Here is a 576,716-nt window from a genome sequence, read left to right as displayed (position 1 = left end):
TGAAAGGCAGGAAAAACTATAAGGAACACTACTTTCTGCACTATTGCAGCTGCATTTGATATTAAAATGATGTATTTTTAAAAATTAATTATATCTCTTACAGTATAATTTTAAGCCAAAATATCTAGAGACCAGTAGATCAAAAATGTTTTTGTATAGTATCAATGGATAGTGACAGTTTTCTTTAACCCATTCCATCAGTTTTAATTGTTCTCCATAATAAGTCACCAATTATTAATTTTTAGAATGCAGTCAGCAAAATGAAAAAGAAATCAATTTGTTTCTGTTGAACTGGATAGGTGAAATGAACATAAGAAAATAGGTTATTTAAGTATTGTCCCTATAAGGTAGTTATGCTTAGAAGAGCACAAGACAATGGAAGAAGCCAGTCAACCAACCAATCCATCAGCCAATACAAGGATACTGCTGAAACCAAATTAAATTGCATAGCATTGCTATCAATTTCTGGAAGGATAAACTATTTTTATTTTTATTTTGGCGGAATGGGGCGGCAAGGAGGAAGGATAGGGGAGAAGTGGGGGGAGGATAAAAGGATGTTTGTATGTGTGCCAAACCACTATATACCCAATAATGGAAAAGGAAAGGACCATAAAAACAATGAGCAGGCATAATAAGAAATTAGTAGAAAGATTAAATCTATGGAAAGAATCATATCAAAGAACATTTCTTTATATGCTAGCATCCAAAAGAAAGTTGCACAAATAAGTCAATCTTTGAATGAAGAGTACTTAAGGGTATGTAGATCTGAGTGAAAATCAACAAATGTAGTGTCAAGGAGGAATGGATATATAATTAGTTTTATTAAATTTTACATTTCTTTAAATCACCTCTAAATAGAGAGAATTTGTCACAACATAAAAATGACAGTGCTAAGTACTAAGAATAGCACACATCCGCAAACAAGCTCAAGCTTCCTCTCCTCATGTTATATAATAAAATTCAGTTAACAGCACAAACAAGGGACTCTGAACTGGGTTGGAATCCCAGTTCCATCACTTACTAGCTTACTAACTAACTTGCCCAAAGAGGTTGGACAACTTAAGTTCTCTGAACCCCGTTGCCTCATCTGTAAAATGGGAATAAAATAACCATCATTTATAATTACTATGAGATTTAAACAAGATAATGTATGTAAAACATTATCAAAGTACACTACTACCAGGGTTTGCTAAATGGAGGCAATAAGAGTTATTATTGTTCCTGGCCATGCTTCAAAGCCAGGATAAATTTGAATAGTTAAGAAACACATTTCTCAAAGGACCAAATTACATGGCTGGGCCCATTATAGAAACTCTTCTATTTTAAGTAATAAAGATTTCCTTCCATTTTATGCAGAAAATTTAATAGGCAAGGAGGTTAACTGACTTTCCCAGAGGAATTAGTGGCAAAGAACTCTGGTTATCTGAATCCTGGTTCAATACATCTTTTCTATTAGAAAATCACCCAAAATGTAATATCTAATTGTTCTTTTTTTATTAATTCTACTTTAAAAAGTTTTGGATATATTCACATAGTCAATTGCTAAAGACAATAAAAAGACCCTTCCCCTTTACTTTTCTTGTTCATAGAAGAGAGAAAAATATTAGAAAATAACATTAATTCTTTTATTTTGGTAGCCAGCAATTTTTTTTTAAAGATCTAGGAAAAGAGTATTTATTTAGAGAGGTTTTTGTTTTTTTTTTAATGTGAAAGCAACATATTATTCATTTTAGTTATGACCTTGTCTAAGGACATTTTTCGTACACAATGCAACCTATTTATGTTTAGACTTCACTTAAAAGATGTTCATCAGAAAATTCAGAAGAACACTTTGTATGGTGTTTCTGGAAGAGAACACCAAAAATCATTTAGAAAAATATTGACAGGAAGCTTACGAATCTCTAAACAAACTAGAAAAAGCACAATCCAATGACACTAAATACCTTAGAAATTGAACCTACACAGCTAAAAATGCAATACCAAAAATGTGGGTGGCACTGATGAGGAGAATTCGATTCTCTATTTCCTCGAAGAAAAGGAACAGTACATGTACAATGACACAGGAATACTACAATATTCAGTTCCCATAACAGCAAGATATATCTAACACATTACATTTAGAAATACCAGAACAATTTTCAATTTCAACCCCCCAAAAAAGCTTTTATATAAAACAATAGTTATTCTAGAATCTCCCACTGCTTGACAAAATTAATTTCAGAAAGGTCAACTTACCAACTCTATTACTTCTACGTTTCGAACTGATGGGTCCGGCGCCACCTCTGGCCAATTAGATAATTCCAGGTACCCGTTAGCTTTAGTGTTGAGAGTATGAGATAAAGTGCCTAGCTGGAAATGATCCCTATCTATTAAAATAGAGGAAAATATAAAATAAACAATATGAGCTGTATCTAACAGAGAACAATCCTAATCAGAGCTCAAGGTAATTGGCATATTACCTCAAATGTCAAGGAATAAATATAAACTAGGAAGCTCTTCATAGGTCAAAAAACTGATTTCAGTCCATAGATTACAATAATCTCTCCCATAATGGTCAATAAAAAAGCTAATCAGTCAGTGTGTTTAGAGGTGTTGCTCTGAAATGTAGCTTCTCTAAAAATTACTTTACTGTGAATATTAAGAATGACAGCACAGTTAAACAATCCATATACATGTCTTAGCACAAACACATCCAGAATTTTAATAGTTTTTCTACAAAACTGAACTGCTTTTTATCACCAGCAATTAAATAAGAAACAATATGAAAACCAGGGTATATAATTGTTTGATTCTAATTTTAATGGCTACTTGTTAAACTGATAAAATAATTACTCTTTCTAAAAAGCTGGGAAAAATAAGTCAACTTCCATCTTTGAAAAACAAATTTATATATAAAGGGATATTTTTATGAAATAATCCTTCCTAGAAAAGTTTTGTTAGTATACACAGAATATTTAATTAGTAACAACTCACCATTAAGGTAAAAATTAGATTCCTTATTAAATAAAGCTATTTAAAATAGAAATGAAGTCAATGTCTAGTAGAACAACACAGCTTTATTATTCAGCTAAACTGTTTAGTAAGAATAAAATCAAAAGAATGAAATTATTTAGGTAAATAAAGCATGTAAAGATATAAACCTTAATATAAAGGTTGCTCTAGAGAACACATTGAGTAGAAAGCATACCGGTTTTAAACATTTATATAGGTTAATCACTTACATTTTTTAACAGATAAATTTTAAATGTATTAGAAATTGGGGCATATTGTCATAATTTTTTAGGTAATATATTTTGCAGTTATATTCTGATAATACCTTTAAAAGGAGATTCAAGCAGTGGTGCAGGTTTTTGTGCTAGGAATATTTTTTTGGCATATTTACTTAGAGCTCCACTCTTCTCATTCGGAACAATAAGCTGCCTAATAAATCTTGTACGGTCTCTGATGTCGTAGTTTTGATCATACTTGCCGAGATTTAATATGTACTGGGTAAGCAATTTTGTCTGTTGGAAAAAAACAGAACAAGATGAGAATACAGTTATTTATGATTATTGATAACTCTGGATAAACATATTTAAAGAGGTAATAAAAATGAATGGTTATGTCAAACAAATGTTGTTCCGTAGGGAATATGCATTTCTAACGCTGCAAATGGAAATTTTGAAGCCAAAGCACATGTCCTCTTCAGTACTGGGGAGGTGAATGCTGAGTACTGAGAAGCAGCCATGTGCTAGATTATTAAACTGCTGAAGTGGAAAGAAAGGCATCATTAAAAAAATAATCATATATGGCAAACCCGCTGAAGGGTCTACGTGAGAATAATGAATGTGGAAATACAACTAAAAACATGGCACTCAAAACTTAATCGGAAAAATATGCAGGACATCAAAACATCAGAGAGTATTAGGGGGCTGGCAAACTGCTTCTCCTGAGGTGTGTTTTATGAAGAGATACTGTCCCTGGCATAAGCAGTGTCTGCACTCTGACTGCACTCAGTTACTTTACCCTGAATTATGACCCATTAAAGCAGACACATGAATCACTGAACTGGATTACTGCAAATTATTTGCAGTGCATTTAGCTGTTACTTTTTCATAAAAGCAAGCTGCTGATGCCCTCTAAAAACTAGGATAAAAGACTCCTTCCATTTTTTTCCCATGCTGCTTATAGCCTCTAGTAATATTGGTCATTTATTTATTTATGTAAGGCAGCAACTTATTATAGTAGCTTTTACACTGTAATACGATTTCCAAAGTCAATTTCTGAATGTACTACATTAACATACATTGAGATAATTTTAATAGTAATTAAACCAAAATCGAAATGTTATCAAAATAGGTTTGTATTTTAAGCTCGTTATTTTATTGAAAAAGCATAGTTTTAATTAGATTACATAAATACAATTATAGCTATAAATTAAATAGGATTCATAATACATGGAAAAAAGAAACATCTACACTAGAACATTTTGTAGATGTTAGAAATGCATACAAAACAAATCAATCAAGTCAGGCAGAGCTAAAGACAATTCTAGAACAGTAAGTCAAAGTACACAAATGGTGTGGTAAACTTTTACAGTTATAATTGGTTAAGATAATTGATTTGGATAGAAAGCAACCTTCTTGCAGTAATAATGTATTTAAAAAGCATTAACCTAGTTCCAATAAAGCAGAACTATAAAAAATAAAAGGGAAAAATGTTAATAGAGCTATTCTGAATTTGGTTACCAGTAATTGCTATTCACTAATTACTAGACCGTATTGGTTCAACTATAGATAAGAAAAATTCTATGATTCATTTTTAAAAACAATTACCAAAATATTCACCAAATGAGGAATGCAGCTCAAAACAAAGTGACGTGTCCTGGACTAGGTTATTAGCTTTCTGAGAAAGGCTAGGAAATATACTAACCATCAGTTTTCTCAAATGCACAGTGAGAATTTACAACCAGGGTAACTCTGAAGTCCATCTGAGTGTGGCGATTTAGAAGATGCAATTAAAATAAATCACAGAAATAAAATAAGTCTGTTCATTATAATGATTTCCTAAAAACTTTTATTCCAATATAGTTAACATACAGTGTTATTTAGTTTCAGGTGTACAATACAGTGACTGAATGATTTTTTTTCCTTTTTGAGCTAGTGGAGTGATGTATTTTGCTTCTATGTCTGGTCCCCAAAATTAATTTTTAGGAAATTAAACTATTTCAATATATTTACAGACACTATCAAGAGTTAGGGAATTTTCAGGATTAAAGTTTTATAATTTTTAAAGTATGCCTTTATTGACTGCAAAACTTGTTTGATTATATTGGTGGGCTTATAAAAACAGTTCTATTAAACATTCATTTTCAAAATGAAAATTCTTTCTAAAAGATAAAAACCTATCTATGTATAATGATGCATTAAAAACAATAATTATTCACCATATATTCATATACTTCAATCAGTTTCTTTGGAGTACCTAATACTAATTACTAATGACTAATACTAAGTCATTGATACTTCTATTAAGAACATATTTCTACATGGTCTTATCGTGAACTATTTTTAAAAAATAAGACTGCCCACAATCATTCTGAATTTTATGATCAATAATTATGAAATTGTTGACATCTTCAACTTACTCTTTTCTATAGACCATAATATTTTTAATGAAGAAAACACCCTCTTTACAGTATTAAACAATCTGGTCAGCAAAAAGAAAATTCTACAGATAGAAGCATATTCTCATCATGCTTTCTTTCATGCTGACATCTGTAAAAATATCAAGCCCATATACTTAACTTTTACCCCTCCAATTTTTTTTGATAATGATTTCTATGAGACAAAACTTTTAAGTCATTCTCTATTTACACTTTTAAAAATATTTCACCAAATTTAGAAAATGCAAAAATTACCTTCTCAATATCATTTCACTCTAATACAAAGTAAAAGCTCCATCAAAAAAAGTCTTTATATTAGTTGAGATACTGCAAATGACAGAACTTCTAAAGTAAATCTTGAGGTCTTAACATTTAACTTGAAGGGATAAATTTCAGTAACTCCCTGCTTGAAAGATTTGTTTTCAAGAATTGCCATTTGCTAAAATTTTCAGAAGTTGAAGGTTTCTGGCATTCAGTTGGTAAATGCTTTAAAGATTTCCAATTGATTCTGAATCAAAACCTAACAAATAGATGTTTTGCTTACTCCCATCCCCTCCCTTGGTTTTTTTTTTTTTTTTTTAAAGATTATATTTATTTATTTGACAGAGCGAGAGATCACAAGTGGAGAGGCAGGCAGAGAGAGAGAGAGAGAGGGGGAAGCAGGCTCCCTGCTGAGCAAAGAGCCCGATGCGGGACTCGATCCCAGGACCCTGGGATCATGACCTGAGCTGAAGGCAGCGGCTTAACCCACTGAGCCACCCAGGCGCCTCCCCACTTTGGTTTTAAAAAAGAAAGCCAACATAGGATGGTTAGGTTAATTTACAAAGCAGTTTTTCACAAATCATGTTTTTAGGATCCATTTGGTAATATGCAGCAAAAAAACTGTGCAAGAGTGCATACTGTTATACGTAAGTATGTGTTTTTAGTATTAGCTTCATGACAAGAATTCTATAGTCCAATTAAACTATATATAACAAATATCAGTATATTTGAACATTATAATTTTATTTCAGTAGACAGAACAAACAGAAATGGTTTATGTGCACCACAACCAATTCTCAAAACGCTTCTCTTCCATAGTTTTCTTAATTTATTAAGAAATTGATTTTACCATGACAACATATTTAGCAAAACCAAGTAATTTTATCTTCCATGTTGACCTCTTAAATTTACAAGAGCATTTACAACACTTTTGACAGAAGAAACTTCCAAAAGCTTTGCTTTGATTCCATTTATAGCACTGACAGAGCAAACATACAAAAGCTTTGAGTGAAAAAAGTCAACCTATTATTGGAATTAACTGATTCTCTATTTTAAAACTAGCATTGTGTAGGTCCTTTTTCTGCTAATGGAGCCAATACAGAAACAGTTATTGCTTCATTTTTTTATATGTGCAAAAGAGAACTTGGAATATAAAATGAAGAAAATCAATTTTTAAAAAGTTACTTAAATGAGATCCTGTATCACAAAGAGATATGTAAACATCTTCTGTGCCTGTAAATATTTGTGATCTTGAGACACAACCTTCTTAAAATAACTCTTAGGCTTTTTAAATAGATGCTGATGCTTTTTTAAGCAGATACATTTTATCTTTTGGTGGTTGTGTGGTCAGTGATACCACTGCAACTCTCAGAGTGGATGGTAAATACTGATAAACATTTTGTGCATATTAAATACCAAGAAAGAAATTCAGTACTTAGTTAAGTATACACTTCCATTTTTAAGAACTGATTGCTGCTGGATTTATAACAAAATAAAGGAAGAACTACCAAATAATAATATAAATAGGCTTTAGATTTACACTGCATGATAAATGACAAAAGAACTGAAGTGAGTGTTCTGACCACTCACCAATGATCTATGGCAGGACTGTCTCCTGCACATATTTCATCTACAACCAGCCCCAACCTTCCCACGTCTTCCTTTGACTCCATCCACTGACAACTTGGGAGTTTCAAGCTTTGCACAGACCATAGCATAACCTGCTGGTACAAGATGCCAGCAGATGAAACACTTCAACACTTATCTCACCACCACTGAAAAAAGGAAGGAGTTAGTTTTTTCCTATTTGCCCTGTTAGGGCACAATCAGCACACATTCTGTATGCCGCTCTAAAAGAGAAATTACTTATGTTATATCCCAAAAAGGTTGGAAAAAGAAAGTCTTTCTGATTTAAATGTCTTACATATTAAAATGAAATCTCTTGTTTGTTGCACCTGTGTTTCCATGTCATTAGACAAAACCACAGCAGAGGTTAAAAGTACAATACAGAAGTCTACAAACTTTCTCTGTCCTATTTTAACATAACAATTAATAATAAAATGAAGAATTTGGAGCAAATCCTAAACTGCATAGGACACACAGACAACAAACCTATATTAAGTCTGTCCTGGATAACAGTGGCAAAGAAAGTAAACAATGGTTAAATAAATAATCATAAGCATTTTAAGATAACCAAAGACTGAATCCAAAACCAGATGGGACATTAAATTATTATTTTAAATAGGTTTTACTCACAAAATTATGAAACAAAGAGAATAATACAATGCACCTCAATAACAAACATTAATAACTTGTTAAATTTTGATTACACATTATTTTTTTCTGCTTAGATTTAAGGGACTGTGACTGGTATCAACTAACAGCTAATGCTATCCAGATACTACACCAATTACATTCCTTTCAGACTGACTCTAAGTCAGTAGGACATAGGAAAATGACTTTGGGGGAATGCTACATAAAAATTTGAAAAATCATTACTTGAAAAAACTTCTTAAAATATGAGCATAATATTTTTAACTAAACACTGTAACAAGTACTAAACTGATAAATATTTGCTCAAATAGCTTTCTTCAAATGTTTATTAAGTCAGCACAAAATAATAAAAAAGGTATCTCAAAATATAGTCCTAAAATCAGCTGAGATATCCTCTTTAAGGAAAATAAAAAAGTACACAGAATTTAGCATTTAGCAGAGCAAAGACTAATATTAGTTCCATATAGCTGTTATTTTGAAAAAGAAAGATACTGGCAAATGGTTTGGTAAATGAAAGAAAGCTACATAGAATTCTTAACCTATACCAGAGGGAAATCTAAGCAGTACCAGTGTTCCACGTAATCAATTTCATCATTTCACGACCAACCAGGATGAAATTTCCTGAACTTAACAGTATCCATATTTTTGTCAACTTGAAAAGTTTTCTGTAAGTTTTTTCCTTATATGCTTTATTTGCTTGAGTTTTTTAATGCCAAGAAAATACATCGAAAAAAGGGTAGCGATGTTACTACACAGAGCTTGAGCCCCTTTTGCTGTCATGTTAAAGTCATGCTGGGGGCAGAGACCAATTTCTCCAAAGACTTGAAATCACAGAGCAAGAGATAATTTGTGTCATTATTTTTTTTGTTAAGATTTTATTTATTTACTTATTTAGAATGCAAACTGGGGGGAGGCAGATGGAGAGAGGGAAAGAATCTCAAGCAGATTTCAAGCTGAGTGCAGAGCCCAAAGTGGGGTTCAATTCCAGGACCCTGAGATCATGACCTGAGTCAAAACCAAGAGACGGATGCTCAAATGAATGAGGCACTCAGACACCCCAAGAGGGAATTTGTTTATAACTTCAGGAAGGATCCCCAAAATATAATTATGATTTATGAAATTTCTTACTAAGAATCTTACTAAAGAGTCCAAAAAGCAATACAAAGAAAATACAAGTATTAAAGATACTCAATGACTCACTCTCTTTTCTAATGGCAGAAAAGCAGAAACCCGTCTCACAGAAAATGAGACAGTTACTTAAATGAATTATATTTATACATGTCAATATTTTAAAAACATGGTATTGTGTGAAAAAAAGTAGGTTACAAGAGTATGCAAGCAAAATTTCAAAACCCACAAACCAGTAACATAGTACACAGATATATACTCGTGTAATAAACATGTAAAACAACACAAGACCGAAGCGCACCACCAATATGACAACAGCTACCAATGGGGAGGAAAATATGGTATGAACAGGAACTTGAAGATTTACTTTTATTTATTATACTCCCTTAAAAAAACAACAATTATGGTGAAAACACTGACTTAATCTTAGTGGTAGATACATATGTATTCATACCATTTTGCACTTTTCTATAGGTTTGCATTATTCTACAATGAAAAAGAAAAACATGAGTCAAACAAAACATTTATATTACTTATCACTACATTTAAAAGATTACAGGAAGTTTAAAAACAAATGCACCCATTATTCACTAACTTTTAACCGCTATTAACCAGTTTAATCAACTCCTAGTTTTCTCTCTCAGACCTCAGTAGACTATTTCAAGGAAGTCATGCTCAACCTTTACACTATGTCTTAAGAGCTATAGAGCTTCAGCAACTTCAGCTGATTTCAAAGTCCTTCAGGTTCTCCACCTGTATAACAGTGAAATTATTCTCCTTGTACGAGTATTCTAATAGCATTTTCTACTCTTGATAATCATATCTAACAATTTTTTCTTCATAATAAGAGAAATTTTCACCACCCTTTTCTCAGTGGGGTAAACCCAAATGGAGTGCTTTTATTCATGAGAATAGATATTCCAATAAAGGGATTAATTCCCTTACTATAAACAATAATATTCTCTAAGAATAATCCAGCAGCTGGTTAGCAGTATAAACTAGGAATACAAAAAAAGCATAATAACTAACATGGATTAAGCACTAATATGATCCAGGAAATCCTAACGCTTTACCTGGACTGTCTCCTTTAATCTTTTTAATAAATTTGTGAGGTAGAGACAATAATTGTGCTCTTAATTATTTTGAAAAAGTGCATTTGTTCCAATTCAGTTGTATAATGTCAATTTTGTGTTTGCCTGGGCATGATTTTGTCTGCAAGAAATACTAGGTGAAGATAGAGAATGGCTACCAACTGAACTGGGCTTTGGAGGAATGACAAAACATACTAACCTCAAACATCTACCTCACAGAAGAAGAGAATTAGTGATATAGAAGACCAAATGATGAAAAATAAAGTAGCTTAGAAGAAGAGAGATAAACTACTACTGGATCATAAAGGGAGAATTCGAGAGAGAAGTGATACCGTAAGACGAAAAAATCTTAGAATAATTGGGATCCCTGAAGAAGAGAGAGGGAGGGGAAGAAGGTATACTGGACTAAGTTATAGAGTAGAACTTCCCTAATTTGGGGAAGGAAACAGGCATCAAAATCCAGGAGGCACAGAGAACCCCCCCCTCAAAATCAATAAAAATAGGTCCACACCCTGTCATCTAATATTAAAACTTACTAGTTGTAGTGACAAAGAGAAAATCCTGAAAGTAGCTCAGGACAAGAAATCTGTAACATACAATGGTAGAAATATCAGATTGGCAGCAGATTTATCCATAGAGACCTGGTAGGCCAGAAAAGACTGCAATGATATAATCAGAGCACTAAACAAGAAAAGTATGGAGCCAAGAATACTATATCCAGCTAGGCTGACACTGAAAACAGAAGGAGAGATTTAAAAAAAAAACAAAAACAAAAACAAAAACAAAAACAAAACCTTCCAGGACAAACAGCAACTAAAAGAATTTACAAACACCAAACCAGCCCTACAGGAAATACTGAAAGGGGTCCTCTTAGCAAACAGAGAGCCCAGAAGTAACATAGACCAGAAAGCAACAGAGATAATATACAGTTATAGTCACCTTACGAGCAATACAATAGCACTAAATTCATATTTTTCAATAATTACCCTGGATGTAAATGGACTAAATGCCCAATCTAAAGACACAGGATATCAGACTGGATAAAAAAACAAGGCCCATCAAAATGCTATCTGCAAGAGACTCATTTTAGACCCAAAGACACCTCCAGATTTAAAGTGAGCAGGTGGAAAAACATTTACCATGCTAATGGACATCAAAAGAAAGCTAGGATGGAATTCCTTATATTGGAAAAACTAGATTTTCAACCAAAGACTATATAATAAGAGATGAGGAAGGACACTATATCATACTTAAGGGTCCATCCAACAAGAAGATCTAACAATTTTAAATATCTATGCCTCTATCATGGGAGCAGCCAATTATATAAACCAATTAATAACAAAATCAAAGAAACACAACAATAATACAATAATACTAGGAGACTTTAACACCCCCCATCACAAAATGGATAGATCAACTAAGCAAAAGATCAACAATGGAATGAAGGCATTAAATGACACACTGGATGAGAAGGATGTTACTGATATATTCAGAACACTCTATCCCAAAGCAACAGAATACACATTCTTCTCTAGTGCACATGGAACATTCTCCAGAATAGATCACATCCTGGGTCACAAATTAGGTCTCAACAGGTACCAAAAGATCAGGATCATTCCCTGCATATTTTCAGAACACAATGCTTTGAAACTAGAATTCAATCACAAGAAGAAAGTTGGAAAGAACTGAAATACATGGAGGCTAAAGAGCATCATGGGTCAACCAGGAAATTAAAGAAGAATTAAAATATTCATGGAAAAAAATGAAATAAAAACACAAGTTCAAAATCTTTGTGATACAACCTAAACCTAAAGGAGCTGGACAAAGAACAGCCATAAAGCCTAAACCCAGCAAGAGAAGAGAATAAGGACTAGAGCAGAAAACAGTAGAACAGATCAACAAAACTAGGAGCTGGTTCTTTCAAAGAATTAATAAGACTGATAACCCACTGGACAGATTTATCCAAAAGAAAAGAGAAAGGACCCAAATAAATAAAATCACAGAGGAAAGAGGAGAGAACACAACCAACACCAAAGAAATGCAAACAATTACAAGAACATATTATGAGCAACTGTATGTCAAAAAATTAGGCAATCTGGAAGAAATGGATGCATGCCTAGAGATGTATACACTACCACAACTGAACTAGGAAGAAACAGAACACCTGAACAGACCCATAACCAGTAAGGAAATTGAAGCAGTCATCAAAAACCTCCCAACAAACAAGAGCCCAGGACCAGATGGCTTCCCAGGGGAATTCTACCAAATATTTAAAAAAGAATTAATACCTATTCTCCTGAAACTGTTCCCAAAAAATGGAAGGAAAACTTCCAAACTTATTTTATGAGGCCAGCATGACTTTGATCCCAAAACCAGACAAAGGCCCCCATCAAAAAGGAGAATGACAGACCAATATCCCTGATGAATATGGATACCAAAATTCTCAAGTGTCAGGATATAAAATAAATGCACAGAAATCAGTTGCATTTCTACACACCAATAAAAAGACAGAAGGAGAAATTAAGGGGTAGATCCCATTTACAACTGCACCGCAAAACATAAGATACCCAGGAGTAAAATCTAACCAATGGGGCAAAGAATCTGGACTCAGAAAACTCTAGAATACCCACGAAAGAAACTGAAGAAGATGCAAAGAAATGGAAAAACACTCCATGCTCATGGATTAGAAGAACAAATATTGTGAAAATGTCTATGCTACCTAGAACAACCTATGCATTTAATGCAATATCTACTAAAAAACAACACCTTTTTTCACAGAGCTGGAACAAATAATACCAAAATTTGTATGGAACCAGGAAAGACCCTGAATAACCAGAGGAGTGTTGAAAAGAAGAGCAAAGGTTGCAGCATCACAATTACAGACTTCAAGCTCTATTACAAAGCTGTAATCATCAAGACAGTATGGTACTGGCACAAGAACAGATAGATAGATATTTAACAGAATAGAGAACCCAGAAATGGATCCTCAACTCTATGGTCAACTAATCTTCAACAAAGCAGGAAATAATGTCTAACAGAAAAAAGACAGTCTCTTCAACAAATGGTGTTGGGAAAATTGGACAGCCACATGCAGAAGAATGGAACTGGACTATTTCCTTACACCACACATAAAAATAGACTAAAAATGGATGAAAGACTCAATATGAGATAGGAATCCATCAAAATCCTTGAGGAGAACACAGGCAGTAACCTCTTTGACTTCAGCTACAGCAACTTCTTCCTAGAAACATCACCAAAGGCAAGAGAAGCAAGGGCACAAATAACCTATTGGGACTTCAACAAGACCAAAAGCTTTTGCACAGCAAACAGCTGACAAAACCAAAACACAACCAACAGAATGAGAGAAGATGGTTGCAAATGACATATCAGATAAAGGGCTAGTATCACTTTAAGAATTCAACACTTAAAGAACACATAATCCAATAAAGAAATGGACAGAAGAACAGACATTTCTGCAGAGACATCCAAATGGCCAACAGACATGAAAAAGTACTCAACATCACTCAGCATCAGGAAAATACAAATCAAAACCACAATGAGATACCACCTCACACCAGTCAGAATGGCTAAAATTAACAGGTCAGGAAATGACAGGCGTTGGCAAGGATGTAGAGAAAGGGGAACCCTCCTACACCATTGGTGGGAATATAAGCTGGTGCAGCCACTCTGGAAAACAGTATGGAGGTTCCTCAAAAAGTTGAAAATAGAGCTACCCTATGACCCAGCAATCGCACTACTGGATATTTACCCCAAAGAAACAAATGTGATCCAAAAGAGCATGTGCACCCCAATGTTTATAGCAGCAATGTCCACAGCAGCCAAACTATGGACAGCAAAACTATAGCTAAACTATAATTAGTTGTTCATCAGCAAATGAATGGATAAAGAAGATGTCATATATATACATAATGGAATATTATGCAGCCATCAAAAAAAATGAAATCTTGGGGTACCTGGGTGGCTCAGTTGTTAAGCAGCTGCCCTCGGCTCAGGTCATGATCCCAGAGTCCTGGGATTCGAGCCCCATGTCAGGCTCCCTGCTTGGCAGAAAGCCTGCTTCCCCCTCTGCCACTCCCCCTGCTTGTGTGCTCTCTCTCTAGCTGTCTCTCTCTTTGTCAAATAAATAAATAAGATCTTAAACAAACAAAAAAGAAATCTTGTCATTTGCAATGACATGGATGGAACTAGAGGGTAGTATGCTAAGCAGAGTAAGTCGATCAGAGAAAGACAATTATCATATGATCTCACTGATATGAGTAATTTGAGAAACAAGACAGGATCATAGGGGAAGAGAGGAAAAAATGAAACAAGACAAAACCAGAGAGGGAGATAAACCATAAGAGACTGTTAATCTCAGGAAACAAATTGAGGATTGCTGGAGGGAAGAGGGGTGGGAGGGATGCGGTGGCTGGTTGATGGACACTGGGAGGGTATATGCTCAGGTGAGGGCTGTGAATCGTGTAAAACTTATAAATCACAGACCTGTACCCCTGAAACAAATAATACATTATATGTTAATTTAAAAAAATAAGAGAAGAAATTAAAAAAACAGAATAGTTAAAAAATCAACAATTTAACAAAAGTATCTAAAGCCTAATTCCATTTGCAAAATCTCTCACAGAATTCTAGCAAGTTTTTGTAAAACAGAGTTTCAAAAAAAACCTTTGGTCTTTTTTCACAGAATTGAACAAAAAAATTCATCTACACTGTAAAAAAAAAATTAATAACTTAGACCTCAGGTCATGATCTCAGGGTCCCAATAACTAAATAATTCATTAACAATTCTGGAATGCTCACTGAGGCATCTAAGCCACAGGAAATTCAGACCTACAAATAAATATCAGGACTTCATGGCAAACCAGTCCCTAAGCACTGTGGCTTGGTCTCCTTAATCCATTTTTCAAGATGGCTAAAATAAAAACGAAAACAAGTTTTTACATTTAGATCAAGTAAATCATTTTAGTCTCTATGTCATATCCAACAGATATGAACCATACAACTTAAAAACGCTGTCAAGTTGATGGTGATTAAAAACTACTCTTTAATGCTTAGTTTACCAATTCTTTCAAGACCCCTTTTCTTGAGAAATGAAAAACTGGAGAACAGAGCACAACCCTACAGACACTGCCACTCATCTACTTTTATATTTAATCATTTAATAAATAATGAGTTATGTAAAAATGCATATGAAAACTTGGCATGTGTTCTTTTTTAAAAGATTTTTTTTTAAGATTTTATTTTTTTATTTGACAGAGAGAGATCACAAGTAGGTAGAGAGGCAGGCAGAGAGAGAGAAAGGGAAGCAGGCTTCCTGCTGAGCAGAGAACCCGATGTGGGGCTCGATCCGAGGACCCTGGGATCATGACCTGAGCCGAAGGCAGAGGCTTTAACCACTGAGCCACCCAGGTGCCCCAAAAAACTTGGCATGTTTTCTTAACATCATTATGCTTTTACCAGTAGGTGGTGAAGTCAATTCGTGGTTATCTAGAAGTATCATTCTAAAATATACAATAGAACACTTCAGAAACTGAGCTCCAAAACTTCATTTAATAATAAAGCTCAAGAAAATATGTCCAAGTGCAAGCTATGTTGTCTTCAAATTCAAAAGATATGGAATACACTTCATAATTTCTGAACAAAAAATACTACTTTTCCATTATTGTTTCCTTATAGCTACAAACACAGCCAAAAACAGAACCTTCATTTAGTTGTGTAAGACATAACTACTTTAGGTCTGGATTAACATTCTAATTTTGTATTAATTTTATAATAACCTAGAAACTAGATACATTTAGAATAGCCAATTCTAGGTGCTATAATGACTTTCACAATACTACATGGATTTAGAGTATTAGGTTAACATGGTGTTTTATCAATAAACGAGATAAAACAAACATAGCTGATTCATGACTCTCACTGCTCTCCTCTTTTCCTACTTGAGGGGCGCCTGGGTGGCTCAGTCGGTTAAGCTCTGCCTTTGGCTCACGTCATAATCCCAGGGTCTCAGGGTCCAGCAACACGTCAGAATTCCTGCGAAGAGTGTGCTTTTCCCTCTCCCTTTGTCCCTCCCCTAACACACACTCTCTCTCTGTTTGCTCTTTCTCAAATAAATAAATAAAATCTTAAAAAAAAAAAAGTTTTATCCTTCACAAAACCTTCTCTCATTGCTCACCTCATTCTACTTCAGACTTCCAATAACTTTCTCCTCTGAAGTTCCACTATATCTTAATACTTCTATTATAGTGGTTACCACATACTATTTCAGTTGCGTTTTTCTCCCCTATTAGACCAGAACATTATCTCTGTGCACCACTACCTTCTAATATAGAACCTTAAAGAAACAGACACCTAGTAATTGTTGAATGGACAAACTAATGCATGAACAGACCTTAGCTACTTCATTAGAGTAAAGAGGAAAGTAGGTGTCACATAGGTAGACTAAGATTTAGACTCTTACCTGTCTGGAGTTGGTCAAATACAATTTTGCTCCCAGATTTAAAATCTGCAGTTTTACCAGATCATCTTCACTAGTGAAGTTTTTAGCCATCTTCCTCAAAACATCAGGGGCAATTTTAGGAACTCGTTCACAGTTTTCTCCAATTAGCCAAAGAATACTTGCTCTAGCCACAGGAACCTAACATGAGAAGCAGATTATATAGTTACAAATAAGATAATCACACTCACTCCTGGACAATAACATAGAAAAGGCTCTAAATATAATAAAGGTTTTATATCCACTCATGTAATATGTATACCCAGGAAGTGTACTTTTAGTTATGGGTTTTCCTTAGTTATCAAATATAAACACCCAGGAATTATCATCAAAACTGATTTCAGAGATAATGCCTTAGAAAACATTCACAAAGAAAAAACCATTTGTCTAGAATCTTGATTCTATCATAGATGTGCAAGTTCATGCACATTTGTTTATACATTACTGGTGCTGCTTTTGTCCTATAATAGCAGAGGTAAGTACAGTTGATCCTTGAACAATACAGGTTTGAACTATAGTGAGTCTTTACTAACGATTTTTTTTCAATAAATACAGCATAATACTGTAAATGTATATTCTTTATGATTTTCATAATAACATTTTCTATTTTCTGGCTTATTGTAAGAACTCAAGTTTGTAATATATGCAACATACAAAGCATGTGTTAATCAACTCTTTATGTTATTGGTAAGGCTTTTAGTCCACAATAGGCTATCAGCACTTAAGTTTTTGGGGAGTCAAAGTTAAACCTGGATATTTCACTGTAGGAAGGAGGGTGTTAAAGCTGAAAATATTCACTATATAGCAATTTTAGAAAAGGTTTTCTGACTTCTGCTCTAAGGCACTGGTTAATAAACCTTAATGCCCATAAAAATCACCCAGAATTCTTACTAAAACTACAGGGTTTTGGTATCAGGTCCAGGCAGTAGCTCTGTTATGGGGCCCAGGAATTTACATTTTATGAAGCATCACAGATGATTTCTAAAATGGGAGGCCTGCAAACCATGTTTTGAGAATCCACTGGATAACAGAAAGAAAGAAATAGATTCATTAAAGACCATGATTTCAAATTAAAACTCTTACTATCCTCTATATATTTGCATCTACAGTACTGGGGATATATAAAACTGACAAAATCATCAAAGTATACTTATAAAATCATGAATCCTGGTCTATTATTTGGTCATCAACAAAAGAAACAAGGATAAGATAAATCTGCCCGATACTGTATTTTGGCATTTTATTTTTTAATAAAGTACATTTCAATATAATTTGGTTTTTTTTAATTGCTTTGCTACAAATTGGAAACCATCCATCAGCACCATTAAGACCAACATTTTAGAGTATGCAAATTAGTTTTATTACTATTTGTTTATTTGTATCCTTTCTTACTCCAAAAGAGATTTGAAGGGGTATGTAAATTAGTTTTTGAGAACATTTTCACCTACTATAGAAAATCTGCTTGTCATAATAAATGAAAAAGCCAATGACTATCATTAAGAGGTAGCATCACAAGAAGAGATAATAGTCTTTTTATGAAATCCTTTCCAATTCCTCAAATAAAGTCCTAATATTTTCACTACTGTTTCACAGGTGTACAGGGCATAAGTGCTGAAGAAGAAAGGGAGAGTAGGGACCTTTGCACAACTAAAATTTTATCGCAATATCCACCACCTCAAATTCTTTCAAAACACTCATTTTATGAAATAGTATAAAATTACTAAGACATTCCTTTTTTTTTTTTAAGATTTTATTTATTTGACAGACAGAGATCACAAGTAGGCAAAAAAGGCAGGCAGAGAGAGGAGGAAACAGGCTCCCTGCTGAGCAGAGACCCCCCCCCCCCACCTCCCCTGATGCGCTCAATCCCAGGACCCTGGGATCATGACCTGAGCCGAAGGCAGAGGCTTTAACCCACTGAGCCACCAAGGTGCCCCTACTAAGACATTCCTAACTTGGGTGTTTCACCAGAAGCAAAATGAGGTCATCTGAAAGCTTTAAAACCAAAGTATATATTTTCACATACTATGACAATAGCATTATCTATAAATTAATATTAGAATGAGCTTTAGTAACAGAGAAGAAATCACAGTATTCATGTAATAAGTTTAGTAAGTATAAATATACATATAGTAATAAATGCTATTATAAATCTATTCATGAAGTATGATAAAACTGATATCCTTACTGTATACTGATTGTGGAAAGAGGTTATTTCTAATATTCCAAAGGCTACATTGCATTAAAACCTTATTCCCAACCTATTATTTTAAATTGGGCTAAAGAATAGTAATTGAGTGGTGCATTAAATTTTCTAGTATGAAGCAATTCAAGTTGCCTGACTTCATGAAAGGTACTTCTAAATAAGAATATATGTACAGGGGCACCTGGGTGGCTCAGTGGGTTAAGCCTCTGCCTTCAGCTCGGGTCATGGTCTCAGGGTCCTGGGATGGAGCCCCAGATCGGACTCTCTGCTCGACGGGGAGCCTGCTTCCTCCCTCTCACTCTGCCTGCCTCTCTGCCTACTTGTGATCTCTCTCTCTGTCAAATAAATAAATAAAATATTTTTTAAAAAAAGAATATATGTACAACTTCAGATTTTGGTTATGCTAGATTTACTTTTCTTAAATATTTTATTATATTCTACTGGTATAAAAATTAGAATTCTAGGACATTCTAACCTACAATCCCACTTTAAGTAATTTTCTTCTGGTAACACAGTTCTAATTCTTTTTTGCAATTAAGAAGACAATTTCAAAAAGTTTTAAGAGATTGTTTATATTCCTACTTATTAATATACTAAGATTAAAATAATATTTAAACACTCTAAACATTCATAATGCATACATTTAAAATACAATTCTTTGGGAAAAATGAAAATCAATAAATTGTAATGCTCACAATGAAAAATCTCAAGACGGTGGTGGTAGAGGGCAGGGTAATATTCAGAGGTTCTAGAACTGAGGTAATTAAACTTCCAAGTAAACATATTAAAAACTTCAGGAAACTTCACAATAGGAAATAATATCAATATAAAATATATTTATACCAAATTCTTGGTGACAGCAATTTATTAAGAAGCTTAGGAAACTGACAAGCCCAGTGTTTCTGTATGTTTGGCTGCAACCAGAATCCTAAGATTTTCAAATTCCAGCCCTACCTATCTCTCCCAGTTAAGTTACAGGACTCCCATTTGTACACCACTGATAATATGATTCATAGCATCACTACTTTCAAAGATTTAAAATCAGAAAATCAGTCACTTTTTGTTCTCCATGGTCTTTTCAATCACAGAATGAACAGGACCACTGAACTAAAACCAAACTAATAATACACATATACAAATTAATAATATACGTATGCATAAGACATAATACTTTTATTATGAACTTCTGCTTTTCAATATTTTCAAAGACAAGCTGGATAGTAAATGACTTTGATTCTTTATTCTAAATGCCCTGATCAAGTGGTTCTAAGTACACTTTTTAAACCTTCTACAAGAAAGCAGTTTCCACTGTCATTTTAACCCATTAACTTGCCTGCAAAAAATATGATTCCTAGCTGACCACAGCAGTTACAGAAACATTTTACAGATCACCCTGTAAGCAGTTCAATGTAAAAGCTATTATATTTCAACATTTCAACACTAGCCACTGCACAATGCAGTAGTGTAAAATAAATCCTGCAACATCAATTTTATTTATTTAAATTTGTCAAAGGGAAAATCACTAAACATCTAAACAAACTGCATAAAACTAACAAATCAGATCCAATATTCTGTATCTGGACTCAATATGCATTAACACTATAGCATGAATTAAGCTGGGGCAACAGGGCAAGGCTAGTTACCTTGTGAAGTAGCAGGCATTCAGGGAGGCACCAGGGCAAGGAGTACATAAAGCGCTATTTCAATACTACTCAGTTGTCTTCACAAAATAACATCTTTTAATTACTCTCTTATGATATTAAGTCCTTATCTGTCCCATAAAACATTGTATGAAACAAACTCTGATAGAGTAATCTTCATGTAGCATGCATTTTATTCTGGAAAAACTGCTCTACAAGCAGTCTTTACTAGACATGAAGTATAGTCCAAAGGATAAATATTCACAATCAAAACATGTAAGTTGACTGTACTACCTATACAGATATAACTTATTCAGTCTGAATTTAAAAAGTAGAATCTACATTTTAGTTCTCATATTTTCAACTATGTCACTTAATAAATGACAAATGGAATAAAAATCTTGAAACAACAAAATCTAAGTTCCTTTTTTAGAAAAATCGCATAGCCAACATCTACTGAGTTCTTACCATGCAACTGGCACTGTTTTAAGACTTCACCTGTTTTCTCAGTCTATTACATAACACAAAAACCTGAGAAAGTAGGCTCTACCATTATTCCCACTTGATATATGACGAAACTGGGGCACAAAGAGGTTAAGAAACATGCCCAGCATCTTACAGCTTGTCAGTGGTGGAAGTAAGACTGGAAGTCCAAGTCTGAATCCAGAGTTCACCATGGCTACTGGACAGAGACAAAATGAGTGTTTTATACTAGGAAAAATACCAGCCAGCAAGGCAGGAAGACCGGTTCTGGTCCTGAATCAATCATGTAAATCATGGAGACAAATAACTTGACATCAGTAGGCCTCATTTACTCATTAATCAAATGAAGGATTACTCCTTTGGCCCAGTTCTTCTGCCATGGTGTATAATGGCTCCTTTATGGCCTTGTCTGAAGCTTTTCCAAGAGCTGGCTTTTCAGGAGAGCTCTAGACCATTCCCTTGACAATTCCTGCATGTATGCATGTGGGGCATTTCCCCCACCTCCTCAGATCTCTTGTTCTATGGATAAGATGGCCAGAATGGAAAGAGATCTGGCTATCATTTTTGTTACCCCGCCTGGAGGGCAGATGAGCCCAGGATTCCATCCTGATAAAGTGGCTTAAGCATTGAGAGAAAACAGGCTCAAAGTGTCTTCTTGTCTTTTGACATTGTCCAGATTGGCTCTTTCTAACCAGTACTGGTTTAAGATATTACCCCTGGATGTAGGGGGAAATATACAGAAATTCAGGAAAAAAGGTCTCCTTTGAGGCTCTCAGATTTACCTTTCCATTTCAGAATCAATCACTTACCCACATTTAAGAGTCGTTAAGTGCTTGGTCAGAATAATAAAGCCCTGTTTCCTTTTCCACATGTCTATTACTCTTTAAATAAACAGCTCTCTTGAATATTTGGAGGAAACAGATTCTAGGGATTCAGTCACTCCCCATTCCTGACTTTGAAGTTGCTGTCAGTTATATCCCTCACCACCTTCTTCTGGCATAACTTGTACCACCAATCCCTAATCACTTTTAGGATTCTACATTACAAACTATCTTCCTTGTCCCACTTTCAAACACTTCAACTTCTTCAGATACATTAAGTAAACAGTAACAACTCATCACCTTTTAATTCTCTAAAATTTCAAAATTTTGCTATAGAACTATATATAGTTTTCTTTTAATTATTTGAATCTCCCTTTGAATCACATGCCCAATTTGTTTACTTTTGCTTTCTCTTTTTGCCTTATCAAAATCAGGAGGGGTAGGGCACCTATGTCTGGGTGGCTCTGTCGGTTAAAGGTCCCAATCTTGATTTTGGCTCAGGTCATGATCTCAGAGGTGTGGGATCCAGCACCATGGTAGGCCCCACACTCAGCAGTGAGTCTGCTTCTCTCTCTCATCCTCTCCCTCTGCCCCTCCCCCCACTGGCATGCTCATGCACCCTCTCTCAAATAAATAAATAAATCTTTTAAAAAAAGAATCAGGAGGGGTTATCAACTTTATTGTCTTTCCAAAGGAGATTTAAGATGCATTTATCAATTTCAATGATCTTTTTTTGGTATCCTATTTTACAAAATCAACTTTGATCCCTTTTAGACTTTCATGTTTTATTTCACTGTTGTTTTTCAAATTTCTTTTTTTTTTTTAAGATTTTTAAAAAATTTATTTATTTGACAGAGATCACAAGTAGGGAGAGAGGCAGGCAGAGAGAGGGGGGGAGGCAGGCTCCCCGCTGAGCAGAGAGCCCAATGTGGGGCTCGATTCTAGGACCTTGAGATCATGACCTGAGCCAAAGGCAGAGCCTTAATCCATTAAGCCACCCAGGTGCCCCTCTTTTTCAAATTTCTTAAGACAAACACCAAACTCCTTTATTTCTGGTCTCTTTACGTTAAAAATGGTAGCAGTGACCACTTTAGCCATACCCCACACATTTAAAACAAAGTGTTTTCTTTTCCTGTATTTATATAAAGCTTGTATTTTTTCTTTTAAACCTTCTTTCACCTAGAAGTATATTTCTTACTTCAAAATTTTTCTGGTACCCTTTCAGATTAATTCTAAGTTTACTGCTTATGGTTAAACAACATAAAATCTTTTAAGTTTTCTTTATGTCCAAGTACATTCTTGAGTTTTTGTAAATTGTTTCATGAATACACCCATAAAAGTGGGTATTATCTGTTCAAGAAATATAAAATTTTACCTACAGGACTGAATCAAATATGTATTCTATTTTTTAATTATTCTTTATCTTTATGTGCATATCTTACTCAAAATTTGGATATATCAAAATATGAGAGAAGCATATTAAAGTCATCCACAAATTTCACCTTGCATTTTTTTCTTTCCCTTTTTTCCCTTTTATTTTTTTTTTAAGATTTTATTTATCCATTTATTGGAGAGAGAGAGAGAGCGTGCACAAGCAGAGGGAGTGGCAGAGGGAGAGGGAGAGGCAGGCTCCCCACTGAGCAGGGAACCTGATGTGGGGCTTGATCCCAGGATCTTGGGATCATGACCTGAACCAATGGCAGATGCTTAACAGACTGAGCCACCCAGGTGCCCCTCTCCTTGCATTTCTAATGGATTTTTCCATTATATATTTATTTGGTTGCCCTATTTTTGTGTGCATATAGGTTTATGCCTTTCAGTTTCTTTGTAAATTGTCTTTTTTCATTGTATAATGTTCTTTTTTATCTTCCTGCCTTTAAAAAAAAAAAAAAGATTTTGTTTATTTATTTTGAGAGAGAGAGAGAGAGAGAGAAACAGAGAGAGCAAGCACCAGCAGGGGGAGGGGCAAGCAGACTCCCTAAGGAACAGATTGCCCAATGCAGGGATTGATCCCAGGACTTCAGGATCATGACCTGAGCCAAAGACAGACACCTGACTGAGCCACTAGGCATCCTTCCTTCTGCTTTTAATTAATTTTAAATCTCACTTTCTTGTTCATCTTCACTTAATATCTCTTTTCCTATCTTCTTTTTTCAATCTTTATCACTTTGATTAAGGTGTTATAATTATAAATGGCTAGCTGTTGTTTTTCACTCCAATTTGAAAGTCAGTCTTTTAATGAGAGAATTAAGTCCCTTCATATTTAGGGTAGGATATACTTGGATTTTTACCCTTCTGCCTTACTTTATTATTTTTAAAAAATTATTATTTATTTTACAATTGTTTCCCTTTTTCCCCTTTGAATTTGAAATTCCTATCATACTTCCATATTCTACTAACCATTATCTTCTGACAAAAACAAAACAAAAAACAGGCTTCTGAGTTCATTCTGAGTTAATTTTTGTGAGTGGAGTGAGACCGTTTTCCAGTTTCATTGTTCTCCATGTGTTGCTCTAATTCTCCCAGCACCATTTGTTGAAGAGACTATCCTTTTCCCATTGGGTATTCATGAATATTAGTTTGTTGACCATAAATTCCAGGGTTTAATTCCAGGCTCTATATTCTGTTGCACTGGTCTTTATGTCTATTTTTGTGCGAGTACCCTATTACTTTTATTATCATGGCTTTGTAGTATGGTTCGAATCAGGGAGTGCAATACCTCCAGATTTGTTCTTTCTTTTTCTCGGGATCTTTTGCCTATTTGGTGTCTTTTGCAGTTCCACACAAATTTTAGGATTGTTTGTTCTATTTCTGTGAAAAATGTGTTTTGTGTTTTGATGGGGATTACATCAAATGGCTTTAAGTAGTATGGCCATTTTAACAATACTAATGCTTCTCATCCATGAATGTGGGTTGTCTTTACTTCTACAGATCTTTCACTTTTTTTTTTTTAAGATTTTATTTATTTATTTGACAGAGATTTATCTGCCAGAGACAGGCAGAGAGAGAGAGATAGAAGCAGGCTCCCTGCTGAGCAGAGAGCCCAAGGCTCAATCCCAGAACTCTGGGATCATGACCTGAGCAGAAGGCAGAGGCTTAACCCACTAACCCACTAACCCACTAACCCATTAACCCACCCCAGATCTTTCACTTTCTTATTGAAATTTATTCCTACTCATTTTATTGTTTTGATGCTATTGTGAAGGGGATGGTTTTATTTTTCAGATGATTCATTTCCTGTAAAGGAATGTAACTGATGTCTCTATGTTTATTTTGTAACCTGCCTTGTAACTGAAATCACTGATTAATTCCAACAGTATTTTGACTAACTCTTGGGATTTGCTATATATAGGACTGTATCCTATATCATATTCTTGCATTGCTCCTGATCTCAGGGGAAACGTTTTCTATTTTTTCTCAATGAGTATAATGTTAGCTGTAGGTATGTCATATACAGCCTTTACTATGTTGAGATACATTCCTTCTACAACCAATCCATTAAGGGTTTTTAACATGAAAGGATGTTATATTTTGTCAAATGCTTTTTCCTGACTCTATTCAGATAATCATGTGATTTTTGTCTTTCAGCTTATTAAAGTGATGTATTGAATTTATTGACTTGTATACAGTGAACCATCTTTGTGTGCTAAGGATAAATCCGATTTGGTCATGGCATATAATCCTATTAAAGTGTTCCTGAATTCAGTTTGCTAATATTTTGCTGAAATTTTTTCCATCTATATTCATCAGGGATACCGGTCTACGGCTTTCTTCTCTTGTGGTATCCTATTTGCTTTTGGTATCAAAATAATACTGGCCTTGCAGAATGGGTTTGGAAGTGTTCCCTCCTGCTCATTATTTTGGAAGAGTTTGAGGATTAGTGTTAATTCTTTCTTTAAATGTTTGGTAGAATTCTACTCTTGGTAGGTCGTGTGTTTCTAAAAATGGTACCCATTTCTTCTAGATTATGTAATTTGTTGGCATATAATTGTTTATAGTAGTCTCTGATAATTCTATATATTTCTGTAGTATCAGTTTTAATGTCTCCTCTTTCATTTCTAATTTTATCTATTTATTTTTTCTTTCCCTTAGTCTAACTAAAGGTTTGTCAGTTTTGCTTATCTTTTCAAAGAACCAGCTCTTAGTTTTATTGATCCTTTCTGTTATTTTTCTGGTCTCTATTTCATTTATTTCTACTGTGATACTTATTTTTCTTCTTCTGCTGGCTCTGGGTTTTAATTAAATGTAGTTCTTTGAGATATAAAGTTAGGTTGTTTTTTGAGATCTTTCTAATTTCTTAATATGTGTGTTTATTGCTATAAATTTTTCTCTCAAAACTGCTTTTGCTGCATACCATAATATTTGATATGTTGTGTTTTCATTTTCACTTATTTCAAGATAATTTTTTTTCTTTTAATTTTCTCTTTGACTCAATGGTTGTTTAGAAGAGTGTTGTTTAGCTTCCACATACTTGTATACCTTTTCGCTTTCCTCTTATTGTTGATTTCCAGCTTCATACAATTATGGTCAGAAAAGAAAGTTGGTATGGTTTTAAGCTTCCTAAATTTGCTAATATCAAATCTACTCTCTTAATCTCTAAACCTCTCATACACAGTTTCTGAGAGGTCCTGGCTTTGATAATTAGAATCGATAATGAGAGTAGATATAAAGACAAAGAACACTCTGGTGAGAGATTTGGTGGGAGCTCAGATACTAACAGACTCCTGTGAGTGTTATTCTTAGCTTTAAGATACACATATAACTGCCCTACAAGCTTTACTAAGACCTTGAGGGAAAGAAAATTTTGCTACCAGAGATATTAAATATTGATCCTGATGCAGCTTCCAAACTCTGCCTTAAACCACATAAATACAATCCCTCTAAAGAGACTCAGAGTATACATTACCCCATCTTCAAAGACGAAAATAATGTATTTCCCCCTAAACTACAACCCTATCACTTACAGAACATCAGTTTTTTAAACTTTAACCAACAATGAAAAAAAAAAAAAAAAAAACCTTTAATTGAAGGGACAGACATAGTGAAGGGCAAACACAATGGAAAAGAGTTTGAAGAAAAACCAGAAAGAAGCCATGGAGAATGTTTCAAAAGGGAAGAAGCAGTATGTGAAGTCAAATGCTAACAAAAGATCATGAAAGACACTGACAGCAAATTATCCACTGGGTTTAATAAGAAGATAGTCAATGACCCTGGAAAAGTCAGTGTTAGTGGAGTCAGGGGAGTCAAAATCAGACTGAGACAGAATGAGGAACTCCAAAAAGAGGAAATAAAATTAGAAAAGGGGAATGAAATAGGACCTAAATAATAGCCAGGAGACACTTACATAATACCACGATGTGCCAGGAAATATTCTTAAGAGCATGACACATATTAACTAATTTAATATGTACAAAATATCAGGCTTTGTTTTCATTTACTATGACCATTTTAAGATGGGAAAAGTATGGAGATTTTAATGTAAAAGCACAGAGTGGATAAGCAGTGGAACAGAGTTAATATTTATTTTTTAATTTAATTTTTTAAACACAATTTCAGATTTATAGAAAAGCTGGAAGAATAAAAACAACTTCTGAATACCCTTCACCCAGATTCCTCAAATGTCATCACTTTACTATATTTGCTTTAGTTTTCTATATATAACACAGATATTTTGTTTCCTAAATTGAAAGTTGTAGATTTATCCTTAAACATCAAAATATATCATTACAAACTTTGTAATAAAAGGAATGCTCTTACATTGCTACAGTAAAATGATTTAAAAATTAGAAATTGAAATACTGAACCAATACTACTACCTAATCTACAGATTTTATTGAGATTTGGCCACTTATCCCTACCAAATCTTCCCAAATCCTTCACAGAAAAAGAAAATAAAAAAGTATGTGTTGCATAGAGTTGTGATATCATTTTAAACTCTCTTAATGGGAAAAAGTTCCTGAGTTTTTCTTAACATTTCATGATATAGGCATTTTTAAGGAGTATAGCCAGTTATTTTGTAGCATACTCCCATTTGGGTTTGTCTCATGTTTCTTCTTTTTTTTTTTTCAGTGTTCCAGCATTCATTGTTTATGCACCACACCCAGTGCTCCATGCAATACGTGCCCTCCATAATACCCACTACCAGGCTATCCAACCCCCCACCTCCCCCTCCAAAACCCTCAGCTTGTTTCTCAGAGTCCACTGTCTCATGTTTCTTCTTGATTATATTCAAGTCATTCACTTTTGCAAGAATTCAACAGACCTGAAGTTCTATTCACTGTATCATATCAGGTGGTGTTTAATTAATTGCTGGCAATGTGAACCATGTTCATTTGGTTCAGGTAACACCTGCAAGGTTTCTCCATTGTAAAACTTAATAGTCTTTAATTTATGTTTTGTAATTAAGTATCATATGAGAATATACTTTGAAACTGTACAGATATCCTCTGACTACCTAAACTTTTACCCCCTACTTTTTACCATTTGTTAATGAGTCTTACTTCAGTCTGTTATTATTGTGATGGCTTGCAAATGGTGATAGTCTAATTCCATCATTCCTCCTACATTTATTTGTTTTGTACTGTAAGAAAGAGCTTCCCCCTCTCCCTTAATCAATCATTCATTCCAGTGTGGTCTCAACAGTCTTACCCTATTCGATAGGCCATAATCCTTTTACTATAATTTATTTTGTTTTCCAAATTGGCCAGTGGGAGCCCCTTCAAGCTGGCTTTTGTGTCTTTCTGATATGTCTCTATCATTCTGTGAGCATTTCCTTGCCTTTTTTGCCCAACAAGATGTTCCCAGATCATCTTATTCTTTCCTTGCCCTAGTTCTAAAATCAGCCATTTCTCGAAGCAGCACTGTCCGTCAAGGGGTGAATGAAATTTAAAAACCAAGGTCTACCAAAAAGGAATGCAGTACTACATTCTAGAACATGCACAAACTTTGAAAATATGCTAAGTTAAAGAAGCTAGACACAAAAGGCCATTTGACATATGATTCCACTTAAATCAAATGTCCAAAATAAGCAAATCCATAGAGACAAAGTAGATTAGTTAGCTGACAAGGGCTGGACTAGAGGAGAATCAGTTTTACTGGAATGATGAAAACATACTGGAATTACATAGTAGTGATGGTTGCACAACCTTATGAATACACCAAAAACTGCTATATTATATGAGTGCATATTATGGTATAAAATTATATCTCAGATTAAAAAAAAAAAAAAAGATCTAGGCACTAGGTGTGCTCACTTGTATTGAGGCATTAATTGCATGCAGGCCCTCTCAAAAAAAATAGATGACTGTATACTCAATACACACATTCATATGCGTATACATAAATGTGTGTGTACACACACACATTTACACACTCACACGCATCTACAATTTATAAAGTTATGAAGTTTACACTGATATCTCCATTTCCAAACCAACAATCCAGCATTTATTGCATCTTTCCCCTTTTCCAGACTTGTAATTCCCTTCCACAACAGTGTAAAATCTCAGAACCAGGATTTGAATCCAGATAGTTAAGCTCTCTCAGCCACTACATCTTAAGATGTCCATTATCTTAACAACACTATAATTTGTTGACTAAAATCCAGTTAAATTCAGAAAGATCGCTTAATTGGTACTCACAGTTATACTGTCCAAGAGTTTAGCCATATGTTTAATAATTTCACCATGCTGTGCAGGTTGCATTTGCAGTAATTTCTTAATAACAACTACACTTTCAGCAACAACTATTTCTGAAAAAGAGAGATTATTCACATTAAATATATATAATGCAATTCAAATGCAATATTCCTGGTAAAATATGAATTTAAGTTAGCAAAATATTCTACATGTCTCAAATGACTAGGTGATAGTATAGATAGGTATAACCACGAGTAAATTTCCAAACTTTGGGGGTGAATACTGTCTTAAGCAGAGGAGTATACTTTAATTTCTAACTTCTGTTGTTGCCTCCTAACTTCTGATATCCCCTTCCAATACCCACCTCTTTGAGTGAGAAAAGCAACGTGAAGTTAGATTTTGCTGCTCACCATAATATTCAAGTGTCTTTAGCTTTTAACTATAGCTTTCAAATACTTGATTTCTACCATAGGGTGGTAATCAAATAGCCACCATGTAAGTTATTTGGATCCTATCAACTACATAGTGGGAATCAAACACCTACAATCTAAATAACTTTTTTTCCAATTCTAAAGAAAACAGCAAACTAAAAACAAAAAGAAATTCCTTAAGGGATATGTCCAGAAAAGTGAGTATTGAAGATCATTAATGGTAAAAAGGGTGTTACTATAGAAATAGCACTGACTTCAGAGCCAGAAAGGGTGGGCTTATGTGCTGGATTGTTTCCATTTGTCCAATGAATCCACTCTCTGCCTTTCTTGACCCACTCTTTGTCCTTAGAGGTTGACCTATGCAGATTGCATCAACCAGACTCCCTTGTCCCTGGCTTCCAGCTATGTTTAGCTGATAGGACATACCAGCAGGAGATCAAGGGGGCAGAAGGAGAGAATTTTTGCTATCATGGATCTCTACTACCAGGTCTCCCTGGCAATGTGTACATTCTTCTACTGATAGTTTCAGTTCTTCTGAATGGCTCTCGCCTGCTGTACTGCTCACACTCCTCACACCCCTTTCCTTCAGCTCTAGATATGATAAAGGGGCTTCCCACGGTCAATAACCTGTTAGCCTCCAGACGTTATATCATACCTTCTTGGTTTCTCTTAATCCTGCCCACATCTTATAAATAGTTCCTTCAGGGGCACCTGGGTGGCTCAGTGGGTTAAGCCTCTACCTTCGGCTCAGGTCATGATCTCAGAGTCCTGGGACCGAGCCCCGAATCAGGCTCTCTGCTCAGCGAGGAGCCTGATTCCCCCTCTCTGCCTGCCTCTCTGCCTACTTGTGATCTCTCTCTCTGTCAAATAATATCTTTGGAAAAATAAATAAATAAATAAATAAATAAATAAATAGTTCCTTCATTAAATTCTCTTCAATCATACCTTTTAAGTATGCCATCTGTTTCTTGCCAGAGCAAGAAATATATTTATTATATATATAATATATAACATTAACTAATATAATAAAACTAATATATATATTAGTATATCTATAACTAATATAATATTATTATTATAATTAACTAATATAATAATTGGTCCTGGGAGTGACTCCAAGGAAGCAGTTCCTGAAACTGGGATTCTGAGATTGAGTTATCACACTGAAGTGGCTAATTACTAGTCTAGAGTTACATTTTTGGTGGCACCAGCAGATAACTATAATCCAATTAGATTACAATTGAGAGAACTTATGGAATGATTCTTATATAAACAAATACTAATGCTACTAAAGCCAAATAAATAACTCTACAATGCCTTAACTTATTACTTTGACATTTTTTATTAATAGGGCTTCATGGACATTAGAAATTCCCCTGGCATACACTACAAAGGTGCATTTTAATATTATACTAGAAATACCATGATTTGTGTTGCTATTCTTTTCTCTGAAAAAAATATGTATATATTTTTTAAAAGATTTTATTTATTTGTTTGACAGAGACACAGCAAAAGAGGGAACACAAGCAGGGGGCAGTGGGAGAAGGAGAAGCAGGCTTTCCGCCAAGCAGGGAGCCCAATATGGGGCTTGAACCCAGGACCTGGGGAACATGACCTGAGCTGAAGGCAGACAGATGCTCAACGATGAAGCAACCCAGAGGCCCCTAAAATGTATTTTCTTACCTGGCTCTAAGAATACAAGTAAAATTTTTTATCCTTTTAATCATTATTAAACATACTTATTTCAAATTACATAGCTCTTTCTCCAACAGAATGATAAACTGATGGTTATACAATGCTTCAGTTTACAATATGAGAAAATATTTCTTTCTCTTCTATAGTAATATATGGTAGGTACCTTATTTTCATTATTTTAAAGATGAAGAAAGACAAATGCCCTAGAACTATATGACTTTATCCAGAATTCAGAAGGTACCATTTCATCTCTAAATTCTAAGTTAAGAGGTGCAGCTACTATACAAAGACCACCGCTTTGAGCTTTGATGAAAACAAATGTTAAGATCCCGACTTTGTCAAACTTACACTCTAGGTAAGAAAAATTAAAAGTAATTACTATGCAAAGTAAAATATGGTAAATGTGGCTTTAAGAATCCACAGTATAAAATATTTTTATTTTTAAAATGTATTATTACAAAACTAGACAAAGAAAAATATTGTATAATTTTAATTATACACATGGAGAGGCAGGATTGGCTATAGCTGAAAAATATATTTGGTATCATTTATCCTTTGATGCTATATTACTTTCCTATTGTTGTTATAAATTACCACAAACTTAGTGGCTTAACACAATACAAATTCAGTGTCTTACAGTTCTTGAGTTAGAAGTTAACAGTTTAGACCTTAAGGGGCTAAAAGCAAGATGTCAATAGGACTACCTCTCTATGGAGGTTCTAAGAGAAAATCTATTTCTTTGCCTTTTCTAACTTCTACAGGTTGTTCACATTCCTTGACTCAAGGTCCTGATCTAGCAATGGCATCGCTTCAATCTCTGCTTGATATCTGACTTTCTTGACCTCCCTCCTTTTCTTAAAAGGACCCTTCTGATCTCCATCTCAAGAATCTTAATCACATCTGCAAAATCCCTTCTGCCATGGAGTCCCTTCTGCCCACAGGTTCTGGGCATAATAACCTGGACGCCTTCAGCAGGGGTCCTTATTCACCCACCCCATGTGCCCTCTCACCCCTTCATGTAATTCCACCCTACTTTTCTTTTACTCTATCTCCTGTTTTTCAAAGACCACAGGACTGTAGTGCTGTTCTACCAGAAGCACAAAATGATCCTGTGTTCTGGACCTTTCCTAGCTTCCTCTTTGTTCTTAACAAGACTTAAGGGTCCTTACTGTAAGAAATAGAGCCTACTATTTTTTTTTTTTAATTTAACTTCACTTTGGTAAGAACTCTTAAAATGAGATCTACCTTCTTACAAAACTTTATCTGCATTATTGTTGATTATAGGTATAATGTTGTACAGCAAATCTCTAGAGCTTATTCAGCTTACTTAATGGAAACATTATGTTTGCTGTTTAGTAATTCCCTATTTCCCTTTTCCCCCACCCCTGGTTACTATCATTCCACTCTCTGATTCTATGAATCTGACTATTTTAGATATTTCACACAAGTGGAATCATAAAGTACTTGGCTTTTTGTGGCAGGATTATTTCACTTAGCCTATGCCTTCAAGGTTACTACAGTGTACTATTGCCATCATTTTGCAAATGAAGAATCTGAAGTGCGGGGAGATCGAGTAATTTATTCAAGATAACATTAACATTCAAACATAGGTAGTCTAGTTCTACTTGCAAGCAGACAGCCCCCAACAGAGTAAGTGGTCAATACACAGAAAAACTATAACACACTTGTTTTATATTACTGTCTCCCTTCATTAGACTGTTAACTCTGTAAAAGCAGGAACCTTTTATAGGCTGAATGAATATCTTAGTCACCTATTTAACACTTACTAAATACCACAACTATATTCAAGTCCTCAATAAACATTTACTGAATTATATAAAACTCAATGAAATAAAAAACAGTCCTCTGCCCCAATCCTTTTAGTTTACAGTAGATGGTAAATTTATTCAGCCAAATGAAATGCAGATTTCTCATAAAGATCCTTGAGAAATTTGTCATATTAATCTCAGATAGTGATACTGAATTGTTTTAGGCAAGCTTCAAGTCTGCCTTGAAAAGTCCTCTCCATGTCAAGAAGGGAGAAGTTAGTAACATTAAAAAAAAAACAAAAGCAAAACATGGGGCACCTGGGTGGCTCAGTGGGTTAAAGCCTCTGCCTTCAGCTCAGGTCATGGTCTCAGGGTCCTGGGATCGAGCCCCACATAGAGCTCTCCGCTCAGGGAGAGCCTGCTTCCTTCTCTCTCCCTGCCTGCCTCTCTGACTAATTGTAATCTCTATCAAATAAATAAATAAAATCTTTAAAACAAAACAAAAAAACCTACAGGTCTAAAAACAGTGTGTTAAATATATGTAAAAAAAAAAAAACAATGGAGCCTAAAGGCTGCCCCTAAGGGTTTAAGATACATTATCTGAACAGATGAGCAGATATTTGTATTAACATAAAATCAAGAGTCACAGATCTTAGAGCTTCAAAAGATCCTAGAGATTTTAAAGAAACTGAGGCCTCATTCTAGATACCTATTTCTAAGAGCAGATCTTTTAATAGAAGAAAGGAGTTCTGTTGTCAGGATTGGCCATTTTTAAGTTAAAAATATTATTACTTTCCTTAATGCTACTGATTTTAATATAAATATTCTCCTTATTTGTTTTACTAATTTTAATGAGGTTTCCAAATGACAAAAGTATACTCATATGAAAAAGCACTGAAGACTCAGAAACTATAGGCTAATGATGATTATACAACCAAAATCTGAACAATTGAAGTTTCTAAATATTAAACTACAGAGAAAAAAGCCATTGTTATAATGATGGTTTTGATTTATCAAAAACAAAAGCCTAAACATCAAAATATCAGAGTTTAAATAAGTAAATTCTCCTACTTTTAAGAGTGAATATAGATTATTTTAATCTCCCATCACATAATTACAAAACAATCTATTCTTTCCTTCAAAGTGCTACTGGGGTAGAATATTCATCATTTAAGTGAAAATCAATAAAAGGTATTTTTCAAGAAATTAATATATTATAAAACTGAAGTAGAGATAATTGCTTTAAAATCTACAATTTCACATGAGAAAAAAAGGTCAAAAACTAAAATTCAGAAACCTTGAATATATTTTGTATTTAAAAGAACTAATGAGTGTTCTCATTTACAGTACTTTTTGTATGCAACTGAATTTTAAAAGAAAAATTACCCTGGTAAATCTTGGTTCATAATCTTTAATGTTCTGGAAATATTTTCCCAAGAAATGTATCATAAATAATAGAATAGAAGGTCATTATTAAGATACAGGTAATAAAACATGTTTTTCAACTCATATTTTAAAGTGTAACACAGAAATAGAGACAAAAAGAATGAACAGTAGAAACAAGTAAAATGAATGACATTTAGCATCCTAATCTCCTCTAGTTACTTCCTATAGTCAATTAAAAAAAAAAACACACTTTCCTTGAAAATTTTTGTTGCCACTTAGTTTTAATATTACATGTAGAAAAATGTTCTATCCATCATATTATCTTGAATCTATAGGATTAAAGTTTATAATTTTATGTTCACAATAAAAAATCACTCTAAATTGGGCTAAATTTTGTTTCAGTTTTTTCATTAGAAGTAGTGATCACAATAGTATAATTTTCTAAAGAGATTTACATGTGGGATTTGATAATTAGGGATAAAAGAGTTATTTAGTGAAAATACAAATAATAATATAAATAAAATTTAAATATAATCAATTTTCTTACATTTCAACTTATGCTTCCTATGTCCTATATGCCTATGTTTAAATATGACATATTTATACTTAGAATTCCACAAATCATTTCAATGATTTTACACAGAAAATTGAGCTTTTCCTAAAAAGAATCTGTTTTAATCAAATATACAATTATAATAAAAATCCTCTACATAAATTATTATAAAGGTGAAAGGGACTAATACTGATCTTTCTCCAAATGGCTTTATTTATTCTAAAGTCATACCACAGAAATAACAGACATTTTACCACAGAACAGTATGAAATCTAGATTATGCATTTTACTGGTTATCACCTATCAAGTTTTACAAAATGTTTACATGTTGTTTGGCTTAAAAACACAAAGCTGTTGCAAACTGATGACTTTTAAATTGAATTTAATATTGAATATAAAATTATTAGCTGAATTTCTGGGAAAAAAAAAAAACTCTGAAGGTACACAATAAACATACTTTTTTGATCTAGCCACTGCTCCATGTTATAGTCATTTGCCTGCTTTTAGCACCCTCTGCAGGTGAACCAATATTATACATGACTTATGTGTCATTACAAGCCATAAAATATAACCTTTGTGGAAAAGGCATAATGAAGGTGATTAAACTGTGAAGAAATAAAATAAACAAACTACAGTTTCTTAGTTCTATTTAGGAAAAACAAATACTGTTTGCAACTTTATTATCTAATTTACTAAAACACCACAAAGGTGTGTGTGTGTGTCTATTTCGAGGATAAATTGCTACTCTCATCATGATCATGCTACTGACATACAGGAAACACTAAAATGAAATGTTAAAAAACGTTAGATTTTGAAGATCATGCCAAGAGTATTCAAACGATAAATTACTTGAAAATAAAATTATCAACTTACCATCTCTGTTGGACAACAGACATACCAGGCCATTGAGGCATGTATCAGTGACTTCTGAGATGTTGGTTGCACATCTGCCTATGGTTTGAATAGTGGCTGCTGCAAACTGTTTATCCTGGCTTTTCACGTAGGTCTAAAAAATAGCATTTCAATTAGTTTATACTTTGGTACCATCAAGTGAACAAAAAGATATACTAACTTTGTCAAAAATACAAATTTTAGAATCTATAATATTCTCATTTATATGCACAACAGGGCCAACTGATGACTTAGCTTAATTTAACTTTGTTTTTTTACTTAAAGAATGTGCCTATAGAAGAGGCACATTTTCAAGCCAGGTTCATTCACCTGTGGCCACAGAGGCTTGTGACTCCAAAACAGATAGTGGGGAGCAGTCACCCAAAGACAGCAATTAGTTTAAGTGCAAGGTTGAAAGAGATGATGAGAACTCTCTTTGGAGGTTTCAGTTCATTTAAGCAGCAGCATCTGTGAATCTATGAAAAAAAGGGTTGTTTTTTCAGAGACACTGAATCTAAAGTTGGGAGAAGAGGAGGAAAAGGACAAATAAACTAATGACAAACATTTTCAAAATGTTATCTGAATGGCAGTAAAACTATAATAGCTACAATGAGCAGTATTGCAATAAAGACTTTAAAAATAGTCTGTAACAGAATTCCCTACTTTTGAAATAGATTTTCTTTAAAAGAATGTTTTAAAAACATACTGTAAACTATGTATTTATATAAACTTAAAATCACTGATTTAACAATAGCAAGTTAAAAGAGCTTTATAAAATTTAATATAGCCCTAAAGAATTTCACTTTGATTATAAGTTTCCTAATTTAAAAACTCAGCTTTTCTTATTTACAGAAATAAATATGCTTTAAATATGCATACTTATATTTATATATTATAGTGTATGTAAACAAAATTTAAAATTCTATTTTCAACTGAATTTTTAAAAATTTATTTATTTTTGAGTAAGCTTTACTCCCAGTGTGAGGCTTGAACTCACGACCCTGAAATCAAGTGTCACATGCTCTACTGACTGAGCCAACCAGGCATCCTTCAACTGACATTTTTAAAAAAAGATTCCCAACTTCAAATGAGATGTACATAATGTATAATTAACACTATGGTTATTTAACATACCAAAAAGGATGTACATTTAAATGGTGTCAAAATGACAAATAAAAAAAAATCTGGGACGCCTGGGTGGCTCAGTTGGTTGGATGACTGCCTTCGGCTCAGGTCATGATCCTGGAGTCCCGGGATCGAGTCCCGCATCGGGCTCCCAGCTCCACGGGGAGTCTGCTTCTCTCTCTGACCTTCTCCTCGCTCATGCTCTCTCTCACTGTCTCTCTCTCAAATAAATAAATTTTAAAAATCTTAAAAAAAAAAATCTAAGAATATCTAAAGCCATACAGATTTTGTGAGAACAGCACAAAGAACAAGATTAAATACTGAAGAAATAAATTACACAAATTCTCTTAGTTCCATGTGGGAAAGATCATTTGTATTTTAACAGCTTCCCAGTTGATGACCTAATTTCCTCAATTACAAAAATTATCTTTAAAAAATTCTCTATTTTGGGGCACCTGGGTGGCTCAGTGGGTTGAGGCCTGTGCCTTCGGCTCAGGTCATGATCCCAGGGTCCTGGGATCGAGCCCCGCATCGGGCTCTGTGCTGAGCAAGGAGCCTGCTTTCTCCTCTCTCTCTCTGCCTGCCTCTCTGCCTACTTGTGATCTCTGTCTGTCAAGTGAATGAATGAGATCTTTGAAAAAAAAAAAAGGAAAAAAATTCTCTATTTTACTCAAAAAGTAACATAACCTATAACCCACACAAATGAGGTACAAATATTGACAGTGAAAAAAGTAGATACATAAAAAGTGTATCAGAAAGTCTAACTAAACAATGGCCTTATTAAAAATGCTGATCTTAATTGAAATGGCCAGATTACCAATATTTTGAGATAGGTTCAATGTGTCACCTCTGTATAACTAAACAATGCCATAAAACTGCCTGAGATTCACTGCCTACATCCCCAGTAAACTTGACTTAAGCAGGAAGCTGAGAGCAAAAGGAGAGCCCAACTGATTACCTACAATAAGAAAAAGGACAAACAAAAACACTGAGACAAAAATTAAAAACTTAAAAATATATATATATAAGCAAATTTATAAAAATGAAGTAAAAATCAAATCTAACCAATGTTCTATAGCTATGGATTACTGGATAAAAACTTGAGATACTATATTTTCTGGCATACATAAATATGACTAGATATCCAAAACATCCTAATTTTTAAAAATTATTTATTTATTTTGGGAGGGCGGGGCAGAGAGAGAAGAGAGAGAATCTCAAGCAGGTTCTACACCCAGTGTGGAGCTCAAAATGGACTCCACGTCACAAGCTTGAAATCATGACCTTAGCCAAAATCAGGAGTTGGATGCTGAACCAACTTAGCCAGCCAGGCACCCCAAAACATCCTAATTTTATAAGAAATTCTTCTAGAAAAATAAATACCATGGAAGTACAGCAATCCAGTTATAAAATTATAAACTATGGACATGCTATAATATTCTACTACTCCTGTTAAAAGTATAAGATCATACAATTTAAAAAATCTAGTATCTATTTGGCTAAAAGGAAATTTAATATAGTTATACAGGAGGATTATAGCAACAAAATAAATGAAATCAATAAAAGTTGGGAGTTAACAAAAACTGTGATTTGTGCGTAGCATGTGGTACATTTTCACTAAGAAAACTGCTGATGAGGTAGAAAACTCATAATACTGATAGTAGATTTTCTGTTGCTATCCTGTACCACTAAGTCTCCAGAGCTGACCCCTCCATCTTAAAGTGCATATATCCATGAGATAGCTTTTGAATAATATTTTTAAAGGGTGTTTGGCAGGGAGGCACCTCATCCATATGCATTAATGGTTTTAAAAAGTACAACAAAACAAAAATAATGACAAAAACATCATAACAGGAGCAATTTTAGACCAAAAATACATAAAGCTAAGAGGACATTATCTGAAGAGAGATAGGACAATTAAACAGGACAACTAGGTAAAAAGTGAAGCCACTTTCATGAATACAGAGTATGGAATGGACTAGTGATGATGACAGCAGAGACATGGAATCCTTACCAGTAATATAATGTAATTTAAAACAACAACAACAACAACAAACAGTAATAAACCAGTCTTTCAAATGCTGTGAAAACATGAAAGGGACTACTATTTCATTTCCCTTAAATTTAAAATTTGTAGCTAATGTTGATTCATGAAAATTTACAAATTTCATAGTTCTCAATCTTGTCCCAAATCACTGTTTTATTTAACACAATTACCTATTTGTAAATTGAGAAAGATATATATTTGACTGTAAACTAAACAAATGTTTTAGAAGTTATTTTATAACCAGAAGTGTATACAAACCTGAAATTCTCGGAGAAGAGTTGATATGTTGGCTTCATTTGCCAAGTTTGTCAAAATTTCAAGCTATAGTAGAAAAAAGAAAGAGTAACATTGTAAAGCACAAAGAAAAAGGATTAATTTAATAAAGACAAGGCATTGAATAGAATGGTAATTTTTGTTTTTAAAAAGTCACACTGTTACAAATGTTGTGAGGCATTATACCTTTCTGGTGAATTTTGTCTTCCTACATCTCCAAGCAGAGAACAAGTAATTACATAATTTTCAAAAACAATTAGGAAAAAGAGAATCCTCCATCTTCCCTGTTTGTCCCAACTTTATAATTTATATCTAATTAACCTAAACAATTTCAGGTAGTTTGTTGCTTTTTTTCCCTTTATTAATAAAGCTAGAAAACAACTTGCCCTCCATGTACTACCTCTGTTTTCCAGATACCAATTAATTCTTAGATTTGTTCTCATTTATCCTACCATCCCAAATACTTGGACATTTTAATTCTCTCTTCTTGATTCATAGTTATAAGAAGACGTAATTAAAAGTCTATCTCCAATAGGCTCACTAAAAACGTTTCAGTTCTTCCTCATAAAAAATATTCAAGCTATTTGAAGGAAAGCATGAAAAAGGAAAAAAGGGGGACACCTGGGTGGCTCAGTGAGTTAAAGCCTCTGCCTTCAGCTCGGGTCATGATCCCAGGGTCCTGGGATCAAGCCCCACGTTGGGCTCTCTGCTCAGCGGGGAGCCTGCTTCCTCCTCTATCTCTGCCTGCCTCTCTGCCTACTTGTGATCTCTATCTGTCAAATAAATAAATAAAATCTTAAAAAAAAAAAACAACAGAGAACAGACAAGACAAATAGAAAACAAAACACAAGATGTATGTGTGATGTATATATACACATAGTCATATCACAAATTACATTAAAAATAAATGGTCTAGGGACGCCTGGGTGGCTCAGTTGGTTAAGCAGCTGCCTTCGGCTCAGGTCATGATCCCAGCGTCCTGGGATCGAGTCCCACATCGGGCTCCTTGCTCTGCAGGGAGCCTGCTTCTCCCTCTGCCTCTGCCTGCCATTCTGTCTGCCTGTGCTCGCTCTCTCTCTCTCTCTCATAAATAAATAAAATCTTAAAAAAAAAATAAAATAAAATAAATGGTCTAAACACTCCAATTAAAAGGGACAGATTGTAAAGAAGTTCCATATATATTTTCAGTACTAATCATTTTTCATATATATGTACTGGGAATATCTTTTTCCCAGATCACGGCGTCACTCTGCATTTTATTTTGATGAAAACATTTTAATTATTTTTTAAGATTTTATTTATTTATTTGTCAGAGAGAGAGACAACAAGTGAGTACAAACAGGCAGAGCACCAGGCAGAGGGAGAAGCAGGCTTCCTGCTGAGCAAGGGGCCCGATGTGGAACTCTATCCCAGCACCCTGGGATCATGACCTGAGCCAAAGGCAGACACTTAAAAACATTTTCATTTTTATATAATTAAAAAAAAAAAAATCTCAAACATATAGAAAAGGTAAAAAGAACTATTTTGATCTGAATCGTTTGAGAGTTGCCAATCTGACACCACATCATCCCCAAATACTTCTGTGTATATTCCCTATAAACAAGGACATTGTCCTACAGAACACAATAGGATCAAGAAAATTAACACTTATGCATACCTCCATGCAATCATCACTTCCATTAAGTTTCATTAATTATCTCAATCATAATAAAAGGATCCAATTCAAGTATCAGACATTCAGTTTTATCTTTAGTCTCCTTTGGCCTGAAAGTTTCTCTGTATTTTTCTGACCTTCACAACCTTGACATTTTTGATGACTGCAAACCAGTTATTTTCTAAAATATCCTACAATTTTGATGTGTATTAGATTTCCTTATGATTGAACCCAGTTTTCATGTGAGTAACCAATCATCCCAATATATGCTGAAAAGTCCATCCTTTCCACATTGGTTTATAAGGTCTCCTCTATTATATAGTACATCTTCATATACAGGGATGTTTCCATGCTTTCTTTTCTATCCTACTTATTTTTCTGTCTAAATATCACAGTTTTAATTATCATAACTTTATATCCCTATGTTCTTTAGTGTAGTTATTATTCCCTGAACATAACACTCTTTCATAATCTGTTAGCATAAACTGCTCTCTTCTCCTACTCAGACCCTACAACCACCTCCCATTCAATGTACCAACAAGAACAAAAAATTTCACAAAAATATTATTCTTTTAAAATCCACTCAAACATCAACTTTTCCACAAGTCTCTTCTAAATCCTAGAAACTTAACCCTATTTTTCTATCCTGCACAATACTCAATTCAAATCTCTATAATATCACTTAAAAAACACAGTGCTGAAATTATCTACTTGTCCAGTGTACAAAGCATTATTCAAGGTGCAGGTAGCATGTATAAACTTAGTATTATTAAGATGCAGCAGCATTTATTATAACTGGATATAATAATAAAGTTTAGAAAGTATAAAGAAAATCCCTAAATGTATCTGTGTTTCTGGAAATGCAGGTCTCCATTTTACAGATGCTAGAAGCTATAGCAGTATCTTCGAAATAAAGATGTACTAAGGGTAGTTGAAAAATAAAAGCATGTGTACCTTTAGTGTCTTGATCATAGTTGGATCAGTTGATCGAACATAGAAACTCTTCAGATAAGGTTCAAACATACCCTAGATTATAAAAAGAAATATATAAATACATTTATGGTTTTAATGCATTCATTTCTCCCTTGAATTATGTGTTCATAATGTACATACCTTTCTTTGAATTGACATAGTTGCTATATTCTGTAGGACAATATACTGTACCTCCCTAAAAATGAAAGGAGAATTTTCATTGGATATATTTTCCAAGTAAGTACCTTTATATAAACAGTATATTAAGCCAAAAAAAAAAGCAGTAAGTTTCAAACTAAACTCAAATATTAAACAGTTTTTAGTAAATCTTAGGTATTTATGTCTTCTTTTTAAACACATTTTCCTATAAACTAATAAATAAGATTTGATTCATCATGTGGAAAAGTTAAAACCTATTTTACAATACTGTATTCCTAAAATGTAAAGCCAAAACTACAGCTGCTCTGAACACATGCAAGGAAGGTGTTCTTAGAGCTAACAGAATAAACATGATCATAGCATTTATATAAACTCTTGATCAGATGATCACCATGTCACTCAGTTCTGACCAGAATGAATAGATTTAAAAAACAAAAAAAAAAGGCTGTGTTATTTTATGTCCAAATATCTAAGAAATGAATGTAGAAGTTAATGTGGTATAAAGCTTCACGTGAAAAATGCATTCCAGAACCTTCTGATAGCCTTTGAACTAGTTACAGAAAAGAAAAAATTACTGAACTGAGAAAAAGGAAAAGAATGACCATGTATAAAGACATGGTCTTTACACACAAAGAACCCTAAACACAAAAGTGTTTAGGTCTTAAGCACAAAGGATATCACTAAGGAATGGCAAAAGTCAGTCTAGAGTTAAGTAGCTGAGGCGCTAAGGTCTTGTTACATGTAATCTTTTCCCCCCAACTCCATTAGCAGAAGTAAGCACTCAGTGAAGGAAATTTTAAATTTAAAGTAACTAATTATAAAATATTCAGGGTAAGCTAAATAGCTGAAACTGTTTTGTAATTCTTAAAACAGAGAAAACAAAACGACAATAAAAATCTGATCTTAAACATTGCCAAAATATTTTCAATCTCTTTGGGCTTGAGTTTAAGAGAAATTTTATATTTATCACCAACTTAGAGATAAACTGTATAAAGGCTTGTATGATGACCCCTTAAGTATGAAATCTTATAGACAGAACAGTCATGTAATAAATGTCTGAAAGATAGATTACAGTTGTTCAAACACTACTTTTGAAACCACACAAAAGAAAAGAAACAAATAAAATCATGCCGTACCTATTACTACGAAGTAAACGCACTAGTGATTTCGAAATGATGCCAACTTCAGACTTTGGTGATATGTGCCAGTACAGCTGAGCAACTGCCATAACCACCTAAAAGATAAAGCAAGAAAACAATAAGAACTATAAACATGGGAGCACTCTACAGCTTTGAAGTACATTCTTACATATTGTTTACTCCTATAAAATTCCTGTTAAGTAAGAGGAATATGCTACTACCCTTTGAAGCAGGTTGAACAGTGTCCTCCCAAGAATTCATGTCTACCTGAAGAATGTGACCTTACCTGGATAAAAGTCTTTGCAGATATTATTAAGGTAATGCTGGAGAGGAGATCACACTGGATTAGGATGGGCCCTAAATCCAGTAAGTGTCCTTATAAAGAAAATTATACACACAGACACATTAAAGAAAGCAATGTAAAGATGGAGGCAGAGACTGGAGTGATGAATCTATAAGCCACTGAGTGCAGATTGCAAGCAATCACTATAAACTAGCAAAAGGCAGTTTCTCCCGTAAAGCCACCAGAAGGAACAAACCCTTTGATGACTTGATTTTGGACTTCCACTTTCTCACTAAAAAGTGAGAAAATACATTTCTGTTGTTCTAATTCACCTGGTTTGTGGTAATTTACTATGACAGCCCTAGGAAACCAATACATCATTGAGAAAGAAAATAGATGTTATCAGAAAACAGATGTTGAATGAACTACCGAAAGTCTGCCTGCCAGTATGCAGTAAAGCTTTACATAACACTCCAAACCCCATACTCTTCCTAACACTGCTGCTGCTGCTCTGAGATTGGGAATATTTTAAAAGTTGTAAGTATGCCTTTCCAAATGAAGTCTAAATACTTTTGAAAAAGTAACAAGTAAGCTGAAAATTTTAAAAATCACTACATTAAATTTATAATTAAATGAACTCTACTAAAATAATTCCTCTAAAGCAACAGCATTTGAAATAATCTTTTGTTTTCAAAATGCAGAACCTTAAAAACAGTCTTTGCTTCAAAGCCATTATAAGGGTGATGAGAACTTCTGTCATAAAATATAAGAGAACTATGTTTCCCCCACATGCCTCTACACTTAGATTCAGAGATCAAAAGTCCAAACTGAAAAGTGATCCAGTTTAACCTGTGACAAAGGCAGAGAGTTACAGTAGTTATATCATCTTGACTTTAGCTCAGAAAACATTAATACTACTTTACTTATGCTTGTTCTATAAGGTTCTAACAAATATATGGCAGTAGTTTTATATACACTTAAAGAGTATACAGCAGCTGAGGGTGCTTGAGATAAAAGGAGTTCCTTCCAAAACTAAGAAACATTTTTAAAATGTTTTTATTCTATTTATTTATTTTTTAAAAGCACTTTAAAAAAAAATACTGCTCACAGCATCCCAAATTTACTGTTTCTTGGCCCATTGATGTACTTTTTTTTTTACAAGGCTGATTTATAGCTTTCAGATATCACTTGGCAATTGAGGAACTTAAGGATATTTTATTTCTTCACTTGTGATCCACAAATACACTGTAATTATTGAACAAACTGTCCTGAATTTAAAATCTTATAAAATAAGGGCACCTGGGTGGTTCCGTCGGTTAGGCATCTATCTGCCTTTGGCCCAGGTCACGATCTGGGACTAAGTTCCATGTCAGGCTCCCTGCTCAACAGGGAGTCTGCTTCTCTCTCTGCCCCTCCCTCTCCCCCATCTCTCTCTCTCTCTCTCTCTCCAACTTGCTCTCTCTCAAATAAAAATTTTTAAATGTTAAAAAAATTTTAAAAATAGTATCTTATAAAATAAAATTTCTATGACTGACTTAATCTACAAGTAGGTAATAGTCATTTTTACAAATACTAAAGTATACAGTTGGCTAATAAGTATTAGTATATAATAGAAAAGAAAGTAAAACTTAATTGTAATGTATTTTATAGAAATTAAGCCCTTTTCTATTAAAAATTGTCCAATGCTACTAGCAAAAAAATAAACTGTACTTTCTATATATGTCAATGTTTTAAAGATTCTAGATGCCACTCAGTATGTAATCTCTTCTACTATACTAATTAGGGCACTCCCTCAAGCCCATAAGGCGTACATACTCTTCTTTTCCCCTAGTATTTACAAATCTAAAAGTTTCAAGTTGCTTCCATAACCAGAGCTTGAAATCTGTAGTCTAATTTGTAAAAGCCAAGAGGGAAACTCCCATATCTCCAAAATCCAAAATGACTAAAATATACAAATAGATGGGTCCTCTACAGGTAAATTATGTGCATTCATGATAAAGTATATCCTAGAAGCACTTTTCTATTCCTAACTACTCTTACCACTTTTGCCTTATCTACAGTTAGGACAGCCTCCCCACACTCTGCTGACAATGCCCCTTATCTCCAAATCAATACACAGCACTGACCAAGTTTCCTGAAAAAAATTCTCAAAGTTTCTCCTATAACTGTGAGTCAGGCTAGAAGACGGAAATCTACTCACAATCCTTCAACAGTCAATCTTTATATGTACTTAGCAGCACCAAATTAGTAGGACAGCAAAATATATTGGGACAAAAAGTAAATTACTCTATTTGGTATATATCAAATAAGTACGGAATTAAAACATACTGGGGAAAAAAGTACAAACTACTTCTATTTGTTTCACCATTTTTGATCAGTAAGTATTTGGACTATAAAATCAATTCCCAAGATAAAGATAAACAGTGAGTCAACTATAAAGAGAGTTTTAGGTGACAAGTTACAGCTACTTAAATACAATCTGCCTAAGCTGGGCTCACTGAAATATAACCATGTTTTACAACATTAGTAAAATAGCATTTTTTTATTACTGTGTATGGTTATTTAATAATGATATAGAAACTAAATTATCAGGTATAAGATAAAAACTTCTGCCAATTACTAAGATACACAGACAGAGCTCTAAGCTCTAAATCAGCACGCATCGGAAAACTTAAAATAACTCACATTTTCAAAGTTTTTAATAGTTGAACAGAACCATTCATTAAGAACAGTTTTTAAATTAACAATATTGAGAAAATGTTTTACCTGACTCCATCAAATGTTTAGATATAACTGCCAGTTAACAGGTAACACAGAGCACAGAAGAAAAAATTAAATAGCACTATAAAGTAAGCAAAGAGAAAAACTTGAAGAACATTCCACAAGACTTGGGAGGTTTAAGAGCTGTAACAACCAGGTACTATACATACTGGTTTAGATTACCTATTTATAAAAGATACTTTAAAATAAACTGGTATTAAATGAGATGAAATTTTATTGAATAGAGAGGACTGACTAGGGAAAAAAGGTTAAAAAAGTACTATGTACAGTATGATTTTTACCTTGGTTTAAAGAATATGTATGTATAGATCAACACACATGTGAATATATGTATATTTATGCAGAAAAAGGGTCTGGAAGAAAATGCATCAAAACATAACAGTGATTTCTGAGTGATGGGAATATGATGTTTTAATTTCTTTAAAGTTTTGCTGGTCCCTATTTCCTAATTTTTTATTGTGCACATAAATAAATGAAATATAAAGTGTATTTAAACCAAAAAGATGTAAAACAAAAGAAAACAAACTCAGGAGACAAATGAAAATGATTTTTAACTGCTATTCCTACCAGTTAAAATTTTTTAGGTATGCAGCATTATGCTAGACACTTTCTTTATATGTTAGTCTCTTAAAAACTCTTATTAGGTTCACATGAATAATATGGACTGAAACCACATTAAGTACTCTCAACTACAACCAAGTAACAGAAATATGCAGTCTTCCAACCCAATGAGAAACATATTAAGCTCATATATTAGGAAAAGCCAATTAACAAAACCACAAAAGTAAATGAAGTCCAATAGAACTACCAAAACAAGTAATCTCATCAAAACTGATTTTTTTGGTATATGATCAAATAAATAAACAAATGCTCCCTTAGCACACTGAAATATTGTTCACTGAACTTACATACTTTCAACAACTGTTTTAAAAAATCCATAAATTATTTCTTGTAAGGGTTTTAACATACCGCTGCATTCCTGCTCTGAAGCAAAGGCTTTGTATTCCGAATTAAAAGTCTATGGTCTGGATCCATAGTATATGGCTTCTTCCTTTGGTCAGTCTTTTCCTTCTGTTCATCATCAGATTCATAAAAATTCTTTTCATTGTCTTCTAAACCATCATCCTGAAAGAAATACAAAGAAAACATTCTTTTTTAACATCTACAATCATGATAGTATTTTATCGTAAAATACCACTGTTGAAAGGAATTTGAAAATCTTATGCTACCTGTATAAAAGAAAGGCCTTGCTTTTTCTCACATTTTGTAACAATGTAACTGTCCTTTAGTGCTATACATAATATTTCTTTTCTGTTATATAGTAGGCCTCTGAAATATTAAATCCTCATAGATATATCCATAGCTGACTAAAGGCAAAACTTGACCATGAGACTCTAACAAAGCTATAACAGAAGATTACCTAAAACCTGAGAACTGTTTCAACTGCAGCATGCATAAAAGAAATCATAATAAAACTTGACAGGTTAAAAACTAGGGTTTAAGTATGTCCCTGTGTTGTCAAGAAAGACTCAGTTTGATACTTAATGTATATTCACAAGGGTTGATTCTATATTTTTGCTTTGTACAAATTACTTTGTAATTTGAATTCATTGTTATCTCTGTCAAAATCTGCCTAATGGCATTTAGTCTTAAAAATAAACAAACAAAAAGCATTAAAAGACAATAATTCTACCTAGATCCAATTCAAGAGCTGCTTAGAGGTAATTTTTGTTACTAAGTACCTGAAACACACATTTTACTTCTGAAAAGATGAAGTAGATATACTTTTCCCTATTCCTCTATCTACAACTAGAAACTGGAGACATTATATAAAAAATAATCTTAAGTAAGGAAAGACAGAGAGGAGAAGAAAGACTGGATATGGACCTCAGGACCCAAAGAATGAAACAAGAGAAGTTCCTTGAGTTTTCATTTTTACCATATTTTACCAAGGACTGAGAAACTGAGTGCCAAAAACACCAAGCGCAGATAAACCCTCCAAAAGCCTACTCTCAAAGCCAAAAGGACCAAGTAAAAGAAAATCTAGCAAGACATCTTTTAGAAAATAACTACTCTACTGTAGCTACCAATAGAGAAAAAACTAAGGTTTCATTCCTACCCCCATCAGCAAAGGCTGACATGGGAACCTAGACTTCCAACTGCCCCATGCTATAATGAGATGCCTCAATCATCCCACTGGAATGATGTCAGAAAAGGCCACTATAGCCAAGACTTTAATTCCCAGGTGATAACATGGCATCCCCACGGTGTCAATGAAGACAAAGTGCAGAATTTGCATATCTAAGTCTACCCATCAAGAACAAAGTGACCCTGGGGCACGTGGGTGGCTCAGTCGTTCAAGTGACTGCCTTCAGCTTGGGTCATGATCCCAGGGTCCTAGGATGGAGACCCATGTCCTGCTCCCTGCTCGGCACGGAGCCTGCTTCTCCCTCTCCCTCTGCCGCTCCCCCTGCTTATGCTTATTCTCTGTCAAATAAATAAAATCTTAAAAAAAAAAAAAAAAAGAACATTATCCCTCCCCACTGAGCTAGTCTAAGAAAAAATACTCAGTGGACACTCAAGATTTATAGCACCACCACCCAGTGGTAACAATGACACTAGTGGAGGAAACATGTAGACCAGCAATGAGACATTTCTATCCCTCCCAGCCTAAGAGCTATCAGGACAAAATTACTGGGGAGCCTGAAATCCCATATTCAGCCACAGTAACAGTGAAGACAACCTCCCTGGGGTGTCAATGGAGGCTAAATGGGGAAACTGGACTTCTACCACGACCTGGAAGTAATGAGGGAGCATGCACTCCACCTTTCCCTAATGGAGTGTTATCAAACAAACCCAGCTAAAACAGAAGATCTGGGGGTGCCTGGGCGGCTCAGTGGATTAAACCCTCTGCCTTTGGCTCGGGTCATGGTCCCAGGGTCCTGGGATCGAGCCCCACATGGGGCTCTCTGCTCCGCAGGTAGCCTGCTTCCCCCTCTCTCTCTGTGCCTGCCTCTCTGCCTGCTTGTGACCTCCGACTGTCAAATAAATAAAATAAACTCTTTAAAAAAATAAATAAAAAATAAAACAGAAGCTCTGAATAAAATGTATAATCTCATAATATTCAAAATGTTCAGGTTTCAATAAAAATTACTCATCATTCCAAGAACAAGGAAGACATAAAGGTGGAAGAAAAATGATAACCAGTAGATGCCAACATTACAACAGGAATATTAGAAATATCTGATTAAGATTTTACATCAGCCATCATAAAAATGCTTCAATGGAAAATGAGGAACACCACTGAAATAAAAGGAAAAATAGAAGGTCTTAGCAAAGACTTACAAAGTCTTGAGGAAAAAAAATATATATATATAAAAAAAGACCAAACAGAAATGTTATAAGTGAAAAATATAAGAGTCAAAATTAAACAATGACTGAGATCAAAAGCAGTGTTAAGGAGACAAGGAAACCATCAGTGACTTGAACCATAATAAAAGAAATTGCCCATTCTGAACAACAGTGCAAAAACAGACTAACAACAAAGAAAAAGAAAAACATCCTCCCTCACACCAAAAAAAAAACCCTCAGAACTTCAGGGGACTTGTGGAACTATAACAAAGTAACATCTTTTGTCATCTCAATCTTGGAAATAAAGAAGACAAAGGGTGGGGCTGAAAGAGTACTCCAAGAAATAATGGATGACAAAATATTACTTGGCAAAAGAAATAAAAATACAGACTGAATAAGGTAAGTAAACTCTAAGCAAGATATATACAAAGAAATCCATAATAAGACATATTAAGTCAAACATCTGAAAACTAAAGACAAAGATAAAAATCTGGAAAGCAGCATGATAGAAATGACACTGGAGAGGATTTGTTAATGAATCAGAGTGATTAGTGATGAGGATAAAAATGTGAAATAAGTTGAAGAACTTCTTAGAAGTTAAAACCAATAGGATGCAATGAGTGAATGTGAAGGATGAAATGGGACCACTTAAACAGGATGTCTCCATTCCCAGCCTGGATAACCAAGCAGATAATGATGTCACCAGATAAGAAAACCTGTCCAGGGAGAGAAAGAATCTCCCTCTTCTTCATGGCTTCTTGCTATGCAAACATTCTTAAAAGATAGTCTAAAACAAAACCTACAAATGCCTTTACTAAAAAGAGCTTCAAAAATGAGGAATTCTAATGAAGAACCATCTCCCAATATTTTCTTTTGTTCATGATTGACCTACCCTTATTTCTAAGTGAATTCTCTTTCTACACATTCACAAATTCCTCCTAAGAAAACTAAATGTATAATTTGTGATCTCTAATCATTTTTACTTCAATATGATAGAAAAGTTTTTAAAACAGTTATATAACTAAGTAAAGAGTTTTTAAACTTGACACCAAAAGCACAGTCCATAAAAGAGAACATTAATAAACTGGATCTCGGGGCATCTGGGGCTCAGAGGGTTAGAGCCTCTGCCTTCTGCTCAGATCATGATCCCAGGGTCCTTGGATAGAGCTCCACATTAGGCTCTTTGCTCAGCAGGAAGCCTGCTTCCCCCTCTCTCTCTCTGCCTGCCTCTCTGCCTACTTGTGATCCCTCTCTGTCAAATGGATAAATAAAATCTTTTAAAAAAAATAAACTGGATCTCATCAAAGTTAAAAAATTCTTGCTCCATGAAAAACCCTCTTATGAAGAATAAAAAAATTCTAGACTGACAGAAATATCTGCAACCACACGTATGATAAAGAACTAGTATCCAGAATATAAAGACAACTCCCAAAACTCAACCAGAAAAAAAAAATTCAATTTAAAAAAGAGCAAAAGGTATTTTTAAGGACTGAACTGTACATTTCACTCTCCAAATTCACATGTTGAAGCCCTCATTCTCAAAGTGACTATATGACAAACTAGGGCCTTTAAAAAAAGGTCATTAAGTTTAACTGAGACCATCTGGGTGGCACCCTAATCCAACAAGCACTGGTGTCCATATAAGAAGAAAGAGAGACGCCAATGGTGGCACAGAGAAAAAACCATTTGAATACCCAGTGAGAAGAGAGCCATCTGCAAGCCAAAGAGAGACACCTCAGGAGAAACCAAACTTGCCAACACCTTGATCTTGAACTTCCAGTCTCCTGGAAGAACTGTGAGAACGTGAGAAATAAATATCTGTCCATCAAGCCACCCAGTTTGGTATTTTCTTACAGCAGTACTAGCAAACTAATACAGACTTCAACAAATAAATTCACTGAAGAACGTATGGCAAAAAGCACATGAAAAAATAAAACTTCATTACCTTCTAGGAAAGCACAAATTAAACCTACAGCATATCAAAATGACTACACTACACACATATCAAAATGATAGGAAAATATAGTGACAACACCAAATGATAGTGAGAACACAGAGGAAACTGATCATTCATACACTGGTGGTATCTCTAAAAGGTTATAGCCACTCGCAGTTTGGCAATTTCTTACGAAACTAAACTTGTAATTACCATACCAGTAATTGCACCTCTGGGCATTTATCCCTGGGAAATAGAAATTTATACTCATACAAAAACCTGTTAACAAGTATTCATAACAGCTTTATTCCTAGTAGCCAAAATGGAAACAACCCAGATGTCCTTCAATGGATGAATGGTTAAACGAATGGTAAATAAAATGGTTAAACATTTATGCCATGGAATGCCACTCAGAAATAAAAAGAAACAAATAATGATATATACAACAAATCCAATTAATCTCAAGATAAGTATGATGAGTGAGAAAAATCCTAAAAGATTACATATTTTATTATTACATTTGTATACCATTCTTGAAATGACAACATTATAGAGATAGAGAATCAATTAGTAGTTGCTGGGGGTTCAGAGGGGCAAGGTCAAGCAAAGGGAATGAAGTAGTTTCAGAGATGCAATGGCAACACGAAGGATCTCTGTGATGGAAATATTCTGAATCTGGACTGTACGAATGTCACTATCTTCGTTGTAATACCTTACTAGTTTTGTAAGATGTTGCCACTGGAGGAAAACAAGCATAGGTTACACCAGACCTCTCTGTATTCCTAAAACAGCACGTGAATCTACATTATTGTAAAATTAAAAGTTCTATTAAATAAAATTAAGGAGAAAAAAAAATCAGTAAGTTCTTTTTCTTTCTTTTTTTTTTTTTTTAAGTAAGCTCCATGACCAGAGTGGAGTCCAACATAAGGCTTTAACTTACGACACTAAGATTGAGACCTCAGCTGAGATCAAGAATCACACACTTGAGGAGCCTGGGTGGTTCAGTGGGTTAAGCCTCTGCCTTCAGCTCAGATCATGATCTCAAGGTACTGGGATCGAGCCCCACATTGGGCTCTCTGCTGAGCAGGGAGCCTGCTTCCCCCTCTCTCTCTGCCTGCCTTTCTGCCTACTTATGATCTCTCTCTGTCAAATAAATAAATAAAACCTTAAAAAAAAAAAAAGGAAATCACATACTGAACTGACAGAGTCACCCAGGTGCCCCAAATCAATAAATCATTTAAAAGCTATTTATATATATTTATTCATTGTTACAATAATAAAAGAAGTGATCTTAAATGTTATAGGTTAATATCACTTACTGAAGTACTTTTACTTTGTTAAGTGTGTACAGTAATATACAATCTTCACTTAACTCGACTTAAATATCACTCAAAATACTCAACAGAACTATTACTATTAGGTTTTTTAGAAGTAAGCATAATATTATCTGAATGTTTTTAAAATCCATAATAAAAAAATCTTAAGAACGTCTCCAAACAGAAAAAAACCACAAAATTTATACTCTGTGGAAACCAAAGAAGTTTTTTTAAATACTCACCTTCAAATATAAACCATAAATTACAACATTATCATTTTCCTTTGAATGCATAATTCAAAATAAACTATAGTTGATCCTTGAACACAGATTTAGGGGCTAACCCCAACATAGCTGAAAATCTGAGCATAACTTTTGACTCCCCAAAAATTTAACTATTAATAGCCTACTGTTAATGGAAGCCTTACTAATAAATAACTGATTAACATATACTTTGTAATATACATATATATATATACTTTGTATATATATATTTGTATATATACATATATATATTTGTATATATACATATATATTTATATGTAACACACTAAATTCTTAAAATGTTAACTAGAGAAAAGAAAATGCTAAGAAAATCATAAGAGAAAATACATTTATAGTACTATACTATATTTATTGAAAAAAATCTATGTATACGTGACCTGCACCATTCAAATCTGTGTTGTTCAAGGGTCAACTGTACTTGTCTGCCAGTCCTTTGAAGAAAAAAAAAAGACTATAAATGAGATATACTTTTGTCTTTTTATTTTTTTTTACTTTTATTTGCATTTATTTTATGCAGAATTTACTCCTGGGCCTAAGTTTTTGTTTCTTCAGTTTTTACGAGGATATCTTTTTTTCTATGAAACCTCCTGTTCTGATTTAGGAACAGTCTGCTCTTTTTCAGTAAGAATCCTCTCAGTGTGGCAGGGAGAACTCAAAGATTTGACCCTCTTGCTTTACATGATTTTGTACAGTTATCTGGGTCATATAAACAGCGAACCATTTTCAGAGATCATCTCAGCCCACTTATAGGAAGAAATACACTGTTACTCAAGGCCAGACTTGAGTGACTTTCCTTTATGAAGTTCCAGGCCAAACTGATTCTATTATGTGCATTAATAAATTAATAAAATGATACCCAAATAATCACATTCTCTAAGCATGACCACTCTCCTACAATCCTTAGTCAACTTTAATCAAACAAATGTTCAAACACTACCTGAAACTGATATATGATGAACTGCTGTGTTGACACAATCTAACTAGCAAAATTCTCAAATGCACATAAAAAGCTAATCACTAAGCATTTATTCATTCCACTTCTCCTTCATTATTAACACACTTTATTAAAGTTCAATTATATTATTTGAATAAGACATTTGCATTGCTTGATGAATTAATAAATAAAGGACTGACATGTTCATGAGGTTAATGAATGAGGTAAGGCTTCCACACAGAATGGGAACCAATCTCCAATAATATACATCTGAGCTGCTGGCTATATTTTCACAGGTTTTCAATCCATAAGAACGGACAACAGCCCAAACAGAATGGAAGCCAGGTGTACACAACCAAAATGGGTATATACCACATCACACCACTTCCATAATAGTGCTGGCTGGCAAATTACTTGACCTCTCCTTGTCTTAATTTACCCATCTGTGAATGGGAATAAAAGCAGTATCTATATCATAAAAGTATTTATAAAGACTGATAATGTTAGTGGAGGCACTTAGTGCCTCATGCCTATTAAACACTCAAATAATAGCTATTACCACAGCTTTTATTAAGAAATTTTCTTCCTAGAAAAACCACATAACAGAAAACACTAATTTACCTCAAATCAAATATCCTGAGTTGCCAAATATAAAGAGAAGTTTACCCCTAAAATCTCCTCCAAGAAGAGAGTGTCTCATATTTGAGAATTTACAAAGGTATCATGAAGCTCTTGTACAACTACTTCATTTTTACCATGATATACTGTTTGGAAAACACTGAAACAACTTTAATCAATGACAATTATAGATGCTTAAAAGAAGTCCCAAACTCCAGTGACAAAAAATGTCATTATAAATATAAAAGGACTTTAAAGGTCACTTTTAAAAAATAGGTAATATAGGATAATAGAGTTCTGCTTCCAGTAATAAGATAGACAATGTGAAACAAACCCTTCTAGTGAGAACTAGGAAAGCTAGGGAGAAATCATGAAACACATCTCAAGGCACTAACAAGCTAAAATAACAGTGATGAAGTATGCAGGCAAGACCCAGAAGTAGTAAACCTAGAAATCCGTCTGAGATTTGCAATTGCTTTTCCCTAAATACACCTGCTATTACCTAACAGGAGTCTGAGAGGCCTATAATCTGAGCACAGCTTTCAGTAGATTCACAAAAACATACAAACAAAAAGATCAGATCCACCAAAAAGCAAAATTCCTACTAACTCTCCCAGTCTTTAGTTTAAAAGCTGGGAGTCTTAAAAATAAATAAATTTAATTAAGTAAATAAATAAAAGCAAGTCTTTTAGGGAATAAGATGCTAAACTAAAGCCCAACTTTTAATCTCAATCGATAACTGATGTGATAAAGTGAATCAGATTTTTGATATCCTTACCTAGTAATAATTCCACAAGCAATCTGAAACCCAACAACCAAAGCTTCAAATTAGTTCAACAATGTTGTACAAAGAAGGGAAGAAAGAAAATACAGTGTCATTAAGGCTAAGTATTCAGTTTCCATTTCAAAAGAAAAACAGGTTATTATATGGAAAGTGGCAAGAGGGGCTTCTGAAATAGATGTGCATTATCTGTTTCTTAATCTGACTACTCATTATATATGTATATTCATTTCATGAAAATTCCCTGATAAAGTCATTTGCTTCTGCCACATGTACATTATATATTACTTCAATAAAAACTTTTTAAAATATGCATATAAGAAAAGACACAATGATGTGACTACAAATCAAGAAAAAAATACAAGTAAAAAAAAGCTAGATAATGGGGATAAAATAAAAAATTTCACATGGACTATAAAATAACTATGGATAATATGTTCATGGATAAGACTGAGCTTTTAGAAAGGAATTCAACACAATTAGTTGTTATATAAAAGTGACATTCAGTTTTTAAAAAAATTTATTATGTTAGTCACCATAGAGTACATCATTAGTTTTTGATGTAGTGCGCCACGATTCATTGTTTGAGTATAACACCCAGTGCTCCATGCAATACATGTCCTCCTTAATGCCCATCCCTGGGCTACTCCATCTCCCCACCCTCCCCCAAAACCCTCAGTTTGTTTCCTTGAGTCCATAGTCTCTCATGGATCGTCTCCCCCTCTGATTTCCCACCTTCATTATCATCCTTCTCCTAATGTCCTCCATGCTATTCCTTATGTTCCACAAATAAGTGAAACCATATGATAGTACTTTCTCTGCTTGACTTATTTCACTTAGCATAATCTCCTCCAGTTCCACCCATGTTGATGCCAAAGTTGGGTATTCATCCTTTCTGATGGCTGAGTAATATTCAATTGTATATATGAACCACATCTTCTTTATCCATTCATCTGTTGAAGGGCATCTCAGCTCTTTCCACAGTTTGGCTATTGTGGACAATGTTGCTATGAACAATGGGATATGGGTGGTCCTTTAAAATACACCTGTATCTTGGGGGAAATACCCAGTAGTGCAATAGGGTAGCTCTATTTTTAAGTTTTTGAGGAATCTCCCAACTGTTTTCCAAAGCGGCTGCATCAATTTGCATTCCCACCAACAGTGTAAGATGGCTCCCCTTTCTCCATAACCTCTCCAACACTTGTTGTTTCTTGCCTTGTCAATTTTTGTCATTCTGACTGATGTAAGGTGGTATCTCAGTGGGGTTTTGATTTGAATTTCCCTGATGGCTAAAGATGATGAACACTTTTTCACGTGTCTGTTAGCCATTTGTACGTCTTTTTTGGAGAAAGTGGCTATTCATGTCCTCTGCCCATTTTTTGACATGATTATCTGTTTCTTGGCTGTTGAGTTTGGGAAGATCTTTATAGATCCTGGATATCAGCGCTTTATCTGTAGTGTCACTGCAAACATCTTCTCCCATTCTGTGTGTTGCCTCTTTGTTTGTCTGTTCCCTTGGCTGTGCAGAAGCTTTCTATCTTGATGAGGTCCCAGAAGTTCATTTTCATTTGTTCCCTTGCCTTTGGAGATGTGTCTTAAAAGAAGTTGCCATGGCCAATGTCAAAGAGGTTATAATCTATATTCTCCTCTAGGATTTTGATGGATTCCTGTCTCACACTGAGGTCTTTCATTCATTTAGAGTTTATCTTTGTGTACAGAGTAAGAGAATGGTCCAGTTTCATTCTTCTGTATATAGCTGTCCAATTTTCAAAGCACCATTTATTGAAGAGACCATCTTTCTTCCATTGGATATTTTTTCCTGCTTTGTCAAAGAGTGGTTGACCAGAGCTGAGGGTCTATATCTGGGGACCCTATTCTGTTCCATTGATCTGTGTCTGTTTTTGTGCCAGTACCATACTGTCATGGTGATCACAGCTTTGTAATATATCTTGAAAACAGGCAACATGATGCCACCAGCTGTTTTTCTTTTTCAATATTTCCTGGGTGATTTGGGTCTTCTCTGGTTCCATACCAATTTTAGAATTGTTTCAGCACTTTGAAAAATGCCACTGGTATTTTTATTGGGATGGCACTGCAAGTATAGATTGCCCTGGCCAGCACAGATACTTTTAACAATGTTCATTCTTCTGATCCATGAACATGGAATGTTTTTCCATCTTTTTGTGTCTTCAATTTCTTTCATGAGTGTTTTTGTAGTTCCTAGAGTATAGATCCTTTACCTCATTGGTTAGGTTTATTCTAAGGTATCTTATGGTTTTTGGTGCTACTGTAAATGGAATTGATTCCCTAATTTCTCCTTCTAGTTACATTGTTAGTGTATTGGAAAGCAACTGATTTCTGTGCATTGATTTTGTATCCTGCCACATTACTGAATTGCTGTACGAGTTCTAATAATTTAGGGGTGGACTCTTTTGGGTTTTCTACAGAGTATCATGTTATCTGCAAAAAGAGTGAGTCTGACTTCTTCTTTGCCAATTTGAATACATTTTATTTCTTTTTGTTGTCTGATTGCTGTTGCTAGTACTTCTAGTACTATGATGAACAACAGTGACAAGAGTGGATATCCTTGTTGTGTTCATGATCTCAACAGGAAGGTTCACAGCTTTTCCCCACTGAGAATGATATTTGATCTGGGGTTTTTGTAGACAGTTTTTATGAAATTGAGGAATGTTCCCTCTATCCCTACACTCTGAAGAGTTTTAATCAGGAAAAGATGCTGTATTTTGTCAAATGCTTTTTCTGCATCAGCTGAAAGGGCCATATGGTTCTTGTCTCTTCTTTTATTAATGTGTTCTATCACACTGACTGATTTGAAAATGATGAACCATCCTTGCATCTCAGGGATAAATCCCACCTGGTCATGATGGATAATCCTTTTAATGTACTGTTGGATCCTATTAGCTAGGATCTTATTGAGAATTGTGGCTTCCATATTCATCAGGGATATTGGTCCGTAATACTCCTTTTTGATGGGGTCTTTGCCAGGCTTGGGGATCAAGGTAATGCTGGCCACAATGAATGAGTTTGGAAGTTTTCCTTCTGTTTCTATTTTTTGAAACAGCCGCAGGAAAAAAAGTATTATTTCTTCTTTGAATGTTTGGTAGAATTCCCCCAGGGAATTTATCAGGCCCTGGACTCATTTTTTGGGAGGTTTTTGATCACTGCTTCAATCTCATTACTGGTTATTGGTCTATTCAGGTTGTCAAATTCCTCCTGTTTCAATCTTGGTAGTTTATAGGTTTCCAGGAATGCTTCCATTTCTTCCAGGTTGCTTAATATAATGGCATATAGTTGTTGATAATAACTTCTAATAATTGTCTCTATTTCCTTGGTGTTAGTCTCTCTCCCTTTCATTCATAATTTTATTAATTCGGGTCCTTTCTCTTTTCTTTTGGATAAGTCAGTGGTTTATCAAGCTTATTAATTCTTTCAAAGAACCAGCCTCTATTTCATTGATCTGCTCTACTGTATTTCTGGTTTCTAATTCACTGATCTCTCCTCTAATCTTAATTTTTAATTTTCTTAATTTTTCTTGCGCATTGCTTAGGCTTTATTTGTTGTTCTTTCTCCAGCTCTTTAAGTTGTAAAGTCAGTTTGTATATACGAGATTTTTCTGTATTTCTGAGTGAGGCTTGGATGGCCATGATGGCTATGTACTATCCCCTTAGGATAGCCTTTGCAGTATCCCATAGGTTTTAGACCAATATGTTTTCGTTCTCACTGGTTTCCATGAATTGATTAAGTTCTTTGATTTCCTGGTTGACCCAAACATTCTTAAGCAGGATGGTCTTCAGCTTCCAAGTGAATGAATTTCTTCCAAATTTTTTCTTATGATTGAGTTCCAGTTTCAAAAGCACTGTGGTCTGAGAACATGCAGGGAATAATCTCAATCTTTTGGCATCAGCTGAGACCTGATTTGTGACCCTGTATGTGGTCTATTCTAGAGAAAGTTCCATGTGCACTCGAGAAGAATGAATATTCTGTTGTTTTAGGGTAGAAAGTTCTGTACATATCTATGAGGTCCAGTGTGTCATTCAGAGCTCTTATCTTCTGCTTAGATGATCTATCTGTTGCTGACAGCAGAGTGTTGAGGTCTCCTACTATTAATATGTTATTATCAATATGTGTCTTTCTTTTGGTTAACAGTTGCCTTAGGTAGTGGGCTGCTCCCATGTTGGGGTCATAGATATTTACAATTGTTAGATCCTCTTGTTGGATAGAACCTTTAGGAATGATACGGTGTCCTTCTGTATCTCTAACTAGTCTTTTTTAGAATCTAATTTGTCTGATATGAGAATTACTACCCCAGCTTTCTTTTGAAGTCAGCTGGCATGAAAAAATGGTTCTCTATCCCTTTACTTTCAGTCTGGATGTAACTTTAGGTTCAAAATAAGTCTCTGTAGACAGCATATGGATGGGTCACGTCTTTTTATCCAATCTGCAATCCTGTGATGTTTCATGGGAGCATTTAGGTCACTCACATTAAGAGTGATTATTGAAAGATATGATTTTATTGTCATCATGTTGTGTGCGAAGTCCCTGTTTCTATAGATTGTCTCTGTAAATTTATGTTCTATATCACTATTGGGGTCTTTCTACTTTTACAGAACCCCCCTAAATATTTCTTGCAGGGCCAGCTTGGTTGGTCACATATTCTCTCAGTTTCTGCCGATGTTGGAAGCTCTTCGTCTGTCCATCTATCCTGAACAACAGCCTCTAGATAAAGTATTCTTGGCTGCATGTTCTTCCCTTTTAGTACCCTATGTCTTGCCAACTCTTTCTGGCTTGCCTCTGTGACAGATGCAACATTATTCTGATGTTCCTCCCTCTATATGTAAGAAATCTCTTCCCTCTCTCTGCTTTCAAGATTGTTTTCTTGGATCTAAGATTTGCAAATTGTACTATTATATGTCATGGTGTTGGTCTGTTCTCATTGATCTTGGGAGGAGTCCTCTCTGCCTCTTGGACATGAATGTTTGTTTCCTCCCCCAGACTAGGGAAGTTCTCAGCTACAATTCGCTCAAATATATCTTCTAGACCTCTCTCCTCCCCCACCCTCTCAGGGATCCCAATAATGCTGATATTGGAATGTTTCACTGAGTCACTAATCTCTCTCAGTTTGATTCCTTGGGTCTTAATTTGTCTTTCCCACGCTGCCTTGGTTTCCTTCTTTCCTATCATCTGACCTTCTAGCTCACTAATTTGTTCTTCTGCCTCACCTACCCTGGCAGTCAGAGTATCCAGTTTAGACTGCATTTCATTCATAGCATTTTTAAGTTCGGCCTGATTAGATCTCATTTCTGTCCTTAGAGATTCTATATTGTCATTAATATTTTTCTAAGGCCTAGATATCACCTTGATAATTGTTACTCTGAACTCTATTTCTGACATCTTGGTTATACCCATTTGCATTAGTTATGTGGCAGAGGCCACAGTCTCTGATTCTTTCCTTTGTTAGGGGTTCCTCCTCTTAGTCATTCTGTTGAGGGCTAGTTGAGGGAATGTACAGAGTCCAAATTATTGACCACAACCCAAGCAAGATGCACCTGTTTTATGGGACCTTAGGGTTGTCAGCCTCTTGCTCTTCCAGGCTGTCTTCTGAGGGAGGGGCCTGCCATGCTGTTACTCAGGCAACCCTGTTTGGGCAGAGTTGCCCTGACCCCTCTGGGGGGAGGGATGGGCTCAGTGTAAATCGATTTCTGGGGACTTCTGTTCTCAGACAGCCTTCTGCATCTCTTCCAAGAGTCAGAGCAGAAGTAACTGCATCCAAACCTAAGTATCAGAACAAAGAGATTGCAGTCTGATCTTCACTGAGCTCTCCAGGCCATAATGTCTCCGATTCCGTCTATGCTGCTAAAAACCACAGCATCCTGGTGCTTGTTTTGGCAGCACATATACTAAAAATGGAACGATACAGAGAAGATTAGCATGGCTCCCATGCAAGGACGACACACAAAACCACAGCATCCTGGGTTGTGCACCCCACAGCAGCACTCCCAGCCCTTGCTCCCAGGGCCAGGCACATCTCTGTCCTTTGTGCTTCTAAGGCCACAAGTTGCCCCCTGTTTGCATGTGCATCCCTGTAGCTCCAGGTTTCAGTCTGTAGCACTGCCCTAAAGTCCTTTCCTGCCACTACTGGTCTTCGAGTCTGTGCCTAGTCCCCAGCAAGGGAGGCTTTTGCCTTCCTGGCTCAAGATCACGGAGGCTCCCTCACCCTTCATCTTCCGATATCTGCCTGCACAATAGCAATCACAGCTCCCCACTTCATATCTCGAGACTAAATGCCAGAGAGATTCTGTTTGTAGACATCCAAATATATCTTCTGATTTCATGAGTGTTCAGAATGGTCTGGTAGATAACCAGCTTAATTCAGGGGACCAATGGAAATAGGGTCCCCTTCTCCTCCACCATCTTTATTTCAACCTGACACTCAAATTTGTTTTTTAAGATTTTATTAATTTGACAGAGAGAGATCACAAGTAGGCAGAGAGACAGGCAGGGTGGTGGTGGGGAAGAAGGCTCTCTGCTGAGTAGAGATTGATGCGGGGCTTGATCCCAGGATCCTGAGATCAATCATGACCTGAGCCAAAGGCAGAGGCTTAAACCACTGAGCCATCCAGGGGCCCCTTCAATTTTTAATACCATTTTGATATAAAGTATTATAACTTATAAAGTGTTGTAACTTATAACTATAACAGCAACCACTTATAGAGTTAACACAGTAACCTTCTGAAATTTCACTTTGACTGTTACGTGTTATAATTTCGACAGATCACAAAGAGAAAATTTGTGCTTAGAGAGAATAGGCCAGATAATAAACTTTAATATACTTCCATGTGTACTTGAAAGGGGTATTTGGAAGTATGTTATTTTTTAGTAACACATATTTAATGAAAAAAACTATTATTATTCAAAATAAAACATTTAGTTAAAAAGAGTGGCACTGGTTTGTTTTGTTTTGTTTTTTGAATATAGTATAGTTGAAACACAATGTTACATTAATTTCAGGTATACAACATAGTGATTCAACAAATTTATACGTTATGCTACCCTCACCACAATTACAGCCACCATCTATCACCATACATTGCTATTATAATATCACTGACTATATTCCCTATGCTGTGTGCTTTATTTCCATGACTTACTCATTCCATAACTGTAAACCTGTATCTCATACTCCTCTTCACACATTTTGCCCATGCAGCCTCCTCTCTCCTCTCCTCTGGCAACCATCAGTTTGGTCTCTGTATTTATAAGCCTGATTCTACTTTTTATTTGTTTATTCCTCTATTTTTTTTTAAATTCCAAATATGAATGAAATCACATAGTATTTGTCTTTCTCAGTCTGATTTATTTCACTTAGCATAATACCCTCTAGGTCCACCTGTGTCGTCACAAATGGAATGATATTGGGGAAGGGGGGTTTGGTCAGAGAGAGAGAGAGAGAATCTTAATCAGATTCCACAGCCCAGTGTGAAGCCTGACATGGGCTAAATCTCACAATCCTCAGATCATAACCTGAGCCGAAATCAGGTTTCGGTAATCAGTCACACGGTTAACTGACTAAGTCATCCAAGCACCCACGATCTCATCTTTTTTAAGACTATATAATAGTACTGTGTGTGTGTGTGTGTGTGCACACATCCTTGCTCATTCATCTATCGATGAACTCTTAAGTTGCTTCCATGTCTTGGCTATTGTAAATGATACAATAAACACAGGGTGCATGTATCTTTCTGAATTAGTGTTTTCACTTTCCTTGGGTAAATGCCCAGTAATGGAATTATTGGATCATATGGTATTTCTATTTTTAAGTTTTTAGTGAAACTGCCTAATTATTACAACTTATTCTGTATCCTCCTGTATTTCTTATCTAAAAACTGATCTGATGCACTCTCAACTTATTTAATACACCTGTGAATCTGGAACTAAGTAGAAAGATCTCTTCTACATCACTGAGCTAGCTATTATGAAGCCCTTAAAAATTATTCTAAATATAAAGTCCTTAATCAGAGTATATTATACATATAATTTTAATCATCTTAATAGTCTGTTTTCCTGATATACAGATAATAAAAAGTAAAACTTAAAAGGAAAAAAAAATTATTATATCTCTCATTCTGCCAAGGAACAGGAAAATAGAAATGTGTTTTAGAAGTATTTACATCAATAAGGTAAAAAAACAAAGAAGCATTTGTTATATGTATTATTTCTACTGAGCCTGGAGAAATGAGGCATTACCATACATAGGATTTCTAAAGGATATTAATTAAATCACTTTACATTGTGGTTTACATTGGTGATTTTTCAAACCACACGGTCATCAAGTAATGTCACCTTTACTTCAGTAAGATACTGATATGACTATTATAAAAAAATAGAAACATTTCAAAGGAATCTGACTGATATTCAAAAAAACAATAAACCTTTAAAACCTGCTCCTTTGCACCTTGGGAAAATGGATGGTTCTAAAGCAAAGGGAAGTAAAAAACAATTTAAACAAACTCCCTAAGGCCAAAGCTGAAAAATTTGGGCAACAAATTAAATAATAATAGTATTAGTTTTAAGTCCAAATAAAGTAAGTATCTCTATGTTCATAGTTATATAAGCAAATAACTAAAAACAAAATAAGTAAGAAAGAAAAGCCAGGTATACCTTACAGAAGAATTCTAAATAATATCTATGTTCATATCATGTGAATGTGCACTGAAAGCTTCAAATGCATTTCTTTGAGAGTGTCTAAGTGGTGTGTATCTCAAACAACCCACGCAGAATTAAAGATACTACCCTTTTTAGTAGGTGACTAAAAAAAAAAGTCCTACTTATTCAGGACACAAATACATAAAATGTATGTGGTAAAATTCATAAAATGAGTATTAAGAAGTTGGACTTATAAACAAATTATATATTTTCCTGAGATTTAAAACAGAACATGTGTGTATAAAATAAACCTATATATCACAATAGACAGACTCTCTCCATCTTTCTAAAAAAGTATACCTTCTAACTGAACCAAACAAACCACCCTTTAAATCTCTTTCAGAAAATAGGAACCAATTTATATTTAGGAAAGCTTTTTAGTTTCCTTAAAGTGAAGATATTGTTTCTGAATAGATATAAATGAAATTATATCTAAAGTATCAATAATTTCATATAAAATCTGGAAGAAGAAGTTGAAAAGGGATAGAATTAAAATAAGAGCAGCCATGAGTTGATGAATAGGTGATGTGTAAAGGGGTACTCAGTAGACTGTTAGGTATTTTTGTGATGCTTAAATTTTTCCATAATTAAAAATTTGAACAGTGAGTTTTGACTGATGATCTACTAAAAAGCTATAGTACTCAAGACACTATGGTACTAGTGAAAGAATAGACAGATTAATGTGATAGAACATAAAAACAGACCCACATGAATATATAGCCAACTGATATTTGATAAAGGGGCAAAGGCAAATCTACGGAGAAAATGAAATCTTTTCAACAAATGGTGCTAAAACAACTAGACATTTATGGGAACAAAAAAAAAAAAAAATCAATCTAGACCCAGACCTTATAATCCAAAAATTCATTCAAAAAAAGGTTTACAATTATAAAACATAAAAACTATAAAATTCTGGAAAATAACTTATGACAAACTCTAGATGATTTTTAGATAAAACATTTAAGAATTAGTCCATGAAAGAACTAATTCATTAAGCTGGATTGCTTTAAAATCAGAAACATCTGCTTTGCAAAAGACAATGTCAAGGCAAAGACAAGACAAGACAAGCTACAGACTTGGGAGAAATATTTGGAAAAAGCATACTTGATAAAGTTGTTATCCAAAATAACATAGAAGGCTTTTTTTTTTTTTTTACACTTCACAAAAACCTCACAGGTCCAGTTACTATCTGTCACTATACAAAGTTATTACAGTACCAATGACTATCTTCTCCATGTTACATACGACCTCCCCATGACTTACTTATTTTATAACTGGAAATCTGTAACTTCTAATCCCCTTCATTTATTCCACCCATCCCCATAACCCACCCCCCTCTGGCAACCACTAGTTTGTTCTCTGTGTCTGTAAGTCTGTTTGTTTATTTTGTTTCTTAGATTGTACTTATAAGTGAAACCATACAGTATTTATCTCTGACTTACTTCATTTAGCATAATACCAAGTAATTGCAAATGGCAAGCTTTTATTCTATGTCTATTCTATGCCTAATATTTCACTTTGTGTGTGTGTGTGTGTGTGTGTATCACATCTTTATCCGTTCATCCACTGATGAACTCTTTTAGGTTACTTCATACCTTGGCTAGTGTAAATAACGCTACAATGAACTTATGGGTGCAGCTACAACTTTTAAATTAGTGTTTTCATTCTCTTGGAAAAATACCCAGAAGTGACAATGCTGGATCATATGGTGATTCTATTTTTAATATTTTGAGGAATCTCTATACTGTTTTCCACAGTGGCTGCACCAATTTACATTCCCACCAATAGTGCATGATAGTTTCCTCTTCTGTACTTCCTCACCACTTGTTATTTCTTTTTGTTAGGTAATGGCCATTCTGACAGGTGTGAGGTGATATCACATTGTGGTTTTTATTCATACTTTCCTGATGATCAGTGATACTGAGTGTCTTTTCATGTGTCTGTTAGCCATCTGTATCTCTTTGTTGGAAAACTCTATTCAGGTCCTCTGTCCATTTTTTAATTGGATTTTGTTTTATTGTTGTTGAGGTGTATTGAATTCTTTATATATTCTGGATATCAACCCCTTATCAAATAAATCATTTGCAAGTATCTTTCCTCATTCAGTTAGGCTGCCTTTTCTTTTTGTTGATGGTTTCCTTCGCTGTATAAAAGCCTTTAAGCAATGCCTGGGTGGCTCAGTTTCTTGGGTATCTGCCTTCAGCTCAGATCATGATCCCTAGGTCCTGGGATTGAATCCTGCATCAGGCTCCTTGCTCAGTGGGGATCCTGTTTCTCGCTCTGACTGCCCATCCCTGACTCGTGTTCTCAAGCTGACAAATAAATACAATCTTAAAACTAAACAAACAGGGGTGCCTGGGTGGCTCAGTGGTTAAGCGTCTGCCTTTGGCTCAGGTCATGATCCGGGGTTCTGGGATCAAGCCCCACATCGGGCTCCCTGCTCAGCAGGAAGCCTGCTTCTCCCTCTCCAACTCCCCATGCTTGTGTTCCCTTTCTCGCTTTGTCTCTCTCTCCCTGTCAAATAAATAAAATGTTAAAAAAAAAAAAAAAACTAAACAAAAAAAGCTTTTTAGTTTGATGTAGCCCCATTTCCCTCCCCCCTTTTTTTTGCTACTGTTGCACTTAACTACTGAAGACACACCCCCCAAAATATTGTTATACCTCATGCAAACTGATATGTATTCTTCCAGGATTTTAATGGTTTCAGGTCCTACATTTAAGTCTTTAACCCATTTTGTGCTAATTTTTGTATATGGCAAAAGAAAGTGATCCACTTTAACCAACACCATTTATGGAAAAAGACTCTTTCCCATTCTATGTTCCTGTCGTCTTTGTCATGAATAGACCATTAGGGGTGGGTTTATTTCTGGGCTCTCTATTCTACACCATTGATCTATGTGTCTACTTTTGTGCCAGTAACATACTGTTTTGATTACTATAGCTTACGTATACTTTGAAGTCAGGAAGCATAATTTCTTTAGCTTTGTTCCATGTTCCCAAGATTACACTGGCTACTCAAGGTCTTTAGTGGTTCCATACAGACTTTAGATTGTTTGTTCTAGCTCTGTAGGAAATGACACTGGTATTCTGAATCTGTAGATTGCTGTGGGTAGTTTGGACATTTTCACTATTAATTTTCCTTATACATGAGCAGGGTATATCTTTACATTTATCTGTGTTGTCTTCAATTTCTTTCATCAATCTCTTAAACGTTTCAGAGTACAAGTTGTTCAATCCCTTGGTTAAATTTTTCCTAGGTTTTGGTTTTATATATATATATATATATATATATATATATATATATATATGTATATGGGATTATTTTCTTAATTTCTCTGATAGTTCATTGTTAGTATATAGAAACAACAGATTTCTATATATTAATTTTGTTTCCTGAAAGTTTACTGAATTCGTAAGTTACTTCTAACCGTTTTTTGAGTCTTTAGGGTTTTCCATATCTGGTATCATGTAATCAATACTCACAGTTTTGTCAGTCTTGTCCTTTCCAACTTGTATGTCTTTTATTTCTTTTCCTTGCCTAATTGTTATGCCTAGGACTTCCAATACTATGATGAATAAAAGTGGCTAGAGTTAGCATCTTTGTCATACCCCTGATCTTAGAGGAAAAATTTGCATTGTTGACTGTGATGTTAGCTATGGATTTATCATATATGGCCTTTATTATATTGAGGTATGTTCCTGCTATACCCACTATCATAAATGGATGTCAAATATTTGCAAATGCCTTTTCTGCATCTTACAAGATGATCCTATGACTTTTAACCTTTGTTTTGCTAATGTGGTTAGCATGTTGATTTATTTGTTAAACCATTCCTGCATCTCTAAAACGAATCCCACTTCGTCACAGTGTATGATCCTTTTAATATACTGCCGGAATTTAATTTGCTAATATTCTGTTGAGGATTTTTTCATCTATATTCACCAGGGATACAGGCCTGTAATTTTCTTTTTCTGTTGTGTCTTTGATTTTGCTATCAGGGTAACTCTGGCCTCATTAAATGAGTTTGGTAGTTATGCTTCCTCTTCAATTTTTTGGAGTAAGTCAAGAAGGACAAGTATTAACTCTTTTTCAAATGTTTGTTAGAATTCACCCGTAACACCACCTGGACCTAGACTTTTGTATGTTGGGTGTTTTTGATTACTAATTCAATTCATTTTGACTGGTTGATCTATTCAGATTTTCTCCTTCTTCATGATTCAGTCTTCGAAGATTGTATGTTTCTAGGAATTTATCCATTTCTTATACATTGTCTAATATGTTGGCATATAACTATTTATAATATTCTCCTATAATCCTTTGTATATCTGTGGTATTGTTTACAATTCCTCCTCTTTCATTTCTAATTTATTTCGGCTCTCTTTTTTTCTTGATGAGTCTGGCCAAAGGTTTATTGATTTTGTTTAACCTTTCTAAGAACAAGCTCTTAGTTTCACTGATCTTGTCTTTTTTATTTTACATCTCTGATCTATTTCAAAATGTTATTTTTATTATTTCCTTCCTTCTACTAACTTTGGACTTCATTTTTTCTTTTTCTAGTTTCTTTTTTTAAAGACTTTATTTACTTGAGATAAACTGAGAGACAGAGCACAAGCAGGGTGAGGGACAGAGGGGGAGGGAGAAACAGGCTCCCTCATGAACAAGGAGCCTGATGTGGGGCTTGATCCCAGGACCCAGAGATCATGACCTGAGTTGGAGGCAGGGGCTTAACCAACTGGGCCACCCAGGTGCACCTTTCTAGTTCCTTTAATGTAAAGTTAGAGGGTTTGATATTCCTCTTTTTTCTTGAGGTAGGCCTATATTACTATGAAATTCCCTCTTGAAACCATTTTTGCTTTGTCCCAAAGATTTTGGATTGCTGACTTTCCATTTTTGTTTGTCCCAAGGTATGTTCTGATTTCCTCTTTGAATTTTTCATTGACCTACTGTTTAATACCATGCTGTTTAGTTTCAATGTTTTTGTGTTTTGGGTTTGTTTTTTTTTTCCACTTTTATGTAACTGATTTTTAGTTTCATACCATTGTGGCCAAAAAGGTGCTTGTTATGATTTAAATGCCAATTTTATGGAGACTTGCTTTAACTTGCTTTGTGGCCTACTGTGTGATCTGTCTTAAAATACTGGTACCCATCGTTTTTTCAAACCAATTTGCATGGTATACATTTTTCATCCCTTCACTTTCAGTCTGTACATCATTACATCTGGAGTTTCTTATAGGCAAAACCTATAAGGGCCGCATGTTTTTATCTATTCAGCCATATTATGTCTTTTGAATGCAAAATTTAGCCCATTTACATTTAAAATAATTATCAACAGGTATATGCTTATTGCCACTTTAACTGTTTTCTGTTTTTGCAGTTCCTCCCTGTTCCTTTCTTTTCTATCTTTCTTCGTGGTCTGATAACTTTCTTTAGTGTTATGTTTAGATTCTTTTTCCTTTGTATATTTTCTTTTAAAGTTTTTTTCTTTGTGCCTACCATGAGGTTCCCCATTTAACATCTTATGTATGTAACAGTCACTTTTAAGTTGATAGTAAATTAATGTTGAGCACATTCCAGAACTTTATATTTTTACCACACCCCATTTAATATTTCTGTTAACACTTTTTTTTTCTTTAAAAGATAGTGCATAAGAGAGAGAATTATGCATCCAAGCAGGGGAAGGGGCAGAAGGAGAGAGAGAACTTCAAGCAGGCTCCATGCCCAGCACATGCCCAGGACACGGAGCTTAATCTCACAACCCTGAGATCGTGACTGCGCCAAAAAACAAAAAACAGAAACAAAAAAACAGCCAGCACTTAACCAACTGTGCCACCCATCTGCCCCTTGACACATTTTACATCTTTTTATTTTATGTACCCCTTAACTAATTATTGCATCTTTAATTAATTTTACTACTTTGTCTTTTAACCTTCATATTTGCTTTATAAGTGTTTGATCTACAACCTTCATTATTTATTTACTTTTTCTGGTGAGATTTTTACTCTCATATATTTTATTACTAATTAGTGCCTTCTCTTTTTTAGTTTACAGAAGTTCCTTTAACATTTCTTATAAGACCACGTTAGTAGTGATGGACTCTTTCAGCTTTTGTTTATTTGGAAAACTCTTAATCCATCCTTCAATTCTGAAATGATAACCCTATAGGGTAAAAAATATCTTGATTGCCAGTTTTTGCCTTTTAGCACTTGGGATATGTCATTTACTTCCTTCTGGCCAGTAAAGCTTCTATTGAAAAATCTGCCTATGGCCTTACAGGGTTTCCCCTTTATATAATATGTTGCTTTTCTCTTGCTTCTTTTATGATTTTTCTCTTTATCCTTAATCTTTACCATTTTAATTATGTGTCTCAATTATGTTCATCTTATCTGGAACTTTCTGGGCTTCCTGGACCTAGATGTCTCTTTCCTTCCCTAGATTAAGGAAGTTTTTGGGCATAATTTCTTCAAATAATTTTTCTGACTCTTTCTCTTCTCCTTCTGGGACCCCTATAATGAAAATGCAATCCTGCTTGATGTTTTACAAATGTCCCTTGGGGTATCTTCACTTAATTTTTTTTTTTTTCCATTTTGCTGCTTTGCCTAATGTTTTGCATTGCTTTGTCTTCTAGTCTGCCAATACATACTTCTCTTTCAACCATTTGGCTGCTGGACCCCTCCAATGTATTTTTCAGTTCAGTTATAAATTCTTTTTGGTATTTACATTTTCTATCTCTTTGTTCAAATTCTCACAGTACTTCTCCATTTTTCTCGGAGAACCGTGAGCATCTTTATGACCATTACTTCGAATTCTTAATCTGGTAGGTTGCTTATCTCCATCTCATTAGTAACTGTTTCTAGGTATTTGCCTTGTTCTTTGGTTTGAAACATATTCCTGTTTGTCCATTGTTCTGTCACTCTGTTTTTCTATGTGTATTAGGGGAAATGATTATGTCCCTCAGTCTGAGGATTGGTCATGTGTATAAGCTGTTGCATGTGGATCAGAAGTGTTATCTCCTCTGGCCATCAGAGCCAGAGACTCTTACACGCATCCCTTATATAGGTTTTATGTGTCCAATGGCTGTGATAGGGCCGTGGCTGCTGCACAGGAGTGGAAACACTCACTTGACCTGGCTCAGCCACTATGTGGGGCAAGCAGGGTCAAACTGTTTGACCAGTCCAGTTACAACTTGGTCTCTACTTGAGGTGAGTGAGGCTAAGGACTTATATCTGGCCCAGTCCTGGCTGGAATACTGTCCAAGGAGGGCAGGGCTGAACATGCTTGCCTGGCCCTGCTGCACCTTCAGTGCTACATGGGACGGACAGGGTGTGGGGTGCTTGCACAACCTGGTACAGCCTGGATGGACAGAGCCCTCTCTCCGAGAGGTGCTAGCTAGCTAGAGAGACAGCACCAACAATGATGACTATTTGCTCTATCACCAGCAAGTCAGGATGAGATTGCAAAAATAGTATCCACCAGCACTTCCATCCCCAGACAAAGAAACTTACAGTTTCCTATCTCTCTGGCAGGTGCTTTAAAATTAGTAAATGGGTCTCCCTCATTTATGGCGGTGTGTTTTCAAACTGCTGCTTTTGCACTTATCTTAGGACAGGTGGGGTTTGCACTTGAGCCCTTTAAGACCAAAATCTCTCTTACCTATACTTCTATGATTCTTTCGGTCTTAATCCACATTTAATTTTAAAACCAGGTATTTTGGGGCTTGTCTTCCTGGTGCAAGCCCCTAGGGCTGGGGTGCCTAAAATGGGACATAATACCTTCACTCCTCAAGGGAAAATCACATATTTTGGAGACTCCTCCTCATTGTGTGGTCACTATATCTGGGATAAGGTTGTGGGTGAGGTCATGTCTTTGCCTCTCCTACCCATCTCAATGTGTCTCTTTTGTCTTTTGGTGTGGAAATGCTATTCACCCAGTTCTCAAGTTCTTTTCAGAGGAAAATTATTCTACTTATAGCTCTAAGTTTGTTGTGTACATGGGAAGAGGTGAGTTCAGTGTCTTCCTATGCTGCCTGAATCCCCCTGAATAAAAAACTGTTACAACTCTACAATAAGAAACCAAACAACTCAATAAGCAAAAGATCTGAGCAGACAAATCCCCAGAGAAGATATATAGATGACAAATACACATATACAAAGACGTTTAACATCATATGTAATCAGGGAAATGTAAACAAAAATGCAACAATAATAAGATATCATTATGTTCCTATGAGAATAACCAAAATCCAGAACACTGACATTACTATATGTTAGTGAGGATGTGGAGCAACAGGAACTCTCAATTCACTGCCAGTGAGAATGCAAACTGGTACAGCCACTATCAAAGACAATTTGGCAGCATCTTAGAAAATTAAATATACTCCTACCAAAGGATCTAGTAATCATGATCATTGGTCATACTCAAATGAATCCATACAAAAACCTCAAAAACTGAAAGGAGTCCTACACAAAAACCACTTTTAAAAAAGCTGATTTATAGCAGCTCTGTTCGTAATAACCAATTCCTGCAAACAATCCTTCAGCAGGTGGAAGGATGCATAAACCGCTGTACATCCAAACAATGTAATATTATTTGGTGCTAAAGAGAAAGGAGATATAGAGCCATGAAAAGATGTAGAGAATCCTTAAATGCATATTACTAAGTGAAAGAAGCCAATCTAGAAAGGCGACAAAGTGTATTATTTCTAGCTATATGATACTGTAGAAAAGCAAAACTATGGAGAGAGTTAAAAAACTGTTAATTGCCAAGGTTTGTGTAGGGGAGAGAGATGACTAGGCAGAGCACAGAAGACTCTTGGGGCACTGAAACTATTCAGAAGACTATAATGGTGGAGTCATGTTACACAGAATATACCACACCAAAGGTGAACACTAATGTAAACTACGGACTTCATGGGTTAACTGATGTATTAATATACATTCACTGATTATAATAAATGCACCACTGTGGTACAGAACGCTGACAGTGGGAAAGTTTAGTGTGTAAATAAACAGGGAGTACAAATGACCTCTGAACAACACAGGGGCTAGGGGCAATGACACCACCACCCCCCAGTCAAAAATCCAAGCATAACATAGAATTGCTCAAAACCTTAACACTGTTGATCAGAAACCTTACCAATAACATAAATAGTCAATTAACACATATTTTGCACGTTATATGCATTATATACTATATTCTTAGATAAAAGAGAAAAGAAAGTATTATTAAGAAAATCTTAAGGAAGAGGAAATACATTTACAGTACTGTATTTGCAAAAAAAAATTCACATTTAAGTAGAGTCATGCAGTTCAAACCTATGTTTATCAAGGGTCAACAATATATGGAAACTGCATTTTCTGCTCTATTTTGTTATGAACCTGAAGCTTCTCTAGAAAATAAACTGTAATTTAAAAAAAGAACCAGTGGGGGCGGGGACCAGTGAGTTTAGTATCTGAACCTATACTTATAGGCCTCCCTTCACTGTGTAATGACCACACCAAATGCTAATATAAAAACATCAGAATAAAATTAGCTTTTCACTTTGCTCTAAAACATTTACTTTCAGTAAAGAGAAATGTTATTACATTAAATATAAGATTTATGAAGGTAAAAAAAATTAGCTCCTACTCTATAAACTGTATTTATAAAGTCACAGTTTATACAACTTTAAAGTACCATTATTATTACATAGACTCATAGAATAAAGTATGAAATTATGCTTAAGTTGTAATACTGTACATAAATTTTTTACCTGAAGCTCCAAATGCAAATGTTAACAAAAATTACAGTAAGTCAGTGTTTAAATCCACAGTTTTTTATTCTGAAGAGAAACTTTGATTTTAAGAGATCTTAGGACAGAGGGAGACTTGCTCATTTTATCTCAATGAATCTTTACTAAGAAATAAATACAGGGACGCCTGGGTGGCTCAGTTGGTTAAGCAGCTGCCTTCAGCTCAGGTCATGATCCCAGTGTCCTGGGATCGAGTCCCACATCGGGCTCCCTGCTTGGCAGGGAGCCTGCTTCTCCCTCTGCCTCTGCCTGCCTGTCTCTGTCTGCCTGTGCTCACTCTAGCTCCTTTCTCTCTGACAGATAAATAAATAAAATCTTAAAAAAATAAATAAATAAACACAAACTATGATCTTTATGTTAGTTCAACAGGAGTAATAAGAAATAAAAAATAAAACTGACAATTAAAAATTACATAATGTAAAATCTGCTTCCATATGAAAACTGGTGAAGGAGTCAAATACCTCTGAAAAACATCTTCTTCTGCAACATGTGACCAATAACACTGGAGTCAGTACAAATAAACAACTCAGCTGAAGTAATCCCTAATGTTAGCAAAGATTTTTCACAAATATCTTACTCGATCCTTAAACAACCCCATGAGGTTAACAAAGCAGGTATTCACTGTCTTTTTCACAAGATGAAAGAATTGAGGTACACAAGCTTATTTGAATTTATCAGTAATCTCAGACTGAAAGTGGTAGGGCCAGGATTTTACCTCTAAGTCATAATTCCTCATCTTGCCCTCTCTCTTGTTAACTTGGCATTTATAAAAAGACACTGAATATACCCACCTGCCTTCTAAATTCAGTGATAGCCTAGTGGGCCCTAGCATAATCTTGAGATTTGTACCAGGATAAAAGAATCTCTGCAGTCTGCTGTGGACACAGACTACTACCTAATGCTTAAAAGCTATGCAGAGGAATACATCATGACAGTCTCATGTGATCTGAGATACCTGTATTAGCACAGTAACAAAATACCATAGGTTGGGTGGCTTAAATAATAAACATTTAATTCTCAGTTTTAGAGGCTTTCAAGTCCAAGATCAAGGTGTCAGCAGACTGGGTTCCTGGTAAGAACCTACTCCCTTGGAGATGGCTGCCTTCTCATTACATCCTCACATGGCAGAGAAAGAAAGAGGAAAAAGCTCTCTGGAACCTCCTCTATTAAGGACATTATTCCCATGGTGAGGCCCCACCCTCACGACTCCATATAAACCAAATTACTTCCAGGGTGCCCGGCTGTCTCAGTAGAGCATGTGACTCCCATTCAGGCTTATAAGTTTGAGGCCCATGTCGAGTATAGATACTACTTAAAAAGAAAATAAAATCTTAAAAAACTGAAAAATAGGGGCACCTGGGTGGCTCAGTGGGTTAAGCCTCTGCCTTCGGCTCGGGTCATGATCTCAGGGTCCTGGGATTGAGCCCCGAATCGGGCTCTCTGCTCAGCAGGAAGCCTGCTTTCCCCCCCTCTCTCTGCCTTCCTCTCTGCCTACCTGTGATCTCTCTCTCTGTCAAGTAAATAAATAAAATCTTTTTAAAAAAATTGAAAAATAATAAACCTAGTTAACTTCCCAAGTCCCCACCTCCAAATAGCATCACCCTTAGGGTTAGGAATTCAACATATGAATTCTGGGGAAACACAAACTTCAGTCCACAGATACCACAGCAATATACTGGTGGTACATCTCTGTGACACTGCGTTAAAGGTACCTAAAAAGACCAGAGTGGATAGGTGATTAGCAATATCGTAATCACTTAGTTAAATTAACTATTCAGTATGGATATAGAACACCTTATCAGAGAAATACATCCACTAGGAAAAAAAAAAAAGTCATGTTTAATAAAATTTTAAATTTAATATTTTTCTCAAAGAAAGAAAGAAGTCATCTCTCTCCCCCAAAATTATGTCTATACAAAACAAACCAGGATATGTATACTGGTTTGAGACTTTTTCCTTTCATGAGGTAAATGCTATGCTCTTCACTTTACATGGTTTATATCACAGCCCAGTGACCACTATGCCACACAGGTGGAAGTGTGGGTTTGAGGACCATTGAACACTGAATCTCCCCCAATACATCACAATTATGGAAACACCTGTGCCCAGTAACTTTCTGTTGAGCCACTATGGAAATTTACAGTGTTCAATTGCCCACAGCACTTTACGTTTCTTATGACTATATATTCAGCTCCAATATGTAAGTAAGAATGCAACAGTTTCCAAACTTTGTTACTAAGAAATCTAGATCTACGTAGGGCTTTTTTTCAAGTTTTTCTGAAATAAAATATACTCATGACACATGCTGAACTTAAGTCTAAGGGTTCTAAGACATGAGAAAGAAGGATCCTAATTATATGAAAACTAAATAATTCCTATCTAATAATGAGGAATAAGTGAGAACTGCTTTTTGTTATGAGAATGTATTGTAGAGTGCTTCTCATTCAAGCATAAGTTATGAAATAAAATTAAAATCAACCTAAGTAGAACTAATCATGATTCTTCATGTATTATCTCCTTACCTTACCCCCCGAAATAAAGAAAATATATTAGAGAAGGTAAATGTCTGATGAATTCAAATTAATGAATGTAATTCTCCTTTAGGACATTTTTTAAAAAGAATAAGGTTAGAACAAAGGTCTTAAAATATTTGTAGACATTTCAAGGTGGAGGGAATAAATCAGTAAAGGTTTTTTTTTTAATCTTATGAAGAACCCTAAAATTCATATTTTAGGAAAAAAAATTATATTTTATGGGGAAAAATCTATACTCCAGATAAAGCAAGGGTAGGAAAATTAGGGTTCCAAGAAACACCAATTTAAAAACTTTAAAAGGCAAAGTCTAGTTTATGAAGAACTCTTTTTTTTTTTTTTTAAGATTTTATTTATTTATTTGACAGAGAGAGATCACAAGTAGACAGAGAGGCAGGCAGAGAGAGGGAAGCAGGCTCCCCACTGAGCAGAGAGCCCGATGCGGGACTCGATCCCAGGACCCCGAGATCATGACCTGAGCCGAAGGCAGCGGCTTAACCCACTGAGCCACCCAGGTGCCCCGAAGAACTCTTTAAATAAAACATAAAACTTTACAAAGGGAGCATTTATTCCCGATTAATTCCAAAATATGAATATGTCTAAATTAAATGATATCCTTTGAGTCACTTCTAGCAGTTAAAGTTGTTCTAAAAATAATATATGGATAACCAGTTGAATACAAAGCTAAGAATTAGAATTGATTGTTCAGAGAGTAGAAACTGGAGATAAGGAGCAAAACGTATACTTACTCTACAATGCAGCAATTCCACTCCTATACAAATAAAAACATAGGTCCACACAATGACTTGTGACAATGAAGATAAAGGAAAGTTACAGATCATAGCATATAGCAAAGTTCAGAGTTCAAGCACAAGCAAGCACAGTCTGTGTCAGAGACAGAGATAAACTGTGTGTGTGTTACAGAAATTCTATGTTAAAGAAATGAAGAGGTGTAAAAGACATAATTTATTATATTTACCCACCCATATACCATTTATTTCATTCTTTATTCCCTTCTACAGTTATGAATTACCAGCTATTACCACTTCTCTTCAAACTAAACAATTTCTTGAAGTCTTTCTTGTAACACAATTTCCCCATGTAGAAATTTTTCAATTTTGTTCTTCTGAAAATGTCTTAATTCCACCTTTATTTCTGAAGACTGGATTTATTCAACATGGAATTCTTTGTTGATGGTTTTTCCTGTCAATAATTTTAAGATGATATTCCATTGTTTTCTAGATGCCACTGTTTCTGATCAGCAGTTAAGTCATATCACTATTCTTCTGTATATAATACACTGTTTATCTCTGCCTGCTTTCAGTGTTTTTTTCTCTTTTGATTCAGAAGTGTAACTATGCTGTGTTTAAGTGTGACTTTTTACTTGTTTTGCTGGAGAATCTGTTAAGACTGTTAAGAATTTGTTAAGTTTCTTGGGTCAGTGTGCTTGGATTTTCCTCCTTCAACTAAATTTGACATTTTTTCAGCCTTTTTTTCTACAGGTATTATTTCTGCTCCATTCACTCTTTCCTCTCCTTTTGGGAATTCAGTTACAGTTATTTCATTCTCTTTGATAATATTCCACATGGCTCTGAGACTCTTACCTTGTTTTTCTGACTACATAATTTCTACTGATTTACCTTTAGGATTCTTGACTTTTTTACTGCCTCTTCTTGGTTACCAAGCCTATCTAGTATATTTTTCATTTAATCATTTTATTTTTCAGCCCTGGATTTTCCATTTGGTTCCTTCTTACAGTGTCTTTTTCCTGTTCAGACTGCTCATCTGTTCATTCGACACAACTATACTGCTTTTAGTATTCTGGCCATATATTTAATAGCTGCTTTGCTTATCTATAAGTGCCTTTTCCTGATTATACTGAGGTGACTTTCTATTGACTGGTTTTTCTCTTGAGCAGCAGTTATGTTTTTGTTTTTGTTTCTCATGGCCACTGATTCTTTTAAAATTGTATTCTGGATATGATCAACCACACACCATGAAAGTCTTCCATATACTACATTCCTCTAAAGTGTAATGGCATTTGTTATAGCAGATATTTTACTAGTCTCCAACTGCAAACTCTATGTGGCCAGCAAGTGAAATCTCCATTTAGTTCTTTTATCTTCTAAGTGCTGCTTTTTCACTAGACCCACTAGCGCCTTTCCCACACATCCACACTTTATTGTTCAGCCAAGGATTTGGATCTATTTACTATGTATTTCCAGGGGTTCACCCTTCTGTGGCTGCCACTCCCTTTTGGAATCTCCCCCAAATATTTAGGTATTCAGCCAGTCTTGAAGTCTGTTCTCTGACAGCTATGTAAGTAAGGCTGTGGCTTTTTCCATCATTGTAGCAATCTCGTGAGTGATTTCAGACAAAAACCTGCAAACTCCAAAACCTCACACCTTGAAATTTCAGCCTTGTATATATAGAATCTCTGGGTTTTTTCCCTACTTTTGACTGTCTTACAGTGACTTTAGATGGCTGGTGTTTGCAAAAGTTTTCTAGAGTTAACCACATCAAGGCATTCCATTAGCAGAAGCTGAAACGCTAAGTCCATGAAGAACATCTCAACTGCAAGTCAAACGTCTTGATGCTTTTTATGTGAAAATAAACCTATCTCATATACCTCACCTCCAGATTCCATTTTCCTCACTCTTCCCATTACATGCCATTGAACCACATTATTGCCCATTCCTAAACCCACCATCTGTAAGAGGAATGTAGTTATTAACATTAACTAGACTAGATTGGGCTGAGGAGCAATATGGCTTCTTTAAAAGTATGTGAGTGCTCAATCCGTACAGAAAATCTGTTTGCAAAGAAGATCTTTTCCAATGGGGTAGGCTGTTGGAGACATCTAACAGTGCTGCATTCTCTACATAACCTAGACAACAATGCACTGGAAGAATCTGTCTGATATGACTATTTTGGAACTGTGGAATCTACTGAAAGCTTGCTACTTCCAGGAAGACTAGTGACTTTAAGATATATATCAGAAATTAAAAGTCTAGGGGCACCTGGGTGGCTCAGTGAGTTAAACCCTCTGCCTTCGGCTCAGGCCATGATCCCAGGGTCCTGGGATGGAGCCCCGAGTAGGGCTCTCTGCTCAGTGAGGAGCCTGCTTCCCTTCCTCTCTCTGCCTGCCTCTCTGCCTACTTGTGATCTCTGTCAAATAAATAAATAAAATCTTTAAAAAAAAAAAAAACGAAAGAAAGAAAGATAAAGTCTATACAGACACAATTAAATGGATAACAGAATGGAATAAAACTGGATGCTTCTAATTACCACATTATTAGTTTACATAAAATCGTAATCTTTTCTGAGGTGAATATAGAAAACTACTAAGCAGCAAAATCACACAATTAAAGATTAATGTAAATAACTGACTTGTCAGAAGATTGAAATTCATTATTAAATGTATTCACTCCTTTATGCTATAGTAATAAGGCTAACACAGAGAAAAATATAAGGAAAAAATGGATGATACAGACAAGAGAAATTAACATGATGTAAGTATGTATGGGGAAAAAAAAGCTCAGGAAGAAAGAGAAAACTTAGCAGACAGACACAAGAGAAGGGCAGAAAAATGAACCATATTTCTTAACTTCTTAAACTCTAAGTCTCTCCTCCTAAAACCAAGTTGGTACATGCTGAAAGTCATAAAATACTTAAAACTATGGACATTCTAGGACTTCTAGGTAAAGATGGTGAAATAAAGACAGAGGATGTAATCTCTTTCCACAATATAAAAAATGTGAGGAAAATAAAAATGTAAAAGTAACAAAATTCACTCAATACTAACAAAACAAGAAGGTCACAATCTATTGGCACAAACTTAAGTTTTAAGTTTTTTAAAACAGCAGATTCTAGCAAAACATATTCCTTGCTTCTTGAGAATGTTCATTAATAACCTTCTACTCGGGCACCTGAGTGCCTTTCGGCTCATGTCATGATCCTGGAGTCCCAGGATCCAGTCCCACATCAGGAATCCCTGCTCAGCAGGGAGTCTGCTTCTCCTGCTGACCTCTCTCCTCTCATGCTCTCTCTCATATCTCTCTCTCTCTCTAATAAATAAATAAAATCTTTTAAAAATAAATAAACTTCTCCTCCCCAAATTTAGACAGAAGAAAACAAAGAGTCATTCTTATCTTTTCACTCTACTGGGGGCATTTGGGCTGGTAACAGAGGTTAATGGTGGGAACAGGTGGTGAGGAAAAGCAGGTGGGAGAGTAAACAACAAAGCGGACTCTCCCTGAAAGAGGTGAAGAAACTCAGAGGTAACACTGTCCAAAAGAAACTTTTATGGTAAGGAAACATTTTATATCAGCACTATCTAATACAGTGGGTACTAGCTACATGTGACTATTGAGCCACTTAAAATGTGGCTAATGCATGTGAGGAACTGATTCTCAATTTTAAATAGCTACATGAGGCTAGTACCCCCTATATTGAACAGCACAGTTCTTAGATTAAACAATGAATAATGAAAAATAATGTAAAGATCAAGACTATTTCTCCACAGAAATACACTAGGTGGCATGAATGCTTGTATAGGAATTTAGGAAAATTCTAGAAAAAATGCTCAGGCATTCTAAAAAACAAAACAAAACAAAACAAAAACAAATCCTCAGTCTCTGCTGAGGCTAAATCTACTATCCCACAAATTACTCATTTCCCCAAATGCCAGACTACTAAACCAAAAAAGAATATAACATAAAATACACACAACTCAAATTGAAACTAAGAGGAAGAAACCAACTGCCTTTAGGTATGATTGTATAAAACTAAGAAGTCACACTGTATCAGAACAAAGGTCTGTACCACAGCTTCCCAAGTATTTACAATATGAAAAGAGCAGAAAACCTGTGTAACATATTCACAACGCACATTTAAAAAATGCAGAAGAGGGGCACCTGGTGGCTCAGTTAAAGCCTCTGCCTTCAGCTCAGGTCATGATCCCAGGATCCTGGGGTCAAGCCTGGCATCGGGCTCTCTGCTCAGTGGGGAGCCTGCTTCCTCCTCTCTCTCTCTGTCGGCCTCTATGCTTACTTGTGATCTCTGTCAAATAAACGAAATCTTAAAAAAAAAAAAAAATATGCAAAAGACAAATCATTCTGGGAGAAATATTCCATTTCAAAAGTAAATTCTCCACACTAAGAACATGAACTCAAGAAAACACAAGCTCAAAGATGAGATGATAAAATTATATAATAAAGGAAATGTAAGACTGAAACCAGAGTGAATAAAAGCCAAATAACTATAATTACCAAATTAAGTAAAAACTGTTAAAGAAAGATAGAGGGAATGCCTCATTGGCTCAGTTGGTTAAGTGCCTGCCTTCAGCTCAGATCATGACCCCAGGGTCCTAGAATTGAGTCCTAAATCAAGTCGTGTATCAGGCTCCTTGCTCAGCAGGAAGACTGCTTCTCCCTATGCCTGCTGCTTCCCTGGCTTGTGCATGCATGCGCGCACGCTCTCTCTCTCTGTCCCGCTCTGTCAAATAAATAAATAAAATCTTAAAAAAAAAAAAAAGACAGATTAGATCAATGAAAATCAAATTACTGATAAAAAGACGAGATAATATGAATACATATAAAAAGACAAAGCAATTTTTTTAAAAGGTAAAAGTAGAGTAAGATTGTAAAATAGAATACCTGGCATTTCTGAAGCATACAAATAACAAATGGAACAACAACAACAAAAAAAAACAAAAAAACAAAAAAACCCTAGAAGAGAAAAAGAAAAAAAGAATTCAAAAAAATTCTACAAAATAAAGAAAGAAGTGAATATGTACATCATATAGGATGACTCACTCTGAGATGCAAATTTACTAATCGTTACAGATTACAAAGAAAGGAAAATAGATTCCTGGAGGTTACAAACAAACAAAAATCAATTTACCTGCAAAGAAAAAAAAGTCTGTGACTACAGGGAGAGCCCTCTGAAGAATAAAAAAAAAAAAAGGTATGACCCAAGACTATTATATCCAACCAAGATGCCAAATATAAAAATAACATGACAATTCAAAGACATAAGGCCTAAGAAAATACGGATTCCCTAAAGAGATGAAAATGTTATTATACAGAAATAATATTTGCAAAGTCATAATTAAATGAACAATACACATTTGTTAAAAAAATTATAATACAACAATATTGCAAAGATGGAATAATGAAAGCACGAGACAATTTAGAATGTCATATCTTCCATTTCTATAATAGGAAATCAATATAAAATGTCTAAAATTCATAAATCAAGAAAGAGCAAAACATACATATTACTAAAAAAATTCATATTAGAAATGGAGGAAGTTAAATACATACACATCTAAAAGAATTTGAGGTTAAAAAAAAAAAGGCAGACACTAAAAGAATTTGAGGTAACTGATTCAGGCATGGGGAAGGGTGAAACAGGAAAATGTTTCTTATAAGCCATGTAAGTATTATTTACCTTTTTTATAATCATGTACATGTTTACTTGGATAAAATTTAAAATATTTTGTAAAGATTTTATTTATTTATTTGAGAGATCCAGAGAGAGAGAGCAAAGTAGCAGAGCTGAGGGGAGAGAGAGAGAGGGAGAAAGAGAAGCTCCCTCCCTGCTCAGCAGGGAGGAATGACCTGATCCCAGGACCCAGAGATCATGGCCTAAGCCAAAGGCAGATGTTTAATCAAATGTGCCAAGTAGATGCCCCAAAATTTAAAATATTAAAAAAAAAAAAACTTCATGAGTTAAAAAATTCAAGCAAAAATAAATTATAAACAAGAAAAATGAGGACTCTTTAAGATAAACATTCCATAACTAATGGAAGGAAGGGAAGAGAGACCCCACAGCAATATATGCACATGGTCCATGGTTTCCCAATAAACTGCATATTGAACTTGCCATCAATAGGTGCCTGAAAAAAGTACACAAAAACTTTTGTATTTGTATTGTGAAGCACGGATTCTACCATAACTCCTCACTACTCTTATTTAAAAACTTCACAACAGGGGCTGCTGGGTGGCTCAGTTGTTGAGCATCTGCCTTCAGTTCAGGTCATGATCCCAGGATCCTGGGATTTAGCCTGGCATCGGGCTCCCTGCTTAGCAGGAAGCCTGCCTCTCCCCCTTCCATCCCCCCTGCTTGTGTTCCCTCTCGCTGTGTCTCTCTCAGTCAAACAAATAAATAAAATCTTAAAAAAAAAAATTTTTAATAAATAAATAAATTTCACAACAGTGAGATTCAAAAATAGTTCATAAGTAAGACACAAAATTTATTTTACAAAGAAAATTAACCTGTAAAGAAAATTAAAATTCAATAAAAAAATAATCTCTATCCTGTAGGTCCTGGAAGACAGGACATGATACACTCTCTTCCCCCATCTTTGTATTTTCAGAAAATTGCTAATCAAGAATTATGCATATGAATTTTGTGTTCTGATGAGTTATTTTATAGCTGTCCCCGAAAAACTTAAGAAATTTATCTCAAAATACTTTAAACAAAATTCTAAACTTGGAACTTTTTTACACCTAAGGTTTTATAACTGAAGTACATATATATATACTGAGAGAAATAAAATTCATCACTCAAAATTTCAAAATGGAATGCATACTGCCACTAAAATTTTATCACCTGGATTCATAAGTAAAAGGTAACTCTGAGTACACAAAGTTTTAAGTTCTCAATCATGAAAGGAAAAAATTTTGATAATTCTTGCAAAACTGTCATCTCCTAGAGAAAGTTTTTTTAAGGAGCTAGATTCATAAAATTGACCTTTCTGTCAAGCTGCAGTGCCTGAGGTTTCTTTCAGTTTATACTTAACACCACTAAAGGTTTTTGGTACTCTTAAAATTTACTTATTTTTTCAAAAATTCATTATTTATACCAAAGCAACTTTAGTCTTAGAGATTTACATTTATGCTTCAAGCATTCTCCCATAATCGGCTTGAATTACACAAAGAAAATACTTAAGTAATTTTATATCCTTGAAAATTATACAAACTTGACTCAGAATTTAAAAAAAAAAAAACCTACATGGACTGCGAAGAGTAAGGTAAATCTGAGAAAATAAAAATGCAAATATGCATTTTAGCAGTCTCTTGGATTTATTAACCTAAAAGGCTTAATTTCCATTTTCCTGCATCAGCTTTATTTATAAAATGTCGTGCCCTATAAATACGCTGTTATTTTCTATAGTCAAGCACCCTCTTAACAAATCTTCTCATTAATATGTAAATTTAAAGTCAATCAGTCTTCTCCCTGACAGCCCCATGAATTCCTAGTGCACTGTATAATCGGCTTTGACTTGGCATCCACTATTTATCATCAAAGATGTCAGTTAGAAAAATTATGGAAAATGCACTGCAATTGATATGACTGCAATCTACTTTGTCAACACTTAATTGTTCCTCAAATCATACATTTACATATAAACAGCCTAAATACTGATCTATAATGATGCAAATAAGCTAAATTAAAAATCTCTTCTGCCCTGAAGAAGCTTGTTTGTATATGATGTGTTCATTTGAGAACTTATTGACAAAAGCATGTTATATCAGCTCATCTCAAAAAGTATTTCTACTAATTTTCAATTCCTCAAAAAAAACAATTTTGTTACCTTTCAAGCATATAAGCATAAACAAATGTTTTAAAAATTCAATGAGAAACATGATTTTTCTCTTTGAAAAACAAATTTAATTACAGTTGTTACCTAATTGCAATGTCTAAGTACTGTGGATTGAGGGGGCTTCAAAAATGGCTTCAACTGGAATGCAATAAGCAGACACAGAGTAACTTATTACAGTAAGCAAAAAGATAATAAAGTCATGAGGTAGGAAAAAAAAGGGATAAGGTAAAAGAAAATAAAAGGAAAGACTGTTGACCTAAGGATCAGATTACTCTGTTTATATTTCTGGCTCCATATTTTATAAACAGTATTATCTTAAGTGAGTTGTTAAAAAATCTGTATACCTTAGTTTTGTCATCTATAAAATGGGTGTAACAACCACCACTGTCCTATCTCAAATAAAATACTACAAAAGTGCAGCAAAAGAACAAACTGCTAAATTTAAGGTATCACAATGTTATTTTTCCTGTATTATCTTAGTACCTGAGAAAGAAATCCCTTGATTTTAATGAATTTGGTATGTTTAGGCAGTATTTTTACTTAAAACAGCTTTTAAATCAATATATTACTTTAGTGAGACTGTTTTCTCACTTGTAAAATCTTTCAAGATAAATGACCCTTTATATATCATAAAATGGTATTCATTCAACATTTATACAAGTGACTTCTGCCTGTATGTAAAAGGGGATGAAGGTTAGAATTTAAAGAAACCTTTACACTCTACCAACTTCGTGGAAAAAATACATTCAAGATCTGATGGTAAAAGGATAAAATAGGATTGTAACAAGTAAGCACTGACTATGCTAGAATACTGTTCCACTTTGTCTTTCTATCCTATAGTATTCTTAGCAATTCTTTACTATATGAAAAGTTGCTCAGTGAAACAGAATTCTAACAAGCTATAGAGAAAGATGGGTTAACTTGAAGAGTAAGCATGAACATGGTCTAAATGATGATAATTCACTTGAACCTTAATTTTATATGATGTATCTGTACCAAAAGTCTAACATCTTGGACAATCTCTAACCTCTAATACTGCAATAAAGGATAACCCTTCTAAATCTTTCCTGCTGGTATGGGACAGAATACATATGTATATGAAAAGACAAAGGCCTGTTGTCTTACTTTGGAATCAACCAATACTACTATAAATTAATAAATAAAGAGAAATGTGTTATCCAAAGTAAAGTTTACAAGCACTAGAACAACTGAAATTAAACAGTTGCCAGTAAATACCTCTAAGGGGTCAACCAAGAGGTTATAACAAGGAAGATTTACCTTTTATTTCAGTATGTGCATGAATTCCTTCTATAATTAAAAAAAATTGTTAGAGTTACAGTTAGCTACACCCTTACAAATCTCCTATTCTATTGAGGTTTTCTTCTTTTCTTTTCTTTCTTTAAGCCCAGGAATCTTTCTCAAAGGAAATCATATTCATAGCTATATATGAAAGGTAGACAAAGATGAAGGCTGCTCTGTTTGGAACAGGCAAGAACCCAAAGAGCTGCAGTCTAGAGCACCACTGCCCCCTGTGGTTGTTCCTGTGGCAGTGTTACAGCATCCTGAGGCCTGAGATGCACATTTGAAAACTAATGAATTAGTCTATCAAGCACTTAATCTAGAATAATGCAAAGGTCAGAGTGCAACTATGTGGCAAAAGAAATTACTTAGCCCAGTTCCAGTGTACCCAAGACAAAGACCAGACTTCATCTTATGTTTGTAATAATTAATGTCCAAAGAATCCACATGTGAAAACACACAGAATACACAAAAATAGCCCCAACTTTTTAAATTAAAATTTAACCTCCCTGATTTGCAAATAGCTTTTAATATGAACTTTATCTAAAATAAGATGAAATAAAATTCAAGGAATAGAAACACAAATAAATAGACAAACTACAAACATAGAGATTTTAAAGTCTATTACATATTTTTAGGAGATATGGCAAGGAAAGATGTACTTTAACTCCAATTTCTACATAATAGCAAAGCAAAGGATTATGTGCACAGAGACACTGAAAATGATATGATGGTGATAGGAAAGTAAAATTTTAAATCTTATTAAATAGTGACAGGGGTTAGATGAGGCAAAATTACTTTATAACCTTCTAATGGGAAAAAAATGTATCTGAATAGCACTCTGGAAAAGAACTAGATGAAATCAAACAACTTATTACTAGCAACAAAAATCTCTTGTCAAAGTTATCATTTATATCAAAGGGCCAAGACATTTGCAGCTTGGGCATGTTGTTGCTTAATCCAGCAAAAGTGTCATCAAGCATCGACTTTGTTCAATGACAAAATTAACTTTATAAAAAAAAAGCAATCATTAATTTAAGTGCCCTATATAGCATGAGATTTTTATATATTAATAATTCAAAACATTTCAATTTTATTTTATTTTTTAAAAAGATTTTATTTATTTGACAGACAGAGATCACAAGTAGGCAGGGAGGCAAGCAGAGAGAGAGAGGGGGAAGCAGAATTCCCGCTGAGCAGAGAGCCTGAAGCGGGACTCGATCCCAGGATCCTGGGATCATGACCTGAGCTGAAGGCAGAGGCTTTAACCCACTGAGCCACCCAAGTGCCCCAAAACATTTCAATTTTAAATAACAAACACTTTCTTAATATTAAAATTAAGATGGAGTCAGTATTACAAACAGTCTTATGGATAAAGATATACTTTTAAAATTTTAAAATACTTTTTAATACTGACAATACTAAGTCATTGTAAAAAGCATCAATGAATATTTTAAACATTTAAACCCCTTAAACATCTGAATGCTTAACACATCATCTAAATTACATATTATGAACAGTCCTCTATTTGATAACACATTTTCCTCTCACTTTACTTCTAATTAACAAAAGTGAAATGAACTGAACACTCCAATGTACTGAGCAACTCAAGTGTATGTACACATAAGTTTCTATACAAACCATTATGATATAATTGGGGTATTTCTGTCCTTTTACTTTTAGGCAGTTGATTTTAAAAATCTATACCATTTTTTCCTTTTTAATTGAAATATAAGTTGACACACATCACATTATTTTCAGGTGTACAACATAATGATTTGACGACTCTATACATTACGCTGTGCTCACCACAAGTGTAGCTGCCATCACCATGCAATTTCATTGTATATTCTGTAAGCTGTACATTTCACCTCTGTGACTTATTTATTCCATAACTGGAAACCTATTATCTCCCACTCCACTTCACCCATTTTGCCCACTTTCCCACCTCCCTCTACTTGCTTTTTAAAAAGACAAAAAAGAACTATCACAAGATTAGAATGAATGTGCTATTCTTGTAATATTTCTTTTTTTAAACAAATTTAAAACTTACACTTAAATATTAAATATATACATACAAAGGTTTCTATTGCAAATTATGTAATAAAATGTTTTCAACTATCAATTAAGCAAAGAGAAGGTATTAAGTATGCCTCTAGTGTTAATATGCACAATGAAAACAACTTCAATGTAAGGTTTATTTAATTATAAATTTTACTAAAATTCTATCAGCCTAAGCGAAAAAAAGAAAACAAACATTTTAAAAGATAAAACAAGAAAAGATAGTTAAAAGTTTGGCAATATTTACCTATAGGGCAAGAAATTCTCTTAGGTATAAATTCCCATGTGCTAAAATCACATTACCCACTTGTACAAGTGAGTCACTTGAACAGCTGAGACTTAAAGATATGAAAGCAACTAGCCTCAAAAAAAATCCATGATTTGGCAATATCACTGCAAACAATGTACCAGGCTCTGCTCCTAACAAGGGCCTCTTGCCAAGTATCATACTAAAAGTTTATATACTACATCATTAAGTATATATCAATCAGTACCAAAATAATGAAAAATTATCCTTGCATTTGTTTCCTGCTTTCCAAAAGAACATGAAAAAAAGTTCTCCATAAATATGCCAATCTCTATATTTTACAACTATACACATTTTTAAAAGCTCATCCATTTTCTTAGTATACTTTATAAATGGAAGACCATTCAACACTTACCTCTTTCCAAGGACTGACAAACTGTGTACGAGCATATCGAGTTAGCATGTGGATTATGACAACCTGTCCCCACTCTTCTACATCAACTAGTAAATTACAGAGCTTGCGGTAATTCTTGTGAATCAGATCTATTCTATCCGGGCATACTTCTTCAAAAGCCATCACAACACTGCCAGCTACCAGCTAGAAAAGGAAGAAATAGTAACTCATTAAAAAACATTTTCCCTCCATCAAAGATTCTACTGAGGCATTACAGAGATGCAATCAGTGTTACGACAATATTTAAAGTATTCAGTTATCTAATTTAAAAAATGATTGTTCATGTATCAATAACAAGTTTTCGGTGTCACTCCCTTAAAGAATAATTTTTATAGCTGTAACATGTCTGAAAAGCTAGTACCTTCTCGAAATATTAAAATTAGAAGTTTTAGTATTAGAAATTCCAACAATTTTTCATCAAGTTAAATTTAATAAATTGCTCATACATAGATTCAATCTACTCATCATATATATTTTTCATTTTTAAAGCTAACCTTAGTTTCAATCTAAAGATTCATTATTTAGTATATAACAGCATTCAGAAAAATAAGACAATAACAAAGATCAGATCATGTCAGTTTAAAATGAGAAAGACAATGAATTTATTTTAAAGTGTGTGAGGAACTCTTAAGTACTTTGGTATAGAACACTTTCAAATCTTCAACATTTTAATCTACCTCTTAATTTTTACCACTATTTCATTTACAAAGAAAACACACAGGCTAAAATTTTAGTGCATTATTATAATGTATGTAACAATGTGTATAAAATGAAATAATGTAGTACCAACAAAAGTCAGATCCCACCAAGACCAACTAATGAACCATAAATGCTGTTTTTGTAATTGTCATACTTGGGCAAAGCAGTAAAATTAAGATATCTTTGGGATAAAGATACAAGCTAAGCACAATACATAATATACAAATACTTCTATATATGTACCACTGATATATGTGCATTAGCCAACAATATAATGCTGTTGAAAAAATAAATTAATATCGTATTTTTTCTAAACACTGGGGATCTTCATTTTAGTGTCTAGAATTTCCCCAATGACTTAAAATAAGCAATTAAATAGAAATGTAACTTACAGAAATGGTACTTTCTAAAACATATTAGATACAATGATATTTGTATTTTTAGTGTTTGTCCCTCTACTTGGCTGACATTTAGTTTATTAATATGCAACCAACAATACAATTGAAAGAAAACAGCTCAGAATATAGACTTGCTATTATGCTAAACAAGTTTCTAGTCCTGTGGGGATTTTATGAATTACCAATCAGTGTAAACGTGAAGCCGCATTTATTGACTCCAGCCCTGCCCATGTACTGGTGCCTGCTGGTCCCAGCATGAATGTACTTCAATCGAAAAAGCAAAGAATTGATTATTTGTGGGAACTAAATAAAAAATGTATTATACGTATAATTTCCTATTTGCTATTGATATGGAAAGGAAGTTAAGTTTATGTTTTCATCTCTACATTTTGATATCTCCTATACAAATCACTCTTCACAAATTGTATTCTCCGATATTTCTAAACAGTTAGATTTAATACCATTTAAAAATCTCTTAAAACAACTAAAGTTTATGACATCAAACTACAGAATAACTTAGTATTTGTGAGATCTATCTATCCATAGATATATTTCATATATAGGCCAATCTTACATTAATAGAAGAAATACATATCAATTGATATAGGATACTAAAGTAAAAAAACAAATACCACTTAGAATAAAATTGTCCATGAAACAGAAAGAGCAACGCAATGAAGTTTCAATTTAAAACATATATGTAAAATTAAGTATTTTGCCTAAGCCTAGAAGATTTTTTTGAAGTGTTTATTAGAGACACCAATTAAAAGAAAAATCAACTACCAAATGTTATTAAATTTATTAAACTAAGAGCTATAGGTACAACATAATTCTAAAGTACTAACTAATAACATGAAAAAAGAAAATACTAAAATAAAGTTTAAGGAAACACAAAAATATTTAGAATATAAATAAAAGTACCTTCATAAAATAAAACTGACCATTTTAGGTATTTCATTGTATGGATTTAACAACTGACCCTAGGTTAAACAATGCCAGAATTGATAATTTTGGTCTATTAAACATTCAATATTCTATAAAACTTCCAGAATTAAAATAAAATGATCTACTCCGATTTTAAAACCAAAAATATTGGTCTCCCCAAAACAGACAGTTAATTTCCATCTCACTGTGTCAATAATAGCTTTTTATATAAGGGGAAAAATAAATCACTCCAACAAAACTAGCAATGAGCTCATCAAATTCAAATGCAGTTTTCCATTTATGTATTTTTTATATTAAAGCTATAAACATGGTTCATTTATCTTCCCTTGGTTGCCACGTTTTTCTGTGCTGTTGCTATGAACTTCAGCCATTAGCTGTGCTCCAAGGTAAACCACATGAACCATCAACAAAAGTGACACCCCATCTATGGAGTTCATATTTTCTCCAGATTATCTATGCTAGTTGACAAGCTGGTAATGAAAAAAATCACACTAAGCAAATGGTTCCTCTAATAACAATAAATTTTCTATAAAATTATGAAGGGTACAAAACGTTTCCTTGCATCTATTTTGTCATGAATTCTAATTAACGTTGCAAAAACCTGAGAGTGCTGGGTCATCACAAGAAGTGCATCAAGGTTTGATTGATAATATGGTGTAAGTTGGCCAATGCTGCCAAGATTTTCTTCTCTTAAATTAATGGCCATCCAACCTGCCCTAATCATACAGCCCAAATGATATTCCCCTTCTTATTTCAATTTTTTTGAGGCATGGAAAATGGGAAAGATCAGTCATTTATCTTCTAATAGCTGGATAATAGATCTATCACAATAAAACATCTGCACAAAATCAGAGGTATGGGGGTTTTTTTTGCCCACAACAGCGAAGCTTTTACCAACATTAAATCAGTAACTTATAAAATGGTGTCTTACCCTCATAGTTTAGTTATGAACTACAAATATATTTATTAAACATCATTTTGTAGCTAAATTAAGGAGAAACTTTGTCATAAAAAATAATATATAAACTGAATTTTTCAGTAAGCACTGACCTAATCTATTTTCTTAAGAAATTCTGTTTTCTATTAGAAAGTTAAAAGCTTTCCAAAGGATTTCTTTAAAATTAACCTGAAAGAAACGAGAAATAAATGCTACCTTGCTTTTGAGGTGTCCTAAATAAGACTGCCCACCGCTATGCTTAAGTTGCTCAACAAATATGGATTTCTACCTTTTAAAGACAAACCAGAGAAAGCACTATATACTTTAAAAATGAATTTGTAACTGAACACCAGAAAAAGAGTGTTTTTAGGATATGTTAAATAGAGAGTATAGGAGGATATCAGTAAATCTAGGAACATACAATGAAGAAATTATATAAGAAAGCTGTAACAGCTGATTGGGGATAATGGAACATTAATAAAATATTCCCTTTTAATTTTACTGACTATAGTTGTGGGGTGTCTTTCTAAATTTATAGATAACCTTCAGATAATAGTTACACCTCAGTAGCCCTAAAATGTCTTCCCAGTTATCTTACCATAACTATATTCTTTAACCCCACAATGTATTTTTAGAAAAGGACTATTTTTATGATAAATATTGGTCTTACCCTAGTAAAATGGAAAAATCATTCTATTTTAATAATGTTTATATGCCCACCTTTCCTTAAAAATGAGAATTACAGAACTGCCTTTGAGATCTTAATTGTCAGGAAGTCTTGCTTTAGGCTAAAAGAAGCAACAGAAGGTGTATCTCCAAGTCAAATGTTAAGTGAAGAAAAGTTTCAAGTACATTAACACCTTTCAAATTGTATTTACCAGCAGCAATAGCAACATTAATATCGCAACAGTGATCCCAAGAAGCTCCTGATGATAACAAATAAATTCCTTTTCAAAATGCAAAAATAAATTAGATGTGCATGGTTCACTTAATTGGGAAATTTTTAAACAAAAATGACTTGGGATTCTTACTATTTCGTTGTAGTTTTTTTAAATTTTATTTATTTGAGAGAGACAGAGACAGAGAGAGAGCAAGCAAGAGCAGGTAGGAGGGGCAGAGGCAGAGGGAGTAGTAGACTCCCCACTGAGCAGGAAGCTGACGTGGCGCTCAATCCCAGCACCCTGAGATCATGACCTGACCCAAAGGCAGATGCTTAATCTAATGAGCACCAGCCAGGCTCCCTGATCCTTACTGTTTCAAACGTCAATATGGACATTATTAATTTGGGGGAGGAAGGAAATACATCTGTCTTCCTTCAATAAAGAATTTTAAGAGACAAAGTAATAATAAAGCTAAGATCCATAAACATATGCATAAATAGCAGAATATTTTAAACCTTTCTACAATAGATAATAATCACACAAAGGAAAAAATTATCATAAACTGTTCTTTAAAAATAATTAACTTAAATAATGGGTTGGACAAGTTATAGTACCTTAGTAAATCTGAATCTCCCAAACTAAACCCAGAAAAATCAAAGATGAAAACCTCTGCCCTAAGCATAAGTAAAAAAGAGAGAATCTCCAAACTTCAAATTACATGTAAGTAGACAATTAAGTCCTAAATCCCAGAGAGTTCTCTTTCAAGCTTATATCATAAAACTTCACAAAGACCTATGGCAGTCTGGAAAAAACTTTCCATAACAAAGCAGTAAGGAGTTGGTGGTAAGCAAAAGAGTGAACTAAAATCAACAGGAGAAAGAAAAAAAAAGTACTCTAAGTGTAAAAATACTGCATAAGATTCCCAGTGGGTCCAGTGGACTACAAAGAAGAAATTTCAAGAGGGATGGAGGTGGAGGAAGGATTCAATAAGACTATCTTGGAAAAGAACATTTTTAAGAAGATAACAGTTAAAAAATGAGGTAGAGGAAAAGGAGTCCCTCAGAAGCTATAAGGTGACAGAAAAAAATAAAATAAGAGGAGGAAATCTAGCTCCTAATAGACCAAAAAAATAAAAATAAAAATAACTTTAGGACATTCACACCTTCCTATGGATGCTCTCCCTTAAAAAAGCCAACTAATAGAAAAGTATACTTCGCTATTCTGACAGAAACGTTGTTCTTATACTAGAATTTTGCAAACAACCTCAAATTCAAACCACTAGCCCTGTCCAAAGAAAGGTGAAGATGTAGGTAATCTAAACATATGGAAAACAGAAAGTGAAAATCAAAACAATTCAGCTGATAAAAAGTAGCCCCCCAAAAATAATGATGAAGCAAAAGAAAACTGTCTAACATAACACTCCAAATTGAAGTAATCACCCTCAAAGAAGCATCTGATAATCAGAATAATGAGTATGAATCAGAAATTCATAAAAGACAACAGAAACAAACAAAAGATATCAGGAAGAAATGGAACAGAAGTTGACTGAAACCAGGAAAGAAGCTGAGATTTAATTAAATTAATTAATTTAATTTAATCATCAAACATGATGATTAAATTGCATGGTGTCCTTGCAAGAGAACTGCTGAACAAAAATTTAGTAAGGGTAAATTAAAGAAAAGTAGAAAAAGAACCAAGTGAACAGAAATGAGGTAAAGAAAGAAGTAAAAAGGTTTGGAGAGACAGTGGTTGAAATGTAAGATAGGCAAAGAAGATCCAACCTACACAAAATTGAAGTCCCTGAACAAATAAAAGTAACAATTGAACAGAATTAATTGTTTAAAACTGTAATCTTAAAAAAAAAAAAAAAACCTTTGCCAGAACTAATATTTAACTTAATATAGCAATCCCCATCTCAGCACTCCCCACAAAGGTACATGCTAGCAATTCTGAAACCCTTACTCTTCATCTTGGGACTGAAAGAGTAAGTAAATATACTGAGGACAATGAGAGCCACATTTTCTAATGTTGGAGAAAGATGCTGAAAAGGTAGGAGGCTAGAAGGAACCCTGTACTACTATACTGCAATTAGAGGCATCAGTATAAACTACTGCCATTTAACACAGAAAAATAGATATAGATGTCTTTTGAGTTTAAAAACACATAAACATGCAACACTTTAGGAAAAAGGAGTGTCTCATAAGTGATAGACCATTAAAGCTCCCATAAGCTCTACCTGCAAACACTGAATATAACATACACCATTTGGGAAGCAAAGTGTTAAAAATGATAGTAAACACCTAATTACTAACACCAAAAAAATTAGTAATTATATTACTATCACCAAAAAATGACAGTAAATACCTAATGACTATCACCAAATTATTCCACAATCATTCAACAAATATTAAATACCTACTATGAACAAGTATTCAATGTTTTCTATTGTATTTTGGAAATAAATGGTCAGAAATTAATAACCAACTGTTGCAAATTTACAAAGAAGTTATCTTCTACATTCCTTTTTCATTCATTTATTTCTTGTTTGGAATATGTATTAACCCCCTTCTATGGTGTCAGGCACTATGATCCCAATTATATATACAGCAGCTCTTTCAAAACAAATAGAACTTCATACATTAGAAATTACAAGCTATACAAATTTGGGAACTAAAATTTATGAAGGCTTAATATATAGCTACCAAGGGGCAGAAGTTCAGACACAAACCCCATTCTGCCTTATTACACAGACTGCAATTTTCACCTGTGATGTATTTTTTTTTAGGAAGACATGCACACATTTTAAATGGAGGTTTCATTCCCAGGCCATGCAACAAATTTCTTTTAGTCTATAATGTAACAGAAATCATGGTAAACTACATTAAAGTAAAGGATCTGTCTCTTAAAGACCTTACTATATTCTTCACAATTCTTGGCAAATGTCTTGCATGTCAAAGAAACTAAATGTTTTTGTATTATTATAAAATCAAGTTAACCATAATACCAATAATACTGATTCCACATCTGGGTCCTCGAAGCAGATAACAAGTACGCCATACAGAAAGAAATCAAAATTTCTGTCTTTATTTATTGGGCAAATCTATATTTACTTAGCTCCTATATTACATCAAGCATTATAGAAGAACAACAATGAAGATTTCTGCTATATTATAGACTAATTTTGCTGAATGGCTTAGGAATGAAATCCCCAACCATATTTTCATGTATAATACAATATTTTCAAAGTAAATGGGGCAGGGAGTACATAGTGAAAAACTCATTAAAGGAAGTAAAAGGTTCAAAAGAACATATTCATAATGTAAAAAGAAAGCAATAAAGGAGGAAGGAGGGACAAAAGAGATATGAGATAGGGAAAACAAGTAAATAACAGTTACAAATTCAACTATATCAATAACATTAAATGCAAATGGATTAAACAATCTAACCAAAACATACATATTGTCACAGTGGATTAAAAAACAATATCCAACTATATGCTTGGATTGGATTCACATTGGAGATACACATTGGATTCAAAATTACCAACAGGTTGAGAGTAAAAGCAAAGAAAAAGATCATTTGAACAGCAACTGTAAGAAGGCAAAATAGCTGTACTTGTATCAGACAAAATAGGCAGATCCCATGGGTCATCCCTATTCCTAGATTTCATTATCACTATACAAAAGAAAGGGAGTGGGGAAGGGACCAGGAGGAGATTAAGTACATTCACAAAAGATGACTCAAAGTAGCCAGTAAGATGACTCTTACTAGTAATAAAACAGTCCTACAAATAAAAAAAAGTTTTAGAATATTTTTTTAAAAACACATTTATAATACTCTAATTTTTAAATATCTCTTTAATACTTCCTAATACTTCATTTTAAAACAATCTATTTGTTCCCAGGTGATTCAGCCTTTAAAAATCCTAATAAATCATTGCTTGAAATAAAAACTTTTACACTCAAAGCAGTCAAAAATTTAGCCACAGATTAAAGAAAGGATATTCCCCCCCAATTTATTTTTCTGATTCCGGATGAAGAAACACATAACAAGCTAAAATTCTAAATACAACATTTCTCTTTATAAACATATTTTTATTCTTCAAAGATTTTAATGAACTCCATGAATATTTATACCACTTCAAAATCAGTAAAAATAATTTTACCACATATACAATGGCAAAATGATACTATGTAAATAAAACACAAATTTATTTTGACATAAAAAGGTTATCACTTACTGTGCTTTTATCCTTTAGAAGTTTTTCAATTACTTCAATTAACATTTCCTTCTGCTCTGGATCAAGGCTGAAACATAAAAAGAAAAGAACGTACATAAAATTTTTCCTTTAATTCAAATTGTAAAATGAAGCTAGTCACTTCAAGAATATTAAGAAAATTTTTAGGGGATAGGGAAAGCAAGAATTATGTAAAGATAGATAGAAACAAAACAAAACTTTTTTCTCCCAAATGTGTCCTAATCTTTCTCTGTAAAGTTGCTTATATTAATTAAATCTGAATTCTTTTTTTAACTGAGGGGAAAAAAGTGACAGAACAGTAATGATTTTTGACTACAGATACATAATGGTCAAAAACAGAGAATTCCCAGATAAGAATTTTCTAACGTTTCAGTTCCGTAATAGAGACATGCATTATAAAACCTGCCATCTAAAACCAAAAAATTTCAAGCAAAGGCTTACATATATACAGAACTCAGAAATGAATCCTATCAGCATTTCTAATATTTCTAACTGAAATACTGGTTAACTATAATTTCTTCCTAACATGGAATTCAACTGTTGTCCATTTACTGTGAAGCTGAAGAATAGTTATACAAAGACAAATAAGACAGTCTAGTAAAGAAAGTCCCAAACATAATCATTGCATATAACAGAACCATGTATAAAGGATAACAGGAATACGAAGAGCACCAATGGAGTAAGAAAGATTATGGAGGGTTTCTAACAAGAAGTGACATCACAAGATGAATCTTAACAATTTGGCTTTAACTGAAAAAAGGAGCAAATTTCCTAGATTGAAACTCAACAGATGGTTTTAAGTTAAAAACATTTTATGTAGAGGACTAACAGGCAGTACTGAGCTATTAGATGGTAAATTTCAGGCAAGGAGAATAAGGGTTGGGGCTGGAGAGGTAAAATGGGCTCCACTGAGGGACTTTAAATCTGTCACAGTGAACTTGGAACCTATTCTGCAAGTACATAAGCAAGAAAAGATAGTGAGAAGTATGATATAACTTTGTCTGACAGTTAACCTAAGAAAATGAATTTTTTCTTTTCACATACTTACTGTAACTTTATTGCTAACCATTCTAATTATCTGAACAAACTTTGTACTTCTTTCAAATTCTAGCTCGTCAAATTCTAGGTCGTCCTTCTCCAAGCAGTCTTTCCTAACTAATCCCATTTCATTACATCTTTACATTATGAAGCCCTATATGATCACCTCCAAGCCATATCCTATCAAAGTCATGGTTAGTATGCCTTTCTATACACATATATATCATATTCTAATATCTTATTTAATTATAGATCACCTTTAATTAATTGTCACTGGTTTGATTTTTTTCCTCAAATATGTGATAATACATCCTCTACCATTTTCATACAACTTACGCATATAACCCAACACCAAAACACAAAATGATCTTGATAAAAGCTTGTGGAATCAATGGTAACAGAAAATAATACCAAATTATTATAGATAATAATTCTTTTATTCAGGCAATATGTTTTCCAAAAGGATCAAGGCATTGTATGAAATATCGTACCAATATGGTATGGTGCTGCATTTCAAAACCAGCATTTTAAAATTCAATAAAAGAGCTCTATAAAAGAATCAGACAAAGAAGGGAACATCAGGGCCAAAGATGGAAGAAAGGAGAACAAAGTGAGTTGATAGGTATTTACTCCAGAGATACAAATGTAGTGATCTGAAAGGGCACCAGCATCCAATGTTTATAGCAGCAATGTCCACAATAGCCAAACTATGGAAAAAGCCCAGATGCCTATCAATAGATGAATGGATAAAGAAGATGTGCTATATATATACAATGGAACAATACTCAACCATCAAAAAACTGAAATCGTGCCATTTGTAACGACATGGATGGAACTACAGGGTATTATGCTAAGCAAAATAAGTCTATCAGAGAAAGACAATTATCATATGATTTCACTCGTATGTGGTATTTAAGAAACAGAACAGAGGATCAAGGGGAAGGGAGGGAAAAATAAAATAAGATGAAACCAGAGAGGGAAACAAACCATAAGAGATCCTTAATCATAGGAAACAACCTAAGGGTTGCTGGAGGGGAGGGGGTGCAGGGATCGGGTCACTGGGTCATGGATATTAAGAAGGACACACGACATAATGATGAGCACTAGGTATTATGTAAAACTGATGAATCCCTGACCTCTACATCTGAAACTAATAATACATTATATGTTAATTAACTGAATTTAAATAAAAAATTAAATAATGTTTAAGAAATTAAAAAAAAGAACAAAGTGAATCAAGAGGATAATACACTTTAAATTCTACCCTATAATAAATAGATAAAAGTCTTAATTTTCTAATAATACACATGTTTATGTACATGAGAAATATATTATATAAATGAGAATTCAAATTCCCTCATTTTTAAGTTATAAAATCTATAAAATTATCCTAGGCCCTAAAAGGCTCACAAGTGAAAACCAGCATAGGGTCTCTATAACCAAAATAAAGCTAAAGATGTCTAAAGAATGATGTGGGGAAAAAAACTGTCACTGGGTTTTACTCAGTATAAGGACAGACTAACTCTAAGAGCTAATCAAATAAGCCTCCATGAGGTGTTAACATTCCGCATACCATTAGAGGTCATTGGTATTATTAACAAAGCACCTACCTGTACAATTTCTGTATCGCATGGGCTGCATTCTTCCTCACATACGGTGATAAATCAGCAGAAGCCTCCTTAATAGCAAGCATCATAATTGGTACAATAATTGGTACTCTAATACTCGATAGAACTCTCAAAGCACTTGCACGGATTAGTTGATTTGGGTCCTAAAAATAGTGCAAAAATATTCATCAAAATTTCAAGTTTAACATTCCAATTATATCTTTATGACACAGTTAATTGGTGCCCACAGGGTAAAATAGAACAACACTTGATCTTAGCCAAAAGGCAGAGAAGAGATGGTAAAATATAACAAGAGAAAAAAGCTACTTAATTTAAAAGAATAGTATATGGAAATATGTAAGAAAAAAGAGTTAAATAAATGTTTATTTCTCTGAATAATGTTTGAACAAGAAAAGTAATGGTTATAATTCTAGTCAATCATTCATTAATAAGCATGTTGGGCTTTTAGAGATTCGCAATTACAAAATGCTACAGGTTATAAATTTTATCTTTAAAAGTCATATCCCCTCATTACACACTTTCAACAACTAGTTGATATAATGATGAAGAGTTCTTTGATGTACGATAATAAATAAAATATAAAGGAACCTACAGAAAAGGAAACACACTGGGAAAGATCTATTTGGTCATATATATTATTTTCTAAGGACACTGAACAGGCAATGCGAGGGGCCTTTCAACTCTTTCAGATCACTACGGTGCCATTTAGATTATTGCTCCAGTTCTTTAAATCACACACCTTCAACTTTGCACAAACCTTGTAGTTATCTGCTGGCTCACACTATTACTTACCTTCAGAGCTCGCTGAAAAGTGCTTATGGACAAAAGTGCCAGATCCTGCTGTTCTTCAGCATACCGTACCAAGTAAACATATACTAATTTCTTGATCTGTTTAAAAAAAAAAAAATCGTAAATCGTTTAATCCTAGCCAAAATTAAAAATTCAATGTTTTGAATACCAAATCCATTCTCAATTTTCCTGAAGTAAATAACTGAATAGCTTATATTGTAATATACAGATAATATATTGTAGGATAATGAATGGCAACAAAAAGGCTTATAAAATAAGCATTTTAATAATCTAATCTGTAATAGAAGCATTCTATCAAGGTGTTCTGTAACAACACTCCAACAGGTCGTAAGGGTTAACTTGCTTCAAGCTTATGCATTCCTTGTTTGCTGACCTAAGTCCCTTGGTCTACAGATGAACTAACCTACTTTCCTTGAGAACTGCAGACCACCGGCCTTAAGGAATAAAGGACCAGACTTCCCCAGAGGAGAAGTCCTGACCACACTGGAACATAGCTGCTGCTGATGCCAGCAAGTCTGTTCAGGGTCATGCCAACATATGACTATTTGCCTAGGCACCACCTTCTCCCGCAGTTAGCCCAGCACCAATGTCCCATACCTTCCCCTTTAAAACTTTCTGGCTTTGCCTGGACACGGAAGATGGTCTTTGGGACATCAGTCCACCATCTTTCCAGGCTGCCAGCTTCCTGAATAAAGCAACCTTTCATTTCCCACCATCACCTGTGTCTCTTGATTTTCAAGCACCAAGCAGGTGAACCTGAGTTCAGAGCCAGTTCTGTCTGATAACACTTTCTCTTGAAGGGAATAAAAAATCCCTGAGCAAAACTCAAACAAGAATATTAAAATATTAACTGAACTGTAAAAACATTTTCAAAATAAAGGATACAAATACTAGAAAGACCTTGGGTTCTGTCCACTAAATACATAGTATTTGACCTTGTGTTTTCTCATCAATCAAAGGATACTGGAGCCCCAACCCTGACCATATGTTAACAGTCACATTCCGATATATATCACATGATAGTTTCAGCTTAGTAAGAATAAGGTAGACCAATAATATCAATTTAATGTAATAAAAATTCCAAAAGACTGGAAGTGTCTTCCAAAAACTGTTTTAAATGGCAATTTAATCACTAAGTCTATATAATAGAATTATGATGAAGAAAAATAAAAATAAGAATTTGAGTTGAAATTCATCAACTGCTTCTTTCTGACACTGCTCACAGCCTGTATCTTCCTTGTCAAGTATCTTAAGATACCAGTGTCTGATTAATTTCTTAATATATCAACAGAGTACAGAACTAAAAGTTTATAGAATGTTCATAGAGCACAGGAAATGAGGGGAATTAGCTGGAAATAGGTGGAGTTGATGCTGAAAAGGAAAAAGAATGCTACACCAGGCCACATTTTATGTCCTACTAACCAATCTGAAATTTTTTAAAGATAATTGCCATGGCCTTCCTTCCCTCATCCTCCAATTTCCTTTGACACAATGTAGTTGTTTTGTTTTTCTTAAGTAAGCTCTAGGCCCAATGTGGGGCTTGAACCTACAACCCCATCAAGAGTCACACGTTCTACCAAGTAAGCCAGCGAGGCACCCCAACACAGCATATTTTGGAGTTCCTTTACTATCCTGTTTGCTTCCTTCTGAACTCACCCCAATTTGTCCACATTACTTTCAGTGTAGTACCAAAAACTACAAATGAAATTTAAGTAAAACAAGTTAAGACCATGTTCCATGTGAGGGGCTTCCACTGATAGAACTTATTAAGCATACAATATACCTTTTCTAAATGTACACTGACTAAACCAAGCCACATTTGAGTAAATGTCCTAGTCAGGTTTTCTTCTTTTAAAAAAAGGGCAGGGCACCTGGGTGGCTCAGTGGGTTTAGCCTCTGCCTTCGGCTCAGGTCATGATCTCAGGGTTCTGGGATCGAGTCCCACATCGGGCTCTCTGCTCTGCAGGGAGCCGGCTTCCTCCTCTCTCTTTCTGCCTGCCTCTGCCTACTTGTGATCTCTGTCTGTCAAATAAATAAATAAAATCTTAAAAAAAAAAAAAAAGGGGGGGGCAAGGTCATACATTTATCTATAGAAATTGTCAACAATCTAGATTCAATCCATCACAGCACCCTCTTAAGAAAATTTTAGACCTTACCTTGTATTTCAACCTATTTGGATATTCTTTACAATTTTATAAGTAAAAGTGAAAACTTAATGAGCATACTTTCTACATCTTCATCATTATTTTTTAAAAATGCTAAACACATCGTGTTAAGTTGATACTAATCCATTCTTCTACAGTATAAGGATAGGGTTATAGGTAAAAGTAACAAAAAAAATTTATTTACAAATACCCTTCCATGGTGAGTGGATCAACTAAGTCTTAAAAACAAAAATAAAACCCTTAAAAAATTAAAACTCAGTACCCAACGCTGTCCATAGTCTGCCCCCAAATTCCTTTCCAGTCAAAGAGGAACAGTAACCAGATATAACTTGCACTTTTTTTGTCTCAGTCTCCACTCAGGTTATCACCCTACCTTCCCCAAGTTCTGCTAATCATATTTTCCACAAAGCATAAGTGAAATAATAAAATGCTCATTAAAGATGAACAGTACAATAAATCACAGGATACCCATATAACATTATACTAAGCAGCCACCAAATATATTTAAGTAAATCTGCACTTGACATTAAAAATATGTCCTTGCAGGGGCACCTGGGTGCCTCAATGGGTTAACCTCTGCCTTTGGCTCAGGTCGTGATCTTGGGGTCCTGGGATTGAGCCCCACATCGGGCTCTCTGCACAGTGGGGAGCCTGCTCCCCCACTCTCTCTCTCTGCCTACTTATGATCTCTGTCAAATAAATAAAATCTTTAAAAAAATGTCCTTGTAAAATGTTTTAACGTCCAAAGTAATATGCATTATATATCACTTCTATATTAATAAAAAATGCACACATATTTTATTTATTAATCTAAGGTACACCATCAATTTTAAGATGTCCCATTATTTTATAAACAACAAACCCTGCCAATTATAAGTCACCATCAATTCTTAACATTAAGTATCACTTGCAGAAACTTTAAAATACAAAACCAACATCTTAGAATGGACATGATATGGAAATAATAGCAAATACCTTATATATAGCAATAACTACATCCCGGTGTTATTATCAATGTTTAACTTAAATTAACTGATTTTAAATTCACAATTCAATAAACAGGTACTATTACTCCTATTTTACACAGGAAGAAACTGAAGCATAGTGAGGTTTAGTAACTTGACCAAGATGGCACATCTATTAAATGAAGAACTAGGATTCAAACTTAAGCCTAAGTTAAGAAATCTATGTAGTAAATTGTTAGCAGTGAGTATATCTGAGGTATTCACTCTTTACACCTTTATTATTTAATTTTTTTACAATGAATATTAATAGTGTGTTCAGATAAAACAAAGATATTTTTACTTCGGGGTAAATCTCATCTTTCTAAATTCTCTCCACTATAAAATAATAATCCTTTTGTGGATTATAAAAGTATTTGAAACTTTCCATTATTAAAAAAAAAATCTCAAACTTAAAATATTTTTAAGTTCCTACATTTCCACAAAGACAGCTTTTTCTGTAGCAGTGATAAAATACAGGCACTAAAACTGTTTTAAACCTCTCCAACAGCTCAACAAAAACTCAAGCTAAATGAACAAACTTTAGCAAGTCAACCAACCTGCAACAGTTCTTCATATTGGAACATCAGCCAATCAGGAACAAATTCACTCAAAACCACCACCACCACCACCACCTCTGAGCCAATCAATCAACAGCAGTCTCATCCAAGTGATCACATATCCACAGAAGATATCAACCCACTTAGGCCACTGAAAGTCCATAAACCATTTCAATGTTCACTTAGAAGCAAGCAGTCTTACACAACAATACAAGTAGGTTCCAAAATTATGTAATGCTATATATAAGATGGCAACCATATGATCCAAAATACACCCAATGTTTTATATTATAGTTAAATGGAAATATAAAGTTTTTAATTACAGTTTAAGAAGCATTTATCTAATTGTCTGAGGCAGAGATAGCTTTTTCCACCACCAGATTTTTAAGTTCTTAAGATTACAACAGTGCCAAAAAGCAATTAACACTGCTAGTTGACTGATTTATAGACTTTTCAATAAATCAAATCAACACACAGATGCATTTTTAAGTAAGATATTTCTCAACTCCACCTTAGAATGAACAAGAGGTTACTTAAATACCGGAACCATTCCTTACTCATCTGTATATTCTCAGGATCTGTATCACATGTCTGGCATATAGTAAGAGTTCAATAATTAGCTGAATGAAACATCACTGCCCAGCGGTAAACTGAAAAAATTTATCAAGACATTTCCTATAATTGCTACATCAGGAATCTAACTTACCACAATAGCTATAATTCACCAAATAAAGGCCTAGAAAAACACGAACATATTATGAAGAGATGACAGGTATTATACAAAGATTGCCTCCAAACTCTTAAACTTGTGGGTTTAAGAAAAAAAATTTAATCATTTAAAATATTCTTTTGCCTTACTAATTATATTCAGATCCAGTCTACAATTCTCTGTAGTTTCGAAAGAAAATGGATTAGAGTCCACCCATCCCCTCATTCTCCTGTGATTTATTTCTCAGCAACACCTTTATTTATCAAGTAACTGTACAGCCAACTTTTAAGGCTGAATTATGAACTCCAGAATATATCCAGGGGTTTATATTGGCAACACTGAAACATTCAGATCTACAGCTGAGCTAGCAGGCATTGCTGTAATTACTCACTATTGGAGAAGGATTTTTGTGACTGTTATAGCAAAAAGCATAACAATATTAAATCACAGAAGGTTGCAAAACACCAAATTTGTTCTAGTTCTGTTATAAGAATCAATCAATATTGACCACAAGAGGCCTATGCACTGACTGGCTGCAGGTGTGCAGAGAAAGCCTAGTTTCCCTGAAACCATTCTGTGACCAGAAATGGGAGTACTTAAAGCTCCGTGACTACACCATTCTCTGATCAGTTACCTTCATTCAATGTTACAACACTCCTTGCTGTAAAGCTAATCATAGCAGAGCCCCAGTAGGCTGGAAGAACACAGGCAGATCTGTTTAATTAGTTTATCAATACTAGTACATCAAACTTCATGAGTTATTGACTAAACCTTTGATTATTTTTGTACTATAACCACTGATTGCTTACTAGGTAACTTTTGGTATCATTTGACATCAAATGGAAGATGACGTACAGCTTAACTGTGTGTCTAAGGCAGCATGTACTAATAAAAATGAAATTTTGCAGCTGATAGCAATGAAACATCAATCAATTCTCTAAACATAAATTTTAAGAAGCTTATGTCAGTTTTCTCACAACATCAGAGAATTAAGTATAATTTCAAAAAACAAGGTATTTTGAGAACAAAAGAAATCCAACAAATAGACCACTAATTATGTTTATAGTGACATTTTTGTTGCAGAACATTAGGCAGTATAAGAGAATCTGAGTGTAAAGGGAAAAGATGAACAAACAGGGAAGTTCTACTATTATAACTCCTGAATAGTACAAACAGCTTTGGATGAACAATAAATAACACAGAATTTTCTGTTTTTATAAAAAGACTATAAATCCAAGGGAAACTAGCTAATTTACTGCCAATTACTAAGGACTTGCTCATTTCTACCAATCTCTAAAACAGAAAAAAAATTATACCAATGCCAGATACCTCCCAAAGAATAGCTAATACCAGATATTGATTTGGGGCCAAAGTCATTAAGGCAGAAGAGGAGGAAGGAAGCACCAAATAGGAAGGACAGCTCTAAAAGGGTAACGGTCTAAGATGGATTCTGAAGTCAAGCTACCTGGCTTTGGATTCTGACTCTGAAACAGAGTAGCTGTGTGACCTTGGTCAGATAATTTAACCTGTCTGCTATCTCGCCCTTTTATATATAAAATTTGGGAAATGACATCAACCTCACAGCGTTATCTGTGAGGGTAAAATGAGGGTATATGTAAGCACACACAACATCTTTTAAATATTAGCAATCATTGTTCCTAGGAATAGAGACCCTATTTAAGTCCAATATTAAATGAATTAAGTGTTTTGATTTTAATTTTCCCAAGTTAGTCAAACCGAGTTTATGATAACAAATCATTTGGTAGCAAAATTCACTTATCCAAAATATACAATGTACGCATTATCTCATAAAAAAATTAAGTATACTTTAAAAAGTATCTAAAAATGGGTTTAAAGTACTTATCTTCAAAATTTTATAATATAAATTATTCTAATAAAGTTAAAATGGCGATGGGAAAATGTTTCTTTTTATATATGGAAATGTGGGCTTTAGAAATTGTATAAAATATACTCCTACTTTTACTCTTCCAGATTTTTTTTTTAAAGATTTTATTTATTTATTTGACAGAGAGAGAGAGATCACAAGTAGGCATAGAGGCAGGCAGAGAGAAAGGCAGAAGCAGGCTCCCTGCTCTGCAGAGAGTCCAACACGGGGCTCGATCCCAGGACCCTGAGACCATGACCTTAACCCACTAAGCCACCCAGGCACCCCTCTTCCAGATTTTGAATACATAAATTAAAGATTATTTAACTTAACTTACCTTATATTAGGAAAAACTATTTAAACTAATATACCTCATATTAGAGACATAGTAACACCCAATACACTGTCATAGTATTAAAATAATAGCTAAGAGTCTACTTCACATCAATCTTATATTTGTATTATATAACAACTGAAGTAGGACCTCACTAATCTTATTGTTCTACTTAAAAAATTCTACCATCATTCTCAAGATTATTTTATTCACTCTTATTTTTTTCTGTATCTACCCAATCTCTTCATTTAAAAAAAAAATGCTTTGTTTCTAAAACTAAAAATACTTAAGCATGGACTATAAAATTGCTAAAGACATATGGCTCATTCAGTATATTCTGGCCATAAAGCACTGTAAGACACTGTTATAGAAGTCTGATGCAGAGGCTAGGAAAAATGATGTGAATTTTCAAGTATGTCACAGGTTATAAATTGACAATTCCACATACAAAGTAGGGGAAACTGAGACTAGTGTGTCATTTGATCAACAGATTTTCATATGAAGCTGTAATTGAATAATAACCAAGAGACCTGGTTTACCCTCCTACCTTAACCAAATAGAAGATCGGGGGAAAAACAGTTTTCATATGTTGGACAACAAGCAGCCAAGTACTGTGAGTCCTCAGAGGGAAAAGTCAAAGTGAGTGCTACTGGAGAGGGCTATATATCCACCAGCACACCAGGGGCAACTCAAATAGAATCCTGAAGACTCACTGTGCTGAGGAAAGAGAGATCAAAGTTTGAAGGCCAAGACTGCTAGAATTTGCAGAGCAGAAAAACAAACAGGAGGAAACTTCACCGAGATAGTGAGAAGGAGACAGCACACACACTGCAGAGGACAACCACCGAATCTTAGACTAAGCACTGACTGACATGCACAAAAGAGATGAAACTACCTGAGTCCAGATCAAAAAAAACCAAAACACCAAAAACCAAAAAAATAACAACAAAAGAACACATAACACCAAAAACAAAAACAAACACCAGAAAAAGACAGGCAGAACAGATCTCAAAGATCACAAAGAGTTAGGAATAATTCATGTTCCTATCAGGCAGACACAGAATGTCTGATAAATAAATACATGGGTTTTTAAGCAGAATCCTAAGAAGAACATCACTTTAGGAGTGGGGTTAAATTAATCTAGACTAAAAATATTTCTGTATTCCCTAATTAAGCTTAAATGTATGCTTTGCAAAATCAAATGATTCCATATAACTTAACTGTATACCACAAGAAAATCAACACAATTTAAAGGAATACAACAAGATCCAACAAATGACAACATAAACTTTATATTTTATAGCATGTAATTAAAATTTACTAAGGATATTTAAAAATTAGGAAAATATGAATCATAACCATGAGAAAAATCAATCTATAGAAAAAGACTCAAAATGACAGAAATGATAGAAATAGCAAAGGGGCACCTGTTCAGTAGAACATGTGACTCTTGATTTCAGAGTCATGAGTTTGAGCCCCACTTTGGGAACAGTTTACATTGTTAAAAAAAAAAAAAAAAGGGCAGCAGGACTTTACGATGACTTTTAAATATGCTCCATATGCCCAAGAAGGTAGACAAAAATATGACTATGTTGTGGAGAGAATTCCAAGACGTGAAACTGACCCAATGAGACATCTAGAGATGAAAAATATAAAAGTTGATACAATAAATACAGTGGAAGAGATTAACGAGTTAGACACAGCAAAAGGAAAAGTCAGTTAACTTGAATATACAGCAAGAGAAACTATCAAAATGAAGCAGAGAGAGAAAAGACTTGGGAAAAAAAACAAACACAGTAACAGGCACCTGTAGGACAACATCAATTAGTCTATATGTGTACTAGAAGTGCCAGAGGGAGAGACAAGAGAGAAAATATATATTTGAAAATTTAATGGGTGAAATTTTTCCAAATTTTAAGAAAACCTTAAGTCCACAAAATAGAAGATGCTCCACAGACTTGGAGGATAAACATGAAAAAAAAAAAAAAAAAAAAAAGTCAAGGCATATCACAATCAAGTTTAGATCCAGTGCTGGAGAGAAAAATCTTAAAACCAACAAGAGACGAGAAAGACATATTACACACAATGAAACAGAGATTAACAATGACAGGAATGACAGGAAACTTGCAAGACAGAAAACAATGAAATATTTTTTAAATCCTAAACAAAAAAGGCTATAAATGTACAACTGTAAGTTTTACTAAATATTTTCAAATTATAGGCAAAATAAAGACTTTTTAAAAACAAAAGCTGTAAGAATTCATTACCAACAAAACAACAAATATCCTCTATCCTAAGGAAAATAATACCAAATATAATATTTGGGCGTATACAAAGGAATGAAGAGGGCCACAAATGGTAAACATGAGAGAACACATGAAAGACTTTGGGGAGCGGGCAGCTCATTTTTAAATCTCTTTAAGAGATGACTGAACTTCTGGTAATTTTGGAATAAAATTGTACCAGAACAATTTCCCACAGAAAACTAAAAAAAACTAGACATGTTACAAAAACACTGTGAGCCCTGGTGGTGAAACAGCAGTAGACAGTATATAACTATATACTGGTTAGGAGTATATGCTCAAAGATGACAAAAAAGAGAGCCATGTAAAGTAAATTTCCCACTCCCATGGCTTTCTGGCAAGGCCAAGTGAATAGTGGATGAAGTCCAAGTAGAGGTACTGACGGACAAACCAGTTTCTCTAGCAAAAGGAACCAAAAAAAAAAAAAAAATAGAACTTAGGAAAATTATGGCCACTGAAGAAAGTAGGGGAATCCCGGCAGGGAGAGAGGTGGAGATGGGCTCCTCAAACAATCCTCAATCTCCTCCACCCACATCTCTGACTAAATCCTGAACCACACAAGCAGAGAATAGACTCAAAGCAGCTCAGCAAAAGACAAAAAATACAAAATGAGATTGAAGCTGCTACTTAAGAAATAGAATTTCCAATCTGAACCCAGTCAGGATAACCACCTTCAAAAATACCACCTGTGGAGGAAAAATAAAATAATACAGAATCTCCAGAATTTAATGTAATGACAAGAACAGAACTCAAAATTACCCAACATAAGAACAACTAAGGAAATGGAATACCAGAATACTGTGTACATATACATAGACACAAGAAAACACAAGAAAATCAACCAAAGGCAAGCTTAAGAAAAACAAGACATTAGAACCAGCAGACAATGACTTTAGAGCTGCTATTATACTTATTCTTAATTAGGTAAAAGAAAATGTTGTGTTCTCAATTAATGAAGAATAAAGCAAATCTCACAAAAAATAGAAAAAATAAGAAAGAAATGGAAATTCTAAAATGAAAAAATGTTCACTGAATGTACAATCAAATGAAGATGGCAGAAGAATGAGAGTGAACTGGAAAAAAGATGAATAAAAATCCAATGTGAAGAAAACAAAAAAGATGTAAGAAAACCAACAAAGCTTCATATACTGTTAGAGAATATAAAAAATACAACACACATATAATTTCAATACCAGAAGAAGAGAATGGAGCAAAAGATTATATAAAGATATAATGGCCACGCTGATGTTTACAGTAGCATTAATTACAATAGACAAGATATAGAAGCAGCCCAAGTATCCATTGAGTGACAAATGGTTAAAGAAGAGGCGGGGGGTGTGTGTGTATGTGTGTGTGCGTGCACACACCTATACATACAAATATGTGGAATATTACTCAGCCATAAAAAAGAATGAAATCTTGCCATTTGCAATGACATGGATGGAGCCAGAGAACAGGATACTAAGTGAAATAAGTCAGAGAAAGACAAATATCCTATGATTTCACTCATGTGGAATTTAAGAAACAAAACAAACAAAGGGAAAGAGAGAGACACAAAACAAGAAATACACTCTTAACAATAGAGAATAAAATGATTGTTACCACAAGGCAGGTGGGTAGGGGGATGAGTTAAATAGGTGATGGGGATGAATGAGTACACTTGTGATGAGCACAGGGCAATGTTTGGAAGTGTCGAATTATTATACTGCACGCCCAACACTAAAATAAAGAAAAGAAAGAGAATAAAACAAAAGATAAGAAAGCAAAAGAAAAGACAAATGACAGCCAAAATTTCCACTAGTTTGGTCAAAGACAGAAATTCACAGATCTAAGATACTCAACAGACACCAAGCTAAATGAACATAAAAAAGCTCAAAGCAAGACAACTGAAAGTCAAAGATAAAGAGTAAAACATGAAAGCTCGAGAGAAAAATGACAAATTATCTAAGTGGTATCAATTTTTCAGTTAATAGTGACATTATATAAGGAATTATAGAGGATTTTAAAACATCTTTAGAATGCTAAAAGAAAAACAACAACAACAACAATTATAAAACCCATAATTCTATGACCAATGAAACAATCTTTTAGAAACAGATAAAATGGAAATACTTTCTTTTTTTTTTTTTTTTAAAGATTTTATTTATTTATTTGAGAAAGAGACAGTGAGAGAGAACATGAGCGAGGAGAAGGTCAGAGGGAGAAGCAGACTCCCCATGGAGCTGGGAGCCCGATGTGGGACTCGATCCCGGGACCCCGGGATCATGACCTGAGCCGAAGGCAGTCGTCCAACCAACTGAGCCACCCAGGCGTCCCAAAATGGAAATACTTTCAATCAAGAGATTTCATTACCAGCAGATCTATACCACAGCAAAAACTAATGGTACTTCCTAAGGCAGGAAGAAAATGATAGTTAGAAATTTGGATCTTAACAATACAAAGAAAAACGGGAATGGTAAATATCTGAGTAAGTGATAATCACTTTTTTTTTTTTCCTCTGAATTTCTTTAAAAATCATGAGTATAGGGGCGCCTGGGTGGCTCAGTGGGTTAAAGCCTCTGCCTTCGGCTCAGGTCATGATCCCAGGTCCTGGGATCGAGCCCCACATCGGGCTCTCTGCTCGGCAGGGAGCCTGCTTCCTCCTCTCTCTGCCTGCCTCTCTGCCTACTTGTGATCTCTGTCTGTAAAATAAATTAAAAAAAAAAAAAAACACTTTAAAAATCATGAGTATATAAAGCAAAAGTTGCATTGTCTTATGATGTTTTTAAATTGACACACATAGTAACTAAACCCTAAAAGGTAAGAGGAATGTAGAGGTATATAGTTGCAAGATTTCTGTATTTTAAGTGAACGGATGCAGTATTAAATGAAACTACAAAAAGTTAAGAATGAATACAGTCAATGGTAAAAATAATTCAGAGATAAACATATTAAAAATAAGAACAAGTGGGGCGCCTGGGTGGCTCAGTCATTAAGTATCTGCCTTCGGCTCAGGTCATGATCCCAGTGTCCTCGGATCAAGCCCCCATGTTGGGCTCCCTGCTCAGTGGGAAGCCTGCTTCTTCCTCTCCCACTTCCCATGATTGTGTTCCCTCTCTTGACGTATGTGTCTCTCTCTGTCAAATAAATAAATAAAATCTTTAAAAATAAATAAATGAAAAATAAAAACAAGAACATTTAAAACAGGATTTCCTCCAAAACAATAGGAGGAAAGGAAAAGAAAAACAAAAGGAGCACATAGAAAAGAAACAGTGTAACAGTACACTCAAATCCGTACACATCAATAATGACATTAAGTGTTAAAAGAATAAACAATCCAATTCAAAGGCACACTTTAACATAATGGATAAAGAAAAGATGGAGCTACATGTTGTCAATAAGAGATGCACATTAGATACAAAGACACAGAGAGGCTGAGAGCAAATAGATGAAAAAAATATATATACTATACAAAGAGATGAACAGGCTGGAGTGGCAATAGTAATAACAGATCAAATAGACTTTAAGACAAAAAAATATTACCAGAGATAAAGAAGGACTTATTTTAGGATAACAAGGTCAATTCATCAGGAAGACAAAAAAGGAATGCTGCCTGATGGGAGTACTTTAAAATATATGCTAGGAAATGACTAAATTAAAGGGAGAAATGAACAATTTCAGAATCATGATTGGGAGATTCAAAATTCCTCTCCTAGCAATCAGTGGAACAACTAGAGAAGAAGTCAGTAAAAACAATTTTAAAAATATAAATAAACAACACCATCAACCACATTTATTTAAATAACGCTTATAGAATATATATACAACAATAGCATAATACACATTCTCTTTAATTGAACATGGTATGCACACTATAATAAACTTTGGTGATCTATAAACAAGTTTTCATAGAGGGTTTTTTTTTTAAGATTTTATTTATTTGACAGAGACAGAGATCACAAGTAGGCAGAGGCAGGCAGAGAGAGGGGGAAAAGCAGACTCCCCATTGAGCATCCCCACTGAGCAGAGAACCCAATGTGGGGCTCAATCCCAAGACCCTGAGATCATGACCTGAACCAAAGGCAGAGGCTTAATCTGATGAGCCACCCAGGTGCCCCAAGTTTTCATAGAGTTTAAGAATGAAATAATACTAGGTATGTTTTAAGACTAAAACGGAATTATGTTACAAAGCAATCAACATTAAGATCATTAAGATAACCCTCTCACCCCGAATATGAGGAAATTAAACAACATACTTTTAAATAATCCATGAGTCAAAATAGAAATCATTAAGTAAATAAAAAATATTAACTAAACAACAATGAAAATATATAAAATTAAATTTGGAAAATGCAACCAAAGTAATGTTTAGAATAAAATACATAGTGTTAAAGGTTTATAATAACAAAAAGATTTGATCTGAGTCCCCAACTCAAGATATCAAAAAAAGGACAAACCCAAAATTATGTATAAGCCTGAAATATCAAAGATAAATACAAACTCAATAATAAAAAAAAAAAAATCCATGACATAGAAAACAGAAAAAAGTAAACTCATAAACCCAAAAGCTATTTTTCCAAAGGTCAATAAAACCGATAAGGCTCTAAATTGATCAAGAGAAATAGAGCAAAGACAACAACTACCAATATCAGGAATGAAAGAGAAAATATCACTGCAGAAGGCAGACACCAAAAAGTACTAAGGGAGGGCCACCTGGGTGGCTCAGTGGGTTAAGCCTCTGCCTTCAGCTCAGGTCATGGGATTGAGTCCACATCGGGCTCTCTGCTCAGCAGGAAGCTTGCTTCCCCTTCTCTCTCTGCCTGCTTCTCTGCCTACTTGTGATTTCTCTGTCAAATAAATAAATAAAATCTTAAAAAAAAAATACTAAGGGAATATTATAAACAACTTTAGGTTAATAAACTGACTACCTGGATGAAGTGAATAGATTTCTTGAAAGACAAATTACCAACCCAGATCCCAGAAGAAATAGAAAATCTTAATACCCTCCTGCTGGGTGTCCACCAAGAGCATCTTCAGGATGGATGATTGGCCAGAAGGATTTACAGGACTCAAAAACTTGTTATACTGAGGATTATGGCTCATTACAGCAGAAGGATACATAGTTAAGTTAGTAAAAGGAGAAGTTACATGGGTGAAGTCAAAGGAAACCAGGCACAAGCTTCCAAGAGTCCTACCACCAGTGGAATCACCATAAGATCTGCTTAATTCCTTGAACAACAGTGTGATGACGTATACGAAGTACTTCCAACTGGGGAAACTTGACCGAGAAAGACAGTCCAGAGCATTTATTAAGGTTCAGTCACATAGGTAACTGTACAACTACACACACTGTCATCACTACGTATGAGATCAGTAACTGAAGCTCCAGAACAGGAAAAGAAAAAGCAGGTGTTTACCATAAATTACAATTTTAGTATGCACTATCTGGACAAACTGGTACACCATGGCTCAAGACAACAGATACATAAAATACTTTTGTCACACAGAACAGTCCAACAGCTTAGTCTGCCCAAGACAGACAAGGGACTGTCCCGAAAACAGACCTTTCTTGTGACTATACAAGCTTTGAGCAACCCATGCCTGGTGAGTTAACTATTTCCCAAAGAAGTCTATGCCCAATAAGCAACTTAAATTCATAATTTAAAACCTTCCCATAAAACAAACTCAAAGCCCACATAACTTCACAGTAAGGATAAAATAATACCATATAAGATGAAATAACTCCACACATATTCTTTAAGACAACAAAGGGAAACATATCCCAATTCATTTTATAAAGCTAGTATTAACCTGATTATCCTAATATCAAAAAAAACAAAAAGCCACTGAAAGTAAAAAGAAAAAAAAAATCCTTCAATAACACAATAATCCTTCAATTCACACAATAGTTGTGAAATCCCTTAACAAAAAGTTAGTTAGCAAATCAAGTCTAACAATATAGACAAAAGTTTAATACACCATGAATAAAAAGGTTTAATAAGTAAAAATTAATACCAGTCATTGACTTTATCCAAAAAAATAGAAAAAAATAATATGATAATTTCAACAGTTACAGAAAAAGCACTTGAAAAAAATTCAAAACTCATTCACTATAAAAACTTCCAGCAAACTAGGGATAGAAAGAACTCTTTAACATGATTACAGACAGCTTGTAAAAAAAGAAAGAAAGAAAGAAAGAAGGAAAGAAAGAAAGAAAGAAAGAAAGAAATCAATCTATGGCTGATACCATAATCAATGGGAAAAGGCTCAGTGCTTTCCAAATGAGAAATAAGGCAAGGATAACCATCCTAATCACTTCCATTCAACATTGTAATGTAAACTGTACTCAGTATAATATGACAAGAAAAAAAGAATAGAAACTAAAATTAGGGGTGCCTGGGTGACTCAGGTGTTAAGTGTCTGCCATCAGCTCAGTTCATGATCCCAGGGTTCAGGGATCGAGCCCCGTATCCTGCTCCCTGCTCAGCAGGAAGCCTGCTTCTCCCTCTCCCATTCCCTGTGCTTGTGTTCCCTCTCTCACTGTGTCTCTCTCTGTCAAATAAATAAATAAAATCTTTAAAAAAAAAAGAAAGTAAGTAAAATTATATTTGCACATGATATGATCATTTATGTAACAAAGTCAAAGAAATCTATAAAATAGCTATCAGAACTAGTAAGTGAATTTAACAAGGATATAAGATCAATATACAAAAACCAATTCTGTATGCTAGCGATAACCAATTGGAAATGAAATTTAAAAGGCTATGTTGTTTAAAATAACATTCAAGGGGCATCTGGGTGGCTCAGTCTTTTAGGTGTTTGCCTTCAGTTCAGGTCACGCTCCCAGGGTCCTGGGATGGAGCCTGGCCTCGGGCTCCCTGCTCTGTGAGGAGCCTGCTTCTCCCTCTCTGCTGCTTCCCCTGTTTGTGCTCATGCTCTCTCTATCTCAAATAAAATCTTTTAAAAAAAAAAAAAAACAGCATTTAAAACTACTAAAAGCTAAATTTAAAGTACGTGCAAAACTTGTATACCAAAAACTACAAGACACTGCAAAAGGTAATTATAGAAGACACATTCAAGGATTTGAAGACTTTATACAGTAAAGATGGCAATTCTTCCCAACTGACCTATAAATTCAATGCAAACAAGATCAATTCTAACAGGCTTTTGAAGAAACTGACACGCTAATTTTAACACTTATATAAAAAGACAAAGGACCCAGATTAGCCAAAATAAGGTTAAAAACGGAACAAGACTGGAGTGCTTATACTACCTGACTTCAAGACTATAGTAAATTGGGCAGTGTAGTATGGCAAACAGATAAATGGAACAGAACAGAGTCCAGAAATATACTTGCACCCATAAGATCAAGAATCTTTCACAAGACATGGAAAGATAATTCAAGGCAGAAAAGATATAGCTTTCTTTTTAAAAAAAGGAAATAAGATGGGATCAGGAAGGAGACAAACCATAAGAGACTCTTAATCTCACGAAACAAACTGAGGTTGCGGTGGGCAGGGGTTGTTAGGGATAGGGTGACTGGGTTATGGATATTGGGGAGGGTATGTGCTATGGTGAGTGCTGTGAAATGTGTAAGCCTGATGATTCACAGACCTATACCCCAGGGGCGAATAATATATTAGATGTTAATTTAAAAAACGATACTAGTACAACTAAACATCTGGGGGGAAAATGTATCTCGAAATCTCAAACCTTACTTCATATCACACGCAAACTCTAATTTAAAAACTCTTTGAACAGTGAAGAGTTAATAGAGCAGGCCAGAGACTGCTATCCTTAGAAAGTCTGCTTAGAAAGTTGGACCTAATGGCATCTGGGAACTTGAATCTCAGGGGTATTCCCACATTCCCTAACTGAGAAGTATGGTTTACATACCAACCATATGGTTTATGCTCTAACATTTGCTTTCTTTCAGGGAGTCAGGAATTTTGGTACTTGCTAGGCAGTTAATGCCTACATGAACAGCCCCCAGTGAAAGACTTGGGCACTGAGTCACTAATGAGGCTTCCTAGTGGACAATACTTGACGTTTTTTGTCACAACTGATGCTGGAGGAATTGTCACTGGGAAAATCAGTTGGAAAGGATCTTAGAAGCTTGCATCTAATTTCCTCTGGACTTCTCCCCATGCAAGTGTTTCAGGGCCTGATTTTGCTGTGTCTTTGACTATACTAAATCAGAGCTATGATATATCTTGAGTCTTATGAATCCTCCCAGGGAATCACAGAACCTGTGGGTCATACACCAGTGACAGATCACAGACCTAAATATAATAGCTAAAACCATTAAACTTTAAGAATAATACAGGAAAAATCTTTGACATTAGGTTAGGCAAAGATTTCTTAAACAGATCACACAAAAAATCAGGAAGTATAACTGAAGAGAAAACAGGTAAAATGGACATTATCAAAATCAAATGTTTGTTTTTTAAAAGGTATTAAGAAAAGAAAAAGGCAAGCCACACATCAAGAGAAAATAAATAATAATAAATAACCATCTTCTGACAGAAGACTGGTACCAGAATTTTTACACTTTAATAAAAAAACAAAAACAGGCTGAAGATTTAAACAGTTTAGAGGAAAGATGACTAATCAATGCATCATGAAAAGATTCTCAACATCACTAAATATAAGAAAATATAAATAAAGGCACAATGAAATACCATTAAATACCTACCAAAGTGGCTAATGTTAAAAAGAGTCTAACAAGATCAAGTCTTGGAAGGGATGTGAACCAACTAGAACTCCCATACAATTGCTGGTGGGGATGTAAATGGTTCAGCCTCCCTGGAAAACTCATACACTATTTTCTAAAAATTAAGTATACACTTTCAAACAATGCAACTGATCTATCCCTAGATATTTAGAAAAGAAAAAATTTTTGAAAAATTAAAATATATCACCACATACAGCATATTACTCAAGCGTTTTTCAACAGGTAAATTTAAAATTGTGAAATATCAGATTATAGCAAAGAAGGAACAAAACGTGAACACATGAAACAGCATAGACAAATTTCAGATTCCTAGGTAAAAGAATTCAAATGAACAGATACCAAACTGTATAGTTTAATTTATAAGAAATTCTAAAAATTACAATTCTCTACTGACAGAAAGCAAATCAGTAGTTCCATGGAGACTTAAAGTGGATCACAGCCCCATATATAAAAGCTACATCTACAAAACTCTTAGGAAAAAGACAAGTATAAATATTGGGTCCTTGAAGTTAAGCATCCGGATTAACTCAAAACGGATCACAGTACTATATATAAGCTGAATCTATAAAACTCTTAGGAAAAAGACAAGTATAAATCTTCATGACTTTGGATTAAGCATCCATTTATTAAATATGACGCCTAAAGCATAAACAAAGAAAAAACAGATGAACTGGAATTCATCAAAATTTAAAAATGTCTGCACTTCAAAGGATTCCATCAAGAAAATGAAAAGACAACCCATAGAATGAAAGAAAATATTTGCAAATTATATACCAGATAAGAGTCTACTATTTCAAATATATAAAGAACTCCAACAATAAACAACAGAAAGACAATCCAATTACAAAATGGTAAAAGGACTGGAATAGACATTCTTCCGAAGACTGTAGTATTGGCCAATAGGTGCTCAATAGTTTTTTTCTTAGACAAATGCAAATTGAAAACAGCAAAAGCAGCCATGAGATTCCACTCCATACCATCTAAGATAGCTATAATCTAAAAGAAAGTATTTTTTTCCAATAAAGAAAAGTAAGCATCAGTGAGCATGTGGAGAAAATTATAACACATACATTGTTGACAGAAATGTAAAATGATATAGCTGCTGTGGAAGAGTTTGGCAGGTCCTCAAGATACAGTAACCATAAAACCTAGCAATATCACTGCAAGGGATACATACGAGAGAAATGAACACACTGGTTCACACACAAACTTGTACAAAGTATTTATAGTAGTGTTATTCATGAGAGCTAAAGAGTGGAAACAACCCAAGTGTCACTGATGGATGAATATACAAAACTCAGTACATCCATACGATGGATTATTATTCAGCAATAAAGAGGAATGAGGTACTGATGCACACTACAACATGAATGGACTTGGAAAACATTCTAAGTGAAAGAAGCCAGACAAAAATGTCACATACTATATGACTTCATTTATATGAAATGCCCAGAATAGGCAAATCCATAGACAGAAAGGAGATTTAATGGTTGCATAGGGCTGGGGACATAAGGAGTGACTACTAATGAGAGCAGGAATATTTTTTGAAGTGATAAAAATATAGAAGGAAGTAGATGGTGGTGATGGTTGCACAATTCTGTAAATACACTATAAATCACTGAATGCACATTAAAAGTTATAGCATGTTAACTGTATTTCAACAATCTTAAAAAGATTACTGACTACAGCAAAAATAACAATCATATATTTTTAGGAAGTTTTAACATATTTAAAAGTAAAATGCAAGATAACCTGGGAAAAGATGGGAAGGGGAAAAGGAAGTTCACTGTCATAAAGTTTTCAAAGTATATGTGAAGTCTTATAATGTTACTTGAAAGTAGATAGTGATAACTTAAAGATGTATATTGTAAATCCTAGTGGTAGACTGCAGTAAGAGAAAGACAGACACTGCATACCCTAGGGCAAGCACCTACTAAATAAATAAAACAGAGATACAGCTTTAATAGTAATATCAATATTTGATTATGGAAAAACTCCCTTATATTCTTAATTTCTACTTCTTATACTCCACCTATTTCCACCTAAAACATCTACCCTGATGTCACTAAGTCCTTGAAAATATTCTCCAGTGGAGATTGCCCCTTCCGTCAAACTTTCCAGACTCAAAAACAGAGCCAAGCACATTCCCCACAGTTGATATTCACAGTTGTTAGCAATGGGCAAAGAGGAAGCATGTGTCCTGGCATTTTCATTCTCATGCACCTATCACTACTTCCTACTGAGTAAACATATCCTCCAGACCATCACTACCACATCAGTTGACAATGAGATGCATGACAGACATGGTCATTCAATCCTCTTCCTTACTACCTTGTATTCTTTTAAAAACAAGCCATTTGCTCAGATCAATCTCTTATCCCTGTCATGACACTCTTTATCCTACTCATCCTGCTCAATGGTTTCTACTCAATGGGCACTTATTTTTCTTTTGTATTCTATCAAAAAAGTTACTAGCCCATCTGACCCAACATTACCTTGGCCTCAAAGTTCTTTGAATTCCTGTTTCAAACACCACTTACAAACCCACATAGACAAGTAACTGAAGGCTCACAGTGCATCCTGCCTCTGCCCACCTCCTGCTATACAGAGTCAGGGTATACCAGAGCTAAAATGTTTCAAAAAGAACACTACATTTGGAATGATAATGATAATGGAATGATAATAACTTGGGTTTCAAACACTGCCCTTATACTGCCTGAATTTAGGTCCATTTCATGCAACATGTGCTATCTTAAAATTAAGTGCTTAGGGCAGAATTTCAAGTAAACTGGTTTCTAAGATTACACAATAAGTTGCTATCACTCACCAAGGTGAATTAATCTCAATTTACTTTTCACATTCTCCATCCAAAAATCCAAATACTGTTTATTTATTTATTTAAGATTATGGACATTTAAATTATAACCAAAAAAACCTAGTGATACATAAGGATCTTATGCTGCATTTCTAAGTAACTGAAAAGTATGATTCTTTTACAACAAAAGGAATAATGAAAACTATGAAACAAAATAGCACTCAAGGGGCACCTGGGTGGCTCAGCCTGTTAAGCGGCTGAACATGACTCTTGGTTTTGATGAGGTGATGATCTCAAGATTGTGGGGTCAGGCTACGCACTCACACAGAGTCTGCTTAAGATTCTTTCCCCTCCTCCCTCTTTCTTTCTCTCCCTCCCCCTCTGCTCTTACCAACCCCACCCCCCCGGCTCAGCAAACATGTGCATACACTCACTCTCTCTCTCTCTCAAATAAATGAATAGAATATTAAAAAAAAAAAGCTACCTCAATATTTTTACTGGCCACATTCTTCACAACAGCAGGAAATAGTTCAGATGCATTTTTCCCCTTTGCAATCATCTGAAGAATAAAAGTAGAGTATTAGAGCTGAAACCTTTTTTAGATTAGTCATCTGAAAACAAAACATAAATTCTACATACATTAAATATTTAGAAAACGGAATCAGGAAAAAGCTGTGGAATTAACAAGCTGAAGTCTTTTTGAGTTATCTTACTACTCATCTCAACTGCCTGCATCAAGAACCAATGTCTTCCGTAACAATATAAATATACGAATACATAGACACTTTAAAGAAGAAATACACAGTAGTTTAGGACATATAATAAAATATTTTCAGTAGTTTTCTCTGGCTAATGAGGGTATAAATACTTTTTAAATATTTATGCTGTTCTTTATTTCCCAGGTTCTTATATTAAAATTATACTGCATTTGCAATGGAAGCGGGGGTGAGGGTGGAATAAATGTTATTTTAAACAAGCTATTTCTCCCCTGGCTTTCTTTTCATGGGTCCCCCTACTTCTCCAACCACTACTTTCCGAAGTTCCCTTCACCAAGTCCTCTTCTCTGCCCACTAAAATTCTGGGCTGATCACCATCTTTTCAGGCTATACTAATCTACAATCTCTAAAACTCCTAACATTTCATTCACCTTCGGGACTTAACTTTCACACACTATGGGGATCAATTTCCCAAACTCTAGCCCTAACTCTGAGCCCTAGCTCCACTTCTATAACTGGACATCATTAGATATCTCTCTCATCTCAAACTTGCTGTCTAAAACCAAACTTATTTTTCATTGATAAAATGACATTCATGCTATAACTTCCTATTCCCACCAATTTTCCCAGATACCAGAAACCAAAGAATTATCTTGGGCTCTTTCAAATCTACAAAATAACTAGGTCCCATCGTGATTTTTTTATACAATCACATTAATCCTTTCTCACTCTTACTATCCTAAAATACTTCACTATCTCTCAGAAAGGACTTTTTCTAATGGTCCCCTGTTCCTGTCCAAATTTACATCACTGACAGTTTCACAAGCTTAAAACACTACTGTAAAAGACAGCCGCTCTGAAAGATTTCAAAAGCCCCTGAGTGCCTAAGAATCTAAACTGTTGGGCACCTGGGTGGCTCAGTCAGTTTAGCCTCTTGCCTTCAGCCCAGGTCATGATTTCAGGGTCCCGGAATCAAGTCCTGCACTGAGCTCCCTGCTCTGCTTCTCATTCTCCCTCTACCCCTCCCCCTGCTCATGCCCTCTTTCTCTCAAATAATTAAAAATCTTAAAAAAAAAAAAAATCCAAACCATGTAACTTAATATTAAATGCCCTCAAAGTTTGCAATATCCCTTTTAAGCACATAAATCATTATTGTTCTACACAAATGCTTTTGACAAAGTAAAAATGTACCACTACCAGAACACTCTCTGGCTTCTCTATTGCCTTTACTCATGTCACACCCCCAACTCAATTCTTTTTACTTTTCACATTCCTCCCAAATTCTAATCACACTCCCTTCCTGAGTCATCTCCTAATATCTGGCCTACCATGTCATCTAATTCTAATGTCCTCTAGAATTTTTTTAATTCACACTTTTCATTTGGGATGTCTATGTGCTACGTTTTATTTCTATTAATTTAGTGGTATGTCTACCTATATCCCCATTTCCTATACTCTCATTCCCAGAATATCTTTATATCTGTTAACAGTCAAGACTTTGATAGCTACAAAATAAAGTTTAAACTATAGGATAATTTCCTGGAAAAAGATTCTTTTTTTGTTACACACTATATCTAGGAAACTACCAAAAAATATGGAAACTATTAGTTTTATAAATTTATGATACATTTTAAAATATACTATCTGATATTTTGAGCATTATAATCCCAGCTAGCAATTTCCCAATAAGACCTTTCTACAGGATAGCTTAAAAATACTTTAATATGAGCTAGTCTTTTTATATTCTATTTCCTTACCTGTCATATTATGGTTTGAGAATTTTGGGTTCTTTAAAAGATTCTATTTGTTTGAGAGAGAGAGAGAGAGAGAGAGAGAGAGGGAGAAAGAGAGCGCAAGTGGGGGGAAGGGCAAACAGAGAGGAAGAGAAGCAGATTCCCCCCAGAGCAGGGAGCCCGAAGCAGGGGGATGACAACCTGAGGCAAAGGCAGACATTTAACTAATTGAGCCACCCAGGTACTCTTACTTAAGTATTTTGTAAATCTGCTGAGTAGTACAGAAAGCTCACAAAATACTGCAGCTAAAACATCTTTGAATGATTTTTACACCTCCCTCAATTTCCTCATCTGTAAAATAAGGAGAGAGGGACCAAATGTTCTCTGGGGCCCATTGTTTCAATTATTCAATGACTACCTGAAGTCAGAGATCCTATCCTAAGGATTCCCCAAATGTTCTATAGAACACTCACTATTCAAAAAAATGTTAACAGATGACAGAAGAAAAAAATCCTATAGTCAAATTCTTTTAACAATATTTGCTGGGAGAGGACTCCATGCCAGGGACTACTGCCTTGATGATACAACTGTGAACAGTACACAATCCTTGCCCATTAGAGCTTACTTTCTAATGGGGATGAGGGACAATAAATAAATTTAATATGTGAGATGGTAAAAGAGAGTACTAGAAAAAAAAAAGGACTCTATGAGAAATGGAAAGTGCTAGGGTGGAGATGGGAGCTGCCCTCTTATTTTGTTTAGTATTTTGCTAGTATATATTTCCCATCCTTATATTTTTAATCTGCATCTTTATATTAAAAGTGGGTTTCTGAAGGAAGGGGCAAGATGGTGGAGGAGTAGGGGACCCTCTTTCAATCAGTCCCCTGAATTCCGCTGGATAACCACCAGAGCACTCTGCATACTCATGAAATCAGCCTGAGATGTAAGCTTATACATTTCTGAATCTCTATGGGGGCAGAGTATCATTAGCCGAAAGGTACAAAGGACGGAGTTGGGATCGCGTAGAAGGATATCGGAGGATAAACAGATGGGGGAGGGAGCCACCAGAAGCGAGCATTGGAAAGTAATACCCCAATACAAAAGTGCCCTGCACTTGGGGACCAGCGATAGCTTGGGGGCCGGTGGCTGCAAGATGGGAAAGGACTGATAACAGCACTCAAACAAAAAAAAAGGGGGTTAAGGGACAACTGCGGGGACCTGGCAGCAAGAGGCATACAGCACCTAAGCTCCAGGTCCCAGGACCATCGGCAGGACCTAGAGCAGAATCGAGTCAGTGGTTCCAGGAACGGCAGCCGCGAAGGACCGGACTCACCCAGACCAGTATCACTTGCAGTTTTGGTGTCATGGGGTTACAGAAACAAGCAAGGGGCCTTGGCTGACCACTGATATGGTCGCTGGGGGTGCGCATCACCTTAGGGAGTCTGCCGTATTCAACGGAGTTTGCAGAGGGGGAGTCTGTGTGTTCTGTACCATTCAGAGAGGAGCAGACTGTGTCTTCTCTCTGAGGCAGAGGCCTGGGTGCCGACAGTTTACTTTGCTTTGACCCTCTGAAAAGGCCCGAAAAGCCACCAGAGAACAAGAGCCTGAAAAAACAGTTTCCACGGGACCCAGCCCCTTTAGAGGAGGAAGGGCAACTATACCCAAGCAGGATTGACTGAAAAACAATGCAGCAGGTCCTCCCGGCAAAGACAAGCTGAAAAGGGGAAACAAGCGGAAAACACCCATAGGGTCCCCATAAAACTGTAAAATCCTAACACCAGGGGAAAACAGTATATTAAGCTCCTGGTATTGCCTCACAGCCTGTAAATTTCTTAGATACTTTTCTCTCCCTCTCTTTTTTAAAATTCTTTCACATGATTCTTGTTTATTTTTTTACCTACTTACCATTTCAAATAGGTGTTTAATACAACATATTCCATAGTAACTTTGTAACTTAAACTTTTTCATACATACACTTTTTCTTTTTCCTTTTTTTAATATATATAGATACAAGCTTTAATGTAGTCCTTTTTTTTCCCTATTCAATACTACCTTTATATAGAGAGAAGTTTAAATTTCACTCACTCTGGAAAGTTGAGTTCTCTAACAAAGATAACAAGATAGTCCCAGGAAGAACTGAAATGGCCTTCCTCCCCAACATCGAAGGATTACAACCACCTTCCCATCACCACCCTCTTTTTATTTTGGGGTTTTTGTAGGGGTTTTTCTTTTTATCGGTCTTTTTGTTTGCTTTCTTTTGTTTTCATACTTTATAAATCTTACTCTTGGGGCTCATTTTGGCTGGGTTTTTGTTTTTGGTTGTTTTTCTTTTTGGCAGTGACTTCCGATTGCTCTGAAACTTCCCGGGATGCACCCTGCCTAGGTAGTGGTTGATATTTTCAGCTACACATCCCCTCAACCACAACTCAACAGAATGACAAGGAGGAAGAATTCCCAACAAAGAAAAAACCCAGAGACAATGGCCTCTCCAGCAGATCTAATGGATATAGATTGACACAAGATGTCAGAAATAGACTTCAGGATAGCAGCTATGAAGACAATAGTCAGGCTACAGGAAACTATTAATGGCAACATAGATTCATTAAGGGCAGAAGTGGGAGCACATCTGGCAGAACTTAAAAATGCTATCATTTTTGTATTGCATCATAAGATCCAATCTAATCTAGATACTCTAACAGTTAAGAGAAATGAGGCAGAAGAAAGAATTAGTGACCCTGAAGACAAACTGAGAGAAAAGAAGGAGCAGGAGGAGACCTGGAACAAATAGCTTAAAATCCATGAAAACAGAATTAGAGAAATAAATGATGCCATGAAACATTCCAATGTCAGAACTATCAGGATCCCTGAGGGGTGGAGAGAGAGAGGACCAGAAGATATATTTGAGCAAATTGTAGCTGAGAACTTCCCTAATCTGGAGAAGAAACAAGCAATCGTGTCCTAGAGGCAGAGAGGACACCCCTCAACATCGATGAGGGCAGATCAACCCCCAGGCATGTAACAGTAAAACTCACAAATTTTAGAACCAAGGAAAGCATTTTAAGGGCAGTTGGGGGAAGAGATTCCTTATGTATAGAGGAAGGAACATCAGAATAATGTCAGATCTGCCCACAGAGACTTGGAAAGGGCTGATAAGACATATTCAGGGTACTAAATGAGAAGAATATGCAGCCAAGAATTCTTTATCTGGTAAGGCTGTCATTCAGAATAGATGGAGAGATAAGAAGCTTCCAGGACAGAGACTGAAAGCATATGTGACCACTAAGCCAGCCTTACAAGAAATATTAAAGGGGGGGGGGGGGGGCTCTATAGAAGGAGAAAGATCCCAACAGTGATACCAAACAGAGACATACAGAGACCATCCATAGAAACAAGGACTTCACATGCAACGTGATGACAATAAAATCTTATCTGTCAACAATCACTATTAATGTGAATGGCCTAAATGCTCCCATAAAATGGCAGAGGGTTGTAGACTGGATAAAAAGATAGGAGCCATCTGAATGCTGTCTACAAGAGACTCATTTTGAACCTAAAGATACATCCAGACTGAAAGTCAAGGGATGGAGAACTATCTTTCATGCCAACAGACCTCAAAAGGAAGCTGGGGTAGCAACTCTTATATCAGACAAATTAGATTTTAGAAAAGACTGTGGTTAGAGATACATAAGGACATTGTATCATTCTTAAAGGGTATATGCAACAAGAAGATCTAACAGGGGTGCCTGGGTTGCTCAGTGGTTAAAGCCTCTGCCTTTGGCTCAGGTCATGATCCCAGGGTCCTGGGATCGAGTCCCACATTCGGGCTCTCTGCTCAGCAGGGAGCCTGCCTCCTCCTCCTCTCTCTCTGCCTGCCTCTCTGCCTACTTGTGATCTATCAAATAAATTTAAAAAAAAAATCTTTAAAAAAAAAAAAAAAAAAAAATCTTTAAAAAAAAAAAAAAAAAGATCTGGGATGCCTGGGTGGCTCAGTTGGTTAAGCAGCTGCCTTCGGCTCAGGTCATGATCCCAGCGTCCTGGGATCAAGTCCCACATCGGCCTCCTTGCTCATCAGGGAGTCTGCTTTTCCTTCTGCCTCTGCCTGCCATTCTGTCTGCCTTGCTCGCTCTCTCTCCCTCTCTCTCTCTGACAAGTAAATAAATAAAATCTTTAAAAAAAAAAAAAAAGATCTAACAATTGTGAATATCTATGACCCCTACATGGGAGCAGCAAACTACATAAGCCAACTGTTAACCAAAAGAAAGAGACATATTGATAATAATACATTAATTGCAGGAAACCTTAACACTCCACTCTTAGCAACAAACAGATCAACTAAGCAGAAAATCAACAAAGAAAAAAAAGCTTTGAATGATACACTGGACCAGATGGACCTCATAGATATATACAGAACTTTCCACTCTAAAACAACAGAATACTCAATCTTCTCAAGTGTGCAGGGAACATTCTCCAGAATAGACCACATCTGGGTCACAAATCAGGTCTCAACTGATACCAAAAGACTGAGATTATTCCCTGCATATTCTCAGACCACGATGCTGTGAAACTGGAACTCAATCACAAGAAAAAGTTTGGAAGGAATTCAAACACTTGGAAGCTAAAGACCACCCTGCTTAAGAATGTTGGGGTCAACCACGAAATCAAAGAACTTAATCAATTCATGGAAACCGATGAGAACGAAGACACATTGATCCAAAAACCTATGGGATATGGCAAAAGCGGTCCCAAAGGGGAAAAACATAGCCATCCAAGCCTCACTCAAAAAAGAAAAAAAGAAAGAAAGAAAGAAAGAAAGAAAGAAAGAAAGAAAGAAAGACGAAAAACAGAGAAATCCCAAATATACAAACTATCTTTACACCTTAAAGATCTGGAGAATCACAACAAATTAAACCTAACCCACACAAAAGAAGGGAAATAATTAGGACTAGAGCAGAGATCCATGAATTAGAAACCAGAAATACAGTAGAACACATTAATAAAACTAGAAACTATTAATTCTTTGAAAGAATTAATAAGATTGATAAAGATTGATAAGACTGATAGTTTTAGCTCTTACATTTAGGTCTTTAACTCATTTTGCCTTTACTATAGTATATATATGTATATACATAGACATATATGTATGTGTATATATACATATACACGCATACATACAAAATGAGGCAGAGGTCTAAATTCATTTTCTTGCAAGTGGATATCCAGATTTCTAACATTTGTTAAGGACTATCCTTTCACCACTGAATAGTCTCTCACCCTTGATAAAAATCATTTGATCATATTATGTAAGGGTTTATTTCTGCATGCTCTGTCAGGTCTGTCTGTGTCAAATTACCACACTGTTTTGATAACTGTAGCTTTGAATTAAGTTTTCAAATCAGGAAGTGTGCAATTTATAAATTTTTCAAGAAAGCTTTGGCTATTCAGGATCAATATGAATTTTAGGATAGATTCTTCTGTTTTTGCCAATATCATCACTGGGAATTTGAAGGGAATTACACTGAATACATACTCACTTTGATACTAACATCTTAAAAATACCAAGACTTCCAATCCATGAACAGAGGATATTTTTCCATTTATTTATATTGTCCCTAATTTCTTTCAGCAATGTTTAATAATTTTCAAGGAATGAGTCTTTTGCCCCCTTGGTAAGTTTATTCCCAAGTACTTTATTCTTTTTGAAGCTACTGTAAATGGGACTATTTTCTTAATTTCCTTCTCGGACTGTTCATTGTTAGTGTATAGATGCAACTAATTCTTATGTGTTGACTTTTTTATGCTACAACTTGGCTAAATTCGTTTATTTTTAAAGTTTATGGTAAAATATTTATTTTTCTAAATATGAAATCATGTTGTTTGTGAACAAAGATAATTTTAGTTCACTTTTTAGTTCCTTGGCAATTTGGATGACTTTTATTTCTTCTTTTTGCCTAATTGCTCTGCTAAAACTTCCAATATTATATTCGACAGAAGAGACAAAAGCAAACACCCTTGTCTTTATTGAAGAAAAAAAGCTTTCAGTCTTTCATCACTAACTATGATGATAGCTATGGTTTTTCATATATGGCCTGTAGCATTATGTTGGGTCAGTTCCCTTCTAGTCCTTGTCTGTTGAGTGTTTTATCATGAAAGATTATTAAATTTTGTCAAACTCTGTTTCTCTATCAGTTGAGATGATCATGTGGTTTTTTACCCCTTTATTCTATTAATGTGGTGTATTACAACAACTGACTTTCATATGTTGTTCATGTTCTCCTATAAATAATAATAATCTAGATCTAAAAGCCACATGAATTCTTTAAAGTCAAGACGAAAAAGAGGAGAAATTGTGCTTTTCTAAATTTTATGGTTTATTTTTAAAAGTTAAACAGTTTTAATTTATAAATACTGGCTAATTTAAAAGGAAAGAAGGAAGGAACCAAAGGGGGAAGGGAAGGGAAGGAAAGGGAAAGGGGAAGGCAAGGGGAGGGAGAAGCAAGAAAGACAGATCTTTCCAAAAGGCAACTCTTAAAAATCAGCAACCAAGAATAAATGAAGAAATAGAAAAAGAACTGATCCCTGATTTATATCCCAGAAAGTAACAATGGAGGAAAAATTGAAAGAAAACTCACTAAGGTGTACCACTACTAAAAACTCAGCCCTGCTTATAGAACTGGTGTTGATGACTAACAACATGGCAGAAAAATCTTGACCCTTTAAGCAATGTCCAACCCCAAAACAACAAAAAGATGCCAGCATCAACCACAAGATGAATCCTTGAAGTATACACACAACTGAAACATTTTTGTTAAAGGAATGAAGAGTGGAATTAGCAATGCTCAGAAAGGTTTAGACTAGTATGTTTATTATACATTAACTGGAGACAGTAAAGATTATACATTATTAGTTTCTTCTTCTTATATGGACTTTCTCATTTTTCCAACAATAATAATGTAGCATTTGTCTTTGGCTTAAGATCTTTTAAAAAAATATTTACAGGGCACCTGGGTGGCTCAGTGGGTTTAGCCACTGCCTTCGGCTCGGGTCATGATCTCAGGGTCCTGGGATCAAGTCCCGCATCGGGCTCTCTGCTCAGCAGGGAGCCTGCTTCCCCCCCTCTCTCTCTGCCTGCTTGTGATCCCTCTCTCTGTCAAATAAATAAATCTTTAAAAAATATATATTTACAAAAACACCTAGAACTCTGAAACTACTTTTAATTTTTTTAGGATCAGTAATATCCAACCAAATACTCTGGAACATGTATGACTATGAAATAAGATAAAATAATAACTATAGGAATTTTAAGACTCTCATCAAAGAAATGTTCAGATTTGCTCATTATCCTTTAACTACAGAGCCAAGTAAACTAATCTGAGGAAGACCTTCAAGATCTAATGCTTGCTAAAAGAAAATACATCAAAGATTCAATACACTGGGGATTTCAATACAAATATTCCATTCCTCCAAGGACTCCAGATAGTCAACTCATCAGTATTTTAGCTAAAAAAGCTTATTACTAATTCACTATGTGAAACAACACATTTCGAATTCTCCTTAGTCCACTACATTTCACCAAGCAAGGATAAAACATGGACATGTGCTATAAATATTAGACACATATTTTTCTTCTATACATTATTAAGAAAAATAAAATATGAGTGCTTCAACTTGAGTCCTGCTGTGTAATAAGTGACCACAAGATTTTGAGGTAGGCAGCTTTTCTTCCCTAAGAATGTTGTGGCACAGATGAGACTTTACTTAATACATGAAACACTGGAAACATTACTTCATGATTCTAAGTCTCAGATATCACCAAAGAAAGATCATAAAATAAACTGTATCATTATGGTTTCTCAATGTTAGATGTTGCTGAAAAGATTCTCTAGTGAATCATAGGACTACCAACTATGAAAGATACAGATATGCGTTGCCAGCACTTTGACATATTTTAGAAAATAATGTGGTTAAATAACCAACATTTAAAATTTTGGCAGATTAAATTCAGAAATCTTTAAATGTTTTTAACTATGATGAAAAGACCTGAAAATTACTCTGCAATTGTATAAAGTGACAAAACTCCATTTTCAGGGCTCATGATACATAAATTATAAAGAGAAATTTAAATTTAAAATTTATATTAAGAAAATACAAGTCTGGGGTGCCTGGGTGGCTCAGTGGGTTAAAGCCTCTGCCTTCGGCTCAGGTCATGATCCCAGGGTCCTGGGATCAAGCCCCACATCGGGCTCTTTGCTCAGCAGGGAGCCTGCTTCTCCCTCTCTCTCTGTCTACTTCTGCCTACTTGTGATTTCTCTCTCTGTCAAAGAAAGAAAGAAACAAAGAAACAAAGAAAAAGAGAAAGAGGGGCGCCTGGGTGGCTCAGGGGATTAGGCGGCTGCCTTCGGCTCAGGTCATGATCTCAGTGTCCTGTGATCGAGCCCTGCGTCGAGCTCTCTGCTCAGCGGGGAGCCTGCTTCCTCCTCTCTCTGCCTGACTCTCTGCCTGCTTGTGATCTCTGTCTGTCAAATAAATAAATAAAATCTTTAAAAAAAAAAAAAAAGAAAAAGAGAAAGAAAGAAAATACAGGTAACTTTGAAGCCAATATCAAATTCTGACTGACTGACCTCCAGGAAACTACTTCTAGCCAAAAGATGTTTTGAAATGATATATACACCCAAACAGAAAAATTTCTAAATGATTTTAAAAGCTTCCACATAGAAATATGGTATTATCTAGAAATCAAATTAAAAGCTGGACAAAAGTAAAGGTGAATGAATAATTGCTCTAAGAGCTCACTGAAAAAATTTTAAGTAAAATAACTATTAGTTACTTAATAAAAGAGCAAATAGGGGCGCCTGGGTGGCTCAGTGGGTTAAAGCCTCTGCCTTCAGCTCAGGTCATGATCCCAGGGTCCTGGGATCAAGCCCCGCATTGGGCTCTCTGCTCGGTGGAGAGCCTGCTTCCTCCTCTCTCTCTCTCTGCTGCCTCTCTGCCTACTTGTGATCTCTGTCAAATAAATAAAATCTTAAAAAAAAAAAAGGGCAAATAGCAAACAATAACTGCTTACTGAAAATTGAAATGTATCACTCAATAAATAGTACTCAAAAACACAAAGTATTTTGAGAAAGCAGTAACAAAATAGTAGAACTTAAAATTAAACACTAAAAACTATAATACACCTTTGAGAGAAATTAAAGATGACCAAAACAAGTAAAGAAATAGAACCATGATCATGAGTCACAAAGCAAAATACTGTTAAAATGTTAATTCTCCCCAAAATTGACCTATAGAGTTAATGCAGTTCCAATATAGAGCCCAGTAGGCTTTTTCTCCCTATAGAAAATGAGTTAAAAATATCTGAAAATAAAATATAAACCTCTCATAACTTCCTGACAATGTAATTATCAACCCAGAAAGTCCAAGCACAGGATACTGAAAAACTGTTAGAGATAAGAAGAGAGTTCACTGAGAAACCTAATGCAGAACACAGAGAAGTCATTTGTTTTCCTATATGCCATTAATAATTAATGTTAAAAATATAATGAAGAAGACAATTCAAAATGGCTACCAAGATTTAAAAATACACAGAAATGAATAAGGAATGCACAAGATCTCTATGATAAAAACTACAAAATATAAATATAATGTTACTGAAAGACAAGGAAGGAAGGATGAAAGCTAGAAGGGGAAGGGAATATATTAAATCCATATTATCCTAATCAAAGTTTAAAAACAATTTTTAACAGAACTTGAGAATTTGGTTCTAAACTTTATCTAGAGGATAAACTTTCACTTTTTATGCCTCAATATTATTTGAAAATTTATATATATATTTACATCTTGTATAATACATTACACTTGTAAAACTTGTATAACAAGTAAAGAATAACTTCTTTCGGGGCGCCTGAGTGGCTCAGTGGGTTGAGCCTCTGCCTTCAGCTCGGGTCATGATCTCAGGGTCCTGGGATCGAGCCCCGTGTCGGGCTTTCTGCTGGGCGGGGAGCCTGCTTCCGCCTCTCTCTCTCTCTCTCTGCCTGCCTCTCTGCCTACTTCTGATCTCTCTGTCAAATAAATAAAAAATAAATCTTTAAAAAAAAAAAAAAAAGAATAACTTCTTTCACACTTATTGAGATGTAACTGACATATAACATTGTGTACACTTAAAATAAGGTATTATTGTCAAGCCTCTTAGAATAACTATCACCTAGAAGATAAGGGATAACAAGTGATGGCTAGGATGTAGAGAAAAGAAAATCCTTTCTACTACTGGTAGCAATGTAAATTGGTACAGCCACTATGGAAAACAGTATGGAGGCTGCTCAAAAAATTAAAAATAGAACTATCATATGATTCAGCAACCCCATTTCAGAGTATATATCCAAAGGAAATAAAATGCTATCTCAGAGATATCTATATTCCCATGTTCATTGCAGCACTGCTCGCAGTAACCAAGATATGGAAACAACCCAAGAATCTGTCAACAGATGAATGGATAAAGGTGATATAGATACATAGATGTAATGGAGTATTATTCAGCAATGAGAAAGAAGGAATCCTGCCATTTGTGACAAAATGGATAGATCTTGAGGGTATTATACAAAGTGAAAGAATAATTTTCAATTACTGATCATTCTATAGTTAAAAAACCAAATTTGAAATTTACCTTTATGCAAACTTCTTAATGAGAGACAGTCTATAAGTACTAGGCATATATGGCTATATTTATATTTCTTTTTTTTACATTTCTTTATGATACTTTATTTATACCTAAATTACATTTTTTATAATCCAGATTATGAGAATATCAATGTTTATTTAACAGTTTGAAAGAGTAATTTCAAAAATTACCAAATGCCACATTTCCAGATTTAGGAATTTCCACAGTATCCTCAGATTTAGTGAAATAATTTTTCCTACATGGAATGTAAAAGCCAAAATTTAATGAAATTAAGAGCAGTGCTTGCTTTATATGGTAGTGAGGGATTGTAACCTGCAGGAGAGCAAGCTAAAACCATGCAAAGCAATCCTGATAATCAATTATAACTCTTGCAATCAATCTTTGACTTTTAAAATTTTTATAAAAATATTAAAACTCTCTCGGTTATAATGTATAGGAAACTGAAAAACAGTTAAACTAACATTTATTTAGTACCTTGTAATTTAGAACATTAGAAACACTGGAAATTAACATAGCAAGAGTAGTCCTAATGGGTTTGCCTATTCTCACCATGTAAGATACAGAGCAAGCATCTTTCCTATGTTTTAGTAAATTACCAAACTCCTGTCCAAATTTGTATCACCTTCCAACATTTAATCCTTGGCACTTCCAATATTATAAACTATCTTCCAGAGTTCCTCTAATGTGAAGTTTTTTTGGCACCATTTCTTTCTCTGGCATATCTTCATTCTTTCATCACAACCATTTCCCTTACTTATGGTGAAAAGCTCACCTTTACTACATTCTTCCAGCTACATAAATTAGAGTCTCTCAAAAAATGGCTGTGTCACCATTCCCACTCTTGGCTCTTTCTCTATAACTCCATTTACATTCTACCTGATTTTCATTTCCAATGTTACCACTTTTTTTTTTTTTTTAAGATTTTATTTATTCGTCAGAGAGAGAGAACAAGCAAGGGAAGTAGGTGGCAGAGGGAGAATCAGGACTCAATTCCAGGACTCTGGGATCATGACCTGAACTGACGGTAGAATGGAGGTAGATGCTGCCTGAACCACCCAGGCATCCCAAGTATTAACACTTTTATTTCTTTGCTGCATTTTCATCTTTGCTGACCAAATCTCTCATTATCCATTTTTATAAAATGTCAAGTGAGTTTCTCACTGGGAAGCAAGGAGGGAACACAACTACATGTTTTGCTGTCTGTACATAAACCAAGTAATGTACACAGTGACAAATCAATAAAAGACTTTGAAAGAAGTGACATGACTGGTCACTGATCATGATGCATATTTGTTATCTATACAGTGAGTTGTGAATTTAAGAGTTACTGGTGAAGTTTGCACATTATGCAATTACTCTGTTAATAAGCCCTATAACTAAAATTTGAACCATGTTGTTGTGGGATTGGTATTATTTAACTCAACTATGTTAACTGAAATCTGTGTGTTATCAAAGCCATGTAAAGCAAAAACTACTTGTCCAGAAATGCAATTATTTATACGGCTTAGTGTTAACAACTGAAAAATTTACAAAGAATCTTGAACACGTCCCCTACATTACCAAATGACATAAACCTGAATTTAAGAATCAAATAACCTACAGGTATTCTACAGATACAGTTAGTCCTTAACTTTTATAAATCTGATTTTCATAACAAGTCATTTTTTAACACAACATATTGAAACTGATAATTACCTTTCATAAAGGTGATTTGAATTTAATATGTCAAGAAAAGAAAGGAGATTTCAAAGTCTCATTTGGTAGCATTTCCTTCTGGAAAACAGTATTGTTTCAGTTGTGTTGTCACATTATACTGTTTCAGTTGTGCTGTCACGTTATTATAAGAGTTTATTTGTGCAATTATACAAGTATGTTACATTTTGACATTATATAAAAATATGTGGGAAATAAAATCAACAATGGTAGTGATAAAAAACATAGAAGCAATGAGAAACAAAGGTTTTATGAATTTAATTCCACTGAGAAAAAATCAAAACTCTTTAGCATTAGACTATCACTGAATTAAACAGTGTTTTCACTGTGAATGCAAAAAAAAAAAGTGCCTACAATAAAAACTGCAAAAACATTTTATTAAAAATTGTATATACAATTAGGAACTGCATTATATTTTTACCTTACTGACAACTGAACTCCTCTAATAACTTATTAGTAAATTGTTTAAATTTTACATTACAACTGAAAACTGGTAATGTTCTTACACTTACTAATATTCATTAGAACTTCTATGATACAGGGCATCTGGATTGCTCAGTTAAGCATCTGCCTTCGGGTTGGGCCCTGATCTCAGGGTTCTGGGATCAAGCCCTGCATCGGGCTCCCTGTTCTGTGGGGAGTCTGCTTCTCCCACTCCCTCTGCTCCCACCCCTGCTTGTGCTCTCTCTCTCAAATAAATAAATAAAATTAAAAAAAAAAAAAGAACTTCTATGATACTAAATTGAATAAAGCATTGTTATTGGTAGTAAGGGAACTTGAAACACAGACGAATGCTCACAATTTTTAGGCCATTAAATGACACAAGAAAATCTTTTCACTAATCTAGACTCCCTCCACGTAGGAAGTCAAAATAATGTTGTAAATAATGTTATTTGGTCTTTAAAATGATTAGCTCTTTCTATCTCAGAGGAGAAAAATCTTGATATTAGAGATGGGGAACTTAGAACACAGAAAAGATGGAATTAAAACTCAAGCTCCGAAAAAAAAAAAAACCAAACTCAAGTATTGGAATTGTGACACTCCAAAGTTCTTCCAAAACATTTTAGACAGGAAATACTAAGTTAATATAAAGGGAAAATGAGATATTTGACTTGGTATTAAATATATTATTTAACATATATTTAATATAATCACTACGTGTCGCTTTTCCCAAATTGAAATTATCTATTTTACCTACCCCAACAATCCGTTTCATAGCATCCAATTTAGCAGAATCTTTGTTGCTTTCCAACATTTGCTTTAGATCTTCATTCCTATATAAAAGAAAAGAAAAAAACCTCCATATTTCAATTTTTACATTATATAGTTATTAAAATACAGTTCTTAAAAATTAGAAATAATGGGCGCCTGGGTGGCTCAGTGGGTTAAGCCTCTGCCTTCAGCTCAGGTCATGATCTCAGGGTCTTGGGATCGAGCCCCGCATCGGGCTCTCTGCTCGGTAGGGAGCCTGCTTCCCCCTCTGTCTCTGCCTGCCTCTCTGCCTACTTGTGACCTCTGTCTGTCAAATAAATAAAAATAAATAAATAAATAAATAACCCTGTCTTTAAAAATATATATATTAGAAATAATGAACAATATTACAAAACTTCATTCTTAAATATAATTAAATATATATTTTCATCTACTCTACAAATACTGAAGTGCTACATCGCAATGAAGCCCATCAAGCATACAAAAATATAAAACTGTACCTCAGTTCTGGGCAAAATATCTATGTGAACATAGGCATAAAGATTATCCTATCTAAAAATCTCCTCTTGGGCGCCTGGGTGGCTCAGTGGGTTAAGCTGCTGCCTTCGGCTCAGGTCATGATCTCGGGGTCTTGGGATCGAGTCCCGCATCGGGCTCTCTGCTCGGCAGGGAGCCTGCTTCTCTCTCTCTCTCTCTCTCTCTCTCTGCCTGCCTCTCCATCTACTTGTGATCTCTGTCAAATAAATAAATAAAATCTTTTTAAAAAATAAATAAATAAAAATTAAATAAATAAATAAATAAATAAAAATCTCCTCTGCATAATCATCAAAAAGAAAAATTCTTCAATCACCACTAAAATATTTTCATAAGCCAAAAAGTAAGAATTTTCTTTTCTCAAGAAAGAACACTCATCAAGAAAGGCTCACTCAAACCAACCCTTTTTAATCCCTACCTCTCCTCCGCCAAAAGAAAAAAAAAAGAACTGGAACATGAGGGCAAACACCCAGGGATACTCCCTAATCATAGAATTATGTAAAGGCAATTTTAACACTTGAATGAGAAGACAAGTGATGAACCAGAGTAGTTAGTTAGTAGTAAGGATGAAAATGTAGGATACATGCAAGAACTACCTACAAGTTGAAATCAGTGGGATGCAGTGACTGTGAAGAATGAGACTGGGGCACTCAGTAAGGATATTCTGTGTTTCCCATTTGGACTGACCAAGCAGATGACAATGCTACCATGTAAGATAAAATAGACACTTCCTATTTCCCAAAACTAATTGCTATATAAATATCCTTAAAAGTGCAGAACAAAAACTATCACTACCTTACACAGAAAAACTGAAAAAAAGAAAAACGTAAGAACAATTTTTTTAAAGATTTTATTTGAGAGAGACAGACAGACAGACCACAAGCTGGACAGAGGCACAGGCAGACACTTAACCTGACTGAGCCACCCAGGCAACCCCCAATCCGCAACAAATTATTTTGCTCACAACTGATCAGATGCTCCTATCCTAAGTGAAACTTCTCCCAGCATATTCTCCCAACATATTCCCCCTAGCTAAAGAAAATCTGTAATTTGCAATCTCTAGTCATTTTTCCTTCAACACGAAAGGACAGATTTTTAAAACAGTTATATAGCTAGACAAAGAGTTCTCACACTTGACACCAAAAGTACAGTCCATAAAATGGAACACCAATAAACTGGATCTCATCAAAATTTAAAACTCTTTCTCCCCATTAAGAGGAAGAAAAAGAATAGAGACTGGCGAAAATATCTGCAACCATATTGCACATATTGCACATAATTGATAAAGGACTAATATCCAGACTATATTTCAAATTTCAAAATTCAACAGTTAACAAAAAAAATTTCAATTAGAAAAGGGACAAAGACATTGCTATGGATTGAACTATGTTTCCTCAACCCCAAAGGTGACTTTACTAGGGCCTTTAAAGAGATCAGTAAGGTTAAATAAGGTCATAGGGGTAGAGCTCTAATCCAGTAAAAATGGTGTTGTCCTAAGAAGGGAGAGAGACATCACTGGTGCACACCCACAAAGAAAAGGCCATATGAGAACAGAGAAAGGAGTCAATCAAAAGTAAGCCAAGCAGAGGCCTCAAGAGTAATCAAACCAGGAATTCCAGTATCCTGGAAGAACTGTGAGAAACTGTGAGAAGTAAATCTCTGTCGTTTAAACTACACAGTCTGTATTTTGTTAAGACAGCCATAACAAACCAATAGATTTTGGTACCCAGAAATGGAATGCTGCTATAACAAACCTAAAAATGTGCAAGTGGCTTTGGAATTAAGTAATGGATAGAGGCTGGAACAGTTTGGAGGTGCATATTTAAGACAAAAAAAAACAAAAAACAAAAAAGCCTAGATTGCCTTAAAGAGAGTGTTAGAAGGAATATGGATGTTAAAGGTGATTATCATGAGATCTCAGATGGAAATGAGGAGCATGTTATTAGAAACTGGAAGAAAGGCAATCCTTGTTATAAAGTGGAAGGAACTTGTCTCCTAGTTTTCTTCTAGTGTTGTATGGAAAGTGGAAGTTAAAAGTGATAAACTTGGATATTTAGCTGACAAGATTTCTAAGCAAAGTATTAAAGGCACAGCCTGGTTTCTCCTTGTTTCTTATGATAAAAGTGAGAAAGATAAACTGAAGGAAATGTTAAGCAAAAAAGAACTAGAACTTGAAGATTTGGAAAATTTTCAGCCTATCTATATTGCAAAATATAAGAACTCATCATCGGACCTTTTTCAAAAGTGTGGCTAGAGGGCGCCTGGGTGGCTCAGTGGGTTAAGCCTCTGCCTTCGGCTCAGGTCATGATCTCAGGGTCCTGGGATCAAGTCCCGCATCGGGCTCTCTGCTCATCAGGGAGCCTGCTTCCCTCTCTCTCTCTTCCTGCCTCTCTGTCTACTTGTGATCTCTGTCTGTCAAATAAATAAATAAAATCTTTAAAAAAAAAAAAAGTGTGGCTAGAAAATTATTTCACCAAGATATTGTGGATACCAACTCATGAATATAATCAGGTGACAGAGCAGAAACCAGAGAGAGATGGGATTATACCACAGAGACACTGCCAGCTTGGAGTAAAAGGGAGAGAAGAAACAAAATGAGGGAAGTCTGTAGGACTTCGGGATTCTACATGACAGGACAGCATGAGGACGCGGAGAGATATCAGCCACTGGTACACCAAGGAGAGAGGCCTGAGAAGAAACCAAACCTGCCTTTAGTCTGATGGTAGATGTTTAGCCTCTAGAACAGTGAGAAATAAATTTCTGTTAATCAAGCCACCCGTTCTGTGGCATTCTCTGATGGCAGCCTTGGCAAACTAATATAGACATCTACAATTCACTAAAGGAGATACACATTGCGAAAGGCATATGAAAAGATGATTGCATTACCTACTAGGGAAATACAAATTAAAACGACAGCAAGATATAACCACATATATATCAGAATGGCTCTCATCTAAAATTTAAAAAAAATGGGGCACCTGGGTGGCTCACAGTTGGTTAAGCACCAACTCTTAATTTCAGCTCAGGTCATGATCTCAGGATCACGAGATTGAGCCCAGCACTGTGCTCTTCGCTGGGTGTGCAGCCTGCTTAAGATTCTCTCTCCCTCACCTTCTTCCCCTCCACCCACTCTCACATGCTCTCTCTTGAAAGAAAAAAAGGAAGATTAAGTTACATTTAAAAACAGTAACAACACCTAATGATAGTGAGAACAGAGAGGAACTGGATCACTCATTTACTGCTGGTAGGAATTTAAAGGGTTACAGCCACTCTGGCAGTTTGGACAACCAAGTAATTTCACTATTGGGTATTTATCTCTGGGAAATGGAAACTGATACACAAAAACTTGCACACAGGAATTCATAGCTGCTTTCATCCCTATTAGCCAAAATGGAAACCCAGATGTCCATCAACAGATGAATGGTTCAGCATGGAATACCACTCATCAGGTTAGATAAACTACTGATACATAAGACAACTCTGATTAATCTCCACAGAAATATGCTGAGTGAGAAAAGTTAATTCTAAAAGGCTAAATACTGTATTATTCTATTTATATAATAATTGTGAAATAACAAAATTATAAATTATAGAATAAAAAAATAAATACAAATTATAGAAGCGGAGAAAGATCAGTGGCTGCTGCACATTAAGATCAAAAAAGGGAAAGGTGGTAATAAAAGGGCAACACTAGATGGAATAGTTATGCATCTTTACTGATGTGATGATGATACATGACACAAAACAGAGAGAGGACACACACACAAGTAAGTACAAGTAAAGTCTTAAGTTCAATCTAAAAAACCAATTATATAACAATTAATGGTTCATTTATAAGAAGACAAAGAACCCAATCAAAAATGAATGGTTTAAAAAAAAAAAAATGGTCAAGTGGTGCCTGGCTGGCTCAGTGGAACATGTGGCTCTTGATCTCAGTTATAAGTTCAAGCCCCACCTTGGCTGAAGGGATTACTAAAAAATAAAACCTTAAAAAAAAAAAATGGTTAAAATATGTGAAGACATTTCACAAAAGATCAGGAATGCCAGTAAGCATATTAAAACCCGCTTAAGATTATTAACTATCAGGAAAATCCATATTAAATGAGATATCATTACACACCCGATGGAAGAGCTGAAATTAAGAGACTGACAATAACAAATGTTGCCAAGGCTCTAGAGAAATGAGAATTCGCACATATTGTTGGTGGGACTGTAACAACAACAAAAACACACACATACACACACACACACTTTGGAAAACTGGGTGATTCTTACAAATTTAAACATAAACCTATCATGTGACCCGTCGATTCCACTCCTCAGAGAAATAAAAACATATTTCCACGTAACAACTTACATGAACATTCATAGCAGCTTTATTAGTAATAGTAAAAAACTGGAAGAAATATAAATATCCATTGGTAAAATGTGACTTAGCCAAACACTGGAATACTACCCAGCTATGAAAACTAATTACTGATAGATGCAACACAGTGGATGAATTCTTAAAATCATTATTCTGAGTGAAAGAAGTCAGATACAAAACAGCATGATTTAATTCATTTAAACTTACAGAAAAGGCAAACTAATTGAGACTGAAAGCAGATCAGTTATACCCCAGGACCATGGAGTAGAGGAAGAAATGGAGAGCCAAGGAACGTAAGAAAACTTTATTTCATAAGATGGTGGAAATGTTCTGTATCTTCTTCACTATGGTGGTGACTTCACTGGTACAGATATCTGTCAAAACATCTAATTATCATCTTTGGGTGGATAATTTGTTATATGCAAATCATGCCTCTGTAAAGCTAATAGTAAAAACATTCATAATGTTTTATTCACATGTGTGAATAAGATGCAGAGTTCTCCTAAAGAAGACCAAAAGACATAAATCTACTTCTGAAAAAAACATTATGAGGGATCAGATAAGCCACCACTTTACACTCAGAAATCAATTAAGCTTCATTCATGCTTACTCAAGAATTTAAATCACTACATATTGTATTTTAGTACATCAAAGCAAAATCTTCTCAAAGAAACTAAAAGGAAACTAAGACTGTATTATTACAAATTGTAATTAACTACTTACAATAGTTATTAGTTTATAATTAGCAACCTTTCAACTTTTCACAACTGCAGAAAAAGGAAAAAAAAAACTTATGCCACATGACTACTTCATGAAACAGTTCAATCACCAAAAAGTATGAGAAACCTGGGTGGCTCAGTTGGTTAAGCAGCTGCCTTCAGCTCAGTTCATGATCCCAGGGTCCTGAGATCGAGTCCCACATCAGCCTTCTTGCTCAGTGGGGAGTCTACTTCTCCCTCTGCCTGCCACTTACCTTCTTTTTTTTTTTTCTTTTCTTTTTTTTTTTAAAGATCACAAGTAGGCAGAGAGACAGGGAGAGAGAGGAGGGGAAGCACGCTCCCTGCCAAGCAGGGAGCCCGATGCGGGGCTCGATCCCAGAACCCTGGGGATCATGACCTGAGCTGAAGACAGAGGCTTTAACCCACTGAGCCACCCAGGTGCCCCTGCCTCTTACCTTCTTTGTGCTCTCTCTCCTTACCTCTCTGACAAATAAATTAAGATCTTAAAAAAAAAAAAAAAAAAAAGTATGAGAAACCCTTGCTTAGGTCTATAAGTAAACCAGAAAAGCTTCTTTAACTATACACAGAAATCCCGGACACAAAACTACTAACTAGTGTTTGTACACTTTACGAATTTAAGCCTCATGTAGGCAGTAAGCACTTATCAAGAATGAATGATCAATCAGATGTTTTTATAGGCTAAGTTGTATATCTTCCAAAATTCCTATGAAGTCCTAACCCCCAAAATGTGGCTATTTAGAGACAGAGCCTTTAAAGGGGTAATTAAGCCAAAATGAGATCAGGATGGGTGGACCTTAATCCAACATGACTTGATGTCTTTGTAGGAGATTAAGACACAGACAAAGACAGACAAAGGGATGACCAGGTGAGGACACAGCAAGAAGGTGGCCATCTGCAAGCCAGGGAGAGGGACCTCAGAAGAAATCAGAACTGCCCATTTTGATCTTAGACTTACAGCCTCCAGAAATTAGGAGGAAATAAGTTTCTTTAAGCCATAGGTTCTGTGTCTTTCTATTATGGCAGCCATAGCAAACTAATATGGAAGGTAAATGTTACAAATGGTCATTACATAAAAACATAAATAAACAAATAAATACTAAATACATTTTTTTCCAAAGAGTAGAGGCAATGAAATTTATTATGAAAAAAAAAAAAAATTACTCTTCTTTTCGAAGCAGCTCATAAAATTAAATACAATGGTGACCACTAATGGGATACAAAAATAGTTAAATAATTAAAATAGTGACTTTTCTCTAAACTTAGTTAGAAAATACACAAATAGTAGAGAAAGCAATACATAAAAACTGTATCTGAGGATATACAACTACCAAATAATAAAATACCATAAATATTCACTGGATTACATTTAGAATCCCTTCGTAAAACCTGTCACTCTATTACACTGCAAAGGTAACTGAAAGGGAATATTAAAAATAATACACCTGGGTGGCTCAGTCAGTTAAACATCTGCCTTTGGCTCAGTTCATGATCCCAGGGTTCTGGGATCGAGTCCCACATTGGGCTCCTTGATCAGTGGGGAGCCTGTTTCTCGCTATGCCTACTGTTCTCCCTGCTTGTGCTGTCTCTCTCTGACAAATAAATTCTTAAAAAAAAAAAAAAGAAAAGAAAAAAGTAAGTTTGCTTCAATTAGAGAAGTAGACATAGAATATATTAAAAAAAAAAAAATGGAACCACACGAGAGGTTTTTTTCCCTATCTACTTTTTGTTATTTTCTTTCTACTTTATATTTTTGTCTTTGACTTAATGACCATGTATACTTCCATAAATGAAAAATTTAAACCCTTCCTGAAAAAATCTTAAAAATCTTAGTGGGGTAAGAAAGAAAAAAAAAACTGAAATAATTAGATAGGGAAAAAAAAGACTATGTGATCACATATACACATATCAAAAGTAAGAGAAAGTTCATTTGCTCATGTCTGCCCCCCTTACACTTTCCCCAAGAGCTCTCCAACATTCTTCTCCACCAGTGTTAGAGAAGTGAGCAATGAAGAATAACAAAGCACCAATTTTTAGAACAACCCAATCTCTCCAATCCTAGGAGTAATTTTATTCAGGGCCTAATGGAAACTTGGTTTATTCCTTTTAAGCTTGAGATACCAGAGTCCCCTTCCCAACCACTTTTAGGTACTGACACACACTCTCAAATTAAAAGTAAGAAAACAAGATCCCAATATTAAAGCCAAAGGTTTTGCAGATCATGTTTAATGTAGTCTTCAACAACAAACATAGTATCTTTTGTTTTAACACAGGCCGACAGTAAGTTTGATTTTCAGAGAAGATACTAGAAATACCCCCAGGCACTGCTTCAACTTGAAGTAATATTCAACTTCACACAGGTATATCATGAAAACTATTGAAAATTATGACATAAATTACATTATTTCTTCTCAAATTCCTCTTTGTCACCAAAACAGTAAAGGCTTGGGAGAGTAAAAACAAACACCTCAAGGACACCTGGGTAGCTCACCACTGCCTTCGGCTCAGGCCATAATCCAGGGTTCTGGGATTGAGTCCCACATCGGCTCCTTGCTCAGCAGGGAGCCTGCTTCTCTCTCTGCCTCTGCCTGCCTTTGCTCTCTCTCTCTCTGTTTGTCTCTATTTGTCTGTATGACAAATAAATAAATAATCTTTTAAAGAAAACAAACACCTCAAAAAACAAAACAAAACAAAACACACCTCATTTACCCTCAAAATAAGTACATTTGTATAGGGTCATTTTAGGTCTACCTCCTTCCTTATCTGGATTCAAATATGGCCAATTAACATGTATCACTTAGTTCATTAATCTTAGAAATTAAGAAATTCCTTCTGCTAAACATTAAGAGAGTTGATTCAAATAATGCTGAATTGGCAATACTTTCACTGACAGGTGAAAAACAATACTTGTTTCAATTTTTTTTTTTTTTAAATTTACCTGCTTTTTTATTTACCTACTGACCAGCAGCTTTCCAGCTTTGAGTACTAGGATACCAGCTTTATTTTTACATAAGTGACATCTTGTGGTAATAAGTGGTATAACTTTTCCTTTCATTTTCAAAATACATCTTTTTATAGTTTAAAGGAAAATATGTAACTGGAATTAGAGAAAATCTTACTATTACCAGAAAGACACTCTCATCAGCACCAATAAAAAACATCACCTATAATCAAAAAGCAAAATGTTACCAGTTATACATAAGAATTTAAGAGGTAAGAGAGCTTTAACATTGTATAAATTACCTCTTTTCTTAAAAAACAAAACAAACAAACAAAAAAATCTATAATCCAGGGGCACCTAGCTAGCTCAGTCAGAAGAGCATGCAACTCTTGATTTCAAGGTCATGAGTTCAAGACCCATGTTGGGTGTAGAAAGTACTAAAAAAAATAAATAATAAAATGTCTATAATCCATAATTCATTTAAATCTTTCACTCCTTTTAAAAACAATGTGAATTAAGGGAATGATTAAGACTATACAGCCTTATACACTATATCGGTGATACTCAAAGTGTGATCCAAGAAAGTTCAGTCCAAGAACCATCACTAATCCACAAATTCTTTTTACTAATCCATGAGGAGACATGTACAGAAACTGAAAGCAAGCAAAGGTAGAAACTTGACAATAATTCAACAGTATAATGTTATATCTTTTGAATCTAATAAAAAAAATTGGGGTTTGCATTTTGCATGCTTTCTTTCATTCCATTTTTTCCAGTAATTTATTTCTTATTGTATTTTACAGAAGATCCATGATGGACTAGAAATTTGAAAGAAAAAAAAATAATTCTTTCATCAGTTTGCAAGCACTGCAATATACACAATCACCTTCTTTTTCCTCAAAACATTCACCAAAATTTGTGTACCATAAAAAGCAACACCTGAAGCTTAAACCCAGGAATGATGGACTAGGGAAAGTAACATGGAATAGCAATTTCCAATTAAAGGTATGTCCCCCAAACGACATTATCAAATCTTTGAGAGGAAAGTGGGCCTTTTCAAGCCCTGCCAAAAAAAATAAAAAAATTCTAAAACACAGGCACCTCTGCATGCTTTATGAACCACTTAAATGAAAAATGTTTCTACTTAAATGTTACACTGTACAAATAGGTATGTTAAAAAAAAAAAACAACAGCTGGGAACAAGAGTCAGAATTTACTCTTTTCTAGTGCTAAGTAGCCAAAGGGAATGGCCTTCATGATACATTTATGTGCACAATATAAAAACTTATTAGTAACTTACAGTTCAGTTATGACCTATACTTTCCTTGGATGACACTCAAAACACTGTATAGTTTTGGGGACAAAGTACTGACTTAATAATACAAGAGTAAATAAAACAAAAACTCCCAACTACCTAATCATCCATCTATTAACCCCCTAAAAAAAGAACACAAATTATCCAAGTAAATATGAACTTTTCCTTCTATATTGTTCACAAAACTATAAAAGGAACAGTGTACAATTGCCATCACCACTTCTTCAACCTTGGGTAATTTTTTTCTCTCTTACTCCTCCATTAAAACTTCTCTCACAAAGGTACAACTTCCTAATTTAAAAATCCATGCAAAAATTCCATGAATACTTTTAAATTATTCCTCTACATTTGATATAATTAACACTACTCCTCCATCTTAAATTCCCTTCCCTCTCAGATTCTGTAACTCTACTCTCATCTGGCTACCACTTATATTTGTGCCACCCCAGTAAACAAAAATGATCAAAATCCTCACCCTTGTAGAGTTTTCATCCTAACAACTAAAAGAAACAAAACAACAAACATAATAAATAAATTTTAAATCATGATGTGATATGAGGGAAAAATAGAGCAGAGGGAAGAAAATGCAGTAGGAAATGGAGGAGGCAATTTTAAAGAGGGTGGTCAGAGTAAGCTAAATAAAGAGACATCTGAACAAAGATTTCCAAGTAAAGGAGTCAGCCATGCAGACACTGGCAGTGAGGGGTATGGAGGAAGAGCACTCTAGGCAAAAGAGACAATGAAAGGGGAGTAAATAATATGTTTACTCCAAATGAAAAAAGGAACCACTGGAGGGCTTTGACTAAAGGAGAGCCATGATCTGATATATGTGACAGAATCATTCTGGCTGCTATGTTTATAATACACTGCAGGGATTTCCACATCTGCCCATGGGTCTGTAAGAAACTAAACCTGCCACAGAAAGTAAGTATAAAAGCTGGAAGAAATAAGTAACTTTCTGAAGGCACTAGAGAGCAACCAACCAATGCAGTCAGGACTTAAGGGGCCAAAATCCTGCAAAGAAGAGAAGCAGACAACAAAGTGAGCTCCTTATTTACACCAGTTTTTTCCTTGAATATATTTCCCAAACTGCCATTTGGGAGACTAGAACTCAACAAGAAATGGCAGTTTTAACAGACTGAGGAGACAAAGGTTGAAGTTCATAGGTAATAAAGGAAATGGAACTTGAAGGGTAAAATTACAACCAGTGAAAAGGTACACAAAAAACCCTTCAAGTACTCATCTATATTTTCACAGGGCATGATTCCAGAAAATCCAGCAGAAAACAGTTCAGAAGTTAAATATCTGTGCAGGGATTTCAGCAACTATGCACTGCTATGTAGAGGAGTTGGAATTCAAGTCTCTGGCAAGTACAGAGGTATGGTATATATCCCAGCCTTTCAATTAAGATTTTAAGAATTTTTCCAAAGTAATGAAAGACATAAGCCCACATATTTTAAAACCTGAAGAAAACAGAAAACACACACACATGCAGAGAAAACTACTCTAGGCATAGTGTGGTCAAGCTGATGAAAATCAAAGAAGTGAGAAAAATCTTAAAAGTATGCAGAGAAAAAAAGACATTTCCTTAAGAAAAAGGTCTGCAGAACTTTTCTGTAAAGGACCAGATGATAATTTTTTAAAAAGATTTATTTACAGAGAAAAATCAATAAAACTTAAGGTTAATATGTACTTTGAATAGGTTGTAATGAAGACTTAAATAAAGTACTTATTACCACGTCTAGCAAGTTCATTAATTCAATATCCACATGCCCCAGAAACTGTTCAAAATACTGGGATCCCTGACTTCTTGGTACTTACATTCTAAGTTTGAACACAGGATGGGTGGGAGTAAGAGGAATGACAGAAATGATAGAAGAAGGAAAGAGGAGGGAGGGAAGGAAAAAGGAAGGAAAACAACAAAAGTGGACAGAAAGACCATATAGCAGTACTGAAAAAAATTAAAATAGGGTAATGAAATAAAGTAAGACTGGGTGATCATAAAAGTCCTCTCTGGGTAGGTAATCATTTAAGCTGAGGTCTCAAATGAGGAGAAGGAGTCAACCAAAGGAATTCTGCCGATACTATGGCAAAAACAAACCTGGATATATGAGGATCCAACAGAAGGTCTACAAAATATTTATAAATGAAGGCTATGGTTGTTTTCTCAAGCACACTTAACACCTTACAGGCCCATAAAAGGCACACAATAAGTATTAGTTCAAAGAATAAATGAATATTTGCTACATACTAACATGTTTGTTAGAAATAGAAAAACTCCAAGCTTTCCCTGGATTCTCAAAAGGCTCCATGACCCAATAAAGGTTAAAAACTAGGATTACATTTTCTAGGTATACATCCCATGCATACAAGTTTCAAAAACCATGATGCCACACATAGATCACAGCAAGTCTCCATGTTTGCCAAACCTTTTATCAATGACGTCAGCTACTTGCTTTCTTGGAAGGCAGCACAAAGTAAGTTCTACTTTCGCTCAGGATATTAGGATGTCTTCCAGAATATGAGAACTCATCCTTAAAGTTTTCAAGAAAACCTCACAGAGCACTGAGCCAGCTGAGCTTATATTTGCTGAGGCAAAAAAACTGATTGGCACAAGGAAAAGTTTCACTGTTGAAGAGCAATATAAACCAAAAATGCCACTTTCTATAAAAGATAAAAGACTGGGGAGTCTCAGAAGCAAGAAAAGAAAAATATAAACAAGGTTTTAAAACTTTTACACCAAAAAAATGCCACAAAGTCAAAAATGAATAATTATCTTAAATTATATAGAAGCCTTAACTAATCAATTAAGAGCTGACCAACAGGGAAATGGATAAAAGACACTTAAAAGTATTTACTGAAAGAATAAACCAATAAATATGAGGAAAAAGACTTAATATACTCGCAATCATGAAGACTCCATGTAATAACATTTTGCACTATAAGACTGGCAAATGTTATGAAATTGGATGGTACCCAGTATTGGCAAAGGTGCAAGGGAAACAGACTTCACTGGTGGTGGAGGGAGAAAACTGGTGCAACCCATCTGGAAGGTAATTTAGCAATATCTATCATAATTTAAAATGCAATAACCTTTGACCTACCTTTGACCTCTATTTCTATAAATTTTTACTACAAATAGATAAATTCTCACACACATGCATAAGTTTATGTTACAGTATTGCTTATATTCAACAAAAAGTGAAATCAATCAAATGCCCCTCAAAATGAGATTAAATAAAGGGAATAGTAGGAAATATTATATAGTGATTAAAAAAACACGGACATAGTTTCATATGCTAATATGGAAAGGCCCCAAGATGTATTAAAGGATAAGCAAGACACATTAGAGCACAGTATATATATTATCATTTGGTTTTTTAAAAATTTCCTGGAAGGATACATAAGAACTTTCTCATTGTAGTTATCTCTGAGAGTATGGGAAAGAGTTATGTATTTTCCACATTACTGACTACCTTGCCACTAATATGCCTTGCATTTCCAACATATAATTAATGTATTTAGCTACCTGACAGTGGTATTGTTTTCTATAACTTATAACACCACATTATTTTAGGACCACAAAGTCTCTGTGACACATGTGTGGCTTTATTATTCCCACTTGATAGATAAGAAAATTGAAGCTCAGGAAATACAAGACAGCATACAAGCAGAAAATTATACAGACATAAGAAATTGTGAACTCACACAGCTTTTAAGTATACACCACAGAACTAGGGAACGGCAAAGCAAGAAATTAAATGTGAGTCTTGTTTCAAAATACAACATTCTTCCCATTTACCACATTGCTGTCAACTTCTGTTATAATTCAAAAACTATAAAGTAATAATATCCTATAAGAATAAAATCTATAACCGACAGTGTCATAGTACTTCCTCTCTAGTCTATAATCTACCACAAGACAACTGTTGTATATTTTTTCTCTTAAACTCACAATTTTTACAGAAAGAAAATTGATCCCTGGAACCATAATGAACACTAATTCTAACTATTCTCAATAGTAGTCTAAAACATCTGTGATACACTTCTGTATAAGTCAAAAAAATTTTATTTTCACTGACATTACTTTGACTATATTTGGTTAACTTTATCTCATGTAGATTCATCAGCTCAAAATTAATTAGTATTACAGAACAGTGTATTCCATCCAAACAATTCATCTTTGTTGGCTCACATGCCTCACTGCTATTGGCATGCCCCCACAATAACGGGCATGGTGCCACAGTAACAGATGGGCATAAACACAGACATGCCAAAGAGTCAGTATGTACATCAAGTTTGAGTATTAGTATTAGATTTTCCTCCAAGAAATTCATAAACTATAGTAGAATAAATATAAGTGTTCTACAACTATGTTAATAAGATATGCCAACTCAAAGCTAGATTAATTTTTAAATTCTTAAAAAAAACCACACACACAATTTTCCAAGGCTACAGAAGGCAAGTTTTCCATCTGATGAGTTTGGATCAGCCTTCTGTGTAGGGAATTGAGGAAACCAATATGCAATCTCTACCTTAGATAAGCTTTGTCCCTGAAGCACTTGAAAATCTCACTAAAAAGTTTAGTTTTCAGAAGTCACATGGCAGTGTTACAAGACATAAAAGTTCTAGAGATCTATATGACAATGTGAATATACCTAACACTACTGAACTGTAGCTGGGGTTAAGATGTAAATTAAATGTTATGTATTTTTTACACTTTTTTTTAAAAAGTCGTGTTTCCTGATGTGGGCTGTGGAGGACTTGAAAGAGAAAAAAGGTCCTATAAATTACTATTTGACAGGAATAGAATCTAAAAGTACAAATCACCTAAATGTACATGATTATTTTAAATTCTGCCATCTCTTGAAAAGAGTGTCATCTCTTCAAAAAATTATTTCTATGTGATTTTAAATTTTTGAAATATAAAACACACTACTGACCAAATCACACTGAAAATTTTTATAATTTTTTACTACATTAATGAAAGGTTTCAAAATACTAAGAATGCTAAAGAAAGTAAGAAAAAACCATTTGTGGTCACTATCATCCAAAATCCTTTGTTAAGAAATAAATAAGGTACCAGTATATACAGCATTGTGTGTGTGTGTATGTGTGTGTGTAAACAAAAACATCTCTGACTTCCAGGCACATTTTCTCTTTGAAGAAATGTTCAAGTATCCAATCACCTTGAGAAAACCAATCTATTATTTTTTAATTGCTGATATTGTTAGATAGCCAGAAATTATGAGAACTATGTGTTTCTAACTTTATTTAATTTACTTTCAATTAACCCTAGCACTTCTATAATATGTACTATTAAATAATAGTCATCTATTTTGATTTTATTAAAGTACATAAAAGTGTGTGAAATTCTTACTGCCCCCAACAGTTTTGAGTTTATATACTCAGAAGAGTGTCCCATGCTTCTGGATTTCAAGGACTGGGTAAGATTTCAATAAAAATTCTGGACAATGACACACAGTTGCCCTCTTTGTGGTATCCCACATAAAAATATAACAAAAACTTCTCTCTATGGACACTATTATTTCATATATGGAAATAGGAAGTATGTTTGCATTCCTTTGATTACTAGGAGCCATTTGTATTTCTTTAGTAATCTAACTACTCACACTATTTGGGGCTAATGTTCTTTGGATACTATGCTTTTACCTTTTTTTCATTCCCAAATATTTCTGGGCCAATGTTATACTGACCTTTCCTATTACCACAAACCTATCTCAAGAACAGATTTTTGACAGAATTTCATTAAATCTAATGACAAGTGCATTTAGTCACAGACAATATGTACTACTCCCTCACCTCAAAACATTCCCAAATATACACTGACAGTTCTGAGCTCTCTCTTTTTTTTTTAATATTTTATTTATTTGACAGAGAGAGAGAGATCACAAGTAGGCAGAGAGAGGGGAGGAAGCAGGCTCCCTGCAGAACAGAGAGCGCGACACGGAGTAGGGGGGGCCCTCCATCCCAGGCCCTGGGATCATGACCTGAGCCTAAGGCAGAGGCTTTAACCCACTGAGCCACCCAGGCACCCCTCTGATCTCTCTTAACTACAGTCCAACATCACCAATGAAAATGTCTTTCTCCTTCCCAAAGGTCCTCTCAACCCTTCCCCATTTCTTTTTTTTTTTTTTTTTTTTTAATTTGACAGAGAGAGAGAGATCACAAGTAGGCAGAGAGGCAGGCAGAGAGAGAGGGGGAAGCAGGCTCCCCGCTGAGCAGAGAGCCCGATGCGGGTCTCGATCCCAGGACCCTGAGATCATGACCTGGGCCAAAGGCAGAGGCTTAACTCACTGAGCCACCCAGGCGCCCCAACCCTTCCCCATTTCAATCACAGTTCCCACATTCTTCTAGCGTGGCTAAAAACCCAAACTTCTCGATTCCTTCCTCCCCTCAACCAAATCCAATAAGACCTCTAAATTCCCCTTTCATAAAGTCCTCACAACTTCCTTCCTCTTCGTACCCACTTATACCAACAGACTCCAAATCATCATCACATTACTCTTGGACTTTTATAACAACCTCCATTATGGTCCCCCTCTGCCTCCAGATTCTTTTCTCTGATTTATTCTCCACACACTCCAGATTAATCTTCCCAAAACACCACAGCAAAAGTACCTTGTAATCATCAACTCCTGTTCTTAGAACAGAAGTTAAAGTCCAATTTTCTTCACAGTCTAACAACTACTCCTCAAATTTTCCACTGCTCTTTTCCAGGAACTCCCCTCTTTATCCATACTGCTTCATTCACTGTTGTCAGAAAAAAAGGCAAAATATGTTACCTTCATTCATACTTTGAACCCATATCATACCCTACTAAGAACATCTTTTTTTTTTTAAGATTTTATTTATTTATTTGACAGAGAGAGAGATCACAAGTAGGCAGAGAGGCAGGCAGAGAGAGGGAAACAGGCTCCCCGATGAGCAGAGAGCCCAATGCAGGACTCGATCCCAGGACCCTGAGATCATGACCTGAGCCGAAGGCAGCAGCTTAACCCACTGAGCCACCCAGGCACCCCCTACTAAGAACATCTTTCATCCTCAGGGTACCTGACTGGCTTAGTCAGTAGCACATGCAACTCTTGATCTCAGGGTGTGAATTTGAGCTCTGCACTGGGTGTGGAGATTACTCAAAAATTAGATCTTTAAAAAAAAAAAAAAAAAGAACACTCTTCATCCTTTCCTTCCTTATATTAATGCCTAAATCAAAGTCCTACTCTCCAGCAGCTCCAAGCCTTCACAGACCATTGTCTCCTTCAATATCCTGGAGCACTCCTTATTCCATTTGATACTAGGCAAGTATTAACTTTTTTTCTTAATGTTAGCATTCTGACACCTCAAATAGGAATTTTCTAAGGGCCTCTTAGCCCTGGTTTTATGAATATGTGAATATAGTATTTTACCAATAAAATTCAATGTATTAGCCATTAGTTTAAATTTAAATGAGAACACTGTTAGACAAATATGAAGTTACCTGTCCCATGTTGTAATGTTCATGGTTTTTGGGGGGGAGGGTTGTTAAAGATTTATTCACTTATTTACTTGAGAGAGAAAGAGAGTGCAAGCAGAGGAAGTGGCAGAGAGAGAGAGAAGCAGGCTCCCCGCTAAGCAAGGAGCCTTGCTTGCTAGTCCTTGGGACTCGATCCCAGGACTTGGGATCATGACCCAAGCACAAGGCAGATGCTCAACTGACAGAGCTATCCAGGTGTCCCAACACAACACATTTTTAAACCAGTTTTTATGATTTAACAAACACTGCATTGTCATATAAGTCACTATTAAAATTGGATCATTGTGGGGAAAAAAAAAAGAAAATGTTTTGCAAAGTAATATATGACCAATGGAATACTGTTTTCAAAGAACAAATATAAAAGTCCTGGAGTTCCAAAGCCAGGGAAGAATAAGGGAATAGCACCCACGAACCCAGACAACATGCAAACCATTCTCTATTTTGGAAAGTAAGAGACCCTACAGATAATTACACATATGGGATCATAACAGAACTCAAAAAAAAAAGGAGAAATAGTACAAGTATGTAGGCATGGTAGCCTATAAAAACCGAAGGTGGAATCCAAAACAAGTGAACCTAAGAGTATCTGGATGAGAAAGTAATAGGATACAGAGGTAGCACTAGTAAGCAGAAGAGTGGTCTATTTGCACCTTGCATTTGGTGGAAATAATCAAGGCAAAAGAGGCCTGGGTGAAGGAGAATGTGAAGATGTCTGCAGTGTGGGGTTTAAGGATGGGGGGAAAAAAAGTACCAAGTCTATCGACAATGGGTGATTTTGAACAGAAAGAATCTAGACTTACTTCTGTCACCAAGATTCCACAGGCAGGACAGAAGACAGGACTAGTATGTTACTATGAAGACCAGGGAACTTACAAATTCTTGAGGCATATGGGATGGATGGCCAGAAAACTACAGAATATGAAAGTACTCTAAAATATAAGGTATTATTACTGTTATTACTACTATTACAATGCTGGTTTGTGTCCCCAATCCAAGAAGAGACAAAACAGAGAAGCCATTCAATAAAGGCTTGACATAATATGGTGATGGTGGCATGGAATAGGAGCAGTGAGTATCAAAAGTAACTGTTAGGGGCGCCTGGGTGGCTCAGTGGGTTAAGGCCTCTGCCTTCTGTTCAGGTCATAATCCCAGGGTCCTGGGATCAAGCCCCACATCAGGCTCTCTGCTCAGCTGGGAGCCTGCTTCCTCCTCTCTCTCTGCCTGCCTCTCTGCCTACTTGTGATCTCTGTCAAATAAATAAATAAAATCTTAAAAAAAAAAAAAAAAGTAACCGTTATTGTCTCCCATAATTACTTACGTACATTTAGTTATGTACTGTCCTGTTCCCCAACTTTAAGGGGGTTATTCACGTATTCATAATAGAGAGCAACCCTTTAAAATTTTAATGGGGAAAGGAAAAATAAGGAAATTAAAATAAAAGCAAGAGTAAGGCTAATATGCCACAAAGCTCCCTACACTTGCTAGTCACACACCACAAATTTTGCTCTAAGTTTTCTAACAGTCCCTGTGTAAAGGAAGCAATGATATTCACTGTTGATAAATAAGGGGAAGGGAGGATCAGAAGAAATGGTTATTTCTGATACTAGACTTAATGCATTCATAGCAAAAAAATCTTCAAAAATAAACACCATTGAACTTAACTACTTCTTTTATCCTTGCTATTGTGATTTGCTACTCTTTACTCAAGACATTTTAGCCACTAGTGATTATTCTGAGTGACTTTCACATCCACTTGGAAGCCCATCCAATACTCTGATTTCTAAATTCCTGTCCTAATCATTTTTACTGATTCTCAGCTCCAGGCAACTTTCAGCCATTAACTGCACAGTCATACCCTAAATCATACCCAAACCTTGTGAACACCCAAATCTATTCAATCTCTGAAATATTAAATTCATACAACTCTTTCTGATCAGTCTCCTCTCCTTCCAGCACTCTCACTCAGTTATTCCCACACCACCTATTCCTTTGACTTCTTAAACACTTCTGGTCCCCTGATACTCTATTTTCTTCCCATCAGCCCTCTACTACCTTTACTTTTCTTCCCACTCCAGCTTAGATCCCATCTTTAAGTACTTCAACATCTTTCTTACCAATATCCTCAACTTCTTGCTGAACTGTCATTCATAGCACCCACCTAGCTAAACCTCAATCCTGCCATATGAACTGACCATTTTCTTCTTATTTATGAAAGGACTGCTGAGTGCTACTAGAGAAAAAGATCAGACTGTTGACAGTATAAATCAATGATTTCTAACCTCCACTAGGCAACCCCTCAGTATCATCCCACAAGTCTTCCTGGTTTTCTGTCAGGACAAGCCTTCCCCATTGGCTCTACCAACTACTTCAGACTTCTTCTAAAACATTCATCCCTACCACTTCCTCTCCCACTCATCAGACAATCCAGCCATTTTTCCCTCTCATTCTTTGACAAAAGACTATACACTTGGCCTCCAAATCCAACCTTTCCTCCTTTTCTTTATCATGCTCTAGACCTCCCTCTCTTGTTTTCCAACACCATTCTCTACTGCCTTCTTCCAATCAGCATTTAAGCATTCTCAGCTCTCTCAATCCTTAAAATAAAAAACTCCTTAGGTTGCATGTTCCTGTAATTCTACCCTTTCTCATCCCCCTGAAAGCCAAAGTTCTTTGGAAAAGTAGTGTTCTTTACTCACTTCTCACCCATCTGTCAATCCACTGCAATCTGATTTCTCTACACTATTGTCAGCACTACCACCGAGGTCACCAACAAGTGCCTTATCACTAAGTCCAAGAAAAACTTCCTCTCAATTTATTTTACTGGCCTATTCACCACAGCAGCTCATACTGCTCACCACTTAACCGCCTTCCCGAAACACTCTTTCTTTGATTTCTGTTTAAGCAAAACATACCTAAGTTCCTCTTCTTTTAGGAAAAATGAGAAAGGAGCTCCTTCTTTAAGAACAGTTTAAAAGTAATAGAATATCTACCCACAAGACTGAAGGTTAAATAAAAAGTTTAAAATAAATACATTTTTACTTTCCTATACCATCTAAAATCATTATTCCCAAATCATTGATATCCAAACAGAATTCACCTAGTGCTTATTAACTTCTTTTACTTTTACATGGTACAAAATAAAGATACTCCATATAATTCAGTAGTTTTAAATGCTTGTGAAATATGATTCAGTAAAACAATGATGTGAAACTTAATAATATCTGAAATTTAGCTATATAATTTCATTTGTATTATGGTAATTGTTCACTTTTCTAAAAGTTTAGTGCTTCTTCCAAGTTAGTGGCTTAATTACAATATGTCCTAAAAGAACTATCACTTTAAGAAATGAACAGACTCCATATACTAGTAAATAAAAAGAACAAAACATAACACCATATTACACTATAAAAGTATACAGTTTGCTTTTAAAATACATAATATACATATATGCAAAAGAAAAAAGAAAAGGAAATATATATTATGTTAATGGATTCTATCTGGATATTGAAATTAGTTTTTGTTCATCTGTTTTTTGTTCATCTGTTTTTGTTATTTCATATTCATATGTATTTACTGTGTCTGTTGTTATTTTTTCATCTGTATTTGCTAAATTTCCTATAAGGATAAGAAATATCAGTCCAGTGAGTCTTTAAATCAAATAAATTTGTTACTTTACTTGTAACATCACAAGTTACATTACCGATGTTATATCACTGATTTTTCCTCCTCTACATCAGATGGTTCTATCAGCAAACAGGGTAATACAGTTTTTCCCATTAAAAAAAAAATCCCTTGACTCATTAACATTCCTTTCCAAGTACCACTCTATTTCTCTGCTCCCCTACCCTAATACATACTAACAGCGAGTCCTCTTTTCTCTCAAGCCCAGTCCACTCAGGCATTCAGCCCCACTACTACACCTAAACTACTTGTCAAGGTCACCAAAACCCTCCATGGACAAACCCGAAACCCACTTGTCAGTAATTATCTTACTTGACACTGTTGGCACTATTTGACCCAGTTGCTCCCAGGAATGCCCCCAGGGCTTAGTACTCTGATCTTTTCTCTTCCTACCTTCACTCCATTGGTGTCTCATCCAATCCACGGAATTTACTACCATCTAAAACCTGATGACTCCCAAATATAGATCTCTAATCTGAAACCTCCGACTCATTCACCCAACTGCCTATTTATTATCTCCACTTAGACATCTAATAAGCATCTCGAACTTAACATGCTCAAGCTCTTGATTCCTCTTTCCTTTAAACACTTCCTTTTCACACATCTGGATTTTAGTTGACAGCAAATTTCAAACTTAACAGCTATTTGGGCAAAACCTTGTGTTCATCCTTGATATCTTCTTCCTTCACATACCACATCCAAATCATTAGCAAATTTCATTGGTTCTGCCTTCCAAATAAATCCCGAATTTAACCCCTTCACTCTATTAACACCAATCTGATTTGGTCATCATCTTCACTTACCTGGATTATTGCAACAGTCTCCTTGTCAGTCTCCCTACCCTAGATCTGGAGTCTCTTCCTAGTTCAGGAGACAAAGTAATCCATTTAAAAGCTAAATTGGATCACCTCACTTCTATGTTCAAAACCTTCCAATACCTTCCCTTCTCAGAGTAAAATCAAAGTCCTCACAATGATTTACAAAGCCCTATCCTTACCTCTTTGACCTCCTCAACTACCAACATCCCCCTTCCTCTTCATTCACTCTACTTCAGCCATATTGGCCTATCTGTTGACCTCACACAGGTCAGATGTCCTCCTACTTCAGGGGCCCTACATTTGCTATTTCTTCTGACTGAATAGTCTTCCCAAGACAGCTGCTTATCTCTTGCTCACTTTCTTCACGTATGTGCTCCATTAACAAATTCTCAAGGGTACATTTTCCTGACCCTGATATTTCAAACTCCAATCCAATCTCCATCCTAACCCTTTGTCCTCAATTTCTGCTTTACTTTTCTCCACTGCACTCCTTATCATCAAATGATCAACTATATAGTGACTTCTTCATTGACCATCTTCCTTCCACTAGAATATATGCTCCATGAAAGGAGGCATTTTTTTCCACTACTTAATCCCCAGTATCAAAAATAATGCCTAGCATACAGAAGACATTCAGATTTGTTAAATCAGTAAATTACTAATATAATTTTTTTAAGTTATTAAATAAACACTGGAAATGTACAAGCAGGTCCCAAGCACCCCACAGACTATAACATTTTTGAAGCAGGAAATATAGCTGGTATACAAAGGGCACTTAACTGAATGACTTCTATATGTCCATAATGCTCAAAACCCTCCACTGGCTGCTCCTTTGACTCAAAATAAAATCCAAAGGCCCTACACGATCTAGCCCCCCATCTTCCAATCTGCTACTTACCTCTTTGCCCTCAAAGTACTAACTTCCCCCTCATCCTTCATTACCACATTCCTAATCTAGGCTTCTTTTTTTTTTTTTAAGATTTTTATTTATTTATTTGAGAGAGAGACAGTGAGAGAGAGCATGAGTGAGGAGAAGGTCAGAGAGAGAAGCAGACTCCCTGCGGAGCCGGGAGCAGACAGTCGCCAACCAACTGAGCCACCCAGGCGTCCCCTAATCTAGGCTTTAAGAAATTTTGAAAAAACCCATTCCTAGAGTAAAGCTGGGTGATGTGTAGCTCTGCCAACCCATGATTTGGAACTAGCATTATTTATGCATCTCTCCCTTGCCCAGCTACCATGCCAACTCGCTCAACTGAAAGATTAAAGACACTGGCCTTCTAATTAGATCAGATCCTATCAGCAATATAAATAATCAGCCCATCAATAGCAGACACTTACTATAAATTGCTCATTTCTCTATACCTATGAACTCTTTCCAACTGATAAGCTAAGTAAGTCTTACCTAAATATACAAGTGAACGTTATTCATAATAATATGAAATAAAGGAAAATCATTTCCTTCTTGATTATTCTACTTTGGGTGCTTCACTTTAACTTCAGAATTTGGACCACAGGCAATTTGTTTTTGTCAGTAGTTCATTTATATATACAGCTACAATACTGTCAAATTATTTCACTATAATTCATTTGTCATTCCATGATCATTTGTAACTTTTCATGCAGTAAAAAAGAACATTTCAACCAACCATCTGTCTCCTTTTTATGTTTGTTTTAATCATTCGTTCTAGTAATGTTGTTCTAAATTCTAAATACTTTTTAGAAATAACAGGCTGGCTCAGTTGGTAGAACATCTGATTCTTGATCCCCAAGTTGGGAAAGAGTTTATTTAAAACAAACAAACAAAAACCTGCCTAGAAATATGTCACATCTTGGAATTTAACTGTAAGGATTGGAATTTAAGTTCCAGATTTTCTCCTTGGATTTCACCAGATCAATGCTCTTAACATACTCCAGCAAAAGATGAGTATTTCTTGGCTGAGCATTTATTAAGGTAAATTATAAAAGTCAGTTATAAAAAAATTATAAAAGGTAAAATATAAAAGTAAATTATAAAATCTCCAAGAAGAAATGCAAGCTAAACAATAAAACGGAGCACTTTTATAATCTGTTAGAAAACAGGAATCTGCTTACAGGCAGTATTTCATCATTTTGTTCAATGTGGTAAAATCTTACTTGATTTAAAGTATATTTCAAAAATTAAATTTTAAGAACCCTACTGTACCACTGAAATGACCATCCGTATGTAGTTGTCCTTTTAATAAAACTAGAAATCTTATTTATGTGAAGATAAAAACAACCAACTCATCTAGCTGGGAATGTGATGCAGATACCATTATACAGTTTCTTCTTCCATTAATAGCCATCTTGGAACACATGGAATTAACTAAGTCAAAAATCAATAAAATATTGAAATTGCCTAGAATTTTATGCGCCCTTTGTAAACAAACAAAAATGGATCCAATTTACATATATAACATGGCAAATATGTTGTTAAAGACAGTAATATATTTGGACATATGTCCTTCAAATGAAGGACAACAGTATATAATAGAAATCCTAAGTGGAGTGTATTTTCATCCTTGCAATCTGGACTTGTGAGCACAAGAGAATTTACAATGAGAAGCCTGTGCCTCTTCATAATATGCTACAGCTCAGGGCTCCAACACTTCCAGCATCTCAAACTAAAATGTTTGACATTTCAAAATTCTAGCATTTCTATTTTCTTCAGAAGAGCACTGTTTATGTAAGTGAAGGCTCAAAATAAATACCTTCTGTAGGTATAGCACACTGAAAAGTTGAGACATATTATACAATTTAACATTAACTATACGCTGATACACTGATAATACTATTACCTCACTTTCAGACTTATCTCATCAACTAAATTTTAAGTTTCTTAAAGACAACATAAAGGTCTTATAATCGCTTTGTATTTTTGTGCTGAAAATACAGAAGAATGAAATACACAAATGGAATAATCCCAAATATGTAAGTAAATATGCCTTTGAACAGTTAGAAGAGAGACTTTAAAAATCCTGATTGTAAATAAAGTTCACTCAAAACTTCATGACATTTTCAAGTCAATTAACCCTAACACAGTAAAGACTCAAACAATGCCATGAAGAAAATGCCTATTCTGGAACTATATACAATTAAGTCAGGGTGATGCAATAAGATATCAATATTGTACAATACAGTAAGGATACCAGACAAGGTTTTCCTTCCATGAATGGTCCAATGAATCAATCACACTTTATTTTTTAAACTACACTAGTTAGGGCATCTGGGTGGCTCAGTGGGTTAAAGCTTCTGCCTTTGGCTCAGGTCATGATCCCAGCGTCCTGGGACCGAGCCCCACATGGGGCTCTCTGCTCAGCAGGGAGCCTGCTTCCTCCTCTCTCTCTGTCTGCCTCTCTACCTACTTGTGATCTCTCTCTGTCGAATAAATAAATAAATAAATATTTTTTAAAGAAATAAACAAACTACACTAGTTACAGAGACAATAAATATCATTAGAATCTGAATCATTCAACTGAATAAAGGCCATGAAAATATTTATAAGAAAAATTATAGGGGCACCTGGGTGGCTCATTCAGCTGGGTGTCCAACTCTTGATTTCAGCTCAAGTCATGACCTCAAGGTCATGAGATCAAGCCCCACATCAGACTCCGAGCTACTCACGGGATTCGCTCTCTCCCTCACCTCTCTTACCCTGCTCTCTCTCTCTTTCTCCCTCTCTCAAAAAGAAAAAAAGAAAAAGAAAAAGTATAAGCCAAACACTTCACTCATAAATTATTCCTTCACATAGGTACATCTGGGTGGCTCGGTTGGTTGAGCCTCCAACTCTTGATTTCGGTTCACATCATGATCTCAGGGTTGTGAGATGGAGCCCCACATTGGGCTCAGGCTCCCTGTTAGACATGGAGCCTGCTTAAGATTCTCGCTCTGTCTCTACCCCTCACCCCACCTCCTGCACATGCTCTCTGGGGGGTGGGGGGGGATATTCCTTCACATAAATTATACTACATAATAGCAGCTGAGATTATGAATAGATTCTTTTTTTTTAAATAAGCTCCTTGCCCAACACAGAGCCCAACTTGGGGCTCAAACTCACAACCATGGAATCAAGACCTAAGCTGAGATCAAGAGTCTGGCGCTCAACCACATGAGACCCCAAGGTGCCCCAGTAGATTCTTTTATATAGCAGTCAACAAATATTCATTTAGTAACTACATAACCTGAAAATACAGGGTGACTGAATGAGATAAAATTATCAACAAGAAATACTAGGACAGGTGAAAAGAAAGTAGAGCAAACTTTGAACAACAGTAACTATAAAAATGCATTAATTGAAAAAAATAACAAAAATATAGTATAAACCTGAATTAAAAAATAATATGGGGCGCCTGAGTGGCTCAGTTGGTTAAGTAACTTCCTTTGGCTCAGGTCATGGTCCTGGAGTCCCAGGATCAAGTTCCACATCAGACTCCCTGCTTCTCCCTCTGACCTCTCATCTCTCATGCTCTCTCTCTCTCAAATAGATAAATAAAATCTCTTAAAATAATAATAATAACAATATAAATAAAAAATGGAAACAATCACACAAAAAAGTTTGGAATCTCTTAAGAGATACAATGACTCTTTTAAGCATGCCCAAAAAAATAGGTTACTACTTATAAAGTACTAACATCTGGGACTTATTTATCTTTATTTTTAATATAGTAAACTCAAGAACATCCTTTAAAAAGTTTACTCTTATTCAGCTGCACTTCCACATGCCTTCTTGAATGAGAAAACAAATGGCAGAGATAACATTAAATTTGCTGTAATTACATAGAAACCACAGACTCATGTAATCAGTATATAAGACTCCACTGATAAACACCGATAAAAAAGCTTAAGGGTTTATACGTAATTTTCATGGCTGATGTTGTAAAGTTGACAATAAATAAAACTTAAGTTAAAAAAAATAAGCTAGGCTTCATTAATGCAATACAAACACACTGATGTAGCATTGACTACATCATACTACATGACATAGTTAGTATGACTATAGGAATACACTGCAGCCCCCTGTTTGGGTCTAAATCAGCTCTGTGAATTTAAACAAATGAAAAGCCCACCCCAATCTCAGCAGAAACTAAAAATGCTACCTTTCAAAGTTGTTGAGGAGGTACTGTATTGCTGAGTTACTGGTTGCTAAGGTCATCTTTTATTGTTGAAACCTAATGGCCTCTTTTCAGCCTTCATTCTAATTATCCTCATTATGCAACTCCTAACAAACAGTTGACATTTCCTCTTATTAACTATCCTCATAGCTCCCCCCACCCATTATTTTTTTTAACCCTCCTCTGGTGTCCTACCCCTCTGAGCACTGTCTCTTTCCCTAGTTCTTCCATTCAATCTTAAATGTCAGTGTTCTCTCAGGTTTTGTCTAACTGCCTTTTTTTCTAAACAGGAGTTCTCCTGGGGCAAGGGGATGGAGGGGTCATTTGCCCATTCCCATGCTTTAATTACTACCCACAGTTCTAAATATTTATGCCCAAATCTGTCTCCATCCAAGCATGCATTTTCTTTTGCAACTCTGAGGAACTCCCCTTCTGTTCCAGCTGGCAAAAACTGCTCAGTTAAGACCTAAAATGTCACCACCTCAGGGAAGCTTCCACCACTTTTCCAGTGTTAGAAATTGCTTTCCACTCTGCCATCTCATGAGAACCTCATAAAATATGCAAGTATCATAACCTTTCTAGAAAAGAGGACACTTAAGTTTGAAGAGATCAAGCAACCTGTACAAGGAAACATTACTAGAAGTGGGAAGAGGCACGTAAACCCAGGCTGCCTCACTCCACATTCAATACTCTTTCTAATATGCCATGATACTCTCAAAAGAAAGATTTGGAAATTTAGTAGTTTTACTATTGTTAAGAAATACTGGTTTCCTCTGTTTCCTTCTAGAAATTGTTTAATCTAGAAATTAAATTACTAAAATTATTTTTAATTACACACAAATAACCAAATTGGTTAAGACAAAAGAACTTCTTTAAAACAAAACAGGAGGGGCGCCTGGGTGGCTCAGTGGGTTAAGCCTCTGCCTTCGGCTCGGGTCATGATTTCAGGGTCCTGGGATCGAGCCCCGCATCAGGCTCTCTGCTCAGTGGGGAGCCTGCTTAGCCCACTCTCTCTCTGCCTGCCTCTCTGCCTACTTGTGACCTCTCTCTGTCAAATAAATAAATGGAATCTTAAAAAAAATAAATAAATAAAAATAAAAATAAAACAAAACAGGAAAATAACTTAGAAAAAAACTAAAAGAAATAAAAATTGACAACAATTGCAAAAGAAAAGACTGCAAAGAAAAAACTCTTTACTAAATGAAAAAACTGAAAATCTTGAAGCCAATAATCAAATACACAGTCTTGATTAATCAATAAATGATATATAGGATCTGTTTTTCTGAAATGATCTAAAACTCCCTAATTCTGGTTTTATTTGAAGGGAGAAAGGAACAAAAAAGGTTGACAAATTAAGATTAAATTCAGAAAACAAAATCATCAATAATTCCATCATGAGGAAGTTTTTAGACATCCTTGAGATGGTCAGTGAAGGATCAAAGGACATATAACTTTAGGACAAGAAGCCAAAGAGAAGAAGAGAGAAAGAAGTCAGAGAGCTAGAAATCAACACTTTGCAGCCATTGTGGTTAAGAATGGTTCCAGAGAGGGAGTGACTGGGTGGCTCAGGCAGTTAAGGGGTCAACTCTTGATTTCAGCTCAGGTCGTGATCTCAGGGTCCTGGGATCAAGCCCTGCATTGGGCTCTGTGCTCAGTGGGGAGTCTGCTTGAGGATTCTCTCTCTCTCTCTCTCTCTCTCTCCCCATCTGCCCCATCTCCTGTTCACACTCACTTTCTCTGAAATAAATAAATAAATCTTTTTAAGAAGGAGATTTATCTGTGGTTGCTATATATCTAGAAGTTGATGAATTTAATAAAGAGCAAGACATCTGCACGGCCTCAAAGCATCCCCCATGGAATAAAGTAAACCTTTAATAAAGTTTACATAAATGACAAAATTTATGTCATTTTCTGTTTTGTCAGATTTGGGCCTGGTTTGGGGAAAGACGTACAGCTTTGACTAAGACCAGTGCTGTTGAGGTGACCAAGCAGGTTGGATTTAAAATAAAAAAGCTAACATTTACTAGCTGAGGGAAAATAATGGACAACACTTTAACAGAACACCTCCACATGTGGCTGAGAAAGCCACATCACTATGGTAGTATTCTAGCCAGTGATACATAACATGAATCTAAATATGAGGAAACACAAATCCAAAGGGATTAACATGCTGTAAAATAATTGACATGTATTTTTCAAAGGTACCATGGTAGTGAAAAACAGAAGTTAAGGGGGCACTTGGGTGGCTCAGTCACTTGAGCACCCAACCCCTGATTTCAGCTCAGGTCAATCGCAGCAGGGAGTCCACCTCTCCTTCTACCCTTCCCCCAACTTGTGCTCGCTTGCGCACGCCCACGCTCTCTCTCTCTCTCTCTCTCATAAATAAAATGAGAGTTTTATTTATGAGTGTCTGGGTGGCTCCTTAAGCCTCTGCCTTAGGCTCAGGTCATGATCTCAGGGTCCTGGGATCGAGTCCCCTCTCTCTCTGCCTGCCTCTCTGCCTACTTGTGATCTCTCTCTGTCAAATAAATAAATAAATTCTTTAAAAAATAAAAATAAAAAAAGATAAAACAAAGGTTGAGGAACTATTTCAGATTAAAGGAGATTAAGAAACACAACAACTAAATTAAGTACATGATCCTGGACTGGATGCTGTACTAGATGGGGGGGAAAAAAAAAAAAAAACGTTAAAAATAAATTATTTAGGGACGCCTGGGTGGCTCAGTTGGTTAAGCAGCTGCCTTCGGCTCAGGTCATGATCCCAGAGTCCTAGGATCGAGTCCCGCATCAGGCTCCTTGCTCGGCGGGGAGCCTGCTTCTCCCTCTGCCTCTGCCTGCCATTCTGTCTGCCTGTGCTCGCTCTCTCTCCCTCTCTTTGACAAATAAATAAAATCTTTAAAAATAAATAAATAAATAAATAAAAATAAAAAAATAAATTATTTACTGGGACAAATGACAGCACTGGATTAAAAGGTACAAATTATGGGCACCTGGGTGGCTCAGTCAATTAAGCGTCAGCTTTCGGCTCCGATCATGATCCCAGGGTCCTAGGATCGAGCCCAGAATTGGTCTCCCTGCTCAGCAGGGAGTCTGCTTCTCCCTCTGTCCCTCCCACTCTCTCTCTCTCTCTCTCTCTCTGTCAAAAAAAAAAAAAAAGACTACGAATTGTACTGATATTAAATTTCCTGAATATAACAGTACTGCAGCTGTGTACGAAAATACCAGTTCATAAAAAATACCATACCAAGGTATTAAGAGGAAAAAGATATGATGTATACAACCTATTCTGCAATGGATCAGAAAACATAATATGAATGTGTGAGTGTCTGTGAGTAAATAGAGAAAGAGAGAAATCAATATAGCAAAAAATTTTATTTGATGAATCTGCATAAAGGGTAATTCTTTGTACTATTCTTGCAACTTTTTTGAAAATCTGAAACTATTCAAAATCAACCATCAAAAATTAGAGCAGAGCTGGTGGATGAATGCATGGAGGGAGTCAAAAGGTCTAACTTCCAGTTATAAAACAATTCATGGGATGTATTGTATAGCATGGTAACTATATGATAACAATAATACTGTATTATGTATTTAAAAGTTGCTGAGAGTAAATATTAAAAGTCCTCATCCGGGTGCCTGGGTGGCTCAGTGGGTTAAAGCCTCTGCCTTCGGCTCAGGTCATGATCCCAGGGTCCTGAGAACAAGCCCCACATCTCATTGGGCTCTCTGCTCAGCAGGGAGACTGCTTCCCCTTCTCTCTCTGCCTGCCTCTCTGCCTACTTGTGATCTCTGTCAAATAAATAAATAAATAAATCTTTTTTAAAAATTTCTTCATCAAAAGAAAAAAACTATGACTAGGTATTGTGATGGATGTTAACTAGACTTACTGTAGTGATCATTTCTGAATATGTACAAATATCAAATCACTATGTTATATACCTGAAACTAATATGTTGTATGTCAAGAATACCTCAATTTTAAAAAAGACAGCAGAGAAACAGGGTAAGTTTTAAGTTTTTTTTACATAAATTTTGTCCTTTGATTTAAAAAAAAAAATCATGATTTTATAAAAGAACATAAACTCAAGAGAGATTAAAAGACCCCTTTCGGGTATCTCCTTGCTCCTATACAACCCCACTAGGTTGCAATTCAATGGCCAAAATGTTTCTAATTCCTGGAAGCTTCCAAGTCTTCCACTGTCTATAGCTACTTTTCAAAGTTTTAAACTTTTAATGAGTTTTGTGCATTCTCTAATGAAAGCACCATACATTTCATCAAGTAGTAAGCAGCATATCCAAGTGCTTGAGAAAATGGGCTTTCAGATTAGAATGTGTTCAAGTTCAGAGAGAGTCCAATGTTATAACCTTGTGATCTTGGACAAGTTAACCACTTGTGCTCCAATTTCTTCATCTGCAAAGCAGAATCAGGTAAGTACCTGGTAACAAGCCACTGAGGTTGTAAGGAGAATTGAATGAGATAATAAATGTAAAATAATGTGCACAAATGCACAAGCACTCCATAAATGTTAGCTATTTTTATTTTAAATACAACCTGATTGGTCACCTCAACAGCACTGGTCTTTTTTTTTTTTTTTTTTAAGAGATCAAAAGTAGGCAGAGAAAGAGGGGGAAGCAGGCTCCCCACTGAGCAGACAGCCGACGTGGGGCTTGATCCTAGGACCCCGAGATCATGACCTGAGCCAAAGGCAGAGGCTTTAACCCACTGAGCCACCCAGGCGCCTCACAACAGTACTGGTCTTAGTCAAAGCTGTACATCTTTCCCCAAACCAGGCCGAAAATCTGACAAATCAGAAACTCTAAGAGAAAAACGCCTTAGATGTTAACAAACTGTAGAAGTAAATTAATTGTACGTAAATCACACGCAAAACAGACTGACACAGACTTAAAGGGTAACTCTGCAGCTGAACATTTTGCTAACATAAGTGTAAAGCTACAACAAGCTTCCTATTAGAACAAGCCGACATCCAAACACACTGAATGAAAAATGAAAAGGAATTGGTTATCTTACCTGAGAACAAGGGGGGCAGAAAACTGTATTCCATATGCTGTATATAAGATTTTGGTCAGCTTAGTACAATCAAAATTTAAACCCAATGTCGAAGACTAGCAATTTTGCAAACTACCCGATTTTATTAGTAAAACTTAAATTACATTTTAATTTTACTCTTCTGACACCTGCAAAGCCATCAGCACAGCTTTCACTTAATTCAGTATGAATCCAGTGACAGCTTATTATGTGACCCCAAACTAGTAATGAGACATTAAAAATAAGACAAATGTAAAAACGATTCCAATAAAATATAAAGTTACCAGAATTCTGTAAGTTTAAAACCCCTCCCACCAAAAGGTTTGGGGAGGTTTCCTCTTCAGTTTTCGATGGTACTTAAATATTTCTGCTTTTAAAAACTATACACTGGAGGGGCGCCTGGGTGGCTCAGTGGGTTAAACCTTCTCCCTTCGGCTCAGGTCATGATCTCAGGGTCCTGGCTCCAGTCCCGCATTTTGGGGGGGGGGGGGCCTCTTCTCAGCGGGGAGCCTCCTTCCTCCTCTCTCTCTGCCTGCCTCTCTACTTGTGATCTCTGTCTGTCAAATAAATAAAAATAAAATCTTAAAAAAAAAAAAAAAAAAAACACTATACACTGGGGGCGCCTGGGTGGCTGAATGGGTTAAGCCTCTGACTTCGGCTCAGGTCTCCATCTCAGGGTCCTAGGATCTCAGGGTCCTAGGATGGAGCCCCGCATCGGACACGCTGCTCAGCAGGGAGCCTGCTTTCTCCCATCCCTCTGCCTGCCTCTCTGCTTACTTGTAATCTGTCTCTCCGTCAAATATATAAATAAAATCTTTTTTTTAAGAAACTATGCACTATTTAGTATTTTTTTTAATTCACGTTATTAATTTGTAAAACTTCAGAATTTGTTCACAGTCAAATTCTAAATATTCTCTACTCGTATACTTATTACTCTGTTTGGAATTGAGCTTTTTTTTTTCCTCTGTAAAGCAAAGGATATTATCCAAGAACATGAATGTTCGTATGAACGGTTTGTCCATTCATAAAGCGCGTAAAACACCTCCATGCTCTTACACTCCACCGTCAGAGAACAGTTTCCCATAAGCAACACTCTAAGGCGCCCTCTTAACTCCCCCAAACACCTCTTTCATCATAACACACCCATTCTCCAAGCTTGACCCAGCCGATATTAAATTAGCTAGAAGTGTTTCTTCACAACTCAGATTCCTGTGCCCCAGCCCAGGCTAACTCAATCAGAGTCCTAAGGAATGAGACCTGAAGCTCTGCAAACAGTTCTTTTCTCACTGAAGTTTGAAAACTACGAGAGACCCCTACACACACTCACAAACTCTCCAACGACTCCCACCACTCCCCAATGACCCGACCCAACCCCACCCCCCAGAGGGAAGTGTTACCGCCCGGCCCCAGTACGGTCCCAGGGCGACTTCACCCTTCTCCCAGGAGCTCAGCCCGGTGCCCGCTCCTCCCGAGTCCCCAGCTCCTCAGTCTCGCCCCCACACCCCAAACCTTTCTCCTCACTTCTTCAAATCGCTGCTAAAGAGGCCGAAGGCGCCGGAGGGGGAAATGGTTGAAGTCGCCTCCTGACCCAGTTCCGTCGCCTCCCCTCCTCCGGACTGCTCATTGTAAGCGAAGCTGTTGCTGGACATTGCTGCGGTACTGGCCGGGGTCTGGTTGGTCCTGCCGAGGGTTCTCTCTGAAGGGCTCCAGTGCCGAGGACGAGGAACAAAACTACTTCTCGAGCGGAGGGGCGCGCGCAGCCGCTTCCGGACTCGTCACGGCTCCCTAAGCCGACCTGGCGGCCCACCCCCTGCGCATGCCCAGTGCGCAGGCTGGCCGGAGCCCACCGTCGGCCTCTCCAGGGCCTGACTGGATTTACTTTCTCCGGGTTTTTGAAGTGACTGAGAGGCTCTGACCCAGTGCGGAAGGGAGGTAGTGGGCGGAAAGAGCTGGGCCTCTCGGGTTATAAAGTTGTTTTGTTTTTGTTTTGTTTTGTTTTGGGAGAGAAATAACCGCTTGTGTCCTTTTTGCTCCCGAGCCCGGTCATTTTTACCTGACTCTTGCTGTAAACCAGTAGCATTCAGACTTCTTCTGAAATGCTGGTTAACACACCTGATCAAGTTTCCTAAATCCCTGACGATTGCTTTTCCTTTTGTGAGCAGATTTCTACTCTTCTTCCTCCAGCCCTACGTTCACAACTGTCACCACGAAGCCCTCTCCCAAATCTCTCCACTTTGAGGAAACCTCTCCAGATTGTGCCTTTGGGGATCCACTGACAAGTGTTCGTTCCACTGAAAGGTTTCAATATGAAAATCCAGGAGCCAGCAGTTCCCAGGAGCTAAAGGAGTTCTTCCCACTAGCCTCTGGCTACCATAAATGAAATAGAGCCACGTAGGGTGCCTGGAGTGGTGTATCATCTAGACGCGTCTTTACCTCTTTCTTTCTCACTGTTAGCACTCCCCAACATCTATCAGAGATGTTGCACTGAATGTTGCCTGGCCCCGCAGTAGCACTCGATAAAGCTTCTTTCCAGGCATAATCTCCCCCAGGCTGCCCGCTCAGAAAAATTTCAGCCTTCCTTATCTTTCCCTATTCTTTCTCCCTCTGGGCAGGCATTGAACCTGGAGACCCAGAGGCCAGAAACTGTCAGAAGTCCAGTGCAACGCAGACTGGGGGCCCCTCTAGGAGGAGGGTGGAGCCTGTTCAAGGGTCAACTCCTCAAAAGGCCACACAGAAAATTATGAATTACATTGCACACCTATTAATATAACCAAAATCTGGAACACTAAAACGCTAAATGTGACACAGTAGGAACTCTCACTCACTACTGGTAGGAATGCAAAGTGGTACAGTCATTCGGAAGACAATTCGTCAGTTTCTTATAAAATTAAAGTTATTCCTATCATACAACCCTGCAATAGCACCCCTTGGCATTTACCTAAAGGGGTTAAAAAATATACCCACGCGGGTCGCCGAGGTGGCTCAGGGGGTTGGGCGGCTGCCTTCGTCTCAGGTCCTGATCCCAGCCAGGGTCCTGGGATGGAGTCCCACCCACATCAGGATCCTTGCTCAGCGGGGACCCTGCTTCTCTCTCTGCCTCTGCCTGCCAATCTGCCTGCTTGTGTGTGCACGCTCTCTCTCTCTCTTTCTCTCTGGCAAATAAATAAATAAAATCTTAAAAAATATATTTATTTAAAAAATATACCCATGCAAAAACCTGCACATGGATGTTTTTAAAAGCATCATTTGTAATTACCAAAACTTGGAAGCAATCAAAATGCCCTTCAGTAAGTGAATGAATAAGTAAACTGTGGCCCATCCAGACAATAATACTATACAGTGCTAAAAGGAAAGGCAGTTATCAAGCCATGAGAAGACATAGGGGAAACTTAAGTGTACATTGCTAGGTAAGAGAAGCAAATCTGAAAAAGCTACATACAGTATGATTCCAACTGTTTAACATTTTGGAAAAAGCAAACTATGGAGACAGTGAAAACATCAGTGGTTGCCAGTGGTTGGAGAGCAGGGAGGAGGGATGAATAAGCAGAGCGAGGAGGAATTTTTAGGGCAATGAAAATACCTCTGTACCATACCATTATAATAGATATATGTCATTATACATCTGTCCACACCAGAGAATGTTCAACACCAAGAGTAAACCCAAATGTAAACTAGGGACTTTTGGTGATAATATAAGGGCCTACTTAGCCAGAGCGAGCCATCTTGTTGTTTATGCAGTAAACTTAGATTGAACCTGCCCCTTCCCCCCAAGAGAAAAGCGCTTAGAAACAGAATTGGTGAAATACAGCCAAAGAGCCCCAATAACAGAGCACAGATACCAGGACATGTCAGGCTGGGCAAAATAACGGAGCCCAGATACAAGGACATGTCCGGCCAGGTGGAAACGTCCAATCAGTGAAAGCGCACGTATTACCTCCCTAACCGCCAAGGACATGTTTGGCCAGGTGGAGACATCCAATCAGGAGAGCACCTCCCTAACCACCCAAAAAGTGTGAGCCCCCGCCTTTTGGGCGCCAGACGAAGGCACCAATTCTAGCCAAGGTCATAGGCTGAATTAGATGACTATCATGGGGTAGAATGTAATTCAATTGGCCACCTGTGTGTGGCCAGGCTCAACCACATGGCCTTTACTCTGTAAAAGTTAGTCTGTGAGGCTGGGAGGGGTCGCCTCTTTGCAAGAGATGGCCCTGGCCGGTCAGTTTGATTCTCGATGCTTGGCGCGAAATAAAGCTTTGCTTGACCTTCGCTTTGTATCAGTCTCGTCCTTTTGTCCACGGACCCTTTCAATAATGATGTGTCAGTGTAGGTTCATCCACTGTAACAAATGTACCACTTTGGTGGAAGATGTTGATAATGGGGAAGGCTATGCATGTGTGGGGGTAGGGAGTACATGGGCAATCTCTGTACTTTCCTCTCAGTTTTGCTGTAAACCTAAAAGTGCTAAAAAAAAAAAAGTCTTAATTTAACAAATGAAAATAAATTTAAAAAATAAAGGCTACACTGTTACTGTGTAAGTACCCATGACCATGACTGAGTCTTCAGTTGGAGAGGAGGGAATATCCTCCCAGCTTCATAGTATGGACAAAACTTGGCAGGTTTTTCTTTCAGCTATTTTAATATAGCTATTTTAATAACACCCCTCCAGGGAGCCCAGGGGACTCAGTTGATTAAATGGCTGCCTTCAGTTCAGGTCATTATCTCTGGGTCCTGGGATAGAGCCTCATATCAGGCTTCCTACTCCGTGGGGAGTCTGCTTCTCCCTCTCCCTCTGCTGCTCTCTCACTCACACTCTATCTCACACAAATAAATGAATAAAATCTTTAAAAGTAAAATAAAATAAAATACCCCTCCAGAATACAATGATGAAATTTGTTATGTGTCAGTATTGATCAATTTATGTAACTACCTATTGCCGATTATTCTTGATGATGATAATTATGATAATCATAGATATACTTAATAGATAGCTTAATATGTACTAAGCACAGAAGTGATTTACATATATAATTCATTTAATAGTAAAAGAAGCTAGCCTTGGTTTTCTTTATCTGTAAAATGAGGAGATTGGTACATACTCTAGAGAATCTCTGGCATATATATCTGCGTGTAGAATTTCTTGGTTGTAGATTACACGCACCTTTACTGAATAGCCTAAGTCTCTCTCTAATATAATTTTAGTAGTTCACCATCCCACAGCAGTTTATAAAAGATCTTTCCTAGGCACCTAGGTGGCCCAGTTGGTTAAAGGTCCAACTTTTTGTTTCAGCTCAGGTTGCAGTCTCAGGGTCATGAGATCCAGCAGGGAGTCTGCTTAAGACTCGCTCTGAGCCTGGGTGGCTCAGTCAGTTATGCGTGTGCCTTCTGCTCAGGTCACGATCTCAGGGTCCTGGGTTCAAGCCCCACATCAGGCTCCCTGCTCAGCAGGGAGTCTGCTTCTACCTCTCCCATTGTCCCTCCTCCCCACTCATGCTCTCTCTCTCTTGCTCACTCTTAAATAAATAAAATCTTAAAAAAAAAAAAAAAAAAAGACTCTCTCTCCCTGTCACGGTGTGCCTAGGGGGCTCAGTCAGTTAAGCATCTGCCTTTGGCTGAGGTCGTGATCCTAGAGTTCCGGTATAGAGCCCCACATCTGGCTCCTGCTCCTGCTCAGCGGAGAGTCTGCTTCTCCCTCTGACCCTCCCCTTTCCCATGCTGTCTCTCTCTGCCAAATAAATAAATTAAATTAAAAAAAAAAAAGAGTCTTTCTCCCTCTCCCTCTGCCCTCTCCTCCACTCTTTCTCTCTCTCAGATAAATAAATCTTTTAAAGAAAAAGATCTTTCCTCACATTCTCACCAACACTTGGATTTCTATCTATCATATCTATCTGTCATATCTATTATATCTATCATACAATATTATATTATATTATTATAGATAGTGAATGTTAACCTTTACTCGTTATTTTCTAGGAAAGCCCAAGTTATAAAAACTGATTCCAAAAGTTGTAGAAAACCAGAATAGATTAAATAATTACAAAAAAAGTTGAAAGACAGAAATATATAACCAAAAAGGAACTAAACCAATGCAATTGGTTTAGGTCTATAAGGAGTTTGTTATTTCTGTTATTTTAAACTATTATTGACTTTTAAAAAAGAAAAAGACAAAGTACTTTCGAATTCATTCTGTAAGACTAGCATGACTAATATCCAAGCCTCTATATTTTTTAAAGATTTTATTTATTTATTTGAGATAGAGGGAGAGTGAAAGCGAGAAAGAATGTGAGAGCACTAGCTGGGGAAGTGCAGAGGGAAAGGGAGAAGCAGACAGACTCGCTGCTGAGCAGAGAGCCCAACACACGTCTTGATCCCAGGATGCTTAACCAATTGAGCCACCCAGGCACCCCCCTCCACCCACTGGGAAACATATCTAGAAAAATGTCGCTAAGGCCTATGTCCAAGAAATTACTGCCTGTGTTTTCTTCCAGGACTTTTATAGTTTCATGTCTCACATTAAGTCTTCAATCCATTTTTTGTTTAATTTTTATTTTTGTTTATTTTTATTTATTGATTTATTTATTTTTAGAGAGAGAGAGAGAAGCAAGTGCATATGCAAGCAGAGGAGAGGGGAAGAGTGAGAATTCCAAATAGGCCCCATGCCCAGTGTGGAGCCTGACATGGGGGTCAATCTCACAACACTGAGATCACTACCGGAGCTGAAATCAAGAGTTGGATGCTTAACTGACTGAGTCACCCAGGCGCCTCAGTCTTCAATCTATTTTGAGTTTATTTTTGTGTATGGTGTAAGAAAGTGATCCAGTTTCATTCTTTTGCATGTAACTAGCACCATGTATTGAAGACACTGTCTTTTACTTGTTGTATATTCTTGCCTCCTCTGTTGTAGATTAATTGACAATGTAAGTGTGGGTTTATTTCTAGACTCTCTATTCTACTCTGTTGATCCATTTATCTATTTTTTGTGTCAGTATTGTATGTACTGTTTTGATTACTACAGTTTCGTAGTATATCTTGAAATCTGGGATTGTGATACCTCCAGCTTAGTTCTTTTTCAAGTTGCTTTGGCTATTCGGGGTCTTTTGTGGTTCTATACAAATTTTAGGATTATTTGTTCTAGTTACGTGATCTTTTTAAAATTATGTTTTCTTTTTTAACAAATTATTATTATTATAATTTTAGACAGAGGGCTGGGGCAGAGAAAGAGGGCAAGAGATACTCCTAAGCAAGCTCCATGCCCAGTGCAGAGTCCATCACAGGACTTGATCTCATGACCCTGAGATCATGGATCATGATGTGAGCCAAAACCAAGAGACAGATGCCTAACAAACTGAACCACTCAGGCACCCCTACATTTTCTAATTATATATTATTTATGCCTAGAAGTGTTATTGGATTTTCTCTGTGGTCACTCTGATGAATCAATTTAAAGGTCTAATAATTTTTCTCTTGGATTTTCCAACAGGACAATTATATCATCTATAAATATTATAATCTTTATTTTCTTTTGCAGTACTTATTTTTCTTATTTATTTTTCTTGTCCTATTGCATTAACTAGAATATACAGAACAGTGTTAAATGGTTATGGTGGTAATAGAAATATTTGTCCTTTTTCTGAATTTAATAGGAATATCTTCAGTATTTCACTATTATATGTGATGTGGGTTCTACTTTGCATATTTTGTGGAAGCATTTTAACATAATCTATATGTACATCACTTTGTACATGCGTAAAAATGGTAAAAATATTTCTATTTCTATGTTATTGAGTACTTCTTTTTTTTAATATTTTATTTATTCATTTGACAGATGGAGATCACAAGCAGGCAGAGAAGCAGGCAGAGAGAGAGGAGGAAGCAGGCTCCCTACTGAGCAGAGAGCTCCAATGAGCCACCCAGGCGCCCCTTGAGTATTTCTTTTAATCAAAAGAGCTGTTAAGGGTCACCTGGGTGGCTAAGTGGGTTAAAGCCTCTGCCTTTGGCCCAGGTCATGATCCCCAGGTCCTGGGATTGAGCCCTGCATGGGGGGGGGTGGGCGGGGGCGGGGTAGGTCTCTGCTCAGCAGGGAGCCTGCTTCCCTTCCTCTCTCTCTTCCTGCCCCTCTGCCTACTTGTGATCTCTGTCAAACAAATAAATAAAATCTTTAAAATAAAAAAAAGTAATAAAAAAAGAGCTGATAAAGTATTATGGATTGCATTTCCAATGTCTATTATGTATATAATACAATTATATAATAATAAATATAATAAGAGTTTTAATGTTGAAAAATTCAGTTATTACATAATAAAGCTGACTAGGTAATTTTATGTTTTCACTTAATATTTATCTAGTATTTTATTTAGAAAGTCTGTGGCTCTTTTTTGTTTTTTGATTTTTGGTTTTTTGGGGGGGTATTAACAAATTCAGGCTTGGGGGTGCCTGGGTGGCTCAGTCAGTTAAGTGTCTGTCTTCATCTCAGGTCATGATCCCAGGGTTCTGGAATAGAGTCCCGTGTTGGGCTCCTGGGTAAGTGTGGAGCCTGCTTTTCTTTCTGCCCCTCCCTCCTGCTCTACTCTCTCTCACTGACTCTCTCTCTCAAATAAATAAATACGATCTTTTAAAATATAAATAAGTAAAAATGGGTGGAGGACCTGAATAGACATTTCTCCAAAGAAGACACCAAGATGAAGGACAAATACATGAAAAGATGCTAAATAGCACTCATCATCAGGGAAAAGCAAATGGAAACCACAATGAGATCTCACTTCATACCTGTCAGAATGGCTAAAATAAAAAAACTCAAGAAACAACAGGTATTGGCAAGGATATAGAGAAAAAAGAAAAAGAACCCTCTTACACTGTTGGTGGGAATGCAAACTGGTGCAACCACTGTGGAAAGCAGTATGGAGGTTCCTCAAAAAATTAAAAATAGAGTTACTACATGATCCAGGAATTCCTCTATTTGGTATTTACCCAAAGAAAACAAAAATACTAATTCAAAAAGCTATCTGCACTCCTATATTTATAACAACATTATCAACAATAGCCAAATTATGGAAAAGAACCCAAATGTCCATTGACTAATGAATGAATGAAGTAAGATTTAGTATATCTATATATACATATGTGTGTCTGTATGTGTATGTATGAATATTACTCAGCCATAAAAAAGAATGACATCTTATCTTTTGCAAAAACATGAATGAATCTATAGGAATAATGCTAAGTGAAATAAGTAAAAAAAAAAAAAAAAAGATAAATATCATATGATTTCACTCCTATGCAGAATTTAAGAAACAAACAAATGAAAAAAGAAAAAAAAAAAAAAACTAGACTCTTAAATGTAGAGAACAAACTAGTGGTTGCCAGAGGGGAGGAAGGTGGGGGGGATGGGTAAAACAGATAAAGGGAATTCTTAAAATGACCCTATTCCACAGTAGCAACAAATAAGGCTTAAGAAACAAGTCTTAAGAAATGTATAAGACCTAAGTGAAGAATAACTATAAAATTTTATAGTTTAAATATGGGGGAAGAGAGGAGACCTGGAAGGAGAGTCTGTATTTCTGAATAGAAATATTCACATATTTAATGCACGCTCAGTCAAAATTCAATTTTTTTTACTAGACAAATTAAATCTAAAGTTCATCTGGAAGATGAACTTCAAATGCAGTTTTTAAACAAAAAAAAATTTTTTTTGGAAAAAAAAGTACAGCATCATGAAGGAAAACTAGATTTCTATATTAGTTTCCAATGACTGATATAATAAATAATCACAAATTTAATGGCTTAAAACAACATAAATGTATTCCCTTACAGTTCTGGAGTCCAGAAGTTTGAAATCAAGGCACACAATCTAAGGTGTGGGCTGGGCCACTCCTTCTAGGATCTGGAAGGGAGATCTGCCCTTCCTCATCTTTTCCAGCTTCTAGAGCTACATTCCTTTCATTCCTTGGCTCTTGGCCCCTTCTTTCATTTTCAGGGCCAGCAGCATAACATCGTGAAATCTCTCTCTCTCTGTCTTCACGTGGCCTTCTTGAATCTCCCTCTTTTCATATTTACAGGAATTAGGATTTGTATAAATCTGGGAGTCATCATTTTGCCTATCACAATCTCTAACATAATACCAAAAAATAAATTCCAGGTTGGCTAAAAATAAACCACAAAAACTGAATGAATTTTAGGAAACTATTTTCAGGATTGAAGAAAGAGTATCATTACTGAGGAATGGGGTAAGAAAGTCTCTTAGCACAAATCTGAAACCCCATGACTGATTATAGAAACAATAAACAAATATTTATAATACAATAAATTCTATACAAATATAGCACCCTTTACATATTAGAAATTCTATAGAAATTAGCACCCTTTACAATTAGAAAATTACTCTTCTTATGGTTTGAAATGGAACTGAAATTTTACAAAGTTAGTGAAGACATGAAGCTCAAAAAATAAGCGTATTTTCTAAGTGCTTGTTTGAATTTATTGTAAGGATTAATTCTACTCCTATTTAAAAAATAAATTTGAGTTATAAATAAAACAGTAGTATGATCTCTAATAACTAAGAGTTTTCATTTATTGAGCTCTTACAGTGTTTCAGGTTCCAAGGTATGGAATTTACATGCACATACCATGATTCTATTTCATCTGGCCCTCATTTATACCTCTTGCCTTCACTGAGACACACTTTCCCTGGAATACTACACTTCGGGCAGTCTGGTCTTTCTGTTCCTTGACCCACAATGCTTGCCCTAACCTAAGAGAACTTACTTGCTGAGTTTTCTCCAGGAATATTCTTCCAGTGGGTCTTCCAAACTCTGTCTCTCTGAGCTTTATTTAGGTTTTATTCTATTCAGGTATTAGCTCAAATATCTACTCTTATTCAGAGATGTCTTCCCTCCACACTCAATCTAATATGGCACCTCTTCCCACTCCCCATCCTCATTGGATGATAGAGACAGCTGATTTGTTTAATTAGTTATGCCTCACTCTCTGATACATATCCCTCTGGAAGTCTTGCATGTTAAAGAGGATAATATTCCCGAATAGAGTATGAAGTTTCTTTCACCAAATGAACACAGTTGTGAGGCCCTCCTATTTAAAGAAACCCCATGACTAATTATTTTGGAACATGAAGAACACTTATGTAATTGAATTTATGCCATCTTCCAATTTACCAAGCATTTGGGGATTTTTGTACTTCAGGATTTCTAAAATGGTGCATACCTGCAAACTTCTGCCTTGAAAATGCCATGACTTCATTATTATATTTTATAGTGAAACTGATCTGGAAAAAATGCAATGTGATCAACCCTACATCAGGCAAAGACTAATATGTATTAAAAATTATGATCTATGGATGGAGAGAGTGTATCATTTAATAACACAAAGGGAACATTTTAAGCCACTTATAATTCTCTGAATTTATTTGAGCATTTTAGATGGCCTTCATCTCAGAGGCAAAGGCTTAAGTTATGTAAAATTATCTTGCTGTTATACTTTTTCTCATACTCCTAATACACTGAATATTTTTATTCAGTCCTGGGGCTTAGAAGAAAGTTAAGTAAGTAGGTAATATGTTCAGGGAAGTGAAGCACCACTGAAGGACAGGTACCCTGGAAATCTTGTCCCTTACGTCCTGTCTCTTTGGCTCACTTACAAAGTCAGGGAATATAACTTTCCTTCCTGCCACTCTGTTTTGGCTGAAAAAACAACAGCCGGATCCAGATTTGATCTCCAACCACTCAGTAGCTAGATCCACAAAGGCATGCAATTTACTAACCTTTCTGAGACTCAAAGCTTCTAAAATCTATAAATTCTAATACTCATTTAAAACAATTTTTTTTAAAAGAAAAAGAAAATAACACTTTCAGAATCCCATTCCAGGCTAAAATAGACTACCTAACTTCTATTGTAACCAAATCTCTGGACTTGCCCTTCAATTTTGAAATTATAGGTGTTGTATACTCATATACTCTCTTAGACATCTAAAACTACTCTCTGATTATTAAAGCTCTGAAATCATATTTATAGGCAGAGAGGAATCTGAGTGTTTCATCAATTCCATCAACAAATACCTGTCGAACTTGCCTTGTACATGGAACCTGCTGGAGATCATGCAGGGTACACACTTGAAGAAAAGCCAGGCCTTGTGCAGAAGACATTATAACATCATAATAATAGAAGAGACAATCCTCTAGATAAGGACGCCTAATACTACAGCACAAAGCAGTAACAGTGAAAATATTTAATGTCAATTCGTTAACAGAGATTTAATTTTTCATTTTATGAAGTATTGCATAATTTAAATATCATTTGTTCACATCTCATTGTAGTTCAACTATTTTACTATGGGCCAGGTACTGTTCTAAGCGTATGCATGTATCAACTCATTTGATCCTCATAGAATTTTGTGTGGTAGTTATCAAGAGCATCCTCATTTCACAGGTGAAAAAATTGAGGAACGGGACTTGAGACAAGTTACATAGCTAGTAAATAGGAGAGCCTGTCTTTGAACCTAGACTGGACATCAGAGTCCACACTTCTAATTACTCTGCTATACCACTTCTTCAGATACTTAGTAATATATCTTGGAGATTATACCATATCAATATATAGAAACACCTTTTCTCATTTATAACTGCATAGCATTCCATTTTATGTCTGTATCATAATCCATTAAAACTGGACCCGAATGAGCTTTTGATTTGTTTTTAATCTTTTGCTATTACAAGTTATCTTTAATTATACTTCCATAAATAATTTGATGTTAATATATTTTATATTGTTACCTATGAGTCTCTGGAAAGTGAGTCTGCGGCTACTATAGGACTCTAACGTGGCACTACTCCCATTATTGCATTACTTTTGATAGATATGAGGTAGATGAGTAAATATAATAAGAGGTAAAAACAAATTGTGAACAAAGTGATAAAAAATCACATAGAAGACAGTAACATCTGAACTAGATGTTAATATATGGAAAAGTAAATGTATGCAGGTAAATGAAGTATACACAGACTTCATGGTAATGCAACAATTGGATCCATTTCCACAGACATTAGGATGACAGAGTAATTCTATGTCTTAAGCGAATGTAAAGTTCTGAAGGCTTAAAATTGAACAATATTGTCTTTGAGGATAAGAGTTAAAAGAAATCATAAAGCAGGCCCTACAAGGGTAGGAAATAAATCTTCATGATACCATAGAAAATTTCCTAAACCACTGACATACACACTAATGCATTCAAATGTGCCCATGCAGCTGGAGCTACAACAGTTGGTATAATCGCAGATGGAATGATTATAATGGAAGTAAAAAAGCAAAAGGGGATAAAGTAAAACCAAATGGCCTTCAATTACGTGGTAAATCACTCAATTTTAAATCTTGTAGTTCAGAATTCAAACCAAGCCCTATGTTTAAGGAAACTAATGGAAAATTTACTAGAAGTCATTCAAAAGGCACTGGAAAAGAAAACTGCATTTATAATAGAAAATATTTCAAATCACTTTAAGGTTCAATGTTAGCAGAACAGTTAAGAAAACCACGGCAATACAACTTGAAGATATATGCGCCACTAAATATTATAAATACAAATACCATTTTCTTAATCAAGACTATTTTTTTGCAAGCAAAAGAACACCTGTCAAACCAATTTAGCAAAAAAAAAAAAAAATGAGAAAATAAAAGGATGTAGGGGAAGAGATTTATTGACAAAGATGAGTGAATCTAAGGACCCAAATGGAACCACTAGGATTTCCTGCCCCGCCCCTCAGCTCTGTTTTCTGTTGGTGTTGACTTTATTCTCTTAAACGGCGGGTATGCTAAGGACGTAGCTGCAGGGAGCCTCAGTTGTACTAAATCACAGTTCAGCAATCCACACAAAGTAGAACCTTTCCTCTAGCAAATTCCCAGGAAAAAACACTGCTTGGAAATTCCCAGGAAAAAGGCACTGCTTGGCCTAACTTGGGTCATGTGCCTATCACTGAGAGTCATTATTGTGGCTGTGGAGAGGAATGATTATGACTGGTTAGGTCTGGGTCACCCACTCATAACCTTGTCAGAAGGAGGGACCCTAGAATCAAATGATCGGGTTAAGGGAAGAACAGTTCCAGAAGGGCTGCTGATACTGCAAGGGGGAGCAGGGATGCTAGCTAGGCAAAAACAATATTCATTACAAAATGTTAAGTAAAAATGGTAAAAATTGTATCTATGTCGTGATTGTAACTACAGAAAAATTTGAACTCATATTTACTGGAGAAAAAGGAAAGCTGATACCTAAAACAAGAACCACCACACAAATAAGAACCATTTGGCAATGGTTCTCAATCAGAGGCAATTTTGTGTCCCTCTACACTTACCTCCAACCTGGGACATTTGGCAATGTTTAGAGACATTTCTGATTGTCGCAAATGGAGAAGCGCTATTGGTATCAAATGGGTACAAGTCACGATACTGGTAAATATCCTACAATGCAGCCCCCACAACAAAGAATTATCTGGACCAAAATGTCAGTAATGCTGCTATTGAGAAACAGAAGTTTCTGGCAGACAGGAAACAGAAGTGATTTGTGTTCTTAAAAGGTTCTGTTGTTTGCTCAACAGAGGAAGGAGAAAAAGGAAGGAAAGAGAAGGTTGTTGTAGAGAAGATGATGAAGAATCAGGGACACAGGATGTTGAAAATCAAGATACTTTATCACTAGTCTTATCTCTACAATTCACTGGCAGTTGGACACTGGCTAATCAGAGACTCTTGGAGTTTATGGTTTCTCACTGGTAATACAAGCAATCAAGCTAATTAACTTGCCTATGAGGTTCTTCCAGCTCAAAAATTCTAACATTTTCTTGGATAGTTAAGGAGATTCAGGAAAAAGATAATCAAGTTTTAATGATCTGCATATTCGTGACTAGTTTTAAATACTGGCATCTCTTGTTTTCATAGACACATTATAGGATTTCTTCTTTTAATCAACATTTTTGGTATAAAATGAGTCACATTGCTAGACTAAAGAATGTAGGCACAATAGTTAAGCTCTTTCTCAGGCACTGGTAACAGAAAACAGTAACAAACAGTCCATTTCTCAGCATTCTCTTTTTCAATTTTTTATTTTATTTTATTTTTTTTAATTAGGAAAGAACATGGTATGTCTGCTTGGCTCAGTCGGTTGGACGTCTGAGTCTTGATCTCAGCTCAGGTCTCACTCTCAGGGTCGTGAGTTCAAGCCCCATGTTGGGCTCCACTTTAAAAATAAATAAGAGAGGAAAGAAAGAGAGAAAGAGGGAGAGAGAAAGCAAGCAAGCAAGCAAGCAAGCGGGGAGGAGGGGAGAAAGAAAGGAAGAAGACATAAATCTGGACTCTTTGAAAAATTCTAAGATAATGAGTATAAAAGGCATGGGAACTGCTTCCAAGTAAAAGAGATTAAAGAGCTAAAGCCAAATGCAATGTGTGAAATTTGATTGGATTCTGGATTTGAAACAAACAAACACAAACTAACATAAGAGATATCTTTGAGATGGAGAAATGTGAATATGGACTATATGTTAGATGATATTATTGAATTAATATCACCTTTTTGGGTGCCATAATGGTACTGCAGTTACGTAAGATAAAGTCTTTGTTTTTAGGAGATTCATGCTGAAACATTTATGGGTGATGTGTAATGATATATGCAACTTCCTTTCAAGTGGATCAGGAAAAGAAAGTCTTAAAAGTAAATATATATGTGCATATATACACACTGTAGACACCATATACATGTGTATATATGAGAAAAATGTGGCAAAATGTTAATATTTGGTGAATCTAGGTGAAGAGTATACATATATGTATTCATTGTCCTTCCAAGTTTTCTATAAGTTTGAAAATTTATTGTAAAAACTAAAAGAATGAAACAAAAAACACTATATCTCAAATCTCAAGGTTGTAAAGTCTCTGAAAGTTCTAACTTCTTCAATGTACCTAATTGAGAATAGATTGCAGTATGAATTGGAAAGCTTCAAATGACCTGCTTCACCCACATAAACCACTGATCTGTGTGAGTGCACATTATGTTGTAGAAGTCATCCACTAATACCATTGATGAAGGGAATGGATTATTAACTTTCAATTAAATGTGATTATAAAAAAATTTGATAGTCATGTAAGGTTTTATTACCAAGCAAACAAAATAAACCAGAAAGATACACTTACAACATTTTTCTAGGGAATGCATTTGCCCAATTACCCCCATTACTTGTTTCCATATGCCCAACTTGGGAGGGAAAATCCCCTTTCTCAAATTCAAGCATTGAAAATCAATGTAAAAGAGCTCATGATGTTAAATACTCTTATATACTATTGTACACTGTATTAGAAAACTCCAACTTTATACATGATGTCTAAATCATGGAAATGCTGAATAATTTTTCACACATCAAACTGATTAAGAAATACATGAGAGGCACACAGTCCATTATAATTTCAGCGTTATTTATTGGCCAGCCTAGTAATGAAGGGAGGAAGGTAAGATGCTGTGGTCTACTAATGCAAATGCACCATTCTATTCAAAGATACAGGATTTCTCTCAAGCCAAAGACATTGAAAGCCTGTCCTTTAGTGTAGCAGCTGGAGCAATAATGTGCTACAAGTGATAGTTACACTGCCAATTAGTTGCAGAGATGGGACTTAAACTGCTTTCCCAAGTCACCCAAATAAAATGCTCAGAGAATTAATGTTTTATCCTCCAGGGATCAATGGATTTCATTCCTTGCAGAAATGTAACCAATGACATCTGCCCTATCTTTCAAAACCTATGTGTATCTCTTAGCAAAGGTAGAAAGGTAGAATTTATTTTAACATAACTGAGTCCAATATTACTCCCATATGTGTCCCCACTGAATGATTCTAATAAATCACAAGATTAAATAAAGTGTTTTGGACCAATTTTAACCAATCTGAATGTCCCCATTTAGATTATAAATTTCTCAAGGACAAGTGTATCTTACACTTCTTGATGTATCTACCTGGCACAATACCCTAGAGACTCAGTAAATGCTATTGGTGATCATGTTTGCAACAGTGATGATGTTGATGATAATTTCTTGCAATAAAAATAAAGGAAATTGCTAAATCTATTAGCCCAGTGGAATTTTTGGAAGATGATAAAGTTCTTTATAATTATTTCATATTACCTACACAAGATTCTATTGTTTGAAGAGTTTAGAAAAGGTTATAAAATTTAATTAACTCACAGAGAGTGAAGGATACTTGAGAAGATTTTATTTTCCCTTCATAATTGCAATCGATATGATAAAATTGTCCTCAAGCAGTCATTCCTGTCACATTAGCATATACAGTTAGTTTGAAGTCCCAAATGATATATTCTCCCGTTGTTTCATGTTTCTTGACTGTTAGGGTTAATAGAAAGGCCCCGCATTCATTACAATAAGATGGTACTAAAAATATAATCTGACCCAATTAGTAAAAGAAGCTCTTGTCTCATATAAGTGATAATTCCAGTTGTAAGCAGCAGAGGTAGTTGTTTTCACAGAAAATGCAAGGTACTAATTGCTCATATTTACGTTGTCCCCCAATTACAATTTCAAATGTTAAAATCTTATTAATTATTGATCTTAAGTATTGTAATTCCTTCTCTCTCTCCTCTTTGCCTTTCTTCAGCAAATTTTTTTTTTCCTAGACAGGTCAACACTATCAAATTTTTTTGTTTATTCAATTTTTAACTCTCTAATTGAGGTCCTCAATTATTATGACAAGCATAAATATCCCAGGGTGGACACTATTATAATTAAACCACTATTAAAAATAACTGTTTCTTGTTGCTCTCATAAGAAGATTTTAAATTAAATATAACAAATATTTATTGAATAATCACAATATGCAAAGTACTGTGGAAGGTGGCATGGGAAAAATAAAGATGAACAAATGCATACCCTAACATAAGAGGTTTAAAGCAAGAGCTTGTGGATAATGAATACAAGACATTAACCTCTGGAAACTGTTTAATTCCAAATCTTCTCTATCTTAGGGACATAGCTCCCTGAGATAAGACTCTAGTGTCAACATTTAAATGGACAAGACCAAACCATGTTGACCTACTTACTATCTTCTTTTGCCCCCATTTATGTTCCTGCTAGAGCAATTAGCTCTGTTTAATGCATAATCAGTTGGGATTCTGGGTGACTTATTTAACTATTCTTACCTTCAATATATCCAATGATAAAATGAAGATAATCAGATGAACTTTAGAAAACTATAGTGGTGACTAAATGAGATGGAATGTGAAAATATCTACAGGTGCTCAATAAATAGTAGTTCTTAATTCTCTTTCTAAGTGTCTCCCAACAGCACATCTACCATACTGGAATGTCCTCGTTTTGGACCACAAGGCAGTAGGGCAAAGATAAAAGACAATGCTAGGGTGATAGCAGTCATAATTCTAGCTGCCACCATTAAGATTCTGACTTTGAAGCTTTTTTTTTTTTTAAGATTTATTTGTTTATTTATTTGACACACACACACACACACACACACACACACACACACAGATAAGCAAGAGAGAACACAAGTGGGAAGGACAAGGAGAGGGAAAAGCAGACTCCCCACTGAGCAGGGAGCCTAATGTAGAGCTGGATCCCAGGGCCCAGGATCATGACCTGAGCAAAAGACAGACACGTAACCGACTGAGCCATCCAGGCACCCTGACTTTGAAGCTTTAATGTCAGATAATTTTCGTCTATTTAATTTGTGTCCTTTCCCCCTGCTCCCCTCGTTCCTCAATCCCTGCTCTACTCTGAGAATCCCAGCATACCAAGTCTCATTTCCCAATGCGTGCCCTATTTTCATAAAGTTCAGCTGTTTGAAAAGTTGGAGATATAACACAGCAAAGAATACAAACTTGATAAAGAATAATTTTGATGGTGACTTGACAGCAAAGATAGGAATAAGAGTAATAGCAATTTAACATATTTCATTTCTCTGATATGGGAAAATTGAGCAACATTCCTAAGAAAAACTAATAACTTTAATCACTTTAAGTATGTTAAGAATCATTTTAAGGCATTGCCAAAGAGCCCAGAGATGGTGATAATGCCTTATTTAACTAGGTTGTGTTTGTTTTTGCCATATCCATGATGAACTATAACATTTTTACACTCAAGTATATATGAGTGTGTGCTATCCTCATGTCATATCTCATATCTTTGAAGCCCTGAACAGCCCATTGTTTTTACCCTCTTTTAAGAGTTAAATAAATAATTCAACCAAAACCTGGTGTCTGTCACGCTGATCAGGAGTTCAATGAAAAATAAATACAGGAAAAAATAATAATAAATAAATAAATAAATAAATAAATAAATAAATAAATACAGGGGTGCCTGGCTGGCTCAGTTAAAAGAGCATGTGACTATTAATCTCAGGGTCATGAGTTTGAGCCCCATGTTGGTGTAGAGTTGCTTAAATAAAAAGGTTAAAACTTAAAAAAATAAATATAGAAAAATTTATGGAATATATGACATGGAAGCTATACTGGACTATATTGGAGAAAACCTCTGCTTTGTTATAATTAAAGTAAAAGAATTTTACAAATATTAAAGTGGCAAGAACTAACATAAGTGTAACATTTTGGCATATGTTTACCAAGAGCATATTTCCCTGGAATATTTTTATTTGGTAAAATTTTTTTAATCTAACAAGATAATTTATTACAGTGAAAAACATATGATCTGATTTTATTTTTTCTGCTGAGCTCAAGAAAATACAATTAAACCTAATAATCACTAGAGTTCAGCTATACTAAAATAGCTGAATAGCTGAGGTGGTCTTAGTTAATCATTCATGGAAATGTAATTTTGATGATAATCTAACATTATTTAGTAAAGGACTTCATTTCCTATCTAAAAATTATTATTTCCAATTAGAAAGTCTTACTCCAAATAATTTTGTATTTTGTTATGTAGTAGCAAAAAATTACTTGAAATGGCTGGAGGCAAAATGGAATTACTCTCTGAGCCCAGCAAATCATAACATTTCAATATAGTCTAATGAGTAGAGTGAATCGGTAATGCAGAATCATTGTGAACTATTTTCTGCTCTTCTTCCTGGCACTACAGTGGAGCACGAGATTGGAATATTGAGCATTTCGGGCAAGAGCCAAGGTAATTTAAATTTTTATTGCTACATTTAGTCCTTGGCTTTAAACAAACCACAAAAAGAACCCTCAAAAAAAGTAATTTACTAAATCATGGTACCAATCAAATCATGAACAATCAAACTGCAACATTTGGCTTTCCTTAGGTTCTTTTTGTATTGCTAAGACATTAGACAAGTCTGACTGACAAGCAATATTTTGCTGCAAAGGACTTCAAAATGCTCTCTTGGCAAGGCTGAGGGTTATGTACAGAGACTCAGTCTATCTTCTTATTTTGTAACTAAGATGGCTCTGCTGCATTTCCCTCTTGCTTTAATTGCCCTTGGGATAATTAACATTGTTTCCTAACTCCCAGTCAACAGGCTAATTAATTTGGTGAGGCTCCAGTAAACCTATTAGGCAGCTTGGGTCAATGGCCATCAAAATTCTGATTCCTTAGAAGAGCCACCAATGAATCAAAATGTTGATCATCAGGGATCAGGGTAACACACACACACACACACACACACACACACATACACACACACACACTGCAACAGTGGTTTTTAAACATAACATAACCTTTTATTCCAGTCAAAATCTGAAATTTCACTCCTACTCAATGAGCATCTAAAAGATCCCAAAAAATCATAAATCTATATTCATTTTAAAATGTATTAAAATTCATTTTAAAATGTGTTGAATTTCTGCTGTACAAAGTTGCTATGCTGGACCCAGAAAATATAAATAATAATAGCAACCAATAAACATTTATTGAGTGATCACCTTGAGCCAGACACTATTCTAAGTCCTTTACATATGTCAATCCACTCAAAATCTTTACAAACTGTGGTTCTTTCTCTTAGATTCGGGCAAGAAAGTCCCCACTCAGGTCTTCCTCTCATTGTACCACTCTCTGCAGGATAAGGGGGCGTGCCAATCCAGAACCTGCCACCTCCTTTTTAAACCACTTTGTTTACCCAGGGCCTTGGCATTGCCTGACTAATTGGCCCCAAGAACATTTCAGGGACTGTGTGACCCTTTCCCCTTTCTCCATCCTCCTGTGAGGGGACAGTGCCACCTTCATTGCACCTGTAAGCCTTCTGATTAATGTTGAGAGCTCATTGTTCTCTCCTCTTATATACTTTCTTCCCATGACATTTGGCTCTCTTATCCTCTCTTGGTTTTTCACTCAACTTACTCACCTACCTTGTCTCCTTTGCTACTTGCTCTCTCTCTCTCTCTTTCTTTTCAAGGTGGGGCTTGAACTCATGACCCTGAGGTCAAGATCTGAGCCGAGATCAAGAACTGGTTGCTTAACCAACTGAGCAACCCAGGAACCCCTGCTACTTCCTCTCATACCCCCGATATATGAATGTTCAAGTGTCTCAGGGCTCAGTCTTCAGTCATCGTACCTTTGCAGTCCATTACTAAATGGTCTCATTCTGTCTCATGGTTTTAAATGATGTCTATGTCTTGGCAACTCTCAAATATATATTTCTAGCTCTGATCTTTCCCTTGAAATCCATCCTTTTATATCTAACTGCCTACTAGATGTCTCCATTTAAATTTCCAAAAGCATCTCAAACTTACATCCAAACATATACAAAACAAAATCTTATTTACCAACCACCTCAACCTACTTTTCCCACAGCCTTCTCCATTTCAGCAAATGGCAATATTCTTCTAGTTGCTCAAGCCAAAAAAACAGTCATCTTTTTCTCTTCTCTTTTGTTTCATAAACAATCCATTAGCAAATCCTGTAGGTTTTACTTATAAAGCATATCTAGGGTATCAACCTTCTACCACGCTGTACGATATTAAGACTGAGGTTAAAATTACAGGCGTAATTCTGAGTGAGGGAGAAGCACTCATGGGTCCTGTTGCAGGTTGAGTTTTTTGGCAGAAATGGAGTTTCATGTGCAGAATTTTTATTAGGAAATGCCTTTGTAATCAGCCCCTATGTAAAGAAGAGGACAGAAGCATGATTAGGCAGAGGGAGAAGTCATGTTACATTACAGGACCAATGACAAACTCACTGATAACACCATGACTTTTAGAACAAAAATGGCCTGTGAAAGTTGTCCTGCATTGGGCTGAAGTGGCCAAGTATTTATACCCTACCCTGATCAGTCATTGGATGTCAGCCTCCCTAGGAAGGGCATGAACTTGGGCATGGTAGCTTGCTACCTCTGAGGCAATCCTTCAAAGGGCGGATGGCTCAAGGCTCTCTGCTGACATACTGCCGGCAACTGGGGCAACAATTTGAGCCCTGCATTGGGCTCTCTGCTCAGTCAGCAGGGAGCCTGCTTCCTCCTCTCTCTCTGCCTACTTGTGATCTCTGTCCGTCAAATAAATAAAGTCTTAAAAAAAAAAAAAAATCCCCAAGCCTGGGTCCCATTTTGTGTGTGGTAAGAAGTGCTGTAAATATGGAGCAGAGGACTAACAAATCTCTGTATGTGGACAAACCAGAGTTCCCTTGGAAGAGCCACTTGCAAAGCAAGGTTCTAAAGAAGAACTTAGGGGAACCATTAAAGGAACTAGGTACATATGTCTAACCTGGCGGAGGTAAGACATTGGATATATAGTAACTGTATGTCTTCAAATATTTTTAAAGGCTTTCTCTGCAGAGATACAGTAGGGAGAGTCAGGACAAGTGATTGGGAGTTTGAGAGTGGAAGTTAGCAGATAGATGCAGAGCTTTTTAGTGCAAGAGCACGAATGGCTTTTTTTTTTTTTTTAAGATTTTTATTTATCTATTTATTTGACAAAGAGAGAGATCACAAGTAGGCAGAGAGGCAGGCACAGAGAGAGGGAGAAGCAGGCTCCCTGCTGAGCAGAGAGACCAATGTGGGGCTCGATTCCAGGACCCTGAGATCATGACCTGAGCTGAAGGCAGAGGCTTAACCCACTGAGCCACCAGGCACCCTGACAAATGGCTTGTCTTGACAGAGGATGAGTGCCCTGGCATGCGAAGTATGTGCTCATGGTTTGGGGATATGGGGGATGGGAAGAGGACAGGGAGGAATCGTGCAGAGATGATTTCAAGCACAGGAAAAACAGACTATATAATCCTCGAGTCTACTCTATTTTGGAAAATCTAAGATTAATTCTCCACTTAATAAAAATAACCAAGATAGTCATCACAATCCCAGGAGAGAAAATTAAATCTGGCTTATGATAAGTTAAATCCAATGAAAACACAAAAGTTTTGTCACTGCTTTCACATTCACTTTTTATTCTGTCCTCTTTCATTTTCAGAAATAAACTCATATGAAGCAAATCTATAAAGGAGAGCAGTAGAGTTGAAAATATCAGGGGAAAAAGCAGTAGTTTGACTAGTAAACCCATTGAGTTGAGACAAGTGTGAAACTCGTTGCAACCTGAATTTCTCACACATCTCAGTTTCTCCTCCCTTTTAAACTTCCTAATAGAAAAAGTTGAATTCCCATTATTGGCAACTCCACTATTTGCCCTCACTTCCATCAAAAAATAAATAAATTAGAAATACCTCCTTTTCCACATTTATTTTAATCTAGACTGTTGTGGTCTCTCAGGGTTTATTTTATGGTTTCTCAAAAGACCAAATCTTGGAAATCTCACTCTTAAATCCATGGGGAATATGCCTATTTCTACTTTATTTGGGCAAGTGGATTGAGAGGGAATTGAGTTTGATTTAATACCTGTTAAATTCTGTAGACTATGTATTAAAGGTGTTGCAGAAACAGTAAACACTGCAATAAAGTTCTATTTTATTCCATATTTGAAGATAATATTCCTGACCATTATAGTATTTATAAATTAATGAAACTGGGGAAAAAAACAACTTATAATCTTAACAGCTTTTATCAGTGGTATATTTTTCTTTCTCTAATACAACAGTCTTGCTAACTTCTTAAGGGCAGAAAAAGTCTTTAAAATCACTAAATCTCTAACAAATCACAAATCACAGGTAAAATAACAGTGATTTATTGAGCACCTCTTTTGTGCCAGGTAATTTATACATATAGCTTTCTGGTATTAACAAGCTATGTTTTATTTACAGACAAGAAATTTGATGCTTAGGGAGCTTTAGTTACTACTTTTCGAAGGTCACATATCTAATAAGTTACAGGTCCTGGAGTCAAAGTCTGGCTTCTATTACCCCATCTAGCACTCCTACCTGCGATGAGACACTCCCTACAGAGCATGATGTGGCAGAGGCTGCTTTGCCTACCAATTATCTATTCTCTCTCTCTTCTTTCTTGTAATAGAAACCTGAATTTTAGCTAAATGAGTCCTTCAGCTACTTCTTTTCAGCTTCCCTTGTAGCTGAAGATGAACATGTGATTAGAAAGTATATAAAGTCTATAGTTGGTAATATGTAAATGGAATATTTCATAGAACTTCTTCCTCCTTACTCCATCCTTGCTTCATGAAATGTAGGTATAATGCCTGGAGGTTTAGCAGCTATCTTCACCTTCCAGGTGACCTTGACAATGCATGCCAAAGATGGAAGAGCATATCCTAACGTTCCCTAAGTACATCATGGAGATGCCATGCCAATTCTGGTCTGCCCACTCTCAGTCTTCTTTTACATGAGCAAGAAGTAAACTTCCATCTCCTTGAAGACAGATGAACTTACTCCTAACTCTTAGACATAGTACATTATGCTAAGTATCATGCTCAGTATTTTTATGGAATTAAATATCATTCCTCCTGCGTGATACTCTTTCTCCTTCTTTCTTTTAATTAAGTAAGCTTTTCCCCCAATATGGGGCCTAAACTCATGACCCTGAGATCAAGAGTTGCATGCTCCACCACCTGAGTTAACCAGGTGCCCGCCCGCCCACAACACCCTCTCATGCGTCTTCTCTAATCTCTTTCTTTTAGAATTTCGATTAAATTCTTACTTGTCTGTAAAGCTTTCCCTAACCACCATTTTATCTATGGTGAATTTCAAATAAGTTACCAGACATTTATAATTATCTTTTTGTTAGTTTTTTAATATAGGAAATTTCAAACATGAACAAACATGGAATGACATTATAAAGAATATTCTTACAAAGCTTGTTCCATGTTAGTCACAAGGGTTAATTTGTCATTATAGACCGAGTTTCCCTAACCTCACTCTTCCATGTGCATCTTTCTGCAGTTCTGGGCTCAGAGGAAGGGGAGGCCTCTTCCAGATATTTACAAACAGCCAGCTTTAAAATATGTTGGAAATACACTGTTGTTTGATGTTAATATATATAACTGCTAGATAGTTTCTACTATCCAGTTTAGTGGTACCAAAAAAAGTTAGGTTAAGTAAAAACATTATGGAAATTGGCCCTAGTAAGCCCACTTAGGTGTGGACCAATCAAATCTGAAGTGTAAGAATGGTATTTTGAAAAATGCTTATGTAAGTAAATAAACAGACAGAGCCTGACATAATCAAAAGACCATAAAGATTAGAGTCAAAGACCTGCTTTCAAGTCCATAGAGACAGAAAATAGGTTAGTGGTTGCTAGGGGGTACAGAGTTAATTTAGGGGTGATGGTAATGTCTTGGAAATAGATAATGGTGATGAGAGCATAAACTTGTGAATAAACAAAAAAATATCACCAAATTATACACTTTAAAATGTTGATTTTATAGCATGTGAATCATATTTCAATTAAAAAATAACTTTGTATATAAATAATTTCACATGAGTATGGGTATTTTTGGCGGGGAATGAGGGGGACACAGGGGACAGGGCAGAGGAAGAGGGAGAGAGAATCCCAAACAGGTTCCATGCTGGGGCTCAATCTTACAACCCCGATATCATGACCTCACTCAAAATCAAGAGTGGAAGCTTAACGGACTGAGCCACTCAGGTGTCCCAAATGTTGGTATTTTTATAAGATAAAATCCCAGAAGTGGAATTGGTCGGTCAACGGGCAGATGCACTTTAATTTGTAATTTGCATAGATTTTGCTGAATTTTTCTCCAGCTGTTATGCCAGTTTACATTCCCATCAACATCTGTAAGATTTGTTTCCCCACAGGCATTCAACAGCTGTGTTGTCAAACTTACAGAGTTTTATCAATCTGATAGATTTAAAAAGTGGTATCTTGGTGCTGTTTTAATCTGTTGCCCTCCTACTATGAGTGAAGTTGAGTTGGTACTGTTTGTTTTTTTGTTTGTTTGCTTTTTGCCTATTTCCTACAAAACAAATTTAATTCATTGAAAATGCTTGCTTGCACTGCCATGTTTTGCTATGTAAAATCTCTAATTCTTGTGGCAGGAAGGAGTTTGCTCTGTTTCTAACCCTCTCAATCAACCCCAATTTCAGTTCTACCCTACAGTTAAGTATGTAATTATTCAAATTAGTGATGATTCTCTCTGGTAACAAATTGAACCTCTACAGAAAATGAACCAGCTACCATAAAAGGGAAATAAAAGCTGAATTTTTAGCCTTTGAATCTGAGCTTTTGAAAGCCAAACAAAAGGCTGCAGCCTCTCCAAATTACTGATTACATAACAATCTCTGAATCCTGACATCTGGGGATTGTTTCCCCCCCAGGGTTAAACCAATGACTTATATAGCTCTTTTCTTCTAGCTAGAAAAATAGATACAAACACTGGTCGTTCCTTAAATACATTTATCTGCATAGTTCCTTCCATAACTGAAGATTAATTCTCCTTCTGTGTCATAACTTGGATCACAAATTGTGCTTATTTTCTGGGTAGAAAACACATTCTGATGAAAATCTTCACGTTGAGATCAATGGCAAGGCTGCCTTCCAATAACGTCTAACTATTTCAGTCCTCAGTAGCAATTCTTTAGACTCTACAGTTTTAAAACAAATGCTTTTAATGTAATTTTTATAGGACCCTCAATTAAATTTATTTCCAGGCAAATATGTAATTTAAGAGTTCAGTTGTGCTTCACACTCAAGAGTTCTTCTTGGTAGCATTTTCTTTATCTAGACTTGACATCTTATGTCTCTGAGTCTTAGGAAGGCTGTTCAACATTGTAAAAAAATGAAAGCCAGACTGAGAATAATGCGAACTAACATTTATGGAGCATTTACGATGTGCCAGGCTTTGTTCTAAGAACCTAAAGGATGCGAACTCATTTAACTTTCACAGCAGCCAGTGAGATATGGATCATAATGAACCCCTTTCTCTGAGATGAAGAAACCAAAGCCGCTGGTGTTTAACAATCAGAAAGTCTGATTCTCCTACCTGTGCCGCTAACCACTACTCTATATTAACCCTCTGGGGCAATCTGATCTAACATCCATTTTCGGAACAAATTGCCTGAAGCCCAGAGTGGTAAAGTTCCCAGAACTCCAACTGCATGTTCTTGTTCTTCGCTCAATACCACACAAGGAAGAACAGGATGATAATTTCCCTTCCAAATCTTAACATGAGTTATGAATTAGCCCAGTCTAACTTAGTTCAGAGAAATGACAATATAATTAGTTTTGGAAGCCAAACATCTAGGCCTGTCAAATAAAAATATAGACATGAGATTAAAATTGAATTTCAGATCATTGATGAATAACTTTTTAATGTAAGTATAGCCCATGCAATACTCAGGACAAACTTATACAAAAAGATTATTCATTGTTTATCTGAAATTCAAATTTAGTGGGCCATCCTATTTTTTACCTGGCAAAATTACACATACAAAAATGTAAAATATGTGTGTCTCGAGGCGGCGAGGTGGTGTTGCTTTCCAGGCACTTTACGTCTTGCTTTATCCAATTCCATATTGTTCAAATTATTTGCAAATACTAAGATCCTCAAAACCTTTCCCTAAGCAGATCTCAGCTTATGCCCTGGCGAAACCAGTCTTTGACAGGGGTAATAGGATTATTATGATTTGCTAGATTTACTCCAGGTGAGCAAAGGGGTTATGTTAATAATTAAAAAAAAATTCTTACTATCAATTATTAGAAACTGGACCACCCTCTCAACATCATACACAAAAACAAATTCAAAATGGATAAAAGACCGAATTGTGAGAACCAAAACCATAAATAAATCTTCAAAGAACGCACAGGCAGTAATTTCTCTGACATTGGCTGTAACAATGTCTCTCTATAAACGTCTGCTGAGACAAGAGAACCAAAAACCAAAATGAACTATTGGGACTACGTCAAAATAAAAAGCTTCTGTACAACAAAGAAATCAACAAAACTGAAAGATAGCTTATCAAATGGGAGAAGATATTTGCAAATGACATACCCAATAAAGGTTTTGTGTCCAAAATATATAAAGAACTGATAGAACTCAACACTCAAAAACCAAATAATCCTATTAAAAAATGGACAGAAAACATGAACAGACAGTTCTCCAAAGAAGACATCCAGAGAGCCAATAAATGCATGAAAAGATGTTCAACATCACTCATCAGTGAAAGCAAATCAAAACTATAGTGAGATATCACATCATACCTGTCAGAATGGCTGTAATGAAAAATACAAGAAATAGTAAGTGTTGGTGAGGATGTGGAGAAAAGGAACCCTCGTCCACTGTTGGTGGGAATGTAAACTAGTGCAGCCAATCTGGAAAACAGTCTGGAGGTTCCTCAAAAAGTTAAAAATAAAGCTACTCTATGATCCAGTAATTGTGCTCCTGGGTATTTATTCCAAGAATACAAAAACACTAACTTGAAGGGATACATGCACCCCCATGTTTATTACAGCATTATTTACAATAGCCAAATATGGAAGCAACCTAAGTGTCCATTTGCAGATTAATGGATAAAGAAGATGTGGTATACATACAATGGAAGACTGTTCATCCATAAAAAAGTTTGAGGGGTGGCTCAGTGGGTTAAGCTTCTGCCTTCAGCTCAGGTCATGATCCCAGGATCCTGGAATAGAGCACCCTGTCCCTCTCTATGCTCAGCAGGGAGCCTGCCTCCCCCCACCTCCCCGCATTCTGCCTGCCTCTCTGCCTACTTGTGATCTGTCAAATAAATAAATAAAATATTTAAAATAAATAAAGAAATAAAATCTTTTTTTAAAAAAGGTATAAAAAAGTTTGAAATTTTCCCATTTACAACAATATGATCTAGAGAATATAATGATAAGCTAAATAAACCAATCAGAAAAAGACAAACACCATATGATTTCACACATTTGTGGAATTTAGGAAACAAAACAAATGGACAAAGGAAAGAAAAGACAAACCGGAAAACAGACTCTAAACTGTGGAGATCAAAATGATGGTTACCAGAGGGGAGGTGGGTAAAGACATGGGTGAAATAAGTGAATGGGATTCACACTTATCTTGATGAGCGCTGAATCACTTTATTGTACACCTGCAATAAATATAACACTGTATGGGCACCTGGGTGGCTAAGCATCTGCCTTTGGCTCAGGTCATGATCTCAGGGTCCTGGGATGGAGTCCCGCATAGGCCTCCCTGCTCAGCGGGGAGCCTGCTTCTCCCTCTGCTGTTCCCCCTGTTTGTGCTCTCTTGCTTGCTCGTTTTCTCTCTCTCTCTCTCAAATAAATAAAATCTTTTTAAAAAAATACTGCATGTTAATTAAACCATAATTTAAAAAAAAAAGCTTGCAGGTGCCTGGCTGGCTCAGTCAGAATGTGACCCTTGATTCTCAGGGTTGTGAGTTTGAGCCTCACATTGAGTATAGAGATTACTTTAAAAATAATTTTAAAAATCTCTTTTAATAAAGCGAATTATTGGGGTACCTGAGTGGCTCAGTGGGTTAAGCCTCTGTCTTCGGGTCAGGTCACATTCTCAGGGTCCTAGGAATGAGTCCTGCATCGGCTCTCTGCTTGGTGGGGAGTCTGCTTCCCCCTCTCTCTCTACCTGCCTCTCTGCCTACTTGTGATCTCTATCTCTGTGTCAAATAAATAAATAAAATCTTAAAAAAAAAAAAAGCGAACAATTATATACCAGACACTGTTGTTTAAGAGCTTTAGATGATTTAATTTATTGAATTCTCAAAATAAAAGTGGAAGATAGGTACTATTATTACATCCATTTTACTGAAGACAGAACTCAGTGAGACTAAGTAATTTGCCAATAATAATTTCTAATATTTAGGCACTGCACTGTCAAATGTGGTAGCCACAGGCCACTATGGCTATTGAAACTGAAGTTAATTAAAATTAAGTAAAATTCAGTTCCATTTTTGCATTAGCTATATTATATTAGTATACAAGCCATAAGTGATTCATGGCTGCCATATTCAACAGTTCCATCATTGGTCCCATCATTACAGATGGGGCCAGCTTCAAAGGTGTGTAACCTGTACAACTGTACATGGCCTCAAACCTAAAAGGGCCTGTGTTTGATTTAATACTTTGCACTTGCTGTCTTGCTTTTATTAATATTTTTTTAAACAAAGGACCCTATATTTTCTTTTGCACTCTAACTGGTAAATTATATAGTGTGTCCTGTTAGCAGAAATTTGTATTGGACAGCACTGTTATTCATCAAAGAAGTAAAGAGGACAGACTATAATAGGAATAGACTTTACTGAAAAAGAAGACTTGAACTACTCAGTATTGTCAACAGCTAGCTTCTCAGACTGCAGTGAAAATACTTTTGCAGCCTCCCTACTCCCCAAAGTTCCAACCAGAGAAAAATCTTTATTTATTTATTTTTTTTAAAAATTTTTATTTTATTTTTATTTTTTATTTATTTGACAGAGAGAGAGATCACAGGTAGGCAGAGAGGCAGGCAGAGAGAGAGGAGGAAGCAGGCTGAGCAGAGAGCCCAATGCGGGGCTCAATCCCAGGACCCCGAGACCACGACCCGAGCCAAAGGCAGAGGCCCAACCCACTGAGCCACCCAGGTGCCCCCATAAAAAAATCTTTAAACAGGATTTGTATTCATATGCAGTCAAGTTGAGTCCTGGCCCTTTGGAACCATCTCATGAGCCGACGAGAATTTTGTCCTTAAAAAATATCCAAATACAAAGTCAGCGAACAAGTTCTCAAGTAGAAATAATTCTCCCATGGGCACAACTATCATTTGAGTTCAGTCTTCCTATTGCCTGAATACTTCCAGCTAAAGTGCCAAGATGAAAGGCCAACAAGCCTATACCTAGATGCCTAGTGGTCCCATAAACTGCAACAGTTGAAACTTGCTGACGTACCTTGACTACAGCACCAAACCTTAACACTTCCTTTTCTCATGCCACAAAGTTTTCACAATTTTAAATGTGGGATTGGGGTGTCTGAGTGGCTCAGTCTGTTCAGCATCTGCCTTTGACTCAGGTCATGATCTCAAGGTCCTGGGATTGAACCCCATATCGGGCTACCTGCTCAGCGGGGTGTTTGCTTCTCCCTCTCCCTCTGGTCCTCCCCCCTGCTTGTGCTCTCTCTCTCTCAAATAAATAAATAAAATAAATAAATAAAAATAAAAAATAAAAGGTGAGATTGTTTTATACTTTCCCCTACTTTAACATGCAAATGGCAAGCCTGTTTTTTCACTTAACTGGATACTAAATAAACTTACCCATTATGGTGACAATAGGTTTTAGAGAAGCATGGAGTACCAGAGCATAGCAGCCAGTAAAGATCTTTCTGAGGTGCTTTCCTTGAGTGTTAGGGGTTAGAGAACTCTCATTTGTCAAAGAGAACCCAAGGATTTCAGACGTTAATCATTGGTGAATTTATCTCCAGGGTTATTGGGAAATGAATAATGAAACAAGAACAAGCCATGTGCCTGGGAGGAAAACTTCAGGACAATAATTACCAAGATTATAATGAAAACCAAGTGGTAATTAGCTCCACTGGTTAAACTAATTAAGTGAGCGAAAAAATACTTTCAGAAAATAAAATTTCAGATGTTTAATATGAAAGCAGTTTTAGTACAATTTCAGAATAGCTTGGAGAACATGTAAGTGCAATTTAGAGGACAGTTCCCTCTATAATGGAGTGGTAGAAGTAGCCATAAATGAAGTAAAAAGCCCATTGAAAGCTGTGTGTAATTCACAAGTCCATACTTTGTGTTAAGTATGCCGGAGGGTGCTCGTGCTTAATGTTATATTTGACTCTTCATTAGATTGTTGCTCTTTCTAAGCTTCTCTGACTGCACACCATAGCCTTGGGCTGGAGTTAACCCAGGATATTTTTCCCACCAAAATTATTAAAACCTGTGTTATTTATCATTATTCAACACAAAGAAAAAAAAAGAAGTGCCTTATACTGAAATTATTTTGTACTCTCACAGCCAAACTCTCCTGGATGGAGACCCTGTATCAATGTGTTTATCCATTCATTCATTGGCTCATTTGCTCATTCATCAAACCCCTGGATGCCCACCTGGTTCTTTGCCAGGCACTGACCTAGGACCTAGGGTTATGAAAAACAAATAGGATAAGGTCCCTGTCATCAAGTAGTTTACAGACTGGTTGGAGGGGACACATTTGTAAATAGATGAATGCCACTGTTGTTATGGCTTCCGAGTTACAAGTACCTGCAGGCTGTGGTGGGGCATGAGGGGAGAGTGGAGAATGAAGGAATGGATGAGTATAAGGTGGAAAGCCTATAGACAAGGAATTGCTGGAACTTTGGTGTTTTGTCCCCTTTTATCATTCTGTTCCCTCTTCCCAAGATACCCTTCCTTCACTTCTTTTTTTTTTTTTAAGATTTTATTTATTTATTTGACAGAGATCACAAGTAGGCAGAGAGGCAGGCAGAGAGAGAGGGAAGCAGGCTCCCTGCTGAGCAGAGAGCCCAATGCGGGGCTGGATCCCAGGATCCTGGGATCATGACCGGAGCTAAAGGCAGAGGCTTCAACGTACTGAGCCACCCAGGTACCCCCCCTTCCTTTGCTTCTTGACTGGGCTAACATTTGCTCAAAACTTTAAAAAATCATGTACATGGTGTCTGGTGGCTCAATCTCTTAAAGCTTCCAACTCTTGATTCTGCTCAGGTCATGATCTCAGGCATGAGAGATCCAGTCCAATGTCAGACTCCAGCAGGGTATGGAGCCTGCTTAAGAGTCTCTCTCCTTCTGCCCCTCCCCCTCCCTCTCTAAAAAATGTTTTTAAATTAAAAAAATAAATTCCAGGATCCTAAAAAAAATTTAAAAATCATGTACACATTTTCAGGTATACATGAATGCATTTCAATTTTTTAAAATATTATAATACAAAAATATTTAAATAGTGGAAGCCTTTCTTCACCCTTCTCCCCATTACTCTTCTACTTAGAGGTAACATTTTTTTAAAGAAGATTTTATTTATTTATTTGCGAGGAAGAGAGAGAGCACAAGAAGGGAAGTGGGAGGGGCAGAGGGACTAGCCAGAGTCCCTGCTGAGCATTGATCCAGATGTGTGGCTTTATTCCAGGGCCCTAGGATCATGACTGAGTCGAAGGCAGATGCTTAACCAACTGAGCCACACAGATGCCCCAAGAGGTAGCACTTTTAACACTTTGTATGTACGTTTCCAGAACTGTTTCTGTATATTTACACATATTCATATATATCTGCATTTGCATATATACATGTATATATGCATATATAATTATATACGAATGGCAAAATAAGTATTGTTTACTATTGTTTTTTCCACTTAACAATTTATCGTGGATATCGTCTTATTACAGTACTCTGTAGGAAAATCCCATAAATATGGTATGGGATTATCATATTTATTTAGCCAATCCTCTATGGATAGAAATTTACAATTTTCTTCAAAATTTTCACTATTAGAAATACTGAAACGAGCACCCACAAACATTTTTACACACATGTAGGCCATATACCTAACAGTGGAATAACTCATTTAAAATCATGATAAATATTGTCACATTGTCTCTAAAAAACGTTTAAGCAATATGTACATGCATCAACTTGGTAAAAGACTGCTTGTTTCCCCACACTTTTACTGGTTGAGAATATTATAAATCTTTTTTTTTTTTTTTTAAGAAAAGACATTTTTAGAGTAATTTTAGGTTCACAGCAAAATCGAGAGGAAGGTATAGAGATTTCCCATATATACCCCCTACCCCACTATATGCAGAGCCTCCCCCATTATCAGCATCCCTCACCAGGGTACATTTGTTACAACTGATGAACCTATACTGACACACCATAATCACTCAAAGTCTGTGGTTTATATTTGGGTTCACTCTTGGTTTTGTTGTATGGGTCTGGACAGTGCATAATGACCTATATTCATCATTACAGTATCATACAGTAAAAATATTGGTTTTTGTCAGTTCAACCCCCCTTCCCCACATCCCAACCCTTGGCAACCACTGATCAGGGTCATGGAATCCAGCCCTGCATCTCTGCCCCACCCCCAACCCCATGAAAATAAATAAATAAATCTTTAAAAAAATAATAAAGTAGGTTTCTTAAAGACAGAAAGCAGTTAGGTTTTAGGTTTCCTTTCCTTTTTTTTTTTTTAAGATTTTATTTATTTATTTGACACAGAGAGAGAGATCACAAGTAGGCAGAGCAGCAGGCAGAGAGAGAGAGGGGGAAGCAGGCTCCCCGCTGAGCAGAGAGCCCGATGTGGGGCTCAATCCCAGGACCCTGAGATCATGACCTGAGCCGAAGGCAGAGGCTTAACCCACTGAGCCACCCAGGTGCCCTAGGTTTTAGGTTTTCCCTCTACTCTGACAATCTCTATCTTTTAATTGTTGCATTTAGATCATTGATGTTCAAAGTGATTTATTGCTATATCTTGATTAACATCTACCATATTTTTTACTGTTTACATTGGTTGCCCTTGTTCTTGTTCCTATTTCTTTCTGCCATTTGTGGTTTTAATTCACCCTTTTATATGATTCCATTTTTTCTCCTTTCTTTACATATTAGTTACCTGTTGTTGTTTTTTTTTTTAACTTCTTTTAGTGGTTGCCTTAGAGTTTGCAATATATATTTACAACTAATCCAAGTCCACTTTCAAAGAACTGTATCTCTTCACAGGTGGTGTGAATACCTCATAATAACAAAATATTAATCATAGCTCTTCTAAATTCCGGTTTGATAATTCTAACATCCTTGCCATATCTGGTTCTGATGCTTGTTCTATCTCTTCAAACTGTTTTTTTGCCTTTTGGTATACCTTGGAATTTTTTTAATAGTTGGACATGATGTGCCCGTTGAAAGGAACTACTATAAATATGCCTGATGTAGTGGTGAAGTGCTGGGGAGAGGAGGCATTCTATAGTCCTAGGATTAGGTCTCAGTCTTTTATTGAGCACATGTCTCTGGAATGTGAAATTCACAAGGGTTTCTCAGGATTTTTTTCTCACCTGTTAAATGGGGCAAGATGGCTGGGAGTGGGGGTTGCTGGAGTTGGCTCTTCCCCTTCCTCCAGGTCAGTCAGGCTCTGATAATACCACAGCAGGATAAGGATCAGGCTATGGTTTATCTAGATTGTCCTGAGGGCAGACATTGTCAAGAACAGAATGGTCTGACATTTCAAACTAGTCCCTTCCCACTGCCCTCTTTTGCTAGAAGCATGAGGTAGTTTTTCTCCAACATTCACTGTGGGAACATGGTTAAAGTCTTAGAGGCAAAAGTCACAAAAGCATGGGGGCTCCACTATGAATAAGACCTTTTGGAGTTTTCAACTCTCAGATTTGTCCTCATTAAGTCCCCAGCAATTTATCAATTACTGTTCAGGTTTTCCCTTGGCACTGGTTCCCCTATCAGTTTCTGCTGTGAGTCCTGCTCCAGTAAGCCAGGACATTGTATTCTCCAGTCTGTCATTCCCATCTTGGGGGCAATGGTTTTCCTTGTGTCTTCTCTTATGAACCCAAGAGGAATTGTGGATTTTTCAGTAGATTCAACTTTTCCCTTGTTAGGATGGCGTAGCAACTTCCAAGCTCCATACATGTAGAACTGGAAACCAGAAGTAACATATTTCAAATAGTTTAATATTTTGATTGTCATATAAGTGGAACACTTATTATTTTAATTTCCACTTCCCTGATTTTTGGTGGGATTGAGCATCTTTCACATATTCCTTTGAATCTAATCTTAGAAGATGAACCAGTGCTCAGCAGAGGGAAAAGGGTGAGCAAAAGCATAGATCTATTAATTGCACAGTGCCACCGTGGTTTAGAGGGACTGGAATTACTTCGGATAGGGAATGATAGGGTGACTTTAAGAAAAATGAGGCTCAGAGAAGTAAAGGGGTGTCAGGAGCCCGAAGGCCTAGGATGCCAGTTGTTTAGACTTGATCCTGGCCCGTAATGGGGAGCTTTTGAAAGACTTTAAGCAGGGCTGCAAATGGCCAAATTCATTTTTACAAAAAGTGATCTTTTAGTGGAGAGAAGAGTGAATTGAGGTGAAAGTGCAGAGACTGAAGAGCCAGCTTGAGAGAACTGTGGTGGCTTCCCAAGGGAGGGCAGCCATGCTGGGTCCACAGGTGGAGGAGTGGAGAGATGTTAGAAAGATGTGAACCATGGTAGGGTCTGTGCCTTGTCTGTCATGATGGGGAAGCAAGAAGCCAGAAGTCTGAGAGTCAGTTTTCCATCAAGTGTATTGGTATGAATGATCATCCAGGAAATTTTGGCAGTAGCCCAAAGAAAAAAGAAAAAAGAGCCAGTAATAAATGCATCTGCAAGGAAAAATAAGAAAATAAGAAGAGAAAAATATGTTTAAAAATGGATGAAGGAAATTAAGAGGAGGTAGAGGAAAATATAAATGGATTTTAAATTTTTATTTTTATTCTGCTCATTTTACACACATTAGCATTAAGCTTTGAAAAGAATGTATTGAAAAATAGAGCATTAATTCATGGGGGACAGTAGATTCTGAACAGTATGTATGATAAAATCTCCAAGTGACAGCTAACTGCTGGTAATACCTGTTAAGTTCTCTTGAGAACTTGAATTTCCCCATGTAGTACTCTCTTAACCTCCTGATGTTATTTAACCTGAAAAGAGATCATTATCTCTTTTTTATAGAATGCATGAAAAGGTTACCTGTACATGTTACCAGTTAGATATCTGAATGTCTTAGCTATTTATTATCAGTCATTTATTTGATTGCTGGGATAATTTTCATGAGACGTCTGAAATACCCTTGGGAGGGCCTTGGGAGGTGCTTAGGTTGTGATGGTATAGACTTCATGAGTAGAATTAGTATTCTTATTAAAGAGGCACCAAAGAACTCCCCTCATTCCTTCCCTCATGTGAGCACACAGCCAGAAGTCACTATGAACCTGGAAAAAGGCCTCACCAGAAGATGACCAGGCTGATGCCTTGAATTTGGACTTCCAGCCTCTAGAATTGCAAGAATTTTGTTGTTTATTCTTTGTTTTTGTTGTTTATAAGCCATTCAGTTTTTGGTATTTTGTGATAGCAACCTGAACAGATTTAAATAAGCACAAAGAAAAAGAACTCACCCATATTCCCAGCACGTGGAACTAATCACTATTACCATGTTGGCATGTTTCCCCCATATTTAAAAAAGAAAAACTAGTCTATTCTCATAGTTACCATAAGAATTCCAAGGACAGAATTGCGCAAAGATGAAAGTTCAAAAATCTACCTCAAATTTAACACCCAGAGATGACCTTTACTAGCTTTAGGTTATAATATATATCTTCCTAATTATACACACAGAAGGAATATTTTTATAAAAAAGGGATCACACTATATTAAATACATTTAACTTAAACTTACTTTAATTTGTTTAATTATTTTTAAGTAAGCTTTAGGTCTCACATGGGGCTCAACTTCACAACCCCCAGATCAAGAGTTGCGTGTCCTACTGACACAGCCAAACACGCCTACTTACTTGAATTTAAGAAAGGAAAATTTGAAGAGAAACTAAAGGAATTGTTAAACTCCAAATATTTCTCTAGCACCAGATATATTATTTCCTAAAGGGTTTTAAATACTCTAAAATGTTAAAAGGCTATGCTCAATGTGCTTAAAAAAAAAAAAAAAACAAGTATTTTGATTGTATATGTCATCAATGACTCCCTGCTCTAAAAGATGAGAGCATTGGGGCACCTGGGTGTCTCAGTGGATTAAAGCCTCTGTCTTTGGCTGGGGTCATGATCCCAGGGTCTTGGGATCGAGCCCCGCATCGGGCTCTCTGCTCAGCAGGAAGCCTGTTTCCTCCTTTCTCTCTGTCTGCTTATGTCTCTGTCTGTCAAATAAATAAATAAAATATTTAAAAAAAATAAATAAGAGTATTAACAACTTCACCCTCCTACCCAACTCTTCATCCTTCTCTCAGTTCAAAATAGTCACCTCTTATTTTATAATCATAATTTTCATAAATTTCAGCAGGTGCACCTAATGCCTCTGTCATTCTCAAACTTGGACTCAGTTGCTCCTGAAAATTCTCACCCCCCACTGTCAATTCCCAATCAAAACATCCATGTAACTTATGTCAAAGGCTCTAGACTTTCTTCTCCCTTCCCCCATCTCTCTAATAAGAGGAAAAACAAGTGAGAAAATGCCTAGAGAATGAACAACTCCTGAGTCTTACTTAGCTTCTGGGAAGAGAGGAAGAGGCCGTGAACCCTAATGCATTAATAATTTTGACTACACTAGAATTCTCTGGAATGACAGATGTGAGCAGTAGAACTCAGAGGATACAACTGGCTTCTGAGAACTTACTGAGGAAGTCAGGGCAGGAGTTCCAAGGAGAATAGGGTCAAAAGGGGATTGGCATCTTTTCCAGTGTTAGGGAGCCTGGCACAGGGACCATATCCTCATCTCACAGGGACACAGCCAGCATCTACTCATCTCCAGGCTTCCTACCCATTTAAACAGAAAGCTCGGTATTCAGAGTTAAACATCTGGCTTGACAGCAGGGAACATTCAGTTAATGGGAGTTCAGGGCAATTGCTGTGTTTGCAGCTGTTTCTTCTTGATAAAATAATTGTTGTTTCAAATGGGAAATTATTATGTAGAATCGGACTGGAATGAAAAAGTAGTGTCTTATCACAGCTTGATTTAGTAGTGTATAAATAGGTTTTGGAAAAGGAAGTTATCACATTAAAAAGTGAGATCATTATAAATGGTGGATAAATGCTGTCTCAAAGAATGAAAGAGAATAATGCCAGGAAAACATGACATGGGACTGAAGTGGCACGGGTCACAGGTCAAATCAATATTTTTTAACCCTGTATCTTGAAAAACACACACACTGAAGACATGGTATTTGGCAATCTGCTTTGGCCAGACTGAAATCTTAGCGGTTACTGGAAGGCACAGGAGTTGGTAGGGACAGCTCTAGGTATGATTTGAAAGTATTTCAATGGTCTTGTACCAAGTATCAAACTATCATTTGTCTGCAATAACTATCAATTGAAGAAAATAAATAAATAAGTGATGCTTTTTTTTTTTTTTTTTCCTGTATCTCCAAAGAGCAATTGAGAGAGAATAGATGACTCAGGTCCTAGAGCAAGAAGGGAGACTGGGGGACTTCAAAAGAACAGCAGTTAAGTGAGACAGAGATTTCAGAACATGCTGCAAGCCCTGATTGTCTCTTCCTGTGATATCTGGCTGTGGTAAAGACCCTAAATGGGCAATACATAGAACATTCGTAGGTTCTATACCAAAGGAGCAGAATGGGCGGATTGAGTGCGGGGTAGCAAGAATTTCAGAACTGGGCAAGTCCAGTCATGGAGCCTGGGTGTAGTATAAACTGTTAGCAGGCATAGCTGTGGCTCTGTGGGCAGGGAAACCATAATTCTCCTTAGGGTTACTTTGTCAGGGGCACACTGGACACAAATAATTCCTCACCTTGTGCCTCTACCTTGCCACATCCCAAAGAGGACCAGAAAGAAGTCACTCTAATGGATTTTTGTTTACACTGCTTGCATTTCATTTAGACTTGTGATAAAAATTTATGATAGAACAAATCATTATATGTGGATTTACTTTTTATCATTCCATTCCCAAACCTGATCTTGTCAGACTTGGACCTGAGACTTCTAAAAACCATGTTCATATTTATAACTTGTGATCATGTTGATTCAAAATATTATACACTCCTTATTTCATTTGTTAATAGTACTGTTTTGACCTGTTCTTTCAATATCATTTTGGGTTTCTTGAAATTGCCTTTTATTCCTCAATGCCAAAATTAGTGGAATCCTAGGGCTTGGCCTTTAAAAACTGGGGGCATGTGTGGTTACTCCCTCTCAATGCAGCTGAAGACAGAAAATCAAACAGTACTTTGCATCATGAAACTGTTCTTGCGGAAGTTAATTCCATCAAAAGAATCTCCTGTTCCTAAGTGGCCAGAAAGCAAATATTTGAGACTTGCAGGCCTGTGGCCTTTGTTACAACTACTTAATTCTGCTGTTTAAGCATGAAAGCAGCCAAATGAATGGGCATAGCTATGTTCCAATAAAACTTTATTACAAAAACAGGAAGTTGGACTGGGCAGTAGTTTGCTGACCCTATTACCTGCCAACTCCTCTTAGATATCTGGACTCAAAAAATTGTTGCTATGGCCTGTGAAAGTAATTTTAATTCTTAAAAGGTTATAAACTGGTTGTCTTAATAATGTGTTGTCTAACTTAAATACTTATGTTGACGTCCCTGTTTTACAGAAGGCAGAAATACTTGTGAATTTTCTTTGTTGACCAGAAGAGAATTATTAGCTTTCTTCCTTCTCCCTCATGCATGAAGGTAAAAGAAAATGATTATCTTACACATTAAGTTCTCTAGGAGCAAAAGATGAGGTAGAGCTTTAGGAGCAAGATGTTTCATTGGGATCAATACTTATGAAAAGTAGGGAAGGAAACAGAACTGGGCAGGGAGAGAAGGAGAACTTCTGTGCAGGTCCAAAAAATTCATCCAACATGGCAGGAAACACTGGAAGCATGGTATCCCAAATGCGAAGACTATACTTTCCCTTGCTCAATCACCAGATCCAGAATACCCTACAAAGACAAAGGATTCAGGCAAAGCAGCTCTCTGGAAAAAGCTCACAGTTAGAAGTTGTCTGCTGGCTACATTCCCCACTGGTCTGGCATCAAGTCCTTTCTTGGAGAGGGTCTGGACAAGGAATCTTCATACCTATTTAAACAAAAAGTCTCAGAATATATTTCATATGTTAACACCAGTGGTGGAGTAAGAACAGCCGTAGAGCTATTGAGCATGTTAGCTTCATTCTTTTGATTATGTTTCCATGATTTAAATGTTTAAATATCCCTTTTCATGTGGGAGAAAAGAGTATAGGACACAGACATCATGATGAAGAAATATCTGAGCATCTTTTTCTCCCTCTTCTATTTCTTCACTTATCTTCCCTAACATATCATTCACCTTCTGTTCTACCTTCTTTCATTCTACCTCTTACTTTCTGTTTTCTCCATCCTTCATTTTCTAACCCCTTAAGTTCTGCCCAGCGTTGTTCAAAAGCTTCATATATAAGGCAATACCTAGGGCTTATATAATGGAGGATGATTTCACAAACCACATTCAACATTTCCTGGTTTTTGAACGCTACATACTATGCTGCTATGAATACTCATGCAATTTTTGTGTGACTATATGTTTTCAACAATTGTGGTTATATACCTATAAATAAAATTGCTGGGCTGTATGGTAACTCCATGTTTAGTCCTTTCAGGAACTGCCAAAATGTTTTCTAAAGTGGTTGCACCATTTTACTTTCCCACCAGCAATGTATGAGGATTTCAACTTCTCCACATCTTTGTTAATACTTGTTATTGCCCATCTTTTTCCTTACAGTTATCTTAGTGGATCTGAAGTCATATCTCATTGTGGTTTTGATAGGCATTTCCCCAATGGCTATTGATGAGCATTACTTCATGCCTTGTTTCTTTTACTATATCCTTTTTGAGTTAGTTTCTTAGTGGACGCCCACTAAGACACTAATTGTAGTAAGTGATAACAACTAGTATCTTAGCTCAGAACCATCAAATTTGGATCAATAACAACTTAATTTCAGGGATGAATAAAAACTTTGCCTCAGTGTAGTTCCATTCTGTTCCCCCTCCTTTGTGTTATTATCGTCAGATGAATTACATGCTTATGCATTAAAAACCTATGAACACATACCCCTGGGGCCAATAACATTATATGTTAATAAAAAATTAAAAATTAAAAAAAAGAAAAAAGATTTAAAAACTCTATGAACACAATCTTATAATTATTGCTTTATGCAATTACCTTTTAATTCAAGTAGGAGAAGAAAAGCATTATTAAAAAAACATATTTTTGTGGACTTTTATAGTTACCTATATTTCTTTTTACTAGTGCTCTTTACTTTTTCAGGTGAATTTAAGTTACTATCTAGTGTCCTTTCATTTCAGCTTGGAGTCCCTTTAGTACCTTAGTACCAGAGTACCTTTAGTACCAGAGAGAGAAAGAGAGAGAACACAAGTGGAGAGAGGCAGGGAGAGAGGATCTCAAGCAACTTCCATGCAGAGCGCAGAGCCTAATGCAGGGCTTGATCTCATGACCCTGAGATCATGACTTGAGTCAAATTAAGAGTCAGATGCTTGTGGCGCCTGGGTGGCTCAGTGGATTAAAGCCTCTGCCTTCGACTCAGGTCATGATCACAGGGTCCTGGGATCAAGGGATCAAGCCCCACGTCGGGCTCTCTGCTCAGCGGGGAGCCTGCTCCCCCTCCCTGCTCTGCCTGCCTCTCTGCCTACTTATGATCTCTGTCAAATAAATGAATAAAAATCTTAAAAAAAAAAAAAGTCAGATGCTTAACCAGCTGTGCCACCCTGGCACTCCACCCTTCAGTACTTCTTATAGGGCAAGCCTGCTATTAAAAATTTGCTGGATTTTGTTTTGTTTTGTTTTGTTTTGTTCTTGGACTGTCTGAAATTCTCATTTTTTAAGAACAGTTTTGTAGGTTATAAAATTTTTGATTGAGTCTTTCAACATTTTGACTATGCCATCTCACTGTCTTCTGGCCTCCACAGTGTCTATAAGAAGTCAGTTGTAAATTTTATTGAGTAGCCCTTGTACTTAAAAGTCGTTTTTTTTCTTGCTGCTTTCAGGATTCTCTCTTTGTCTTTGTGTTTAGACAGTTTGTCTATGATGTATCTAGGTTTTTATTTCTTTTAGTTTATCTTTTGTTGAATATCTTTTTTTTTTTTTTAAACATTTTATTTATTTATTTGACAGACAGAGATCACAAGTAGCAGAGAAGCAGGCAGAGAGAGAGAGGGGGAAGCAGGCTCCCTGCTGAGCAGAGAGCCCGATGTGGGGCTCGATCCCAGGACCCTGGGATCATGACCTGAGCCGAAGGCAGCGGCTTAACCCACTGAGCCACCCAGGCACCCTTCTTTTGTTGAATATCTTTATGTGTAGTACATTAGTGATTTTCATCGAATTTGATTAGTTTTGGAGTAATATTTCTTTTTCTGTTTCTTTTGTTTTTTTTTCGTTTTTTTCCCCCTTCTTTCTGGAACTTTCATAATGCATGTGTTCGTTTGCTTCATGATGTTTTGACGGTCTCTTGGAATCTGTTCTTTTTGGGGGGCACCTGCCTGGCTCACTCAGAAGAGCATTAGACTCTTGATCTCAGGGTCATGAATTTGAGCCCCACACTGGGTGTAGAGGTTACTTAAATAAACAAATAAATAGATAAACTTAAAAAAATGAATGCAGACATTTCTCTTTTTTTTTTTCTTTTTTCTTTTTTTTTAATTAGATAGAGAGAGAACAGGGGGCTGAGGAGCAAAGGGAGAAGAAGAAGCAGACTCCCTGATGAGTGGTGAGCCTGACTGGGACTGGATCCCAGGACCCTGGGATCATGATCTGAGCTGAAAGCAGACACTTAACTGACTGAGCCACGCAGGTGCCTGGAATGTGGACATTTTTCTTAATCCTTTTTTTTCCATTTTTTAAATCTTTTTGTCTTTTTTTATCTTTTAATCTTTTCTATTATTTTATCTTTTTTCTTTCTATTCCTCAGACCGGATAATCTTAATTGAATGAATCATTCTTTTAAACTCACTGATTCTTTCTTCTGCCAGCTCAAATCTGCTTTTTTTTTTTTAAATTTTTTATTTTTTATAAACATATATTTTTATCCCCAGGGGTACAGGTCTGTGAATTGCCAGGTTTACGCACTTCACAGCACTCACCATAGCACATACCCTCCCCAATGTCCATAACCCCACCTTCCCAATTCCCCTCCCCCCAGCAACCCTCAGTTTGTTTTGTGAGATTAAGAGTCACTTATGGTTTGTCTCCCTCCCAATTCAAATCTGCTTTTGAATCCTTTGAGCATGACTAATAAAATTTATTTTATTAAAAATATTGATACAGATGTAACATGGAGGCAGTGAACACTTACTTTTTTCTCATTGTCCTGAAATATTTACTAAAAAACAGGATTATATTTTAGGCCAAAAAGAGAATATTGCAATTTAATTTATATAATTTATATTGGCTACATCCTCAGATCACAAAATACAGTAAAAATTAACCACTTTAAAATGAAAGAACACTCTTCTAAGTAACTATTGGATTCAAAAAATAAAATAAAAATGGAAGTTAAAGATCATTTGAACATTAATGAGAATACTACACTGAAAACACATGGGAGTGGTTCCTATATTTAGAGGCAAATCTGTAGATGTAAGTGATTTTATCATTAAAATTTTTTTCAAATAAACAAAACATTTATCTTAGGAATCTAAGAACAGAAATGCAAAATAAATTTTATTTTATTTTTAAGATTTTATTTATTTATTTGACAGAGAGAGATCACAAGTAGGCAGAGAGGCAGGCAGAGAGAAAGTGGAGGGGGGGAGGGAAGCAGGCTCCCTGCTGAGCAGAGAGCCCAATGTGGGGCTCCATCCCAGGACCCTGAGATCATGACCTGAGCCCAAGGCAGAGGCTTTAACCCACTGAGCCACCCAGGCGCCCCCTGGCCATTGTTCTTATGGAAATCATGAACCAAATGCAAATGTGTCTGACTAAAATAGTAAATTTTGTTTAGCAATTTAAATTGTGTTAAGTCTTTCTAGAATGAGGCGGTTAAGGAGGGAAATCTGTCTACTAATTCAAAAATAATTGTTTTGAGAGCTGAGTGCCTTTTTATTCAGTTATTTCCTCACAGAAAATCATGAAACTAGAGAATCCCATAGGTCTAATTTCTTCCTCTCTGCACACGGAAAGACTGTGAAGTGAGACTGCCCTGGATTGTTGCAGCCCACCCTGTACTGGATAGTTAATGTCTCCCATGGGATGCCATTTATTACTGAATCAGGCAGAGTTTGAAAAGTGCACTGTCAACTACTCACTTACTTTGCAGATAGGTTGTGGGGGCCAAAGGATCTCTGAGGGTGAGGGTAGGAATATTTCTGTAAGGACCTGTTTAGCCAGAGGCTTCCATTAAGGTTAAACAATAACCTTGTTGTTTAACCCTTAAACTGTCCCTGCTCCCCTTCCCCTAGGGGATTTACTTAAAAACAAGTCCCAGAAACCAGCTCCAGGTAACAAAGCCTAGATACAAGTGTGGGTCAGGCCAGGTGGAGACATCCTATCAGTGGGGGGTTGCATACTGTCTCCCTAGCTACCAAGGAGTATGGGTCCCGCCCTTTGGGAGCCTTTTGGGTGCCAATTCTGACCAAGGTGTGATAGGCTAGGTCAAATGTCTACTATAGGGTAAATTGTAATTCAGTTGGTCACCTAGCATCACTGTGCAGCTTTCTCTGTGTGTTATAATCTCATTGGCCGCCTGTGTGTGGCCAGGCCCAACTGCATGGCCTTTGCCCTTAAAAGCTAGTCTGTGAAACAGAGAAGGGTCGCCCTCTCTGCAAGAGGCGCGGCCCTGGCCGGTCAGTTTGATTCTTGATGCTTGGCGCGAAATAAAGCTTTGCTTGACCTTCGCTTTTTATCAGTCTCACTCCTTTAATCACGGACCCATTTTGGGAGGGGGGGCATAACAATTTCTCCTCGAGAAAGTGGTAGACCCATTATCAATTTCCTGGAGTAAAAATAAAGATGGCCTTGAATTAAGGGAAGGAAGAACTTCATTCTCTCACTTGGTTGGTAGCAGTGGGACCTGACTCTGGTAGAGGAGGACATGGTAAAGATACATGACTGGAAGATAAGATGACCTTGGCTACTTGTGATATACCAAGGAGCGAGGAGGGAAATGGCTCAGTACAAGGTAATGGCTGATTGACTTCTGGACTAATATCTAAATTCCCATTTTATATTTTTTCTTTTGTATCTTCTGATTCCCCTTTAATATTGTTGAGCTTTTGGTAAAATTTTAACTGCTACAGTCCAGTGCTATCCATGCTGTGGGGTCTTAGGAATAAGCCCGTGTGCGTAGCTGAAACAAAGTAGTGTAGGAATATAAGTTTTCCCCCACTCTGCTTTCTCCTGTGGAATCAGTTTGGTGGTAGATGTCAGAACATTGAATGGACATCCTGGCTGAGTAGAGAGTATTTGTCCCATGCCAGGCAATAGCTGAGTGCAAGTGGACAATATTGCCAGCATGACACAGCTCGCCCATCAATATTCCAAAGGGAGGAAATTGGTTAGGTGATCAGACATATTCTGATATTTTATAGATGGGACAATCTGATCAGTAGATATTTTCGTTATAGCATATGAATCACACAGAAAGAATCATTGGTACCTACTAAGATAACTTGGTAATCGAATCGTGGTAGCTGTGGTACTGTATAAAAAGCATAGAAAATTCAGTTGAAGAAATAAATTACCCATGGTTAATAATTAATTATAAAATAAAAGATTATCTTTTTAAAATGTCTAATATTGAGAAGAATATGATAAGAACAGAAAATTGAGTTTATACTAAAAGGAAACCAGATTAAAAAATGAATGCAGCCTGCTTCCCCATATGACATTTTCCCTATAATTTCTTTGATAAGACTGGAGGAACACGTTGACCCTCAAGACATGGAGCAAATATTTATATGTTAAAAACAGATGTTGATTGGCATTTCTTTGTTTACGGGCCAAAGGTATAAATTCCTCCTCCTTTCTGGTAAAATTCTAGAGCATTAATATTGAATTATTAATCACAGTGTTTTCTGTGGATTTTCTCTTTCTTTCTTTCTTTCTTTCTTTTTTTTTTTTTTATGTGTTAGGATTCTTATTATGGTGCTCTATAGTCCTAAATGCATGCTGAGGGGATTATTTGCTTACTACAATAGCACTGTAGGAAACTTCAGATGATTTACAAAGAACTGCAGTTCTTTAAAGGCACAAACATTGAAAACATCTAATTGAAGATGAGCAGCCAAGAGGGAAGCACACACATATGTATTTGTTTTCAGCATCGATTCTGTCACAAAATGTTGCAGTTCACTGAAGTGAACTGATTCTATGTATATATAAAATAACTGCAGTGAAATTAGTCAAAGAAAGACAAATACCATAGAATTTCACTCATATGAGGAATTTAAGAAAAAAAAAAAGAATAGAAAAAAGAGACAAAAAACAGACCATTGTATACAGAGAACAAACTGGTAGTTGTGAGTGGGGAGGTGGGTGGGGGATGGGTGAAACAAGTGAAGGGGATCAAGAGTGCACTTATGATGATGAGCACTGAGAAATGTATAGAATTGTTGAATCATTATATTGTACATCTGAAATATAACACTATGATAATTATATTTGAATTAAAAAATCAGATATAAAAAACAGAGAAATTAAGAAACCACCACAATTATTAGGAAGTAGTACACAGTTTTAGATTGAAATTTGCCTGATATAGACCTTTCAGACATGGAGACGATAATAAATTATATGTAAACACCAAAATATAAGTAAAACATCTACAGATTTTGACAATTATAGATTCTGTTTTGATTGGTAGAATATACCAGGTTGTTTGGACACAATTATGAATTTTATGTGCAACACAACAGATTAGATGTGTACTTACACTGGACAGATATTTTAATGAGCTAGAGCAGGGGTTGGCAAACTGTGGCCTGAAGACTAAATTATACCATAGGTGCTCATTTTGTGTTCATTTACATGTTCTCTATATACTCCGAGTTACTTTGAGGGCAGAGTACCCAAGACCACTATCACTTCTGCAACCCCTGTAAGTTAGATTCCCAGAACCATCCTCAGGTTTGGTAATTCACTAGAAGGATTCATAGAACTCACTGAAAGTTATACTCAGGATTATGCTTTATTAGGGGGAAATGACAGAGATTAAAATCAGCCAAAGGAAGAGACACACAGAAGACGGTTTGGGAAAGTTCCAAAAGCAAACCTTTCCCTGTCCTCTCTCATGAAGCAATGGCCCATTTATCTGTGAGAAGTGATGTTTGATAATAATAATCTTATTATCAACCAGAGAAGATCACCTGAGCTTTGGTGTCCAGAGTTTTATTGGAATTTCATTCATTAGGAATAACTGATTGATTTAATGAGTGCCTACAAAGTTGAACTCAATCTCCAGATCAATTGATACCAGGTGACTCAAAACCCTCACCCTATATCCTGTGGTTGGTCTTTTGGTATGGCCAGCCTGCATGCTAAACAAAGACACTGCTATTAGTTATGGCAGAGATCACCAGCCAGAAGCATTTTTGCACCTATTGATTAAATATAAGTTAGTTACAAATTTAAAATATAGTTAATGTCAGTGTCAATGTCTAGTCCTAAGACATTCAGGGACAAATTATACTGGGGAGAGAAAGGATAATATCTATGGGATCTTCTGGCTGGGGTTGGATTTAAACCTCTGGATGTTATGTTGTTTGTTTTTCACTTGAGTGAGGTGAATAAATTTGGAGCCAATAGTAAGGGGATTATGATACCATCAATACACTTTTATAAAGGGTCTCCTTTCTGCAAGGTAACTGTTGGGCACATAGTTCTCCAACGTTTCACTTATCTGTTCTGGATGATGAGAGAGAACAAAGGGATTAATAAGCTAAAGCACAGATTCATTTGCTTCAGAACAGTTTATTTTAGTTTGTAAAGCCAATTATCTCAGTTATAAGTCCTGTAAAAATTTGGGGGTTTTTGGGGCACCTGGGTGGCTCAGTGGGTTAAGCCGCTGCCTTCGGCTCGGGTCATGATCTCAGGGTCCTGGGATCGAGCCCCGCATGGGGCTCTCTGCTCAGCAGGGAGTCTGCTTCCTCCTCTCTCTCTGCCTGCCTCTCTGCCTACTTGTAATCTCTGTCAAATAAATAAATAAAATTTAAAAAAAAAAAAATTGGGGGGTTTTTACACACATCATTTAAGTCAAAACTAAGCCATATTCTTTCTCCTAAACTTATTTTTAGTTTGTGAAATGGATGGTCATTAAATAAATGGAAAATAAGTAGAAAAAAGAAAAATTGTCCATTGTCTTATCTATCTTTGGATTTTAGGCTTAAAAATAAAATTGTATTTCTTTTTTCCTTAAAGATTTTATGTCAATCTCTATGTCCAACATGGGGCTCAAACTTATAACCCCGAGACCAAGAGTAACATGCTATACTGACTGACCCAGCCCCTGTACTTCTTTTCTTTACACCCTAGATAGCCTGCCTCTTCCCATTCACATTATCTTATTTTTTCATGTTATTCCAAAATCTTTTTTCAAATTTATACAAGCTGATAGGGTATTCCAGAACTTTTCTTCTAACAGATATCAGTTGGTTGTATGATCAAACACATGCATTTATGTATGAATGAAATTTAATAATCGAGTCATTTTTTTAATTTATAATTTTCTTAACCTTGACAAATATAACATATTTAATACTATGTCTCATGTGTATGTTTAATGGAGTTGAATTTCCAGAAACTCTGCGCCTGAGGAAGGAAGAGAAATCAGCGTTGCCTAGTAAGGATCGGCGAAATTCGTCTCAGTCTGTGTGGTTTGGCCTGAGATGTGCAGTCACTGGGTTGAAGGATTAGTCCTTTATGATTCCGCTGACCAGAAGGCATGAAGTATGGTTAGTTGGTGGTGGCCTTGACGTCTTTGCCCTCTCCACTTGATGTTACTACTTTTCTCTGTAGTTTCCATCATGACCTCCCTGTTCTTCTGCCCAGAACCTGGAAGTACGCCATGTTGCCCTCTCTGCTGCTCAGCCTAACCCCTTCTCTGCACTCTCTCAATATTGGCAGTTATTGGTTCTAAAGTGAGGTATTTCTTTCCTCACATGAGGCAGAGTTATCTGTTCTCAGTTCCTCACTGTGCTTCTAATGATAATATCTCTTTATTTCGTTTCCTCTCTATTACAGCCTCCCGGTCCTTAGGAATTTGGCATGAGTTCCTGAAGGCTAGACCTGAAGACAAATGAGTGATGCATCTTATGCTGTATCCAGAATTATCTTCTCTCTCAGGCTTTAGCCTCTGTCCATAGAATAAGCCTGGGCTCTCCAGTTCTCTCCTCTGGGATTGAACTCTTTTCCCACCAAGCATACTGTCTGTGAGAGGATAAAGGAAGAGTTTTTGTTCCCCAGTGGCTTCAGGGTCTCAGGCCTCGAGCTGGCTGTCAGCATCTCCTACTGTCCCTCCCATGATGTTTCTCAGCCCTATTATGGCTGTGCTCTGGTGAGTCTGTTTGCCGGCTACCCTGACATGTTTAGACCTGTCTGAGTTCTCAACTTCTTAACTTGAGCTAATGCTCTGGGACCCTCACTCCATTAATTTAGAAATTATTGGACTTGATTATTTTTGTGTTAACATTAATTTTAAAAAATTCACATCACCAAATCTCCATTGACTTTATGTTTCAAATTCATTTGTGTACCAAAGTACAATTTAATCAAGAAACTGGTCTAATACCCTTGTGAAAATGTGATTAATTTCTTCAGAATCTTCCCTGACAACGAAGATGTTCTCTATTCTTATGTTTCCGTCACTGATCTTCTTGTGCCCTTTATGGTGAAAAGTGGGTGACAAAGCAGGCAAAGGGAAGGCAAATTGTTTTCCAATTTTGTTTTTATATAGAAGTTTCATCGTTCCTAAAAAAATCTTTTTAGAAACATTTGCTACAGGGTTTATGTGCTATGATAAAATACAGCATTAAAGGACAAAAATCTAGAATACATTGTACAAACTACTATTAACAATGCAAGTCATAGGGTGTCTGGGTAGCTCAGGCATTAAGGATCTGCTTTTGGCTCAGGTCATGATCTCAGCATCCTGAGATCGAGCCCCAGGTCAGGCTCCCTGCTCAGCTGGGAGCCTGCTTCTCCCTCTCTAGTTCCCCGTGCTTGTGTTCCCTCTCTTGCTGTCTCTGCCAAATAAATAAATAAAATCTTAAAAACAAACAAACAATGGAAGTAATAACAAGAAGTTAGAAAACTGTTAGGTGAGTGCAAATTGGATGTGAAAGGAATTTCTTTGGCTTTAACTATACCCATCCATGAAATCATTCAGTTTCAGCATCATAGCAGATGTTATGCTGGGTATCAAGAATGTGAAAATAATCAAGGTATGGTGTGTGCCCCAGTGGTATATATCGTCTGGAGGGAGACAGAAGTATGCCAAAGGGATGATAGACATCATTGAAGCCCATGGTTGCACTCCTTTGGCAACCTCTGACTTGAGCTCTGGTAGACAGTCATCATGTATGTTGATGGTTTCTCACTACTAGTATTTACTGAGTTTCTGAGCTTTACTGCCTCAGGGATTGCCTCTGTGTGTGTGTGTGTGATTAACGTGCCTGGGAAGTTCCCTACCAATAAGGACTAGGAGTTGGTGTATAAATGCCTCTGTCCTTCAGAGAACAATTATAAGGAATATTCTACATGGTTCCTCAGAGGATCCCCACTGGGAATGAGCCCCAATTACTTATAGTTGTAAATTGCTTAATAATTCATTTATTGGAGGGATTCCTGGGTGGCCCAGTCGGTTAAGTGTCCAACTCTTGGTTTTGGCTCAGGTCACGAGCTTGGGGTTGTGGGATTGGACCCCACACTTGGTTCCACACTCAGCTCGGAGTCTGCTAAAGATTCTCTCCCTCTTTGTCTGCCCCTCCCCCTGCTTGTGCTCTCTCTCTCTCTCTCTCTCAAATAAAAATCTTTTAAAAAATAACTCATTTATTGGATTTTCCTCTTTAGCTGTTTTGTTCTTCCCTCTCCCTCACTCTAGGTTCCAGGGAACACCACTCAAATAAGCTATTTATACCCAAATTCCTTGTCACTTTCACCAAAATCCTGATTTTGGCAAAATCTGATTTTTGCATTACCAATATAAAGTAGTGATTTCTATAGAGGATAAATATAGAAACAGAATTCTCTGTTTCTATAGAGGATGGATCAACTAATTCCTTGACTAGGAGCTGCCAGGAGAGATTATAGGTCAACTGCAGAAGCCAAAAAAGGGGAGAAGTTTGAAATTAATAGTTGAAAGGTAAGGTTCTCCAATGTCTTTAACTATTGCTTAATAGGAGATATCTATTTAATACAATGGATGCTAAATTGCATATCTCTTGTTATTTGAACAAATTATGGGCTTTTGGAAGGAGTCAATGAGACAAGTTGGAGCTAATGCCTGGTCCTTGGATTCAGCAGTTTTTAGAACCAAGAATATGAACAAATCTATGCTTTGACCTTTGAAACCATCTCTTGATTCATGAGGATGGTTCAAGGTAGAAGAATGTTGTGATGGCCAGGGATGGTCCAGGGATATTGATGTGCTTAAAGATAAAGGGAGAGTTTGCTCTCCCTTTTTGTGTTTGCTCTCACCACTGTGTGGTGGCTTTCTATTGTCTTATAATCAAGCTCCTAGGGCAATGTGTCAGGTTCCATGAGAGAGGGGCTGTGAAAATGTAAAGAGAGGGTCAAAAGATAAAAATGTGATTCATCAAAGCATTATTTAAAAAAACTAAAATCATGAAAACCTCCCTGTGTAAGGCCCTTCCCTAGCCAAACCCAGTGCCTTGGCTAAGATATCTAAAGAATATGAAATTTGAGCAGGATTGTACTGGGATTTGTGGGAGGAAAAAATATCCTCCCTCAGCCCTATGGCCTAAGACCATACCAAGAGACAGGCAGAAAACTGACAAGGGTGAAAGTGGAGGGAAACGAACTGTGGCAGCTGCCCCAAGGACTCTTTCAGTGAAGGGAGGTGATGTGGTGGGGATGGAGGAGAGCTTTGGTTCTCAGACCTAGAGACAACGGACGTAGTTATCCACATCCCTCTCAGTATTTCTCCCCAGTCATCTGGTAGTTGGACATTGGGTTACAATGGCATACATAATGAACCAACAAGGTTATGCCACTTTTCTTAACAAACAAACAAACAAACAAAACCCAACGTGGAATTCTATCCTTGGGCAATATAATAAAGCCTCTTGTAGAATGCAAGGACAAACAATACGAAATCCCAGACATGAGGCCTCTGCTTCACATAATTCTTAAAATAACTTTTAGATTCACTTCCACTCTGAGTTCTTATTTTCTCATTTGTGAACTGATGATAATAATATTTGCTTCCCAAAGATATATTGTATAGGAGAAAATGTATGTTGAGCCTCTAGAATTTCAGGGCTTGACCAATGCCAGACATACAAGAAATTTGAACTGTCTCTATATTCTTTTCCCTCTTTACAATAGCTATTCTAAATAAAACTGATTTCTTTTTAAAAATTCTCAGTTAATTGAAGAGGGAGAAAATTAAAGTAAACTTTCTTTCTATAAAAACTCAGTAGGGGTGGGGCGCCTGGGTGGCTCAGTCGGTTAAGCACCTGCCTTCGGCTCCGGTCATGATCCCGGGGTCCTGGGATCGAGCCCCATGTCGGGTTCTCTGCTCAGCGGGGAACCTACCTTCCCCACCCTCTCTCTGCCTCTCTGCTACTTGTGATCTCTGTCTCTCTCTGTCAAATAAATAAAAAAAAACAAAAACAAAAAAAAAACCAACTCAGTAGGGGTGCCTGGGTGGCTCAGTGGGTTAAGCCTCTGCCTTTGACCCAGGTCATGATCTCAGGATCCTGGGATCAAGCCCCCCCCACCCAATCAGGCTCTCTGCTCAGCAGGGAGCCTTCCCCCACCCCCCTGCCTGCTGCTCTGCCTACTTGTGATCTGTCAAATAAATAAATAAAATCTTAAAAAAAAAAATCAATAGTCGGGGCACCTGAGTGGCTCAGTAGTTAAGCGTCTGCCTTTGGGTTAGGTCATGATCCCAGGGTCCAGGGTTGAGCCCCTCATTGGGCTCCCTGCTCCACAGGAAGCCTGCTTCTCCCACCCCCCACCCCCCACCCCCGGCTTGTGTTGCCTCTCTCGTTGTGTCTCTGCCAAATGAATAAATAAAATCTTTAAAAAAAAAAGAAAAAGAAAAAACCAACCAAGCCCAATAGTCAGATTTGGGGTATTTATTTTGGGAGATTAGAAAATGGGTTAGATTGCTGTGATTATTTCTTCTTTTACAAGAGTTCCCTGAAGATTTATACCTAATTTGCAGCATAAGAATTGTAAACTGCCCTTACTTTGAAAACTTTTATGAAACTGCACAGACATTAGGTAATATCAGGTGTAATTATAAAATTAATTGTTCATGAAAAAAACCAAAATCAGTTTTCTGAAAATGTACCTAGATAAAAATAACAGTAGTCCTAGTTCTGCTTCTCACACTAGTGTCCAAAGGAGTTGTAGGACTGTAACACTTATTTTACTACTTTACTATATTTATATATTACTATATATACATTACTACATATTACTATATATATTACTATGTATTATATGTTTTACTATTATTATATAACTATTATAGTACTACATAATTTACTGTATATACTATAATATATAATATAGTACATATTATATATTATAGAATTTACTATATAGTTTATATATTTTACAACTACTTAATTTTCCTTTTTTATAGTATTTTAAATATGATCACTGGTTAATGCCTCAATATTTATGTATATATATGTGTGTGGTGTATAGAACATACATAGTATTTATTTTTTATTTATTTATTTATTTATTTTGACAAGAGACCAGTGAGAGAGGGAACACAAGCAGGGCGAGTGGGAGAGGGAGAACAGGCTTCTGGCAGAGCAGGGAGCCCGATGGGGGCTTGATCCCAGGACCCTGGGATCATGACCTAAGCCAAAGGCAGACAGATGCTTAACGACTGAGCCACCCAGGTGCCCATACATGTATGTACAATAATGTTTTGCAAAATGCATTTTGTCTTGCAAGATGAGGATAATTTCACCATAATGTTCTTATGCAGACTCTTCTAGCCAATAAAATGAACTCTACAGTTAGTTCTTTTTTTTTTCCTCAAAGATTTTATTTATTTATTTGAGAGAAGCACACGAGGGGGCGGAGAGAGAGAGGGAGAAGTAGGCTCCCCTCTGACACTTAACCATCTGAGCCACCCAGGCGCCCCACAGTTAGTTTTTGCATTTCATTGGCCCATACCATTACAATGTTTCTATGACATCATTGTTTGGAATTTAGAGTTTCAATCCAGAAAATTTTATCATAGTACTTGCACAACTCTGTTTATATTGACTATGAAAATGGTTGTTCTTAATCTTGTATTTGGGCTTATTCTGAGCAAAGATGTTATGTGGGATTTCTTTTTATAAACTAAGAAATGTTAACTGTAAACAATAATTTCTTGAATACTTTTTTTTTAAAAACAATTTTTTAAAAAGATTTTATTTATTTATTTGACAGAGACAGAGAGAAAGAGGGAACACAAGCAAGGAGAGTGGGAGAGGGAGAAACAGGCTTCCCACAGAGCAGGGAACCTGATGTGGGACTTGATCCCAAGACCCTGGGATCATGACCTGACCTGAAGGCAGACGCCTAACAACTAAGCCACCGAGGTGCCCCTCTTGAATACTTTGTTAATAGAAGCAGTCACAGCAGAAAATCTCGAGACAGGGTCCACTGTGACAGATGATGAATTCAGTTTTAACACATTAGTGAACCTAGAGTCCAATGAACCTTTTGAAGTAAAAAATGTAATTTTCTTACCTGACATTTTATCAGCATTTACCAGCTATATGCTAGCAGTATAGAAAACATGGAATGTAGCTTATAACCCCCACCCAACAGATTCTCAAATTTAATTTGTTAGACTGAGGAAGAAGAAGCATGATAATGGTGTGATGCACACCCTAAAGGAAAAACAAAAACAAAACAGAGTTAGGGAGGGGTGAGACATTGCCACAGGTTAATAAAATATTTGAGCTGTCCAAAGGACCCAAAATATCATTTAGCTATGTTGTAGGCCTTTTAGGAAGTTTCCTGGGAACAGTCTCTACATTTTTTATCTCATTCATTGCTTTATCCTTAACATCTAAAACACTGTTTATCAGTTAGTAGGCGCTCCATAAATACTTGCTGAATGATTAGTGTGAAACTTCTGATCAGAGAGGGGAATTGATTTGAGAAAGGTCACACAGCTGGTTTATGGCAGATCTGGATCCAGAACTAGTTTTAATCTTCATTCTTTGTTCTACCAAATTTAGGGGCACCTCCTGGAAAATGAACAAGTCCAACCAGTGAAGCCTCCCACATGCTGCCTTTGTCTTCCACATAGCATTTTGTCTTCCTTTATGAAATATACCACTAACCAAATCTATCAATTTAATGTCTGAAATGCGAGCTGAGAGAATGGAGTTTTGTTCCTAGTTCCTCTATTCACTCACTCCCTTTGCCACTGAGGCAAATTACATAACCTGTCCAAAGACAGTTTCTTCTTCTGTCATGAAAGAGCTCAGCTCCCTTTCATTTCTCATGTCCTAGGAGTCTAGATTTCATGAAAGCTAATCAATAAGCTCACCCGTGGACCATATGTCTGAACGTCTTTATATCAGGGTTCTGAAAGTGTGGTCAGCATATCACTTTTTTTTTTTAAGATATTATTTATTTATTTGACAGAGAGAGAGGGAGAGATCACAAGTAGGCAGAGAGGCAGGCAGAGAGAAAAAGGAGGAAGCAGGCTCCCGGTTGAGCAGAGGGCCCAATGCAGGGCTCAATCTCAGGATCCTGGGACTATGACTTGAGCCGAAGGCAGAGGCTTAATTCCATGAGCCACCCAGGTGCCCCAGCATATCACTTCTATCAGAGTCACCTGGAGTCCTTTAAAAATGCTGATCTTGCAACTGTTAAAGAGAATAAAATAGACGCATAGTTGTTGATTTGGAGGGATTTCCACTAGGCAATGCTTCCCAGCGCTTTTCACTTCTATAGTCATGGTACACACAAAAAGTGAGAATACTGGAATACTTGGCTGGCTTAGCCAGAAGATCATGCAAAGTTCAATCCCCACTTTGGGGGTAGAAATTACTTAAAATATATAAATAAAAACTTTAAAAAAGTAGTAATATTTATGAGGTGTATTGGGGTAAGAAAGCTTAGACTATCTCTTTGCTAATGCACATTTCACCGAGAAACTGCCAGAAATACCATTGAATGAGAAAAACAAGTTTCAGGAAAATATTATATGTGATCCATTTTCAAGACAATGCTAAAACTTTGTATATGCAATATGTCTACATGAGTATGTATTATGTATCGTGTATGATCATGTATTATGTGCATGTAGATATACAAGGTTATAAGAATGTTGAAAGGATCATACTGGTTGTTAAAGTAGGGGAAGAGAGAAGGGAAAACAAAGAATAAAGAGAAAAAAATTGAGAACACCAGTATGTATGTAGATCCAGGCCCCCTATCTGAGATTCCTTAAAGCAGAATTTAAAAGATAAAAGATGTGCAGAGGTGGGTGTCTGCATCATTAACAGGATTCTTTAACAGTAAAGTCTGTTAAGTCTTTGCATTAGGTGATAATATCATTAGCTGTAAACACACTGTATTGGAAATTTCCATCCTGCAATGCAGGCTAAGCTGATACTCATTGTCTTGGAACATAGTAGATGCATAATAAATAGCTTCTGATTATTTGAGTCATTTGGAGGACAGGTGGAGGCAGTAAGGGCCAAAGTGGTGAGACAAGCAGATCAGGTGGGCAAGGTCAATCTTAGAAGAGTTGAGGAAAAAAGCACATAACAACAGTGGACTGGGCCCTCTTGCCATTTTCAGACATTCAACCAATATTTGTTAGGCACTAAATACACGCAGGACACTTTTTCTAGCTCTTACATAATTCCCAAATAACCCTTCACAGAGTCAAAGATATTAAGGGATAGCACTAGTCCCATCAGAACCGGGATTTGAACCCTACACATGTTTTGAGCACTAAACTAATGAACCAAACACCAGGCAGCTGCGGAGGATAGGGTGGTGAATCCGTTAGCTCTTTTTTATATCTAGGATCTTGAAGCTCTGCCATGATCTCTGTTCTCACTTACCAGTTGACTCTCCTAGTCAGGTGCCTTGAAGCAGCTTCTTCGTCCTATATTTCAACTTGGATCCTGCCAAAGAGATTATAATAAATCTGGGTTTTGTCATCATTCCTAGAACTAATGTTTTCAGAGTGGGGAAGAAGTATCATTTCCCAGGTGACTTTGCATAGTGCAAGCTCCTCCTCTTCCCAGCCCCCTCACAAGCTAGTAAGACTAATTCTAGTTTTTTCCCCAAATCCTAGGGACAGACCAAGTGAGAATTCTGGCTCTTCGTTGCTTCATCTGCTAAGTGCTTTTCTGTTAGAGCAGAAAGATGAAAGTGGGGAAGGGGATGCCCTCTCATTAACTTCAGGGGTAGGATAACATATAGTACAAAAATTCTTTACACGTACCCATTTTTCTGTGCTCTCATCCCTGCTGTTGGGGGCTGTTAAGGAAAAAATATCAGAGGTGTATATTTTGCGCCCAAATGCCTTAAAGTAAAAACAACAATAAAAACATCCTTTTATCACCACTAACCACTAACATTAACTTGAGGACCTTGATTTCTAAATTCGTTTCACCCTCATCCCAGCCCCATTCATTTCCGGAAAAGTAGCCATTTTGCAGATTCCGGAAAATGGGAGCAGGGGCTGGAACTTACTTCTGGATCTTTTCACTTTCCGAAACCCCTGTGGAGCCATTCCGGATCGGTAACGCGAGATTGGTCTCCGTGATTTATCAGTAACCTAGAATCCAGGGACCGGAAGGCAAGAGGCTGATTCCCAGGTGGGGTCAGGTGGGGTGTGTGTGCAGAACTCATTAGCGAGGTTAGGTCCCCACGGGACATTGTCTTTGGAGCCAGGTGCGGAGCCTCTCCAGCCCTGTGCTGGAAGCGTAGTTAAATAGCTGCCCCCTCCCCGGGTGTGCAGCGTACTTCTCACGCTGCCTTCCCAACCTGGGGAAATGGGGTCAGTGTGTGTCTTGCTCATAGAATACCACCTCTTTTCCAAGTCACGTTCGCTTACTGGCAGCCTATCCTAAATGGATAGTAATATAATTCTAGCCAAACTCATTCCTCATCAAGACGCGTAATCTTGGGCCCATGGAACGTAGGACGGGTCACCCCGACTCTCGGCTCCCGGCTCCTTCCGCCCCTGGTCCTCACTCGGTCGCAGCCAAAGCCCGGGACGCTGGATCCAGGCCCGGAAGAACGGGATCACGAACGGGAACGGCGCCGCCGGCCGGGAGCCCGTGGCACCGGGCATGCTCAGTGGCGCGGCCGGCTGGGTGGCCCCGAGAGCTGCACCCGGATCTGCTCGGCGGCGGCGGCGGCGACGTGAGCGCGCAGGGGGGCGGCGGCCTCGCCTCGTCTCCCTCTCTGCGCCTGGGTCCGGTGGGTGACGCCAAGCGCCAGAGAGATGTCGGATTTCGACAGTAACCCCTTTGCGGACCCGGATCTCAACAACCCTTTCAAGGTGAGCGTGTGGTCCCCAGCAGCCTTCCGCCGCCGCGACGCGTTGTTGTTTGTGAAAACGGCAAGTTCCTTCGCGCCCACCGAGCCCGCCCCTCGGCTCCCCTTAGCCGCCTAGACAGGGGCTCGGGGCGGCCCGCTCCCCATTTGAGGGTCGCACCCCGGCCCTCGCACCGCTCGTTTGGGGGTTGGAGTGGAACGTCCTCGGCTCCCTCTCCCGCCGCCCCCTCCGCACATTCCCGACTGGGGACGGTCGTGCCCTCGTCCGGGAGTGGGCCCGCGCGTCGGGAGGGTTCCTGGCCGGTCTCTCGGGAGCGAGGAGAGTAGAGCTCAGGGCAGGTGGAGTTGTCACTTGACAGGCGAGTGTGGCGGGCCGGGCCCGGGCGGGGGCCGGGAGCTGGCGAAGGGGATCGCCTTCGGGTGGGGTTGTCATGGGGACCCGCAGCGGCGGCGAAGGGCTGCGTGGGGGGTGATGGCAGAGGTGTAGAAGAGAGGTGAGGGCGTCGAGTACGCTGCATTAAAAAAAAAAAAAATGCTTGTGTTTTTATTTTTTAAACTTGTGTTGCGTCCACATACCACTGGCGGCGCTGCTCCCCCCCCGCCCCCCATTTGATTGAGGTTGGGAGTATTGCTATCGAAGCCGAAGTGAAAAATAAATAAACACACCTGGGAAACAATAGTGCACGTGGACGACCATCTTCTTACCTAACTGCTCTTAGTAAGGTGAACGACGGGATGTTTTCCAAGCTCCTGGTGCGTCACCGGTTCTCTGGGCTGTGTGAGGATAGCATTTCGTCCATGAGCTTCTTCTTTCCTTCTTGGAGTGAACCTTATCAACTCCGGCTTTGGAAGGGCTTGACACAGAAATGGGCAATGAGGGAGAAGGCTAAGATGTTTATGATCTGTGCTTAAATTACTGCAACATCTGAGTAAATATCTATTTAAAGAATAATAGTCTATATGTTTCTTAATGAGCCTCAGCTGCTTACAAGTATAATTTGTTTCCAACTGTTGGTCAAAGTTTATTAATTTTTTTTCTGGATATGTACAATAGTAACTTTAATTTGTACTCAAATAATATGAAAGAGTAACTTTATTTTGTGGTCTTACAAGTGTCACTTTTGCCTTGAGTTTACATCTCATTACTCCTGGTTTTGTCTCTTATTACGAATCCTGGAAGAGGGTGGCACCCGCCTGGCTCAGTCCCTGGAGCATGCTGCTCTTGATCTTGGGGTTGTGAGTTCAAGCCCCATGTTGGGTGTAGAAATTATTTAAAAATAAAACCTTAAAAAAAATTCTGGAAGGGAAAATCTTTTTTAAAATTATTGGCCTTTTAATTTCATGGGGGATTATTATAATTAAATGATGGTGGTTCTTGACAACTTGATTCATTGTGTAGGAATGTAGAATCAATTCAGTCTACTTTTGCTCCTAGTGTCCTTTAAGAAGATTCTGTGCAAACGGCCTGAAACTTTTCAGGCTTTTATAACTGATACTGTTGCACTTTAAGGAGAGTACTTTCCTCCCTTCCACACTCCTCTTCCCCCATTTAGTATTTGGTATTCCATCATTCCATCTTGTGGAAAATCTGATTGTTCTTTAATTATAGACATTCTGAATACATGTTTCATAACTTGCAAAATAAGTGTCATTTTAAAATATTTTGAAGGTATAATATTGAGAACCTGTTAGCTTTTCCTAATTCAGATACTTTGTTGATGTTAGTTATTCAGCATCTGACAATTTGGCTCTTTTCTATTTGGTAATTCCATTTCATGACTCATTTTGTGTAGCTGAGTCCCTTGTTAGGGCAAGACATTGTTTTCTTCTTAACCTGGACTGCTTTTTTGTGACATGTGATGTTGCCATGACACTTTGCTTTTCTACCATATGGTCTTTGTAGTAATTCTAAACCCAAAAGTGGTTTCATTTTTAATTTTTTTTCCCAAAAGTAGTTTTAAAGATTTTTTTTTTTTTAATTTTAGAGGGGGAGGGCAAGCACGTGAGGAGGGAGGGGCATAGGAAGAATCCCAAGCAGGTTCCACACTCAGTGAAGCCTGATGTGAGGCTTAATCCCACAACCCTGACATCATGACCTGGGCTGAATTTAAGAGTAGGCCACCTAACCATGTGAGCCACCCAGGTGCCCCTCCAAAACTAGTTTTATTTTATTTTTCTATTTGACAGTGTGAGAACACAAGCAGGGGGAGCAGGAGAGGGAGAAGCAGGCTCCCTGTTGAGCAGGGAGCCCAAGGTGGGGCTCAAACCCAGGACCCAGGATCATGACCTGAGCCTAAGGCAGATGCATAACAGACTTAGCCACCCAGGTGCCCCCCAAAAGTAGTTTTAAATACTCATTTGTGGTGGCATAAAATTACAAAACTTTTTTGTTGCTCATAGGTGGATGCACTCAGAGGACAATGACTATTCAAATCCATAAAATGTTTCAAGGGATGGATAATCTAGGCCTAAAGAAGATTTGGCTGTACACATATTCCTGTTTATGGCCTTACCCTGTTTTTGGTGACTGTCACAGGACTGTATATATGACCGCTTATCTTTCCTTTTGTGTCTTCCTGCCCTGCTACTTAAAGTGAAGCTTTACATCTACTGCATATTCTTTCTTCTTACGTTTGATTTTTGAAATAGAAATAGCATTTCTCGTCCTCTCTACTTAAATATAAAAGTTCCTGGCTTTGGGGCGCCTGGGTGGCTCAATGGGTTAAAGCCTCTGCCTTCGGCTCAGGTCATGATCTCAGGGTCTTGGGATCGAGCCCCATATTGGTCTCTCTGCTCAGCGGGGAGCCTGCTCCCCGCCCCCACCTGCCTCTCTGCCTACTTGTGATCTCTGTCTGTAAATTTAAAAAAGTAATAATTAAAAAAAAAAAAGTTCCTGGCTTTATCTTTTTGTTAACTTATGGTCCTTTCTTTTCAGATCTGTTCTCATTTTCAATATTGCAGTATTGAAAAATTTCATATTTTTAAACTATGGTATTTCATATTTGGCAACCTTCCTGATTTCCTCTTGGTTAAAAGTTATTCGATTTTTGGGGTACCTGGGTGGCTCTGGTGCCTGACTTAAGTGTCTAACTCTTGATTTTGGCTCAGGTCATGATCTGAGTTGGGAGATTGAGCCTGGCATCTACACAGGGTGTGGAGCCTGTTTAGGATTCTCTCTTACCCTCTTTGTCCCTCCCCCACTCTTCTTTCTCCTTCTCTGAAGAAAAAAAACAAAACCCCAGACCCCCGAAACCATAAAACAAAACCTATTAGATTTTTTTTTAAGTTTTGTATTTAAATTCTAGTTAGCATATAGTGTCATATTAGTTTCATTAGTAGAATTTTATGATTTATCACTTAAATAGAGTACCACAACAAGTGCCCTCCTTAATACCCATCCACCTGCCCGCCTCCCCTCCAGCAGCCCTCAGTTTGTTTTCTATTGTTAACACTCCATTTTGTGTTTGCCTGTCTCTTTTCCCTCTATGTTAATGTTTATTTCTTAAATTCCACATATGAGTGAAATCAAATGGAATTTGTCTTTCTCTGACTAACTCGTTTCACTTAGCATAGTACACCGTAGCTCCATCCACGTTGCAAGTGGCAGGATTTCATTTTTTGATGTCTGAGTAATATTCCATCATAGATATGTACTACAGCTTCTTTATCCATTATTTAGTGAACATTTGGGCACTTTCCATAAATTTGGCTATTGTTTATAATGCGGATAATAAGCATCAGGGAGCATATGTCCTTTTGAATCAGTATTTTTGGATCCTTTGGGTAAATACCTAATAGTGCAGTTACTGGGTCATAGTGTAGTTCTATTTTTAACTTTTTGAGGAACCTTCATACTGTTTTTCCAGAGTGGCTGCACCGGTTTGCATTCCCACCAACAGTGCTAGAGGGTTCCCCTTTTTCCATATCCTTGCCAGCACTTGTTTCCTGTTAATTTTAATTTTGCTAATTTTAGCCATTCTGCCTGGTGTGCGGTGATAACCTCATAGTAGTTTTGATTTGTATTTCCCTGAAGTTGAGTGATGGTGAGCATCTTTTCACGTATCTGTTAGCCATCTGGATGTGTTCTTTGGGAAAGTGTCTATTCGTGACTTCTGCCCATTTCTTGACTGGATTATTTTTGGGTGTTGAGTTTGATGAGTTGTGTATAGATTTTGAACACTAACCCTTTATTAAATATGTCATTTGTAAATATCCTCTTCCATTCAGAAGATTGCTTTTTAGTTCTTTTGAATGTTTCCTTTGCTGTGCAGAAGCTTTTTTTCTTGATGAAGTCCCAATAGTTCATTTTTGCTTTTGTTTCTCTTACCTCCAGAGATATATCTGGTAAGAACTTGGTATAGCCCATGTCAAAGAGATTGCTGCCTGTGTTCTCCTCTAGGATTTTGGTGATTGCTCTCTCACATTGAGGTCATTCATCCATTTTGAATTTATTTTTGTGTATATTGTAAGAAAGTGGTTCAGTTTTATTCTTTTGCATGTAATGGTCCAGGTTTTCCAACAGCATTTGTTGAAGAGACTGTATTACATTGGATGTTTTTTCCTGTTTTGTCGATTAGTTGACCATAGAGTTGTGGATCTGTTTCTGGATTTTTTATTCTGTTCCATTGATCTTTCTATTCTGTTCCATTGATCTGTTCCATTGATCTTTGTTGTTGTGCCATGACCATACTTTCTTGATCACTACAGCTTTGTCCTATAACTTGAAGTCTACAATTGTGAAGCTTTCAGCTTTGCCCTTCTTTTTCTTTTTTTAAATTATGTTATGTTAATCACCATACAGTACATCATTAGTTTTTTTTTTTTTTTAAGATTTTATTTATTTATTTGACACAGAGAGAGAGATCACAAGTAAGCAGAGCAGAAGGCAGAGACAGAGGGGGAAGCAGGCTCCCCACTGAGCAGAGAGCCCGATGCGGGGCTTGAACCCAGGATCCTGAGATCACGACCTGAGCTGAAGGCAGAGGCTTAACCCACTGAGCCACCCAGGCACCCCACATCATTAGTTTTTGATGTTGTGTTCCATGATTCATTGTTTGCATATAACACCCAGTGCTCATCACAACACATGCTCTCCTTAATACCCATCACTGGGCTAACCCAACCCCCCCCACCCCCCCTCTCCTGTAAAACCCTCAGTTTGTTTCCTGGAGTCCATGGTCTCTCATGATTCATCTCCCCCTCTGATTTACCCTCTTCATTTTTCCCTTCCTACTCCTAATGCCCTCCCATGCTATTCCTTATGTTCTACATATAAGTGAAACCTTATGGTAATTCTCTTTTTCTGCTTGACTTATTTCACATAGCATAATCTCCAGTCCCATCCATGTTGATGCAAATGGTGGGTATTCATCCTTTCTGATGGCTTAGTAATATTCTGTTGTATATATGGACCACATCTTCTTTATCCGTTCATCTGTTAAAGGACATCTTAGCTCTTTTCACAGTTTGGCTACTTTGGACATTGCTACTATGAACATTGGGGTGCATGTGGCCCTTCTTTTCACCACATCTGTATCTTTTGGGGTAAATACCCAGTAGTGCAATTGCTGGGTCATAGGGAAGCTCTATTTTTAATTTTTGGAGGAACCTCCACGCTGTTTTCTGAAGTTTGCCTTTCTTTTTTAAGACTGCTTTGGCTATTTGGGGTCATTTTTGGTTCCATACAAATTTTAGGGTTGTTAGTTTTAGCTCTGTGAAAAACCCTGGTGATATTTTGATAGGGGTTGTTTTGAATGTGTAGATTGCTTTAGATATCCTAGGCATTTTAACAATAATTTTTCTCCTAATCCATAAGCGTGGGATGTTTTCCCATTTCTTTTTCTTCTCTTCAATTTCCTTCATACATATTCCACAGTTCTCAGAGTACAGATCTTTTACTTCTTTGGTTAGGTTTATTCCTAGGTATCTCAGGTTTTTTTTGTGCAATTGTAAATGGGATTGATTCTTTGATTTCTGTTTTTGCTGCTTCGTTATTGGTGTATAGAAATTCCACAGATTTCTGTAAGTTGATTTTTGTATCAGTTATAGCAAATTTTTTTGGTAGTCTTTTGGGTTTCCTATATGGAGGGAGTATCATATCTTATTTAATGGTGAAAATTTGACCTCTTCCTTGCTGATTTGGATGACTTTTATTTCTTTTTGTTGTCTAATTGCTAAGACTAGGAGTTCCAGTTATGTTATGTTAAATAACAATGGTAAGAGTGGACATCTCTGTCTTGTTCCTGACCATAGAGGAAGAGCTACCAGTCTTTCCCTATTGAGGATGATATTCTCTGTGGGTCTTTTGTATATGGCCTTTATGATGTTGAGGTATGTTCCATCTATCCCTACCTTGCTGAGACTTTTTATCAGGAAAGGACGCTGTATTTTGTCAAATGCTTTTTCTGCACCTATTGACAGGATCATATGGTTCTTACTCTTTCTTTTGTTACTGTGGTGTATCACATTGGTTTGTGAATATCCAAGTGCCCCTGCAGCCCAGGAATAAATCCCATTTGATTGTGATGGATGATTCTTTTAATGTATTGTTGGATTCAGTTTGCTAGTATTTTGTTGAGAATTTTTGCATTCATGTTCATCAGTGATACGGGCCTGTAATTCTCTTTTTTGATTGTCTGTTTTGGAATCAAGGTAATGCTGGCTTCATAGAATAAGTTTGGATGTTTTTCTTCCACATCTATTACTGGGAACAGTTTGAGAAGAATAGGTGTTAACTCTTTAAATGTTTGGTTGAATTTCCTAGGAAGCTGTCTGGTCCTAGACTATTGTTTGTTGGGAGACTTTGATTATGGATTCAATTTCTTGCTGGTTATTGGTGTGCTTAATTTTTTTATTTCTTCCTGGCTCAGTTTATATGTTTCTAGGAATTTATCCATTTCTTCCAGATTGCCTAGTTTATTTGCATATAATTTTTCATAATATTCTCTTAGAATTGTTTTATTTCTGTGGTGTTGGTTGTGATCTCTCTAACTTATGGTTTTATTTTTTTTTAAGATTTTATTTATTTATTTATTAGAGAGAGAGAGAATGAGTAGGGGGAGAGACAGAGGGAGAGGGAGAGGGAGAGAGAGAATCTCAAGCACACTCCAGATGGAGCATGGAGCCTGACAAAGGGCTCAGTCTCCTGACACTGAGATCCTGACGTGAGCTGAAATCAAGAGTTGGATGCTTAACTGACTGAGCCACCCAGGTGTCCAATTGTAATTTTATTTCTTTGGGTCCTTTCTGTTTCCATTTTGGTAAGTCTGGCTAGGGGTTTATCAGTTTTATTCATTCTAAGAACAAGCTCCTGGTTTCATTGGTCTGCTTTAATATTTATTCACTTTTCTGTTGACTTTAGGCTTCATTTCTTTTTGTAGTTCCTATAGGTGTAAGGTTGTATATTTAAGATTTTTCTTGCTTCCTGAGGTAGGCCTGTATTGCTATATAATTCTTTCTTATGACTGCTTTTGCTGCATCCCAAAGGTTTTGGACTGTCATGTTTTCATTTTCATTTGTTTTGATGTATTTTTTTTTTTTTTATTCTTTAATTTCCTGGTCAACCTGTTCATTCTTTAGTAGGATATTCTTTAACCTCCATGTATTGGTAGTCTTTCCAAATTTTTTTCTTGTGGTTGACTTGAAGTTTCATAGCATTGTGGTTGGGGAAAATATGCATGGTATGACCTCAGTCTTTCTGTACTTGTTAAGGCCTGATTTGTGACCCAGTATGTGATCTGTTCTGGACAATGTCCCGTGATGAAATGTTCTGAATATATCTGTTAAGTCCATCTGGTCCAGTGTATCATCATTCAAGGCCATTGTTTGCATTTTGCTTTTCTGCTTAGGTGATCTGTTCGTGCTCTAAGTGGGATGTTGAAATCCCCCATTATTATTATTATCATCAATGAGTGCCTATGTTTGTTATTAATTGTCTAATATATTTGGGTGTTTGCAAGTTGGGGGCATAAATATTTATAATTGTTAGATCTTCTCGTTGGATAGACCCTTTGTTATGATATAGTGCCCTTCTTCTTCTGTTACAGTCTTTGATTTAAAATCTAATTTTGATATAAGGATGGCTACTCAAGCTTTCTTTGACTTCCATTAGATGATAAATATTTCTCCATCAATTCACTTTCAACTTAGGTCTAAAATGAGTCTCTTGTAGGCAGCATGTAGTTGGGTCTTACTTTTTTTAATCCATTTGGTACCCGGTGTCTTTTGATTGGAGCATTTAGTCCATTTATGTTCAGAGTGATTACTGATAAGAATTTAGTGCCATTGTATTACCTGTTAAGTTGTTGTTTCTGGAGATTTTCTGTGTACCTTTCTAGTCTTTGTCATTTTTGGTCTTTCTCTCTCAAAGAGTCCCCTTTAATATTTCTTGCAGGACTGGTTTAGTGGTCACGAAGTCCTTTAGTTTTTGTTTGTCTGGGAAACACTTCATCTCTCCGTCTATTCTGAGTGACTGCCTTCCTAGATAGAGTATTTTGACTGCATATTTTTCCCATTTAGCACATTGAATATATCCTGCCACTTTCTTTGGCCTGCGGAGTTTCTGTGGAGAGATCTGCTGCTAACCTTATCTGTTTTCCCTTATAAGTTAGGGATTTCTTTTCACTTACTGCTTTTAGGATTTTTAAAAATTTCTGTATTTTGCAAATTTAACTGATTTGCCTTGGTGTTGGCCTGCTTTTGTTGATTTTGGTGGGAGTTCTCTCTGCCTCCTGGATTTGAATGTCTCTTTTCTTCCCCAAATTAGAGAAGTTTTCAACTATAATTTCCTCAATTAAACCTGTCCCATTTTCCCTCTGTTCTTTTGGGATCCTTATTATAGGAATATTACTTTGCCTTAAGGAGTCTTTAAGTTCCCTGAGTCTGCATTCACATCTAATATTTTTCTTTTCTTTTTAGCTTCGTTATTTTTCATAATTTTATGTTCTGTGTCACTTATTCATTCCTCTGCATCCTTTCATCCATTACATCCAGTTGGTTTCATAACTCAGTTTACAGTGTTTTTTAGTTGAGCCTGACTAGTTTTTAGGTCTTTGGTTTCTGCATAAGGGACTCCCTGGTGTCTTCTACGCTTTTCTTAAGCCCACCTAATATCCTTATGATTGTTGCTTTAAATTCTGGATCGAGGGGCACCTGGGTGGCTCAGTTGGTTAAACATCTGACATCAGCTCAGGTAATGATCTTGGGGTCCTGGGATTGAGCCCCACATTGGGCTCAGGGGGTGTGCGGGTTCTGCTTCTCCCTCTGCCCCTTTCTCCCACTTGTGCTTATACACTTTCTCTTTCCCTAAAATAAACAGAATCTTTAAAAAATAAATACTGGATCGAGCATATTACTTATATCTATTTCAACTAGATGCCTGGCTGTGACCTTTTCTTGTTCTATGGGATGAATTCCTCCTCTGTCTTGGCATTTTCATCTCCATCTTCTTTTTTGTGTTAGGAAAACCCATTATGTTTCCTGTTCCTGAGAGTATTGACTTTATAAAGAAGAGGTCATATACTGTTCAGGGCCTGGCACTTCAGGAAGTGTCTCCGGTGTATGCTGTGTGTGCTGTGTTGCTGTGTTTTGCTTGGTCTTTCCCTGAGGTCAGTCCTCTGCAGTGTTTTTCCTTGCCTGCAGTGGGGAGTGTTTGGACATGGGCCAGCATCTGGTGAGTTTAACTAGGTGTGCTCTGGTCTGCTTGCTAAAAGAGACCTGATGCTGTATCCACTGCAGCTGAAGCTTTGCAGAACTCTGTGGTCAGTAGATGTGGTGTGTGTGTGTTGGGGGGTGGGGGCTTGTGCTGCTCTTCTGGGGGAGGGGCCTGCTGTGCTGGTTCTCAGACACACTTGCCTGAGAGAAGTGGCACCTGCCTAGTACACAGGGCCAGGACTTGGTGTAAGTGATTTTATGCCACTGTTGGCACTGTGCTGTTCACTGAAGTTAGTTTATGCTGGGGGGTGGGAGAGAGTAATGGCATCTGCCAACATGTTTGTCCCCAGAGAGGCAAGCCACCTCTTTTAGATGTGCTCCAAGAAGGGGGAATCCTCTCTCCCAGTGTGTCCTAGGGGATCCTCAGATCATGTTGTTTGCCCTGGGCTATCTGTACTAGTTCTCCACAGGAGCACTGCATCAGCGGCTGGGCTCCACACCCTCCATGCCATGGTCCTCTAAAATTCTAGTGTTTGAGCCCTGTGGTTGTAAAAACTCACAAAAATCAGCCCTCTCATTTTCCCAGTCACTGGCTTTGGGGAAATGTGTTCTTTCTGTGATCCCCTGTGCACTCTTCTCTCTCGCTTTCTCTCACCTCTCTCCATGACAGGGTTCCCTCCCCTCTGAGACACCTGTGATCCTCTGCCCCCCCCCCCCATCATGTCTCCACATCTTCAACCTTGCATGATGTGGTTTTTTTTCTCCCTCTATTTTTGCAGTTCTGTTCTTAGAACGATTTCTTGGGTGTCCAAAATGATTTGATATTTGTCTAGCTGAGTTCCAGGGACCAGGCAAGCCTGGGGTCCTCCTTCTACTCTGCCATCTTAGTTCCTTTGGGCTTTACCATTTTTAATGAATGATCAGATTACCAGTTAATTATGAAGGCTACAGTTCAAAAATGGCCCAACAGAAAAGATGCCCAGGGCAAGGCCTGAGGGGTGAACATCTGGCCTCCAGGCATACCTGTCTCCCAGTACCTCCATAGGTTCAACCTGGAAGCTCTCCAAACCCCATCTCATAGGGTAGGCGGAATGAGGTAAATGATCAAAAACTATTTGGTTTCTATTGCTTTTTTAGTCTTCAACATTTCTTTTCCTTCACTTTTATGTTAGGAGCCCTTTTACCAGCATCTTCATTTGAACTGTCATGAAAATAATTTCTGAGGATAATCTTCTTAGATAATGTTAACTGTAATGGCTTACTTGTTTTTATCAGCTGTTGTAAAATAATTTTGCTAGATTCAGTTTTTTGTTTTTGTTTTGTTTTAGCTCCTGCTTGATTCTAGTGGTTGTGATAGGCTAAATGAAAGAGTTCATGGAATTTGAATAGTTTTTATTGTGTATCAAGAAACTTGGAATAACTGGAAATATATAATCTGCAAGACAAATTGTTATGTGGATGTTTCTGAGATCCACTTTTTTTTTTCTTAAAGATTTTATTTATTTGTTTGAGAGACAGAGATAAGATCCACTCTTGAGTTATTACAGTGTGGCTGTAAAGCTAGAGAGGAAAAAATAGTTTTCACATAGTCAACATTTATTAATTATTTTATGCCCCTTGTTCCGTTCACTTACTCATTTATTCAATAGATATTGAAGAAATTTATATCCTTAAGCTCATTCATCTAACATGTAGACAAAAATGTTTAGAATGTAAAAAAAAGTAAAATAATCATCAGACATTAGTTATATAATATGGCTTTTATAACTCAGTGTAAATATGAGTAAGTGCCAGAATGAGTGCAGTTTACTCAAAGGATAGAAAAATTAATAAGTGATAAGAAAAGCTTCATACCTTTTAATAGGTTTTAATATATTAATATGCTTATTGATTGGATTGGAAATTCATTTTGGAAATAATGTTTTATGTAATTTTAAAAAATGGAATCAAATTTTTGTAGCTGGGAAAGGAAAATCTTATAATGGATTTATTCAGATCTCATTCTATGGATGAAAAAAGCCCAGAGATAGGATGATTGCCAAATGTGAAATAATTTCTTCTTGATTAAAAACTATTTCATTTTCATTGCTATCTTGCTCAGTATCTTATACCCAGGTGTAGGTGGTACAGAATTGGCAATAGAATTTAAATCTTATTCCTAGTCTGTTACTGATGGCACTCTGCTTGTTGATTGCATTTCTGAACCAAATTCTTGTTTTGTATTGGGACTTTGGACTTGGGGCTCTCATACAGAGACAGCAGAGGGTAGTAGTTAAAGGTTTCCGCTCAAAAGTTCATTTTTTTTACCCCATGTATCTTTTATTCAGATTCCCTGAAAGTTGCCATTTTGACATTTTATCATATTTGCTTTATCATTCTTTCCTTCCAACATACACACATACACACACACATATGTGTGTATATATGCATATCACACATTTGCATTTGCAGGCATTTGAGACTAAATCACAGATATGATGCCTGTTTACCTCCCCCCCAGTACTTCAGTATATATTTCCTAAAAAAACAAGAACATTCTCTTCAAAATCTGCTTAAGAGTTAAAAAAAAAAAAAATCCTGCATTTGATCCTGGCTTTGCCACTAACTTGCTGTAAGACCTTGGAATGTTACTTAGCCTCTCCATATGTCTGTTTACCCTTCTGTAAAGCAGGATAATAGGACCTTCCCCATAGGGTTGTTAATCAGATTAGATGATCATATGTTTAGCATGTAATAAGTGCTTGATGCATGGTGGCTTTATTTTTTTTTTTATTTTTATTTTTTTTTAGATTTTATTTATTTATTTGACAGAGATCACAAGTAGACGGAGAGGCAGGCAGAAAGAGAGAGAGAGGGAAGCAGGCTCCCCGCTGAGCAGAGAGCCCGATGCGGGACTCGATCCCAGGACCCTGAGATCATGACCTGAGCCGAAGGCAGCGGCCTAACCCACTGAGCCACCCAGGCGCCCCTGCATGGTGGCTTTAATTAGATCATAGTAAGTAGTGTTAATAGTAATTCAAGAAATTGATTTAATTACAGTGAACCATATTCTTAGCTTATTAATTTAGAGAAGTTCGTGGTTTTTTTTTTTTTTTTTTTAATTGATGTGTAGGTGACACACAATGTTACGTTAGTTTCAGGTGTACAACATAGTGATTCCACAAGTCTATGTTACACTTGTGGTGAGCATGGTATAAGCTACCATCTTTCACCATACAACACTATTATAATATGATTGATTACATGTATTTAGCTGCCTGTTGAACTTCTCTATGCTGTACTTGCCCAAGACTTACTCATTTCATAAAAGTTTGTGTTCCTTTAGATTCTTCAAGGGTGCTAGTATCTGTTGGGCCAGTCATAGTTGAGAAGTCAAGGCCAAACATAAGTGGTTTGCCCTAGACCTGACCCTGGTTGTCTGAATTTTGGTGCTTTGTCACTGCAAAAGCTTCCTCCCTAATAACTCTGTTCTTTTATTTTGGGCCTCAAAAATTCCACTCTTTTAAAAATAATCTCTTAAAAATGGGCTACAGTTCACCATTCTTATTTCTGATATTTAAGTTAGAATAATACTAATGGTATCCTAAGAGTTTAATTGGAGTTGAAAATTGAAAACCTCATCATTAAAATTCACTCATCCTAGATGTCTATCAACAGATGACTGTATAAAGATGTATGTATATACGTATGTATGCATATATATGTATTTATACACACACACACACACACACTGGAATATTATGCAACCATCAAAAAACCAATTTTTTTTTTTTTTGGCTATGTTTTACTTAATCTTTAATATATTTTAATTAAAAAAAAAAACCTTTAACAGTACTTTTTGGTCTGAAGTGGTCCCTCTGCTGAAATGCCAGGTGCTAGCTGTAATTCTGGCTTTAAACCAAAACACTGAATGTTTAATAAATAAAAATTAGAACTTGCCATTTGCAATGTGGATGGAACTAGAGGGTATTGTGCTAAGCGAAATAAGACAATCAGAGAGGGAGAATTATATGATCTCACTGATTTAAGGAATTTGAGAAACAAGACAGAGGATCATAGGGGAAGGGAGGAGAAAATGAAACAAGATGAAACCAGAGAGGAAGACAAACCCTAAGAGACACTTGGTCTCACGAAATAAACCGAGGGTTGCTAGAGTGGAGGGGGAATGGGAGGGATGGGGTGACAGGGTGATGGACATTGAGGAAGAGGGCATGTGTTATGGTGAGTGCTATGAATGGTGTAAGACTGATGAATCACAGACCTGTACCCTGAAACAAACAATACATTATATGTTAATAAAAAAATTGACCCATAATTCAAGAATGTTATCAAAATTGTTTTTTAATATTTATAATAAATATTATTTTTATTTATTTTAAAAAATAGTTTTCATTTACAGTTAGTTGATGTCAGTCTTGCCTCATCCATTTAAAATTTGTGGCTGGAAGTTGGACAGCACTAGGAAAGAATTTTGAGGATTTCTTCTGTGGTAGTCTAACATTGCAAACTTTATCTTTCAACATTTATCTGGGACATAGTAGTAGTAATTTGTGGTCTATGTTATTTTATGGTCATGTCAACTGCATGAGTTCATACTGTCTTCCTCAAGTTGATATTTTTAAAAAGCATGTGTTTAGCTGCCTGTTGTATTTCATCAAATTAAGATGCATCATTATTTTATTTATCATTGTCTCAGTTACCTAATGGTGTATAACAAATAATCCCTAAATTTAGTGGCTTAAAACAACAATTATTTGCTCACTATTCTGTTGTTCGAGTTGGACTAAGTTCGGTGGTTTGGTTTTGAATGTTATTTCCTGGCATCACTTATGTCTTTTCGATTACCTGGCAGCTTGACTGGGCTAGATGGTTTAAGATGTGCTCAACTCCAGTATCTGGCAATGATCTGGGGTTGTTATTGGGGGCAGCAGTTGGTTCTCTTCCACATGGCCTTTCTACTAGGAATAGCGTGGACTTTTCACAAAGTGGGGGTAGTGTTCGAAGAGGTCAAGAAGGGATGCTAAAGGCTTCTTGAGTCATTTCTTTTCTGCTACATTGTGTTAGTCAAACAAGACAAAAAGCCAGACCATATTCAAAAAAGAATGGGAAGGATTAGATTGTACTCCTTGATGGGAGGAGCTTATGTTCCTCCTGATACAGACGTAGGAGCTGAAGAGATAGACCCAGCATAAAATGGTGAGACAAGTACAGGATAACCCCAATAGACATTCCCATTCAAGTAGGGGAGGAATGGGAAACAGTTAGCAGTTGCTGGTCTGTGGCAAGTCTGAAATCCATCCAGGCCCATTTTTGAGGGTCTCCTAACTGGGACAGTGAGTGTTCCTTGAATAGGGCCCAGTTCTGCTACCTGGAGGTCTTTCCCTAATCTATTATTTTCTTCTGGTTTTGATTGCACTCTCTGGTAAGTCCTTTTTTACTTATAGAAGTATTTGCAGCTGAGGAGAAATGTTTTCACGGTGCTTCTTATGCACTGGAATTTGGGAGTCCAGAAGCTTCTTTTCATTTTGAAGTATCATTGTTCCTTTTAGTCCAGTGTGGTCCATTTCTCTTAACAGTTTTTTGTTAATTTTACCAGAGTTCAAAGGATCCCTTAAAACACATCTGTAATTCATTTTTTACTTAAAGTAGAGTGTTAGGGTGCTCTGCATCAGTACTATATTTTTAAAAGATATTTTAAAATATATTTTAAAAGAATTTTTATTTATTTGTCAGAGAGAAAGCACACAGGCAGGCAGAGTGGCAGGCAGAGGCAGAGGTAGAAGCAGGCTCCCCGCTGAGCAGGAAGCCTGATGTGGGACTTGATCCTAGTACAGTGGGATCACGACCCTAGCCGAAGGCAGCCGCCTAACCAACTGAGCCAGTCAGGCGTCCCTGCATTAGTATTATTTAGCCATGTAGGAAACCTTTTGTCCAGCTTGAGCATCTCCTTTGGCTACCGAAGGCTGTCAGGCAGGTTCAGTGGGAGGCTGTTCGTGTAGTGGAGTACCTCTTAGAGATGCTACATGGCAAAACTAATATTTGAATGTGATTTTATTTTGGTATCATGATTTTAACAATCTTAATTGAGATGGTGATGGTAAAAATTTTGAAAGTAAACAATTGCCGATATTAAAAATGATTTTTTTGTCATACAGTTAATATTTAGTAGTGCTGAAATGCAGATCCAGGAAATTTATAGGGTATTTTCTTAAGATAAATCACTGGAGTCATATAGTTTCTGAAAAATTTATATTGGATTAATGAAATAAGTGATGAGTTCTAACGATGAATCAACAATATTCTGTTCTTGTCCAACCCACAGGTTTTGTCTTCAGTTCCAAGTGTGTATTTAAAGAGTGGCTTGAACAAAACAGGATGTGCCCAAAGAAGTGAGAATGGCCATGGGTCTGGAATCAGGTCCTAGGAAGAGTAATTTAAGCTTAAATTACTCTGGGGTGTAGTCTACAGAAGGCTAAAGAGAAGTATGAGATATTCAGATACTTGAAGGGTTCTTGCTGGGGTGAATAAACTGTTTTTGCTTCAGGAAAAAAAAAAGGTTAATTGGCAGAGTTTACATGAAGGTAAACTTTATCCTAAAATTTTTTTAAAAGAGATTTTATTTGAGAGAGAGCGAGGGAGAGAGAGAGAGAGAGAGAGAGAGAAAGAAGGAGCAGGGGCAGGGGCAGGGGCAGAAGGAAAGAGAGAAGCAAGACCCCTGGTGATCAGGGAGCCGGAAAGGGGTCTCTATTCTGAGACTCCAGGATCATGACCTGAGCAGAAGGCTGACGTTTAACCAACTGAGCCACCCAGGTGCACCTAACATAAAGATTTTTAAAGATCTATTAGAATAGCGTGATGATGCTTTTTTTGGTGTGGAGTTCCCAGCAGTTGAAGGAATTCAAGCAGGATTTGATATACCAGAGTTGCTAAAGTACAGTTTTTTGTGTCACAAGGTTTTTTCTTCTTTGAAACCATATAATTGTTGCATTTTTATACCTGTGTGGATCATTTTGTGAGCGCATAAATTCTCTCCTGTTGTAATATGTTAGATATTGGGATTGCATCTGATCATAAAAGCTGGAGAGGTGGCTTTATATTTTAGGAGCCTGCTATGCTCTGAGCCCCAGTCCACTGAGGAAGCAGCCCAAGTGGTTGCTTAACATGGTAGATGATCATGTCCTCTGTTATGTGACCCTTACCATTCTGTCCTCACTTGACTAATCTTAGCAGAGTTACTTGGCCCAAGGAAAGCCATTCTCTGAGATGATCAGGAAGAGATAAGATTGCTTGGTGCAAAATTTTTCTCCAACAGTAATGGTGATAGTTAAGTGAACTATCTGTCTTAGGAACTTGAGCGGAAAGCACAGAGAAAAAATCCTGTAGTTATGGTGGGAATAACCATGGAATGATAAGGGGAAGGGGCCAAATTAACTAATTATAGAACACTGGAGTACTAATTGACCAGGGTTTTTGAGGTTAATTTTCTATAATTCTTGTTTATTATTAGAGCTGCTCTTGAACTACAAGAGAGGTTACCACATTTTGAAGAGTTCTAGTCTTTGAAACCTGGCACCCTTTTTCCTGTATGTATCTTTAAAATATCTTCCCTTCCCCCAGCATTCGAGGTGACTTGAGTCTGTTTTTTTCAGTCATAATTGCCAAAAGGTTATTGCGAAGTAACATTTTCTTGACAAAAGCATGATAGAGTTAAACCTGTATTTAGATCAAATATAGATCTAAATCTATATTTAGCTTTCCCTGGGCCAAGTAACTTAGCTAAGATTAGTCAAGTGAGGGCAGCATGGTAAATGAGAGAATACAGGTCTACATGATATAATTAAAACTGTTCTTAGTTTTTGGTAATAGGTAATGAAAACCCAAACACGAGATGTTTTTAAAGCACGAGGGGGAAATTTCCCAACTTTCAATAAGTGAAGGAACTAAAAGATGATTTGTAGGGGTACCACTCAGTTGTGTCTGTTGCACCACTCAGTTAAGTTTCTGTCTTTGGCTCAGGTCATGTTCCCAGGTCCTGGGATCAAGCTCCATATCAGGCTCCCTGCTTAGCAGGGAGTCTGCTTCTCCACCTCTTTCCCCGATTGTGGTCTTTCTTTCTCACTCACACACTCCCTCTCTCTCTCAAGTAAATAAAACTTAAAAAAAAAAAAATGTGTAAAGGTTGGTTGGATTTGACTTAGTACCAAGTCCCCTTACCACTTTCATTCCATTTCATCTGTTCCTACCAAGACAGCCTGTAGTGCCATATAGCTTTTGCCTTCACATTATAGACGAGTGTTAGAGGCCTGTGTTCCCCTTCCTTGTGCAAGAATTGTCACAGGAATTCTTTGTAAACCTGTATGAAGAGAGCAATCCAGTAATCTCTCTGGCATTTGGTTTTGAGTGCTTTTAAGAATTAGTAATGCCAGGGGCATTTGGGTGGCTCAGTCGGTTAAGTGGATGCCTTCAGCTCAGGTCATGATCCCGGGGTCCTGGGATCGAGCCCTGCTTCGGGCTCCCTGCTCAGCGGGGAGTCTACTTCTCCCTCTCCCCCGCCTGCCACTCCCCTTGCTTGTGCTCTCTCAATCTCTGTTAAATAAAATCTTTAGAAAAAAAAAAAAAAGAATTAGTAATGCCTATTCATTACTATTTGATGGACTTTGGGGTAGTTGCCACTTTTTGACTATTATAAATACTGCTGCTGTAAACATTTCTGTACAAGTTTTCATTTGATACTTGTTTTTCTTTTTATTATTTTCTTTAAAGATTTTTATTTATTTATTTGACAGAGAGAGACACAGCTAGAGGGGGAACACAAGCAGGGAGAGTGGGAGAGGGAGAAGCAGGGTTCCCTGTGGAGCAGGGAGCCTGACATGGGACTCGATCCTAGGACCCTGGGATCATGATCCTAGCTGAAGGCAGACGCTTAAGGACTGAGCCTCCTAGGTGCCCTGATGCTTGTTTTAAATTGAGTACGTAACTAGGAGCAGAATTGCTGGGTCATATGGTAACGATGTTGAATTATTTGAGGAACTGCCAGACTCTTTTCCACACGGGTGCTCTATTGTATATTGGAACCAGCAGCAGATGAGGATTCTGCTTTATCTACATTCTCGTCAACACTTGTTATTATTTGTTTATGATTCTAGCCATCCTAGTGGGTTTGGAATATCTTATTGTGGTTTTGATTTGCATTCCTCTGATGGCTATGTAGTGTTAGAGCTTTTTTTTTTTTTTAAGATTTTATTTATTTGACAGAGATCACAAGTAGGCAGAGAGGCTGGAAGAGAGAGGAGGAAGCAGGCTTCCCGCTGAGCAGAGAGCCCAATGTGGGGCTCCATCCCAGGACCCTGAGATCATGACCTGAGCTGAATGCAGAAGCTTTAACCCACTGAGCCACACAAGTGCCCCGGTGTTGAGCTTTTTTATGTGCTTATTGGTCATTTGTATATCTTCTTTGGAGAAATATTCTATTCAGATCCTTTGCCTAATTTTAAGTTCAGTTTTTTGTCTTTTTTATCACTGAATTGTAAGAGATTTTTATACACTCTTGATACAAATCTTTTTTTTTTTCTTCAAGATTTTTATTTATTTATTTGACAAGGAAATACCATGATAGAGGGAGCACAAACGGGGAATGGGAGAGGTATAATCTGGCTGCCTGCTGAGCAGGGAGTCCGATGGTGGGCTTGATCCCAGGACCCTGGGGTCATGACCTGAGGCAACGACTGAGCCACCCAGGGGCCCCGAGATACAAGTCTTTTCCTGAAGTACAGTTGACCTTGAAGAACAATGTTTGAACTACATGTTCACTTATCTTTTTTTTTTTTTTTTTTAAGATTTTATTTATTTGACAGAGATCAAAAGTAGGCAGAGAGGCAGGCAGAGAGAGGAGGAAGCAGGCTCAATGCTGAGCAGAAAGCCCTATGCGGGCCTTGATCCCAGGACCCTGGGATCATGACCCGAGCCGAAGGCAGAGGCTTTAACCCACTGAGCCACCCAGGTGCCCCAGTTCACTTATCTTTAATTAAATACTGTTACTATAAATGTATTTGCCCATCCATATGATTTTCCTAATGTTTTCTTTTCTCTAGCTTTATTGTAAGAATATAGTATAAAATATGTATAACATACACAATATGTATTAGTTGACTGTTACCAGTAGGGCTTCTGTAGTTAAGCTATCAGTTTTTGGGATGTCAAAAGTTACATGCTGACTTTCTATTGCCCCTGGGGGGTGGGACCAGCCCCCCTAGGTTCCTGCATTGTTCATGTGTCAACTGTAATGATTTGTAGATAATTTCTCCTATTTTGCCAATGATCTTGTCAATGTCAGTGACATTTCTTGTTAATGTTCTTTGAACCACAAAAGTTATAATTTGGACTGAATAAAAATTTATATTTATTTTGTGGTTTGTGTTTTGATGTTGTATCTAAGAATCCTTTGCTAAATCTGAGGTAATGAAGATTTACCCTTATGTTTTTTCCTTAGAGTTTTATAGTTTTACCTCTTAAATTTATGTTTGTGATTCTTTTTGAGTTAATTTTTGTATATGGTGTGAAGCAAGATTGAAGTAAGGTTGAACTTCATTCTTTTGAAAATGTGGGTATCCAGTTGTGTTGAACAGATTGTTCTTTTCCCATAGAATGATCTTGGCACCCTCTTCAAAAATTTCTGTATTCTTAATCTTTATTCTTGCACAAGAAATACTTTTATCTAAGAAAGCCCTCATACTTTATGCAGAATTGCTCCCAATTACCTGAGTGTCTATGGAGTGCATATATTAGCTTGCCTACCTTCCAGAGTTGCCAGAGCTAGTGTTGCTATTGCTTGTAAATCTGTGCTTGCATCAGTATGTTTTTATATATATAAAAAAAGTTTAATGTAATGGGTTTATACTTGTTTTTGGAATGCAGTTAGGAACACATTATCAATATTATCAATTTGGTACTTTTTCTTACATATATTTTACAGAATATAGATGAATTACTGGATTTATTTTTGCAGATAAGCAAAAATATTAGAGTCTCTTTAACTACTAAAGTAGGAATGTATATGATAAGATGCATTTTGAGTATTTGTAAAGTGACTTTATCTAGGCACACGGGGAGACAATAATATTCCAAAGTATGGACCATTTACACGAGGGACTTCCTTCTCTGTCGAGCAGTTAGTATATATAAAGTCTCATGTAGACCCTAGGAAGAAGGTGGACGGGGGTGGACTCAAAGATAAGGTAGACTTTGATCTTGCCCTCTATTTTTTTCTTTTTAAAGATTTTATTTTTTTATTTTTATTTTTATTTTTAATTTTTTAAATTTATTTTCAGCGTATCAGTATTCATTGTTTTTGCACCACATCCAGTACTCCATGCAATCCGTGCCCTCTCCAATACCCACCACCTGGTTCCCCCAACCTCCCACCCTTAAAGATTTTATTTATCTATTTGACAGAGATCACAAGTAGGCAAAGAGGCAGGCGGGGGTGGGGGGAGGAGGGGAAAGCAGGCTCCCTGCTGAGCAGAGAGCCCAATGTGGGGCTCCATCCCAGGACCCTGAGATCATGACCTGAGCCGAATGCAGAAGCTTTAACCCACTGAGCCACCCAGGTGCCCCAAGACTTATATATTTTAGAGCAAGAGCAAGTGTGGGTCGTGGGTGCAGAGGGAGAGAATCTTCAAGTAGAATTCATGCTGAGTGTTGGGCTCAATCCCAGGACCGATGAGATCATGACCTGAGCTGAAACCAGGAGTCAGACCCTCTACCAACTGAGCCACCAGGTGCCCCTTCCTATGGCTATCTTCTAATGGTGGTTAGAATCCTCATGTGGTGATTTGGAATACATGTGGAAAGTGGGGAGAAATGAAAATAGGAGGTACAGGAAAACAGCATCAGGAATCTTGGTTAGAGATGGCCAAGGGCTAGTATTCTACTATAATGTTACCACCATTTAGCAATTTTACTAAAGCTTTTGAGGCTTGTCTTAGGTTGATTTCATCAGTCTTGTGGTTTTATTTATGGCATAGCATGCTTAATTTTTGGCATCTGAAGTAATTGTAAATTTTACTGAATTGTTTACAAGTCAATGGTGTATTGTAAAAATGCAAATTGATGTTTCCCCAAGGTTAAAAGAAGTATATTATATACTAGTATTTGATTAAAAAAATTTTTAAAGATTTTATTTATTTGACAGAGAGAGAACACAAGTAGGCAGCGAGGCAGGTGGAGAGGGCGGGGGGAGCAGGCTCCCTGCTGAGCAGAGAGCCCGATTCAGGGCTCGATCCCAGGACCCTGAGATCATGACCTAAGCTGAAGGCAGAGGCTCAACCCACTGAACCACCCAGGTAACCCTGAAAATCTTTTTTTTATGGAAACATTTGTGTTTGAGTCTCAGGGGAACTTAATCACCATTTAGCATTGAGTTCACAAGAAAATGTTCTGTGAAGTACATATATTACAGACAGGCATTTCTTTATTTTTAGCCTGGTATTAGGGGCATTAGAGGAAGGAGTAAATCAAATTTGTGGAGGTTTGTCCTCACTTGTTAAGGGTGGGTCTGGAACCAGGCCATCTAGGTTTGCTTCTCTATCACTTCCTTGAGTGACCTTAGGCAAATTACTGAATTTTTCTGCCTTCAATATTTTTTTTTATATTTCTTATAGGAATATTTCTTTTGAATCAAGGCAAAGATGGGAAGTTCTTAAGATAACAGAGGAAATAATGGTGCAAGATTATCTTTGGTTATAGCATGTGATTATGCTTCTTTTATTTTATCCTTAAATTGCCTATATTTTCTCAGATGAATTTTTATTAACTTTTAAACATTTTGTTTTAACAGAAATAGTAACAAAAACAAAACATACAAATAACTGGTTGTATTACCAAGCTTAGACATTTTAGAGACTGTAATAGATCAGAACGTGAACTGAGGGTAATAAGGAAAGGTCATTGTATTTTTATGACTTAAGTTTTGTTTAAATGTTAGACAGTTTTGTATTTGTTTGCTTAATGTTGATGATTTTTGGAGATGTCATCTGTTTTATTTATTTATTAATTTTTTATTTTTTATTACATTAAGACCTAATAGTTTTGAAAGCTTATGATTGCTTTTTGAAGTCATGGGAAGCTAGCAGGAGATGAATCCCTTGTGTCATAATTGGAACTTCAAACATTTTCCTCCCATGGAATATTGTTGTACAGAATGCCTGGCTTTGGTGGTGTTTTGATTTTAAGTTCTGGCCTGGGTACTTGTACTGGGTTTTAAGTACTCTTGTTAACTACCAAGTTGGTGGTTAACTTGGTGGTCAACAAGAGAAGTTACTTTAGCCAGATTTTGTTTCATAAGGTAGTGTTTTATGAAGTATACATTTATTCTCAGATGGAAAAATTAAAAGTTCACTGACCATAATATGACAAAAAAAAAAAAAAACAAGACCTTTTGAAATTTGTTTATAGGTCTTTGGTTGTCATGTTTAGTGGTAAATTGTTCTGGTAATTTCAGTATTTGGTATGTTAAAAGATAATGATCAAAAACTCATTAGTCTTTGTGAAGAACTACTGTATATGATAAAGCAACTTTTTCTGTACAAAAATCTCCTAACAGTTCACTGAAAAATGAGGGCTATTTTTGTGGAAAGAGTGCTGTTCTCTGATTACTAGGCTATCATAGTCAAAGGTGATTGAACTTGCAGGTCATTGACAGAAATATGACCAATTATTTTCCTGTTCTTCATGATTACCTTTTTTTCTTCTTAGGTCTCTAGATTTCAGTGCATTAATACTGGGGCACATAGCTGTATTAGCTACCCAGTTTCTCAAATATCAGAAGAAATTTTGGTGATTTAGTATAACAGGAAATGCTGGTGTTATTTTGGTCCCTGATAGCTAATACCCCTGCCCCCTCTATCCTGATTTCTTGACTAATGAGTATTTCTCTTTAATGAATGATATGGTATTTAGATTTTGAAGACTTAGAGATTTATAGCTGGTTGGCAACATTTATTCTAAGAAATATTACATCTGATTATCTTTTTAAAAAACAGCTTTGAGATATAATACATATACTGCACAGTTCACCCACCTAAAGTATACAGTTTAGTGGTTTTTAGTGTATTTGCAGTTGTGCAGTTATCACTATCAACTTTAAAAACTTTGATCACCACAAAAAGAAACCCCATTGGCAGCAATAATTCTCCATTTTCCTCCCAATTCCACTAGCCCTCGGCAGCCACTAATATGCTTTCTGGGGATTTCTTATAAATGGAATCATGCGCTATGTAGTCTTTGATTGGCAGCTTTCACAGCATAATGTATTGAAGGTTTATGCATATTGTAGCACATATCAGGACTTCATTTCTTTTTATTAGCAAATAGCAATTTTATTGCATGGATATACAGTATATTTGTCAGTTGATACAAATGAGAGGGTTATTTTCACTTTTTGGCTGTTAGGAATAGTGCTGCTAAGAATATTTGTGTACAAGTTTTTGTGTGGGCCCATGTCTTCATTCCCTTGGTTATATACCTAGGAGTGGAACTGCTAGGTACTTTGGTAACTTCCAAAATGACTGTACCGTTTTACTTTCCCACCAGCACATTAGTTTTTTCATACCCTTACCACCACTTGTCTCTGTCTTGTTTGTAGTCATTCTAATAAGTGTGAAGTAGTATCTCATTAAATCTGCTTGGGTGTGATTGCTTCAGTTATTTTAATTTACTAAGTACTGATTTGGGTTCACGAAAATTAGTCAGTGGGTTGCTTTTAGATTTGAGTAAGACTGTCAGGGCTTATAATGAAAATGGCAACCAGTTTTTAAGTCATGATTTACTGAATAATTTCTAGTAATTATTAAGCACTTTTTTCGATCTCTTATAAAAGATTTGCCAAATACATGTTGTTTTAGAGTCTTGCTGAAATTTTTAATGGCTTCTTATAGTTCCTTTGGTTTTTAAAGAATAATTGGGGCATTTAGAAATAAGTAATTCTCCAGGTAAGTGGAATTCTCAGTATTTGTTAAATTCATGTGGCTATAGTAGCTCTGAGAAGTACAAAGTAGTAAAAAAATTAACTCTCTGAAGGCAGGGCCTCTCATAACCTCTAGGTTGGGACTTTTATTTAATCAAGTTGCCTAGTCTAGTGTATAATATTGGTTGGATTAAGTAGAGCTATTGAAGAGTGTTTTAATTAAGTTTTGTGGAGCAATGCCAAGTTTAAGTCAGCCTTTTTCTTTTGAGGAGATATTGTTTTAAACATAAATTTGTTTTCTTTATTACATTTTCTTCTGAGAACTCAGTTTCGGGGTCAGATTTGAATTTGAAAGTTATATGACTTCGGCCAAATTACTTTTAACATTGTTAGCAGTGAAGGAAAGGATATAGAATTTAAGTCATATGGCTGTTCTGAGGATTAAATGACATAATTAAATAGTCTAGTAGTGTGCTAAAATAGATGAATTCTCTTTTTCTCCTTGAATCTGTCTTTGCTTTAGCCTTTAGTTTTCACAGGCCTGCTTGATAGAATTAAAAATATGCATTTTCTTCTAAATGTTTTTAATATTCAAATTATTGACTTCTAGCATCTCATGTATAAAAAGGTGTGAGGTGAGTGAAAAAGTGTAGTAAAAGTCTGCTGCTGTGTTATGTGAAGACAGTGGATTAGGAAGCTTCTGATCAGGTCTCTTGTCTTTTTTTTTTTTTTTTTTTTTAAAGGTTTTATTTATTTATTAGAGTGAGAACGTAAGCAGTAGAGGGAGAGGGAGAAGCAGACTCTGGTGAGCAGGGAGCCTGATGCAGGACTTGATCCCAGGTCCCTGGGGTCATGACCTGAGCTGAAGGTGGATGCTTAACCAACTGAGCCACCCAGGTGCCGCTCTTGTCATCATTTGTGATTTTGAAAAACTTACAGGAAACTTGGCTTTAAATATTAGTTTCTTGTTTTCTGTTGACTAACACAATTGAATTTGTCCAATGGGTGAAAGTGAAATTCTAAGCCAATCTTGAATAAATTGCACTGCTTCACTCAGAACTGTCCAGTGGAGGGGTGCCTGGGTGGCTCAAGTTAAGCATCCAACTCTTGATTCTGGCTCTGGTCATGATCTTAGGGTCATGAGAGAGAGTCTCCCAACTGGCTCCCCACTCAGCAGGGAGTCTCTTTCTACCTTTTCCCCTACTGGTGTGCTCTCTTATGCTCTTTCTCTAAAATAAATCTTAAAAAAAAAAAAAATTATCCAGTAGAAATATAATTTGTGCTGTGTATGTAATTTAAAATAACCTAGTAGCCATTTGGGAAAAAACCAGGTGAAATTCATTTTAATAATATTTTGTTCTATCCCATACATACAAAATATCTTTTCAATACATAATTAGCATAAAAATCATTAATGAGGGGTGCCTGGCTGGCTCAGTGGGTTAAGCCTCTGCCTTCGGCTCAGGTCATGATCCCAGGGTCCTGGGATTGAGCCCTCCATCGGACTCTCTGCTCAGCAGGGATCCTGCTTCCCTTCCTCTCTCTGCCTGCCTCCCTGCCTACTTGTGATCTCTGTCTGTCAAATAAGTAAATAAAAAATCTTAAAAAAAATCATTAATCAGATATTGTACATTGTTTTGTGCCAGATCTTTGAAATCAGAAACATGGTGTGTTCTATACATACTACATTTGTATATGTACATATACATATGTGTGTGTGTGTGTGTGTGTATATATATATATATATATATATACATACACATCAACATCAATTTGGACTAGTTATATTTCAAGAGTCATGTATACTAGCGATCGATAAATGTTCATACTTAAAAAAATCTTTCTTATTGCAGATTTTATTGAAATATAGTTAGTGGCAGTAAACGTCTTTACATAGTTTTGGCAGGAACATGAAATAACAGAGAACATTGATATCCACCTGTTTCCGTTTTAAAGCATGGAGACATGCACAAGTTACCTCAGGTAACAGAGATTTATTGAAAAGATTGTTGAGAGCGGAAAGGTACCCCAAAAGAGTCCATCTCTGCAGTGGTAGTGAAACAGTCTCTGGAAGCTAACCATGTGTTTCTTCAAATACCCTCTTCTTCTCTCCCACCATTCACCACCCTCCCACCAAGGAGTGGAGGTCATTTTCATGTGAAATCAGCTTTTACAAAACATAAAAATTGCACTGTACTGGTGTAAGTGAAAGTTAGGGGGCTTATCTCTGCCATCCTCTTTTCCCTCTTCTGCTCTTCTCCTACTTCTTCTTTTTCCTTCACTTTGAGGCCCTTCTGAGATCTTCTGGACAGTGAAAACTCCTGTAACACCAAGTCATTCCTCACCAACTGGAATAGCAGTAACTCGGCCCTGTTTTTGCTTTGGTCACACATTGGCAACCTTGGTAATTGCCATTCCCCTCAGATTCTGTTCTGCTGTTCCCTTTTCTGGTCACCTTCTTTTTAGCTTCTATTTGTCTTTTTACCATAACTAGTGTCAGCTTCTTCTGCTGCTACTAATTACCAATCTTTATGTCTCCTATTCAAGTAGCTCAAGAAATAGCATCTAATTGATCAGCTATTGTTCGATATAGAGTCACTTCTGTTGGGGTCTACCAGGCTTCCCCCTCCATTTCTAAAAATGGCTGCCTTTGGCACAAAAGCCTATTCCTCACCCTTTAACATGCAGCTGAGATAACAGGGTCACATGACACAAAGGTGAGCAAAGAATGTCTGGTTGCTTTCCTCACAAGATGTCTGTGGGTAGTTTGGCCTATTCACCATATATGATGTGCTATACTTTCTTAATATCTCAGTTAATTATAAATGGAAAGCCTTTTTATTTTATCTTTAGCTTGGTAGTAGTGGTAATGATAATAGTCTCAACTATCATTGAGGATTTTCTATGTGCAGGAATAGTAGCAATCATTTTATATGTAGCAACTCATGAGCTCTATGATACATTTTACTAGTGAAGGAACTGAGTCACATTGATGTATGAATTGCCTTGTTCAAAGTTTACAGCTTTTCTTTAGTGTGAATGGGATTTGAATATAGGCAGTCAGCTTTTTTCCAAATGGGAAAGACTTAAAATCTATAGCTTAACATTTCAGAACTTCAGCTGACCAGGACAATATCTATCAGAATTTTTCCCTATTTTACAGATGAGAAAATTGACAGGTTAGGTGTCTTGCCTAAGGTCACAGACTCTAGTCATTGTTAGGAGCTCAGAGTTTCTAATTCCTAGACTAGTACTCTATTACAGAGCAAGTACCTACGATACATGAGGTTTTTAGTGTTGATCTTGAAACTCAAACCTGTTAAGTGTTAGCAGATACAGTAAGTGGATACATAATATATGGTTGTACACAATCGTTCACATAGGCTATTATGTTATTAGACTATTTTGCTTGAAGATAGTGTATATACGGAGAAGAGAATAAGTAGGGTATTGAAGTTGATTAGCTACAAAACTTTTTTATTTACTTCATCTCTTTGCATCTAGCTGAAGGTGAAAGTACTTTCTGCTAGCTTAGAATCTTCCTCAATTGGACATTGCTCCATCGCTCCACACATAACCTCTCAGGAGGATGTTATGTGTTATGTGTGGAGTGATGGAGCAATGTCCAATTTAAGGCATGGTGGATGAAATAATTTGAAATATAATGAAGGCACACTACCATAGAAGGTTTGGTAAAGAACCCCAGATTACAGATGTAAAATAGCTAATTATGCTATATGTGAAATTTTATTCTCTTTGAAAAAACATTTATAAGGCATCTCAATTTTTTAAAAGATTTTATTTCTTTATTTGAGAAGGAGAGAGTGAGAGAGAGAGAATGAGAGAGGAGAAGGTCAGAGGGAGAAGCAGACTCCCCGTGGAGCTGGGAGCCCATGGTGGACTTGATCTCGGGACTCTGGGGTCATGACCTGAGCCAAAGGCAGTGGCTTAACCCACTGAGCCACCCAGGCACCCAGGCATCTCAATTTTTAATGAAATACGACTATGAAGTAATTGGCTTACTAAGGTGTTAGCAGAATAGCCTTAGCTTAGGGATACCTGGGTGGCTCAGTAGGTTAAGCCTCTGCCTTTGGCTTGGGTCATGATCTCACGGTTCTGGGATCCAGCCCCTAGTTGGGCTCTTTGCTCAACAGGGAACCTGCTTTCCCCCCCTCTCTCTGCCTGCCTCTCTGCCTACATGTGTTCTCTCTCTCTGTCAAATAAATAAATAAAATCTTTAAAAAAAAAAAAGGGGGGAAAAAGAAATGTTAAAAAAAAAAAAAGAGTAGGGGCGCCTCGGTGGCTCAGGGGGTTGGGGCTTCTGTCTTCGGCTCTGTCATGTTCCCAGGGTCCTGGGATCAAGCCCCAAATTGGGCTCTCTGCTCGGTGGGGAGCCTGCTTTCCCTCCTCTCTCTCTCTCTGCCTGCCTCTCTGCCTGCTTGTGATCTCTGTCAAATAAATAAAATCTTTAAAAGAATAAAAATAAAAACAAAAGAATAGTCTTAGCTTAACTAAATGACATAAATTTAAATTTTAATGTTTATGGGTAGTCAGATCCAAATAGAGTATTTAAATTATTATTATTATTTTTTAGAGCATTTAAATGATTGAGAATGTACTTCTTGAAAGTCAATAGAAAAGAGGCCTACTATATTCCTTTAAGTCAATAAAATTAGACTGTCTCAAATTGTTTTCCTCATTAGCAATGCAGGTTCTCAGACATCAAGGTACATTTAGAATGGGGTTAGTAATCTGGGTTTTAACAAGCCCTTCAGGTGATTCCAGTATGTACTGAGTCTGAGAACCACTGCCGCAGAAGTAACCAAGTTAGCACTTGAAACAGTTTAATTTTGTTGTGTTGAAAAAAAGTGCAGTATTTTCCTGCCAAAGCTTTTGGAATCATTAATAAACAATCAGCTCAACTAATGTCTTTTCTCCTCCCCTCGTCCTCCTTTCCCTCCTATTCCTCCTTCTCCTCCTCCTCTTCCTCCTTTTTCTTAGAGGCAGGGGAGGGGGAGAGGGAGGGGCAGAGGGAGAGAGAGAATCTTAAGCAGGTGCCAGTGTCTACTCCTGATAAAGTTGTGATTGTGGTAAATTTTATTTTTCATATATCTGTTAGAAAGAATATATATATAGGCTTTGGAAAATTGTGGCTTCATATTTTGTCTCAGATGTACACTAATTGTCCTTCAGAAAGTTTCTTGACCTTTTCAAGGCCGTAGCTTCTTTGTCTGAAAAATAGAATAATACTATCCATCAGGGAGGATCGTAGCATGGATTGGAAGTAATGGAAGTGCTAAACACTTTATAGACTTTAAAAGATTATTCATTATTGTGTGGCTCAGTTGGTTGAGCCCCTGATTCTTGGTTTCTGCTCAGGTCATGATTCTCATGTCTGCTGTCGAGCCGTGTGCTGGTTCACTGGGGAGTCTACTTGAGGATTTTCTCCCTCTGCGCCTCCCCCTAGTCATGTACACACACTCTCTCTCTCAAATAAAATAAAATCTTCAAAGAAAGATTATTCATGGGGTGCCTGGATGGCTCAGTGGGATAAGCCTATGCCTTTGGCTCAGGTCATGATCTCAGGGTCCTGGGATCGAGCCCCACATGGGGCTCTCTGCTCAGCAGGGAGCCTGCTTCCCCCTCTCTCTCTGCCTGCCTCTCTGCCTACTTGTGATCTCTGTCTGTCAAATAAATAAAATCTTAAAAAAAAAAGATTATTCATTATTAAATCTTAAGCTTTGTTGTTTTCCAGTTTACAGACTATCGCTTCCTCAATAATGTTTACATGTATTAAGACAAATTTGAGGGTGTCTGGGTGGCTCAGTGGGTTGAGCCGCTGCCTTCGGCTCGGGTCATGATCTCAGGGTCCTGGCATCGAGCCTCGCATCGGGCTCTCTGCTCAGCAGGGAGCCTGCTTTCCTCTCTCTCTCTCTGCCTGCCTCTCTGTCTACTTGTGATCTCTTTCTGTCAAAGAAATAAATAAAATCTTAAAAAAAAAAAAAACCAAATTTGAAAATGATAGTCATGTAGTACTTCAGAGATAGCAGTTCTTCCTAAATCATTCTTGGCAAATCTTATACATACTCTGTTGCTTTGTCACCTAATACTACATTGAGGAGAAATTCCAGACCAACTAGAAGTGAACTCAGTTCAGTTGACACAGTGATTTTGTTAAACTGCCCAATAACTCTCAGCCTGGATTAAACCCTTCTAGAATCTAGAAGGAAACCAAGTACATTTTCATTATGTAGTTAAAAGTAGAAAATTGGAAGAATGATTTCATTCTGCATCTCTTTGGAGCTAAGTTATACCTTAGGTAGGAGTTAAAAAAATTTAATGTGAATTTTAGGACACTTGATAATTTGCTCTGTGTATTTATAAAATGAGAATTTGGACTCCTTGGACTCACTGTATTTTGCTAGTATTGAAAGAATGACATCTTTTCCTTTTTTTTAAAGATTTTATTTATTTGACAGCTAGAGAGGGAACGGAAGCAGAAGGAGTGGGAGAGGGAGAAGCAGGCTTCCCGAGGAGCACGGGGCCTGATGTGGGGCTGTATCCCAGGACCCTGGGATCATGACCTGAGCCAAGGCAGATGCTTAACGACTGAGCAACCCAGGCACCCCTGATTTTTTTATCTTGTTAACCATTTAACACATACACATTAATTTTTTTCTTAAATAAGAATAAGAAGTAACATTTTATTTATAATGTTTTGCATTTTTTCCACTTATTCTATGGCAGTGTATAGATGTTCTTACAGTATTTTACAACTGCGTAATGCTCAACTGTATAGTACTTTATCATGTACGTGTACCATAGTTTATTCAACTATATTCTATTGGTAGACATTTAGGTTGCTTCCAGTCTTTTGCTAAATTCCTAGAAGTGAGATTGTTGGTCAAAGTGTAAATATAGGGGGTGCCTGGGTGGCTCAGTGGGTTAAAACCTCTGCCTTTGGCTTGGGTCGTGATCCCAGGGTTCTGGGATCAAGCCCTGCATCAGGCTCTCTGCTCAGCGGGGAGCCTGTTTCCTCCTCTCTCTCTCTGCCTGCTTCTCTGCCTACTTGTAATCTCTCTGTGTCAACTAAATAAATAAAATCTTAAAAAAGTATAAATATAGATGTAATTTTGCTGACTATTGCCAACTGTCCCTCCATAGAGTTGTAATAATTTCTCTTTCCATTAGTAATGTAGGAGAATTCTTATTTTCTTACACTTTTGTCACTTGGCTATGTTATACTTGTAGATTTTTTTCTAGTCTGATAGATGAGAAATACTATGTTAGGGTACCTTTAATTAGTATTTCCCTTATGAGTAAGATCATCTTTTCCCTTAAATTTTTGAACTAGCTTCATATTTGTTCACTTTCCCCCCCGCCCCGGGAGTATTTTTTTTCTTTTCTTTCTTTCTTTATTATTATTTTTTTTTGGTAAAGATTTTAATTTATTTATTTGAGAGAGAGAGGCACAGCCAGAGAGGGAACACAAGCAGGGGGAGTGGAGAGGGAGAAGCAGGCTTCCCACTGAGCATGGAGCCCGTTGTGGGGCTGGGGGGTTGGGGGTGGGGGAGTGGTAGATCCCAGGATGCTAGGATCATGGCCTGAGCCAAAGGCAGACACATAATGCCTGAGCCACCCAGGTGCCCCTCAGGGAGTATTTCTTGATTAATACTGGTGTTACTATCCTGAGGAATTACTCTTTGGACTTTTTTTTCTCTTTGGGAGTGGCAATTATCACTCAAAACAGTATTACTATGCATGTATGATTAAATAAACAAGACCTAATCATGTATTTTTTGTATTTAAAGAAGTGACCTTCTAGTTTGGGAAAGGGGACTTGTATGAAGATCATCATGAGTCAGTGAAATAAATGCTGGTGAAAATAAATGCCAAGCTCTGTGGAAGCACTTAGCCTGGAATGCAATTACTTGGGTGTCAGCAATTTTATTAGTTAGCATATGAAGTGTTCTTCAGATTGAGTCTTTAAGGAAGAGGAGATCACTAAGGTTGTCCTACCTTTGTGTATTCCTGCCAGAGGAAGCAATGCCAAGGAAGACTATGGTGCTGAGGACTCCTAGGTCATCGGGTTTTGTGGGTAGGGATAAGAGGTGTGGGCATTGAGACTGCATCTGGACTAATGGGCTGTGGTAAGTCTCTACCTGTTGATCCTAAACCCACTTCTTAAAATTATTTTTTATTTTTTATTTTTTAAGAAATCTCTGTACCCAGCATGGGGCTCAAACTCAAAACCTTGAGATCAAATATTCGTGTTTCTATTAATTTTCTCCCTGAGGCATACATTGTCTCTTGATAATCTTCCTGCTCCTCATGTTTTTGAATAAATTTAGGAAGAGAATGCTGGGAAGTAGAGTGATTTCATGCCCTCCTTCCCTCCTTTTTGAGCAAGCTTAAAATTTTTACTTTTGTCTGTGCCATACTTTAAATTTATTATTACATCTTCCTTTTTGCCAAGATTAAGGCTCCTTATGCAATAGCTTGTTTGACTTGGTAGAGAGTGAAGATCTGGCTAGGGGAAGGACCTTGTGGCAGAGTTTATTAGTCTGGAAAGTTTATTAGTCTGGAAAGCTCGGTGGTCAGCTGCCTTGTATCTCATTTTGAGGAATTTGTATTTTGTCTTGGGAGAGCCTTTAAAAAACTTGAAATGGGTGGGGAACTGAGGAGAGGGGTTGGAGGAGGGGAATGACAAGATAAGCTTTTTATTTTGGGAGATAATTTTGATGACTGTGTTGAGAAAGATGGATTGGAGAAGGTGCAGCATAGGTGAGAGAGCATTGCTTCTCCAAGCAGAAGCAGCATCACATGGTAACTTTTTAGAAATAAAGATTCTGATGCCCCATTCCAGAACCCTGGGGGTGGGTGCAGCAATCTGTATTTGGTTCTGATGGTGCCAAAGCTTGGGACTAGGGATTAGAAAGTCAATGAGGCTGTATTAAAGTTTGCAAATGCTTTTTCATGTTAATTATATAGTTGGTTTTTGTTGAGATGTTCATTATGTTTGTGTCTTACATTTATTCACAAGAAAAGTAGATGAACTCTCTAGGATTTGGGGACTTACTTATTTGAAAGCCTAATTCGAAAAGCTGGGATAGTATGGTAATATATTATTGTTGGAAAAGGAGAAACAGTACAGGACAAAGTAAACAATAGTCAAAACTGTTGGGTAGAATACAAGTAAGTGGTGCTTAATATTGGATGTGGTACATGTTTCCTGTATATGACATTGATTTGTAATATGGTGTTTGTATCAGCAGTAGGGAAAACTGATAGAAGATATTGTAAAAAAAAAAAAAAGGGGGGGGGGGGGGGCTTGGGGGGGAACATGAACTCATTGTGGAATCCAAAGGAAAGGATGGTGGGTGTGCCCAAGATTTGCTAAGATGCTGTGCAGTCAGTTCCACATAACTGTTTTCATTCTTTATATAATAGCAGCTGATTTGCATCTAACCCAGTTTTTTCACTGAGGGTGTGAGGGCTGTGGGTATAAATTTCAACCTTGTTGGAATGGGACTGAGTAAATCTGATAATCTTCTTTGTTCTCCTCTGTTAGCTTTGCTTGTTGACCAAAAGTACAGATAGAGCAAGTGCTTTGTAACTATCAAAACTGTGCCTTAAAGGTTAAGTAATCTTTTTTTCTCCTTTGAATTTTATTCCAGGACCCATCAGTTACGCAAGTGACAAGAAATGTTCCACCAGGACTTGATGAATATAATCCATTCTCGGATTCTAGAACAGTAAGACTGTCTTAATTGGACTACTTTTAAATGTTGAAATTAAATAGAAATTTGTATTTTGGTTATAATTTCTTTTTTTAGTCGATGGATTAAACTTGTATAAAATAAGCTGTTAGTGTTTAATTTATAATTTAGAAAGTTAAATTTGTTTTTTAAATTTTATTTATTTATTTATTTGACAGAGAGATCACAAGTAGGCAGAGAGGCAGGCAGATAGAGGGAAGCAGGCTCCCCACCGAGCAGAGAGCCCTACCCGGGGCTCAGTCCCAGGACGCTGAGATCACGACCGAGCCGAAGGCAGAGGCTCAACCCACTGAGCCACCCAGGCGCCCCTAGAAAGTTAAATTTTTTTTAAACAGAAAGGAATATCAGTAATAATTGGAAATTACCATGATGGTCCCAATGAAACACTACAGATTTTCTTTTATGTTCTACATTGCTGCTATTCCCTCCAATAAGTCAATATTACTACAGTTCTTTAAATAGGAGAGGGAACTACTTTTTGGTGTAAGTGGTGTCTTCATGGTAAAGTAGGGGAGACGTTTTCTTATAAAACAGAACATTTTGCTCTGTGGTAGACAGACTAGAACCTCTGGAACTTCACCTGGCTTAGGAACATACTCCTAAAAATTTAGTCTTGATTTATGTAGGGGTATGAAAAAAAAGCCTTAAGAAAAGCGGTTCTTCCATCCTGGATGCATATTAGAAGCACCTGGAGAATTTTATTACATTTCTCATTAGGACCCTACTCTCTCACTGTTAGGGCACTTGTGTTTTTTGTTGTAGCTGTTTTGGTGATTTTATTCACCAAACTGAATTCAAACTGATTTTATTCACTCAAAACTGAACCAGTTTTGAGAACTATTGAGGTAGGTTCTTCCCCAAAATTTCTCTGACAAATAATTTTGTTACTGTATTTTGAGTCTTCAGTGTAATTCATATACTCAAGAGGTCTCGTAGTTTAAACATCATTGGCTTTTGAAATATAACTCATTCTGGTGAAGATACTGAAGTTCTTAACTTGTATGCTTGGTTTTGCAGATCAGTGTAATTGTTACTTGATCATCTCTTCCTGATGTGTGTTTTCCATAGTCTGGAAAATAATTCTCAAAGATATTGTGGGTTTTAGCTTAGAAATTTATTCAGAATGTTTTATATTAACATTTTAGTTTAGGAAGAGCTTTGTACAAAGTAAAAGCATTAAAATAAGAATGAACTTTTACATTTCACTTTATTTCACAGCCCCCCCTTTTTTTAATAAAAGATTTTATTTATTTATTTGAGAGAGAAAGAATGAGAGAGAGCGAGCATGAGAGGGGGAAATCAGAGGGAGAAGAGAACCCCCTGCTGAGCAGGGAGCCTGATGTGGCAGGTTCATGATCTGAGCCGAGGGCAGTTGTTCAACCAACTGAGCCACCCAGGCGCCCTCATAGCCCTTATTTAACAGACTTTGCTTATGTAGAGCAACTACACCCCAACCTGGGTTTACTGAAATGTTCATTGAACAAGTAAGTTTCAGATTGAACCATTGGAGATAGCCAATAAGTTGACCAGTTTTGACATGTAAAAATGGCAATTTCATATGATTCAACAATATAGTAAATTTGTGCTATGAATGTGTGAGAGTGCATTTGGTTGTAGTTGAAAGGGAGAAAAAGAAGAGCTGTATATTTTATTCCACCATATGTAGTTCTCTTAATATGATTTTGTGGATTGGAGATGGGAACCAAACTCATTAAAATTTGTTGGTAAAGAATGAAAAGATGTTTTCATGTAATTTTTGGTAAGATTTTACAAGCAAGAAGTATTGTAAACCTTTTGAAAGTAGCAACTGTAGGTTGTTCTTATCAGTAGTATTAGTACTTTATATCAAGATGTCTATTCTGTGTCTTATGCTTTACCTATTACTGAATTCCTATTCCAAATGGATATTTTTAATTTCCGTTTTATTGATAAAGAATCTGAGACACTGGTCATCCAGGTATTAAGTGGCAGAATTGATTTAACTGACTCATCTATTTTCTCTAAAACTTTTACCTTTTACATTTTGGTAGTTCTGTCTTTAGGAAAGTTGCTGAAGAATAGAAGGTACAGTCCTAGTCTACAAAAAATTTCTCACCTAATTGGAATTTAAAACAATTACACAAAAAGGATCCCAGAAAAATAAAATATAAAAGTGTAAAGTATAGTTTGAAACATAGAGTTTTTGCAGTCAAGAAAAGATTTTCTGAAAGAGAATAGTCTATGTATGTAGCTCAGCAATACGGACTAAGCCAATTTAAAATGAAACACTTAGATTTGATAAAGTATCAGAACCAGGGAAATGTAAATTATTGTAACACGTGCATTTTGCACTGAACTTTTTTACATGATTGAAATTGTAATTGAAATAATAAAAAAAATTCATTTGTTTTCTCTGTGGTATCAGAAACTTGTCTTTTTTTTTCTTTTTTTTTTAATAGTTGTGACTATTTTCCAAAACAGTTTAGGTATATTTGGATAATTGATTTATTATTATTATTATTATTTATTTATTTATTTTTAAAAAGATTTTATTTATTTATTTGACAGATCACAAGTAGGCAGAGAGGCAGGCAGAGAGAGAGAGAGGAGGAAGCAGGCTCCCTGCTGAGCAGAGAGCCCAATGTGGGGCTCGATTCCAGGACCCTGGGATCATGACCTGAGCTGAAGGCAGAGGCTTTAACCCACTGAGCCACCCAGGCGCCCCTGGATAATTGATTTAAATGATATGTTAGAACTCAATCCAGATACTGTTTTAGTTGATTAGTGGTATTCATATTTGTTTTAGAAAAATATTAGTGAAAATCAAGCTTCTGAATTGTTGCTTGGTGCGGTAAACTACTTAAGGTCAGGAGAGAAGATCCATCAGCAGATTGAATGTATAAACTATAAGATTTAGAAAAAGTTCCTGTTTTATGTTTCTTACTTAGGTTCCCTTTTATATTTAGTTTTATGTTTGAATGGAACCTAAGGTATTTAATGAAGGCAACAAATAACTTTTTTTTAAAAAGATTTTATTTATTTATTTGACAGACAGAGGATCACAAGTAGGCAGAGAGGCAGGCAGAGAGAGAGAAGAGGAAGCAGGCTGCCTGCTGAGCAGAGAGCCGGATGTGGAGCTTGATCCCAGGACCCTGAGATCATGACCTGAGCGGAAGGCCCAGGCTTTAACCCACTGAGCCGCCCAGGCGCCCCAACAAATAACTTTTTTAGAAAGAGTTTTCATTTATTTATTCATTTGAGAGAGAGAGTGCAGTGAGCAAAAACACAAGTCTAGGGGAGAAGCAGAGGGAAGGGGAAAGCAGGATCAGTGGGATCATGTCCTTTACTGAAGGCAGACAACCAACCAACTGAGCCACCGCAGGCATCCTATAAATATTTTAATAATAATTTACATACTCTCTTGATGTTACAAATTCAGAGAAAGGAGTTGTCCCAAGATACATTACAATATAGACTGGCCAGTGTGTTGGCAGTATAAAGGAGGGCTCTTGAGCACTTGAAATGTGGCTAGTCTGAATCGAATGTGCTTTAAAATGGAGTGCAGTCTTGAGTTACAAAATAATTTTTTGTGTGAACTCAAAGTGCATTTTCCTGCTGAAAATTATGTTGAACATGGTGGGTAGGTTTCCTGGCCTACCTTCTAAAATTTAGTGAATAAAATGCTAGAAAAATTGGCTCATCCTTGAGAACAGTTATGTATTTATAGGGGAATGCTTTCCTTTGAAACAAGGTAATAGTTTAAAATGTCTACTACAGCGTGACTGTCACTAGTTTCAGCCACTGGTAATGGCATTTATGGCTTCAAACAGAATTTCTTCTGGTAGGTATTGAAACATAGGAATTAGGGTCACCTGTGTGTGTGTGTGGAGGGGAGTGTAGTGTTCCTTAATATGGATTCTGAGTGACATATCTCAGGGCCTAGTACACTGTAACATTTTTATTTTCTTCAGGAATATGTTGCCTCCTTTTCTTTCTGTTCTGCCAGTTGTTGCCATATATGATTTCAGTCACGTAAACCAGCAACAGGATCTGTATCTTCTGGATGCAGGGAAAAAAATTCTAAGTATTGGCATGGCCACATTTTTTTTTTAAAGTTTTATTTATTTATGACAGAGCGAGAGAGGAAACACAAGCACAGGGGAACTCGAGAGGGAAAAGCAGGCTGTCAGTAGGGAGCCCGATATGGGGCTCCATCCCAGGACACGGATCATGACCTGAGCCAAAGGCAGACGCTTAATAACTGAGCCACACAGGTGCCCTACATTTTTTGTTTTTGAAAGGCTAGTTTTTGAAAGGCTAGTTTTTAAAGTAAGCTCTATGCCTATTATGGGGCTTGAACTCCCCATTCTGACCAACATCAAGTGACATGCTGTACTGACTAAGCCAGCCAGGCACCACGGCATGCTGATAATTCTGACCATAAGGAAAAGTAAATAATTGGTTTATATAAGAACTGCTTCTAACATAATTCTGGACATTAGTTAGACTGAGAGTCATAAGACCTGGATTCCAAATTAGACCCTACCACTGATAAGTTGGTGACTTTAGGCAAACCACCTAGTGTCTTTGGACATCCTTTTTTTTTTTTTTTTTTTTTTTTAATGGGTAATGGTGAGAGAGAAAGATGTTGAGTTAAATAGTTTTAAGATCAGTTTCTTTTGAAAATGGATGAAACTTTTAGCTCAGGGACTGACTGAATATATTTGTACACAGTAGTTTACTTATCTTTAATACTGCAAAAGCATTTTCTACACTGTAAAAACTGTATTTTTTCTTGCTCTTCGTTTCTTTTTATTATATCTTTTCTCCTTTGCTTCTTACTGTCTTGTCTTTGTTGGAGTTGATTATCTGTCCCTTACGGAACCAATCTTCTTTGTTTCTCTTTTTATTTAATGTTAACTATTGCCTTCTATCCTCCTATCTAGCCAAGTGTCATTAGCTAGAAACCTCTGAGTCTTCTTTAGCTCAAATAGCTTCTTTTCCTATCTCTATTTGCCACAGCCTGTCACTTGTATCTTCAGGAGATATTACCTGTTTGTCCTTCTCATTCCTACTAAACCACCCTAATTCAAGTACTCAGTGTGAAATAATATAATGGCCTATCTACTTTACCTTTCTCCAGTTTCTCTCCTTTCAGCTTATATTCTACATTCATTCATTATTATCTTTTTTTATCTATTTGACAGAGAGAGAGATCACAAGTAGGTGGAGAAGCAGGCAGAGAAAGAGAGGAGGAAGCAGGCTCCCTGATGAGCAGAGAGCTCGACTCGGGCTCAATCCCAGGACCCTGGGATCATGACCTGAGCCAAAGGCAGAGGCTTTAACCCACTGAGCCACCCATGTGCTCCACATTCAGTCATTACTGTCACTCCCTTGCCTTCCCTTCTCTTTCTTACTTTGACATAATTTCTGGGCTAAAACCCAAGTGGTGCTGGTTATATACAGTTCTGTCTACTTCTGCTTTCTACCCTACCTTAGCAACTAGATATGGCTGGAGAAAGCGTGCCAGAGGGTCTCACTTTCGGTTACTGACCAGCTCAGTAGAGTACTAAACACTGAATATTCTGGTTATGTAATTGTCCAGCTTCTTCTTCCTCTCTCCTCATCTGTAAAAGCTCTTCCTTTATGCTCACTCTTAGATGATGACCTTGCTTATTTCACTGAGAAACTTGAAGCAGTCCATAGAGAACGTCCACAGACTCCTATCACTGCATCTACCTATCAGCATTTTACCATGTTTTCTGCTTGCCTGTTATTTATAGATGAGCTACCTATTTGTGCTTCTGTCTGATGTCATCCCCTCTATTTCTTGGTAGATTCCATGCATTCTCACTTTGGAACTTTGCTTAATTGCTCCCTCCTACATAATTAATTTTTTTCTTCTATTGGATCATCATATCTTCATAAAAATATGTTGTGTTTTCTCCCATCTTAGAAAAAAATCACAAAAATTTATTTAACATCTTCATTGAGATAAAATTAATATGTCCATTTAAAGTATATAATTATGGTGCTTTCAGGATTGCCCAACCATTGTCAAATTCCAATTTTAGAATATTTTTGTTTCATCCCAAAAGTTGGACCTTTCAGCAGTCACTTCACCTATCCTTTCCCTTTGCAGCTATAGGCAACTACTAATTTACTTTCTGCCTCTCTAGATTTGTCTTTTCTGGACATTTCATATAAATAGAATTATACAGTATGTGGTCTTCTGTAAATAGTTTCTTTCACTAGGATATTAGGGTAATATTTTAAATATTCAACTGTGTGGTGGTATGTAGCATCAGTACTTTATTCCCCTTCTTTTTTGATTTTTATACCACATTTTATTTAGCCATTCATGTGTTGATGGGCAGTTAAGTTGTTTCCAGTTTCTGGCTCCCAGGAGCTTCTATTACTTTTTCTGCAGTCCTGTGTTTCCTTACCTCTTGTAGATAAACACATCGCAGTGTAATTGTAGTGTCATATGTAGCCCAGCCTGGTTTCCAAAGTGGGTGCACCATTTTACGTTGTCATTGGTAGTGTGTAAGTGTTCCACTTTCTCCACATCCTTGCCAACATTGGCTGTTGTGATTTTGTGCTTAAAACCATCCTAGTAGCTGTGAAGTAATTTCTCCTTGTAGTTTTGATTTTTGTTTCCCTGATGGCTAATATTGACCTATTTTTTTCCTGTGTGTATTTTTTTTTTTTTTTTTGGAGAAATGTTTAGATCTTTTGCCCATATTTAAAAGAATTGTCTTTTTAATAGTGAATCGTGAGAGTTTGTTAAATATTCTAAATACAACTCTCTTATCAAATACGTGATTTGCAAACATTTTCTCTCATTCTGTGAGATGTCTTTTCACTTTATTGATAATGTTCTTGGCATGGAAGTTTTAATTTTGATGTCACATTTGTTTATTTTTTCTTGGGTTCTTGTTATTGGTGTTCTAAGAAACCATTGCCTAATTCAGGGTCCTAAAGATTTACTCCTATGTTTTCTTCTAAGAGTTGTACAGTTTTAGTGCTTACATTTAGGTTAATGATTGATTTTGAGTTAAATTTTGCACATGGTATGTGGTAGTTGTTCAGCCCCATTCTTTTGCATTGGATACCTGCTTGTTCCATCACCATTCGTTGAAAAGACTATTTTTTTTTTTCTATTGGATTATCGTGGTGCTCAGGCTGAAAACCAATTGATAATTTAGGGGTTTATTTTTGGACACTTTTTTCTGTTGACACCCATGTCTATCCTTACTCTAATAATACACTGTCTTGATTACTATAACTCTGTAATAAAACTTAATCTTATTTCCCTGTCCAGTTCATTTATGGCATCTTCTTTCTTGCAAAACTTTTTCTGCTCTCCATTGCTGCAGAAATCTTCTGAAGGATACTCTACTTATTTTAGTTCCTCAGCCCTTTCTCTTGAAAGATAGTTCAGTAAGGGTTTTGCTTCTAACACTCCACCAAAATGTACTTCTCAGGGTAGCCAGTCTTCCATGTTGCGAGATTCAGTGGTAAATTTTCATTCTTAACCTTAATCAGCAGCATTGAGAGTTGATCACTATCTCATTCTTTTTTTTTTTTTTTTTTTTTTTAAGATTTTATTTATTTGACAGAGACAGCATGCATGAGCACAAGAAGAGGGAGCAGCAGAGGGAGAGAAGGAAGTAGGCTCTCCACTGAGCAGGGAGCCTGATGTAGGGCTCAATTCCAGGACCCAGGACTCATGACCTGAGCTGAAGGCAGACACTTAACTGACTGAGGCATCCAGTTGCCTTCATTATCTGATTCTTAGAACATTTTCTTCATTTGGCTTTCAGAGTAGTTCAGTTTTTCCTTCTCAGTCTCCTTTGTTGGCTTGTCTCCTCCCTCCTGCATTTTCACCTGCAGTATTGGAGGGCACCTGGAATTAGGCTTTGCTTCTCTTCTTCATCTGCATTTTCTCAGATGGTGACTTCATCCAGTTTTATAGCTTTAACTTGTATCTACAGCTTTGAATACATGTGGGTGACTTCCAAATTTACATCTCCAGTACAGACCTCTCTTCAGAACACCAGGTTCGTATTTTAACTGCCTACTAGATATGTCTACCTGGATGTCTGAAAAATTGCAAATTCAGTGTCATGAAAATTGAACTGAATCCCTTGATTGTAAACCTGCTCATTTTCAGTCTTTCTCCTCTCTATCCTACCAGTTGCTTAGGCCAAAACCTTGGTAGGATTTCACTGTTTGCATTTCTTTGTATCTCATGTTTTTCTGTCAGGGAATCCTGTTGGCTCTCCCTTAAAAATATATCCAGATCTGATCCTTTTTCTCCATAGCTGCCACTTGGCTTGAGCTGTGATGTGACCTTGCCTGGATTACTGCAGGGGTGATTTCCTCACTACTCTCTCTCCTTCTACCTTTCCCTGTTTCAGTCCCTTTTCAACTCACTAATCACATGACCCCTTGAATTTGACCATTTCAGTCTCCTGTCAAGAACTCTTCACTAGCTTTTAATTTTTTTTTTCAAAGTAAAGCCAAGAGTCCTTAAGAGAATCTGGCTCCTAACAACTCTCTATTCTTTATCTCCTCATATTCTTTTCCTCATGTATTCCTGTATCCAGCACACTGGTCTTGGTCATATATGTCAGGCATTCTCCTCACTTTGTACTGACTGTACATTCCCTCTACCTAAGGTGGTCTTCCCCCAGATACCTACAGGGTTCGACTTCTTCACTTCCTTAAAGTGTTTACTCAGATATTGTGTTCCCTGATTACCTTTTTAAAATTAAATCCACTCAGCCTTTATTCATGATACCTTTACCCTGTTCTTTTGTTGTTGTTGTTCCATAACATTTACTGCTTTCTGAGATATTCTAAAATGTGTTTGTTATGTAAATTGTTTATCTTCCATTGCTAGTATGTAAACTCCATGAGAGTGAGGATGTTTACATGTTTTCTTCATGAATGTATCTCAAGTGACTATAACTGTTGGATGTTGTAGTTGATCAATAAATATTTGATGTATGTATGAATATGTATGGTTATGCTTCTCTTCCTTCATTTACCCTTTTCTACTTGGAAACTCCCACGCATGTATATTCCTTCTTTCCTCCTGTAGTACACCTCTAGATTAGAAAGATTAGAAAAGTATTCTAATCTTAAAAAGCTTGTTTTAAAATGGTTATCTATTCTGATAAAATTATTTGTCTTGATTCTGCCATTAATGTGTGTAATTTTCACCACTCTTAATAACAAGAAAATCTATGTTAACCATAGCTACAGTCCATTCTTGTTTGGTTAGCGACTGAAAAAGTCAATGAAAGTTGAAAAAGTTTTAGGTTTCTTTTGGCAGTCTCTTAAACTTTGTTGCCTTAGAGAGCTGTTTTAAAAATGCACATCTTTTCTCTTCATTCCCCTGAGTTTTGAACCTGCCTGTCCATAGTGGGGACCAGAGTCTGCATTTTTAAAAAGATTTATTTATTTATTATTAGAGTGAGAATGAGTGAGCTGGGGGTTGGGGGCAGAGGGAGAGGGAGAGAGAAAATCTCAGGCAGACTGCCTTCTGAGCACAGAGCCCAGACACCATGACCTGAGCCAAAATCAAGACTTGGATGCTTAACCAATTGAGCCACCCCAGTGCCCCAGGGCCTGCATATTCAATAAGCATCAGGGGTTTCTAGTGCAAGGTATTTATAAACACATTAAGAACGCTTGCTTTAGACCCTGAGTAAACTTACGAACTTTGTTGGTTCACAGACGGAAGAGAAAGAACAAGAAAAAACAAGGAGGAATTTTCTTCAATAGGTGTTTAGAATATGGAAGAAAACCAGAAAGGAGAACATAGATTTGTTTGTGCATCAGAAAGATAACTCATGGACCAGTGCCTTGAAGGGATCTTATATATTATTTATTTAATAATGAAACATCTTGAGAATTTTCAGTGCAGAGAACTCATTAGGTTACAGAAGAATCTCTATACTATTTATTGCCATGATTGTTATAATGTTTTTAATTCTGTTGAGCTAAAGTATGTTTTGAAATGAAAAATGTTGAACATTTTTTCATTTGTCTGTTGGCCGTTTAAATGTCTTTTTTGGAGAAACATCTGTTCATGTCCTCTGCCCATTTGTTGACTGAATTTTTTGCTTTTTTGAGTGTTGAGTTTGTTGAGTTCTTTATACGTTTTGGATACTAGCCCTTTATTGATAAGACATTTGCAGATATCTTCTCCCATTCCCTTTTAGTTTTTTTGACTATTTTCTTTGCTGTGCAAGAGCTTTTTATCCTGATGAAGTCCCAATTAAAACACCAATTTTTTTTAAATTGAGGTTTTTACAATTTTATTTTATTGTATTATTATTATTTTTTTAAGATTTTATTTATTTGACAGACAGAGATCACAAGTAGGCAGAGAGAGAAGAGGAAGCAGGCTCCCTGCTGAGCAGAGAGCCTGACTCGGGGCTTGATCCCAGGACCCTGAGACGAAGGCAGAGGCCCAACCCACTGAGCCACCCAGGCGCCCCGGTTTTTACAATTTTAATTCCAGGATACCTAGTATACAGTGTTATATTAGTTTCAGGTATACAATATAATGATTTCACATTTCTGTACATTGCTCAGTGCTCATCATGGTAAGTGTACTCTTTAATCCCCATCACCTATTTCAAGTATTTTATTGTTTTTGATGCTATTGTGAATGGGTTGGTTTTCTTTTTCCATTGCTTCATTATGAATGTAAAGGAATGCAACTGATTTCTATGTGTTGATTTTATATCCTGTCACTTTATAGAAATCATTGATTCCAACAGTTTTTGATAGACTTTTTAGGATTTTTTGTATGTAAGATCATAACATCAGTATAAATGATAATTTTATTTCTTCCTTTCCAAATTGGATGTCTTTGCAGAAATGAAAGTCTCAAGTGGATGGTTTCATTAGTTTTCTTTTTACTATATATGCAAAGGTGAAAAGTAGAAATAGAATTAGGAGCCATCATCAAATAGATGGCTATCATCATCAAATTATGTCTAGGGGCTCCTGGGTGGCTCAGTGGGTTGGGCCTCTGCCTTCAGCTCAGGTCATGGTCTGGGGTCCTGGGATTGAGCCCTGCATTGGGCTCTCTGCTCAGCAGGGAGCCTGCTTCCCTCCCTCTCTCCCTCTGCCTGCCTCTCTGTCTACTTGTGCTCTCTCTGTCAAATAAATAAAAGTCTTAAAAAAAATTGTATCTAGGGCTTTACTTGTTTGGAGATGGCTAATCAAGTAAATTGTGGCTGAAGAAAATACTGGGTCCCAGAAATGGACAATGATCTAGCTAACATCTACAGATTTGAAAAAAATTATTAGGAAAATAGCTAGTGGGTTAATATAACTGCTCCCAGAGATTTGTATCTTTCCAACCTTTCTCATCATTGCTATACTATAAGCAACTATGACCTCACATATATCAAATTACTATCTCTAATCGAGCCTTCATCTTTATCTTATGAATTGATTGTAGTTAATGCCTCGTTATTTAAAGCAGTAAAGAATTTATAGTAAGTTTTCAACTTGGGTGAATTTTTGGATAATTTCTTATGTAGTTTTTCTGAAGCGTACTGCCAAACTAACTTTGCCAGTATTTTTTTTTTTTTGGTCATTATTCTGTTGTCTCAACATATTAAACCAAGAGAGTGAAACTTAAGGGCCAATCTTTTCTAGTCAGAGAACAGTTAAGATTGATCAGCTTCAGTTTTGCTGCTTCTTAAGAGCTATTGAGTGAGGGGAACAAGAGAATTTGTAACTTTTGTGATAACAAAAGATTATCATGGAGATTTAAAAAAAACCCAAAGATCTTTTAATCTCACTATCTGGAAATAATCACTATTAATACTTTGATGAATCTAATAAATTTTAAAATTAAAAACTGACATAGTTTTATAACTTTTATCACTTATTATTGGTACAAACTTTTCCGGTTTCATTAAATATTTTTTCAGGCCTTTTAAATAGATGCTTAAAATGGTCTCCTATGGATAAAACAGTTTATTTTCTTATTTGGACATTTGGGTTATTTCTAACTTTTTGCTTTTGTAAATAATGCTATGGTAAGCATCCTTGGCAGACACACATTTGTGCCTATCTTTGATCATTTCCTTATGATTTTTTTTTAACACTATTTGTGAGTCATAGGGTATAAATACTTCTATGGCTATTGTACATAATACTGAATTAAACTCCAGGATTATTATATGAACAAGTTTAAACCTATTATCAATGTGTATAATTTTATACCCATTTTACATCTTTTCCAAAATGTGATGATCTTATGGTAGTAGTGACCAAAAAAATAATTAGAAGCTTACATTTTTTTGGATTACTAATGAGGAGTTAACATTTTTAATATGTTTATTTTTTTGTGTGTATTTTGTAACCTGCTTGTTGAAGGCTTTTTAAAATGCATTTTTCTGGGGCACCTGGGTGGCTCAGTGGGTTAAAGCCACTGCCTTTGGCTCAGGTCATGATCCCAGGGCCCTGGGATCGAGTCCCACATCGGGCTCTCTGCTCAGCAGGGAGCCTGCTTCCTCCTCTCTCTGACTGCCTCTCTGCCTACTTGTAATCTCTGTCTGTCAAATAAATAAATAAATAAAAATCTAAAAAAAAATGCATGTTTCCTCAATAACATGTTCATCTGTTTTTTTTTTACTGATTTCTATGTAATGAAGTGTATTAATCAGTTGACAGTTACATGTGTTACTTACTAGATTTTGCCCTTTAAATTGGTTATGAAATATGTTATATCATCCAGCTTCTAAGTATTTACTAGCTATATTACCTTTTCATTATGATTTCTTTCCCCTCATCCCTTTCAAATATTTAGAATACCTTTGCTCCAACCCTAGATCAAAAAGTCATTTATATATCATCTGTGTCCTCTATATTATAGAACTATGCTATGTTCTAGTGTTTTTATAGTTTAACAAAGAATATCCATTTGAGATTTGAGAATGTTACTAGTGAGCTTGAACCATTAATTAATATTTTTATTGACTATTCCTGTTTTCTTCTTTGTATTGCCTGTTCAGATCTTGTGCTTATTTTTCTATTAGTAGTTTAGAGTTCTATGAGTTTGTAACAATTCTTTTTGTATTCTGTGTGGCATTATATATGCATTATAACTAATTTTCTCTAGTCTGTGATTTGACTTTTCACTCAATGTTTAGTTTGATTATACAGGTTTCCCCCATTGTTGAAAAGTAGAGCACACCTATGAAACTTCTTGTAAGCCCAAATGACATAAAGAGAAGGGTATTCCCTGCTTTCCCAAACTTGATGTTACACCACTTTACTTTTAGAAAGACCTACATTAGTAGCTGTTTTCGCTAACTTAAAGAAATCTGCTTTTCTTTGATTTTACGAAAAAAGCTGTCACTGTACTAATGTAGGTCTTCTGAAGTGGTGTAAAGGAAACTTTCAGAAAGTGGGGGATACCTATAGTTGAACTTGTCTATCTTTATTGTTTGTATGTTTTCCTCATTTTAACTTAACAAGTACTTAATGAGCATTTACTGTGTTCCAAGCATTGTTTTAGGCACTGGAGATATATCATTGACAAAATACATAGTGATTCCTAGAGCTCACATTCAAGAAGCTCTTATGTACCCTAAGTTCATAAAAATATTCACTTTTTTTTTTTTCCTAGAAGTGTGTAAGTTTTGCTTTTTCATTCTTAGATCATCTACCTGGAATTTATTTTCATGTGTTAAGTAGGAAATCTAGTTTCCACTATTACATGTGGGTGGTCATTTATTTGACCTAACATCATTTTCCTTTTATTGACTAATACGTTATTTCTCCACTGTTGTATAGTGAGTGTCCCCTCTCTTGGATATCAAGTTTCTGCATTTGTGTGGGTCTATTTCTGTGTCTCTTCTGTTCATTGGTATATTTCTTTATCTTTGCCATCTGTACCACCCTCTTAATAACTGTATCTTTATAGTAAGATTTAATATCATAGGTCTGCTCTATTCTTCCTCAAAATTGTTTGACCTATTCTTAGCCCTTGGCTTTTTCATATGAATTTTATAATTAGTTGTATTCTCTAGTTATTTCTTCAGTTGTGCCTGGCTTCCTTTTCAGGACTGCTACTTGCTGTGTCAGGGTAAAATCCTGATACATTGGTGGGGTCTTCTGGCTTTGACAGTTTCAATCTTTGAACCTCCCTTCGCAGCCACTTGCTCATATGCTCTCTTTCTCTTTTCCCTTTTTTTTTTTTTCCCTTTCTGTTTTCCTTTTCCTATGGCCATTTAAAAGAATACTTAAAAATATGTATTTTAATTTTTTAAAAAGATTTTTACTTAATTCAGGGAGAGAGCAACAAGCAGGATGAGGGGCAGAGGGAGAAGCAAGCTCTCTGCTGAGTTGGGAGCCTGGTGCAGGGCTCCATTCTGGGATTTGGGGATCATGACTGAGCTGAAGGCAGACGTTTAACTGAATGAGCCACCCAGGTGCCCCTAGAAGTATATTTTTTAATTTAAAAAAGAAGTAATATATTGGGGGGTAGGTAAATAATAGAAATGTATATAAAGCAAAAGGTGCAGATTTCTCTGGTACCAGTTTGCTGAGAGCTTCCAGATATTTTTCTGGGTGTGTACAAGTAATATGTTTATTATAGCAGAAAAATGGTCATATGCATTCTATAGTTCACTTTATTTAATTATTTAAAAGGCAGTCTTCTGTAACTCTAAATCATTCCTTTTGATGGCTGCATGGTATGTTTATACAGTAATTTAGCCAATTCCCCTTTGATGGACTTGTGGGTATCTATTTGCTCTTTGATCTTGAAGCTGCTTTCAAATACTCCTGGATCCAACTGGAAAAGTGGAGGTTTTGCAGTTTATTTTCCATCTCCCTAATGACTCCCCTTTTAGTCTTTCCAAAGGGTATTAGTGGAGTTCTGTCAAAAGCATTCCTATTTACTTTAAAAAAAAAAAAATCATTTAAAAAAAAATCATGATAAATGTTCTCTTTAATCCCCATCCCCTATTTCACCCATCCTTCCACCCACCTCCCCTTTGGTAACCATCAGTTTGTTCTTTATGGTAAGGGGTCTGTTTCTTGGTTTATTTCTTTTTTTAATCTGCTTATTTGTTTCTTAAATTCCACATACAAGTGAGATCATAACATCTTTGTCTCTTTGACTTCACTCAGCATTATACTCTCTTGCTCTATCCATGTTGTTGCAAATGGCAAGATTTCATTCTTTTTTATGGGTGAATGATACTGCAGCGTGCGTGTGTATACACATCTTCTTTATCTATTCATCTATCAATGGACACTTGGGCTGCTTCCATAATTTGACTATTGTAAATAATGCTGCTATGAACATAGAGGTGCATGTATCCTTTGAATTAGTGTTTAGGTATTTTTTGGTAAATACCCAGTAATGTGATTTCTGGATTGTAGAGTAGTTCTATTTTTAATTTTTTGAGGAACCTCCAGTTTTCCATAATTGCTGCATGAATTTGCATTCCCACCAACAGTGCAAAAGTGTTCTTTTTTCTTCACATATGCTGCAAGACTTGTTGTTTCTAATGGTTTTGATTTTAGCTATTCTGACCTCTGTGAGGTGGCAACTCATTGTGGTTTTGATTTGCATGTCCCTGATGAGTGATTTCAAACACCTTTTCATGTGTCTATTGCCAATCTGGATGTCTTCTTTGGAGAAATGTCTGTTAATGTCTTCCCATTTTAATTGGATTACTTGTTTTTTTGTGTGTGTGTGTTGAGTTGTATAAGTTCTTTATGTATTTTAGATGCTGACTCTTGATTGGGTGTGTCATTTGCAAATATCTTCTCCCATTGTGTGCGTTGCCTTTTTGTTTTCTCTGCTCTGCAGAAGCTTTTTTTTTTTTTTTTAAAGATTTTATTTATTTATTTGATAGATGGAGATCACAAGTAGGTAGAGAGGCAGTCAGAGAAAGGAGGAAGCAGGCTCCCCGCTGAGCAGAGCCCCAGATGCGGGGCTCCATCCCGGGACTCTGGGATCATGACCCGAGCCGAAGGCAGAGGCTTTAACCCACTGAGCCATCCAGGTGCCCCTGTAGAAGCTTTTTATTTTGATGCTGATGATATTTTATTTTTGCTCTTATTTCCCTTGCCTCAGAAGACATATCTAGAATAATATTCCTAGCTGATGTTAGAATAATCACTACCTGTGCTCTTTCCTAGGATTTTGATTCTTTCAGGTCTCACATTTAGGTCCTTAATCCATTTTGAGTTTAGTTTTGTGTATGTTGAAAGAAACTGGTCCAGTTTCATTCTTTTGCATGCGGCTGTCCAGCTTTCCCAACAGCATTTGTTGGAGACACTGTCTTTTTCCTACTGTATATTCATTCCTCCTTTGTCAGAGATTAATTGACTTTTTAATTGTCGGTTTATTTCTGGATTTTCTGTTCTATGATCTAATGTATCTGTTTTTTTGCCAGTACCATCCTGTTTTAACTACTACCGCTTTATAATATAACTTGAAATCTGGGATTGTGATAACTCCATTTCTGTTTTTCTTTTTTAAGATTGATTTGGCTATTTGAGGTCATTGTGGTTCCATACAGATTTTAGGATTGTTTGTTCTAGTTTTGTGAAAAATGCTATTGGTATTTTGATAGGGATTATATTAAATGTATGGATTGCTTTGGGTAGTATAGACATTTTAACAATAATTCTTCTCCCAATCTATGAGCGTTTCTTTCCGTTTCTTTGTGCTGTCTTCACTTACTTTCATCAGCGTTTTATAGTTTTTGGAGTATAAGTCTTTCACCTTTTTAGTTAGGTTTATTCCTAGGTATCTTATTATTTTTGGTACATTATAAATTGGAATGTTTTCTAAATCTCTGTTTCTGCTGCATCATTATTAGTGTAGAGAAATGCAACAGAGGCACTAGGTGGCTCAGAGGGAGAGAGAATCTCAAGCAGACTCTACCCTGAGTGTGGAGCCAGATGCGTGCCCATCTGACAACCCTCAGATTATGACCTGAGCCAAAATCAAGTCACATGCTCAACTGACTGAACCACCCAGGTGCCCTAACGTTTTATTTGAGAGAAAGTGAGTGGGTGAGTAAGTGAGAGAGAGCATGCATGAGCAGGGTGAAGGGCAGAGGGAGAAGCAGATTCCCCACTGAACAGGGAGCCTGATGTGGGGCTCAATCCTGGGACTGCAGGATTCTGACCTGTGCCAAAGGCAAATGCTTAATGACTGAGCCACCCAGGTGCCCTTTTTATCTTTTTGTTGTAGAATTGCTGTGGTTAGGACTTCCCATACTATGTTGAATAGAAGTGTTGAGAGTGGATGTTCTTGTCTTGTTCCTGACCTTGAGGGTAAAGCTCTGTTTTTCCCTATTGAGTATGGTGTTAGCTGTGGGGTTTTAGTATAAGGCCTTTATTATATTGAGTTATGTTCTCTCTAGACCTACCTTGTTGAGGGTTTTTACCTATGAATGGATATTGTACCCTGTGAAATGCTTTTTCTGCATCTGTTGAAATGATCATGTAGTTTTTATCCTTTTTCTTTTTTTTTTTTTTTTAAAGATTTTATTTATTTGAGAGAGAGACAGTGAGAGAGAGCATGAGCGAGGAGAAGGTCAGAGGGAGAAGCAGACTCCCCATGGAGTTGGGAGCCCGATGTGGGACTCGATCCTGGGACTCCGGGATCATGACCTGAGCCGAAGGCAGTCGTCCAACCAACTGAGCCACCCAGGCGTCCCTATCCTTTTTCTTATTGATGTGATGCATCACCTTGATTGATTTGAAAATACTGAACCTCTCTTGCATCCTGGGAGTAAATCTCACTTGATCGTGATGTATGATTTGTTAAATACATAGTTAGTAGTTGTTAAGGACTTTTCCATCTGTATTCATCAGAAATACTGGCCTGTAGTTCTCATTTTAATTGTTATTTATTTATTTATTTATTTATTTATTTATTTATTATTTTTCGAAATATTTTTATTTATTTATTTGACAGAGAGCGCAATCACAAGTAGGCGGAAAGGCAGGCGGAGAGGCAGGCAGAGAAAGAGGGGGAAGCAGGCTCCTGGCTGAGCAGAGAGCCCGACACGGGGCTTGATCCTAGAACCCTGAGATCATGACCTGAGCCGAAGGCAGAGGCTTTAACTCACTGAGCCACCCAGGCGCCCCTGTAGTTCTCTTTTTTTAGTGGTGTCTTTATTTGGTTTTAGTATTGGGGATATTGGCCTCATAGAATGAATTTGGAAGTCTTCCTTCCCCTTGCATTTTTTGGAAAAGTTTGAGAAGAATGGGTATTAATTCTTTAATGTTTGGTAGAATTTGCCTGTGAGGTTGTCTGGTCTGGGACTTTGGTTTTTTGACTACTACTATTTGATTCAATTTCATTGCTAGTGATTGGTCTGTTCAGATTTTCTAGTTCTTCCTGCTTTAGTTTTAGCAGGTTATATATCTCTAGGAATTTATCTTTTTTTTCTGAGTTGTCCAATTTTTTTGTCATACAGGTTTTCATAATATTCTGTTAAAATTGTTTGTACTTCTGTTGTGTTTGTTATTATTTCTCCTCTTTCATTATTTTGTTTATTTGGGTTCTCTTCTCTTTTTTCCTATAATGAGTCTTGAGGGATTTATCAGTTTTGTTGATATTGTCACAGAACCAGGTTCTACCTAGATTCATGCATCTGTTCTGTTGTTTTTTTAGTTTATCATTTATTTCTGGTCTAATTTTTACTTCCTTCCTTTTCCTGGGTTTGGGTTTTGTTCTTCTTTTTCTAGCTCCTTTAGGTGTAAGGTTAGGTAATTTACTTGAGATTTTTCTTGCTTCTTGAGGTAGGCTGGTATTCCTCTAAACTTTTAGAAGTACTTTTGCTGCATCCCAAATATTTTATTTTTATTTTTTTGAAAGATTTTTAAATTTTTTTATTTAGAGAAAGAGAAAGAGAGAGTATATGAGTGAGGGGAAGAGGCGGAGGGAGAGACAGAGGAAGAGAGAGAATCTCACTTTGTGGTGGGCATGGATCCCATCACAGGGCTCGATCCCATGATCCTGAGACCATGACCATTGACTTGATGACTGAAGTCAAGAGTCATACACTCAACCAGCTGAGTCACCCAGGCACCTAAATGGCATCTAAAATCCTGAAGATTTTAGACCACTGTGTTTTCATTTCCTTTGGTTTCCATGTAATTTTTGATTTCTTTGATTTCTTGGGTCATTGTTTAATGGCTTGTTACTTAATGTCCATGTATGTGTGCTCTTTCCGTATTTTTTCTTGTTGTTGGTTTCTAGTTTTATAGCATTGTGGTCAAAAAAGATGCATGGTAAGACTTTTTTTTTTTTTTTTATTTTTTTTTTTTTTTTTTTTTTTGTAGCCTTATATGTGATCTATTCTGGAAAATGTCCAGTGTGCACTTGAATGTGTATTCTGCTTTTTTAGGATGGAATGTTCTGAATATGTCTTAAATCCACCTGGTCCAGTGTGTCATTCAAAGCCACTGTTTCCTTGTCGGTTTTCTGTTTGGGTCATCTGTCCACTGATTCAAATGGGATCTTAAAGCCCTTTACTATCCCCATTATTGCATTACTGTTGATTAGTTCCTTTATATTTGTTAACTGTTTTATATGTTTGGGTGCTCCCATGTTGGGTGCATAAATATTTACAGTTCTATCTTGTTGGGTTCTCACCTTCATTATTACATAGTATCCTTGTTTGTCTCTTGTGGTCTTTAAGTCTATTCTGTCCAATGTAAATATTGCTACCCTGGCTTTTTTGGGCATCCATTTGCATGATAAATGTTTTTCTGTCCCCTCGCTTACAATCTGCAAGTCTTTTTCCGTCTGAAATGAGTCTCTTGGAGGCAGCATATACGTGGGTCTTACTTGTATATCTACTTGGTCACCCTGTGTCTTTTGATTGGAACACTTGGTTCATTTACATTCAAAGTAATTATTAATAGATATGTGTTTATGCCATTTTGTTACTTGTTTTGTGGTTGTTTTTACAGATTTCCTGATTCTTGCTGACTTTCATGATTCATTGGCTTTCTTTAGTGATATGCTTGGATCCCTTTCTCTTTAGTCTTTGTATATTTATTACTGGGTTTTGATTTGTGGTACCGTTATATTTGTAACATCTTCTGCATATAGCAGTCTATATTAAGTTGATGGTTACTTAAGTTTAAACTCATTCTTTGTTCCTTTTCCTCCCACCTTTTACGTATATACTGTCATATTTCACATCCTTTTATTTTATGAATCTCTTCAATGATTTTTACAGAAATACTTATTTTTGCTCCTTTTGTGCTTTTTACTTTTCATACTCTACTTGTGGTCTTTATTTTTAACTCAGAGTTCTCTTTAAAATTTCTTAAAGGGCTGGTTTAGTGGTCTGCTTTTTGGAAGAACTCTTCAATTCTCTATTCTGAATGATAGTCTTACTGGGTAGAGCATTCTTGGCTGCAGATGTTTCCCTTTTACCACTTTGAATGTATCATGCCGCTTCCTTCTGGTCTGCAAACTTGCTGCTGAAAAATTCACTTATAGCCTTATGGGATTTTTCTTGTATATAACTATTGTCTTTTCTCTTGCTTTAAACATTTTTTTCTTTATTCCTATTTCTTGCTATTTTAATTGCTTTGTGTCTTGGTGTAGACCTTCTTGCGTTGAATTTTTGGGGGCATCTCTCTGCCTTTGGAATCTGGATATCTGTTACCTCCCCCCATTAGGGAAGTTTTCAGTTACTATTTCTTCAGGTAAATTTTCTGCCCCACTCTTCTGAGATCCCTGTAATGTGGATGTAACTACATTTGATGGAGTTACTGAGTTCCCTAATACTATTCTCAATTTGTATACTTTTTTTTTTTTTCCTTTGCTCAAGTCGGTTACTTTGTATTACTCTGTCTTCCAGGTATTAATTCATTTCTTGGCTGCGTCAAGCCTACTGTTTGTTACATTAAGTGTATTTTTAATTTCACTTATTGTGTTCTTGACCTCTTTTTTTTTTTTTTTTTTAAATCTCTGAGTTAAGGGTCTCACTGTGTTAAGTCCTCCACTCTTTTCTCCAGTCCAGTGTGTATCTTTGTGATCATTATTTTAAATTTTCTTTCAGGTATCTTTTTTATATCCATTTTACTTTGGTCTCTTGCTGTGGTTTGATCCTGTTCTTTCACTTGGGAGATGTTTCTCTGTCTTCTCATTTTGTTTGACTTTGTGTCTGTTTCTCTGTGCTAGAGAAGTCAGCTACTTACCTTACTCTTAATAATAGCCGTTGAAGAAGAGGTATTATAGTGCCCTGTAGTGTAGTGTCCATGTTCCCCAGGTTATGTTGTGGGTACTCTGCTGTTGAGTTCTGGCATCTTTTCCCTTTAGGCCAGATGTTTGCTAATGCTGTCTTTACCTATCGTGAATAGCAAGGTGTACAATGGTCTACTTGTGAAACAATACCTGCCACTGCTGGAACTGCAGTCCTGCAAAACAAGCAGGTCACGAGGTGTGGTATTGGCAGGGTGATCTTCTGGGGGAGGGACTCCACAGCACCAGGACTCAGGGGAGCATGGCTGGGAAGGGCTGATCTGCCAAAGCACATGTGGCAGGGTTGGTTCCGTGTGAGCAAGTTAAGCAGCATGTGTCCGCACAGTGCTGGTTTCCGTAGGTGGCTGTTATTTATGCAGGGGAGCAAGGGAGGAGAATGTCACCTCCCAGCTCCTTTGTACCTGCAAGGGTCTCCCCATGATCCCTGTCTCTCCAGGCAGTGTTCTGAGATGAGCAAATTTATCTCCTCCTCGTCTGCCCATGGCATTTTTCTATCTGCTGGTTCTGCCTGCATCTGCATAGGTTGTTTTTCATGCTGTCTCTTAAAGATGAGGGACTCTTGTTTCCTAACACCTTCTGGGCTCACCCAGGGCTGAGCATGCTGGTTTTTAAAATTCTAGGTTTTAAGTCCTGGTGGTTTTAAGAATTCATGAAATTTCAGAGGCAACTATGGAGATTCATCCTTCCTGTTTGCAGGCTCCCCAGTCCGAAGGTCTGTTTGCCGCTCTTCTCTGTGCCACTGGCGCCTTCTCCACTGCGGCTGACTGTGGTCCCTTTTGCTCCCAGGCTGTGTCTTTGCCCTTCATATCACCTCTGATGTGGACTCTTCCTTGCCTTTCATTGTGGAGTGTGTTCTGGAAGTCCTTGGGCTGTTTCCAGGGTTATTTCCCCTGCTGTGGGTGTTATCTAGTTGTATCTGTGGGAGGAGCTGAGTTTAGGGTCCTCCTACTCTGCCATCTTTCCAGCCAACCTTTCCTATTAACTTTTTAGGTGGAAACTTAAACAATGGTGGACGTACCTCTCTTTGGTGGAAAGATTAACAGCTAACCTTGATGTAAATTCTTCGATTTGGCACTATCTTTATTTTCCTAAAAAGCAATCCTTCAAGGTTTTGTTTTGTGTTTTTACATGTGGCATCCTCCAAGAGTGTTTGTGATATAGTGGTAGAGGTAGCAGCCAAATTGGAGAGTTGAGGAATGAGTGAGTTTGAGAAAATGGAGATGGAGAGCTGAAGCAGCACTTTACTGCATACTAGCAGAGGAAGAGAGGAGTTTTTGGTGTTTTGTTTTTTATTGGGGTTAGGCCGTTTGAAAGAAGTTAAAATTGGATCTCTATGTTATATAATTTGTCCTTTTCTTAATTTTCCTAGCCTCCACCAGGCACTGTGAAAATGCCTAATGTACCCAGTACACAACCAGCAATAATGAAACCAACGGAGGAACATCCAGCTTATACACAGATTGCAAAGGTTAGTTGATGTTATGTGTGTAAATTTGTATTGGAAATTATATTATCAATAACATCTTTGGAGTAGAATTATTTATACGTTGACTTAACTTTTTTTTTTTTGCCCTACTTAATTTTTAACTTACTTTTGAGTCTGAGTTAGCTAGTTTTCAACCCTATTAACATAGTTCTTTTTCAGCTTATAATATTTATTGTTATTAAGTTTTTGAATTCACTATCCTCTTGAACAATTTGTTTTCTGAAATTTTTGTTGCCTTTTGTTGGTTTCACTCTTTAATGCACGATGCTGTTATAGTACCAATAGAAACCGTTGGAAAAGGGTTGTAATGGCTAAGCAAAGGACTATGGTAGGAAGTAGCAGGTGGTAAAAATATGAGAATAAAGGAGATGAATAGGATGCCTTGTATTACATAAAGGCAGATGAAATTACAAACGAGAATTTCTTAATCATATTCTTCTTTCATCTCATTATCTTCTAAAATAGAAGATACTATATATTCTTGCATTGGAAACCTAGGTACCATTCAAACCAATTTTTTTAAAAGATTTATTTATTTATTTGACAGAGAAAGACAGAGAACGGGAACACAAGTAGGGGGAGTGGGAGAGGGAGAGGGAGAAGCAGGTTTCCCGCCAAGCAGAAAGCCCGATGTGGGGCTTGATCGCAGGACCCTGGGATCATGACCTGGGTTGAAGGCAGATGCTTAATGACTGAGCCACCCAGGAGCCCCCAAACCAATTCATAAGAGGCAATTTAGTTGTCATTTTCTCCCTTTGTCTGTTTTGCCTCAGTTGTTCCCTTTGTTCCTCATTCTCATTTAGCTCAGAAGTCACCTTAATTTTATTTTCCCAAATAGGACTCTGACTACTCTTACTGAGAGAATTTTGTCCTGTTCTAAATGTGCCCAGTATTCTCACTGACGGTTTTCATAACCAAAAAGCCAAAATCAGTCACATAGCTCCATAATATCTTCTGAAACTCTAACCTTGAGTGAATTCCTATATATATATTTTAAGATTTTATATATTTATTTGACAGAGAGAGACAGATAGTGACAGAGATAGAGAGCATGAGCAGGCAGGAGAGGGAGAAGCAGGCTCCCCACTGAGCAGGGAGCCTGGTGATGATGACCTCTCAGGTGTCCCTGAATTCCTGTAATTTGGAAGAGCATTTGAATGGAGATTCTGACATTGTATGACTCTTGATCTTAGGGTCGTGAGTTCAAACCCCACATTGGGTGTAGAGATGACTAAAAAATAAATAAACTTAAAGTTTCTGGCATTGTAGAGGAAGAGAGAAGGGTAGATAGCATAGTCATATAGGATTTTCCAACTCTGACAACCTATTCATTCATTGGTATTTTGTTGTTTAAGGAACATGCTTTGGCCCAAGCTGAGCTTCTTAAGCGCCAAGAAGAACTAGAAAGAAAAGCAGCAGAATTAGATCGTCGAGAACGGGAAATGCAAAATCTCAGTCAACATGGTAGTATCCTTTCAAAGAAGTCTGAAATAAAAATAACTTTTAAACATTTTAAATTATGCCTGTGCTAGCTCTGATTCATTTGGTTTATGGATAAAGCCATGCCGTTTTTTCCGGTTCTAGCAAGATCAAACAGCAGATTTCCTACTTGTTACTCTGTAGCTCTCTGATCTTGGCTGATTTGCATGTCTTTTGATAGATTATAACAGTGTTAGCCTTATCACACAGAAAGTGAATGTGAATATGATAATTTTGGGGTTTGGCCGGGAGCCTTTGATTCTGCATTTGGGCCCTCTTTGAGTCTATTGAAGCCTTAAGAGTACATGGCAGTGTGCCCTAAATTTGACTCTTTTTGTTTAGTCAGCCCAGTTTCTAATTATCTGCCCCTGTCCTCAGAAATATAACCTGCCTGTCAAAATATTATTAAAAAATGTGTGGCATGATTCTGGGAAGCCTTGGGTTTCTCAATTATATCAAAAAAATAAATACTGAATTGATCATTTGCTATGAAATCTGTTTAGACTGTGACTACCAAAGGCCACTTCCAGGGTGTATCTTAGAGAAAGATAGCAGTATCTGGCTAAGGGGTTAAAGATCTAGACAAGTCATTGTTACTCTGTCTAGGATAGTGATGGAATGACAGGGCTAGGTCAGCAACAATATACTGAACTATTTTTTCCTTATCTTAGATTGTGTATACCTAAGTCAGAGAACAACAAATACTGCATGATTTCACTCATTTGTGGAGTTTAAGAAACAAAACCAATGATCATTGGGAGAAATGGGGGAAAAAAGAGAGGCAAACTAAGAAACACACTCAACTGTAGAGAACAAACTGCTGGTTACCAGGGGGAGGTGGGTGGGGCTGTGGGTTAAGGAGGGCACTTGCTGTGATGAGCATCAGGTATTCTATGGAAGTGTTGAACCATTATAAAGTACCACTGAAACTAGTATTACTAGTATGTTAACTAGCGAATTTAAATAAAAATGAAAAATAAAATTTATATATTCAAAGACTATTAAAAGAAATGCCTAGAACCTAAGCCTAGAACCTAAGCCTAGAACCTCATGAGGACCCATTCATCCTTGGCTATTTTGTTGGCTTGTGACATCAGAGACAACATCAGTAAAAGGAGAAACTAAAGGTTTATTTGAGATCAGTGTTTCTGAAATACCTATAATAAAATCTGTCCTATGTTCTTAGTATTGACTAATATAAGTTATTTCTATGGGAGATATTTTAGAAGTAAAGATAGTAACAAACAGTGAGAAATTAAGAGTTAGACTTTGTGGTGTGTTACACATGTAAGTACTTATCATCTATTAACTCACTTAATTTTCAGTATAATTCCCTGAAGGGTGGTATAGTTGTTATTCTCTTGTTATTTCTACTCTTAAATTTATGAAGAAGTGTCAGATTTTATAGATCGATGTCTTCAGATTTTACCAAGTCTTCAAGAATTTAAGGTACCCGGCGCCCCCTAGCCAATAAATGGCTAGGCACTTCTGTTTTCAGATCCTGGTTCTTACATTGCTATTTTCTGCTCTTCTCAGATAGTATGGGACTTGTATGAGAAATGAATATGAAATTTGGGAAGAATTATAAATAGCGCAGACATGTTGGGAAGAATCAGACATCATAGGTCATTCTTTTTTTCCCCACTAGAAAGTTTTCTTCTTCTATACAAAGTATATAAAATCGAATTTTCAAAAATTGTGGCATATCATTTCTAAAATGAGAAGTGGCCTTTAGGTGTTGTGTTTACCTTCTGTTTTTAATGTTTTGACTTCTTTAACTTGAGCGTTTTTATTGCTTCCACTGCTTCCGAAGCCCTATTTTCAGTTTCATTTCTTTATAAGGACACATTTTCCCTCCTGATAGTTTGAATTTATTTTTCCTGTAGGTTTATTGAAGTGTTATAATTCCTTAGTTTCCTTCTTCTGACTGTTTCATATTTTCTCCTAGTTTTATGGTTTTCTTACATGGATATTTAGAGTGTTATTTTTTCAGACTTTGGGATTTCCAAATTTTATTCCTTGGTATTAGTTAATCATGTGTTCCTTCATGGAGTTAGCAGTAGAAAACTCAAGATCCAGAAGCTGGTTTTCCCTCTCCACTTGGGCTAGGAATTATATTCAGAGACTTAAGATGCTGAAGAGGAAATTGTAAATACTTAAAAACTGCATGACCTTCTCATGACAGACTCTTGGGACTTTGAGAAATAAGTCTGTTTTCAGGGTAGAGTCACAGGATATGTCTTTGTGCCCTTTTTTTTTTTTTTGCTTCTTGTATCAACTGTATATATATTGTTCCTGGTAAACATTATATGACACTGGAAAAATATTTTACCATCTAATGTTTTCTAAAGTAATACTCCGGGGGAATTTTTTTTTTTTTTTTTTTTACGATTTTATTTTTAAGTAATCTGTACACCCAAGGTAGGACTTGAACCCACAACCCTAGATCAAGAGTTGCATGCTGTATTGACTGAGCCAGCCATGTGTCCCTACTTTGGGAAAATTTTTAAAAATGCAGAGCTTAGCTTTCCAAAGCTGTACAAATACAGGAATGTAGAGATACAGCGTTCGATTTATAAAACATCTATTAAAAGAACAAATAATGTTCTTTATAAGGAAACCAAAAATAAGAATAGCCCATATTGGTCCTAATATAATTTTTTTTAATTTGCAGGAAGAAAAAATAATTGGCCACCTCTCCCTGGCAATTTTCCTGTGGGACCTTGTTTTTATCAGGATTTTTCTGTAGACATTCCTGTAGAATTCCAGAAGACAGTAAAGATTATGTACTACTTGTGGATGTGTAAGTATAAAATAAATTGTATATTCAACAGAGTGTATGTTTTATTGTCAAAAACCACCCTTTTTGGAATTCAGATATTAAGGATAGTATCACAAATGGGTTTTTTGGTATGCTCTTAATTTTCAGAATGAAACATATTTAGGTATTGCAGAATTAAACTATGTGACAATCTAAACTGAGGAAAGCATATATGAGAACTGGCATTCTTGAGGAAAGGACTTCTTTGTCACATATATAGTATTTTTTGAGGAAAAAGGAATAGTCATAAAATATCTAGGCTATATTTGTTTTGAAAAAATTATTCTATTTTTATGCAATGAAGGCTGTTCAAAAATTCTTGAAAGCATTATGACTTTTTAAAAGGGCCATAAATTAGTATTATAATTTTCTTAGAGCTTTGAGGACAATTTACTTTTTATTTTCAAGTGGTTGATAAGTACCTTTATTATTGGGAGTACCTAGTTAATGTAGGATATTTTACTAAATAGAACATTAGGACATATATTTAGGCTGTGGTGCTTGCATTGTTTTGAGTATAATTACAACCCATGTAATAACTAAAATAAAATGTAAAGCTCTTTAACAGTTTGTTCTGTGTACACAGAATTCCAGCTTACATCTTTCACTTTTATTCCAAACAGTAGTCTCAGCCCCTTTTAATGTTATTTTGTTAGTAGGAGAGGTGTAGCTGTCATGACCTCTCACCTGCGTAACTGCTGGGTAATGAAGAATTTGTAGTGTGCGTTCTTGATGGAGGAAATTTTTATGTGTTACTGTATATTTGGGGAGCAGTTTTTTCCCCGTCCTAAATAAATGAGACTATTTTCCTCAAAATTATTTGGAGCATTCTTCACATATGTGAAGCTACTTTAGAATGTGAGTAGTGATTTCTTATGGGTAGTACATTTTTAACTCTTAGTTTTTCTTTGAGATTTTGTTGTTGATCTAGTATCTTGCTAAATCTCCAGTGTAGGTAGTATTTTATATTTTTAACACTAAAGGTTTTGATTTTATATTTGTACATGTAAACAAGCCATATATTTTATTTAATCAATATATAATATGTGCATACATATAGTAATTATTTCTTAATGGGCAGACCTGGCCTAGCATTTTAAGTATAAGTCCTTTGACCTAGTGGGAAGACAGGCTTTGTATGGGAGAGATAGGAGTTGGAAGAAAATTCTACAAGAAATTGAGTAAATAAAGATTGATTGGGAAAGGTAATTAATTTTAACTGAATGGCTACTTTACTATTGCTAATTGTTTCAAAATAGGTCTGTTTTGTTTTAGAAATGTATAACTTTCTGAGGTATTTGGAATATAGTTTTTCTTAATCCTGTTGCATTGACAGATTTAAAGTATTTAAAGAGGTCTCATTATTTAAAGAAACATTACCTGGAATAAGGTAAGATCTAGCTCAGTGATGTTTCTAAATTTCATAGAATGGAGATTGTTTTAATAAGTTATTTTCAGGAAGTGTCAACCTGTTAATGATTTCAGAGTTGATGAGTGCTTTCACCCTGTAGTAATAATTATGATGAAAGAGAACATTTATTGAGGATTTATTTGTGCCAGGCACAGTACTAATCACTTTATATACATGATGTTATTAACTCCTGACTACACTATGAGCAGGTACTATATTACCCAAGATACAGAAACCAAAGCTTAGAGAATTGGAGTAACTTGTTCAAGACTACACAACAATTAGGATTGGAGTTGGATAGCTTGGCTCCAGAGCCCAGAGTCTAGATTTCCATGTTGTACAACCTACAGAGTACCAAAATGAAGAAGTAATTTGTGCTTTAAACCCAAATAAGATGAAGATATACTTTCAAAGGTACCTTACTTGAAATAAATAATTTACTCTGTAATTATAACTATCAAATGTCAAATGAATCTTAACCTCTTTGAGTATATTCTTGAATTAAAAAAAAAACCAAGCCATTTAAAGATGAATTAGTGAAGAAGATAATTATACTGTTTAAAATCTGTTTATGTTAGGTGTCTGTGTTGTAATGCAGAGCTTATCAAGAAGAATATTATAGTGATAATTGCAAATTTAGGTCCACTAATAACAGATTTGAGTGCTTAATAAAGCAAATGGAAATTTCCTGTGAAGTTGAGTCATTCAACTTACAAATCATGTAAAAATGCCCTAAAAATTTCTTCAGTGTTATATGTACACCTGGAATCCAATCCAAGTAGATTGGAATGGGATTGATATTAGTAACAGAGAATCATGTGTTTCACATTACCTTGCCTTTCTTTGTATTTTTAGATCTGTGTGTAAGTGGACTGATAGTTTAGTAAGTAGGCCCGGACATTTTACTTTTCTTTGGGGTACAAATGAATTACTTATTGATCATGGTTTTTGGTTACTATGACAACATTTAGAAAGGAATTTTAATAGATTACACAAAATTAAATTGATATTTTTATCAGTTGTTGGAGGAATTTTTAATGAACCTTAATGCACATATCCATATTTTTCTTTCTTTCCTTAGGCAAATTAAGAGATAAACCTTTAAAATTTCTCTTAAGGTTGAAGTTTGAAGTATAATGTGAATACATAAAACTTTTTCAGGCAGTTGGATCCCATTTAACGTTAAAAAATAATTTCTATTTTATGGTCTTTTGAAATCTGTTTTTAAGCCATTGACAAAAACTACTTTTATTCTGAGGCAAAAGATCCTGAGTAAATTTATTAGTAAACTGGCTTTCGTGAAAGTTAGAAATCCTAATTTTAAATAAATTTAATAAGGAAGAGTCTTCTTTGTGTAATATAATGGAATGAAGTTTTAAACGTGGAAGAGCTCCTGTATTTTTATAGCTGAAAAATTGAAATGTAAAGTTTGATTAGCTCAATAGTACATTTCTATAACCCAGGTGTTTTCATTCTTCCTCTGGTGCCCTTTCTCTTACTCTCTAGAGTTTGTATATTTAGCTAGTCGTTAAACCAAATTTGGAGGTACCCTATAATGTATGTCTTCATCTTGTTTTGTTAATTACTAGTTTTATTTTATCAGTTGAAAAGATTTTAAAGTTTCTAATGTAAGTTGAGATTTTTGTATTTGGATTTGCTAGGTTTTTCATTTATTTTTAATTCAAGTAGGAGTTTGTTGGTATATTTTTCTCGTATTTACATTGAACATTATTTTAACTTTTGAAAAGTATTTTTCATTCAGCCTGTGAATAAATTTTTTAAAAATCCTTTAAAAAGGTTACTAATTATAATGAATAAGTGTAGTTCTTTAGGATCAAAGTATAGTGAGATGCTTCTCAGATTTTTTGTTTTAGGTCTTTCTGGATATGTAATTATTAACAACATATGAAGGGTTTCCCATTAACTGTGTGCATTAATTAAAAGAAAGTTCTGCCACAGCAGCTGAAATGCATTATTTTCTTTCTTTAAAAGTAAGTTTGATCCTCTATGAAAACACTGTATTTATCCTAGCACTTTAAAAAATGATAACCCTATGAGGATGAATAATCCTGAGAGATTGAATATATAGTCCCTGAAATTGCTACTGTATTAGTATTTTTAGTTCAATGATTCTAATTAATTGCTTAAAAATGTTACAGTGAGATTACACAGAGCACTTCTCCAGTTTTCTCCTCCTTGTATAGTCCACTCTGGGAGGAGTCAGTAGCTACTCTGTAGGAATGTAACTCAGTGTGTAGGCTCTGTTTCCTCCCAAGTCATGGTTCTTTTCCCTGGCAGGGCCTTGAATCAGGGGCCACATCAAGTATTTTCTTCTTGCAAGGAGGAATCCCTTAAGGCACTGCTTCTCTGGTAATGGCCCATTAGGAGAGGACCAAATGAATTGTTGCTAAACACTGCATAAGTTAGGACTCATTTTCCTGTATATACTGTTTTCAAACCAAATGTGTAAGAAACAGCAATGTTTTTTGAAAGATACTAGCTGGAAGCAAGGGGTAGAATACATTTGCTCTAAGGAAGAATTTTTTCATTTACAATTTTTGTTGAATGAATTCATAACTTGAATGTAAACATTTCTATTTTGTTTTTTGATTCCACAGTCCATGCTGTAACACTCTTTCTAAATATCTTCGGATGCTTGGCTTGGTTTTGTGTTGATGCTTCAAGAGGGGTTGATTTTGGATTGAGTATCCTGTGGTTCTTGCTTTTTACTCCTTGTTCATTTGTCTGTTGGTACAGACCACTTTACGGAGCTTTCAGGTAAAATGTGTGTACTTTGAAATATACTCTTTAAAACCTGTGAAGTAAATAATTGGTAATTAACCTTAAGGGGGAAATTGATACATTTTTACTAAAATTTTTTGTCATTGTGTAGCATACATTCTGATAAATTCATATGTAACATGTCTTTGTAGTAATTAGATTTTGTAAGTCACAAAATCTCGTTCTCTTCTCCCACTTGAGAAGGATCAAACATGAAAACAGAAATGACAGTAGTCTTATATCTTAATATTTATAGAATAAATATTCCATTTCGTATGATACACTTGACATTAAGGAAAAGTTTGCTCTTCATTACCCTTTCAAACAAAAAAATTACAAATGGTGATTACAGTCTAATTCTTAAATGAACCTAGGTAAGATCAATATACCTATGATATTTAAAGTGAGTCACTCTCACCTAGCAAGGTAATTATTTTCTGTGTAAATTCATTTTTGGCTCTTCAAATGGTCTTGCATTGGAGAACCATTAAGATTATAAGATAATAATATTTTGCATGATATATTTTAATCAGTGGTTAGGATTAATATCTTCTAAATGCATGTTCTATGAGGTATTAATAAATGTTGCTGAAAAAGGGACTCATTAGCTTAAGTTTGGAAAAAGCTGGACAATAAAGTTAAATTTCTTCAATTCAGGATTGCTTAGATTCTTTTAAGAGCCTCATGTGATTTGTGATTTGACTATGAAACCATTTTTTTGTGGAACACCTTGTTGGACTATTGTTTTAAGAAGTAAATGTTGGAAGGTGCTGATTTAGATAATAGTTCTCTATGAGTCCATATATTCGATCATTTATCAACTTATTTTTGAGTAAACTTGTTTATGAGTAATGAACCTTTTTCAGCTCTCATGAGTGAGGGGCAGCATTACTAGGAAATAGGTATGTATTGTGCAGATGTTATTTTGGGGAAATTAGAGGCCCACATTCAGGTGTTTGTTTGTTTTTTTTTTTTCCATTTCAAAATAGAATTTCTTTGATTAATCACAGTGTGTGTATTCCTTCGTAGTGGAATTAGGAACCCAGATATGTAAACAGATGGAAAAAAAAAAAAACCCAGAAGGAAAGGGGCAAAGGTGAGGGAATTTGGGGAGAAAAGTGGTCATTCAATAGAAAACTAAATTGGTTAAAATTGTAAGGAAGGCAAGAAAGTGGATGGAAGGAGGGAAGAATCTTTCGATATATTACAATATGGAGATTAGTTATCAAGGAATGGGGAAGAGGTGTCCCCTTTGGATGTGGGATGGAGAGGAATAAAAAAGGACCTATTTGCTCTTTCCATGATCTAGGAAGACAGTTACTGGTGCTCTTTTCCTTGTCATCTAAGCCTGGTGTACAAGGTTTTTTTTTTTTTTTAAGATTTTATTTATTTGTCAGAGAGAGAGGGAGAGAGAGCGAGCACAGGCAGACAGAATGGCAGGCAGAGGCAGAGGGAGAAGCAGGCTCCCTGCTGAGCAAGGAGCCCGATGTGGGACTCGATCCCAGGACGCTGGGATCATGACCTGAGCCGAAGGCAGCTGCTTAACCAACTGAGCCACCCAGGCGTCCCTGGTGTACAAGGTTTTTAAATTTTTTGACATCTGGCTTTGGCTTCTGCCTGCTTCCATCATGTTACTAATATATTTGTAATGATGCTGGTGGGTAGAAATGGGGTTGTTCTGTAGACTTTAAAAGTGACGAGAGGAGGCACCTGGGTGGCTCAGCTGGTTAAATGGTTAAGCGTCTGCCCTCAGCTCAGGTCATGATCTTGAGATCCTGGGATCTAGCCCCACATTGGGCTACCTGCTCAGTGGGGAGCTTGCGTCTCTCTTTGTACCTCCTCCTCCCCCTCCACCACTTGTGGGTGTGTGTGTGTGTGCGTGTGCACGCGCGCCTGTGTCTGTGCACTCTCTATTGCTCTCACATACTCTCTCTGCAAATAATTAAATAAAATCTTAAAAAAAATAGTGACCTAAGACTAATGACCTGATTTTAAACCTTCTATAACTAATGTAGCCAAAACAAACCACTAAAAAAGCTAGCTTTCTGCCTTTTATTACTTGAAGTCACTTGGTTCCTTTTATTTCCTTTCTTTGCCAGTTGAAATAAAAATGCTTTGTGGAACATTTTTAGTTCTGTCATTATTAACCTACAGATTTGTAGGTTTAGTGCTTAGCTGCATCTCAGTCCTTTAGAGTTTATCACAAATGATTAATTTTCTGGGTTTCCCTGTTCAGAGCAGAACTGAGAGGAATAATATTTAATGGGGAAAGTTGAAATTAAAGTATGTTACATCATTACTGTTCCTTCTCGGTATGTGACTTTGGCATTTCTTTTATCCACATTGCCACATGTTTCTGAGCCTGTCTTTCCTGCTGTATCTGGTAGTTTGTTAAACCTGTATTGATGACAGCTTTTTCCTTTAAATGTGAAAATCTCAAACACAGATACAGTGGGTGTGATTCTTGGTATTAAATATAGGGCTTTAAATAGCCTTATTCACATAAATGCTTTATTTTAGATCAGTTTTGATAGGGACTACTGCCTTTGAGAAAGGGCAGAGTCAGGATATGCAAGTGTTTCATATTTTGTTTCAAGACTAGTGATTAAGAAATGAAAACAAGCATCTGAACATACTATGTAAGTCAGTAGAAAATGGGTAGCGAAAACCTTTTTAGGCCAGGTTCACAGGTTTCCTGAGAGAAGTTGCTTTTTAAAGTAGTTATTTAGTTTTTATAAATCAGACTCTGGCGTGAAGCTAGTATGCTTTTTAAAAGTTTCAGATTTTCTTGTTTTAAGATTACCTTACTTATCTATTAATTTTAAAAATATTTATTTGATAGAGACACAGCGAGAGAGGGAACACAAGTAGTGGGGAGGGAGAGGGAGAAGCAGGCTTCCCCACAAGCAGGGAGCCCGAAGCGGGGCTGGATTCCAGGACTCTGGGATCATGACCTGAGCCAAAGGCAGACATTTAACCGACTGAGCTACCCAGGTGCTCCTTCCTTACTTTTTTTTTTTTTAAGATTTTATTTATTTGACAGGCAGAGATCACAAGTAGGCATAGAGGCAGGCAGAGAGAGAAGAGGAAGCAGGCTCCGCATGGAGCAGAGAGCCCGATGACACTGGGATCATGACCCGAGCTGAAGGCAGTGGATTTAACCCACTGAGCCACCCAGGCGCCCCCGCTTCCTTACTTATTTTAGAGCAAGAGCTCACAAGCAGAGGGAGAGAAGTAGCCACCTAGGTGCCCCTCACAGTTTTCAAGTTTTACTCTTCTCTGGCTAATGGTGTATTTGGCTCTTCTGCCATAAGATTATTTAAATATTTCCTGAATTTTATTTCTCCACCTTCTCCTTCTACCCCCACCCCCCAACCAAAAAAGAAAAAAAAAAAAGAAAAAGAAAAAGAATGGTAAGCAATAAGAAAAACTTGGCTGGATTGATTTTAGAATAAACTGGTCATTGCAAACATAGAAGTTGGGGGGGCATTAGGTTTGAGAATGTGATTAGATTTTTCCTCTTTTAGTTCAGTGAATTTATTTTTTTCTTGTAGATGGTGGTAATCTCAAGTTTCTGGAGTAGATGTTAGCTTTGTGGTAGAGTGCTAAAAATAGAGGATATATCAGGAAGCCTTTATTTCTAGAATGTAATGGAAATGTACCTTAGTCATTTGGAGTTGTATTTTTAATTGCCATATGTGGTTTATCTCTTTGGCCTTTCAACTCAGAGTAAAAATAAATGAATTCAGTATCTCAAGAAATTCCTTTTTAAAGTTTTAACAATTTACTTTGTTATCATGAATTTGTTGTAATTTGCTTAATAATATGATGGCTCAGTAAACCTTTTTTTATATTAATTCTAATCTGAGAAGAAAAATACAGTTGTTTTAACTGAATTATAAAATGCCTTTAGACTGAATTTAAGTGTTTGGTAATACTTTTAAAAAAAGCCCAGTGGAAAATTTAAATCTACATTTAAGTGATTATATGTAGTAATCACATATAACACATCATAATGATAATTATACATAGACTATTTAGCAATAATCATTTTTTAGTTATGAATGAGCAGTTGTCTTTCCAGTGTCATCTGAGTTTCTGTTGAAGTATTTGCATGCTCATTATTGAGTTCACTGGATTCTTTCAGGGGAATATTAATATTAGGATAAATAACTTACATTTTCCAACTGCTTTACAGTCATGAAGTATCCTAAGGTTAAATGAATCATTCATTGAACAATGACCATATACTAAGCTGGAGATACAAGGGAGACATGGTACTTGCCCTTAGAAATGTATAATATATAACTGATTTGAAAGTAGGCATTTCTGAAGCTTTGGCTCATAAAATTTATATATAAAAATTGGGTGATATTCAGACACACCCAGAATATTTGAATGTCAAAGGAATATAATATTGGTGACATACTTTGTATTCTATTTCAAGATAGAAGATCAGCTACCTTCAAATTAGTCTTTTTGCATTACCTTTTTGAGGATTTCAGTTTTTAGTAAATGTTTTTCTCTGAAATCAGGGGAAGAAAACCCTGCTCTTATTGACACCATTGAAATATCACAATGTTCATGAAAAAGATGGTTTTCAGGGTGCCTGGGTGGCTCAGTGGGTTAAACCTCTGCCTTCAGCTCAGGTCATGATCTCAGGGTCCTGGGATCAAGTCCCGCATCGTGCTCTCTGCTCAGCGGAGAGCCTGCTTCCCCCTCTCTCTCTGCCTGCCTCTCTGCCTACTTGTGATTTCTCTCTCTGTGTGTCAAATAAATAAATAAAATCTTAAAAAAAATGCATATATTTATTTAAAAAAAAGTGGTTTTCAAACAGTGTAAAATACTGTTCTGTATGAGTTATCTTAGTTTTCCACCAAGAAACTGGTTTTACTGTTATACTTACATGACTTTGTCCTTCATAAGGTTATCCCTCCACCAGAATCTGAAGGACCATGAGAGAAGTTTCAGATATATGTGTTTTTAAAAGTTAAGTTTAATAGCTGTCATAATTAAGTCTGCACTTGTTATGTTGTCACTTACATATTTTAAAAAGATTATAACTTTGATCTTAATTTTGTGCTTCTGCAAATGACTACGCCTTATGTAAATACTTTAAGATATTAAGTCATTATTATTGAGGCAGTGTTTTTTGGAAATAGACTGAAAACGGGTAAGAATCCTGGCTTCTCTGCTTAAAAGTGTTGAGCTCCTAGGGAAATGCAGAACAAAACTACTGCCTCAGTTTGTTGAATGTAAATAGGGGATAATATTTGCAGAGTTGATAAAAGGATTAGAGATGATATATGCAAAATACTATGTTTTATGGATTGTCAATGCTAGAATTAATGTTTCGGTTTTGTGTTAGGTTTTATTATTTACTTTTAGTCCATTAAAATGTTACTTGTTATAAATCATCTTTTGCTGCTTTTAGTTCATTGTCCTCTGGTGCCTCAGTCTGAGCTAGAGGAAATCATAATTTATGCTAGGGTGTATGTATATCCTTGTGTTGAGAGATAAAAATAAACACTAAAAAACCCAGTGTAATAATCTAGTCTTTTAATTGGAGGTTTTTTGTCTATATTTAATATAATTACTTATTTATATGGATTTATATCTGCCTTCTATTTTTTTTTGAAGAGGAATAATTCTTATATTTAATTATGAAAAGTTTCAAAAAAATAGCAACGTTGAAAGAATTTAACATGAACACAATATATACACTGTCTAAATTCTATCCCTAACATATAGATGCTTTATAAGGTAAATTGACATCAGTAACTAGAGCTCAGTATTTGTTTACAGTTTTGATTTGTGTGTTTTTTTTTTTTTAGTGTAAAATCTGAATTCACAAACTCTATCAATATATAATGCATTATTCCCATCACCCCAGAAAATTTCTAAGTGCCCCTTTTTCTTGAATCATCCAGAGGGTACCTTACTTTTTTTTGTTATTGAATTTATTTTTTAAATTTAAGTTAATTAACATGTAATGTATTATTGGTTTTAGAGGTAGAGGCCAATGATTCATCAGTCTTATATAATAACCAGTGTTCATTATATCACGTACCCTCCTTAATGCCTATCACCCAGTTACCCTATCCCCCCACTTCCCTCTGCTCTGGCATCCCTTGGTTTGTTTCCTAGGATTAAGTATCTCTTATGGTTCATCTCCCTCTCTGGTTTGGTTTTATTTTTTCCTCTCTTCCCCTATGATCTTCTGTTTTGTTTCTTAAATTCCACATATGACTGAGATCACATGATAGTTGTCTTTCTCTGATTGACTTATTTTGCTTAGCCTAATACCCTCTAGTACCATCCACGTCATTGCAAATGGCAAGATTTCATTTTTTGATGGCTGCATAGTATTCCATTGTATGTATACCACATCTTCTTTACCCATTCATCTGTTGATGGACATCTGGGCTCTTTCCCTGGTTTGGCTGTTGTGGACATTGCTGCTATAAACATTGGGGGTACAGGTGCCCCTTTGGATCACCATGTTTGTATCTTTGGGTAAATACCCAGTAGTGCAATTGCTGGCTTGTATGGTAGCTCTCTTTACAACTTTCTGAGGAAACTCCACACTGTTTCCCAGAGTTCAGCCTTCTATTTATATGTACTACTTACTGTATATAAAACATACCTGTTATATACCTTTTTCTGTCTTTGCTTTTGGATCAATAAGTTCTACTTTTTAAATATATTTTACTTTATTTCTCTGTGTTTTTTTTTTTTTCTTATTTTTAAGATTTATGAGAGCGAGCTTAAGTGTGAACAGGAGGAGCCGAGGGAGAGAGTCTCCTGCAGATTTCCTGCTGAGCTCAGAGTCTGACTAAGGGCTCAAGTCCACAACCCTGAGATTATGACCTGAGCTGAAATCAGGAGTCAGTCACTTAACCAGCTGAGCCACCGAAGTGCCCCTGTGGTTCATTTGTTTTTATATGGGTCTGCTGGTACTGAATTCTCTCAGATTTTTTTTTTTCAAAATATGTTAATTTCACCTTCTTTTTTTTTTTTTTAGCTTTATTGAGGCCTAATTGGCCAAATTAAAATACGTTAAATTGTTTAATATGATGCTTTTTTTTAATGTAATGATTTGATAGTCATACACATGAGAGAATTCCCACATTTGGGTTAACACATCCTATCACCTCACATATTTACCTTTTTCTTTTGTTGAGAACTCTTAAGATCTACCCTATTAGCAAATTTCAATTATATAGTACAGTATTATCAACTATAGTCATTATACTCTACATCAGAACCTCAGAACTTCCTGATTTTGTAATAAAAGTTCATACCTTTTTTTAAAAGGATTTTTTTAAACAATTTTATTTAACAGAGAGATCACAAATAGGCAGAGAGGCAGGCAGAGAGAGGGGGGCAAGCAGGCTCCCCACTGAGCAGAGAGCGCAATGCGGGGCTCAATCCCAGGACCCTGAGATCATGATCTGAGCCAAAGGCAGAGGCTTAACCAACTGAGCCACCCAGGCGCCCCTAGAAGTTCATACCTTTTAATCAACATTTGTCCATTTCCCCCAACTCTTGGCAACCACTATTCTACTGTTTCTGTGAGTTCAACTTTCCTTTTTTTTTTTCTTTAGATCCCCATATAAGTGATACCATTCTTTATCCTTCTCTATCTGGCTTATTCCATTTAGCATGATGCTCTCCAGTTCATCCATATAGTCCCACATGGCAGAATTTCCCTTTAAGGCTGAATGGTACTCTATTGTATATAAACCATTCTTGTCACCAGTGGACATTTAGATTGTTTCCACACCTTGGCTATTGTGATTAATGCTGCAGTGAACATAGGATTACAGTTGTTTCTTTGAGATATGATTCTGTTATCTTTGGATAAATGGCCTGAAATGGATTTGCTAAATCATATGGTAGTTATATTTTTAATTTGTTGAGGAACCTCCATGCTGTTATCAATAGGGGCTGTATCAATTTACATTTCCACCAACAGTGCACAGCTTTTTATCCTTGTCAACCCTTGTTATTTCTTATCTTTTTGATAATAGCCATTTTAACGGGTGAGAGGTGATAAATGATTGTGGCTTTGATTCGCATTTCCCTGATGATTAGTGATTTTGAGCACCTTTTCATCTATCTGTTGGTCATCTTTCTGTCTTTGGAAAAATGTTTATTTAGATTTCTTAAGATTTTATCATTTGTTTGACAGAGAGGGAGAGAGAGAGGGTACATGAGAGAACACAAGCAGTGGGGAGAGGAGAAGCAGGCTCCCCGCTGAGCAGGTAGGCCCACATGAGGCTCCATTCCAGGACCCTGGGATCATGACCTGAGCCAAAGGCAGCCGCTTAAACCACTGAGCCACTCAAGTGCCCTTGTCCCTTCAGATCTTATGCCCATTATTTTTTTAATTGGATTTTTTTTTTTTTGCTGCTGAGTTGTATCATTTTTTTTATATATATTGGATATTAATCTTTTGCAAGATAAATTATTTGCAGATATTTTTTTCCATCCAGTAGGTTGCCTTTTCATTTGTTTGATGGTTTTCTTTGCTAAGCCTAAGCTTTTTTTTTTTTTTTTAAGATTTTATTTATTTATTTAACAGAGATCACAAGTAGGCAGAGAGGAAGACAGAGAGGAGGAAGCAGGCTCCCCACTGAGCAGAGAGCCTGATGTGGGGCTTGATCCCAGGACCCCGAGATCATGACCTGAGCCGAAGGCAGAGGCTTTAACCCACTGAGCCACCCAGGCACTCTAAGCCAAAGCTTTTTATTTGTTGTAGTCCCACTTGTTGGTTTTTGCTTTTGTCACTTTTGCTTTTAGCGTCAAATCCAAATAGTGCCAAGAATGATGTCAGGGGGCTTACCACATGTGTTTTCTTCTATGAGTTGTATGGTTTCAGGTGTTTCATTCAAGTCTTAAATCCATTGTCAGTTAGTTTTTGTGTATGATGTAAGATAGTGGTCTAATTTCTATTCTTTTGCGTGTGGCCGTCCAGTTTTCCCAATAGAATTTATTGAAGAGACTCTTATACTCCATTGTATATATTTGGCTCCTTTGTGTGGTACATTAATTGACCAAATATATATGGGTTTGTTTTTGGGCTCTCTGTTCTGATCACTTAATCTATGTTTCTTTCGAATTAATATTGTATTAATTAATCTTGTGTTTGTATGCCATGACCATACCGTTTTGATTACTGTAGCTTTGTAATAATAGTTTGAAATCAGGAATTGTGATGCCTCCAGTTTGGTCCTTCTTTCTCAAAATTGCTAAGGTCTTTTGTAGTTCCATACAAATTTTAGGATTGTTCTATTTCTGTGAAAAATACCATTGGAATTTTGATAGGGATTTTTTTGAATCTGTAGATTGCTTTGAGGAGTGTGGACATTTTGACAACATTTTTCCAATCTACAAGCATGATGTATCTTGCCATTTATTTGTGTTTTCAGTTTTATGTGCCTTCAGTTTCTTTAACCAGTTTCTTACAGTTTTCAGTGTAAGGGTCTTTCATTTCCTAAGTTAAATTTATTCCTAGGTATTTTACTCTTCTTTATGCAGTTGCAAATAAGATTATTAATTTCTCTGTTTGATAGTTTGTTGTAAATGTAGGAAAACAAAAGATTTTTGTGTATTGATTTAGTATCCTGTAACTTTACTGAATTTTTTAGTTCTAACAGGTTTTCAGTGGAGTCTGTAGAGTTTTCTGTGTATAAATCATATCTGCAAATAATAATTTTATTTCTTCCTTCTGTTATGGATGCCTCTGACTACGATTTCTAGTACTGTGTTGAGTAAAAGTGGTGAGAATGGGCATCCTTGTCTTGTTAGAAGAAAAGCTTTCAGCTTTTCACCACTGAATATTATGTTAGCTATGGGCTTATCATATATGACCTTTATTATGTTGAGGTATATTCCTTCTATACCCACTTTGTTGGGAACTTTTTTCCTGAAGATTTATTTATTTATTTTGGGGGTGGGAGGGGCAGAGGGAGAGGGACAGAGAGTCTCAATTAGACTCCATACAGAGCACAGTGTGGTGCTTGATCTCAAGACCCTGAGATCATGACCTGAGCTGAAACCAAGAGTCAGATGCTTAACTAATTGCACCATCACCCAGGCACTTCTTTGTTCAGATTTTTAATAATAAATGTATGTTGAATTTTGTGAAATACTTTTTCTGTATCGAGATGACCATATGATTTTTGTCTTTCATTTTGTTAACATGGTTTATCACTTTGATATGTGGATGTCAAACCATCCCTTCATCCTTGGAATAAATCCCACTTGATCATGGTATATGATCCTTTTCATGTATAGTTGAATTTGGTTTGTTATTTTTTTAAAAGACTTTATTTACTTCTGCGAGATGGGGAGAGAGAGCACAAGTGGGGGCAGGGTAGAGGGAGAAGCAAACTCCCTGCTGAGCAGGGAGCCCAAAGTGGGACTTGATCCCAGGACCCTGGGATCATGACTGGAGCCAAAGGCAGTCACTTAACCAACTAAGTCACCCAGGTGCTCTGGTTTGCTATTTTTTATTATTAAGCAATTAAAAATATTTAAACATTTTACAAACTGGATGAGCCTCAAAAACATTATTCTAAGTAAAAGAATATAGCAAAAGACTACATATTCTAATTCCACTTCCATAAACTGTCCAGAAAACAGAAATGTGAGAGACATACAACATATCGGTAGTTACCTGGGGCTAAGAAGTGGTAATGGGACTGATTGCAAATGAGATCCAGGAAAATTTTTAGGGTGATTGAAAAAAAATTCTAAACTGATTATGGTGACGATTGCACAACTCTATAAATTTACTTAAAAAAATCAAACAGACCCACAGAGTGATCTTGATACAAAATGTGCACACAAACACATCAACAGAATTTCACTAGAGAATAATTTTTAAAGTATTACTAGTATACATGATAAAATTGAGAAAAACTAACAAAATTAAGAATTCAGTACATAAGATTCTACTCCCAACAAATTAGATAACAGAAGAAATAAATTCCTGAAACATACCAACTATCAAATCTGAATCATGAACACACAGAAAATCTGAACAGACCCATTACTCACAAGGAGATAAATCAGTCATCGAAAACCTCCCAAAAAACATAACTCTAGGACCACTGGCTCTACTAGCGAATTCTAACATTTAAAGAAGAATTAATACCAATCCTTCCAAAAAGTACTAAAATCTTCTTAAAAAAAAAGAGAGAAGGAAATGCTTTAAAATTCACTTTATGAGACCAACATTATTCTGAACCAAAATCAGACAAGTACATTACAAGAAAATTAGAGATCAATATCCCTGATTAACACAGGATTATTTTGGCTATTTAAAGATTCTTTGACTTCATTTAAACTTTATAATCAATTTCTCTATTTTGCTAAAAAATAAATATGCCCCTTGGGATTTTGATAGGGCTTGAGTTAAATTTGTAAGCCTCTTTGGGGGGAGAACTGATATCTTAACTATATTGAGTTTTGTGATCCATGAATATGCAATATTTCTCCATTTATTTAAATACTTCTAATTTCTTTCAACATAGTTCTTAAGTTTTAATTATATAAATTTTTAACTTACTTTGTTGAATTTATTCCTAAGTCCTTTATCTTATTCATGTCATTCTGAGTGAAATTATTTTCTTAAGATTGTTTGTCATATGCAGTTTGGAAATACAATGGGACTTTGTATATTGACCTTGTATTGTTCTGCCTTGCTGAACTCCTTCATCAAGTGTAGTCTCGAGATTTTCTCCATATGTAGGATTATGTCTTATGCAGATAAAAGGTTTTGTGTTTTAATTTCCTAACTGGATATCTGTGATCAATGTACCTTTCTTTCCTTCCTTTTGTTGATTATACTTCTAGTAAAATGGGAGCAGAAGTAGAAAGTTGAAAGGTATGCTTTGCTCCCCTTTTTAGGGGGAGAGCATTCATCATTAAGTATGATATAGTTCTAGAGTTGTTTTTTTTTTTTTAAGATTTTATTTATTTATTTGACGTACAGAGATCGCAAGTAGGCAGAGAGATAGGCAGAGAGGAGGAAGCAGGCTCCCTGCTGAGCAGATAGCCCGACTCGGGGCTTGATCCCAAGACCCTGAGATCATGACCTGAGCCGAAGGCAGAGGCTTAACCCTCTGAGCCACCCAGGCGCCCCAGTTCTAGAGTTTTTATAATTGCCTTTTATTGATTTGAGGAACCTCTCCTTTATTTGTACCTTGTTAAGAGTTTTTAATCATGAATGATAGTGTATTTTTCCAGATGCTTTTCTGTGTCTGTTGAGATAATCATGTGGTTTATTCCTTTATTAATATGGTACATTACATTGATTGATTATTAGATATTAAACCAACCTTGCATTTGTGGGATAAGTCCTATTTAGTTTTGCGAATCCCTTCTGACAGCTAGAGTGAAGGTGCTGATTTTCATGCCTTACCTTATAATGGTTGAAATGTCATCCCAGCATAGTATAGGGAAGGGAACAGTTCCAGTGAAAATGCTACAGACTCATGCTGTTCTTAACCAGAATAAAACTGTTTCTTAGTTATATGCCAGGGTATTGAAATGGTTTTTTGTTTTATCCAGCTTTTTAAAATTTTAACTTTTTGAGGAGAGGATTTGTTGACTTTGTCACTCTGTCATGTTGGAAATGAATTTCCGCTTCTTGATTTTTAAGTTTCAGGTGTCCTGCACTCATTTCCTACTATTCATAATGATCTTTCAACTTTTCCATAGCTTGTATGGTCCCCCTTTCACCCTCCTATATTTACCCTGTCTCCCTACAGTCCTTCCATTACATGTAAGATAATTTTAGGTTAGGTTGATATTTGAAGTTCCTTGTTTACTGCTATTAAATAGTATTTACAACTGGACTTTTTTTTTTTTTTTTAATACGACTGCCATTACAGAAATAGTTGTTTTGGTGTCTTCTTTTTACACACACACACACACACACACACACACACACACACTTTTTTCTGAATCTTTGTGGATTTCCTGGCATAATTGAAAAACGATGCTCAAATATGTTAGGTGATCTGTTTCATCATCACTCCCCCCACTGCCATGAAGACATTCCTTTTAGAGTTCTTGTTCCTCCTCCCTTCATTTGAACTGGTTAGTTTCTATGTAATCCTGTATTTTCTTTGTCTTCAGTCTTCTATTTCTATACCAGGGTCCTGTCTCCTGTCTCTCCATCTCTTTCTCCCTGTCCGCGCTCCCCCGCCCCCGCCGTCTCTCTCCATTTACTCCATTGTTGTTGTTTTGTTTTTTGGCCTAGTACATCTTCATCAGGGGAAAGGGTATATGAAAAAGCATTCTTTTTTTTTTTTTTTTTTGAGTCTTAGCCCATATGGAAGTGCTTATTTATTACCACACATTCAGCTCATAGTTTGATTGGATATAGGCTGGAAATTATAGCTCTCAGAATTTTGAAAGCATCGTTTCCTTGGCTTTTAATGTCATTATTTCTATTGAGAAATCTGATACCATTCTGATTCTTAATCTTTTCATGGAGCTCATTTTCTTTTTTCCTTTTCTTGGAAGTGTCTAAGATTTTCTTTTTATCCCTAGGTATCTTTTTCATTTATTGCACTAGTTACTCTTTGATCCTTTTTACTCTGGAGACTTAGAGCCTTAATATCTGGGAAAATTTATTACATTGTTTCATTGATTTTTTTTTTTCCCTTTCTGTTTTCATTGTGTTCTTTTTAATAAAATATCTAATCAGATATTGGGAATCTGGTGTTCTTTTTTTTTTTCCCCTTGTATTTTTCATCCTTTTGTTTTATTCTGTTTTATAGAATTTTTTAAGAATCAGGATGACATTAATCTTCCAAATACGAACACTGAAAACTAGAAGACCGTTGAATAGTGCTGTCATTTTGAAAGAAAGATAATTTCTGAGCTGGAATTAAATAAACTATGAAATTCAGTGTCTGATAATATGGACAGCAGAATTTCACAAAGTATACCTTTCCTGTATCATTTCTCAGGACTCTACTGGAATAAGATGATCCCTGCCAAAATGAGAGAGTAAAGCATGAAAAAGGAAAACATGGGGTCCAGAAAACAGGACTTGTAATACAAGAGAGAGGACTACTTTATTCCCAAGATAATATTGAAGAGAGGTCTCAAGATAGAAGTTAGTGGCCATCCTGAGGCTTTATCAATTCATATTTTAGCTGATCAGAAGACTTTTTTTTAAGATTTTATTTTTATTTATTTGACAGAGACACAGAGAGAGAAGTAACACAAGCAGGGGGAGTGGGGGAGGGAGAAACAGGCTTCTCACCGAGCAGAGAGCCCAGTGCGGGGCTCGATCCCGGGATGCTGGTATCATGACCTGAGGTGAAGGCAGATGCTTAATGATTGAGCCACCCAGGAGCCCCTGATCAGAAGATTTTAAGAGAAATATTTTCAAGAAGATAAGATTGATAGAATTTTTAATAAATTTGAATGTGTTAAGAGATTTTCACAAATTAAGGGGAGATTAGTGATCAATTACTGGTAAGTGTGTGTGTGTGTATATATATATATATATATATATATATATATATATATATGATAGTTACTAACTCTAGGGAAATCTAAAATGGCTGTGCAGTGTAGAAATTTATTTCCTGTCTCAGCTGTGAATAACATTTACTTAGTCATAAAAAGTGAGCTAAGTTATAGCTATATTTGGAAAATGGAAACAAAGTATCTGTGTACAGGGTGGGGCTAGAGGTAGGGAAGAAGGATTTAAAAGAAAGCAAAATCCTTATTTCTGGAATAGTAAGTTGCTATTTAATGTTCAAAAGAAAAATCAAGTAGTAGTAATATGAGTATACTGCTCAAGGTTATGGAGGTGTAAGTATCCAAATAATTAAGAATTAAAAATGATTACATCTAAAGAGTGGCAATGGATTGTGGAAGAATTGTGGAGGTGTTAGAAGATAACTTGTTTTTTGAAACAACCATGTAGATAAATATTTGACTTTTTAAACTATTAAACATATATAACCTCAAATTACTTAAAAAAAAAAACTTAAAAAATTGCACTATGAAGTTAAATAGTTCTTTGAGTGTGGCTAGGATCTTTGAGTAGCCTCTGTAAAGTGGGATGATAGAGTTGGACCATTCCATTCATGTGCTGCCTATATTGGTAGGTGTTTGTTTTGTTTGTTTGTTTGTTTGTTTGTTTTTGCCTCTTGCAGTGACTTATTTTCCTCAGAAATAATTGTTTCAGAATGACTTTTTTACTCTCTAACATGAGATTAATCTGGCTACTGTTATCAGAGTAGGGTGAGAAGGAGACTGGGTATCCTCTTGCCATTCAGACTGTGAATGTTCACTGGATTTCTGTTTTCAGTATGACTATGGTTCTCTGGTTCTGGTATCTTGGTTTCAAATCCCTTTGGTTCAGTTTCTCCAGGAAGTAAGTGTCCAGTCTTCTACCTTGGTTTTAGAATGGCACTTGCTCTGTGGGAATGGGGGACAAGAACCTGAGGTCAGATTGCTTTTTATATAGACTTTAAGCCAGTCTTCTTGTCTTTACCTCTACTTGCATGTTTCTTTGCAGCAATAGCTTGTTTCTAATTTTTGAGGTTTTCTTAAGCTAATACTTTTTCAGGCAGCTTGTTTCTTAACTTTCTCTCTTGTTGACTTGAATTTCATTTTTGTCTGTTGATCAGTTACTACTTGCCTATTTCCTTTCCAGCTTATAAAATTTTGTTTACCATCATCTTCTCTTTGTTTTTGTTTCTGTGGTTTTATTAAAAAAAAAAAAAAAAACCAAAAATGATAAAAATTATTTACTGTCATTTTAGTGGCACTTTGGGAGAGAGTAGAGGTAAATGTGTATGTTTAACTGGAGATCCAGGTATACTTTATTTTTAATTTTTTATTAATTTTATATTTTAGAACAGTTTTAAGTTCACAACCAAACTGGGAATAAGGTGCAGAGATTTCCCATATAACTCTTGCTTACACATATGCATAGCTGTCTCTTTTACCTGTATCACCACTAGAGAGGTACATTTGTTAAAATTGATAGACCGACATTGACACATGATTATCACTCCAAGGCTATATTTTTTATTAGGTTTCGCTCTTGATGTTGTACCTTTTAGAGGTTTGAATTAATATAATAACATATCCACTATATGTATTTCATGCAGAGTAATTTCTCTGCTGTAAAAATCCTACATGTTTTGCCTTTTCATTCTTCCCTCTCCACCACCGCCTGGCAACTACTGATCTTTTTATTATCTCCATAGTTTAGCCTTCTCCAGAAGGTCCTGTTGTTGGAGTCATGTGGTATGTAGTCTTTTCATATTGGCCTCTTTATTAGAAATGTCATCTGTGTCTTTTTTTTTTTTTTTTTAAAGATTTTATTTATTTATTTGACATACTGAGATCGCAAGCAGGCAGAGAGGCAGGCCGAGAGAGAGGAAGGGAAGCAAGCTCCTTGCTAGCAGAGAGCCCGATTCGGGGCTCGATCCCAGGACCCTGGGATCATGACCTGAGCCAAAGGCGGAGGCTTTAACCCACTAAGCCACCCAGGTGCCCTGATCTGTGTCTTGTCCTGACTTGATGACTAAATTTCTTCCTAGTGTTGAATAAGATTACTTTGTCTGGATGCACCACAGTTCATTTACTTATTCAGTTACTGAAGGACATCTTTGTTGCTTCTAAGTTTTTGGCAGTTATGAATAAAACTTCTGTCAACATCTGTGTGTAGGTTTTTGTGTTGATAAAAGTTTTCAACTCCTTCAAGTGAGGAAATCTGTGGAAAAGTTGGAAAGAACTGACATCTGGCCAGTATTGACTCTTCTATTCATGAAGATGGAATATATCTCCATTTATTTCCTTTATTTCTTTTATCAGAGTTCGTAATTTTCCTCGTATAGATCTTGTACATATTTTGTTAGATTTATACCTGCAGTTTTCCTTTGTTGGGTGGTATTATAAATGGTATTGTGTTTTTAATTTCAAATTTCACTTGTTCATTGCTGCTATGTAATGGAGCAATTGATTTTTGTATATTAACATTGTATCCTGCCACTTCGCATTAATTGCTTATTAGTTCTAGGAGGTTTTGTTGATTCTTTCATATTTTCTATGTAGATGATCATATTATCTGCAAACAAAAAATAGTTTAATTCCTTCTTTCTCAGTCTTTATACCTTTTGTTTGTTTTTCTTGTCCTAGTGCATTAACTTGGACTTATGGTTTGATTTTGACAAGCTGTGGTGAGAGATTTTCTTGCCTTATTCTTCATCTTAGAAGGAGAAACTTCATCTAGTTTCTCACCATGAAATGTGATTGCTAATTGTAGGTTTTTGTAGACAGTTTACTGAGAGCTTATATCATGAATGAGTGTTGGATTTTTCACTGCTTTTTCTCAGTCTGTCAGTTCCTGGAGTCTACAGTATATATGTACAACTAATCCACATCCACTTTTAAGTAACATATACCACTTCTTAGGAGTACTTTATAATATCAAAATAATCCTGGGGTGCCTGGGTGGCTCAGTGGGTTAAAACCTCCACCTTCGGCTCAGGTCATGGTCTTGGGGTCCTGGGATCGAGCCTCGCATACAGCTCTCTGCGCGGTGGAGAGCCTGCTTCCCCTTGTGATCTCTCTCACTGTCAAATAAATAAATAAAATCTTAAAAAAAAAAATCCTAATTTCGCCCTCCTTTCCTTTTATCAGTTGCTGTCATTTTTGTTACTTATATGTAAGCATTTATCTACACATAGTTAAGTCTTTTCCCTTCATTTACTCTTTCATGCTCTTCCTTTATGTGGATCTCTTTTTCTGACATTATTTTCCTTCCCTCGGAAAAACTCAACATTTTTTGCAAGGGCGGTCTACTAGCAACAAATACCTTCAGTTTTAGTTTGTTGTTTTATGTCAGTTTCTCTACTTTACTTTTGAGGAATAATTTTAGAGGGTTCAGAATTCTCGGTTAGTGGCTTTTTTTTTTTCTCTCTCAGCTCTAAATTTTTTTTTTTTTTTTGAAGATTTTTTATTTATTTACTTGACAGGGATCACAGGTAGGCAGAGAGGCAGGCAGAGAGAGAGAGGAAGGGAAGCAGGCTCCCCGCTGGGCAGAGAACCAGATGCAGGGCTTGATCCCAGGACTCTGGAATCATGAACCCAGCCGAAGGCAGAGGCTTTAACCCACTGAGCCACCCAGGTGCCCCTCAGCTCTAAATATTTTACTGAACTGTCTACTTCTTTGCATGATTCCTAAGGAGATTTTGGATGTAATTATTACCTTTGTTTCTTTATTGCTAATGTGTTTTTTCCCTCTGGCTTTTTCAGGGTTTTTTCTTTATCTTTGAGTTTTTTGGTTTGAATGTAATTTTCCTTGATGTACTTCTGTTTGGTGTTCTCTGAACTTCCTGGATCTCTTATTTGGTAATTGACATTAATTTGGGGGAAATTCTCAGTCATAATTGTTTGTAATATTCTCCTGCTTTCTTTTCTTCTGGCATTCCTGTTTTGCATATGTTACAACTTTTGTAGTTGTCCCATAGTTCTTGGATATCCTTTAATTTTTTTTAGTCTTTTTTCTCTTTGCTTTTTATTTTTGGAGGTTGTTGTTAAGATGTCCTCAAGCTCACATTCTTTCTTCAACCATGTCCAGTCTACTAGTAAGCCCATCAAAGGCAATCTTTATTTGTGCTACAATTAATCGTTCTGCTTGCTCTTTCTTAGTTTCTCCATCTTTCTGCTTACTTATATTGCTAATTTCATCTTGCATGCAGTCTACTTTATATATTGGAGCCCTTAGCATATTAATCATAGTTGTGAAATTTCTATTGTGATAAATCCAACATTCCAGCCATATCTGACTCTGGTCTGATGCTTGCTATATTTTTTGCATTTTTGTGTACTTTGTAATTTTTACTTGCGCTAGACTTGATGCACTAGGTAAAAGGAACTGCTGTAAATTTTGCCTTTAGTAATACGACTTATGGTTGTGGGGGAGGGGAAATATTCTTTAGTCTTAAGGTTAGGTGTCTTTTAGGGAGCCTGTGCCTCTGGACTGTGAGCTTCACTGATGCTGCTGCTGCTTCTTTTTTTTTTTTTTTTAAGGTTTAAAAAAAAATTTTTTTTTTTAATTTATTTGACAGAAATCACAAGTAGGCAGAGAAGCAGGCAGAGAGAGAGGGGGAAGGCAGGCTCCCCGCTGAGCAGAGAGCCTGATGCGGGGCTCGATCCCGGGACCCTGAGATCAGGACCTGAGCTGAAAGCAGAGGCTTTAACCCACTGAGCCACCCAGATGCCCCTTCACTGATGCTTCTTAAGATCCCTACCCCCTTAGATGGGACAGTATGGCTGGAATGGCCAGAATTGGGTATTTCCCTTTCCTAATGTGGGTTAGGCTCTAGTAAAGCCCTCTGCAAATTAGGCTCTGGTTAGTTTTTGCTGAAGGCAGACCTTGTTAAGAACAGAGTGCCCTGGAGAATTTCCAGATGGTTCCTTTTCTTCTCCTCCTGCCACAAGCATGAGGGGATTTTCCCCGGTTTTCACTGGTAGAACCAGGTTAGGCTGTTGGTAAAACAAACATGTGGGGCTCCTCCATGACTAGGTCTCCCTGGAGATTTTAACTCCAAGAGTTGTTTGTTCTGCGCCTCTAGCAATTCAATTACAGTTGAGATTTTTCTACCCTGGCACTGGTTCCTGCAGAGGTTTCTGCTCATATAAGGTTTGATCTTCTGTATTTACCTGTCTCTCCAGTTTTGGGGTAGCAGTTTGCTCTGTGACCTCACTTTCTTTGGGATTTAAGAAGAGTTGCTGATTTTTCAGTTTGTTTGGCTTTTTAGTTGTTAGGATGGATTGACTATTTCTAACTTGCTTCCAGGTATCTTTTTAAAAGTAAGTTGTCTCTGGGCATTAGACAGAGTTTTGTTTTGTTTTGTTTTGTTATATTTGTCTTGTTTCTTTCTAATATCCATGGGGATATTATGCCTTTTACATTGGATTATTTCGCTCATTGGGATTAGATATTAAATACAATTGAACTATAACAGCATTTTAACATCTTGAGAAACATATTTTAATAAAGAATGAGCCAGAAAAATTTAGCTTTTTCTGTAAACATTTGGATGCATGTATCCCTTTGAATTAGTGTTTTCGTATTCTTTGGGTAAATACCTAATAGTGTAATTGCTGGATCATGGGGTAGTTCTATTTTTAACTTTTTGAGGAACCTCCATACTGTTTTCCAGAGTGGCTGTGCCAGTTTTCTTTCCCATCAAGAGTGCAAGAGCATTCCCCTTTCTCTGCATCCTTGCCAACACCTGTTGTTTCATGTGTTGTTGATTTTAGCCATTCTGACAGGTGTGAGGTAATATCTCATTGTAGTTTTGACTTGTATTTCCCTGAGAAGTGATATTAAGCATCTTTTCTTGTGCCTTTTGGTCATCTACGTATCTTCTTTGGAGGAATATCTGTTCATGTCTTCTGCCTTTTTTTTTTTTTTTTTTTTTAAGATTTATTAGAGAAGGAGAGGGCACAAGCAGGGGGAGCAGCAGAGGGAGAGGGAAAAGCAGGCTCCCCATTGAGTAGGGAGCCTGTGTGGGGCTCCATCCCAGGACCCTAGGATCATGACCCGATCCAAGCGCAGACACTTAATGGACCAAGTCACCCAGGCATCCTGGATGTGTTGAGTTTTATAAGTTCTTTATGTATTTTGGATACTAACCCCTTATTAGATATGACATTTGCAAATATCTTCTCCCATTCTGTAGGTTGTTTACTTCCCTCTGCAGAAGCTTTTTGTGTGTGTGGGTGTGTGTGTTCCAGTAAAGCTTTATTTATAAAAATGGATGGAAAGTGGACTTGGCCCCTGAGTCATAGTTTGCTAAAGCCTGGACTATGGGAATAAAAGTGTTTCTCTCTGTAAAACCAGTTGGAATAGAATCCTATTTGTAGAGACACTAAGAGGAGTTCCCTTGCTGAAAGTAAGCTCTTACAGAGGGAGAAGGCAGGAATCTGTGGATGTAGAAGAGCAGACGATGATGGCTAGAGGGGAGGTGAAGCTTTGGGAAGTGATAGGGCCACCCTCCAAATTCAGGAGGTTTTGCTAGTCTTCTAATAGAAGCAGAAAGCAAATTATTTGCCCCCAGACAGTAGCAGTGCTGACCAGACCAGTGGGAGACATGAGCAGTGTAAATACATAAAGATAGTGGTAGGGTCACAGAAGGTGGCAGTGAACAAAGAAGGGCTCTGAAGAGCAGTAAACCATGATGAAAATAGGGCAGGAGCAACAGTACAACGATTAAGAGGAAAAGCTCAAGTTAGAAGAACACCCAGAGACTTATCCTGTGCCCGTGGAAACAGAAGTAGCTGAATGACTCTTTGGGTCAACTTTCAAGCCATAATCATATGTAGAGCAAAAGGAGTTGTGCAGAAGCTTTTTATTTTGATGACATCCCAATAGTTTATTTTTGCTTTTGTTTCCCAACTTGTCTCAGGAGACCTATCTAGAAGGAAGTTGCTGTGCCCAATGCCAAAGAGGTTACCTGCTGCCTCTGTTCTCCTCTAGGATTTTTATGGTTTTAGGTCTCAAATGTAGGTCTTAAATTCTTGTTGAATTTATTTTTGTGTATGGTGTAAGAAAGTGGTCCAGTTTCATTCTTTTGCGTGTTGCTCTCCATTTTTCCAACACCATTTGTTGAAGAGACTGTGTTTTTCCCATTGGATATTCTTTGCTGCTCTGTTGAAGATTAATTGACTATACAGTTATGGGTTCATTTCTGGGTTTTTTCTCCTTTTATATTGATCTGTGTGTCTATTTTTGTTCCAGTACCATAGTGTATTGATTACTATAGCTTTGTAATATAACTTGAAGTTCAGAATTTTGATGCCACCAGCTTTGCTTTTCTTTTTTAAAGATTGCTTTGGCTATTCTAGGTCTTACTTGAGAATTTTTCTTTTTTGACACCAGAGTGAAGTATGACATTAAACTTATCTGATGGAAAGATAATATTCTTTCTGTACCTGATGGAGAACCTATTGTTTATCATATTTTCTTACATCTGTATGTGAATATATGGTGATTTATAGTCTACAAGTCATGTTTAATATTTACAAGCATTTGAATGGGTAGTTAGTAGCTGAAATTTTCCACCTAGGCCTTCAGACTAAGGCTCATGAGTTCGTTCCTAATTTGTTACATTTACATTATTATTTAATTTGTGGTGAATCCAAGTATTTCAGTGATCTCCACTCAGTGAGTTAATTTGTTTTAGAATATTGACTAGCAGTGCTTATTTCTTGAATAGTTTTCTTTACCCAAGATAGATAAGAACTTCCTATTCATTATAAAGGTCTCTGCCAGCTAAATGTTGAGAGTGTGGAGAAGAAAAATGACCTGTTACTTTTTATGCAGCTTATTTCATAATAGTTTTTGTAAATGTGATGTTAAAACACTTGAGTCTCTTTCAGGGACCTTAAGGTTATCCTTTTCTAACTATAGGTGTGGAGTTAATTTTCTTAATTTTCAACCAAAATAACATACCTTGTAACAGATTGAGTGCAGAAGCTATTTTGAAAACTCCTATAGAATGTAGCAGTGCTAAGGATTTTAAAACTCTGAAAGGAACACCTCTTTGGTGTGCCCTTAAAAGAATGTATATTCTGCTTTAGATGGGAAGAATGTTATGTAAATATAAGAGTGCTCATATTGGTTGGTAGTGTTGCTCCAGTCTTCTGTAACTGCCCTAATTTTTTGTCTACTTGTTTTGTTAATTCCCAAGAGTGATAGGTTGAAATTTCCAATTTATTTGTGGATTTTCTGGTTTCTTCTTTTAGTTCTACTGGTTTTGTTTCATGTAGTTTGATACTATCTTGTTAGGTAGATACATATTTATGATATATATCATAAATATAATATATATGATTTATATATATAACACATAACACACACACATATAACATATATATACATATATGCATATATATGTATATATATATATAAAGATTTTATTTATTTACTTGACAGAGATACAGCGAGAGGGGGAACACAAGCAGTGGGAGTGGGAGAGGGAGAAGCCAGCTTCCTGCTGAGCAGGGAGCCTGATGCAGGGCTCCATCCCAGGACTCCAGGATCATGACCTGAATGGAAGGCAGATGCTTAGTTAGCTAAGCCACCCAGGCGGCCTGCTTTTCATTTTTCTTTTTAAAATTCCCATCCCTATTTCTGTATCACTAAAATTATTTTGTCCGAAGAATTCTCTTTAGTATTTCTTTTAGTATAGGCATACTGATAACCAGTTCTCTGTTTTTTGCCTGGAAAAAAAAAATCTTTATTTTCCATTCATTTTATTAAAGATACCTTCACTGGATGTAGAATTCTTGCTTCACAGTTTTGTTTATTCAGTACTCGAAACACATCATTTTATGTTCTGGCTTGTAAATGTTTTCATAAGTCTTCCTGTAATTCTTTTTTTTTTTTTTAATGTGTCTAATGCCCAGTGTGCTCTGGGCATTTTGAATGTGATTGTGTGTGGTATGCCTATGTGTATTTGGTGGTATGTGTTTTTTGTTTTGCATCCTTACTGTTCCATAATGTTCTTGGATCTGTGGTTTGGAATCTGTTGTTAACTTTGGAAAATTCCCAGTCATCATTGTTCAGATAATTGTTTTGCTTCTTTTCTTCCCAGAGTTCTTACTGTACATAATTTGGACTGTTTGATACTGCTTTACATCTTTTGGGTGCTCTGTTACTTTTTTCTTCACTCTTTTTTATCTCTGCATTTCATTTTGTGTAATTTCTACAAGTTCACCCTCAGATGTTTTGAATGTGTTGATGACCTTGTCAAAGGTATTCTGTCTGCTCTCATGTTTTTCTTTCTGACATGTCTGTTTGGTTATTTCTTATAGCTCATATATATGTTGAGATTCTTCTTTTGTTCATTCATGGTGTTCACCTTTGTGACTTTAGTCTTGAACATATTATTCATAGTTATTTTAAATTTTTTATAGCACTAACATCTAAGCTATATCTGAGTTTTTTGATTGTTTTGTCTCTTGTCAGTATGTTTTTTCTTGTTTCTTTTTATACCTTACAATTTCTTACTCAAATCTGGATACATTTTGGGGCATCTGGCTGGATCAGTTGGACAGAGATTTATCTCTCGATTTTGGGGTCATGAGTTTGAGCCCCATGTTGGGTACAGCAATTCCTAAAAAAAAAAGAAGAAAAGAAAATTAAAACCTGAGTACGTATGAAAGACAGTAGAGACTGAGATAAATAGGGTTAATGTATGGAAACAGGCATGTCTTTTTCCATTAGTAGGTTTTAGTGTATTTGTGTGGAGGGGACAGTTCAGGCAATTCAGTCAAGAATTGGTTGAAGTTTGGGGATTTTTTGGTTGGTATGGTTTATGATTGCTCACAGGTATCTCACAGACTTCAAATTCCTTTGTTACTTTAGGTCTGGAGTGAGGCCTAGTTTCCCAGAGTTATTTTTTTAGCATCTGCTCCTTTGTATCTCCTCTTTGTGTCTGTCCTTCTGAGGTTTTTCTGCAGTCTTTTTTTTCTCCCCCATGGGAGTGAACTGTTGGTTCTGCTTGCTCGCCTAGTGGCTAGCCTAGTAGTAAGGGGGTGGAGTCTAGTCAAGACGGGAAGATACTCTTCCTTCTGGTTCTGATTCAGCCACAGTCTGATGGTAGGCTTTGTCTCTGTGGTGAGGTGCGGTGGGGTGGGTGGGGTGGTTCAGTTTTACCAGTGATCCTTCCCCTCTCCACTCTGTAAGGTGTTTGTAATAGTCTGGACTCTGACATACCCCTGTCCTTCCTCCAGTGTTAGAGGATATTTTTTCTGTGCTCTTTCCTTACCTGCTCTCTTTCCCTGCCCTGAGGAAGATAATACTTGCTCTTTTCCTTCTTCCTCCGCACTGAAGTGTTTTGTGTTGAGGAAAGAGGAATTTACAGGTACTGTTGCTCCTTTCTCTCAGGCTTGTACCTGGAGTGAGGCCTGCCTCCAGGCTTTCTTCTGAGCCCCTAAGGGAGTGTATGGAGAACAGCCTATATAGGTGGATGTGAATCCCTCTGTGTTTTGGCCCTAGGGGTTCATTACTCAAGCCAGTTTTCAGCCTTCAGTAATAAATTTTAAGCTTTTGCTGAGTTCTTTCCTGACTTTGTCACTCATGGTCTGCTCTCTGTAAATAACTGCTAGTTTCTTGTCTCTCCTTGAGTTAGAATTCTAGTTGGCTGGTTGCCTTTTGGTAAGTTGTAATACAACTGTGATTTTGCACATCATCCAGCTTTTGTTTTATTCTTATGGTTGAGAGCAGTGCTCTTTCCGTTTTTCTATATACTAAGCAGAATCCTTTCCCCACTACATTTTGGTTTTAATTTGAGAGATATAGGAAAGTTCCTTCTTAGACATGAAACATGACCTTAGACAAGGTGAATCATCTGTCAGTGTATACATCAATATTGTCTTACATGATAGAAAACATTCTAGATGTTTTAAGTATTACACTAAATATCGAAAATGAAAAGGTAATGAAAATGAAATTCACATTTATTTATAGGTATAATAATTCATGCGTTGATACTGAGGAAGCAGCAGGATGTTTGCTTTATAGTAGCCTAGCCTATGTGCTAATGAATGAATCATAATATTTTTATTGGCATACAGTATTACAGTCATATTCATAATACTGTATTAGAAATACTATATTTACTAATTTCAGGAACAAAGCATCCATAAAACCAATTCAGAAGAAGGGTCCTCATTGTCCAGGCCTCCTTGTTGTGTAACCGAAGGATTGGCAACTGGTGTTTATCTTTTCCCTGGAAGGCTTGGAGGTTAATATAAAAGCTTTATAGATAAGGGTGGTCTTGATTATAAACCTGATGGCATTTGCACAAAACAGTAGAGTTAGCCTGTCCCTTCCTTCCTTAAATCCTGGTGCTTGCTTCTCTTCTTACTAATATATGTCCTTTGTGGCATTTTTTTTTTCTTGATAGGGCACTTTCATATGCCTTAAACACCTATTCTGGCAAATACCTTTTCTTCTCAATGATTTTTTTTTTTTTTTAATGGCATCTGGGATCTCGTCTGCTGTCTCTTGGTATGCAGAAGGTGCTTCTCCTGTTATCTTGACATTTTTAAAGCCAAACCTTTTTCTAAAATTATCAAACCATCCTTTGCTAGCGTCAGATTCTCCAGCTTTAGATCCTTCACTTTCCTTTTGCTTAAGGTTGTTTTACTTCTTGATCATGTTAGATAGATATGCCTTTATTATAGCATTCCCGCACCCACATAAAAGCTGCTTTTCAGTGCGAGATAAAAAGGTATTTAGCAAAAAAATGTAAGGTCTTTGCACTTGCTAGCGTAGATGCAGTGATGGCTTCATGAATTTCCTTATGCTGGATTCATTTATCTTGAAATGATGGATAGCTGCAGAACTTTCAACCTGTAGTACATATCAAACAATTCAACTTTTTCTTGTCATGACTTTTCTCTGTTCTTGGAAGCACTTCCAGCATCACTAGAGTCAGTTTGTATGCGTCCTATGGTGTTATTCAAGGTTTACTATATTGTACTATACATAATGAAAAATATGCAAGAATTGTGAGAGATTACTTTTCTTTTTTTTTATTTCTTTTCAGCGTAACAGAATTTATTGTTTATGCACCACACCCGATGCTCCATGCAGTACGTGCCCTCCATAATACCCACCACCTGGCTCCCCCAACCTCCCACCTCCCGCCCCTTCAAAACCCTCAGATTGTTTTTCAGAGTCCATAGTCTCTCATGGTTCATCTCCCCTTCCAATTTCCCTCAACTCCCTTCTCCTCTCCATCTCCCCATGTCCTCCATGTTATTTGTTATGCTCCACAAATAAGTGAAACCATATGATAATTGACTCTCTCTGCTTGACTTACTTCACTCAGCATAATCTCTTCCAGTCCCGTCCATGTTGATACAAAAGTTGGGTATTCATCCTTTCTGATGGAGGCATAATACTCCATAGTGTATATGGACCACATCTTCCTTATCCATTCGTCCGTTGAAGGGCATCTTGGTTCTTTCCACAGTTTGGTGACCGTGGGCATTGCTGCTATAAACATTGGGGTATAGATGGCCCTTCTTTTCACTACATCTGTATCTTTGGGGTTAAATACCCAGTAGTGCAATTGCAGGGTCATAGGGAAGCTCTATATTTAATTTCTTGAGGACTCTCCACACTGTTCTCCAAAGTGGCTGCACCAACTTGCATTCCCACCAACAGTGTAAGAGGGTTCCCCTTTCTCCACATCCTCTCCAACACACGTTGTTTCCTGTCTTGTTAATTTTGGCCATTCTAACTGGTGTAAGGTGGTAGAGAGATCACTTTTTACTGCAGTATGCTGCTTACTAGAGAAATAAACTGCTTACCCAGAGATGCTAATGTCACATGGTATTTTAAGCGGTACTGGCAATACATGAACTCACCACAATAGCAACAGGAGGTGGGTATGAAACTTACAGTGGCACAGTATGTACTACAGTTAATTATATGCAGTTATCACTTAATGCCACATCTTTACTTTTGTTTATGTATCTCTTGACTATAAATGGTATCATGTACAGTCTAGATGTTGTATGTATAAGTTGTGATAACTTTTTATAATAGTTTTGTCATTTACTACCATAAAAATATGCAAAATAATTTTGCTCCTAAAGCAATGTCTTTAGTATTTACATTTAGTTGTGTTTGTGACCTTTTTCTCTTTTTTTGATATTTCTAGGCTACGTGGTTTGTCTTTGTTTTCAAATTGTTGCAAATCTCCAAAAAAAAATTTCCAATGCATTTATTGAAAAAAAAAAAATCCATGTATAAGTGGGCCTACGCAGGCCAAACCTGTGTTGTTCAAGGGTCAAGTGTACTTTCAAATGTGCCTTTATAGTCCAGCTGAGATGCAGAAGGTGGTGTTAGCTGTAGAGTTTTAAAATCCCTAGCACTTTATTTAATTCTATAGATTTTCAGTAAATATGTAAATAATTTAAGGTTGGTAAGACAAATGTTTTTAAAATATCTTTTGGTCAGTTCTAGATTCTTTGTTCTCTTAGCTGGTTATTTTGCACACACCTGATAATAAGAGAGAACACAAATAAGGTGAGTAGCATTGTTCCTTAAAAGGCAAAAACCGGTAGGTAAGACACATTTATATATGGTATAGTTAAGAGTGGTTTAGATATAGAACAGAGCAGAATAATACATGTGCATATATTTACTTATGTATATAAGTAGACATAGGTAATGTATCTGTAACATACATAATTTATATTAAAATAAGTAAAACCCCTTTAATAAGAAATTCAAGATGAATTGATATTGGTGATAAGGTTTTTAGTTTATTTTTAACAAAAGAGTTATTTGCTTTGGGTAATACTCTATGAGATATATTATTTTTCTCTGTGGCATTTTACTATAAGGAAGAAGCAGTACATACTTACTAACTTGCAATATGAAATTAAGATAATTGATTTAGAATTTAATTGTATATGAACATTTAAGGAAGTACTTGAAGTGATAAAAGGATATTTCGAAGTAAATTAAGTAGTTAGGAAACTTATAGTGTGGAAATAATAGGACTATAGGCATTAATATTAAGTTGTTTAAATGGTTAACTCCTGGCTGATTTTAGCTGTTTATGCTTTCTAAATTGAATGGCAATTCAGTTGTGAAATTTTAGTTGTTAGAAAAATTTTTGCTTAATGAAGTAAAAGTTTTAGTAAATTTCAATCCTTATTTTCTGATTAGCTACAAAATAGTATTTTGTCAGTCGTAACCCCCCCCCAACTCTTCTTAAAAGGGAGTATTCTAAAGAACCTAAATTATTACAAATGGAAAGAAAATTTATAATCTCCCCTTATATAGAAAACACTACATTGAGGATTTGAAGTTAATTTAGAGAGTGGTATCCTATTGATAGATAATTGGCTTTCTTGTGCAAAATGGAACTGAAATAATAGCCTAGGGATAGATTTATCCCATGGTTAAAAACATTAGCTTCACAGTTACACAGACGAGTCTCAGCATTTCCATTACCAGCTCTGCATTTGGATCACTTCACCTCTCTAAATCTGTTTATTCATCAGTAAAATGGAGTCAATATTATTGCCTCCTCACAGCGGGTATTGTAAACATTAAATGGATAATGCATGTGTTTGCTATGGTCACTGACACAAAATGTTCAATAAATGTTAGCTATTATTACAAAATACAGAGTCCGTTAAATATAGAGGATAGAACGTTAAGTGTAGAGGATATAGACCTTGAACCCAGGTCTAGGTTTGAAATTTCATTACATGTGAACCTTTTATTATGCACCTCTGCTTTTTGGCATAGCATAGATGGGAGGAAGGCAAAGTCTAGGGGTCTAGGGTCTCTTTCATCCCATTTTTATGCTTTTTCATTTAGTCTAATCTAGTGAGTGGCTTTTAGTAGTTTTTATGTTACAGACTCCATTATGAATCTAAAATTTTTGAGTCCTCTTTTTAAGAAAAATACACATATGCAAAATTTTATGCACAACTTGGATGGGTTTGTGCTGTTTCCTTTTAAAGCTTATCTGTGTAACACCTGTTCTTGGAGAAACAATTGATTTCAGCACAAAATTATTAGAAGGAAGATGGGGTTGCATCCCAAAGTAACTAAGACAAGGGAAGTAGCTGTAATTTGTAGGTTGCTTTTTATTGCAATGTCTTTACGTCTGTAAGAATTTTAAATATTACTTTGTTTTCTTAGTAGTAATGAAGTTACCAGTCATGACCCAGAAATGCCCAGGATCTTGTCAAAGGCCAGATATCACTTGTATGAGAAGAATATTCTGTGAACAAAACCGTTTTAGTGTAGTATTGTGCTAGTGAAGTAGAGGTACCAACAAGACATTTATTGATTGATTACTTACTATGTGCCTGTACATTCCCTGCTAAGCCCTTTACATCCATTTCATCCATGTAAAAGTAGATTCCACTGTTAATCCCATTTTGTAAATAGAAAATCTCAGATTTAGGCTTAGATTTTGCTTGAGGTTACATAACTTTTAATGGGAGACTTTTGGATTCAAACCCAAGTCTGTCTATAAAGCTACATGCTCTTACCTCCTATGCCAAGTTACCGAACATAAAATGTTTAGTATTTTAGTTAAGTTGTGCTGTCCTCCCTCCTCCCTTATCATGGGAGCTCCTTTATACGTTTTACAAATGTAAAATTTTTGTTTGCTCTTTTGAAATGATGAAATACCTTTTCTTCTCTGGTTCCCCAAACTGTAGTTGTAATTAATATCTCTAATACTGATAGGTAATGTGAGATAAACTTTTAAGATCATATAAATCTATTTTCTGAGAATTTATTATGCACACCTGATAATAAGAGAGAACACAAATAAGGTGAGTAGCATTGTTCCTTAAAAGGCAAAAACCGGTAGGTAAGACACATTTATATATGGTATAGTTAAGAGTAGTTTATGTGAAAATTTAGGGGAGAATTGTTTTTTGTTTTAAGGTGTAACAGGGCACCTGGGTGGCCCAGTTGGCTAAATATCTGACTCCTGATTTTGGCTCAGGTCATGATCCCTAGGTTGGGATCCCAAGGTTTGAAATTGAGCCTTGTGTGGGGCTCTGCACTGGGTGTGGAGCCTGCTTAAGATTGTCACTCTCTGGGGCCCGTGGGTGGCTCGTTGGTTGAGCATCTGGCTCTTGATTTTGGTTCAGGTTGTGATCTCATGGGTTGTGGGATTGAGCATTATGGTTGGGCTCTACACTGGGGGCAAGTCTGCTTGGGATTCTCTTCTGTCCCTCTGCCCCTCCTCTGCTTGTGTGCTTGCTCACTCTCTTTTTCTCTCTCAAATAAATACTTCTTAAAAAAAAAAAAAAGGTATGTTGTAACTTGGCAGTGTATTATTTGAAGACATTAAGCCAAAACCAACTGACTTATTTGAGATGCAGTTTTCTAGTAGACTTTGATCTGGAAGAGCTAGGATGGCAAGTAGTAGAAAGCTTTTATTATTTGATTCTGATGAGGAAATAGATTCTGTAGGTGAGTTTATTATAAAAACATATTCACAATACCAGAAATAGTTTATTGTAAACTGAAGTAGATTACAATTTAAAAGTGCTTAGCTTAAATCAAATGATAGCAGTTTTTTCAAGTGTATTTGTACTTTTTCTTCTTTGGCTTAAAATAGCTATATACAAGCTGGGTTATTTGAACAGTTTATTTCCTTATCTTTCCTATAAGACCGACTGCTTTTGGTTCTGGGTGCCAACAGAAGTCCTTCTGCACCCCTGATGATGTTTTTTTCTCCTGGACTTCTCATTTTGGCTCTGTCCCTTTACAGCCCTCCACCTGGGTGTCTTCTGGCAGCCTTACCTGACTTTTCCCTCAAGCATCTCAAAAGAACTTGGTATTCATCTGATGATTGTATTGGTCAAATTTGTTAATTTACACTTTATAGAGTTTTCCTTTCTTCTGTATATGGGAAGTTATTTATACTTAATAGACTTTTAAAACTGTGATTAGCTCAATTTTTTGCATATGAATTTTTAATAATTTTTAGGCTTTTCTTACAGGAATGTAACCCTGTATTGTAAAATTATTTTCACAGGATAGTCAGACTCACATGTTTAAATGTCACTTTGATATAAAGAGTTATATTTTCAGTGACTGCTTGTTTAGTTAAAAATGAGGCAACCTGGGGCACCTGGGTGGCTCAGTGGGTTGACCGTCCACCTCTTGATTTCAGCTCAGATTGTGATATCAGGGTTGTGGGATTGAGACCCATATTGCATCAGGCTGTCTGCTCAGTGGGGAGTCTACTTGGGATTCTCTCTCTCTCTCTGTCCCTAACTCCCCCCTCATCCCCTTCCCCTATTCTCACTTTCTCTTACTTGCTTTCCCTTTCTTTCTCTTAAATAAATCTTTTTTTAAAAAATGAGGCAACTTTTTAAAAATTGAGTTTGACTAATATTGCATTTGTAATAATTTGGGTGGGTTATATAGAAGATTTGTGTATTCTTGGAGGTAAGAGTTTAGGTAGTTAACTAATTGCTGGTGTATGGAGTTTATATCTCAGAGAGAAATATGAAGTGTCTTAAAATAATCATATTTAGGGGCGCCTGGGTGGCTCAGTGGGTTAAAGCCTCTGCCTTCGGCTCAGGTCATGATCCCAGGGTTCTGGGATCGAGCCCCGCATTGGGCTCTCTGCTCCGCGGGGAGCCTGCTTCCTCCTCTTTCTCTGCCTGCCTCTCTGCCTACTTGTGATCTCTCTCTGTCAAATAAATAAATAAAATATTTAAAAAAATCATATTTATTTGGTAGGTATACAATGACATGAATTTTACTGTCTCCTTGTCCACAAACAGAAGAATTGGTTAATCACATAAAACAAGATATATTGAGAAAGATATCTAGTCTGTTTAGTAGACTAAATGGGTTTCAAAGACTTTGGGGTTTTATTTGATCAATTTAGAATGCTAACTTTACTTTTATATGTGCTAACTGTATGTATAAAAGAGAAAGGTGAGGGGCGCCTGGGTGGCTCAGTGGGTTAAGCCGCTGCCTTTGGCTCAGGTCATGATCTCAGAGTCCTGGGATCGAGCCCCTCAGCAGGGAGCCTGCTTCCTCTTCTCTCTCTGCCTGCCTCTCTGCCTGCTTGTGATCTCTGTCAAATAAATAAATAAAATCTTAAAAAAAAAAAAAAGAGAAAAGTGAACCAGTTTTAACATTCTTCAATTTGTATCTGAAAGCAGTATTTTAGAAATACTTGCTTTTTAGTAGGACTTCTTTCATTGGACTTGAAAACATATTCTGTATTTTCTAATAGATTTCTTAACCAGAGGTGGTTATTAGGCAGTTGTAGCTTCTAGAATTTATCTGTGAGTTTGGAACCAAGAAAGAGCCTTCTTAGGGAACTGAAATCACTGTTGTGAAGCCTTTAGACGTTATGTAGGAAGCTTTTATTTCAGAGTATATATTACATATACAATTTTAACCATTTGATAATATGGTCTCTTGGTACACAGGTAATGAAGTAAAAACTTAAGAACAAGAAAATTATAAGTTAGAATCTTTTTCTACTAAAGGGATAGGGAAATAGAAATATATTTCAGGAGTACCTATTTGAAAAGAGTAAAGAAATTGATTTATTAAAAATGGTATTTGTTTACCATGTATTAGCCTGGAGAAATGACGTATACATGGGATTTCTATTTGGTATTAATAAAAATAGAATTTTATATTGTGAACTTTTTGTTGCTTGTTTGTATTTTATTGGTGAAGTTTTCTAAGTTTTATGGTCAGTAAGTAATACCAACTTTGGTATAATATATTACTGATAAATTACTGTGAAAGGTGGAACCATTTGATTTAAATCTAGTGTAGAAAACATTATTCATGAACTATTAAAGTCTGCCTTCTTGCTCTTTGGATAAATGGGTGATTCTAAAGCAAGGAGAATACAAAATGAGCAGAGATCAAATGCTTAAGCAAATAGATTCTAAAAGGCTAAAACTGAAATAATGATAGTGTTTAATTTTAACCTAAAGAATGAAATAAATATCCATGAGTCCATACTGATAGAAACAAATGATGAATAGACAGATGGAGCTGAAAGGACAAATCTTAATACAGATTTCCAAATAATAATTGTGGATTCTACTCTTGAGGGAAGAGGTAGGATTCAAACGGAGGGGTAGAGCTTAATTGTCCTCTATTTTAGTATGGGGTAGACTTAGCAACTCATCTTAAAAGCTGAGTACATGTTTGCCAGGCAGAATAGAGGACTGTACTGGGCATTTTAGACACAGTGTAAATAAAAGCATTGGGATAGCAAAGCATGTTCTTTCAGTTTCTGTTACGAAGATATACATATGCTGGGTTACATTATTTGGATTTCATCCTGTTCTTGGTGAGTCAAACATTAGAGGATACAAGACTTCCTGACAGTTTTACAATATGACATGGAGGTCGATCTTGAAATAAGAGACTGAGAAGTAATAAAGATTAGAAAAGAAACAGAAGTAGAAGTGAGTAATATTATAGAAGCCAAGGTCAAAGAGTGTTTAAGGAAGATCTTTAGTGTGAGATTCCTTTAAAAAAAAAAAAAAACCCACATACACACACACACACACACAATAAAGACAGACTTGAGAAATTTGGTTTGGAATTTCATAGACTGCCTGTGACTTTGAAGTACCTCTGGAGGAATAGGTGAGGAAAGGCTAAGTTACAGTGGGTTGAGAAGTGAATGAGAAGAGGGAAGTAGAGGAAATCAAGACTTCTTATTGATGAGAAGGAGGGAGATCAAGTAGGCGGAAGTCTAGCACGGGGGATAAAGGAGGCCTAGTTGAAGATGAGAACTGTGTTTATACACTGAGAAGATCTTAGTGGAAGAACTGAAGACACATGTTAGGGGAGAAGTTAAGTAACTACTGAAGGAGAGTGTCCCAGAGGAACTGGAAATGATGGACTGAAGATTTTTATGCAAGTGTTAATTTTGAAATGAGTGATACTGCCTCCTCACAGATAAACAATAAGGAAGGTTGGCGGTATATATAAATTTAGAAAGTCATTATGTGGAGAAGAAAGTTGAGGTTTATTTCTATGGCTTCTGTTTTTATCTCTGGGGAAGGAAACAGTTTTATGTTGAGTCTGAGAAAGTTGAAATGTTAAAGGGCCTTAAAAAATGTGTTTCGGGGTTGGAATGGTCACTGCAATGAAAAGAAAATGGAATAAATTTGGAGTGGTTGAAAATCTTGCCAAACAAATCAGATGCAATAGTTTGTTAAAAGGATACCATGTTATAATCAAGTGGGTAGAGCTTTTCCAGGAATTCAAGGCTGGTTTAACATTTAAAAATTAATTAGCGTAATTCACCATATTATAAATTAAAAGAGAAAAACCATATGATTATCTTAATGTAGAAGAAACATTTGACAAAATACAACACTCAATCACTCATGATGAAAATACTCAGTATACTTAGAAAAAAGAGAACTTAAGCAGCACCTGGGTGGCGCAGTTGGTTAAGTGTCCAACTCTTGTTTTTGGCTGAGGTCCTGATCTCACATTGTGGGATCAAGCCCAGTGTCGGCTCTGTGCTCAGCATGCAGTCTGCTTGACACTCTTTCTCCCTCTCCTTCTGCCCCCCCCCCCCCCCCCCCCCCCGTGTGTGGTCTTTCTCCCTTTCTCTAAAATAAACAAATCTTTAAAAAAAGAGAGCACTTTCTAAACTTGATAAAGAGCATCTCTGAAAAGCTGTAACAGCTAACACAATACTGAATAGTGAAGACTAAGTCTTTCTACCTAAGATCAACATTGTTCATTCCCAACACTTCCATTGTAATGAAAGTTCTGTCCAACATAAAGAGGCAAGGAAAAAAAAAAAAAAAGAAAGAAAAGGCACCTAGCCTAGAAAGGAAAAAGTAAAACTGTCTTTATTTGCAGGTCATTTGGCCATTTGTGTAGAAAATATAAATGGAGAAATATACCTTGTTAATAGTTGGGAAGACTTGATATTACTGTGATATGAATTCTCTCAAAATGGATCTGTAAAGGCAATGCAATTCCAATAAAAATCCCAGCAGGTTGTTTTATAGAATCAAATAAGATGATTCTAAAGGGCATATAGAAATGTAAAAGCCTAGAATAACCAAAACAACTTTGAAAAAGGACAAGAAATTTGGAGAGCTAACATTACTTAATTTGAAGACTTAATAGAAAACCCCAGTAATCATAATAGTGTGATACTGACATAGAGGTAGACAGGTAGAACAATGGGACAGAAGAGAGTATCCAGACATAAATCCATCCATATACAGATTACTGATTTTTTAAAAAGATGCAGTGGTAATGTTGTGCAGAAAGGACAGTCTTTTAAAGAAATGATGCTGTATAAATGAGAAAAAAACTTTAATCCATACCTCATACTACATTTTAAAAAATTAAAAAGGAACATTGATTTAAGTGAAAAACTGAAAGTATAAAGCTATTAGAGAAAAACATGAAAAAGAATCTTTGTGTTCTTGGCTTTGTCAAACATTTCTCAGATAAATCAAGATCCATAAAAGAACAAATTTACAAATCTGAGTTCATAAAAAGGCAAAACTTTTGCTATTTAAAAGACATTCTGCAAAGAATGAAAATATAAGCTGGAGACTGGGAGAAAAATCCTGCCAAACATATATCTGATAAAGGACTGATACATGCAAGCACACAAAACCTAACAATAAGAGAAAAAAAACAGTTAAAACATTGGGAAACGATTTTTAAAGATTTTTAACAATTCACCACAGAAGATGGATGGCAAAAGGCAATGAAAAAGTGCTCAACGTTAGCTATTAGGATAATGTAAATTCAAATCAAATGAGATAGTAGTATATACCTACTAGAATGGCTACAATTTATTTATTTATTTATTTATTTATTTATTTATTTATTTATTTAAAAGATTTTATTTATTTGACAGAGACCACAAGTAGGCAGAGAGGCAGGCGGGGAGGGGGGTGGGGTGGAAGCAGGCTCCCCACTGAGCAGAGAGCCCGATGTGGGGCTCGATCCCAGGACCCTGAGATCATGACCTGAGCCAAAGGCAGAGGCTTAACACACTGAGCCACCCAGGTGCCCCTAGAATGGCTACAATTTAAAGGACTGACCATACCAAGTGTTGGTGAGATGTGGAGGAACTGGCATACTCCTACAGTGCCATAAAGTGACTATAAAATAGAATAACCCCATTGGAAAAGTTTGGCAGTTTCTTAAAAAGTTAAACATATACCTATCATGTGATGTAGCCATTCTACTTTTAGGTAGTTACCTGAGAGAAAAGGAAATTTATGTTCATGGGAAGACTTATACATGAATGTTAATAGCACCTTTATTTGTAATAGTAAAAAAACTACAAATGACCTAACAGTCTATCTGTAGGTGAATGAATTGACAGGCTGTGGAGTATCTGTACAGTAGACTACTACTCAATGAAAAGGAATGAAACTCTTGATATGTTGCAAGAAAACGAGCAAATCTCAAAATAATTGTGCTGAGTGAAAGAAGGCAGACAGGAAAGTATATACTGTATGATCTCATTTACTTAGAATTCTTAACTATGAAAACTATAGTCACAGAAAGCAGTGGGTGGGATAAAAAGGGAGGGATTATCAAGGTGGACAAGGAGATTAATATTTTGATTGAAATAGATGCATGAGTATATATATACATGTATGTCAAACCTTATCAAACTGTGTATTTAAATAGTTGGTTTATTGTATGTTAAACTCAACGAAACTGTTTAATAATTTAGAAGAAAACAAAAACTTTTTTGCCAAGGTATTTGTGATATAGTTGAAATGTGAAAGGACAAAAAAACGAGTTAAAATATTATTGAGTATTTGGAAAAAGGGATCACATACATTATCTTGATAGCCTTAAATAGTTGCCAGTGGTATTTTTTAAAAATACTGTTTTTCTCAGTGTTTGAATGTCTTTCTTCATGTAATACAAAGTTACTGAGAAAAATGACACAACTCTTCTTTTTTCCTCCTTTTTTTTTTTTTTTTTTTTAAAGGAGTGACAGTTCATTCAGATTCTTTGTATTCTTCTTCGTCTATATTTGTCAGTTTGCTGTTCATGTACTCCAAGCTGCAGGATTTCACAATTGGGGCAACTGGTAAGTCATTTTTACTTTAATTACCTTAGTTTTAATCTGTTTATCTAGTATCTCTACGTAATTTTGGCTTCCTAAAAATAGTTGACATAGAAAAGCCAGATTAGCAAAAGTAAACAAATGTGAAAATAGTAAAAAATGCAATTTAAAAAATGTCAAAGGCATAACCTTTGGGCAAATCATTCTGAAAATTATGTTGTCATTTTTTAAAAATAGCATATTGTATCTAGTTTAAATGAAATGTGTATGTAACAGGCACTAAGAGGAAGAGTAAAAAGAATACTGAGGAGTTGTCAAATAGCTGGGCCAAGGATTGTGAAAGGGAGAGAAAAGAACTTCTAGGACTTTAGGAAAAAGGTATCTATTATGTGTAAAGCACTATTTAGGTATTGTGACGTATATTTCCATACACACACAAATACACACATATGCACATGGACACTTATCTTTGGAAAATGGGATCAGTGCAATGTTCACTCTGTGGGAGACACTCAGAAACTGAAACTAAATTATTTACACTCAGGTTAGGAGATAATGGCAGATTAGTATCTCTCTTCATACACTTTGGAGCAAACATTCCTTGAATGAAATGGTGGGTGAAGAGTACACATCTCTAAAATTAACCCTCTTCTTTTTTATTTTAATTGAGTTGCATACAATTGAATTCTTATAAGCAAAAGCATGTACAAGGCAACTTTGCTGCAGTGTTTACAAAAATTAAGGATGTAACTAGAGTATATAGAGGACTTAAATTTTGTGTGCTAGTTCTGAATCAGAGTGGAGAATGGCAGTCAGACTATAGGTAGCTTTGTGGATCCTCTAATGGTCATGCATACATGCAGAGAATTTATATGGATACTTTAAATTAGTTCTAAAAAAAAATACATTCTCATTTCAAATAGTGTAGTCTTTGGCATATGAGGGAAAGGAAATGTTTTAAATGTTTAATTAAAAAATATACTGCCTATGTTAAAGAACCAGTTTTTTTATTCTTATGAAATTGAAGTAATTTCTTTTGCTTTTTAGCACAAATTTAGAAAAATGTGTTAAAATTGAGCATAACATTGTGTTGTGGCTTCATAGCAAAGGAGACTGCTAGTGAGGGGGCATATAGGATGACATGTTTTAAGATACCTAGACCTCATATGATTCAGCAGATTTTTAAAAAAATAAAAAAAATTTGTTTATTTTGAGATAATTGCAGGTTCACATAGTTACAAGAAATAATACTGTTTACCCAGTTTTTCCTGTTGGTAACATCTTGCAAAACCATGGTATAATGTCAAAACCAGGATCTTGACATTCGTAGAGCAAAGATAAAGAACCTTTCCATCACCACAGAATCTCCCATGTTGCCCTTTTATAGCACGTTCACTTCCTCCTGTCCTCATTTACTTCTTAACCCAGCAGTCACTAATCTGTTCATCATTTCTATTATTTTGTCATTTCAAGAGTGTTATAGAAATGGAATCATAGGGTATGTAATTTTTGTCTTTTTTTTTGCTTGGCGTAGTTCTCCAGAGATTCATCTCAATTGTTGTGTGTATCAATAGTTTGTTCATTTTTATTCCTGAGTAAAACTGTAGATGTACCACAGTTTGTTTAATCATTCACCATTTGAAGGACTCTGGACTGTTTCTAACTTTAGGCTATTATAAATAAAGCCTCTGTAAACATTTGTGAACAAATTTTGTGTGAACATCCACTTTCACTTCTCTGTGATAAATACCCAAGAGTATAATTGTTGGTTCATATGGAAGTTGCACGTGTAGTCATTTTTAAGAAACTAACAAACTGTTTTTCAGAATGACCTTGCCAGGTTACATCCCCACCAACAATGTATGAGTGACTCAGTCTCCACATTCTGACCAGGATTGGTGTTACCATTTTTAAAAATTTAGCTATTCTGATAGATGTGTAGTGATAGCTCACTGAAGTTTTTAAGTTGTATTTCTCCAATGACTCATAATGTTGAACTTCTTTTCTTGTGATTGTTTGCCTCTTTATATCCCCTTGAAACATATTTTCATGTCTTTTGCCCATTTTCTAATGGAATTTTTTTTTTTTTCCTAACCGTTGAGGTTTGAAAGTTCTTCATATATTCTGGATGCTAATTGTTGGTTGGGTATACAGTTCGCAAATATTTTCTTTCGTAATTAAGCAGAATTTAAAAAGAACTGAAAGTAAAAATGAGCACATTTGCTTAAAAAAAAGTAAAATCTGGAGGTACACACTTAAGGCTCTGGTACTTAGTGTTGGATTTGAATTCAGACTATGCCATTTATTAGCTGTGTGACTTTGAGCAAGTTAGTGAGTATCTCTGACTCAGGTGCTCATCTGCAAAATAAGGATTTAAAACAGCATCTATCTTATGGAATTGTGAAAATTAAGTGAGTTAATATGAATAACTTGAATATTGCCTGGCTTATAAGTGCTGAAAATGTATTGGTTACTATTTTTTTTTTTTAAAGATTTTATTTATTTATTTGACAGACAGAGATCACAAGTAGGCAGAGAGGCAGGCAGAGAGAGAGAGGTGGAAGCAGGCTCCCTGCTGAGCAGAGAGCCCGATGCGGGGCTTGATCCCAGGACCCTGGGATCATGACCTGAGCTGAAGGCAGAGGCTTTAACCCACTGAGCCACCCAGGCGTCCCACTATTTTTTTTTTTTTTAAAAGCAGTCATTCACTTACTTGTCTAATCACACATTTTCTTTTTTTTTTTTTTTTTTTTTTTTTGTAATTACTTCTTAGTGGTTGGATTTCATCCCTTACTGGTCTCAACCAAAGTATTCCTGTTGGAATTATGATGATAATCATAGCAGCACTTTTCACAGCATCAGCGGTCATCTCACTAGTTATGTTTAAAAAGGTAAGTGAATTTTACATCTATAAATTTTTATACTTAATCACGTTCAGTTCCCATCTTCCCATTTTGCTCTTAATTCAGTGTAACCTCAAGCTGTTCTATTGTTCTTCTTGAGCAACTGTGCTCTCTGAGGATTGCCTTTTACAATGTAAGTTAAGCATAAAGAAAACTTCATCACATTTTTAACTTCCTGTGAAAAGGAAATATTTATAAATCCTATTAGCTCAAGGTTTTTTTTGATAAATAGTCAACCTCACTTAAAAACTTTTGGAGTTAAAAAATTTTTTCTAATTTCTTATTTTGAATATAAAGCATATTAACCTGATTAATACATAGAAGTAAATTTGTGTGGAATGTGTGTTTTGTTTGTACTTAAAATTGAAAGACATGAAATTATGACTATAAGCTGATGACAGATTTGGGCTGAATTATAACATGAATTTGTTTTTAGTGATTGCCCAGTTATCTTAGCTGTATTTCTCTGTATAAGATTCCCATCGCTGTTTTCATAGCCTTAAAAAAATAAATACATAGGGTGAGAGAGAGATCAGTGGTTTCATTTGTTTATATAAAGTTTTTTAAAAATATTTTATTTATTTATTTGACAGAGATCACAAGTAGGCAGAGAGGCAGGCAGAGAGAGAGGAAGAAGCAGGTGCCCAGTTGAGCAGAGAGCCCTATGTGGGGCTCGATCCCAGGACCCTGAGATCATGACCTGAGCCGAAGGCAGAGGCTTTAACCCAGTGAGCCACCCAGGCGCCCCTGTTTATATAAAGTTTTATTGTGTCTCAGATACATATTTTTGATATTCTGCGTGTGTTCAAACGTAGATTCTATATGATACAGAAACCATGGGAATAACCCCTGTGTTTTAAGATGATAAAGACCTTTTGGTGGGTTTCACTTTAAAGAAGCTAATTCCTTAGAACAGTTTTTCTTTATTTTTTACTGTCTGGTAACTTGAGAATATGTACAAGGAATACTTAGAAGTAACTGTACCTTATATTTAAGAACACTTTGCACTCCTGAAATATTTCACTTGTGCCTTTGCCTTTTATCTTCTCAAAACTCTGAAGACTACATTGTGTTCTTTCTGGCCATATTTTGCTACTCATTTTCTCTCAAAAGCTATTACTTCTTTTCTGAACTGCACACATGTACTATAGAAACTCAGCTTCCCAAAGTTACCAAATTCTTTTTGCAGTTACCTTTTTCCTTCAACTCTGCAGTCTTCTACACTACAGGTGGCTCCTCTTCCTCAGTCTTTGTACCTGTGTTCTGATTCTCCTGCCTTTGAGGCTGTTCTTTCTTCTTTATTTCTTTGTCCAACTCCTGTGTACAGGTCTTCTTAAAGAAATCAGGTCTCTGCTCTTTGTGCTATATAATCTTTTTCCTTGGAGATCTTAATTTCTTCAATTTTTAAGTTCCTTCTCTTCTCTATCATGGGTGACCTAGAATCTTGGAGTTGGAAGACATAATGCTTTGCATAAAAATTTACTTGCTTGATCAGGTGAGTGTTTAGGTCTCTGGTTGATCAGTATCATCTCACAGTAATGCAGCAGTGACTTGTCAGTTCCTTCTCAGAACTAGCTTTTACTAGAAGTTCTGATTCGTAGTCAAGAAATATTTATTAAGACATATTATATGATTTCATTTATATGAAGTGTCCCAAACAGGCAACTCTCTAGAGATAGAAAGTAGATTGTTTGTTGCCTTCAGTTAGGGTTAGGGCAGAGAAGGTTGCTGATGGTTAGGAAATTTCTGTTTGTGGTGATGAAAATTTCTAAAATTAGATTTATAGATGATATATTCACAACACTATAAATACTAAACCCCATTGAATTCTACACTTCAAAAGGGTAAATAGTTTATTATGCAAATTTTATCTCAGGGAAGCTGTTTTTGAAAAAGGAATATTTGTTAAGTACCTACTATGAATTTGGTGATGCTAAGTATTATCTGATGATTCCATTTAAACTTATTTCAGCACTTTGGCTGCTTTTTTCAGTGTTTTCGTTAATTTTTAAGTCACTTTCCTAGATAATTTCTTAGAATCTTTTTCATCTTTTTCTTCCCTTCCATTCCCAGCCTCAGCTAGCCCAGAATTGTTTTGTAAATCACTCACACTCCCAACTTCCTTCAGTCCATTTTGTTTGTTGTTACTATGTTAATATAAAAAAAAAAAAAACCCAAACCCAGCACTCTGAAGATTTTTGAAGTGGACTGGATGGGGAATGGGATTTTGGTGGTTGTGGGAAGTAGGCTACTAGTGACCTTTTACTACTCCTGGATCCAGACTTTCTCCTCTAGCCAAACTATTTCTAAGTTTCTTTATATATATCACATATGTTCCTTTGTCCCCATTTTTGTTCCTGCTGGGCCTCTTGACTCCTGGGTTGCTTCATCTTTGCCAGTTGAAGACCTACGAATGTTCTTTCAAGATCTAGCTCAAATCTTCATACCTCTTTCACAGAATCTTTCTCATTACCCATGTCTACAGGACTTAAATTTTGTGTGCTAGGTCATTGTCTGTTTTCTTGGGCAACGTACTGTAGGCATTATTCATTGAAGCATCTGGGCACAAGCCACTTTATATACCTTATATTCTGGGTACCCAGCTTGTTAAGATTCCTCTGGGTGAACATGTCTTTTAGCATTGGAATTAGAAGAGCAAGAGCTTTGGAACCATACACTCAGGTTGAAATTCTGGTGCCTTGACTTAGTGCTTTGTGAGTTGAAGCAGTCTTCTCTAACCACTCAGGTTCAGTGTCATCACCTGTCCTCTAAGCTCCATGAGAGCAGAGACCTAGTCTGTTTTCTTTGAGGTTATATTTCTACATCTAGAACAGTGACTGACAGAAATAGGCATGTGATAAGCATTTGAAGTGTTTGTTGAATGAAGGAAGGAATGGAAATAATAACTATGTCCATAATGCTGGGGTGAGGATTGAGTGAGACAGAGAACATAGGTTCCAGAGCAAAGGGCTTTCTCAATTAAAATTAACTGGTTTTTTTTCTGGTCTTCTTGAGCCTTTTATCAGTTTATTGCAGGATCTGGTTGAGTGTCTACTTTTATTTAGTAGATGCTTGTGTCAGTCGGTATTGTATCAGAGAAACAGAATGAAGAGATTTGTTGAAAGGAATTGGCTTATGTGGTTGTGAGAGCTTGCTTGGTCAGTCTAAAATCCATCAGACAGGCAGTCAGGCAGGGTTTGAAAATCTCAAGTAGAAGCTGAAGTCCAGTCCAAGGTGGGATTTCTTCTTCTTCAGAGAAACCTCAGTTCTGTTCTTAAAGCCTTTCAACTGATTGGATCAGGCCTACCCAGATAACTCAGAACACTCTCATTTTCTTAAAGTCATCTGATTAATAATCACGTGCACAAAATACCTTTACAGCAACATCTAGGTTAGTGTTTGATCCGTAGACTATCATAGCCAGCCAGAGAAACGTGACCATGACAACATCTCTTTGAACATTTCTTTAATTATTCCATATGTATCATTGGCGGTGCTTTATTAAACTAGAAATGTAATAAGTTCAGAGTACAGTGGAGGGTTTTGTGATATGTTGAAGATTCCATTCACTTCTTAACCATTTATGAGCATGTGTTATGTGTCAAGTACTTTATTATATATGAGCTCAAGGCACTCACATTTTGGCGTGAAAGAGAAACAAGTGGCTAGGTATCACAGTTCATTGATTTAGTAGCTATTTATAGGGATAAGTATAGGGATCACAGAGGAGAGACACCTAAGTTTGGTGATCTTTTTAGTAGTGAGGTTTTTTTTTTTAAGATTTTATTTATTTATGAGAGAGAAAGAAAGGGGCAGTCAGAGAGAGGGAGAAGCAGGCTCCCCGCTGAGCAGAGAGCCTGCCACGGGTCTGGATCCTAGGGCCCTGGGATCATTGACCCAAGCTGAAGGCAGACGCCTAACTGACTGAGCCACCCAGGCGCCCCTGAGGTTTTTAAAAATACTATCTTAGCTGAGATAGCATGATGAACAAGAGTTATATAAGTAAAGGAAGGGAGAGGATAAGTAGGTACCAGGTAGCAGGAATACTGTTTTCTTATTTAGTTGCAGGAAATAATGTTGTGTATTGGGGGAATTAAAAATAGCTCAGAATAGATGGGAGATAAACCTGGCGCATGAGTTGGGTGGGGAGAAATGTAGGGTGTTGCTTGTGGAGGACAGGGAAAGAGGAGGCTGCGTCCATAAGTTACATTCTGCAGAGTCTTGTAAACTGGGAAAACTTATTAAGAAGTTGGACTTTCTCTACAGAGTGGTGGTGAGCCAAAGAAGAGGTTTAAAGAGGAAAGTTATTGAATTGGTCAATTCGAGCTTTAGAAAGTGTGTTCTCAAATAGATTTGGCATTTGTGGGGCAGGGATGTGGTACTTGGAGAAATGAAGTCTGGGAGACAAGGTAGGAAGCTGGTGAGTAATGGTGGCCAGAACTAATGAAGTGGCAGTGTGAAGTCACTATAGTCAAGGGAAAATGAGCAGGTAGTGATTGATTGGACCTGGGCCTAGGATTGGAGGTTGAGGGATAACTCAAGGATTACACAGAACTTTTTAGATGGTGGGTCATTCAAGAAGAGAGTACAGGAAGAAGAATATAGGCATCAGGGCACCGGGCTGGGTCATTTGCTAGAGCACACAACTCTTACTCTTAGGGTTGTGAATTCAAGCTCCACATTGGGAATGGAGCCTAGATACATACATACATATGTACATAAATATTATATATGTAAGTATATATTATATGTATATCTCCAGATATGTATATGGAGAGAGAGAGAGAGAAGATATGTGGGCATCAAGTTGTTTTCAGCTTTGAATCCAGAGAATTTAAAATAATGCTGGAGCATCAAAGTATAAATACATATAGGCTTTTGGATGTATGAGTTGGGAGCAAAGGAAAGAGCTTTAGGCTGATTTCTGGACTTGGGAAGTAATGACTTCTTGATGTAAATGAAGCCTGGAAAGTGGGTATGGTAGTGAGGTGAGGGTAGAACACACTGAGATCTGCTGAGGAAAGAATGTGGAGGGACTTTTAACTGGTGGGTGATGGAGGCGTGTGTGGCACAGATGATTAATACAGTCAGAGTGTGGAGACAGTGTTTATTCTCCCGCTGCTGTGTAACTGACTGCTATGTGCAGCACTCTCAAGTCTTTGATGGTAGCTTTTCCCCCAGGTATGCAGTTCTATAAGATCCAACCCATGAAAGGAAGAGTTTTAGAGCTGTGCTGATTGAATGCCAGGCATTCAAAAGAAATATGACTGCTTCCTAAATAAATGTATTAGTATGGGAATTGTGCAGCATATGCTTTTTTTGGTTGACTGGTTTTTTTTTAACCTCATTGTTGAAGACATTACCAGTTAACTCCTTTTATATATGTTCACTGTCAGTCAGTACAGTACAAGTCCCTGAACTTCTCTGAATCTCATATGCTAATGAAATAGAAATTTAGATGAGATGATTTTCTATATGACTTTATGAAGTACAATAAATGGGGATAATATAATAAGCTAAAATATAATTTGAGCTCAGATTTCATACTTGCAGTGGCAAGTATTTCTCTCTCTTTTTTTTTAAAGGATTTTATTTATTTATTTGAGAGAGAGAGGGAGCACAAGCATGGGGAGAGGCATAGTCAGAGGGAGAAGCAGCTCCCCACTGAGCAAGGATCCTGAAATGGGGCTCGATCCCGGACCCTAGGGTCATGACCTGAGCTGAAGGCAGACACTTAACTGACTGAGCCACCCAGGTGCCCCGATTTCTCTTACTTTTTGATAGAAATTGAGATCCAGTAAAAACACCAGACAAACCTCTGAAAAAGAACTGGCTGTTTCTTCTGTGTGTATGTAGCCATAGTTGCTAGCCACTAGGGGTCAGGCTCTTCATAAACAGTTAATGCCCTCCGAAAGTTCCCAATGCACACTATTTGACTCTAGAATTGTTGCATTTTGTTAGACTATTCTGTGTCTCCAGCCCCAGCTAAACATGCTTGGTGGTTATATATTTATTTAAATTTATAATGAATACAATTTTGAGAATTCTTTTGGCATTCTGATTTGGCCTTGCATAATTGGAGTAAGAAAGCATTGAAGTGCCCAGTATGAGTGCTATGGTATCTTTGTTTCCTCCTAGTATCATTTTATAATTGACATTTGAAAAAATTGAAATGTAAGAATATCTGTCTCTTCACAGATAAGGGAACAGTTCACCTCTTACCTTTCACAGATTTCTTAAACTTTCACTTTAATTGTTTCTAGAAGTTACTTATTTTTTAAAAAGGTCTTCTTTCTTTAGTAACCAAATAGAATTAAGTAATAGTTTTGGACTAAGGGGTAGGTATTTTCAGTGGGTCATAGCGGGGAATCCAGAAATTTCCTTCTTTTAATTGGTATAAGAGCCAGAATAACTTAGTATGGAAGAGATAAATCGATGATACATAATTTGTATTCCTTTGGGGACTTTTGAATAACTTTTCTGATGAAATTTAAGAAACTGTTCATAGACATTTGTGTTCACATTAACAAAGTAATTACTAACAGTGGTTTTTTTAAGCATTTCAAAAGAATTTTAGAAAAAACTTGTTTTGGGGTGCTTGAGTGGCTCAGTTGGTTAAGCATTTGCCTTCAGCTTGGGTCCCTGCTCAGCTCAGAGTCTGCTTCTCCTTTTGCCTCTTTCCCTACCTGCTCTTGTGTTCTCTCTCTCTCTCTCTGTCACTCTGTCCCAAAAAATAAAATCTTTCAAAAACAAAAAAAGAAAAAACTTCTTTCACTTTAAAAAAACAAGTTTACCAGGGTGCCTGGTGGATCAGTCAGTTAAGTATCTGCTTTTAGCCCAGATCATGATCCCGGAGTCCTGGGATTGACCTCCACATGGGGCTCCCTGCTCAATCGGGAGTCTGCTTCTCCTTCTCCCACTCCTCCTGCTCATGCTCTCTTTCTGTCTCTCTTACTCTCTCAAATAAATAAAATCTTAAAAAAAAAAAAAAACCCACATACACACAAGTTTCCCTAAATGCTTCAAAATTTTTCTTTTAAATGGCAATCTGTCCCTTACGAAAATACTTTTTTTTTTAAATTAAAGATTTTATTTATTTATTTGACAAACTGAGATCACAAGTAGGCAGAGAGGCAAGCAGGGGGCGGGGGAGGCAGGCTCTCTGCTGAGCAGAGAGCCCGATGCGGGGCTCGATCCTAGGACCCTGGGATCATGACCTGAGCCGAAGGCAGAGGCTTCGACCCACTGAGCCACCCAGGTGCCCCCATTATGAAAATACTTCTGTGTAAGACTATAGAATTTGGGTATTGATCCAGAATAATGACAAGTCTCATTGATCGTTAAATTGGTGTTTTATAACCTTACATTTAAGTAATAGTCTTCTTAGATTAAAAGTGATGCTTTCACTTTCCTTGAAAGCACTGCTATTGTTCACTCCCTCTTTTCTTTCTTCTTTTCTTCTTTTTCATTTCTTTCTTGCTTTCTTTCTTTCTTTCTGCTTTATTTGGATCTAGGACAGAATGCTGATAATTTTACTACACTTTTTTATAGTCACAAATAGGTATACTTCTTTTATCTCTTTCTCTGAATCATCCAACACTATAATTTTTCCTGATTACAAATTAATTTCAGATGATTCACACCACCTATTAAAATGCAGGTCCACATACTAGTTATCTTCATCCAAGGGATACACAGTAGGTACAGTGATACCTTTGAATCCCTAGAAAAACTGGCACTCTGAGTAAGTTGTTTATATCCTGTCCTCAAGAGGTATCCTTAGTATATTCACTTTTTTCTGATTGCTCCCTATTTTTATTTTGTTATTCTTTTCTATAAGTACTTAATAGATCCTGAATCAAGATTGATATGTCTAAATGATTGAAAACCATCTTTACTTAGGCATGTTCAAATTTGTTGGCTCTGCTAATATTTATAATGCTATACATATGATATTTTATCTAAGTTATCTTTATATGTTAATTTTTAACAAATCATGTCCAGTGATCATATATTATGTAATTTACCCATTTAACAATTCATGGTTTTTGATATTAGTTTTTCAAAATGTGGCAAAATGTATTTATATATAATATAAAATTTGCCATTTTAATCATTTTTAAATGTACAATTCAGTGGCATTAATTATTCATATTTCTGTATGATATAAATAACTGTAACCGTTATTTCTAAGACTTTTTTTTATCATGCCAAGCAGTCATACAGCAATTGCTCTCCATTTCCCCCTACAACCAGCCTGTGGTAAGCTCTCATCTCCTTTCTGTCCCAATGAATTTGACTAGTCTAGATATTTCATATAAGTGGAATTGTTGGATATTTTACTTTTGTATATGGATTATTTCACTTACATGAAGTTTTCAGGGTTCATCATGTTGTATGTATCAGTATTTCCTTCCCTTTTCATAGCTGAATAATATTCCATGACATGTATATACTGTATTGCTTTTATTAATCTGTGGACGGGCACTTGGGTTGTTCCCACCTTTTGGCTATTGTAAGTAATGCTGCTCTGAATATTGGTGCACGGGAACCCATGTTAATCTCTTTGCTTCAAATTCTTTTGGGTTATACTTAAGAGGAATTACTTGGTGGTCAAATGGTAATTCAGCAATCAGTTTTTTGAGTAACTACCAAACTATTTTCTGCAGTGGCTGTAAATTCCTGTCAGCATTGTGTACTTATTAATTTCTCCACATCCTTGCCAGTATTTGTAATTTTCCATTTTTTCTGATAATAGCCATCTGAGTAGGTGTGAAGTATAGTATGATCACTTTTAATTTTTCAATTTTTTTTTTTTCCAAAACTGAAATCACTTCAGTATGGTACAAATGATTACATATAGATTCAGGGTTTCCACGAATAGATTATGCTATCTTCTAAACTTATTTATTACAGAGATAGGTATTCATATTTTGTATCATCTGTATAAAATCATGTGTATGTATTAATAATAAACTTAAATCCTAAAAAATGCAGCACACTCAACATTTACAAACTTACAATCAATGAAATGAAATCAATGAAATGAAACAAATATAAATAAGGAGTTAAAAATAAATAAGCATAATAATATTTTTAACATTTGTTGAGGACACTAAAATTTTTCTGTTCTAAATACTTTTTATTTTTCTATTAACTGAATTATAGTTGACATGCAATATTATATTAGTTTTGGGTATACAACATAGTGATTCAACATTTATAAACATTATGGGGACTCCTGGGTGGCTCAAGTGGTTAAGTGTTGGACTCTTGATTTCAGCTTAGGTCGTGATCTCAGGGTTATGAGATTGAGCCCCACTTTGAGCTCTGAGCTGCATGTAATGCCTGCTTAAGATTCTCTCCCTCTCCTTCTGCCCCACCCCCTGCTCACATGCATGTATGTACATGTTCTCTCTCTCTTGAAAAAAAAAAATGATGAAATACTTTCTATGATGAGTAGTTACCATCTGTCACCATAAAAGGTTATACAATATTATTGACTATTTCCTATGCTGTCCTTTATATCCCTATGATTTCTTTATTTTGTAATTGGAAATTAGTACCTCTTTATCCCTTTCACCTATTTTTCCCATCCCTTCACTTCTGTACTACCCCTCCGACTCCCCACCCCCAACCCCCAGCAACCATCATTTTGTACTCTGTATTTGAGTCTCTTTTGGGTTTTTTGTTGTCCGCTCATTTGTTTTGTTTTGTTTTGTTTTTTTAGATTCTGCATGTAAGTGAAATTATATGGTATTTGTCTTTCTGAGTTCTTTCACTTAGTGTAATACCTTCTAGGTCCACCCAGGTTGTTGAAAGTTACAAGATCTCATTTTTCTTTTGGCTGAGTAATATTGCATTGTATATATATATACCACGTCTTCTTTATCCATTCATTTATCAGCAGATACTTAGATTTCTTTTATATCTTAGCTCTTGTAAATAATACAACAGCAGTGACAGGCATTCCTACATCTTTCCCAATAAGTGTTTTTGTTTTCCTTGGGTAAATAACCAGAAGTGGAATGACTTAGTGTTTTGAGGAATCTCTATACTGTTTTCCAAAAGTTGCTATACCAATTTACATGCCCACCAATAGTTCAGCAAGGTTCCCTTTTCCCCACATTTTTGCCAACACTTGTTATTTCTCATCTTTTCGAGGATAGCCTTTGTGACTGGTGTGAGGTGATATCTCATTGTGGTTTTGATTTGCATTTGGTGATTAGTAATATTGAGCATCTTTTCATATAGCTGTTGGCTATTTGTTGTCTTTGGGAAAATGTCTATTCAGGTTCTTCTGCCTGTTTTTTTTAATTGATTTTTTTTGTTTTTTTTTGAGTTGTATTGATTCTTTATATATTTTGGATATTAGTCTCTTATCATTTGTATTATTTACACATATCTTCTCCCATTCAGTAGATGTTGCCTTTTCATTTTGTTGGTTTCCTTCACTGAGAAAAAGCTTTTTAGTTTGATGTAGTCCCATTTGTTTATTTTTGTTTTTGTTATACTTTCCTAAGGAGACATATCCAAGAAAATATTACTAAGATTAATGTCCAAGAGTTTACCTGTGTTTTCCTTTAGGAGTTTTATGGTTTCAAGTCTTATATTATGTGTTTAATCCATTTTGAATTTATTTTTATATATGGTGAAAGACAGTGGTCCAGTTTCATTCTTTTGCATGCGGCTGTCCAGTTTTCCCACCACCATTTATTGAAGAGACTGTCTTTTCCCCACTGTATATTCTTGCCTTCTCTGTCACAGATTAACTATATAAAAATGGGTTTATTTTTGGGCTCTGTGTGATGTTCCATTATTCTATGTGTCTCTTTTTGCACCAGTACTGTACTGTACTGATTACCATAGCTTTGTAGTAGAGCTTGGATCTGGAATTGTGATACTTAGAGTATCACAAGTTTCTTTCTTTCTCAAGTTTGCTTTGGCTATTTGGGTTCTTTTGTGGTTCTGTATAAATGTTAGGATTATTCTAGTTCTGTAAAAAACACTGTTGGTATTCTGATAGGGATTGCATTGAATTTTTAAATTGCTTTGGATAGTTTAGACATTTTAACAGTATTCTTCAAGTCCATGAGCATGTTATATCTTTCCATTTGTTTGTATCAGTATCAGTTCATTTCATCAGTTTTCATTATATGGGTCTTTTACCTCCTTGGTTAAGTTTATTCCTAGGGTTTTTTTTTTTTTCTTTCCTTTTTGGTGTAATAATAAATGGAATTACTTTCTTAGTTTTCTTTCTGCTAGTTTATTATTAGTGTATAAATTTCCACATATTAATTTTCTGTCTTGCAGCTTCACTGCATTAATTTTTTTTTTTTTTTAAAGATTTTTTGTTTATTTATTTGACAGACAGATCACAAGTAGTCAGAGAGGCAGGCAGAGAGAGAGGAGGAGGAGGCAGGCTCCCTGCTGAGCAGAGAGCCCGATGCGGGACTCGATCCCAGGACCCTGAGATCATGACCCGAGCCGAAGGCAGAGGCTTTAACCACTGAGCCACCCAGGCGCCCTCACTGCATTAATTTAATCTAACAGTTTTTTGGTGGAGTCTTTAGGATTTTCTATATATATTACCATGTTATTTGTGAATAGTAACAGAGTGGATGCCTTTTTTTTCTTTTGCTTGCCTGATTTTTGTGGCTGGGACTTCCAGTACTGTGTGAAATAAAAAAAGGCAGGAATGGACATCCTTGTATTGTTACTCATCTTAGAGGAAAAGTTTTCACTTTTTCACCACTGAGTATGATGTTAACTGCAGTTTTGTCTTATATGGCCTTTATTATGTTGAAGTATGCTCTCTCTTTACCCACTTTGTTGAGAGTTTTTAACATGAATGATATTGGATTTTGTGAAGTGATTTCTCTGTATCTATTGAGATAATCATATGATTTTTATCATTCATTTTGTTAATCTGGTGTATCGTGTTGATTGATTTGAAGATACTGAACCATCTTTAATCTTGGGAATAAATCTTACATGGTCATGGTGAAGATCTTTTTAATGTATTGCTGAATTTGGTTTGCTAATTTTTTTTTTTTTTTGAGGATTTTTGCCTTTATGTTCATCAGTAATATTGGCCTGTAATTTTCTTTTTGTAGTGTTTTGGTTTTGGATACCAAATGAGTAATGCTGACCTTATGAATTTGGAAGCATTCCTTCTCCTCAGTTTTTCAGACTGTTTGAGAAGACTAAGTATTAGCTCTTTCTTAAATGTTTGATAGAACTCATCTGTGAAGCCACCTGGTCCTCAACTTTTGTTTGTTGGGAGTTTTTTATTATTGGTTCATTTTCATTACTAGTAATCAGTCTGTTCAGATCTTCTATTTCTTCCTGATTTAATATTGGAAGATTTGTATGTTTTTAGGAGTTTATCCATTTCATCTAGGTTGTCCAGTTTGTTGGCGTGTAATTTTTCATAGTAGTCTTACAATCCCTTCTATTTCTGTAGTGTTGGATGTAATTTGTCCTCTTTTGTATTTTATTTTTTTTAAAAGATTTTATTTATTTATTTGACAGAGAGAAAAAGAGAATAAGCAGGGGGAGCAGCAGAGGGAGAGGGAGAAGCAGGCTCCCCGCTGAGCAGGGAGCCCAATATGGGACTCGATTCCAAGAGCCTGGGATCATGACTTGAGCCGAAGGCAGACGCTTAACTGTGCCACCCAGGCGCCCTGTTTCTGATTTTATTAATTTGAGTCCTCTCTCTTTTTTGCTTGATGTTTCTGGTAAAGAATTTATCAATTTTGTTTATCTTTTCAAAGAATCAGTTTTTGGTTTCATAGATTTTTTTTTTCCTGTTTTTGTCTCTAATGTGTCTGCTTCCAGTCTGATCTTTATTATTTCCTTGATTCTACTAACTTTGGGTATTGTTACTTGGTTGGTTTTTAGTGCCTTTATGTGTAAGGTTAGATGGTTTGAGATTTTTTTGGTTTCCTTGAGGTAGGCTTAAATAGCTTTAAACTTTTTTTTGAGGTTTTCTTTTGCTTTGTCTCAAAGATTTTGAACTGCTTTGTTTCCATTTTCATTTGTCTGAATGTATTTTTTTTTTATTTCCTTTTTGATTTCTTCATTGACACCTTGGTTGTTTGGTAGCATGTTTAGCCTCCGTGTATTTGTGTTTTTGTCTAGTTTTTGTAATTGATTTCTAGTTTAAAACCATTGTAGTCAGAAAAGATACTTGATATGATTTCAGTTTTCTTAAATTTATTGAGATTTGTTTTATGACTTAATATGTAAACCTGGAGAATGTTCCATGTATACTTGAAGAGAATGTGTGTTCTGCTGTTCTTGATGAGGTGTTCTGTGTATATTCAATCCATCTAGCCTAATGTGTACTTAAAGCCATTCATTCCTTGATTGATTTTCTGCCTGGATGACCTATCTATTGATGTAAGTGGATTTGTTAAAAGTTCCCTAGTATGTTTAATGTAAAACATCCCTAGTATGTAAAACATCCCTAGTATGTTTAAAACAGCCTGTATGTGCAATTTACTTTGTAACACAGGTACAGCCCACTAGAGCAGTGTTGTACTTCTTTGGTAACTTTGTAAAGAAGGTAATTTGGGGCCATTTGTTTAATCCCTAACAGATAAGTAATTATATAGTGGCTTCTACTGCAAGTCACTATGTCTTTTTTTTTTTTTTTTTTAAGTAAGCTCTATACTCAGTGTGGAGCTTGAACTAATGACCCCAAGATCAAGAGTTGCATGCTCTATGACTGAGCCAGACAGGTGCCCCAGCAAGTTACTGTGTCTTACAGGGGATATGGTAGTGAGTGGGAATTAGCCCTTTCCCTCAAGGAACCAAAGTCATGTGGCCTATAAGACATGTATACCTACAAACCCTACAAAAGAAAAAGCATGCTATACATGGTATTGGAGGTGCTCATAATAGGGAGAGCCAGAGCTAGGTCAGGCAGAAAAAGGACAGCAGTAAAGAGGTAGGCCTCAAAGGATGAGTGGAATTTCAATAGTGTGAAACTAGACCATTAATTCAGGAGGTTCCCCAAGGGGTATCTGACCCCGATCTATGGACAGTTTACAGATGGTTTATAGGAAATGGTTTAATTGAAAACGTTAGACTAAGAGATTGATGTTTTTTTAAAAACTCAAAACAAGAATCAAAATTTCAAAAATTCATTTCTTTGTTTTTTTCTCTAGGTTTTAAAAAAGTTAAAATAATTCTGGCATAGCAGGCATCTTATATTTATAAAAGCATTATTTCTTGAAATTGTATTCTGTAAGCTTTGATGGAAATATGTGTTTGGACTATTTTAAGTACTGTACCATGGTTCTTTACTTTCCATAGTATATAGTACATAATTTTTTGTGTCATATACTACCACAGTATATACTGGAATATTTTTGAAGATACACTAAGGAAGCAAGATTCCCTTCTGGAGTTGTGTGTTGGCTATGACACTTCTACAAATATTTAAAAATAAATTTTAATTTTTATTACATATTTACATAATTCTCATTTGATCCTTAGGAAAACACTGAGAGACAGGACAATAAATACTCTTGTTTCATGGGAAGTAAACTTGAGGGGTTTTTTTGTTTTTTGTTAAGTATTTATTTATTTGAGAGTGAGAGAGAGAGAGCGAGAGCATGAGAGGGGGGTGGGTCAGAGGGAGGAGAAGACTCCCCACTGAGTGGGGAGCCTGAAGTGGGCCTGGGTCCTGGGATTCCCAAGGCAAATGCTCAACCCTCAACCAGCTGAGCCACCCAGGTACCCCTAAACTTGAGGTTTTGAGTGGTGACCAGCCAGGTGGAAAGTAGTGGAAACAGTAGATACAAAATCTAGTGTTGTGTGTTGCTCCTAGAACTAAGTATTTAGGTTAATGCAGTTCTCATAACTGGAAGGATAGCAAGTACTTAAGCTGTTTGGTTTTCAAAAATTATAATATTTTATCTTAAAGCTTTGTCTCTGATTTCATAAGGAATGTGCACTATCACTAGATATCACTCCTGAAACATATCAGGGAAATGATGAGCTTTTTGAGATGGCGATACTTAGAATTAGCCTGTCATATTGTTGGAGCACTGAGGAAAGAATCACCCTTTTCACATGGATATTATGGATTTCATACAGCATTTGAGCATTATGCACTGAATACATACATAATCTTTTCCCTCTAGGTGGCTCTCTGAGTCTGTATAGATTTGGACTACTGAGAAATGTGTGCTCTTCTACCTTTATTTTGCCCTGCTCTGGGGCTATGCGTTACATTTATAAAGTAATGAAATATGAAATCCATTGGATATGTAACAGCAGGCACTCAGTTTAAAACACATTTGGGAAAGGAAATAACAAAGCAAGTTAGAACAAATATTTGTTTATTACATGCCCAAAAACTTTGGGGGAAAGGAGGAGAGACAGACAAGTGAACTGTAGTGCCTTTGCACTGTAACAGGGTCTACTAAGTAAAGGTTTATTAGATTTCTACAACATACTTCATTTTCTTGGACCTAATCATATGAACTCTGTTTTGAGATCATTTTCTTGAACAAAGGAGTGATAATTATCTGTGTCTTTTATGTTCCATAGAAAACTTGGTTTTAAAAATGGATTAGGGCACTTGGGTGGCTCAGTCTGTTGAGCGTCTTACTCTGGGTTTTGGCTCAAGTCACCATCTCAGGGTTGTGGGATGGAGCCCTGCATTGGGTTCTGTTCAGCAAGAAGTCTGCTTGATAGTCTCTCTCTCCCTCTGCCCCTACTCCCGCTCGCTTGCTCTCTCTCTAATAAATAGATCTTTTAAATAATTTTTTAAAAGAATTAAAATAATTACTTACGATTCTGAAAATTCCCAACATGAAGAAATGCTTTTGAAGATGTTGATCACAATTACAGAACAGGAAGTGATCATGTGATGGAATGACGTTTGACAAACTGGACTATTATGAAAATTAATATTTCAGATCTCTGTGTTTATAAGCAAGGATCAGCAATTTTGTTTGGAACCATTTTTGTGTGTCATAACACACAAAGTTTGAGTAATGCATAAAGATTATCCCTGGAGAGAGAAGGGAATACAAAAGAGATGCCTTATAACATTCAGTTAACCAACAAGGAAAAAAGTCATTTTCTCATCATTCTCTCAAAGTATTAAAAGAATTAAATTATGATAGTACTATAGTACCAGAAGAAAAGAATTTTAGGGTTTATCTAAAGTGTACTTGTCATTGCTCTCTTTTATTCCCTGACCCTTTTACACTTTGTCCCACTGTAAGATGGCTTTTGCCCTCACCACTATGTTAGAAGAACTTAGGGCTGTCTGGATATTTTTTATCTTCCACCCTGGGCAGCTCTTCATTCTTTAATGTGGCTTTCTTCCCATGGCACCTGTGGAATAAGTCTTTGGCTTTTCCCATTCCTCTCTTAATTATTCCTTGTTATTGTAGGTACCTCCTAAATATTGGTGTCTTAACAGACTTTATTTGGTCCTTGACACTTTTTCTTTTTTTCCTCCATGGACCGTTCTATTTATTTACATCAGACAGAGTTGTGGCTGTCACTGATGTGGCATTGATTTTCAAGTCCTTGTTTCCTGCCCATTCCTCTCTCGAGCTCCAAACCAAATCTTCACCTGCGCACTGTACCACTCTAGAGTAGGTATCCGGTAAACATCTGTGGAATGAATGTACGAATGTTTAGAACTTAGCGTCTCCTTTCCCCTCTAAGCCAACCTGTCTTGTCTCTTCTCTGTCTTCTTGAAACAACTTCAGTGTATCTAAGCTTGACTTGAAAGTCTTTGATTCATTCTCCTCTTCCTCATTCCATATTTACTCCACAAGTACCAGTCCCTATGCAGGACTGGGAAAAAGACTGACTTGGGTGCTGCCCCAATGTTCCAAACCTGCTTTAATTGCATTTCAGGCAGGCTTTATTTAGACCTCATCAAAATGCAGTATAAGTTCCCTTTGTCTCTTCCTGCCTCTCCCAAGTTTGTAGGCATGTAATAAATAAATATTCTAATTTGTTTTATTATTTCTTTTCCCAAACTTACATTAAATTGACCGATGTTATGTATTGTTGCACTTCATAGCTTATGCATCTTGAAACATATGCTAATTGAGTTTTTTTTAACCTTACTCTTGCAAATAAATCCCGAAGATTTAAGTGATAAATCAGTATGGGTGGACAGTTCCCAAAAGTTTTTCCGTGTAAATCCTTTAGGACTTCACTGTACACAAAAAGTAAAATGGTATACAGAATGAGAGAGGATAGAGGAAGTATCTTTAAGAACATGAGTAGTGCTTGATACATTAAATGATAAAATCATATCATTTGATTGTAATAGGGTTAGCAGTTTATATGTAACCAACATAGAAATAGGTAAGGTATTATTCTTTTTTAATTGTCTTTGGTGGCAAATTAATAAATTCTGAATGTCTCTTGTTGTGTTTAAACCATTCTCTGTAATATCTTAAATAAGTAGGTACAGCGGGAAACACAACCTTTTGCACTTGGTTAAGAAGTTTTAAAATTTATTTTTGGTTTTGCATAAGCATAAGTACCTCTTCTGCATTGGGGATAAAATGGAAAAGACTGTGTTAGGAAAATACTTTAATACAATATGGTGTGCCAGTGTGGTTGGTGGCTGATGTTCTTGACCTTAGGAATTATGACTACAGTCTAGTCCTTTTATCTCTGGGTAAGGTTGAGATTAATGGAAGAGTTGCTGAAAATGACTGTATAGATTACCACTTACCTTGTCCCCCTTTTTTGTGCCTCCATAGGTACATGGACTATACCGCACAACAGGTGCTAGTTTTGAGAAAGCCCAACAAGAATTTGCAACAGGTGTGATGTCCAACAAAACTGTCCAGACTGCAGCTGCAAATGCAGCTTCAAGTGCAGCAACTAGTGCGGCTCAGAATGCTTTCAAGGGTAACCAGATTTAGAGAGCCCTCCTAAAACACACTGGTACCTTCCGACTGTACTTTTCTCTAGTTACTGTATTCTATAAATATTTTTATGTTCAAAACAGTACACACGGCATGTATATTTCCTGTTCACTTGTGCATGGGCTAAAACCAGAAAAACTTTCTTGTCTTATTACTTACCTAGCAATTTAATATTTTGGTGCCCCCTGCAGAAAAAAATATCACATGCTGAATAAATATTCTCCATATTTTTGGGGGGATGAATGTTCAGCAAATTATTTCAGTGTTGACACACTGAAATTAATATGGTACTTATGATTAAAAATGCATTTAGTACTAGCTGCAGTCTTTCTTTGAAGAATCTTAGACTTAAGGATTACATATTAGAGCATTAAAGTGATACTTCATTCTGTTTTCCCCATTTATATTGGAAGAAATAGGCCATCAGGGACTTAGGGATTTTAAAAATTGGCTTGCTAATTTTAGCAGTTTTAGTCACCAGTGAAGAGCCTGTGTGCATTTTGTAGTAGATCATGTAAATTTTATCCTTTTATTTTTGTTCCTTTTTTCTTTTTTAGAGTAGTTATTTTGATATCAATCTCTGATCTTGCATGGGCACCACATTTCTTAAAAGAATTAGTATTTTGGCTTCTGCACTGCTTTTGGTTGTAGGATTAGGGAGTGCTGGTAGAATCAAAGAAGTGGTTTTCTGCAATAGTTTTTTTTCTTTAATAAAAATTTATCAGGATGCGATGTGAGAACATAATGTGCAGTGCATTATCCAAAAAAGGGTAGATAATAAATGGAATAGAATGTAGTAATGATAATACTGTTTTTTTTTTTTTTTTTTAATTTTCAGTATTCGTATCATAGTAGAATATTACTGTATGGAAACTTTGGTATTCTTGTGGCTACTCATTTTAATTGAATTGAGATTGTGTTTGGCAGCTCTTTTTTGGGGAGTGTGTAATTTTTAACAGAGGTATTAAAGTCTAGACTAACTCCTTATCCAAAAAGAACATACAGTATTTCAGGGAATTTTTCTTTTAGCCTTTCATCTGTAGTGGGATTAAAAAGAAGAAGACGCTGTTGGTTCACATATACTTGAATCCCTAACAAACCTCAGTCTTTCAATTTTTGAGACAGACTGAATACATTAAAATTTTTCAGCAATAGAAGAAACATTTAACCTGCACCAAACAAGAAAATACAAATATAGTTAAATGCATTAATTATGACTACAACCACATTAAAATTGTTACTATGCACCATAGGATATAATTCTTACAGTATACTTGGTTTGAAACTTTGAATCATTTTTAATACTGATTAAATGACTCAAATGTCATTTATATACTGTGTAAAGTCATTATATACTGTGTTTTGGAAGTCATTAGCTACTTAAGGTTGCAGAATAATCAGTGATTTATTCAACTTGACTTTAAAAAGGATAGTCTATTGGATTATATTATTTGAGACTGCAGAACCTTTTTAAAAAGAATCAAATGGGCATAAATGGCTAAATCACTTTGTTTTCCCCAAATCTGGAGATGAATGAATTTCATGGTGGGGGTGGGATGATGAGTTCTCACTATTTATGAAATTTAAACTTTGTGTGATACTAGGTCACATGGATTCATCTAGATGGTGTTTACATTTGGTTTATTTGGGATTTATTGAAGTAATATACTTAGAAGATATTTCCTTTATTCTGATTAAAATAGGATTCAGAATATGAATTTAAAGCTGTTTTTATGAATATTTCTGATCAGTGGTAATCTCCCTGTTTTCTCAAATAAGCCAGTTCAAGTTTGTCAGATTCTATAATCTTACTGAAAATCTGTTTTATCACAGTGTGCTTTACTGAGTGTGTATTTTACAAACATCAAAACATTAACCACAAAATATAATAGGAGTACTTATGTTCATCATTAATTTATACCTCAAGTCCATTTCTCTTTTTTTTTCAACTACAAATGAATATAGAGACTTGAAAAATACTGAGATACTTTCCTTCAAAAATAGGAAGGCTTCTGTCTTGTAGAAGTCCCCAAAGGTAGCATTTTTAAGTAGCAAATAATTAAAAACAACAGTACCTTTTGGTGTGTGGGTGGAGATGTTTTAAAATCTATCTCCTTGGGTTCATGCACGCTTATGAGATAAAATTGTTTTTTAAAAACAAATGTGCATTAAAATGATGGCAGTACTAACAGTTTGATAAGGTATAGGGCTTTTAAATTCTTACATTCTCTGTTCTCCTAACAATAATGGGTAAATGGTCACATTTTCCGGCAAGAGATTGGCATTTGTTAATATTTTATATTCAGTACTAACATGGCCCAGTATCACAGTCGTGAATTGGTCTTCATTGGTGTAAGCATTCATGTCTTTTTTCAGTTTGTAATATTAAATTGTGGCTATTTTATTTCAAACTAAAATTTGAACACTGGAAAATCATTGCTCAGTGATTTGTAATTTGGGACTTGGATTATTTATCTAGGGATGTTTGTATATTTTGTCAGTGAGTAATATTGCGCTGCCATCATAATGAGCGTCATGGTTCTCTATAAATGCCCTCCATCTGTCCCTCTAATGTTGCATGTTTTCAGTGGTTTGGAAGTTTTGTATATTTATTGTATTAACACAGAGTGTCATAAAATAAAATGCTGTTTACTGGATGTTAGTTTGTCTAATTTTAAATACGATATTAGCATTTCAGAGGTAGAGATTATGCTGTGGGCTTACTGTATATAGAAATGTCACATTGATTTTTAAAGAATCTTTGTATAATTCTATCATGTGCTGAACAAAATAAATAATATAAAAGGCTTCATTAAAAACAGAGCAACATGAAATGACCATTTTTCTGTTGGATTAGACTTTTTGGTGATAGAACACGAGCTTCACTCATATTTTGATCACTTTAAGGTCAAAATACACATACCATCTAGAAGTTAGTGAGATTCAAAATGGAAAACCTGTTTTGTGGCTAGGGTTTTTCCTGTGCGTTTAAATGGATGCCTCTGTACTAGTATTGTATTGATTAGCTTAAACTTGTGTTCTGTTTCCTAACCTGTTGCTATTTTATGTACTGATGAAGGTACCTATTTGTGTATTATTGGATTTTTCACTTGGGTTATCTAAAGAGGATGTAAAAATCTAAAATGTTCTTGGTGAATCTTATTTTGAGCAATAAGTGTTAAATTAAAATAGGAACAGCATTTTTAATTTTCTGGGTGTTATCTAAATGAGTTTGGATTTTCATTGGATATATCTTCTATAAATCATGTTGAGCTAATGTATAGTTCACACTTTATGGGGAATTTATGTTAAATTGAGTTTATTAGTTTCTATAATTTGTGCTAGTATAATGCTCTCATAGTTATTGCTATATCTTTTTCTGAAAATGCTGACACATTAACATTTAATTTTATGTCTTTACTGGTAAAAATCTATGTTCAAACTGTTTATATGCCAAGTTTGTAACAGTTTTGCATATTTCCCCCCGTTGGAATTACTGTGGCCATCAAACACCATTTCACTGTATTTCCTTCCATTTTTCCTTTAAAGAAAATGTTTAGAGGGATTTTTTGATTCCATGTGATTAAGACCTTTAGAAGTGAAATAAAAGTGGTTAATGTAAAAATAATGGTTAAAAATAAAAAAATGCCTTACTTTGATAGATTTTCAAGTACCATAGTATAAATTATTTAGAGTAGAATAATATATTGTAACACATTAGAGTTGTTTTAAATACTTGTTTATTAAACTAAAGAGTTATATCTCAATGGTCAAATATTATGGAAAGTGAAGTATTTCCACTAGAATTTTAGGGTACAATTTATAAAACAGCAAGCTTTTTGTATTGATGGATGTTTTAAAAACCTTACGTTAGGGCTTTGTCACAGTACATAGAGAGCTAGAAAGAAATCTATAGAAATTTCCTAAGCCAGACATTGCCACTAATCTGTACTAGATAAATATCTTTAAAGCTTCTAGGAAAATAGGGCAAGATGGATCTCTAGTGTTCTTACCCTTCCTTTTGGCTTCATATTTATAGTTATGTACAGTTTAACTTTGTGGTTTTGGTAAGACAAAGCCTTTAACCTATAGAATTTTCTTTAGCACTATTTATATTTTCAAATGGTAAGGGAGATGGGAGCCACCATGTATCAGTGTAATGAGTGTTAAATTTTATGTTTATCTAAATTTTGATTTATTTTTCAGCTTATTTATAATTTTTTTTTTTTTTTTTAACACTTAAGTGATGGTTACACCCCATGTAGGGCTTGAACTTAGGAGCCGGAGATCAGGAGTAACATGCTCTGCAGCCTGAGCCAGCCAGGTGCCCCATCAGCTTAGATCTTTCTGGGCTTGTATGGCTGATTGTGTAGTTAAAACCCTCCTGCTGCTAAAACCCATTTTATCTTTTCTCTAATAGGACCAAAAAAAGTTCATCCTCTTCAACCTAGTAATGTTTCATTTACTGTATAAAGTACTCTGAATATTATTTCCTCTACATTTATACAGTTACAATTTGTAGACTCATAGCATGCAAAAATTTAAAAAAATTCTTAGTTATTTATAGCCCTTACATGGAATCCTAGAATTCCTCTAGAACTCCTTTAATGTTTTGTAGGCCAGTGATTCTCAACATAAATCATAGTTGTGAGTAGTTGTTACTGGTGACAGTTTATTGTATTCCTCAGCTTTATTCTTCACTAAAAATCACTGTCCTCTAGCTGGTCATAGTAGTTCTTACCATATTATAGTCTACACAAAAAGTCCACTGGTCACATTCCTCAGACTAATTTTTTCTAGTTTGAAAGTCATATATACCTGTTAGAAAATAATTAGAAAATAATGAATGAGGAAAAAAATAATATGTAATTCTATCATCTAGGGATATCACTGCCAATGTTGTATTTTTCCATCCTTTTTTCTATGCATACATTTTTTATAGAACTATGGGATATAAAACTGTGGATTTTTAATCCAGTTTTCCCCTATGTAGCATTATGTCATAATGGCCTAATAGTTTTAGCTTCTAAAATTTTTTAATTTATAAAATTAATACACACTTGATAAATTTTAGAAAATATAAACAAAAGATAAAGTTCCTCATAATTTTATACCAATAAACAACTGCTATTAAAATTTGGCTTATATGTATTAATTTTCTAGGAAGACAACTTTTATCCAAAAATTAAAAAGTAATTTTCCCTTCCATATTCTTGTATTAGGTGCTGTGGGGATTTTTTTTTTTTTTTTAAGATTTTATTTATTTGACAGAGATCACAAGTAGAGAGAGAGAGAGGAGGAGGCAGGCTCCCTGCCTAGCAGAGAGCCTGATGTGGGACTTGATCCCAGAACCCTGAGATCAGGACCTGAGCTGAAGGCAGAGACTTAACCAACTGAGCCACCCGGGCAGCCCACTGTGGGGATGTTTATCTAGTTCTCATATACCTCATCTCTTTGGGCCCCTTAAGACCACACTGGTACAAGATGTCATCTAGTCATAGCCGATGTACACTTGGCTCATTAAATGATTAAAATGCCCAAGTAGAATGAAGCATATAAAAAATATCCTAATAGCTTTCCATTTCCTATATGAGGCCCAGCAACTTACCCATATTTTGTCCCATTATCCCAGTAATACTCTTACTCTATTTTCTCTCCGAGCTATCTTGAGTTGGTCTCCTGTTACTTTTTAAAAGGAGAATTTAATGGCTTGTAATCTTTTTTCAACTATGATGACTATATGTTGAACTTTTTTTCATAGTCTCAATATATTTCTATAACATTTAATACTTGTATATCTACCCTTATATGCATGTATCATGTTATTAAATTTTAATTTATATAAATTATACAAAATTTTAATTAAATAATTAAAATTTTATTGAGGCATAATTAAAATAGTTTCAGGTGTACAACATAATGATTCAGTATTTGTGTACACTGTGAAATGATCACCACACTAAGTCTACTTACCATCACCATACATAGTTACAGACTTTTTTTTCTTATGAAAAAAGAGGATATTTAAGATTCTCTTAGCAACTTTCAAATATTCAGTACAGTATTACTAACTGTAGTCACCATGCTGTACATTACATCCCTGTGACTTACTTATTTTAATACCGGAAGTTTGTACCTTTTGACTCCCTTCACCCATTTCACTTACCCTCTATACCCTTCTCCTCTGGCAACCACCAGTTGATTCTCTATCTCTGTATCTGTGAGCTTGGGTTTTATTGTTTATTTTGTTTTGAAAAAAAAATTTTTTTTAGATTCTGCATATAAGTGAGATCATACAGTATTTGTCTTTCTCTGATTTATTTCACTTAACATAATGTGTTCTAGGTCTATGAATTATACTGCAATGGGAAGATTCCATTTGGGGGGAGTGCTGAGTAATATTTCAATATTCCAAATGCACATATTGCAGATATTTTCTCCCATTCAGTAGGCTGCGTTTTCACTTTGTTGATGATTTCCTTTGCTGTGCACAGGCTTTTTAGTTTGTGTAGACCCACTTGCTTATTTTTGCTTTATTGCCTTTGCTTTTGGAATCAGATTCAAAACATTGCCAAGGTCAGTGTGAAGGAGCTTGCCACCAATATTTTCTTCTAGGAGTTTTATGGTTCCAGGTCTCACATTCAGTTCTCTAATCCATTAATTTTTGTGTATGGTGTAAAATAGTGGTCAAGTTTCATTCTTTTGCATGTGGCTGTTCAGTTTTCCCAACACCATTTATCGAAGAAACTGTTCTTTACCCATTAATGTTTTTGCCTCTTTTGTCATAGATTAATTGGCCATGTATGTGTGAGTTTATTTCTGGGCTCTCTGTTGTGTTCTGTTGATCTGTCTGCTTTTATGCTATTATCATACTGTTTTGATTGCTGTAGCTCTATAATAGAGTTTGAAATCAGGGAGTGTGATGCCTCCAGTTTTGTTCTTGAGTTTTCTTTGGTTATTCAGAGTCTTTTGTGGTTCATACAGACTTTCCTATTATTTATTTCTTTGAAAAATGCCATTCAAATTTTGATAAGGATTGCATTGAATCTGTAGATGGCTTTGAGTAGTGTGGATTTTTTTTTGTTTTTTAAATTTTATTTGAGTGAGCATGAGCAGGGGAAGGGCTAGTGGGAGGGGGACAAGCAGATGCCCCACTGAGTGGAGCCCAATGTGGAGCTCAATCCCAGGATCCTGGGATGATGACTTAAGCCAAAGGCAGACTCTTAACCAACTGAGCCAACCAGGTACCCCCTTGTGTGGACATTTAAGCATTATTAATTTTTCTAATCCACGAGCAGAGACTATCTTCCCACCTGATTGTGTCATCTCTGATTTCTTTCATCAGTGTCTTATTCTATTTTTTTAATGTAATTGTAAATGGGATTGTTTCCTTGATTTCTTTTTGTGATAGATTGTTGTTAGTATATGGAAACACAATGGATCTTTGTATATTGACTTTGTATCCTGCAATTTTACTGAATTCATTTACTCTAACATTTTTCTGTGAAGTCTTAAGGGTTTTCTATATACAAAATCATGTCATCCACAGATAGTTTTATTTCTTCCTTTCCAGTTTGGGTATCTTTATTTCTTTTTCTTGTCCTCTTGGTTTGGATAAGACTTCCAGCAATGTTTTGGATAAGAATGGTGAGAGTGGCATCCTTATCTTGTTCTTGAACTTAGAGGGAAAGCTTTCAGCTTTTCACTACTGAGTATGGTGTTAGCTGTGGGCTTGTCATGTATCACCTTGTCATCTTATTACCTTTATTGTAGAGGGTATGTTCCCTCTATACTTACTTTGTTGAGAGTTTTTCTCATAAAAGAATATCAAATTTTGTGAAATGTTTTTCTGTATCTATTGAAATGATCATATGATTTTTATCCTTCATTTTGTTAATATGGTATATGAGATTGATTTGTGGCGGTTGAACCATCTTTGCATCCCTGGAATAAATCTTACTTCATCATGGTATATGATTCTTTTAATGTATTGTTAAATTTGGTTTCCTAGTATTTTTTGATGACTTTTGCATTTATGTTTATCAGGGATATTGTCCTGTGATTTTCTTTTCTTGTGGTGTCCTTATCTAAGATTCATTAGGGTAATGCTGGCCTCATAAAATGAATTTGGAATCATTCTCTCCTTTTCAGTTTTTGTTTTCATTTTCTTTTTCTTTTTCTTTTTCTCTTTCTTTCTTTCTTTCTTTTTTTTCTGAAGAATTTGAGAATGATCAGTATTAATTCTTTGAATGTTAGGTAGAATTCACCCATAAAGCCATCTTGTCCTACGCTTTGATTTGTTGGTGGTTTTGATCACTGATGCACTTTCCTTACTAGTAATTAGTCTATTCAGATTCTCTGTTTTTTTTTCATGATTCAGTCTTAGAAGGTTGTATGTCACGGAATTTATCCATTTCTTCTAGGTTGTCCATTTTATCTGCATATAATTGTTTATAATAGTCTCTTAACATCTTTGTATTTCTGAGGTTATCTTTGTAAAGTCTTCCAATTTTATGTATTTGAGCCCTCTTTTTTTCTCGATAAGTCTAGCTAAAGGTTTGTCAATTTACATTTGTATTTTGAAAGAACCAGTTCTTAGTTCCTTTGATCTTTTCTCTTTTTAGTCTCTGTTTCATTTATATCTTCCCTTATTATTTTTTCCTCCTTCTACCCTTGGGCTTTGTTTTATTCTTCTTTTTCTAGTTCCTTGAGGTATGAAATCAGATAGTTTGAGATTTTTTTGTTACTTAAGGTAGGCCTATATTACTATGAACCTCTCTCAGAACTTTTTTTGCTGCATCACATACATTTTGGTGTATTGTGTTTGCATTTTTATCTCAGTATATTTTTTATTTCTCTTTTGATTTTTTATTGACCCATTGGTTATTCACAATTCACAATGTTTAATCTCCACACTTTTGTGAATTTTCAGTTTTATTCTTGTAATTGGTTTCTAGTTTCATATCATAGTGGTTGGAAAAGATGCTTGATATGAATTGTTCTCTTAAATTTATTAAGAATTGTTTTTTGTAACCTTACATATGATCTGTCCTGGAGAATGTTTCATGTGCGCTTGAGAAAAATGTGTTTTCTGCTGCTTTTGGATGGAATGCTCTGTATATATCTAGTAAGTCCATCTGGTCTAATGTATCATTCAAGGCCAGTGTTTAATGATTTTCTGTCTGGATGATCTATTCATTGAATGTCCTCCTGTAATGTCCTGCTATTATTATATTGCATATATTGTTTTGTCTCTCTTTTCCTTTAGATCTGTTAGTAATTTGCTTTTGTATTTAGATGCTTGTGTGTTGGGTGTATAAACATTTTTAAATATTATGTCCTCTTGTTGGATTGACCCATTTATCATTATGTAATGCCCTCCTTTGTCTTTTTTTAGTGTCTTTATTTTAACGTCTATCCTGTCTCATGTATTATTATGCCAGTTTTCTTTTGGTTATTTTTACATGGGAGATATTTTTATACCTTCACTTTCAGTCTGTGTGTGTCCTTACATCTGAAGTGAATCTCTTGTAGACAGCATAAAATTGGGTTTTGTTTTTTTATTCCAACATTCAGCCACTCTTAAATCTTTTGATTAAAGAATTCAGTCCATTTACATTCAAATTAATTATTGGTATTTATATACTTATTGCCATTTTGCTAATTGTTTTTAGTTCTTACTGTTATTCCATGAAGTTCTGATTTTCAGGTTTATGTGTTAATAATTTATCAGGGAATGTACTGTTTAAGTTTGGGACTTTTTGTTCTTTCTCTAGGACAAATTGTTGGGTCAAAGCGTAGGCATTTTTTTTTTTTTTTTTAAGTAAACTGTACCCCTGGTGTGGGGCTTGAACTTGAAACTCTAAGATCTAGTCACATGCTCTACCAACTGAGCCCACCAGGTGTCCAAAACAACCATATTTTTAAAGACCTTTGATGTACACTGCCAGATTGTTCCAGAAAATTTTATCAATTTATGCCCCATCCATGTTGTCTGAAATGGCTTCTCTATCCACACTCTGCAAATATTGCATGTTCCTTTTCTAAAGGAACATGTTTGCCATCGTTAGGTTTTGACAATTAATCGGGTTTGTTTTCTTAGATTCTGGTGTCCCATAGATGATGGGCTAAGTCAACCCTAACCTTTTTATCTTTTTGGTTTTGCTAAATAGGAGTGACCACATATACTGCATCCACAGAGAAATCTTTCTCTTCCTGAAAGCACTAAGTTAAAGATGATTAGGATGGAAAAAGAAATGGTGGTCTCAGGTAGCCAATCCATTGAGCCTCTCTTGGTAAATTTAGATTGGTTTTAACAACAACTTATGTTATTCTTTGTAAGTTTTTAGCACAACTCTTAATCTGTGAGAGTAAATGACAGTCTGGGCAGACAGAACATTCTCTTTAATTTTCTTCCAGTAACTTTCACTTAATGAGAACTTTATACCAGAGAGTGTACTAACTGCTTTAATATCTCACTTAATCCTCACACCAAACCTATGCTGTAATTTCTTTTATGGGCCCCATTTTTATAAATGATTAGAACATTATCCCAGTCATTCAGTGAACGGTGGTGAAGGAGCAGCTAGACCCATGTCCTCTGACTCCTGCTACATATGGGGCTGCCTCTGCCCCATCATATCCATGGTATCACTTCTCTCCAACTCTGTTCCCTTTCCATCTTTCCACATTCATATCCAAAATTCATATCCATAATTCATATCTAACCTTTAGGGACAGTGGACCCTAGGAAAAAAATCAGTACCCAAGGAAAAAAAGTACAGTTTGTATTTGAAGTCTCTACACCAAGGCCTAGCTCTACAGCATGTGGGTGAGTACCTGCCATGCCATTACCAAATAGTCTTTGGCATTTTTGTGTATGTTTGGAGAAACTTTAGTTGAAGTCAAATCTTTATTAGGTTAACTATTAGGTTAAAAAAGTAGGCTTTTTAGCTAATAAGAGCTGCTTATCCTGGATGAGAGATTATTCATAGTAAAATAATAATTATCCAGTCATCGTCTGTTTAACCACAGTCATATATCCTAACCTGATGACTTTTTAGTGGCACTTCCAGGATTGAGTGAGTTGAGACAGGGTGTCACCATCAAAGGTAGGAAAAATGAGGTCTTTCTCTGAAAGGGAGGAAAGAGCAGTTTTCATCCGTAGTCCTCTTACGGTGTGTGGTCTTTTTGGAGTTGTACATAGAAGTTATTCTAAGATTTAACTACGCAGACTTCATGGGTGTTGCCCCAGGATTTGTATTGGCCTTTTCATCATGTTCAGTTTAGGTACAAGGAAACTACCACTATTTGAGAGTATTTGAGACTTGGGTGTCAGACCTGTCTTTGAGCCTTGACTTTGCCACTTACTAGCTTTTTAATCTAGGGCAAATTCAGTTTAGTTTGGTTACTTGAGTAGCAACTTATCTGTAACATGAGGATAGTTTTCTGTTCATTGGGTTTTGATGAATAAATGAATTAAGTGCTTAACACAGTATGTGCACAGAGAAAATACACAGTAATTAAGAACTCTTTCTGTCGTGCATACTGATGACTTCCACATCTTTTTGTCTAACCTGGTCTTCTCTCCACAGTATATTCTAGGTTGCACACATGACTTCTGGCAGCCTAAGCTGAACCTTTCCACCTTTATACTGTTTCTGCTCCTCTTTGATTTCTGATGTTGGGGTGATATCATCACTTTCCACCCAGTCTGCCCAAGCTAAATACCTGGGAATCATTCTGGATTCTTTGTTCTCTTTTCCTTCCCTCCCACCCTCAATAACACCCCTCCCCCCCCCCCCCACCCCCCCCCCCCCACCCCCACTTCTAACTAGTCACCAAACTGTCCATTCTTTTTCCACAGCATCTCTAATTCATCTCATGGTCTTCACCATCGCCTGCCTTAATTCAAGCTTTCTTCTCTTGAGAATGTCCTAGTGGTTTCCCCCAGAGGCACTTGGTTGACTGCCTGCCTTGTAGGTGTTAGATTTTTCAGGATATCTGACTATATAAAGCCAAAAAGCTGCTAATATCTACATGTTACTTGATTGGCTTTTCCTTCCCATGTGGTTTTACTGCTTCCTTTTACTTATTTATGCTTTTATCGACATCCTGTGTACCTCAGCTTAAAGACTTATCTTGCAGAACTCTCCATGGTGAAGAAGAAGCTGCAAGAAGAAGATAGTAGTAGGGACAGCAGCTAAATGGCCTCAGCCCAATGATTAAGCTGCTTGATAGGGACTCTGAAAGAAAAGACAATTACTGGTTCTTGCTGCTTTGAAGAGTAGGCTACATGTTGGTTTTGATGCCATTATTCTTTAGTGTTTGAGAGTTGAAAAGGTAGTGAATTAATGGAAACTACTGAAATAACCCACTTAAAATACATGTCCAATTTTTCAATAGTCAAGACTGTTAAGTCATTGTATGTTAAGGAAAGACTAAGGAGAGCTAGGAGTAAGTTGAATGCAGTGTTCCAGGGAAGATGAATCATGGCAAGTTGATCCAGTAGCAGAATTGCCAAGTAAAAACTAGGGATGAAATGGGAAGCACATGTGAGGGTTCTCTAGCCTCTGCTGACATGTAAAGCCAGGGTCCCTTCTCTTTTGGTTTAAAGATGTGATAGCTGAAAAAGCAAGTGAAAATTTCCGATTTTGCTTGGACTACCTATATCGTAATTCTTTCAGAAACTTTTTCTTTTGGGATTTGGATAATTTTGTCAGCTTTTAGTTTTTGTTTCTATTAGAAACTTAGCAGGTGTCAGGTAGCTTTAGAAGACAAAGCATAAAAGTAGTTTCAGCGGTTACAGGCCCTTGAAAGAGGCATTTTTGTTTATTCTGTCAGGTAAGTGCTTCATGGGATATGCAGAGTTGAACAAGAGTTTACGAGAAGTGTTATTAGTGTTCTCTTTGAGTGTCTAAAGTAGAATTCTGCTTCTCAATGAGGCTTTCTATGGGGAGGATTACCTTCAGGAAAGGTGGATGTGCACCTGCCCCACAGTTGGCTTTTAATTTCGGTATTTTTGTTGGAAGAGATTGTGCCCTTAGCTGACTTTTTTCTTTGTCACTATTATACATATTCCTTTGAAAAGTGTTTTTAATACTTGGAAACATTTTCATAGTTCTTAAATTTACTGCAAAATTAAGATATTTGTATAATATTTGACAGTTCCTCCCTCCCCATTTTATGTTGATGCTTCTCCAAGAAAGAAATAGGTACTTGAAGTTAAAGCTAACCTTATGATATATAGATACAGATATATAACTAATGAATGGAATAGTTAAAATACCTGAACATTTCCCCCATCGTTAATATTATATATAAGTGTTTAACATAAAAGTTGACTTTTAGGTGTTTTCTTGAGAAAATTAATGTAATTCTGTTGAAACCAATATACTTAGACTTGAAAAAATCAGAATGAGTTTCCAAAATCTGGTTTAATTCCAATCTGGGGAGGGGAGGGCATTGTGAAATACATATGCACAGGAACCTAATCAATGCTAGACAAACAATGTATTTAGTTTACAATATAATAGGATAACCATAAATTTGAAGGCTCAAATTGAGTCCATTAGCGGTACATACAGTTTTCCATTTGGCTCAAGTGGCTACTGAATATCAAGTGATGCTGAGTTCCTCCAAAGCACCTAATGACCCCCCCGGCCTTGGAAGGAGTTTCACCACAGTCTCAGAAGAAATCCCAGTCATAAAGGCCTTTAACTCTTTTGGCCCTTGGGAGTCACTGCTGCCCAAATACAAATGCAGGCCAGGGATTTCTCGTGGCCACAAGTTATTGCACAGAGAGGTCTGTTCTAAGCCAGACTCTTATGGCGAAGAAGGTGTGAGATCAGCCCTTAAATAGTGGTCTAGCATTAACGTGGTCTATCAAAGCATGTTAAGAAAAAGCTCCTTAGTGATTATGTACCAGCTACTAGTTTTGCACTAACAGAAAAGGCAATGTGGCAGCTTCACATTTCACATGAAAGACTAGCATTAACTGGGCCTGGTGCTGGCTTAATTTTCACATAAATCTAGTGATTATTTTAATTTAGACCCAGGAATCAATGATTTCATACCAGTCTTGTCTTCACATCGGTTTGTGTAGCATTTAAATTGTTATGGGTTAATGACTAGGCCATGAAGGCAAAAATGTTTAACTCTCCTTTGCCAAAACAGAAACAATCCCTGTTCTGACTCCTGTCCAGTTTCCCAAAAAACAAAACATACATACACCTGTTATTGCACATCTTTCACACAGACTTGTGTATGTATAATATACATATATATATTTTAAATATGCTACACATAAAAAAAGGCTATGGCACTTTACATGTTTAACAAAGATCATTACACCACAGATGTTTGAAAACTATACAAAAATCCTTACACAATGTAACAATTGTTGAATTAGCACACAGGTTTAAAAGAAATCCACAGAATCCAAGGCAAGTATCTCTGCCTTCTTGGAGTTCATTGAGAAGCCCAGCCCATCACAAAACTTTAAGCGCAGATGCAGGCAAAAATAAATAAGACTTTTCTGGTAGTAGTAATGGTCCAGGTGTATTAAATTTTTGGATTGAGGTGATTAGGTGATTGATATTTATTAGGGAAATGTGGTTCAACAATCCAATTATTTAACCTATGTCTAATACATTCCTCATATTCAGTGGTTTTTAAAGAGCTATAGAGTTTTGGTGTAGACTAGCACGATTTTAAGGTTTCATTTTTCCCAAAGCCTGGCTAACGGATGGAAGGTTTAAAAGGTCCAACATTAGTTCTTACTCTGTCTCTGCTACAGAAATTCCATCTCTGCTCTGCTTTTAATTCAGTCAGTGTTTAAGTACTTTGTAGTGGTTTGGGGTGATGCGTGTACATGTGCTTTGTTGTCTGTAGCATTCGGATTAATGAGATAAAAACACTGCCGGGTGAATTCCTTCTGGCCAAGAGAAGTAACGTTTTCACTTGTGACCACTGTTTTATCAGGTGTTCTGGAGCTACACCACCACCTTAGCCAAAGAGCAGTCTGGGAGTAAAGATGATGGCCATTCTCAGAAGGTTCTCAGGGCTTAGGACTTTAACTTGTCTGTGAAAAGGGAGTTAGAGAACCCATTTCCTAACACTGATTTTGGAGCCAATCTGCTGATAAAAGGAATCCCCCTTGGCTGCTGTTTTTTGGAATGAAAATCATTGCTAAAGGTTAAAAAGTAGTGACTTTGGGCACTGGAAGTTGGTTAGAGCATAAAAATACACAGCAGGGATAGGAACCCTGTCCTTCGGCTTCCATACCCTATTTCTGTGTGGTGTTAGGATTAATGTTTCCTGAGCCCTTACAGTAGGCTGCTATAAGGCTATTTACTCCTCTTTTCAAAACAAAACAGAACAAGGTTGTAGGACTTAAATCTTGCTTATTCTGAACTTCGGTCTAAGAATGGTGAACCAATTAAGGCCTGGTTCTACACCACCACCCCTCCTGCCCTTAGCTCTTAATCTGTGTGATAAGATGGTTTGTGGTATAGGCCAAAGGCCAGAAGGGAATAAAACTTCAGTTGCCCCATTCCATCTACACATAAAGCAACTGTTTGTTTTGCACCAAGGCATGGTTTTAGACTCAGCCTGGATATGATTCACTATGGGCAGTGTTGTAAAATCTGAATCTGGTTTCTGTGCCTGGTGGCCCTTAGCATACAATACCTTACCCAAAGAAGGTACTAAGTCATTATTTGTTAAGCTTTTAACACACAGCAAGCTCTCAGGGAATAGATTCACAAGCCCAAATAGTCCAGTACTTTTAATTCTTCCAGAAATCTCAGGGGTCCACTCCACTTGCTTACACTATGTAAGGAGTGTTTCTATATCATTCTGCAATTCTGAAGCTCTGGGTAATACCAGCTAGGTTCTTGCCACTGAGATCATTCCAAAGTACATTTGAGGTGGTGGCTAATACCATTTTTCTGAATCAATTTTACTGGCAATTCATAGAAACTAGATTTTAAGTTTCTGAATCCCTTTTAATAGTGGTGTTCCATTCTTTTTGTAAAGAGGCATAGGCAGGTGCTAGGCACTCTTGTTTTTGCATTAAATTTCTACTCTGTACTTCTCTGGGTATGAAGGTTTGATGCAACTCACCTACTGAAGTAATTTAATGCTGCAGTCTGCTTTCAGAAATAGCACTAGTAACTGGAGAAACTTAACTCCCATGACTAGCTCCTTTTTTTCCTGCAAAGAAGGTCATTCTGCACTGCTGGGGTTTAAATATAACTGACTACCACATGGTTACCAAACAGTGGGAGAAGGTCTCCCCACAAGTGCTGAGATTCTGGTAAGTTCTCCCAGTGAACATCTGAATGAGCCACAGTTGGCTTGGAGACCTCTGTTCCTGGAATGAGGAAACAGGGTGAGGCTTCCTTTTGGCAGTCAAAGCTCGATCCTAACCCTAGGAGAAAAACACAGGATCTCCTTTAGACAAGGAGACTGGACCAGTACTGGTGCTAGCCTGACTGCTGGGCAGTGCAATGAATTTGTCTTCCCTAGCAGGATTTTTGACTTTCATTCCCATGATCATATCGGTCCTTATTCTTCCCTTACTCAGATTTCTAAAATCTTGGAGAGACGTTCAGTCAGTCCAACCCTACCCCGGAATTCAGCCTAGAGCACGTTCCACAATGGGATTCCACACTGACCTGCTGACCCCTCTGGTCATATTATGCCCTCGAGCACATAAGCTATCCCCCGTAAGTATGCAATCTTCATTTTAGTCTCAGAAGAACAACTAGGAGGAGACCAAAACTCCAACCCCAAAACCTCATTCTGAGGCAGGGATGCTTACAGACATGCACCCTGGTGGCAGAAATACATCTCAGAATAAACTGCACATGTAGCTCTGGCCTCCTGTTACCAGACGAACTGCTGCCTTGATGGTTTAGATCATTCTCCTTTATGAGCCCGGGAGAAGATAGAGTCGGACAGACTTGTCAGCTGTGTGTCAGGGTTCGTGCAGTAGTTTCATATTCCACCTCTGAGAGTTTGAACTGCGGCCCTTGAGTGCAATCACTTAGCTGGACGTTGCCCCGCACTGGTCCTGTTAAGGCTTGGGGCCATGGAATGTAGGCTTTGGTAGATAAAGGCTAGTTCTTCACCTGACTCAGACGATGAAACCAGAGGAGCACTGTTTCACAAGGTTACCCAGGATGAAAATGGCATGTCGGTCTCTTCCAAACTAAAGGAGGCAGATAAGATTTTTCCCCTCTTCGATTTCTTCCTGTACTTTGTCACTGGAGGTTGCAATTTCTGCTTGGGCGGAGAAGACAGCACAGATGAAGGTGAGGACTGTGCCCCCGATGGCAGTATAAAAGGCCCAGCCCAAGGAGCAGTCTCCGGGCTTATAGGCTGACGCATAGTGTCCACAGTAGCCTACGGCCTTTGGGCAGCCCCAGCCGGCCGGGTAGAGTATCAGACCCAGGATCAGGAACAAACCTGTGAGGCAGGAGAGAAAACAGGTGAAACCCCCTGGCTTTACGGTATACAGCGAGTAACCGGAGAGGCTGGAACTGCTCCTCCTCCTTCCCCCGCCCTGGGCAGCGGCATCTGTGGGGTAGGAGCATCAGGGACTGTCCCATGCAACTAATCTGACCCAATCAAGAAATGGCCATCATTTTCATAGTGGTATATCTAGCCTCTTTGGTGGCGGTTGGAATGTGAATCCATTAATAGTCTGTCTTCTAGAAAAGCAAATTAAACCTGTTACTATTTCTTCCCACAAAACTCTTATCACAGTGATCATTTCCCTTTTGGTCTAAGGCAGAGGCTGGCAAACTAAGGCCCCCACAAGTGAAATGTGGACCGGGCTCTATAAAGTTGTTTTTCTTTTAAGATTTTATTTGAGAGCAAGCAAATGAGCACAAGCTTGGCAGGGGGCAGCGGAGCGGGGGTGGGAGAGGGAGAAGCAGGCTCCCCACTGAGCAGGGTGCCCGAAGAGGGGCTCAATCCCAGGACCCTGGGATCATGACCTGAGCCAAAGGCAGATGCTTAACCGACTGAGCCATGCATGTGCCCCTCTAAATAAATTTTTATTGAGATGTACCCCGTGCCCATATGTTTATGGACTTTGCCTATGGCTGCTTTTGTGCTGGAACAGCTGTAAGAGGATGGCTTATATTTTATGTGGCAGGAGAAAATGACACCTAATATAAATCAAGATTGCTAACTTATTACCCCCCCACAAAAGCTGTTTTTTTAGATACCTTGAAGCAGCAATTCTATCCTCCTAATTTAATCATGGTTCTAAATTCTCTCTTTTCCCACCTTTACTGAAGTTCTCCAGGTTTTACCACACCAAAGCTTCAAAGTTATTTACAGGCACGCTCCCACAAAAAGAACATGACTGAACCTGTGGTAGTATTAGGCTTGAAGGATGATCCAGGACAGGGTTTCAGTCCACAGATCACAGCTCTCTTCATCTTACAATGGCATCTTCTTGCCAGGCCTGGCAGTTCAGATCTGATTTTGGATCTGATTTTCCCTACTTCCCAAATTGCCTTAAGGAACTTTCTAGAAAGGGATGGAATATAGGAAGTGGTTCATATATTCACTGTCTGAAGAAGAGTGCTTCCAAAAAGAAGTCTTTCTAACCCTGTAATCCTTTATTTCTGCACAGGTCAGAGAGCTGGGCAGCAGGTAGGGAAATGCACTCCAGGGTCAGAAGTGAAAGGACAGCTGACTGAGGCATCCCAGAGGGGTGCTGTTAGAAATGACTGGGAGCATGGAGCTAATTCCCCCAAGAATTAGACTCCCAGTGGAGAATGTGTTGGTACTCTAGAATATGCAAGGTTTCAGCAGACTTGCTAAGAGAGGGTTGGTTAGTAGTTAAGAGCTCTGAGGTAAGGAATCCAAGCTCTTGCCATTTATGAAGTGGGTGACCTTAGGAAAGTTTCTTAACTTGTCTGGGTATGATTCTTCACCTGTAAAACTGGCTACTCCTTAACTCCTAAAATGGTTATGGATATTAAAGTGTGTAAAAACATATATAGTTTGTAACAGTAACAGCCATAACAAAACTGGAACATAGACTAGCAACTGGTAATAGGTTAAAGCCTTTGGCAGACCACTCCCGTATATAAACACAAGCAGTTTAAAGTTTACCATTTATGAGTAAGCATATCAGGTCTGTTTTAAGGGTATATTTTGAAAGGTGTAATAATTTGGGGAGAGGGGAGAACCCAAGCTACAATTTAATATCCTTGGAAAAATAAACTCTTCTCCATCTGAACATATCTTACTCAGCTGGGGAGATCTAAATCTACTCAGCTAATTCTTCTGTATTTCTAAGGCATATGATAAAGCTTAATTAATTCCCATCTCCTTCCCTAGGAAACCTCACCCAACCGAGGTAAATGGCCCTTTGGTAGTCTCCGCCCTCGGGTCCTCAGTTACCACCCTGGAAACAGCAAGGTAGCATCCCTGGGACTTCTGGAAGGATTCAGAGGCACTCTCTAGCTCACTGCCTCTCCTGCCAAGCTCTGGTGCCTGTCCCAGTCAAGGGAGCATTAGCTGTCTGTCCCTTTAAAAGCCCAGAGTGTTGGGTGCCTGGGTGGCTCAGCTGGTTAAGCATCTGCCTTCAGCTCGGGTCATGATCTCAGGGTCCTGGGATTGAGTCCCACGTCGGGCTCCCTGCTCAGCGGGGAGCCTGCTTCTCCCTCTGCCACTCCCCACTGCTTGTGCTCTCTCTCAAATAAATAACACTTTTTAAAAAGATCAGAGGATTCATATTTAAATTGTCTCCAATTAAATATTAATTGTACATGAGGTGCCTGGGTGGCTCAGTGGGTTAGTGTCTCTCCCTGCCTCTGTCAAATAAATAAATAAAATCTTTAAAAAATATATTGTACATATCATTTGTATTATGTGACTTAAGCCCAATAAGTAAAATTAATGTTTTTTAAAGATTTTTATTTATTTGACAGAGATCACAAGTAGGCAGAGAGGCACAGAGAGAAGGGGAAGCAGGCGCCCCACTGAGCAGAGAGCCCGATGTGGGGCTCGATCCCGGACCCTGAGATCATGACCTGAGCCGAAGGCAGAGGCTTAACCCACTGAGCCACCCAGGTGCCCCGAAAATTAATGTGTTTTAATTTGACTGGGACCAAAGACAGAAAGCATGGAGTATATGGTCCCCCAGCAGCTCTGTTCCCCAAGCTGGGATCTAGCTAGTCATAGGACACTCAGAATACCTTAATTTGGCTGTCTCAGACTCTTCCGGGAAGTAGGCAGTTTTAAAATAATATCATCCTTATTTTCACAACATCAGATTGCTTTTCACAGCACCGTCACGAACGTTCACTCCAGCACCACTGCTCAGCACTCCTGGCTGTCCCCCTTTCTAATAGCTCAGCCAAGGTTCCTGAGGTGCTTCAGCCCATCTTAAAATCCTATGGTAGCTACTGGCCAATTAATTTGTGAATAAGGACAGCAGGGAGACTTTCAATAACCTAGAGTTTGTCCAAAACTTCAGCTTGAATATTTATAAGCCCACAAGGGCAGTCCATGTGGGAGGGTAATAATGTGGGCTAGTATGTCTGCAAGCCCCAGTGGACGTGATCTGTGCTGATACACAGGCAGCCAACCTAGACAAACACCAAGACTGCCTTCTCCAAATCTGCAGAGGGTCAGTGGGTCAGAGGGAGGAAACTGTCCCTGTCTACCTTGCTCTAGCTGGTGACCTCTCCTCCCAGCACTCAGCAGAGTTGTCATTAACACCACTGACACCATGAAAATGCAAGACATACGTTTCAGTGAGAGAAAAAAAACAGTGGGCCTTCAGGTGAGCAAAAATAATTTAAAAATATTTTTCATCTTTCTAGTATTTAGACAAAGGCTATCTACTGAAGGAATTCCAGTAAGTTTAACAATTCAGGTTTTCTTTCCAGCAACTGCAAGAGTCCTTACCTTGCAACGTCCTGATTCCACTGCTCTCAGGCCCAGTGCAGCTTATGAGCAGCCTGGGCAGTGGTAGTTCCTGGGCCCTAATAAGCATTCCTTAGTCATCAAACACTACCTGAACAGAGTAATTTTGCTTCTTAGTAAAAGTGAGAAAAGAAAAAAACCATTAAATTTCCCCAACTCAGGGTAAAATCCAATCTTTTCTTTGTCTCATGGCCTTCAAAGCCCTATGATCCGGCTCGCTATTACCTATGCAAACTCACCTCTGCCATTCTCACCTGTGCTCTCCACTCCTGCCTTCTACTAGCTAGGGAACTTTTCTTGCACACAGTACCAGCCGCGCTCGGGCCTTTGCTTTTTCTCTCACCTGCAGTACTTTCCCTCCAGACAGCTTTTAGGCCACATTCAAATGCCACATTGTAGGGGTGGTCTTCCATTCCACTCTACTTAAAATTCAATCACCTACCTCCTCCCCCTTTCCTTGCTTTATTTCTCCTTAGCATTTATGACCAACAATATATTTGAGTCATATGAAGCTTGCAATATTTGACCATTTTTGACCTATAAAAATGGACATATCCTATAGTTCAACCTCCTGCTTTACATCTTTGGTTATCCATCTCTATCCTAGACTTGAAACTCCATGAGAGCAGGGATTTCTGTACTATGCATTTACCACTCTAATGCCAGTACTCAGAAGAGGGCTTGGAACAGAGTTAAACCCATAATAAAATCTCCAAACCACAGTGTCCCCCGTGAAAACCAGTAAAATAACTTGACAGATACCAATCAATGAGAATGAGATTTGTCAGCAGGAAAGGAAGGAGAGACTCTTAGCTGGCTGATTTAGTCTGTCACACTGTCCTGTTCCAGGGCTCTGAATCCCAGTGTTTAGAAGCAAACTTGTGCCCTGAATTCCAAGTAGGATTAATGACACCAACTAATGAGACAAAACTGAAGTCTTAAATAGGCATGTCAAACAACAGGCATTAGAACATACTAAGTCTGCTACAAACTTAGCATGGTTTCTCTGGTTCTCAGTCTGCAGTATACTCAGGGACTCTCAGCGTGGTTGTGGGTTACAGCTGGAGACCAAAGGGAAGGTGAAGTGTGCTCTGGATTAAATTTCACATAGAAGCCAAGCCAGAAAATGGTCTGATCTTCCTATGTACTTATTAAAAAAGTAGTTTCTGAAGTTAGGCCAGCCTGTAGTGAATGGTCTCTGGGGTCTTTCCACCACCTTGCCCTAATGCAGTATTGTTTTGGGAGGGGGACATCCTTGACAAAGTAAGCGACTTGGCCAGTCAGCTTTGGCTTTTCTGACGGGCATCTCTTCCCATGTGCCTGATTAAGCAACAGTTGGCCCAGCTAGGAGGAAGGAAAGCAGGGAGAGTGATACTGGCCACAGCCCAAAGAAAATCGTCACCAGCGAAAGAAACAGTAAGTGACTCAGAGCTGTGATAACCTCTGCCATGGGTCTACTTGCTGGGATGGCACCCCAGAAGGTACCCTCTGCTCATCATGGGGTCACGTGGGCATGACAGCCTTACCTGGGAAAGAAAAAAAAATGAAGAACTGATAGTTACTTGGACTACCTGAGATGCCACCACCGGCTGGAGACACACAGTCCTGTTGACCTCGATGAGGCTGGCCATGTGAGCTAGACACCAGCTATCACAATGCAATGCCCCCCGTGTCTCTGTGCAGTTTTAATAACATTTTCCCCTGCCTGGGTGGAGCTTTCAGACTCAACCCCAGATTCTCGGCAGTTCAATCTTACTGCACAGGAATCTTCAGCCTCTGTGGACAACCTAAGCATGTGGTTTGGATTTAACTAAAATAATTAGACTCCATGAGCTCCAAAAGGGCAGAAACTATGTTTTATAGCATTTCCGGTGTCTAAAACTTGGAAGGTTCAAAAAAAAAAAAAATACCAAGAAAGATAAAGTCTTAGTCCTCTTGCTTTGTGGTCCACATTTTTTGACTCCTGTAATTAGACCACAAAATTGTACATCTTAGGTTATTTTCTTGCTACAGCTCTGGAATGAAGTAATGTCATCAAATCTAAGTTTTAAGCAAATCCCTTAGGTAGGAAGATAAACATTTCCGTGATCCTGCCAAGCACCCAATTTTATAAAGACTAGGAGTTCCTGAATACAACACATAGTATTTTACTTGGTCTGAAGATGACCATCTCAAGCCTCCTGAGATACCAGGCATGGGAGGAGTCAAGTCTGAACCACAGCTCTTCAGTCTGTGAAGGAAATGAGGAAAGGCTCCATGGCCATTTCACAGTGTTTTCCTGGCTGTTAGAGCATCACCTCCTTCCCTCCAGATCAACCACGCAATCATCACTCTTTCACCTCCAGCTGGCCAAGGGAATGGACGCACAGTTTCTTGTCTTTTGTGGGTCACCCACCAGGAGTACAGAAGGAGGCCGTTTTTCCTGGCCTGAAAATGTGAGAACTAAAGTCTGGCTCCTGTCCCAAAGAATAATAAGTGGATCTTTGGACATCAAATTCCTATTTCCTGGGATACCTGGATGGCTCAGTCAGTTGAGCACCCGCCTTGGATTCAGGTCATCATCCTCGTGTCCTGGGATCAAGCCCCACATCTGGCTCCTTGTTCAGCAGGGAGTCTCCTCCCCCCTGCTCATGATCTCTCTCTCTCAAATAAATAAAAATAAATAAAATCTTAAAAAAAAAATTCTTTTTTTTTTTTTAAAGATTTTATTTATTTATTTGACAGAGAGAGATCACAAAGCAGGCAGAGAGGCAGGCAGAGAGAAAGGGGGAAGCAGGCTCCCTGCTGAGCAGAGAGCCTGATGCGGGGCTCGATCCCAGGACCCTGAGATCATGACCCGAGCCGAAGGCAGCAGCTTAACCCACTGAGCCACCCAGGCGCCCCTTAAAAAAAAAATTCTTATTTCCTCTTCAGACAGGCTTTCAGACTAAATAGCAAAGACTAACTAGACCTCAGTTTGCAAAGCACTCTTCTAAGGACACAAAGAAAACAGGGCCAGCTGATACTGCTACTGTCATCCTGGGGAGAAGCTCCCAGTGAGGGACCCAACACTCAGCCTTCACTAGATTATAATCGAGAAGCTCACTCTAAAGGTATCAGATATCCTCATCTCTTTGGAGAGTGAGTGCACAGCAGACAGCTGACAGCAGGCTTAATAGCTTCTGATAAATTTGGGTTTCAATTCGGTAATTCCATGAGGTGAGTCCCCTGACTGTATACTGTGTGCCTGCCCTGGGTTCCAAGCACAGCGGTAAGTGGCCACAGCGGGGGTGCAGGAATGGCTTGATGTGGGGTTTCACAGGCTTTAAACACACATGGGTGAGTAACACTCAAGGATTCTGGTCACACAATCCCCATTCCCTGAACACGGGGTTCTTATTCATGCTGACCCCTGGGGGATTCATCTACCTGGAATTATCCCCCCTCACCGAAGTCAGGTGTCCCCTCCATGCGAAACATTTGTCACCACTTCTGCCAGAATGGTCTTCTGTATGCTTCCACTACCCTCTCTCTCTTCAGTTCTTCATCACACTGTTAATTTTGTAGACTTACTCAACAACTATTTACTGAGTTACCTAAGTGCCAGTTATTATACTCAGCTCTGAGACAGAGCAGTACCCTAGTAGGACTCTGAGCCCCTTGAGGACAGAAAACTTGATTTCTCTTAGTCTATATGGCAGTTTTGTCTTAGCACCATAAACCTGATGGGTGTGTCACAGTTAACTCTGGATAACAGAGGTCAAGAGTTCAATTCATTTCTTTGAAATAGCCACTGACTCATTTAGGAACCCCTTGCTGATTCCCTTTGGGTCTACCCTGTGACTCAGAGATCTGGGATGTGGACCTAGCTTAGCCTGCACTCCAGTTTTTGTTGAGCCAGCTCAGTTCACTACAGCATAATGCCAGGAGGCTGCCCCTGCCACCACGCCCCCTCCACCTTGTTCCCTTGCTCCAGGCAGCCATCTCTCCCAACAGGAAGTAAAGCAAATCAGATGAGAGAGGGACTGGCTTCCAGTATCCCAGTCCCATTCTAGGACACAGCTCAGAGAGCACTCCAGGCTTATTGGGAGTGGTACGTTCAATCAGCAAGTTCAAAAGAAAAGAATACTAAGTCCAGGCTTAGAAGAAAACGAAGACAGGACAGTCCTCCTTGCAAACATGTCAGAGCATCCACCAGTGTTCTAGGTGGGATGCTGTGTTGGCTTTTCCTTCTCCGTATCCTTTGCTGTCATTAACTTTCTGGTATCTTAGCACTGGAGTTCCCAGGGCTCAATCCTTTGTCCTCTTCTCTGTATTCTTACTGATCACACTTGGTCCCACAGCTTTAAACACTCCGGGCTGACATCGCCCGCACTCTGATACCCAGATCTGCTATCCAGCTGCCTGCTTAAACGCCACTTGGATGTCTAAAGAGGTACTTGAAAATTACAACCAAACCTAACTCCTGCTTGCCGCTACCCACTTCACAGTCTTGTCTTTGCCCTGAGCACTTCATGTCAGCAAGTGGGAGTTCAACTCTTATACCCTTTCAGGCCAAAAACCTTAGAATAATTTTGACTCCTCTCTTTCCCTCAGAGCCCACATTACTCTTACCAGCAAGGCCTTCATTCTAACTGTTTCCTGGGCCTGCAAAGCTCTTCCTGATTCCCCATATGGTTGACTCCTTTATCTCCATCAAGTCTGTAAATCGGTTCTCCCTGAATCCTACCCTGACTATCCTATTTACTATTATAACTTGTCCTCTTACCATCCCAGCATACCTCACCTCTCTTACCCTGGCTACACCTTTTCTTTCTTCCATAGTCCCCACCACCTTTTGATATAATAACTTATTTAGTTCACAGTCTGTCTCCACCATCTTCAGTGTAAACTCCGTAAGGAGGAAGAACTTTGTCAGTTATTCTTTATGTATCCCAATTGCTTAAAACAATCTAGGACATGTAACAGGTGCTCAGTAATATTTGCTGGGTGAATGAAAGGACAGGGCACTGTGATGCAGATGTTACCCTTTAAAGGAAATCAAGGTAACACACGTGCCAAGTTTTTAAACTGGTTGGAGGAAGAAGCTTCGTTCCTGTGGGGCCTTTCCAGGCCACCGGCTGGGAGGGCAGCAGTGCAGGGGCAGACGTGGAGAAGTTCAGGAAAAATGGCAGGTGACAGAAAACAGAGGTACAAGGGTAAATGAAGAAGGAGGGGGACCATGGTGTTGGCAAAAGAGGGAAGGGTGGTGTCCAGAAGCAGCAGGAGACTGGACAATGGAAAGACCAACAGAACATGCCAGCCTTGGAGGCAGAGAACGCAGAACTGCTCTCGGGCGCAGGGAAGGCCCCCTCCCAGCAGCAGCCCCGAAGGCAGGGGCGCCGATGAGCACCTGGTGTGTGCGGTCTGCATTCTGGGAGGGGAATACCATGTGCAGGTACGTAGCTCTCGGGCGGGGCCCATCATGTGGCAGAACGAGTGATGTACACAGTGGTTTACAACAAATGCAGGGATGCTGGTTAACATTGATCTGTACACTACAGCTCTCCTCATCTAAATTTCAGTTTTTCCCCAAGTCCTCTTTTATGCTGACAGCTGGAAGTCATTTTGGCAGTCCTTAATAGCTGCTGGTAGGTCATCAAATGTTGTTAGGTGGGGACACTTCTCTTTCCCAGCACCCCCAGGCAAACGTATCAAGCTCTGAGAAAGGCACACCTTGTCAGACCATGTCCAGGTCCCACCCACTGAACTGGTCATCACGCTGTTCTCGCCCCAGTCGTCATGCTATGAACCTACATACTCCTCACGTGCAGGGACTTGGTGAGATATTCTGTAGCGATCGTTCTCAGTCATAACACAAGGCTAAACCAGGTTCCCTCTAATCTTTTAAGAAAGAAGAAATGTACTTTTTATTTAAAATTTTTACCTGTGAAATTCTAAGGAGCAACTACAACTATCTGAAAAACTGTATAGAATAGTGAGAGTAAAAATCAGAAGTCTTAACTGTGACATAATATCCATTTGTCCCATAAAGGATCAGCAACTTTTTGAGCTCAGAGGGACTCCCATTCAACGGGAAACTTGTTAACGGTGGTGAGAAGTGTGTTTCCTACTCCCTGGCTTCTATGCCTCCATCCTTATCCCAAATCCACACTCAGGGTCTACACCACAGTCCTCTACACAGGTTGTGTTGTGGGCTGACTTCACACATCAATTCTGATTCCTACTTTCTTTCTAGTCTTTACATCTTCACAAGAACCTCTTGGAAAGGTCTTCTATGACAAAAATGCTAGATTCTAAATAAAGATGACATGGAGCTAAAGCTATGAATACCTTCTCCCAAGTTCCATTCACAACTAATACCTTAAACCTGGAAGATTAGACAGATGATTAGAACCTTTTAATGGTCAGAGTAAGTTAAACTAACAGTGGCCACCCCTGATGCTTACTGAGCACTACAATGTGCTGGGCACTGGGGAAGCCCTTTAAATTTAGTTGGTTCAGTCCTTTTCACAAGCTTTGGAGGTTGGTACTATTCCTATGACCACCTGATGGACGAGGAAGCTGAAGCCTGCAGGGATGCAGCAAGGCCCCGCACGGATCTGAGCCAGGCCTCAGATGCAGGCGGGGGGGCTCCAGACGCCACTCCCGAGCCACTGTGCTCGGCTGCTGCTGCTTCACTGCGAAAAGGACACCAGCTTTTAAGGCAAAAGCATCTGTGCGGTCCAGTGCTGTGAGGGGGCAAAGGGAGGGAAAGGCTGCACCAAAATAAAGGGTCACCTATTGTTCACTCAGGCTGGTTTGCTAAACGCCACAGCAAGACAACAACGAATAAAGAAGTTCTATCCACACCTCTTTCACTATAGTCCAAGTGTCACCGGCCTCCTCACGTCACTACATATGCCACTGTGGAATGGCTGCCCCTGGCTAAAGAAATTTCTAAAAAGAAAACCTAGGAAACAGGTCAGAACAATTTCAGGTTTGCTAGGATGTCCTCTTCTGCAGGATGCGGACCACCCGCGAGCAGAAAACTGCAAGCAAGCCTAAAACCTACTGGACTAGAGGGAAAAAATGTAAGCCATATAATCCACATACATTTTTGTCTTTGTTCAGATTCTGTGTGAACGGGAACTGTCTAAAATTGCACATCCACAAGCAAATATACCCTGTGTTCATTCCCAGACAGCCCTCAAATTACATCCTCCACCAGCAGGTCAGGCCACTGTGCTACCATCTCACCCCCTTCAAGTGGCTTTTCTTAATCCACAGAACATGCCAATGATCTCCGTTTCTCGGGCCCCCCTCCTCCTCCTGCATCCTTCCACCATTAACTATGCAGCGCGGGTGTGAGTCCTTCAGGTGTTTGTGAGGGATGTGCCTGTCTCACATCGCACATCAGGGATATCGCCCTGAGTCTGTGCCATCTGGCTGGAGTGACACTTTGCTTAGGACAACTGCAGACACCAAGATGGTGGCTCTCAGGGCCCGTCCCTCCACCCAAGGAGAGTCCTGGGCTTCCATCTCCCAAGTTGCAATGCCATCTGGCGATGGTATTCCAGCCTCCTTGACTTCTCAGATGCCAGGGAGGCCACTGTCCTCAATACCAAAACGTCAGGTTCACTGTTCAGAGTCAGGAATATTTCAGAAGTAATACAACAAAGTATTAGTTATAACATGAATCAAGGATTTCTGCCCAAGAACTGCCATCTTTGGTTAATCTATACCTTTGACATCACTTTGCCCATTAAGGTTTTTCAATTTTTCAATGAAAATTTATGTAAAAGTCAAATAGAATTTGGTTTTAGTGCCTGCCAGTTCTGTGGGTAATGGCTCCATTAATCTATTTATGCCGTGTCTCGGAGGGCAGAGGTCATGTCACGATTGAGGCTTAGCAGCACTGGAGAACACTTTACTCTTTTCCAGACACCTAGAAATTTATGGCTGGGCTTGTAGAGATCATCATAACACAGATAGCGTTTTTACCAATAACATACATTGACTGAGGACTTATGTATGTAGGCCATTCTGAACAGCGGAGATAGAAATGTGAAAAAGACGCAATCTGCACCCTTGCTTACATTCGAGAAGAGTGATTCCCATGCTTCTGGACTTTGCACACTAGTACAATCACCAGAAAAATTACTAGAAGGCCAATATTTTTATTTTGCTAATAGAAGGACACTGAAAACCATCATTTCATAAAAGGATATTTTAGAGGATATTTTAACACAAAACCGGTGAAGGATGTAATCAGAATCAAAGACAGTTCTTTAAATGGAATACATTCTCACATTGTCCCTGTCTTGTCTTCTTTTTGCTGTGGACCGCTGGAGACCTCAGCAGAGTGGATGGACCAGGATTCATTCAAAGGCAGTAAACCAGTAAACGCTGGGCAAGAGGCCCCTCTGAGGAGAGGGGAGAAGAGGGCAGAGGTGGCCTGTGTCTGGCTGGGGTCACCTTTCTAAGAAACAAGTAATAGGGCGGAAGAGTAAGAAGGCTCTTTGGAATTCTCTGTCTCTTTGGAATCCAGAATCTTAACTTGCTTTCGCTGAACCTCATTTCAAAATCTCAACAGTTTGTGGACAAGCCAGAGTGGGCCCAACTTTGACATTTCATAACTCTGCTCTGATAGACAGACCAGGAACTGGAGGGCCGAGGTTCACTAGTAATCAAAAGGGTTTTCGGATGGTACCACATGTCTTTGTTAGGCAGATTATTTCTACATGTCATCTTCATACATGATTAATAACAGAGGTTTTTAACCAAGATTTTCTGACGGGAAGGAGAAAAAAAGTGAAGGATTAGGTGTCAATTTTTTTTTTTTTTTTTTGTAAAGTTTGTATTAATGCTCATACCATCTCCCCAGAAGAATCTTGTATGGTACTGATTTCCTACTAAAAACACTCCCAGGGAATTATAATTGGCAAGAAAAATACTTTTCCAGGGTTGGGGGTGGACAGCGGATGATAGAGCAACATAAAGAGAATTCTTTGGAAGACAATCAGAGCACACTTGTCATAAAAAGACTTTACAACTAAGGCCCCCAGAGGAAGTTTCTGTTAGAATTACTCAGAATTAATGACCATCAATTACGAACTGTCTGATGCCCTTAAAATATACAGAGAAACAATCTTTAAGAAAGATGCAGTTTCTCCCTTGTTGAAGCCTCCGGAAGTCTTTCTCAGCAATGATTGATGTTTCATGTTTATATGCAAATTATTTCACTGACAGTTTCTAAAGCCTTAACTCTCTAACAGTTAAAATGCATCCCAACAAAATAATTTGGCCAGATTATCCCTTCCTGTGAATTGGTGGTACAGTTTCCTTCTCATTCCGAGTGAGAAGCCTTTTTTTTTTTTTTTTTTTGGAGAAGCTCTTTTTTAAACTACGTGTAACTGGGAAGGATTTATGAAATATTTTCTTAATAAATTATTCATCTAACATGCAAAATTAAGATAGAGCTTCTGTTTGACTATAACCAAATTACACTGATCATTCAAAATAAACGTCCAAGATAAATAAAATGCAGTGTGTAGCAGAGTAAAAGACGTGAAAAAAAATCTAGTTTTTGAGCTATGAAATTTTTAGGACAGTAAGCAAATTTCTTGCCTGCTGAAGTCTTAGTGTTAGGGTCCGGATAGTGTTAAATAACTCCTCCACTAAAGCAGGTGTCTTTTCAACACAAGAGCCTGAGGTTTGAGGTTGGCCTCAAAACTCTCAGCACACAGCAATTTGTGCATTTTGGTTTGAAATTCTTAATACTGGCTTTGCATTCTCAAAGTTTATTTTAGATTTCATTGGTACTGGGGGTTATCTTTTAAAAAAGAGAGTCATTCATGGGGGTGCCTCGGTGGCTCAGTCAGTTAAGTGTCCAACTCTTGATTTCAGCTCAGGTTATGATCCCGGGGTCCTGGGATCGAGTTCTGCATCAGGTTCCCTGCTCAGTGGGGAGACTGCTTCTCCCTCTCCTTCTGCCCCTCACCCTGCTTGTACGCTCGCCCTCTCTCTCTCAAATAAAAAAAATCTTTTTTAAAAAATAAAAGATAAAAAAGAGAGTGAGTCCTGGATATTTAATAAAGCTACTGGAAAGCCCATATACAGTAACGGAAATGGTAGCTCTGGCTGGCTGTGCTGGAGCACAGCTCTTCATTCCTGGATGTAGATTACTTTCCAAGTGGCATCACAACTTAGAATACGACCCATGCATTAAGCTCTTAAAGCAGAGTGCCTGCCTGAACTGCTCATGGAAATATTCAGAGCCATACTTAAGTGACTATTTGTTCATGGAATCTGAACCTACATCATCCGTGGCTCCATGGTAATTTACGTCTGTAATTAAGTGGTTACCATGGCAAACCGCTTTCCACATTTTATTTGCATATCAATGGCTGTTTCTGAATTTTAAGAGAATTTGCAATTTTCTTCTAGACCTTCCAACTGATTCTTTAAAAACAGATCCTGTTCCCTGGATTTACTCAAATCAATGCCTGCTTGGCCCACTTGCTTTTAGGTAGTAGTTTTTGATCTAATGATATGGTTGAGTTCTCTGTTCCCTTTATATATAGCATTTAGATACATATTTTTGCCTCTCTAGGGTACAGTTTATGAAACAAGGGCTCTCTAATATGGCTGGGAAGCAGAAACTCAAGAGACTGGAGACCTGAGTCTACAGGTCTTTGCAATTAGTAGGCATCCCATAAAAGCTTCTTGAACTGGAATTTAATTCTGGCCTACTGTACAACATTTCTTCGGTTTTTACCAGGGGGTTCCTAGGGGTTGATGAATTAGTAAATGTGTCATAATTGCTGGTATTCTTAAATAGATTCAGAAATAGAACTGTTAGACCTGACTTCTGCGGGGAGACACTCTCTGTCTGGAGAACCAAAAATGAAGAGACTCCCTTTGACAGCCAGAAGCTTCCAGTGCCTTGTTCTAAGAAGGAAAAGCACAGAATGCTTCCTCTATATTCCTCATGCTTTTTCTCTGAGGGGATTTTGAAGTTGGGCATTCAGGGTCACACTACCTTCTTGGACAAAGCCAGGTAAGTTTTTCAGGTGTAAAACTACAGGACAAGATCACTGCAAGAGTTAGGAATCTCTTCCTCTCTCCCTGTGCTTTGCAAGCCCCTGTTCTTATTTTTCTCCTCTCCAGTGGCTGATCTTTCTGGCCCAGAGGTGAATGGGTAGAGCAAAGGAGAAGTCAAAATACATGCTGAGACCAGGTTGAGTCGTTAATACAAAATACATGCTGAGACCGGCTTGATGCTAAGGTTATTGTTCAGCCTATGAAAAACAGCAATGGCAATACCAGTCCTAGACAGTGACCATGGCACCTTCCATCAGCCTATCCATACTCCCACATATGTTCTGATTTCTGACAAAGCAATTCTATAAGCAGCAAAGGCAAAACCCTCCACCTGTCTCCTCTCTCAGATGCTGCTTTTATTCCTTGCCCTTTTTTGCATATTCTTCTCCTTCATCCTCCATCATTGCTCACTTCCCAGAAAGCTGAGCCCGCACACAGCAGGTGGAGCCATGACAACAGAGAGGGAGTTCCATGAGCACGCCCTCTCTCCCAGACCAGCAAAGGCAGAGTTCAGCCCCACAGCGATCTATCTGGTCAGACTGGTGGAGCAGCTTGCTGAGGCAATCCTGCTGGACTGAAATGGATAGAGACAGGGCTACGGGGAGCAGAGAGCGTGAGAGCCAGGCAGACATAAAGAAGCAAACAAGCACTGGATGAAGACTGAACAGACAGCAGCAGCCAGGCCCAGCAGCTCATGTGCTAGGCCAACCCTCGTGGCAATCCCAGTGGAACAGTCCAAGCCAAAACAACTCAGCCAAATCCTGAGCTCATTTTAATGGCTTCTGTCCCAAACCTGAGTCACTGGGGATTCCATGGGCTTCTAAGAGAGCCCTACATGCATTTCTAAAAACAAACTGCCTGATGCTGTCATGGAAAACCTGGATCTTTGCGTTCTACGGTTTCATTATGGATTACATCCAGGTCACAACCTAAGGAAGACAGCTGGCAGCGACGACCCTGCTGGCCGGTTACCCAGCTTTTGTAATGAATCCCAGAGGGCTCCGGACTGATGCGTGTTTCTGGCTCTGCCAAGTTCTGGACAAGTCTTCACCTCATGGAGACCAATCAGCCTGTGATTTAGTCTGTGGAGCGAGCCTGCAAAGCCACCTGCAGTCAAGGCTCAACGGCGAGGAGCTGCCTCCAGTAAGGAAAGAAATGAGAGTGTGTGTGTCAGGCGGAAGAGCAGTGAGAGGAAGTTCTTGGTTTTCCTTTCAACTCAACTGCTATCTTCTGCTTTTTAAAAAAAATGCCCCAGGGACACCTACCGTCCCCCCAAAGCCACTCAGCCCCATCACAAGCAGGCTATGAAGGGGCCAGGAATGGCCCTATACAACACAGTGATGCTTGATACCCCAGCAGAACAAGCTCAGTTCCAAAGACTAGAAGAGAAACCACTCTTCCTTCAAATGCAGCAATTTTAAGAAACAAAAAAAAAAATACTAAGTCCTGCCAAGGAAGCAGATAAACTTTAATAACCACAAAGCTGCCACTGACTATTTACTGTGTGCCAAGTACTATGCTTAAAACTTTCTTCTCACATATGATCTTATTCAATCCACAGAACAACCCTGAGGTTTGTATTTACGTCATCATGCCCATTTTACAAGTGAGAAAAGAGGTTCAGAGAAGTGAGGTCAATTACCAGCCACTTCACAGCCACCGGAAGGGTAGGTCAGGGCTGATGCCGAGGCAGGTGAGGCCTGACCTCTCAGGCGAGAGAGAGAAGTACTGAACTCCAAAGGCGTCTGTGCTAAGTATTTAGAAAATGTCAGAAGGGTGCCCACCAGTATCCTAGATCTTGAAGGCAAATCCCATATCTGGGTTAACTTAACAGTCAATAGTTGTATCTTATTATTATTTTTAAGTAATCTAGATTCTGAGAGTTCCACTGAAGTAGGAAATTCTTTCATACCCACTTCTAAAATCAAAATACCCAGATTTGGATAATTTATGTTACAATTTCTGTAGGCAATGAGGCTACACAAACCCAAGGCCTTTTTACTCTTTAAAATTAGTTGTACTAATCGGGGCGCCTGGGTGGCTCAGTGGGTTAAGCCTCTGCCTTCGGCTCAGGTCATGATCCCAGGGTCCTGGGATCGAGCCCTGCATCAGGCTCTCTGCTCAGCAGGGAGCCTGCTTACTCCCCTCTCTCTCTCTGTGATCTCTGTCAAATAAATAAATTTTAAAAATCTTAAAAAAAAAAAGTTGTACTAAGGAATGTGCTTACAGTATCTTGTAATTTTTCATCCAGTTATATTTTACAAAAATGTTACTTCTGCCAAAATGAAAGTTTTAAGAGCAAACACAGTCTGAGTGTATTTCCAAAGAATGCTCTTGTTGCACTGGCAACAGTTTCTTTCTCACCATTTGTTCCGAGAGATCCAGGGCTGAGAACCGGGGGGTAGGGGTGGGAAGACTGATGCTCGCAGCTGCACCGAGTCCCTGGCTGAGGCTGGGGCCGCCCAGATGCTATTACATATTGGCCGACAGGAGAGAAAGCAAGTCAGCTGTTTCAGACACTGGTGGGGCAACTTTCTCAGCCATAGATTCAAGGACCATGGCAGCCATATATGTTGGTCTGAACTACCCAGCACAGGTCTCCATTCAGAGGGAAAGAGCCCACCAAGCATCCCTTACAGATCACCCCCCACTCCGAACCATGAGGGAGTCACTGCGTACTCAGTCTCACCCACGATTTCTGCTCGAGGGGGACGCTGCTAGGCTGGGCGGAGAAACTACTTCCTCCTGTACTTCTGTTCTTACCCTCAGATGAGTGGGCTCCAGAGAGGTGGTCTGACTACAAAGGAATCTCTATCTCTTGCCCATTTGAAATTTTAAGTAATCTCAGACTTTCTGGGACGCTGTATGTATTCACAGGGAACATAAGTGAGAGGGGTGGGGAGAAAGTTCTCTTAGAACTAGAAACTAGAACTAGAAAGTTCTCTTAGAAAATCTAGACTTGGGATGGAGAGGTGACCAACAGACCTCAGGTATGCTACTATTTTCTTCTTTTCAACCTTCTTCCCAGAGATACAGAGAGAAAGAGGGGCGGGGGAGGGAGGGAGGGAGGTCAGGAATAATTCATTGGAGCGTATGAATAATTCCTACGACATGCACTGATCTTTGTGCCAAATGAACACTCTTGTCATTTATGTGAAATAGCAAACAAGAGCACCAAAAGATTTGCTGGACTAATCTTCATTCTTCGAGACTGAGTTCACTGGACTAACACCTTATTAAAAACTTTGTGGGGGCGCCTGGGTGGCTCAGTTGGTTAAACATCCGACTCTTGATTTCAGCTCTGGTCATGATCTCACAGTCAAGGGATTGAGCCCCATGATGGGCTACATGCTGGGCCTGAAGCCTACTTCGGATTCTCTCCCTCCCTCTCCCTTTGTGCCCCCCCGCTTCAAAACCTGCATGTAAATAGTAAGACTGAAAGGGTATCTGTAAGTTGCTTCTGAATGACTGTAAAAGACAGCTTTAGGTGTTATGGCCCAAGATGCCCCATTCGGGCTATAGACGGCTACAAGTGCTAGAAGGCACTAAGTTTCTCAAGATGAAAAGCATTCTTAGGGATGACATACCAGAAGTTTTGCCTGCGTACCAGAACTTTGATAGTAAGTTTCATCGTAAAGGCACGAATCACCAAGTATGAGGACATATACACAGTAAAGAAAAATTACACAGAAATCCACTTCTCTTGTCAACCAAGGCTCTTTGATGGGCTTAATAAACTGGGCACACTGCCTTCTCTTCATCCACCCATTTTCTCTGGCTTTTCAAAAGCCTTTGGTAGTACTTCTCAGCAGAAGTTTTGCTATGCACACAGCATATATACACATTCCTCTGAGGCACTGTGCGTCTCAGCGCAATAAAGTATGGGCATTTCTCTGACAAGGAAAAGATGAATCTTACTTAACGTATCTGCGAGGTAAAATGCCAAGCTGAAGGGGATAAACTTCAGATTTCAGAAGATTTCAGAATAAAAAAGGGGATAATGAGCTTCACAGAATTAAAAATCTAGAGTAAAAAAAAAAATCTAAGGTAAGATTGTATTTTCCAGGCCCCCTATTTTTCAGTTGAGGAATGACAAGGCCCAAAGAGGTGGCATATTTATCTCAAGCAAAACTGAAAATCAGAATCCTGACTTCACAAATTCTGTGAATGCCCAGGACTGCCCGAGTCCTTCATCATCTGGCTATTCCTCTCAGGGAGACAGGGGCCCCGGAGGATATCCCGCATGCACACAGGTCAGGACTGTGCAGCAGGCCCTCTCTCCCTCTTCTCTAGGCTCTTATCCACCAACCATCACGTATATATGGGGGTTTCCCGAAGATTGGACGAACAGAAAGCATTATCTTATCAGCTATTTGGAAAATAACTTGTTTGATCTGCTGATTTGGAAGCCAGCCCTGCTGAGCTCAAGAGTTTGCTATTAGGCAGACTACAGTGAATTCACTTGGGGTCTGTTTCCTTACAGCCCTGGACACCAGGCTCAGGGCTTATCTTCGCTGTCAAAGAGTCCCACACATAAGGCTTTAGCATTTGCTGAGGGATGAGTCGCCTGTGGCCTTCAGTTAGGGTTTGTGGGTGGATTACTGTTCTCCTGGTAGAGTTGAGATTAACAAATACCTTGGTTCTAATTGTTTAAAAAGCTATTTTTTTTCCTCCTGAAAGATCAAAGTGAGAGTCTATTCCTTTAGTTTCTTGAGGATATCTTGAAACTGCAGTGTCTGTATCTATGTGTACATACTTCTGCCATCCAGAACAAATCCCTTGAGCCCATACAGACTGACTGATGCCCTCTTGGTTCAGGATCCACCTTCCAAACCCATCCGGGAAAGGCTATGAAAGCGCTGGGGCGCACAGAAGTTATCCTGCAACTCCCTGCCTCCCCTCAGGGTCATTGTGAAGGGTGCATACTCTCCTTTCCAACGATTTCTAATGAGCTCATTAATGAGAAATTGCCTGAAAGTAGGGCAGTTAGCTTGTATTTTCTGATGTGAATGCACAGAACATTCTGTCAGACTACGGGAGACAGACAATTTAAACCAGAACACTATTAAACACAGAACAGCTGATATTAATTCCTTCCCAGCCTGCTTCTTCCTCTCCCAAAGCTGAAATCATCCTGTGGTTGGGATGGGATCGAGCACCCGGCCGGACCCACTGCCCAAGACTGAAGGCCCCACACTCACATGCCTTCCTTCTTAGCACAGGGTGCCTGCTGCGGGGGGGGGGGGGGGGGGGGGGGCCTCTCTCACCCGAATTTCCTCAACGGGATGCACTAACGGGAAAGCATGCTTTTAATTTAATGGTAAAAACAAAAAAAAGGGAGTAGTTACTCTAACAAAATCCAATAACTTCGAACCCAAGGAAATAAGCAATGACGAGGAATATGGGAGAGAAAGACCAGGCGACAGTGCAACAGGGAAAAGGGAGCAAAGCCAGTCTGACCGGACAGGAGCCTGCTCTTCCCAACCGGCAGGGAACGAGGGGCAGGGGGCGCGCCGCACACACAGGGCAGAGCCCCGGTCCCTCTCCCGCACGCTTACCTGCGATCCCTTGCAGCAGCCCGCACACGTTGAAAATACTCTTCTTCATGATGCTCTGCACACACATGGTGAAGACGGACACCAAGGCCACAGTGCAGAGAATGAAGATGCCCACGGCCAAGAAGATAGCGGTGGCCTGCCAGAAGCCGCTGGCGATCTCGCCGAAGCTCTCGGCGTAGGGCCCGCACAGCGTCTCCCGCTGCACGTGCTGCACGCCGGGGTTGCGGATGCAGCGGTTGTAGATGCCCAGGGTCGGGTGGTAGGGCTCCGACGGGCCTCCGCTCCGCTCGTCCGGCTCGGCGCCGCTGAGACTCTTGGCTTTGCCGATGAGCCAGTCGGCGCTCATGAAGGCGATGAGCTCTGCGAAAGCCACTACGATACTCAGGAGGGTCCAGAGCATGGAGCGACAGGTGACAATAACATGACACATATTGATGTTGCAGGCGGAGAAGTCAGGACTCCACGGGGTGAACAGTAACAGCCGGCGGGTGGGGAAGGAGGCTCAGGCGGCCTCAGGAAGCAGTCGCTGCTCCGGGCGCTCGCTCCCGCAGCCGGGGGCTCCTCCTGGCCGGCCTCTGGCAGTGCGGTCCCAGGCCGTCATGCTGCCATGTCCGAGCTCGGAGCGCGGCCTCACCTACGGGAGGGAAGGGAGGAGGGCGGTGAGCTGCGGCCAGGCTCCGCCCTGCAGCACGGCCGCCGGGAGCGCGCGGTCCCCAAAGCCAAGTGTGCGGCGGATAGGGCTGCTCCCCGCCCTCCCCAGCCCGGGCCGCCACTCCCTGTCCCAGGGAAGCCCGCTGAAGGCGCGGGTCCCAGTGTCAGAGCAGATGGCCGGCAGCCCTTCGCAGCGCCGGTCCCGGTTGCCTTTGTTCCGACTTCCCCCTTCCCGAGCTCTCACACAGTGTGTGGCCGTTCCCTTATCTGCCGCCGGTGGGGGTGGGGGTGGGGTGGGGGGGGGTGTCCTGCACTCGCCCCAGGCGCACCCTTTGGCCCTGGAGCTTCCGCCTCCGCACTCTTGGGACCGGACTCCCGCTCCAGCATCTCTTACTAGAAAAGGTCAACACCGCGGAGATCCAGATACATCTAGAGAGGGCTGGCAGGCAATGAACCCTGGCAGCAGACGGGCTCTGGTTCTATAAAGCTCACAGGGACTCTCTGCCCGCTGTCTTGGTAGTAGATGAAGTAAGTTTTGAAAAATGCGCACCAAAAGCTTTTGCTTAGAGAGTGAGCGCAGCAACACCCACTTTTATTGCCTGGGAATCAAATTAGTGGCAGAGACCGAAGAGTGAGGGTTTGCTTCACAGGTAAATAAGAATATAAAAGTAAACACTGCCATGAAAAATAACAACACACTGTTCCCCAAACTTATTTTTATTCATTTCTCACAGGGTGATTTCTGGACAAAACAACTACACTAATGAAAACTCATAGAAGAAAAAAATAAGAAAACCTTGAAGAGTTCATGACTTACTCACTTGGGGAAATCATTCAAAACAGAGGCATTAATGACCACTGACTAAGTATCATCATTACCACAGAGTAGACTTGTTGACAACAGAAACTCGCCTAGGAAGAATGCACTCCTTGAACCATCCCAATTCAGCCCATGTGCCTCTCTGCCTGAGCCTCCCTTCACCCCAGGTCTGCAACTCAACATGTCCATTGTTTCTGGTCTCACAAGGGCTCATTCTCTTCCCAGGAACAAATGGCTTCATTACCAGAGGGCTTTGCTCTAACAGCTCAAACCTCCTTGAGAGGGGCCTGAGCCCTGAAACGGTACCGTGCTCCCATCTGCTGTCCCTTCTTCAAGGTCAGGAAGAATCACACAGTTCACATCTGACATCTGGGCACAAAGCTGTGCCTTGAATGATTAGACACTGTTAACTGAGGTCATGTCAACCTCATGAGAACCACAAAGAGCCCCCTGGTGTGCTGGCAGTGAGGTAGGGCAGGGAGTTATTAAAGAAGAAGGGCAGTGGGGAAATAAGGAAGCCCAGAGTCAAAGCTTCGTCACCACTCTAGTTGACATGCCAGTGAGAGATTACTATTTATCTCATAAAACATGGCACATTCAAAAATCCTCACATCATTATAGTTACCCAAGATGCTGTTTTAGGAAATTACCTAACTAGCACTAAGGACACAGGTCCTTCATAATTGTCAGTGTGCGTGTGTGCGTGCATGCGTGCGTGTGCGTGTGTGGAGTGCAGCTCTGCTGAGCACTGGTGAAGGGAGGAGTGGGTTCCACTCTAAGAGTTTTGGGTCCTGTCGGGTCTGGGTTCCAAGCCCAGCTCCACCACGCGCTGGCCAAGCGGACGCCTCAGCTTCCTCACCTACCCCCATGACAAGGGTTAGGTATCCTGCTTCACAGTGTTGCTTCGAGAAACTATCATGAGTCTGTCAGAGGACCTCAGTGTCTGGCAGAGTCAGCACTCAATAACTATCACCTCCTTTCCCTCAGAAGCCTTTCCCAGAACACAGAGGACATGGGTCAGACAACGGTGTGACGGCCGGAAGCCGAGGGCAGGTGACAGAAACTTGGCCACTACACGCAGACAAACATTAAGCAGGTGCTATTTAGAGACGGGTGACGTCACTTTTGTCAGCCTCCCAGGTGAGCTTCACGGGTGGGTCCTGGTCTTTCTTCCTACTTCCTCACCACCTACCCCGCTGCCAAACTCAACTGTGAGATTAGCACTAGGCCAGAAGGAGAACCTACTCGCTCTTGCTCATCTCACCCCCACCCAACCCCAAATACCACCAACTAGAAATGCCTTTTGAGAAAAAAGTTACTAGTCCAAAAAGCTTTGGAAGAGACTGTTTAGCCTGAGACGATCATTCCAAATGAGAACAATTAACAAGCCAGTGATGACTCCCGCGAGGTCCCACATGGCGTGCCAACCTGCCTGGCCACCAGGCTCGCGCCCACCCGGAACCGGCCAGTGGAAGGCCAGCCCGTGAGAAGATGAGGCTTCTACAAAGTCTTTTCATTGATTAGAAAACCAGTTCCCTGATGTGCTAGCCAATCTCGATCCCTGCTCCTCTTCTGTTTAATGGACAATTTTCAACATGAACATCAAACTTCTCTGTGTTTGTGCTCGTATGGAGCCTCAGGGCTCTGCTATAACCTCTCAGGTGACCTGGAGCTTAATGAGCATGTCATGTGTCCACTGTCCCGGGCAGCAAGCTCGGCTCAGAGTCAGGCCTGCATTCAGGTCACCACTTATGAGGACAAAGGATGTGAAACTTCAGGAGGACAGAAGGTGGCACATCGAGGCTGAGCAAAATGGTCCGCACCAAATCTAGGGCAGGATTATTTAGGAAGCCAAGTGCTTAAGTTCACAAAACATAGTTCTGTCCGTCTGTGCTAAAACGATCCGCCCTCTACTTCACCAAGTTCTCACATCCATCAGTGGCTGGAAGGAGGCTTTTATTCACCTGTTTGGAAGAGGGAGACAACATGCTTTGCTCTTTCCAGCCTAATAGTTTGCTAATAATTACTACAAGTGGAATGGCCATACTATACACGGCTGACTGACCGGCTTTCCTGGGGATCCGAGAAAAGTCCTCAGATCGACAGGACAAGAAATCCATCAATGGGCTTCACCAGGTACCTGTGCTCTGTAGAATGCCCCCATTTGGCCATGTCACATGTGCAAGGACAGAATCCTGCTGGCACAACATCCGTATCAAAGGGGACACAGATCCTCATGACAGATGTTGTGAACCGTGGGGATCCCAGCACAGAGCTCAACACACCTCCACCGCCGTCCCCCCGACTCCCTGCCTCTTCACAACTCACTCGATAAGACCAGGCCCTCGCTGACATTCCATGCAGATGCCACGACATACACTTCCACTCCAGAACAGCTGACTTTACTGTCCTATCCCTGACAGCTGTGGATCATCTGGACAGTCCTCTGACTTTCAGAAAACGATGCTAGGATTCTCACAACGGCCCACCATCAGAATGCAGAGCAAGGGGCGACTGACAAACGGCTGGTCTCCTGAAAGCCCTCCTATTTAAACAAGGGGGCAGGTAGTAGGCTGAACTCAGCTGGGTTTGTCGCTTCCATCACAGGGGCCTATCTTTGGCAGCTTCCTGATGTCAGCGAGCAGGGTAGGAGGTGCAGGGGGAGCACAACCACCCGGGGCCAGCTGGCCAGGAGACGACCGGAGCAGACGCCGAGGAGCAGAGGTGCACTGAGGACCTGACTCCGGCGTGTCACAAGCTAGGCCAAGTGTGCTGCCAGCACTGGAGCCGCGAAGCCCGGGAATGAAACCGTACCAGAGTTTTCAAGGACACAAGCCTGCTTCTTCACCTTGGTTCTCTTTTTCTTTCCTTCCTTCCTTCCTTCCTCCCTCCCTCCCTCCCTCCCTCCCTCCCTCCCTCCCTTCCTTCCTTCCAAGATTTTATTTATTCATTTGACAGAGAGAGAAGGAGAGGTCACAAGTAGGCAGAGAGGCAGGCAGAGAGAGAGGGAGGGGAGCAGGCTGCCTGCCTGCTGAGCAGAGAGCCCTATGCAGGGCTCCATCCCAGAACCCTGGGATCATGACCTGAGCCACCCAGGTGCTCATCTTTTTCTACTTTACTACGAAAACTGGCAAAGATACAAGTTGAAAAGAACAGTCCCTGAACATTCAACTTCGACGCTCGTATCCAGCCTCATGCTAACACTCAGACGTTTTCTTCTGAATCATGTGAAAACAAGTCACAGATGTCTTGTCACTTCAGCCCTAAGTCCTGCAGCATACACCTCCTAAAAATAAAGCCCTTTTCCTACATGGCCACAATAAAATTAACACACCCACAAAACCTGACAGTACCTTCCTTCTATCCAAAGCCTGGGCCACACTCAAGTGTCCCTATCCTGCCCCATTTTCTATAGTTTTTTCTTAAAGGCATGACTCAGTCAAGGCTCATGCATTGCATTTGGTTTTGTATCTTGTTTCTTTAGTAGAAAACAATCCTTTCACCCTGAACTCTGTTTGCATTTTTTCCCTTGACACAGAGAAATGTTTTTGAAGATACCAGGCCAGCTGCCTTGCAGAACACCCAACAATCTGGATTTGTCCATTTCCTCCTGATGTCCTTTAAAGTGTTCTCTATGCCCTGCTTTACAGAAACGAGGGTAAATCTAAAGGCTAGTTTAGAATCAGCTTAAATATTTTTGGTGAGACTCCACTGCGGATGATGCTGTTTATTCCACTACCTCACATCTGGGAGGAGTAACACTGAGCACACATCAGAATCAGAGTGATTATACACATATGGAGACATATACAAATACATATATGTGTACATGTATTAATATGTATGTATTTTATGTATAGACAGAGGCAGACAGACAACTCCGTGGCCCTGAAGAAATCAGAATTTTGGTGAGGGAGCATGCAGGAGGCCAGCTGGGCAGGGCTCTGTGTGTTTGGAAGACTTCCTGGGAGTTTTGATGGCAATGTTGAGAAGCCCTGTCCTAAGCCGTGTCCGGGAAGCTTAAAAAGTCCTTTACCAAAGGGATTGTACGTCTAAGGAATATCTGCTGTCTTTCTTTGAAATGGAATCACATTTTAGGTAGGACAGCTGAAAGCACAGACAGCTCTGCAGGCCTGGGGAGCAGGACAGAGCCTTACAGAGGAGCCACCCATTCCAGGAGGACTGACTGGAGCCTGGGGATGTTGTGACGAGAAGGAGGGGCCATCTTTCTGCTGACTTCAGAGTGCCCCTCTTCCAGAAAGGACGGCCCCGGGCTCTGGCCACCTCCCTGGGACCTTGCCCTCGACCAGTCTGAGGGGGGGCAACGGGCACTGGTGGTACTGCACTGGGCAAAGGGCACTACATGGTGTAAGCTGGGATGGCAGGGTTTTAAGAGCTTTGAAAACAGACTCCAGATCAAGCCTCAGCTCTACCACTGAACAGCTGTGCGTCCTTGGGCAGGCTATCTACACTGCCCCTCGGCCTGCCTCAGTTTCCTCCTCTGCAAAAAAAGGGCAGCAATATCTTCTTCCCAAGGCTGCCGGGAGGAATAAAGGCGAGAGCATACGCAGAGTGGTCAGCACAGCCTCCTGTTCACTGTGCTCCACATACCTTAGCTATTATCAATCATTATAGACAGCTTAATGATAATTTAACACATTAATTATCTCAATCTTGTGGTCATAAGACTAAATAATGAATGTACTACAGTGACCTACGTGACCCAAATGACCAGCACGCTTCCGAGCAGACTGCATTTTGCGCTCACGTCACTGGTGCTTTCTTTGGCAGCATGGTCTCCATCCCAGGATCTTCTAGAAGCACAAGAGGATTAGGTGAGTAGAATTTATGTGCTTTTGCCTTCCAAGGGCTGGAAAGACCCTCCAGGAGGCTGATTCTTGAAGTGTGGTCCCTGGACCACCCCCCATCTCCTAGAGGGAGATGTAGGCCATCTGTTTTTAAAAACATTCAGTCCCTGGTCCCAACATGCTGCATCAAACTTTCTGGAGGTGTTGCCAGCAAGTGTGTTTTTAACAAGCCCCCCAGAGATTCTCTGCACAGTGACGTCTGAGACTGGGTCAGGGCAGGGGGGGGCAGGGGAAGCCTCACACTCGGGGACGTCGCTGGCCCTGGCAGTGACTTGGAGCTGGGGAGGGGGCGGAGGAGAAGAGGCAAGGCAGGGGTGGGGGGATGGAGGGGTGGGCCTTGCCCAGCTCAGGAAGACAGAGCCAGACCACCTGTCCTCGGCACAGCTCCTGACATCACAGAAGTCACAGGGCCAGTCAATCTGCAGGGACCCAAGCTGCTTCCCCACTCACATGCTGTCCAGTAGTCCTTGCAGAACAGCCAAGAGCTCAAGCGTCTGAGGCCTTCTCTGCAGAGCCCACCGGCAGCTCTCAGAACTGATGGACCAGGTTGGTCCAAAAAGCTCAGCACCTTGCACGGCTTTCAAAAAAAATCACCTACCAAAGGCGGTTTGGCGAACTCTCATTTGCCCTGGCCACCCCCTCAAACACGCGGCCCATGGAAATGTGATCCTCTTGACAATGTTTAAGAAGAGGCCACACTGCACTAATCCTTACGCTGGCCTTGCTGGCCTTGGAGTTCTGGTCTCCGCGTGCTCACATCCTCCCGCTCACGGCCGCAATTCCTTCCTCGCTCCCTCCCCATCTCTGGTCTGACTCCACCTGGGGAAACTCTTGCCCTGGTTCTCAACCAGGACAATTCTGCCCCCTCCCCCTTGCAGGGGACAAGTGGTGAGGTGTGGAGATATCCCGGGCTTGTCACAACTTGGGGTGGGGGGGTGTGTGCTGCTGGCAGCTAGTGGGCCAAGGATGCCGCTGACTGGCCTGCGGGGCCTGGGCCAGCAGCCACTGAGAGGCAATGCCAGCAGTGTTTATGGTAAGAACCCCTTTCTGGAGGTTCCTGCACAGAGCAGGCTTGACATTTGTAGGTGCAACATAAAACAGAGTGCTAAAGCCACTGCTTCTTACGAAGATCTAATGAGTAAGCCAAGTTCTACAATCTGGATGGACATTCACAGTATTTACTACATTAAGTATATTTTTAGTCGTTTTTCTGAATTTCTGTTTAAGGTCCAGGCTAGTTTGTATGTCCCAAGATGGCAAGCTGACAGGACGTGGATCCCAACTTGCCAGAGTGAACACACTCAGGACAGTGCCCTTGACCCTGCCTCTTCAGGGGCGCTGACAATCCGTCTGCATCACACACACAAGTCAGCTGTTGTTCTCAGGCATCTCTCTCCTGCAAATGGCAGACTGGGGCTCTCGGGAGATTAAGAGCAGGAGGTCACCCGCTCCCGTCTTTTCCTCCCCGAGGGCCTTACATTACAGCAGACAACTGCAAGTCTGGCCACAGGGCCTTTAATTCTCTCAGATTCCCCCCCTCCAGAGCTGGGCTGTCCACACCGTACATGCTTGGGTGGCCTTGGCCACTCCAAGCGCCGGGAAACCTCAAGGACCTTCCCAAGCAGACCTAGGGAACGTGCAGGCATTCTGGTTACCACCTCACCCCAGCCTGGCTCCCCCTACCAGATGTCTTCCTCTCCGGCTGACCCGCTTAGCAGTGTCTGGTGCCTGACGGCCCCTCCAGGGCAGCAAGGGCCCACCTCCGAAAGCAAATGAACCAGCCTTTTCTTTCCTAGGCTTGGAGCACCCAGTGAGCTTGTGCGCACTGTCAAGTGTGTCCTTTAATTCCCTGCTCCTCACAACTTCTTCGTGATGCCCACTCTTGCTCCTCCTGTGTCTAATCCGTCTGCTTGCTAAGCACCCATTTCTAAAGGTGCCATTTTGACACTTCCTCCCTGAGACAGCAGCAGCCAGAGGGAGCAGGTATACTTGTCTGGTCCTGTTCTCTACATGACTCCTTCTTTAAGATTTCTGAAGCCCATATACCTTATTTCTTAATTTTATTCCTTGTACAAACCTCACCATATAAAAATCTTTAGAAAGCACATCTTTCTTTATGGGTCTTCAACTCTGTCGAACAGGAGAGACTGAAGAATCCACCTCCGAGGCAGATGCTTATGTCTGAGCTCTTACGTGCTGTAAGCCAGGGGCCGTCTGCCTGTGCCCTCCACGTACTGTGCAGTCCACATGTCTTTGGTTTATTTCAGTGGAATTAGAGCTTGAACTTCAAGGGTTGCCTTTTAATGTCACTGTTGTATATCATTTTAAACTAAAGGTGTTTCTCAAGTTCATAATGAATTCTGTGACACCAGGCAAAATGTAAGTCTTAAAGTGAGCTTTGTGAGTTTTTTCAGGATCAATAAGGAAGTAGAGTGTTTTATTGGAGAAAAGTAACACGGGATAGAAAACAAATAACTTAGAAGAACTTATGCATAAAAATCAAGATATATAACTTCCTTCTTCACGAACACCCAATGAACACCAGAGACTCCAAATGCCCTCTGTTTAAGTGCCTCAACTCTGAGAATAAATAACCCTTAGGAAACAGGCTTCTGGCTTGTCTAAGTGGACAGCTGGGCAGCCTCTCCCAGCACGGGGGAGCATGATGTTCATTCTCACAGCAACTGCAGGCTTTCTAGTCCCTTCCGTACAGAGGCAGAAAGAATCACTGCTGTTCACGAGATACAATGCCATCAGTCAGGTTCCCTTCCAACAGCTTGAGAAAAACCAAACATGATAAACGGAAAGGATTATGCCATCTGTTATTTCTGAGTCTCTCACACAAACCCAGAAAACCCCAAGAATCAACTAGAATAAGAGTCCCATTCTGACTGGAAGCTTCTGTGGAAGCTTTTGTTGAAGACTGTATTATTCTTTCCAATATACTCTGTCTGTCCTTGGAGGAGGGCCCTATTTTCCAGCCCCACCGCCATGAAGCCTGACCAGAGCACTGCTTCGGCAAACCACTGTGAGAAGTGACACATGCCACTTCTAAGCAGAAGAGTTTAGGAGCTGGTGCCTTGGTCTCCAGTTCGCTTACCTCTCCCCTGAGATCACAAACTGTTCAGATAGAGGCCTCCCCATCAGCCTGGGTCCCTGACAGCATGAAGCACGGGCCCTTGATCCTTGATAAACAGGCAGTGTGGGCCCCAAACCAACCCTGTTGTTGCCAGTGCTGAGATGTGAGGGGTGCGCTCCTGCTGGAATCCCAGTAGTTGCCTGTCCCAGCTCTCTCTGGGGTCAGGTTCAATTCCATTTCACCATCCTCTACCATATTCATGGCAAAGAATTTCTGGCAATTAAACAGTTAGAAATGAGAAACATTAAAGCTTGGCCACTGTCTCAGGAGTGCTCACTGTACAGTTCAGTGAGGTGAGCTACTCCAATAAGGGATTTGCTCTTACTGTATTAATTTTAGGTTAATAAATGGAAGTACTAAGAAAAAAGAAAAATTCCCTTGTGAATAAATGACATTTATAAAGTGACTCAGAGGACCAGCTTGAAGACTCACTTCCCACATCAGGCGCTTCCCAGAGGTCTCTTACCAAAGAGCCCTGAGTCACTTGGCGCTGCCTTAGCGTTCCCTTCTCTGCTTCTATTTCTTCCACCCAGGGGGGTGGCTCCAGCCACCTCCTTGCAGCCACCAGCCAAAACAAAGGCTAGTCTAGTCCCTTCAAGCAGGAGAGCTCTGTGCAGAGCCTGAGGGGGAGGCTGGGTCGGAGCCGCCCTCGGGTCCCTGCAGGAGTGGCCCAAGCCAGGGCACAGGGCTGCCGGGGCTGGTGTGCACCCTGCATCAGGGCGGGTCTCTCCAAGGAACTGGAAGCCACAGGGCTGGAGTGAGGCTATGGACTGACACACGGGACAAGAGATCCTTGAGGGGATCAGAGGGTAGGACTGAGACCCTGAGGCTACAGCTGCTGAACAAGAGGTCAAGGCTGCCCAGGACGCGGGGCTGCCAAAGGCGCGCGCGTGCTGGGGGTGAAAACCAGTGGCTTCCACGAGGAAGTCTTCTGACAACTCCTGAGAATATCTGTCATTTAAAAATGAAGCTTTTAATATTTCAGTATTGCCTCTTTTTGAACCAAGTCTTTTTTTTTTTTAAGTAGGAATATGGTATCATTTTATGAACTCAGGAATAAGTGCCAGACAAAAACGTTAATCCGGAAACAGTCACTGGTAGTTAAAAACCAGCAAAAACAGTTCTTTCCTTGAACCTCCCACCCTCCCACTGGCACTGAAAATCTCACCCATTAGTGTTATTAAGACAAGAAAACCAGGGTGGTTAATGTTCCAGCTGGGCCCTGGTGCCAAGGTTCTGCCAGCCATTAAGGAGGTGATGGTGTGAGCGGAAGTGCCACAGAAACCTCCTCGTAGAGGCCAAGGGGATCGCGCAGGTGCATGACTCAGAGAAATGGCTCCCCCCTGTGGACCGAAACTCTACCCAGGAACTTCCCGAAGGGCACAGGTCAGGAGCCCCTCCTCACCTCTGCCAATTCACCCAGAAACCCCTTGAAACAAGCCCATCACAGTGCTACCAGCTGCCATCTGGTCTGTGTGCAAAGCCCTCAGCAGAGTGATGGTATTTCTAATTAGCCATTAAAAGATATCATCAGTGAACTGGGCCTAAAGATGCAAGACAACCCACATCCTTAAAAACCGAGAGGATAGTCTGGGATTTACCCGAAGACCAAGACAATGCTAGTCACTGCTCACCTTTTCCTCTGCAGACGTTTTCTATCCTCACTGAAGTTACTTCTGTTTCTAACCGGTACTGCTAAACAGCAGTGGAATTTTAAAAAGTTTTTGAAAGAGTTGAAGGAAAAGGCCAAAGGCTAGTGTAGACCATGCTCATTTTTCCAAGAGCATCACCGAAAGGCTCACACTCGTTTTGTATTACTTCACTCACATCGATACTGGCTTTCTGCAGCTGAAGATACAACCTGCAGCCCATGGTCTGAACTCCTGCCCCCCGCCCCGCCGCCCCGGTCTGGTGTGTACACACCTCCTGAGTGCCCGCGAGCTTAGGCAGGGGACGGACACCAGCATAAGGCTTTATGTACCCAACACACACGCAGTTTAGGTAAGACATACAAGGTGGGTGCTCACAAACACGACTCTAACTCTAGGCATCAAAAATCTCCCCTCTCAAAAAAACAAACAAACAAACAAAAAACTCCCCTCTCTAGAGCCTTCCTTTTCATATATTTAAGACCCACGAAATACTGTGTGATCGCGAATGTGCACACTATTTGCAATGTCAGATTTTCTGAAACCTCTAAAAAACTCAGCCAGCCAGATCTGTAGACTGCAGCCACACCCAGTACTTTAACCACTGTCCAGTTCAGTGACTTCACAGCCAGAGATCAAGCTATCCAGCGTTTTTCGACTTTCCCTAATGAGAATGCCAAATTCAAAACCATAAGCAGGTTTAAACTTCCTTCATTTATTAACTAGAGGAATTCCCCAGATATTTAGAATTCAAACTGTTTTGGAAACAGTTGGGCTTAAGCATAGCTCCCAAAGGGATACACACACTTCGAGGAAAAGTATGCTCAATACACAGCTGCCAGCAGCTTCAGGTACTTGCAAAGGAAGAACAGTCCCGAAATACAGGCAACAGCTTTGGCCTACACTGCCGGGCTGGCCTAACGACTGAGGAATGTACCAGGCGGACGAGGCCCCGGGAGGCTTCCTCACTGCACTCTAGATGGAGTCAGCGCAGACTCAAAGTTCAAGATGGGCAGGGCAAACCCCCGATGTCGGAAGTCCGAACCCTTGTACTTGATCATATGACCCAGTACTTACTTTCTGGAAACAGGGATTTACTGTTATAGTTTCTAACAATAGTGAGGCATAGCGAACAGAGAGAAAATTCAACTGGATGTCTCAGAAAAGAGAGTATGTGTCGGAAGACCAGGCTGCTTAAAAAACAAAAGCAAACGTGCTGGAATGACTGGGAGCAGAAATGGCATTAGGGTCATTTCTAGAAGAAGACATGCCCCAGCCCTCGGTTCCCCAGCTTCTCCCCTGGAAGGGCTGATGACACAGGGTGGGCCAAGAGGAAGCCTGTCCTGGTTTACACACCTGTCCAGCGTGATGGACACCAGGTGCCACTGTGGGCTCCTGCACCAGAGTCCCCGGCACAGGTCAGCTGCAGGGAATGACTCACTGAGAACCCACAAGGCTCCGTAAGAGAAAGGTACAAGGCAAGAGATCCTGGGGGAATCAGTAGAAGGGAAAAAAAAAAACAGACCGTGTTTGGCTGGTTAATAAAATGGGGCATCCCCAAGATGCTGACACATATTCCGCTGAAGTCGTAAGAACTGACAGACTTCATGACAATAAACCATTCCCCACAGACCTGATCACCCCAGGCCTCAGGAGGGCACACCATCATCTGGCAGAGAAAGTTCCTTCCCAGCATCCCCACTGCCAAGCTCTCCCGTAAGCAGGGTGGCTAACAGTTCCCGGTTCCAGCATAAAATGGGGGGCTGCACAGTGTTTTGGGGAGGGTCTCTCAGGCTCACGCACAGGATGAGGGTGGGCTCACCCACTCAGAGTTCCTATAACACGGGTGGCTCGGCCCTTGCAGACCAGTGAGATCCCCTATAAAGGCAGCACCAGGGAGGGATTCGGTCTGGGGCCAGACTGCCTGGATTTAAATCCTGGTTCTGCCACACCCTAGATGGTGACTTCGGCAAGACGTGCCTCTGTGCCTCAGTTTCTGTGTCTGCAAAATGGGGTGCCGACAGAACCTACCACAAAGGCTTGTCATGAGGCTCGGCAAGCTGAAAGAAATCACGAGCTCAGACAGTGCCTGGCACATGCCCGGTGTTCCCGGTACATGGCCCACCCTCCCGAATGGGATCGGGCCCCCGCAACCTCCCGACCTGCACCAGAACGGCCACTTCTGGGGTTGTGCCCGAGGCATTCCTTTGGCCATTTAGAGCCTCCTATTCTCTAAAGCCCGCCTGGCATGAAGCCATTTGCGTCACCTTCAGACAGCAGTCTTCCATGTAAAAGTAGCAGGCAGGGTGTGGCGGGGAGCCAGGTCTTCCTTCAACGCCGTCACCCTGACCGTGACCAGCCCTGTGTCCGTGGAGTGTGAGGTTCACGTCTCTGAAGTGGGCTGATCAGAGTATCTGCCTCACGAGGTGTCACAAAGGGGAACGAAATCCACGCAGGGGAAGTGAGGCAGAACCGCAAACCCTCACTAGGGCATAGGAAGCATTATTATTATTATTATCCTATTGGTCAACAGTTATTTTTGGGCTCTCAAAAGGCTCTTTTTCTCCATGAGGCCACAAAAAATGATCTTTGAGCACCAGTAACTCTCTACAGATTGAAGCTGGTCCAATGGCAAAGTAAAAGGTGGGAAAAAAGCACTGGACAGGAAGCCAGGAAAACATGGGTGCTGGTGTCGGCTCCCGCCTAACTGGTTGTGAACACACAGTTTGCTGAACTACTCCAGCTTCAGCAGCTCAGGCACAAAGCGACAGGGGTGGGCTTACAGACCACCACGGTCATTTCCAGTACCATAAGGCAGTCACTTTAAGCACCCGATCACCTCTTACCACCTTCTCCCAGACCAGGGGCTCCCGTGGAGCAGGCAGCTCCCCGAGTCCTACTCTCCTCTAGTGGGAGGCCAATGGGGGATGGGCAGAGGGGAAACGCGGCAGGAAGGCCAAACACAGTGGTTTAAAGGTGGTAGGAGAGGGGCTTGTGGGTGGCTCAGTTGGTTAGATGTCCGACTCTTGGTTTCAGCTCAGGTCATAATCACAGGGTGGTGAGAGCAAGCCCCACTTCCCACTCCGTGCTCAGCAGGGAGTCTGCTTGGGATTCTCTGTCTCCCTTTCCCTCTGCCCCTGCACTGGCTCGCAAACAAACAACCAAACAAAAACGGCAGAAAAGAAGGTCACATCCAATCACAGTGCTGAGTAGACTAGGGGCTGGGGGACATACCCTTGGGCAGCACACAGGGACTTGTCCAAGGGCCAATGTTGGAGGGTGTGGACTAGACTGGTTCCCTCTTCTCATTGTCTTGTTTTCTCCATTCCATGGAGGAACCCAGCAGCTCTGACATTTCATTTACAGCTCCGGAGTATCTCTCTCTCTTGGAAACACAGCAGAGCCGTCCCCACTCCAGTCTTTCGGCTAACAGCTAGACAAATGAGGCCCTCTCCTGTCCTTAGCTTCAGAGAGGGATCCTGTAATCAAAGCCCCCTTTTTCAGTTCTGAAAATCCACAGCCATAAAAAGGGTGCTTTCTTTCTTAGGTACTTTTGCTACCCGTCCTAGACAAATGAAACACTTGATCGTGAAGAATTTCTTGGCCATACAACAAACAACACAATAGAATACAAAGTTTTCATCGTTTTGAAGTATTTATAAGCTGGTTTCTTACCTATTTTAGGGAGGGTACCAGCTGATTCACCAATGCTCCTTAGTATGAAGTCTCCAGCTGGAGAAGCCAGCAACAGGAGATGCTCCTTTGGAAGGAGTTTAGTTTCAGGCAGGAGTCAAAAGTCACATCCCTTTTATTTCAAAACATAAACCATATGAAACTGTCCTACAAAATTAATATTTGCTGCTGTTTATTCTCTGTTCTTTGGTGAATTATTAAAGTCAGGCAATGTAATTCTCTCCTCAGTTATAAATGGCCCCAGAAGGCTGATTTGCATCCATCCAGGGGCACTTATTTCTGATAAGTACTCTTATTAATGATCTAATAAAATGTCTTGTTTTGTTATGATCAACCAAGTGATTCAAATGATGTTTAAAAATTCAGCACTCCAACCCAACAGCCTGGTGATGAAGCTGCTAAGCTGACATTAATTTAAAGTGATTTTCAATTTTCCTTGGCATTATCAGTGAGATCATGGATGGATAAAAAAAAATTTTTTTTTTTTTTAAATTTTGGTCCCATTGCTGTCAAAAGCAATCTTTTACCAAGGTTCAGTAAAACTGATCTGATTAGAAATGATAATCACAGATCGCAAAGGCCAGGGGTAAGAGGTGCTAGTAAGATAAATTATTTGATAATCATAGATAGCAAAGGCCAGGGGTAAGAGGTGCTGGTAAGACAAATTATTTGGCGGTCAACCACAGACATCCTACATTGGCAGGCAGGCTGCAGGCATGGGCAATGAAAATAAAGCTATGTCAACACCAAGAATAACACTCACGAAAAGAACTCATCCAGTTTCACGCCTCCTAACTTCCTGACCTTTGTTCCCAAATGCCCTATAGCAGAGGTGGCCATTCACAGAAGCAAGGGCTAAACCCTATTGTGCCTCTGTGACACTGACACGGGTAGGAATAAAAAACGCCCTGACCATCTGGAAGGCCGGCTATGTGTGGGTGCTACCAAGCTGATGAATGAGTTGGACACACACACACACACACACACACACACCCCACACCCCACCCCTGTGGAGAAACTCAGGGCCCGGAAGCTTAACAGGACAGAAGTAATGGATTTCGGAGGTAATGCTGAACCTGTCTGTATTCTGCAAAAATAGCTCTTCCTTCTCCTGGAACCCAGAACAGATGGTTGCCTGATTTTTTTTTCCTTCACCCTTCTTCGAAAATAATGCTCTTTAATCTCTGCTAAAACTAAAGCACTTAACAAGGAGTCTCATTCTGCCAGCTCCCCAAACCGGAGAAGTCATATTCATATGCTTTTATTTATCCTCATCTATCACTGGGATTAGCAGCCGGGCTCACTCAAGCTCTCAAGAGGTAAGATGAGACAGTTCCTTCTAGAAACTAACACCTTGTTCAAGATCTGACATCCAAGATGTGCAGAGCAGCATACTGGGTCACGAAGTAAGGACAGGATGGGCGGAAGGAAACAGAGACCCTCGCTGCTCTCAAGGGGAATCAAGAAACAGAACACACATGCTCGGGCCACCGAGGGGCAGGACCAGCTCTGAGAACTCACCGTGGCGGACCAGGGCAGGCAGTTCTGGACGGGGAGAATGTGGAGAAAACTAGGATAAGGTTTTATCAGGAACATAATGACTGGGAAGTGAATCGAAGGGAAAACCGCAGTTGGGGAAAAAGAAGAGGAGGGTTATTCCTGCTTCCGCCGGACAGCCCCGGATGGCTGGAGAACGCTTCTGAAAGGAAGGTGGAAGGGCTGGACAGCGTGGACACTCCTCATATTCGAGCAAAATCGAAGTGGTGGATAACCTTCCTGTTTTGGGGGCCATGGAAGCGGAAATGGTGGCTAAACGGGAGAATGAGATTTCATCCTGGCCTATCTGCCAGCTACTTAGTATGATGGATTTTAAACAAAAGAATTAAAATTAACCTCTACATTCTAACAGCCCCCACTTCAAATTCCCCTTTCTCAAATTCACCTTTTCACAGACAGGATTATTTGTGAACTTTTCATAATGCTTTCAAGGAACTAGGATGAACTCTGAGTCTGGCTTACGCACCCAAATTCTATCAAGAAAGAAACTCGTAGAACACGTTGGGTTTAGTTTCAAGAGACAAACACGCTCTGTGGGACATCAGGCCCATAGTGTTTTCGGAGGCTCAAGCGGGGTGTCCCTGGCAGGCCTGCTCTGCCCTCACCTGCTTCTGCTCCAGAGTGCAGGGCCCCCCCGGGCCTGAAACACTGGCGCAGGTGGGACTCTCCAGTCACAGATGCAGCTTGCACTTGACAAAGTAAGTGCATATTTATATTTGGCTCAGGGAAAAACAAATGACATTAGGGGAGGAGTTTGTAAATATAAAGTGTGATCCCAAAAAGGAATTTGCAACCTTTTCGACAAGCTGTCCCTTCCTGCTAAGTTCTCTAGGAGCTCCTGACCACATGGGACACTTTCGGGAGAGGAAGGAAGGAGACATCAATGGATATGATTGAGAAAACTAGGAACTTTGCATCTTATGTAAGACACAATTTAATTAGGGGCAAGAGTCCCCAAATTTCCTCATCAGAAAGAAAGAGAAGTTGTGCCAGTCTGGTATTCCTCAGAAACCACGCTTCCAAACCCCAGACCAACGGGTGAACTGATCTCATTTCTGAGAGTGAAAGATCCTATTCACACACCATCAACATTAACTTTGTAAGTCTGTGCATTTGCCTGGATCTGAGCCATGGCTGGGACACCGAAGCAATTAGTCCTCTTCCTCCACCTGGTCATGGGCTCGTGAGGTGAGGGGTGGGGGTGGGAAAGTCAGCAGGAACTCAGCTTCAGATTGTCAGTGAAGAGGGTGCCCCATGCTCAGGAGGCAGGCGAGGCCACAGAGAACAGTGCTAGCACATTCACTGTTGTGTGACACAAGGGGGTGCAGGCAGGAATGTGACAGGAAAGACAGCAGGACCCAACTAGTGAGGGGCTGCATAGGTCTGGGATTTGGAACTTTGTCCTCCACAGTATGAAGAGGAATAACTTCACCATCAAAGTGACAAAACCAGGTTTGCCTTTTAGAAGATCACCTCCAGGATACCTGTAAGGTTTAAGCCAAGTAAGGACACACGTGCCCTGAGTGTGTCTGTGTATGCACTTCACTTGCTGGCAGGCAGAGAGGCTCACAGGGTCTGGGGAGAGCTGGTAATCACCAGGACAGTTCTGAGGGGGCGGTGGGGCCCCGGATCCCACAGACTGCCACCAAGAGGCCAGGCAGAGCTGTGCCTCCATGACCGCCTGCCAGAGGCCACAGAGGGAGCTCGTGCAGCGAGCCAGGTGACAACAGCTCAGAGGCGGAGCTGCAGCAGTGAGAGGGGCAGATCGGAGAGGGAGCGTCAGCCGTGGCCTAGCAGAGTGTGGAGGTTGCTGGGAAGAGGAGTCCTGGAGGATTCCCAGATTTCTGCCCAACCACCTGAATGCTTCCATTCCCGGGAGCAAGAATACAGAAGGAGGGACATGCGGGCAAGACTGTGCATCTAGTCTGAGTCAGGAAGAACCTGAAATCTCGGAAGGCATACAGCAGGTGCTGAGAGACAGAGAGACATGGAGCAGTCCGAGGGGGAGGAATGAGGGGAGCATGTGTCCTGGGGAGGGGACCATGTGTCCTGGGCAGGAGAAATGAGGGGACCTGTGTCCTGGGGAGGAGATCATGTGTCCTCAGCAGGCGCTGAGAGGAGATCTCAGAGCAAGGAGAGTACGGGATGTCGGGGAGGTGCCCTGGGGATCCGAGGAAATGGCCAGAGAGACAAGGAGCAGTCCAAGGGGAAGGAATGAGGGGACCATGTGTCCTGGGGGTGTGGTAGTCAGCAGAGACCAGGGGCAGACACTCTGCCGTTCGTGTCCCACCAAACAAACATTTCATCCTAAAAAGCAACAAGGAGATGGCTAAGCAGGAAGAAAAAGTGAGTCTCACCCTGGTATGACTTGCACTTCAGAATGTCGCACACAGCATATTAGCTACATGCTCAACATGCCAGCCCCAAGCATCTACTTGAGAGAAAAGAAAAGTCCCAAGGAGTTCTTTATCTGAGGAGTGATTACAACAAACAGTCAGTACAAGGTCACGATGAGGAAGAATGGGAACAATACAGCCCTGTCGATGCGGCTGGGGGGCTTTGGGCGGGGGGGGGCTGCAGGGAAGGAAATGAGCTGGACAATGCACAGATGTCTACATTTTCGCTGCCAGCAGCTCAGACAAACAGGAAGACCTTAAACTTCTCCAACTGGGAACGCTCGGTTTTGCCTGATGAGCAGGGGGGCCGAGCACATGACTGGAACACAAAAACAGACGGTTGTGATTAAGGCTGCGCTCCACACAGAACCTATATGCAGCCTTGCTCACCCAGAAACTCAAGCCTGGCTCCCCCTGCGCCCAGACCACGCTCCCGTGGCCCTCCTCCCCAGGCTGGTCCATGCGGCTCGTGGGGTGGGGGGCTGTGAAGTCCTAAGAGCAGCACCGACCCACGGGATCTTACCAGGCCAACACGTGCAATTTCACAATTTTAAAATTTCCTGCTGATAACCTGCAGAGAACCTGTGTGCATTAGGCTGTAAGCAGGATCTGAAGAGAAAATGGCTAACATAATCATCCACGCGAGAGGCTCTGTGCCACTAACTGTATCACAGCACAGGTATAAGAACTGTTAGAAATCCTTCCCATCTCACAAGTTAGGAATCTCACAAAATATTTTTTTCCTTGTAGAAGGTTCTATATTTTTTTCTCCCTCTTGAGTAACTATGCAAACAAGGACTATTTCTTGAAGTAACTGAAGTTTCAGAGCCTCTCTGGGAAGGTGCCCCTTACTGTTAAACAGAAACGCTGTCTGCTCGAACCATACATAGCAGGGTTTCTCAAGCTCAGCACCTTTGACATTTGGGGCTGGATAGTTCTTTGTTAGCAGGGCTTGTCCTGCAAGTTGTAGGACGTTGAGCAGGGCCCCTAGCCTCCTCCCACTATATGCCAGTAGCACTCTCCCAGTTGTGACAGTAAAAAGTGTCTTTCGAGACTGCCAAACACCCCGGAGGGACAGTTTGCTCTAGAAGGTACCCATTTGTGGTTAAGGCCCAAGACCTAGACTGAGGTGAGGTTCAAGCCCTAGGTATGGCACATACTAGCAGAATAAAGTTGGGCAAGTAATAACCTCCCTATGCCTCAATTTCCCTAGCCATCAAATGGGGTAATACTACCTACTTCACAGAGTTGATATGAAGATTAAATGAGAAAATACACACAAAATGCTTTGCACAGAGCCCAGCACTTAGCACACACTCAGTAAATGATATCAGCGGCAGTGGTTAAAGAAGAGAGCTGTAGAGCCATGACTTTGGAAGACAGAATTGAGCATGTCACTCATTTGGCCATAAGGTAAGACAAACCGCCCACAGAGCTCATGTCTAAAGAGTCTGTACAAGGTCACTTAGGGCAAGTATGCTAGAAATACAGCCACTTATTAATACTAACCTGTGATGGGGTTGGGGGAGAATAAAGAGAAAAGAAATGAAATAGAAAAACTGCTATATACCAAAGACAGATTACCTGACACAAAGTGGAAAAGGTAAAACTTCACACCTTTGAAAAACTACCTGGGCCACCAATTAAAATAAAGAGCAATCTGGGGTATGGGTACAATGGTAAGAATGAGCACCTTAAACAGCTGAAGATGGTGGCCCCTGGGAGACCAAGGGGATGTCCTCAGTGGATGCAGCCAGGAGGACAAACAACAAGGAGGCAGGACGGTGCCTCCTGGACAAGAGCAGTCTCACAGCTTGTTCCTGTCAGTACCGCGGGGCCTGTTGCCGAGGGTGGCAGAGCCCCCCATGGCCTCCCGAGGGTCCACCAGCATCAAGGGCCGCGATGTGGAGCTGCAGACAACGATCTCGCCTCCTAGACATTCCTTGGCCCTCAGCAGGGCTGGCAGGACTTCACGCTGCTGAGTGGGAACCTTCCCGGATCGGAAGAGGCCTCCTTCAGCCGCTGGCCCCGCAGCCTAGCTCCACCACCTCTACACACACACACACACACGCATGCACATGCACACACACGGACACGAGAGCACCTCTCCTGCTCAGCCAGCATGGCCTCTGCTTCCCATGCAGCCTGGCTTTGGACGCAAGAATCAGAACGCAAGCACAGAGCCAACCAGCATCTGAGCTTTCTAGGGTTTGGCAATAGTGACTTTATCCAGGAGCCGGAGTCCGAAAGAAGCTGTTGAAAACAGTCATCTGACTCACTGAGAATGCAACACTACATTGGAGATATCTCCTAATTAACCATTCAAAAACACAACCGAGCCTTTCTTTGGGAGACAAAGCCTGCAAGTACGTGCTCAAAGACCCCCTTCACTGCCTGTTTTCTGACCGGGGTTTCACATGTATCTCAGTGACACACAGTTGTCTACTATGTCATTCAAATGCACCATGTTTTTTCTTTTCTCATTAAAGGAAACTGAATAATAGTAGTAGGATTGTGCACAGAGTGGAGGGCTGCGCCCATTAACATTCAACAATGTGCCCACACATCCATCATCTAAGCCTCGGTCTTGTCCACTCAAAAACCCAGTGAAGGCAAGGGGCCGTTTTATCCTGATATACTATGATGTTGTTGTCAGCTGAATGCACTCTAAGAACCAAATGAGGAAAACAAGACAACCCTCCATTCTTTCCTGAAGGAAGGCTACATAGTGCCCTCCGTTTGACCCCAACATCCAATCAAAGACATCACATGGCATTTACATCCCAGGGTAATTTGTGTAAGATTAAAATTTCTCCAGCACAACTTAAAAAGCAAAATATTTGACGTAAGTACAGTACCCAATGCACAGGAGAGGTTAGAAATGAGAAAAACATTAAAAAAATGGATAGTTAACTTAAAATATCCTAGGCCATTTCGACACACTCCCGAAAGTTGAATGCTAAACTCACTTTGTCAGAATTAATTTGGGAAACATTTAGCCCTGCTTAAAGGAGAACTGGACTTCCCCAGCCAACATTTTGTCAAGTCACCATTTCCATAGTTTGTTCCTGTCAGTGTTCCATCTGAGTAACTAAGTATTCCTCTCCCGCCTTGGCTGGGAGGACTAACATGGGGCCAAACACCTTGGAGACAGAAAAACAAACGAACCCAGTTACTAGGTTTTAAACTCAGTTCTGTCTGGAAATCAGGAAGCAAGATCAAGCTTCAGGGAAGCTCTCAGGCTGATGAGATTTTTTTTTCAAAAGTTCAAATGAGAAGTTGTCCAGAGCTCAGAAGTGCAGAAGGCTAAGAAATGGCCATGAGGATGGCCTCCTGGGGGCACGGTCGGCCTCCACTGCTGCGGACAGTTTTTGATTCCAAAGGATCAGAAATTTGGATCAGTGTCCTGCCTTGTTATTTCCCCTGACTCTTCTGTGTTTGCAAATTTCATGTACGTCTCTGCCTAAACACGGATCTAGAGGGCCAATTTCACTGTAACTCTAGTGGAGCAAAGGAATGGAAGATTTTAGATTTTACCTCATTCATAGGGAAAGAAAGGAAAAAATGTGAAATGTACAAATGTCCTTATTACAACAGTTTTTCCCATCAAAAAAGGAACTGAAAAATGTCATTCAACTAGAAAAATCAGCTATCAGCAATCCCCCACCCCCACCTGGCTCCCTCCCACCCTTGCTTTATTAGTTCACATACACGAAGCTTACTGAGCTGCCCAGCTAAGAATGTAAAGTCACAATGCTTCCAGCTCTGAGTCCTGAAGAGAGCAGACAAGGGACGGGAGCTGGGGTCATGAAGAGTAACATCTAATATTCACCAGTCTCAGCTTTTCTGTCCTCCTGTTTCTCAGTCCTGATAACCCTCTCTCTCCATTTTCTGAATCCGACAGCGGCCAGGACTTTCCATTCGTTTCTGCTGATCTCTGAACCACAACCATCTGTCTAAAACTCGACCTCCCTCTAGGGTGCCTGCGCTCCCAGAAACAAAACCCTGAATGTTTGAACCCACGCACTTCATGTGGGCATTCAGCTACAGAAGTGTGTCTGCTGTGGGCTTCTGAGTTCAAATACACCTACTGGGCAGACTGCCTTAACTTGGTTTGCACACTCCCTCCTTGATGCTCTCCGGCTGTTCTTACTGTCCTTTACTGTGCGTTTCAGCTCAGTGTCACGTCGTGCATGTGCAGCAGACCACGCTGACAGTCCTCACAGAGTGGCACGTGCCGTGCTGCGTCTGGCACACCCAGCGGCTGGACTCCTGCGTGGCTTCCAGACCTGCGTCGCAGACGCAGACCCTAAGCTCTGGGCCGTGTGAGCAAATCAATAAACACAGAGGTTTCCATTAAACTCCAAGAGGGAGCTTGGATGAGAGAGATGTAATTCTATTTTAACAGTGTCCTGTTAACATAACCTGAAAAACTACTTCAGAAATGTGTTCTTCAACTGGACACGACCAACCAAATGTTAATTAGCACGGCCCTGTCAAAGGCTAGCACCTTCATACCTGAAAATTACATGTTTAACCGCACCAAAAAAAAAAAAGTTTACTCATACCAATACCTGGAATCCTGTACGGACTGAAAAGTACTTTTCCTGGTGACCTCATTTAACTGCCACAGCATTCCTGTGAAAGTATGGAAAGAACTGATAAACTCCAGCACTCTTCCCTAAAGCGTGAAGCTTCCAGATGACCTCGGCCAGGTGCTGTATGGTGTGGCTAACCAGGCCTTGGTGCGGAATGGAGCCCTGCCTCAGCTGGATGACGAAATGCTCACAGGTTTAAAAGCAGAAAGCATGACACAAGGAGACAGGTGAGAGGATTTGTGAAACAAACCACTGAACTTTCAAAATACTATATATTCTCAACAAGGGAAATCATCTGACAGACTGAACCATGAATTTATGCAGTGCAGAGAATTTACAAAAGCAGCAAAGTATGACTCATAGCCACAAAATGTTTTGTAACATCCTTGTAAAAATCCGCCTTACAAATGTTGCGGCTCTTCCAAAAGCACTTGTCTTTTTGTTTTAGATATTCACTCACTTAATGATTTGTCAAAAATAATTTATAAAATCTACCTGAGGTATAACTTCTGGAACTAGAAGAAGAAAGGGAGAAAAAGAAACAAAACCCCATACAGTGGACTGTTTGGATCCTATTTTGCCTACACCAGCAGTATTACCAAAAAGAGAGATTACCATGTTATTCCTTCTGATGCTAAGTCAAGCCATAAGATCCAATAAGCACTTTGTTTTTAGTATAATTACTCAAGGGCACCCCAATTCATAGCTAAATACCATCAGTAGGAACTTTTCTAAAACTACAAATAATTTTGTCATGAAATTTTATTTTTTTATTTTTTAAATTAAAAAAAAGATTTTATTTATTTATTTGACAGAGAGAGAGAAAGATCACAAGCAGGCAGAGAGGCAGGCTGAGAGAGGGGAGAAGCAGGCTCCCCGCCGAGCAGAGAGCCCAATGTGGGGCTCAATCCCAGGACCCTGAGACCATGACCCGAGCTAACAGCAGAGGCCCAACCCACTGAGCCACACTGGTGCCCCTGTCATGAAATTTCAAACAGGTTTCTCAGAAATGCCAGGTGATTGTTAAAAGTCACCCCCACCTCAAATTCTAAATTCTCTGCTCAAATTGTATCATTAGTACTTAAAAACAGCTAATTAACTGATTTTGGTTTTACATACAAGTGACCTTAGTCAACTGTTTCTCCAGTACTCCTTTTGTGGAGAAGGTCATAACCGTTAAGGTCCACATGAAACCAAGCTGAAAGATAAGGAGTCATTCTGAGAGGTATGTCTATAAACAGAACCGGGAGCTGGAGAGTATCATCCTGGTACGATGTCTTCATCAATCTCTCTCCTGATAAGGACCCATCGTTTAGTGAGATTATGTGCCCTGAGTTCTAGAGCTACTGGTAAGATATTGAGTCAGTGGTTCTTCTGGGAAGTTTCCAGTTCCATGGTTGTTGACTCTGTACTTACTGGGCCAGACATTATTAACCACTTTTATAGCATGAACCCCAAACTGATCACAACACTCACACGGTCTCACCCTTGGTTATGAACCACACCTAACCCTCCTGAGAATTTCACATGCAGATACGAAGATGCTGGTTCATGGTGACTCACAGGACTGGGGTTGTTTCTGAGCAGTTCTTGTGTGTTAGGAATAATGCCCCCACAGCCCTGCCTGTCAATGGTGTCCCCTCAACCACAAGTGACTTATTTCACAATCAGCAGCCATGGCTAAGGACTTGAATAAGCAATAGGTCATTTTTCGTTAGCAGACTGTCAGGTTCCCTCCCAATATCCATTCTCCTCTTCTTCACGTGAAATACCTATGGCCAGGAAAGTAAGATACTCTCCTTGAGCTCAAAATTTAAGGGGCTCTCAAAAACTGATTAATCATGATAAGTAATATTTTAATATGCAATCATGTAAAAACAAATCAATTAATTTCAAAATCCACAATGAACTAATATAAAATTAAAGACTAGGTCAGCATTACCAATTTTTCCTTTTACCTCAGACTCCAATATGGCACTATAACATTGTATTAAAATATCATTTATCTTAATTATTGGGTGTTTTGGTGTACTTTTAAATTATGCACAAACGTGAGTGGCTTACTTACCTTACCATATTCATTCGTGGCCCTGAAAGGAATATCTTAATGGCAGGGGGAGAGGAGGTTGGCAACTGCGTCCAGCTTAAAAAAAAAAAAAAAAAAATCTACATTTCCTTTGCATATGGGGTGGCCAGTGAGACTTAAATGGACAAGATGGGGAGAAGTTTCTTGGAAAGCTATTTAAAAGGATCTGCTCTGTCACACAAACACACATACACACAAAAGCAACTACGTGAGGCGGAGAATGTGTTCATTAACTCAGTGGTGGGAATCATCACGTTGTAACCTTAAATTTATTATAATTTTATTTGTCACTTATACCTCAATGAAACCGGGTGGGGGGAAAAAACACCCTGATAAGAACAAAGGACCCGATTCAGCTCTGATACTAGCTTTTCCCCTTTGGGGAAAATGACCATGAAAGCTCTGCTGGGGACTTATCAGATGATACACCTGGTGCTAGGGACTGTGGAGCAAGAGGACAGAAGGCACCTGCATCCGTGACAACATCCTGGTCAGCCTGTCTTGGGACTCTTTATTACCCGAAAACAACACAACTAGTTCGCTTAAAGCACTATAAGTGGGCCTCCGTTCACTGATAAGTGCTGCTCTCAACGGACTGACCAGGACTACTTTAAAAAAGAAAAAAAGCTAATCACAGTGATGAAACCATCACCTTCACTTAAATGGGACTGTTCTGAAGAGACAGACGAACATCTCCAATACTTCTCTTTCCATCTTATTAACTAAAGCCCTAGTGTTTCCACCCAAAGGATTCCAATGTCAGTTTATTATTAGGAAGTCCATGTGCTGGCTTCCCGAGTAATTAGAGGCAAAGATGAGGGAAGGCTGTGGACCAGAGGCACAGCCCCCCCTCAACCCCCACACCGCTGGTGAGGGTCTCCTGCTAGTTGCCGACTGCCAAGAAGACAGAGCAGCCAAACCCATGGTAACCCAAGAGCCCGATTCTGGGAGACTGGGCAGTGCACCAAAGGATCTCAGAGGCTCCTCTCCTGTCCTCTCCTTTGTGGAGTCTGCAACCCTCGGCTGCCTTGGGCCATTAGGGCTTCGTGGCTCAATCACAGCAAAAAGTAACAGTGCAATCATCTTTTCAAAAACCAAAACTTCAGAGGGCGCCTTGCACATTCCTGATATTGTGCTCCCCACAAAAGGGTAACACCTCCATGTGGAAGATCTGTCTGGGAACACTGAACATTAAGCCTTAACATATTTTTAAATTATATTCTTAAACAAATGAAGCTTTGTTCCATCAGGTATGGCAGTAATTCAAACCAGATGAACAAAGTGTTGCCTGGTGACATTCCTTAGAAGACGTGTGACAAATATATAGGAGAATAAATCAGAAGAAACACCAGTGTTCATTTGTAAACGTACTGCTAACACTGTGGGAGCCAGGGAGGGGGGTGTGGGCCTGGGGAGCTTGTGGGGGAGGTAAGTAAAAGCATAACTTTTCAATGTCCCTGAACAAAGGAAATGGGGGGGAAGCCCTCTCTGGCTAGGAAGATGTTAGTGCAGGAACTAAAGGCTCCTATTCCAAGGTCAGAGCCCCCTTTTCAGCAGAAGAAAAGAAAAGAAAGCGTCATTTACATTTCTCCCCGCTTATATGGGTTGTTAAGCAATAAGCCAAGTGCCAAAACCTTAATCTGCAGGATCAGCTCTGAAAAGAGGAAGAGAATTCTGCCAAGCATTTATCAACACCTAAAATTGTTTCTTTCCATTCCTAGAACTAAAGCTGTTTTATTAAATTTATAAACCTGAGGTCCACTGCTCCCTCCAAACCTGCAGGCACTCCTCAGATTTTAAGCCATTGCTCTCAGAAAGCAAGGGTTGGGGGGGTAAACCCCACGCCAAGGAGGCTGTTAGAACAAAGACTGGAGGTCCCTGTAGGGTGCATCCCTGCTCCAGCTGTGACCCTTGGCAGGGCGACTCCCCCCACAGCCCAGATGGCACCCTAGGAAGGAGAAGCTGGGCAGCTGTGGCCACACCATCATGTGACCCCTAGGGACTGGCAGAGGGGGAGGAGGGAGCAGAGGGAAGGGATGAGCAATGCTGTGGCTGCCATGCCCCCAAAAGCCATAAGTGAGGGGATCTCTGAGACCTGGATCCCCTCCTAGAGGGAAAGCAAAAGCAGCATCTAGGAGCCAATGGCTAAAAGAACAGGCACGGGCAGTTTCCTGGGCCTGGACCCAGCAGTGTGCTGAGGCCAGAGAGAGGAACAGGAAGTCTGTGGGATCCTGGGAAGTACACTGGTACAGAGAAGAGAGCACTGGATGGGGAGTCCAGCAACATACTCCCCTAGCCAGCTGTGTGTCCCTGGGCAAGTTGCTTTGCCCTTTCAGGGCCTTTGGCTGTTCCTGCCCAAATGAGGTCATTAGAAAGCCAACTGTCAAGGGACCCTCCCAGCTATAATGTCCATGATTCAGTGATTCCTTATCCTCAAGCCTCACCCATCCCTGGTGCTGACTCACTCCTGTTGTGACTGCTGGGTTTTCTTTTCTTGACCATCCTTCAGATTCAAAGCAAAACAGGAACATAAAGGCAGAACTCCAGATGTAGGGGCAATCTTCCCTACTTCCCATGTTACTGAGCCCGCTGCAGATCCTTAGGGGAGCAATGGCCTAAGCTTTGGCTCCCAGGGCAACTTTGAAGCCCAGGGCCTCCTCTGCCCCATCAGGCCTTTGCCGTCCCCCCCACCCCCAAACCCTTGGCTCTGGCAAAACTCCCTGTTCCTGCCAACCCGTGCTGGGGGAGGTAGGGGCTGTGACGAGGCCCAGGGATTTCATTTAGAGAAACCTGCCAAAATCACACAGCCGCCTCAACTTAAGCTTTTCAAATCTTAGAATATTATTTTTTGCCCTGTACTGTAAGTCCATGGCAAAACTTAAAAGCTTTAATAGCATTTTTATTTCAAGTTGAACAAGTTTGCTGGAATGTAGGAAGAAAAACCATCAACTTCTTAGGAGTAACTGGGAAGAAACCCCATTTTTCAGTGTCCCAGGACTGTTCCCCATTTCATTTTAGTTCTTTGTATCCCACAAAAAGGAAATCAGACTTCATCTGAACCTTAGCACACACCACAGGTGAGACATAAAGGAGTGGTTTTGCCAAGGAATCAGAGACAGCTCTGACTTAGAACACAACACTTAGCAAACAAGTGGATGAGGCCCCTAGATTTCCACTAAACTCTGACCCTGAGTAAATCACTGTGGGGGAAAGAGAGATAAAGATAATCCTCAGAAACCCCCTCTGGTGCAGAGACCCCCCACCCCCATCTCAGTTTTGGCCCAGCTTGTCTCATTGCCCCACAAAGGAGAGAGGGAAATGAAGAAGTGCAAAGACCTAGGGCCCCCTTCCCACCAGAACCAACAGCCAGGGGAGAAAGCCATCCATAGGGGCTCCTCCCAGCACCACCCCCTCCCCCGGGGTCCCTGGGTGCCTGCTTTGCCTATAAATTCCCAACCCCACCCACTCACTGATGCCTTCCCCACCCTGGAGCCCCCTGGAGAGGAAGTGAGGGAGGTCTAGTGCTTGCTTCCCTGCCAAGCCTGGCTGGGGATGTCTGTGGACTCCCATACACTAACCACAGGCACATCATGACTGCCAGGCCTGGACTCCATTACCACCGTCCCTTATCCCCAGCATGGCCGGCTAAGGGCTCCTCCACAGGCCTGACTGAAGACAACACCATTTCCACAAGACAACAGGCTCCGGATTCTGACACGAACTGCTAACAATCTCTAGAATACAATCCAAATCACAAGCTGGAGCCTACTAGACTCAGTTTTAATCATCAGACTGTCTCTTCAAAGCCCTGGAGCCTGTGCCAAAAGCAGACCAGTGCCACAGACCCAAAACGGCCCAGGGACCAAATGTGATCACGTGGTGAGTGGTGGTGGCCCGCAACAGCATGGGGGATGAAATCCCATGGGGGGCAGGGAGAGGTGTCAGTATGCAAGTGGAAACCGACTAGGGCTCTGCCAACTATTGTTGCCTCTACGGTTCAGTCAGCCAGAGGCCCCAGCAAAAAGACACCCTCCACCCCGCCCCTGCAAGGAAGTCTTTCAAGGAGACCGAGGAGGACAGTTTTCTCCTTACCTCCAGAAGAAACTCCAACAGCTTACAGAGCCAGCCCAAGTTTTCCCCCCAGTCTCAACCAGGGCCTGTCATACTCATTCTCCTACAGATGGAAACAGAATCCTGGCTTCTCAATGGTTTTATTCCCCTGCCACCTTGCAAACTACCTATATGCTCGTGAAGGCTTTAAAATTATCAAAATGACTTAACCTCACCACTTCTGTGTCTGGAGTATTCTTTTGCCCTTACGATTTTGGAAAAGTCTGCTCCATTATTTTTAGAAGAGTCTCCATACACATCAATTAGCTCAGGCTTGGGCTTTACTGAATTAGTCATTGCATCCAAGTCAGAGTATGCCCAAATATATGCATTTTTTACCAGCAAAATTATATGACACAACACTCCTAGTCTCATTGTTAGGGTAAAGCAGCATCACCACTGCCAGGCTAGGGGAACATAGTCAGTATAACCAGCAACAGCTGTCATTTATTTTTATTTAGCTTAGACCAAATACAAGATGATCAAAATGGAGTGGGGTAATTCCCCTGTGTGCTTCACCCTTCCTCAGAGGCCTGAAGATCACAGTGGACTCGAACCCTTTGCCACTCCAAGTGTGTCCCCAGGAATAGAAGCATCAGCATCACCTGTGAACTCGCTAGACATGCAGAATCTCGGACCCCAGCCAGACCTGAATCAGAATCTGTATTTAACATTCACAGGCATAGTAAAATGCAAGAAGCCCTGTTCCCAGGCCTTTCTGCTCCCACCTCCACACTCCCCCAGCCATCATCTACTTAAACATACACTCTGGCCTCAGATCTGAGAGCAGCCTATGCTCCCCTGAGGCCACAGCAGCTTTCTCCAAGGGTCTGAGTTGCCATGGCAACCCCCCTGCTGCAGGCCTTCCACCCACCTGGCTGCACCCTGCCCCTCTGGCCTCCTCCTCCCTTGCCTTGTCTGGGATGGTTAGAAATGTGTGAGGCATTTCTATCCCCCACAAAATGGTTTATTCGTGAGGAAAAAGATCTATTTTTAAGTGTCAACTGCTGGCCCATCCTAGCTCACCCAGTCCCTCTCCTCCTACTTGTCCAATCAGAAAGATCATATTGTTTCCTGGCATACAGTTCCAAGGGCATTGAGCACAGGCAGGGGACCTGGAGAGGGCTCCAAGAACAGCTCTTAGTGAATGGAAACAAGATGATTTCTGCTCAAAGCAATTTCCTCAGCACCCACCCTTTCCTCCCACCATGAACCCAATGCTGAAGGGACGCCAAGGCCACGTGGAAGTAACAGAACACCAACATATGCAAGACATATTTTTTTACCCTCCAAATACAGCAGGAAAAAAGGAGAGCCAATCAGTTAACTCTCCTTTTATCCCACCCAAGTTGAAACCTTAATAGTCCAATCCCAATTTCCCAGATGATAGAGAGATGAATCCAAGTTTTTCTTATATGGAGAAGTGTGCCCCAGAAAGAAGGATGCAGTATCGAAAGCTTCTGAGCTAGCTGTGCCCTGATATTCCAACTTTTTAGGGGGATCTGGAAGTGATCGTAAACAGCTCATTTACCTTACTGTCCTGGTGTACTACAGGGATGGCAACTATGTCAGGCCATTTGCCTTTCCTCAGCTCACAGCAGATGGCACTAAGTCATCACAGTGCTTTTTGCCACTGATCCTAGATATTGCCTTAGAATCTTTCTCAACAGAGCCCCTGTTCCTACAGAATCTCAGAACCCACCCCAGAACTCCTCAGTCAGGATGTACACTGGAGCAGGACCCCAGGAGACTTGTGTGGTGAGAAGCACTGGTGGAAACTCCTCACGTGGGGTCATGAGGTGAGATCGACTTGCTACCCCTGGTCTAGTGCCCTGGGGTTTCCAACCTCTACATTCCCAATTCTGTTCCGTTTCCAGAGGCTTCAGAAACGGGAGGCTTAGAGACAACAGTTGACCCATTAAATTTTTTTTTTTTTAATTAGTAGGGTTTAAAAATTGCAAGACAATGTAAAAATCCAGATTTCTGGCTTTTCTTTGGGAGGAGAAAAAAAAAAACCCATACACCTGGCAATACAAGGCTTACACTTCCACCTGACAGAGACAACTAGAGCTAAGAAGTGGCTGCTTGTGGGGCACCTGGGTGGCCTAGTCTGTTAGGCATCTGACTCTTGATTTCGGCTCGGGCTGTGATCTCCAGGTGGTGATGTTGAGCCCACTGGTGGGACTCTGCTCGGCATGGAATCTGCTGGAGAGTCTCTCCCTCTCCCTCTGCCCCTCCTGCTTGTGCTCTCTTTCTTTCTCTCTCAAATAAATCAGTCTTTTTTTTTTTTTAATAGCTGTTCTTTTTAGAAAGGACATAAGGTGTTCACTTTACCCCAGTCTCCACTACTCCTCATCTCCTATTCCACTCCTTCCTGCTGCCTACCTGAAAGTGTGACTATACCACAGCGGAGACTGTCGTGTTTGCCAAGTCAGTAAGAATAGCTGCCCATGACACCAACCTTCACATTCAACCCTTTTCACCAGTCCTGAATGTGAGCGGCCGCATCTGCGTTGGCACACTTCCCCTTTCCCCACAGGAAAGGAGCATTGCCGTCTATGTTGCCCCTTCTCAGAGCTCCTATCCTGTCTGAGAGCCACAGGCTGCCCGAGGCCTGCAACCAACACTGAAAACCCTTCCTGCTGTCTCGTGCCCAGCACCACACACACACCAGGAAACATGACCCTCAACAGCAAGAGCCCGCAGTCTGCAGCCTGCTTCAAATTCCCGGCTGTGCCGCTCAGGAGCGGTAGGAGGACCCCGGGCCAGCCGATAAACCCTCTGAGCCCATTTCCTCCTCTGTGAGGTCAGGGAAAGCACTTAGCTCAGTGTTCTACTGAGTAACCAGGGGGAACGAATGGCAGAGTGTGTGAAGTGCTCCACAAAGGGCCTAGTCTATCCGTGTGCTCAAGAAGGGTGGTAACTTGGGGCGCCTGGGTGGCTCAGTGGGTTAAAGCCTCTGCCTTTGGCTCAAGTCATGATCTCAGGGTCCTGGGATCAGCCCCACATCGGGCTCTCTGCTCAGCAGGGAGCCTGCTTCCTCCCTTCTCTCTCTGCCTGCCTCTCTGCCTACTTGTGATCTGTCAAATAAATAAATAAAATCTTAAAAAAAAAAAAAAAGGGTGGTGACTGCTGCCATGGAACATGGACTGTTAACTGATTGACTTTCCCATCACCTTTGACTTGCCCCCATCCCAGAGAAATGGGAGCTTGCACACCCTCTGCGCCACCATCTGGGTTGGGGATGAGGAGCTGTAGCCCCCGGGGGGTCTCCGGACCAGCTGGCCACATCAGTGTCTGAGGATGTGGGCTGGAGGGATAGAGACCTGAAACCGCACAGCCAGGCAAAGCATCTTCCTTCCCCCCACTCACAACTTCTACACAAACCAGCCAACTTTTTGCCTTTTTTTTTTTTTTAACAAAAAGTCATTAGCATTTCCGTATGTCTCCCTTTGAAGTTAATAAAATATATTTTTAAATTCTATTCCAACCCACATATATCTCTCATCTCACAATGATCTCTGATCTCACAATGCACTTGGGTAGGACCACACATTTTAGCATTTAATGGTCTCTCAATATTTCAAAGAGACTGTATGACTCTCTAGAAACACTGAGCGGCCTCTAAGGTGATTAGCACCATGTGTGGCAATCAGAAGGTATCTTTTTAAGTACACATACATGCATACCACATACAACAATTTCCTTTTCAGGCAAAACGATAAATGTTTTTGGATTTATTTTGCACCAGCAAAGTGCTAAGCAATGTAACAAAATATAAGCCATGCCCATCAATATCCATTTCCTTCTGCGCTAAGAGACATGTTTCATTGTTAAAAACTATGAAATGGAACTCTTTCAGTTTTCTTTGGAAATGTTTCAATATGTAACAAATGAAAAGGGACTGAATTAGGTCACTATCTTGTTTGTTCCCTTAAAAAGAGATGGGTGATGGTCTCTGGGCTGCAGCATTTTATCTGCAGACGCTGCAAAATTGACGGAAGAAACATGCTTTGTCTTTCCCAAAACAATGGTTTCCGTGTTAGTTCCTCCTTTCAGTTCTAACCTGTCACTGATTTCAACAGGCCACAGACCTTGGTCTTGGCCTTCCCTTTTTAGGAACCATGATGGCCTCACATTCACAGCCTGCAGAATGAAGAGGGCCTGGTGGTCACCCGCACAGACAGGCGGGAGGAGAACCACACTGATCATTTTCAGTCTCCCTAAGATGGGGAGGAAGCAGAAGGGTCTGGGACAATTCTGTCCTTGCCCTTGATTCAAGCATCCCAGTGCTCCTGCTCCACAACCAGCTTTGACTCCCAAGTGGCGCATCAAAACAGCTGCAAGATTCCCCATGTTAATGGCAGACCTGGACAGCAGCTCCTCCTCCACGGGGCAGACAATGGTCTCACTGAAGCAGCTCTCTGGGCTGGATGTGGAGTGATCAGCTTGTCTGAGCAAACCGCACAGCCCTGCCAGGAAGCTGTCACCTTGCCATGGAGACATGGAGAGTTGTCATCCCACCCTTGGCCCTTAGTAATAAGGAACCCCCTGTGTTTTTGGTGAGGAAAGAGTGCTGACCTCTAGCAGTGCCAGAGGGAATCCCACAAGTGTTCCGAGAAGACCCTGAGGTCTCCAGAAGGGAAAACGGCAGGAATATTAGCATTAAGAAGAAAGGAATAGAAAAATCCCTTACCTCCCAGGGAGAGGAAGCAGGTCCCTTAACTAACTCCCTGATGCATCACCCATGAGCGGCAGCCCCATGTCCCCAACTGTCAACCACCCCCAATCAGCCCAGATCTGCCTGTCACTCACTCTCCAGACAGATGCCAAATCACCCATTTTGAAACGAGTTGTCTAACAGGACTTCTCAGTTGATGGGTAGTGAAGGTTGGGGAGAGGTACCATTTGGGGAAACAGAGGGGTCAGGAAAAAGCGGGCAAGGCAACTTCCATGTATCTACCAATAACAGAACATGAACACACTGACTGAAGGCCCAAAGAGCTTATGAGTGCTTCCTTTGTAGTTTCCCATCCGAGTACCCCCAGTGAACTCGTGACATGTGGGAGCCCACTGAAGGACACTACAGAGCTCCGATTTCAAATGCAACTGCTGCTTGCAGAAACTATTTCACATTTCCTGTTGTATAGAGAACACAGAGGCAGCCCATGGCCTGTCACACCTCACCGGACTCATGGCTGGCCCAGTCACAGAGTCCTTGGGAAACGAGGGGTCCCCTTTCATAAACTCTTACACTATGACCAGCCTAGCAGCTGACAAATGAGTTACTGAAATAGATTCAGGGAACCCAGGAGCACTCAAAAGGGGTGGGGGGACATAAAAAAGAAGCCCATGAAATACTCCTGTGCTGCAAAAACCACACAAAAGAGAACCTGCAGTTCAGGAAAATGCATCACAGGAAAATGGTAATAATTAGGTGCCTGGGCACCTACAGAGAGGGCAGTCATTAGCTTGTGCCCACCCAGCCTACAAACAGTAAAAGCCAAAACCACTAAGGCTAAGTTAAACTAGAGGGAAAAGAAAAAAAAGTATCCCCACTGAAAAAAGGCATTTCTGTAAAAATAACATTAGGATGTTTTGAGTTTGAATTATGACAAGGGTCCACTTTAAGAGGGAAGCCATTTGTAATTCTAGAATCCTTGAGCTATTAAGCTACAGCAATTTAGTAGCTCCGTGAACTTTGGATTTTTTTTTTTTTTTAAACCACTGTAGTTAAGTTTTTGTGCAACTACCTTCACATCCTTGGGAAATAAATTCTCCAGCATCGTGTGATGGCTCTGATTTGCCATCAGGAAAAAAGAAGTGAACAATCTCTAAGGGACCTCACGTTACCCCAGAGCATGCTTTCTCTAGTAGGGTCCCCTGAGAGGCTCAGGTTTCTGAACAGCAACCACTGCTGTGGGCCCAGCAGGGCAGTCTTCATGGAGCTGCCAAACCCACTTGCTTTGTCCCTCTGTGGAACCTACCAGCAAGGGGAGCTTGCGAATCGCTTCCTGAGACTTCCAGGAATCGCCCTGCTGGGCTCCTCCTTGCTGAGGCCTGTGTGTGTCCTGGGAAACATAGAACACATCTCAGCCTCTCCCCGCTGCCCTTAGAGCTCCAGCCAGGTGGGCTGCCGGCAGGTGTCCACCTCAGTGCTGTGGTCTCTGCACCCTTCCCCTGCACAGGGCCACCACCCCTCTGTCCTTCAAGGTCTAGCTCTGGTGACATCTCTTCCATGGAAGACTTTCCTTTCAGACTATTTGATCCCACCGAATGGATCCAGTCTTTATCTGTACCCCTTCAAAGGCACAGCACTTTCTACAGCATGGTGCATTTAAGAGAACATCTTCCCTCCCTTCCTGGAGAGCCCCACGAGCTTCTTGAGCTCTGAATCCTCACCGGACTCATTAACATGCCCATGGGATTGCACACTCAGCGCCTGCTCAGTGAGTGCCTAGGGGACCTGCCTAGAGCCCTGTTTCTGCCTGCAGCAGGGGCAGCAGGTGTCCACAGACCTCGCTGGGGCACTGGGACGGTGCTGGGATGGCAGTTTCCCATGCTTCCCAGTGAGGCTCTCCAGGCTTCCCACCTTCCTTTACTGCCCCTCTGAGAGGGCAGAGAATAGCAGGACAGTCATGGCCATAGCTTTGACCTTGAGACATAGGCCTCAGACTCCACAGCTGGCTTCCCAGATACAGGGGGAGAAAGCCTTTCTCCTCAGCCAGAGAGTCCCCTTCAGATACACATAGCTGGGGGCCTGAGACAAGATCTGCACAGTGCCAACAAGGACAACGTATCAGGAGGTTGAGGGAGAGGCATGAAGCCATCGCTGCAGGTATACTGAGGACAGAAAACGTGACTGGGGGAGGGGTTAACGGGGCAGGGAGGGAGAGGGTTGAGAGGGAGTCTGTCACAGCCTTTGTCTCTTTCAATTCCAGGCTGGGATGCTAAGGGCTGACCCACCTCCAGGGGGCAGGCTGCAAGCACTCTGGTCTTGCAAGGGGCTGAAAAGGCAGCACAGCCGAATGGTCTGGGACCAGGTGGGAAGCGCTGAGAGTGGCTGAGGAAAATCACTGACTACCCACCAGTGCTGAGGTAGGGATGAGGGGGAGACGTTTGTCGTGCCAGTGGAGTTTCCTGTTCTGGGCTCTGCGCAGCCACTTGGGTAACTCTCTTCTAGATGTTGTGCAACTCCCTTGCTTCACGCCCCCAAGCTGTGAGGGCCTCCTTCCCAGTCTACTGCAAATAGCCAACTCCAGAGGGCAGGGACCAGGAGTGTCTCCCTGACTTGACACCACGACCTCCCCAGAATCTAGTGCACACAGCAAGTGCCCTGTAATGACCCACTGAATGGCACCTGGGAGGTAAAACAGAGCTCAGACTTTTAGTTTGGAATCGTCACAGGTAGCACATTTTGAACAGAGAGCAAAGAGCAACTCATCCTCTCCATTCCTGGATTTACGTCATAGGACACAGGGTGGGCATGTAAAATCTCCAAATCAAAGTTGGAAGTTGCCTTCTTATGTATGGGGCTATCATTTCCCAGAGAAAAATTAGTCAGGAAAACCTCTCTTATGACTTTTGTCAACAGGATGAATATGAATCATTTGTCTGAACCCTCAAGTCACGGGCACGTGCAGACGCAGCAGGGACCCACGGCTCTGCTGACTACTACAGTTTCAGAGTAGCTGGTTCTGGCGAGGCCAGGCCACCTTGGTGGGGGAGGTCAGTCCAATAGCAGAAAAGCGTGTCAGGAAGCCCTGGGTCGTATTCTGGCATGCGTGCACGCACACACGCACGCACGCACACACACCACAAAAACAAAGACAACCACTGTAGCAACTGTTTGGGGAGCCAGTTATCTAACTGTCTCTTAGTCTGCTTTTCAGTAACTGGGTCAGAATCTGAACTTTTCTTAGTCTTCCTTTTTCTAAAAGAAAACATTCCCTAACCAAAATATGGAACTCATCTGCATGGTAATCCCAAGTGGAGAACAGACTCATTTCCTCCTGATCTGTGTCTCACTCACACCCACTCACTCTTTTTTCTCATGGACAATGAATGGAAATACCCCCCTGTAGGACTCTCAACCGCCCTCTTTGGAACAGATGTTTTGGAACCCCCTGACAAGCTGCCCGTCACAGCGAGGCAGATCGCACACGTTCACAGGCCATCGGATCCGACGATTCTGCGCGCCCAGCTCCAGCAAGTCTCACAAGAGCTCAGATCACTGTTCCATGAGATCAGATACAACTCTGTAGTTCAGCAACTTTTTCTCCATGTCCTCTTTCAGCAACATGCCCCATCAGGAGGCCACTTCGAAGACCCTAATTCAGCAAAGTCACTGTCATCTGCTACAGAATCAACAGTGGGATTTCTCGGCCCCATCTCCGCAAAGATTAGTATGGTCGAATCCTTCGATGAAAACATTACTCTCAGGAAGTGAGCCAGGCACTTGGGAAAGAAAATGAACTTGTGTAAGCCACCAGGGCACTGTTCATAAATTTCTGCTAGGCTATCAGGGCCCTCGTGGCCTGAGAGAGTTATTGCTCAATACTTCCTAAGCACCCACAGAAGTTCATGTTTCTCCCTGAGGGCCTCACTTGCTCCAGGAGAGAAATGCACTACAAGCTCTCGTCTTATTTAAAACTGTGATGCGTGGAGGCAGACCATCCAAGCCACCTGGATGTGCTGTGAAATGGTCTTGCCAACAGTTCTAGCTTTTCCAAATGCACCTATAAAAACAAAACTAAATGCTTGTTACATTCACTCTTTAGGGGACCTACTTTGCTCCAGAGTCAACGGACCAGAGAGAAGTTTCAGTAGAACCCAACGCACTTGCTTGAACAATCTGGTTATTGGCCAGAGTAAGGAATAGGTTTGTGTGTTTTTGGAAGGCCATGAACTAAGGCAAGAGCAGACACCCAAAAAGAGACCTCTCCTTACCCAGATTTTGTGAAGGCCATGATAGAGGATGAACCGGAGAAACTACGGAATCTGAGAGAAGCCATCTGCACTTGAAACCTTAAAACCTGGGGCACCTGGGTGGCTCAGTGGGTTGAGCCTCTGCCTTCGGCTCAGGTCATGATCTCGAGGTCCTGGGATCGAGTCCCACATCAGGCTCTCTGCTCTGCAGGGAGTCTGCTTCCTCCTCTCTCTCTCTCTGCTTACCTCTCTGCCCGCTTGTGATCTCTCTCTGTCAAATAAATAAAATCTTTAAAAAAAAAAAAAAAACCACCTTAAAACCTGTGAAACATTATTCCCATCTGCCTTAGCAATGGGCTTCAACAGTTCTGATCTCTACTGCACCAATAAAACTTTGCATGACTCTGTGAGCCACTAAATCCAGGCACAAACATACTTCTAGAGCTGCACATGCCCGCTCAGTATTAGTACACACTGTTAAGGTTAGACTACTGGCTCCTTTCCTCTCCATTCTTTTTTCCATCAATGAGGATTGTTTACATGTAACACTAAATTTCAATTTTACATGGAGTGAACTTTGACTGAAATGACCATAAAGTTGTAATTGTGATAAAAAAAAAAAAGACATTTTCTCAAACCAGGTATCCTTGTGTACTCCATTCACCAAACCCATTAGGAAGAAAAAATATGCATACATGCATACACATGCACACACACCAAGATAAAAACTCAAAAAGGGATTAACAGAACAAAGGCAATATAGTGAAACATTTTAGGACATCAACTCTAGCCCAAGGGACCCCTCCCCAGCACTATCACTTTATCAGCTGTGTGACCTTGGGCAAATTAGTCTCTGAGCCTCAGTTTCCCCATGTGTGAAATGGGGATAAAAGAATATACATTTCCTAGCATGGGATGATTCATCTTGAGGAACAGTGTCCAGTTGCTTTTATCATGTGGTTCTTACTAACCTCAACTCCAGGGCCCGCTGGTGCTTGCTCACTTAAGAACGACACAATCTGGCAGTCCCCTGCACATATGACCATAACTGGCCTCTTGTTCCCCTTGCCACTTTGAGGTCACAGTCTACACGTTCTGTTTATACTGACAAAGAGTTTCCTGACGACACAGTAGTTACACAGAAATGTCTATTGGTTTGGTTCTTTGCTTTTTGCTGCTTCCAAATGTCTGTGGATTGATCTATGTGGATCCCAGAAATGTAATCGTTAGTTGCTTAGCTAAAGAGGCTTCTCTCTGTGTTTGTTTTTACTAGAAGTCAGTCCTCTGAACCTGTGGTTTGCAAACTTTTTTTTTGAGCATGGAACACTATTTATCAAACAGAATCTGACAGGCAACCCTAGATGTGTTCACGAACCAGCCAGAAGCAGAGCTGGGGCTGATTATAAAACAGGAGTCGACCAGGGCCACCTTGCTCCCATGACCACCATCACCTCCAGCAGCCCCTAAAATGCCGCTAGGAACTGTACCAACAGCCAACTTCTGTGGAAGACGCTCAGTGAAAGTTTGGATCCAAACCACGCTTCCAGTTTGGATCTCAGAGCCTCTCAATACCACGTGGCCTGAACTTGAGTCTCCCTGGTGAGCTCCGGCTTTTCATCTCCTAGCTCCGTCAGTAACAACAAAGTCAGAGACCCACAAAACCACGATCCCTTGCTTACTAAACGTTCCTAACATGGCTGTGGTCTGTGCAGATACACAGACTCTTACTGTCTTTGACTAGACTGTACGCTGACTTACAGCCACTCCCCAAAAGAAACGCCGTAGGACCACAGTGCTTGCGTGGCTGTGCTGACCAGTACGTACGATGCACGTTGTCATTATTCCTGGCTTCTGGAGGAGCCATGTTCCACTTACATTTGGTTCCACCCTTTAGTCCATGACATATAAGCCAAGGTCAGTCCCATCTAGCAAAGGTTCAGAACAATGTTGGAAAAATGTTCAATGAATAGGCCACTCTCATGCTGAAATACACACCCTTACAGGGCTTATGAAGTACCACGTGGTCTCCACACATGAAATGTTACAGGGAGGAAAAAATTAGAGAGAAATTCAGAGTAGGGGAAGGGGAACGCTGAAGCAGCTGGAGAAAGTCATCACTTGGAAAGCGCCAAGACCGGGAAGCAGGCCCCTCCTCCTCAGTTCAACAGCAGTGGCTACTCAGCGGAAGTATGACATAGATTTAACTGTGGGAAGGCAAGAGGTAGAGGGAGACTTGCTCAGGGTGGTCTGAGGGAGACCAGCCAGGAGCGATGGGGCTGGAGCCAATGAACAAAAGATCCCAACCAATAGGGAGAAAATACTTCCTCCACAGAAAAAGCCGCTCCATCTCCCAAGGGAATGGCTGGAAGACTCCCAGCCTGAGTCATTCGGAAACAGATTTTACAAACCGCTCCGGAGTATCCCAGGGGGAATGATTAGGCCATGACGAAGGAAGAGGCTTCAAGACCAAGTGGGTCTTTTCCAGCTCCAACTCCCATGCTTCCCAGAACCTTCTGCTTCTTCCCAACTCACTGTGGTCGGCATGACCATAGCCTGACGGTAACAATCCTCCTCTGCAAGCCTGTCAAGGCCTGGGCGTAGCTACTGATGTGGCCCTGCCTGGCTGGGCCTGGTAGTCCTGGCTGCCATTGTGAGCCTGAAGTCCCGGCTTCCGTGTGAACAGCCCCACCTGGCCCCAGGGCACTGAAGAGATGGTGGATGTGACAGCCCAGGATGCAGGGCTGCCGCCCACGCCCTGCCCACCCCAGGGCACTCAGCAATCAGGCCCGTGGCCTCTTACTTTCTTCATCTACTGGGGCCTTTGACATCTGCTAATCAGATCTGCTCCTGGGAGCTGGCAGTCATTACACCTGCTGGATGGCTGTAACACTGGCAAGGTCTCCCATCCCCACAGCTGGCCAGCGAGGGGAGCAGATGGGCTGCATCCGAAGCTGTGTCTGCTTGGATCTAATTACGCGGCTGAAAGAATGAGCCCCAAGTGACCCTGGTCACCTCAGAGATAGCCGTCAGACAGGCCTCAGGAGAATGTCGCCAATAGCATGTGGGATGGCTATGACCTCCCCATCATCCCCTCTCACATTCCTTCTGAGGAACCAGCTGCGCGGGGCCACTCACACTGGGACCGGGTGCCACTTTCTGGTGGTGTTAATCCTATGCCAAATACATTTCTTCTAGGTGACTTCTCACTTGACTCAGGTTTCTAGAAAATCCCTGTTCAGAAATTTCATTTTAAGCCACAAAAGCCTCACAGAAAGCATCTGATGAGATAAACCACCACATTTTTTTTGGTCTCGTTTCAGTTTTTAATTGGGTGTTACTGTTAAGTCGGTATCCCTGTTAACTATTGCTGTGTGACAAAGCTCCTCAAAATGTAGTGGCTTAGAACAACTACTTCTTATTTCCCATGATTCCATGCGCCGTCAGGCAGTTCCTCTGCTGGTTTTGCCCCGGCTCAGGGACGTGCTGCTCTCAGCTGGGTCAGCCACGCTAGAGGGCCCACTGAGACTTCATTCACACACACAGCTATTAAGGCTGCCTACTGCTGGCGGCACCACAGCTCTCTGCCATGGGCCTCTCATCCTCCTGCAGGCCCAACTGGCTTCCTTCCATGCAAGTCTCAAGGCAGAGTCCCAACAGGGCAAAGGCAGAAGCTGCCAGACCTTCTGAGGTCTAGGCTCTGGAACTCACACAATGCTTATGCTGCATCTATCACTACGAGTGAGTGAGAAGGCCAGTCCAGCTTCAAGGGGGAGGGAAAGAAGGCCGCAGTTATGGGTGAGAAGAGCAAAAAAAGGATTTGGGACAGCTTCAAATCTACCACATGTCGGCATCTTCCACGGGTGTCAGAGTGACATGACTTCTGGACAGTGGTCACAGGTGCTCTTGACCAAAGGGATCCCAGAACAGATGTCGAATCCTACAGACCACCCTTGAAAAGCTGCAGTATAGATTACCATGTTAAAGTCTCTGAAAAGTCTCACAATAAAAATAAATCCTGCTTAACAATGAACAAATAACCTTCTAGAAGCCAAAGAAACCTTGGTCACGAATCCTGAATTTTGGGAATAGTTCTGGTTTTGCCCCCTTTGTTCTTGATGACCTAAGAAACATCCCAGAAATGTCACATAGGTTTCCAGAACACCTCCTAACACATGGAAGGGGCACCATGACTGTGAGTCCTGAGGTGGGTTATAAAACTGAAAGCCACAGAAGGTGATGAAGAACTATTCTACTTCTTACCTGCCTATTGGTCACCAACCTATACCCTCCCATAAATCTGTACCCTCCCGTATCATTTTCTGCTCAATCAGAAAGAAAAAGCTCATCCATCCTCAAAACCAGGTTCTCCATTGGCAGTTTCAATAGCAGTGATACAGGGGGAAATGGTCCCCAGTGCTCTGGCCATGAGACCACAACTGTTCCAGTGGTGACTGAAGACTCATGCGGGCTGGCCAAGTCAAATCACAATCTAGGACCGTTGAGATGCATGCACTTGTGAGACCAGGAGAAAGGGCGCTGTCCTCAAATTCAAGAACCAGACCCCTGGCACAGTCCCTGCACACAGAGTACAGTGCACAGGGAAGGCACATTGCAATGCTGGATTACAAAGTGCTAAATACAAAACTGAAAAAATATCCTATTTACCTTTGTATTTTCTCTTGTATCAGGGAGAGCGAATGACAAGGGGTAGAGAGAAGAATCCACACATCTGGCTGTGAGAAGTTTCTTAGAACTGATTATTCTTATATTCACTCACTAAAGGACAGTGATTCACCCAAAGACACACGGCTGTCAGGGGCCAATTTACTAAATCGGACTCAAGACATCTCAGGATTTTCTTTCTTTGGCATCAGAAACTTGTAAGTCTTTGCCTTCTGCTGTGAAATCATCAGGGAAACATCGCCTGGAAGCCTGAAGGTAGTTTCAAAGGATGGGATAAAAGTGAATCTACAGACAAATGAGGGGAATTCCATGGGAAAAAACACTCCATGTGTGATGAAAGAGGAAGGCAGAATTCCTAAGGGAGACAGAATCCTGAGCACACTGGTCAGTCTAAGAAATAAACAAGGTGACTGGCCACAGGAGCTCCACAGACAACACAGCCCCTTGGAGAGCCTTTCTGAGAGTGGATGGATGACATGCAAGCTTAAATTTAACAGCAAGAGGTCAGTGCAAGGATCTGGTGAGAGGGTAATGGACCAACTTCCTCAGGGTTCCTAGAGATGCATCTGGGAGTCCGTTTTAGCTGCTGCTCCTGATTCACCCTGAGAAACGGCCCCAAGATGTGGACACACCACATTGAATGCTCTTTCTCTCCACCAACATAGCTACTGCATTAGAAACAAAGGACAAAAATGACAACCACAGGGTTCAGCTGCTCCGTGGGATATGGGAGAAAACCTGCAGCCAACTTACGATTTTGTTCCCTTTCTCAGTCCATGCACTGAGGGATTCTAAGAGCAGACAGGCCCCTGGAGCACAGCCTAAAGCACCAGCATACTAATGCAATGAGACAGTGAGAGCAGAGAAGGGGGGAAATTAGGAAAAGATAAGCACTAACAATTCTATATTCTATTACATATAGAGAGGTATTTTCAGAAATACAGAACACTTGGGTTTGCTGGAGTGAGAGAAAATACATGGCCCAGAGAGGACAAGGATAGATCTGATTCTGACCACCAGTGTGAAGCAAGGCATCCACAGGCCATTCAGGATCACAGATCAGCCACCAAGCACAACATATTCATTTCACATTCAGAAGGCTGCGTCTGTGGAACTCTGAGCCCCATACAGGTTTTACCAGCTCCGTTCATCACGATATGTTATTTCTATGATGGTAGGATGTTTGCTGGGGAAACTGGAGGGGACGGAAGAGGTTCGGCTGTAAATGCCATCTGTGTTCTGATGGTATGGGAGGGACAGTGGAGGCAGTGGCAAGGCCCCCAGGACTTGGACAAGCTGCCTTCTATTACCTGCAGGTCCAGCCTCACGACACTGTGTACCACACTACCACTCACCGCGCCCTGACCACACTTGGCACTTCCAGGCCCCTGGCCTCTGTTCACACTCGTCCCTACCTGGATGCCAATCCCTTCCTTCATGCCTTAGTGAAACCTCGTTATTTTTATGGCCCAACTCAAACGTCACAGCTTCTGGAATGCCCTCCACAAAAGTCACAATTAATTGTTCTGTCCTCTGTCCCCAATATTATTTATTTATCGTAGAAGCAGTGACTTCTCTGCTCATCCTCTCATGGCTGGATCAGGGACTCATTGAGGACAGGGACACTGTCCTCCTCTTCGCTGCTCCACTGTCACACAACAGGTCTGAATGATTAGGTATCGGACAGCTCCAAGATCATATCCACTCATCCCCTATATGACAGTCATAGAACAGAAGGTATTTTCCATTTTAGGATGTGTCTTCAAGACTGTTGTGTAACAGAGGAATCAAAAACATAACAGAGAAGTGTTGTTTCTAAGGTGCACTAATAGCTCGGATTCCCCTTCTTTCCTTCCCCAGGAATTTCCCAAAGTAATATAGATGGCTCTGTTCAGACTTGGCTGGCCACCGATTTCCGTCAGATTTTTGTTTTCTTCCTGATCTGAGTGCATGGAAAAAAATACCGTAATTTCCTTGTGGGCCTAGTTATAATTCTATAGGCAGATTAGCAATGAGGAAACCTCGGCCCCGTAAGAAGCCCTGACAACCCAGGAGTTCCATCTGTTACTGCGAAGCCTTATCAGCATTTTTTACTGAGGCACGAAGTATCATTCTAGGATCAACATCTAGACTCCTCTCAGAGATCATCCCTACACCCTTCCCTTCCCTGTTTCAGGATTAATGGTATCAAATTCTCACTATTTTAAATTCACTGCAGTATCTATCAGACACGGATATAATTCACACTCTACTAGCAATCGCTGCATGTGCTTTGTTTCAGGCCACCTGCGGGGTCTCCGAGGGAACTTGTCTATCACTGTTCAAAATGCTAAAGCACTGCGTTCTGCAGGTACCGTGGTGGCCGTGCATACCCCTCATCTCCCCAGGGTACGTGCTGACAGCAAGCACCCGGGACCACCACCCATGTAGAGAGCAGGCCTTACATGCTGGCCTCTAGGGCAGCCACCAGCCAGCGACAGAAGTGAGGTGGAGGCAGCCTTTCCCCACTTGCTGGGCCCTCCGATGGACTGGTTCTGAAGGATGCCCTCTAGAATTTACCAGGAACTCAGGCGCAGGTGCCCATAGCCCAACTTACTCAAAATCATCCCTTTATTGCCTGTCATCTTCTCACTAGTTCACAAATCTATTCCCTTACCAATGTTTTCCAGGATTACCTCCCAACAACCTACTTGTCCTTGAATCCCAGCCATAGGATCTGGTCTGAACAAAGCCAATCTAAGGAAAGTCCCAACACAGAAGCAATTTGATAACCAATATGGGAATCCGGGACACCCCGGATTCAAGCGGAGTAAATCTTCACAGTAAATAAAACACTATCGTGGCATCTTCGTTCTGAAGAACCTTTCCATGTCAGAGTCATAATGAGCCCAATAGCCTCAGGAAGTGAACAGAGCTGTCTCAAATCTGGGAATTAGTGTGTTATATGTGTTCTAAAAACAGACTGGATTTCAGTGGCTGTTTCAACTTCCATGGCATTAAATTTCCTTTTATTCTTCTCAGCACCGTATTTCCAATAAGCCCTGAAAAAACGTACCCCTGAGGAAGGATATTTTGCTATCTTAATAAAGTCTTTCAATCCTTAGGAAACAATTCACCATATTTCATTCTCAAAAATATTAATTTTACTCCCCCAAAGAATCTTATGAAAATATTTATGTTTCTTGCCTGAGTTCCCAGGGAGGTGAAGTTGAAAAGCTAGCTAATAAAAGATAATTCCAATATTACAAAAAAAAATAATACATATTGCAATATGGAAATAATTAAGATCCAAAGAAAAAATGTCAATCCCTCAAATCAAAAGCCCTTTCTCTAGAAAGTAATGTCCAGGGGCTCTTGTTTGACTAATATGTATTAGACATTATTTGAGGCAAGCTTTGCTTTAAAACAAGCAAGTAGGTACCAAATTCAAGTTTCTATAAAAGGTAATTCATGGATGAGGATTCACGTCACACAAAAAAATTCATAAATATTCCATTAAAATACCCTGTAAAATACCAATTTTAGAGAAACCTGTTTTTGTTTTGTTTTTAGACTACATCTCATTGGGAAAACACACATTCCTTTCTTCCAGAAGTGTAGCCTGGACCAGGGCGGAAGAAGAAGGATGCAGATGGAGCGTTATGAAAAAGGCAGAACTGAAAGGTCGTCATGTAACCCGTGGGATGTGGGCAGTGAGGTAAAGAGGGGCCTCAAGATGCTGCCCAGGTATCTGGCTTGGTAGATGGACTGGAGGCCTTTTTACTGGGAGAGAGAACAGGCCACAGAACCAGGGGGAGTGAAGGAATAGGTTTATTTGGGGGCATGATGCATTCTAAGTGCCAGTGGGACTCCAGGGAAAGACCTGGGACCTGCAGACTGAGGAGAGGTTCGACTGGGGGAAGGTCTGGCCCATGAGTGGCAGCTGAAGTCATGGGGTGGGCCAGATAATTTGGAGAATGAAGGGAAAAGATGGAAGAAAGGGGCTAGAGGAGTCCCTGGGAACAATAATAAGGAAGAAGTGAGAAAAGTCAGCTAAGCAGTCTGAGAAGAAACACCAGGGAGAAGCAGGTATGAATCAGTTCATGGGGTCTGTGAACACTTTATTAGGAGCCAGCATGTGGTGTTAATTGTTATTATTCCATGAAAGTGAGCTAGACCATGTGCCCTGACCAGGCAGAGGGGAAGGAGAAAGGCAGGAGGCAGGGTGATGGCTGGTGTGCCCACCAGGTCTGGTGCTCCGTGGGTACAGCTGACTTTCCAGATGCTGACAGTCCCAATTGAGAAGTCACATTAGAACTTCCAAGTGTGTTTTGACACTGCCACACCCGATTTCATCTCCCATAAAGGACAATTCTTTATACAACAAACTATTACTGAGATGACAGTAGGAGCAAAGTCATGCATCTTAATAAAAACTTTCTAGAACACGGGTCAAAAGCATATACATCCCAACAGTCAGAAATGACAATTCCACCTAAAAAAAAAAAAGACATTATCATAAAAAAGAAAATACAGGTGGCTATTCTGTTAATGAAGTCAGTGAATTTCATTAATAATATAAAGAGCAAAAATTCAAGTGAGGTGCCATTCTTACTTCCCAAACCGGCAAAGATTCGATAGAAATTCCGACAGTGTGCTGAAACAATCATTCTCTCTTACTGCCAGATAGAGCCCAATGTTCCTGGAGCTATTTTTAAAACTGAACAAGTATCTATAAAAGGACAAAGTTTATATTCAATGATTTTAAAAAATCAGAAAACTCAAATGCTAAAAACAGAAGGTTAAAATGATGTATGTACCACAGATACTGTGGTATGAACATAATTGAGTTCTTACTCTGTATACAACTTTACAGTCAGTTACTTTTTTGTTTCATATGATACCGTCTATATTCATTAACAAGAAGCTTCTTGTTAAAGTTATTTCAGTGGTTGCAAATTGATTCCGATCTTGTTGCCTCATCAACATGTTTCTCAGCCCATGAACATGAGCAGAAAAATGGATAGAACTTCAACTGAATCAGGGATTCAGTTTGAGGATGAAGCAGGAAGAGAGAAACATGTTGATAAGGCAACAAGACAGGAACCAATTTGCAACCACTGAAATAACTTTAACAAGAAGCTTCTTGTTAATGAATACGGTATCATACGAAACAAAAAAGTAGCTGACTATAAAGTTGTATACAGAGTAAGAACTCAATTATGGCAAGAAAATAATGTACATACAAGAAGAGACACTCTTTGGAGTTCGGCCACCAGAGTGGAAGCAGTGACCTCTAGGGAGATGGATTTTTTTTTCTCCTGCATACGTATACTTTTCTGTATGAACCTGGATAATTTTCATAATCTGTAGAAAACACAAATAAACATCTCCTGGCAATTCTAGTCCAGCAATGACATCACATAAGGCTTGCTGCCCAATTTCACAGGTGTACCAGTGTCCCAGGCACTAGGGAAGACTGAGTGACTGAAGAACAACCTCTGCTTTGAGGTGTGTAGGTAATACAAATACACACGTGTAACAGCAGCTGGAGAAAAACACAACTCCTGGGTGTTTGCCCAAGGGACCTTTTCTACAACCACTTTACACAGAAATGCCGGACAGTTTTCCCAAAGGAAAGACTTCAATGTACCCGTCATGGGGTGTAAGCTGGCTACCCTGAGCTTGAATAACAAGGAGAGGTCCATGAAAGCAGGTGACCACCATGCCAGGCTGGCTGTGACTTTCCAGGCCATAGCCAGTCCATGAACATGAGCAGAAAAATGGACAGAACTTGAACTGAACCAGAGATGCAGTGTGAGGATGAAGCAGGAAGAGAGAAACATGTTGATGAGGCAACAAGACAGGAACCAGCTCTTTCAGAGTAGTCACACTAGATATCTAAAGTGAATTCTCAGTCATATTTGCCTTCATTACATGAAAGAGATGACCTAAGCTGTGAGTTAATGACAGGAAGAGCCCATTTCCTAAAACAACTTGGCTGCGTATATAGAATAATTTGGATCAAAATCAGGTACATTTCTAAGTCCATCTGAGCTTGCCAATTAGCTCTTAAGAGTTTTTCACAGGCTGTTCTGTGCTGGTAACGTAAGGTGCAAAGACTGGGGGCCAATCCCATCTTTACAGGCTGCCTGGCACCTAACCCTATGAGACGTGGTGAGTGGCTAGCCCGTGGCACAGAGGATGCGTGCGTCTCGAAGGACAGGACCACCGTATGAAGAGTGGTTCCCACTGGTATGAGAACACAAGAAAGGGAAAAGATTACAAAAACTTAATTTTGGCTCTTGAATTAACCCAAAACGGAATGTAGATTAAATCATTATTTCATTGAAAAGAAGCTGGTTTGGGTCAGGAAGTCATGATGAAATCTCAAAGAGCAAATAGAGTGTTTATGGGGGCAGGATCTCGGGGCTTGAGAGCTCTCCTACTGCCTTCTTTAGTGATAAGCAGGGACTGCTGTGTTGTGACCTGAGAAATGATGAAAAACCTATACAGCTATGACTTACCTACGTTAACAAGCTTCATGTAAAAGCACACATATGTTTTACAGAGACAGCGAGAGAAATCCCTCTATGACATCCCCAAGTATACTCACTCAGATGAGGAGAGGTCATCCCCTTCCTTTTGAGGAGCAGCTTATAAAGTGGATCATGAAGATCAAAGAGCTTTCCATGTCAGGATCATGGCATTTCTTTGTGTAGATGAAACGACAAGAGAAGCACCAACAGGAACCGCATCTACCTGACGGAGGAGCTACATATAGCCTTTTCCACAGACTTGAGCATTTGATCAGAGCAAAACTCTATGTTTGCTGATGTGAGATCCAGAACATCCTTGTGGACTTACTCCCTCAGATGGGGGGCCTGAATTCTCCATCAAATAATTCTTTAGAGAGGCCCAGAATTCATAGGGAGATGGATGTTTTCACCACATCAGCACTGAGAAGAGCTCCCTTCCACACGGGGAAGCATAAGAACCCCAGCTTCACCTATCCTCCCCCACACAGATGACTATTTCTACTTCTCCAAAGAACTCAGGCCAGCACATGAGAATTCTCTTAACATCCATCCATTCCTTATTATTGAAGCTTATTTTTGGCAATACTACCCTTCCTACCCAGAGGGCTGCTCCAGCTCCTCTCCAAAGCTAACCCCACAGGCACCCATCCCTAGGACTATGCTTCATTCTGTTAGCTGCAACCCTGCCCACCTAACCACCCGAAGCCTCCCTCCCCACCGTCATGAACCTTTCTTGCTAGCGGCACTTCCTACTGGTTTCCTAGCCTCTGGTCAACCCATTAGCCATGCTGCCTTTTTAATATCTAACCTCACTTCTCTGCTTAAAAGAACTTTTGTGGATTCCCAAATTAAAAATGGGTTGTATTCTCAAACTCCCTTATAAACTGGAAGTCAAACTTAAGCCTACATCCACTCCTCCACTTGGCCAATATTTAGTGAGCATATAACATTCAAGAAACCATGCTGTGTAGCCCACAGCATGCCCGAGTCAAGTTCTTGTCAGAGGATGTTACAAAACTAGCTCTACGGTCTAAGCACAGACATTTATCTTCCATCCATCCAACCGATACTCACTGAGCATCTACTACACACTAGACAGTGTCCTGGGCCCTGAGGGTATAATAGAAGACTCAGACCAGCCCTCAGAAGTTCACAGTCCACCAAGGAAGCAACTTCTCATTCTGTCCCTGCTGAGAAGAATCCTTAGGACTCTCCTGTCAAACTGCACAGTCCAGCCAAAACTTCTTATCAGAAAAAAGGCAAACCGTCAACATACAAGCAACAAAAGTGGAAAAAGAACTGCTTTCACTTTAAGTCTTTAATATATCCAATTCCTTTGATTTACTTTTTTAAAATCTTGAAAACCACAATCTTATTTTTACTTTATCGTGTTCCTATCCAAACATCATATATTTGATTCAATTTATCCCCAGTAAAGGAAGAAGGCTATTACACCCTCTCCTATTAACTGCTTTCAAGCTACTGGTGGAAATAAATCCTATACTCTGTTCCTGGAACTTAAAACCTCAACGTCATAATAAACTCTATCCAAGGAAAAGCCACTTTTGGGGGGCTACAGGTTCTTCATGAAATGTGATAAAGCCTTGTATTTAATACAGACATCTCAATCCTGTTTAATTCCTGAATACGGTGATACTGGAAAGTAAACTCTCTCATTCATCTGCTCAGCCTGGGAAAGTCTGAGGATGGCAGTGTATTTACCATGTTTATCACACAAAGGCATGTGGTCACAGATCAAGTACAGATCAAGTACACACAACAGAAGAATTTTGACAAGGAGAGTGGCTGGTGTTTGTTGGCACCAATTACACAGGAAAGCTCACCACCATCCCCCTGTGAGCCAACCAGGATTCAAACCCAGCAGGATTCCCGGTCAAATACTCTTCCCCCACCTCTCAGGATATACTTCAGTGTCACCCAGGGCATGAATGAGAAACAAACACACAGATGATTCCAAATGGATTCTCTTCTCGTGTTTTATACATACACATCCCTTGAGAGTATATCTCTATATTTCTGGTACCACAGTAAGAAGAAGAGTGCTAATTCACTAGGTAGTTAAAGGTCATTTTCTTCTGGATGACAGTTCCTAAACTGATCTGCTGGGGCATGTCAAAATGTGCCCCTAGGAACATCATACCTGCATCATATGTCAAAATTAACAATCATCAAAGAAGCAGAACATCTAGCTGGAAAGTTGTGTTTGGGTTCATACCCTGGGGAGTAGTGGTGAATGTCTCCCTTGGTACATTTCAGAAGGAAGTGGAGGAGAAAGGTCTACTGCAAAGACATCAAAATGGAGCCTCGGGCTCTAAGACATAAGGTCCCGATAACACAGCAGCTATGTGTCTTTTTTTTTTCTTTCCCATTTTGAGTATTTAAAAATAGTCCTCTCAACTGTAGACTGTGAACAAAAACTTTAAAAGGAGAAAAAAAACCTCACTTTCATAACCTTCACAATCTATTGGAAAAAAACTGTATTTTACTTAATAAATTAGAGATCACCCCATTTTTTCAAGGATCTTCTAGAACATCGATGCCCAATGGAAATATTATGTGAGCAGGTACGGCATTTAAAAATTTTAGTAAAAACATTTAAAAAGAAGAAATTAATTTTAATAATATATTCAAATCTATACATCCCAAATATTATCATTTCAAAATATAATCAGTGTAAAAAGTATTAAAAATATTTTACATCCCTTTTTCCTAACACTAACACTTCAAAAATCTGTGTCCTTTGCACATAACGTACATCTCAATTCAGGTACTAAGTTTTCATCAGAAATACATGATCTGATTAAACCATATAAAATGTACAGCTGAAAAAATAGATCTGGATGCCCAAGTTGTCTCCGTTTTTATTTTTTACTTTGTGACGCAATGAGTTACCTTTATGAATACTCAAATGTTAACCCAGCTTTTCATTTTAAAGGCAAAATCCACTTAGTAATCATGTGTTGTCTTTTTCTATTCCTTTTTTTTTTTTAAGATTTTATTTATTTGGGGCACCTGGGTGGCTCAGTGGGCTAAGCCTCTGTCTTCAGCTCAGGTCATGATCTCAGGGTCCTGGGATGGAGCCAGGAATCAGGCTGTCTGCTCAGCAGGGAGCCTGCTTCCCCCCACTCTCTCTCCCTGCCTCTCTGCCTACTTGGGATCTGTCTGTCAAATAAACAAATAAAATCTTTAAAAAAAAAGAAAAAGAAAAAATTTAGAACTGATAGTTAATTCAGTTATTGGAAAACTTTTATGCATTTTTGAGACAACTTCATTGAAAACTTAGAACTGGGGGGAAAGATTCATTTACTCGTGAACAGAAAACCAAAGAAGACTAAAACTCCCAATGCTTCAACCCTTCTGATGAGGGAGTCCCAAAGTGATCCTTCCTGATCTAAATAACTTAACTTGAATGGAGTCCCTCCCCACCCCCAACCCAAAAAAGGCGGCTCAATAAGGCAAAGTTCAAACTCAAAAGAGATTTTAAAACTATGGACATTTTTTCAAGTCAGATTCCCTGCCTCCCTTCCTGTGTCCTGGTGAAATTATGAGCATATTTATTGAGATTCACTAGGTGCTAGTTCCATATGGCTCACTCTACACACAATACATCATTTAATCTCCCAGCAATCCCATGAGACAGGTGAGAGCCAGAGAGGGTGTTAATAACTTGTTCAAGGTCATACACCTAGTTATAAGGTGTAGAGCTGGGACTGAAGCCCAGAAAGTCTGACCAGATTTTTTTTTTTAAAGCCTGCCCAACAGAAGCCCCCTAATACCAACTACACACCCTCAATTCATGCTTTTCAAAGATATCTCACAATTTGTACAGAGCAGGTAGGCCCTAACAGAGCAGGTACGACCCCCCCACTCTACCAAGGAGGCAGAAGAGACAGCTGGCAGAGCAGTTCCTCCATCCCACACTCAGTGCACCTTCCGAGGTCCCTGATGTGAGGAAGACATGCACAAGGTACTTGTGGCTGCTCTAACGCTACACACATGTCATCTTTACCTCACTGAATCCTCCAAAGCATTCCAGGGCAAAGGGGTATTCACACATAAAGAGATGGACATTCCACTAGGTAAAGGAATATGCCTGAGGTCACACAGCCAAATGGCACCATATCTGGAATCCCAACACAGGTCTGTGCCAGCAGAGATGGACTCTCAGCCTTGAACCACCTCAAGGCAGGCTCTCCTCAGACTGTGGTGACTCCTTGTTCAAGAGCAACCTTTCAACAAGGTGGTATGATATGAGGAGTCTGATTTCTTCATAATTCACATGCTGTTATTTCAGAAAGGCCACTCCAGTGTCTGACTTGCTCAAGTTTTATTGCATTTGTATGGGATGAACTCACAATTTAAAAAGAGAGAGAGATAGCTGTTTTATCTGGCTAAATCTTCGGAGAGGGGGATTTCAAGGATGAACAAGACTTAGCTCCTGAAGGCACTGGCAGAATGGAACTGGCTTCTCCCCAGAGCTGGATTAAACAGGCCAGCCTGGCAGTGATCCAGGGTGACAAACCCACAGTGGGGGACTAAATCATCATTGGAATACATGGGAAATATGGAGCCACTTAACTCAGGGGTTCACAGGCGACTCCTTACATAATGGACAAAATGGCAGCTGGACCTGTTTCCACTCAAACAGACAGTGCCTGGGAGTTGGAATAAACACACTCCTCACCAGCACAGATCTGTCTCTTCTGAGAATGTTTTCCCTTGTAGATCTGTATGAGTGAAAACAGGCCTCACTACCAACCCCAATGTCACCTGGCTGACAGGCATCTGAAAGTCTGGACCGGAACAATGCGTGGCAGAGTGTTATTATTAACCAAATTTTAAACAGACGTATGGACACCTGGTTCAGAAAGTCACATTAGTAATAAATCCCTTATTTTCAACATACAGGAAAAGATATGTATTTTTTATTAATAGTCTTCATTAATAGAAAATCACTTTCACTTACTCCCAGTAAATAAATAATAGAACAGATATTTCAAGATTATCAGTTTGATAATGTGCCAATGATTAACCTTCACAAGACACCCACCCATCTTGGGTCAGCCCTGGCTTTCCCAAGAGAAGGAACTTTGCTCAAATTATTTCATAACTCATAGGTGTTTACAGTTCCCATTAAAAAAAAAGAAAAAAAGAAAAAAAAAGAACCCAAGCTTCCTAATCTAACCCAAGCAGTAGTAGCTATTAAAACAAGTTAATAACATTTCAGAAATCAATAGTTCAAATCATGATAGAAGGGCAATTTTGCCTTCCCCAGAATCTATAAGCTAAAAAGATCTCCATTCCACAGTTGAGATGGCATCTGTGAAAGTAATCTGTGAATTCACTGCATATGGCAGAGCCTTCTGGAGAGGATGTCAGTGGGTCCTACATTCGAACCACATACTGGCTCCGTTGGCCTGAGCCGTATCCTCAAGTTCATTACAAGGGCCTTGGGGGACCAAGTTGAATACTGTCTGCCTTTTTAGAAGCAGAGATGGATCAAAGTCTTTTATTTTTATTTATTTTTTTTTAAGATTTTATTTATTATTTATTTGACAGGCAGAGATCACAAGTAGGCAGAGAGGCAGGCAGAGAGAGAGGGGGAAGCAGGCTCCCTGCCGAGCAGAGAGCCCGATGTGGGGCTGGATCCCAGGACCCTGGGATCATGACCTGAGCCGAAGGCAGAGGCTTTAACCCACTGAGCCACCCAGGTGCCCCGGATCAAAGTCTTTTAAAACAATTATTTAATTGATTTTCCTGAACGCATACTGTAGGAGATTACTCAAACCCTATTTGTTATTACTAACATTTTCCAAAAGAAACCTTTATAAATCAGAATCAACAGACTCAATCATACATCACCTATTAGTCAACTGTTTTCAACTTTTATTTAGGCAATTCCTCTACCTGAGCTGTCATCAAGTAATAAAACTGGGTAATTTGAATTGGCCATCTTTACTTCTCCTTTCACAGAGAGATAGTAAAAATGGTGAAATGGTCCACAGAGAACTCAGAAGGAAACACAACTCAGAGTCAGCTATGCCCATTATAAAGAGCTTGGAAATTTGCTTACAGATGGTCACAGAACCTTTACAGGGTCTTTTACAATCAATCATCTGAGAGTATTTCTAAACAAAAACAAACAAACTAGTGTTACCGTTCAAGATCCAAAAGTTTGAAATACTGTACCTCTTTCAAGAAGTAATTTGCTACCCCCCTGGAAAGTGTATCCAAAGAACTGTTATAATGAAGGTATCTGATTTCTACTACTTACCTATTTTATCTGCAGAAATGCTGGGAAGTGTCAATGAACAACTTCAGAAAAATGCCACCTGGAAAAACAAATTGGAAAAAAAAAAAAAAACTTGAATTTTTTTTTTTTTTAAACATAAAGAAGACTTAGCATACAATTTTATGTCTCATTAAAATAGATAGTGTTTCAAATATTGGCCCCCAGGCAGCATATAGTTCAACTTGCATTAGAATATAGCCACCTGTTCGTGGGAACAGCCACAGGTTCGTAGGAACACTAATGTACTAACATCGAATCCTAACCAGCAATGAACCAGAAAAAATAAGAGAGCCGTGGGGAAGGTGCAGCCCATGAAGACACCCCTTATTGCATCCTTTCCTTTTCCCTCACAAAGAGGCCAACTTGAAAACACAATTTGTGTCTGTCAGGGCACTTTATAAACAGTCTCAAAAGGCTCAAATACTCCTGAAACAAATTAGGAATGACATACTTCATTGTGAATGCGGAAACTATCCTGGCAGTACTCTATATCCTTTTCAGTAACTTTGCTAACTTTTTTTAAAGCTAAACTCACAAGGATGTCCAAGACTGGAGATAGGGGAAAGTGGTCATTACAACTCCAACATAGTAAACAAAGGAAATCAAGAAACAAGAATTTATTAACGATTAGTTTACTCAGAAATGAAAAATTCCTTTTGGTGTTCTCCAAGTCTTCTGGTAATCTTATAAAATTATAAGCCTATTAATATGTTCAGAAATCAAGTATTCTTTTTGGTGTTCTTAAAGTCTTCTGGTAATCTTGGAAAATTATAAGCCTATTAATATAAGCCTACTAATATTAATTAGTATTAATATATTTGAAACAAAGAATCCCAAAATGTCCATTCAGAACTGCTTTGAAATATTAAACATAAATGGAACAAATTTCTAATACAAAATATCACAGTTACTATTTGGTGGAACTACACTATATATCAGCATTGTGTGGTATCAGATTATAACCTTTCCAGATACACAGAATGTCCATCGACAGTTGGGGAAACAAATGTTGAAAGAAGCAGAAAATTTCCCCAGCATCACAGAGACCCAGGGTTTCCAAACGGCAATCTTTTCATTCTGCCATGTGGCCCCTTGCAAACACTTCCTACTCTACACCTGCTAGTCTCCTCAGTACCTCTCCAAACAGTCCCGACTTCCTTAACATGAAAGCTCTGGAAAACAAATCAAGTAGCAGATAAAATTAATGTGTGCTTTTTGTATTAATAAAAGTAATTAAAAGTAATTTCTTCATTTCAAAATGGTAGCCCAATCATGCTATTTAGGATTGTATGTAACACTGCATATAAATAAAAATGTAGAAAGAAGGCATTTGGCATTCAAGAAGTAGTAAATACACAACTAGGTAACGCCAGGTAAGACAGATGAAACAAAATATTTGACAGCCTCAATTCTACTGATAAGCAGAAAAACAGGAAAAGCCTACGTGCCCATTTTCTCTTAACAACTTCCAAATATCCCATCAAATTTTGTAATGAAAGTCTATAATATCAAGCCACAAATATCCATACTCATATCCAAGTAACTAGTGTAACAGCAGCAGCATCAGTGTTAATCTAAACTGGACTTGAGGTTGAAAAGCCAGTATGGGTCTCAAAGGCTCCTCTGTCTAAAGACATCATTTTAGTTCAGTAACAAACTTAAAGATACCGAACAACAGTCACTGGGTTTCACTTTATACACAAAAGAATTCTGAATTCATAAGGTTCTTTGTTATAATAGCTTAGGAGAGTTGTGATTTTTTTTTAATGGTTCTTTATAAGTTAATTACCAGTTAAATTCCAAGCATTTCCCACAATTTAATTTCACCCCTTTAGGGAAAGTCACAGGAAGTCACGATCAGTATTTTTATCTGAAAAACTGCCTCTGTGAAATAAACCACTAGGATTAGCACAAATGGGTCTGTTGTGGTGGAGCTCTTGATCAACATTTCATTACCTTTCAAAGCTGAATGGGTCACAAAAACACTGACTTAGCATACCTCAAAATCAAAGATAACATTTTAAAAAAATTTTTGTCACATACAACATAAGCAAAGCTCTGGACAGTTAAGATCTCCAACCTCTAACAGTAATAGACAAGGCAAGGGTCATATCCTGATTCCCACCTAAAGCTTTCCAAACTCACGCTGCCAGTAAAAGGCACTTCCTAGAATAAATAAATTTGGTGTGAAGCTCTGAAGACAAAAGGCATTTTGGGAAGAAGTTTTCAGTATCATGAGCACTGACAACAAAGACCTATCTTGTGAAACTACCAAAATGATCAGAAAGATAATACATGGTAATAGGGCATTAGTTATTTTTATTTTTATTTTTTTAAATCATTGCAAACTTTCAGTAGACTAAAACTATATTAAGTCATAGAGCCTTCAAATTTCACAAAAAATAATACGGTTAGGCATTAACTGTCAGGCACTGATCAATGTACTTGGTGGGAATTAACTCACTTCTCACAGAATGCGGAAGTAGGTATTAATATTATTTCACTTGAAGGATGAAGAAACAGGCACAGAGAAGTCTCTCAAAGTTACATGGCTTGTAAGAAGTGAAGATTTAAGTCCACATACATGACCACATTTAATCCTAAACAACTCTATTAACAGAGGCAGGGGAAAAAAAAAAATTAGCCCCATTTTGAATCTGAGAGAAAATGAAATTCTGAAGAGTAGAGACAGATGCCCCCCCCCCCCAAATCACACTGCCCACCAGCAACATGGGCAAGAAGAGAACCCAGGGCATCGAACTCTGGCATCGGGGCTGTGGTGGTTTTTGTTTTGTTTTGTTTTGTTTTTTTGCTTAAGTTCTGTTAATTAACATGTAACTCTATGAGGCGAGTGTATCCTGTCCTTAATCTCTGAGAAGACGCTTCAGGGTCCTCAGGGGCTGCGGCAACTCTAGGAACATCTAGCACAGTACACACAGAAGTATCACCATTCTGCCATTTCACCAGTTTCCCTTCCTCTAGGTGCAGTTATGTTTTTCACTTACTGGTTAACAAACACAGAGCAGCATATAAAAATCAGAAATAGATGGCTTTATTATTTATCATTCTTTCATCTTCATTTTTATAGATCAGTAGTCTGCTTAGCCACTTACATGAATTATAACCTAATAAACGCAGGCACGTACTCAGCAAGTACCCTCAATGGAATCAAAACCGCTGTTATTTTTGCACATTAAGGAGTTAAAAGTCTGTACTTCCCATTCATCTCCATTCGGGTTGCATGCCCTTCTGCTGCACTTCCGGAGATCTGGGACCAGAGGAGAAACAATGGTGCCTTTAGTGCCTGAGCGCAGTCCCACGTGACAGGCACCAGCTCTTATTTACTGAACTGAACTGCCAAAAACAGGAAGCTGCGTTGTAAAATCCCTCTCTCACTTATAAATTTCTATGACTTGAAATGTGCTGATTTGAACTGTTTCATGTTAACTCTAAAACTAGAACCAAGAAGTGTAACTAGTTTGGGAAGTTACAAGGATAAATCCCAGGTCAACTGAAAAAAGAATGTCACAGTAAAGAGAGCGGCCACACAAAGGTCCAGGTCGCCGAGGGTGGGGTGCGGGGCCAGGGCGTAAGGTAAGAAGCAGCGGCTCATGATCACAGAAGCCAAAGAAGGGTAAAAGTCTCGACTGCTATCCTAGAACAGAGAGACTCGTTCCATGCACCCTGGGATAGCTGACTACACCCATCCTCGGTGAGAATGCAAATTCCCAGGGCAGAGCACCCTGTAAGTTAAATGACGCTTTACAATTCAGTTTCTCATCTGACCCACATATTAAGCAGAAGGCGGTTGGAGTGGGGGTGGAGGGCAGACATCATTTGTTATTTCTACTTTACAGACTAGGAATTTGAACCACTTAAGGTAAATCACGCAGTCAGTAAATGGTAGGTCTTTGCAACAACCAAGACATGTGTTTTTCAGCCATCGTACCTATTCATCAAGGACAAGGGCAAGGATGGGCCCCAAAGACTTGAAGCATGAAAATGAAACCAAAGGAGATGAGCTAAAAGCAAAATACAGTAAGAGCCCTATTACTCATATACCACTCTACTTCTACCTAAGAAGTACTCTGTATTTTTAGTGGACAACTCTCTAGGTTCTGTTTACTTTGTTGACTAAAGGAACAGTTGTTGAAATCCTACTTCACTATGCTCTGCTGATACAATATATGCTTGTATATGGTTCATAATTTAAGGGGAGTTGGTAGCAGCAGAAGAGACAAAAAGAGCAGTGCCCCATTTCTGCATCCAAAGCTTAAGTTATTGTTCTAACACTAGGCTGAGAGTTTTTTTTTCCCCCCAAGTCAGTGAAATGTACAGACTCTCTTCTGACAACAGGTCCAAGAGAACCTCACAGGTGGGTCTGACAACAGAGTTTAGAAGACTGCTGAACCTTGCAAGATTTTTTAAAGAAAGACATGAAAGTGTCAAATTTCACAAACTTGTCTGCAAGCAGAGGGAGTGGCAGGTTGCCAAAGGCTGAACTGCGTTAACTCATGTGAAATGCTGGGAACTTGAACCTCTACAATGTTCCTCCCCGCCACTCAGCCACACAGTGAATGACTGAAGGTCAAGGTTCCAAGAGACCTCACAGTCTATAAGCCAAATATCGTCTATTGCAAAAACTTCCTTTTACTCTTAAGGAAGAAGAAACTACTTGAGTCAAAAATCACATCAACATGAAGCTGTTAAAGGGTAAGTTTTTAAATATCTGAGAACAACAGAGTAACCTACCCATGTGCCAGCAATAAGTCAGATTCAATTATACTGCCTTTTAACGTATCAGGTTTGTGTGCCATGTTCATTCACGTGACTATTAGCCTTTCCCCAACATTTAGTTACAAATATACTGGACCAGAAACTCCTTGAGACTAAAACTAATTCTAGCTTACTCCCTTACCTATCTCCTGTATTTAGCACAATACATGGCACACAGTAGACATTTTATAAATATTTACTGAATGGATGATTTCCTACAGATAGAAAGGGCAGAATGGGGGGAGAGAGAAATATGAGGTAGACAGGATGGAGAAAAATCATCAAGCAAAGATGACAGCTGGAATTCCAGCAAGAGAAAGCACCAGAGGCAAAGGATGAGTCAGCAGGCCTGGAAGGCCATGGGAGTGGTGGTTACCCTGTCCACACAGGGGGAGTCCTCAAGTGAGTGTGTTTCAAAATACCAGTCAGTGTCTGGACCAACCTCCATGACATCCTTGAAACACAGGTGGTAGAAGGAGGCAACAAGGGCAAGTGTATATAATTAAAGAGATCTTTTGGTAATTCTGCAAAATGCTCCTTAGGGTAAGTAACAACTACTCTTAATATTCTTGGTCTTTTTTTTTTTTTTTTTTTTAACCTTGAATATAGCTATGTGGTCATTCTGCGAGACAGAAACAGTTGTGAATATTGTTGGGTGCCGGTAATGAGCAAACCTCATCAAATACCCCAAGCACGTGTTTAGGAGTAAGTCATTGAAGCTGGACAGACACAGGTCGCTACAGGCAGGCAGATGAGTGCAGCCCCCTCAGAGTGTGCACCAAAGCTAACCAGGGGGCCATGCAGGTAGCTCGGACCAGAAATGCTGACAAGCCCTTCCTCTCTTTGACACTTCTTAGCAGTTTGCCTTCCAAATCTCGGCATCAACTTAGTAACAGACCAATGTTTCTGAAAAACAGATGCCAAGATTAAAACTAGAAAAAAATGAAGACTACACATTAAAAACCTTTCCAAAGAGGGTAAAATGGACACGCTCCACACTCAGGAAAAAGCATACAGACGGCAAGTAGAAATGCTGCTCCCAAGGTAGCTATGAGTTATAATCCCCTTGTCATCCAAGAACGAGCCCGTGCGCCCTGTGGAAAGACCCAAAGATCCTTGTAGAACGTCACCTTCACACAGGTGAAGTTCACTGAGGGGACACGGCCGTTACAACATCAGCGCAAGCTAACTCACCACTCTGGAAATGTCTTCTTTAAAGATGTGCAATGTCCTAAAAATGAAGGAAAGAATTCTGAGAGTCCCTGCAACCAAGCAAGGATGATTCTAGTGGTGAGAGACAGTTGGCTCTGGGAGTCCTGGCTCCCCTATCTAAAATATTTACCCTTATCATTACCTTGCATATGTGAAAAACATTTCTCTGTCCAATAATTTATCCTCCCCTAGTCAAAAATTATCTGTTGGGCACCTATTCCCCGCCAGGTACCAGGGAGACCAAAACAAACAAGGCATTATTTGCTATGCCCAAGGAAGTACTGTCTCCCCTACCCTGCGCAGCAGTCCTCTGCCCTGGTGCCTCCTGGGACTGCTACCGCACGAGGGGTCTAGTGGTCGTCCTGTACACAACTCTTGTACCATCGCTACTGTCTCTTTCAGGCAGACTTACACCTGTAGCTTCCGTCTCCGTCACCCAAGGCTTTGAGCTTTTCTAAAATCTTGACAAGAGTGAGCAAGTAACAGGATTTTGGTGAAGCAGGAGCCAGAGAAAAGGAGCTCTGATTACCGCTTGGAGAGCTGGGAAGGCCCGAGTCATCTCAGGAGGAGCGGGGATGTCTTCTGAATACATGTCAGGGGCATAAAATCACTTCCACAGAAATTGACTGAGGACAGTATGATAATACACTTCTACTGCTTGCCAGGGAAGAGTTTCAAGAAATTTGTGAAGAAAAAAAAAATCTGTATCACAACACAGGGCACCTGGGTGGCTTTGCTGGTTACACATCTGACTCTTGATTTCAGCTCAGGATATGATCTCAGGGTCGTGAGATCGAGCCCCACGTTGAGCTCTGCGCTCAGTGCAGAGTCTGCTTAAGACTCTCCCTCTGCCTGCCTCCCCCCTCTCAAATAAATAAATAAATCTTAAAAAAACGGAAGCAAGCTGTTTGTCCACTGGAATATGTGTTCTAGTCCGCGTTGTACAGCTCGCTAATACCTGGAGTGGCACTTTAAATAGAGTACGTTCTCGGTGAGGATCAGTTGGTGAACACGTGTGTGAGCAGATGATAAGGTCTTGACCAAAACAGGAAACCAAGGTAAAAAGGGAGGTCAGATGAGGGTTTGGAGGAAAATTCGCTTGTTGAGGCTTTTAAGCTTGAAGAACCTGGTTGGGCAGATTCCAGTAGGCACGGTGGGGAACTGAGGAATGGAGATTAGAGTAGGTGATACAGTGTGGGAAACTCACACCATGTAGGAGGTGTCTGGAGCCACAGGTAAGGGTGAGATTACCCCCAGAAAAGCAGTCAACTGAGTAAGGTAAGAGCTGGCTATTGTATAGCAAAATAAGTAAATAAATAATAGCATCTACTTCATAGGGGTGTGTGTACTAAGGAAAGAGTTCATGTGAAATACCTGACCTGTCTAGCTCTCTGAGGCTTAGCCAAATCACACAGCAGGTTCTCAATAAATACTTACTGCAAATATGCAAACACCTCTCAAGACTGCTAAAGACCATTTTTAGCGCCATCTTATCCTCACAGCATTTGGTCACAGCATGGATGCAAGAGCTGTGTGTTTATAAGAGGCTGTGTTTTTCTTTTGGAGGACTCTGAAGTACTTGGGTCTGATCAGAGATTGAGATTCTCTAGCATTATCTACAGCGTAAAATAAGGCTGTCTTCCTTTTTATTATCTAGTGGTGGAAAGTAAACAGGCAGGCACACAATTATCAGAAATAAGGTATGAAAGGCTAAAACTCATTCCTACATGGTCCATGGACATGAATGTCTACCACGGTCCAAGCACTGTAGTTACAGATTTAAACCGAAATACACAAGGAGAAAAACTTGCTGCCACAAACTTAAAAAAAGTAGTGACAAATGTGGCATTTGAGTTAAACTCAAAGGATGAGTTAAATGTAAAGGTCCGATTTCAAGAAAGAAAAAAAAAAATCACTGGTTGGCTTAGGTGGTTTGCTTTTAAGTTCGTGACTAACTATAGCTTAACTAAAAATAAGCATCCCAAGTCAATGATGGGAAAACAAACATCACTATGAGTGCTCCATTTAGAAAAGCTGGTCAAGGAGGTAGAAGTCCAACACCAGTCAACCACTAAAGCAACTGGGTTAAGTGCCCGCTGTAAATGCTGCTGGATCTTTCTGGAGAAGGACCCTGGGGTTTCACTGGTCAGGGCAGAGGAGGAAGTGAGCAGAATTCGTCCCAAGCTACAACTTGAGTGTCTCTGCTTTTATCTTTTTTTTTTTCCCTATATTAGAATTCCACTGAAAATTTTGTTTGAAGAAAGCACTCATTAAAGACAAACATTCTGAAAGCCACTAACCTGGTAAAAATTAATTCTGGGGCTAAAAATCAACAGAAGTTTTAAATTTCTAATTTTTATAACCATTTTCACAACTGGCTCAGGAGTATCCTAAGGGTGACCACTGTGGGGGTTGGCTGGTGCAGTGATTAGGAGATGCAAAGTTTTCATCATTCTGTAATGTTTCTGTTTAATAGAAATGAATACTTTTCTCGCCAAAAAAGTGTTTGAGATACTTTACTTCAGCCTATTTGTCTTTCTTATTTTTCAAAGAAAACAAATTATAACTAAATGTAATGTTTCCCTGTAAAGATGAAATCATACAGAGGCTTCATACATTGCTGTGTTTATACTAAGAAACAAGAGAAAATGTTCATGTTTCATTAATAGTAAAAACCTAATGATACAGAACCATTCTCTAGGGGAATGGTGTGCATAGGAATAATATGTTTTTCTCAAACACCTTCCATAAGATTCTTCTTCCTTTACAAATGCAAATCAAGCGTTTCAAATTTTAATTACAAAATGGTGTTTAAATGAAGAAAAGAGAACAAGAAGAGAGAGTGAACAATGGTCTTAAGGAGTTAGAAGCAATTTCTCTTCTAATGGCAGCCCTTCTCCCAATTCCAGAAAAGGAGGATAGTATGCTCATGTTGAGAACTATGGAGCACTATTTCAACAATCTCTAGTCAACTTTGTGTAGCAATTTTTGTCCTCGGACTGGAGAGACCCACACACAGCAGGCACTGAGACTCTGCTTCACAGGGAATATTTCAGACTCTCCTTTCAAGCTGTTAAATACGCAAGCAGGGTGCCCTCCATCCATGAAGATGAACGCCAAGCCCTCCCCTACCAGGACAAAGGCTCTGTGAGATCCTGGGAGGAAAAGCTGAGTCTGGACATCCTTCCACACTGCCTAAGCCTCCCTGGGACCCGTGGCATGCATGTGAGAGGCAGCTGGTCGGGGTTAAAAGTACAGTCTGGCTGCACAGCCCCGCCCAGCTAACTGGCCCACGGAGCAACTGAACCATGACCTTGGCCTCACCATCCCCATTCTCTAAGCAAATGTGTTAACTGACTGCAGATTCTTGAACTATGCCTCAGATGCATTCCCAAACTAACACACACACGCACACGCGCACACACAAGTGATAGGACATAATTTTCTCTAGTGAGGAAAAACTGTTTGATGTATTAACAGCTAACCACTTACCAACAAAGTCAACTACGATCAATGGTAAACAAGAACCCATAACTTGTTTAAGTCCCTTTCTCCACAAGATTCTTCTGTGTCAGAGGGTTACAGATGCCTCACTGCAATCTTCTGGAAAACATTTTCCTGAGATGATTCTGCTGATGCATCAGTTCTGGCTCCCAAGCTCTCATTTGCATGAACTGGAGACCATTCATGCCAGGACAGGATGAGTCTTCCTTCAGCCAGGCCTTCTGCATTCAGTCACCCAAATTCCACCACCCCAGGGCTCTGTACGTTTAACTCAGGACTGCTTAGGGCAGGAAGGGCATCAGAGATGATCTAGCACAATGCCATCATTTCACCAAAGCGGTCCAGAAATGGGAAGTGACAAAAAAAAGTACTGGTGGGAGCCTGGGAACAGCAAACGAGGTCCTTCCCCCTAATCCTGTGTTCATGTCAGGGGATTAAACACCAGGCTCCACAGGGATCCCCAGGGCTCAGATGTGCCTCAGAAACCATGGAGCAGGAGGCGGCCAGGGCCCAACTCTCCAGAACAGCTACAGTTTATCTGTTTCATATATTAGGGTTAAAAATAAGATTTTATTTGAAAGAAAGGGTTTCAGTGTAAATACACAAACATCTTGAAAACCACCACATGGCAGAACTAACTTCAAATAAAAGGAAAGTTAAAATAGTGAAAGAACTAAAAACACAGGGTCTTACTTTAATGAATGTGTCCTTTCTTAAAAGGAACGAGGAAAGAAAACAGTACTAAAACCAAATGTTATAGCTTGGAGCTCTCTCCTTTATTTCTGATTGCCCGGGGAAAATAAAACAAACAAAAAAAGACAAAGGGAAGAAAAACAAAGGGAAGATAATATATTTTAGTTTCTAGGTCCTTGACTGGACAATTTAAAAAATGGAGTCACAGAGGGCATTAGACTCCTAACTTGAATTCCTAAGATAAATCTTTACTTTAAAAAAAAAAAAAAAGGAAAAATTTTTTTTTCATAAATTGCCTGTGGGGGAGGGGGAGGCAGGGCTCCCAATTTCACATTTTGCTTTCCTGTCTGTTGAGTCCCTTTAATGCTTTCAATTTCTCCATTCCTAAAAAATCAAGTCCTTATAGGTGTTCACAAGCCTGTGAACTATGTCTCTTTAAGATCAGTAGGCGGGAGGGAAATTAGTTTGTCACTATGTGGCAGGCTAGAGCTAGATACAGTTTGCAGGAGGGGAAAGCCCTGGGGACATTGGGAATCCAGTAAGTCACCAAGAACTATGTTCATTGTGGTCTGGCATTCCACAAAGAATCTTTTCTTTGACTTTTTAAATTTTTGTCATTCTAGACTCATACTGGATCCAGATGATTTAAAAATCTTGCTTCAGACAGTCTTCTTAACTTTTCACAGTCTATAGCTTCCAGTGACAATGAACCAAACAAACTTTTTGCATTTTATAGACCATTTAAAGCCAGCAAACTAATCGTTTAGTAATGTAGTAATTCTTTACAGGAAGTGTCCTCACAATAAGTACAGTTCTTAGGGGACTTTTTGTTAATATGCTCAGTCAAGTTAGCCCTGCTTAAGCCAAGTATCCCCCCCGACCATGCAATCCTCTGAAAGGATCGAATGTCACTTTCTCTCTCTCTTTTTTTTTTATTTTATTTATTTGACAGAGAGAGAGAGAGAGAGAGATCACAAGTAGGCAGAGAGAGAGGAAGGGAAGCAGGCTCCCCGCCTAGCAGAGAGCCCGATGTGGGGCTCGATCCCAGGACCCTGGGATCATGACCTGAGCCGAAGGCAGAGGCTTTAACCCACTGAGCCACCCAGGTGCCCCCGAATGTCACTTTCTAAACAGACAACCCCTCTTACTTCCTCCCTTCCACTCACTCCTAAATGTCCACAAGCAACATTAGCATACAATGCAAATGAGAGACACAACCATTTCTAGGCAGAGGGAGCTCAATACATTTTCCAGGAGCTCAAAGAAAATGTAGCAGAGTACTGACTTTCCTTATGCTCTATGGATATATGAATATTAACACAAGTTGTTTTATAAACTTGGAGCGCTGCAGGAGGCCATCTTGGTTAGGCTCCAAGCAGACTTAAGGGACCTAATTTTTATGTTCTACTTTTGAAGATCTCCAGCACAGAAATTCCACAATCTTCACTGGTAGCCTGACTTATGGTTTAATTTCCTTCAGAGTCAAAGGGGACTGTTTCTCTCAACGTTCTAAAAAAAAAGTTAAACAAGAGCTTAAATCTTGTGAAAGATGTTATGTGGACCCCGAAACTGGTAAATGCAACAACAGAAGTGAACCACCAAGAGCGACGCTATAGGCTCCAGCACAGGCTGATGGGTCGTTGGCTTACTAAAGACAGTCACACTGCTCTGTCCTGCCCAGGCAAGTCTGCATGCATCATGGGCGTCCACACTCACAACTCAGACTCACAAATTTAAGAAACGACTCTACAGTGTGCTATTGCTGAATTGCTGTGTTAGATACATGAAACTAACAGAAGACTGTATGTTAACTAACTGGAATTAAACTAAAAACTTGAAAGAAAAAAAAAAAAGAAATGACTCTACAGCTCCTGAAAGGAAAGGAGCTCATGTGCAACAAAGAAGTATTTCCTAGTCACTGGGGAAAATCTTTCCCAGGCCTTCCACACTTTCCAAATGAGGAGAAACTTTGCTTTTTGGTTTCCTTTTCCTTTTCTGTTTTTCTAAGAGTCCCCTAAGCAATATCATACTCAGGTTTTCTACATGTTTTTTTTAAAGATGAACTTTCCACTGAACTCCACTCCTTGAAACAAGTCTTCCGGAGATTTTACTCTTGGCCTCCTGGAACTTTTCAGTGAAATTAGAAAGAGATGTTTACCTGACCCCAAATGTTATCCTAATGAAGACTCTGTTTTTAATTCCTTGAACTCTTCTCTTTCTCTTTTCTTGTCATGCCCTTTGGGAAAGAAAGACACATACAGATGTTGGCTTGACCTCTACTGGCAAACACCAATATAATAGAGTTCTAATAGTTTCTCAAGAACATGGACAACATCACAGAGATTAAGTATGCCTCCTTATCTGGCGTGGACCTCCACACTTCACATCTAAGATAGAAAATGCCAGCATACTATCTTTGTGACAAAAACAAGATGCCAATCACTGGAAGAGTAAAAGGAAAATTATGGTTCTCAAAAGCAATGTGAGAGCAGAAAACGAAAACAAAAACAAAAACAGAAATTATGACCTAAGTGGTAAGAGGAAAGAGGTGTTAGAGCCATTTTCTGCCATTAAAGAGTCCAAATGAGGCTGAATGCAGGCCCTCTTTGGCGGGCAGCATCCAAGGACTATAGGAATTGGGCACCTACAATCAGGGTTTAGTTGACAACTTCCTTTTTTTTGCAAGAAGGAAGGTTCCCGGCATGGAGGCTTGGCAAGTCCATTTCAAATGGTCACATTTCCCTCTGTTTAGGAATGGCTTGGGCTGTCACACGTACATACACAGACACATAATATGCATTTCAGGGTCTTCCTCCTTTTTTCCAGGTAGCTTCCTCTACCAAGAAATCAAGGGGTGAGATCAATGGCTTCACTCTACTGCCAATTTCCTCTGAGAAATATCTTCCAGAAATCATTTAGGTACAAGGCTTCAGAAATGATTCTGAAAACTGCTCCCTGTCCTGGAATAAGGCCAAATTACCACATAATCCATCAACAGCACGCAGGCACACTGGGGGCTCAGAGTTGCCAAGGCCAGCTCTCGCTGCCTAGAAGCTACCATTCAGTAGCAGGACAAGTGCTGATTCACACAGAGCTTTGTTTCAAACAGGTCCTTCTGAGAAAGTACACTTGGTATAATACTGAAGATGAACTCAAAACCAGTACAAAATCACTGTAGTTTATTTCCTCTACCTTTTTGAACCTGAGTGTGCAAAGAGATGAAAACTACCCTCAAACAAAGGAAAAAAGACTTCACATGGCCTATAAAGTACCCCGAGTTCAGTGATTTGGTGTTCGTTATGGTCTGGTCGTTTCCTGGCACTGAGGGTCAAACCAGTGAAATCATATGGAGCCATGGCTGGAACCTTCTCAGATTTCAGGACCAAGCCAAGTGTAAAGATTAATCTACACAAATGCCCACCGTAAGGGAGTAGTTCACACTTGCTGACTGGCTGGACTGACTTGTAGGAGTTGAAAAATTGCTCTTTGGCATCTCATTTAATAAAAATTTCATTTGTATTTCATTTATATTCCAGCTTCGTCTATCTAATCAAGGACTTTAATGGGAATCTCTAGGTAAAGGGGAAAAAAACACACAAATCACTGGAGTCTCCTCATCTACAGGAATCAGAAGCAAGATGTTTGAGGATGGTGATGGCCAAGGAATTCATATGATTCGCAATAACAGGAAGTAAATGAGCAAATAAGGACTTTTCAACCTTTTTGTTTATTTCACCCAGCTCAACTCCGACTAGCTCCTGCTTTATCCCTGGGCCACTGCATAAACAGGAGTCCCAGGATTAGAAAAAAGGGAACTTAATTTTGTTCCCATTCCATTCAAAGTTTCACTAAGTTTAATATCAATGGCTTATTTTTTTGTTTTTCATTTTTTAAAGGATGGATAGGTCTAAAAATGGTGTTTCTTTGAGATGCTAAACGAAGGAACTTTAGTCTTAGTTCTTGTGGAAAGCATCTGGCCTAAATGATGATTCGAAGCTCTGGGCAAACAGCAGATGGTGAGGACACTGTACATGGTGACAGCATTCTAAGCCCATCCTAGGGGGAGGGAAGAAGCTAACTGGTCTAGGATTTTCAAAAAATTTAGCTTAAAACTAAAAAGTTAGAACAGAAGCATCCTACGGTCTTTCAGGTTTCCCTTAGTACTTGAGTTAAGAAAAGACAACAAGGATGAAAACCTTAAGAAACGTCAGGAGAAGAGTGAGAACATCCGTAGTTCTCATTAGCACTGAAAATGAAGGAAGTGGTGTGACCCGAGTTTTGGGGTCCCTGTGTGGCTCTCTCTCTACCTGTTTCTAGGAAATGAGATAAGATGATACTTGCGAACCCTTGGTTTGGTGACACAGAGAAATGGGAAGTCCCTCTCTGGTTCTGCCTGGGATAAAAATACTCCATAAATCTTTAAAGGATGAATTAAAAGATTAGCTCTGGACAGAGGCTATCAGCGCCACTGGCCTTGGGAAGGCATGAGGGTCAACATGTACCACAGGCCCAGCTGGCTCTCTTGCTTGACGAGGCAGAAGAGTCTTGAAAGTTTAAGCTGGGGTATGTGGAATAAATAGGAAACACATGACGACAGAGGTTCAATAGCTGTTCTCCATGGAAACCAGCCCCCAGGAAGCTGTTATGGGCGTGTGTAGCATGGGAGGGTCAAGAGTGCAAGTTTAGCCCGGAAACAGCCCAGCCACGCATGGGTCCAGGGAGACAGAACCTTCTGTAACCAAAACCTTAAGAGCACAGGGAACCTTAGCAGTAACAACGGTCTTCCTCCTCTTCATTATAATGCATGGACTGAGGTCTTGCTAGGTGCCACAGTATTAACCACTTAATAACATTTATCTCCACAGAACACTCACAACAATGACAAGGGACAGTCTATTAACTCCATTTCACAGATGGGGACACTGGGAGCTGGGGTATCTTGCCCAAGGTCATACAGCCAACAAGCAGCACACAGCCTTCTCACATTACCTCCTAGTGGTCTAAAAGGCCATGCGACACCAGAGCTAAAAGCGGGGAGAATGAGAAGGCCATTTTTAACCAGTGCTTTTCCCGCTCTAAAGGACTTGAGGAGAAAGAGCAGCACCAACTCTGGAGTTCAAATTCTTGGGTTTAAGTACCAGCCTCAGCATGTGCTGTCTGGGGATGTAATGACCCCCAAGCGTGGCCAATACCTGCCCATTTTATTCCCCTTTCCCTGGGGCAAGTTACTGAGACCTCTAAAAGCTTTTGTCCCCCTGTCCACCATGCAATCATCATCAGGTCGCTGCTTCAGGCAGCTGTGCACATTCATTGAGATGATCTTAGGATATGGCAGTACACAGAGACGTACCGTTGTTATTCCATTTGATTTTCATGTTGTCTCTCTTGCAGAAAGTGCTAAGCCATCTGGTTTTTGCAGAAGCACGGTGTGAAGGACAGAACGGCGCTGTCCTCATTCCACGAAGGTGGTAACTGAAGCCTGGCACACAGGGCCATCACAGAGCCACGTGGCCCTGCGACCCATCTTCTGCTCCTTCCTCCACCCTTTATCTCAGTCACCACAAAACCAGACATGCTCCACCCATGAACAGAACTACCACTCAGCACAGTGAAGTGTCCCAACAGTGGCCCCTTGAAGGGCTTACACCCACTCCTGCTCCCTGCTCCCCCAACACACACAGGAGGTATACCCATTAAGTAAAACAGCAGCAGAAACTTCTGGATTTTGTAGGAAAAGAGTTGGTCCTTAAATTCTGTCCCACTCCTCAGTTTAGGGTTTTCTAGCAATTATCTGAAAAGCTCTGGAAAAGGACACTTCAATACAATAAGAACTAGAATGTTACTTTTATATATACCAAGACTTGGAATATTCTTTTTAATTGTTTTTGCTACCTAATAAAGGTTTCGTGGATTTTTAAACTCAGTAAGTGTATTTCTTTACTGGAGGTGGGGAGAAACGTAGCACCTTTTGCCTCAAAATGAACAACTGTTAAATTACTATCATTACTCCTATCATTGCAATCTTGTTCTTCATCGTCAATAATAAAGGCATTTCTTACAGTCATTAAAGCTTTTGCCATATGAATCGAGAAAAAAACAGATACAAAACAAGGCAAACCTAAATACCCCAAACTTTGCTAATGTTATAAAATCTGTTGCACGGCCAATTAAAGTTGGTCATAGAGACTCACATTTTTCACAGTCTATCTGTTGGCATGGTTGATGCCTGTGGGCAAAGAAGCCCATTAGAGCCATCTTACTGAACAGGACAAACGAAAACTACATTTGACCCTGCAAGCTAACTGTTAACGGAAGATTTCCACTGCTCTGAACAGCCTGTGGGCTGATAATAAACAATACTCCAGGAAAAGACCACCAGAAAACCCCCACATCTCCAATCTTGGCTTTTGTCCCTGCATCCCACACCTCTTGGACACAGGGATTTGGGTCTGAATCCTAAATACCCTATACCCACATGTAAGCCATTAGGAGTAGCTGTTCTTGAAATTTAATTCCCATCTGCTCTTCTCCAGCCTTTAGAAATCTTATAAATTTCTCTGACAACTGTTTGCAAAGGCCATAATCACAGGCATCTGTAACTGGATCCCCAGCTACAGGGCAAAACACCACATAATTCCAACAGGCTTTTGGTCCAGCCTTATTTGGTTTCTCATCTCTCTCGCTTTAAAATTGTGCTGAGCCTTCAATTTGCAAAGAGAGCTGATTAGCCCTGGAAGGAGGCGGCCCAGGTCTTTTGTATCATCCCCAATCCTCAACATCTCCCTTTTGGCTGTAGCTGCTCAATCACCTTTCGAAAGAGCCCTCGTGACCATGGAGGAGACAGTGGAAGCCAACAGAGAGTCCCTGTCCCACCTGCATTCCTCCCTAGTGTCTTCCAACTCCCAGAGGGTGGCATAAGGATGCACCCTGGCTCCAAGCAGCCTAGACATAGAAGCATCAGGATTTCAACTCCCACACTTAGGTTGCTCAGAAGCCGTGTGGCACTGGAGCTGGGTCTGCCCTCCCTAATTACAGCTGGCCACTGACATGACATTATGTTGAGCAACATAATGAACCTCCCTGTGCCCGTCAGACATTTTAAAAAATTTCAGAGCATCCACTTGTTGACAGGATTGCTGTCCTGTCCTTTCATTCCATGAACACTCTCAAGAATCAGGTGGGGAAAGCTCTTGTGCCTACTGGGCCACATACAGATTTGGTAATCCTGGGCAAGTCAGCTCCCCTCTAGGAAACCTCCGCTTTCTATCTCAATTTCTAGCCATCTCCTGTTGTTTATGAGGAACACATGTAACAAGGTAAACAGAAGTGCTCTTCAAAGGATGAAAAATAAAAATCTAGGGGCATCTGGGTGGCTCAGTCGGTTAAGTGTCTGCCCTTGGCTCAGGTCATGATCTTAGGGGATCAAGTCCCGCATCCGGCTCCCTGCTCAGCAGGGAGCCTGCTTCTTCCTCTCCTTCTGCCAGCCACTCTGCCTCCTTGCGCTCTCTCGCTATCAAATAAATAAATAAAATTTTTGAAGAAAGAAAAAAAAAATCTAGGCCTGACCATCACTGCCATCCTCGTGATCCTCTTCAAAAACTCCACTCCGGTGGCAAAGAGCTCTGAGGCCGCACAAGCAGGGTTAACTACTCGAGCCTCGATTTTCTCATTGTTGACATAGGGATGAAATAATAGCACCTAATTCAGAATTCTTGAGAGGATCAAACGAGGAAATGTACAGAAAGCACTTAGAATAGTGCCAGGAACAAACAAACATGGTGCCTAATATTAGCCACTCTCAGTGCCCTCTCATTAACCCTGCTCTCCTTCTTGTTTCACCAAGCACCTTTCAAAATAAATTATCTTTTTCAAGGCGTTCAACTTCAGTGTGCCAACGGAAGAGGAGGAATTCATCATTACTGTTACCTATGCTATCCCATACCGAACACACAAATGGAGCTTATCTTATTGTTCCCTTTTTATGTGAAGTTCAGAAAGGTGGAGCAGCTACTAGGTAGCAGCCGGTATTCAAGGGCAGCGCTAAACAACCCAGGCTATGCTTTCCATTGCCTTGTTTCCATTAGATAGGAAGTGGGAAGAATATAATAAAAAGTTTCCCCCCAAATTAGAATGTCACCTAATTTACATAAACAGTGTGGTTCAGAGTCTATTATTAAGAAACAGCTTTTGATTTGGACTTAAGAGTCAACACTCAGTTCAAAGGGCACCTACTCCTGCCAACCCCCTGACCTTCTGGGAGCACTGAGGTGAGAAAGAACCCCTGCTACATGTCCCAGCCTATATGGACCTGGACATAGCCTTTGTCCCCCAGCAGTACACCTGCTGATTGGTCCCCTCCAACGGACCCTGGGTTGGTTCCCCCAGGCCCAGCACACCTTCTTCACCTCATATACCCAAGGCCCCACATGATGCCCATCCCAGAGCAGGGGATAATACCGTTGGTGAAATGAATCCATGAATGCTGTCCATCCATGGAATCCTTGCTGCACCGAACTTTGGTTTGGTTGACAATTCTGAGAGGTTAAAAGGTCCCAGAATTAAACCTTGTCACTGAAAAACATGATCTGTGTAGTATCCAAGACCACACCTTACAAAGAACATCTCATAAGTCTATGTAATTCGAAAGACACCTAAGTAAAACACATTTATATCATTATGAAACTTGGCTTGTATCTGCTGGGAAATGTTCTTGTATCAAATACAAAGGCACAAAATTTCACAAAGACTAGACTTGTAACAGATAATCTAGTCATTTAAGGTTATGTCCTCATCTTTTGGAGGGTCATCCAGGAAATCCAGTCAATAATAACCAAAAAATGGGCAACAGGTTTAAAGGTATATTGGTATGAAATGACTAACAGACAAATGAAAAAATGTTCAACATCGTTAGCCATCAGGGAAATTCAAATCAAAACCACACTGAGGGGTGCTTGGGGGGGCTCAGTGGGTTAAAGCCTCTGCCTTCGGCTCAGGTCATGATCCCAGGGTCCTGGAATCGAGCCCCACATCGGGCTCTCTGCTCTGCGGGGAGCCTGCTTCCCCCCACCCCCACCTGCCTCTCTGCCTACTTGTGATCTCTGTCTGTTAAAGAAATAAATAAAATTTAAAAACACACACACACACACTGAGATACCATCTTACACCAGTTAGAATGGCAAAAATTAACAAGGCAAGAAACAACAAATGTTGGAATGATGTGGAGAAAGGGAAACCCTCTTACACTGTCGGTGGGAATGCAAGTTGGTGGTACAGCCACTTTGGAAAAGTGTGGAGATTCCTCAAAAACTTAAAAATAGAGCTACCCTATGACCCTGCAATTTCACTACTGGATATTTACCCCAAAGATACAGATGTAGTGAAAAGAAGGGCCATATGTACCCCAATGTTCACAGCAGCAGTGTCCACAACAGCTAAACTGTGGAAAGAGCAGAAATGCCCTTCAACAGATGAATGGATTAAGAAGATATGGCTCATATATATAATGGAATATTACTCAGCCATCAGAAAAGATGAATACCCAACTTTTGCATCAACATGGATGGGACTGGAGGAGATTAAGCTGAGTGAAATAAGCCAAGCAGAGAAAGTCAATTATATGGTTTTACTTACTTGTTGAACATAAGGAATAACAAGAAGGACATTAGGAAAAGGAAAGGAAAAGTGAAGGGGGGGGGAAATGGGGAGGGGGGAGATGAAGCATGAGAGACTGTGGACTCCGAGAAACAAACTGAGGGGTTTGGGGGTGGGGGAGCCTGGTGGGGGTATTAAAGAGGGCATGTATTACATGGAGCACTGGGTGTTATACGTAAACAATGAATAATGGAACCCTACTTCAAAAACTAATGATGTACTTACTGTGTGGTGATTAACAACACACACACACACACACACACACACACACACACACAGTTATGTTGTAATGAAGGCCCACCTTTGATCACTATGTCTCCTTTTCAAAAGAGAACAGATACAAACCTACAAACCTAGATAAAGGCATTAACGGATTCTATTAGTAAAACAAACTCTGAGTTCTTTATACCACACCACAGCCCACAAAGTCAATCTGCTTTGCCTCTTGGTTTTTATTTTTAATGACTATATTAAATCCATTTTTTTTCCTTCTCACCTTATGCATATTTCCAGTTTATAAGTGGATCTTCCTCCCGAAAAGGTTGAGAATCGGGGAGACACACAACTGCCTTGTGAAAGTTAAGGAACTATTTAAAAAACCTCTATGATGTTTCCTCATGGATTTGTTAAAGATCGATATGCTTTTGTTACAAAGAGTATTTAACATGGAATAAGTTTATACTTCATTTAACACTCATACAAAAGCTAGAAATAGTTACATCCACGCTGGAATTTTTAATCTTACCAAAATAATGTAGAGCATAATGTCATAATACCTCCAGGATAATTGTATACGAATGATAATGCAGATTATGCCTTATGTTCCCACAGTCAGAGCCAGGGAGAGTTCCTCTTCTCTCACACCTTTGATTCTACTTAGGGATCTGTGACTCTTTATACCTGGGTGTTTACAATATTCCTGAGAAAATCAAACTGCTTCCTAGTAAAAATTACCCAAGCTACTTCTTGGTGCTAACCTAGAGACACATATTATATGCTATTTTGTGGAAGAGAGAAATGAGATTTACTGCTTTTCATAAAATCAACTCAATTCATACATAGTCCCTATCCACACAGAAAGACACACTACAGAAGTAAAACACCCAAGACTTATGATGTATGTATAAATTTACAGAAGAGAATTTTAAGATGAGGACATAACCTTAAATGACCAGATTATCTGTTCCCATGACCAAGCAACAAATGTAGCGCCCAGAACAAGGGGAAGTAGTTGATCTACAGGACCCTAACATTTTTCTCTCTGCAGCTTTTGAAACAGTTTACAGTTTCTTTATCTTTATTAGGACATTTTCCCTCATCAAACTAATGAGTCACTAAACAAAAGGCTTACTAAAATGTTTACATTTGGGAATAAACTATCTGTTAAGGCTTTAGCAGAAAAAACAAGTCATACTTTGCCACTGCTTTTCAATAAAATTATCTAGGAAAAGCCAGGTAGAATTGTTGGGATAGAAACACAGGATGAGGGGCGCCTGGGTGGCTCAGTGGGTTAAAGCCTCTGCCTTCGGCTCAGGTCATGATCCCAGGATTCTGGGATCGAGCCCCGCATGCGGCTCTCTGCTCAGCAGGGAGCCTGCTTCCTCCTCTCTCTCTCTCTGCCTCCCTCTCTGCCTACTTGTAATCTCTGTCTGTCAAATAAATAAATAAAATCTTTAAAAAAAAAAAAAATAAAAGAAATACAGGATGAGGGGCACCTGGGTGGCTCAGTGGGTTAAAGCCTCTGCCTTCAGCTCAGGTCATGATCCCAGAGTCCTGGGATCGAGCCCCGAGTCAGGCTCTCTGCTCAGTGGGGAGCCTGCTTCCTTCTGTCTCTGCCTGCCTCTCTGCCTACTTGTCATCTCTATCTGTCAAATAAATAAAAATAAAACCTTTAAAAAAAAAAGAAAGAAAGAAAGAAAGAAACACAGGATGACCATGTAAAATTCAGTGAATCCTGAGACCAACTCAAAGAAAATGTTCACAATCCTTTTTGCTCCATAATCCTTAACATCTTTATTTCCACCCTCCTATCTTTATGGAGCTCTTCCTTCCTTCCTTCCTTTCTGTATTTTTAGAATTTATTTTTCGGTAATCTCTATACCCAATGTGGGCCTCAAACTCACTACCCTGAGTTTGAGAGTCACAAGCTCCAAGGACTGAGCCAGTCAGGCACCCCTAAGCTTTCTTTCTTTCTGACAACTATTAAATAAGACATTCTTTGGGAATAACTTGTATTGTTATAATCAAATACTGTGCAAGGTTAAACGAGGGGAGAAGTCGTGGAAATCTTGTGCTGTGAGGACTTAAAGGAACAACAAGAAGCTTGTTAGTTGAAGTAATAAAAACATAAAATGGGCAGTAAATAATAAAGGGCAACATATACATTCATCAAATCTTCTTATGGTTCTATCTGGGCAGATGCAACTGGATGACCATGTGATTGATGGGTATGACGAGAGCCAGCACAGGGCAGCTGTGAGGGGTGCACTGTACAGTACACCTGGGAAGTTTCTGGACAGAAATGGCTCCTTTCAAGCCATTTCCATTTGGTGGTCTTTTCACAGTGGTCAAGAACACATATTCTTGAATTAGCAAATAGTACAATATTCCTATTAACAGCAACACAGACCTACAGTTAGAGATCAAAGGGAAATGACAGAATTCCATCCAGGGCACTCTGGAAAGACCAGAAGTACTCGGAAGTGGCAAGGCACTCTGCCCCAGCAGCTCAGCAGGGGACCACGGAGGACCGCGGTCTCACCCTGTGGAAGGAGCCTCCCCAACCTGGTGGCCAGTCCTGTGTCTAAGAGACATCGGTGGTTCCACCAAGGAAGAGCTAACCTGCGTTTTTCTCCTGGGCAGCTTCCGTGTCCCAGGGTAAACTGCATAAATCCTCCACTCTATGGGGGCAGTAGAGTTCTTTCTTCCTCTTCTCTAAGTCTCACAGTTACGTACCACACTGACCCTTTCTGAACGCCCTTTGCTTCCTTGGCTTCTCATTTCCTCTACATTAAGTTCTGCCTGATCCCTCCTCACAGCAGTGAAAACCCCAGGTCTCTGTAATCAGATAGTCAGCCGAATTACGCCTAGAGATCCAGGTTGTTGTTCTTCCTTCATTTCCAAAAAATTCAAACATATACAGAGGTCCTACTCACAAACAGGCAGAACCGGCTCTATTCCTGAATCCCTAATATCCCCCAAGAAGAGAACCAACAGCAATATACCCACTGTCATAGCAGCATTATTCACAATAACCAAAAAGTGGAGGCGAACCAAGTCCCTATTAACAGATGAATGAATCCATGATATGTGGCATATACACGCTGCAATCGTGTACAGCCTTAAAAAGGAAGATGATTCTGTCCCATGTTCCAATATGGATGAGCCCTGAGGACATCACACTAAGTGAAATAAGCAGCAACACAAGGACAAACACCATACAATTCCTCTCAGGTGAGGCTCCTAGGGTAGTGACATCCAGAGAGAGAGAGAGAGCAGAAGGGTGGTGGGCAGGAGCAGATGGAGAAAGGACGAGAGAACTAGTATTTAACGGGTATGGAATTTTAGTTTTGCAAGATTAAAAAAAAAAAAGCTCCAGAGATGAGTGGTGGTGATGGTTGCACAACACTGTGAATGTACTTAATGATACTGAACTATACAGTTAAGAAAGTGAAAATGGTAAATTGTGTTATGTGCGTTTCACCACGATGAAAACAAAATGAAGCAAAAACCAAAAGGCAGTTTCCACATCAGTTTTTGGAAGTTTGTGCGTCATCTCCATCACTGAGGCCTTCGGGGCGGGGAGCGGTCATTTACAGCACAGTGAGGGTCACTACCTGCTTCTGACATGGGCACTACGTCAAAGACCAAGGGGAGGCTGGGTGGGGGGTGTCGGTGCTCCAGGGGGAGTCTTCTCCCAGGCAGTGCGGTTTCTGCATCAGGAATGCCTGACTCACTTCCCTTCATCGTGGGAATCAGAAGGGAAATATTTCAGGCCCTGAAGTGGGATGGGTAAGAAATCTTCCAGGTTCCCTAAATTAAGGAAGGGGAAAAGGATTAAGGCAGTCAAGAGCGCAAGTCCCAGAGACCCCACCACTATCTATCCACCTTCTGGGTTTCTGCCTCCTCCAAGTACTTCTCTCTTCCTGTTCACACTCCTGGAACGTAGCATTTTCATGATAAAAAGCTTTTCAAAAAACAAAAAACCAACAAAAACCCTCCTCTACAAGGTCCTCACAGAGCCAGCCTTGCCTCCAGAAGGTTATCATTTATGATATACCCTTGTGGCCACACCAGCTCAAACCTATGGACAATAGGCTAGGATAGGAAATCAATGTTTGAATGCTCAATGATGTATTCAAAACACCTGTGGTAAGGATGGGGCCTGCACACATTTTGAAAACAGGCAACCAGACCAGAGACCGCACAGACCAAGTATGTGCAGATGAACCTGGGAGCTATGCCCACAGCCTAGAGGGTAAAGACTGGACCATGGTTCCAGGAGTGCCTCATTCCCAAAGTGCCAGGTCATGACCTTCTTACAGTGCTGCCCTACTCCAAAGCATCCCACAAGTGGACCCGGGGCACCTTGCTTGCTGAGATAAGGAAGAGAGGAAATGGAGAGGACATCTCATGCCTATCAGTCTTCACAAGAACATACAGAAATAGCAGATACTTGCACAGTGCTCATCACAAGCTGTTCTTCTAACACTTCACACTGATTTCTACCTCACAACTTCCGGTACTGTCTTATCCACTGATGGAAAAAGCAAGACATAAAAAGGGTAAGAAACTTGCCGAAGGTTTCAGGGCTACTAAGTGTGAGAGTGAGACAGCTGTCCTTGCTCTTAACCATGATGCTATCCTGTCTCTCTGAAGGAAGGGCTCTTTACATATCACTAGATAGGCAGAGAGGCCGATCTAGTGATATGTAAAGAGCCCTTCCTTCAGAGATATATAGTGCTATATAGGATATTCAGAAAGATATTCAGCACTATATAGCATGGTAGTTCTGCCCACCCCCGCCCCCAATTTTAGCAGGGTAAGGCAGCAGAGCTTTGCGTAGAGACATCCTCCAAGTTGGGATGATGTAAGAGGTCAGCATTTATGGCTCTTATGTATCAGCTCTGTGGTGGTGGACATGTTAATTAACTTCTCTGAGTATTTGTTCTCCACCGCACCTGCAGTATACGCCCTTTAGTCTACGTACAAGGATTAAACCAAGTTCCTGGCGCATCCTCAGTAAACAGAAGCTATCACAGGCTGAGCCAAACACTCTCAAAACAAGCATGTGACAGGGGCACCTGATGGCCCAGTGGGTAGAGCATGTGACTCTTGAGCTCGAGGTTGAGTTTGAGCCCTAAGTTGGGTATAGAGATTTAAAGGTTTTTTTTTTAAAGGATCTGACAGTTACCATCTAACAAATTAATCAATATTCTATAATAAAGTAGTAACAACTCGAAGTCTAAACTGTTCATAGCCACAAACGTACAAATCTTCAACAGTCCCTTTACCACAGTATTTGGGGAGGGATTTGGTAATTTTTCCCGAGTGTTCCCCTGGGATAGTTAAGAACCAAGACACAAGGAAAAAGAAAGCACAAATTAAAGTGAGCAGAATGTTTTACTTACAAACATAGCAGAGAAATTAAAGATTTTTTTAAAATGACTTTATAAGTCTTTGATTCTAGAAAGCCAAACATTCCATCATTAGTAAATCATGTATAAAAAATGAACAGCCTTCAATGACCAAAGAAAGAATATAAATTGCTTGCTGCATCTCAAACTTCAGAGAGAAACCGCCTGAGGAGGTTAGCCCTCTGAAAGGCTGTGAGCCCTGCATCCCTTCTCTCAGGATGGACCCTGGTGACTGGCACCCGGCTGGCCTATCCTCAAAGTGCATAGTGATCTCTCAGGGACCAGGACAGCCAAGTTCACAGCACGTTCCCAGTTCATGTACAAGAACATGAGAATAACTGCCACTGCCTCTATATGCACACTGATGGACATTTCCCAGGACTGCGCCAAACCAGGACCTAAGGTAACACAACAGACGCGCCATGTGCAGACAGCCTGCCTCCGGCCAGGACGCAGGGATTCTCCTTCCTGGAGACAGACGTATTTTTACAACAAGCTCTTTTATTTTCCTTACAGACTGCTTCAACTATAACAGCACAAACCAAACATCTGAAATAATGAGTCACCTATTGGCTTGAATCCGAAGCACCAGGTCAAATGCAGTTTAAGCCACGTCAGTGCTTAAAAGCAACCCTAGTACAGTGAGTGGACAGATTTCTGCCACCCACCATCTGCACGGCCTTTCTACTACGGTACACGATGTCTCAGTAACAGGAGGCATGATGAGCAGTCCCGGCTCTTCAGGGGATCATCAGGAGAGCCCATGGTGTTCCTTCCTTCTGAAACTGTGCCTTTTTAGAAGGTATTCCAGACAAGGATAAGACAGAAAAGAAACTCAAACTTAAAGCATTTTTTCCTGACAAGCACTCCTAGTAAAGGGCAGTATAAGAGAAAGGGGTGGTTAAATTAACAGTAATGGTATGAAGTAATATCATTCTTATTTGTGGACTTAGGTTAAATTTGTTCTGGATTGGGTAATGAAGTTGAGACACGCTTTCATTAGTGTGGAAAAAAAAAAGTAGCCCACTCAGTCCTCCAGCTATTGTGAACTAAACCGAAGAAAAAGATTACAAGATTTACAATAAAGTACAAGTAACTCCATGTGATGCCCAAATTACACATTTTTTCCTCCCTTATGATATCATTATCATGTCTGTGATTAAAGCCAGACAGATATTACTCGAAATTAAATTGAAGAGATGCAGAGCTACAAGATTACCTCTCAAGAAAGATGGAATGAGAAAGGGTCCTCACTCCAAAGGGCTAGGCTTTCAGGGAACACAAGCCTGTTAACACAGTCCCACATCACCTCACGGGAGATGAGCAGCCGCCTGGACGAGCACACCAAGAGAGTCAGTGAGCGAGTGAATAAAGGTCAAATGAACGCAGGCATGAATGAATGGTTTGACTGTACAACTGAGTAAAGCAGCTCTGGAACTGAAAATTTCACGAGTACTTTCCACAAGTCTTCTAACGCCCAGTCTTCCTTCAGCCTAAGTTGGTCTTCTCTTCGAACTATACCAAAAATGTGATAAAGAGAAAAGCAGTAAAAATGACTGATCTTCCTTGGCTAATCCTTATGATCCTTACCTAAGTCGCTCCGATTCTGCTCAGGGATGAAGGTACCGTGCACCTGCTGGAAAGTATTTACTATCACTATGTTCTGACTGTCCAAAGTGGGGCCTCTAGATCCCCAATCACTCAGAATCCAGCTAGGAACCAGAAAGGAGAAAGGGGCCCTGAGCAGGGACATGCTGTCCAGAGCAACAAGCCACATTCGGATACTGACAGAACACAATTTATAATCATCCAGAAAAGACAAATTCCTCTTTTTCATGAGAATCTTGATGGTTTCTTGTACTCTTTCAAGTTTTTGCCTTCTTCCCATTAAGCCACAAAATTAAGTGACTCTTAAGTTGCCCATGTTTCAAAGTCTGCAAATTCACAAGGAATCAAAACTGAAACATTTAAAAAGAAATTCAATTTGTAAATACTGATTAAATAAATTGCAAAGTAATATTTAACACGCCAAATGTGTTAATTTTGTGGGTAAAATGCCAAGCCCAGTTCTCAGCCCTTGCTCTGTATCAGAATCACCTGTAAGACTGGAAAAAGTAAAAAATAAGCCACTACCGTGCCCCAAAGATCAAGTATGAGGATCCAATACCTCCCCCCAGAAATCAAATATGATTTAGGACCACTTTCCAGAGATTAAATATGATGACCCACACTGCCCTCCGGAGATGAGGTGGGCCTGGAATGGAGTGGACACAGCCACCAGGCAGGAAGCCAGGCAATAAAGTTTCTAAGCCTGGCTTTTCACTTGCCATGTGACCTTGGGTACAACACATCTCCTCTATGTGTTTCCTCAATTCTAAAATGGAAGCACTGTATCAAATAACAACGAAGTCTCTTCTAGCCTAAGACATATAAATTTTAAAAATTATCTCCCAACCCTAGAAACTTACATCTCTTAGTACCACCTATAAACCAGGAGAGGAGGAGACAAATGTACCAAGCGCATCCCAGGGTACACAAGTAGACTGATTCAACAGGCTCAAAGGATCTGTGTGGGAAACTGAGGAACTGACCATGGACAGGAGGCTTAGAAAGTCACAAAACTCTAAGAACCCTTCCCTCCTTTCCTTTGCCTTTTAAGGAACAGAACAAAAGGAAAGCTGGAAGGAGAGAGAAGTGACGTAAGGGACAGTAAGTTTAGCGCATTCCATGAACATCTGTCAAATGTACATCATGCTGTATTACAGGAATAAAAAGGAATAAGAAGATTTAAGTGCAGAGCAACAAGGTCCCTGAACTCCAGGGCTTTGTGATGGAATTCCGCGGCTCTCCAGCTATATATGCATCAGTATCACCAGGCAAGCTTGTTAAAAAATACAGATGTTTGGGTTCCACCAACTCATCCCAAACATAATAAGTCAGAATTACTAGGATACAGAGCCCAGAAATGTTTCTGCTGCTCACCAAAATTTGACAACCACAAACTAACAACGAAAGCCAATTTTTAGATAATGCCATAAGTATACTGGCCCCTGAAGGCAACTCTGACTTAATTATGGAGAACAAACAAAGGTTCAGACCCAGGTTCCCACACCATGTGCCAAGGTGCCCTGGAGAGTCACAGAGAACTCACAGGAGGACAGAGAAGATTCCAATTTCTCAAAGAAAACACAGTGAAGTTTTGGACACTGAACAAACTACTAGTTCATGTTAATTCACAGATTACATTACATGACATCATCCATATGTTTGTGAAAAGGTGGTTTTTGGCTTTTTGGGTTTTTTGTTTTGTTTTTGCAATTCCTGTGATAAAAATTTTATTTGAAAATCAACATTTTTTGTATTACTTGAAAATATTTGAAAGTTTTTTTTCTGAAAATCATTACGGAGAAGAAAATGTGTGTGGCAGTGTCTACTCTAATTCCAAAGTTTGGCAGCTGTGCAATGTCCAACAAAGACACATTATTAGTAAATAATGGTACCTAAGAATGAGATAAATTTTTAAATCTTAAGAGAAAAGCATGTTTTATTTATAATTTATAGTGCTTACTTTTTCAAATGGTAGCTCAGTTATTAGGACATAAATATTTACTAAATTGTTTATGTTTAACTACTTAATAAGCAAAACCGTTAGGTGTTTCTTTTGAAAAAATTATCAAGACACTTAAAGCACCATGAAGAGAGAAAATCTGGAATCTTCTGGGTCAATACAACTTTACAATGAGATTGTTTTCACCATACAACTTAATTCACTTGATCAAAACAGATCCAACATTGCATTCTGACAGAGAAAGCATTCTGGAGGAATTCCAGAATAGTGCTTTTCCAAGTATTCTCAGAACAATGGATAATCATGAATGTCTATCCACTGATTAGCCAAAAACTTCATAAATTATTTTCTTCCATGTTATATTTCAAATAACATTCCAAAGAAAAACATGGTAAGCATTATCACATTTGTGCTAAGCCTTCAAACATGAGACGGTCCCATTAATGCAAAATTGGAACATTCAGACCCCTTGTATAATCTAAGCACGGTTATGCCTGGTTTTTCAAGCAACAAGTCATAGGTAATGCTGAGCTCACTATAACTGTTGGTATCATACTGCTCTCCAGTACTTTTGGGCACAGCAGTACTATTTGTTTTGTTACACTACACCATTCTTTTGTCCTCCCAAGTGTTACAGACATGGTTTTCTTTTTTTAAGTTTATAAAAAGATTTATGTATTTATGAGATATAGTGAGCATGTGCATACGCATGCAGGGGGAGGGGCAGAAAGGAAGGGAGAGGGAGAGAAGCCCGAGGAGACTGCATGCAGAGTGCTGAATGGGGGGCTGGATCCCACAACCCCAAGACCACGACCCCAGTGGAACCAAGAATCCGTTGCTCAACTGACTATGACACCCAGGCACCGCACACTTATTTTTCAATTAATGTGAACTGGGTTTTGAGTCTGTCTATTCAGGGATTCAACGAATAACAAACATTCAAGGCTTACTGCCTAGCCTGGGGATCCTGTCTACTTGTGACCTGGCACAGATGACGCTATCACGGTGAGTGCTTCTGAACCCTCAAATTGGAAATTTTTCAAATTATCCCCAAATTACTAACAGTTTTTGGAGCTCTCTTTGGGAAAGCCTGGCTCTCTTCAGTCGGTGGAGCATGCAACTCTGGATCTCGGGGTTGTAGGTTCGAGCTCCACGCTGGGTATAGAGATTACTTAGAAATCAAAGGGAGGAAGGAAGGAAGGAGGGTAGAAAGAAAGGAAGGAAGGAAGGAGAAAGAAAGAAAGGGGGGGGGAGAAAGAAGGAAGGAGAAAGAAAGAAAGAAAGAAAGAAAGAAAGAAAGAAAGAAAGAAAGAAAGAAAAGGAAAGAAAGAGAGGGAGGGAGGGAAGAGAGAAGGAAGGAAGGAAGAGGGAGGGAGGGAGGGAAAGAAAGGGGGAGCAAGGAAGGGAAGGGTTAAGGGAAGGGAAGGAGAAAAGCAAAGGAAGGAAAGGAAAGAAAAAAAAAAAAGAAAATGCCTGAAAACACAGAATTTCTGAAGGGGCTGTTCAGAGTCAAATCTCTGACTATAAGAAAATTTTAAGGGACAAAGTAAATCTTAACTGTGTCCCTTAACAATTAATCTTTCTCTCAGATGAATAAGGAGCAAGCAGTACCCTCTTCGGAAAGAACTACTTCCTAGGGAAACAGACATCAAACGATGGGAGCTTTATCTTGTGTGAAAATTACACTGAAAGACTAAAGTTGATAGCAATGTACCTACTAAATTCCTAAATAGTTTTGAAAGTCTCAAGGGGGAGGTTTTTCATTAAGATGAGCCTTTTAAGACAAAAATTTACAGAGCTGTTCTTGTCAAGCGAGCAGACTAGATACTAATTCTAACGAAGCCCCATTCTTTCACCTTATACTCCCAGCTATGGCCATACCAGCTTCACATTAGTAGGAGTTAATCAGTAAGCTCTTTCAGGTTGGGGCTGGGGCTGGTGAGAAGTTAAAATTATGACCTGGGTCAAAAGATAACTTCTCTGCTAAATCAAATCATAAAGCTTTCAGAGAGATAAATGACTAATGAATGCATGCAAACAATATACTTACCCCCCAGAGAGATATTATTAACAAAATACTATGAGGTTGGTAACTAACGTGAATTTCTGAGAAAATACTTTCCATAACAGAATATCAATAGCAGACAACCAGGACAAAGCTCCCTTCTGGCCTGTGTCTGAACCCAAATTTAGCAGTTTAAAGGAAAAAAAAAAATTCACCAGAACTCCGAAAACACTAAAAAGTAAAAGGAAACAAATGACACTTGACCAGCATGTCTGCCATTTGCCCAGTCTCAACACAGGAGTGACCCTGCAGGCCAGGGGGGGCACTCGAGTCTGAAAGACCCAGTAACAACAGGCAGAGAAGCCTCTGAGGAAAAACTGTGGAAACACAAGGAAGGAGAACAACGCCTACCATTTGGTCTGGTGATGAAAGGCAAAATGAGGTGTCACTTCGGATGATAAATATTTGTGAGGGTAAGTAAGGTAACTGAACAGATGCCTTTTCTTGAAGCAGTGATGTGGTTTGCCTTGAGATTTATGATGCTGAGGTGATTTTACCATGTTCACAGAACCACCACTGAGAATTCAAATCCCAGAGCAGAGGGTCCCTAGAGTGCAGAGCCATGGATTGTTCCCTGAATTCTTCTGCTCAGAGGAAGTGCCCAGTAGCCACACACATTATTCTCAGGTGTGTGTATGAATTAATACCCATGGGCAAGAGTCCCTGTGAGGTAGGCAGATTGCCCAAGAGGGAGATGTTGGTTCTTTAGAAACAGATGAGGAAGAAATTTAGTAAGAGTATTAACCATCTCTATATAGCAAACTTATGCCACCCACCAATTCAACAGCACTAGATGAAAAAAACAAAACAGAACTTTCCAGCCCCTCACCTGTGTTCCCCAGGACTAGAGTAAGCAAAGAATAAAAGTCCCCATGTTGGCTGCATTCTCACCAGGCCACCCAGTAACCTGCTGGAGAAAGAAGAGAAGCCAGAGGCTGGGGAAGGGTGCAGGGAGCTAGTTCTCTGACCCATCAGTCTGCTCCCCAAAAGTCATTTGCCTCAGAGCCTCAGTTCATCATCCAGCAGATGGAGACGGTCTCATCCCTGGTTAAACACTGCTGAACAATTGTAAATGTCGTGGTTGAATTTCAATATGAAAAAGTCGGTGAGTGGGGAAATTTAACTCTTTAAAATCAAAAAATTAAAAACTTTTAAAAATAGATATTTATGTAGAAAACACATAAACACCCTCCCCCCCCAAACACACATTTAGACTCTTGAAAAACACTGATGGAACATGTTCCAAATTTAAGAGAGGTTCCACTGGGGGCCCCTGGATGGCTCAGTCGATGAAGCATCTGCCTTTGGCTCAGGTCATGATCCCACGGTCCCAGACTGAGCCAGTGTCAGGCCCCCTGCTCAGTGGGGAGTCTGCTTCTTCCTCTCCCTCTGCTGCTCCCCCTGCTCATACCTGTGCATGCTCTCTAATAAATAAATACTATCTTTAACAAACAACAGCAACAAAAAGGTCCCATTGAAATTTCCAGAAAAGGAAGGCCTGCCCAATACATACTCTGGAGAGAGGATGTCACGTCATTGATCCCAAAATACACACATGGTTAAAAGGGATGATGATGGCAATGAAGAAGGGAAATAAGAAAAAAAAAAGCAACAAAATTAAGGCCCACATGATGTTGATGCTTCTTTAACTTTTTAAAATTAGGTGGCTATAAGACAGAAAGATTTCTACTAATGTCACAGAAAAGGAGAAGATGCAAGATTTTCTTACAATACCCAAACAAATTAAAATTTCCATCCACCACCTTCTCTAAAGGCATTTTATTCAAGCTAAGGAAACAGGATTGAAAGGAACACATCCTTCTCAAATTCTACTTTTATTACCCAAACAGAAAAAGTAAAATGCCAGAAAAAAATGGTATGTTTGCTGCATAGAGATAGTTGATATTCTTTAATGTTTTTTTTAAATATTTATTTTAAAAGAGCATGAGTGGGAGGGACAGAGGGAGAGGGAGAGAGAATCTTAAGCAGTCTCCACACTGAGCACAAAACCGGACACAGGGCCCCATCTCAGGACTGTGAGATCATGACCTGAGCCAAAAACAAGAGTTGGATGTTCAACCAAATGCCCCACCCAGGTGCCCTGGGATGGTTGATATTATTAGATTTGTTCTCTTATTTGTTCTTGAAGAACAAGCATCGGCCCTGGGGCCAGGGGTGGAATCACAGAAACCCTTGACCATATCCACTTATATACAAACCTGAGAATGAGCACATTGCAAGAACCAACCCCGGGGAGAAGAATGCCGACCCAGAATTCAGTCAACACACCCAAGAAGCATCCTAGAGCCCAAGGACTTTGGGGAACAACTTGCCAACACTGCATAAACCCAACTCAGAGGCCTGCTACCACAGGGCCACCCAGTCAGAGTAAATCACGGCATCTCTCCACTCACTGAGCATCCAGTACCAGCGAGGCCTAGGCCAAGTAATGGCTCTGCAGCACAGTACTGCAGTTAGAGCTCACCACCACCCACAACGAGGCAGGGGCTAGTACATGCACAGTAGGAAGCTGGAGGTTCGGAGGGGTAAAGCAGCAGATGTGACCCCACACCTGGCTAAGTGTGCAGGCTGGGCTCTTCAGCACTACACTGAACTCACTTATTGACCAACCGACAGCACACCAAGTCTCACTGTAGGTATCTGAAAACCTGGTCTCTTGCCAGTGAAAAGGTTTCCAATCTCAAGACAATTCTTTTCGCTTGTGGTCATTTTCTCCTTTCTTAGAGCATCTCTTCAGAGGACCCTTGAAGTAGAAATATGGAACAAGAGCGACATGAGGCCATATTCTTTACCAGGGATTTCTCTCAGGGGAAATATATCCCTAAGAAGAACCCCGAGGTAGGACGGGGGGCGGGGGGGGTTGCAATCTACTTAAAGATATTTGCAGCAAGGGCACCTGTGTGGCTCAGTCAGTGGCATGTCCACTACTGATTTCACCTCAGGTCATGATCTCGGGGTGGTGGAATCAAATCCTGCGTTGAGCTCCATGCTCAGCAGGGAGTCGGCTTGAGATTCTCTCCCTCTCCCTCCCAGCTGGGGCGCATGCGCGTGTGCTCTCTCCCCCTCTTTTTCTCTTTCTCAAATCTTTAAAGAAAAAAAAAAAAGTTTGCAGCAGGATTATTCACACCAGCCTCAAAAAGGAAAGAGTATGAATGTCCTATATATGGGGCTAGTCAAGCACACCATGACACCTAAAATGATTAAATGCTAAGTGGACTATTCAAAATGAGAATGTGGTTAACGCAGCTATAGGGAATGTAAAATTACAATAACGTTCAATATTTTAAGTGCAATACTATGTACCCACCACTGAAAACCATTTAATAGTCCCACTCAGATACAATTTCAGAACCTAACCAGAAAGTGATATGTGAGAATTCAATCAACCACAGTTTGTTACAGTGGTTTAAAGCTGCTAAAGAAATATAAACAATAGAAAGTAAAAACAGAGACCAATAATAGGGTGCCATGTGATCAGAGAAATTTATATTCATGCCAACAACACATACACATTCGGAGCATGGAAGTTAACTTTTTAAAAGATTTTCATTTTTAAGTAATCTCTACACCCAACGTGGGGCTCAAAACCACAACCCTGGGATCAAGAGCCGGATGTTCTGCCAACTGAGCCAGCGAGGGGTCCCTAATTTCTTTATCTCTGTTATTAAAATACCTGTCTACTCTATAGCCTTTTTAAAAAAAGATTTTATTTATTTTTTCATGAGAGAGAGAGGCAGGCGCAGAAGGAAAAGCAGGCTCCCCACAGAGCAGGGAACCAACGTGGGACTTGATCCCAGGACCCAGGATCACAACCTGAACCAAAGGCAGACACTTAACCAACTGAGCCACTCAGATGTCCTACTCTACAACTTCTTGAAAGCTGGCTTTAAAATAAAGTCAACAGTCTCCCCAGGGAGAAAGGTATGAGATTCTGTATCAGTGCTGCTCAGGAAACAGTTCCTTTAATCTTGTTTATTTATTTCAGTCTTTGCATTTATGAACTCTCTAAATCCCTTTTATTTAAATCGTAGCACTAAGCCTAGGATTAAAGATGCAGTGAATTTTCTGATAGAATGTGCTTAACTTTATGTCTAGGCCATGTGCTTACAACAGTTTTGTACTTGAGTAATTTGCTAAACGAAACTGTACGAAATAATGTGTCTGGAAATTCACCTTTTAAAATATGTTTTATCAGAAAATGGAATAGGAGGTTTCTATTACTTCTGGTAAGAAAAGGATATCCAGCCCCATTGTGGACTTTGTATGTGTTAACAGGCTCTGAAGCCAAGCAACAGAAGCCATGGCATGGCTGGGTTTCAATTATGTCTTCAACTGCACTAGGAAGAGGGGTTTAATGAGAAGTATTTCAGGGCACCTGGGTGGTTCAGTGGGTTAAGCTTCTGCCTTTGGCTTGGGTCATGATCCCGGTGTCCTGAGATCGAATCCTGTATCGGGCTCTTTGCTCAGCAGGGAACCTGCTTCTCTCTCTCTCTCTCTCTCTCTCTGCATCTCTGCCTACTTGTGATTTCTCTCTGTCAAATAAATAAATAAAATCTTTAAAAAAAAAAAAAAAAGAAGTATTTCAATTAACTGTCCATAAGCTGACAAGAGCAAATCTTCCACAGGACAACCAGGCAATCACGCAACTTCGAGCTCTGTCAGGTGTTAGGAACAGAAAAGCACTGATACATTGCCCAGCCCAGTCTCGGAACAGGAGGACATGTGTCTGGGAAAGAGATGGCACCACAGGGTCCTCAGCCATTCCAGCAACCTGTTTCACGGACCCCTTCTCCATGCTGTAGACTGTCAGTCCTTCCTTCTACCACCCTTCAAAATACTCACCAGGATTTTTAGGATCTTTTTACATAATCATTATCACCACTTTGACCATGATACTACCTATGCTGGACAGAATTTAGACAAGTCACCTTATGACACACTTGGTTTCTACAATAAGCAAAAATCACAGAAAAGGCAGTGTGCCTTTATGCTTCTATTTTTAAGGTAACAATTTTAACTAAACCATCTTTACTGACTCACCTCCTCCTTTGATCTGTCACAAATTTACCTGAGGAACCAAGACACAATAGCCTGTATATCAGTTGTCTTCAGATTAATCAGTTCCACATCTCAGAATTCCCCCAGAATTTAATATAATGGAAAAAATTAATCATTTCTGCATAGTATTGTCAGCAGACAATATTAATTACCTTACGTTTACCATCTGTTTTGAGGTCCTTCCAGTTTTCACATTTGCTGTTTAACTCTCACGACCCCTGCATACAGTGAAATCCCTTTAGTCGGCCACACTGGCAAATACATTTTACAAAACCAACATCTCCGATATGAGCTCTGATGAAACAATAAAAAAACGAACTGGGTGTCATCAACAAAAGTCCTGTCCTAGAACACGGAACTTAATTCAACTCAACTAATATTTACCAAATGCCTACCATGCCCTACCCAGGCAAGGTGCTGAGTCTGGCTTCTTGAAGGGAACTAAACCACAACATAAAAAATTTAACCACCTTATGTATGTCCCCAAACATTGAAAAAAGAAAAATAAAAACAAAATGTGGTCCATGATATCCACAAGTCTGGCGACCACTCATTTAAAAAGTTTTATGGCCCCTTTACACTCCCTATGCCTCAGCAACCATCTGGTTTCAGAAGAGTATCTCTAGAAGCAGCCACCAGGGACGGGGCCATGAATCGCTGCTCAGAGCTATTTAATGTACAAGACAGAAATGTATTAAATGGCAATGAAGGAGTAATTACTAAATGGTTCCCCTGGGGCTCAAAGAGCCAGTAATTAACTGCCATTTACTACACCAAGATTGTAAGTTATTAAATGGCACTAAAGGAACAGTCCATTAAATGGCACCTTAGTGTCCTGAAAGAGTCATTGCCGTACAACTCGACACCAGTATGCTCAGACACTGGGGGAATCCGCTGTTTGCTGGAAAACAATGTGCACTGTCACCCAGTACCAGCTCCAGCCAGAACCCCAACATGTGGTTAGACGGCTGATCGTGGACTTCATTCAGTGACCCCTCCGAGAAGTCCCTGGCATTCATTCCGCCTGCAGTCTGAGCGCAGGGAGTGACAAGACCACAGCCCCACTGAGTCTATCACAGTCCAGTCTCTGGTATCAATTCACACCCAAAGTTGTGGTGAATCTTTTCACAAAGGGTTTATAGTCTAACATGAACAAAGAACATTTATTTATTTATTGAACAAAGAACACTTAAAAATAAGTCATGATCTAATTACAAATAAAATTTGCCATATTTACTGTGCCAAACTCCTCTAAAATGTCTTTTTTGTGCCTCCTACTCACTCTTCTCCTCTTGGTTCCCACTTCTCGTTCCCATTTTATTCAAAATTAGCCTCATTCCCTAGCCATTCCTTTCTTCCAGTTAGTGAAGTTACTCCCAGCCTTTTAAATCAAAATTCAACAGGAAAGTCTAACCCCTCTAGAAGTCTTTACCTGATGAGGAGACAAGCCACTGAAAAACTCTTCCAAACTACTTTGAAATCATTCCCTCAAAATCCAAATAAGTTTAAAAAGAAAACTAAGTTGGGGCACTTCGGTTGGCTCAGTCAGATAAACATCCAACTTTTGATTTTGGCTTGGGTTATGATCTCAGAGACATGAGATCGAACCTGGCTTCAGGCTTTGCACTGAACGTGGAGCCTGCTTCAGATTCTCTCTCTCTCCCTCTACCCCTATCCCTGCTCCTTCTCTCTCTTTAAAAAAACAAAAAACAAAAAACAAAAACTGAGATGGTGTTATTTCTTTTCCCTAAGCTAAAGCTCCCTCCATCTTGTTATTGCAATAGTCTCAACAGGGGAAAATCTACCTTTCTTTGATCTATGGAACACCCAGACAAAGGATGTTCAACGTAACCAATGTTAAACATTGAATCACTCTGGCCTGTAAAAGAATACACACTACAAAAGCATTTTAAAATGATAGATGATAGCCCTATCATTAGATGAACTCAAGAAAGTGTGAAAGAAAGATAAGCAATTAACCAATGAACTGGTCAAAGTTTCAGGTGACACAGAGGATGGAGAGATGAGATCAAGGAGATAAAGTTCAAAGAGGTGGAACAACAGGTCATTAATCACATGGGTCTGTGGAAGTTTCCCCAGACTGAAACAAATGGAAAAAACATTCTAGAAGAAACCAGAGACAAGTCATGAAAGTGGTACTTCCATTGAAGAAAGGCCGGAATATTCACCTTCAAATAAGAACTCAAGAGTTATTTTTTTTAAACCCTATCGGATTACAAAGTCAAATCTGCTACTTTGTCAAAAGCTCTCTTTAGCAAAGTTTTAGAAGCAATATGAAAGGACGGAGCATGACAGATTGCCACAAGAGAGACTAAAAAAGGGCACTGGCCTTAACTGCATAACCTCCAATATGATGATTAATTACGATCAAAGTCAAAAGACATTTCTATGTAGGAGCCTAGGGCAGGCTGCCCCAAATGTACCACAGTGCCATACTGATTATTTTGAACTGAAGCTACCTGCGAAACAGCCAGTGTAAGAACACTCAAACCTTCCCCTGTCCCCCGGAAAGTGGGAAATAAACCTCCCATATGAAAGGTGCCCTCCCTGGACCATGTAGTGAAAAGACCTTCTCGTCACCAAAGATGGGGACTTTAAAGCTGAGAAAGCTATAGAAACAAACTAGGTTACTTTTTTACTCATCTATTACCTCAGCCCAAATTCCAATTAGAATAGTTTTCTAATTAAAACTCCCAAACATCTGTTTTCTTTATCCTGTCAATTCCGCACCAATTTATTGTCTCTTTGTCTAAAATGTTTAAGATCTGCCTGACTTTGGTCATTTGCTTGGGTCCCAATTTCATTATCAGGCCTCTGTGCACACATAATAAAACTTGGGTTTTTCTCTCCTGTTAATCTGTCTCATGTAAAATTTAATTCTCAATCCAGCTAGAAGAACCTTAGACTGAGGAAAATTTCTTCCTCCCATTTAACTGCAAACTAGAATGATGTAAGGGAAAATACAGACTGGATATACATTTTAGGTTCTTAACCAGTGAAGCTACATCCAACATTAAACCTCCCCTTAATCAGTTATCCAAAGTCCATTTGCCAAGGAAAAAAAAAATGGTAAGAGTTCGGGAAAATTATTCATTTAAAATACATTGAAAGAACAGCATTCAAGAAAGTCAGCAACAGGTTTCCTTCATTATGAGACAATAAAAATGGTTCAACATTTCTGTAGGTAGTCTGTCAGACTGCGTGAAAACCCAAAATAGTTATCATATCATGACTCAGTAGTTCTAACCCATTTATCCTGTGAGACAATTAGAGTGGTACAAGGATGTTTAATGAAGCATTATTCATAACAGGGAAAACGTTCCATCTTTAAGAGACCAGTTAAATAAATCACAGCACATTTGCACAATGGCATTTGTATCAGATATTTAAAAAGGAGGAGTCTAAATTTACTGACATGAAGACTACCACAATCTATTGTGAAGAAAAAAACGAGAACAATGCCTTATAATATGATCTCATATTTAAGGCTGTAAGTTGTACATATGTGCATAGTGATCCCAAAACATAAAGGCAATAATTATCTTTAGAAGGTAGGTACTTGGCATGGTTTGCCCTTTACTTGTACTTTTATATGTTGTTTAATCTTTCCAAAAGAGCACTTCTTTAAATAAGAGGGGGGAAAAAAAAACACAGAAAACTTAAGTTTCTTTGTATGGGGAGTGGAATCACTGATAGATCTACATATTTTTTTAAAAGAACCTTTTTCTAGAGAGACTAACAGTCCACCTTTAATATAGAATGAAAATTCACTGTCGTCCATCAGAAGCTCGTGAGAGGAGCTGGCCTGAGCCTCAGGCTGGGCAAGCAGACCCCAGTGTAATTGGAATCGACGACTCACACTGCCATGGACAGAGCTGGCAGAGACACCGTCCATGGTCCACCTGCCTCCTCATTATAGCACATGCTCGCTTTCCTGCTCTGGGACTTTGGGAGAGGCATGGTGGGACAGCAGGTACGGGCTCAGAAAATGCCGGCTGGGCCCTCTAGACTCAGCCCATGGACCTTAGCAGGGAATCGCTAAAGGCAACTTCACCGGAAGGAGGCGGGAGGATAGAGAAAACGAGCAGTGCTGGGCCTGCTCCACTTTCCCACAGAAGCAGCCAAGTGGCCGCTGGGAAAGACAGTCTGGTTAAGATCAGTAGGCATGCCCACCAGACACTGGCAAGATTCCACTGAGAAGCAAAGAGTTGAAAGCACCAGTTAAGAGGTCCCTAAGAGGCCCAGTGTGGATCCAGAAGAGCAGTGTGCCCTGGAGGAGGTGTGGGGAGGACAGCACCAAGCAGAGCAAGACCACTGTGGGCTGACATAATGTAAGGAAAGGCTTTCAAAGAGGAACTCAGCCTGGGCCTGAATTCCTGTTCCATGCCAGTCTCTACACCCAGACAGGCGGAGAATGGTTATCTGGTCCCGGCCCATGGAGCTTCTACTTCTAGGCTTCCTTCTCAGTGACATACCACAGCCTGAGGAGGTGATGAGGAGCTGAGCCTTGAGCCGAAGGAGGCATGCCAGAGGCCTGGGGCAAGAGTGTTTCAGGCCCTGCTGAGGGCCCCGAGTGGGACAGGAGCTCAGTGGCTAACGAAGGACCAGAAAGACAAGTCTCAGGGCTGGAGCGGAAGGAGCACAGGGAAAGCCAGAGCGGGGGCTGGTGATGCTGGCAGGATGTGTCTCGTCAGGGAATTTGGTTTTTATCCCTAGTGCAACAGGAGAAGAGTGGAAGATTTTAAGTGGGGTGCGAATATAGCTGAATTTGTAGCCTAATTCACATTTTTAACAATCCTGACAGCCGCAGTGTATATGTCATGGATCATGTGGGAGGTCAAACGTTTCGAATTTTACTGAAAATCTATTGTTAAAACTCAGAATGTATTGAGGCCACAAAGCAATCTTTCCCTAATCCATTTCCCCATGGGTGGTACACACAAGCTCCTAGAACGCACACTCCCACACTCCTTAAAAACCCACAGTACATTGGAAGATGGTCTTTTCTAGGGAATGGATTTCTCTCTGAAACAACTTAACGGCAATTTTAATTGGGGTGTTTCTCCTCCAAAAGCAAAATAGAAGAAAACAGGAAGACAAAAAATAAATACAGTTGATCCTCAAGCAATTCAGGGGTTGGGGTGCCGACCCCTGTGCATTCAAAACTCTACATGTAACTTTTGACTCCACAAAACTGGACTAACAACCTACCCTTGACCAGAAGCCTTACCGAAAACAGAGTCAATTAATACATATTTTCGTGTCATATGTGTTGTTACTGTATTCTTACAATAAAGTAAGCCATAGAAAAAAGTGTTACTAAGAAAATCATAAGGAAAGAATACAGGAAACAACACAGTACTGTACTGTGTTGACTGAAAAACCACATGTTAAGCGGCCCCAGCCATTCAAACCCAGGTTGTTCAAGGGTCAACTGTATTCTTTTATAGCAAAGGGCTGTGCTTTCACTAGATATTTTGTTACCAATTAATGCAAAGTTAGCTGTTCATTGACAGTGGAGCACTTCCTAATATCCCCTTACTACTCAAACTGATACTGTGAAAACATTTCCTCGCAGATTAAAGAGATTTTTTTAACCAGTTTAATAATGATATGGAAATAGAAAAATCACCCTAGTCTTTTGCAAAGATTTTGCCTTAGAAAGTAAAGATAGGAAAATAGCACTAACGCAAATGTTTAGTATAGAGTATGATTTGTATCTTTTAGAACTGGAATGCCCTTATAGAATCACTCCTCCAAAACTCATGAAAATATGACTACTATTTATCTAGAATCTTCCGTTAAGCAGTTAAAGTGCTTTACAAATATCATCCTCATAATAACCCCATAAAGAGAGGAGAGTTTGCTATAAAAGTTCATTGGGCGTGAAAACTTGGCTCAGTTATTCAACAGCTTGATCCAAAAGCAATTATTAAAATTAATTTTTAACAGCAACAAAAATAATTTGGCTGAAAGAGTAAACTAATAAGCAGTCAACTAGTTACCCATGGAACATTTCCTCTACACAAAGGCTGTCATTCGTTACCCCAATACCCAGAATTACTTCTATGAAACCAGCTCCTTTAAACTGCAATAGCCCAGAGGACCCGTGTCAGGGGCTGTCCTGAAAGAACGGGACTCCATTTTATAGTAGCACTTGGTCCTACATTTCAAGTCCCTTACGTGTGGCACCAAATGAGCTAGGGAGACAGTGATTTCCTAACGAATTAATGCTAAGCAAAAGAGCCATCCTTCATTGTGCACGTGGGATAGTCCACTAATTGCTCAAGAACATAACAGATTCATCCCAGCCTCTCCTCCCCGGCAAGCTCCACCATGTACACACCTGGCAATCCTGAGGTCCTCCTGGCAGATAAAACCCAGAAAGGATGGGGTAGCTCTGTGGAGCAATCAGTTGTGCACAGATGTACTTGCTGGTGCAAAATGCCAACTGCCATAAGCCCCTTTCCAGATTCTGAGGAGCAGAGGCCACAGGAAGTGGCCATTCCAAGTCCATGGAATCTACTACTTGGAGGTCAGTGCCTCCTTTGCCAGCCTTCTACCTCCACTGTGGACTATTCTTCTCTTTAGCCATGGGCAAGTTCGGTGGATGAGAATTGAATGCAGCATAAAGGCAGCTGGTTCTGTAAGATGAGAGGCTTAAAACACTCAATTTTCCTGGGTCTTAAATCCAGGATTATCTGATATACCCTAGAGGCAAACAGAAGTGACTAGACCTGGGAAGAAACCTTCCCCGACTCTTCACAGCTTGGCATGGTGAAAAAAGGATTCACAGTCCTCCTTTGCTACCTCCTACTTGTGTTATTTACACAAGTGGCTTATATTCAATGAGCCTTTACTGCCTCCTCTGTTAAATGGGTCTAATACCCCATAGGGAGGCTGTGAAGATTAAATATGCTAATTAATGTGCAATGCCTGGCATAAAACAGATGCTAATTATTGCCCTCTTCTGCTAGCATCAACCTCCTCCTGTTTTCAGTGATTTCCATCATTTTCTGCTTGCAGCTACTCTCATCGGCAAATTTTTTAATCCATTAGAAATGGACTATCCACACCTACTTCACACTAACAGAAAAGCCAGGTTAGTGATTTAAAATCGGCTTTGGCTCAAGCAGAGCTGTGGTCAAAAACCCACTTGTACTACTTATTGGCTGTATGATCCTGGGAAAGTTTCTGTAACCAGTGACTCAGTTTCATCAAATGCAAGATGGGGACATTAACATCACTAAGATAACTGCAAGAAGTAAACAGCTGCCTTTGTCAGAGAGCCCTGGTCAGTATCCTTCCTGGGCACCCTAAGCAAATGTCACTTCACAACAACACTTCCTTTGCTTGGTCATGAGACACCGGACAGTAGACCACATGAGTTGAAGAACAGACTTTAGAAATAATGTTTGCTGACTGATGTTGATTTGGGTGTCCATGCTATATTTGAAGTATCGGCAGATGACGGGGTTTAGCTCTATAAAAGCCTTTGTGGGTAAAATATCCCTGAACAGTCCTGGCCCTGAATCTTGGTCTGGACATACTCAATGGCCCTGGGAGGACAGGCCTGGTGTGCCCGGGCACGTGGAGAAGAACCAGGACTACTTCCAGCCAGCCCCTTAGGAAGCAGGGTCTGGTGGGGAAATGCTACTAGAACAACTATACCCACCTTTTCTGGCCAGGGAGTCTCCTTACATCTCCCTCGGGGTCTCAGGAGGGAGGGAGACAGCAACAAAGCTCCTTCTTCCCCATACTCTGAGCATCTGGCTAAAACCCATTCACTTTACAGAAAGAATCTACTTTTGAAGTCTACCTCTAATATTAGAAAAGCCTTCCTTTTTTTTTTTTTTTTTAAGATTTTATTTATTTATTTTACAGAGAGACAGAGAGAGAGGGAACACATGAGCAAGGGAAGTGGGAGAGGGAGAAGCAGGCTCCCTGCTGAGCAAGGAGCCAGATGTGGGGCTCAATCCCAGGACCCTGGGATCAGGACCTGAGCCGAAGGCAGACGTTTAACCAACTGAGCCATCCAGGCATCCCTAGAAAAACAGTCCTAAATCAGACTATTACAAATGCTTCTCAGTGTCTGGAACACAAACCTATTGTCTTCTATTGCAAGACTCTACCCATTTTATTGGAAGTCTTTCAGAAATACTCTAAAATCATTTTGTTATAGTTGAACTTAAAAGTGTGGTGAAATCTATATGAGCTCTACAAATATAAAAATATGACCACCGATATAGCTCATGTTTAGAAAAAGGAAAAAAAAAAAAAGACTAAAAGATTCAGGCAAAGGGAGATGGTCTTGGGACCCATTGGAATGATACTTGACCAAGAAGATACAATTATTGAGTATATTGAAAATATGCCCAGTATTGACCCATTTGATCATCACAAAAATAAAAACCCCAATTCACAGATGAGGGGACCGAAGCAAAGAAACTAACTTTCCAAAGAGCCCCCAGCTGTGTAAAGGTCAGAGCTGGTTTCAAACCCTGGCAGTCTGGCTCCAAAGCCTGGGCTTTTAACCACTCTATTCTTAATCACAGTTTATAAATCTAAGTTCAAGACTCCTTCTCCATCATAATTTGCAGAAGAACCTTTGCATTCCATCTACAATGGGGGCAGTATTAACATTTCAGGAGTGATTCCCATGTAGGCATTTAGGATCCCGTAAAGCCTGACCCCTCCCAGATCCAAACACGCTGGTATATGGAGACAGGAGGGGAGGACAGGAGTCAACCTTGCACCTACTGAGAACCATTACAGTAAACAGAAAGGGAAATCAAAAGAACATCAAGAAAATTTAAACAAGAAATGGCTGTTAGAAAGCAAAGGAAAATAAAGAAATGAGAGACAAAGGGAAGACACACACCAGAGTTTCTCCCTTTTCCTGCATTGTTCAACTGGTAATTAGACTAAAACAATCCAAACTTCTGAGAAGTCATCAGGACTGGGCAGCTAATAGAGAACTGTTCTCTGAAAACAAATCCATATATGGTAGGCATTCCTAATCTGTTCTTTCATAAACTCTAAATCCAAGATTTCAAATTAACTTATGACCGGCCAGACAATCTTCTTTCTACAAACCTGACCTCCTGGAGGACTCATGGTAAAAGCCCTCAACTGTGTTCATCCTAATCTATGAGAACTCAGGTGGTCCCAGAATAAAAAAACTGAATTTGGATTCAAAACCTGGTTGCTATAATTAATAAGAACCTATATCCTGACAAGGGGACCACTCATTTGGCTCCAAAAATACACACAGCCAAGAAGGTCAAGCTCATAGATGCACAAGAAACAGAACACCCACATTCCTTCCTCAGGCTGCCCTCACTCCTCTACCATCAGATGGGGCTCCATCCCGGGGAGACCATCCAAAGGCACCCCCCCCCAGCTGACTACAGAGAGGTTTACCTCTGCAGAGCTGGGGCTCGGATGTGGGACTTGAAGTGCCCCATGATGCTTATGCTTCTAAAACTCTGAACACCTGCCATATAGTTACACTGTTTCCTCCACCACCAACTTGCCACTCCTCCTTCATTCTGCCCTCTACTCTTTCCCCTTCTTCCATTCCCTTGGCAAATCCAAATCTCTTTGTCCAGACTTCCTTTGAAACTACCCTAACAATGGCTTGATTCTGAGAACATACTACACAGAAATCACAAAGCCAGTACAGGATTTTGGCAAGAATTCCAAAGCAATCATATCCAGATTTCAGAAAACCATGCCAGAAGATGGTCAGCTCCCCTAATCCCTGGGCTGTGTACTGACATGGCCCAAAGAGAACAGGAAAGGATGAGGATGCAGGGGACCCTAACAACGCCCCCTAGGGAGGTCTCAATTACACGGGCAGTCCTTCACAGCCTTGGCAGAAAACATAGCTCTCCTTGCATATTACAGCTGACAATACCCCGTTTTAGCCTGCCTCTTCTCGCTGACATCTGCATGAACAGTAACATCCCTGGAGCTCCACGCTGCTAACAAGCTGGACTTGTGTGCATTTTGGCTTCCATCTGCAAAGAGGCAGCTTCCTTGGCCCACCTGCCCTCATTCAGGAGAAGCCATCCCTGCACATGGGCTGTTAATTCTGATTTTCTTGAGGCACATCCTGGCTTCTGGGAGAGCTCCCTCTGCGGGCCTCAAAATGTGAAGTGTCAAGTCTCCTCTAATGGTGGTCGTAACGTCATTTTCAGGCTTTCTTAAAAGTGCCAGGCACTGCACATTTACAAGGACACTATTAGATCTCTTGTAAGAAAGAGAGGAGTTGGGGCGCCTGGGTGGCTCAGTGGGTTAAGCCTCTGCCTTCGGCTCAGGTCATGATCTCAGGGTCCTGGGATCGAGCCCTGCATCGGGCTCTCTGCTCAGCACGGGGTCTGCCTGCTTGTGCCTACTTGTGATCTCTCTCTCTGTCAAGTAAATAAATAAAATCTTTAATAAAAAAAAAAAAAAAAAGAGAGAGAGGACTTCAAATAACTGTGTATCTTTCCTCCCTAAGCAGCTAAACATAAAGAATATTCTGTTATATACCAAAAGTGCAATTTTTACAACCTACATTTTAATGCTGTTCATCTCTAGGAAACATACCTTTTAGAGTGCCTACAACCCCAGTACAGGATTCAGGACCAACTGATCTAATCTTCTAAGAACTGGAAAGCTCCTTCAATGTGTGCGCTTCTTCGGGCCTTGGGATATCAGAGCAATAACCAGGGATAAAGCACTCAATGAAGGCAAAGGCTCTGACCCTAACCTCCAGGTTAAACCAGAGCAACTTCTCATTTGTTGAATAGTTATTATTAAATGTATTTATCAAAATTACAACATTCAGTTATGCCAGAGAGGCATTAAAGGCTGTCAGCCAGCCGGTGAGGCAAAACATGACCATGATAACCCTAGAAAAGTTCTTCCGGGGGAGCAACAAACCATTATCTCAAGAAGCTTCTAGAACAAGTGTTTCGGTAGCACGCTAGATGAGACGACCGATTTGTTTGTTTAGGGATCATTTAAAACAACAACTTTTTAGAGTGTTTCACATTTTGTGGGTCAGGAATTTGGACAAGGAGCAATTTGGGAGATGCCTCCACTGCATGGAACAAGGTCAGAGGAGGCACACACGGTCAGCTAGTCTGCAGCATGGAGGTGGCGTCATTCCCATTTCAGCGGGGAGGGATGGAAGGCTGGCTTCAGTGGAGACTCTCCACTGTAGCACCTGCCACAAGGGCTCCAGGGCAGACCTCCTCAGTGGCAGTTCAGGGCTAGAAAAGCAGCGTTCCTACAGACAGGCCAGAAACTGCATGTCCTTCTCTGACTTAGCCTCGGAAGCCCCATGAGGATACCTGCTGTCCTATCTGACTGGTTAGAGTGGGGACAAGCCCACCTAGATTCAAGGAGGTGGACCTTGTTTTAAAATCCAGATGCTACCCAGGCACCTGGTATAAAACAGAATTCAAAGACCCTGACGTGAAGAGAATGCCCTTGAGCCTGGATGCAAACACTCAGAATTCCTTGTTTCAGGGGCTGAGCCTGACAAAAAGGAACCAGAGCGATTGCTTTTCAAAACACTAATCAAAAACGGCAGGGAAACAGCCCTGGTCTCTCCAAACTTGATAAACAGACCTGAGGTTGAGAAACTGGCCATGAGCCCTACTATTACCAAGAAATTCTGACCTGACAAGGCAGACTTTGTGAAACTAGATGAATCACTCTTCTCTATATGGCTTTAGCCTTTAGAAACTTCCAGGAGAGAACTGAGGCTGCCTTCCCTTGAGAAGTAAATCCCTAAGTCTTCATACCCCTCACCTCTGAGTCACCCCCTGCGCTTCACACTGCCTTTTTTATTTTCTCTTACTCATTCAATCATCCTCATAAAGGCAAGAGGATGTATGAGAGGACCTTGACCCGGGACAACCTGAGGGAACCACCAACAGAGAGCACCTCGGAGCACTCTGTCTACAGCAGCAGTTTTCAGCCAAGACCAGCTGGCCCTCCCCGCCCTCACCCCAGCGCGTCTGGCTGCTCATCATCCTACGAGGCACAGAACAGCCCCCACAACAAGGAACACAAAATGTCAGAGCCCCAAGGCTGGGCAGCCCTGCTGGAAGGGACACACTCTGCTAGAACGGACGGTTGGGCAGACTCCTGGTAGAGCCCTCATGATCTCTCCCTCTGTTTTTGAACCATGCACAGACAGCTGACTGACTTTCTAGGGGCTAAATGGATCCACGGATTCACAGCCCCTCTCTCAGTAGTGGTACCTATGCACTGTGGGAGGCAGTCTTACTATGCTTTCACTTACAAATCAAAGGCTGTCCACTTACCAGACAGAAAATACCATTTATAAACTCTTACATTCACCTTTGGGGAACTCCTGATCATCATTTTTATTGGGTCTCTTCCATCACACATTTGTAAAGCTACTTCCTACTCCAAACATTAATTGCTATTTTCCTCTTAAAACAAGGTTTCGGTGACACCACTACATGGCACATAAAACCACGATTCCCTCAGTGAAATAAATTACATCGCCGGGCTGGTGCAAACAGCACAGCAGACTATTAGCAGGCCAGGCCCGTTAATGGTGTGTGATGTGTTGCCATTCTCCCGAGACAAACATAAACACTTTCTGTACAATTTCTGGCTTTGCATCCTCCTTTCCAGCTACATTTTACCCCAGGAAGTCACATCTCAGCTGTCCCACAAGGCAGATGGTCCCTGGGCATAACCCTCACTCAGTGGGCATTCCTCCCTGCAAACAAGGACTCTCGAACAAATCTGCCGCTGAGCTAATTTAACTTCTAAATGACTATTAATTTTACCTCCAGTCAAATACACGCTCTAGAACTCCTTTGATCCTAAAGGCAAAGGAAGCCCTGGGAAATGCCTGTGTCCAGAAGCTGTGTGCTGCAGACAAGCGTAAACACAGGCCCTGAGTGCCAGGAAACTCTGTCCCCAGCAGGCTGATACGGAAACGGTGGGACCTGTGCTGAGGAGGGGCAACAGCCCTCAAAATATCAGCTACAGGGGCGCCTGGGTGGCTCAGTGGGTTAAGCCTCTGCCTTCGGCTCAGGTCATGATTTCAGGGTCCTGGGATCGAGCCCCCCATCGGGCTGAGCAGAGAGCCTGCTTCCCCTGCTCTCTCTACCTGCCTCTCTGCCTACTTGTGATCTTTTTCTCTGTCAAATAAATAAATAAAATCTTAAAAAAAAAAAAAAATCAGCTACAAACATGCTTTGAGCACCTCAGGTTGGGGGGCGGGTAATAACAATTAAGAAACTTTCAGTAATGACTAGATCACTCAGGCCAACTATAGCTGCAATTACAATCACCACCTACTAGGTAGGCCTTACCTAGGTCATCTCAGTTAATTCTCAACAATTCCATACGTGGGTATGATTATCCCCCTTTTACGGAGAAGGAAGCTAAGCCCCAGGAAGCCTAGTAACTTGCTGAAGGTCAGAGAGCCTGGGTGTACAGAGCAGAGACTGGAACCCAAGCCTCCCTGAGCAACGGTAGGCCTTCCCCACCACAAAACCCGCCCAGACACAGACTCCGTCCTGCCCTGGGTCTGGACCGGCTCCAGCACTAAAATGCGGCTGGAAAGGGTTGTCTCCCAAACATTCTCTTCTCCCAAGAGCCTGATATATAATAGCTCTCGAGTGTTTACTAATTGGTAAAATACCTAAACAGACTGCATAATCAGCAAACAAAATCCAATCCTGTGTATTTAGTCATTAACATTTTTAGGTTATAGAAAATGCATACTCCTTCATTTCAGGATGAGCTGGGCTGCTTGTTAGGTACAACTGGGCTCCATCTGTAAGGACCAGAAGACAAGGATCAAGACATCCTTGACACCTGGCCAGACTGGAAGAAAAACTCGGTCCTCTCACCAAGACCCCAGGGTTCAGACGTTACAAACAGAGGTTGATTAAACTGGGGTGGAGATCAGGGATTTAATCCTGGTTCCTGGGAAAGAGCACAGCAGGGGAAGTGATCAGCTAGAAAAAATACAGAAGAAATAAATGGAAGAAAAGACAGGGCACATTAACGACTTCGAATTTTAAAGTTCTCTGATTTGTAAAACCAAGAACAAGATATTTGTAAAATAATCACAGACTTTGATTTTTAGACCCCTACTCTCTATAAAACTGTACTTACATCATTTATACCTTATATGGGGAGTAATCAATGATTGAAATAGTATATACATACTATTTCACTTTGCAATAAGAAAATCATGAATATGAACCAATCTTCTAACTTATTAAGATTAAACTTATATAAACGAGTTAGAATCCTATGAATACACAATTCTATCACATTTGAGCATTTAATTTTGTAAACATGAACGCTAATATATAAACTTCCAGTAACTTCCTTTCTGCCACTGCGGTTACAGACCTCTATAGATTGCTTTAAAAAAGAGAACTACTGAAATGAAACTATACCACATGCAGTACAATAAGTAAAGAAATATAAAGTGTGCCTTCATGAACAGGCAATGATACCATACTTTTCCACTAAAAGGTCTGCTTTCTAAATTATCTTTCATAAATGCTCAGGGCTCACAGCTGGGGAGTCAGGCACTCCCACCACGCATTGCTTGTACTTTTAAGAATCCTGAAGAAATCAATCAGGTATTCCCCACACGTAAATGATGTCAAGAAACTAGATATTCCAAATAAGCTGTTTTTGTCGACATGTCTGTAGTATTAAAAATTGAATTTGTTTCTAATTTGCATGGTTTTGCACACAGCATATTTTCACTTCAAGTAAAACATTTCCCATTCCCTTGCAAAGCCCCAGGCAGGCACTGCACACGAGGACACGCGCACCACATCAGCACTGGCAACAGCCCGCATGACAAGTTCACATACCAGACTGGGGGCACTACCAAAAGATCATTCCCAAAGCCTGACCGTCCCCAAAAAACAAAGTAATGATTTATGCCACTGTGCAAGATGAAGCTTGCTCTTTTTATTCAAGCTCTATTAATCTAGCCAATGGTCATCGTTCTTCGTCCTGCTGCGGAGACCAGGTCAGACCCTGTTCTGGCCTGCAACACTCCTGCCAGCTCTAGATCAGGAAGGCCTGTGTCCTTTAATATAGAACTGAAGCTGCTCACCTGGCTGATTCTTTCTGTGGTCATCAATCAGGGTTAGACTACAGCTTGTCTTGTGACCCACCGGGAGATGGGATGTCTGCCACTACTTCCTGGAGAGAAGCAAGGGGACGTCCCAAGAAGTCACTATCAGCAAAGTCAGGTGACCCAGTGAAAGGGCCATCAGGGAAGAAGAATTTCCAGAAACAACAGTGTTCTCTCTCCCTGAGGTGGCACAGAACGCTTCACAGGAAAGTGGTCAGTGCCCAGGGATCCAGAGGAAGCACACTCACCCAGGACATCAATGCCACATAGTGAAGCCCAAATGTCTATTTAAGGAGACACACACACCTCTATCCAGGCTTGGAGGGTGGGGGGATGGGCAGATGAACCAGGTTCTGGGGGTCAACGCAACTTACAAAACAGCAAACAAAAACATGTCCTCACTCAGTATTTGTGAATTTAGACAAAAATTCTTGACCTTACAAATTCTCTTCAGCAACTTTTAGAATTTTTCTTTATTGTTAAGTAAAACCCTATCCCCAACATGTGGCTCTAACCCACAACTCCGAGATCAAGAGCTGCTTGCTTTACCGACTGAACCAGCCAGGCGACCCCTCTCTGGCAACTTTTAATCTTGAATTAACCTCCAAAGCTATTCTAAATTTTAAAACTCCGTGTAATGGTAAATCTTCTCTTGTGAATTAACTGGGCAGTTCAACCAGGGAGAAGGGCCTCAGAGCAGCGGCATGGCTTCCCACTGTGGGCTTCTGGGTACAGCACATGGTAGTGACCCAATTTATGTGCTCGCAGCCAGTGACAGAAGCCAATGCTGCAGTCTGTGAAATGAGCCTGGGCAGTGGCAACGACCCTGATTTGCTGGCTCCTGGTGTCTTATCAGTATAGAGAAGTAAGTCCTCCTTCCATCACTGCAGGGCCCTCCCCCTCCCCAAACACACCCACACCAGCCTGTACACACGCACTTGCACAACAGACTGAAAAGTTCCATGACTCCCATGGAGCATGTCCCCCCTGGGCCACAGAAGGAGGGTGGGCCCCCAGCTGTGGGTACTGTTCGTGGGTAGGGGGGCCACTTCAAGCCTGTTTGTTCCACAGGTGTCTGGATTCCTCCAGGGAGGCTGCGAGGGGGGCCATCACCTCTCCACATCCCAGGTTCTGCCCAACTCCACAGGGTACCATTCGCACACACAATATGGCAGTCCTTCCTCCCACCCACCCCCAAGCCTCAGAAGGCCTGTCTTCCCCTCAACTTCACTACCAACTTGAAGCAATCAAGTTTAATCTCAAATTAAATCTCGCCAAGTTTAACCTCGCCACCTCTCGATTTTCTAATCTACGTGTAATCACAATAAACTATATACAAGCTACTTGGCACCTCTACTTACACTTTTTTAAGCCTATATAAATACCTCAGAGAGCACTGGACTAGGAGTCAGAAGCCCTACCTTCACTGATATTATTCATTCACCTACCAAGTGCATAGTAAGCACCTACTGCATGCCAGGGACCAAAGTTATAAATGTGAATGGGCATGACAGACAGGGCTCCTGCCCCCATGGGCTTTTGGGAAAGTCATTTGCTGTCTTTAACTGAAATCAAAGGACTTGGACAAGCTCTTGTAAGTCCCTTCCAGCTCTCCTACTGCACTCCCTACTTTACTGCCAAGGGGGGCCTGAAGCATTCTGGAATGTTCTGCTTCCCTGAACAGATGCTATTTATACTTCATGTCCATATAGCTCAGGCTGCAGACGTGTGACTTATCTCAATTCTGCCAAGCACAAACGACTCATTTTCAACCCAGAGTGGATTCGACTACGTGGAGCCCTATGCTAGAAGGCTTACTGGCACGCACATCTCAGCCTCCTTGGCACGGGGACCCTCACAGCCCATTCCCTGCACACAGAGGAAATCTGCTTCCTTCAGATCAAAACTACAGAAAAACAGGAGCAAGGCTGCCAGGGCTTCCTTGCATGTTGCCTGGGTTTGTTTATTTCTTCTTCATCAACTCACATCATTTCTGACACTGCACTTCAACTTCCTGGACACAGCCAGGGAGTAAAGCTTTTAAGAGGCACTGAAGTCCAGCCAATTTCTGATTAGCCACTGTAATGAAGGGAAGGAACAGCACACAGCCAAGGTAAGAGGACTCTTGCCTCTAAGTATTACAGGGCAATGATTCTTGAACAGAAGGTTGAGATGCATTAGGGAAACAAGTTAAACTCCCTCCTGCCCCCCCCCCCCCCCAAATTACCCTCAGCTAACATTTCAGGAAAACACTAGGCTGGAGTTTTCTCTCTGGGGAGTTCCCAAGAGCACCACATCTACCCGAAAGGGAGATGCCTTCAGTTTCCATGATCACTTTATGAGGGGAAAATATCAGCTCCTGAATCTAGGGGAGGTAGAGATTTTGAGTAGAACTCTACACACTCCATCTATGATCAAACGCACTTCACAGTGGTGAAGGTTTTTGTTAGCACATTTTAATAGAAGTTTTCTGTTTCTCAGAGCCAAGTTCATAAACATTAGGCAGAAATGTATGCAGTAGAGAGGGAGAAGCTAGAAAAGAAGGCTATCAGACATGAGACAGTAAGAGTATGAATGAAGAGGGACATGGGAAGAGCTGGGCCTCAGAAATAAACCAGCAAGCAGAAGCGATGTGGACACTTGATGGCACTGTCCTTCCTTATCATACGCCTGGGCATTCCAGAAGTGACTCAACATTTCATGACTGTGTCAGATACACAAATCACCCTCCCTATCCTCCCCTCTCCAATCTCGCCCAGTGCCACCCTGCCTTGCCCTGCCCACCCTGGTCACTTCGCTCCCCTTCCGAAAGAAACCAGGCTGCCTTGGGGAATGGTGCCAGCTGTGACTGGTGCAGAGAACTATCTATTTACCACTACTTTTCTCTTCCTTCTCTTGGAACAACCTTTATCACTATCCTCTTCCTCCTCTCTCCTCTGTTTCTTCAATAATGATCACAGAGAACCTAATTTGCAAGTTAGAAGCCCAGGATAGAATCCCAGCTCCCCTACTGCCCTATTGGGAAACCAAGAATGAGTCCCAGAACTTCTCTCTGTCCACATGGGAAGGGATCCATGCCTACTGAGCAGGGCTCTAGGAAGCGGTAGACGTGAACATACACTAGGGACAGAACAGCACTAAGCAAACAGAAGGCACAGCTCTCACTTTCTTGCCAAATCCCCACTGTAAGATTTAACACTTTGAACACTGCTCAGCTCAAAGGAATGTGATGACCATCAGGCTCCAAATAAATCACATCAACAGGTGACTGGCCAGCCTTCCCCGGAAGTAAAAGACACCATCCCAATTCTAAAGGAGCTCTCTTGTCTGGTGGATTCCCCTCTTTTCAGTGTGAATGCCATGCTTCTGAGGAACTGGCAGAGAGCTCTGTAGGGACACCAACCAACTGCTTTAAGTCACTAACTCTAGCGTAGAGCAGGGAAAGCTACATTCCTGCCCAGAACAGTGACTGTGCCTCCCCAAGCCCTCCCCTGGTCCATGGAAATGCAGCTGTAGGGCCACTGGCACGCAACAGGCCAGAGCTCCTGAGGCCCTGCTCCACCCCCAAGGGCCATCTCACCGTGATAAAGACCTCAAAAGGGCTAATGAAATTATCTCCTCTGCCTTTTATTCCTCAGTAACAACCACAAAATTAGACGAAATGACCCCCTGCTCCTCCAATTTAAGGCCTATTTTATGACCTCCAACCCCAATTCTCTCTCTTTTAAACGGATATAAGACCCTGAAGACCCACAAGCCAATGGGATTAGTAACTAACAGCTCCCTCCTCCAGGCGGGTTCTCCAGAGGGTGATTCTCCTTCCCCCAGGGTGGGGTCACGATCAGTTCAATCTTCATGCTTCAGAGACAGCCCCTTTGAACAAGATCAGATGTTTCTCCACCCCGGCCTGGTGCTCTGCTCAAAGGAGCAGCAGCCCCTTCTCACTCATGGCATTAATGTCAACTCAGCCAGAAAGGCGAAGGCAAAAGGAAAAGGTCAGTATGGTTAATTGTCCACCAGGCTCAGATGCAGGCCCCCTCAAACCAGCACCTTGGGAGGGCTCATCACCCCCATAAAATGTGAAGTGCACTTTGAACCCAAGAACAAGGAGAATGAGGACTATTTACCCCGGCCTGCTGGGCTGCAATGGGAGCTTGGGCTATTTGTTTTCTTTTCCAGTTTGCGACCAGAAAGGGAAGAAGGACACCCGGCAGCAACCCCAGGCAGGCACGGGGAAAGGGCAGGGAGGTGAGCACCAGGCGTGGCTGTCAGGAAATAAAAGAGAGAAGAGATAAGCATCCACGGAGGTGGGCTGAAGGGAGCCAGGCAGGGGTCTGTCCAGCTTTGAAAAAGGGATTTGAGAGAATAGGATCCCAGAAGCCTCAGAACCGTGCCATGTAAGAAATGCTTTCAAGAGAAATGGAAACATTTAAAATGCACAGTATTTACTCTTCACCATTAAAAGAGAGTGAAAGAGCTTCCTCTCCTATTTGGGAAAGTTATTTTTATTAACTAGTTACCCGAAGGCCTCCTTCCATCTTGGGTCCGTAATTTTAAGAAGATGCTGAGGAACAGGACACAGCCATTTCTTAATTGGAAGAGGACAGGAGAGTGATCACAACAACAGTCCCTTCATAAAGGAGAAGTCCAAGAGCATCTATTTACAAGCAAGTCATCCTGGAAACTACTTATAAGTTATCTCGAAATCAACAACAAACTCCTACAGTGGATAAGACAAACCAGCCAACAAACCACAGCAGACAAGCCACCTGATCAAAGCACACAGTGGCTCCTAAATGACGCGTTGACTGTGCCCTGGACATGGAGAAAAAAGCAAACTCCCCCTCCCAGAGCTGTCAATTCCTGGGTGCAGCTTTGCAGTGAAACTTGAAAGCCTATTTTGGAGACTTTGTTTCTTCTTTAAGAAGAAGAAAAGATAAAAGGTTTCACCTGAAAAACAACAACAACAAAAAACCCAGATACCTGAGGGGAGATGGGCCATTTCTTTTCTGTGTTATCTAGAACCACATGCAGTCTGGGATCCCTGCCATTTCAGCAATAAAGGATAGAGTCAGTCCCCACACACTAATGACACTGGGGCCTGAGACCAGCAGCACAGTCGCTGTGTCCGCTTGTTGCCTTTGCTCTGATGGCTCCCAAGTGTCTACCCTGGACACAAGGGGCCCAAGCTGGACAGAGTCTTTGGATCAAGGCCAACACTCCAAAATGGCTATATTAAACACACACAGACACACACACAGGCCCTGATATACAAATTCTGCTGAGGCACCAGCAGGCCCATCTTTAGAAACAGTAAACATTCCAAAAAAGAACAACCACCCCTCCCCCATCCCAAACAAAGTTCAGAAGCTCTAAGAAAATCCAGGAACTGTATCACTTCTTGGGCTACTGAGAATAATGTGGGGTGGTCAAGGTTTGACTAGGGAATGCTAGTGAATTATGTCTGGATGCATACCTCTGTGTGCCTGTGCCGTGTGGAAGAGGACCAGCTCAGGAACTTGATGACCTCACCCACCACATTTGTTTTCTAATTAGATTAGACTTGTATTGTAAACCAGGAGTCGCTCTAAGAATGAGGTATCTCCTAGAAGCTCAATAAACTGCTAATGCTTACCAATTGTTAAGCACTCCCCATGTATTTGGCAGCGTAAAAACCAGACACACAGCCACCACCTTGCATATGGCCTCCACAGGAATAGTGCAGCACACAACAGGCAATAATATCTCAAATTCCAAAACCTAAAAAGCTAAAACTCACTCATATCTTACCATCTGGGCTTTTAAACTGCAATTAACTTCCTTAATTTATTTTTCAAGTATGATAGACAAACTGGCTTCCATGGAGACTGCAAATTCCTGGGCAAAGCTCAAGTCCTCACTCTACCCAAGCCCTAGGAAATTTTAAGAACATGAAAAGGGTAAGCTGAGATTCAGACTTCTTGGGCTGCCTTGTCTTTCACTAAATTCTCGCATGCAGCTGTGTATCTGGGGCTCAGCACCAGGTAAAAGAAACCACAGCTATGTGACTGCTTTCACGTGCGACTCATCGGCCAGGACCTCTACTAGGAATGCAGAAACCAGAAGAAGACTCCTTTTTCTTTGCTTCAGTGCTCCACACACCTCACCAGAGTAGCTGGAAAGGCCAAACAATGAGTAGTGTGTTCATGGGGAGGCAGGAGAGGAAGGGAAGAGCAAAGACTCAAAACCATATTCTCCTATGTGAAGACCCAGGTCCTATGCTGGTTTCAATACTCAGTGAACCACCAGCCTGGGGGCTGCTACTCCCAATACCCAGGGTGAAACAAAACAGCATCAAGCCAATCAGCCCACATCTCAAAGAACCCATCATGTGGAGAAGTTTGGGAAAGACAGAGATGCAATGACTTAAAAGGTTTTTGCTAACCTTATTTAAACCTCAACTGTGTTTTAAGAGCAATTGCTCAAATCACTCAGAAATATTTTTATTTCCTCTTGGTTGTAAACTGGGCAAGTCTCTTGTTTGCTCCCTTACCGCCTACACATTTAGACACATGTTCAGTGCTGGGACTGACCAGGGTTCCCGGGGTCTAGCTGACAATGGTCTCTCCCAAGGCAGCCAGGAGGGCTGGCTGCTCATGGTCACAGGCTGTCAGTTAGCACATCAGTGCTCCATGACCTACCTCCACTTATTATTCCATAGAAAGACGATGACATGAAAACGCCTTTTCATTGGGGGAGGAATCTAAACTCCTATTGACTTATTATGGTAAATTCTCAATTATACATGGTCATATGAGCAAAGAGGCACTCTACAAATCATTTAATTGGCTTAGAAATACATTATGATGTTTTTGTCACCAAGAATGTTTTCTTCATCAAACATATTTATTCATTTATTGAAAGTCTGCTCCATGCCAGGAAACGGGCTAGGTGGGAGATGGCAGCAAAGGAACTCACAGACTAGAGGGAGAAGTTGTGCACGAACAAATACATCCAGCTCACACGGCGAGCGAGAGGCTGTGATTGGTTCTGCTGTAAAGCTGAGAGGAAAGGCTAGGCTCCAAAAAGCCTCTCGCCGAAACAGTCTGATCAATAACATATGATATTTGGGCTGGGTCTTAAATGAGGAAAAATAATTATAAAGGACCAAACTCCCATGGACTGCAGAAGGGAGCCCCGCTCAAAGTAAAAAATGTTGGTAATGAGAAGGCCAGCAATGCCCAGGAGAAAGCCAGCCAAGTAAACACCTTCACCCTGCAATTCCCCACAGGGGCAGGGGACCACTTCACACCTTTCTTACAGGAAGTGTCACCCTACCTAGAGGATTTTCTTTTTAATGAATGAGAACTCTGGGTGGTTATCAGAGCACATCATCAGGGCCAGAGTTTGCCTACAACCCACCTGAGCGTGAGCAGGTCCTTACCTGTGTGAGTCCTCTGTAACAAGAGGCAAAACCATAAGCCAGCTGTGAATTCAAGAGTCTGCTTCCCCGCCGACCTGAAAAACAATAAGAAAGGGCCATTTTGGTTAATCTGGAACAAGCAGTCTTTTAATGCGCTCAGGAAAGGCCTGCAGACCACGCCTAGGCTCCTTGGTCTCAAAGCAGAAAGTCTGGCCAGGAAGGGGGGTTGGGTCAGGGAACCCTGGGTTAGAATCCCAGTGCTGGAACTCAGTGACAGGGTAATTCTAAGCTAGGGAGGTACTTAACCTACCTTTGCCTCGGTTTCCTCCCCTGCAGTACCCCTCTCACTGAAGCACCATGCCATGCCCAGAGTCACATGACTGAGCATGCGATGGGTTGGTTGCCCTCTGGGAGCTTACAATCCAGAGAGACAGAGACAGAAACAGCGAGTAATCAGGACCCTGATGCAGCTGATAAGAGGCAAGTAAGAAAAAGACAAGGTGATGTGAAGCCTTTACAGAAGTACTAGCTGGTCCCAGAAGGGTCAAAGGGAGCTCACCAGAGCAGTGACCACCAAGCTGAGGTCTGACAAGCAGGAGTTGGCCAGACTAAGAGGACAGGCAAATAGCCTGTCTGGCAGAGGCACCAGCCAAGTTGGATGGATGCTCTTGAAGCAGGAAGAACAGAGTGAACTCTCCCAAGAAAGGGGTTAACGAGCACTGGAGTATTCCAGGGGCCAAGGGGAAGACTGGCAAGACACGAAACTGTGAAGGGAGGAGAGTCTGGGCTTTACCTTAAGGCCAATGTAAAGACTATGAAGGGTCTTACAGAGGAGAGAAGCATGGTCCGGGAACACCACAGAAAAGAAGGTATTAAAGGAGGCCATGGGAGTCCCACTGATTGAGAGTCCCCTGAATGCCACCTCCCTGGCCTGTGTGCAGAGGACTGAGAGAGAAGGCTCCAACCTGGGGTCCCCCTGGAACTCCAGGCAACCACGGCTTCCCCATTACTGGCTCCTCCAGCACGGGGCCATTCCCCAGAGGCAGACACCCCACTGGGAGTGGAGCCTGCCTGTCCCAACACACCCTCCAGAAGGTCAAGGCGTGCCTGGTGTTCCTGTGGTTCTCAAAGTGTCCCCCCAGACTAGCAGCATCAGCATCAACTGGGAATGTGTTAGAAATCCAGATTCTCAGCCCACCCTAGACCTAGCAACTCAGAATCTCTGAGGGTGGGGCCCAGCCATGTGTGTTATTAAAAGCCCTCCAGGTGATCCAGATGCTCTAAATGGGGGCAGTGCCGGGAGAGGGGTTGGGGAGGGTGCAGAGTACAGAAGAGGTGGCCTGGCCTATTACCTATGGTGTCCATTTTTGTTCACACGAAAATACCCGTCCTTGTTGATGCTCAGAACTCCTCCTAGCCCTGCAGATTGATGGGTAGAGAGCCCAGGGCCCACCACTGCAGGAGGATTTCATTTCCCCAAGAAACTTTCATCTTTATTTCTTTAAAGACTTTTTATTTTTAAGTAATCTCTGCACCCAGTGTGAGGCTCAAACTCACGACTCCAAGATCAAGACCCGCATGCTCTTCCAACTGAGCCAGCCAGGCACCCTCCATCCATTCATTTTTAAATACTGAATGCTTCGCAGATTTGCCTGTCATCCTTGCTACAGGGCCATGCTTATCTCTGTATTGTTCCAACTTTATTTTACTTTTTATTTTTTTTAAGATTTTATTTATTTGAGAGAGAAAAGAGAGAGAGTGAGAGAGAACACAAGCAGGGAGGAGAGGGAAAAGCAGGCTCCCCCCTCTGTAGGGAGCCCAATGCAGGGCTCGATCCTAGGACCCTGGGATCATGACCTGAGCTGAAGGCAGATGCTTAACCGACTGAGCCACCTAGGCACCCCTGTGTGATTCCAATTTTAGTGTATGAGCCACCAAAGCAAGCACACACTTCTCCTCTCAGACAATACTTTTCCTCCCACCTAGATATAAAATCTGACTACTCGAGAAAAGAAACAGGCCATCCAGAAAGCTCCACGTGATTTTTATGAGAGGGTCAAGTTTCTTCCTGGAGTGTGGAGCACCCTCTGTGGTTACAGAGATGCTAAGGCCCAGGAGCCGTCAAGTCATTTGGGGTTGAGAATAGCTCGCTTCAGCTGCCTCTCTCTTTGAATATGTCTTCTTTCTCTAAGCAAGAAAAAATCACCCCCCCCCAAAAAAAGCATATTTCTGTAAAGAGCAGGCAAAACCTCACATTGTTTCTATAGTTCTCACTTGTCTTTACAAAAGGGGAAAAATGGGGTCCAAAATATAAAAACAGTATTCAGATCAACACAGATCACGGTGACACAATGCACACCCCAACTGCTTCCAGACTTGACTCAGCTTCCAGAGTATTGCCCTCTTGGCCACACCACAGCGAAGTTGGCCGAGCTGCAGGATCTCCTAGCAGGTCCACAAACCCACGTAGACCAGCGGCACAAGCAGGGCTGCAGAAATCCCTAGCACCCTCCCTAGAATGCAACCCAAACCTACAGAGTCTCCCCACCCGCTCTGGGCATGTGAGGTCCACACCTTCTAGAGGCCTCTACATGGCCCGCGTGGCTTATCCACCCCACACTGTGCACCTCACTACCCACAAGAGAGACAACGACTGCTCTGCCTCTCCAGACTGTTGGTTCCCTGAGGGGCTCAGTAAGCTTGTGCTGCATAAATGACTGAACATGGAGACTCACCTAGAATAAGAATTTCAGGCCTAGATTCACCACCTTACCTTCTCTAGCCCCAACAGGTAAAATGACTTGTCCAAGATCACAGAGCAAGCTCATAGTCACACCACGGGGTGGAGGGTGGGGCGGGAAGAGATGGTTCTCGGTGTTGTACAACAGTCACAGGCTGTGTGTTCCCACCTCTCCTGGGTACCAGCAAACCAGTACCCCTTGAAGACAAAGGTATTTTATTTGTAATAGAACAGATTCGTTTTCTGTGTGTTTTATCTCAAGACCCTGCCCAGGAACATAAGGAACACCTTGTCAATCTTAGAATTAGGAGTACTAAGCTCAATCGAAAGACAGGGGGGAAAAAAAAAACAGCCATCAGTGAAGGTGTGGGTTAGTCTTCAAAAAAATTTCCAGACGTCTGGTCCCTGGGATGTACTTCTTGATCACTTCCCTATCTGTTCAGTCTTACTCAGCCAGCAGGGGCAAATGTAATCTCCCAAACCATCATCATACTACTCTGAAAACACACTACACCATTCAAACAAGCTTTGGCTTCGGTAATAGGATGTCCAAGTTCAGAGTTCAGCCAAGGGCTTTGCAGATAAGACAGAGAAAGCAGGTACTAACACACACTTTCTAAGTGGCACGGCCTCTCAGAAGAGTCAAGCCCTTCTCAGAAGGGACTAGGAAAAAAGCCCCTACGCAGAGGAAGTTCTCTCCTACTGGCCAAGTTCACCTGTTAAGCAGGTACAGAACCTGAATCATTTCCCCAGCTTTTCTCTCAAAATTAAACAGACTTATAAAAAAGAGCAAAATAGGGGCGCCTGGGTGGCTCAGTGGGTTAAGCCGCTGCCTTCGGCTCAGGTCATGATCTCAGGGTCCTGGGATCGAGCTCCGCATCGGGCTCTCTGCACGGCGGGAAGCCTGTTTCCCTTCCTCTCTGTCTGCCTGCCTCTCTGCCTACTTGTGATCTCTCTGTCATATAAATAAATAAAATCTTAAAAAAAAAAAAAAAGAGCAAAATAATCCCAAGTACAATTATGATGTTTAATCTTAATCTTCTTAAATAAATCACCCGGCTTTTCATCATAAGTGGTCAAGTGTATGTGAAATATGCCACACACATCATCAAGGCTCTCTGAGTCCCCGTAACACAGCATGTGTGTGTGTACACGTGCACACACATACACACACAAAGTGAACGAGAACCAGTTCTGCCCACTGCGCTCCCAGCTCACTGTGGCCGCTGGTGAGCGGCCCCACATACCTCCCCACATACCCGCTGCCTCTAGCCATCCCCTGCGGCACTGCTCTCCTCGTCCAGGCCCCACACTTCACCCCATCAAGTCAGAGTCCACTCTCTAGCCAACTGCTTTTGAGAAGCATTTTATGAAATTATTCTTATGAAGGTATAAATAAGAAATGTGTTCCCTGTTCTATAGATGCTTATGTGTTGAAGAAGAGGTTTAAAGAGAAGTGTTTCACCCAAATTTCTCTAGTGATAAAATTTTAGGCACAAAAGTTAAGTGAATTCCAAATTATTTTTTTAATTTTTAATAGACTAGCTTATGACTTCCACTCAGCAGTTCCTGGGGATTTTGACGCTGTCATACATAATTGCAGACATAGCAGGAATCTTCTTCATCTCAGTGACCATCGTTAACACCCCGATAAGGATGTTCCTGACAGATTACAGGTGTTCCTGTCAGGAAATCACTAATAATTAAGTGTGGTTCAAATAACCACACATCTCTGGCCTGAAGCCTGCTTCTAATGCAGTTTCTGATGGAAATGTAACACTCTGAGAATCACCAGGGAAGAACCCTTTCTCCACCCCTCCAATCCCATCATAGCAACCATTTCCTACTTCACCCACTTCATAAACTGACTTGGTCTCCCAGGTGAGGCTGAGATGAACCCTGCATTTGTAGACAGGGAGGTCAATGTCAATATAATGATATGGAATGCCCAACTCCTCAATCTGTCAGTTTACCTGGATCAGAACCAAACTGGTCTGTGGAGGATGAGGGGCCCTTCCTCATCCATTTCTAGTCAGCATTTACTTAGAAAGGGGACACTATTATCCCCAGCTGTCTGTCTAAACCAAAGTGGGAGAGGGTTTGGCAAAAGTCAGCTGCAGGACACTCCTTAGACTTCTCCACAGAGGTCCAAAGCTTAGAGCCTATTATTTCCAAGAAGGCCCAAAAGCGTTTAATAGTCAGTGTCTATAAAACCTTCCTAAAAATAACAGCCTCACAGAACTGATGTCTTATGTTGTTGAAAAAAGGCTCTCTCATTTGGTCCCTTCCAAGATAAGGGCCTCTCTGTAAAAATGAAAGCATGTGTCAAGATAAAAATTGAAGTGATTCCATGGGACAGAAACCAGTACCCAAGAGGCCAAGAAAAGAACATGTAAGGGTGTCCCTCAGACATGGTCAACATCACAGGCTCATAAGGATGGGTTTCTAAATCAATGTTTCTCTACATTGTTGTTTCTAGAAACTGCCTGACCATAAGAACTACCTAGAAGCTTGTTTAAAAACATACAGATCCCAGGACTCTCTCCAGTCTTATAAAGTCAAAACCTCAGAGGAAGGGTCTATGCCTAAACTACATCAGAAGCAGGCTTCATGCCAGGGGGAGAAGCCCCTAGTTAGAGCCTTCTATCCAGTTAAAATTATAAATATAAATAAAATTATAAAATATAGGAACACCTGAGTGGCTCAGTCTATTAAGCACCTGCCTTCAGCTCAGGTCATGATCTCAGGGTCCTGGGATCAGGCCTGCATCTGCTTCTCCTCCCTCTGGCCCTCCCCTGCCTTGTGCTCACTCTCCCTCTCAAATAAATAAGTAAAATCTTTTTACAAAATTATGAAATATAGGGGTACCTGAGCGGTTCAGTCGGTTAAGCAGCCAACCCTTGGTTTCTGTTCAGGTTGTTATCTCAAGGGTGGTGAGATCAAGCCCTGCCAAGGGCTCCACACTCAGCAGTGAATCTGCTTGAAGATATGCTCCCTCCGCTCCCTCCGCCCCAACATGCGCTCGCACATGTGCGTGCTTGCTTTCTCTCACTCTCTCATGCGTGCGTGCGCGCTCTCTCTCTCCCATAAATAAATAAACATTTAAGTAAATAAAGTTATGGAATACAGTCAACATGTAATGGGGAAATCAATTTAACTAAAACTTAGCAGAAATAAAACCTGCCCTTTAGGTTAATCATATCCCACCTAAAAGACCCTCCGGAATCTCTCTGCCCTAAGGACTAAAGGAAATACTACACAGCTGCTCCTGGTGGTCATTACAGACCCTAGAGGCTGAGGGCCTTCACTCTCATCCCAATACAGACCAGCTCTAAGTAGCAAGCAACCCGTGCAAAGTCAGACCCCACAGGTGCCTCTGGTTATCAGACTTTACAGGTTTCAGCCGCCAGCTGACTAGTTCATAGTCTTATTCAGGTCCCAACTTTGTGTGAGGCTTGGCTATTCAAAGTGTTTTCCACAGAACCATCAGCATCAACGTGGCAGGAAGCAGCTAGAGATACAGAATCCCACGCCCCACCCAGGCCTGCTGAAGCAGAATCTGCATTGTAAGAAGATCCAAGGGATTCTTGTGCTCACTGACGTTTGAGGGTGCCGGTGGGAGACTTTCACCCCCCACCTGTGGGACACCCAGGTCATCAGCCTACCCTCTTTAAATTAACTCCAGACTCTCGGAGGCCTTCTCCCTCACACTTTTGTCAGTCTTGGTTTGTCCTGGGACCAAATCACCATCAGCAGGGTACAAAACTAGCTGGTAATCCAAAACCCAACTTTTAGGAGTTAGAAAGAGGCAATAAGTACTGATAATCTCCTACATTCTTGTCTCGCTCTTATATTCCTTAGAAAGCTGAAATTCGGACCCTGTGACTAAAGATCAATAGAGACAATCCAAAGTCAAACAATACCATGGAACGCTGGCTCTCTTGGTTCCAACACAGTGTTAATGAGGGCAAGATCAGAAGTATGATTAGCCTCCTCTGTTCGTTGGCACAGATGCCAGCCCTCTACCCCCTGGCCACCTACAAAGGCTGACACACCCCTGGATACTAAGAGCACTCAGAAGAATGACAAGGGGAGGCTTAGCAGAGTGGCACCACTGAGTAACTCAAAGAACTTCAGGGACTGGTGAGCAGAATGTATTGCGGAAGACAACACGCAGTCCAGAGGGATGGCTGCCATGACAGATGACCAAGTCAGAATTCAAATTATCTGGACAGAAACGGGAAGTCCCACAGTCAACCTTTTAAAAACAAACAAAACAAAAAAAAACAATTCACACACATACAGAAGCAAGAGGAAATCTAACCCAGCACTTCTCATTCTAAAATGTTTTCAAATCATGCCAGTTGTGTTGACTAAAGTGGGTGCCAAGAAAGCTCACATAGTCTTAGGGTCCATGAGTCTAGTTTCCGGACCAAGGATGCAGCAGTCCTGCAGCAAAGCTCATCAGACTATCCACCCCAGTCCCCCAACCACTTATCCACACAGGTGACCACACAACTGCCGCACTTTTTCTTTCATCACCACCATCACTTGGGTTCTTATAATTGAGTGTGGTGTGGCCTCTGTACCTGGCTTCGGTTGCTTCGAAGCTCTTTCAGGCTTCGGGTTATAGTTAGGACATTCCACGCATCGGCCTGGCTCCCTTTGATGCTGCCCTTTCTTTACTAACAGAGAAAAAAAGTACAGACCTCAGCACAAACTGAAAAAAAAAATACATAAGCAGACCAGACGACCTAAGCACGCTCATTTACCAACAGAATTTAGATCAAAAAGACCCCATCACCCAGTGCCATTTAAGCCAGTGCACTATGCTACAGAGTACAGCATAAATCCATGCAGAATTAGTAATTAGGGGGGCAAATTATGAGCTCCCAATTCAGAAAAACCTTGAAATGACTACTATAAAAACGAGCAAACGACAGAGTATCTGTTTAGACATACTTCTCTATGCCAGATCATCATCTGGGAATAGACAGCCATTTAAAAAACTGGATGGGATTTTAGACTGTTTTTAAAGTTGTGACCCAGGTTTTTCTTAAGTCTATATTGAATACCCAAGTGGTAGTCATTTATGAAGACAAAAAGGCTGTTTCCTGCTAAGTTTGCAGATCCCAGACTACCCAATCCATTATCTTTAATTTCAGAAAATTTTGTCTCTATAGGCAAGGGAAAAAAAAAAGTTTTAAAATTTTAAGAGGTTATTTGCCCTAAATAAGTGTCTGCCATGTACCACTTACCTCAACATGAAAAGAAGCTACTGTCCACGCAGTTACAACCATCCTTAAACAACTGGCTAACGGCCTGAGAACTGGAGCACAACATGTGAAATTCGGCCCAACTGCAGCCTGCCCCAGAAGAAAGGAAGCTTGAACTCCAGGTGCCCTTGACAACACAGCTCAATGTGGAAAGAAAGAAAATGCTGAACAATAGAACCAGTAGAGGAAAAAGAGCCCCTCTAATTTTCCAGGCATGTGGAGAGGTTGCTGCTAAAGAAGTATTTAAGATCTCACTGCTGGGCTGGGTTCTAATGAACACGGAAACAATTTTTAAAAAAGAAAGAAACCTAACATATCAGTATAGTACATATTTAACTGATTTTTTCAGATTTAGTTCAAAAGTCCTTATCAATTAGAAAGACATTTACACGCTTAGCTAAGTGAAATACCTCTCAAATCACATTTACAATGTTGAGGAAAACATGGAAAATATAGGGTCAGGAATGGGTTCTTGCCTATAGTTCAGAAGAAGCTGCCCCACTCTGGCTGGGGGGGGGTCACAGCACCCAAGCTTGGTTGTATTCCCAGCTTCCCACTATGAGCAACTTTGTTTACCACAAACAGGAATTGCAATTCTTTTTTAAAACAGAAACCTGCTTTATTATGGATGCATCACATATTTAAGGAGATGTACAGTGCTGTGGCCAAAACTATTTGCACAAGCACACACACCCACCAACTGTTTTGCTCTGATTTTAAAAGTAACATGCTACTTACAGAAAGCCTGAAAAAATAGGAAAATAAAGAAAATAACTGGTCACTTCTAATCGCACTAGCCCAACACGGACAGTCAAAAGTTCAGTCTCCATCCTTCCAGACTGTCTACGGCTGCCAGCTTTCCTTTCCATGGCACCCCAGTTAAGCAGGCAGGCGTGAGGGGAGGTGTTCTTGCTGGTTACACAGCCTGACAATGGTTAGTAATCCCCGCTGGTCTTATCCTAAATCCACAGGAGTAAGGGGAGTCACAGTGTGCACAGATCAAACAGCATGCCTGCAATTCAACAGGCATTCACTGGGGTGTATTTTGCACACTTTTAATTATTCCACAAATGAATGAAATTCAAATTAACAACAATAGCCCTCAAGGGCCATATGGTAACTTCAAAAAAGAAGGCAGATAAGCCTCTCCTTCGTGGACAGGAAAACAAACCTTAGTTTTCCCCTGTACAAGTTCTCAAGACACCTACAGATTCGGAGCCTCCGTCCTGTGTCGCAAAGGGCGGCCTTCTCACCGCGTCCTCACAGGGACACCTCTTTAAGGGGAGAAAATTAGTGTTGCGAGAAAGGGTGTATGGAACAAGCAGAAACAGAGACCTGGGAACCACAAGCATGTGTGCAGCTCCCTTCCAGACATCCAGGGATCCCTGTAAGCCTGTGCACTTGTAGGATGAGAGCTATTCAGACCACATGGAAATATCCTTAGTTCCACAGACAGGGAGTGCTTTAAAGGCCCCTTATTTACTGTTGTAACATCTGAGCTTCATACACTATCTTGGGCTGCAAATCCTCAAAGTATTACCTTGAAGTTGCCAAAAGCCAGGAAACCTGGAGACGCCTCATGAACTCCTCTCTGTCCATATACAAGAAACAAGCAAAGTACTGCTGTTCTCGCTAATGTCACTTCAGTAGGTGTTAAACATTATTTGCTATGGACCTGCTAAAACCCTCAATAGTCTTCATTCAAATACCATAACTGACTACAGCATTCAGTACTTAATGTTTTAGAAACCACATGAAGAGCTTAAAAGCTAGTCTGGCTGCACTATCCTCAATAGAACCTCAAAAATTCACCTAAGTAAACACCTCAGAAATCTTACTTAATTTTGACTAAAATATTTTTTAAATACTCTCCAAAACACCACTTAATCAACAAACATGGGATTAAATCCAAATCAGAACAAAGCCACAGGAGGAAAAGTCAAAATACAGTGAGGTTCTCCTTTCTTACCTGGCAAGTCTCAAAGTCAGAGTTGGGTACTTCTCTTGACCTAAGGGTATTACGGTTTAACTAAGAAAACGTGCAGATGACGTACCTCTTTAATTGTATTTGGTATTTTCTAGATGCACACAAAACTACTTTCTCAGCAAGTAAAGGTCATCTTGCATTTTCTGAAATACAACACACACCTGTGTAATAGTCGGTTGGAGCTGCGATAACAAAATACCATAGACTGGGTGACCTCAGCAGCATTTCTTTCTCACTGTTCTGGAGGTTGTGAGTCCAAAATCAAGGCACTGTCAGGTTTGGTTCCTGTTCCAGGCTTGCAGATGGCAGCCTTCTCTCTGTGGTGGAGAGGGAGCTCACAGGTGCTTTGGTCTCACTTTCTCACCTCCTGAGGACACTAATCCTCCGAAGGAACTACACCCACATGACTCATCCAAACCTAATCACCTCCTAAAGGCCTCCCCTCTAAATACTACCACACTAGAGACCAGGGTTTCCACATAGGAATTTTGGGTTGTGTGTGTGTGTGTGTGTGCTGGGGGAGGGGGGGTAATCAATTTTACCAGTTATACATCCTAGCTATTAAATATGTTCAGAGCCATTCTACATATATTCCTCTTAATTATTTCAGGTCAAAATAACAAACAGATCTACCATGTATGTAAAATAACACCAGTAAGAGACTGGTCATTTAAGGCCAAGGTCTTGACTATCCCCAGTTACGCCTGCTGAAAGGATAAAAGGGGAAAATTCAGTTACAAGGACACCAATTACTGTCACCCAGAGCACTATTTAATAAATCTCCACCAACCAGGCAACCACTTGCCACTACTATAAAAACAACTCCCTCTTTCATCTCTAGCTCCAGACCTCTCTTCCTGCTTGTGTCTCCAGCTCTCTGCTGGGCATCTCCCCATGGAAGGCTCACAGTTCAGTATGGGGTTCAGTTGAGCTCATTAGTCCTCACTGTCTCCTCAGACTGAGGGTCCACAGCTGCTTACCTCAGCGAATGGTCAGTCTCACTAAGTGCCCACACCTAAAAGATGACCAAGGAAGGGTGACCCGTCTCTCCTGGCCTCCTCCCTCCTTTCCCATTCTCCTTCTCCAAATCCCTCATGGATTCCTGCACTAGCCTCCTAACTCATCTTCGGTCCCCATTCTGGTCTCCTTGTCACCCAGCCCACCTCACAGCCACCAAGTTCTTCTAAAGCACAATAAAACAAGTCAATTACCCGCTGCAAATTCTCCACCGTTCAACCAGCTTTGGAGATGAGGTTCAGATTCCTCAGCTCTGCACTCAACCCCAGTACCCTCAGGGTCTTCCCCATACAACCTTGCCTCCAGTCCACACAACTGCTATCAGAGCCCTGACTATCTCACACCTTTGCAAGCCTCCTAGACCCCAAACATCCAATTATTATTGCATCATGTATTACACTCAGCCAAAAGGCCGAGAAGCGATCATTGCATCATGTACTAATGTTATTTTAAAAGTGATGAAAAAAAGAAAACCTGGAAGGTGCGTAAGGAACCAAGTATCCACTTTTCTTTATTCCTTCATTCATGCCTTACACAGCGAGAGAGCAGGAGAGAGCAAGAGAAGTTTTTTAAGTGCCACACCAGATTCTTCCCTGGACACATCTGGGTTTTATGAGCTGATGATGAAAACTGACCTGTGTAATTCCTTCTTTGCCTCCCTAAGGCTGAGAAATCTCACCTCTGAGAAAAAAGTATTTGTTTTCATGGCATGTGGCTGTTGGTTCTACTCACCCACCATTCAAACCGGACACAGACTTTTATAAATCAGTTCTCCCTTATTCCTACAGAGAATCCACAGGACTGGCTGCCCCTATCACTGCTATCCACAGACCAATCACTCCCTCTGAGCAGGCGGGCTTGTGGGAGGGAAGCACACCCAGCCAGCTCTCTTCTCTCCTAGCACAGGCTTTTCTAAATAAATTTAAAAAAAAAAAAAAAAGGGAAAGGAAAGAAAGAAAGAAAAAAGGAGTTTCCTGGGTTTATGGAAGTCCTGTGCACACAGAGTTTGCTTCCCCAACTAGAATGTGTACTCTATGAGAGACAAGGCCTCCTCTTGGTTCTTGCGGTGTTACCAGAGGCCAGAACAGAGACCGCCCCATGGAACAGGCTTCATAAGTATTTGCTGAATGACAGGATAAAAGAATGGATGAATAAGCAAAGAGGCAGTCCTCCTCAATTAGAAGAGTGAAACGTAGCTCATTCCCCTGCTCAAGAAAGTGTTTTGCTAAGAATGCCTTTTGTTCACTTTGTGTTAGTTACAACCTTAATAAAAACTGGGCAGTGTATCATTAACCCCAAAGAGGACTTTAAAATTGCTTTTTGGAAAAAATTCTAGAAATTAGATAATTACTTACTGCTTGTAGCTTTCCAAGAGCAGTAAGCATTGAGTAAAATGTTGCTTTTAGGATTCCCCAAGAAGTATGCACTTTTGTCCATCACTAAGGTTTTCTTCCCCACCTCAAATAAAATTTGCATATTTACTTTCATGGGACTGGAAACCTGAGAACCTGCCACACAGGGCCAGTGAGGCCTGAAATTGCAACCCATCTGTGCTCTTGCCCTCGGAGCCACATGGAACTTCTACCACACACTCCCTAGGACTGGAGTCCCAGAGAAGGCTGACCAGAATGGGCCAAAAGGATGCAGCGTGTATATTCTAGAAAGATCAAGTGTTTTTGTCTGTGGGCTGCCAGAGGGCAGGGGGTCAGCCTCAACTCAGGGTCTGCCTTAAGCAACCACAGCTCACTTTCAGGAATACATTCCGACGCTTTGCATGGCACTGCTTTTTCCAGGGCATCTGAAATAGTTGACAACCAACATTAACATTTTCTGAGCACTCAGCACAAGACATCACCCCAAGCTCTATACAAAAGTAATCCTGGTTAATCTTCAAGATTAGTCTTCGACTTGAACTCTTATTACCACCAATTTATAGATACAGAAACCGAGGCTGAGAGAAATTAAATAACTTGTCCAAAGTTCAGATAGTAAGTAGGATCTCTGGGAAATCAACAGTGCCAATCTGGGTCTCTTACATTTTCGCCTATTTTGTCAATTCTTTGCAATAAAGAAGTTGAGAAGCTGTACAAAATGTTCATTAAAAAGGACTATGTACTTTTCCATACATTGTTTTTCTGTCTTCCACTATGGAATTTTCCTTCCTGCCCTGTCCCCTATATGCAGTGAAATCTCTTTAATTCACGAGTCCACACATCTTTGCAGGCAGGTGCCATCAATTCTGAGCCCATCTACATTGATGAACAGTATACATTCCTTTTTCCAGAAGGCACTGCTTTGCTCTCATCTACAAAGATCCTTTTTCCTTCCTAAAGACAAATGACTAGTTCATGTACCATGATTCAAATTACATGAGAATGTTCATTTGCAGAGTAATTATTCTTCGAAATTGGACTGCTCCAAAGACAAATGATTCTCCCTCCCCGCCCCTATCATCCCCTGCAACATACCATGTCTTCCCACTGGCCTAAAATGTTTGCTGCACCCTTTGCAAACCACAACCAGCCACACTACCTGCTCTATGTGTGACCACTTAGAAAAAATATTATCATACGGTAATAGTGGTCTTACTTCAAATCCCTCAAATATTTCATCAGCATCAGATTTCTGACATAGATTAATAACGAACCTGTCACCGTAGGATAGCAAAAAGAAATGAGAGTCTTGGATTTTATTTCTTTCCTCTACTTTAAAACATTTTATCTTCCCACTAGCGTGTGTTCCCTATCTCTTCAATTTGAAAAGAAGTCGGCTTTTAAAAAGACCAGGAGCAAAGAATCAGAAACACCCAGGAAAGGGCAACGCCAAAGAAATCAGCACCCATCCTCGCTTGAACCTGCTGGGGGTGGAGCTCTCAAGCGAGTGAGTATAGGAAAAGGAACGCGCCCACGATAAACGGTCCTTCGAACTCATTACTAAGGTTTAACTCTCTGGGAGGAGACTCTAACCGCTCCCCTCCCCCCTCCTACTCATCCCTCTCCCCCTTGTGGCTCAAAAACACACTGGTCTACACGGGCTACTTTGCGATTGCAAACAGAAGTTGTAGTTTTACATGTGGGTCACTGATGGCAACCTACAACTACGCACACAACCACAGGGAGAAAACGGGAAATACAGGAAATGGCCCGAGGTGGGGTTTGGAGGGTGGTGAAGATGGGGGTGGGCGATGAGACTTGGTCTTTACTCTCATTTACTCGCACTGAAACAGCTGAAGGACTCTCCTGAAACTCAGGACCCTTCTAGATTAAGAGAAAAGTTAAACGGAATGAAGGAAAATCCTTTTGCTTTTTTCAATTTAAAGAACACTAGACCGCTGAATGGACGGGGGGAAAAACGGGATGAGGGGAACTTTGTGCCTAAAAACATCCAGAAACACACAGAGAGTCTTCCCCAGCCCTTGACGCCATCCCATGGGCTCAACCATCCATCCCAGATGTGGTCTTCCCCGCTCCACGCCCACCTCCTCCAGCCCGCACCCCAAATTACTGTGCTGCCCACAAAAATGCAGCCCAGATTTGAAAAGCAGCTGACGTCTGTGGCCGGCGTGACCCAACGCCACACACCAAGCCCCACGGGGGCGACCATCGCGAGGCTCCCGAGGCGCTGTACCAAGCGCGCGGAGCTCGGCGCCCGGCTGCGCCCAAATCCGCGCGCCGCGGTGCCCGCGGGAACCGCCGGTCGGAGCCCGCCAGTGGCGGCGGGAGAGCTAGGCTCGCGCCGGCTTCCCGACGAATTGCCGTTCCAGGAACAATTTTTCCATTTCTGCTGCCGGCGGCCGCTCCCTTCCATGGCCAGCATCCGATACCCGTCCCGGTCCCGGCGACTGTCCTCTTCCCTCCCCGTGGGCTCCGGGGGCGCGGGAACCAAGTTCCCGCTCCAGCCGCCGCGCACGCAGCCCGGGCTCAGCGGTCCGCGACGGTCCCGCCGGCGCCGCCCGCCCCACCTGGCCGGGGCTGCGGGCTCTCCCTCCCGCAGCGCGCAGGGGGCCCGGCGACTCCAACTCACCCGGCCCCGGCTCCGCGTCTCTGGCTCCGAGCTCGCAGCCTTCCCCACGCCGGGGCTTTCCGTTACGCCTCCCCGCAGCTAGCCGCTCAGGCGAGGAGGAGGAGGCGGCGGCGAGAGGAGGGGGCGAGGGAGGGGAGAGGAGAGGGTCCCCAGCTGGGGGAGGAGACGAGGCGAGAGCGCCGACCTCGGCGGCCGCCGGCGGGACTATCAAGGAAGGAGGAAAGAGAGGGGCGGGAGCAGAGAGAGAAAGAAGCCGCGGTGCCTCCCTGCCCAGCACCCGGCCGCGAGCCGCTGCCCAGTCACCATCGCCGCCCCCGTCCCGCTCTCGGGCCGGGCGTTCAGGGGGAGGGGTCGGAGCCGGGGCTCTCCCGGCGCCTCGCGCGGGGCGGGGCGGGGCGGCTGGGGGCGAGGCGGGGGCGGTGGCGGGACAACGAGGCCCGGCCTCCGGAGGGGAGTGTCCTGCGGGGCCCGCGAGGCTGTTGGCGAAAGGGGATCCCCGGGAGGAGGGGCGGAGGCCCGGGGGCCTGGGAGCGGGTCACTGCACCCGCCCGGCGGCGGCGCCTCCTGGAATCCTACGGAGAGCCCCCCCCCCGGCCCGCTCCGGGGAACCTTGGGGGGCAGTTTCGGGCAACTCAGGAGCGCTCAGAATGCACACGGCCCAGGCAGTGAGCGGCGAAGTCGGAGTCGGGGATGATAGGCCGGACTCCTTCCGCGGAGCGCGGGCCCTGGAGCTCCCGAAGCAGCTCCCCAGGCCCGGGCCAGAACGGGAAAACGGCCGTCCCGCCAGCCCCCGGAATCCTAAGCTGGAGGGTGGGTTTGGGGACTGCCGGATTCCCATCCTCACCTTCTTCTCCCGGAGAGGAGGGCTCCAGGCATAAGTTTTTTGCCCTGTGATTCTTTAGGTGAGGAAACTGCAAGCAGTCACAAATATTCGTAAATAGATTAGTTAGGGTTTTGAACCATCCTCTTCTGTCAAAATACAGTCTAAGGATGAATTCCTAAGGCACTTTAGCCGACACTCTGAAAAGGCATATCCTTCTTATCTTTTTTTTTTTTTTTCTTGTCAGACCTGCCCAGCTTCTCTGTCTCATGTCTGGGAAAACTTTTTCCACTGGTTGCTTGAACACAGACCCTACGGTTCAATTCCCCAGCTTCTTCCATTGCCATAGCCAGTCTTACTAATTATTCATTTTAAGGTCTTCCCAGTTGTCCCGTCCTTTCCAAGTCCAATGCCACATTCCGGATTCTGTCCTTTCCAAGTCCAATGCCACCTTCCGGATTTTCGCTGTTTGGGTACCTAATGGTTCCAGTGCTTTCTCCCCCATTCCTTGCACGGGGGTCCATCTGCACTTGCCTACTGGGTAATGATTCTAGAACAAGGCTCAGGCAGGCCACTTCCTGTTCTAAAAGCTCTGGGAGGCACTTTACCACAGAAAATTCTGAATTTAAAACTCTTCTGTTCAAAACCACCCACTTACCCACTCCTCAGAGCCTGGCTTGCCAGCCGAGACTCCTCCCCTCCTCCCAGAAGGTTCCATCCTGTATCCACTCGGGAGTTGATGATGCTCTCGCCAGAATTGGAATGCTCTCTTTTATCTTCTCCCACAGCCAAATCCTACTTATCTTCATTGAAAAGAAGTTTGTAGTACAACATTTCTTCTATAAAAGGATGTATGTGTTTTTCCCATTTTGTGAAATCATACACTAGAAATAACAAGGCTTGTGGGGAAAATAGGCTTAGCAACAAAATATTCCAAATCTTTTTTTAAAGATTTATTTATTTTAGAGAGTGTGTGTGCATGTGCACTAGTAGGGGATAGGGCAGAGGAGGAGAATCTCAAGCAGACTCCCCGCTGATCTTGGAGCCAGACCTGGGGCTCAGCGTCACCATCCTGAGATCATGACCTCACCCAAAACCATCACTCACACCCTCAACCCACTGAGCCACCCAGGTGCCCCCAAACAACTCCAAATCTATGTAACATTGCAACTAGAACACTAACAAAAACAGTAACCATTCCAAAAACCATACTAGCAGAGTTTATGAGCCATGCTAAATTCCTAATATTACGGTAAATATAAATATAGGACTTTTACCTTAAAAAAAAAAAAAGATGGCAGTCACTGATGAAGGGACTGGAAGGAGAGTTGTTGGATGGAGGCTGTTGGATTTGGAAGATAAGCACAAAATGTACAAGTATAAGAGGTGAATTCCCCCCTCACAATAAACCCTTCCAAGTTAGAACTCATGGCCAGCTGACTCCAAGAGAAAGAACATGGGGTGGATGGGCGTGAGCACAGCACTGTGTATCCACGAGCAGCGGTCTGCTGTGTTTTGCTTGGAACTGCCAATACTTGTGGATGCAAAATACTAATGTGCCAGGAACAATTGCTTGTGAACCAATACAACCGTCCCATTTTATGAATATCCTTTCCCTATATATCAATGAGTTCATTTGTGTTACCTATATTCTCATTACAGAAACAGGCCTTTAATAGAATAGACTGTACTTTTTTTTAAAATTTATTTATTTATTAGAAAGAGACACTGGGAGAGAGGGAACACAAGCAGGGGGAGTGGGAGAGGGAGAAGCAGCCTTCCCGCCTAGCAGGAAGCCATGGAGGGCTCAAATGGGGGACTCGATCCCAGGACTCGGGGATCACGACCCGAGCTGAGAGGAGACGAGAGCAGATGCTTAAGGATTGAGCCTCCCAGGTGCCCCAGAATAGACTGTACTTAATTCTGCGCTTAGGAAGTAGGCTGTACTTCATTGCATACATGGGTAGAGCACTTACTGTATATGCCAGGAACTCTTTCGGGCACTGTGGATGCATCAGTGAACAAAAAGAAACACAAAAATGTCCATCCTCAGGGACTGTAGGTACCTGAACATGGTCTCACAGGGCGGTATTGCATATTTCATATGGATGTAATTTACATTAGTGCCTCATCTAATACCTTAGGTTGGTGTGTCTTTCAGAATGTCTGAGAAGGTAAATACCTACTGGGACATGTAAATTAGTCAGTTTACACCCATTTTATGCCTTGTGTTACTGAGGTAACAGGAAAATCTAAAACTCAGGTTTCCTCAGAACTGTTTGATACTATTTGGGCTTAAATTAACTCAAGTTCCCCAGATAGGATCATTCAGAGCTGAAGAGTAGAAAAATTACACTTGACAGGAAGCAAAAAATTCAGGATGGGCAGGGAGAATAGAGAAGGAGAGAGATGCTAAAAGGTATAGTTCAAGAAGAAAGTACTTTTAAGCTTTCTGGAAATGTAGCTAGAGCAAGAAGGATAATAACAGGAACTTTGGGATACTGTGAATGCTGCTTCTTTCATGTGTTTCAGCCAAATGTTCAAGAAACACTTAATGGGGGATGAGTGAGGATGAAATTATAAGAAATTAAAGGGTACCTGAGGAGTTTGGTCAAATGACAAGGAGGTCTTGGAAGAAAATAATTATGAGCCACTAGATAGGTCACAAGGTAAAATTACAGTGGTGCCTGGCTACAATGAGATTCTGAATTTACTTGCCTGTACAAATCACTCATTTCTCTGAACATTATACTCCACCTAGTATAACTTGCATCAACAGGGCTAGATATTTTTCAGGTGCAAACGCTTTGTATCCTGTTCTGAATGTGAATCTGCTTGGAATGCAAGTAAAATATGCATTTACAACAGACATATTTGATATATTTTTGTGACTGTCAGCATACTGGATATAGATTAACTTTGAATTTGCCTATTCATCTTCATAAAAACTACCCTCTCAAATCCACTCCTCCTCTCCCCCTTCTTAGAGATTGATATTTCCTAAACTGTGATCATAGAATTCCAGGGCTAGACACACATTCAGAAATCAACGTCTTTTGAAGATCACATAAAAAACAAAATGACTTAACCAGAGAATCTCTTCAAGGAAACTAGCAAAATTGCAGTTCATCAACTTGAGGTCCTATGAAAAATCAGTCTCTGAAAAATTATCATCCTGCCTTTTTATCCATGGATCTAGTCATACAAAGAAATCATCTGAAATTCTAAGAATCCATTTTCCTCGACAAATGCAGATGGAGAAAAGGCAGTTTTGAGCACAAAGACTTGAAGAGCTTTCCTAATTAAAAAGTCTCTGGGCAATTAAAATCAGTGCTCTGATCAACGTGAGACAGAGCATTTTGTCCACAGCAATGACCTGGCCACAGTATCCAATGGGTTTAGTCGTGTCATATTTCATTTTTCTGCTTCCAATCCTCAGTTTTTAACTCAAGGTTGAAAATGGCGCTCTTAAACACTAAAAAAAAAAAAAATTCCCTACTTTTCCTGAAATCCCGTTAGGCTATTTGTTGAATGAGGATGGCAAAATATCTCCAAGTGAGAACAAATACTATGAGTGCAAACAGGCATGTAGGATTTTTCAAGAACCATGTTATAGGAGGGCAGTAGGACCCAGTCAGGTATTAAGGACCATAAGCTCCTGATAAAGAAAATCTCAATGACCTATAGAAAACACTTCCTCAATGTTCACACATCTATCCTGTCCACACAGGAGCCAAGGGAAAACATGGCACTAAAGATACACTGTTGTTAAGTCATGAGAGAAATGAGCGCACAGAATTTTGAGCATTTGCTCTCTTCTGACAAAACTAAGGGTTGTGGGCCGCTTTTATCTTCAGGCCACAGTCTCTACCTTCTGGCCGTCCTTTATTCTGTAAATGAAGCACTAGTTTTCATTTGCTACTGACTCCTAAAGAAGTAGTTTGCTTTACTGCCTCTAGTTCCAAAAGTTGATTCCATGAGACTCCAGCAAAACTCAACTCAAGAAGGTACTCCGTTCATTTCCTCCTATTATGTCAGCACCACCATAAACAAGTCCATCTGGCCCTCGTCCAACTGAGCTTACCCCTGAAGTGAGGTGGAAATTTCCATACAGTGAGAATGTTCTACTGCAATATTACTTTATATGTTGCATGTAAATTCTACAACAATCTTAGCTGCCCGATAACGTGTAACTGGCAAATTCAATTCATTCCAGGTATTCACCTGCAGACATTTTCCTGGATTACAAACTTTTCTCTGAAGAGGTACAAAATACAAAGAAGATTGGGGGATTAGCTGTCTTACAGAATTCATGACAGGCATAAAACCATCCAAAGAAAGCAGGCTTTAGCCCTTTATAACAACAATGCTGTGCATCTGGTCCCTGACTTGTGCTTTATCTTTTCTATTATGAATTATGTGTTACTCTCATAACTTCTAAGAGGAAAGATTTTACTAGTACCCTCATTAGTACCTACAGTAAAATTTAGAAAATACTCAGTGTGATTCAATAGCAATGCTGAGATGAGAATTTGAGGAAATCATTGCTGTTTTTTGCATTATGAGTGGATGGTTGCCCCAAATCTGGTCCAGACTGAAAAACCCAATCTCTAATCTGAAAATCTTGCCTTCAAGGCACTTTTTTCTTTTACTCTCTTTTAGTTGTCTTCTGAAAACAAGAAGTACAACACGTAAATCTACAAAACCAGCAATTATTGGGCACCCTATTTTCATATAGTGTTAGAGTTAGAAGATACATTATTTTCTATTGATAATGTAATTATTAAGTATTTTTTTTCCGTATCCATTATTTTTAATGTCCAGCGTTTAGAATACGAGGGCCAGAGCTCTCTCCCCACCTCAAGTTTATAAGTTTTCGATTGGCTTGTGAGGCCAGTAGGGATACTTCTTCTTGTCTAATTTGGTTTCTGGGAAGGCTTCATTCAGGTCCTCAATGGTCATCTGATCAAACGGAATTATGTTCCTTAGCTTCTCCAGCTGTTTTTCGTATTCCACAATCCTGGCCTTTGAGAGAGACAAAAACTCAGCACAACTTTTCACATCTTCTTTTTCTTCAGCGTCCACCTGAACAGTGTATTTATCCTCTGGCACAGGAATCTTCAGGGCACTGAACTTCTTCTCAAAGTCATCTACCAAGCCAGCCTTTGCCACATGGGCCTTGTAGTAAGCCCAGTCGATAGCAGGGGGTTTCTCCGGGAGAGTAGCCAACTTGGAGGTAAGTGTCTCATTCCAAGATTTCAGGGAGTTAGCAATGGCCTTCTGGTTTCGGGGTATGATCTCCCCAAAAGCTACCCAGTCAATGGTTTTTAGAGCAAGTTTTCGCCCAGCCATCTTGAGATCCTTCACCGACCCCGGCTGCCCAGAGTCTATTAAGTATTATTGATCATAATATTATTCTGACTATTTCTATACGGCCCTGGAGTGACTTGTTATTAAAAATAATAGGGGCGCCTGGGTGGCTCAATCGATTAAGCATCTGCCTTCGGCTCAGGTTATGGTCCCAGGGTTTTGGGATCAAGTCCTACATCAGTCTCCTTGCTCAGCTGGGAGCCTGCTTCTCTCTTTGCCTGCTGCTCCCCCTGCTTGTGCTCTCTCTCTCTCTAACAAGTAAATAAATAAAATAAAATATTTTAAAAAAATAAATGGAAGAAGGCAAAAAGTTCTTTTACCAGTGTCTTGATTTACCACAGTGGAGCATTAAATTTAGCTCTGGTTTCCCAGAACCAAGGCAAGAATGACATACAGTGAATAATACAGTTCTCATGGTCTGGTAAAAGAATCATAGTTGTTCTTCAAGTTAGACAAACTTTTTCCTGGCATTAACTTCTAAGAGGAATTGAATCATGGGAATCCTTACATAAGAGCCACTAGACAATCTAAACATCTGGGTGCAGTGTCTTCACTGAGAAAAAGCAGTAGACTCATGCCCTGCAGAGCAGAGAGGGTAAAAAGGTCACAAGAGATGACAGAATTGTCTAGACCGTGTTTCTGTCATGACTGAAACTACATTATCTAAATTGAAGTTCTATCTGGACCCGAGAGGATACTCTCTATGTCCTCCATTAAGAAAAGAAAAACAAAGGAGCTTTGTATTAAATGAATTATGCCCCCTAAAACGCCATTTCTTCATTGACTAAACACTCTATTATTTCACATAGAACTCATTTGACAACTATGACCTGTGTTCATTTCTGAACAACCTTGGGAAGGTTCTTAATGAAAACAAGAATTAAAGACAAGGCCCATCCACACAACTGAGATTCGTTCTAGCTTTTCTTCCAACAGAATGACACTGTGCTATGCTAATTATACAAAATAATGTTCAATCACTTTTGAGGTCATCTGAATGAGAATGACATAAGCTGTGAAATTAAAATGAACCACAAAACCATTGTTTTTATAGTTGAAGAATGATTTCTTTAAATATCTTGTGAAACGCTGCTATTAGACAACAGTCTTAAAATAGTTTAAAGCGCCTCTTTAATTTTAGATGTTTATTCTCTCCCCTTGATATCCGTATTTCTACAAAAAAGAATTTTCTCCCAGTTTAAGGAGACCAGTCTTCCCAGTTTGCCAGTTACACAGCTTTCCTATATTGTTTCTTAAAAATGACATAAGAATCAAAACACTGAGGTACTGGCATAAGGATAGAAATACAGATCAAGGGAATAAAATTGAAAGTCCAGAATAAATTCACATTTATGGTCAACTGATTTTCAACAAGGATGCCAAGACATTTCAGTAGGGAAAGAAGAGACTTCAACAAATGGTGCTAGGACAACTGGATAAACACATGCAGAAGACTTAATACGAACCCCTGCCCATACAAACATGGATTGCTCAAAATGGATTAAGACCTCAATATAAGAGCAAAAATGATAAAACTCCTAGAAGAACGCAAAGGAGTAAATCTTCATGACCTTTAGTCAGTCAATGATTTCGTAGCTATGACACCAAAATCACAATTAATAAAAGAAAAAATATGGGGCGCCTGGGTGGCTCAGTGGGTTAAAGCCTCTGCCTTCAGCTCAGGTCATGATCTCAGAGTCCAGGGATCGAGACCCACATCAGGCTCTCTGCTTAGCAGAGAGCCTGCTTCCCCCCCTCTCTCTGCCTCTCTCTCTGCCTGCTTATGATCTCTGTCTGTCAAATAAATAAATAAAATCTTAAAAAAAAAATAAAAAGAAAAGAAAAAATAAATAAAGTATACTTTATTAAAACAAAAAACATTCGTGTGACAAGAGGACACCATCAAGACATTGGAGGGCACCTGGGTGGCTTGCTGGTTAGGTGTCTGACTTGGGCTCAGGTCATGATCCCAGGGTCCTGGGATCGAGTCCCACATTGGGCTCCCCACTCAATGGGGAGTCTACTTCTCCCTCTACCCTTCCCCTCTGTTCATGATCTCTCATTCTTTCTCTCAAATAAATAAAATTTTCAAAATCTTTAAAAAAAGAAAATGGGAAAAAAATACAAAGTTATTTGAAATATTTGCAAAACATGTATCTGATAAGGGACCTGTATCCAGAATATATAAGGAACTCATACAAGTCAAGAACAAAAAGACAACCCAATTTAAAAAATGGGCAAAGGATCTGAATAGATATTTTCCCAAAGAATATATATAAATAGCTAATTAGGCCCTGAAAAGATGCTCACCATCATTAATAATCATAAAAACACAAATGAGGTGCCTCTGGGTGGCTCAGCCTGGGACTCTTGGTTTTGGCTGAGGTCGGATCTCAGGGTGCTCTGGGTGTGGCGTCTGCTTGGGATTCTCCTCTCCTTCTGCCCCTCCCCTGCCTTGCATGTTCTCTCTCTTTTTCCCTCTCCCTCTCTCTTACTTGCTCTCTCTCTTAAATAAAGAAAGAAAGAGAGAAAGGAAAAAAGAAAGAAAGAAAAAGAAAATGAAAATGAAAACAACACTACACATACCACTATGATTCAAATAGAGAAGACAGAAAATAACAAGTGTTGGTAAGAACGTAGAGAAGTCAAAACCTTCATACACTGCTGGTGGGACTGTAAATGGTACAGCCACTTGGAGATACTTTGATATGCCTCAAAAGGTGAGTATGGAACTACCATATGACCCAGAAATTCCCCTCTTGATATATACGGAAGAGAAATAAAAACAGGTCCACACAAAAACCTATACACAATGTCCAAGCCAGTTATTCATTGCAGCCAAAAAAGTGGAAACCCAAATATCCATCAACTGATGAATGGGTACATAAAAAGTGGTATATGCATACTATATACACTTATTATATTATTCAGCCATAAAAATGAAGTGGTACATATGCTATAACATGGATGAACTTTGAAAACATTATGCTAAGTACAAGAAGTTGCTAACAAAAGAACACAGATGGTATGATTCCATTCATATGAAATGTCTAAAATATGCAAATTGGTAGAGACAGAAAATAGTTTCATGGTTGCCTCGTGATGGGGTGGAGAGTGGGGGTAGAGGGAAGTGAGGAGTGACTGCTAATGGGTATGGATTTCTTTTGGGGTCAGCAAAAATGTCCTAAAATTTGATCGTGGTGATGGTGGCACAGTTTTCTGAATACACAGAATTCAGTAGTTTCTGAAAAACTACAGAACTGGATACTTGAGTAGGTTTTATGGTATGTGAAATATATCTCAGTTTATAAACAGAAGTTAAGAAAAAAAATGATAGGGGAAATGGTTGTACTATCAACAACCAGAACTAATTTTGGTGAACATTTGCTTACTGTGTGTAAGGGGGATCCAAGGATGACTGAGCATGGACTCTATCCTCAAAGAGCTTAAGATCTAGTGAATGGATACAGGTCAATGAAGACCAGTGCATGTTAGGCTTGCCGGGGGGACCACAATTAAATAAATAGCTGGAATGCAGAGTGTTCATCTAATACACAGTGCTGAGCTTCATGCCAAACCTGGGGATATAAAGTTGGAATGTTTAGCCTTCTATAGGCCCCCAGCCTTTTGAAGTGACAGAGAAGGTTCTGGGGAAAGTGCTATGGTAAAGAGCAGGTGCCAAAGAAGCTCATCAGCATTGAAAACCAGTGGGAAGAGTGTTAGGGAGGTTTTCAGAGGTGAGTAGGGGTTCACAAGGAAAGCAGTCCACTCAGACAAACGAGACTGCTTGCACAAGGGCCCGAAGCACCAGCAAGTACAGGGCTGAAGAACACACAGAGAAGAAAAGTGAGAGATGAGAAGAAATTGGCTGGGGAAGGGGGGTGGATGTCAGTGGGAACCTCAACAATCCTGCAAATCCCATTAAGAAGTTCATCCTGTGGTCCCCCACGAAGCCAATGAAAGTTTTCAATCCTAGGATGGTCCAGTCTTGTCTTAGGTTGTTCTGCCTGCTGTGGGAGGAGAGGGACTGGATGAGAACAAGACCAGAGATAGAGAGACCTGCCTTCTGGGAGAGTGGTTCTACACTGGTTCTGGTGGAAGGTTTACAGCACCCACTGGGTGGTCAGTGAAGGAAAACAAGCCAAGGATAGCTTCCAGGTTCGTCTGTGACAGATGGTGTTGGCCACAGAGGCAGTAAACATGGGACAAGCAATGAGATTCCAGTGAAGGCATGGAAAATGTGATGTACCCCTCATAGGAGCATGTTAGAAGGTGAGGGGAAATAATAAAGTAGCCCCCAAGCTGAGAAGGCCTTTTGAGACCAGAAAACAAATCAGATGACTCCATTCTGTGGACACAGAGTTTTAATCAGGGTGAATTATGGAAGCGTGCATCTCAGCAGTGGGTGGGGGATGTACAGGGGAAGGTGGACAGATCTAGCAGAGGACAAGCCATGGCAGCTGCACAGTTCTTCTCCAAAAAGTCTGGAACTTAGTCCAGATTTTATAGAGCGAGGGGACATGCAGAAGGGCACTGTAGTGAGATTGGAGGGTTTGTATTCACCTGACAGCCGACCTTTAATGAGATCTTTGTAGCATTACCTGTATGTCAGGAAGGTGAAAGACAGTGTTATCTTGAACAGATTCATGGAAAGTCAAAACAATCCTCTGCCCATCCTGACCTTAGTGGGCATTTCTAAGGTATACATATTAATTTCCAGAAAACGCAGCCTCAAGAGAGGTCATCAGATGAATACAAACAAGATGGAGGGCCAAAGATGAAGTCATTATGATCAGCACTCCTACAGAGGGCATAGGGCCTTGGGCCCCAGATATGCAGAATGGGAGATTCCCTACTGGAAAAGTTAAAGAGCAGTGTCAAATCCTTTGCTTTGCCACCAGATTGTGGAGTTGAGCCCACTTACACCTTCCTTGGCACCCAAGCCAAGGGCAGGCCTTCAGGCAGTAGAAGACACCAACCTCTATCTCAGTCAGTCAGACTCTACTAACAGTTGATAGTCTTGATAAATCTCTCTATACTGAGTGCTTTCCAGCCACATGAAAAATATTTAACAGCTGTGGGAAAGCTTCCCCCAGGGGACTTCACCATCCAGGTTCTGTTGGAGGCTGGGAGACTCTCTAGACAAGCTGAATGAATCAAATATCATTGCCATTTATTATGGGGACATGTGAAACGTACCAGTTGTCTAAACCAGTATTCCTGATGGGCATCACCTCGTTAATTAGTTCAATAACTTAATAACTAAAGGAAATGTCCCCATGTTTTGAGCTGTTCTTTAGCACTTACACACAATACTACTTGAGAAAGTTCCATAACTTTGTAAACCAGAGAAGGCCTCCAAATCCTAATGGAATTATTGATTCTCAAGTCAAAATTAAGTTATGCACTTATTGATTGCTGATGGGATAAAAATTAACATGGAAGTAATCAATAAAACCATACTAAAAATAAAGCCGCATCAGAAACAATCTCTATGTCTTCTAATGTGGGACTCTATCTGTCAGTGCAAAGTTCCCTTAGAACCTGAACTTTCTTTGACCTGGTGGAAAGTGGCCATTTCAGCATAGGATGAAAGACAATATGATATGCCTGTTCAAGAGTAAACAATCATTCAAAGTGCACTTTAACCTCAGAGACCTCAAAAGAAAAAGCAACTACCATGTTTACTGATAACACAAAAGGAATTCAGGAGAAACATTTCAAACTTAGAAAACAAATTGTTAAATCTTTCTTATCCTTTGTCTGAAACTGGCTGTGGTCCAAAAGCATAGATTCTCTTTCTCTCAGCCCAGAACACTTCCCAAAACTTCCACACTTGTGACATTGTAAGTGAAGGAAACTTGCCAATGCCTGAAGGTAGCAATGCCAGCAACCTGTTAATATTTTAATGTAAGTGATTGCTTGCACATTTACTGTGTTCTTCAAGGAGCTACCTGAGAAAATGGATTAATTTCTCTCATTTTTCAACATAGTAAAATAAAACCGTTTACTAATGCTTGTTTATATGCGTAAATTGAATTTTAATGAATTTATAGTTTTATTATACTTTTTATAACCCAAATCTCACAGATCTTCATGGAAATTATTAGCAATAGTTTATGACATCTTATGAAGTCCAAAGTTCAGTTATTATATTGGGCCATTCTGGGTAGTGGTGGAGTGTGAGAACTAAATGTTGATTTCTATTTTGGTGTTTACTGTCCAAGACCTAAGCAAGCCCAGCCTTTCATTGTAGGCCATTTTTCTAATAAAGTGGCCTAACCAAACATTCTATTAGACAGTTGGATGATAAGAAAATGCTTTTAGAAGATTCATTACTAGGCTATATATATATATATATATATATATATATATATATATATATATAAAATTTGTTTGTTTTTTAAAGAGGGGAGGGGAGGGGAGGGGCGGAAGGTGAGGGAGAGAGAGAATCTTAAGTAGGCTCCACACCCAGCACAGAGCCTGATGTGGCGGCATTAGATCTCAAAACCCTGAGATCATGATCTCAGCCAAAATCAAGAGTCAGACACTTAACTGACTGAGCCACCCAGGTGCCACTTATTTAAATCTTGAGAGAACTTATTTGGGACTACATCCTGCATGAAGACAAAGTCATGATGGAATCATTTGGTGAGAAGGAAGTTCCAGCAGAGACCAAGTGTCTAATGATCCAAGTCTTACTTTTTGGTCAATATCACATGACCAATTTATAGGAATCTCTCAAGTGTAAGGGTAAGGTGAACACTTACCTCACACTTTATACAAAAACTCAGAATGGATCAGAGACCTAATGGGAGGGCTGAAACTATAAAACTCTCAGAACAAAACATGGGAACAAATCTCCATGAATTTTGATTTTGGTAATGGATTATTAGCTATGGCACCCACAAGAAACAGACACAGGATAAATCACACTTCATCAAAATTTACAACTTTTGTGCATCAAAGTATACTATGAAGAAAGTAAAAAGACAACCCACAGAGAGGGAGAAAATATTTGTGAATCATACATTTGATAAGGCTTTAGTATCTAAAACATATAAATAGTTCTTTTAACTTAATAACAAAAGACAACCCAAATAAAAATGGGCAAAGGATCTGAATAAACATTTCTCCAAAGAAGAAATACAAATGGCCAATAAGCACATACAAAGATATTCAATACCATTAGTCATTAGAGAAATGCAAATAAAAACCATAAAGATCTATCACTTGACCCAATAGGATGGCTGTAAAAAACAAACAAATGAACAAACAAAAAACAACAAGGGAAAAGAACCAGTTTTGCCAAGGATATGGAAAAATTGGAACCTTCCTACATTGCTGGCGGGAACGTAAAATGATGCAGTTCCTTGAGAAAACAGTTGGGCAGTTTCTTAGAAAGTTAAACATAGGGTTAAAACATAACTCAACAATTCTACTCTTACACAGATATCTAAGAGAACTTAAAACAGGTGTCCAAACAAAAACAAAAAAAACCCCCAAAAACTATGGCAGGTTTATTCATCAGTCAAAAAGTCAAGACAAACCAAATGTCCAAGCTAAATGTAGTATATTCACAGGGCATAATATTATTAAGTCCCAAAAAGGAATGAACTACTGATACATGCTCAATATAGAAAAATGCCAAAAACATTAGGCTAAGTGAAAGAAGCCAGACATGAAAGGATGCATATGAGTCCATTTATATGAGATGTCCAGAAGAGGTAAATCTATAGGGATAGAAAGCAGGTGAGTGGTCGCCAGGGGCTGTGGGAGGGGGAAATGGTAATGATTGCTAATGGGGAAGGGATTTCTTTTTTGGGGTAATGAAAATGTTCGGAAATTAGATACTGGTTGCACAACCTTGTAAGTGTACCAGAAGCCACAGAACTGTAAACTTTAAAATAGATAAAATGGTGAATTTTGGTTATGGGAATTTTATCTCAAATCAAAAACATGTTTTCTAACACCAAAAAGTAAGTAATGAGAAAAGTAACATTGTTTTATATTTTTGTAAATCTCTCTTATATATAACTTAGTAAAAAAGAATTGGGTGCTTCTATCTGCTTCTTCATTCAATGCTGTTACAATGTGGTTTGGTTTAAGTGTATGAAGGAAAAACATCCTCACATAGATATGTATCAGGAAAAAGGAGATTTTAATAGCCTTTCTAGATAATAGTGGATATTCATTCTTCTTTGATATGACACCAAAATCCAACAAATGGTAGATTTTTTGAGGTTAGTTGCGATGTGGAATCTGAAACCAAATCAATTAGCTTTTCATGTTCTATTATATTAAAATCCATTGGTTTATCTTGCAAAAGTTAAAAAAAAAAGGTGGAAAGGTGAGACCGAAGGGTGATAAGGCTTTTTTCTTGTATGTATATAACCTTGATTTAATTTCAATAAAGAAACGTGGAAAAGGATAAAGACTACGTTCAAGGTTATTAGTTAATTATTAGCAAAGGAGTTGTTCAGCTTTAGAGAACATTTTACACTGAGGGAAAGGGAGTGATGTACTTTTAGTCTACAGATATTAAGCTCCCTTGTATATGCTGGGACTTTGGCTGGGTGGTAGGAGCACGACTCAGGAAGGTGCTGGAAGGACGTGTACAACATACATCCACTTGCGTCAAAAGGTTGTGCAGCCAGACTGAGTTCAGGCCGTTTTCCCACCCAGGTGGTGGTGGGCCCGAGACTCTCAGCCCAGCCAGTCCACACCAGCCAGAAGGCCGACTTCTCCCAGCAAGGCAGAGGCACCTGTGTCCTTGAACCATGGGCACAGTAGGACCTCAAAAGTCCTTTGTGGAACCATACCAAATTAGGAAAAACGTACACCTGTAGAAAGATCTTTCTCTCTTGTTGCTTGACTTAAAAAAAAAAAAGAGAGAGAGAGAGAAATCTTTGAAAAACTCTAAGTTCATTGATTTCATCATCTTGAATACATCTTTTTATAACATTGAGATCATGCTGTAGATAGCCTTGTAGCTTTTTTTCCCCCACGTAACCACCATGACCTAAATATTTCCTCATGTTAGGAAAAATTCTCTCTGCTCCAATTTTGAATCCCCTGCTTCTCAGCAAGCCCTGTGTGTCTGCGCTCACTAGCAACAAACCAGGGGTACACATTCCACTAGAGAATCCTCATAGTTTCCTTCCAGCTCTGTTAAGAACCCCAAATACATCAATGATCATTTCTTAAAAACCTTAGTTTTCTATCATACCAATTGCCCTATGTTGCTGTTTAATGGTACCTGAGAAAGCCAAGGCCAGACAAACCAAGAAGACCCTAGGATCCCCGGGGGAAGCGCATAGACCACTTGTCTAGGTTCAAATCCAGCCATGCCACATAACACTGTGACCTCAGACAAATTATTTGATCTCTCTGCACTTCAGTTTTCTCATAAGTAATAGGATAAAAATGATTATAGTAGCTCCTACCTCATAGGATTGCTGTCAGTGGGTATATGTAGAGTGCTTATCACAATGCGTGGGGCCTGGGGGAGCTGGGGAGATGTTGTGTAATGGTACAAACTTGTGACCAGTAGATAAAGAGGACTTGGAGCTCTAATGCCCAACAGAGAGATTGCAGAGAACAATTCTGTATTATGGATTTCAATATGGCTAACAGACCAGACTTTAATTGTTCCCAACACACGTACACACACATTCCCCCAAAATAATTATGTGACGCTGACAGAGGTGTTTGCTAAGCTCTGGTGGTAATCATATTGCAATACCTGAATGTACAAATCAACACACTATACACCGTAAAGTTACACAATGTTATGTGTCAATTACATCTCAATAAAAATGAAAGAAACAATGCTCAACAGGTATTAAATGTTTAATACATGTTAATTGTTACCATTATTATTTAACTAGAATCAGAGAGCCCTGGGGTGGCAGTCCCCTGAACTTCAGTGGACGACTCATTCAACTTCTGCTGGGGCTTTGTTTTTCTGTCCTTTAAATCAGTCTCCTAACACTGAGCTCACAGGGTTGTCTGGTTTGACGTTTGAATGAGCTCAAGGTGGAGGCACTACAGGGACTGCTCCCAGAGGACACACAGGAAATGGCTGTTGTATCTCAGGCTCCTGTGGTTAAGTGCTCACTCCCAGGACCACAGAGCAGGTGTTTAGCAAGCAGAGGGGAGAAATTTGGGGACCGCGGGTTTTCAGAGGAAGAAGAGAGGCATAGGGGCTGATATTGGGGTAATTTCCTTCTTCATGCCCCCAGATCACTGAGTGGTGAAGTCTTAGCAATCCCCACCAGCCCGAGACTCACCCATCAAGGGAGAGGGACACCCCAGGGCCAGAGGACTGTTTTCTTGTTTCTAATCAAATGTTCTAGTGGAGGACTTTTTCAGCTGTGGTAGGGTGGGAATGTTTCAATAAATGTGTTATCTGTAAGATCTCCTTCCTCTGTTTAGAAAATATCTATCACTTGTGGAATCATAGAAAGGGGAGGGGCTGTGATGAAACAGGCACCCCGGGCAGTTCCCAAACAGAAGGCTCCTTTGTATGGTTTTCTTTGGGGGCCTTTTCAAAGGCTCCTGCCTGGCTGGCTGCCCCAGGCTAGTCCTCAGAATGTAGGACTAGGGTTAGAGAACACAGGGTTCTCAGCAGACAGGGTCCCTGGCAGGCGGTCCCTCCATTTGCATCCTTTACAGCAGTCCAGCACAGACGCTCGGCCGTTTTAAAATGTCTATCTACTTTGGGAATTAGGCAAGGAAATGAAAGAGTAGATTAATATGTAAGCTGGGGACTCAAGTAATTCAAGAGTGTTGGAAACATGGCTCAAGAAGTTTATCTGCCTCCCTAAGTAGGCCTGCTTTCTCTGCCTCCAATCCCTCAATTCCTTTTCCAACTCCATCCTGAAAGAGTTCCTTTCCTGTATTTCACCTTACTTCAGCCCCCTGGCCCAGTCTAGTATCTCTCCTTTAATACCCTTGTACCTTGGAGAGTCAACTTCTCTCCCTGGGCCAGAGCGTAGCCTCTCTCCTGTTGAAAGCTGTCTGCCCAAGCCCCTGAAATGCAGCTCATACAGAGTTCCCCGGCATCATCACAGACTTTCACGCTCAGCGCCCTGTACTTGGCTCACCTGGACTGGAGTGAGCTCCTGCAGTCACACAGCTTACCTTTGCTTGGGGAATAAAAGTGTCTGCAAACTCACTGTTGCCCCCACTGCCTTGGATTCCCAGCATTGGTTTTCTTCCACCCCGTGCTCCAGATCTATTTCTAGTCACACCCATCCCTCCACTCCCATGCCCTCCAGGGCAAATAATTGGTCAATATTTACGAAGATTACTGTGGGCAAGACACTGAGCTAGTGGCCAAAGAATAGAAAGTTAGAGGACTTGGCTTCGGTGTCAAAGAGCTTCTGAGCTAACTTAGGGCCAAATAAGGCTAAAGTATTAGGTGCCGGTGAGCGTACTCAGAATGGCAAGCAGGAAGGACTTTCTGCCATAGGGTCAGGGAAGGCTTCCCAGAAGAGGTGGGATGTTGAATTGAGCATGAGTGGATGAGGCAGGCCAATGGTTCTAAATGCATTTAATTTAAATTTATTTTTTTTTCTTAACGCATTTTAAGGAAATAGATGCACTGGACTCTATTCCCAGAGTTGTGATATGTAGGTCTGAGGTGGGATCTAGTTGCTGAATTCTTCCTCCTCTTCCTCCTCCTCCCTTTCGCCCCCCCACCCACTGCCGCCCTTTCTGTCTTTCTTCTTCTTCTACTTGTCCTTCCTCTCCTTTTCCGTCTTCTCCTTCTAAGTTTCATGGGTGACTGAGTTAGGTGATCACTGTTGAGAATCTCTGGTTTGGGGGTGAGGCAGGGATAAGTAAGGCATATCAGACAGAGGAAACAGCTGTAACCAAAGAGGAGAAGCAGGAAAGCACAGAGCTTTTATTTTAGGTAGGACAGGCAAGAAATAGACTCATTTAGCTGGTATCTATTAGTGTTTGAAAGGCAGCTCCGAAGTTTAGATTCTATACTTCAATTCATGGTTATTGAAGGGGGTGGGGCAAGAGGTCCTAAGAGATACTCGCTCTGCCTAGAATTCTTTCTCTTCTCAGACTTGAAGGAGGTAAACTATTTCCATGTGTCCAAAAGCATTAGTCCTGGTCGTTTTTGCAAAACTAGATGTCATGTTGCATCCAGTCCCAGGATGATTGGCAGTGATTATGTCCATTGCTTTATTCCCATGTCCTCTAAAGGACCATCATAAAATGAGTCTGATGGTGCATTTCCCAAAATTTCAACCATCTGATCATGTCTACGAAGAGGTGGTTTTCATAGACACACGGGTAAAGGTGATAGAAAAGAAAAAAGGGAACAACTTAAGCGGGATAACAAAGGAAGAAATGTAGGACTTGGAACACAAAGTAAGCAACCAGGATAGCATATAAGGAATTCTTAAGAAAATAAGGGTTTTGATTTATGTGACCCAAACTGTCACATGGTAGAAGCATTAGGCTTGTTGTGTATATTGGTAAGCTTCCCCAAGAAGTAACAGGGTGGGAGTGTTCAAACAGATCATGGAGGCTAAACTATGACACTGTAGGATTCCTGGTTGATTAAGTGCTTGAATGTACACAGTCAGCCATTCCCCTTAGCAAAAGCCCATCGGTAAACCAGGACTGTAACAATAGCACTGCTTATAATAATGACACCTTTCATTTGTATAATATTAGGCATTACATTTCTTTCAAATGCTGCACAAAACCTGGCATGATTTTGGCCTGTATGTACAATTGGAAAAATATATTACATAGGGCTTCTGCCCTCCTATAACTTAGTGGCCCAAATGAGCAAATACATTATCCAAAAGAAAATACATGTTACACTCACAGAACATAGTCTTCTTCCCTCTAACAATTAAAAATTCTCTTTTTCAAGTCCTGGCCACTATTATTTAGGATGAATCCTAGTGCTCTATTCTCTCTAAAGTCAAGAAACCCTCCTAGGGACAAGTTAGATACTTGACTCCATCACCTAGCTCTGTAGGAACTCCTGACAAATAAGACCTTTCATAGTAAATGGTGAAATAGAACAATAGGAAAGGACAGCTCAACAGCTACTCTCCTGAAATATATGGAGAGTTCTCATTAGGAAAATGCTGGGAGAAATGCTTGCACTGTGCTGAGAATGAGAAAAAAGATAGTCTTAACTTTAATAATGATGTCAAGAATGATACTCAGGAAGACATAATAAAATATTTTCTAGGTAAGTCTCTGAATAATGCAGTCCTTTCCTTTTTTTTTTTTAAATTTGAGAGAGAGAGAGAGCTTGCAGGGGGTGGGCACAGAGGGATAGGGAGAAGAGACTCCCCACTGAGCAGGGAGCCCAATGTGGGGCTTGATCCCAGGTCCCCCGGATCATGACCTGAGTTGAAGGCAACCGCTTAATAACTGAGCCACCCAGGCACCCCCTAATGCAGGGCTTTTCTTAAAATTAGTGTTAAACTGGGCCCCTAGGAGCTGCACCTTAGCCCTACAATTTCCTCTTTCTATGACCCAGGCACTAGACTATGAGCACCATGAGAGAAGGTGTCTTGTTTTCACTGTTTCTATGACTATCATCACTGCACCCCTAGGACCAAGCACAGTGCCTGGCCCACGACAGGCCCTCACTGAGCTTTTGATTAGAGAAAGGATGGACAGATTTATTACCTACTGCCAAAGAGTATTGCATATCTTATTTTTTATTTATGAAAAGTAAAGAAGTAGCCAGAAAGAAAACCACCAATCTCCCCACATAATATACAGTTTGGCCAATAAAGAATCTTGGATCCTAGAGAAGAGCTGCGAGGAGGCAATCACTGGAAATTATGTAGACTTGGAAAAGGACCAGAAATGTCTAGGCAGGTCCTAAGTTCAGCCTGTACAAGATTAGAGCAATAAACTGAGTATATTTATCATTTAAATGAACAACAAATGGGAATGTGAGATAAGCTGACATTTAAACTCACTAAACTTTATATTTACAGAATGAACACTTTGCAAATGGCCCCAAGGTTACAGTTCTTTTAAATTTTTCACATTATTGCTCTAAGATGTGGTGGGCCTGAAATACCATGATGGTGTGACGATTGTGCCAAAAAGCGATCAATGTAAATACTCGGGAAAGGAAAACATTACCTTTTTTTTTTTTTTTCCTCCGTGGTTGCAGGTTTCAGAGGGCCATTTTTAAAAATGGAAAAAATTGGAAAGGAAATTTTCTAAAAAGCAAGGAAGAAGTTGGTAGAAAGAAAAGCAAAAGTGAAAAATGATAGAATACTTGGAAAAAGAAGATAAAAGATTAAGGACAAGCAGAGGAAAAGAAAGGATGAGTACAACTCAGGGTTCTAGGACCTTGCAGGTATAAGAGGAGGACCTCTGAAGTTCTAGCTGCAAAAATAGTAAAAACATTAACCATAAAGTGGCAGTCTCGGGGAAGCCTTGAAATCTGAAGATATCTAATACTCAAGTCTGGGAACTACAGGATGAGGTTTTACATCGACATCATGACAACAAGCCAGATGTCCTATGAATCCCTCCTTCTCTCAGGGAGAAATACAGTCTCCAGATAGGCTCAGTCCGGTTATGAATTTGCTTTAGAAAGTTATGGACAGAGAGGGCGGTGGCGGGGAGGTTCAAGTTCCCTAAGGAGGGGATGTGAGTGGCATCTCTTCTACAATTCTCTCCAAGCTCCCAGTTTATCATGGTGCGCATGAGCAATGAGTAAATCCTTGCTTCTTTCAACCTCAGGTTCTTCACTTTAATAATTAATGCAATTATCCACCACAACTGGTTACCAAACAGATACTGTGAGAAGTAACATCTGATTTTCCAGCCTCTTGTTATTCTATAGAAAGATGAATTCTGGGAACACCTTTGGGATTAAGTCCTTCCAGTTGACACAGGGCACAGGATCTCTGTATAAAGAGAGAGCCAAGCCCTGTGCATAGCCTCTTCGACGTGCAATCACTTAGAACAGGCCTCAGGAAAATATTCAAAGTGGTGAGGTTTCTATGCACCTCTTTGAGACTTCCCTCCCACCTCCTGGCAAGTTACTATAATGACTTCTATTTGCATAGTGCTTTACAGTTTAGCAACAGTTTGAGATAAACGATCTCCTCTTATGTTCACAGACACCCCGAGAAAGGCATCATTACCAGTGTCATCCCCATTTTACAGGTGAGGATACTGGAGCTCATTCAGCTACTGTTTATAGAGTAACCGCTGTGTGTTGGGCCCGTATTGGCGACAAAATGATGAATAATACACAGTTCTTACCTTCAGAGAGGCCTGCAGAGAACACTAACCACCAGCAAGTTTTGACACCGCAGTCCTAGCCTATCAGGGCACATAGAAGCGCCAATGATCCAAGAGTAGAAAAGGTTTCTGCAAAGGGTATTACTTCTTCTTTTTTTTTTTTTTTTTTGTTATCTCATTTTTATAGAACCAGGTGAGTAAGGTAATAAGAGCCACAGGAAGAACATTCTAGGCCCCACCCCATTCTTATCTGGCCTCTTAAAGAGGAAATCTGTCAACTCAAATACACTTCCGGTGGGATTTTAGACCCTGTAACAACACACAAGGAGATACTTGAAACAGGCAATGTTGGGGAAGGTTGGGCTCAGAGGTGTCATCCGCTAGTCCCTAGGCTAGTCCCCCTGCCTCCCTCCAGGAAGCCAGACCAGCCTCCAGCATACTTTTTTTAAGTACACCTGTCTGGAAACTGCTGCCTCTTTCCCACAGACAGACACAGGGGAACTCTCCCTAAGTCTTTTCCTAACATGAAAATGAAAATATACGTAGAGATCACAGATCCCATGTGGAGGGTGACCCTTCTGGAAGTGACAACCAGGGAGACAATGTGAGAGCTTTGCAACCACAAGATGTAGTCTAATAACTTCAAGCACCAAAAAGTGTTCAAGCAGAGGTTCAAGCCAGAACAAATTTTCCTGCTTCTTCAATCTCCCTGGAAAAGAAGAGGTACAAGCTGAGTCCTCCGTGTGCCCTTCCTGCAAACAGGGGCCCAAAAGGAGCTAGTATTCCAAGGCAGCAAATGAATCTGCAGCATTTTGTTCTAAGAGACAAGCCTAGCCTCTCCAGGGAGCGTTGGGCATAACGACCACGGCATACCTTTGGTTTTTCTCTCCGTTGGACACAACAGAAAAATCTATATCATTCTGAGGAAGAACAAAACATCACTTTTGGTCAAGTGGATCCTCCTTTTTAAAAACATCTGGGATAGGGGCACCTGTGTGGCACAGTGGGTTAAGCCTCTGTCTTCAGCTCAGGTCATGATCTCAGGGTCCTGGGATCGAGCCCCGCATCAGGCTCTCTGCTCAGCAGGGAGCCTGCTTCCCCCACCCCCCCGCCTGCCTCTCTGCCTACTTGTGATCTCTCTGTTGAATAAATAAATAAAATCTTTAAAAAAAAAAATCTGGGATAGCACAATGGGTGAGGTAAGTGTAAAATCATTTAAAAAGATGCCATTCATAGAAATAGTACAGAACGGCTTCTTTATGTGGCCTGTGTGGTGGCCAGGGGCCTGGAGGCCTAGGAAGTGACGCGAACATGGCCAAGCAGCCACATCGTTGGAGAAATCCTGGGGCTGGATTTGGGAATGGCACCCACTTGAGAAGGATATAAATTCTGGTTTTGTGCACATATTGTTTTGCAAAATCCAGGCATGAGATCATTTGGCCCAAATGTTTTCTCTGAGGGTTTCTCACAGACAAACACAGTTATCTGAATTGAGTTAGGCCAGAGGGAAAGGCATTCTGGGGATTATCTGATCGTGCGTGTGGACATTTAAACATTTCTCGGTTGGGCCCCAAACCAAAGGTTTTATATTTGTTTTCAAGAGGGCCCACAGAGGAGGAGCCCGCTGATTTCTAATCATCCAATCTTTTCCTACTACTTTAAGAAGAATTAAAACGCTCTCTCCAAATCATGGGGTGGAAGACAGAACAGCCGCCACTATTCTTTCAGGCAGCGTTGATTCGATTAGATGGGTGAGCATTTCTGTTTTTTATTTTAGACTTTGCAGAAGAAGAGCCTCTAAGATGGCTCATAGTTTTAAGTAGGATTTTCTATTGTAAGTGAAAGGTGATTAAAAAACAAAATAAAACAAACAAACAAACAAACAAAAACCCTTAGTTTTAAATCAGGGCACTGGATCTTTCCAGAAGAGAATGGTCTGACTGATGACATTACATCATTGCAGTGTCTCTGACCATGTGCATCAGAATCATTTGCAGGGAGACCAATTAAAGGGAAGATCCCTGTACTCCTTTCCAGATATCCTCGCTTATCGGGTATGGGTCAAGCGCTGGATTCTTTCTGCAGGTGTTCCTCATACCCTGGTACACTGGCAATCCATAGAGTTTTCGAGTCCTAGATAAAGTGGTCATTCTCTCCCGCCCATGTCCTTTGCTTGATTTTGCTCCAAAGAATTTTTTTTTTAAGATTTTATTTATTCATTTGACAGACAGAGATCACAAGTAGGCAGAGAAGCAGGCAGAGAGAGAGGAGGAAGCAGGCTCCCTGCTGAGCAGAGAGCCCAATGCAGGGCTCGATCCCAGAACCCTGGGATCATGACCTGAGCCGAAGGCAGAGGCTTTAACTAGAAGTGCTTAACTAGAGGCTTTAACTAGAAGTGCTTATGCCATGGAAGGCATCTTTTCTATTCTGAGCACCCATAAGCCCTCTGCTTCCAAACGCGACGCTGTGCTTTATGTTCTAGTCCCCCACGTGGTTCCAGTGGAGAACTGAATAATTTATTTATATTTCTATTAAAATGTTCATGGTGCTGTCAAAAATAGCATTGTGCAAACAGCCTTTTTCCTTCAAAACAGAGTTTCCAAAAGGATTCCAAATGATCATGTTCAAACTCAAGTGTCATCTAACTAAGTGACTGAAAGCCAATGTTTGTGTGCATACATGGATAAACAGTTCTCCTGTAGGGACTGGAATACCGCAGGAATTCAGTGCTTCAACCTGCGGTGGGTGTGAAAGGTGCCAGGAGTGTGCTCCTTTCTACAATAGTGCTGGTCTGAGACCTAAGCAAGTAGTTCGGGCTTTGGGCTTCTTGGTATCACTATCTTCCTTCCCCCTTTTTTTTTTCTTTTAAGATTTTCTATTTAAGCACTCTCTATGCCCCATGTGGGACTCGAACTCACAACCCCAGGACGAAGAGTCACGCGCTCCACCGACGGAGCCAGCCAGGCTCCCTGCCATATCAAAACTTCCTTCCATCTTTTATTCTCATAGCATTGTGTTGCAACTTCTGCCAACTATCAGTTTATTTTTTCCTATGTAACATAAGAAAAGGATTTTTTGTAAAGGATACTGTTATCTGATCATTTCTAACTAAATCATCTCTTATAAAAGTTCTCCTCCAAAGCTTTTACTGGTGGCAAATATGTACACAACATTTTACAGTTTATAACGTTCCCATTTTTCCTGAGCTCCACATCAAGCCTGTGAGAGAGGAAGGGCAAGAATTATCAGCCCTGTTTCACAGGTTGGGAAACTGAGAGCAGAAAGTTTAGAAAGGATATAAAAAGACTTCTGGTTGATCTTTTCAAATAACAACAGATACCTTTTTTTTCAATGACGAGATATCCTTTCCAGTTTCCTGTGTCTCTCTTGAGTTCTAAAGTATTGCCCAAAAGAAGCCTTGAAGGAGTAAAGGCTGTGGTATATATGTTCTCATATGGTTAAACCCTACTGCAATGTACTTTTCCAAAGAAGGCACTTGGAATAATAACAGCATGGTTGTCCCTTGAACAACATGGGTTTCAACTGTGTGGGTCCACTCATATGTAGATTTTTTTTTCAATAATATACATGCAGTGCTGTAAATGTATTTTCTCTATAACATTCTTTTCTCCAGCTTACTTTCTTGGAAGAATACAGTATATAATACAGATAACATACAAAATACGTGTTAATCAACTATTTATGTTATCAGTAAGGCTTCCTGTCAAGGGCAGGCTATTCATTGTTAAGTTTTGGGGAGTCAAGTTATATGTGGATATTTTTTAAAAAGATTTTATTTATTTATTTGGCATAGAGAGATCACAAGTAGGCAGAGAGAGAGGAGGAAACCGGCTCCCTGCCAAGCAGAGAGCCCGATGCGGGACTCAATCCCAGGACCTTGAGATCATGACCTGAGCCTAAGGCAGAGGCTTAACCCACTGAGCCACCCAGGCGCCCTATATGTGGATTTTTGACTACATGGGCGGGGAGGTTCAGCAGACAACCTCTGTGTTGTTTAAGGGCCAACCGTAATTTATATTAATCATGGACCAGGTTCTATATTAACCACTTATATGTTTTATCTCAATTAATCCTCACCACATTCCTAAGCCGAGAGGCACGATTATTAGCACCATTTTACAAATGGGAGAGAGGGGCTTAGAGAGACCTAGTGACTCTCTCTGAATCACAGAAAAGCAATATTGTCAAATCGGTCACTCCAGCACTCTTTTTTTTTTTTTTTTAATTTATTGATTTATTTGACAGAGAGATCACAAGTAGGCAGAGAGGCAGGCAGAGAGAGAGAAGGAAGCAGGCTCCCCACTGAGCAGAGAAGCCAAAGTGGGACTCGATCCCAGGACCCTGGGATCATGACCCGAGCTGAAGGCAGAGGCCCAACCCACTGAGCCACCCAGGCGCTCCACTCCAGCACTCTTAAGCAGAGCTTTTTACAAAGCCAATTCTCTGTCCTTGCAGATGACCCAAAATAAAGGCCAATTCAGTTCAATCCAAAGAGGAATTGTCTTTCTCAAAAAAAAATCCAGTACCCCATGGCTGATGTAAATGCAAAATATATAGCCACTTTGAAAGATAATTGGTCAATAAAAGTAAACATACCCTTAGCATATAACAATCCCAGTCCTAGATCTTTCTCCAAAAGAAATGAAAATACATGTCTGTGCTAAAGCCTGAGTGGGAATCTTCACAGCAGCGTGATTCGTAATAGCCCAACCTGGAAACAACCCAATGCCTGTCACCAGGTACGTGGGTAGCCTGTGGACTGGCCACAGGATGGATTACTACTGAGCAAGACAAAGGGAAGCTACTGGAAGATGCAACGGTGTTGGGTGGACCAGCCTCAAAAGCGTCACACGGAGTAAAAGAGGCCAGACACAAAAAGCTACATTCCATGGCATTCCTTTAATGTGGAATTTTAGAAAGCTCACAACTATACTGACAGAAAACAGCTCAGTGCTTGGGGGTGGGGGTGGGGCTGGGAAGGACAGAGGGAATTGATGAGAAGGGATATGGGGAACTTTTGAGGTAATGGAAACATCCTACATCTTGCTGGGTACAGTGGTGACGGGAGTTTATACATTTGCCAAGACTCATCCAACATTCTCTTTTCAAAGGGTGGTTTTATTGTGTGTAAAGTACACCTCAGTTAGTCTTCCTTAAACACAAATCTAACATTCAAAATAGGCCCAGCTCTGCCCCTGCTGCCTTCCAGAATTATTTGATTATGGGCTGTTGTCACAGCAGGGTTACAGCAACGTCATTGTGGCACTTTTCTTCCCTCATAAAGCAGCAGTTAGTGTTCAACACCCCTCAGCCCTTCAAGAGAATACTACAACTCTCTTAATGTTTCCTCTTCTCAGACATTCTATGCATGCCCCTCATGGAAAATCCAGGGCTGCAGTTCAAAACTGAAGCTGCCTGCTGAGGACTTTACTCTTGCTTGAGGGAGGTCAGCCTTTTTGTTTTCTGTAGGCATTCAACTGATTGGACAAGGCTCACCCATATGAAGGAAAGCAATCTGCTTTCCTCAAAGTTCACTGATTTAAATATTAATTTCATCTAAAAACACCCCCACAGAAATATCCAGAACAATGTTGGATCACATATCTGAGCACAATGGCCCAGCCAAGTTGACACATAAAATTAACCATCACAATCTTCTTTTAGCTCTGTTTCTACTCCAGTTTTTAAAGACAAGGAATGAAATTGTAGGCAATGAACTCCTCAAGACAGTGTTTTCCAAATTTGAAAACTCTTCCAAGAGTCCCTTGGAGAGGGTTATTAAAGCTGCAGTTTCCCATCCCTTCGTGCAACAGATTTTGACTTAGGAGGTCTGGAGTGGGGTCTGAGACTCTGTGGTTTAAATAAACTCCCCAGGAGGTTGTGATCAGGAATATTTGGGCAACGACACTGTAAAACAAACCTACTTGTAACCAAGGAGCCAAGCTACTGGTGGAATTTATAAGGGTATTTGCTCAACGGGAATTGTATCCCTTGAAGCTGCTGTAAGGGCACACAACAAAGGCTATTTAAGAGCTCTTTTATTAAGCAATTAATCTTGCATGGGGACGCAACTGGGTCTCCTCCTGAAGGAACTCCATTAAGAGTGGTGGAACTTCAGGGGTGGATGTCCCAGAGGCTCGCAGCTCACACAGGCCCACCTGGGCCCTTCACAAAGGTGGGTCTGGGGCAGAGTCATAGCCATTCTCTGGGCTGCACCTTCCAACCACACACTGAAGAGATTCCGTGTTTGTTCTAGGATGAGGCTAAGCCAGCAGTCCCATAATGCTGTAAGCAGGAAAAGAACTTAGAAACTGAAGGGAGAAATACACTTAATTCCTTTAAAACAGATAGGGATCTTCTTCTCCTTTTCTTTTCTTTCTCTTCCTTCCTTCCTTTCTTTCTTTCTTTCTTTCTTTCTTTCTTTCTTTCTTTCTTTATTTTTTTTTCTTGTTTGTTTTTAAAGGCTTTAGCCTGGAGTAGAAAGGACATCAGATAAATATCTTGAAATAGCTGAAGAGTGCTCATGTGGAGGAGAGGTTTGACTTTTCTCTCTATGCTCCCAAGAGACAGAAATAGCCCCAGTAGGTGAAAGCTATAGAGAAGGGGTATTATGAGCTGGAAATACAGGGAATACATGGAAAGAATGAGGAGTTACAGCAGGATAAACTGCTACTCATCTGTTGGCCTTGCGACTCACCAGATATGGGATCTTGGGCAAACAGTTAATCTTACAGAGTTTTGTGAATTGCAAAATGGGAGTAATAATAGTTTCAGGGCTGGGATGCCTGGGTGGCTCAGTGGGTTAAGCCTCTGTTTTCAGCTCAGGTCATGATCCCAGGGTCCTAGGATCGAGTCCCGCATTGGGCTCCCTGCTTAGCAGGGAACCTGCTTCTTCCTCCGCCTACTGCTCCCCTGCTGCACAGGAGCACACACGCGCTCTCTGAGTAAATAAGTAAAATCTTAAAAAAAAAAAAAAAAAAAAAAAAAAAGTTCCAGGGCTGTGGTGAGGATTAAACGAGACATTTGTAAAGCTCTTAGCAGAGAGAAGGACCCATAAATGGGGTTCAATAAGCCACAGATGATAGAAATAAGACTAGTTCAAGTTGTGGGCGCCTGGGTGGCTCAGTGGGTTAAAGCCTCTGCCTTCGGCTCGGGTCATGATCTCAGGGTCCTGGGATCGAGTCCCACATCGGGCTCTCTGCTCAGCGGGGAGCCTGCTTCCTCCTCTCTCTCTGCCTGCCTCTCTGCCTACTTGTGATCTCTGTCTGTCAAATAAATAAATAAAATCTTAAAAAAAAAAAAAAAGACTAGTTCAAGTTGTGAAGGGCAAAGAGTCTGCCTTAAGGAGTAAATGTCCATCACCAGAGGTGTTCAAGCCTGGTTACAGCCCTCCTTTCTTGGGAGTGAGGGGGGTGACAGGGAGTGGGGGCTCAAAGATTGGTGTGAGTGGTTGAATGGAACCACTCTTGAAGTCCTTTACACCTTGAGCAATTTTACCGTTCATGGAGGAGGCAGAGAACCCAGTCATGCACTTGCAAAACGATTGTTCTTTTGCTTTTAGTGAAAATGTTTACTCTAGGCAGCCAACCCTTAGCCTTCGAGATTAAAAATCCAAGAACTTATGATTTAGTTTTTGCTGGGAAGTTATGACATTACCCAGTGTTTGCTCCTATTCCACCCAGAGTACCAAAGCTTAAAATATCTACCACAAAACCAAGTGATGGCAGGGAAGACAACTGGCCCGGAGTCCTCCTGCCATGCACACAGCCCTCTGTCTCACCCAGGACCATGAAAGGAACAGCATTATCAAAGAACCGTGGGAGGCTGGGATGGCTATTAAACATAGGAACTGGAACTGCAATGTTCCCTAAATGTGTTATAAGGATGCCCAAATGTTCACAAGAATTGGAATAAAGGTAAAGAGAAATGAAGAACCCTGTGTCTTTCCCCACCCCCCTCCAGCAGGCAGCTACCTCCTTCCCACACCCCCTAGCTCAGAAACTAGATGTTTACTCTCTGGAAATTTGAACATAAGAGCCTCCGCATTTTGGTATATTGGCACATGTTAGATCCTAGGTGAGGATGGACAGGAGATGCTCTATTGAACACAGGGAGGTTAAGTAAAAATTTGCCTACTAAACGGAGAGTCCCTCAGCCCCTTTCCCTCCTGGCTTTCAAAACAAGGGTAACCAGGATTGTGGCACAGGGACAGAAGATGAGAATCTTCTTTGAAAAAAAACTTAAAGATTCCCCCAAAAGTTCTACAGATCCTGACCTTGTAGGACCCTGAATTCAAAGGCCAGCTTACCACTTGATCCCCTTAAGACAGAGCCTACCACTTGTACATCTTTTAATGTGACCTATGTATAATGTCTTGGATTTGATCATTGCACTATGGATCACCAGATATTTGAGGAAAAGCTTCAGCTTGAAGGACAGAGAACATAGCGTCCATAAAGAGGGGAAAAAAATAGAACCTGGAAGGAATCCAGATAATAAGGAGAACAGATTTAAAAAAAAAAAAAATCTAATATCCTCAAAGAAATGGGAGAGGAGATTGTGTCTATGAAACAAGAAATGTATTTTATGAAGTAACAATATGAGACTAGGACACATGAGTTTACAAAAAGAAAGAGAACTCCTAGGCAGGAAATGGAAAGCCTATCCGTCAGCATTGGCTCCTAGCTGGACTCTGCAGAAATACCAAGGGAAGAATGGCCTGAAATTGCCCTATTCCAGGGCTGCAAGCTCCCTCCATTCTGATCCAGTGTGTCATGAGCTGGGAGTTCCTGATCAGTAAGTCTGTCCTTCACTTACTATCCTCCCACCACCGCCCCCCTCGAAGTTGAAATGTTGAAATGAACCTGGACTGTTCAGGCAATAGTCTTGATCCTGGCTGCAACTGACTTGTGGGAAGAGAAGCGAAAAACAAGGAATTATTATTGACCAGCTGGCTAAGGGAGATCCAAATATGAAAATAAAAGAAGGAGAGAAAATACATAAAATTCAGTGGACTGCTTTTATCAGAAAATATTTTCAACCTGCTGCCTGGTGGTCAGTGTCTGTGATCAAGGACAGCAAGGTAGGCTTAGACAGAGACAAAAAAGCAGGCTGCAGAGGAGGAAAGTGGCAGCAGGTCAAGACAGGGAAGAAACCCAGGGTTTGCTTCCCGCACTGACAAACAGACTATTGGAGGAAGATCAGGTGAGGGCTTGCTCAAGATAGAGCAGGGCGACGGGAGCTAGGGAAAGGTCACGCAGACACAAGCAGGGAGAAAGGAGCGAAAGACATTTTAAGCGATGACTCTCAGAAGAAACAGTTGCACAGGGAATGAGGTAAACAGCAATGATGCTGAACAACAGCGGGTGCTCTAATTTAGACCTGTTTTGGAACTGCTTTGGAACTGTTACGAAGGATGATTCAGGGAAAACCAAAGGTGGTATTAGTGCAGAAGTTGGGTTTTGTGGTGACTTTGGGAGGAAAGAAGCAATCGCAGCTTTTCACTTCTTCACTTTTTTTCCCCTTCTGACAGTTTTAAACTTTATTTAGCTTTGTGAATTTAAATCTAGGTTCACAGGAAGCTACAAAGACAGAATAGAGAAGAGAATTCCCATGTAACATTTACCCCGTTTCCTCTAACGGTTACATACATCTTATATAACTATACATTGATTCAATGTGCGCATATAGTTCAGTTCCATTTCGTTACATGCATAGGCTTCTGAAACGACCACCAAGATCAGGATCCAGAATATTCCATCACCACAAAGGTCTCCCTCTTGCTACCTGTTTGTGGTCATAGCCACCACTTTTCTACCTCCTGCCCTGTTATACTCCCACTCGCCCCCTCTGCCCCCATCCCACTCCCTTGCAAGCACTGATATCTTTCCCATCTCTTTAATTCTGTCATTTTGAGAATGCAATATAAATAGATTCATACAATACATGACCTTCTGTGATGGGCTTTTTTTCATTTGACATATCTCTGCGGTCCCTCTAAGTTTTTACCTGCATCAGTAATTAAATACAATAGTTTAGTCATTCACACAGTGAAGGACGTTTTCCTTGTTTCCAGTGTTTGGCTGTTACAAATAAAGTTACTGTGAGCATTGTGTCCAGGTTCTGTGTACACATACGTGTTCCATTTCTCTGGTATAAATTCCCAGGAGTGCAATTGCTATGTCATATAGCAAGAGTATGTCTAGCTTTGTAAGAAACTGCATCAGTGTTTGCCAGAGTGACTGTAACATTCTATAATTCCACTAGCTGTGTATGAGAGCCAATGTCTCCACATCCTCACCAGCAGTTGCTACTGCATTATTTCTTTTTTTGAAAGATCAGGAACACCTTGCTACCTTCCTTTTTCACCCTCTAAGTAAAAAGAAAAAAAAATAGGTATTATGTGTAGGTATGTATATGTGTGTATGTGTATGTTTGTGTATACATATATATACACATGCACATAAAATCTACTTAAGTTCAAAGCACAGTAAGACAAACACCTGTTAACACATCACCCAATTTAAAAACTAGAGCATATCAAACCCAATTCTACCCTCTGCTTCCCCCACCAAGAGAGTGGTCGGCTAAGTAATGAACTCCAAATATACACTAATCCCAGGAACCTGTGATTATTACCTTATATGACAAACACAGCAGGTGAGATTAAATTAAGGATTTTGAGATGAGGAAATTATCTTGGGTCAACCAAGTGGGCTTAAATACAATCCTTTGGAAATCACAGAGAGAGATCTGACTACAGGAGAGGAGAAAGCAACGTGACCACAGCGGCAGACACTAGAGCAATGTGGCCAAGGAATGTTGGCAGGCTCCAGAAGCTGGAAGATGCAAAGGATGAATTCTTTCCTAGGAAGGAAGCACAGCCCTGCCGAAAACTTGATTTCAACCTAGTAAAATGGATTTCAGACTTCTGGCTGTAGAACTGTGAGAGAATGATTATTGTTGTTCTAAGTCACCAGGTTTGTGATCATTTGTTACAGCAACTACAGGAAACTGATACAAAGGCACACTGTTTTGTACCTATATGCTACTAAAATATCTATCTAAATAGTTCATGTAACTAGATTGGATCTTTATAAAATTGCTGTACTCTTATATGGAGAGACTCTGGGAATTATTTTTCGTTGTTCAACTTTGTTTCTAAGACTTATCTATTTTGTTGCAAACCATAATTCCTTTATTCTTACTGCTGGGTAATATTCCATTATGTACTTCTTCATTCTCAGTGGATTATGGTAGGTTTCCTTTATCAGATTAAAGAAAACTGGTTTTTTTCCCCAAAATGAGCTTATGCGCAGATGTCACATTTCCCATGTTCTTTCAACTTCAAATATTGAGTCAGACAAAAAGTGTGGAAAGTAAATTGAAATGAACGTTGTCAGATTATGGGATTCCAAATACTCCATCAAGAGTAAATGTGAGAGCAATTAAATGTGAAAGCCCAGATGTCCATTGACAGATGAAAGGATAAAGAAGATGTAGTATACATATACAGTGGAATATTACACAGCCAGCAAAATGGAAATCTTGCCATTTGCAATGACATGGATAGAATTAGATAGAATTAGAAGGTATTATGCTAAGCGAAATAAGTCAGTCAGATTAAGACAATTATCATATGACCTCATTATTATGAGGAATTTGAGAAATAAGACAGAGGATCATAGGGGAAGGAAGGGGAAAATGAAACAAGACAAAACTGAGAGGGAGACAAACAATAAGAGACTCTTAATCTCAGGAATCAAACTGAGGGTTGCTGGAGTGGAAGGGGGTGGGAGGGATGAGGTGGCTGGGGGATAGACATCGGGGAGGGTACATACTATGGTGAGTGCTGTGAATTGTGTAAGACCGATGATTCACAGACCTGTACCCCTGAAACAAATAATATGTTATATGTTAATTAAAAAAAAAAAAAAGTAAATGTGAGTGAATTTCCTCACCACTAGGGAGGGAAAGCTGGATAAGATATATTGAGATGAGGTGTACGCAGGACTTCTCCTCAGCCCCGTGCAGATGCACTCAAACGTGGGAGAGAGAATGCCGCCCCCCCCCCAATTACTCCTGTGGTTAGTGGGAAGTTGGGGCCTCCCTGGCTGAGGCAGATGTGGCTGGAAGGCCCGCCTGAGATGCAGTGACTCACCAGTGGGAGGCTGACCCACTACACAAAAATCGAGAATAAATAAAATGACCTCAAAAAGAATTTCTAGTTGGACTCGGGACCCCCGCTTCTCCTGAATATCCAGGAAGGTAAAAGTCATGAATGAATCTGAAGGAACTAAGGATGACTTAGCCTGGGATGAAATGGGTGAGTGTCCATGAGACATTTCCTTTTTCCCTACAAATGTTTGCCCTGGACTAAATCTTGCTTGAGTGGCCAGTGAGTCAGCCCACATACCTGGGAGTTGTCATGCAGCTCTTACTACTATTTAGCTATCTGTCTCCTCACCCCTCACCATACTCTTTCCTCAGCTGCTGCTCATATTAACCCCTCTCATGAGAATCATAGAATTTGTCGATTTCAGAGGGAAATGGAAGATGGTCTCACTTGCAGCCCAGCCCAAGCAACGGAAAAATCTATTTTCCAAATTAATGCTCTCTCAAGTTTTCATCTCAGAATTGCTGAGTCATTTCCAGTGCAATTTCTACGCTGCTGAGAAATTCGGGTGAGTTTCTTTTTTTGATATATTTCCTTCACCTTGAAGCGTCACCATGAGACCTACCATAATCCACTGAGAAAGAACTAGCTCCTCACTTCTGCAGAGGCAGAGACACACAGAGATGACCTAAGTAAGGAAAGACATGTGGCTAGGCAGATCAGCTTGACAGGATCCAAGTAGGCAAGCAGTAAGCACCTTAGCTCCCAGACAAAAGTTTCCTTCCAGCTGTCCTCTTGGCACCATCTCTGGGGCTAGAGGATTGGCTGAGCTCATCCTCACCATCATCCTTCCTACATATTTATAGGCAACTACCAACTGTCTAACAATTTAGTTCTCCGGCTTGAGAATGACTTGATTTTTTTTTCCCTCTCTTTTCCACTGTTAGTCCTTTGGCCACTTATTTCTCAAGTGCTGTGTACTACAGAAACGGTAAAAATCTGGGCAACGGTTTGTGAGGAAGAAAGGGAAAATGGTCAGGTAGCCTTCACTATGCTCTAATCTCTGGCTCTTAACAATTAGGGACAATATAGAATGGTCTACATGCTACAACCTCTGATTTATGAGTTATTCAGTCACCTTTCTGTCCAGAGCCTGGTGAGAAATTCTATGTAGATAGAGCACATCAAGACTACATTCAGATTTTCTGACTCTCCATCCAAAATTCTCTTTCCATTATACCATATCCTATTTTTTAGAGTTGAAATTGAACGCGTCAGTGGCTCAGTAGGACATTCAACAGGTCACTCCGGGCTCTTGTTGTCATAAATAGGCAGATGATAACTCTGAAGGTCTTTGCCAACAGTTGGCAGCAATCTTTATTTCCATCATCAAAGACTGAGACGATAAAGCCACTTGCAAGGCAATGTCTAATGCCTTTAGTGGCAATACCAAGACCAGCTATGTCACCAAACACTTCCAACATTTCGAGATCTATTCAAAAATCAGTGGTTCTCTTAGCAGAGCACAAAGGCAAATACCAAACCATCCAAAATTAATAAAAAGTGATGGACAGAGGAGTAGGACTGGGTAGTACAAAGGATAAAGAAATAATACAGCCAAAGGTTATGGAGTGATTGCGTTCTAATTTGTCTTTATAAAAAGGAAAAGAATCAAATGAAAAATTGGCAAGTTGCAGAGTGAAAATGTCAGAAACGTTTTATATGCTAAGGCTTTGCCACACACTGTCTTGCACAATGTTAGAGGAAGCAAGGTTGACATGGAGAATATTTTCACAAGTCTGAGCCAGCCAGGAAGCTGGGGGAAAATGCTCTGAAATTTGGGAAAATTACAGACCTGTTATTTGACATTAGTTTAAGGAAAACATCAAACCTCAGAACTTATTCTGAGAACTTGAACAAGAAAAGTACTTCAAGCCCAGAGGAGGGTGGATCCCTCTAGAACTTGGAAGCACTATTGGTGGAGGCCTTTAGGGAAGGCCTTGCCAAAGGGGGACGGATGAAGTGGGCTCATGTTTCTGTAAACCATCTTCTAAGCGTGCATGAAGAGCAAAGAGAACCTGACTCAGGACCGGGGCCTGAGAAGAACATATGAGCTAGGTTGGAGAGTTAGATCTCCCCCCTACATATGGGCCTACCATCACATTTAAATTTAAAGCAAACAAGCTTACTATTTTGAAAGAGAAAAGTGATGAGAGCACAAGATTTCTCTGATAATAAACATATTATTAAAATAAAATACACAAAACTGTGTGGTACTGACACGCAAATAGTCATAAGTCATAAGTCATATTGACTTGAAGATCCGTAAATTGACTCAAATACAAACCCATGGTAGCTCTGGTCCCAAACAGCAGAGTCTAGGGATGGGATTTTGGAGTGAGGTAGGGATAACCCGAGGCATATAGCAGCGTCCCAGTCACAGACTCTCACCTGTACGGGTACAGGTAGACGGTGAACACTGGGGTATGTGGCAGCTAGGACATGTGAATGGAGTGGAGGTGAAAATTACGGACATTGGGGAGCTGGTCTGATTTTAACTCTCTGGAAGCCATGAAAAACCATACCCTGCTAATTACCAACCCAAGGTGTGATATGAAAGCTCGAAGGCCTCCAGCAGTTACTGAGGTGAATGTGCTCAAAATTGGTCCCAGGATCTAATTATAACAGTGGCAAAAGCAGCAAAGAAAATCAACTCACAGCTTCAAAGAATTTCATTTTTTTTTTTAGATTTATTATTTTATTTAACAGAGAGAGAGAGAGAGAGAGAGAGAGAGAGAGAGGGAGCATAAGCAAGGGCAGTGGGAGAAGGAGAAGCAAGCTCCCTGCTGAACAGGGAGCCCAATGGGGGGCTTGATCCTAGGACCCTGAGATCAGGACCTGAGCTGAAGGCAGATGCTTAATGACTAAGCCACCCAGGTGCCCCTCAGCTTCAATGAATGTCTTAAGTCAGAGTCAGAGTAGGAAAAAGCTAAGACCCTGCAATGTGGCTGGGGATGTTTGGACAGATGAGCCTGAGAAGCACAGATCTTCATCCTCCCCTGTACCCTCTCCCTGGCTAGAGGAGAGCCAACTGCCCTTGCCCAGAGTTGGTACTGACGCCCCACTTGATGTCTACCTTCTTGAGCATAACCCTGACTCTGACTCTCTTCAGAGAATAACAACAATGAGGTTGCAGCAGTCTGACTGGAAAACATGGCTCCTCCTCCAGGAATAAAAATTGTCCACGTGAAAGACATCGTGACTTGGTTCACACGTACCAGGAAAAGCCAAGAATCACATGTGGGTGTGGATCGTAAAAGAATCAGATGGGCAGGGGGCTGGGGAGGGGGTGGAATTGGTAGCAAGGGCAGATTATCAGGCTGGAGTGGGGGCAGTTACTGCTACGGGAGCCCTCTCCCATAGTTTGACTATCAGGGAAAGGATAACCAGGAATGATCCAAATATATTGTTGTAACAGTTTCTTGAAGTTTGGACCAAACAATGGCCACAGGAAATGAGGTGGAAATGCTGGAATTGCCTTAAGCATTGTCTTAATGAAGAGGTCGGAAAGCTTAGGTCTGTGGGAATGTGAGAAGAGATTTACTATGTGAGACCACAGGGTCTACTAATGTCCTGTATTCCTCAGGAAGGCAGAAGGAATGTTCCCTTCATTAAGGCCATGAGCATTACATGTGAGGAGGCACTGACCTCCTAGAGAACTCTGATGGTGGTTGTCCTTGGTAGGGAGCAGGGCTGACAGTAGGAGCTACTGTCATGGAGATAGGCTCCCTAGTATCAGTGGAAATGACAGAATTCTAAAATGACAGAGAACAGATGGTGGCAGTTAACCATCAGAGCAAAGGAGGCAGAATTACTATGGTGAGCAGCAGGACCCAGACAGCAATCAGTGTATTTTGACCAGCAAACAGAGGTCTATGGCAATGGCTAATAGATCATGATGTTCCTGGGAGCAAGAGCCATGGCTAGCCTGCTAGGATATTACTTACCTTGTCAAGAATCATGAAGGGTCTGGAACTTTGCCCTAACTGCAAACTAACAAGCCAGTCTACCATGGTTTCACAGATGCCGTCAGGATACGTGAGATTCCTGAGTCAGAGACAAGGAATTTTATCATTTGTGGTAGAGCAAGCAGCATGAGCTTCATATCTGCATTGATGTCCCTTGCTCCACACCCAACAGGGGCAATGCTGAGGGACACAGGTGACTGTCACCTGTACACAAAATGCCTTTGTGCCACAGTTGAGAAATCCTGAGCTTGGAACTTGAATTTTTATAATGGGAGTAAGCAAATTTGCCTGACTTTTGCTCAGGAAGGAGACATCCCCTGCCCCTGCTGTCTGCTCCACAGGGAGCCCCTATCTCTGTCTCCCAAGGCCATTTTGCTATACAAACATATGGGAAGATATAATTAGGAACAAATGGTTGTTAGTGCCTTTGCTCCTAAACACAGAAAAAAAACGAGAGATCCACAGAGAATCATCTCCCAGCACTTGCCTAAAAAGTAAAAAAACGAACAAAGAAAAAACAACTTTGTGACAAACGCTTTTTGTTATAAACCACTCTAATAAAGAGATCTTTCTCTAGATCTTTCATGGGGGCAAAGATTTGACTTTGTTGGTTATAACTCATAAGTCTTGTTGGGATTGCTATTGTGGAAGTTTACCCTGTCTACAGAGTTAGCCTCATACCAGCTGAGACCAGGACAAGGGTACTATCTGCCACACTCCCCGTCCCAACATCCTGTCACTAAAGTGGCGGTCTATCTCCCCACTCCTTGAGTCTGGGCTTGGCTATGCGACATCAGCAATCTTTTGCAGAGGATGTAGCCTCTCTTGTGTTCCTTTAACATGGCATGAGCACAAGTCCGGGCTGGCCTGCTGGAGGATGGGCCGAGCGAGCAGCTGAGCTGAGTCACCTCGCCACCCAGCCAACAACAGCCAGCCAAACCCTCCATGCGCAAAGCACCCCAGCAGAGCTGCCTAGCCGGCCCCCCGCAGACACGTGACCCAACAAATGGTCGCTGTTGTATGTCACTGAGGTATCGTGGTTGTTTATTATGCAGGATTATTAGTGGTACTGCAAGGCAGACATCTAAGGATGACCATGGCTTTGAACAGCAAGAAGACGTGATTACCTGAAGGAGTCTATTGCTTTTCTCTTTTCTACAGTTACATAGTTGGAACCCGGATGGAAGGAAGACTAAATCTGGCAGTGGATGAACACTAATAACACCATGCACTAACCCCATACGTCTGGGCAAAGAGGACTACGTGGGAACGGAGCTGCATCTCCCTGACTACCTGAAGGTCGCCTGTACCAGCAGGAAGGGTGGGTGGTGTGGAGCCCAGATACCAGAGAACCGGGAAGCAAAGAACCAGGCCGGAGGGCGGGCATTTTGGGAGTCACAGGCCTCTCCACACCTGGCTGGTACCCCTCCAGGGGGCTGATCCCGAACTCATGGCTTCCTTCCCTCTCTCATGATGGAAAACGCACACTCTTTCCTTGGATTTGCTGCTTCTCACCATGTGGGTGAGCCCCTCACCAGGTTCCTCCTACCCCAACACGACTCCTTCAAGGGTTCTCTGCTGAGCCTCCAGGCCATCAGGAAGGTCCCAGTAATCAATTCATGCCCAGACACCTGACCCAGCCCCCAACCCCCATCAGGAAAGAGGACCCCTGCTCTCAGGCACACGCTTGCTGGCATTCTGAGTATCAGTTATTCCACAGGGACAGGTTGGCAGGTGGGGCATTTGATACAGAGTAGGGCCTAGAAGCTCAGCCAGGGCAGAGAACTCTGTGCCCCTAGAAAACCTCTCCAATCTGTGACGAGTGTTACCCTGTAGCACACACGGATTATGACCCCTTCTAGATCTTGCTGGACACTGAAGGGACTTGGGGGGAAGTTCAGATTTTCTATAAATTCCATTTGTATGGATCAGAGCTGAAGTTTGTCTGGTTACCACAATTGAGGGACCTCAATCTTTGGTTTTTATCCATTCAGACTGGGACCTAGAAGGGGGGCCTTTTTCCGCTTTTAGCACCAAGATACCTTTTGGTTCGTGGCACCCCCGCTGGGACCCTGACATGGGTGCAGACGTCTCCACCGGCAACACCCAATCTATTGGCTCCCATGGCTGGGCACTTTCTCGAAGTTTCTAGCACAACCCTGGTGGATAAGGGGACACTGGCTTTTAAATCCCCTTCGTGGTTCCCCTGGGGTCCCCCTCAGGGCCCTTGGCAAAGCTTGAGAGCTTCCTGCACCATCAAGAGTTCAGCTGGGCCTTGCCCTATGTATAAACAGGAAATTGTAAGGTTCCAAGGGGCACCTTCTTCAAGCAATAATGGCTCTTAACAAGCACTGCAGTAAAAGACGCTGAACCAGAAAAGTAAACTTTCACAGAGGGGCGACTGCATTAATAGAGTTGACCAGTCATTAGTACTAACCCTCTAACTGTAATGATTTGCACAGATGACCTTCCAAAGAAAAATAAAAGGACAAATAAAAGCAGGCCTTCCAAAGCAGGGCAGAGCATCAGAATTTAGGAGGTGTAGCCCCCAAGTAGGAAATTCCAAGTAACCCTTGAATGGAATGAACAAGAAAGGAAAGAGTCTCACAAAATTCTAACAGGAGATGAAGGAAAAAAATTTAGAAGGAAAAGGGAACAAAAGAAAGGCAAACAAAACAAAAGAAAACTAAGTTCACCTCTTCCAAGGGGGAATGATCTTGGAGCAGATGAGGAAGGCCAAGTGGGTATTGTTAGTAGGTGACTCCCCAGTGGGACAGCCAACAAACAGCTAGGGGTGGGAGGTAAACAGGACGCTGGACTGAACAGGAAAACAGGATAATATTATAGGAAGTGCTCTAATTCCTATGTAAGGTTTCGATTAAAATCTCATGTAGGCTCACTGCTTTATTATCTTGAAAAAAAGCTGACACATTTTCAGCCTGTTTCCCGCGTAGAGAATTCATAAAATGACCCTTTAAAAAAGTCACATGCATCACATTTGCAAATGAACCACACAAAAGAAAAAAAAAATACCTGTGTGGAAACAAATGCCATTAAGATTTCAAAATATGCAGCTGTATTCACTCCAATGCCAGAGTTTTGATTTGATAATAAATTTAAGACTCAAGGGGAAAATATTCATTCTTTTTGGCCATAATAACAATGGTTGCTCTTACTTTCTCATACACTTTGGAGGGATGGCCAGTTAAAAAAACAAACAAACAAAAAAATAAATAAATAAAATCTTTTAAAAAGAAGGTGTTAATACACGTAAACCATTGAGAATAGTGCCTAACATGGAGTAAATGCTGGATAAGGTCTCTTCTCATTCTTAGTTTTTTTTTGTTTGGGATAGGAGAGAGAGAGAGAGCACACAAGTGATGGGGAGGGGGAGAGGGAGAGGCAGAAGCAGACTCCCTGCTGAGCAGGGAGCCCAATGTGGGGCTTGGTCCCATGACCGGGATCATGACCTGGGCTGAAGGCAGAGGCTTACCCCAGGCGCCCCTGTATTAACACTTTTAATCCTAACACCAATTGCATGAGGCAGCTACTACAATAATTTCCTCTTAATGGATGCAGAAAGCCTAAGCACGGAGAGATTAAGTGACTCACTCAAGGTGACACAGCTTGTAAGTAGTGAAGCTGGGATTTGAACCCAGATGATCTGGTTTGAGAGTTTGAGTTTCTGAACTGTGCTGTTAGCAAGAATACTCTCAAAACACAGTTGTGTCTAACAGAAGAAAATGGACTGACTTTAAAGAATGTTGGGGTGAACTATTAGATCACAAGCAAGGCTGTAACAGAGGGTCCATTCAGAGTTGATTTTAGAGTACCCCAAACATTTCATCTTAAAGCCTAAAGAGTCAACCTTTCTCAGTGTCATTTTTCCTAAATTTACCTTCCTTCTGAGGTGAGAAGGATCCTCATTTGGATACTTCCTTGTAGGACCGAGAGTCACCTCAATGTGTCACACTTAAATCAGTTATTCCTGGAGCAACTATGAAGGAGTCATCATTACAGAAAACTAGAAGAGTCTGGAAAAGAAACAAAACTGGATCATAAAATCACACATGTCTTGGGGAATAATTTTCATCCTTTCAACCCTCCCCTTCTCCATCTGGATTTTGAAAGATTTATTTTGGTTCCATTAAAGAGTGATTTCCAGACCAAAAACTGTCCATGAGCTGCCAAGGAGTCAAGTTTGCCCCTCCCCCTCTTGAGTGGAGCTCCCTGTGCCATCCCAGGGCTCATCTGGAAATCCACCCTGCAAATGAGCCAGTCTTAAAACCGGTTTACAGAGAACATTTTCATCTTGTCACATTAAGCCCAGCAATGAAACAAAGAACAGCATGTTTGTATGATTTCCATCAAGTTAGAAACAAAATATGAGGTCCACTCAGCCCATAGAATTAAGAAATTTATAGTCTCGAAAACAAAACATTAACATGCTTACTGAAAAATCTTATCCCATGCGTAAATAATCACTGGTCACAAATTATAATTTCCTAAACTCCTAGAACTACAACCTAAGTTCTCTGGATGCTAATTTTGATGTGTGTGAATGTCTTTCACCAGTTTTGTAAATCTCTCTGCCATATGAAAAGTGATTTTTGTTGACATGCTTATGTATTAAGAAGCAGTGTTTAACTGCTCTAGAAATTTTGTCCTAATGTCCGTCTCAGACTTCTCTGAGAGATATTTTGCAGTCCCTTCGGGGGAATGGATTTCTATTGGTGGTTACTTTCATTTTTTTCAAACTACACAGACACTAATGAAGATTTGGTGGTTGCTTGTTTAAAGAAAGTCATTAAGGCATTTTAAAGTGTCTTTATAGGCCTGGTACCTGGTGCTCTCTTTCAAATACGTGGAGAGAAAGAGAAGAGGCCCATGCCAACAAGTAACGGAGGAACAGTTCTATAAAGAACATTTGCTAATAATAACAGCATTTTCTGAATGTTATTTATTAGGTAAACTAAAGGGCCTTTGTTCTCCAGTGAAAAGGAACAGATAAGTCAATCAATGTGGAAAATCAGTTTCTCGATGGTTTATAAAATAAAATTGTACTCTATTAATATGTTTTATACATTCATTATAGAAGAGAGTCAAAATACAAAAAAGTTTAAAGAAAACGGTATAATCACTCAAACCCTCACTTCCCAGATGGGGGAAAAAAACAACCGTTTTCTCACTTTTCTATACACACACACACACACATACACACACACACACACGCACCACGTATTTTTAAAATCTGTCTTTGTGACCTGGCTCTGTTCAGGTTTATTCCTTTCTTCAATGATGAAGGCCTGGTGACAGGTCAAGCTGGTCACCTCTGCCTTATTCCCTCCCCGGATGGATTCATTCCTAATAGGGATCTTCACAGTCTCATTCAGACTTCTGACAGACACACCCCAGCAGTTTCAGAAAAACCCCGGCATCTCTGCATTTTAGCTTGGAGTCAGTCTGGGTCATCTTCTCACATCCTTGTCCCTACATTTAGTGTGAAGAGAAATATTGCAGCTCCCTTCTTATGTTGGAAGGGTGATCATAGAGGGGAAGGCGCATCGTGGCTCCACACAGTTCTAGCGGACAAGGCTGGGATTGATGGGAAATAGAATAGTCTTGCTTAAGAAGAATTGAGTTCCCTGCCTTTGGCTATATTCACTTGCCAGGATGATTGTGGGATAGAGGATGGAGAGCAGAGAGAGTTGATGACAGTGCCCTTGTCATAAAGTTTTGAGACTCCATTCTTTCCAGGGTTGACCTTACATCTGTCTCCACATCAACATCTTGGTCATGGTGGCAGCCGCAGGGCCCACTATGGTTTCTGGCACATAGTAGGTGCTCAGTATTTTTTGGAACAAATAACTGGATGCGTCAGTGAATCTGACTGCTGTATCCTTTGCCCTCCGTTTCTGGAGATTATGGACAAGTGACTATGCTAGAATTTGAACAGGCTTTGGTGGAAAGAATGGAGAACTGCTGGCTTCTTTGCTCACAGAATTATCCATTTTCTGTTGTTTCTTGGGAGGACCCTTGGTCTTGGTTTTCACACAGTGGTATGTGGAATGGACTGGGAGACAGCCAATTTGGGCTTTTTCATCTACCAAACAAAACAAACCCAAACATTTGATTTGATGGATGGAATCCCCAAGTGGATGATTTCACTCAGTTTTTTAAACAGTGCAGCAAGACCACTGGCCTCCTGCAGGCTTTCTCTTGGTGGGGGGCAGGGGAGGAGCAGTGGAGGCTGCAATGGGAAGATAAGGAGGGTAAAGGATTAAAAAGACAGGGAATGACCTCAAACTAGCAATGGAGATCAAATGTCACATACACCCCAAACCGACAATACAGAGATCTAAAATCAAGGATTGCTATGTTTTTGTAACGTAAGGAAGCAATGTATTTTTAAAACTTCTCTACCAAATGCCATTTTAGGACTTGATAATATTAATATTTTCTGACCTGCTCGAATGAATACAAACAGCAGTTCCATAAGCAGAGATCAACTCACACAGATTTAAAGATTTTAATTTAACGGCTTTAGAAATTAGAGAGCTGAGTTAATTTTATGTCTGGAAAGTGGAGATAAAACCACCAGCCAGGAGTGAAGGTCTGTTTTTTGCGTTATCGTGTGCGAGTGGGGATGCCTGGGAATCTCTAGGGAGCTGCGGTCAGCTAAGGTTTCAGTTTGAAAGAGTGGTAAGGGATGGGTGTTTCCCAGAGGTGGCCTCAGGGGTGAGCCAGGTAACTGGAAATACCTTTCTCCACCCTACACAAGAATGCCAAACATCAACCTAGCTCGCCCCCTTCATTCACACCAGGGTGGTTTGCTGAGATTGAACAATGTTAATGGGTACATTCTCAGGGTTTTTTAGGAGACACATTGTATCTTGAGGCGGTTTACCTGTAGAACCTGTTTAGGAAGGACACTGTTGGACCTTTACTCAGGACAAATAAAAACTTCTACTTGAGCAAGAAAATATGCCAGTGTTCCCTTCCGGAACTGGCAGTTAACAACAATATGCCCTTGGCTTTGGACCAGTTTGAACACAGGTGAGTTCAACCAGACATAGTTACAACCTACCAAATAGTTGTATAGAGATAGCACTTTCTAGACTAAAGGGTCGATTACCGGTATTTACTGACTAGGAAAATAATCGTATACCCATCAGCAGCATATCCAGGAGCCAGAGGGAATGTTAACAGGGTAGTAGTTTTGAATGTAGTTACAAGAATGGTCCACAGGGGCGCCTGGGGGGCTCAGTGGGTTGGGCCTCTGCCTTTGGCTCAGGTCATGATCTCAGGGTCCTGGGATCGAGCCCCGAATCGGGCTCTCTGTGCGGCGGGGAGCCTGCTTCCCCTTCTCTCTGCCTGCCTCTCTGCCTGCTTGAGATCTCTGTCTGTTGAATAAATAAAGAAAAATCTTTAAAAAGAAAAAAAAAAAGAATAGCCCATAGCTATTGGGTGGGAGGAATATAAAGTGCATGACTTTAGCCCTGGGACTCTCAGAACATTATCTGCTGCCACTCAGGAAGGAGCCTTGAGGCTTCAGTACTCTCTGGACTCCTGGGACTCCTTGCCTGGCCCTCAGAACAAAACCACCATCAGTTCAGCATTCCCTCCTCCCTCCCTAGTAACTGGACTCTCCCCAGTCTGGCTAGGCCTACCAATTCCTCCTCCCGCCCCTCTCCATTATTCTTCCAAACTGAGGGACTAAATAAAAACATAGAACGATTGTCATCATGATTCTTCTGAGGCTGCTTAGCTCAGCCCTCCCCCTTCAGTTGAGTGAGTTCTGTGGAAGCTTACCTCTCCATTCTAGCAAGGCTGCAACAGACCAAGGTCCACTCCCCAATTTTCTGCTCTCACCCTTGACTGAAGACCTCTCTGCCCCCCTCAAAGATTCCTAAGAAATTGTTCTCTTTTTTTTTTAAGGGTGGAGGGGCAAATGGAGAGGGTGTGATAGAATCTTAAGCAGGTTCCATGCCCTGCATGGAACCCGAGATTGTGCTCCATCTCACAGCCCTGAGATCATGACCTGAGCCGAAATTAAGACTCCAATGCTTAACCTACTGAGCCAGTCTGGTGTCTTGGAAATTGTTCTTTAGAAAAGGCTTGCCAGGGTGCGGGGAGGGAGTGAGTTGGGGGTGGAGTAACGAGGCAGGGAGTTACATTGCTACAGAACTGCACTTAGAAAAGCCTCCTAGGGCGCCTAGGTGGCTCAGTGGGTTAAAGCCTCTGCCTTTGGCTCAGGTCATGATCCCAGGGTCCTGGGATCGAGCCCCGTATCGGGCTCTCTGCTCAGCGGGGAGCCTGCATCCTCCTCTCTCTCTCTCTCTGACTGCCTCTCAGCCTATCTCTATCTGTCAAATAAATAAATAAAATCTTAAAAAAAAAAAAAAAGCCTCCTAGATGTGTCTCTTTTCCCTCAAATCTCTGCCTTTGGATGCTTCCCACCTGAGCTCCCTCAGCTTCAGTATCCTCTCCTGGATCCTTACCCCAAATTTCCCACACCTCACCCCTTTGCTTATACAAAGTAATTTGGCTCCTGGACCTGCAGAAGCAAGAAGATGTTGGGGTCCCAACACGAGAACTCCCCCAGACACTGGGAACCCTCCTGGTGGAGGAATTTTAAGTCCCAGATCATTTCCTGCTTTACTTTTTGTCTTATCACCTCCACCAACTCACCTAGGCACCCTGCACATCACCTCTTTTGAGGTCCCCTTGTCGAGCCCACATCTTTTTTTTTTTTTAAGATTTTATTTATTTATTTGATAGACAGAGATCACAAGTAGGCAGAGAGTCAGGCAGAGAGAGAGAGGGGAAAGCAGGCTCCCCGCTGAGCAGAGAGCCTGATGTGGGGCTCCATCCCAGGACCCTGAAATCATGACCTGAAGGCAGCGGCTTAATCCACTGAGCCCCCCAGGCGCCCTGAGCCCACATCTTTGATGGCGGCAGCTTCTCTGTGTGCCACACCAATTTCTGGAATGAGTTCAAGCAAACACCCACTGACCCAAATTAACACGGCCCTTTTGTTCTGATTCTAAGGTTTTTGGTGACCCCCACACAGAACCAGCTTCATGAGCACCCCACCTCTGTAGTGGCACCAGGCCCTGTGTTTAGAAGTGCCCTAATATGGTTTAATGCTCTACCGTCACCATCAGAAAATTCTTTTTTTTTTTTTACCATCAGAAAATTCTTAATACGTTTGAACGAAGGGCCCCACATTTTCATTTTGTACTGGGCCATAGAAGTTAGGTAGCTGGTTCTGCCCAACATGACCTTTGCAGAAAAATTTCCCTTCCTTCAAAGCAGTTTCTCCACAGTTCCTCACAATCCTTAACCTCCAGGTCAATGTGCCTTCCCCACTCACTGTGGGATACTGGGCCTGGAGAGGGCAGTTGGGCAGATGGAGAGAGTGGGGGCCCTCTTTTACTCTAATGAAGCCATGGAAACCAGCATTTCAGGGGAAGAGGTGAGGGGGAGAAGGCACGGAAGTCTAAGGAGGGAAGAAGAGCCCCTGCAAAATTACCCACCTCACCCACGTGCCAATTCCAGAAATGTTACCAGTAGACACAATTCTTCTAGGGTAAAGTCCTTTCCAACTGTTTTAAAGATAAGACTATTTCTGAGAGGGCCAGTACCCCACATCATTGGTCTCTGCCATGTGATAAACAAGTCCATAAGCTGTTGTAAGCTGACCACTGGCAGAGGTCTTGGCACAGGCGAAAATCTGAAGAGGAAATGAGGGTACTTTTGGAACTTGGAGAAGAATGAATCACAAAGGAGAAACCTGAAGGAAGCCTTCAGAATGGGCGCTGGGGCAGGAAAGTCAAAAGAGGGGCAACTGAGTGGAGGAAGAAGCTGCTGAGGAAGTATTTCTTCTACTTCGCAAGTATGCTCTGATTCTGAACAAAAGCTTTCCTGCTCAGCCTATCTTGATGGGCAAAGGGGGGCTGTATTAATTTCCTCTGGCTGCCATTTTCCTTTTTTTTTTTTTTTTTTGGCCAGTAACAAATTACCACAGCCATTGTGCTTAAATTAGCAGAAACTTATTCTCTTACAATTTTATAGACTGAAGTCTAAAATCAGGAAGGTTGGTAGTTTTTGGAGGCTCTGAGGGAGAATCCTTTCCATGCCTGCTTCCTACCTTTTGGTCACTGCCTGGAAATCTTTAGTGTTCCTTGGCTTGTGAATGTGTCTTTCCAATCCCGTCTTCATCTACCCAGAGTCCTCTCCTCTGTGTCTCTGTGTGTCAAGACTCCCTCTTTCTCTGATGGGGACACCAGTTACCAGATCTACGGCACAGTCTAAAGGCAGAATGATCTCCTCTAGAGCACCTTAACTTAACCACATTTCCGAAGACCTTATTCCAGTAGTTGACAATACTGAATTACATACTCGTCACACTGCAACAGGTAGACGAGCGACATGGGGGACACCTTAAATTTACACAATGTAGTATGTAAATTACATCTCAATCTGCAAAAGAACTTTAAAGAAAGAACTTGTTTTCTCATAGGGTCACATTCATAGGTATAGAGGTTAGGATTTGGTTGTATCTTTTTGGAGCCACAATTCAACACATGACAGGGTCTTCACATTTTTTAGCTTGCTCACTTTTTATTCATGCTTCTTGTGAACTTCTGAGCTTTGGTTTTTCCCTTGATGAAATCCTGAAATCCTAAGGCTGATTATTAAATAATAATAGCAAAACCTCTATAAGTCCAAAAGATTTTACAAGTATGTACCACAAGAAACTCTGCAGGATCTCCCAGGATCTCAGGAGAATGGCCAGAGAACAATAGCAAAATGCTTTTGATCCCTTCAGTAGGAAAGTTTCATAAAAGCCAAGGCCCATGTGTCAAATATTGTTGTACATTAGTCAGAACTTAGAAATGTGAGTGTTTACGGTCCTGAAACTGACATGGAAAAGTAACAGAAGTGTGATTCTGGGAGGTTTTCATTAGACTTACTGGTTTGTTGAAAAATACGTAAAAAGCCCAACACAATATTTGTGAATAAAACCTCTAGTGACTGAATCCTATCCTACCACCGCCTTACATGCTTTTAGGAACAAGAATTGCTTTTTAGCAAATTACACCAAAACAGTACCAGAGATGAACAATCAGAAATTATGCATGTTTCCTTATCACTAAGGAAAGATTCCATTACCCTCAGAGACCTGGCAATATTAAAATTACTAAAAGAAGAAAATGATCTCATTTAAAGCGAGGGGTTTTTTCTCCTCATTTATCTTCACTACTCTTTAGGTCAGTTCTATTCAAGTATCATCATGGCTTGGATCAAGGCCACAGAATATTCTGCGGAAATTGAGATTGAAATCTTTCCCTCTGAGTGCCAATTTTCTTTTTAGGATGCCAGGTTACCTCCCATTTCCTTCTTTTATGTGCAGAAAAATCCCAAACACCCCACGGTGTCATCCTAATCATATTTCATGACCAGTAATATCACCATGCAATTAAAGTTAAGAAATTGTTTTCATGGAAAAATAAACTGGGAGGAATAACCCAGAACATTATGAAAACGATGAATAATGGGAAGTAGATATACCAGATATTAAAATAGATTACGTGGCTACAATACTGAAAATGGTGTGTGTGGGGCAGGGAAGAACTGTGGCCAGACCCAGAGCTGCCCCATAGCCATGGGACCCCACCCCAGACCCAGCCGCTATGTGAACGCAACTTCCAGACAGATCCCAAAAGAGAACAACCAGCCAAAGCACTCATCACCTGGACCTACAGAAACCATGAAAGAAATGATCGTTGTTGTTTGAAGCTGCTAAGTTTTGGAGTGATTTGTTACATAGCAGTAGTTATAGATTTTATAGATAACTAATATAGGTAGCTCTCCGTGCTTGCTGGTGGTAGACTGAATTGGTACATCCTCCTTGGGGATGAGCAATTTACTAATCCCTAATCAAAATAACAAATACACAGACCCATTGCCCAGACATTCTACTTTTAGAAGCTTCCTGACAAATAGATTCACATGGATGCAAGGTGATATAGGTACAACATATTTATCACAGTACGTTTTAAATAGAAATGATTGGAAATAACCTAAAAGGCCATCAATATGGGCCTCTTTAAGCAAATTGTAATATTCAATAAAATACTGTTCAGTCCAACAAAGATGACGGTATTCTTTATATGACATGAAAAAAAATCTCCAATGTAATTTCTAAGCACAACAGTAACAAAACAGTAAGGTGCAAGGCAACGTGTATAGTAAAGGGGCAACTGAAAAAGAGGAGGAAGAAGACCTGTTTGTGATTGCACGAATATGCCTAGATTATCTTCGCAAGTTACAGGAGAAACCTTCACAGCCACTGCCAGGAGAAAAGTACTGATAGCTGACCAATAAGAATGGGAAGGCAGAGGTTTGCCACATACCCCTTAATATCTTTTCATTTTGTTACAGCAAATGTATTATTTAATCATAAATAAATAAAATTAACTTAAAAAAAAGAAATTTCTGGGGTGTGTGGGTGGTTCAGTCAGTTGAGTATCTGACTCTTGGTTTCAGCTCAGGTCATGATGTCAGGATTGAGGATCAAGCCCCAAATTTGAGCTCCCTGCTCAGCAGGGAGTCTGCTTGATTCTCTCTCCCTCTCCCTCTGCTCCTCTCCCCTCTCTCTCTAAAATAAATTAATAAATCTTAAAAAAAAAAAAAGAAATTTCTATCCATTGTTTTGGCTTTGATTTAATACTGTCTAGACTTTTCGATATTAGAGCTGGATCTTCAAATTGAGGTACATATAGGCCCAAGGATCAGGAATATTTTCCTTTCACGGTGTATATTTGTGGACTTTAAAGGAAACAGTAAAGAGAATCAGTTTCCAGATTTCAAATGAGCCAGAGGTTCTTGCCTGAAATTCATTTGCTGGGAAAGTCCCTTTCCTAGCTAGTTCTGTTTCTGCTCATCTTTCTCTTAGCCTTCCTTCCACCTCGCACCTATCTTGCCTGGGATACTGGGATACTTCCCCCCAAGAAAGTGAAGACCCTGGGGAGGCCAAACCAGGGAACGGTTCAAAGTATTGCCATTGCTTTTGAGAGAGCAAACAACTTTAAAGATGGGGAAATAAATCCTTTTGCAAATCCAATTCTTGCAAAAGCTAGTTTCCAAGTTTTTGCTTTCCAAAAAATTGAAAGAGAACCTATTATATTGTCTAGCACATTAAAAATTATTTTTGATCATGGATTCCTGGGCCATTTTTTACATGTAACTCCAGACTTCAGAGAAATGAGGGAACTGCTAAAAGAAAAGTCTTTTCATTGCCGTCTGCTTGTTTATATAAATAATGTTCATCAGCACTGACATTTTTAAAAACAGAAAAAGGTAATACAATTGATGCAATAAATTATACTCAGCCATAAGTAACAGAACTTGCTTAAAAACAGAAATAGCCCTATCCATCTTACTAAGTGATACACTGCCAATGAAATTTTACTCTTATGTGTAATGATTGTTGTTGTCAAAACAATTGTAGTGATAACTCCACTAAAGTTTCCTTTTTTTTACCCTTAGAGCTTTATAGTCACAGGAAATTTTTCATTTCAATTTGTTCACATGCTTTTTTTTTTTTTTTAAAGAAAAAAAGACTTTCAAGCACACAACATATCAGAGGTAAAATTCTTTGGGGGACATATAATGAAATTAGTTCCTAGTAAAAAAGAAACAATGTAAAATTTGTATGTATTAAAGAATAATTTTGGATATATTTTTAAAGTGGTGATGGTGGATATAAAATTTCTGTGGCATTTTGGATACGTTTTAAAGAATGATGTAACAAGGTTTTTTTAAGTGTCCATATTTACAGTGTGTTGAAAATTATGTCTTTTGTTAAAGAAACACTTTAAATAACCTAAGACTGTATAAGGGGGAAAGTTCTTTGAATTCTTTAAGCAGTACACAAACAAATAATTTGAACTACTGCTTTAGAGACCATCTGGTTCTGCTCTCTTCACTTTGCAGATGAAAAACTTGTCCCTCAAAGTGAAGTAACTTCGGTAAGGTCACCAAGTGACATTTGGGACCAGAACCTGATCTCCTACCTTGTGGGGCGGGCAGCCAGATATAATCTATAAGGCAACAAGCCCAGCCTGGGAAGGGTGAGAAATCCTCTAGGTCTTTGGCAGAAACACCTGAGTGGTAAGGAGCAAAGACCATAGGTCCAGATCCCAATGTTGTGCATTCCAGTGGCCCCTCAGGAATGGAGATTAACCCAAGCAATAAAATGCTGTTTTCCCACATCCTCATGGGGCTTTGTGCAATGTTTTCATGTCCCCTTATGACCACCCTTCATTTGCTTTCCCATCTTTTTCGTCTCTAATTTCTTTCCTTTAAAAATTTTTTTAAAACTTTATTTGTTTAAGACAGAGAGAGAGAGAGCGAGAAAGACCACATGCATGAGCAGAGGGAAGGGACAGAAGCAGGCTCCCTGCTGAGCAGGGATTCCCAATGTGGGGGTTCGATCTCAGGGTCCTGGGATCATGACCTGAGCCGAAGGCAGGCGCTTAACCAACTGAGCCACCCAGGTGCCTCTGCCTCTAATTTCTGCGAAACTTTTTTTTTTTTTTGAAGATTTTATTTGTTTATTTGACACAGAGATCATAAGTAGGCAGAGCAGCAGGCAGAGAGAGAGGGGGAAGCAGGCTGCCTGCTGAGCAGAGAGCCCGACTCGGGGCTTGATCCCAGGACCCTGAGATCATGACCTGAGCGGAAGGCAGAGGTTTAACCCACTGAGCCACCCAGGAGCCCCAATTTCTGCGAATCTTTTTATTTCAGTTTCCTCACGAGGCATCTCTCCTGGTAACAGGCCTCATGCCCACTGACTCATCCCCACTGCCTACAGTGCCAGCAAGAGCTGGCTGGGACCCAGAAGGGAAGAACAGGGCTACAGGGAAGACAGTGGCACCTTCTTAACTTCACCTTGGGAGCTCTGCTTTCTCTTGTTCTCACTCCAGACCTGCCTTCCAGCTTTTCACTCAGCTGCAGGCAGGACTACCATATAACTTATTTTTCAAATGAGCATACATTTGAAAGGGCGCCCGGGGTACATGTATTAATAATTATGCCAGAGAAACAGGTAGAAAGCAGGGTCATCCCAGGAACATATGGTCACCGTAGCCATAGGGCACCTGCAGAGGAAGGAAGGAAAAAACCCACTCAAAATGTTGGATTAGCCATAGGGAGTGGTGGAGCAGTGGATAAATCAGGGAGAGCTGACTAGAATGGAGTCATAATACCAAAATGAGGGGGGAAAATGTATAGATGATGAATGTCGATTGTGTTGCTTCTGTCTAATATTCTGGGACGATTCAATCCTACCTGTGGGCAAAATCAGCAGCTAAACACACTGGAGTGGTTCAGGGAGTCCAGAACCAACCAGAAATACATCTATAGGACAGATGACTCCTGAAATAACTGATATCCCCCAAATTAAAATTATTGCTTAGGCCTTCTGGACACTAGTTGATTTGACCTGGGTGGCATAACTTGGTGGGAATATCATAAATGCATCCTTCTTTACCTTACAGAGAAGAATCATGAGAACATGGGTCATAGGACAGCTAAGTTTTGAAGTGGGGACTAGAGGTGACTTAGTAAAAGATCCAGAGCTTAAGTACTGACCCAAGCTTGTTGGGAGGTGGCAGTTATGGCCTCTGGGGTGGGCATCCAGTATGGCCTGATCACACATGCAGCCTCATTTAACCCTTCAGTGACCACGTAGGTGGGTGTGGTCTTCCCTGTTTTCCTCAGAAGGTAATGCCCAGATGGCCTGTTAGCCCTCTGAACTTCTCTGAGAGATCATTACACGGCATAGACTGTGCCAGGAATCAAAAGAATAACATCTTGTATCCATGCAGTTGTACGTGTTGACAAGTGCTTTCACATGCGTCACGTGGTCACAGGGAGAAACTTGGCATGTCTGACTCCATATTGCTTCCATTTGCCCTGCTGCTGTATAGCTTAAAGAACTTTTGATGAGCCCTGCATATAGGCATGTTAATCACAGAAGGAATTTTGCTTACAGCAGAGATTTGCAAAAACTGCTTTTTTACCCCAAAACTACCTCATTCGAGGAGAGGAGGAAGAACATACAGCAGTGAGGATGTTATGTTTAATATTTAAAGGAATGATGTGACCAGATTCCTATATGCAAAGATCCAGAAACCAAGGACAAAGGAGTTACATGATCTTTCCTCAGGTTTCCAGCCCTCTCAGTTACCTTTTGACGCCAAGACCCTCCTGCTCCCCCCTTTTCCTAACACAAAAGCAGCTCCAATTCCACGCAGAGGGGAGATGGTTCTTTGGGACAGTAATCCGCCATCTCCTCAGTTTGCGGCTGCCGTACGGAAAAAAGTTCCTTTCCTCGCCCACATCGCCTCTCCTCGATTTATTGGTCCGCCTTGTGGAAAGCAGATGAGCTTGGACTCAGTTACATTTTCCAGACTTGACAAGAACCTTATGCAAAAGACTGGCTAAGTATCCTGAGGACTGCCTTCCAAAGAGAACAGCTGATACCCATACTCATGTGACCTGACTTTGGGTTTAGGGATTTGGTGTTATTCCCAGAGGCTACAGAGCTCTGTGCTCTATATGCAAAGAGATCAATCCTGACAATTTCCTTGGCCTTATGGGGAGGATCATTGGATCATTCCAGTCATGCATACTGAGAAAATATTCACTCACAGTTAGACTCACATGCAGTCTACCAAGGTCTCTAGATTCCTAAAACCTTGATTCCTGCCCATCCTAGAGTGGCCTCCTTTCTAGTCCTTGATAGCATAATCCTTCCCCACTGGTTATTTCCTCTGCCTGGATTTCCTTCCCCCCAGATCTTTACAGGGCTGCCTTACTCTTGTGCTTCAGGCCAAGGTTGATTATACTCTCCCTGACCCTCTCGTCTCAAGTGGCCTCCTCAATTACTCTCTCTCTCTCATCATCCTGTTATTTCCTTGAATGCACAGCACCACCTGCTTATTTATTACCTACTTTTATCATGTTTTCTCCACTAGAACATAAGTCCCATGAGGTGAGGAGCAAGTGTGACTTTTAATTGCTCAATTCCCAGGGCTAGTACATACGAGGTACTTAATAAATGCCATTTTATGAATGAAATGAATAAGCAACTTCAACTGGGGATGCTTGATCTGGGTCTGTGGCTTGCTAGCACGTCTCCCATGGATGGTTATGCTATAATTCCAACAAGAGTTCATTCGGGAAACTACACTCACTCAACTAACTGTGAAGGAAGGGAGACTAAATTCTCTGCTTGAAAGGGTCTTCTAATCTGCCTGCCTCAGGAAAGGGAGTATCAAGATCATATTGGACAAACTTGTCACATACAAACCCTCCAGTCCATGTATAAACTGTTTGATCCTTTCAAAAAATAAATCCCACATGCTCTCATTCAATTTAAAAGCACAGTCATGAGGAAGCAGAGAATATAGGATTATTTAATTGAAAAGTATATCAAGCAAAAAACACTCTCAATCTGCTTTGACAAAATGCTGAGCTCAGGAATTCTTCAAACCCAGAAGATTCTAGAAGCTCCAGCATGTGTTAACCTCTGAGCAATTTCACTGGACTCTGGTCATCTCAGACATTAGATACTATTGCCTTTTTAATGAAAAAGAAAAAAAATCTACTTTTTTTCCTGCTGTCTGACCACGATGCTAGTTTTTAAAGCAACGATTTCCTAGGATTCTCGCATGAGATTGCAGTCAGAGTGAAAGGAGCTAAAAACTCTATGGGGAGGAGAAGAAATCTTAGAAATACAGAATAGAGGGGTGCCTCGGTGGCTCAGTGGGTTAAAGCCTCTGCCTTAGGCTCAG

The 576,716-nt window shown here is 39.2% G+C and overlaps 4 protein-coding genes and 2 non-coding genes across 12 annotated transcripts in view; 2 read left to right on the top strand and 4 right to left on the bottom strand.

The window, feature by feature from the left end:
* The window catches only part of AP3B1 (adaptor related protein complex 3 subunit beta 1), a 277,679-nt gene extending 105,862 nt beyond the window's left edge, over positions 1-171,817 (bottom strand). The window contains exons 1-17 of one of the 3 annotated variants that reach the window (XM_032847913.1): positions 171,540-171,817; positions 137,904-137,979; positions 122,356-122,430; positions 101,369-101,464; positions 100,559-100,719; positions 97,893-97,959; positions 89,754-89,936; positions 47,827-47,982; positions 43,791-43,888; positions 42,637-42,691; positions 42,478-42,549; positions 39,855-39,917; positions 36,407-36,539; positions 29,703-29,812; positions 16,877-17,053; positions 3,317-3,503; positions 2,236-2,366 (exon numbers count right to left, since the gene is read on the bottom strand). In XM_032847913.1, coding sequence (XP_032703804.1) covers positions 2,236-2,366; positions 3,317-3,503; positions 16,877-17,053; positions 29,703-29,812; positions 36,407-36,539; positions 39,855-39,917; positions 42,478-42,549; positions 42,637-42,691; positions 43,791-43,888; positions 47,827-47,982; positions 89,754-89,936; positions 97,893-97,959; positions 100,559-100,719; positions 101,369-101,464; positions 122,356-122,430; positions 137,904-137,979; positions 171,540-171,667 — 1,968 coding nt within the window. In that variant the 5' untranslated portion in view covers positions 171,668-171,817. Of the gene's footprint in view, positions 1-2,235; positions 2,367-3,316; positions 3,504-16,876; positions 17,054-29,702; positions 29,813-36,406; positions 36,540-39,854; positions 39,918-42,477; positions 42,550-42,636; positions 42,692-43,790; positions 43,889-47,826; positions 47,983-89,753; positions 89,937-97,892; positions 97,960-100,558; positions 100,720-101,368; positions 101,465-122,355; positions 122,431-137,903; positions 137,980-143,067; positions 143,097-171,539 lie in introns of those variants that run through there. The other 2 variants (XM_032847905.1, XM_032847915.1) reach the window with 2 other exon arrangements.
* On the top strand, positions 61,972-62,075 carry LOC116864033. The gene has a single exon (XR_004381921.1). It is a non-coding gene; the product is annotated as a U6 spliceosomal RNA (small nuclear RNA).
* Positions 171,818-229,559: 57,742 nt separating the features above from the next.
* SCAMP1 (secretory carrier membrane protein 1) lies at positions 229,560-357,041 on the top strand. The gene is made up of 9 exons (XM_032847928.1): positions 229,560-229,728; positions 264,015-264,092; positions 286,766-286,864; positions 288,238-288,346; positions 291,036-291,164; positions 295,212-295,371; positions 332,937-333,038; positions 335,788-335,905; positions 353,674-357,041. Exons 1-9 carry the CDS (start codon positions 229,672-229,674, stop codon positions 353,836-353,838), a joined length of 1,017 nt encoding a protein of 338 aa, XP_032703819.1. The 5' UTR covers positions 229,560-229,671; the 3' UTR covers positions 353,839-357,041.
* Positions 357,042-368,829: 11,788 nt separating this feature from the next.
* On the bottom strand, positions 368,830-522,727 carry LHFPL2 (LHFPL tetraspan subfamily member 2). Of its 5 annotated transcripts, XM_032847870.1 has the most exons (6): positions 521,232-521,615; positions 506,210-506,283; positions 483,767-483,908; positions 447,413-447,470; positions 391,422-392,055; positions 368,830-371,313 (listed from the first exon to the last, which is right to left on the bottom strand). In XM_032847870.1, exons 5-6 carry the CDS (start codon positions 391,849-391,851, stop codon positions 371,057-371,059), a joined length of 687 nt encoding a protein of 228 aa, XP_032703761.1. In that variant the 5' UTR covers positions 391,852-392,055; positions 447,413-447,470; positions 483,767-483,908; positions 506,210-506,283; positions 521,232-521,615; the 3' UTR covers positions 368,830-371,056. The 5 variants fall into 5 exon arrangements, with proteins under 5 accessions (XP_032703761.1, XP_032703774.1, XP_032703768.1 ...); XM_032847883.1 differs by lacking the exons at positions 483,767-483,908; positions 521,232-521,615 and adding an exon at positions 522,710-522,727; XM_032847877.1 differs by lacking the exons at positions 483,767-483,908; positions 521,232-521,615 and adding an exon at positions 522,076-522,093.
* Positions 507,813-507,915, bottom strand: LOC116863982. Its single transcript, XR_004381884.1, has one exon. It is a non-coding gene; the product is annotated as a U6 spliceosomal RNA (small nuclear RNA).
* Positions 522,728-526,858: 4,131 nt separating the features above from the next.
* On the bottom strand, positions 526,859-527,434 carry LOC116858883 (ATP synthase subunit d, mitochondrial). Its single transcript, XM_032843828.1, has one exon. It carries the CDS (start codon positions 527,401-527,403, stop codon positions 526,918-526,920), a length of 486 nt encoding a protein of 161 aa, XP_032699719.1. The 5' UTR covers positions 527,404-527,434; the 3' UTR covers positions 526,859-526,917.
* Positions 527,435-576,716: the final 49,282 nt, after the last annotated feature.

This window comes from Lontra canadensis, unplaced genomic scaffold (assembly GCF_010015895.1).
Source record: "Lontra canadensis isolate GAN:19392208 unplaced genomic scaffold, GSC_riverotter_1.0 scaffold4, whole genome shotgun sequence".
Classification (NCBI taxonomy): Eukaryota; Metazoa; Chordata; class Mammalia; order Carnivora; family Mustelidae; genus Lontra; species Lontra canadensis.
Note: the sequence above shows the minus strand (reverse complement) of the source record. Positions and strands in the feature narration are given on the sequence as shown.

Bases quoted from the DNA above. Each gene is read 5' to 3' on its own strand.
- SCAMP1 (XM_032847928.1), top strand. From the start codon at position 229,672: ATGTCGGATTTCGACAGTAACCCCTTTGCGGACCCGGATCTCAACAAC. The intron at 229,729-264,014 runs GTGAGCGTGTGG...ATTTTATTCCAG, and splicing joins ATCTCAACAACCCTTTCAAG to GACCCATCAGTTACGCAAGT. The intron at 295,372-332,936 runs GTAAAATGTGTG...TTTTTTTTAAAG, and splicing joins CCACTTTACGGAGCTTTCAG to GAGTGACAGTTCATTCAGAT.
- LHFPL2 (XM_032847883.1), bottom strand. From the start codon at position 391,851: ATGTGTCATGTTATTGTCACCTGTCGCTCCATGCTCTGGACCCTCCTG. The intron at 371,314-391,421 runs GTAAGCGTGCGG...CCTGCCTCACAG, and splicing joins GCTGCTGCAAGGGATCGCAG to GTTTGTTCCTGATCCTGGGT.
- LOC116858883 (XM_032843828.1), bottom strand. From the start codon at position 527,403: ATGGCTGGGCGAAAACTTGCTCTAAAAACCATTGACTGGGTAGCTTTT.